General features: G+C 42.6%; 1 protein-coding gene across 1 annotated transcript; it reads left to right on the forward strand.

Annotated features, from left to right (window-relative positions):
• Window positions 1-802: 802 nt before the first annotated feature.
• LOC126183761 (retrotransposon-like protein 1) lies at window positions 803-332,835 on the forward strand. The gene is made up of 4 exons (XM_049925989.1): window positions 803-992; window positions 128,407-128,543; window positions 259,514-259,749; window positions 332,640-332,835. Exons 1-4 carry the CDS (start codon window positions 815-817, stop codon window positions 332,710-332,712), a joined length of 624 nt encoding a protein of 207 aa, XP_049781946.1. The 5' UTR covers window positions 803-814; the 3' UTR covers window positions 332,713-332,835.
• The last annotated feature ends 193,186 nt before the right edge of the window (window positions 332,836-526,021 follow it).

Consider the following 526,021-nt stretch of genomic DNA (forward strand, 5'->3'; position numbering starts at 1 on the left):
CGGCCGGCGAATGCTTTTATCGCGTCGTCGTAAAACCCACGGCTTCACCCAGTTATGTTGCCTTTTTTTCCATCTTCTCTTCCGCATATGCACACAGTGCAATTGGGGAACATCAACTGCTGCGGTTAGTAACAAGTTGTTGTTGTCAGCCATCTTGAACTTTGACGAAAAATATGAGGACAGTGTAATATCCCTTCTAGCGCTACGTCAAAGATGTTTGTCAAATATATTTGACGGAATATTTGATCACATCTTTGATCAAATCTTTGACAAAGAAATTTGATAGTGTAATACCGGCCTAATGACAGTGGCACGTGAATTGCCCTCCGCCACACACCGTTGGGTGGCTTGCGGAGTATAAATGTATATGTAGATATAGATGTTGTAGACACGTGTTCGCTCATTTCTGGGAGCACTGGAGCAACGTTCTCATTGCGTCTCCCATTCCAGCTTAGGTGCGTGTATGTAGGGCTCGTTCTTCTCGGAGGATCGATAGTTTATGGAGGAAAAGTGCGTCTTTCCGCGCTGGCGACTTCAGAGACAGTGCGAAGGAAAGCTATAGGCGTGTGTACATAAGCGAGGCCGGGTCTGAGGCAACAACTTTACTGAAATACCCCAAAATAAACGCGCGCCGATCCACGCGCCTCAGCAGCGGCAGCGTCCGCGTCGAGCTGGGGCGGGCCGCGCGGCGCTGCGCTGCAGTCTCGCGTCGCGCTATGAATAGCCGCGTGGCTGCGCGCGCGCACCGCGCACCGAATAAATGGCCGCCCGCTTGTTTATTTTTCCGCATTTGTGAGGCGGCGCGCGCCAGTGAATGAGCCAGGTGCGAGCCATGGCGACCGGCACCTCCACCACGATGCTGCGGGCGCGCCGCAAGGACATCAACGTCAAGCCCAACCGCCGGCTGGACCGGCGCTCGTCGCGCGGCATGATCTTCGAGAACGAAGAGCTGCGCCTCCGCACCATCAGCATCAACGCCGAGGTCGAGAAAGGTACGCGGGCGCCGGCGCGCTCCAGCCACCGGCTCCTCACTTCCGTAGTCTCGCCGGGACCAGATGCTTTTGGCGTCGACCCCGTTAAAGCACCGACACAAGTTTCCTGTCGTCCCTTCCGTTAATTACATACATCCTGTTATTCATCGTGTTGGCGTGACACCAGTTTACGCACTTTGAGAGAGAACAATGTTACAAACACAGACATGGTTTTTTCAGATAATCAAAAGTACTAACGAATACTTCACTGGTTGTATTTCTCTGCCGTGACAATAGACAATATAAATATCTTTTAATTTTCAGTAACTAGGAGTAAAGTAGAGTATCACTAAATCTGGTATGTAGCCGATGATTAAATAATAGTGTATTTAAAGAAATGAAGTACGTAAGTCTACGTAAAAGATCACAGTTATTGACAAGATAAGGAAGAGATATTTTCCTAGTCTTCCTTCTAATTTCAATAATTTCAAGTTATAGATAGCACTCAGAGTAAACTAACGCAACAATAAATTTGACAGGTTGCTGCTACTTAGATAAAAATATATTTAAACAAATTGATCACTGAACAAGTCAATGTAAAATGTCATGTCGAGTGCTAAGATAAAACCTTGTCCTTCTTTAAAGGGAGGGTTTTTACGCCTATTGATATCAAGTAATACATGTCACTCAGAGTAAAATAGCGTAACAGTAAATATGACAGGTAGCTGAGACCTACATAATATTTTTAATGAATAGGTTTAAGCAGCTCTACGTAAAAGATCATGACGATTGCTAAGATAGGGAACATTTCCTTGAAGGGAGTGAGTACTCCTCTGTTGCAGACAGGAACGTTTGAAAAGGAACCCCGATTTTGCTTCGTTCCATGATTTCGTCAAAATGTATATCAGTATTCGGTTATTTATCTCGTAAAAATATGTACTTGAAGCAACTTTATGGAGCTTAAAACGCAGATCATCACAGGGAGAAACCGACCTCTTTTTTTAAAAGTTTTCTATAATTCTTAACAACAAAATTCGGTGCTGCCAAATCTTCGATCAGAAAATACCATTAACACCACAGTGAAAGACGGAAACAAGAATATTTTGAACATTTCTCACTGAACGATCATGAATGATATATGACCCTTTTGTTGTGGAGTCATACATTTTGTCTTTGTGTCTGAGGTGTAATACACTTGTTTCAGCAGATTTTCAACATTTTGATATTATAAATAAATGAAAATTAAGCTCTGTTAATACCAGATTTCTTTGTGCACAATCGGGGAAAAACTTGTTAAATTTTCTTACTGCGTGTCTCCTGCTACAAGACATTATACACCAAAAGTAAGAGTAGTTTATTCTAACGAATTCACTGTATAATAGTCTTAAAATTTACCTGACTGCAGAATAAAGTAAGATGCTAGAGAAATTTCTCCATCGTTAAATAGACAATGCTACGCGTTAAACCATTACATAGTTCCATTGCAAATGTAGAGACTCAGATTTAAAACTTCTTTACTGTATTCACATAGTACCTCCGGCGTCAAGCGTTATCACATTACCGACAATTTATCCTGCATTTCAAAATAAAGACACAGGCATCAGTGAGTACAGAAATTACTTGTTCTGTGCGTAAAAGTTTATGTATTAAATGAAGAAACAAGTTCTATTCAGGGTAGAAAGTCTTAATAGGCTAATAAAGAAATGTATATAGCAGAGGGCAGTTTGAGATATTAATTACTTGGTTAGCAAGCGGTCCTATTTTCACACATAGTAGTAATGCCGTACAAAAACTGCACGAGCCCTCACGTTGGAGAATATGAATTTATTCTGAGAGTGGCTTCATTGTTGGAATGACTTCACTGTGGTGTAGGTAATACATAGCCTCCGGCAGTGACGTAACAAATCAAAACAGCCGAACGGCTACCAAACTCTGAAAAGTAGGCGATAGTCTATTACAACACATCGTGCCGACAGAATGGTAGGAATAAATTCTCGAGGCAATTGTTTCTCTTCTTAGTATCCTGCTCATTTTTCCCCTAGTGGTTTTTTAATATCTCTTGTCTTTCCGTCTAGCTTCAAGTTTCATTTCATTGGAGAGCAAAAGTCCCATCTTATAAAGACAAACGTCGATGATTTAAAGTTATAACCACAGCGTTAGTATTAGACAGAAATGCATATTCACTGTCGCAACGTAAGTCAGTGCTAGTTACTGCATTCTTATGGTGCTACAGAGTTCCACAGAAAAGTTGCGATTATTTCGTAGGCATCCGTATATTTAATACCTCTGGAGAAGTAACATATGTCGCCGGTCTACATAGAAGCGTGTGTACGAGAATACACTGACGTCGCCACGCCTGCGTGTCCTGGCGGTGTACCACTGCGCGTTCAGCAGTGTACATCTAGACATGTTATAGCATCCTCTGTAGCACAAAAAAAGAAAATAAAAGATTTTTCTACTTGTTGGCAACCCATGTGTACTCTCAACAAAAATTTAGTTCGGTAATTCCTGTTCATGTATGGGAAATCGTTTCTTTTTTTTTTGTAATGGATGTACTACTACAAAATCTACCTCTGAAAATAATTCCGACTGCCAGTTTTGGAATCTACAGTCTTGCAGCTACTAAAATTTACAAAATATTATTTGCCGCTCTTGTTAGATAGTTCTTAAACAAGATTTTACACAGCAGTACTCGATATTACGAAGATAGGTTACTAGAATTAGCATGAATAGAGAATTAGCATGAATAGAATTAGCATGAATAGAGAGTAATAAATGCTAACGTATGCGACGTATGTATACTGAGAGAATTTCTTGAAAACTGCTGCCGTTCGCACTGAGTCAGTTGACTGTAGGGTAAAGATAACACAAATGAGATGACTTTTTGTTGGTATTCGGAAGCACCATAATTCAAATAATGGTTTATATCTGGTTGGCTTCTCTAAACTTAGCCAGCACGACTTCATACGTAAACCAGTATAACATTCGTTTTATTCTTGACAGCCCTCATCGGTTACTGTATCCTCACAGACACGCTATTGAATTTGATGAAAATTTTATGTTCAGTTTCAAGCTGACATGAATTAATAAGGTAGCAGCAGTATACGTTAATGATAAACGAGGTTTTAAACGAAAGATGGTTAGAGTTAATGATTCATCGACATCGATTTGTCTTAACATTAACTGATACTTACGTTCAAACTCAGAAAATTAAGAACTGTGGAAAGAAATTTTGTCAATGAAACAGAAAGAGAGCGGTCGGCGACAACATAATGGAAGGAAAAGTTTGCCAGCTTGCAATGAATGGACACGAGTCGTGCGTATTTATTTCTACAAAATTTCAAAACCTTGAGATCTTTATAGCACCCGAAATATCTGCGCCCACTCGCACAAGCCGACAGACCATTCTGAAGCAGGTTATATTAATAACAGCGAAAGTATTTCTGTGACCGATACTGCAATACACAATTTCTTTCTCCGATATAACCATTTTATAGGTCCCCATGATACAAAATGAGAAATATTAAGGGTAAATCATTTTTAATTAAATAATAAATTTTAATTTATTTGGCTTCTTCCTAGATGACGCGTGTTCTCATCTAAAAACGCCCCGTAAGTTTGTTCCTTCCGGACTATGAGGAAGTTTCTTGAAACCTCTCAGTAAGTAGGTTTATTGCTCCGACACATGCGCCATTAAAACAGTTGTGGGGCACCCCGTTTAATGTTTGTAAACAATCCCGACATACTCCAGCGTAATAGCGGCACGCTACAGTAGCTTCCCACTAAACGAAGAGCACGTGCAGTTTACAATGCTTCACATTTTATCCTCAGTTAGGAATATACTTTTAACATACATGCACAGATACGCTTTCTTCAACAGAAATTTTGGAAGAAGTCAGCGAGTGCGGTAGCTTAGTGCTTGACACAAGAGTAGAGTTGAGATTCCAGATCGGTGATTCATATTTAGGTGTTGCAATGTTTTCGTAAAAGGCTTACAAAGCAGAAAGTGAGGTTCGCGTCTAATGTCACGTCGACGATGAAATCATCAGAGTCGAGCACACCGCCAGATTGGCGAAAGCAAATGGGTTTTATCCTTTTCAAAAGAACCAGCCCGCCATATTCCTGAAGGGATTTGAGGAAGCTTTGATAAATATAACTTCTGATGGCCGGTCGAGGATTTGGACAACCCCATTCACCGAATACAAGTCGAGCGTGACAACCGCTGAGCCACGTTGCACGGCCTAAATAACTTAAGGCTGATGTCACGATGGTCCGTTTGAAAATGACTATCATTATTCTGACCCATCCTGTGACCGTCCGAACTTGTGTTCAAAAACTCTCCTCTCTCGTCAGGAAGCTAAAATCTAAAATCCCGTCCTTCAATAAAACTCAGGAGTAGCTATCATCTAAGACAACTGAAACGATTGCTACAGCCGGCTTCAATTAGTAATTTACTCAAAAAAGCTGACAATTAAACTAACATATGGATGACAATGAAAAGACCTGGTGACGCGGTGAAGCGGTGTGATATTCAACTCACATTTGGAAACAAAATACTTCCCAGCCCTGTCCTGCAACCCAGATTCAGCTTTTCCATGCCTTCCCTAACTCGACGGATTCGAATGGCTGAATAGTTCCACTCAGAAAGCCATTGCAATTTTCTTTGTTATTATTGTCCAGCACAAGCTTCTGCTCCCTCTTTACGTTGTTAGCGCATAGTGAACCGTAATCTTCCTTTCCTTCTACATCTAGATACATACTCCGCAAGCCACCGTACGGCGCATGGAGGGAGGTACTTTGCACCACTACTAATCATTGGCTTTCCTGTTCCACTCGCAAATGAAGCGAGGGAAAGCGTCGGTCTATATCCGTCCATACAAACTACAATTTTCTCTTATCCTGTCTTCGCGGTCCGGACGCGAAATGTACGTTGGCGGCAGTGAATCGTCCTGCAGTCAGCAGCAAATGCCGGCTCTCTAAATTCTATCAATAGTGAACGTAGTCTGCCCGCCGGGGATTCCCTTTTAAGTTCACAAAGCATTCCATAATACTCGCGTCTTTATCGAACCTACTGGTACCAAATCTAGCCAGCATCCAGCCTCTGAATTGCTTCGATGTTTTCCTTCAATCTGACCTGGTTGGGATCCCAAACAAACCAACAGTACTCAAGAATGGGTCGTACTAGTTCTATATTCACGCTCTCCTTTGTAGGTGAGCTACAATTTCCTAAAATTCTCACAGTACACCGAAGTCGACAATTCGTCTCCTCTATTATCGTCCTCACGTGGTCGCTCCATCGAAACGTGACGCCTAGATAATTAATCGACGTGATTGCGTCTAGCAGAGCACTACTAATGCTGTATTCGAATATTACTGAGATTGCTTCTCCCTGTCATCTACATTAGCTTACATTTTCCTACATTTAAAGCAAGCTACCATTCATCACACCAACAAGAAGTTTTGTCAACTTGCATCCTCCTACAGTCACTCATCTTCGACACCTACATCTACATTTACATGGATACTCTGCAAATCACATTCAAGTGCCTGGCAGAGGGTTCATCGAAACACCTTCACAATTCTCGATTATTCCAATCTCGTATAGCGCGCGGAAAGAATGAACACCTACACCTTTCCGTACGAGCTCTCATTTCCCCTATTTTATCGTGGTGATCGTTCCTCCCTATGTAAGCCGGTGTCAACAAAATGTTTTCGCATTCGGAGGAGAAAGTTGTTGATTGGAATTTCGTGAGAAGATTCCGTCGCAACGAAAAAGCCTTCCTTTTAATGATTTCCAGCCCAAATCCTGAATCATTTCTGTGATACTCTCTCCCATATTTCGCGATAATACAAAACGTCGTTGATATCCGTTTGACCTATGGCAGCCCCATATAGCGGGCCAACCATAGCGCCATTTGGTTACCCCCTTCAAGCTACACAAGTTTCGTTCAGTCCTACCTGGAGGCATTCTCGCGCTTCATAGAATTCGCCATTACACGCTCGTTGTTCGTCTTGAGCAGCAGTGTACGATTTCCTTTGAAAACTGTATTTCCTTCTCTTTTCTTTGCCACGTAATCCAGTATGTTTTTAATATTGCTTTTAGACTTCAGTTTAGGGTATCTTTTCAGAAGCTTGTCGTATGTGTCGGAACCTCTTACGTAATAATCATCGTACATGTTCTCCAGTGTGTTGTCATCAAACGCCGTGATGATACTTGCAACTTTAACCTTCTTCTTGGGAGACGGTTGGTATTCACTGTCACTGCTTCCATCTCCTCCTCCCGCACTTGCCCTAGCACTACCGTTTGCAATGAGTTGTTCATCATTATCATCCCTATCATCAACATTATGTGTTAGTGTTACAACAGTATCTGTTTCTAACTTATGCTCATATTTCTGCACTATAATAGATACCAGAAAACATGCGAATGTTTCATATTCTACACCAATACCATCTTCACGAAGAAGGGTTCTTCGTAACTTCATCTCAACCAATCGCAATACATTAGCAGGATTGATTACCAATCGCCGAGCCATCTGACGCTTCAATACACAAATAATGTCACAAAACGCAACTTCAGAGGCACACTGCACCGTCCCGACTGGCGTACCGGCAGGTCAGTGTGCAATGCGGCATGGCATACGCGGAGGCCTCTAACGGACGACTGCAGAGTTTTGAAGATGCGGGAGTATCACTAGTGCAATAAGTGACCTATACATTATTTCTCACACGATTTTGTTGTATTTGTGTTTGTTCGAGCCCAAGTACTTTCCTGGTTAGAAATCTACAAGCCATTCACATACCTGGGAAAATGCTCGTACCTTCTTCAACAGTTTGCATGGAGCATCGTGTCAAACGCTTTCCGGAAGTCTAGGAATGTAGAATCTGCCTGTTGTCCTTCATCCATAGTTCGCAATATATCATGTGAGAAAAGGACAAGCTCAGTTTCACATGAGCGGTGCTTTCTAAATCCGTGCTGACTTGTGGACGGAAGCCTTTCCGTCTCAAGGACATTTGTTATATTCTAACTGAGAATATATTCAAGAACTCTGCAGCAAACCATTGTTAAGGATACTGGTCTGTAATTTTGTGGATCCTTTCCTCCTGCTCCTCTTACATATACATGAGTCACCTACGCTTTTCTCGAACCTCTTGGAACGTTGCACTGAGCGAGAGGTTCGCAATAAATGCAAACTAAGTAAGGGACCAATGCAGTAGGTCATTCTCTGTAATACGGTATTGGGATTCCATCCGGATTTGGCGACTTACTTGTTTTCAGTTTCCTTCAGTTGCTTCTCTAGACCACGTATGCCTATTAATACGTCCTCCAAACGGGAGTCTGTGTGACGTTGAAACGACGGTATCTTTTATGAGTATGTAAGTACAAAAATGGCTCTGAGCACTATGGGACTTAACATCTATGGTCATCAATCCCCTAGAATTTAGAACTACTTAAACCTAACTAACCTAAGGACAGCACACAACACCCAGTCATCACGAGGCAGAGAAAATCCCTGACCCCGCCGGGAATCGAACCCGGGAACCCGGGCGCGGGAACGCTACCGCACGACCACGAGCTGCGGACAAGAGTATATAAGTTCGTAAGCTTCCACGGCAGGTGTCATTTTGAGTACAATAATTTTGGGTTTTATAATAACACGGTCCATTACCCAAAATTATTTTACTAAAAAGGACGGTATGTTTGTACGATCCTCCTGTTAGAATGATATCTTAAACGCGAAATTTAAAACTTCAGCTTTCTTTTTGCTGCCGTCTATTGCCACACCAGACTGGTCAACGAGTGACTGGATAGATGCCTTCGACCCGCTTTTCTCGGTTTCTTTGGCTAAAGTATGACGGTGGAAATTTTTGTATGCTTCGCACCTCGATCTTTTTACAGACATACCAATTTCTACTAACCTTTGTTTGTCATCGTTTGCGTGTACTTTTTTGATCCGAGAGTGCAACCGTCTCTGATACCTCAACATTTTCCAAATTTCGTTATTAAACCACGGTTGGTCTTTTCAATTCAGCATCTACTTACTCGGCACATACCTCTCCAGAACGCGATTTACAATTACTTGAATCTTTTCGTATTATTGCTCCAAGTCCATCATATTGGAACTAAATGATGTCCATTCACTCTCTGCTTATTTGCCGGCCGGGGTGGCCGAGCGGCTCTAGGCGCTACAGTATGGAACCGCGTGACTGCTACGGTCGCAGGTTCGAATCCTGCCTCGGGCATGGATGTGTGTGTTGTCCTTAGGTAGTTAGGTTTAAGTAGTTCTAAGTTCTAGGGGACTGATGACCTCAGATGTTAAGTCCCATAGTGCTCAGAGCCATTTGAACCATTTTCTAAATTATTACCATCGCGTGTGGACTGTCGAAGTAGCCGCTCAGGACGTCTTTCTTAAAACATGTTCAAAACTACTTCACAAGACAGTCCGTCCCACCTACAGCGAATCCGTAGACTTTCCTGCCTATAGTCGGTAGGTGAAAGTCGCCTCCAACCAACCGAAGCATGATCTGAGTATTTAACTGCAACTGAGCGTAGACTTTCTTAGAATCACTCCTGAACTGTCATGGTGAAATCGGGGAATAGGTGCTCTATGCAAGCTGAAATCTTACTTGACAAGTAAGAGGTTTCGAGTTTTTAATGAAATAATGTGAATGGCATCTTCCATGTACAGAAAGTGCCTCCTTATGTCTCTCTCTCTCTCTCTCTCTCTCTCTCTCTCTCTCTCTCTCTCTCTCTCTCTCTAGTCCTTTCTACACACACACACACACACACACACACACACACACACACACACACACACAAAAACACACACGCACACACAAACACCCGCGCGTGGGCTTTAATTTACACGTTCGTGGGAAATCGCTTGTAGCAGCTAAACAGATTACGAAACCTTACGCGGTAAAGGTTGTCACAGAGTGACGAGGGTGATTTTTCAAAACGGTCTTCTGACTTTTTTAAAGTGGTTTGTATCTTGATTATTTGAGTGACGTGTTTCGCTTGTTTAGCGATATGAAAGAGTTTCAAAGAGCACTGGTTCCATTCAAAATTCTGAAGTGGAAAACTCAGAGCGCTTTAACCCTCCGTAACGTATACGCTGTACACCACCATCAACGTGAATGTGCATCTACCAAAAGTATTTACGAAGGTGAAAGTCATTATATGTGAAATACTCGATTAAAAATTTACGACACATGAAAATGGTTCGCCGTTTCTTATAGTTGTTCATAATATTGCACATTCGTGAATTTTGTGTTTGCATCGATGAATAGCGGAATTAGGGGAAGCTATGAAGATAGAGAGTTAATGTTGGCCCCACTTCAGTAATGGAATGGTACCAGATCATTATGTCGCCGGAAATCATACTTGTCATCGTAGTAAGTGTCACAAAGAGGTGATTGAGTATGGGATAAACGCACCACAGTAACAAAAACTGCTGTGATTAACAAATGTGAATAATAGGGTCTCGCAGGCTAGCTCAAATAGCAATAGCGGATAGAAGAGCGACAATGACGATCACTAGTAGCTTATGTTATGGACAGCAACAAAACATCATATGATCTGCCATACATTTGAGTGCTGTCTCCTCTCTGTGAAATACAGAGCACATAGCTAAAGGAATTTTGCGTTAACTGTGCACAAAAATTAGCATGTACCTGGTAACACTGACATCCCCCCCCGCCCCCTCCCCGGTACTCTCGCACAGAGAATGTTTACGTGAGTCTAAACCACTCAGTCACATGCAGAACTTGTATCCATAGAGAAACATGCTGTAAGCTTGTACGTTCAGACGTTCAGCAAGACATTGTACTGTCTCGTCACCCCTGATTACTCAGAGAGATTCTACACTGACATATGTGTTCTTGGAAATCCATCGGGTTTACGTAGCCTCTGTTTCCTTCGGCACAACGGAGCTACTGTGAAAGATGAGATGTGCACCTTGGAGCTCTTTCAGACCAACCTCCGGTTGAGTGCCAGTGGAATAGCACGGTTTCCCAACACACTCGGTGGTCTGAGAAACGCACCCCATGACGAATCGACACTCACGAGAACGAAGATGAACACTGCCTGCCACCCACCATGCTAACCAACGTCTCTAAGGCACGCTAGTGGGATGGTTCTCCAGGAGGAAGAAATTTTCATCCGTTATATTTGACCGGCAAGAGGAAACGAAGTGGTTGTGGAAAGTTCGTCATGAGTAGATTGCGCACCATGTATTACTTAGCGATCTATACACAGTATCTCGTATAATTATGCCATATGGAACTGTAACTGAGATCATTCTGATGGATAAACTAAGTCAAGCACCCATTTATAGAGGGGTGGACTATGTACCAGCACCAACACTCAGCCTCTCCAGTCCGTCGTCAACGACACTAAGATAGTGCTACAGTCTGCTTGCATTCATCAGTCACTTGCACGGTGTAGATACATTTGAAACATAAGGTTCAAACTTTTCAAAAGAAAGCTGTACAGCGCGTGTCAGTAAAGAAACCTTTCTCATATCTGGTGATATCATTGCCTACAATGTCATCTGACACTGAAAATTTTATTAAACGCTGCCAGAAAGGTAGATCGGACGAAATACAGCTGTTAATAAGTGTAATGAGCGTCTAAAATTTTTATTACACATCTACACTGTACTGTTTCAGTATTGTGACCACTTGTGAGAAGCCTGAATAACTACCTTTTGTAGCAAAAAAGTGTAGCAAGAGTGGCAAATCGACATGGTCCCACAGATTCACGATTGGGTTTAAGTCCTGGGAGTTCGTTGGCCAGGGAAGTACGGTAAACATCCTGGCGCTCTTCGAACCACTTACGTACACGGCAAGGTGTGTGACACATTGCATTATCCTGCTGGTAGATGCCACGGTGCCGAGGAGAGAAAAAGAAGCCGGCCGCGGTGGCCGAGCGGTTCTAGGCGCTTCAGTCAGGAACCGTGCTGCTGCTACGGTTGCAGGTTCGAATCCTGCCTCGGGCATGGATGTGTGTAATGTCCTTAGGTGAGTGATGTTTAAGTAGTTCTAAGTTCTAGGGAACTGATGACCTCAGATGTGAAGTCCCATAGTGCTCAGAGCCATTTGAACCATTTTTTTTTAGAAACAAAGTGCGTGTAAGGGTGGCTATGGTCCCCAAGAATAGATGCACACTTGTGTTCATTTACTGTGTCTTCCAGAATGACGAGATCGCCCAGGCAATGCCACGAAAAGATTCCCCAGATCATAATGCTCCCTCTATTGCTGCAGGGTGATTACTTTCAGACGATTCACGTCATACAGCCCATCTGTTCGACGGAGCATTAAACGTGATTCGTCTGAAAAGGCCAGCTGTCGCCACACAGTGGACGTCTAGTTTCGGTATTGGTGTACAACTTCCAGCCTTCGTCGCTGATGAACAGCGGTCAATATAGGTGCATGAACCAGGCGTCAGCTGCGGAGGTCAAAACGCAGCAAAGCTCACTGATCGGTCGTTGAGGAGACTGTTGACAGCCCCTTGATTCCTCTGAGCGGTCAGCTGCTCAACTGTTTCACGTCTATTCAACCGTACACATCTCTGTAGCCTTTGTTCATCCTTGTCATCTATGGCCCTTGGTGCACCACAGTTGCCTCCTCGCCGGTTTTGAATAGCGCCATCATGCTATGCTCGGTATATTTTAACCACGGCGGCACGCGGACAGTTTACAAATTTGGCCGTTTGGGAAATGCCGCATCCTTGGTTCGAAATCCAATGATCAAGCTCTTTTTTGGATGTCTGATAAATCGCTTCGTTTCCGCAGTGCAAGGACTGCACTGTTTCCGCATTCCCTCTGCACGCTTTATATAACCTACACTGCTGGTGCTGCTACGTGCCACCTCTGACAAGGAGACGGCACGACCGTGGGGTTGGGGATTTGTCCGCAATTTTGTGTGGCGAAAGAGGACCCCTAACACCTCACGTGGTTAAAATATTAGGAGGCACTACCCGGAAAATCCCGAGAAAAATCGATCCAAAGTTTCTTAGGCGCCTTATGAGTGTAAAATAGCCCACTGCCGAGCCGCCGTCTGGCCTACATGGTTAGCGCTCGGACACTTACGGCAAAGGTCTCGGGTTCGATTCCTTCTCCGGCACTTTTTTTTTCCTTCTGTTGCTTGCAAAATTGCAGCGCACTGGTACAGGAGAATCGTGAAATTAATTCCCGGGAAGATTGTGCAAAAATTCATTCTATAATTCACCATCAATTATCGTCACCAATATTCCGATACATGATTCAATATGCCTGGTTTGCCTCAAAATTGTCAGAAACTCGAAACATTTTCGTAAATGTTAATGGGGCATGTTTTTGTACAGATTTATTCCAAACGCCCTGTGATTGTAAAAAAGCCGCTTTTATATGTTGCGCAAGATGTCGCAAAAATTATTGCTTTGATTGTTTTTACGATAATTACCACTGCGGTTCTTGTTTATAATTATTATATGAATAAAAATGGAATGTTTTCCAATCGACTTTGTTATTCTGATTAAAAAGGCAATGTTTCTCCTCGTATACTTTACAATGAAAAATGGAAAACCCACCGCCATAAATTGTGTTGTTGGACAAAAAGAAAATAATTTTTATTCAATAATGAAACTAATTTGTTAAAGATAATGTAGGTTTGGGAAACTTTTTGAATAATTGGTGGAATAACCAAAGAAATTGAAGCAGAAGAAAAAAAAGTGCCAGTGGAGGAATCGAACACGAGACCTCTGGCGTAAGAATCCGAGCCCTAAACACCTTTTTGTTTTTATCTCATTTTGTTCGTTTTGTATCTGTTCTGGGCGGACGTCGAAAGACACCCGTTTCAGTTCGTTGTTGATCCATTAACTCAGTTCTTTTTATTACAGAGAGCATCTAGCCCTCTGACCGAACACGCTGAGCTACCGTGCCGGCAACACCTAGGCCAGGCGGCGGCTCGGCAGTGTACTAACATTTTATACTCATAAGGCACCTAAAAAACTTTGGATCGATTTTTCCCGCGATTTTCCGGGTAGTGTGTCCTAATATTTTAACCACGTGATGTGTTAAGGGTCCTCTTTCACCACACAAAATTGCGGACAAATCCCCGACCCCACGGTCGTGCAGTCTCCTTGTGAGTGGTTATTGCACGTTAACGTCGAAAGTAGGCGGTGCTCACATTAATGTGTATGGACCGCGTTTTAATTAGAATTTCTCTCTATATAGCTCCTTATCTTGCTGCTTGTTTGAATACAATTGCAAGAAATCACATACGCTTGTTTCTGAATCACAGCATCTATTACTCTTACTGAGGTTCATTGTCGGAAGATGATCTTCATTAACCTTCGTATTCAAAAGCGGCATCCAGTAGCTCATTTCATGTGAGTCTAAAGGAAAGCTTGCTTTACTTAACTGCATATCGACTCGAGTTTGTATCCCTAGACGACAGGAGGAGCGAGTACCAATTCACTCTGTTATTTCAAGGTAGGGGTATAAAGAAATCGCGGAAAATCCTTTGAAGATATAACAGACGACAGAGATGCAGAGCCTTAATTTTAAAGAACTGAGTGCTGGCTTTAAAGAAGACCAAGACGCAACAGTCTTGGTGGTGGTGCCAATCCTGTTAGAAACGGGGAAACAGAATGAAGCCGTACTCAGTGCAGGCGCAGAATCGATTTCCTGGTACGCCACTACAGCTTGAATTTCATAACATTCTACCACTCTCTTCTTGACACTATGTCTTTTGGTGTTCACCAAGGACAATCACTGCCATGTATGAAGTGCTTTAAAACTGACGTCAGATTTGCTCACCTTTATATCAATGGAATTATTCCTTCGTGTTAATCCAAAAAGATTTCAATTTGCCAATAGACGTTTATCAGCTCTGTAATAACAAACCCGCTTTTGATCTTTAAAAAATGCCTCATTCACCACTAGGCTATACGTTGCTGTCAAAAAATGTTGTCGACGAGTTTTAATCGTACTGGTAACATAACATGTCAATCAGATATACTTAACAAGAATAAGAATATCTCATAAATGATAGAGATATAAGCTGTGAAATTCTTTTATAATCTTAAACACTGATAAAAGTTTATACGCCATCACACCTTTGATATTTATTTAGCGCCAGTAACAAGTTGTGAACAATAGTGCTCAACACAAAACATACCGCCGGCCGGTGTGGCCGTGCGGTTCTAGGCGCTTCAATCTGGAACCGCGTGACCGCTACGGTCGCAGGTTCGAATCCTGCCTCGGGCATTGATATGTGTGATGTCCTTAGGTTAGTTAGGCTTAAGTAGTTCTAAGTTCTAGGGGACTGATGACCTCATATGTTAAGTCCCATAGTGCTCAGACCCATTTCAAACATTTGAACAAACCATAACCATTACTGTCATCAAGGATCATGTTCTGTACACGCATACATTGCATTGCAATGAACAGGGCAGTGAATGCTGTATGAGCATTTTGTGTATTCATTTACATATTCTGCATATATTTAATGCAGTGAATTACGTCAAAAAGAGTTATATTAAAATTATTCCCTGCGGGCTCTTTAAAAATGTAATATTTTCCGACGAATAAAAGGATACTTTTCATTGGTTTTAATTGAAATGTATTATTACAGTGAATTCAGAATCAATCTGACACTGTCGTACTGATTTCCATGGAGCAATCTAGCTTGAATGTGGGTGTTTGTATGGCTATCTAGGGTACTCATAAAACACGTCTCAAGGTGTGTATGAGGTGTCCAAAAACAAAGTGCCTTTTATATAGCTGTCGTCGTCCTAACGTGGTACTGGGCCACCTTTAGCAGCCAAAAGAGCCTAAATTTACTAACTTTTGTTGCATAAATCTGAATGAAGGTTAACGGAATTTTTTAAAAACTGTTACAGATCTTTGAGAGAAACTTGAGAAGGTCTGCGAGCTCTCAACTGTCTTTTCAGTAGAGATTATTTTTTTTTCAGATACTATTAAATAATTGATTTTTGGGGACAGGAAGACTTGTTTTATCTTTAGGGAGTCTCGGATAGTCTGAGATGAATGAGTGTAGGTATTATTATCATGTAAGATGGAATGCCCGACTGGGAATAATTAGCAACGCCAATTAATAAAAAATAGGAACTCCATTAGTTAGTTTTACTACACTGAAAACATGATATGACCAACCTATATATTTCAGAACTTTAACTAAGCTTCACTGATGGTTCAAAATGGCTCTGAGAACTATGGGACTTAACATCTGAGGTCATCAGTCCCCTAGAACTTAGAACTACTTAAACCTAACTAACCTAAGGACATCACACACATCCATGCCCGAGGAAGGATTCGAACCTGCGACCATAGCAGTCGCGCGGTTCCGGACTGCGCGCCTAGAACCGCGAGACCACCGCGGCCGGCCTTCACTGATGAAATCCTACAGTATGTATTCTACGTTTCTACTGGTGTTCACTCTATGTACACAAATACTACATTAGGAACAAGTGTAAAAGTGAGTTTGTTAGAGCATATTATATGCTTCCTTTCCAAAGTTTCGTGTTCTTACACTAGTAAAGTCTGTTCTGTGCATGTATCAAATTTAAATGAGGTCAGGCAGTAGCAGCTCTGCCACGAATGCTGGATGCTTTTCGCGGATGATGCTGTAGTATACAGAGAAGTTCCAGCATTAGAAAATTGTAGCGAAATGCAGGAAGATCTGCAGCGGATAGGCACTTGGTGCAGGGAGTGGCAACTGACCCTTAACATAGACAAATGTAATGTATTGAGAATACATAGAAAGAAGGATCCTGTATTGTATGATTATATGATAGCGGAACAAACACTGGTAGCAGTTACTTCTGTAAAATATCTGGGAGTATGCGTGCGGAACGATTTGAAGTGGAATGATCATATAAAATTAATTGTTGGTAAGGCGGGTACCAGGTTGAGATTCATTGGGAGAGTCCTTAGAAAATGTAGTCCATCAACAAAGGAGGTGGCTTACAAAACACTCGTTCGACCTATACTTGAGTATTGCTCATCAGTGTGGGATCCGTACCAGATCGGATTGACGGAGGAGATAGAGAAGATCCAAAGAAGAGCGGCGCGTTTAGTCACAGGGTTATTTGGTAACCGTGATAGCGTTACGGAGATGTTTAACAAACTCAAGTGGCAGACTCTGCAAGAATGGCGCTCTGCACCGCGGTGTAGCTTGCTCGCCAGGTTTCGAGAGGGTGCGTTTCTGGATGAGGTATCGAATATATTGCTTCCCCCTACTTATACCTCCCGAAGAGACCACGAATGTAAAATTAGAGAGATTAGAGCGCGCACGGAGGCTTTCAGACAGTCGTTCTTCCCGCGAACCATACGCGACTGGAACAGAAAAAGGGAGGTAATGACAGTGGCACGTAAAGTGCCCTCCACCACACACCGTTGGGTGGCTTGCGGAGTATAAATGTAGATGTAGAATGTGGTGTTTATACAATTGACGTTGCCGGCCTTGGTGGCCGAGAGGTTCTAGGCGCTACAGTCTGGAACCGCGCGGCCGCTACGGTCGCAGATTCGAATCCTGCCTCGGTCATGGATGTTTGTGATGTCCTTAAGTTAGTTAGGTTTAAGTAGTTCTAATTTCTAGGGGACTGATGACCTTAGATGTTAAATCCCATAGTGCTCAGAGCCATTTGAACCATTTGAACAATTGACGTTGCAGTTGTTTAGTTGACAATGAGTTCTCAGGATGCGTATTGAACTGAAAGGTCGCCGGGCGTTGTGGCCGAGCGATTCTAGGCGCTTCAGTCCGGAACCACGCGACTGCTGCGGTCGTAGGTTCGAATCCTGCCTCGGGCATGGATGTGTGTGATGTCCTTAGGTTGGTTAGGTTTAAGTAGTTCTAAGTTGTAGGGGACTGATGACCTCAGATGTTAAGTCCCATAGCTCTCAGAGCCATTTGAAGTGAAAGGTCACTTCCATGGCAATGATTTTCATTATTTTAGGGTAAATTTCTCTTTAACATCTGCTTTCTCTGAGTAAATTTCGTGTTTCCTGCACTACTACGTTGAATGAAATATATTCTCTGAGTGAAACTTCCTGGCAGATTAAAACTGTGTGTCGGACCGAGACTCGAACTCGAGACCTTTGCCTTTCGCGGGCAAGCGCTCTACCAACTGAGCTACCAAAGCAAGGCTCGCGCCCCGTCCTCACAGCTTTGCTTCTGCCAGTACCTCGTCTCCTACCTTCCAGACTTTACAGAAGCTCTCCTGCGATCCCTGCAGAACTAGCTCTCTTGAAAGGAAGGATAAAGTTTGGAAAGTAGGAGACGAGATACTGGCACGAGTAAAACTGTGAGGACGGGGCGTGAGTCGTACTTGGGTAGCTCAGATGGTAGAGCACTTGCCCGGAAAAGGCAAAGGTCCCGAGTTCGAGTCTCGGTCCGACACACAGTTTTAATCTTCCAGGAAGTTTCATATCAGCGCACACTCCGCTGCAGAGTGAAAATCTCATTCTGGATATTCTCTGAGTGTTAATGCCGTCATGTCACTACATATGGCAGCTATAAGATACTCCGATGGATGATTTCTGTCACCGTCTCATCAACGAAGCGAGTACCATCAATTTTTCATCGTTGGAGGTTTTTCTATTCCGGTAAGTGCAACGATCAAGACAACACTACAAGAACGTAAATGGCAGACAGGACAGTACCCTACCAGACATTTTGTAACACATCAGTGCCTTACTGTCTGAAATGAAGTGCATGCACCAAAGTGTATACTGTGGTTTGCGAAAACTGTAAAACCCTAGAAACGTTGACTGCCAACCAACCAATCGAAGCTCGAGGGATGCGTAGAGCAGTGTACCGGCAGTATGTTCAAAAATGTTCAAATGTGTGTGATTTCCTATGGGACCAAACTGCTAAGCTCATCGGTCCCTAGACTTACACACTTCTTAAACTAACTTATGCTAAGAACAACATACACAACCATGCCTGAGGGAGGACTCGAACCTCCGGCGGGAGGTGCCGCTCAATCCGTGACATTGCGCCTCTAACCGTGCGGCCACCCCGCGCGACCCGACCGTATATGATTAAGGCTATAGACAGGGAGCAGTCAAGTAGGCCCAGCAGACCTCTCTTATTTTACCGACTCTCGTACAAACCCTTGTCGAAGTGAAAGAGCACAATATCACCTTGTGAGATATTTCAAACGCGTGCGAACGCGCGAGCGCGCGCTCGCGTTTGTGTGTGTGTGTGTGTGTGTGTGTGTGTGTGAGAGAGAGAGAGAGAGAGAGAGAGAGAGAGAGAGAAAGGACTTAAAAGAAGGTGGTCGTATGCACGAGGGAGCGGGTACGGGACGACGTAATGCGCCTGAGTGTTTATAATGGTCATCCTTCCTGCGTGACCGTAGCGCTCGCATACATCGACGTACGGACTACTGAATAGCACAGACTCTATCCAGGTAGCATATCTGACAGAAAAAACGTCCACGTAAGTATGTAGATCTTTCTAAATTACGGCATGCCAATTTACCAGTTGGTATGTCTGGTCTGCGTATAACAGGTCTAGGCGAAACCAGGTTAATTGCTGGATGTTTCTACCGGCCATCCGATTTCGCTGTGATATTTCCAGAGACATTCAAAGAAAGTCTACGGTCAGTAGCACGTAGATACCCAGATCGTGCAGTACTAGTTTGAGGCGACATTAACCTACTATAGACTGGGACGTTTATGGATTCATTGCAGCGGGGAGAGACAGACAGTCTTGCGCAGTACTTTTGGGTGCATTTTCCGAAAATTGTCTTGAGCAGCTAGTTCGGCAACCACAAGCAATGGATATGTCTTAGACTTATAACTACAAGCAGGCCGGATCTTATCGACAGCGTCAGTAAAGAAAAGGGGATTAGTGATGAAGATGTCATTATAGCAAAGGAAGGAAGGAAGCAAGACAGGGTCGACATCGAGGTCATTAGAGACGGAGCACAAGTTCATATGGTGTCAAGAATTAGGAAGGAAATCGGCCGTGCCCTTTCAGAGGAACCATCCCAGCATTTGCCTGGAACGATTTAGGAAAATCACGGAAAACCTAAATCTGGCTGGCTGGACGCGGTTGTGCACCGTCGCGTCGTCCCTCTGTATGAGAGTCCATTGTGCTAACCACAGTACCGTCTCGCTCGGTCATCATAGCGACTATGGCTACAAAAGTTAATAAATCAGTCAAGAAGGCTAGAAGAGTGTTTCTGCTAGAAAGAACAGATAATTAATTGTTGGCATCTCACTTAGGCAATGAATTCATATAAATTAGTTCGGGTGTCATGGACGTTGAAGAATTATGGATAAGGTTGTGCACTGGAGACGTATGTACCTAGTAAGTTCATCAAGGATGGAAAAGACCCACCGTGGTTCAACAACGAAATTCAGAAAATGCTGAGGAAGCAAAGCTTGTTGCACTCTTAAGTTCAAAACATAACGCACAAATTAATACAGGCAAAAGTTAGTGGACATACGTGCGTCAATGAAAAGATCGATGTGGGAAAAATAGAACTACTACCACCGTCATACTTTAGCAAATGACCATGCCGAAAACCCGAAAAATTCTGCTCATATGTTAAACTACCAAGCGGATCCATGGCTTCCATCCAATCATGACCAGCCTGGTGTGGCAGTAGAAGATAGCGGACGGCACGGTAATAAGCACCCCTGGCGTAGAGAAACAACTGAAAGAGTTGAAAGCAAATGAGTAGCCAGCTTCGGATGGAATACCATTTCGGTTTTAAAAAGAATATTCCACGGCATTGGGCCATTACTTAGCCTGCAATTTGTCGCGAAACTCTCGATCAGCGCAAAGTCGCAAGCGCCTGGAAAAAAAAATGCGCATGTGACTCCTGTATATAAGAAGAGCAAAAGAACAAGGCCGCTAAATCACAGACCAATATCCTTAACATCTGATTCGCTGCAGAATTCTTGAACATATTCTGAGTTCGAATATAATAAATTTTCTTGAGGTCGAAATTCTTACGTCCATGAATCAGCATGGTTTTAGAAAGCCACCAAACTCCCCAGAAATGAACATTATTGAGCATATCTGGGGTGCCTTTCAAGGTGATGTTCAGAATAGATCTACATCCCCCACCCCGCCCGTACTATTACAGATTTATGGACAGCCTGCAGGATTTATGATGTCAATTCCATCCAGCAGTCCTTCAGACATTAGTCGAATCTATAGCACGTCGTGTTGCGGCACTTCTGCGTGCTCGTGGAACCCTACATGATATTAGGCAGGTGTACCAGTTTCTTCGGCTCTTCAGTGTATAAATAATTAAATGTTCATGGTTGCTTAGTGAAGTTTTTTCCCTTAAACGAAGTTACAGCTTTATGTACATCCACATCAATATACATACTCTGCAGGTCACAACACGGCGTATGGCGAAGGATACTTTGTACCACTAGTCATTCCCAGGACTGTTCCAATCGCAAATGGAGCGAGGGAAAAATGATCGTTTGATTACCTCCGTACGAGGACTAATTTCTCTTATCTTCGTGGTCCTTACGTGGAATGTAAGTTAACGGCAGTAGAATCGTTCTGCAGTCAGTTACAAATGCCTTGTCTCTAAGTGGCTCAAAAGCGTGTCGCTAAAAGAACGTCGTCCCATTTGAGTTCAAGAAGCATTTCAGTAACATTAGCGTGTTGACAGTACCTGCAGATAACATATCTAGCAGCACGCCTCTGTACCGTTTCGATGTTTTCCGGCCTAGTGGGGATACGAAACGCTGGAGCAGTAGTCAAGAACGGGTCGTACGCGGTCTTCTTTGTACATGAATAACACTTTCCTAGAATTCTCCCAGCAAACCGAAGTCGCCTATTCGCATTTCGTACAACCGACCTTCCGTTCTCTCGCCCAGAAACGTTACTGCCAGATATTTAACCGACATGATTGTGTCGAGCTGCACACCACTCACACTGTATTCGAACATTACATTGAATTGGTATTAAGGATCGTTTTTACTATTTGTCATTTGTATGTAGGTTTAATAGAGTGTCTTTGTGACTTCTTCAATAGAAAGTCTTTTGTGAATCAACAGAGTAGTTATGGATCACATGTACTGCGCTGTGAAAAGTGTCGTAATATATGAAATGTCATATGTGACAGCCAGACGCAGTCTGTGTGTATGCTCTTGTCGCGTTTTGACGTAGGAAGTGATTTCGCAAAAATTTGAGCTGCCATATGAGAACGAGGAAAATCTACAGTTGAACGAATGTGTGTCGTCCTTTCTCAGTTTACTATTGTGTCTTCCAGTAATTATTACGTTCATAGCATGTACATTCCCTTTTTAACTGTTTTTTTATCCCTACATCGTAAATAATGGTGCTAACCGGAAAATATTTCTTACACCGCGCAGCAGTAGGTAATATGTTGATGAAAACGTTTACTATGTGGTTTCTAGGCGCTTCAGTCTGGAACCGCGTGACCGCTACGGTCGCAGGTTCGAATCCTGCCTCGGGCATGTGTGTGTGATGTCCTTAGGTTAGTTAGGTTTAAGTAGTTCTAAGTTCTAGGGGACTGGTGACCACAGATGTTAAGTCCCATAGTGCTCAGAGCCACCTACTATGTGGTAAACGTATCTGAAGCCATCTGCAGAATTGCATAGCTGCCCTAAACTGATAAAGGCAATAAAATGGAAACTTTCCAGAACATACGTGTCTAATTGAAGTCCTTCTCTATTATGTTTAACAGAATGTATTTCTAAGATAAAAACATGAAACAATATGTTTCACTGTGCATTGTAAACCAGGCCTACCGCGTGCACAGCGAACCACACGCAACACAACAAGAGAACAGTAGAGGAAAGTGGTTGAAATCAAAATAAATTTTGAACCATGCACATTGCTCATCGAGAGAATTCCTCTGGATCATAATTGAAGCGAGCGAGAAATATCGCAAGGAATTTATGGATGTATTTATGAAAAGGATTTACAAGGTAAGCTTTCGAATTCTGTTGCTGCACGTTTTATATCAAACTGCAGTTATATAAAAAAGTTTATTTTCAGAAGATCATCTTTATTCTACTGAAATGTTGAATTTGAAGTTTTCGTGACAATATAGATGAACATGGGGTGGTGGTGGTGGTGGTGGTGGTGGTGATCATGTTTTTAAAGGAGCTAAACTACTGGATCATCAGTCCCTCCGAACATAGATATCTGACTCACTTAGTGACGTGTGATTTTATCAGATACAATGTACCTTATTGCACAGTGATTATGTTTAAAGTTATGAACCTTGATTAATCCAGTCAACTATACATCCACAAGTATCACCTTTAATTTCCCATTTTTTTCATACAGCTCATTAATTCGTAGCGTTCTTTTAACAAACATATTCTGGTTTGAAGAGAAAAAAGGAACGGTCCGTCATCGTAAACGCTCCTATGCCTCACTCCGCAGTTGTCATTCTGAGCTGGATACTGCTTTAACGAAAGCAAATTACGAGCCGGATTTGTTGATGAAGGTTCTGGAACGGGCCAGCTGTCAAACACGTTTGCGAGGCCGACCTAGCGGATACGCTGGGCTGTGAGCGACGTGCTGGCAGCAGCGGTTGTCAGCAATATTAAACATGCGGTTCACATGCGCGCTGCCCGTGCCACTCATTGCACAAAAATCACTCAGCACTCATTTCTCCACTACCAGACGTTAACAGATAACCAAGTGTTACGGTATTACTGAAGCAGTAACCGCTGAAGCAGTAGTCGCTGTACCTCCAAAGCCTACGTAAAATAAGAAACAAGTAAATGTTCTTACTATTTTACTTAAATGAAAATTTCCGCCTGTTTCCAAAATTAAGTAATGATATTTCAACAAAGAATGTGTAGGTCCTGAGTTGTATCTGTTTCATCTACCTTCGCACTCTATAAACCACTACAAAGTGCTTGGTAGAAAGAATTTTTTTAATTATACTATGCACAAAGGTTTCTTCCCGTTCCAATCATGGATGGAAAGTGGGAATAATGAGTGCTCAAATACGTCGGTGCACTCTGTTATTAATTTAAATGTATCTTCACAATCTTTCAGTAATGGGCCTGTTAATTCCTTGATTTTCTGCTGAAAATCAATTACAGGAATGTTGTAATAAGGTTTCCGCGAGATATAAGGTGCCTTTCATGTAGCATATACAGGGTGGGGCAGAGGAAAAGCGATTTTGGAAACGCTGTATAAATATTCAATTTGTTTTTCCAGGTTGTATTTTTACCACCTTAAATTAAATAAAAAATATTTAAGAAAATTAAGTAAATGTAACTAAGTTTTAAAAATAATTCTAGTAATATGACGTCCGTGAAGGTGTAGAGCATCCAGATGAGCATTGAAGTTATTCATCACATTCAACAGAACTGCCAGAGGAATCTGGACCACCTCCTGTCGGATTCACTCTTTAAGTGCTTCCGCTGCTCGTTGTGGGTTATCTTGATAGACTTTTCTTTTCAGGTAATCCCACAAGAAAAATTAGCAACACTCATGATTACACCTTCCGTGTGGGAAGTTGCCCTGTCTTGTTGAAAAGATCTCTTCATTTACTTCGTACTGAGGAATTTGTGGGGTACAAAAGTTTTCAAACATACCTGCGTATCTCTGTGAACTCACTGTCACAGCACTGCCTAAAGCATCTTCGAAAATGTAGGGTCCTATGATCCCTGATTAAGACACACCACGCCACACAGTAACATTTTGTGGAATGGAGAGGTTCCTGATGCTGTTGTCTAGGGTTCGCTTCACTCCAAGATCTAAAGTCTGCTTGTTGACATAGCAGGAAAAATGGAAAAGGGCCTAGTCACTCATCCACAAATTGTTTACAATGTCTTCGTCCTCAGTAATTTCTTCCCAGAACCGTCTTCGACTCGCGTAATGTCTTTAAGAGCCTGACCAATTTGGATATGTAGGTGGACATTGTTGTGTAAAATCCGTCTAATCGGTCGTGTAGTGCCACGCCGACTAGCTGAGCGACACGAGTTTCTTTCGATTACAACTCTTCCACGCTTTATGTTTTCAGAAGTCCGGGTGCGCACTGTCTTTGGTTTCCCAAACGTCTTTATCGTCGTTGACGAAGTCTCTTCAAAGTCATTAACGGCCTTTTTTATCGCACAGGCAGAAAGACTCTATCGATTCCAATTAATTTGAAAATGGGTGTGAAAAGCACAACGTGCCTGCTCGTAGGAACTACCTTCTTGATAAAACGCTTCACCAGTTCGCGCGACGCTGAGGTGTCTATCATCCCAGTAATACGAAATGCTAACGTACCAGAAACATGGCCCACCATCTTCGGTCAGCAGAGCACGATTTCCGCCCTTTTAAAATCAATCATCTACTCTTGCACACCCTGTATCATTTTCTGTTTTCAATATTTGTTACATTCTCGCCGAGCGAAGTGCGCATTGGTTATCACATTGGACTCGCATTCGGGAGGACGACAGTCCAAATCTCCGTCCGGCCATCCAGGTTTAGGTTTTCCGCGTATTGGTTCAAATGGCTCTGAGCACTATGGGACTTAACTTCTGAGGTCGTCAGTCCCCTAGAACTTAAAACTACTTAAACCTAACTAACCTAAGGACATCACAGACATCCATGTCCGAGGCAGGATTCAAACATGCGACCGTAGCGGTCGCTCGGTTCCGGACTGTAGAGCCTAGAACCGCTCGGCCACTCCAGCCGGCTTTTCCGTGTATTCCCTATATCGCTTGAGGCAAATGTTGGGATGGTACCGTTGAAAGGGCACGGACAATCTCCTTTTCCATACCTACCTAATCCGAACATGTGCTCCGTCTGTAATTACCTCGTTGTTGACGGGACGTTAAACTCTAATCTTCGCATTCTCTCACCTCATTTGCGCAGCCCTCGACTGTAGTCGTTAGATGTCCACTGTTATTCTAACTTCATGTAGTAGTATTCCATTATTATTCTTATTATTTTATTTTTTTTAATTTTTTTAATTTTTTTTATTTCTATTTTTTTTTAAGCAACGTCTTTCATAAACAGACTGCAGTTTCTCAGTAGTCTGACAGAATATAGAAGTCTACCACTTACTTTTTTTATATTTAAATAAGCTTATGAGAACGTTTGCGTTCTTACGTACACGCAGTTTTATGCCTAGCTATCATATATCTTAACTGATTACAGTTGGGACTCATTACGCTGTGGTGAAAAGTTTCTTTACGTCTGGTAAAAAGTTATACTTTTCTACATTAAGAACTGACGAACTCGGCATAGTCCAACTGACGAGAGAGATGCCGTAAACGGAGTCTATTTGCAGTGGTGGTGAGGCGATGGTAGGGTAACGTTTCTGCCGATGGTCTGCTTGAGGTGGCTGACCGAAGAGAAAGTTGACTTCCGCGTGCTCTTTGGCTAGTTACATCCCCATCTGTTTACAAGGGCCCTTGCGTGCGAAGTCGTAAGTTCAGTCCTTAGTAAGGCTCATTTGAAATTTTTGTGTTAACAATTGTGACAGGCAAAATATTAGCTGTTAATGAATCACCATATGCACCAGGAGGCCGACAGAAAATGAGTTTCCTGTAAGTGCAGAGATCAACCTTTTATGGGTTAACACTTGCACTTCACCAAATGGACATCGCCGACGCTCAAGAAATGTTCAAAACAAATCATTAGCTTGGGTCATCACAAAGATACATACCATCAAGATCGGCGGGAACTCCTTGGGAGTTACAAACAGTGCAGGATGATCAGCTAGGTATCCACTCTTTAGGAATTCATATTGAATTACGTTGGTGTAACGCGGTGATAAGAACTGATGGAATGCGATGGCACGCAGCTGAATGACAAACGTTCTGTCTTGGAGCTTATCGTGAAAGTGACTATCCCTTGAGGCGTCGCTGCTGATGTGCGACAATATATTTTGTAGACATGGAAATAAAACGAACACCCTGGTGGCTGAATTTGTCAAGTGGTTCAAGGTGGTATGAATTGCAATGTCACTCGCTTTTCAGGAGGGATAGTTTGATCTAAGGGAGTATGATTTTTATACATAGACCACAAATGAAGCATAAACAAATTATTTTGACCAGCTATCGGCCAAAGGTAGTGATCATATCATAGTTGTAGTTCTCTTACACCTATTTCCCCACTCTTGGCCGCGGTGGCCGAGCGGTTCTAGGCTCTTCAGTACGGAACCGCGCGACTGCTATGGTCGCAGGTTCGAATCTTGCCTCGGGCATGGATGTGTGTGATGTCCTTAGGTTAGTTAGGTTTAAGTAGTTCTAAGTTCTAGGGGACTAATGACCTCAGATGTTAAGCTCCATGGTGCTCAAAGCCATTTGAACCATTTTCCCCACTCTTGCTTCCTGTGCATAAATATTCCCTTCTGCCCCAGCAAGGTCACGCACACAAGAAATAATCGTAGGGGGAGAGCACCGCCAACTTCTCGAGGCGCAATAAATAACTTTCCAACCAGTTTAACATCCAGATTAACAGTCTGCATAATTGTATACGGATGCGTTAAGGCATTGATGTTGGTTGATCTTGATACAGCAGTCTTGGTTCTTCTCATTTCCATGGTTCTTTTCATATGCATTTCCTCTTCAAACCTCGATTGGCCGGAATTGAAAACAAATTCCTCGCTGAACGATGGGATAAGTTTATTTATTTCATCTCCAAATTTTCTGGCCGATTCCGCAGTTTGTTGTGCATTGTCCAGTTGACGCTTTGTTTGAAATTTCATTATCTTACGTCTTCCATTGCTCCAGCACTGTTTGAATTATGTAACCATCCTCAGCTTCCCTTGAAATCATTGCAGTCCACGTCGCGCGTAATTTGATGTGTATAACGTAGTAGGTCACTGTCATGCGCGTCCTGTAAATTATATCGAGCATCCTTGAAACATGCAGACACCAGTTTTTGTAACAAGTGCGCCTTGTCCTCCCCTGAATATCCGTAGTTTTTCGTATGCACTACACGGTCATATTGCTGCAGACTTATTCGAGATCTGTTCATAATTGTCTTTTACTGTTCTACGGATGATCTTCCATATATGTAATTATGTTTAGCACCCGCTCCTTGCGCAACGATTGTCCTTTACTACGTTTCACTGGAGACGGGATTTGTGGCTCCCTGTCCGACATGGATGATGAAATACAAAAATTTAAGCGATTCGCACAAGTTTCAAACAGTGTCGCGCGTAATAACTCATAAAAACGTGTTTTTTGCACGTAAAATCCGAATGAAGCTAGAGTTTTGAAAGTGAGCTTTCAATTTTATCGTAACAACAATTTTTTTTATTTGAGTCACTTTAAACAGTGTCTGCATTAAGTTCACGTAAGAACTAATATTATGCGCTACATTTAGCTCGACTTTAAACCATCGTATCTCGACAACGGATAAAGATTATTGGATAAAAAATTTCATTTACCCATTGGTCTACCTTCATGCATTTTTTGAACCGATTCATCCAAGTTTGAAGTGTAGAAGTGGAGCGCTTCAGACATATCCCAGAAAATTGTGTTTTATGCACGTAAAATCCAAACGAAACAAGATTTTTTTCAAACGCTTAAAACTTCTCTTAGACTAAGGTCCGATATACTACTAGATGAAATTTGAACCATCAGTCTCACTCCATTTATTTATTTAGGGCTAACTGCTTTTGCGTGTAGCTGCTTTTGTATGTAATATCCGAACGCTGCACATACAAATGGTGCCATTAGCTGACCATTAATTTCAGCCCAATTAAAATCTTTTGCGAAAGGAATTAATCGATTTGCAAAATTTGCCTCGGTGCCAGCTCCGGTTCGTCGTTCCAACCTCCCTTAATATACTGCAACATAGCTGCAGTAAGGCGTATTTTCGAATGGCTACACAAATGCCCGCTGCTCCGAGCTAAACCAAAAGCTTTTCACCCCATGTTCCTAGCTCAAACAGGAACTGAATGCCAACAGTGCCACAAACAGTTTCTGCGTGCGGCCTTTCCAGACATGATGGTTTACACACCAAAGGGGGTTTGTTGTGGTATTGTTGCCACTACACTGAGGTGGCAAAAATCGTGCGATACCGATATGCACGTACAGGGTGGTCGGAAATTCCTGTTACAGATATCTAGGACTTGTAGAGAGGAGTGAGTACATTGTATTTTGAATAGGAACCCACGGCCGGAAACGTCATCCAACGAGGCTACAGAGCGTCAAAGTTATAGGCGCGGGCGTCTGTAAACGTACGTATACAAGGGGTGATTCCGTGATGATGTTACAGACTTTCTAGGATGATGGAGAACGAACGATAAATGTATTAATTTGAAGTAGGATCCCTGTACCGGAAACGAACGAGTCGAAAGTTATAAACGAAAACCGTTCTGATACCTCTGACAGTTGAATACATGTACCGGTTCTTGTGTTGCAAAGAGTGTAGGGCTGGTAACTTTCAGTGGTAGCAGTGTGGACAAAAACGAGAAAAAATGTCCAATAAACGTGGGCTCTAAAGTCCGTACCTTAACAGCTATGAGCACTTGCTCAGTAGAGGAAATGTGTTTCACATTAGCGAAGATGAACGAATGGTCATAGCTCCTCAGGTATGCAATTTAGTGCCCACGTTCATTGGACATTTTCTCTCGTTTTTGTCCACACTACCACCACTGAAAGTTACCAGCCCTACCCTCTTCGCAACACAAGAACCGGTACATGTATTCAACTGTCAGAGGTGTCAGAACGGTTTTCGTTTATAACTTTAGATTCGTTCGTTTCCGGTACAGGGACCTTACTTCAAATTAATACATTTATCGTCCTCCATCATCCTAGAAAGTCTGTAATATCATCACGGAATCACCCCGTGTATACGTACATTTACAGACGCCCGCGCCTATAACTTCGGCGCTCTGTAGCCTCGCTGGATGACGTTTCCGGACATGGGTTCCTATTCAAAATACAATGTACCCACTCCCCTCTACAAGTCCTAGAAGACTGTAACGGGAATTTCCGACCACGCTGTATACAGATGGTGGTCCACTAAGTATAAAAGGGCGGTGCATTGGCGGTACTGTCATTTCTATTAAAGTGATTCATGTGAAAAGGTTTCCGACGTGATTATGGCTCGATGACGGGAATTAACAGACTTAGAACGCGGAATGGTAATTGGAAGTAGAAGCATGGGACACTCCATTTAGCCGGCCGAAGTAGCCGTGCGGTTAAAGGCGCTGCAGTCTGGAACCGCAAGACCGCTACGGTCGCAGGTTCGAATCCTGCCTCGGGCATGGATGTTTGTGATGTCCTTAGGTTAGTTAGGTTTAACTAGTTCTAAGTTCTAGGGGACTAATGACCTCAGCAGTTGAGTCCCATAGTGCTCAGAGCCATTTTGAACACTCCATTTCGGAAATCGTTAGGGAATTCAGTATTCGGAGATCCACAGCGTCAAGAGTGTGCCGAGAATACCAAATTTCTGACATTACCTCTCACCACGGACGAACGCAGTGGCTGACGGCCTTCACTTAACGACCGAGTGCAGCGGCATTTGCGTAGAGTTGTCAGTGCTAACAGACAAGCAACACTGCGTTAAATAATCGCAGAAATCAACGTGGAGCGTACAATGAACGTATGCGTTAGGACAATACGGCGAAATTTGTCGTTAATGGGCTAGGGCAACATATAACCAACTCTTGTGCCTCTGCTAACAGCACAACGTTGCCTACAGCCCATCTCCTAGGGTCAAGAGCCCAGGAGACCGTATCGATTGGACAGTAGATGATTGTAAAACCGTGACTTGGTCAGACGAGTTCTGATTTCAGTTGTTAAGAGCTGATGGTAATGTTCAAGCGTGATTAATACCTCACGAAGCCATGGGCCCAAATTGTCACCAAGGCATTGTGCAAGCTTGTGTTGGCTCCATAATAGTGTGGGCTATGTTTACATGGATTGGGATGGAAAAGGTCATCTGGTCCAACTGAACCGATCATTGACTGAAAATGGCTATGTTCGGCTACTTAGAGACCGTTTTCAGCCATTCATGGACTTCAAATACCCAAATAATAATGAAATTTTTATGGATGACAGTGCACCATGTCAGAACATTGTGGACTATTCGAGCAAATGATTTGGCCACCTGGATCGGCCGATATGAGTCCCATCGAACATTTATAGGACATAATCGAGAGGTCTCTTCGTCCACAAAATCCTGCACCTGCTACATTTTCTCAATTATGGACGGCTATAGAGGCAGCATGGCGCAACATTTCTGCAGCGGACCTCCAACGACTTGTTGAGTCGATGCCACGTCGAGTTCCTGGCCTACGCCGGGCAAAAGAACGTCCGACACAATATTACGAGATATCCTATGACTCTTGTCACCTCAATATGTGCCGAAGTGTCTCTTGTTCCACTAGCTTTCCTGGCAACGACCGTTAGGCGGTTCGTGGACACAGTGGGTGCCGTGACGTAATGCCGTGCCAGCGTACTGCTGCAGTTCTTCACAGGAATCTGGTACAATTCAATGTATTAAAAAGTTACGTAATAGACAGACACACAGTTGCAGTAATAGATTATGGATGTAACAGATGTGATTATAATAAGATTTCAGCATAATAGCAATGTTTCAAGTTCCATGAATATCCCTTAATAAACTATCCAAATAAGAGTGAAACTTGAGTTTATCGTGGCCTATAAATGGTCAAAAAGTTTAGGCCAATACTGGCAGGCGATGTCTTCAACAACCGCCGATATTTCGACAAGTGCACACCCCATCATTTTGAAGGCATAGTGGCAGCCGGCCGCGGTGGCCGAGCGGTTCTAGGCCCTTCAGTCCGGAACCGCGCGACTGCTACGGTCGCAGGTTCGAATCCTGCCTCGGGAATGGACGTGTGTGATGTCCTTAGGTTATTTAGGTTTAAGTAGTTCTAAGGCTAGGAGACTGATGACCTCAGATGTTAAGTCCCATAGTGCTCAGAGCCATTTGAACCATAAGTGCATTCGTGTCTTGAAAATGTCAAAGGGGTGCGCCTGCGGAAATACCGCCGGTTGTCAAAGACGTAACGTGGTTGCATTCCCGTAAGTCGTATAAACATACACAGAAAAATTTTCGCGTCCCAAACATGACTTGCGCATTTCCAGTTTTTCTGATCGTAAACTACAGTCCCAGTACACACCGGAAGAAACCTCAACAATTAATCGCAGCTGGAGGTGACAGTTAACATGCATTCTCACAGGGGAACCTCCTCATCGCACCCCCCTCAGATTTAGTTATAAGTTGGCACAGTGGAAATGCCTTGAAAAACTGAACACAGATCAATCGGGAAAACAGGAAGAAGTTGTTTGGAACTATGAAAAAATAAGCAAAATATACAAACTGAGTAGTCCATGCGCAAGATAGGCAACATCAAGTATAATATGGACTCAGTAGCGCCGTGGTCCCGTGGTTAGCGTGAGCAGCTGTGGAACGAAAGGTCCTTGGTTCAAGTCTTCCCACGCATGAGAAGTTTAATTTTTTATTTCCAGACAATTATCAAAGTTCAGGTACTCACACATAATCAACTTCACTCTCCAAAATTCCAAGACATGTTCAGATTTGCTTGGACATATGCAGGATTTGACAGTCTACACACAGAAAAATTTGAAAACGTTAAAAACATATGTTTTGACAGAGCACAGGGAAAACTGTGCGACTGTGAAACTGTTGCATTCATTTGTTGCAGTTTATGTGACAAACTCTTATGTTTTCATCACTTTTTTGGGAGTGATTATCACATCCACAAGAAAACCTAAATCGGGCAAGGTACAAGAATCTTTTCACCCATTCGCCAAGTGTACAAGTTAGGTGGGTCGACAACATATTCCTGTCATGTGACGCACATGCCGTCACCAGTGTCGTATAGAATATACCAGACGTGTTTTCCTGTGGAGGAATCGGTTGACCTATGACCTTGCGATCAAATGTTTTCGGTTCCCATTGGAGAGGCACGTCCTTTCGTCTACAAATCGCACGGTTTTGCGGTGCGGTCGCAAAAGACGGACACTAAACTTTTTACAGTGAACAGAGACGTCAATGAACGAACGGACAGATCATAACTTTGCGAAAATAAAGAAAGTAAAAATTTTCGCTCGAGAGAAGACTTGAACCAACGACCTTTCGTTCCGCAGTTGCTCACGCTAACCACAGGACCACGGCGTTACTGTGCCCACCCTATCCATGATGTTGCTTATCACCGCATGGACTACTCAGTTTGTATATTTTGCTTATTTTTTTCATAGTTCCACACAACTTCTTCCTGTTATCTCGATTGATCTGTGTTCAGTTTCTCAAGGCCTATCCACTGTGCCAACTTATAACTAAATCTGAGGGGGGTGCGATGGGGAGGTTCCCTTGTCAGTGCATCGCAGTAGCGCACGGTGTGTCAGCAATTGTGAACGACACATGCGGATTGTGTCGCTGTTCAGTCCTTCAACGTGCCTCGAAGGATCATTTCAAGCTTAGATCGTGCGCACATAATCACAGCATGGCAAGAAGGGTTCTCAGTATGCGTTACTGTCTGTCAATTTGGCGTACAGCAACGTCATTCGAATATTCTGACCCTATCGTGAGTCGCGAAAATTGAAGATCTGCCTCATAGTGAACGTCCGCGGTAGTAACCTACAAATTATTGCCCGTAGATAGCCCGACTAGAATAAAACAGAACTGCGCACTACCATTTTGGTGGCTACTGAGCGACGGGTGGTGGGGGCGGGGAGGGGGCTGGCTGTGTCGTCTCAGAAAGCACAGAACCATCTCCACACGACCTGCGCGTCCATCACGAACAATAATACAAGCGTCCAAGGACCGCTGTCTGCGAAAAAATGTGAGCAAGTAAAAATCTCGAATGGAACATGGATCAATACCGTCGAGTTCCCTCCACGGAATAATGCAGCAATTGACCGGCGCGATTGCGTGTAGAGGCGGCCAGATACCAATTCACGTGTCAGTCATACACTCCCACAGGTTCAGATGAGGGGCTGTTAGATTTGTCGTGTTCTGGTCCGGTATCATGTACTTGTGTGTGACGCCTATCGTCGCCATAGAGGGTAATTTGAGGGCTGTGGAGTATCGGGGAAGGATTCTCGACCCTATTGTCTTGCCCTACTACCAACAGTTCGGCGACGGTAACAATAACTCAGGAACACATCCAGCCCATCTCGTGAACACCGTCTTCCAGAAGGTGAAATCCGCTGAATGTAACGACTTGTGGTATAATTTGAGGTAAACTCGTCTGGACGCGCCTGAGTTCAGTTGTAACTTCCAGTACGTCGTCGCAGGAGTCCACCTCACAGAGATAATGATTTCAAGAAGGCCGCTGTCGATAAGACTATGTCGCGACCGCGTACCAAGGAAGATAAAAGCTTGTCGTAATGCACAGGGTAGAGAAATATAATATTAAATGCTACCCAGTAACGCATTCTCATTTCACAGATATGCACTTTCGAACAGACTATTTTATTTTGGTTATTATTTCGTTTTTACTTCACAGTAATTGTTTTTAAAGTTCCATTAGGCTTCTTCATTCCTCCCTCGTGTCATTTGAATCTAAATCAACACATGTTTGCAGATATACAGCTTGTGAAGTACTCCTTGGAACATTTTTTTATACAGTACACAGAGAATCTTTATTTCTTGAACCATGTGAGTTTCCCTGTTCCGGTTGTAGAGTCCCACAAACACATTTTATCGAGTTTTAAAGATCATCTTTATTGTTGTGGAGCTTGTGTACTGTGCTGACAAGAATCTTATTGTTATACGCAGAGAAATTGTATCACCAGCAGAACAAGAAGCACACGTGCAGAATAGCAGCAGTACATACTGCCACTGAAAACGTGTCAATAAACGGGCCAAACGCGTCTTGAGAAAGGTAAACTACATTAACTCAGTTGCACAAAAAATCCCAAAAATTATTCCTATAATTTTCACGCCAAATTTGACCCAAGGTCCTCCTCTGCAGCAAATCTTACTTGCTGCTAGATCTCACATTCATTGTAGACCTCAAAATACGGTCACATAGTTGCCTTTGCTCTGAGGGTATTCAGCCCAAACGCTGGCGGTGGAAATGCTTTTTGTCACAATTTGTTGATTGTGGGATTACGGATGCCTATATGCATTACATGATGAAATTACTGCTGTTAAATCTCGAACTCCTCTGTAATCTTTTACGAACTGACTAAGACTGTTAAGCGTATTACGTCCTTCTAACGTGCTGTTTGACTTTGATCTCGCCTTCTCTTTTCAAACGAACAAACGAACGTTTTTTTTTTAAATCTTACTCTAGTTATCATACTTTTGACATAATACATCCGCATGTGAAGAATTGACTCTTGTAATTAGGGAAAAGGTGGTACCAGCTAAGTTTTAATTTCTTAGGCGTGCTGTGTTACTCAGTAGCCCAACAATCAGTTTGAAAGCCGCCGTAGGGAAAACAGTGTGAAAAGCTTTACTCGGTATGAAGCGTGGCTTTCTCCAGTTCAAAAACACTCATGTTATAGTCCGATATACACGAGTCAGGCACAGGTGCGTTGATATAACTGGCATGAGCTCTACCTGTCATCTATAACAGGTGGTGAGACATTTGGCACCATAAGAAGACTGCAACTTTCCTTAGGCGACTACTTAGGTTCTCGACTCTATTTCCTACGTTTCAGAAACTTATCATTTCTGTTGCTCTTATGTTTTGAGAAACTACTGTGCAGCTTAGCTTCGAGCGGCTGCAACAGACACTATTCTGAGAACACCCGAGCACGTGCCCGCGACCAATGCAGGACAGTATTTTAACAACTTGGAACGTTCTTCGCGCACCGGAGTGAGCAGCGCCCTCCCGTATTTTTACTGATGTGTAAAGTTAAAACTATTCCACGTTATATTCGGCTTAGAATAAGATTTTACATTAAGAGAGTGAACAATAACACGCTTAACCATGTACGAGTATCTAAACCAAGTTTTGAAAACGATGGAACTAAAACAAGTTTAACATTACTTTATAAATGCGAATATATGCCAGGAACAGATGTAAACACCCCCTTATAAAGCATTTTATACACTGATAGCAAAAGAAAGTGCGTCTAAAATCTTCTGAGAATCAATCGATATCGAAAGAACAAAGTGTTTAAAATGCATAGATGTTCATGCGCTTGGAGACACATAGCAATAACCACCGTAGGGCGTCGAACATTGGAGTTTCTTGTTACGGTCAGCACGTAGTGATTATAACAGTTGTGTCTTAGCACAATTTAACAACTTTTCTTGGAAACTACGAAAAAGTGAAACACGTAGTTTGCGATATATGTGTAAGCAAAGGGAGTGGAAATTGTGACCCGAAAAAGTGAACACGAACGGGAAACACTGCATGTTTCATCGACATAGGTGTTGGAGATTTTTGTTTTTCACAAATTGTATTCGGTTTGGGGATTTCCTCTGCCCTGCGACTGGGTCTTTGTGTTGTCCTCATCATTTCATCGCCATCATCATTTGTGACAGTGACTAGATCGGATTCTGAAAAAAAAAATGGACTGTGTAAAATTGGGACTTTGTTCGGGCGCAGATGACCGTGTAGTTGAGCACCCCACAAACGAAACATCATCATCTACAAATTGTTGTGTTTTGGTAGCTCAGTGGTAGAGCACTTGCCCGCGAAAGGCAAGGTCCCGAGTACGAGTCTCGATCCGGCACACAGTTTTAATCTGCCAGCAAATTTCATACCAGTGCAAACTCCGCTGCCGGCGCTGTAACTCAGCGTGTTCGGTCAGAGAGATGGTTGGCCTCTGTAATAAAAAACTGAGTGGAATGTTCAACAAACGAACTTTAACGGATGTCATGTGACGTCCGCAACGACCAAACACAACGATCAACAACGAACAAAATGCAAAAAAAAAAAAGTCAGCATGACGGATTGTCAATCTTCTGGGCCCGGGTTCGATTCCCGGCTGGGTCGGGGAATTTTCTCCACCCAGGGACTGGGTGTTGTGCTGTCCTCATCATCATCCTATCATCCTCATCGACCACAGGTCACCGCAATGGCGTCAAATTGAAAGACCGGCACCCGGCCAACGGTCTGCCCGACGGGGGGACCTAGCCATACGATTAAATAAATAAATAAGGCTTCTACCTATCTGAAACAGACAACAATTTCCAGAATATTTATGTATGTTACCGTATATTATGTTCAACAGAGATTATTTTGCAGCTAATAATTTCTGGCTTTTTAGCTTTCTTTCTTGTACAATAGTATTAACACTACTTTTCATAAGAAATTTATATTTATACTACGACTAACCCAATGAGATAATAGATCGACTACGACTGCTCGCGTAGATACGAAAAGAGAGTCAATATGCCTTCAGCTACCTAGTTTCAACTACTTTTCAACTAACCACTTCCTCCATCTGAAATACATACACATAGATCATTGTATGTAGGAAACGTCTTAGGATTTTTGGTATGTTAGCGAATAAGACAGGTAAATATTTCCTACAAACTCCTTATTATCTTTGCATATAAATTTACAGACAGAAAAAAAATCTTTCCTTATATTTGTTAGGTGTAGTTTTAATAACGTCAAATTTAATTTTTAACTTGTAACTTAAATCCACATCTGAATCACCAGTTTCTTTCTCCACTGAGTAATTTTACAAATACAGACAAGGTCCTGTAAAAATACTTGTTTTGTGATGTTAATTATTGGCTCTGTTCTTTCCTGCAGTTCTTCTAGGCGAGAGCATTCGCGGATTTTAATTTTTCCTCTTATCTCCCCCATGACGCTACTGTTAAAGCGTTCCAAACCTTCCTGTGTGTATGTCGGCAACACTTCTGCTCTATATTCTCACGAAATTTCTGTATAGAAGTTTAAGTTTACAACTTCTGCAAACGGGTGTCCATTAAATGTAATTATTCCATCAGTTTTAAACTCGGCAAATGGCTGTTCTGTTGCTAAGTGTACAACATCCAGTTCGCCGCACTTCGATAGAATATCCTTATTTAGCTTATCCGAATGGGAATACAGCTTAATAAACACATTTTTCGTGTATCCCTTAATACAGTAAACATTCTCGTGTCCATTGATTCTGGCCAGTACTCAACACGTGACCAGTTTCCATTGCCGTTTACTGTAAATGACAATATTTTATATTCTACCTTTGTAGCCAGATTTCTCCATACAGCATGTTTAAAACCATATGTAAAACTGGCCTGCAAATCCGTAGTAGCTTCTTCCTTTTCCAGTTGCAGCTTATATTCTTCCTTTATGGCAGTTATCTTCTCCATATATCCCAGTTTTCTTTGCTTCACTTCGACGTCCTCCGTTTCCAGTTTCCTTTTCCTTGCGCACAACACATTACCTGTACTTAAAGGTGTAATTTCTTTAATGGCGAATGGTTAAGCCTGTGTGATACATTTACTCTTTTCCTCAGGACTTGTGGAATAACGTTACTCGTGTCAACCAAGCCCAATTCTGCAATATCTATATTGGACGGTATTGAGGAGAACAATGTTTTAGACTGAGAAAAATAAGTTTCTCCTGTTTTAACATAACACTTCTGTATAATGCTTGTATCTACTTTACTGGAATCAAAGTAAAGAATTTATAGGTAGATAATTAAAAATGTATGCAGACAGAACATAGCTGATAAGCTTTTCTCGGGCTTGAGTATCTGGTTCAAATGGCTCTGAGTACTATGCTACTTAACTTCTAAGGTCATCAGTCGCCTAGAACTTAGAACTAATTAAACCTAACTAACCTAAGGACATCACTCACATCCTTGCCCGAGGCAGGATTCGAACCTGCGACCGTAGCAGTCGCGCGGTTCCAGACTGTAGCGCCTTTAACCGCTTGGCCACCACGGCCGGCTGAGTATCTGGAAGAGTTACTTTTACACCTGTCAATTTTCAGGTATTCTTATTACCCCAGTTCACAAACTGTAGAACGTTATTAAATTCAACATAACAGTTATTCTATAAGTTATCTGTTAATGGCCACATGGACGCACCTGGCACAGAGTAAAGTGGAGAACATTGTAAATACTGTTTGTTGGTGTTTAATAGACGTAAATATTCTTGTATTGGATCGCATACACGATCTATTCTGCACCTGTATATTGTAGCCCCCAGTCTGATAATGCCATGCTGCATAGCCAAGGAAGACCTAAGAGTTTCTCATAGTCACATGTGAGGACACTTTATAAAATCTATAATGTGGCTACCAGTGTCTTTGTTCACTCCAGGACTTGTGACCTGACATATAAATTTGTTATATATCGATACTCTACAGCTGAAGCTTAACCACGTTAGACAGTCTTTCTCCTACCATGCAGAAGTTGTGGTTAGATATTAAGCAGTCCCACATTTCCATTTTATTAAAAATTCCGGCAAAGTCTTGCGCTATGTCCAAATCCAAAAGATGATAGTCGTCTACACTTAGCTGTTGCAATTTCCAGGAAGCTCTCCCATTAGAACATTCATTTTAACGTCAGGTAATTCCACTTTACGTCGTATAACCACAGGATTTTTATATTTCCTCGAAATAGTCTCCAGTGCTTGCTTGCCAATTTTTTTCCCATATCCCCCTTGCTGTCACACTGTCGTTCTCTGTAGGAGAAAAGACAGCTTCGCCTTAACGCCCTGTCTCGCAGTAACGAAACTTGAGAATTTACTACAAAGATAATAATGAAATGAGCCACAAATCTCCTTCTTTAACATTACAAAAAACGGTTCAAATGGCTCTGAGCACTATGGGACTTAATATCTGAGGTCATCAGTCCCCTAGAACTTAGAACTACTTAAACCTAACTAACCTAAGGACATCACACACATCCATGCCCAAGGCAGGATTCGAGCCTGCGACCGTAACAGTCGCTCGGTTCCGGACTGAAGCGCCTAGAACCGCTCGGCCACCGCTGCCGGTTTTAACATTACAGACCGTCCTCTTTCTAATTATTGTTGACAGTCCACTTAATCATAGATTTTAACTACAATAATGTTATCGCAAAATGGTACTGTAATAGATGTCAGCACATTTACATTCTTCTTGCTAAGCAGTATTCCATTTTCAGTGTAATTTATGTTGCCAGTGTCAGTAGCCAGACTATCCAGGTTATACTGTAATAACCACAAACCTAAGCGTTGGTCTGTTGGTCTTGTCTTCCTCCTTAATAGCTGAGGGATGTTTAGCACTTAGGAGGAATTAATATGGACTCTTTCAACTACCACGGAAGACTGATCAGTTGAGACTCTCAGGCCTCCTTTTATACTCCAAAGTCCCAAAGTGGCGCCGTCCGCTGTGGACGAGCGGTTCTAGGCGCTTCAGTCCGGAACCGCGCTGCTGCTACGGTCGCAGGTTCGAATCCTGCCTCAGGCATGGATGTTTGTGATGGTTTAAGTAGTTTAAGTAGTTCTAAGTCTAGGGTACTAATGACCTCAGATGTTAAGTCCCATAGTGCTTAGAGCCATTGGAACCATTTTGAACCCAAAGTGGTGGCACTTCCGGTCACTTGATTTCCTGTAGTACACTCTGGTTCATATGCACTATTTTGCGTGCAAAGTGTCCGTAGCAGAGAGTAGACTGCCTCTCGCGAGTACCATTCCTATGCCGCACAGCATAGCTATCATGGTCTGGTACAGTGCTACACTATTTCGTCCGTCTGTTGCACTGTACCACCCATCCCGAAACCGTGTCTGGGTGCAGTGTTATACGCAACTGTACGAATACTACGCTGTACCAGCCCGTCCAAAGAAATGCGTCCATGTACAGTGCTGTACCATACATTCGGGCTAACGTGCGGGTTCTGTCCCATACATAAGGACGGTACTGCGTGAAGTGATGCTACTCCACGATAACGCCCGCACGCGTTCTGCTAGACTTACAAAAAACACTATACAGGAGTTGGGTTGAGAAGTCATTCCACACCCATGTTATTCACCGGATTTTGGATCCTCAGATTTTTACCTTTTCAGGTCTCTATCGTACAACCTTCTAGGAACTCCTTTCCCGGGTAAAAATACGCTCAGAACATGACTCGACGGTTATTTACGTCAAAACCACGTGAGTTCTACAGTCGGAATCGAAAATCTACCCCAGCTGTAGCAGACTGTTATAAATAGTGAAGGAAAATATATTACTGAAGACTAAAGACTGCCTTATGCGTATCTGTTGTGGTCATTAAACTTACGGAAGGTGCTCTGAACTTATGCATCAACACAATAAATGCGACGTCGTGCACGTAAACAGGCCAAAAGATCCACTTCAAATCAATTAAACTGTTGGCAACAAATCCCTGGGAAACAACAGGTACAGTAAAATACGGCGGCGTGGTGAGACGTTCAAAAAAATTTTCAAATGTGTGTGAAATCTTATGGGACTTAACTGCTAAGGTCATCAGTCCCTAAGCTTACACACTACTTAACCTAGATTATCCTAAGGACGAACACACACATCCATGCCCAAGGGAGGACTCGAACCTCCGCCGGGACCAGCCGCACAGTCCATGACTGCAGTACCTGAGACCGCTCGGCTAATCCCGCGCGGCGTGGTGAGAAGTAATTCCTCTGAATTTTTAATGTGAAAACTCTTAAAGCTTTTTTAAAAAAAGAAACCTCATTGACGTTCTATATCTTTATTCTTCATATCTACATATTTTCAGCCTGACGCCTGGTGTTCACTGTCATCGATCATCCTCTATACGGTCCCGACTTGTCCCCGGCCGATGTTCATCTGTTTCCAGAACTCAAAAAGCACTATCTAGGACTTCCCTTACACTATGTGATGAAAAGTATCCGGACACCTGGCTGAAAATTACTTACAAGTTCGTGGCGCCCTCCATCGGTAATGCTGGAATTCAGTATGATGTTGGCCCACCCTTAGCACTGATGACAGCTTTCACTCTCGCAGACACACGTTCAATCATGTGCTGGAAGGTTTCTTGGGGAATGGCAGCCCATTCTTCACGGAGTGCAGCACTGGGGAGAGGTATCGATGTCGGTCGGTGAGGCCTGGCACGAAGTCGGCGTTCCAAAACATTCCAAAGGTGTTCTAAAGGGTTCAGATCAGGACTCTGTGCAGGCCAGTCCATTACAGTTATTGTCGTGTAACCACTCCGCCACAGGCCGTGCATTATCAACAGGTGCTCGATCGTGTTGAAAAATGCAATCGAAATCCCCGAGTTGCTCTTCAGCAGTGGGAAGCAAGAAGTTGCTTAAAACATCATGTAGGGCTCTGCTGTGATAGTGCCACACGCCAAACAACAAGGGGTGAAAGCCCCCGCCACGAAAAACACGACCACACCGTAACACCACCGCCTCCGAATTTTACTGTTGGCACTACATACGCTGGCAGGTGACGTTCACCGGGCATTCACCTTACCCACACCCTACCATCGGATCGCCATATTGTGTACCGTGATTCATCACTTCACACAACGTTTTTCCACTGTTCAATCGTCCAATGTTTACGCTCCTTACACGAAGCGAGGCGTCGTTTGGCATTTACCGGCGTGAAGTGTGGCTTATGAGCAGCCGTTCGACCATAAAATGCAAGTTTTCTCACCTCCCACCTTACTGTCATAGTACTAGCAGTGGATCCTGATGTAGTTTGGAATTCCTGTGTGATGGTTTAGATAGATGTCTGCCTATTACACATTACGACCCTCTGCAACTCGGCGGTCTCTGTCTGTCAACAGACGAGGTCGGCCTGTACGCTTTTGTGCTGTACGTGTCCCTTCACGTTTCCACTTCACTATCACATCGGAAACAGTGGACCGAGGTGTGTTTAGACGTGAGGAAAACTCGCGTACAGACGTATGACACAAGAGCACCCAATCACCTGACCAGTTCCGCAGAGTGCCCCATTCTGCTCCCTCACGATGTCTAACGACTACTGCGGTCGCTGATTACCTGGCAGTAGGTGGCAGCACAATGCACCTAATATGAAAAACGTATGTTTTTGAGGTTTTCCGGATACTTTTGATCACATAGTGTTTATAGTGATGAAGCTGTGGAATTTGAGGCGAGGTTGTTGCTCCGCCAACAAAGTGAAACATTCTACAGTTGTGGTACAAAAGTCGCCAGGGTCACTATGGTGAGAAGTAAATATGTAAACATGAAGAATAAAGATGTGGAATGTTAATAACGTTTTATTTTATTTGAAAAGTTTTAAGAGTTTTAGGATGAAAAAGTCGGAGGCATTACTTTTCAGCACGCCGTCATACTTAGGAATAACCTTCAGGAGCGGCCTAATGTTAAATGATCACAGAGAATAAATAGCGCGAAAATGCAAATGTTACACTACTGGCCATTAAAATTGCTACACCACGAAGATGGCGGGCTACAGACGCGAAATTTAACCGAAAGGAAGAAGATGCTGTGATATGCAAATGATCAGTTTTTCAGAGCATTCACACAAGGTTGGCGTCAGTGGCGACACCTACAACGTGCTGACATGAGGAAAGTTTCCAACCGATTTCTCACACACAAACAGCAGTTGACCGGCGTTGCCTGGTGAAATGTTGTTGTGATGTCTCGTGTAAGGAGGAGAAATGCGTACCATCACGTTTCCGAATTTGATAAAGGTCGGATTACGATTGGCTTATTACGATTACGGTTTATCGTATCGCCACATTGCTGCTCGCGTTGGTCGAGATCCAATTACTGTTAGCAGAATATGGGATCGGTAGGTTCAGGAGGGTAATACGGAACACAGTGCTGTATCCCAACGGCCTCGTATCACTAGCAGTCGAGATGACAGGCATCTTATCCGCATGGCTGTAACGGATCGTGCAGCCACGTCTCGATCCGCGAGTCAACAGATGGGGTCGTTTGCAAGACAACAACCATCTCCACGAACAGTTCGACGACGTTTGCAGCAGCATGGACTATCAGCTCGGAGACCATGGCTGCGGTTACCCTTGACGCTGCATCACAGACAGGAGCGCCTGCGATGGTGTACTCAACGACGAACCTGGGTGCACGAATGGCAAAACGTCATTTTTTCGGATGAAAACAGTTTCTGTTTACAGCAACATGATGGTCGCATCCGTGTTTGGCGACATCGCGGTGAACGCACACTGGAAGCGTGTATTCGTCATCGCCATACTGGTGTATCACCCGGCGTGATTGTATGGGATGCCACTGGTTACACGTCTCGGTCACCTCTTGTTCGCATTGACGGCACTTTGAACAGTGGACGTTACATTTCAGATGTGTTACGACCCGTGATTCTACCCTTCATTCGATCCCTGCGAAACCCTACATTTCAGCAGGATAATGCACGACCGCATGTTGCAGGTCCTGTGCGGGCCTTTCTGGATACAGAAAATGTTCGACTGCTGCCCTGGCCAGCACATTCTCCAGATCTCTCACCAACTGAAAAAGTCTGGTCAGTGGTGGCCGAGCAACTGGCTCGTCACAATACGCCAGTCTCTACTCTTGATGAACTGTGGTATCGTGTTGAAGCCATATGGGCAGCTGTACCTATACACGCCATCCAAGTTCTGTTTGACTCAATGCCCAGGCGTATCAAGGCCGTTTTACGGCCAGAGTTGGTTGTTCTGGGTACTGATTTCTCAGGATCTATGCACCCAAACTGCATGAAAATGTAATCACATGTCAGTTCTAGTATAATATATTTGTCCAATGAATTCCCGTTTATCATCTGCATTTCTTCTTGGTGTAGCAATTTTAATGGCCAGTAGCGTATTTCTCATTATTCTACATGCAACCATGTCCCCTGCATGCAGATTTAATATCTCTCAAAGAGCATCCATCACAGAGTACAACATACACCGTCTATGTTCACCACTGTAATACTAAATTTCTGCAGGGGTTCTAGCTAATTAAAAAGTAATCACGAAGTCGACTAAGACAACTGATAATTTTGTTGCTTAGCTACATTTCACAGAATAGTTTAGATTATGACAAAGATCAATCCATAGAAGCAATCTAAACATTTCAGCAATAAAAATAAATAGGAAATGAGTACAACAAATAGCCGATAACTTTAAGTCCGTATCAAGTAATTTCTAGATGAGGACCTATTCTTGTGCACTAAATGTTTATTTAGTTTTGAAGCCAAGTATTTCACATGCTATTAAAGTCTGTAATTTAGTATTAAACTACAGTATTTCGGTCGTTTAAATCTTATATTCTCCATTCAGATTACAGCCTTATGGAACAACTGACAATACACAAAAACAGAAACTATACATTCATTTCAGTGAACTATGAATAACCATAGTAGATACATGGAAGGAAGTAACTTGGACATTGACGAACATCGAATTGAAGTGTGTAAAGATTTCAAGTATGTGATTACTATCCTACTCGTGATGGATGATGTGACAGATATAACCAACAACGAATCAGGTAGGAAAGGGCAGCTATCCAAAAATAAAATCCTGTAGTTTTCTTCACAAAAACGCGTTTAAGGGTTAAAATAAGAGTGTTCAAATCCATCGTGGAATCAATAATTAATTGTAGGAGTGAGTGTTGGAAACACACATAAACTAATGAAAAGACTTAAAGTCTTAGAAATAGACCATCGAGAGTAGCATGTAGAATTTCCATACTTGGCCGCTTAAGAAATGAGGAAATACAAGAAAGGACGCAGACTCATTACAGTATTACAGGCAGAACAGAAGAAAGACAGCTGGAATGGTTAGGGTGTGTGGAAGGAGACAGATGGCCAAAGAGAGCACTTTCATGAAAATTTCCTGGAAGAAAAATAAGAGGAACGCCATTACAAGGGCGGATAAGGGGTATCTAAGAAGCGATTGGGAGAGGAGATGTACAAGATGATGAGGAAGACGGCGAGTTTGCGGCGATGGCGACAGAGATGCGGGATACATTGACAGTTGTAGGATCCCCTCCAAAAGAAGAAGAGGTACATTCATCTTTAAATAATGTTTAATGTAGAGTTCCAAGCACCATTCATTATACACGATACAGTGTTGACCCAAAGTATGTAACAGTTCCAGTAAATGATAACTTCAAGGCTACTCAGTAATGATTAATGGTGTATACGGTAATGTAAATATATACTGTAAAAGACTGTATTTAACAGCATATAGCTTAGTCAATTAGTGAAGTTATGAAACAACATAACAATTTAACATTGCAGACATACTCTTTTGTATAGCAAGTAAAAACAAAATTATTTATCATAGTAAAATACGAAGCGCACTAGGCTGTTAATGAGATCACACACTACTTTTCAGTGTACATGTACATCTGTTGGTAACAGGGAACATCGTAGTACGAGGTGCATTCAAGTTCTAAGACCTCCGATTTTTTTTCTCCGGACTGGAAAGAGATAGAAACATGCACATTGTTTTAAAATGAGGCCGCGTTCATTGTCAATACGTCCCAGAGATGGCAGCACCGTACGGCAGATGGAATTTTACCGCCAGCGGCGAGAATGAGAACTGTTTTAAATACTTAAAATGGCGACGTATTCCTTACTTGAACAGCGTGCATCATTCGTTTTCTGAATTTGCGTGGTGTGAAACCAATTGAAATTCATCGACAGTTGAAGGAGACATGTGGTGATGGAGTTATGGATGTGTCGGAAGTGCGTTCGTGGGTGCAACAGTTTAATGAAGGCAGAACATCGTGTGACAACAAACCGAAACAACCTCGGGCTCGCACAAGCCGGTCTGACGACACGATCGAGAAAGTGGAGAGAATTGTTTTGGGGGATCGCCGAATGACTGTTGAACAGATCGCCTCCAGAGTTGGCATTTCTGTGGGTTCTGTGCACACAATCCTGCATGACGACCTGAAAATGCGAAAAGTGTCATCCAGGTGGGTGGCACGAATGCTGACGGACGACCACATGGCTGCCCGTGTGGCATGTTGCCAAGCAATGTTGACGCGCAACGACAGCACAAATGGGACTTTCTTTTCGTCGGTTGTGACAATGTATGAGACGTGGATGCCATTTTTCAATCCAGAAACAAAGCGCCAGTCAGCTCAATGGAAGCACACAGATTCACCGCCACCAAAAAAATTTCGGGTAACCGCCAGTGCTGAAAAAATGATGGTGTCCATGTTCTGGGACAGCGATGGCGTAATCCTTACCCATTGCGTTCCAAAGGGCACTACGGTAACAGGTGCATCCTACGAAAATGTTTTGAAAAACAAATTCCTTCCTACACTGCAACAAAAACATCCGGGAAGGGCTGCACGTGTGCTGTTTCACCAAGACAACGCACCCTCACATCGAGCTAACGTTACGCATCACTTTTCTCGTGATAACAACTTTGAAGTGATTCCTCATGCTCCCTACTCACCTGACCTGGCTCCTAGTGACTTTTGGCTTTTTCCAACAATGAAAGACACTCTCCGTGGCCGCACATTCACCAGCCGTCCTGCTATCGCCTCAGCGATTTTCCAGTGGTCAAAACAGACTCCTAAAGAAGCCTTCGCCGCTGCCATGGAATCATGGCGTCAGCGTTGTGAAAAATGTGTATGTCTGCAAGGGCGATTACGTCGAGAAGTAACGCCAGTTTCATCGAATTTGGGTGAGTAGTTAATTTGAAAAACAAATCGGAGGCCTTAGAACTTGAATGCACCTCGTACCACTAAACAAAGCGAACTAAGCTCCGTCTGAAGTGGCCTCGGAAGCCCCAACGGTACCGACCGGCCGCCGTATCATCCTCCGCCGATAGGTGTAATTGGTTGTGGATACGGAGAGGCATATGGTCAGCACACCGCTCTCCCGGGCATTGTCAGTTTTCGTGACCGGAGCCGCTACTTCTCCAAGTAGCTCTTTAATTGACCTCACAAGATTTGAGCGCAACCGACTTGCCAGACGTTCATCCATCGAAGTGCTAGCCAAGCCCGACAGCGCCTAGCTTTGGCGGTCTGTCGGGAACCGGAGTTAAAACTACGGCAAGGCCGTTGGCACATAATTACAAATCAAATTCGAAAAATGTACTAAGGAAAGCCACTGATCATTGCCATATAGTCGGAAACAGAATACATGGGTGTCCAAGTCATGAATAAAAAAATGGTTCAAATGGCTCTGAGCACTATGGGACTCAACATCTGAGGTCATAAGTCCCCTAGACTTAGAACTACTTAAACCTAAGGACATCATCCACATCCATGCCCGAGGCAGGATTCGAACCTGCTACCGTAGCAGCAGCGCGGTTCCGGACTGGAGCGCCTAGAATCGCTCGGCCACCGCGCCTGGCCATTAATAAACAAGCTCCTCCTAAGTATCAAGGATTGTAAGTTGTAATAGCGTCGTAGTTCAAAGGTAATTACGAATAGTATCTGTCACACAATACATTATGACTTATATTGTTTTCAGCAATTAAAATATTCACTCTCGATGGACTGCGAGGGAAAAGCAGAAACTATAATTAATATAAAGTGTATGCCATTCTTCAGACTCGCTGTAATTATGCTCGTACTTTGATAAGATATAGGTTGTGAATTGGTACTACGAGAAGGTTCCGTTTCTTACTACAAAAAAAAACACTGTTGCTGTCATTCTACAAGTGAAATACAGGTTCACACGCAAAGAGAACGATTTTCCCTCGACCTGCAGTGTCTATTGGAACTCTGGAATCCCGTTAGGGCTAATCTCCCTAAGACATACCATCGCCACAAAGACTTCTGAGCACTATGTTACCAACTACGTATATAATACTTCAATGTATTACATTGATCTGTACCTACAGATTGGAAAATTGCGCAGGTCGCACCAGTGTTTAAGAAGGGTAGTAGGAGTAATCCATCTAACCACAGACCTATATCATTGACGTCGGTTTGCAGTAGGGTTTTAGAGCATATACTGTATTCAAGCATTATGAATCACCTCGAAGGGAACGATCTATTGATACGTAATCAGCATGGTTTCAGAAAACATCGTTCTTGTGCAACGCAGCTAGCTCTTTATTCGCACGAAGCAATGGACGCTATCGACAGGGGATCTCAAATTGATTCCGTATTCCTAGATTTCCGGAAAGCTTTTGACACCGTTCCTCACAAGCGACTTTTAATCAAGCTGAGGGCCTGTGGGGTATCGTCTCAGTTGTGCGACTGGATTTGTGATTTCCTGTCAGGAAGGTCGCAGTTCGTAGTAATAGACGGCAAATCATCGAGTAAAACTTAAGTGATATCAGGTGTTACCCAGGGAAGCGTCCTGGGATCTCTGCTGTTCCTGATCTATATAAATGACCTGGGTGACAAGCTGAGCAGTTCTCTTAGGTTGTTCGCAGATGATGCTGTACTTTACCGTCTAGTAAGGTCATCCGAAGACCAGTATCAGTTGCAAAGGGATTTATAAAATATTGCTGTATGGTGTGGCAGGTGGCAGTTGACGCTAAATAACGAAAAGTGTGAGGTGATCCACATGAGTTCCAAAAGAAATCCGTTGGAATTCGATTACTCGATAAATAGTACAATTCTCAAGGCTGTCAATTCAACTAAGTACCTGGGTGTTAAAATCACGAACAACTTCAGTTGGAAAGACCACATAGATAATATTGTGGGGAAGGCGAGCCAAAGGTTGCGTTTCATTGGCAGGACACTTAGAAGATGCAACAAGTCCACTAAAAAGACAGCTTACACTACACTCGTTCGTCCTGTGTTAGAATATTGCTGCGCGGTGTGGTACCCTTACCAGGTGGGATTGACGGAGGACATCGAAAGGGTGCAAAAAGGGCAGCTCGTTTTGTATTATCGCGTAATAGGGGAGAGAGTGTGGCAGATATAATACGCGAATTGGGATGGAAGTCATTACAGCAAAGACGTTTTTCGTCGCGGCGAGATCTATTTACTAAATTTCAGTTACCAACTTTCTCTTCCGAATGCGAAAATATTTTGTTGAGCCCCACCTACACAGGTAGGAATGATCATCAAAATAAAATAAGAGAAATCAGAGGTCGAACAGAAAGGTTTAGGTGTTCGTTTTTCCCGCGCGCTGTTCGGGAGTGGAATGGTAGAGAGATAGTATGATTGTGGTTCGATGAACCCTCTGCCAGGCACTTAAATGTGAATTGCAGAGTAGTCATGTAGATGTAGATGTAGATGTACAAGCAATGATCTGCAAAGTTATCATATTTCACTGCTAGTTATTCCACAATGAGTTTGTTTCTGCTACTTTCCACACAGTCTTTTCCAGATCAGAGTTCTTTACATCGGATTCTCCCTTTCCATCTTCGCAGAAAGTCTGTATCGTCATCCCGAAACATCGTCCAAACTGTCTATTCTCGTGTTTTGTTCTCTCGGTGTCACCACCGTATATCTCAGTTATTAAAGTATAGAGAGAGACACAGGAAACATTAAACACACATCCTATATGAAGAAGATTTTAGCTCTACACAGGTGCATAATACTGATGAAGCACAGTTTTAGAAAATAAAGTTTGTAATTTCACATGCATAACGTTCTTAAACATTTGGAGGAGACGTGAGACATATTTAGCGGAAACAAAATGATGTTACAAGCTAATCATGTCTATTAGTTACTTAATTACTGATTTTATTTACTTTTGTTTGACGTTCCCTTCATAAATGTGGTCAAAGGACACAGAATATATGCTCTGATCTAACAAAGACAGGATCGAAGAGATACCGTGACATATTGCCGAAAGTAATATTGTAACCACGGAGGGGATTTTTTAGAAATCATGCGTAACTTAATATCTTTCTCTTGGATCATATCCAAACTACTATCTTTTAGATAGAAAGTTCAGCATTTTAATACTCAGTCGCTCTTTGTCGTATAGCAAAGTCTAATCCATGATTGAAGCAACTCCCGGGGAATCTGTGGCTTTTCGTTAATGTGAAACGCGGTATTGTGTATTCGCTCTCGAGTGTTGGATTATTTGGGAAGCAGAACGCCAGGGAATTTCTTCCCTGCAGGTGTGGCACACGGACAGGCACGTGCGTAAACACGCACTCCATAAACAATAACAACACAGCTTTTTCCAGGGCGTCTCGTCTCCGAAAACGAGCCACTACTTCTGTTCAGATTATAAGTGGAGGAAAGTAAGAAAATAAGCGAAGTGAATTTCTTGTCCAGCCTAGCCTTCAGCCCATCTACATCCACATCATACTCCGCAAGCCACCTACGCCACCTACCGGTGTGTGAGGGAGGTTACTTCTGATACCACAAATTGAAGCCCCCTTCCCCCGCTCCCTGTATCATTCGCGGATGGCGCACGAGAAGAATGACTATCAGTAAACCTCTGCATTAGCTCTAATTTCTCGAATTTTCTCGTTGTGTGTGTGTGGGGGGGGGGGGGGGGGGGGAGTAGTATGTTGTACTACTCTTCCCGAAAAGCCCCCCCCCCCCCCTCGAAAAGCCGGCCCGTGTGGCCGAGCGGTTCTAGGCGCTTCAGTGTGGAACTGCGCGACCGATGCGGTCACAGGTTCTAATCCTGCCTCGGGCATGGATGTGTGTGATGTCCTTAGGCTAGTTAGGTTTAAGTAGTTCTAAGTTCTAGGGGACTGATGACCTCAGAAGTTAAGTCCCATAGTACTCAGAGCCATTTGAACCCCCTCGAAATTTCAGTAGTAAACCTTTCCTTAATATGCTTCAGCAGTGGTATCATCAGGAGCTATTTTTAATCATAATCCATCGTCCTAAGTGCTATTACTGCTAACGTGCCTGCTCTACGTTATTTGATCATTTAACCCGGGCACATAAACCTGGGGAGCCCTAGTGACTCATCTTCAGGTTAATAATATTGGGCTCGTGGGTTTGATTTGTAACAAGTACCTTCATATTTGGCAACCGTAAACAGTAGAGGAAAGAAACAGCGAGTTGTCAACAACAATTTACAATATTAAAGGAGTTGCTAATAATGTGCAATGAATGCATTCTGTGTGTCGTCGGCCTAATCATAGGAGGGTGCATAAGAGCTGCCAAAACGCGTCAAAGCTACGGGTCTTGTTTCTGTGAAAACGATCTAAGGAGGCAAGTAACTGAGTTCTTATGTGGCGTGGTTTTAGGGGATCATAACTTTGGACGTACCGTCAAAGACGTTTTACAACAAATTTGCCCTTGGACGCTGTTGATGTTTTCGTAGAATCAAAACGTGAGTTAAGCGCTGAACCCAGTAATCGCTCTGGAAAGTCTAAGAAATAACCTGAATTGAACGCCAAAGCACGTTGTACAAACTAATCGCAAACACTGATGTTGCGTATTATTGAGTACTTCACATGTGGTGATCCCATAAGAAACGACAGTAAGGTACAGTGGCTTAAATGAAAGGTATTCCTTTAAAGCAGACGGCATCATTTGGCTCCTCCTATTTATTCCGCAACTGAGTACAGAAGAGCTCATTGAAAGTATTTGCAAGGTCACCCGTCAGTTTCAAGTTACTATCGGTAGTTACCTCCCTTTATGGAATTATTGAAATCGGACATTTATGAGATAGGGTCGCACGAAGGTACAAATTCGGAAAACGGAAAACCTCGGCCCACAACGGGGCTAGAACCGGAGAAGCATCTATTCTTCAGAGCGACAATACATGAAGGCAGCTTCTTAGTGTCGTCAGTTGATCAGCGGAGAATCTCTTTGATTTTCTGCCCTCAGAGTGCCCTGATGCTGTCCAGGTACATGGCTAACGCTGGTAAACAGCATTCAGCAATCTTGGATCAGGCATGAGTACCAGACAGAAACTGAAGTATTTAAAATTTAACGGGACAGAAAGCAAGGCAGGCGTAACGAGCTATACAGAACAATAACGAATGAGCAACGTCGCTTAAGAGTGATACAGACGAGGTGTAACTGATCCGCCGAGCAGCAGAACAAAGTTCTATGGAGCATTCAAAGAGGCCTGCGTCGACCTGCAGGCTATCTAACGAGCAGTAATAACCAGAGTGCGTTATAACGACTGTGAAATTCGCCTCTGGTATTACCCAGCAAAGGCAAATGAAAACTTGGGCAACGTGGCAGCATAGCTGTGTTTACGACCAAGAATCAGAGAGACGAGGTGTTAACCACATATAATGTAATATTCTTACAACTGGAACGGTGCCACACGCTACAAGTCTAGACGTCTTATACAGAGTGATACCGTGATTATGTTAAAAACTTCTAGGGATGATGGAGAAAGATAAATGTATAAATTTCAGGCAAGGGACTCTGGTCCGGAAACGATCAAGGCCAAAGGCAGAAGCGAAAAACGACTAAGTCTCGCTTCGGCCTCGCGCAGCGCTGAAACTAAGAACCCCTAAACTCTGATCATGACGTACAGAATTCCCGCTAAATACTCCCCAACCCCCCCCCCCCCCCCCGCCATGAACCATGGACCTTGCCGTTGGTGGGGAGGCTTGCGTGCCTCAGCGATACAGATAGCCGTACTGTAGGTACAACCACAACGGAGGGGTATCTGTTGAGAGGCCAGACAAACGTGTGGTTCCTGAAGAGGGGCAGCAGCCTTTTCAGTAGTTGCAAGGGCAACAGTCTGGATGATTGACTGATCAGGCCTTGTATCAATAACCAAAACGGCCTTGCTGTGCTGTTACTGTGAACGGCTGAAAGCAAGGGGAAACTACGGCCGTAATTTTTCCCGAGGGCATGCAGCTTTACTGTATGGTTAAATGATGATGGCGTCCTCTTGGGTAAAATATTCCGGAGGTAAAATAGTCCCCCATTCGGATCTCCTGGCGGGGACTACTCAAGAGGATGTCGTTATCAGGAGAAAGAAAACTGGCGTTCTACGGATCGGAGCGTGGAATGTCAGATCCCTTAATCGGGCAGGTAGGTTAGACAATTTAAAAAAGGGAAATGGATAGGTTAGAGTTAGATATAGTGGGAATTAGTGAAGTTCGGTGGCAGGAGGAACAAGACTTCAGCCGGCCGAAGTGGCCGTGCGGTTAAAGGCGCTGCAGTCTGGAACCGCAAGACCGCTACGGTCGCAGGTTCGAATCCTGCCTCGGGCATGGATGTTTGTGATGTCCTTAGGTTAGTTAGGTTTAACTAGTTCTAAGTTCTAGGGGACTAATGACCTCAGCAGTTGAGTCCCATAGTGCTCAGAGCCATTTTTTTTAACAAGACTTCTGGTCAGGTGACTACAGGGTTATAAACACAAAGTCAAATAGGGGTAATGCAGGAGTAGGTTTAATAATGAATAGGAAAATAGGAATGCGGGTAAGCTACTACAAACAGCATAGTGAACGCATTATTGTGGCCAAGATAGATACGAAGCCCACACCTACTACAGTAGTACAAGTTTATATGCCAACTAGCTCTGCAGATGACGAAGAAATTGAAGAAATGTATGATGAAATAAAAGAAATTATTCAGATAGTGAAGGGAGACGAAAATTTAATAGGCATGGGTGACTGGAATTCGAGTGTAGGGAAAGGGAGAGAAGGAAACGTAGTAGGTGAATATGGATTGGGGCTAAGAAATGAAAGAGGAAGCCGCCTGATAGAATTTTGCACAGAGCACAACTTAATCATAGCTAACACTTGGTTTAAGAATCACGATAGAAGGTTGTATGCATGGAAGAACCCTGGAGATACTAAAAGGTATCAGATAGATTATATAATGGTAAGACAGAGATTTAGGAACCAGGTTTTAAATTGTAAGACATTTCCAGGGGCAGATGTGGACTCTGACCACAATCTATTGGTTATGACCTGTAGATTAAAACTGAAGAAACTGCAAAAAGGTGGGAATTTAAGGAGATGGGACCTGGATAAACTGAAAGAACCAGAGGTTGTACAGAGTTTCAGGGAGAGCATAAGGGAACAATTGACAGGAATGGGGGAAAGAAATAAGGTAGAAGAAGAATGGGTAGCTTTGAGGGATGAAGTAGTGAAGGCAGCAGAGGATCAAGTAGGTAAAAAGACGAGGGCTAGTAGAAATCCTTGGGTAACAGAAGAAATATTGAATTTAATTGATGAAAGGAGAAAATATAAAAATGCAGTAAATGAAGCAGGCAAAAAGGAATACAAACGTCTCAAAAATGAGATCGACAGGAAGTGCAGAATGGCTAAGCAGGGATGGCTGGAGGACAAATGTAAGGATGTAGAGGCTTATCTCACTAGGGGTAAGATAGATACTGCCTACAGGAAAATTAAAGAGACCTTTGGAGATAAGAGAACCACTTGTATGAACATCAAGAGCTCAGATGGAAACCCAGTTCTAAGCAAAGAAGGGAAAGCAGAAAGGTGGAAGGAGTATGTAGAAGGGCGGTGTACTTGAGGACAATGTTATGGAAATGGAAGAGGATGTAGATGAAGATGAAATGGGAGATACGATACTGCGTGAAGAGTTTGACAGAGCACTGAAAGACCTGAGTCGAAACAAGACCCCCGGAGTAGACAACATTCCATTGGTACTACTGACGGCCTTGGGAGAGCCAGTCCTGACAAAACTCTACCATCTGGTGAGCAAGATGTATGAAACAGGTGAAATAACCTCAGACGTCAAGAAGAATATAATAATTCCAATCCCAAAGAAAGCAGTTGTTGACAGATGTGAAAATTACCGAACAATCAGTTTAATAAGCCACAGCTGCAAAATACTAACACGAATTCTTTACAGACGAATGGAAAAACTACTAGAAGCCGACCTCGGGGAAGATCAGTTTGGATTCCGTAGAAATACTGGAACACGTGAGGCAATACTTACCTTACGACTAATCTTAGAAGAAAGATTAAGGAAAGGCAAACCTACGTTTCTAGCATTTGTAGACTTAGAGAAAGCTTTTGACAATGTTGACTGGAATACTCTCAAATTCTAGAGGTGGCAGGGGTAAAATATAGGGAGCGAAAGGCTATTTACAATTTGTACAGAAACCAGATGGCAGTTATAAGAGTCGAGGGACATGAAAGGGAAGCAGCGGTTAGGAAGGGAGTAAGACAGGGTTGTAGCCTCTCCCCGATGTCATTCAATCTGTATATTGAGCAAGCAGTAAAGGAAACAAAAGAAAAATTCGGAGTAGGAATTAAAATCCATGGAGAAGAAATAAAAACTTTGAGGTTCGCCGATGACATTGTAATTTTGTCAGAGACAGCAAAGAACTTGGAAGAGCAGTTGAACGGAATGGATGGTGTTTTGAAGCGAGGATATAAGATGAACACCAACAAAAGCAAAACAAGGATAATGGAATGTAGTCGAATTAAGTCAGGTGATATTGAGGGTATTAGATTAGGAAATGAGACACTTAAAGTAGTAAAGGAGTTTTGCTATTTGGGGAGCAAAATAACTGACAATGGTCGAAGTAGAGAGGATATAAAATGTAGACTGGCAATGGCAAGGAAAGCGTTTCTGAAGAAGAGAAATTTGTTAACATCGAGTATAGATTTAAGTGCCAGGAAGTCATTTCTGAAAGTATTTGTATGGAGTGTAGCCATGTATGGAAGTGAAACGTGGACGGTAAATAGTTTGGACAAGAAGAGAATAGAAGCTTTCGAAATGTGGTGCTACAGAAGAATGCTGAAGATTAGATGGGTAGATCATATAACTAATGAGGAAGTATTGAATAGGATTGGGGAGAAGAGAAGTTTGTGGAACAACTTGACCAGAAGAAGGGATCGGTTGGTAGGACATGTTCTGAGGCATCAAGGGATCACCAATTTAGTATTGGAGGGCAGTGTGGAGGGTAAAAATCGTACGGGGAGACCAAGAGATGAATACACTAAGCAGATTCAGAAGGATGTAGGTTGCAGTAGGTACTGGGAGATGAAGAAGCTTGCACAGGATAGAGTAGCATGGAGAGCTGCATCAAACCAGTCTCAGGACTGAAGACCACAACAACAACACAATTCCCCACTACCCTCAGATAATTTCCTCTGTCGACGGACTAGTATCGTTGTACGTAAATTGATGTCACAGAGACCGAAAATCCTAAGTCTACGGTAAAGTAATTATGAATTACATGTACCTGCACAAGTTTCACAAGCTGCAACATTTACAACAGTTGTTCAAAATGGCGTCCGCCAGTATCAATGCAGGTACGGTATCGTCGCACAAAATCCTGTCCTACCCGTTCTAATATCTCCGGTGTCGTCTTAACAGTGTCGCAGGTAGCGAGAATTCTTGTCAGGAGATACACTTCAATCTCGAGAGGCGTGTCGTGCACATTATTTTTCACATGGCACAACAACAACAAGAAATTAAATGGTATGAGATCAGGTGAACGTGCTGCTCACGAAACAGGACCTCCTCTGCCTTTCCAGTTTTCAGGGAATGTCTGATCCAGATGTTCAAGAACCCTCAGTCCAAAGGGAGATGGGGCTCCATCATGTTGGAACCACATCCGTTAACGAATAATAAGTGGGATACGTTCCAGGAACCTGGTTACACAGACCGCAGTCTACCACAGTACAGACGTTGTACAGCAGGACTGCTCATGTCAGTACACAGTACGCGATCTACATTTGATTAGTTGAGTTATTACCACAGCCTCTACACCTAAGTGCTCGTCGCTATTGCCTGCCCTGCAGCTTAGCAACTCGGCTGCTGTGGCCGAGCGGTTCTAGGCGCTTCAGTCCGGAACCACGTTGCTGCTACGGTCGCAGGTTCGAATCCTACCTCTGGCATATGTGTGTGTGTGTGTGTGTGTGTGTGTGTGATGTCCTTAGCTTGGTTAGGTTTAAGTAGTTCTGAGTCTAGGGGACTGATGACCTCAGATGTTAAGTCCCATAGTGCTTAGAGCCATTTGCACCATTTTTTGCAGCTTAGCAGTAATGGTTCAAATGGCTCTGAGCACTATGCGACTTAACTTTTGAGGTCATCAGTCGCCTAGAACTTAGAACTAATTAAACCGAACTAACCTAAAGACATCACACACATCCACGCCCGAGGCAGGATTCGAACCTGCGACCCTAGCGGTCGCCCGGTTCCAGACTGTAGCGCCTAGAACCGCACAGCCACTTAGGCCGGCCTTAGCAATAATGGTACCAGTATACGTATTCAACTGTCTGAGGTATCAGAAAGATTTTACGCTTATAACTTTCGACACGGTTGTTTCCGGATCAGGGTCCCTTACCTCAGATTAATAAATATGCCGTTCTCCATAATCCTTGAAATTTTGTAACTTCGTCGCGGAATCGGCACGTATTTTTACCATCGATGGGCGAAGTATCGATGGTACAGACAATCGACATCGCAAGTTTAGCGTGTCCGCCAAAATAGGTGGTAACTATGTCAGACTAGTCGGCCGCCTGTGGTACCACGAAGATGGAAATGTAACCGGCCGTAGAGCAGGTTGAAGTTCGATTCTCGGCGAACAGAGACCTCTAGCAGATAATTGCCAGCTACGGTAGGCCATCGTCTTCTCGCCGCCACTTTCACTGTCACTACACACTGTTAACGACATGGCTCCGCTCCTCTGGACTCTGCCGAATTCGGCGTCCCGCCCTGCTGTACTGCCACCGGACTTTGACTTTGTCAGAAGTGCTCGAATACAGCTGATCGCCTTGAAACAGTTTCTGAGGATATCTCAGTTTCCGTGGCCTACGTCGTGTGGAAGACTCTAAACCTACTCACATTATTATCAAGTGTCACTGATAGCATAATGTGATACACACTGAACTTCTGGAACTTAGAGTCAGTTCGTCCTACTTCATTAATTCTCTTGGGAACTTTAAATTTTCACAGCTACAAGGCTTCAGGGAGTTAAGCTGTGTTAGTGTTTGATGGCCAGTAAAAACTGTAATCAGGAAGGTGTTTGGTGGTTTGCTGCAGGTTGCACACATACGTAATGCGCAGCATAGCACAATAATAAAACAATGATCGTTACTTTTGTTTGACAGTACTTTCCGCATACTATGACAAGGTTATCCACAGCGTAATGGGGTCGAGGAATCCGCTGTTCACTTTAATTCTGCTGTGTCCTCAGGAAAGTACGGAACACAGCCGTACATAGAAGAGCACCGAGCTGCCTTCTACTGAGTTGCAACTGAGGTAAGCCTAACCTCCAGCAGCGTGCACAGCAAGGCAAGAACTATTGTATGCTTCCACCTCACTCAAGTAGTATCCAAACGGATATCCCTCCGCCAAAAGCGGATATAAGCGGGCACACGCCACCACTCGCCGGTCAGTATCGCGTAGTATCATCAGTATCTCAAGACAGCATCAGTACCCGTCTATAGTCGCCACCAAGAAGAACCAAATTGGACATTCTACAAGTGATCGCAGTTATCGTTCACTGGACTCAGGACTAAACCATAGCGAAAGACAGATCAGTGTACGTGAACACTGAGTTATTAACACGCCCTATCTTTCTACTACAGTTAAATTTTATAAATTTTCTATTAATAATTTATTGTAAATTTTTTGTATTGTCTTCATTTTGCCGTAGCTATTGCCTATCCCCATTTGACCCTGTTCAATGGCTCTGAGCACTATGGGACTTAACACCTGTGGTCATCAGTCCTCTAGAACTTAGAACTACTTAAACCTAACCAACCTAAGGACGTCACACAACACCCAGTCATCACGAGGCAGAGAAAATCCCTGACCCCGCCGGGAATCGAACCCGGGAACCCGGGCGCGGGAAGCGAGAACGCTACCGCACGACCACGAGCTGCGGACTTTGACCCTGTGATGAGGGTGTATAGTTGCTGCGTGCAAGCAAGCCATCTCTTTTAACAGTCACGGCTTAAGGTGGTAAGGGTTTCTCTTACTGCCACCTTTATATGTTTGACACCAAGAGCATTTGGTGAATACAACAAATTCTAGTATTTCATTTTCTTTCGAAATAATCCAGTGTAGTATGCCGTTTTTGAAAGTGGCGTCTTGTTTGCGCATGACGACTTATTTATTCCAGCACCTCTAAAATCAAATCCCATAAACATTGACTTTTTCTAGTAGCGTTCCTTCCAGCCTTGACATCCAGTTACGTGTAACAAAAGCTGCGTTGTTTTCGTAAAATTAGTTTTCCTTTGTTCTGCTCATAAAATCGCGTTAATTTCTGCTTAATAACATACCCATATCGCCAGCGTGTAAGTTTCTCTCCATCTCTCTGTTATTAATTTAAGTCGCGTACTTTGGCTGCCTGAATTTTTAATAGGCAATTTGACTTGATGGTTACAACAGAATGGAAGGCGAACCTAAAACAGAATGTATACGAGCCAGTTCCTGAAAGTTCTTAACCGTGTGCCTATTGAGACGTCCCCGGTCTATAATTCCAGCAATTACAATCAAAGCCCTCGAAAATACTATTTTATACTATTAACGTTAGGAGGTTAAATGAAGTTTACACTGATTTGACAGTACTCGATTTATTATATTTTGAACACAAGCAAGATTATTCCTACAACCCTAATCACACTCGCTCTGCTACCATATTCATTGACTCGACAGTGTTTCAACCAGGATAGTCGTTGCTAGTAAGTTCTTTACGGTCAGCTTTAATTAAAGTCATTCCGTGACTTTCTAAATAACGTCAGTTCCACAAATCAATGACTTTTTATACTAGATCGCGTACACTGCGCACACTCGCGATCCTCCCTTGATGAAGGCTCAGGCGGACTCATTTACATTCAGAAATATCTCAATAATACATAAATGGCATAACATCACACTACTAATCCTCCTACGAGCTATTTTACTTTTTTGCGTAATTGCGCAGAGCTCGAGCACCCGGCACTTGACTGTAGTTTTTCTCAGGCTCGAATAATTCACTTCCGCGCCAAATCGAACGGCTGACACTAAGACGCATCCTCCTAGCGCAGTTGGGCTTCCCCGTCAGCTGACTCGCTGGTATAAAGATGCGTAAAGACAGATACAATGTGTCTAGGACAGAATCGATATCTATTCCCTCATCTTCTTTGGTGCAGTTACTTGAATTCCACTCCGATAAGCATAGTTATCCCTTCTGCCGCAATTTGCACAGCATCGACTTACTGAAACATAATATTTGCTTCCACGTTCCGTCGCCTTTCCCTTCAGCACTGCACTCCTGTGCCCTCCTCACACTTAACAAACTTATTAACAGCAAACCTTTGCGGCTGCCTGCGAAATCATTTTTCGTTATTACTTTCAGTGCTTCCATTGCAAGGTAACAACGTGCACTACTTTAAACTAGAACGTGGCCGTACCTAGCCACCTGACCAAGTTACTTCCCGAAGCGGTTCTCTACATGGTTCTCTTTGTTGAGTAATAATATAATGGTCTGTGTATGTTTTCCAGAATCAAGCACCCATCATTAATTGTTGGTGGTGGTGGTGGTTAGTGTTTAACGTCCCGTCGACAACGAGGTCATTAGAGACGGAGCGCAAGCTCGGGTTAGGGAAGGATTGGGAAGGAAATCGGCCGTGCCCTTTCAAAGGATCCATCCCGGCATTTGCCTGAAACGATTTAGGGAAATCACGGAAAACCTAAATCAGGATGGCCGGAGACGGGATCATTAATTGTTATCGAGGGCAAAATGAACACAGGTGTTTATTAACACAGACCTAAAACGTTATAAACACAATTGACGTGAATTAATACTTCAGAACGAATAGCTTATAAACTAGGTCACAACTGTTCACGTTGCTTCAGAAACAATGGAAACGAATTTCATGTTCAGTGTTTCGTAATGAAGTGCAAAGTCTTCATCGAAGATCAAACGCTATATTCGTAACAACAGGAAATCTTAGTTCAAAATGGTTCAAATGGCTCTGAGCACTATGGGGCTTAACGTCTGAGGTCATCAGTTCCCTAGAACTTAGAACTACTTAAACCTAACTAATCTAAGGACATCACACACATCCATGCCCCAGGCAGGATTCGAACCTGCGACCGTAGCGGTCGCGCGATTCCAGACTGAAACGCCTAGAACCGCTCGGCCACACCGGCCGGCAGGAAATCCTAGTCAGTTTTTTAGTAACTTTGAAACAAAAGGCAACGGATGACGAGAGACCTTCAGTCATACAGTACATTTAAGCATGACTTAGGCTTTGTTAGTAAACTGTGTGATTTTTGAACATCTGGTAGGCCGTAGAAACCAAAGTTTGCATTCCGTAAGCAAAACAATAGTAGCGCAAGGAATAAACACTGAAACAGTTCGAATTTCTTGGGTAAGAATAGCGGTAGGTTTTTCTTGTTTGTCAAAATGCCCTTTCAAAGTTTAACGGTGTCTACATACCAAAACTTGTGTTGGCGTTCATCACTTTAGCATTATCGCTTCTTGGTCACATTTAAATACGAAATTTTGGACCTGGGGTTACACAGGATGTCCAGAACACGATGCATCGAATTGTTACACTCGTAGCACCCTTTCAGAAGAGCATTTCGGGAGTACGCAAGCTGACAGTTCATTATAAGGCTTTCCTGATGCTACCGCAGGATTTCATGCGTTAGGTGACGTTACCGAGTCTTACCACTATTCTCGAATGGTAGCGGAGTACTTCCCGTCTCAGGCAGTATGAGTTATTCGATTATGGTTCTACTGGGATTTCTTTACACGTCTGGTGTTAAATGGGACGCAGCCAATAATAATCAAGGAGTGGGAAAAACCAGTTACTGTTACCGGAGTTCGAACGGGGAACTCACAATCGATATACGCCGTTTTCCTCCGATGAGTTGATTTACGTGCATATAGTACTTGGGACATCTCACTCTTCGTTCATCACAGTTTCAATTGTGCAGGGTTTCCTTAAATTTAAGTTGTAGGGAAGCAGCCTACTCACGCCGTATAAAATTCTCATCAGTCATTCCATTGTGTGCCAGCCTAGTCCGCTGTAACTAGCTCTGACGTCATAAATGTTGCGCAATACTTTAAAAATCAAGTAAATAGCCTGAAACGTTTCTAGCATGTCAGGAATAATACTAAATCAATATGTGTTGAATATCTGTTCAATAACTTCTACCATTTTCAAAATTTGGACGTTTTTCTGTAAAAATCATTGGCGCAACAGAAAAGAGCTAGTGACTAAAAAATTTATATTTAGATTCCTTTTTCATAATAATTTAGTAGAAACAGTCTTCTGGATCTCACAAATTAAGATTTTAGTTGAAATTCATGATTTTCTGGTTTTTGTCTTAAAAATTAAGGAAGCAAGATACATTAAGTAGGCTAATAAATAAGGCTAGGATGTTTAAATTTAAGTAGAATGGAGATCCGCTATAATCATAAAGATGTGAGAAGTTTCAACTCAATAACTATATAACTATAGCGATAGCGTATCTCCAAAGGGCAAATTCAGAGCTCGTCTACTGCGTGTAGTGTAATTAAATTAATTCTCTCGCCCAAAATAATTGACTTAGCCACGTCAGACTTTTATTATGATTACTTACCTGTGTGCTGAATGCACATTTAAATTGAGAGCTTCATCGGCCATCAGCAAAGGAAGCGATGATTTATTCTATAACTTAATGTGGTGCATTACTAGCCCAGCGGCTAGTCGGGAGAGCCGATTTGATCAGGCGTTCCCTTAGCCGTCCGCACCGCGGCTTTATATACAAGAGAGTAAGGCCCCAGTTCTCTCTAGACGCTGATTAGCACACCACCTGTGTCGGGAGTCGCGTCGCGTCGGTATCATTGCTATAAACAGCCTCGGATGCCGTATTAAGTTACTCGGGATACGCGTAACCCTGAAATCATTTACGAGTGAAGTGTTAATTCTGGGATGACTTTAATGATCTATCTTCGGTTAGCGTATGTCGTATTCTCACGTGCCGCCGCGGGACAGACATTCTACCATTATTTAGCGTGGCGTTTGATGAACATTATCATCAAATTATGGCGAGCATTCACTTAAACATTTAATTTGGACAGTTTTAGTTGCATCAGCGCATTAGACTCTGAACTGCTCTGGTAGTTGGATTGTGTGGATTCTTTTTTTTTCTGTGACTTTCAGAATATAGCGAACGTTTTTACAGGATCGTTTTTGATTACGAATCCCAGACAATCTCCTAATTCCTCAGAGCTATAAGCTGTAGCTGTAAGTGTATTTCTCAGATGAAGTGGGCACTAGGAATTCTAATTACAGGCTTCACGTTTTGCTAATCACGTTCTGGTTGCCAATATTGTAATTAGAGAGCCAGTGTTGAGAACGGCAAAAGACAGCATAAATAATAGGAACATTTATATAACATTTAATTCCACCCGCCGCCCCACATATGGTTAATCGGCCGGGAAATGCATCTTTTCTACATAACATTCTACGTTTAAACAACAACAATTTAATTCCACCAGCCGCCCCACAAAGTGATATTTTAGCATTCTCAATGATGGTATTACCATCCGCTGTGCTTGGTTTATGCAAAGCGTTTAAGTTAGTCAGTTTATTATACGATGCCACTTCTCTTAACTACTTCAGTTTCCTGGGTAGCTATATCCGATGCTAAATTATGCTAACGGACTGTGTCGATAGTGACAGATGCAGAAGAAGTTGGAACCTTTGTGGAGACAGTAGACAGGCTTTTCAGATTTCGCCCTGAGCTGTTATCGGGTCTGCGACGAGCATTTCAGTGTCGCTTTCGCCAACTGACCTCAATATCGCCGCTGTGACTTCCGGTATGTTTGGTCTCATCAGTTCGTCTTTACTCAAAGCTGAATGGTGGGCAGCGACTGGGTCGAAAGGTCGGTGATGAAGCCCCTCCGGTGGACGGAAGACCTACGTGGGAATGATAATTATGCTTGCGAATGGCTCTCGTCCGTTATGTGAAAGAGGCACTGCTGGCAGCTATTGAACGTATTGGAATCTTATCTCGTGCAAGGCGGGGTTCGCGATTGCGTGAATGACGTGAGTGGCCAGTTCCCCAGTGTTGAAAAGTAGAGCAAAAGTTCTCATCCCATCTTCTCTCTGTCACGCTTCTTTCTCTTCTCATTTCTCAATCGCTGTCGCCACTTTTATCTCGTCTCTCCTGACTGGTTGTTTTTTATCACTTCCTCTTTCTGCCCCCCCCCCCTTGACCCCTCTACATCGCAGCGACTGCTCATAGTTTTTAAACTGTGTTCCTGTAATTTGTCTTCATTATTGTATTTGTGATGAACGAATATAAACAGTTTTTCTTTTCTATTTGTCACACTAGCTTCTAAATATAAACTGAAACATGTTTGGCATTAAACGTCCAGAATGCCTGATAATGTGTAAGAGAGGGGCGTAACGGCTCTAACATTGCCAAGTTAAATAAGAAATTTTGTGATGCATGTTGAAACGTCCCCGTAGAAAAATTTATGAATGACTGTGCTGATAAACCTCTTACATTATTTGCTTTTCAAGCAGCTGAGCAAAACTGAACGTACTCAGACATTACTCTCTTTACTTATTCTGATCAACACTAAACTGACACACAATATTTTTAGCGCAACGCAATCTGACTTTTAATAATCCCTACAAAAGAATGGCCCTGACTAACAATAACCTATACCCTTCATGAATCACTTACCTCACAAAAATCTTCGTTACTCAAACTACTGCAATACAGCAAGCGCCAATACTGCCAGCTAAATAAAAGATTCTAACTACTGAAGTCACTAACTACTGATAGGCATAGTTAGCAAATGAAAGATTTTGATAAAGAACAAACAATGTATTTACCTTAACAGTGTTCAACAAATTTACTGTCTCTGATGGACACACGTCCAGATCATCCGCTCTCAAAACTCCGCCATCTCTCTCCCCACATCCACCACTGCTGGCGGCTCACCTCCAACTGCGCAACGCTACGCGCTGTTCACATCCAACCGCCCAACACTAAAACAGCGAATATTACAACAATGCTAACCAGCCACAGACTGCACACAGCACAGCCAGTGATTTTCATACAGAGCGCTACGTGGCGTTACGAATATAAAAACCTAAACAGCCTACTTACAATGTCTTCTGATTTCAGAAGCCATCCTCAGGTACTATGGCTGGCTGACTTAAGAGGCGGTAACGACTACCCAGGCTCGCGATGTGAAAGCAAAACTTGGGATATACAGGGTGATCCATTGATAGTGACCGGGCAAAATATCTCACGAAATAAGCATCAAACCATCAAACGAAAAAACTACAAAGAACGAAACGCGTCTAGCTTGAAGGGGTAAACCAGATGGCGCTATGGTTGGCCCGCTAGATGGCGCTGCCATAGGTCAAACGGATATCAACTGCGTTTTTTAAATTAGGAACCCCCATTTTTATTACATATTCGTGTAGTACGTAAAGAAATATGAATGTTTTAGTTGGACCACTTTTTTCGCTTTGTGATAGATGGCGCTGTAATAGCCACAAACGTATAAGTACGTGGTATCACGTAACATTCCGCCAGCGCGGACGGTATTTGCTTCGTGATACATTACCCGTGTTAAAATAGACCGTTTACCAATTGCGGAAAAGGTCGATATCGTGTTGATGTATGGCTATTGTGATCAAAATGCCCAACGGGCGTGTGCCATGTATGCTGCTCGGTATCCTGGACGACATCAACAAAGTGTCCGGACCGTTCGCCGGATAGTTACGTTATTTAAGGAAACAGGAAGTGTCTAGCCACATGTAAAATGTCAACCACGACCTGCAACAAATGATGATGCCCAAGTAGGTGTTTTAGTTGCTGTCGCGGCTAATCAGCACGTCAGTAGCAGACAAACTGCGCGAGAATCGGGAATCTCAAAAACGTCGGTGTTGAGAATGCTACATCAACATCGATTGCACCCGTACCATATTTCTATGCACCAGGAATTGCATGGCGACGACTTTGAACGTCGTGTACAGTTCTGTCACTGGGCACAAGAGAAATTACGGGACGATGACAGATTTTCTGCACGCGTTGTATTTAGCGACGAAGCGTCATTCACCAACAGCGGTAACGTAAACCGGCATAATATGCACTATTGGGCAACGGAAAATCCACGATGGCTGCGACAAGTGGAACATCAGCGACCTTGGCGGGTTAATGTATGGTGCGGCATTATGGTAGGAAGGTTAACTGGCCCCCATTTTATCGATGGCAATCTAAAAGGTGCAATGTATGCTGATTTCCAACGTAATGTTCTACCGATGTTACTACAAGCTGTTTTACTGCATAACAGAATGGCGATGTACTTCCAACGTGATGGATGTCCGTCACATAGCTCGCGTGCCGTTGAAGCGGTATTGAATAGCATATTTCATGACAGGTGGATTGGTCGTCGAAGCACCATACAATGGCCCGCACGTTCACCAGATCTGACTTCCCCGGATTTCTTTCTGTGGGGAAAGTTGAAGGATATTTGCTATCGTGATCCACCGACAACGCCTGACAACATGCGTCAGCGCATTGTCATTGCATGTCGAACATTACGGAAGGCGAATTACTCGCTGTTGAGAGAAATGTCGTTACACGTATTGCCAAACGCATTGAGGTTGACGGACATCATTTTGAGCATTTATTGCATTGATGTGGTATTGTAACAGCATGCGTTCTCAGACATGATAACTTCATAAAGGTACATGTATCATATGGAACAACCGATATAAAATGTTCAAACGTACCTACGTTCTGTATTTTAATTTAAAAAACCTACCTGTTACCAACTGTTCGTCTAAAATTGTGATCCCTATGTTGTGACTATTACAGCGCAGTTGATATCCGTTTGACCTATGTCAGCGCCATCTAGCGAGCCAACCATAGCACCATCTGGTTTCCCCCTTCAAGCTAGACAAGTTTCGTTCTTTTTAGTTTTTTCGTTTGACCCTTATTTCGTGAGATATTTGGCCCGGTCATGATCAGTGGACCACCCTCCATAGCTGCGTTTCCAGACTGTATGCAGTCCTCTGTTTCGGATCAGTGTGAATTCTAATACCAGACGCTCCGTCTAATCTGTAACGATCTTTGGCTTAAATTTCTAGACCTGGACTATCAGATGGAGAGTTTCAGGGGTTTCCTCTATGTGTCAAATGAGCGCTCCGGCTACTCTGGTAGCAGAGGACACACACGAGGTATTTTAAGTTGGAAAACCACTTCTTTAATGCCGATAATGGCTTGCCGTAATACATGACAGAGCCAAGAGTGGTCCTATTATTTTCGTTATAAAGGCGAATGAATACTCTCCATCAGATACTGGAGATAGGCTTTGGCTTCCACAGCTGCCAAGGTAGAGTCGGTTACCTTAGCCTTCAGGCATGCTCTTAACTCGTTACCGTCGTGAGTCGTACTCGCGGCCTCGGGGGGCAATTGGGACCGGGCGAGGCTGCCGCGGCTCGTCTCCTACGAGTTTCCACTGCGCTCGTGAGACTCGTAAACACTCCAGTGCCTTTCTTACAGGTCTATGACGACGAAAGAGGACTTTCTGCGAATGTTAGCAGACGGTACGTACGTTATGCTAGACAGACTCGGAACAAGCCGGAGTTGTTCCTGCTGAGATGAGTTCAAGGTGCTAGTTACTAATTTTATTACGAATTTGTGTAATTTCGTGTTAGATGAACGAAGTGTCCACGATAATGTTATCCGATTTTCCTGAAGTTTACTCTTAGCACCATGTTAAACAAGAGCGTTCAACATTTATTTTCATATCTGTTTGACTTTCTGAATAGTGACAGGTTAAAGCCTGTAGCATTTATTAGTGCGTTCAGTTTATTTGCGAATGTTTTTACGAATGTCGAATTAGCGCGCTCGTAACAGATATGCCCTGCAAGTAAGTGAATAAAAAACGCTATGCTGAGTTAAAACTTTCGTATTCCATGCTGCTAATTGCTTCCACTTGCTGATCAGAAAAGCTAGCAACACTAAATGTCATTTGATCTGGTACTTACGTCAAGTGTTCGCTTCGTCTGTTTAAGATTTCCTAGGAAATGTATGATCAGTATTTAATAGTAGAAATAAATCAGTGTCCACCAGATATTTTGAATGCGTGATTTAAATTATCACGTCATCACATAAGTTGAGTTAATTAGTGATGCACTTCCCTGGATGCATAGTTTTTTGAAGAGCCATCAGCTCCCTTGAATGAAAGTTTATGAAAGAGCCTCTTTCTATTAAAGCCCAAATTTCCTTTCTGCTCTAATGAATTACTAATGTTGTGGTGTGTAGTGCAACGTTTCGTTATGTGCTGTGTTTTTATTACGATAACACGACACAATTTAGAAACTGCACTGTGTTTTTACGAGCCCGATGCCAAGTTTATTCAGATTTAATTGAAATCTTTAGAAAACACGGTTAACTCCAGACGGCCATGACGTTGGGCGTGCACATTACAAACTAAAACAAAACAAAAAACTGATGCTTCTCTTTCACTCGTGGTCTAATTTCAGTTAACTCGGTTCCAGATAAAACTGAAAAGTTCAGTCACGACCGAAGGCCGCTGTTAAAAAACAATAAAATAAAATAAAATAAAATAAAATAAAATAAAATGGACAATACTTTTTTTGGGCGGAATTAGAAAATGTCTTACTTAGACTTCATCGAGAGTTGAATGATATTCATAATGTACTGAAGGGGGGACTTTCCACCAGATTCAACTTGGATACATTGTGTGAATATTAATCATAATACTTCATGCTTTACTTTTTGTTGCCTTATAGTTTCCAAAAAAACTGCTATATTATATTAAATAAGAGCTTTATTCGACAGAGCAGATGTTTATCTTATGAAGTTTCGGGATTGCAGCCGGATTATGTTGACTTCTTACCACAATATTTCGGCTGGCAACATCACCGTGAACTAGCAGTCTCCAGTGGCGGACACTCGCCTGAAGATGGCTAGACGGTTGCCAGCAGAAATATTGTGGCAAGAAGTCGACATGATCCGGCTGCAATCCCCAAACCTCATAGAATACTCAGTACGCCGGAAAAGCTTCAAGAATCACATCACACGTTTGTTACTGCTGTTTTTAATTTCAGGAGCGACTGAAAGGGCTACTTGTGATTCTGTGGGTTACGTTCAGTGCCGAAGAGAAGTATGCAAAGTCTTACTCGCACACAAGGGAAGCACCGCGAGCATGGAAAGACATACGTGCAAAAGTGTCACACAGTCGACATATACAACAGTTCCGAACAACGATAAAGAGACGATCAGGGACGAGTGTGTGCAAATGTGTGCGTTGGATCTACGGCCTCTCTACATTGTTTTCCCGGGTTCGATTCCCGGCGGGGTCAGGGATTTTCTCTGCCTCGTGATGGCTGGGTGTTGTGTGCTGTCCTTAGGTTAGTTAGGTTTAAGCAGTTCTAAGTTCTAGGGGACTTATGACCACAGCAGTTGAGTCCCATAGTGCTCAGAGCCATTTGAACCATTTTTCTACATTGTTTAGTAGGAAAGGATTTATCAAACTTTAACAAGGACTAATCGATATTGGCGCCGAGGACGTGACAGTGACAACAAAAGAGATTTTGTCTTCTCCGAGAACTGTCTCTCGACACATACAATATATTGCCGATCAAGAGAGAAACGAGATCTTGGCTCAAGTAAAGAAAGCTACTGACCAGAACGAGAGTTCTATGACGTGCAACCTTTTGACTGACAATTATCGCAAAATATATTAACTGAGTATCACATCTAGTATTGTTGGAGACTCTGAGAATAAGTGTGAACTGAGAAACAATATGCCCTCACAGCGTAGTTAGCCGACGTCATAGAAACGAGTGAAAATAATCTTACGGAGTTACATGAAAAATTGTCTGAGATACATCTGTCTCCTCTGGAACTAAAGAAAGTGTTATATGTGACGAATCAAGAACATAAAGAAGGCTCTTAAAAACCACAAACGTCTGCTATGCGCCGTACACTGTTTAAACACATCGTTAAGGTACATACAGGACGACAAGTTCCTTAGTGGAGAATTGCCTGATATTTATGAATCCATCCAGGAAGTGTGTAGAACTGTAGGATACATGAAACACTCCAGTTTGCTGACAAGATTAGGAAAAAAAGAAAAAGTTACATCAAGGTGATGAAACGAGATGGAATAGCATCTACATGACGTTGCATTCGTTCCATTCACAAGAGAATGAAATTGAGATTTTGCTGTTGGAAAAAAAAGCAGGAAATGATATCGTCGTATGAGCCTGATGTAATGGAGGGCGTAATTAAATTATTTTGAGGATGAAAGAGAGCCAATCCTGCCTTTCGTCGTGTCGTGGGCATTTAGTTCACGAGAGACATGTCAAACGGAAGATGGAAATACAATAGCTAAATTGCTGGAAGGATATACAGAAACCTACCTAAAAGAGAAAGTCGTTAACGAACTACAGGGTTCTCACTGCATGGCTACAGTTTTTCATTCATATTTCAAGGAGTACTGGGTGAAGAAAAGAAAGAAAATATTTATGAATCTTTTCGTCAGAAGCTGAGTAGTGCATTCGTGGAAGTGGAAAAAGAATTTCTCATTCCCTCTCCCGTAAAGAAGTTCCGAAGCTGGCGTCCATGAACTTCGAAACGCAGAGATGAACTTCAGAAATATTTGAACATGGACGCCCCAGGTTATAATGCGAAGAACATTTTACGCGGTGTAAGGCCAGTGTTTGGCCTTCCCCAAGCTCTTAGTGGCGAAGGAAATCCTCTGCATTCACTCCTGTAGCACTGCATGCGAAAGAAAGTTTAGCCGTGTCGGCTTAATTGTATCCGAGAAGCACTGCTGTATCGATCCAGAACGTGTCAATGACATTTTGTTAATTCATAACGAGAAGAGCGTCAAGGAGATTATTATACACTCCTGGAAATGGAAAACAGAACACATTGACACCGGTGTGTCAGACCCACCATACTTGCTCCGGACACTGCGAGAGGGCTGTACAAGCAATGATCACACGCACGGCACAGCGGACACACCGGGAACCGCGGTGTTGGCCGTCGAATGGCGCTAGCTGCGCAGCATTTGTGCACCGCCGCCGTCAGTGTCAGCCAGTTTGCCGTGGCATACGGAGCTCCATCGCAGTCTTTAACACTGGTAGCATGCCGCGACAGCGTGGACGTGAACCGTATGTGCAGTTGACGGACTTTGAGCGAGGGCGTATAGTGGGCATGCGGGAGGCCGGGTGGACGTACCGCCGAATTGCTCAACACGTGGGGCGTGAGGTCTCCACAGTACATCGATGTTGTCGCCAGTGGTCGGCGGAAGGTGCACGTGCCTGTCGACCTGGGACCGGACCGCAGCGACGCACGGATGCACGCCAAGACCGTAGGATCCTACGCAGTGCCGTAGGGGACCGCACCGCCACTTCCCAGCAAATTAGGGACACTGTTGCTCCTGGGGTATCGGCGAGGACCATTCGCAACCGTCTCCATGAAGCTGGGCTACGGTCCCGCACACCGTTAGGCCGTCTTCCGCTCACGCCCCAACATCGTGCAGCCCGCCTCCAGTGGTGTCGCGACAGGCGTGAATGGAGGGACGAATGGAGACGTGCCGTCTTCAGCGATGAGAGTCGCTTCTGCCTTGGTGCCAATGATGGTCGTATGCGTGTTTTGCGCCGTGCAGGTGAGCGCCACAATCAGGACTGCATACGACCGAGGCACACAGGGCCAACACCCGGCATCATGGTGTGGGGAGCGATCTCCTACACTGGCCGTACACCACTGGTGATCGTCGAGGGGACACTGAATAGTGCACGGTACATCCCAACCGTCATCGAACCCATCGTTCTACCATTCCTAGACCGGCAAGGGAACTTGCTGTTCCAACAGGACAATGCACGTCGGCATGTATCCCGTGCCACCCAACGTGCTCTAGAAGGTGTAAGTCAACTACCCTGGCCAGCAAGATCTCCGGATCTGTACCCCATTGAGCATGTTTGGGACTGGATGAAGCGTCGTCTCACGCGGTCTGCACGTCCAGCACGAACGCTGGTCCAACTGAGGCGCCAGGTGGAAATAGCATGGCAAGCCGTTCCACAGGACTCCATCCAGCATCTCTACGATCGTCTCCATGGGAGAATAGCAGCCTGCATTGCTGCGAAAGGTGGATGTACACTGTACTAGTGCCGACATTGTGCATGCTCTGTTGCCTGTGTCTATGTGCCTGTGGATCTGTCAGTGTGATCATGTGATGTATATGACCCCAGGAATGTGTCAATAAAGTTTCCACTTCCTGGGACAATGAATTCACGGTGTTCTTATTTCAATTTCCAGGAGTGTATGAGGACAATCGTGTCATACGAGATGGAACACAAATAATCTGTATAAACAGCCTCCAGTTGTTTAGTAAAAATGCAATATACAGTTTTGTATTCAGAAATTTCCGTTACCAATAGATGTTTGCATTCTAGATACATCGTGTTACGTGCTGTGTTACTTTATCTTCAACCTCTACTTCATCTACTGATTCCATTTGACCATTCATTACTCAAGTAGTTTGAATCTTATTTTTTATTTAAGTATAAAGAATCTCATTTCTTCCATTAAACAATCATGAAATTACTTCATAAATTGAGTTCGATTATAGCAGAGAAAAGCTTTACTTCTTGGCACATTCCCAACGAAAAACTCGTGTGCCCATTTCCTGCTTCTACCATATTTCTAAACAAGATAGCACGAAAATGCAAAGATCAAAATATTATAAAGATGGAATAATTAATTCACCAAACGTGTACACATCATACGTAGAGCTTTCATCACAGGCCTTTGATTACCACATTTGGCCGATTTCCTTTCCGCTATGACAAGAGTCGCCCCGCTCGTGAGCGCCTGTGCTCGAGCAAAGAGTTAAGATTAATACAAACTACTCTGACGTGTGTTGGAACACGTGCGCTAACGTCATAATGCGCGTGATATAAAAATGCAGTAAGGGTTTTGTGCGCATATGTTTATATTGAGCTGCGTGACGTGGGAATGCGTTGGATGATGCACTCTGACGCAACACGTCGTATGACGCGCAGGAAGAATATCAAAAGAACTAGATTTTTCGTCAGTAGTGGGAAGGCGTCAGAAGAGTCAAGTGGTTTCTCCTGTACCGTTTGTTACTTGAAGATGGAGGAGATGTTGTTTGAGTACATTCAGTCAAATCCGGTGCTGTATAATCCTACAAACTGTGAATATCATAACCGGCATTCAAGGAAAGAGGCTTGGGACGAAATAGGAGAAAAACTCGGCATTACAGGTTAGCGAAAACACTTATTTTTCCATATATTTTATTAGTTTGTTCTTTTCTTACAATTTATAATAGTTCAATAGGCATTATATTCGATATTGATAGGAAAATGTATCAATCAATATCAAATAAAACCAGATATGAATATAACATATTTATTATGTAAATTAGGTTATATGAATTTATAACTAAAAATAACACCCACAATTGAAATTGAAACTAGGTTATATTGAACTTAAAACGGTTGGCTATAACGAATGTACCTATTAAATAAATAAAACTGAGCGTGTCACGGAGCAACTCCACCCTTTCGAATGGAGTGCCATTGCCAAGGACAACTTGCTGAACCATAATCAGAAACGAAGTAACTTTTGAACTTATCTGTAGTGAAGACCGCTTCTCTCACGAAATTTCTACAAATGGGTTCGAGGTTAGCTACACCATGAATGTGTCCACTTTCCATTCGGATTTGTTACTCGAAAGGTGAAATGTTGGTTGATGTATTCCGAAGCATGTTGTGTAGACAGGTGGAAGCTAAATATTTATATCGGCAGTTTCTGGTTCAATTTCAAAAGGCTTTAGAAATGTTCTCCAGCGCCCGACTAGAATTCCGAACGCATTTTCTACAGTCCGTCGAGCTCTTGAATGGCGGTAGTTGTATACCTTTCCTTCGTCACTTTTAATGGCTGCTTTGCTGTATGGACGCATCAAATAGGTTTTAACAGGGAACGCGTCATCTGCAACAATTACATAAGGAAAATTTTCAATTGCTGGTAGTAGCTATTTGTCTTGTTTTTGTTGCTTTCAAATTTTTTCCCAATCTCAGATCGCTCAAAAATTCTTCCATCGCTATTTTTGACGTAAGCTCCAACACCAACAAGCGTGAATTTGTAATTTACATCTACCAGAGCCAATAAAACAATGGAATACATTGCCTTTGTAGTTATAGTACAATGAACCAGCACCAGCTCGACATCGGATTTGAAAGTGCTTTCCGTCCAAAGTTCCTATGCAGTGTGGATAATTCCACTTCTCATCATAATCCTTGGCGATCTGTTTCCATTCGTCTTTGTTTGGCTCTGGCATGTAAATCGGTTGTAGAGTTTTCCAAATGACCTCGCCACACTCTTTACCTATTTCTCCAATAGTTGAAAATCCAATCCGAAAAGAAAAACCCAATGTTCTGTAAGAATTTCAAGTTGCAACGTGCCTGTGAACAGTGAAAAAAAAACAATTATTGAGGTATTACTCTTTAAGTTGTCCTTTGGCAACTAGGCGACTTTTTACTGTCTTTGCGAGCCAAAGGAGAATAAATGAGTAACTAATAGATAACTAAAGACTAACCTAGTATTCTAAACTAATTTCTCTGTCCTAGGTAATGAATGTAAAGACAATTGGAATAAACTACGGAATGCGTACATCCAGGCTAAACACCGTAGAGCCACAAAATCAGGTCAGGCAGAAAAGAGTTTAAGCAAATGGAAATTTGAAGATGAAATGGCTTTTTTTGACCCAACTCTCGTAACAACAAGAGCTCGAGGAAATGCGGAAGACATGCCCAATAATGAAGATTATGATGGAACACGGGAAGAGATTGGCTTATGTGCGATTGATGAAACAGACTCACAAGTGATCTCGTCAGAAAGTTCCAAATCCAACCCACCAGGAAACGACCTATTGCAAAGTGCAATCCCTGAAATCCCACGGCCAATGTGTCACAATTTCCAACAACTTTTACTCAACCTTCAGCGAAGCCCATAAGACCTTACGTTGGAAAAAAACGTTTGTTGTCATCCGTACAAGAAATATTTACAATTATGAAAGACAACCAACGCGTGCGCTCCCAAGTACTTCTTCAAAGTGCACCCGCTGCGTCATGTAACAACGTGGAAGATGAGAATGCGAACATTTTTTCCTCAGCATGGCGAAAAATGTGAAAAAATTGGGTCTTGATGAGCAAATCAGAGTGAAGATGGAAGTGAGCAACATTGTTTTGGGGGGCACCGTTGCAAGATGCACATGGGAGCTCATTTCAGGTCAGCTCTGGTTACCGCAATACTATTCATACAAATCCACCATTATTCCATCAATCCTCCTCAACATTATCTCCTCAGCAATCTGAACACAGCTTGGACTGCTCAACGGACTCATCTGGCAAAAGAAACAGCAAGAAAAATTTACTAACTTGTAAATTGATGTATAACAAAACGCACTTTGTGTAAATAAAATCAATAAAAATCCCAAAATGTCGCTGGGATAAATTTTTCCTTCCCAGATACTCAGGGTGGTCCATCGATCGTGACCGGGCCAAATATCTCACGAAAAAAGCGTCAAACGAAAAAACTACAAAGAACGAAACTCGTCTAGCTTGAAGGGGGAAACCATATGGCGCTATGGTTGGCCTGCTAGATGGCGCTGCCATAGGTCAAACGGATATCAACTGCGTTTTTTTAAATAGGAACCGCCATTTTTTATTACGTATTTGTGTAGTACGTAAAGAAATATGAATGTTTTAGTTGGACCACTTTTTTCGCTTTGTGATGGATGGCGCTGTAACAGTCACAAACATATGACTCACAATTTTAGACGAACAGTTGGTAACAGGTAGGTTTTTAAAATTAAAATACAGAACGTAGATACGTTTGAACATTTTATTTCGGTTGTTCCAATGTGATACATATACCTTTGTGAACTTATCATTTCTGAGAACGCATGCTGTTACAGAGTTATTACCTGGAAATACCACATTAATGCAATAAATGCTCAAAATAATGTCCGTCAACCTCAATGCATTTGACAATACGTGTAACGACATTCTTCTCAATAGCGAGTAGTTCGCATGTTCGTACATGCACTGACAATGCGCTGACGCTTGTCAGGCGTTGTCGGTGGATCACGATAGCAAATATCCCCACAGAAAGAAATCCGGGGAAGTCAGATCCGGTGAACGTGCGGGCCATGGTATGGTGCTTCGACGACCAATCCACCTGTCATGGAATATGCTATTCAATACCGCTTCAACGGCACGCGAGCTATGTACCGGACATCCATCATGTTGGAAGTACATCGCCATTCTGTTATGCAGTAAAACATCTTGTAGTAACATCGGTAGAACATTACGTCGCACATCAGCGTACATCGCAGCATTTAGATTGCCATCGATAAAATCGGGGCCAATTATCCTTCCTCCCATAATGCCGCACCATACATTAACCCTCCAAGGTCGCTGGTGTTCCACTTGTTGCAGTCATCGTGGATTTTCCTTGCCCATTAGTGCATATTATGCCGGTTTACGTTACCGCTGTTGGTGAATGACGCTTCGTCGCTAAATACAACGCGTGCAAAAAATCTGTCATCGTCCCGTAATTTCTCTTGTGCCCAGTGACAGAACTGTACACGACGTTCAAAGTCGTCGCCATGCAATTCCTGATGCATAGAAATATGATACGGGTACAATCGATGTTGATGTAGCATTCTCAACACCGACGTTTTTGAGATTCCCGATTCTCGCACAATTTGTCTGCTACTGATGTGCGGATTAGCCGCGACAGCAACTAAAACACCTCCTTGGGCATCATCATTTGTTGCAGGTCGTGGTTGACGTTTCACATGTGGCTGAACACTTCCTGTTTCCTTAAATAACGTAACTATCCGGCGAACGGTACGGACACTTGGATGATGTCATCAAGGATACCGAGCAGCATACATAGCACACGCCCGTTGGGCATTTTGATCACAATAGCCATACATCAACACGATATCGACCTTTTACGCAATTGGTAAACGGTCCATTTTAACACGGGTAATGTATCACGAAGCAAATACCGTCCGCACTCGCAGAATGTTACGTGATACCACGTACTTATACGTTTGTGACTATTATAGCGTCATCTATCACAAAGCGAAAAAAGTGGTCCAACTAAAACATTCATATTCCTTTACGTACTACACGAATATGTAATAAAAATGGGGGTTGTTTTAAAAAACGCAGTTGTCATCCATTTGACCTATGGCAGCGCCATCTAGCGGGCCCAACCATAACGCCATCTGGTTTCCCCCTTCAAGCTAGACGAGTTTCGTTCTTTGTAATTTTTTTATTTTGATGCTTATTTCGTGAGATATTTGGCCCGGTCACTATCAATGAACCACCCTGTATAATAAAATAAAGTGTTAGCACTGACCTCAAGCAAACTGCAAGTCGTATCTCAGCTGAAATGCTGTCCCTGAGTTGACAGGAGCGTTCTTTATTATGGGACCAACCAAGTTCAGAAGATGGTAGAATTCAGTTTTTATCATTCTTCAATACCACTTAAACCACTATTCACCGTCTATTAGTTGCGTTATTAAATTTTGGAATTCCCCGTATTCGTCTCGCTCCATATTGATAGGATGCACCCATTCTCTAGACGAGCAAGTGGATGCAATACACAGATAAGCCATCTCTTCTTCTTCTTCCTCTTCTTCTTCCAACGTGTCTAAAACACGGAATACATTCAAGGTTGCATGTTCAAAATTAACTGTAGGAAAATGCAATGCACACGAAGTAGTTGTTTCATGTTGCTATACGTCAGGCCAAAGTAAACACCGCTTCATGTCTGACGTATTCTGTATTTACCCATACTCCCTGTCCCATTCCCGAGCAGCTGGCATGTTAAGAGTAACGAGAGAGCTTGGATGCGCGTACTGACCGACTCTAAGCCAGGGCGTGGACAGGAATGATATGACACAGAATTACTCAAAAAAAAAAAGTTGCCACGTCCTTGGGACTTGCACAGTTAGTGTTTTTTGATGGGAAACCTCTTTCTTAGTACCTTCTTGACCATAAGAAGACGCTATGTACAAACGATTGTGTAATGGAGGTAAAAGTATACCTCATAATTTACAGCTTAGAGCCTGAGCACATTCTCGCGCTGCGGCAAGAGAAGCTAACAGCATGTGAAGTTTCCCGCCGAGCTGGAGTACACCACAGCCACGTCGATCAAACATACGAGCACTATCGTGAGACACAGAACACTAAGGACCTGCCTCACAATGATCTTCCCTGGGCAACAAAACCAGATTACTACCATGACCTTCAAATATGGCTCGTAGGCATCCCGAAAAGAATTCAACACAACTCCGTGTTGCCGTTTTGAGTCAACTGGGATGGCTGTGGCGTCTCAGACAGTACGTAACCGCCTTTGCTCGATCAGTTTTGGCTCTACTCGTCCATTACGAAGAGAAGTACAAACTAGGTGGAGTGTTAAGGAGGTGAGCATGGGAACACCTGGAATGGAACCCGTATCAGTGCGTCGGGTTGTCTTCTCCGACGAGTGCAAGATATGTGTAACGATTTATGATCGTCTTCGAAGAATATGAGGACGGTCAGATACCACGCAGGTTCAAAAAATGCAGTAACAAGGGTTCCGCAGACAGGTGGGTAACACGTTCAGGGATGTGGGACGAGTTTTATCGCTGTCGAAGATAATATGAGAGCTGTATTGTATCGGGGCAGTATCCTCTAATGAGTCTAACCTATATGTGGATGCTGTAACGACCACATAATACTTCAAGAGTAATGCAGTTGAAAGCTGAAACACGTAGCAGCAAAGTCTTAAATTTCGACTGGAATACAGTCGCGAAGACAAAGGCTGTAGTATAGTGTTTCTGGCACCTATCGACATTAAGAATCGGATAGTGCACTGGTCCATTGAAAGCCTGGAAAACGTCGTGTGATAATTCCTCGATCGTGTAAGAGCGGGAAATCTTTAATCTACCAACTATACACTGAGAGATGCACCCTGTTATAACGGAAGAGAGGCACAAAGATATTTGTTATGTTATAATAAACTAGAGTAGTTATGAATGGCCGTTTCTGGGTCCAGACCGGCTATAACCGATTTATTATCACTAGATAAGATAAGGATATCCGGTATCAGGTTGTCCATTCGGGTCGGGTTCCTTGGTCCTTCCCCCTCCCCTCCCCCCTCCACTCCCACTCCCCCGGGGAGCCACTGGGAATTGATCTAGGTTACCCAGACAATTGCGCTAGTTATATTCAATGTCATAATGTATCTCTATAGTCGTCGCGTGACATGAAAACGACGGGAAGGCCTCTCTGCCAATGACGATCGAGCATTCCCTCCCCCTCCCCCCACCCTATCTTTCATACTTAGCTCAACAATGTGTAGACCTCTTCATTCGAGGTCTGAACATCATGGTGGAGAGGTGCAAGTTTATTATCAACAATAGCAAGAACTTTCTCAAGATAGCTCAACTGCATGAGCCTAGTCAAGTGTACTCTGTAGTGAAAGAGTTTGTCAATGAAGCATAAGTTATTTTTGTATAATTTTTATTATTTAAAATAATTTTTATTAATTATTTGTTCTTTTATTTACAATAGTTTTTGATGACGTATCAGACACTGTTTTTCTTATACAAAGCTATGTCATCTTATACACAATAAGTTTGTACAGTTCTTGATTTTGTTTACATAGACATTTTTATTGCTTATATGTACATTAGTTTTATTTGCAAATTTTTTCTGATGGTTGTGAGATACATCTATTTACGCTAACTTTAGAAGAAGTTAAATACGTTTCACATTTTGTTTCTATATACACTTTTATGCAATATTTACGTTTGTTCTCTGATTGGTTGCTTTTAATATTTACAGTTCTTTTCCTTTTCTGATGATTCTATTAACATTTCCTTATCAGCTCTTTCCATTTACAATATATACAGGTCTTTCAGTATATCCAATATTTAAACAATGATTTATATTGGAAACTGGGTCTAGCAGCATATCGCTCCTATGAGTAGTGTGAATACCGGAGGGTCCCGATCCCGTCCCCATAGATGGACCATTTATCGTGATGACGGGACAGCTCTACTTTCAGTTGCAGTTGCATGGACCTGCGATATAAAGATTACCTGGCGCATCATGTATGGAGCTGCACCAACGCCCTCGAGAAGGCATCTCTTGTAATCTTCGATCGTGAGACCCTTTGAGCCCGGACGATGTATACCCTTAGCCCGACTCTGGGTCGCATCTTCATCTATATAGTAGGCGTACATCTTGGATCTGAGCCCCATGAACTCCACAATCTATGAACCATTCACCTCGTCTTTTAACAAGTCGATAACCTTATTGATCTTACGTGTTATCCCAAAAGGATTATCGGCCGCACAATCGGACGTGTTGAATTCTTCGTTATTGTGCCTAATTACTTCATACGGATCGCAGCCTTTCGCCCAGTAGATGAAACACTCTGTATCCATATAAAGTAACTTGGGATCGGAGAATAATGGCTTAGCAAAATCATAGTGAAAGCGGTACGTTTGGAGTTTGGAAAGGTCGAGGAAACACATAAAGATAAAGATACAGTAGGTTTCGTGAACTCCATTGATATCTTACTCATCTCCACAGTGACTAGCCCTTAACTGAAGATAGTTACCCGTTTAAAATTTGCCCTGGTGATGTAATCTCGCCAAAACGCTTATCCCAGCGGTAAAGTAAACGAACTCCGGGGTATTGTCTAACATTCTCCGTGGTTTTCCCTAAAACTGAATTAGTGGCTCAAATGGCTCTAAGCACTATGGGACTTAACATCTGAGGTCATCAGTCCCCTAGACTTAGAACTAATTAAACCTAACTATCCTAAGGGCAGCACACACATCCATAGCCCGCATCTCGTGGTCGTGCGGTAGCGTTCTCGCTTCCCACGCCCGGGTTCCCGGGTTCGATTCCCGGCGGGGTCAGGCATTTTCTCTGCCTCGTGATGGCTGGGTGTTGTGTGCTGTCCTTAGGTTAGTTAGGTTTAAGTAGTTCTAAGTTCTAGGGGACTGATGACCATAGATGTTAAGTCCCACAGTGCTCAGAGCCATTTGAACCAAGCCACACATCCATGCCCGAGGCAGGATTCAAACCTGCGACCGTACCAGCAGCGCGGTTCCAGACTGAAGCGCCTAGAACCGCTCGGCTACAACGGCCGGCCTGAATTAGTGATTAATTTGTAAAAGTGTTTTTCGACATCACACTCGCAAGAGCCCTCTGATCTGTATTCAAATCAATTTACTCCTTCAACCAGGGACGCTGCTTGAAGGAAATTCTGCGGATGATATTAACAAGGCTCATCCCTAAAATGAGACGTTGCTAGAGGTTTCCGTAGTAGATAATATAGCGATATATGTTCCACAGCATTGTAAACAGCTTCGGGATAAAACGGTTTCCCGGGATTAGGCGCTCCGGGCGTAGAGGTAAGTCACGTGCTCGTCGTGCAGATGTGTGGGATATTCCAAGTCTACCTCTAGAACATATCCCTCACCAGCATCCTTAGTGACATCAAGAATCTCTCTTTCCTTCACTCTTTCGATTTTCTCCTTGGACTGCCGTCAGAACCCTCCAAATGGCAGTCTTTGTTGCGTGGATTACCCACAGAGACTGTTTACATCCAGGTAAAGGATGCTACTTAAATCGCCAGAAGGTCTGTACTCGTCCTCACTCATTCGTGGGTTATTCGCCTTGGCGTACCTGCGCACTGGCAAAGTCCCGCACGAATTCCGCGTTCGAAGAAGAGCAGCTTGTTTACATTGGTGAAAGGTTCGATGTTGACACGCGTTTTCCTTAGCATTGCGCCCCACGAAAACCCAGGCACGATGAAATACAAGGCAGGATGCAGAAATTATGTGCCCAGGCATACACCCTGTAATTTCTCAGAGATGTCTGAGAGTAGGCGGACGTCAGTATTCATGCATAATATCGAAGATTCACCTAAATCGATGATACCAAATTTCTGTCAAACATTCACCAAGTGCTGCAAAATGGCTGCACCTGTTAGTTTACTGGAGAATGCCGTTATGTCGGGCAACGTGGTTTCGTTGACTCTCTCCATCCAGCTTAGGTATTCGTATGGAAAGACCCTCTCATCTTCTTCTGGAGCTGAAACTTTGCATCATCGTAATATGCGTGTCTGGTGATATGCATATCCTTGGGACGCAACATCTCAGCAAGTTTCTGAAGAGATGTATGCACGAAGTGAGGCGAATCCAGGAAACGGAACGTTACTCTTGGTGTGATTCTCTTGTAAAATGAGATTTACTTCTCAGTGGTTTCAGGAATAACACTGATTTTGTCATCCTTCAACCCAAAACCACCCACGTGTTGGACTAGTAAGTGGGCATCATATCCACTCAAACTGTGAAAAAAGACGGATTTGTGCGGTGGCAGTTGGTGTTTCAAGTTACATGCATTGAGAGTTGCGCCGAGGACCTTCCCCGTTACATGAAAAGGATCTCTACTGAGCGTTTCCACGTCACTGTGCAATGGCAACCCACAAATATGACACTCGACAGTATTAACATCCTTAAACTTCAAGAACTTTTTACCCTCGCTAGGCATTTTCACACGTACCGGTTCCTGGTTTGAGCTGTCAGTGATATACCTTTCCAGAATCTCACTCTTGGTAAAAGCGTTGAGACATCTATGGCAGAAATATTGTTTATATTCTTTTTTACTCATTTAGGAGGAAAGTAGGTGAGGTAGTTTTTGACCCACTCGTCGTGTTGCTCATCGCCATCAAAGATTAGCAACAGATCTACGTGTTGGGGATGTTTACCGACTAATGTGGGTCCAACTACATCATGCTTGACTTATTTGCTGTTCTGCTCATGGTCGTCTTCGTCTTCTGGCCATCAACTCTGAGGGTGTATAGACGAATCGGATAATCGGGGTTCTGCCTCTCGAATTTTGGAATATCCCCGAGTTTTACTGGGAATTCGATGTCTTGGATCATACAATTCGTCGCCGAGCGGTTCTAGGCACTTCAGTCTGGTACCGTGCGACCGCTACGGTCGCAGGTTCGAATCCTGCGTCGGGCATGAATGTGTGTGATGTCCTGAAGTTAATTAGGTTTAAGTAGTTCTAAGTTCTAGGGGACTGATGACCTCAGATGTTAAGTACCATAGTGCTCAGAGCCATTTGAAACATTTGAACTTATAATGCTCACAGACATCAAATGCTTTGTATCTTCTCGTATCACACCAATGCTAGATAACTTTCTATCGCTAGCCAGAAGCGACCATGAAAAGCAAAATACATCCCCCTAAGCAGTGTTCTGGACATTAAATCATACATGTTTAGCGACAATATCTTCCGGAAGTGATATGTAATTGGACCCCCATTAAGTGGATCGTAAACATGTGAGTACAAATAAATGCGGAGTACCCGACTGAGTGCCTTACCGGGCCCCCTTCCCCGCATGATCCAGTATGACGCTCTCACTAAAAGTTCCCAATCATTCAGCGATCGACTCATCCTGTGACAATTTTCCCCAAATTTGGACGATGTTCCTCTCCTCAACACCACCCTCCTTTTTTCTTCTTTAGGTGGAGGTGTCTGAGTTCATAGTACAGACGGCGTTGTACTTAATAGCGGGATACCGCGGGTATTTGTGTCGTTGACGTATCTATGGTGGGCTCCCCTTCCAAAACAGCTTCACAAGCAATGAGGAAGGCGGCAGGATCTCGGTAGCCAGCGTTCGAATTATCAATTTGGGCAAGTGAAATGCGGCACCCAAATGCACCAGCGATCACTGAATAGTCCAGTGCGGCTGTAGGACTCACCTGGGAATCCTTGATAGCACGGGTGGGGTGCTGCTATTGCTACACCCAACGCAGTGTCGCGGCGATCTCCGTTGGTGACGCTCGCGAGACGGGCCAGGGCGCGGCCCGTGGTAAACGAACGAGAGTTGTCATCTCGTGCCACGGACTGACCTGGAACGTCGACGGCCAGAGCTGCATCTCTGTTTTCGATGGCGTCGTGTGCTGCTGTTGCATCATGGTCGGTCCATGGTACATCGTCGCAGACGTCGACGGGGCCGGTTGCTGCCACTGTTGCTTCAAGATCGGCGGTGGACACATCACGGCTAGCTGCTGGTACTTCGTAGATGGTCTCATTGTTGCAGGAGGGGCAAGGCCGCCACCCAGCATCTCCTCACCTGCACAGGCACAAAGAGGAAAAAAATTAAGTACCACGTATAGTTAAGAAAAATAAAGATGTATGCAGTTCTTCAACTTACTTTAAACATTAGTCAGCGGACTGGGCTGCATTGTGCGCAGCGGTGGGTACATCAATGGCTGCTGCTGGTATGTCATTGGTGACTGTGGGTAATGCCATGAGCCAAGCTGCACGACACGCTGTGGATGCATCCGCGTTCCTGACTGCTGTTGCTGCATGGCCAGATTTGAATACATAAACTTTTATAGGTGTCTGCACCATCATTGACAGGGCTAGTACGAGGTGCATTCAAGTTCTAAGGCCTCCGATTTTTTTTCTCCGGACTGGAAAGAGATAGAAACATGTGCATTGTTTTAAAATTAGGCCGCGTTCATTGTCAATACGTCCCAGAGATGGCAGCACTCTACGGCAGATGGAATTTTACCGCCAGCGGCGAGAATGAGAACTGTTTTAAATACTTAAAATGGCGACGCTTTCCTTACTTGAACAGCATGCAATGATTCGTTTTCTGAATTTGCGTGGTGTGAAACCAACTGAAATTCATCGACAGTTGAAGGAGACATGTGGTGATGGAGTTATGGATGTGTCGAAAGTGCATTCGTGGGTGCGAAAGTTTAATGAAGGCAGAACATCGTGTGACAACAAACCGAAACAACCTCGGGCTTGCACAAGCCGGTCTGACGACATGATCGAGAAAGTGGAGAGAATTGTTTTGGGGGATCGTCGAATGACTGTTGAACAGATAGCCTCCAGAGTTGGCATTTCTGTGGGTTCTGTGCACACAATCCTGCATGATGACCTGAAAATGCGAAAAGTGTCATCCAGGTGGGTGCCACGAATGCTGACGGACGACCACTTGGCTGCCCGTGTGGCATGTTGCCAAGCAATGTTGACGCGCAACGACAGCGTAAATGGGGCTTTCTTTTCGTTGGTTGTGACAATGGATGAGACGTGGATGCCGTTTTTCAATCCAGAAACAAAGCGCCAGTCAGCTCAATGGAAGCACACAGATTCACCGCCACCAAAAAAATTTCTGGTAACCGCCAGTGCTGAAAAAACGATGGTATCCATGTTCTGGGACAGCGAGGGCGTAATCCTTACCCATTGCGCTCCAAAGGGCTCTACGGTAACAGGTGCATCCTACGAAAATGTTTTGAAGAACAAATTCCTTCCTGCACTGCAACAAAAACGTCCGGGAAGGGCTGCGCGTGTGCTGTTTCACCAAGACAACCCACCCGCACATCGAGCTAACGTTACGCAACAGTTTCTTCGTGATAGCAACTTTGAAGTGATTCCTCGTACTCCCTACTCACCTGACCTGGCTCCTAGTGACTTTTGGCTTTTTCCAACAATGAAAGACACTCTCCGTGGCCGCACATTCATCAGCCGTGCTGCTATTGCCTCAGCGATTTTCTAGTGGTCAAAACAGACTCCTAAAGAAGCCTTCGCCACTGCCATGGAATCATGGCGTCAGCGCTGTGAGAAATGAGCTGGTCACTGTGGCCGTGCGGTTCTAGGCACTTCAGTCTGGAACCTCGTGACCACTACGGTCTCAGGTTCGAATCCTGCCTCGGACATGGATGTGTGTGATGTCCTTAGGTTAGTTAGGTTTAAGTAGTTCTAAGTTCTAGGGGACTGATGACCACAGATGTTAAGTCCCATAGTGGTCAGAGCCATTTGAATCTTTTTTTGTGAAAAATGTGTACGTCTGCAGGGCGATTACGTCGAGAAGTAACGCCAGTTTCATCGATTTCGGGTGAGTAGTTAATTAGAAAAAAAATCGGAGGCCTTGTAACTTGAATGCACCTCGTACAACCCCGCACCCAGCTTATCACCTGCACAGACAGGAGGAGGAACAAAATTAAGTATCACGAATAATTTAGAAAAATGAAGTATATAGTTTTTCTACTTATATTCAAAATTAGTCAATGTGCTGGTCTGCATCATCTTGGAAGGCGGAACAGGCTGCAATAACGGAGATGGCGTTCTGTTAGAAGAAGAAAACGAAGAAGAAGAACTGCTACTCACTAATTCGGTCCTCGATGACTAGCATCATGAGCCAAGAGGTGATGTTGCAGAAAGGGGTCAACACATCCACTCTTGACTCATTAGCGAGTGCACCTACAAGAAGATAAGAACATTTAGTTACGAAATTCCAGCACGCTGCAGGTGACAAATAGGTACGCAACTTGTCTTATAATCGAAATAAATGGTTGTAGTTTCGTCATAAGTTGCCTTGAGAAGTATCTTTTTTTTATTTTTATTTTTTTTATTTTTTTTTTTTATGGTGACTAGTTTCAGACACCTGTGTCCATTATCACATAATCCTACAAAGAAGATGATATTTAACATGTCAATCTTATACAAACGAGGCACATATTCGAAACACAATTATAGTACACTAATATAAGTGTAAGGTATACAATGGTTCTATTATATAAGTTACCTTACTAGTTAGATACCTTGCTTAAGTGTGAGAAATACGGGCGATAGCCCATGTACCGAAACTGCCCTTGCAGTATTCAAAGCTGTATATGGCCGACTTAACAACAGCAAATTGCACCACACTGGACGGACATCAGCGAACTGGTTTGCAGAGACACCATTGGTTACCAGGTGAACTCTACGGGCCGCTGACAGCGGCGAGCGTCGAATATAAAATGTTTGCTGACTAAACAATACATTATTTTTCTTTTTATTAACTTAACGTATGTTTAAACATCCTATATTGCCAACAACACTTCTTTTTCTCCTAAGACCACTCATTGGTCACCAATGGGTCGAATTACACCAAACTGCTATGTGTCACGTCATTACATGACGTCACCTTGAGAACAAACTGCAGTTGCAGAGCCACGCTCAGTAGTTACACTGTTATGCGCTACACATAATGTGTCCAATCCCTAAAAAATTACATGTCTGAGCGTAGCTCATGCAACTGCTGCGTCTTCTGGAAGTGACGTCATGTAATGACGTAAGGCAGAGCTGTTTGACGTAATTCGACCCACTGGAGACCAATGAGTGGTCTTACAAAAAAAAGAATTTTTGGCAGTTTAGTATTTTTAAATCTATATTAAGTTAATAAAAAGAAAAATAATATATTGTTTAATCAATAAATATTTTATCTTCGACGCGCGCCGCTGTCAGCGACCTATAGAATTTACCTGGTGACCAATGGTGTCTCTGCACACCAGTTCTCGAATATCCGTCCTATGTGGTGCAATTTCCTGTTATTAAGTCGGCCATATATCACTATGACCACTCAGGGGCATTTACTGTACATGGTCTATCGCCTGTATTTCTCACACTTACAGGACGATATGTAACTAGTAAGGCAACTTTTATAACAGAACCAGAACAAATTTGTATATATTAGTGTACTATAATTGTATTACGAATGTGTGCCTCGTTTGTATAAGATTGACATGTCAACTGTAATCTTGTTTGCAGGAAGGTTTGAAAATGGACACAAGTGTCCGAAACTAGTCACGAGGTGGTGTCACTGCTATCAAGAGAGCCCTACCCACACAAATAGATAACTTCAACTAGCAGCGACTTGCCCCGGCCAGGAGCACGCAGCTATCTGAAACCCACACGTCGTCAGAGCCGCACGCCGAACACGATGGTCTTGCCTCTGGGTAGTGACGCGTGGTCGTCCGAAGCTCTGTCTTCTTGAGACCGTACATTTTCGTGACAACCGCTGCCAGCAATCATTTACAGTGGCTATATTCCTGCAAAGTCTTCCTGCCGTATCGCAGAAGGTACATCCAGCTTCTCGTAGCTCTATTGCACCACCTCGTTCAAAGTCAGTGAGGTGCTGATAATGGCCCCTTTGTCACCTTAAAAGCAGTCTTGACTAACATCAGCTCGCCACGTCCAATCTCAAAGGTAACTAACGTTCACGACCATTGCAGCGTGTATTTAAAGTAAACTTGATTTGCATCCACGTAGTGGCACTACTAGCGCCACTCATGCGACTGGCGCGAAATCTGAATAGCCATCAGCCATCAGATGTACGGCCATGTTTGTTTGCCTGGGAATGACGCTGCTGATGCTGTAGCCAAGGCCGCCGTCCATCTTGGTCGGCCCGCCTCTTACTCTCTTCCCTCACAAGATCTTTGTACTATTCTCTATCAGCGTATCACGTTACTTTGGCATGACCATTGCTGCTCCCTTCATGGGAACAAACTCAGAGAAGTGAAACCTCTCCCAACAGCCTGGTCGACTTTCTCCCGGTCGTCTCGCCGTGAGGAAGCAATGTTAGCTCGGTTGCGAATAGAGCACTGCCGCTTTAGTCACCGCCACTTGTTGTGTGGCGACCCTGCATCCAGCTGTTCTTTCTGTAGCCAGCCATTAACAGTCAGACATTTCCTGATCCTCCGCCCCTATTTTAGCCACTAACGTCTCAGGGTCTTTTCTTCCCTTTTGTATTGGACGTCGTAACTGTTTTTCCCCTCGCGGTCCCAGCATTCTCTGGTTCTTTGCTGGGTGCTTATGACCTTAGATGTTCTGCGCCCTAATACCTCGGAAAAAAATACCAGATGTACGTAGAAATACGCCAACAAACTTTCGTTTATGTCCCACAACTACCTTTTTGTGTTGCGATTTTTTTGCCGCCAGTGTATATTTATATATGATACATACATGGCTAAGCAGGGATGGCTAGAGGACAAATGTACGGATGTAGAGGCTTATCTCACTAGGGGTAAGATAGATACTGCCTACAGGAAAATTAAAGAGACCTTTGGAGATAAGAGAACCACTTGTATGAACATCAAGAGCTCAGTTGGAAACCCAGTTCTAAGCAAAGAAGGGAAAGCAGAAAGGTGGAAGGAGTATATAGATGGTCTATACAAGGGCGATGCACTTGAGGACAATATTATGGAAATGGAAGAGGATGTAGATGAAGATGAAATGGGAGATACGATACTGCGTGAAGAGTTTGACAGAGCACTGAAAGACCTGAGTCGAAACAAGGCCCCCGGAGTAGACAACATTCCAGTAGAACTACTGACGGCCTTGGGAGAGCCAGTCCTGACAAAACTCTACCATCTGGTGAGCAAGATGTATGAAACAAGCGAAATACCCTCAGACTTCAAGAAGAATATAATAATTCCAATCCCAAAGAAAGCAGGTGTTTACAGATGTGAAAATTACCGAACAATCAGTTTAATAAGCCACAGCTGCAAAGTACTAACACGAATTCTTTACAGACGAATGGAAAAACTAGTAGAAGCCGACCTCGGGGAAGATCAGTTTGGATTCCGTAGAAATACTGGAACACGTGAGGCAATACTGACCTTACGACTTATCTTAGAAGAAAGATTAAGGAAAGGCAAACCTACGTTTCTAGGATTTGTAGACTTAGAGAAAGCTTTTGACAGTGTTAACTGGAATACTCTCTTTCATATTCTAAAGGTGGCAGGGGTAAAATACAAGGAGCGAAAGGCTATTTACAATTTGTACAGAAAGCAGATGGCAGTTATAAGAGTCGAGGGACATGAAAGGGAAGCAGTGGTTGGGAAGGGAGTAAGACAGGGTTGTAGCCTCTCCCCGATGTTATTCAATCTGTATATTGAGCAAGCAGTAAAGGAAACAAAAGAAAAATTTGGAGTAGGTATTAAAATCCATGGAGAAGAAATAAAAACTTTGAGGTTTGCCGATGACATTGTAATTCTGTCAGAGACAGCAAAGGACTTGGAAGAGCAGTTGAACGGAATGGATGGTGTCTTGAAGGGAGGATATAAGATGAACATCAACAAAAGCAAAACGGGGATAATGGAATGTAGTCGAATTAAGTCGGGTGATGCTGAGGGAATTAGATTAGGAAATGAGACACTTAAAGTAGTAAAGGAGTTTTGCTATTTGGAGAGCAAAATAACTGATGATGGTCGAAGTAGAGAGGATATAAAATGTAGACTGGCAATGGCAAGGAAAGCGTTTCTGAAGAAGAGAAATTTGTTAACATCGAGTATAGATTTAAGTGTCAGGAAGTCATTTCTGAAAGTATTTGTATGGAGTGTAGCCATGTATGGAAGTGAAACATGGACGGTAAATAGTTTGGACAAGAAGAGAATAGAAGCTTTTGAAATGTGGTACTACAGAAGAATGCTGAAGATTAGATGGGTAGATCACATAACTAATGAGGAAGTATTGAATAGGATTGGGGAGAAGAGAAGTTTGTGGCACAACTTGACCAAAAGAAGGGATCGGTTGGTAGGACATGTTCTGAGGCATCAAGGGATCACCAATTTAGTATTGGAGGGCAGCGTGGAGGGTAAAAATCGTAGGGGGAGACCAAGAGATGAACACACTAAGCAGATTCAAAAGGATGTAGGTTGCAGTAGGTACTGGGAGATGAAGAAGCTTGCACAGGATAGAGTAGCATGGAGAGCTGCATCAAACCAGTCTCAGGACTGAAGACCACAACAACACAACATACATTGAAAAAATATATAGCCTGTGTCCATCCTAATATTCATTATACTATCGCATACAAACTTTAATTAAATCGCCGGCCTGCGTGGCCGAGCGGTTCTAGGCGCTACAGTCTGGAACCGCGCGACCGCTACGGTCGCAGGTTCGAATCCTGCCTGGGGCTTGGGTGTGTGTGATATCCTTAGGTTAGTTAGGTTTAAGTAGTTCTAAGTTCTAGGGGACTGACGACCTCAGACGTTAAGTCCCATAGTGCTCAGAGCCACAAAGAATAAACTAGAACTGCCGCAGCAATGCTGCATGGCGGTAGCAGTCAGCGCTAACCAGCGCGGTGCTGTCACTGCTGGAGTACTCGTTACGCTTCGTCTTATCGCGCTAGACTAATCTGGGACCTCTCTGTGGAATAGGCACGTAAAATTTCCATTTTAAAATCATTTTCTTTCCGATGGGAAACCAACCGACGCTTTCCGTCGACGTTAGGCGTCGTATGAAAGACGCGTTGAGCAATGTTCGTTTAGGCTGACTCCAGCTACATTTCGCAAGATCGAAACTGCAAATATCTGTTAAAACACCACGGAAAATTCGCCTGACAACTTAACTGAGACACCCTGCATAAACTTGACATTCTTTGTGAAAAGTGACATCTAATACTAAGACTTAAATTTTTGAGTGAAGTTTAACCGAAAATTTTAAAACATTTCTAGAATCTGGTAGTAGACGTCATTCATTCATTACCATTTTATGGCCTTCATTGGACCACTCAAGCCAACTTTAAACAAATAATTTTTCAGTTTCCTGTAAGCCCAGTTTTTCTTCATTTTCTCGGATCTCATCCTTCTTTCCTGATCGGAAATCACCCTTCCTATTGTCTGTTTGTTGATTCTCGTTTGCAGTCTGGTTTGTTTGTCTGTGAGTTTCCTGATTTTGTCAGTTTTGTTTCTTAGGTCTTCCATTGTAATCTGTAGCTCATCCATATGTTCCTTGATTTCTGTTATTCTCCTGATGATCCTGTTCTCTGGTGTTCTGATTAGATGTCCGAAAAATGAAATGCGTTTCTTCCTGATTGTCCTCATTACCGATTCTATTTCCTTGCAGACTGTTTCATTTGTAGCTACTCTCCAGTGTCCATCTTTGTGGTACGATTTGTTGATGCACGGTTTGATGATTCTTCTCTCTATTTTGAGTATTTTGTCTATTTGTGCAGTGTTAGTTGTTTTGAAGATGGTTTCAAATGGTTCTAAGCACTATGGGACTTAACATCTGAGGTCATCACTCCCCTAGACTTAAAACTACGTAAACCTAACTAACCTAAGGACATCACACACATCCATGCCCGAGGCAGGATTTGAACTTGCGACCGTAGCAGCAGCGCGGTTCCAGTCTGAAGCGCCTAGAACCGCTCGCCTACAGCGGCCGGCAAGATGGTTTCACTTGCGTATGTTATTTCTTGTTGAATGGCTGTTTTGTAGTGTTTTAATTTTGTTGCTATTGACAGGCTCTTTTTGTTGTAGGTGTTCTTGGTGATATATTGTGCTCTAGTCAATTTGTTTATTCTGTTATGCCATGTTGGCTTTTCATTGAGGTTATATGTTATGATTTCTCCCAGATATTCAATTTTATGTACAATTTTGATTTCTTGGTTTCCTATGGCAATTTTGTCATTAAAAACAATAAAAAATTTTCAGAATTTTAAAATGCAATGTAACTGACTAGATTACAATAGTTTAGAAAGATGGACATAAACTATCAACCACAACACCTTGCACCTTCGGTATTGAGAAGGTTAATTACTGCTTCACTACAGTCATTGTCAAACTGTCGACCACCGTTGCTACAACGGTGACTGTCGCTGTGTATATACACCGATGTTCTGCAATTTCACCTTGGGCTTACGAAAACAGAGGGATTATATAGTTGGTATGATACAAAGATTTTCGTGCGTAATCATCACCACCACCCTTAGAGAAATGGAAAATGATAGCAGGCGATACGCAGGCGACTTTTTTAACTTTTTAGCTTGAGAAAGAATTGCGAAAGTGAGCATCACAGAAATCTATACTAGGGTTACATATTATGTACTAATTCCACGAATGAGCAATAACCAACTCTGTCCTTTTCCTTGCTTTTTGTTCTTGACTTACTACCAGCAGAGGACAAACATGAGGTTTTTAGTCGCTACAAAACGTGCTTTCAATACGATATGGATACCGGTAGTCAAAGATTCTCAGAAAAAGTTGGGACACTATCGAAAAGTTTATGACTACACTAAAACTAGTTCCAAAGCTGTTCTCACTTATGCTGAATAGTAGGCAGTTTAACAATGCTGATATCTGATCGCGCTTCGTGACACGAAACGAAAATGATTACCCCGCCACGCAGAAATGACGCAGGTGAGCTGGCATAGTGGTAAAACACTGGAGGACACTGGTTCGAGAACCCAAACGGTCATCCAAGTTTAAATTTTCCACGATTATGCCATAATCGATTAAGGTGAATGCTGGGATGGTTCCATCAAACGGACACGACCGATTTCCTTCCCTACCTTTCTCCATAACCGAGCTTGCTCTCCGTCGGTCTCTAATGAACTCGACCGTTGACCGGATGTTAAACCCAATCCTTCGCTTTTCACGGAGAAGTGGCGTCATTGAGACCTTACCTTTGACTTTATTAAGTATGGAAAATTCTACACCTAGTTTAAGGCAAATTCTCGGACGCACCACGGCATTTTCAACGGCTTCTGCTTTCTTAACTAATGTAACAAAACTGATATTAAAATTATGAATGAAAAAAACACACTACACAGGTATAGTATTCTACAATATTCAGTCTGGAAGCGTGCGACCGCTGCGGTCGCAGGTTCAAATCGTGCTTCGGGCATGAATGTGTTATGTCCTTAGGTTGGTTAGGTTTAATTAGTTCTACGTCTGGGGGACTGCTGACCTCAGATGTTAAGCCCCATAGCGCTCAGAGCCATTTGAACCATTTTGCACTGATTTTCGGCTATTACGATGTCGTCAGGAATAAAGATAAATATGTATGAATGTGAAATTTTTGTTTAATTACAGATTTTGAAATAATGCAACTAGAGAGTATCTCAATTGGTTCCAAACAGGACAGTTATTAATGTTTTGTTTAGGACTAAAAAGAAATTGAATATTTCAGCAAAAATGCGACGTAGACATACACTGAAGCGCCAAAGAATCTGGTGCTTTTATGCGTATTCAAATACAGACAGGCAGAATACGGCACTACGATCAGCAACGCCTATATAAGGCAACAAGTGTCTGGAGCAATTGTTAGATCGGTTACAGCTGCTACAACGTCACGTTTTCAAGATTTAAGTGAGTTTGAACGTAGTGTTATAGTCGGCGCAGGAGAAATGGGACGCAGCATCTCCGAGGTAGCGATGAAGTGGGAATTTTCCCGTACGAACATTTCACGAGCGTATCGTATCAGGAATCCGGTAAAACATCAAAACTCCGACATCTTGCAAGAACGGGACCAACGACGACTAAATAGAATCGTTCAACGTGAGAGAAATTGCTGCAGATTTCAATGCTGGGCCATTAACACGTATCAGCGTATGAACCATTCAACGAAACATAATCGATATGGGCTTCCGGAACCGTGTGCCCTTGATGATTGCACGACACAAAACTTTACGCCGCCTCGCCTGGGCCCGTCAACACCGACTTTGGATTGTTGATGACTTGTCGGAAGAGTCTCGATTCAAATTATATCGAGCGGATGGATGTGTATGGGTATGGAGACAACCTCATGAATCCATGGACCCTGCATGTCAATAGGGGACTGTTCAAGCGGGTGGAAGCTCTGTAATGGTGTGGGACGTGTGCAGTTGGAATTATATGGGACCCCTGATACGCCTACTTACGGCTCTGACAGATGACACGAATGTAAGCATTCTGTCTGATCACCTGCATCTATTCACGTCCATTGTGCATTCCGACGGACTTGAAATTCCAGCAGAACAAAGAAACACGCCACATGTCCAGAATTTCTGCAGAGTGGCTCCAGGAACACTCTTCTGAGTTTAAACGCTTCCACTGACCACCAAATTACTCAGGCATGAACATTATTGAGCATATCTGGGATGCCTTGCAACGTGTGTTCAGATGAGATCTCCACCACCTCGTACTCTTACTGATTTATGGACAACCCTGCAGGATTCATGGGGTGTGTTCGCTGCAGCACTACTTTAGACTTTAGTCGAGTCCATGCCACGTCGTGTTACGGCACTTCTGCGTGCTCGAGTGGGCCCTGCACGATATTAGGCAGGTGTACCAGTTTCTTTGGCTGTTCAGTGTATTTAGGTTACTTAAAATATGATACATTAAATAACGAACTACATGACAAATCACAGTTGTTCAGAGATGATCAATAACTTAAACAATATACAGTAAAATCTGGTGGCATGTCCAAGAGGGTGATTGAACAAGATAATGTCCTTCAAAGGTCTAATATTAGAAAGAGGTACAGTATAATAAACGAGAATAAATAGGTAAATGAAACAGCAGATGAAAAAACAACACATACAAAGTAAAATTTTAATAGTTCGAGTGAACTATAGTATGTGAAATAAAGGAAATAAGTTGGCTTGTTACCCCTTTGGGCATTTCACCAAAACAGACAAACACAGATTGTATAATACACATTACCTCTTATCATCCAAAATTACATTTTCGAATTTTTATAAATAAACTAATAAGGTATCCATTGACTATAGGAAATGTGTCATTTTAATTCAAGATACTAAGAAGAATGCGAAAAATTACAATTTGTAACAAAAAAGTACACAGAAATGAGAAGAAAGTAGAAGACAACATTACGTTAACAAGGACAGATTATAGCAGTGATACGTAATTCACTGTCATTCAATGTTGCGGAAAAAATTCATATAAAATGAAGCTTAAACTTCAGAAAACCAACCCAAAAACAGGATTAAGAACTCAAAATACAGTGCAATCACAAATTAGTCGTAAAATAGAACAATCCTGTAAAGTTGCACCTTTTCTAGTTTTTAAGTTAAAATGCGACAACTATGAGAGAATTTGCACAGGACAAAGTGGAGGAAATTTCAAAACAAGTTTTAAAGAAAATCTGAACCTAACTGGCGCGGGCCTACCCTCATTTAGAACGAACTTAAAAGAACAAAACCACACAGACAGTGACATGACACAATGCCTATCAGTCCTACATATTTTCGAAAAAAGCAGCTTACTAAACATTTTGAAGAAATAGAAATGTTCACACATTCATTGAAACATCCTAACGTTATTTTAAATGATGAGCCCGATCTACAGAAAGCAAAAAGACTTTGAAAATTTCGCTTGTGTTCTTTAATGACAATACGTTTCTTTTTTCTGCTAACAGAGATAATACGAATTAGAAGCAGCAGTATGTATTTTATACGATGTGTAACAAAAAGTATTTCCATATACAGCAATTGCAAACGAAAAATGCATATAATTATATTTTCGTAACCAATTCCTTATTCTTGTAATGTTACGCGCAGGTTGGCGAGCTAAGCGGCCGCCTAGAATTCGTATAAGGAAAGGTGAATTTGTTGTACAGCTGAGCGCTGGTGAACAGCCTCCGGGCCTTCAAAGTGCCGCGGCCGGTCCAGGGGCATCGACCATTGCAGGCACAAGGCCTTCACCGGAAATGGGGAAAATCCCAGTACGGAGAATTTTGAAGCTTAAGAGAACAGAGAAAGCTCCAAGAACTGGCGGAGTGTGAGACAAGCTGAAAGATGATTTCTTACAGCTTTTTGAGTTTCGACAATAGCTCACAGACAAATAATAATGCAAATCTGAATTTATGGATCTCAGATTAATGAGGTGCATTCCGTGACGTAAAAATATCTCAGTATCTTTAAAACTGCAGAAGTTAATATCTCACAGCGAATAAACATTTTCGCAATGATCCCCTGAATTAGCTACTTTTAACCGCTTCATGCGATTTCAACAAACGGTATCTCAAATTATAGTACTGCTCTATACCTATCATCCCTCAAATGTATTGATATATTACTTCTTTTATTTATTTTTAAATATTTTTAATACGCAAATGTTTGTCAGAAAATCGTATTCTCCACATTTTATACACCAGATGGACGCAACATTAGTACCTCATACTTTTTCATACCTGTGTTTTTATTTAACGAACAGTTTACTATTTTGCTGAAACTTTATTTAAATGTTGATTGCAAGTGGTATTAGAAATCTATGCTAAATTTTGAAAGTGGACAATCGCACATGTGTAAAGAGAACAAAAGCACGCTTCTCTCAAGAAGGCATAAACAATTGTTTGAAAATGATTTGACGACGATATGTTCTCATTTATAGTGAGCATACTTGCGCAACAATGCTACCTTATTTATTTATAATATTTCTTTTATTTAAATATTATTGTAATAATTTAGTGCGGGAAAGTGGCCAGGTTGACTCAAATATTGTTTGTAAAGCTTGGGAACCAAGAATTTTTAGTGGGGATGGGCTTCAGTCAAAATGGTTCAAATGGCTCTGAGCACTATGGGACTTAACATCAGAGGTCATCAATCCCCTAGAACTTAGAACTACTTAAACATGACGAACCTAAGGACATCACACACATCCATGCCCGAGGCAGGATTCGAACCTGCGGTCGCGCGGTTCCAGACTGAAGCTCCTAGAACCGCTTTTTTTTAATTAATCTCATTTTGTTCGTTTTTGTTCGTTGTATCTGCTCGGGGCGGACGTCGCAAGACACCCGTTTCAGTTCGTCGTTGACCCATTAACTCAGTTTTTTTTTAATCCAGAGGGCAGCTAACCCTCTGACCGAACACGCTGAGTTACCGTGTCGGCTGGTCGGCCACAACGGCCGGCTGGGTTTCAACCAATGAAAGTTGGACAGTAGCGCAACGCTGTTGGAGTCAAGTGAAGACTGGGGCCTTTCGAGTGAAGAGCTCAAGTGAGCGATTCTAGACGCTTTCACGCAAGTTCTGGAAGGAGTAAGTGGTGGTATTTAATTTATCAGGGACTTTATATTTCGAGAGGTCTGTATGTGCTCCAGTGCAGGACTTTAACTTTTGCCGCTTGATTTAGGGGACTGAGAATAGACAGTATATGTGTTACTAGTCTTTGTATCGCGTGTGTTAATTTGTGAATCATCGTGTCGAACTCTGAACTGTTTTGAGCTGATGAATATTTTGTGTACTTTGATTACGAAACGGGCTTAGTTTTCGCGTATCTTCGATGACTATTTAGTCTGGGAATTTTGCTTCCATTCTCGTAAGGCTATAAACGTAACTTTACTGCAGTTGATAAGGATATTATTTTATGTGTACTTTAATGGAATCTCGTAGGACCATTTCCAGTTTGTTTGTGATGTCCTTTCTTTAATAAACATTATTCTGCATAATTCTCTGGGACTACATCAATTACAGACGTTAGAATAGACCCATTGCTATTAAATTATTCATTTAACTTTTATTTTTTATTTCTGTGTATTTTATTAACTGGCAATTCTAGACAATGCCTATAGTATTTGTCTGCAGGATCACAGCAGACGTCCGTGGATCGATCCTGTGACTACATCGAGCTATTGTTTTAAAACAGAGCTGTGCATAGCCCAAGTACCTAAAGTACAGGGCTATTACAAATGATTGAAGCGATTTCATAAATTCACTGTAGCTCCATTCATTGACATATGGTCACGACACACTACAGATACGTAGAAAAACTCATAAAGTTTTGTTCGGCTGAAGCAGCACTTCAGGTTTCTGCCGCCAGAGCGCTCGAGAGCGCAGTGAGACAAAATGGCGACAGGAGCCGAGAAAGCGTATGTCGTGCTTGAAATGCACTCACATCAGCCAGTCATAACAGTGCAACGACACTTCAGGACGAAGTTCAACAAAGATCCACCAACTGCTAACTCCATTCGGCGATGGTATGCGCAGTTTAAAGCTTCTGGATGCCTCTGTAAGGGAAATCAACGGGTCGGCCTGCAGTGAGCGAAGAAACGGTTGAGCGCGTGCGGGCAAGTTTCACGCGTAGCCCGCGGAAGTCGACGAATAAAGCAAGCAGGGAGCTAAACGTACCACAGCCGACGGTTTGGAAAATCTTACGGAAAAGGCTAAAGCAGAAGCCTTACCGTTTACAATTGCTACAAGCCCTGACACCCGATGACAAAGTCAAACGCTTTGAAACTTGTTTTCAGTGATGAAGCAACATATTTTCTTAATGGTGAAGTGAACAGACACGATGTGCGAATCTGGACGGTAGAGAATCCTCACGCATTCGTGCAGCAAATTTGCAGTTCACCAAAAGTTAACGTGTTTTGTGCAATCTCACGGTTTAAAGTTTACGGCCCCTTTTTCTTCTGCGAAAAAAAACGTTACAGGACACGTGTATCTGGACATGCTGGAAAATTGGCTCATGCCACAACTGGAGACCGACAGCGCCGACTTCATCTTTCAACAGGATGGTGCTCCACCGCACTTCCATCATCATGTTCCGCATTTCTTAAACAGGAGATTGGAAAACCGATGGATCGGTCGTGGTGGAGATCATGATCAGCAATTCATGCCATGGCCTCCACGCTCTCCCGACTTAACCCCATGCGATTTCTTTCTGTGGGGTTATGTGAAAGATTCAGTGTTTAAACCTCCTCTACCAAGAAACGTGCCAGAACTGCGAGCTCGCATCAACGATGCTTTCGAACTCATTGATGGGGACATGCTGCGCCGAGTGTGGGAGGAACTTGATTATCGGCTTGATGTCTGCCGAATCACTACAGGGGCACATATCGAACATTTGTGAATGCCTAAAAAAACTTTTTGAGTTTTTGTATGTGTGTGCAAAGCATTGTGAAAATATCTCAAATAATAAAGTTATTGTAGAGCTGTGAAATCGCTTCAATCATTTGTAATAACCCTGTATGAGTAATTGCAGGTAGAGGCGCAACTGGTTTGCAGGTATGGGATGCTGTTAGGAGGAGCAACTACTCAGCAGTGACCGTTAGGTACCATCGCATTCCGATTGCATATGGCGTACGCTAGAACACATTACGTATTGAGGTGAGTCACATTACAATGAATTGAAAAATCAGTTACGCATAAAACATCATCATATACACTGTCAGTAACGCAGCATAAGAAATTTGTGTCTCTTGTAATACAGATACCGTCGATGATGGGCAACACCCGAAACTTGTCCGGTAAAATAAAAGTGCTGCTACCAACTAACAGCTTATGTCAAACAATTAATTATTAATATGACAGCTTCATAATTTCTACAAGCTTCAGGGTATCAAATGTACAAGACAACAATTACCGCGGTTGAAAGTAGAACAGTCTGGTAGTTTTCTAAGTACAATTACGTCACATACATTAGGCTTATTTTAGTAGACACAAGACGTCCCCTAAATTCGGCGATGCGTCGCTACACTGACGTCATGGCCAACAATGCACAAACAAACTTCCCTTGCTGCTCAAAGTTCAAGAAGAAACTTACGACTGTTAGAAGCACGCACCACAGCTGTCATCAGGCGCTGGCCGGTGTTTATATGCTTGCTTGCGACGGAAGTCTTAAAATTTTCGAGCTTAGTGACGCTCAGAATTTTCAGCTTTACACAAACACCTGTGGTGCTGATAGCAGCAAGATAACATCTGTGAACTTTCGTACACAGCGAGGTCACGTCTGCGAACTTCGGTGCCGCACTGTCTAACACAATGGAGTCGGATTCGCGAGAAGCGGGGCTCAAAGCTCATTCAGGCGTCCATATCTAGATCTTCCGTGGTTTCCCTGAATCATTTCGGGCAAATGTCAGACGGTTCTTCCAACAAGGCCGTGGCCGAAATTTATACCTCCCCATACTTGAACAAGCGTATAAGCTCTCTGTTTCTAACGACTTCGCTATCAATAGCGTTTTGAATTCTAAGCTTCCTCCTTTCCTTCTTTCCATCCTTCATGCAGAAATTTATAACAATTGATTCATTACATCATCAGTCTGGGGGCAATCTGCAGTGTACGTTAACTGAAGAAAACTTCACAAGCCAAGATCGCTGAAAAAAAAAAAAAAAGGCATTTTATTGGAAGGTCTGTTTCGACAGAGCTATGCTGTCGTCATCGAATCTTATACTTTCAAATATTACAGCATGTTGTCCATTAGTGTTGCAAGATGTTTTACGTTGCATATACACTTCCCTGCATGTCAAACGCAAAAGTATTATGTACAAACATAAATATAACTGTGTAACGCCGATTACAAGTGTCCATGTTCAAATGGCTCTGAGCACTAGGGGACTCAACTGCTGAGGTCATTAGTCCCCTAGAACTTAGAACTAGTTAAACCTAACTAACCTAAGGACATCACAAACATCCATGCCCGAGGCAGGATTCGAACCTGCGACCGTAGCGGTCTTGCGGTTCCAGACTGCAGCGCCTTTAACCGCACGGCCACTTCGGCCGGCGTGTCCATGTTCACCACCAGTTGCAAGTTGCCTTTCCACCCGTTGCCAGCTGGTGGTGAACATGAACAGTTGTAATAGTCGCAGTGTGGTTATGTTCCTGTTTGCACATAATACTTTTACCGCGTGTGGTAGCCGCGCGGTCTCAGGCGCCTTGCAACGGTTCGCGCGGCTTCCCCCGTCAGAGGTTCGAGTCCTCCCTCGGGCATGGGGGTGTATGTGTTGCCTTAGCGTAAGTTAGTTTAAGTTAGATTAAGTAGTGTGTAAGCCTAGGGACCGAGGACCTCAGCAGTTTGGTCCCATAGGGACTTACCACCACCATCACATAATATTTTTATATTTGACATGCCAATGTATAGTAATCTTCATGGTAGTGGGAAGTGTATATGCAATGTGAGGTAACTTGCAGTACTAATGTGCAATATATTGCAAACATTTTAAAGCATAAGACTCAATTTTGACAGCATGGTTCTGTCGAAACCGTTCACCCGATAATATGCTTTTTAGCGATCTTGATTTTTGAAGCTTTCTTCAGTTATCATCACACTCTGTCATTTGAGTTTTCCTACTATTTCACGGTTACATCACAGTTTTTTCGTATTCTAGTAGTGTATTAATGTCATCCGTAGCTGATTCTTAATACAGCAATGCATAATGGTTCTAGGCGCTTCAGTCTGGAACCGCGCGACAGCTACGGTCGCAGGTTCGAATCCTGCCTCGGGCATGGATGTGTGTGATGTCCTTAGGTTAGTTAGGTTTAAGTAGATCTAAGTTCTAGGGGTCTGATGACCTCAGATGTTAAGCCCCATAGTGCTCAGAGCCATTTGAACCATTTTGAACCATAATGGAAGAAGCAACCGCATGGTGGGGATAAGGAGGAGGCTGGGGCTGGGAGAGGGAGGAATAGCAGGTTAGAGGTGGGAAACGGTAAACTGCTACTTGTGGGAGCATACAGAGATGTGGTGGAGAGAAGGTAGGACAGCTAGGTGCAGTCGGGAGGTTAGACGGAGGGCAGGGAGGGAGGGGGTTAGTGGAAAAGGAGAGAAGTAAAAAGACTGTGGGTGCATTGGTGGAACAGAGGGTTATGTAGTGCTGGAATGGGGACAGGGAAAGGGCTAGATGGGTAAGGACAATGACTAGCGCAGGCTGAGGCTAGGAGGGTTACAGGAAAGTAGGATATATTGAAGGGGAGTTTCCACCTGCGCAATTCAGAAAAGTTGGTGTCGGTGAAAAGGATCCAGATGATAAAGGCTGTGAAGCGGTCATTGAAATGAAGAACGTGTCTTTGAAATGAAGAACGTGTTGGGCAGCGTGCACAGCAACTGTGTGGTCCAGCTGCTTCTTGACCACAGTTTGTCAGTTGCCATTCGTGTGCACAAATAGCTTTTTGGTTGTCACGCCCACATAGAATGCAGCACAGTGGTTTCAGATTAGCTTGTAAATCACATGACTGGTTTCACTGGTAGCCCTGGATTTGATGGGGTACTTGATGCTTGTGACTGGACTGGAGTAGGTGGTGGTGGGAGGATGTATGGGACAGGTCTTGCAACTAGGTCTATTACATGGATATGAGCTATGAGGCTAGGGGTCGGGAGCAGGGGTTGTGTAGGGATTGCATCCTTAATATGTATTCGACAATGTTGATTTCATTGTCCCCACTGTCACTGTCTGGAATAATTTTCATAGCATGAGGGATATCAAATGCATCACTCTAGCCTCAGCTCTTCCAAAATCTGAAGAGTCCCAGAGGCTTAAATTGTTTCCCTCTACCACAGGATTAGGTCACATAGGTGATACAGAACTTCAGATATTTCAAAATAAGTCAAGCAATTAATTACAGCAGATTCCTGTTCTAGACTTGAACATGATCAGTTCCATTCCATCACACATTCACAACCATCTTGGAAGATACAATGTAAATATATGGTAAGCGGCTCTACTCAGCGCAGCCCTCTCTACAAAAGCCAGTAGTTCCTGACTGGAAAAGATTTGTGCAGGCTAGCAGCAGCACAGTTAATGGTTAGAGAAGTGCAGTAACTTTTTGGTCATTCATTAATTCAGCACCAAGTAACTATAAAACAATTACACAGCTTTACAATAAGCTGTCAAAGATAGGCATTTACCAATCCAGTTTCTTTCCCACCAACAGTACATAGATTACTGACAACATCACTCTAACAAATTAAACACTATGAATATATTTCACGTAGCAGCTCACTTACAACCGCAAATAAGTACTCAACAAACTGAAAATGACGCCATTATTCAAACGCGTGCTCAGTCAAGTTATTTTGTCTACTTGCATAAGAGAACGGCACAGAAAACTCTGGGAAGGTATAGTCTGTGCACAGAAAAGGGAGCAGAGCCTATGGTGTGGAAGTTGCCTTTCCCGGAAGAACACTGCAGCAGCCATACAGGATGGGTAAGAATCAATTTCTCCTCCAGCAGTGTAGAACAGTGTGCAGAGATTTACGTAGATTTTGTCTGTATGCATTACCTGGATTAGTGTTATTAATAACTCGTATCTCCACTCAATGTACCGAGCGAGGTGGCGCAGTGGTTAGCACACTGGACTCGCATTCGGGAGGACGACGGTTCAATCCCGTCTCCGGCCATCCTGATTTAGGTTTTCCGTGATTTCCCTAAATCGCTTCAGGCAAATGCCGGGATGGTTCCTTTGAAAGGGCACGGCCGATTTCCTTCCCCATCCTTCCCTTACCCGAGCTTGCGCTCCGTCTCTAATGACCTCGTTGTCGACGGGACGTTAAACACTAATCTCCCCCCCCCCCCCCACTCAATGTAAGTTTTAAGACAGTTGTGAAAAATAAACACTCCCAGGGCAAGTATGCACACTGCAGCACCAGTGATTCATAAGGTATTATTTGGAAGGCCTGTATAGATTTGTGAAACACCATGTAGTTGGTTATTGTGACGTATTAGGGTAGATAGAGTGGGGAATCACCTGCTCGTCCATCGGTTTGGAGACCTATGAAGAAGGGAAGTGCGACTTACCTTCCCTCGCACTTCCACACCACAAATCTCCCCTCTTCACCCAAATACACTCCTGGAAATGGAAAAAAGAACACATTGACACCGGTGTGTCAGACCCACCATACTTGCTCCGGACACTGCGAGAGGGCTGTACAAGCAATGATCACACGCACGGCACAGCGGACACACCAGGAACCGCGGTGTTGGCCGTCGAATGGCGCTAGCTGCGCAGCATTTGTGCACCGCCGCCGTCAGTGTCAGCCAGTTTGCCGTGGCATACGGAGCTCCATCGCAGTCTTTAACACTGGTACCATGCCGCGACAGCGTGGACGTGAACCGTATGTGCAGTTGACGGACTTTGAGCGAAGGCGTATAGTGGGCATGCGGGAGCCCGGGGGGACGTGCCGCCGAATTGCTCAACACGTGGGGCGTGAGGTCTCCACAGTACATCGATGTTGTCGCCAGTGGTCGGCGGAAGGTGCACCTGCCCGTCGACCTGGGACCGGACCGCAGCGACGCACGGATGCACGCCAAGACCGTAGGATCCTACGCAGTGCCGTAGGGGACCGCACCGCCACTTCCCAGCAAATTAGGGACACTGTTGCTCCTGGGGTATCGGCGAGGACCATTCGCAACCGTCTCCATGAAGCTGGGCTACGGTCCCGCACACCGTAAGGCCGTCTTCCGCTCACGCCCCAACATCGTGCAGCCCGCCTCCAGTGGTGTCGTGACAGGCGTGAATGGAGGGACGAATGGAGACGTGTCGTCTTCAGCGATGAGAGTCGCTTCTGCCTTGGTGCCAATGATGGTCGTATGCGTGTTTGGCGCCGTGCAGGTGAGCGCCACAATCAGGACTGCATACGACCGAGGCACACAGGGCCAACACCCGGCATCATGGTGTGGGGAGCGATCTCCTACACTGGCCGTACACCACTGGTGATCGTCGAGGGGACACTGAATAGTGCACGGTACATCCAAACCGTCATCGAACCCATCGTTCTACCATTCCTAGACCGGAAAGGGAACTTGCTGTTCCAACAGGACAATGCACGTCCGCATGTATCACGTGCCACCCAACGTGCTCTAGAAGGTGTAAGTCAACTACCCTGGCCAGCAAGATCTCCGGATCTGTCCCCCATTGAGCATGTTTGGGACTGGATGAAGCGTCGTCTCAGGCGGTCTGCACGTCCAGCACGAACGCTGGTCCAACTGAGGCGCCAGGTGGAAATGGCATGGCAAGCCGTACCACAGGACTACATCCAGCATCTCTACGATCGTCTCCATGGGAGAATAGCAGCCTGCACTGCTGCGAAAGGTGGATATACACTGTACTAGTGCCGACATTGTGCATGCTCTGTTGCCTGTGTCTATGTGCCTGTGGTTCTGTCAGTGTGATCATGTGATGTATCTGACCCCAGGAATGTGTCAATAAAGTTTCCCCTTCCTGGGACAATGAATTCACGGTGTTCTTATTTCAATTTCCAGGAGTGTACATACCCGCAACACTGATTATCCCTTAATATGGCTCTACTGCACCTAAATGTGGTACACACATTTACTATTCGTTTTTAACCCATTTCATTATAAGATAGACATTAATTTTATGCCGTTAGAACAATATTTTCAATAATCTGATTTTTTCATCCCTTGAAACGCCGAAACTACTACTCCTAGAGTACAAATGAATAGGGTCGCTTTTTAGGAAATTTAATGTAGTTTTATTCTATACTGAGAAATATCTTCGCTAGAAGCCGCAATTTTAGAGTTATTCGAGAAAAATGTAAAAAAAGAGTGACCTTTAAACCCACCCCCAACCCAATCCCCACACCCCAGCAGTCAGTATTTTTAGTATGTTGTTTCACTCCCTCCTAGCACTGTGCCAAAATTTGGGACTACGTGATTCCCCGCCCCCCTCCCCACGAACTGTTTTGGACTTCGCTGACTAGGCTAGAACGGGTATCATTCTAGCGGCGATACGGACCACAAAAGGGGAAATCTATTGGCTATGCGACTTTAACAAAGGGCAGTTTGTAGTCGTCCGTCTCCCAGAAACTGCAAAGCTGGTCGGTTGTTGGCATGTTGCTGCTACTGTTGTGAGCATGTATGGAAAACGGTTGAGAATGGTGAACCTACGAGTAGCCGGCGAGGTGTTGTGTGCCTACACCTCATCGCTGGAGGCGGAAGTCAGAGGCTTGCCGCTCTGGAAACCAGGATAGATCTATGACATATCTGATGACAGAGAACGATGCTGGTGCAGGCCACACCATTCAGCACACGTTATTGTACATGGCGCTCAGCACTAGTACGCCCCTACTTGTTTCCATACTAACTACAAAGAAATCGTCAATTACGATTGCAGAGGGCACGGTATCTTCGAGATTAGACAGTGGATCAATGGAAACGTGTCGCCTGGTGGGATAAATCATGTTTCTTAGCACTCCAGGTCGCTGGATATGCCGCCATCCAGGCGAGAAGCTGCGCGAAACGTGCACCATGGACGCATGCCGATGAAGAAAGTATTACGTGGTCGGGGACATCCACCTGGGATTCCATGACAACTATGGTAGCAGTCGAAGGCACCATGACTTGTGTCCTACGAGGACATCATTATGGGCCACCTATAGCCTTGCTTGTTTGGTGTGTTCCCCGAAGGCGATGGCATCTTCCAGCAGTGTATCTGACCGAGTCACAACGCCAGAATCGTGCTACAGTGGTATGAGGACCGTGACAGTAATTTCATATCAATGTCTTGGTCACCAAATCCGACCGATCTGAACCCAATGTAACACATCTGGAAGGGTATCGGGTACTTCATACCTCCAGTAACCTACCGAGGTTTTGTCGACTAGCCGGCCGCTGTGGCCGAGATGTTCTAGGCGCTTCAGTCCGGAACCGCGTTGCTGCTACGGTCGCAGGTTCGAAAGCTGCCTCGGTTATGGATGTGTGTGATGTCCTTAGGTTAGTTAGGTTTAAGTAGTTCTACGTCTAGGGGACTGATTACCTCAGATGTTAAGTCCCATAGTGCTTAGAGCCATTTGAACCATCTTGTCGACTCCATGGTACTCATAATCGCGGATGTATTGCTTTCCAATGATGGGCAAACATGCTGTTGTAGACTCCCATCCTTTATTTTTTTCATGCTTTGTTTCAATAGTTTAGTTTGCGGCTATCAGGCGTGTGTAAGGGAGAATAGGCTTCGTTGCGATATCTGAGCGTGTTGCTTAAAATAAAAATGTGTCTCTCTACTTTACGAATATTGGACTTCTTCAAATTAAGTGGTAAAATGTTCCTTTGAAAGAATAACATTGCATGTTATTTTACTTCGTTTGTTGATTTCGACAGTATCACACTTCCTAACAATTCCTAGACCCAACAATTCCCATATTAACAATTAAATTTATTCAGCTTTAACACTAAAGTGTGCCGTTGCAGTACTGTTTTCCCAAATTAATCTTTCACGTTACAACACTCCACGGTAACCTTTATAAATGTTTGAATAATAATACGACTCGGCAACGGACACGACCTGGTTAGACTGACGACATTGATTTGTCCAAAGATTTCGTGTGTAATTACATACAACCTGCACGAATGAATCGATTAATTACTCACTTTTGTCCTGCCAACCAATAGAAACGCTTCTTGTAGTAAATGGAAATACCGTGTGGCTAGGGCCTCCCGTCGGGTAGACCGCTCGCCTGGTGCAATTCTTTCGAGTTGACGCCACTTCGGCGACTTGCGTGTCAATGGGGACGAAATGATGAATATAAGGACAACACAACTACCAGTCCCTGAGCGGAGAAAATCTCCGACCCAGTCGGAAATCGAACCCGGGCCGTTAGGTATGACATTTCGTCTTGTTGACCACACAGCTACCAGGGGCGGACGCTTCTTGCGGCATCACAGATCGATACCACCCTCACCAGCGTTCCACAGTTGGCTACGGAAACGCAGATTTCCGACAGACGCCGGCAGCGGTTGCGCGAGGACCCGGTGAATCCAATGATGGGCGCCCACGCCGCCATGCGTTTAACGCTCCGACTACGAGCGGCCTCTGCCTCCGCGATATACGTTGGTCGGCGACAGCTACATGTCCCAGTCTCAGACTCAGTCGCCCTAGTCTTTAGTCTTGGTCAGCCTTAAACAGTTCGCTCGTGCATTACTAGCGAGAGCCTCACACTGCACGACGCTCTTTTCTTTGCTTCTGGTAATAGCTGGACTTGATGGTTGTTCATTCTGTTGTAAAGTTTCTTTGCTAGTCTTGGAGAAAGCTATAAGTTAAGTAAAACTCCTGTTTGCTGTATTTACGTGTTCGCACATTAATTTCTGCTTTTGTCCGGCTTCCTTACGTCGACAGCTACAGCACCACTCTGTAGCCCATCTCTCTTTACCGTTGTGTACGAAGTAATTCCCAATGCTTCTGAACTCACATTCCATCACATCAGCAGACTGTTGGAACAATTTTGGTGTGTCTCAGCTGCAAGCGAACGTTCTGCGCGAAACCCAGGCGATTTTATCCTTGCATTCTGGTGTGTGTGAGAGCTAGCACTTGAGCACTGTTCAATGTAACACGAAAAACAATGCCGCTACAGGAAAAATGTCTGCTCAGCTCCGAAAATTCCAGATAACCAGCCATGCCGAACTGATATGATTTGCTACGTCATACTACTATCGGTAGTAGTTCATCTTACGCTATTATGTCGGCGTTCATAACGTTTTGGCCTTACAATGTATATTATAATTGAAAAACTTGTTATGCTTAATGATGATTAGTAACAATATAAGCTGGTAGCAAGGTTTTGATAGTAACTGATGATGGCACCTTATGACCTGCTGTTAAAAATAAGTATAGTCCAAGAAAATAAACTAAGAGTATTGTGATTGGCACATTCGTAGACTACAGCACGTGTTTACAATATTTTGTTGCGATTGAGCACTGTAATGAATAAGAAAATAGGGAAAATTTGCTAAGAGTTCAACCTCTTAAACGATGTTGTTACTAAAGTGAACGTGGGAAACTCAGGAGAACCACCCAGTGCTCAGGCTACTAACACCTCGTTAACAAGTTAAAAGAATGTCTAATCGGATTCCAAGAATGGATCTCAACAAGTTGCGCATCATGACTGTCTAATTTAGTCAATTACCTGTCATTTACGCAATGCGTAGGTGCTCTTCATCCTAAGCAAATTCGACATCAGTTCCAACGTGCATGAAGTGCCTGCGTAGAAATGTAACGAAGGGTACAGCCATAAAGAGACATTGATAACAATTAATCCAGATTCTGTACATTGATGAATCTATCCAGATACAAAAGTGTTACAATTTATTTGGATTTCTCAAAAATCTCAGGAGTGTTGGAATTGGTCCACATCACATACCACACGGCTTATGTAAGACAGATAAATTTGAAATTCCGAAGAAAGAAATTACACACGAACATTAAGTGAGTAGTGTGAGTCACTAACTATTGCCACCTAGAATAACTCCGAAAGTGTGATAGTATGGGACAACGGGGGCCATAATATGACGTTGGTTTTTTGTTGCTAGGTGGGGTCGCGTCAGAAATATGAAGGTCATCTTTGTTTTTTCAAATGGGGTTCTATAGTTTGGTACTTATTTTCTGATAGCAGCAAACGAGACGAATCCAATGATGTGTAACAGTAAGGTCTTTGTAGGTCAACAAAGGTCTAAAAGGTGGCATGAACGTCATTTACATAAGGTATTTGAAGTGATTACCATTGGTGTCAATGCAGTGCTGCAATCTTCTTATCATGGATTGATCGGTATTCCTTATCACTTCGGCACTTACCGAAGCACATGCTCTGACAATTCTCTCTCGTATGTCTTGCAAATACACTCCTGGAAATGGAAAAAAGAACACATTGACACCGGTGTGTCAGACCCACCATACTTGCTCCGGACACTGCGAGAGGGCTGTACAAGCAATGATCACACGCACGGCACAGCGGACACACCAGGAACCGCGGTGTTGGCCGTCGAATGGCGCTAGCTGCGCAGCATTTGTGCACCGCCGCCGTCAGTGTCAGCCAGTTTGCCGTGGCATACGGAGCTCCATCGCAGTCTTTAACACTGGTAGCATGCCGCGACAGCGTGGACGTGAACCGTATGTGCAGTTGACGGACTTTGAGCGAGGGCGTATAGTGGGCATGCGGGATGCCGGGTGGACGTACCGCCGAATTGCTCAACACGTGGGGCGTGAGGTCTCCACAGTACATCGATGTTGTCGCCAGTGGTCGGCGGAAGGTGCACGTGCCCGTCGACCTGGGACCGGACCGCAGCGACGCACGGATGCACGCCAAGACCGTAGGATCCTACGCAGTGCCGTAGGGGACCGCACCGCCACTTCCCAGCAAATTAGGGACACTGTTGCTCCTGGGGTATCGGTGAGGACCATTTGCAACCGTCTCCATGAAGCTGGGCTACGGTCCCGCACACCGTTAGGCCGTCTTCCACTCACGCCCCAACATCGTGCAGCCCGCCTCCAGTGGTGTCGCGACAGGCGTGAATGGAGGGACGAATAGAGACGTGTCGTCTTCAGCGATGAGAGTCGCTTCTGCCTTGGTGCCAATGATGGTCGTATGCGTGTTTGGCGCCGTGCAGGTGAGCGCCACAATCAGGACTGCATACGACCGAGGCGCACAGGGCCAACACCCGGCATCATGGTGTGGGGAGCGATCTCCTACACTGGCCGTACACCACTGGTGATCGTCGAGGGGACACTGAATAGTGCACGGTACATCCAAACCGTCATCGAACCCATCGTTCTACCATTCCTAGACCGGCAAGGGAACTTGCTGTTCCAACAGGACAATGCACGTCCGCATGTATCCCGTGCCACCCAACATGCTCTAGAAGGTGTAAGTCAACTGCCCTGGCCAGCAAGATCTCCGAATCTGTCCCCCATTGAGCATGTTTGGGACTAGATGAAGCTTCGTCTCACGCGGTCTGCACGTCCAGCACGAACGCTGGTCCAACTGAGGCGCCAGGTGGAAATGGCATGGCAAGCCGTTCCACAGGACTACATCCAGCATCTCTACGATCGTCTCCATGGGAGAATAGCAGCCTGCATTGCTGCGAAAGGTGGATATACACTGTACTAGTGCCGACATTGTGCATGCACTGTTGCCTGTGTCTATGTGCCTGTGGTTCTGTCAGTGAGATCATGTGATGTATCTGACCCCAGGAATGTGTCAATAAAGTTTCCCCTTCCTGGGACAATGAATTCACGGTGTTCTTATTTCAATTTCCAGGAGTGTAGTAAATATTCGTCGAATACGGCATATCGATCTAACATGCCATTGACATTTGAACACCATTCGACGGTTCCGCAATACAACACTAATAGGAACTGTAAGACTAGTATCGTCGAGTCAAGCGAATGTTAATGATGTATTCCTTCGAAGAACAAGTCGATATGCTTCTCATTTTCGGAGAATGCCAACGAAATTCTGTGAGAGCTAGAGACGTGTACGCTGAAAGATATCCTCAACGAACTCAATCTACACTTCGTACATTTAAATATGTGTATGATAAATTGAGAACAACTGGACCTTTAACGCATCAGAAACATATCCGGCAAAGGAAAGTTACGAATGAGGAAACGGAAATAGGTACTCTTGCCACTGAGGTTCGAGATCCTTGCGTTAGTTTGCGTCAAATCGCAAGGGAATCTGGCATGAGCCAGAGTAGTGTTGTTCGTGTTCTGCATCGCCATAAATATCATCGTTACCATATCAGTCTCCACCAAGAATTAACTGGTACGGATTGTATGCGTCGCATTGAATTCTGACGAAGCAGTTTGCCGGCCGCGGTGGTCTAGCGGTTCTGGCGCTGCAGTCCGGAACCGCGGGACTGCTACGGTCGCAGGTTCGAATCCTGCCTCGGGCATGGGTGTGTGTGATGTCCTTAGGTTAGTTAGGTTTAAGTAGTTCTAAGTTCTAGGGGACTTATGACCTAAGATGTTGAGTCCCATAGTGCTCAGAGCCATTTGAACCATTTTTTGAATTCTGACGATGGGCTCAGCTTCAGATTCACAGGGATAACACATTTATTAATTTGATTTTATTTACTGGCGAGGCTACATTCACGAACCATGGAAATGTTAATCTGCATAACATGCATTACTGGATACCGGAAATTCCATGTTGGCTGCGGCAAGTTGCACACCAAAAGCCGTGGTCGGTGAATGTATGGTTTGGGATTCTGGAGGACAGAATTATAGGCCCCTATTTCATCGAAGGAAATCTTACTGGCAGGAAGTATACCACATTCCTGCAAGAAACATTAGGTCTGTTATTGGAAGAAATACTTTTAGGATCAAGGAAAAAGTGTGGGATCAACACGATGGGTGTCCGGCATGTTTTTCACTGATGGCTAGGAGTGAGTTACAGAGACAATTCCCAAATCGTTGAATTGGACGCGGAAGAGATGTGTCGTGGCCGGCTCGTTCACCAGACTTGACGCCTCTGGATTTTTGCTTGTGGGGATTCGTAAAAGACATTGTTTATAAAGACGTTCCAACTACATCTGAAGATACGTGAGAGAGAATTATTAGAGCATGTGCTTCGATAACTGCCGATATGATAAGGAATACCACTCAATCCATTATAAGAACAATGCAGCACTGCATTGATACCAATGGTCATCACTTCGAACACCTGTAAATGGACGTTCGTGCCACCTTTGTGAGTTTCGTTGACCTTCAAAGACCTTACTGTTGCACATCATTGGATTCATCTCGATAGCCGCTATATAAAATAAGTACCAAACCATAGCATCCCATTTAAAAAAACAAAGTTTACCTTCATATCTCTGAAGCAACCCCACTCAACAAAAGACCAACGTCATATTATGGCCCCCCGTTGTCCCATGCAAATTTTGCCCCACAAACTCTTTAGCTCCTATCATACTTTCGGGGTTATTCTTGATGGCAATGGCTAGTGACTCACTCTCTCTATATATAAAAAACAATTCTGTTATGTTTTGGGAAATTACATGTAAACAAAAAAATACGGTTTTCTTCAAATTACCGTTTTTCTTGGGCGTGCCTTCCACTATTGGGCATTGTTGCGCCCTCTTACTTCACCCCAACTTGTAAAAATGTTCTTCGATTCCCGGAGGGGTCAGGGATTTTCTCTGCCTCGTGATGACTGGGTGTTGTGTGATGTCCTTAGCTTAGTTAGGTTTAAGTAGTTCTAAGTTCTAGGGGACTGATGACCATAGATGTTAAGTCCCATAGTGCTCAGAGCCATTTTTTTTTTTTTTGTAAAAATGTTCGATCTTTACGAGGAAAGGAAGCTCAGTCAAAATATCATCTTACACTCTGACGAGCGGTTGTGTCTGAGACGATGTGGAGCAAAAATGTGCAATAACACAACAGTAGGAAGTAAAAGGCAATTTCAATCATTACACACAACGACACGCTGGTAAGTAGGAGGAGACCTGGGGCACTGACCAAGTACGGGAGCACTACTAGTCATCGTTGTTCAATGTTGCAGTTCATTGCCGTGTTAGTAAAACGGGTGCAACGTCGGAGTATCTTAGCAACATGACCATAGAGATGTGTGAAATGGGAAACCACGCAGGGGATAGGCACTAGTCCATAGAGAGTTTCGTGAAAAGTGCCACTGGATCCAAGTGAACTCTCTTTGAAAGAGGATGCCAGGAGGTGCTCGAAGAGCGTCAGGAAAGGTCAGCTACAAGTAGCTACACGCAAAGACGATCGTCATGTTTTGCGTAGAGCAGACGAAATAAGTAGCAGAGTAGAAATTAATTGCAGTGAGAATTTCAGAGCAAAAACAGGACACAGAATATCAATGGAAGTGGTGTTTGTGAAGCAGGCCGACAAAACGTTACAATGGGTGGAGGAACATTTGCAGTGTAGACACACTGAATAGGGCCTTGTTTCGTACTCAGATGACACACTTTTCTGTCAGGCGTGACAATCAATACGTTTACAACTGAAGTGAGTGTGTAACACGAAATAATTCCATGTTTTCCCTACAAGGTTCGAACTTCTTGGTGAAAGTCTAGTGTTTGGATAGTTAACAGAATTGCTGACCGTACAACCTCCGAGTGATTGGACATGGTCATTAGACAGCTCGTAGAAGTAAAGACTCTTTCCTTTAATCGACAACACCTTTAATTCCCATACCATCCGATGGGCGGGCGACGTGCTTCAGGCCGAGAGTATCACTCGAATACTGTGATCACCTTATTTTCTTGACATCAGTTGATGTCTAGTATTCGACTGAAAGACGCACTGCAAGAAAACAGCTACTTTCTACAAGCTGCAGAATCTGTTATTAAAGAGCATTAAACTATTTCTTCGGAACACTTCAGTAATCACAATGAATATTTGTAACATAATCGCGCAGCAGTATAGATCGTTCTCGGGGAACCTGTTTATAACTATTCTACATGGCCTAAGTTTCTCCTTATGCCTTCGTAACATTCGAAGCAAGTATAATTTTTAATGTAATCGTATGGCGAGGGCTCCCCGTAGGGCAGGCCGTTCGCCGCATGCCGGTTTTTCAATTTGACGCCGCTTCGGCGACCTCCTGTCGATGAGGATGATAGGATGATGATGACAGCCCAACGCCCAGTCACTGGGCGGAGAAAATTCCCCGACCCAGCCGGTAATCGAACCAGTGCCCAGAGGATTGACAGTCCGTCGCTCAAAAAATGGTTCAAATGGCTCTGAGCACTATGGGACTTAACAGCTATGGTCATCAGTCCCCTAGATCTTAGAACTACTTAAACCTAACTAACCTAAGGACATCACACAACACCCAGTCACCACGAGGCAGAGAAAACCCCTGACCCCGCCGGGAATCGATCCCGGGAACCCGGGCGTGGGAATCGAGAACGCTACCGCACGACCACGAGCTGCAGACGCAGTCCGTCGCGCTGACCATTGAGCTACCGGACAGCAAGTGTAATGCCCTTACGTTAATGTAATCCAAATCTTTATAACTAATTGTAAAGTATAGTGCAGTATAGAAAAAAAAACGGAAACACCTCGAGAAATTCATACATGAACATAAATGGACTCTCTAGCTAATCTGCAGGTAGCACTGGTTTATTTGATCACGAACGGCGTCAATTATGGGTTGTGGTCAGAACAGTGTTTGGGCGTGTTATGTCAGAGCCAGGTGAATACAAACGTGGGCAAATTATTAATGACCGTATGGTGGGTGCTTTCGCAACCAAAGTAGTGGGAAATGTTTGGTGTTTCAAGAGGAACCGTATTGAAGATTTACATCGCATGCACGGAAAGAGGCCGGCCGGTGTGGCCGTGCCGTTCTAGGCGCTTCAGTCTGGAACCGCGTGACCGCTACGGTCGCAAGTTCGAATCCTGCCTGGGCATGGATGTGTGTGATGTCCTTAGGTTAGTTAGGTTTAAGTAGTTCTGAGTTCTAGGGGACTGATGACCTCAGATGTTACGTCCCATAGTGCTCAGAGGCATTTGTACCATTTGAACCAGGGAAAGAGGAGAAACATTAAGCGCTATGTCACAACGCGGATGAAAGTGTATGTTGAATGATCGTGACAGGCGGTTATTAAAGAGCATTGTGACGAACAATAAGAGGATGACAGCTTGAGAAGTCACTGCATAACCGACTGTCGAACTCGCGAACCCTGTCTGAACCAAAACAACACGAAGGGAGCTCCAGAAGCAGGGAACTGCAGTGTGAGCTGGAATTTCAAACCACTCATCACTGATGCAAATGTCCGTAACAGGAAAACTTGTTGCCGAAGCGTAACGCGTGGAACATGGAGCAACAGAAGAAAGTAAATTGGTCGAGTGAGTCTTGTTTCGCACTGTTTCCAACTTCTGGTCGAGTTTACGTCCCAAGAGGGAAATATAGCGAGGGTCCGGCGATGATCTGGGAGGCCATATCGTGGTATTACGTGGGCCTCATCTTTACCCTGCAGGGTTGCATTATTGTCAAGTATTATGTGACCATTTTGGCTGATCAGATCCATCCTTTGACACAGTGGTTGTTTCTTAACGGTGATGGTGTGTCCCAAAACGACAGGGCTGCTGTTCAAACAGCTCGCAGCATCCATGAATAGTTGTGTGAGCACGAGGATGAATAGTTGTATCTCCCCTAGCCACCATACTCAGATCTCAATATTATTGAGCCTCTATGGTCTGCTCTGGGGAGAAGGGTGCGTGATCACTGCCCGCCACAATCATCGTTATATGAACTTGTCACTGTTTTGCAGGAAGAATGGTATAAGATTCCCTTGAAAACTGTACAGCGCCCGTATTTATCCATTCCTAAATGACTGGAAGCTGTTTTGAATACAAAATCGCTTCGTACACTCCATCACGCATGATAATGTGTTGTGTTTTTTGATTTTTCCGTATTTTTGTCCAACCCCTGTGTATAACACGTACACTGACGAAAAAAAATCGCAACGTCAAAAAATAATTTGAAATTTAGGTGTACAATTGTCTAGGAAACATGCTTCAGTGATTAATACTACAAGATCATAGGTTAATTATGTGCGAGATACGCCTTTGCAACTGTGAAATGCTGATACATTAATAACCACCCCAATGTTGAATGCAAGCATGCAGACGTACAAGCATTGTATTCTACGGGTGCTGGATATCAGATTTTGGGATATAGTTCCATGCATGTTACTCTTGGACGGTCGATCCGGGGACGGTTAATGCTGTTTGTGGATGAGGCTGTACTTGTCGTCCGACGACATCCCATACTCGCATGTGCTCGATTGGAGCTTGGAGACAGGTCTGGTGTCGGGCAGGCCAAGGCAATATGTCGACAATCTGTAAAGCGTGGTGGAATGCAGCAGCAGTATGTGGGAGAGCGTTATCCTGTTGGGAAACACCCCCTGGAATGCTGTTCATGAATGGCAGTACAACAAGTCGAATCACACTATTGACGTACAATTTGGAGTCAGGTCGCGTGGGATAATCACTAGAGTGCTTCTGCTGTCATACGAAATCGTACCCCAGACCATAATTCCAGATGTAGATCCAGTGTGTCTAGCACACGGACTAGTTGGTTGCAGTCCCAGAACTGGCCTCCTCATAACCAACAGACAGGCATCACTGTCACCGGGGCAAAACCAATTTTCATCAGAAAACACAACAAACCTCCACCCTGACCTCTAAAAATGGTTCAAATGGCTCTGAGCATTATGGGACAACTTCTGAGGTCATCAGTCCCCTAGAACCTAGAACTACTTAACTAACCTAAGGACATCACACACACCCATGCCCGAGGCAGTATTCGAACCTGCGACCGTAGCGGTCGCGCGGTTCCAGACTGTAGCGCCTAGAACCGCGCGACCACCCCCGCCGGCCCTGCCCTCCAATGAGCGCTCGCTTGACACCACTGAAGTCGTAAATGGTGGTGGTTTGTGCTCAGTGGAATGCACACTACAGGGCATCTAGCTCGGAGCTGTCCTTAGAAGTATCCGATTTGTAACATTTATTTGTGTCACTGTGGCGCCGGCTGCTGCAGATGCATTATGCACCACAGCCATGCACGAAACAAGCTGGTCTCCCTTCCCGTTACCGCTACGTGGCTGTCCGGAGCCCGGTCTTCTTGCGACCGTACATTCTCGTGACCACCGCTGCCAGTAATCATGCACAGTGGCTTGATTCCCGCCAAGTCTTTCTGCAATATTTCAGAAGGAGCATCCAGTTTCTCGTGGTCCCATTACACGACCTCATTCAAACTCAGAGACAACTCATCACGTCCAATCTCAAAGCCAACTAACGCTCACCATTTTTACAGCGCGTATTTAAGACAAACCTGATTTGTTGCATCCTCATAGTGCCGCTACTAGCGCATTCCTATGCGACTGGCGCGAAGTCTGAATAGACGTCATCTTTCAGATGCAGAAACACGCCTGCCAACTTTTCGTTTATGCCGTAAACTCCTTCTTGGTGTTGTGGGTTTTTTCCATCAGTATATTAAAGAATGAGATTTTCACTCTGCAGCGGAGTGTACGCTGATATGAAACTTCCTGGCAGATTAAAACTGTGTGCCCGACCGACACTCGGACTCGGGACCTTTGCCTTTCGCGGGCAAGTGCTCTACCGTCTGAGCTACCGAAGCACGACTCACACCCGGTACTCACAGCTTTAGGAGACGAGGTACTGGCAGAAGTAAAGCTGTGAGTACCGGGCGTGAGTCGTTGCTTCGGTAGCTCAGATATGCCGGCACGGTAGCTCAGCGTGTTTGGTCAGAGGGTTAGCAGCCCTCTGTAACAAAAAAAACTGCGTTAATCGATCAACAAAGAACTTAAACGGATGTCTTACGACGTCCGCCCCGAGCAGATTCAACGAACAAAAGCCAACAAAATGAGATTTAAAAAAAAAAAAAAAAAAAAAAAAAGACGGTAGAGCACTTGCCCGCGAAAGGCAACGGTCACGAGTTCGAGTCTCGGTCGGGCACACAATTTTAATCTGCCAGGAGGTTTCATATTAAAGAATGTTACAATGTACGTATAATATTAGAGTTCGGGCCTGATTCCCTTATTGTTTTAACTACTGTAGAAAGGTAGACCATCCCTTCCTTTAAAGACTAGTGATACCCACATAGATGGTCAAACCGAGACCATTCTCTTCCTATGTAACGCTCTAAAGTAAGACAACCTTTCCACTATTCTCGTTACCTTCTTGGTAATGACTCCAAGCAAAAATTAAATAAATGATGGTAGAGAAAGTGTTCCTTTATGTCAGTAGGTAGCGAAATAATCCCCAAGAGAAATCGCGTATCTCATGCGTTTGAAGCAGCGGATGATTATGAGAACCTTGAGAACGTACTTAACATAATGATGTCGTCCAGAGTGCCTTACGTTAAAATTTGCGGATAGTTTTCGCACATACAGTGTTTCTTTTTTTTTTTTTTTTTTTTAAGTCGTCGTTGCAGTCACCGCAAGGCTGCTGTGAAAGTCTGAATAAAAGGAAATGTCAAAAAAAAGGGGGGGTTATAAATATTTTGTGAGAATTCTGTATTCGAATAAGAAGCGAATTTTCTATAGATAACGAAAATCAACAGGACCACTGAGTACAAAAGCATGCTACGCTTCTGCCGCGCGCCATTAGCCGAACGGTCTGGGGCGCTGCAGTCATGGACTGTGCGGCTGGTCCCGGCGGAGGTTCCAGTCCTCCCTCGGGCATGGGTGTGTGTGTTTGTCCTTAGGATAATTTAGGTTAAGTGATGTGTAAGCTTAGGGACTGATGACCTTAACAGTTAAGTCCCATAAGATTTTCACACACATTTGAACATTTGATGCTACGCTTGTCATATTGTAAATCATACCGCATTTAGATGAAATTATAGTGCTCGCGAAGTAATGGAATCGTAATAATCACATTAAGGCTGCAGTTAAGAATTAGAAATATTAAAGCATATGTACGTTTATCCTTGGCATGGGCACCGCGAGTGGTGGTGTTATGGCAGTGCAATAGATTTGTTGTGCAACTTGAAGGGCATAGTCTGCCCTTACAAAATTTTTTCGTCGTAAGAGTTTACAATCTTCTTTCGTTCATACTGACCGAGCGAGGTGGCGCAGTGGTTAACACACTGGACTGACATTCGGGGGTTCCCGGGTTCGATTTTCTCTGACTCGTGATGACTGGGTGTTGTGTGATGTCCTTAGGTTAGTTAGGTTTAAGTAGTTCTAAGTTCTAGGGGACTGATGACCATAGATGTTAAGTCCCATAGTGCTCAGAGCCATTTGAACCATTTGACCTTCGGGAGGACGACGGCTCAAACCTGGGTCCGGCATTCGTGATTTAGGTTTTCCGTGATTTCCTTAAATCACTTGGGGCTAATGCCGGGATGGTTCCTTTGAAAGGGCGCGGCCGACTTCCTTCCACATTCTTTCCTAATCCGATGGGACCGACGACCTCGCTGTTTGGTCCCCTACCCAAAATCATCCATCAGTCCATTCATACTGAGCTGCAGTAATAAGCTACGTTGTTGCTATGCCGGCCAGATCTTGTAGGTTTCAGACAATTAGTTACAACTCTACATGAATAACTTAAAGCATCATTACCCTGGTGTGCACTTACTGACTGGTACCACACAGAGGCTGAGATATTCGCTATGTGACTAGAACAAGGCACATGTGAGGAGGTGCCCCCCCAGGTGGCCCCTGACAGTTTGCTACGAACGTTGCAGCTGTGGCCGAGCGGTTCTAGGCGCTTCAGTCTGGAAATGCGCGACCGCTACGGTTGCAGGTTCGAATCCTGCCTCGCGCATGGATGTGTGTGATGTCCTTAGGATAGTCAGGTTTAAGTAGTTCTAAGTCTAGGGGACTGTTGACCTCAGATGTTAAGTCCCATAGTGCTCAGAGCCATTTGAACCCTTTGTTTCCCTTTGATACCTTTTGCTCTGTTTTCAGTTAGTATGCTCTGAAGGCCAGTGCACGCTCTAGGGTTGCACCCAAATGTTTCGGGGTAAAACAATGATCCAGCTCATATACGTTTTTAGTTAACTTTGAGACTGCTTGCAAACTCTTCGTTAAAAGAATCACCATTTAGAAAACATTACAGTTATTTTCATTCTTATTTACAAGTACTCTTCGTGAACAGGTAGTGTTGCGGAACACATCTACGAAGTGTGCTTGCCGATCTATCAACGGCCCAGACCGCTCGGTACTGCGACATTTTTAACTCTCTGTTTCTGAAGCTCTTTCTGCCAAAAAATATCTGGTAATGACATGAATTACTGCAACTCCGGGTATGATAAAGGTGAAATGAATAAAAATGTTAGTTCATTTCGTTTAGTCTGCACTCCTACAGACGACATCAATCCGCACACCAACTGTTGAACTTGAGGTCTCTCCAAGCAGGTGCTACGAGAATGCCGCGAGAACAGTAGAACGGGACGGACTGCGGTTTATTTTAGCTAGGCACACGATGAAACCGTGAGCGACTCGCCTATCTCCCAGGAAGTGGTGCAGTTACTGCAACTTGACAACTAAGTAACTACTCCACGCTCCTTAGAGTGAGGTCCAAGACTCTTCTGATATACAATTCTGTTACGACACGCTAAGCATTGTGTAACTTACACTGATGCATTCGGCGTATTAAGAGGATCGCTTGGTGGTCAATTGTTCTGTAACAGTTGAAAGCGCCCAAATATTTGTTGAATAGGAGTCTGTCTTCTTGTAAACTGCAACACTGGTTCCCATTTCCTACAAGTACACGAATGATGATTTGTTATTTGAGCAATGCTTGAAATTCTCTGCTTGTAGTCTCTTACCCCTGCCTCCCACAACCGTATTCTACTCAAACATACTGAAATTCTGGTGAAAATATTCTATTACAGACATGTTCTAGTAAACGTCGTTGATATAATTTGATTCCTCATACTAAAAATGCGCATCTTGGACTGCAGTGGTCATAGTACATAATTTAGTTTTCGGTATTTCATATTGCAGAAAAATTCTTCCAGCACATCACAGCTAAATTAATAAAGCCTTCCAACCGATTTTCAAGGTCCTAATGAAATTCTCGTACTCTGTCAACACTCACGTGATGTTAATGTCAGTGTAAAACATCTTTTCACGGGTTTAATCACGATATGTGCTAACTGCTCGTAATTTTCTGACCTAATTGTCTCGCACTGCGGCTGAGTGTTGAGCACTCATTTCTGCACTCGTGGTAGAAAACTTATAATCATTCGTGTCACATTTATGCACTTCAATAGGCAATACGCAATAAACGATGTATCTATTTGACCCAGCGATGCCAAAACAGAGAAAGACTAACGCTGCTGCAAATGTTAGCTTGCGAGCACGGCGCCTCAGGCAGGATCGCGCCATCCGCAGCACCCAGTCAGCGGAAAGTCAACAGACTAGTCGTAGTCGTAGCAGATCTCTGGTCACCACCCTCACGCCGAACCTACTGTTGTTTTCGCTACATATTGCACAATGTACTCCATCTGCTGTCTGTAGTTATCTATCATTCGCACTTCGTTCATGAAACTATCCTTGGTCCACGCTTTGGACTTGGTATCTGCTCACAGCAGGCGGCCTGGTCTGCTCTTGTGTTTTTGCAACAGGCCGCTGTAATCTAGTAAGAAAGTTTACTATTGTATTCTTGAACTGGATTCACGTTCTACCAGAAAAGTGGCGATTGAACAAACATAACAATTAATTCCACACTCTATCAATTTTTTACCGTTTAATTTCATGGGCTGGATTCCACGCTTACTCTTTCAAGTATGGGCAGCTAACTATCACTGCTCTGCTCACTCACCTAACAGAAAACTGTCGATGCTGGAGGCAGCGGTATTGCATACTGTTGTCACGGTTTTTAAAACATTTGAAAAATAATGAGTATTTGCACCTCCTTTGAGCAATGCTGAAATTAGTAGAGTAGCGTGAATGTGGATTTTTTGTGTGTAATTCTGATGTTATTTTAGCAGCCAAGAACACATTTTCATAGATTTCACTCCCAATGCATCGCCCGCATCTCATGGTCGTGCGGTAGCGTTCTCGCTTCCCACGCCCGGGTTCCCGGGTTCGATTCCCGGCGGGGTCAGGGATTTTCTCTGCCTCGTGATGGCTGGGTGTTGTGTGCTGTCCTTAGGTTAGTTAGGTTTAAGTAGTTCTAAGTTCTAGGGGACTGATGACCATAGATGTTAAGTTCCATAGTGCTCAGAGCCATTTGAACCAACTCCCAATGCATCGTTGTGTTATTCACATTAAAATACACTTATTCATCGGTACAATGACTTACATATTGTTTTTTGATAATTACTAAGACTAGAGAGCAATTGAAATTTCGTGACTTCCGCAGCTACTTCATCCGCTTTCGACTCAAATTATATTCTTCAGCAAGGATGCAAACGAATAGTTTTACCACTGTATGATGTTTCATCCAAAGCAACGGACAAACGAGCTAAACTGCATCCGTTGCGCGCACATAAGCACCCTCATTGAAAAAACTGTGGATAAATAATCGGCCACAATGAAGACAGAAAGAGGAATGGAAAACAAGTACTTCTGTCTAGGAAATGGGATTACGGTCGTGATGGATTTATCTAGAAAATTTGAAGCTCTTTCGTGATGGACGAGAACCAAACACAGTCTCAACAGTGGCACGTCAGGATGCGCTCCAGCACATTTCAGTGGGAAGCTATGCCGTTTATTCAGCATCAAGGAACAAATATGTCCAAATTATTAAACATACGGAAGTAAAATCAAGCATGATTAAATTTTAGATTTGCATTAACTATTTTCAAACAGCTAATTTTTAAAAAAAAAAGTTATTTTATTGCGCATTCCGACCACTGACTCATAAGTAAATAACAAAAAGAATTTGGTAAGACTTACATGTATCATCATCGACGACCATTTCTCTTCGAAGGAAGGAACACACTGTAGAATACTCATTGGAACACTAATGGCTATGCTGTTACAATAAACATTTACGAATATGCACTGAGAAATTTTCTGGCATCGGGAATTCAGCGCTGCAAGTAACGAAGCACAAGGATATTGCAGATTATGAAACGTTTTCCATCATTCCTCATTTCTCATAAATCGGAACAGGTTAGCGCAGGTACACTGGTACAGTCGAAAGGAAAACAAGGCGGACAATAGCGCACACCGCCAGCCGGGGAGGCCGAGCGGTTCTAGGTGCTACAGTCTGGAACCGCGCGACCGCTACGGTCGCAGGTTTGAATCCTGCGCCGGGCATGGCTGTGTGTTGCGTCCTTAGGTTACTTAGGTTTAATTAGTTTTAAGTTCTAGGGGACTGATGACCACAGCAGTTAAGTCCCATATTAAGGTTATAATAACACTTAAAAAATATGTTATAAAAACGTATACTAATGCGCCAGCGGCTATCCTGTCATGAGATCATAATACACATAGACTTGTTGTGTACAAGCTAACACTGAAAGTTAACTTCTGTGAAAGGCGTGGTATAGCAAAGAGACCAAGATGTAAATGAACAGTCGCGCGGGTTAGCCGTGCGGTCTTAGGCGGCTTGCCACGGTTCGCGCTGCCCCCCCCCCCCCCCCCCGTCGGAGGTTCGAGTCCTCCCTCGGGCACAGGTGTGTGTGTGTGTTGTCCTTAGGGTAAGCCAGTTTAAGTTAGATTAAGTGGTGTGCAAGCTTAGGGATCGATGTCCTCAGCAGTTTGGTCCCATTGATCTTACCACAAATTTCCAAATTTTGTAAATAAACATATTAAAAACGCTTTTGGTGATTGACAGAACCAAAGTCAAGTACACTTTTTAATAACGTGTTATTGATAAAACAAAAGTGCAGCAAGAGAAAAGTCATTGTTAAAAGCCGGTCGCTGAGGTCGAGCGGCTCTCGGCGCTTCAGTCCGGAACCACCCGGCTGTTACGGCCGCAGGTTCGAATCCTGCCTCGGGCATGGATGTGTGTGATGTCCTTAGGTTAGTTAGGCTTAAGTAGTTCTAAGTCTATGTGACTGATGACCTCAGATGTTAAGTCCCATAGTGCTTAAAGCCATTTGAGCCATTATTAAAAAACACAGCTAAAAATGTGACATGTATGATTAGTTGAGAGCAACTAATTGGTATTAAAACTGTTTAAGTACAGTAACGATAAAGTTGAGTGAGATTAGGTTAACAGTGTCCTATACTGGGCGATGAGATAACGTTATAGTATTGTGAATACTGTAGTTATTTGGCGACATTGGCATGACAAATTATTATATGAAACTTATATTTAACAAAGACCAGCCGAGAGATCAGTCTGTCTTCATTGCTTATCTTGTTGCCTTTAATGTCAAAAATTATCGTCAGAGTTGGTGGTTTTGTTGTGCTTCATCCGTTTCACTTTCTCATTCTATCCTTATCTGGGAGAAATTCCATTATGCCTGCTTCTGGGATTTTGTAATTACCCACGAGGTACAAGAAAGAAAGCATTCTAATAGACACAGAGCAAAGATGTCGTCCGTACTTTCCCTTTTTTTCATGTCGTTCTACTGTTGTATCTGACCTGCGGTCATTCCCAACTCCCGATCACTATAATTAAAGCTGCTTCATATCTTGTTTTGGTCTATTTTTGCCACTGTTCATAACTTTATTTCCGGTTGTCTTATGTTTTTCTCTACTGGTCTTAATAAAGTGACTCAGCGAGCAGGCCCAGGCGACCATGCGATGTTGACTGGGATCCTCGTAATCGTGTACTGTACGACGTCAAGGTGTTGAACGGAGGGACATGGAGTCAACACATCGCTTTCTTAGCCATTATCAGCTTACCAGACCTCCAAGTCTCCATTTCCCAATCAAGTAGCTGATCAGTCGGTCCCACGAGGCTGAGTTAACCCTGTTCCAGTCTCTCACTATGGAAGAAATTGATGCCAGTGCCAGGAACTGAATTCTCATGTCTTTCATATTTAATTTACACATCCCTTAACTAATTTCTTTGGCAGAAGACTTCACTTTCCCTACATCATATAGTGCTCTTTCCTTCCCCTATCCTTTTTAGGAGCTGGGGCTTCTCAAATATTTACTTTTGTTTCTTTGAAGGGATATGTCTACTCTGCTCTCACCACTCATGTGGTATATCTTGTATGTTGCTTATTCCGGCGAGGAGGAAAATAGCATAACGCTCTCGATCCCTCGCCCTAACTGCACTTTCTAGCGACAATGACAGCAACATTGTCTCCAACTCCACAACACACCAAACTTGTGATGACCCAACGATGTGCCCATACTTGCGTAGCAGAATACACCGAGATGATAAGTCATGGGATAGCGTATTCACATATGCTTTTGGTGGTAGTATCGCGTACAGCAGGTATAAAAGGGCAGTGCATTGGAGAAGCTATCATTTGTATTCAGGTGAGTCATGTGAAAAGGGTCCGACTTGATTATGGCCACATGACGAGAATTAACTGACTTTGAAAGCGGAATGGAAGTTAGAACTAGACGCATGAGACATTCCATTTCGGAAATCGTTAGGGAATTTAATATTCTGAGATCCACAGTGTCAAGAGTGTGCCGAGAATGCCAAATTTCAGGCATTACCCTTCATCACGGACAACGCATGGCCGATGGCCTTCACTTAACGACCGCATACAGCGGCGTTTGTGTAGAGTTGTCAGCGCTATCAGGCAAGCAACACCGCGTGGAATAACCACAGAGCTCAATGCTGGACGTCCGAAGAACGTAACGGTTAGGACAATGCGGCGAGCCGCGCGGGATTAGCCGAGCGGTCTCAGGCGCTGCAGTCATAGACTGTGCGGCTGGTCCCGGCGGAGGTTCGAGTCCTCCCATGGGCATGGGTGTTTGTGTTTGTCCTTAGGATAATTTAGGTTAAGTAGTGTGTAAGCTTAGGGACTGATAACCTTAGCAGTTAAGTCCCATAAGATTTCACACACATTTGAACATTTTTTTCAATGCGGCGAAATTTGGCATTAATGGGCTATGGCAGCAGATGACCGACGCAAGTGCCTTTGCTAACAACACGACATCGCCTGTAGCAGCTCTTCTGGGCTCACGACCATATCGGTTGGATTCTAGATGACCGGGAAACAGTGGCTAGGTCAGAGGATACCCAATTTCAGTTGGTAAGAGTTGATGGTAGGATTTGAGTGTGGTGCAGTCCCCACGAAGCCATGGACTCAAGTTGTCGACAAGGCATTGTGCAAGCCGTTGGTGGCTCCATAACAGTGTGGGCCGTGTTTACATGGAATGGACTGGTCCTCCAGTCCAACTGAACCTATGTTTCTTTCGCTGACGCCATAGTCCCGCAGCGATCGCAGGGTCGGCGTGGTTACAACGGATTTGGCAGTGTAGTGTTAGGGATGGCCGGATGCCCTTCCTGCCGCCACCCCATACCCTCCAGGACGGAATCAGTGTGCCCCAACTGTCTGCGTCGAGTGTAAATCGTGAAAGAGCGAGGATGTGTTTCAAATGTCTGCGACGCGTGTAACTGAGGAGTAACGTGGGGATCAGCCCGGTATTCACCTAGCGGAATGTGGAAAACCGCCTAAAAACCACATCCAGGCTGGCTGGCCGGCACACCGGCCCTCGTCGTTAATCCGCCGGGCGGATTCGATCCGGGGCCAGCGCGCCTACCCGAGTCCAGGAAGCAGCGCGTTAGCGCGCTCAGCTACCCTGGCGGGTTCCAACTGAACCTATCATTGACTACAAATTGATATGTTCAGCTACTTGGAGACCATTTACAGCCATTCATGGGCTTCATGTTCCCAAACAATATTGGAATTTTTGTAGCTAGCAATGTGACGTGTCACTGGGACACAGTTGTTCGCTATTGGTCTGAAGAACATTCTGGAGAATTCGAGCGAATGATTAGGCCATCCAGATCGCTTGACATGAATTCCATCGAACATTTGTGGGACACAATCGCGAGGTCAGTTCGTGCACAAAATCGTTCACCGGCAACACTTTCGCAATTGTGGACGGCTACAGACACAGCCCGGGTCAGTATTTCTGCAGGGGACTTCCAGCGGCTTGTTGAGTCCATGCCACATCAAGTTGCTACACTGCGCCAGGGAAAAGAAGGTCAGGCACGATATTAGGAGGTACTTCATGACTTTTTCCACCTCAGTATATTTCTTCGAGACCGTGTTTTCATTATAACTGGCTTTTCTGTGGGTCAGATTCTTCCCATTCTCCTTGCTCTTGTAGAAAGTCGTTTAGGTTAGTTACTAAAAAACAAACGCTTACAATTGCAAGTAACAACGGATGTTTTCACCAGGGCAGAACGATATCAAGAAGCTGAGGCGCGAGAACGAACAGCTGCGGCGGGAGATCTGGGGCCTGCGCGACGAGTACGACCGCCTGGAGCAGCTGCTGGCCAAGCTGCAGCACCACCAGCAGAACTCCGGCTCTGAGGTCAGTCCCGCTGCCCACACATATAGGCATAATAGGGCTTCGGCCCTGCTGTTAACGAATCTGATTTCAAAGTTGAAAAATTCAAAATGGCAGAACCAATATGGCGGACAAAATCGGAAATAAACACGATTATTTTGTAGAAAAATTGATTCTTGAGATATCAAACAACGGTAATTACGAATTTGTTATACAAACTGTAAAAGCGAAATAAGTAGTCGAATATGACCAATAAAATAACAAACCACTGTGTTAGGCCAATTTCCGTACCATTAATATTTTCCTCCTCATAATACAGTGTCAAAAATAACAGCCACACATTCATTTCCCACGCGTCTATCTGCAGATTTTGCATTTTAAATCCTTCTAATTATTTTTCCCCTGAATGGACTTGAGGATGAAAAGCCTTTTAGAACCTAGGAAATGTCCAATTTTCCTGAAGCTCGGAGACTCATTACACAGTGTATGATAGCTCAGCTGGATTTAACTTCGACATGGATCCCCAGTCCTCTTGCTTTTTGCGTATCGAATAGATCTCCAGATTCTTTCTGAGATCGAGCTGATGACATCTTTCCGATTTTCTCAACAACAGAAAAAGATACCTTACTATTCAAACAGCTTTCGCACTTCTATTAAAGTAATTGGCTCCACACACTGCCACCTGATAAGTGACTTTCAGCTTGCTGAAATAATTTGTCTCGTACAGTCAGGCGCTGTAGTTGAACGTCCATTTTTTTCGGTCACTGTCTGTTACAAGTTGCTAACAATCACCTGAAATTTACTTTACAGGTGACTTCCCACTAACACGAAAATTTATTTCTTTGCAACACCGACTGAGACACCGGATGAACTGAAAATTGATATTGACGCGTAGTGGTTACTTCGTATAATATTGTCATTATTTATGTTTTATCAGCTTATGATCTTCGTTTTCCTTATTTGTTTGTTTATTTATACTTTTTTTACTGTTTATAAGTAACAGATCTGTAGAAAAGACGTTCATGTAGAGACAGTTATCCTCTACAGGATGATTAATAACATATTTGTAGAAATCTGTACTGAATACAATACTTTTTAAAAATGTTTCACAAAATGCTCAAACGACTAAATACTGCAGCTGCCATTCCAAATGTGTCTTTTTACCAGAATGATATACAAGTGGATCATAAGGAAAATAATACGTACTTAATCGGCCAAACTTAAATACAGTGGAATGTCGAAGACTGTTTCTATGAGCGGGAATTTATAGTGCTAACTTTATTAAGGCCGGCATACGAGCTCACTACCAATTTTATTTTTCCCATTTTCGGCCACTGTCCGCCATAGACACACTCGTGAGATACGACTGGCTTTCGCCCGCCCAAGTACAGAACTTGGACTGTATGTTGCTAGGCAGTGGAAATCACGGCCACACACTTTTAGCTTCGACGTCTCCACAGTGCAACGTTCATTGCTGCTCGTTGCGTGTGGATCCGTGCAGTAGTTGTACACTACTGACCATTAAAATTGCTACACCAAGAAGAAATGCAGATGATAAACGGGTATTCATTGGACAAATATATTATACTAGAACTGACATGTGATTACATTTTGACGCAATTTGGGTGCATAGATCCTGAGAAATCAGTACCCAGAACAACCACCTTTGGCCGTAAGAACGGCCTTGATACGCTTGGGCATTGAGTCAAACAGAGCTTCGATGGCGTGTACAGGTGCAGCTGCCCATGCAGCTTCAACACGATACCACAGTTCATCAACAGTTGTGACTGGTATATTGTGACGAGCCGGTTGCTCGGCCACCATTGACCAGACATTTTCAATTGGTGAGAGATCTGGAGAATGTGCTGGCCAGGGCAGCAGTCGAACATTTTCTGTATCCAGAATGGCCCGTACAGGACCTGCAACATGCGGTCGTGCATTATCGTGATGAAATGTAAGGTTTCGCAGGGATCGAATGAAGGGTAGAGCCACGGGTCGTAACACATCTAAAATGTAACGTCCACTGTTCGAAGTGCTGTCAATGCGAACAAGAGGTGGCCAAGACGTGTAATCAGTGGCACCCCATACCATCACGCCGGGTGATACGCCATGGCGATGACGATTACACGCTTCCAATGTGCGTTCACCGCGATGTCGCCAAACACGGATGCGACCATCATGATGCTGTAAACACAACCTGGATTCATCCGAAAAAAATGACGTTTTGCCATTCGCGCACCCAGGTTCGTCGTTGAGTACACCATCGCAGGCGCTCCTGTCTGTGATGCAGCGTCAAGGGTAACCACAGCCATGGTCTCCGAGCTGATAATTGTTGTCTTGCAAACGTCCCCATATGTTGACTCAGGGATCGAGACGTGGCTGCATGATCCGTTACAGCCATGCGGATAAGATGCCTGTCATCTCGACTGCTAGTGATATGAGGCCGTTGAGATCCAGCACGGCGCTCCGTATTATCCTCCTGAACCCACCGATTCCATATTCTGCTAACAGTCATTGGATCTCGACCAACGCGAGCAGAAATGTTGCGATACGATAAACCGCAATCGCGAAAGGCTACATACAATCCGACCTTTATCAAAGTCGGAAATGTGATGGTACGCATTTCTCCTCCTTACACGAGGCACCACAACAACGTTTCACCAGGCAAAGCCGGTCAACTGCTGTTTGTGTATGAGAAATCGGATGGAAAATTTCCTCATTTCAGCACGTTGTAGGTGTCGCCACCGGCGCCAACCTAGTGTGAATGCTCTGAAAAGCTAATCATTTGCATATCACAGCATCTTCTTCCTGTCGGTTAAATTTCGCGTCATCTACGTGGTGTAGCAATTTTAATGGCCAGTAGTGTATTAGACAGAGGGGTTATAAGAAATCGCATGAAACCAACGGAAGAAATTACTCCTGAATTCCAAAGTGCAACCAGCAGTCGATCTAAGCGCAATGATTATACTTAGGAAGTTTAAAAAAAAGGGATTAATGCTCGAGCAGCTTCTCATAAGCCACATATTTCTGCAGTCAGTTTCAAGCAAAGCTAGAGGTGGTGTAAAGAGCGCCACCTCTGGACAACGGTGACTGGAAACGAGTGATCTGGAGCGCTGAATCACGCTACAGCATGTGGAAATCCGGTGGGAGGATTACGGTTTTGTGAATGCCTGGAGAATGTTGCCTGCTATCATGTGTAGTGCCAACAGTGAAGTACGGCGGAGTTAGCTGAGATACACTCCTGGAAATGGAAAAAAGAACACATTGACACCGGTGTGTCAGACCCACCATACTTGCTCCGGACACTGCGAGAGGGCTGTACAAGCAATGATCACACGCACGGCACAGCGGACACACCAGGAACCGCGGTGTTGGCCGTCGAATGGCGCTAGCTGCGCAGCATTTGTGCACCGCCGCCGTCAGTGTCAGCCAGTTTGCCGTGGCATACGGAGCTCCATCGCAGTCTTTAACACTGGTAGCATGCCGCGATAGCGTGGACGTGAACCGTATGTGCAGTTGACGGACTTTGACCGCACCGCCACTTCCCAGCAAATTAGGGACACTGTTGCTCCTGGGGTATCGGCGAGGACCATTCGCAACCGTCTCCATGAAGCTGGGCTACGGTCCCGCACACCGTTAGGCCGTCTTCCGCTCACGCCCCAACATCGTGCAGCCCGCCTCCAGTGGTGTCGCGACAGGCGTGAATGGAGGGACGAATGGAGACGTGTCGTCTTCAGCGATGAGAGTCGCTTCTGCCTTGGTGCCAATGATGGTCGTATGCGTGTTTGGCGCCGTGCAGGTGAGCGCCACAATCAGGACTGCATACGACCGAGGCACACAGGGCCAACACCCGGCATCATGGTGTGGGGAGCGATCTCCTACACTGGCCGTACACCACTGGTGATCGTCGAGGGGACACTGAATAGTGCACGGTATATCCAAACCGTCATCGAACCCATCGTTCTACCATTCGTAGACCGGCAAGGGAACTTGCTGTTCCAACAGGACAATGCACGTCCGCATGTATCCCGTGCCACCCAACGTGCTCTAGAAGGTGTAAGTCAACTACCCTGGCCAGCAAGATCTCCGGATCTGTCCCCCATTGAGCATGTTTGGGACTGGATGAAGCGTCGTCTCACGCGGTCTGCACGTCCAGCACGAACGCTGGTCCAACTGAGGCGCCAGGTGGAAATGGCATGGCAAGCCGTTCCACAGGACTACATCCAGCATCTCTACGATCGTCTCCATGGGAGAATAGCAGTCTGCATTGCTGCGAAAGGTGGATATACACTGTACTAGTGCCGACATTGTGCATGCTCTGTTGCCTGTGTCTATGTGCCTGTGGTTCTGTCAGTGTGATCATGTGATGTATCTGACCACCTTCCTTCCTGGGACAATGAATTCACGGTGTTCTTATTTCAATTTCCAGGAGTGTATTTATTGACGTCGTATCACACTGGTAGCCACTGAGATATTACTCCAGAGTGATTACGTCGCAATCACTTTATTATGATACTAGGGAACTGCAGCTTACGTAATCTTCCTGCCGAGCGTATTTTAGGTAGCTCGTTTGCAAAACTCAGTTCCGCTACCTTCTTTCCAGAGGTCACGCCTAACCACAGATATTCAGGGTGGAGCAAATAAAAGTGGCCCGGAGAACAGAGTTCCAGGGTACAAAGTACTACAGCAGAGGAAAGGAAATACAGTACTAACCTGACTATAGCAGGTGTTGAAAGTGACCATCGCCCATCTCTTGGCACTTTTGGGCTCTGGTCACCAAGTCGCTGAAAACGGATCGAAGCTGGCCTGCTGGAACTGCTGCAGTCTCATCCGAAATGTTCTGTTGCAGTTCCTGAAAACTACGAGGGTTGTTGCGATACACCTTAGACTTGAGGACTCCCCACACAGAGTAATATCACACTGACAGATCAGGTGATATGGGTGGCTAGCTAGGGCTTCAGCCAGACTGACCTCTGCTATAAACTCTGTCAGGATTGAAGACTGTGTGTATGTGTATATGTGCCCAATAGTTCAACCGACTGTGTGGGCAGTTGCTCCATCCTATTGGATGCAACAGTAGGCCTTCTCCTCCACCGCTAATGCTGCCAGAAATGGTTTCAAAATATTGGCGCTATAACGCATCGAAGGCAGCGTCTAATGAAAGAAGGTGAGACCAATAATGCGGCGTGCAGTCACTGCACAACAAACCCAACCTTCAGATCGTGCAACGGTGTTTCATGGAAGTTATACGGATTCTCGGGTGCCCAGAACCTGTGATTCTTTGAATTGACATAACCACTCAGGTGAAACCACACTCACAAAACCGGAGGCGCTGGGTAGCATCTGCTGGTTTTAATGCATGAACAACAGATACTCGGTAGGGATGCATGTGCAGGTCCAGGTGGAGTATTCGTTCGCCAACGTGGTATGCTGCTCGCTTACGACAGACGTCTCGTTGATTTGGTAGGACTCTAAAGCTGTTTCTGGTGAACTGGAGCCACATTTTCTGGTGTGTGCGCACGTTTCGGAATGTTTTTTGACTTGTTCAAAACTGAACCTGTCTGACGCCATTTTCGGACTAAGCATTGCATTGGCACTTTTTGCTGGCGCTTCGACACCATTAAACTTCTCAGCAAACAACTGACCACACCGTTTCCACGACTTTGTTTTCACGTAACTTTCCACAACGGTCACCCACGTCTCCACTGTGAGTACCATCGTCCACTTCGCACCGCACCGCTCCACTCACACCGATACAGCCCGCACTATGCTTTGAGCGGTGTTGATCACGTGGCGGGAGTACAGTTTGTGTATTCATCACGGGGAGTGGCTGTACACATACATTCACGCCCAATAATATCCACTCATCCGGGGCGCTTTTATTTGCTACAGCCTATATTCGAAGATTAGTAGGATTATTATTTAGACAGGTACATTCCGCTATAGAGGTCGAATTGTGGACAGAGAACGGTATTCGTTCTTCAGAAATTACCTTCCAAGTATAATTACCTGAGTTGCATCAGAGATTCTCTCTATCACTTTATTTCGGCTACTATGCCGACCAGCGATTGCTGTTAAACACCAAGATCAGCGTGTGCAATTATCTATGGCTGGAGTATTAAAAATTCTGAAGTGTGGAAAATAAATATGCGTAAATCTTGATCACTTTAGGTAATTCTTGAATAATAGATAAACCGATTTCTTTTCAGTGATATATTCTATGCTCGCCGAAATTTTCGGTAATCACAGTTCATAACCATCTTTCGTGATTTCGCTAAGTAAAAGATTAAGTTGTAGCTTCCTACAGCGTCGTAATGGATTTTAAGTTTTCACTCACAAAACTGGAGGCGCTGAGTAGCAACTGCTGGTTTTAATGCATGAACAACAGATACTCGGTAGGGATGCATGTGCAGGTCGAGGTGGACTATTCTTTCGCATGACCAACCAGAAAATATCAGCCCATTTCATGACCTCCAGTCATATATTAGTATAAATAAATTAGATTCAACATTTTCCAAAAATAATGAATTAAACAATCTCTCTTTTCTTCTTTTACAAAAACGCAGTCTGTTTTATTTCTTAATTCTGCACTGAGACCACTGCCACGTAAGTAGTTTCACACACACATCAGAGAGCGTGGCTCTCGTAGAACTGAACTTACATATTTTATTTTTCGTTTTGAAACATGTTTATACTGTTTAAATAACATATCGCATAGCGGCTCAGGGAAGCTTTCGACATTTTCTTGCGTACGGCGGCCTCGTCTCTGAAGTTTACGTCCGGTGACGTCAACATTCCGGGCAAGATCGAAGATCCCTCCGGCTCCCGTTGAGCTACTGCGCCTCTCATGAAACATAAGAAACCCAGAACTACGCACATTTGTAGTTCTAAAAAAATTAACACAATTCGTATAAATATTTTCTTTCTTACATAATACTTAACATTAATAAACTCAGGTGGACACTTAACGTATGTCGTTGCTGCGATAACTCATTGTGTAAAACACCATGTATCATCACACCAGTCCACCCTAAGCGCAACGACGTGTGGTTGTATCTTTTTTAACTCCATAAGAAAATCTAACATTAATAACGTGATAAGAATTTCCATTCCATCTTGGGCAATGATCTCTTTGTGTAAAATACCATTTAACTGTCTACTCCAACATAACATTAAATTTGTTGGACTAGTTCTCATTTACAGTTCCGTCATGTGGAAGGTTCATCTTTTCAGCTATACATCAATAGTTTCCATCCATTTCTTTTCATCGGACTTGTTGCTAACATACCTAATTTCATATTCCTTGAATAACTATAGTTTCATGCGCTAAAAACGAATGTATATATTACGACGCGACGAAGATGTGTCGCTTTTTTTTATTCTTAAATTAAATGAAAGATAATTTTATCCCATGTTGTTTCATTGCATCTAAGCTAAACAGGTTGCTCAGATCCGTCATTTTTTTTTTTAGTCAGAGTGATTATTTCGTTGTGCTATTTGTATGAAGCACCTATGTGTATGACTCAGCGAAATTACATTAAACTTCATATTACCACTTCTGTGTAATAATATTGGTAGTTGGAACTATGTTCATTGCCGGCCGGGGTGGCCGAGCGGTTCTAGGCGCTACAGTCTGGAGCCGCGCGACTGCTACGGTCGCAGGTTCGAATCCTGCTTCGGGCATGGATATGTGTGACGTCCTTAGGTTAGTTAGGTTTAAGTAGTTCTAAGTTCTAGGGGACTGATGACCTTAGAAGTTAAGTCCCATAGTGCTCAGAGCCATTTGAACCATCTATGTTCATTCCAGGCTCAACATTCAGCTGGCATAAACTAGTATATTTCCTAAACATACCTTGGTCTCTTGCTGACTATACCTTTTGTAGTTATACAGTTAGGTCAATGGGCTTGCGCTTTTATTGTAATCCCTTCCTTTATACAGTTTGCAAAACCGTATCTTACATTATTAATTGATAATGAAATACTATATATAAATTGAATCGCAATTCTATCACTATTAGGATGTCTGGCTATTGAGTTATAAGAAAAGTATTTTTGTTGCATTTCTGCTGCCTCATTAAAGCGGTTAGGTGTATACTGTTAACTTACAAAAAACGGTTCAAATGCCTCTGAGCACTATGGGACTTAATATCTGAGGTCATCAGTCCCCTAGAACTTAGAACTACTTAAACCTAACTAATTTAAGGACATCACACACATCCATGCCCAAAGCAGGATTCGAACCTGCGACCGTAGCGGTCGCGCGGTTCCACATTGAGGCGCCTAGAACCGCTTGGCCACATCGGCCGGCGTTAACTTACACCACAAGCTAGTTGCTCCTCATAACATTTACAGTCAAACAATTTGGTTTCTCGGAAATGGTTGCAAGATGCCTACGGTTTTATATGTTAAAGTATATGTTTCTATTTTTCACATTCCTATTAGCTTTTTACTTGGTTAGTGGAGTGAGCCATTGAAAATTCTTAATGTACCTTTTGGGCGGGAGAACTATAGTAATAATTTGGTTAGTAAGCCTCGATATCGTCTTCTCCTTAATGACTACTAATGCTTGCTTCTTTGTGTTTTAACTAATAGCACGTAGGGTCTCTCATTATTCTTGGTGGACTTGTCTACCTATGTTACAAGTTTACAGTAAATTAATTTAACACATATAATTGATCCAGGGTCAATTATTTGACCACTGTTCACACAATTCCTGTCTCAACCCTATTGCTTCAGCAAGATAGTACTCAAGCGAATCGCTTATCTGCGGCATTCCCACAACTAATATCCATATCAGGTCACAGTGACAAACTTTTTCTCCACTTAGCCACTAAAACACATACACTCATTATCGGAAGGGCCTGACTTTAATTACATCTCTGAATATCTGTAACATAGCGTAATGCTCTTTGGCCATACTATTTGCAAATGAACTAGGTCCAATGATTTACTTTGCTTAAACTATACTCTTTTACTGTAGTTCCACGCGTAGGTTGGAGATCTTACACAGTGATAATTCGCATTATCATTAATGAGGGCCGCGCGGGATTAGCCGAGCGGTCTTGGGCGCTGCTGTCATGGACTGTGCGGCTGGTCCCGGCGGGGGTTCGAATCCTCCCTCGGATGATTCAGGTTTGTTTTACATGGCGACAATAGCTTGGGAATGCTTGCTTGGGTTACTCAGCGCGTAGCTAAACAGTCGCATGTTTCCGCATACTGCAATAGACAGTTGCGACTAAATGTTTGGAACCTGGTTATTGCATCACTCGTCGATAATTTAAGTCCGTGTGATTATAAATTATTCGATGTTACCTTTTCCTGAAGTGTAAGATTAATTTTTCAAGGAATCAGAATATTCGCATTCCGAATTTATGTATTCACAGACACAGACAGCCCCTTTGCGCAACTCTATGCTGTAAGCGGAATACTAACACATGTTCGGTGTAATCTATTGCATTCACGAACCTATTTATTTAGTGCTACCGAAGTACATTAGATATGCAAGCCGTCATTTCTTTTCACTGCGCTGAATTTATGAAAGTGTGTGTCATGAGATCATTCTCTTCGTATTTTCGAGTCAGATCAAGTTACTAAGTTCGCTCTGTTGGGCATCAGAAATTTGCACACACACACACACACACACATCCCGGCGGAGGTTCGAGTCTTCCCTCGGGCATGGGTGTGTGTGTTTGTCCTTCGGATAATTTAGGTTAAGTAGTGTGTAAGCTTAGGGACTGATGACCTTAGCAGTTAAGTCCCATAAGATTTCACACACATTTGAACATTTTTGAACCTTAATGAAGGTATTGTCTCCCAGCGAAACTATACATTATTCCGGCATCTGTATTATCGTCTACTCTTTCTGACGTTACTTTCTTACATTCTTCCCTTGCAGAAGTGGCATTAGCCAAGATTTATCACAAACTGGCTGATTCGTCCACTTACTTTACCTATACGGCCGGCACTGGTAATTTTTTCTTACGTTTTTTAAAAACCCGGAACCCTTTTACCTGTTCTCTTTTTCTTCTGATCTGAGATTCTAGATACCACTTCACGTCTCCCTTTCTTTTAGGTCTGTGAAACCCACGCTACTTAAATACATCTTTTTTTTCCTTTTCTTACCATGGTACCAGTAGTACTTTAATAGATACTGGCAATATCCTCCTGTTCACACTCAGACCAATACGTTTTTCTAAATAACCTACAAAATGCTTTCCATATAGCAAACTTCTATTTGTACCGCATTCCCCATTTCTCAGCCCCTCTAAGTGTTACATAACATATGGAATCTTTCTCTCATCATTCCAAGAGCTGGGAAATGTACCCTTAAGTTCCTTTAAAAATACTTTTGGGGGTATTGCATCATCATGATTAAATGTTTCCATATGTTTTGGTATTTTAGTGTTATCTCTAAAACGTAATTCTTTCCACAAACTTTTATCCATTTCATCTGACACAAGGTAACAAGACATATCAAGATTTAGTGCTTCCCTGCTACTTCACTATTACTAATAGTTAAGCTGTCTTTCTTTTCCTTAAGACCTGTGTCCATCTTACCAATACCTGTACCTAAACGATTATTCATTTCTTGCATATATCCAGTATCTCATTTCTAGCAGCTAAGCGATTATTCATTTCCCGCAATTTATGACTCACCACACGATTAACTGCTGATGATAACGTAATCCTGCTAGCTAAGTTTTATAAGAAACTTCCTGGCAGATTAAAACTGTGTGCCGGACCGAGACTCGAACTCGAGTTCGAGTCTCGGTCCGGCACACAGTTTTAATCTGCCAGGACGTTTCATATCAGCGCACACTCCGCTGCAGAGTGAAAATCTCATTCTGGAAGTTTTATAAGGTCTGTTGATGTAGTTTGCCCTCAATAGCAAATTAAACATTGACACCAGAGTCACGTACACAATGTAAGGAATATTAATCAACGTTCCAGCTATGAATCTGACTCGCCGCATCTATTTATTGTCAACGTTGGGGTGAGTCGTTGCGAGGGCGTCTGTTAGTACTGTTTCCAAGCGGCGATGTGCGTCGACTGCTTTGCTGTACTGCGTCAGCTGCGAGTTTCTCTGCGTCACGATGCGAGTAGTTCTGCGTCAGCGGTAAGTTGCTACGGCACCATCCCGTAGCGTGGGCGACAGGTCGATGTTGCAGAACGCTCGACCCGCCGACCCAGAAACTCCACCAATGCAAAGAAAATCGCTTTCTGCCCCCTTAAAAGGACTCTTCTTGAGCTACCGTTAACTGCTTTCTCTTCGTCTCGTACTAGCCTCTCTTTCCTTTCGGGTGTCTTCTTTCTTCAGGACGTGTCTTCCTATTTCGTATGTCTTGGTTTTCACCAAAGACTTTCTCTTATATCTTCCTAATGCCCACAATTTCCATCGGTTCCAGGGTCATCACTCAGATACTGTAGACGTCCTTTCACACTGGACGCCACTGAGATATTATCGCAAAGCGGTTACGTCGCAATCACTTTATAGAAATAGTAGGGAACGATAGCTTACGTAATCTTCTGGCCAAGCGTATCTTACGTACCTCGTTTACACAACTAAATTCCGCTACTTTATCTTCAGAAATCACGCCTAACCACACATATACTTACTTTATTTCGGTTGCTCTGCCGACCAACGGTTACTGTTTACACCAATACCAGCGAGTGGAATTATCTCTGGCTGGCGTATTAAAAATTCTCAAGCATAAAAAATTAATCTGCACAAATCCTGATCACTTTAGACATTTCTTGAATAATAAATAAACCGATTACTTTTAAGTGATATGTTCTAAGTTCACCAAAGTTTTCAGTATTCACAATTCAGTACCACCTTTCGTGATTTCGCTACGTCAGAGATTAAGTAGCACCTTTCTTCAGCGTCGGATTGGTTTTAAATTTTCATTCAGAAAATATCACCCCCCCCCCCCTATTCATAATCTCTAATCACATTTCGATATAAATAAATGAGATTCAGCATTCTCGAAAATTAATTAATTCTACAAACTCTTTTATATTCTTTTCCGAAGACACGTTCTATTTTCTTTCACAACACTATATACAGACCACTTCTACCTAGGTAGTTTTACATGCATGTATCGGCAAACGTGGCTGTCATAGAACTTAACTTACAACATTTTATTTTTCGTTTCCTAACTCATTACACTATTTAAAGAACATAGACCATAGCCTCTAAGGGAAGCTTCCGTCATCTTCTTCTCGTGCGCGGCCGTTGGGCCTCTGAAGCTCACGTCAGGTGACGTGAGCATTCCAGGCAAGCCTGAAGATCCTTCGGCTGCCACTTAGCTGGTGCGCCCCTCAGGAGTCATAAGAAACAAATATACACCTTTCAGCTCTTAAAAAAATTAACGTAATTCGTATAAACACTGTCTTTGTTACGTAACACTTAATAAATTCAGAGGGACATTTAACGTATGTCGTTGCTGCGATAAGTGATACAGTAAAATACCCTGTATCATCGCATGGTTTTACGGTATTTGAATGTTTTTCATGGTTGGGGTGTGATCTCCCTATTGCGCTTTAGAAAACGCTAAGTGCTAAGTAAGGATATGAACACATTTTATATTGCGTACAGCACAGAAAAATTTGGAAGACTATGACCGTTTGTATCAGCATGAGAATGCACCCTGTCATAACGTAGAATCTGTGAGGCAAAGGTTTGGGGACAGTAACATCCCTGAAATGGGCAGGCCTCCTTCCCATAGTTCAGACCTGAACCCAGTGAAAGACCTTTGAGATGAATTAGAGAGTCGACTTTGCTTCATAGTCCAGCGTCCAACATCATTATCTTCTCTCGTTTCGCCTGCCGGAGTGGCCGAGCGGGTCTAGGCGCTTCAGTCTGGAACCGTGCAACCGCTACGGTCGCAGGTTCGAATCCTGCCTCGGGCATGGATGTGTGTGATGTCCCTAGGTTAGTTAGGTTTAAGTAGATCTAAGTTCTAGGGGACTGATGACCTCAGAAGTAAAGTCCCATAGTGCTCAGAGCCATTTGAACCATTTTCTCTCGTTTCGGTTCTTGAGGAAGAAGTGGCTGCCATTCATCCACAGAGATATACACACCTCACTAAGTGCTCCCAGCAGGGCTAAAGCCGCCATAAAGGCGAAGGGTGGACAAACCCCATACTAGTGTCTACTAATAGGTGTCTGGATACTTTTGATCAGATTGTGTATATAATAGGAAACCATTCTATCCGCTATACGGGCCAGAAATGGGGTAAAATCCACTGACATCAGTGACTTTGACGATGGGCACGTTTTTATTGCACAGCGCCTGACAACGAGCTACTTGGAGCCGACGAAATTGGTCGGCTGTTCGCGTTCCACTCCCGTAGGGATGCATAGAAAGTAGTTGAAAGATGGTGGAACTACAAGCAGGCGACAAGCTGTTGAACGACCACACTTCAGCACAGTGCGTAGAGGTCGAAGGCTTGCCCACGCTCTGAAGCAGAATAGGCGGCTATCTGTGGCAGATCTGACAAATGCTGGTGCATGCACCGTTCACGGCACGTTGTTGAACATCGGGCTCCGCACCAGACCACACCTACCCCTTCACATATTGAATCAAAGACATAGTCGTTTACGACCGCAGTGGGCACGGTATCATCGAGGTTGGATTGGGGATCAATGGTAACCTATTGCCTGGTCAGGTGAATCGGAACCTTCACCACGCCAAGGACGTAGGTCGACTGGGACAGTATTATACTATGGTGGTCATTCATTTGGACTTCCATGGGATACGTGGTAGTAATCGAAGGTACCATGACAGCTGTGGACTACATGAACATTTCTGCGGAACGCTTGCATCACTTCTAGGCTGATGTCTTGCCCGACGGCGATGGCATTTTTCAGCAGGATAACTGTCCCTGTCAAAAGACCAGCATATTTCTACCGTGATTTGAAGAGCATGATAGTGTACTCGTTTGATGTCTTGTGCACCAGATTTTCCTGATCTGAACACGGTGGGAAACATTTGGGACCCTAGAGGGCACATGACCTGCATTCACATACCAGCGTCCCGTACTTTACTGTGCACAGATATTTGGTATCATGTACTTCAGGAAAACTACCATGGACGTGTCGAAACCATGCCAAGCAGAACGCTAGACCCGCCGACCCAGAAACTCCATCTGTACAAAGAAAAACCCTTTCTGCCCCCATAAAAGGACTCTTCTTGAGCTACCGTTAACTGTCTAGTCCACCAGATTTGCCTGATCTGAACACGGTAGGAAACATCTGGGACCCTAGAGGGCACCTGACCCGCATTCACAAACCACCGTCCCGTAATTTTCTGTGCACAGATATGTGGTAGCAGCATATACTTCTGGAAAACTACCATGAACTTGTCGAAACCATGCCAAGCAACATCCCAGATTTATTGCGTTCCAAGGGTGGCATACCACGTTACTAACCAAGAGGTCGTAATGTTTTGGTTGCTGATGGTAAAGTATATATAAAAAACACAAGAAAATCAATTTTTAGTAAGGAAATACAATCTAAAAATCACAAAACAATTGAAAATGATAATATGAAGCTTCTGTAATGGTGTGTTGCATGTGATTCTCTCCGACTGTCATTCCGCGTTCAATCCGCTTAGAATTACAGGATTCGTGAGGTACTTAGAGAACAACTTGGGATTTGGAGGAACTTTTATTTATAAAGCTTTACCAAGTAACAAAAATCGAAAGCGATCCCTACAAGAAGAGTGTGGAATAGCATTTATGAGCCTTCACAGAATATCACAGTAAGAATGGCGAAGACGATAAAAAAAAAGGCTGTAGGGAAAGCAAGTTTGAATTTGACTGACAGTCTAGTTCTTGATTGTCAGAGACGTATCTCTATCACAGACGCATGAGAATTGATGGATAATTTGTTCCTGACTTCTTTGAAGGCATTCATCTTATGTGAATCAAATGTTTTTAATCATGCACCGTTTCTTTAATAACAACAACCGTTAGTAATTTGATGACATATTACTTAAATTTTATCTACGTGACGGATATCGGTGCATAAACAACACAGTCTGACATTCATTACGATACAAAAATTGTATAAGAGAAACATACATTGGTTATTTTAAAAGTAATATTATCGTGACTTGTAGCTAGAAACGCAAGGGAGATCATTTTGGTGAGACAGGAAAGCATAACATACTAAGATGTGGAAGTGGGGCCTCGTTACAACGCCAGTGAGTCGCTTATTCCCATACCACCGTCCTCTACCTTGCACAGAGGGTAAAACTCAGAATACACTACAGGACGTTTCGGATTTGATATTTATACGCAGCAAATCCGTGAAATTATTTATAGAAGATGTAGTAGCTATCGGGTGATACTGTTTACCTCCAATCAAAATTTAGTCTCTTGAAATTAGATAAATAAGGAAGTTGTTAATTGAAAACACAATGTTTAGTGCTAAAATATATCACCATATTACATTTTAATTATTCACGTTATAAAAATTACCTCTGACACAGGAGTGCAGTAGCAATTCCACAGTTTTATTCTTATCAAGGTTTAAAACATGCTTCGCGCTATTCATTTCCTTGATTTTCTAATGTTTCATCAGGGCGCAAGATTAAAGAGGTGATCTTCCTAACAACAAAAGCTTTCTATGATATTGTGTATATTCAGGGAGGAAAAAAAATACTGAAGCAGTGTCCAAATTCCCTGAAGGTCTTGAGGATACCATGGTTAATAGACCTCAAGACTTGAAATATGCACATAAGTTATAATAAGTATTTGCCACATGCGGATGAAAATAATGGAATCATATTGTATTGTATTGTATGTTAACCGCGGACCTAGAAACGACCCGTCCCCGCCGCAGCCACGATGGTCCACAACCCCACGACGACTATCGCAGTCCACTTCACCCCTCCGCCGCCCCACACCGAACCACTCTTTCAAGGTTATTGTGCGGTACGGCTCCCCGGTGGACCCCTCCCCCCTCCAGGGAACGTCTCACACCAGACGAGTGTAGCCCCTACGTTTGCGTAGTAGAGTAATGGTGGTGAACGCGTTCGTGGAGAACTTGTTTGCGCGGCAATCGCCGACATAGTGTAGCTGAGGCGGAATAAGGGGAACCAGCCCGCCTTCGCCGAGGCAGATGGAAAACCGCCTAAAAACCATCCATAGACTGACCAGCTCACCGGAACTCGCCACAAGTCCTCTGGACGGATTCGTGCCGGGGACCAGGGTCTCCTTCCCAACCCGGGAATGGAATCATATTACATTCGTTGTAATTATGTTTTCGAAGATCCAAAAGTTCCTTTGTGAAAATTTATATGAAGTGCAGTTTGTTATTTTGGACGATGCAGGTAGGTGCAGACACAGATGCTTTCCGACCTCCAATTTCTGAAAAACTTTTGGTCCGGTTCTTGACTGAAACTATGTAAACCAAATACTCTTTTACGGAATTTCAGACCAGGTACTAGGTGAGGCTGAATGGAGGCCGGATAATTGTGAACTTATTTCGAAACACACGAAGACCGACGTATAACCAGTACTGAACATAAACAAATGTAGAGGTTTGTGTGTAAATAGTCGAAGATACTGATGTTTGAACTGTGCCATCACAAATCAATGACTACAGATAGTAAAACAACAAATATCTAGAGCTGCCTATCCAAGGTGGTTTAAGGCGAAATATTTCTACATATTTTCTTATAGTGCCATCAAATGGAACAAATTTAAGCAAGTTTAGTCCATTCACGAAGGCAATCGCCTAAAAAACTAACATCAGATCAGCTTTCGAGTATTTATGTCAGTCTGGGACCATTAAAAAATTTTACTAACGGGAAAGGTAGCGAACATTCAGAGGAGAGTAGATGGACGTGAGCCTGAGAGCGTGGCAGAAATATTCAACAAACTCAAGTTACAGAATGATTCACTATATAATGAAAGGACTTATTCTTAAAACTTTGAGAAGCGACGTGAGTCACCTCAGTCGCCCTCGGAAGGACACGATCCTGCCTGTGTTACCGGCTCGGCCAAAGCTCTAATCTGGCGGAAGTTTCACAGCTGAGTGCGGTCTCCTGCAAAATGAAAGACTTATTCTGAAAAGTAAACTTATAATTTTTCAGTATTTCATGGGAGCAGTGTAAGAAGAGCGTGAAGTTGTCATGCTGCTCCTGGAAAGTCTGGGGTGTTTCGCAAAAGATCTTAGCCCTAACTTAGGCAGTCAAAAGTCGGGAGAGAACCAATGCTTGTCAAACGAAAGTACAAGAAATGATGCATCACTGCCAACAAACAATTGGGAGCTAACCACTCAAGCAGGCAGAGAGTAGGTTTCTTCAGCGCAGTGATAGTAAAAGCGTATGATCCTGAGGACCTGCATCAGGACAGAAACAAGAGAATGAAGAAAGCCACTAAAAAGCTATACATTAACTTGAAGGTAATAAGATAGGAAGAAACCTCTAGCGAAATATGATAGACACATATTTACTGTTGGCAAGGTGAGTAGCCTGATGAAATGGCATTTTATTGCAATGGTTTGCGTTAGTGGGATTAAAGCACAAGTTGACGAATTGGAATGACAGAGTAATGGGGTAAGCTGGCTGGACACTGATGAAAGTGACAGACGCTCTCTTCCTGTCGGGACAGACGTCGACTAGACAGTCGGTTCTAGAAACTTGTAATGGATGAACACTTTTCGAAATTTATGAAATAGAATTGAGGGCCGTCAAGCTACTTCAATTTTCACTTGTCGCATTTTCGCTACAGAACGTAGCCGGCGCTGCCAACGCTCGTCGTTCTCTGAGTGGGCAAAGTGTAGTGGTAATTTCGTCAATAGTTACTTCATCTACACCTTTACTAGGCTAGCCATCTTACGGTGTGTGGCGGAGGATACTTTCTGTACCACTGTCGCTTTCCCCCTTTCCTGTTCAGTCGCGAATGGTTCGCGGTTAGAACGATTGTTCGTAATCCTCTGTGTGGGCTCGAATCTCTCTAGGTATACGTAGAAGAAAACAACATATTGTTGACTCTTCTAGGAACGTACGCCCTCGGAATTTTAACCGTAAGTTGCACCCTGCCGCAGGAAGTCTCTCTTCCAGCGTCTGCCACTGAAGATGGCTGAGCGCCTTCTAAGCGAACGTATTTAATTCCCACTCACCTTGCGCTGTTCAGACGACGTTCGCTTCTTCCCTCGTAGTACTGCACTGTAACGATGCTGGAATGTCTCTGCAGTGTTAAAATAAGTAAAGAGGAGACGCGGGAGGGGGAGTGGGGGAGGGGGGAGGCGGGGAGGGGGAGGGTGGGGGAGGGGGAGGGCTTGCTTCACTATCGAGTGACGTCGCGCGAGTCTGGTAGTAGTTTGATTATCACTAATATTAATGCACTTTACAAGGTTGTACTGCTCACACTTTAAACATGTTATTCTTGAAGTCACATAATACACATCTATCCAGTGCAATCCACCACGGCGATGTTCATGGCAACGTAGGTAATCCGTTTCTGATGTGGCACGGGCCGGCCGGAGTAGCCGAGCGGTTCTAAGCGCTACAGTCTGGAACCGCGCGACCGCTACGGTCGAAGGTTCGAATCCTGCCTCGGGCATGGATGTGTGTGATGTCCTTAGGTTAGTTAGAACTACTTAAACCTAAGTTCTAGGGGACTGATGACCTCAGAAGTTAAGTCCCATAGTGCTCAGAGCCCTTTGAACAGCCATTTGATGTGGCACGGCGCGGGAGTAGCGCGAGAATATCAAATCGTATTTCTCGCGTTTTGACTCAGTCACTTCGCGAACTACTGCTGGCTTCGCGTGATGCACACGAACGATTGCACATCGATGATTGTACTTTTGTCGCGGTGTTTACAACATTTCTGCGACCGTCGCGTTAGACAGCCAACCACACACTACACATCACATACCGCCAACCGTTAGCAAAACGCGTTAAACAAATGCGAAACCAATAGCGCAACCGCACTAACGTTAGCAGCGATGCTAGTGGATATACGCTTACATTCCACTACGAAAAAGTTTTTCTAAATTCAAAGAGAATTTAGGAAACAAGAGACCTCTCTGGGTGGGTTGGTAAGAGAAGACCGGTACTGGTGGGTTGGGGAGGGGGGGGGGGTGGGGGGGAGCGTAGCGGTACATCGAAGAGAAAAGAAACAAATTAATAAGTTAGAATAGAAAAGTAATAAGAACGGAAAATAATTTCTAAGAATGTTGTTTGGTGTACTATTCCACCATAAGATGACAGTACTCGTTCAGTCATTCACTCAAAAATTGTAAAATTGCTTTTAAAATATTATGGAATACAATACGTGAAAGTAACTTCTATATGAGACAAACATTAGTTACCAAACTGATCCTTACAGAACAGCCAAAAACAAGCAAATTACTAGAACATATTAAACATGAAAATTTTACATTATAACATTTAAGAGGAACAGGAATTACAGTCTGTAACGAAAGCACTGAAACCAATAAAATTTATGTTGCATAACAGTGCTACCGTACGCAGTCAATTTATCAAAAACACGGCACACATGAATCATTCAATATATCAAAAATACATTGAGCGCAGAAATAAACCTAAGTCACAACGCTACCACACGTAGTGATCACTGAAATAGAAACAACACTAAGAGCCTTTCATTCATCAATTATCGGCACACGCAAACTTACACTGGTGCATGAGTGCTTGCTGAAGAGAGAAGAAATAAAAAACCTTAACCCTGACTCACTAATTACTACTGGAGGAGGTGGGGTTCACTGACCCCAAACTGCAGTCTGCACGGTCAAATGTTCCAAGTGGCAAATGTGTCGGCCGCTGCCGCAGAGAAAGAGGGAGCACGCAGCTTCGTATTACAGCCGTCGGTTTCCGCAGGCCGTGAAACACAGTAAGCGCCCCTTTACAATTTGACTTACACTCAGCCTAACACACAATTTTCTTGAAGTTAACAATTGTGGTTTTTAAGATACTTGAAATTTAACATAATAAACCCATAGTTTAGCCAAAATTACGTGACACTTAATTATGCTCAAATCTTCATACTGAAGTTAAAATTTGCTTTACGTAATGAAAGGCAACAATATAAGAATATGACACACACAGCATCGTATTAGTAAACATACTATAACATAATACGTGACTTAGCAGTTTATACAGCACAAGAAATATCATTATTACTTTACAATACACTTCATCTTCCTAACATTAATTCCAGCACAACACACATTGCTAACTGACCGAGTAGACTTATACAGGGTTTTACAAAAAGGTACTGCCAAACTTACAGGAAACATACCTCACACACAAATAAAGAAAAGATGTTATGTGGACATGTGTCCGGAAACGCTTACTTTCCATGTTAGAGCTCATTTTAGTTTCGTCAGTATGTACTGTACTTCTTCGATTCACCGCCAGTTGGCCCAGTTGAAGGAAGGTAATGTTGACTTCGGTGCTTGTGTTGACATGTGACTCATTGCTCTACAGTACTAGCATCAAGCACATCAGTACGTAGCATCAACAGGTTAGTGTTCATCACGAACGTGGTTTTGCAGTCAGTGCAATGTTTACAAATGTGGAGTTGGCAGATGCCCATTTGATGTGTGGATTAGCACGGGGCAATAGCCGTGGCGCGGTACGTTTTATCGAGACAGATTTCCAGAACGAAGGTGTCCCGACAGGAAGACGTTCGAAGCAATTGATCGGCGTCTTGGGGAGCACGGAACATTCCAGCCTATGACTCGCGACTGGGGAAGACCTAGAACGACAAGGACACCTGCAATGGACGAGGCAATTCTTCGTGTAGTTGACGATAACCCTAATGTCAGCGTCAGAGAAGTTGCTGCTGTACAAGGTAACGTTGACCACGTCACTGTATGGATAGTGCTACGGGAGAACCAGTTGTTTCCGTACCATGTACACCGTGTGCAGGCACTATCAGCAGCTGATTGGCCTCCACGGGTGCACTTCTGCGAATGGTTCATCCGACAATGTGTCAATCCGCATTTCAGTCCAAATGTTCTCTTTACGGATGAGGCTTCATTCCAACGTGATCAAATTGTAAATTTTCACAATCAACATGTGTGGGCTGACGAGAATCCGCACGCAATTGTGCAATCACGTCATCAACACAGATCTTCTGTGAACGTTTGGGCAGGCATTGTTGGTGATTTCTTGATTGGGCCCCATGATCTTCCACCTACGCTCAATGGAGCACGTTATCATGATTTCATACGGGATACTCTACCTGTGCTGCTAGAACATGTGCCTTTACAAGTACGACACAACATGTGGTTCATGCACGATGGAGCTCCTGCACATTTCAGTCGAAGTGTTCGTACGCTTATCAACAACAGATTCGGTGACCGATGGATTCGTAGAGGCGGACTAATTCCATGGCCTCCACGCTCTCCTGACCTCGACCCTCTTGACTTTCATTTATGGGGGCATTTGAAAGCTCTTGTCTGCGCAACCCCGGTACCAAATGTAGAGACTCTTCGTGCTCGTATTGTGGACGGCTGTGATACAATACGCCATTCTCCAGGGCTGAATCAGCGCATCAGGGATTCCATGCGACGGAGGGTGGATGCATGTATCCTCGCTAACGGAGGCCATTTTGAACATTTCCTGTAACAAAGTGTTTGAAGTCACGCTGGTACGTTCTGTTGCTGTGTGTTTCCATTCCATGATTAATGTGATTTGAAGAGAAGTAATACAATGAGCTCTAACATGGAAAGTAAGCGTTTCCGGACACATGTCCACATAACATACACTCCTGGAAATGGAAAAAAGAACACATTGACACCGGTGTGTCAGACCCACCATACTTGCTCCGGACACTGCGAGAGGGCTGTACAAGCAATGATCACACGCACGGCACAGCGGACACACCAGGAACCGCGGTGTTGGCCGTCGAATGGCGCTAGCTGCGCAGCATTTGTGCACCGCCGCCGTCAGTGTCAGCCAGTTTGCCGTGGCATACGGAGCTCCATCGCAGTCTTTAACACTGGTAGCATGCCGCGACAGCGTGGACGTGAACCGTATGTGCAGTTGACGGACTTTGAGCGAGGGCGTATAGTGGGCATGCGGGAGGCCAGGTGGACGTACCGCCGAATTGCTCAACACGTGGGGCGTGAGGTCTCCACAGTACATCGATGTTGTCGCCAGTGGTCGGCGGAAGGTGCACGTGCCCGTCGACCTGGGACCGGACCGCAGCGACGCACGGATGCACGCCAAGACCGTAGGATCCTACGCAGTGCCGTAGGGGACCGCACCGCCACTTCCCAGCAAATTAGGGACACTGTTGCTCCTGGGGTATCGGCGAGGACCATTCGCAACCGTCTCCATGACGCTGGGCTACGGTCCCGCACACCGTTAGGCCGTCTTCCGCTCACGCCCCAACATCGTGCCGCCCGCCTCCAGTGGTGTCGCGACAGGCGTGAATGGAGGGACGAATGGAGACGTGTCGTCTTCAGCGATGAGAGTCGCTTCTGCCTTGGTGCCAGTGATGGTCGTATGCGTGTTTGGCGCTGTGCAGGTGAGCGCCACAATCAGGACTGCATACGACCGAGGCACACAGGGCCAACACCCGGCATCATGGTGTGGGGAGCGATCTCCTACACTGGCCGTACACCACTGGTGATCGTCGAGGGGACACTGAATAGTGCACGGTACATCCAAACCGTCATCGAACCCATCGTTCTACCATTCCTAGACCGGCAAGGGAACTTACTGTTCCAACAGGACAATGCACGTCCGCATGTATCCCGTGCCACCCAACATGCTCTAGAAGGTGTAAGTCAACTACCCTGGCCAGCAAGATCTCCGGATCTGTCCCCCATTGAGCATGTTTGGGACTGGATGAAGCGTCGTCTCACGCGGTCTGCACGTCCAGCACGAACGCTGGTCCAACTGAGGCGCCAGGTGGAAATGGCATGGCAAGCCGTTCCACAGGACTACATCCAGCATCTCTACGATCGTCTCCATGGGAGAATAGCAGCCTGCATTGCTGCGAAAGGTGGATATACACTGTACTAGTGCCGACATTGTGCATGCTCTGTTGCCTGTGTCTTTGTGCCTGTGGTTCTGTCAGTGTGATCATGTGATGTATCTGACCCCAGGAATGTGTCAATAAAGTTTCCCCTTCCTGGGACAATGAATTCACGGTGTTCTTATTTCAATTTCCAGGAGTGTATTTTCTTTCTTAGTGTGTGAGGAATGTTTCCTGAAAGTTTGGCCGTATCTTTTTGTAACACCCTGTATATAAGCCTCCTTCCATCACTCATCTGTACGATAGGGTTTAATATTTTCAACATGATGCTTTTCTTAATTATTTCCCTGAGTTTACAATTTCAAGATCGGCTCAATGCCAAGGACACTCAATTCCAGTGATTTTGTGTGGACCCTTGTACTCCAAATTAAATTTCCTTATCTCATCTGTCATCTTAGATGATTTTGTATCAGTCTTAATCAACTCCAAGTCGCCCGCTGAATATTTAAATGGACGAACGATTTTATCATGACGATCTTTTCTTTGCTTCGCCTTTCTCTCCAATGTTTCCATTGTCAGATGTATCTTGTCTTCCCATGACACAATAGTTTTGGAACATCTCTTATGAATTCACCAAAAATGGTTTCAGGTTCCTGGTTTAGTAACAATTCACAGGGTTCAAAAGCAGTGTATACATATGGCAGGTTGTTAATCACACTCTCAAAATCTTCAAGGTACTCTTGCCAATGACTATGCTTGTGATGACAATAGCTCCTAAACATTCGGTTGATTTTTTTCATTACACATACCGCCAGGTTCGAAGCAGGCCAGAATATCGCAGTTAGTACTTGCTCAATGTTACGCTGATGCAACGTCTTCTCCCATTCCTTGAAAATAAATTGTGGACCATTACCTATGTGGATCCTCTTCCATTTACAAACATTGAGAAAAAAATTATTGACCATCTTTGCCACTTCACTGTCAGCTCTTCACACAGCTGGTCTGATATTCCATACGCTCTTATTTTGTTCATTAGGCGTGAGCGTGGAACTGTATCGATCGCCTTTCGGAAATCAAAAACATGGAATCAACCTGAGCTCCGGAACCCTCTGCTTTCTTGATCTTGGTGACGAGCAGAGATAGTTGGATTTCACACGATAGTTGTTTTCAGAACCCATTTTGATTCCTATTAAAGAAATTTTTCGATTCCCAGAAATGTCATAATACGCGAGCTTAAAACATGTTCCAAAATTCGACAACATACTGTCGTCAGAGATTCATGCCTATAGTTTCGTACATCTGCTCAAAGACCCATCTTGAAAAGAGGAATGACCTGCGCATTTTCCAAATCAATGGGAACGATTCGGTCCGCCAGGGACCTACGGTAGACTACGGTTAGAAGAGGGGCAAGTTCTTCCCCATACTCTATGTAGATTCGTATTGGCATTCCGCCACGTCTAGTGGCGTTACCTCTGTCTAGCAAAAACCTATCTGTGGTTACATTTCTCAAGGTCTGTCATTTTGATGCTCGTGCGACGATTTAAAACATGAACATAGTACGAGCTTCCTCAGTGAATCCGTTTTGGAAAAGGTCCTCTAGAATTTCCGTATGCCATCCTCCGCTTCGATGCTGTTGTGGGCGCAGAGAGTCTGGATAGCTGTTACCTGATGTCAAGCCATCGTAACACTGCCTCATAAATCAGTTCAAAATGGTTCAAATGGCTCTGAGCACTATGAGACTTAACATCTGTGGTCATCAGTTCCCTAGAACGTAGAACTACTTAAATCTAACTAACCTAAGGACATCACTCACACCCATGCCCGAGGCAGGATTCGAACCTGCGACCGTAGCGGTCGAAGCGCATAGAACCGCACGGCCACACCGGTCGGCCTCATAAATCAGTACTGAGAACGTTGTCCACCACTTGTCATACGTTCGATATATTCATCACAATATATTTCAGGACTACGTTCCCCAATATAAAGTGATATAAATCAAGGAAACACAAATCAGCACATCCCAATACTACACTTCCTTACAACCATGTAAATATCTACACTGAGGTGACAAAAGTCTTTGAATACCTCGTAATATAGTACCGAACCTCTTTTGCCCGGTGAAGTGCAGCAACTCTACGTGGCATGGATTCAGAAAGTCTTTGGAAGTCCCCTACTGAGATATTGAGTCATGCCGCCTCTATAGCCGTCCACAACTGCGAAAATATTGTCGGTGCTGGATTTGGTTCAAAATGGTTCAAATGGCTCTGAGCACTATGGGACTCAACTGCTGTGGTCATAAGTCCCCTAGAACTTAGAACTACTTAAACCTAACTAACCTAAGGACAGCACACAACACCCAGCTATCACGAGGCAGAGAAAATCCCTGACCCCGCCGGGAATCGAACCCGGGAACCCGGGCGTGGGAAGCGAGAACGCTACCGCACGACCACGAGATGCGGGCCTGGATTTGGTGCACGAACTGATCTCTCGATTATGTCCCATGGGATTCACGTCGGGCAATTTGAGTGGCCAAATCATTCCTTCAAATTATCCAGAATGTTCTTAAAGCAATCGCGAACAATTCAGGCCTGGTGACATGGCGCATTGTTATCCATAAAAATTACCTCGTTGTTTGGGAGTATGATGCCAAAGAATGGTCTCCAAGTAGCCGGACATCCAAAGGACCCAATCCATTCCATGTAAACACAGCCCACATCATTACGTAGCCGCAATCATCTTCCGCAATGCCTTGTTGACAACTTGGGTCAAAAGATTCTTGAGGTCTGCGCCACACTCAAATCTTACCATGAGCTCTTACTAACTGAAATCGGGACTCATTTGACCAGGCCACAGTTTTCGAATCATCTAGGGTCCAAACCGTATGGTCACGAGCCCAGGAGAGGCGCTGCAGACCATTCGTCTGCTGCCCATTAACGCGTTATTCCGCTGCACTCTCCTAACGGATGCTGTCATCGTACGTCCTACATTGATTTCTGACGTTTTTCCACGCAGTGTTGCTTGTCGGTCAGCACTGTCAACTCTATGCAAACGCCGCTGCTCTCGGTCGTTAAGTGACAGCCGTCGGCCACTGCGTTGTTCGTGGTTAGAGATAACGTCTGAAATCTGGTATCCTCGAAACACTCATGACACTGTGGATCTCGCAATATTGAATTCTCTAACAATTTCCGAAACGGAATGACCCATGCCTCTAGCTCCAACTACAATTCCACGTCAAAAGACTTAACTCCAGTAGTGCGGCCATAATCACGTCACAAAGCTTTTCATATCATTCACATGAGTACAAATGACAGTTCCGCCAACGCACTACCCTTTTATACCTTGTGTATGCCGTATTACCATCATCTGTATATGTGCATATCATTATCCCGTGACTTTGTCACCTCAGTGTATATTGCCCTGTAGTATAATTTATCGTAAAGTTATTATGCCATTTGGCAGCGAAGAAAGTAAAAAGCCAGCAGCAAAAATACATTGTCAAACATCTCATGTTGGCACATAATATGTCACCAAGCTCAGTTATAAACTAAAGGCAGCTGCCTTCACCTACCAAAGACAGTAAAATCCTGTAGCGTACACTGGGTGAAGCAGAATTCAACAACAACAAAAAAAAAACATTCGGCTGTTGTTCATTTTGGCATAAGAGACCCACGGTTTCAAGCATCTCGTTACAGATTAATAACGTAATAATACTTTATTCGGTTTGTTATTGCAGTCACCTTTGTTTCTGTGAAAATTCCTACACAAAGGTCAAGAAACGTATAACATCCAATATGCGAAGTGTACAACGCCAAAAACAGAGTAATACAATAACGCTCAGGCGCAAACATACTGTGATGTGGTTGCCATCGTGCGGGAACAGCTCAGCATAGCGTCGTTGTGCCGCTCTTCCACTGCATTCAGTGATCCCATACACCAGGTGCATATCAGCCAACTCTTCATCAGTAAACCTGCCCTTAGTACTGATGTGCATCACAGCTAACGCACAAATAACACTGCCTGGCAACAAAATCCTAGAGAGAACAAATCACTACTGAATTTAAACTTGAGGCGAACTGAAACAAGACATACAGCGCATACTGTTGACATTTGCAGTGGTGTGCACTACTGTCAGTGCAAGACTGATACAAAGCTAACTGGTCCAAGAACCCAAACGAAATCCAGTAACTCTGTAATGAGCCGCCGGACACCGTGGGGCCCATAAGTAGTACGGCTATGGGGCTTTTGGAACACTTTGCACTTAAATGTAGTGTTAAAGTATATAATACGAGTGACGCTAGAGTCCAACATGGCGTCCACTCGACGACGAAAACTGCATGCAGATTATGCAGTGGCAAGGTCAATGATATTTGAAGCTATTTTGACTATTTTTCGACCGTGACTGTCTCAAGAAATATGTAATGACATTTGACCCCAATACGTGCACATATAACGTTATGAAGAGGAGAAATTTAAAAACTGAATGAGCCCCCCCCCCCCAGACACACACACACACACACACACACACACACACAGCAGACACGTAACTGTTTATCAAATACCATAGCCTCAACTATGCTTTACTCGTTTTCATGCGTAAGTCCTACAGTGCTTTAGCAGTAAATTTCATCTCTCTCTCTGTTTACATTCACCAACGATATTTATGTCAAACACAGAACTACCACATCATCAACACATTACAGAGGGAATGGGAAAGAAAATAAAAATTCAAATAGAAGTAGTCTAGGTAATAAATTTTCTATATTCCAAGGAAAGTAAGACGCACACTTGGACGGCTGTGCACATTTACATACAGCAAGGAATACTCAGAGTTTACACTGTAACATTTTTTCACATTCAGTGTTTTTTTAATTCTTTTTTCACAGATTTGATGTGTTTTACATATTCCACACTAAAAAAATTCTCTAGTATCCTTACAACAAGGTTATTACATCGAAACAAACTCACTTTGTTTTCATACGCATTCTAATTCATCTTTGACAGTTTTCAGAATATATTCTATTGTAAACAGTAGGTTGTTACAGTTTGAGGGCCGCACGCCATCAGCCGAGTGGTCTTAGGCGCTGCAGTCATGGACTGTGCGGCTGGTCCCGGCGGAGGTTAGAGTCCTCCCTCGGGCATGGGTGTGTGTGTTTGTCCTTAGGATAATTTAGGTTAATTAGTGTGTAAGCTTAGGGACTGATGACCTTAGCAGTTAAGTCCCATAAGATTTCACACACCTCTGAACATTTTTGAACAGTTCGACGAAATATATATTTGCGATATCTCCATGAACTGCTCGACATTGTAACGTGTCAGGTTCATGATCAACACTTTACTGAACTGGAGGAACTTTCAGATGAAATAAGACTGACGTATTATAGTTTTTCCCACACAAACAATTGATCATCATATTTAATATAGTTTTTTCCACAAAAACAATTGATCATCATATTTAATAGTTTTACACTCTCACACACGCACGCGCGCGCGCGCGCGCACCCACCCACCCACACACACACACACACACACACACTTATACGGTAAAATCTACTGCATCCATAGCCGACTGCCTTTGGTGCAAAAGGACCTGTGTTCCGTTCCCAATATCTTCTCAGATTAGGTCAAAATCAGCAGTCGAGATATTTACCGGTTTCGGCTTATGTTAAGGCCTTTTCAGAATTTTTGGCCTCTTGTGGCTAGTGCTGGCGGCTCCTCGATTTTCTCGTGACACCACGATCGTACCATGACAGTGCGAAAGTGGTAGTGATCCCCAATTACAATGAAGCATGCTGTAGTGATCCCATGTCACCATTTTTACCTTATCCGGCAGTCTGGAACTGCATGATGTTTGTTGTACTGTGCAGCTGAAGAAAGTTTATGTTGTTTAATAGTCAAAACAACATGCTTCTTCTACTGAATGACAAACTGTACAATTGTTTTTACATTCGAATCCAAGATGCATTATCTGTAATCAGCAATGGTTAACCTAAGTACAGAAGATGATCTTATACCCTTTACTCTGCTCGGTCTCTAATACATTTTTTCTCTTAGGCCAACAACTTCTGTAATAGTTTCACAGCTCATTTCGTCTTTGATTAACCCACCCACTTTTTTATTCACCAGAGGAATATAATAGTTATTTTTTGGGAAACCAGAAGTAACAAACCTTATATGCACATGACTGCTCTTACCCTCACAGATATTCAGAGGTATACTGTGATATATGAAGCCACCCATGTCTATGTAGTACAGTTTTATACGATTTGGCGGAAACTTTTTTTAGTGTATATCCATAGTGGAAGTCAAAAAGAAACGTCTTAGAAATATCCAAAATTGTTATTCCTACAGAATTGGGTTTATCGAAGACCACATTAAGCCAGCCCAGTTTAATGGCAACTAAATTTTCGTTAACAATAACACACATTTGAATATTTTCTTTAGCAATTAATGTAGCTTCCCCAAATGTGCCTTCCCAGGAGGTTACTAGTATTATGTCTCACATCTGTCACACATTTTGCATAATTTTTCCGAACACACTACAATTCTTCAGTTTCAAAACGTTGTTCTGTAACTCGTAAGTTGCATCCATGCGGTTTTGTGCGTTGATCTCAATGTATGGCTTTATCCAAGAGCCTGCCTAAACGATAAGATTCTATATACCTTTTTTAAAATCAATTTATTTTGTAGACAATGTTTCAAATTTCTGTAATGAATAACATAGTTTTTCTTATCATTCAAGGTTGAAAACATTTCCCTTCGTTTCTTATTGTCTGGTGATGGCGCCATTTTTTCTGTACAAAAGAGCAAATGCAAATGTAAATCGTGAATATTCTTGAGGAGTTCGAGATCTACTTCTAGCATGTACTCTGTCTAGTATGTCTTCCATCTCAAAAATTTTCACGCTCTTCTGAGGAAGCCACTCAAAATTAGATACCGCAAGTTAGTGCAACATCGCCAAGCTGATTAGTTTAGTCACATCACGATAAATGATATGAGATTCAGCAATTTTGTCATCATAATCGGCAAAGAATGTGTTGCTGGCAACTACATGTCTGCAAGAACAATGCACAATACCGCCTCTAATACCTCTTTCAGTAAACTGGAGTTGTTCGATGTCGGTTATAAGCTGCAACTCCTCAGACAATGAACATCCCATCCAAATCCAAGTGAAGTAATGTAATGGGCAGTATCCAGGTCATGTATTTTAAGATATAGACCACTAAAGTTTTAGAACACGTCACCAAGGAGCAGCACTTTAATTTTTAAAAGTAAATCAGCATACTCTCCTACTGTCTCATAATCGAATACTTTCTACATACTGCAAGCTCAATGGTACCCAGCTTCTGTTATTGCTTCACCTGTTAACAAACTTCTAACCTTCTCAGTTCGACGTAAGTGAACTTCCAGTAGAAATGATCCATTGATTACGTATTCATATGGAAAAACGACCTTCTGTTAACTAAATTAAACTCATAATCATCAGGACCCCCCCCCCCCCCCCCCCATGAACCATGGACCTTGCCGTTGGTGGGGAGGCTTGCGTGCCTCAGCGATACAGATAGCCATACCGTAGGTACAACCACAACGGAGGGGTATCTGTTGAGAGGCCAGACAAACGTGTGGTTCCTGAACAGGGGCAGCAGCCTTTTCAGTAGTTGCAAGCGCAACAGTCTGGATGATTGACTGATCTGGCCTTGTAACAATAACCAAAACGGCCTTGCTGTGCTGGTACTGCGAATGGCTGAAAGCAAGGGGAAACTACGGCCGTAATTTTTCCTGAGGGCATGCAGCTTTACTGTATGATTAAATGATGATGGCGTCCTCTTGGGTAAAATATTCCGGAGGTAAAATAGTCCCCCATTCGGATCTCCGGGCGGGGACTACTCAAGAGGATGTCGTTATCAGCAGAAAGGAAACTGGCGTTCTACGGATCGGAGCGTGGAATGTCAGATCACTTAATCGGGCAGGTAGGTTAGAAAATTTAAAAAGGGAAATGGATAGGTTAAAGTTAGATATAGTGGGAATTAGTGAAGTTCGGTGGCAGGAGGAACAAGACTTCTGGTCAGGTGACTACAGGGTTATAAACACAAAGTCAAATAGGGGTAATGCAGGAGTAGGTTTAATAATGAATAGGAAAATAGGAGTGCGGGTAAGCTACTACAAACAGCATAGTGAACGCATTATTGTGGCCAAGATAGATACGAAGCCCACACCTACTACAGTAGTACAAGTTTATATGCCAACTAGCTCTGCAGATGACGAAGAAATTGATGAAATGTATGATGAAATAAAAGAAATTATTCAGATAGTGAAGGGAGACGAAAATTTAATAGTCATGGGTGACTGGAATTCGAGTGTAGGAAAAGGGAGAGAAGGAAACGTAGTAGGTGAATATGGATTGGGGCTAAGAAATGAAAGAGGGAGCCGCCTGGTAGAATTTTGCACAGAGCACAACTTAATCATAGCTAACACTTGGTTTAAGAATCATGATAGAAGGTTGTATACATGGAAGAACCCTGGAGATACTAAAAGGTATCAGATAGATTATATAATGGTAAGACAGAGATTTAGGAACCAGGTTTTAAATTGTAAGACATTTCCAGGGGCAGATGTGGACTCTGACCACAATCTATTGGTTATGACCTGTAGATTAAAACTGAAGAAACTGCAAAAAGGTGGGAATTTAAGGAGATGGGACCTGGATAAACTGAAAGAACCAGAGATTGTACAGAGTTTCAGGGAGAGCATAAGGGAACAATTGACAGGAATGGGGGAAAGAAATACAGTAGAAGAAGAATGGGTAGCTTTGAGGGATGAAGTAGTGAAGGCAGCAGAAGATCAAGTAGGTAAAAAGACGAGGGCTAGTAGAAATCCTTGGGTAACAGAAGAAATATTGAATTTAATTGATGAAAGGAGAAAATATAAAAATGCAGTAAGTGAAGCAGACAAAAAGGAATACAAACGTCTCAAAAATGAGATCGACAGGAAGTGCAAAATGGCTAAGCAGGGATGGCTAGAGGACAAATGTAAGGATGTAGAGGCTTATCTCACTAGGGGTAAGATAGATACTGCCTACAGGAAAATTAAAGAGACCTTTGGAGATAAGAGAACCACTTGTATGAACATCAAGAGCTCAGATGGAAACCCAGTTCTAAGCAAAGAAGGGAAAGCAGAAAGGTGGAAGGAGTATATAGAGGGTCTATACAAGGGCGATGGACTTGAGGACAATATTATGGAAATGGAAGAGGATGTAGATGAAGATGAAATGGGAGATACGATTATGCGTGAAGAGTTTGACAGAGCACTGAAAGACCTGAGTCGAAACAAGGCCCCCGGAGTAGACAACATTCCATTGGAACTACTGACGGCCTTGGGAGAGCCAGTCCTGACAAAGCTCTACCATCTGGTGAGCAAGATGTATGAAACAGGCGAAATACCCTCAGACTTCAAGAAGAATATAATAATTCCAATCCCAAAGAAAGCAGGTGTTGACAGATGTAAAAATTACCGAACAATCAGTTTAATAAGCCACAGCTGCAAAATACTAACACAAATTCTTTACAGACGAATGGAAAAACTGGTAGAAGCCGACCTCGGGGAAGATCAGTTTGGATTCCGTAGAAATACTGGAACACGTGAGGCAATATTGACCTTACGACTTATCTTAGAAGAAAGATTAAGGAAAGGCAAACCTACGTTTCTAGCATTTGTAGACTTAGAGAAAGCTTTTGACAATGTTGACTGGAATACTCTCTTTCAAATTCTAAAGGTGGCAGGGGTAAAATACAGGGAGCGAGAGGCTATATACAATTTGTACAGAAACCAGATGGCAGTTATAAGAGTCGAGGGACATGAAGGGGAAGCAGTGGTTGGGAAGGGAGTAAGACAGGGTTGTAGCCTCTCCCCGATGTTATTCAATCTGTATATTGAGCAAGCAGTAAAGGAAACAAAAGAAAAATTCGGAGTAGGTATTAAAATCCATGGAGAAGAAATAAAAACGTTGAGGTTCGCCGATGACATTGTAATTCTGTCGGAGACAGCAAAGGACTTGGAAGAGCAGTTGAACGGAATGGATGGTGTCTTGAAGGGAGGATATAAGATGAACATCAACAAAAGCAAAACGAGGATAATGGAATGTAGTCGAATTAAGTCGGGTGATGTTGAGGGTATTAGATTAGGAAATGAGACACTTAAAGTAGTAAAGGAGTTTTGCTATTTGGGGAGCAAAATAACTGATGATTGTCGAAGTAGAGAGGATATAAAATGTAGACTGGCAATGGCAAGGAAAGCGTTTTTGAAGAAGAGAAATTTGTTAACATCGAGTATAGATTTAAGTGTCAGGAAGTCATTTCTGAAAGTATTTTTATGGAGTGTAGCCATGTATGGAAGTGAAACATGGACGGTAAATAGTTTGGACAAGAAGAGAATAGAAGCTTTCGAAATGTGGTGCTACAGAAGAATGCTGAAGATTAGATGGGTAGATCACATAACTAATGAGGAAGTATTGAATAGGATTGGGGAGAAGAGAAGTTTGTGGCGCAACTTGACCAGAAGAAGGGATCGGTTGGTAGGACATGTTCTGAGGCATCAAGGGATCACCAATTTAGTATTGGAGGGCAGCGTGGAGGGTAAAAATCATAGGGGGAGACCAAGAGATGAATACACTAAGCAGATTCAGAAGGATGTAGGTTGCAGTAGGTACTGGGAGATGAAGAAGCTTGCACAGGATAGAGTAGCATGGAGAGCTGCATCAAACCAGTCTCAGGACTGAAGACCATAACAACAACAACAATCATCAGGAAAATTCATGATCTTGAGTTCATTGGATTTCGTGTCAAATAACCAGTTTTCAAGAGAACTTAGCAGAAAATTCAGCGAATCGATAGATCTGAATTTCTATTGAATCTCTACTCCTGCATTACTGAAATATTTTTTTAAAAAAATTATGACTTCCCGTATCAGACGGAATAAGAGAAACACGACCTGGATTTATCTTAACTTCTTCTTTCTCGTCTATCGCCCTTTGTTCACATGGGCACATGATCAAGAAATGCCTATCGTAATTGCTAGAGTTGTAGAATATGACAGGATCTGTATAGTAACGCCTATATTTCACTGCAGCTGGCATGAGCAGCACCTCTGCATGCATCGGTTAAATAGTTGTGGTCTCTGTGCTTTGAACCACCATCCTTAAATGCTCCATTGTAAATATGGCAAATTTTAGCTGAGCTATCTTTTTATTTTGTAATAAAAAACCATTTACAGTCTCAGCGATTGCAAACAGGCGTTCAGTGAACTTTATAAATTTTAAAAACTCATTCTTCCCAGTAGACATGGCACTGGTGATTGGTTTAAACTGTTCAGAATCAGCTAAATGTGCATTTAACCTTTCTTGGGAATCAAAGTAACACGAGCAGTAATGCTATAATGTGCTACCTCGAGATTTACATGTCTCTTCACTATGGACTTTAGTAACACACAGCAGTAAAACTCTAAATTCCTTCTCATTTCTCTTATCATCTGTGGTAGTCCATTCATGACCTGAGTATTGGATGCCGTAGACGTTTACAAAACCATCTTCGTTCTGTTTTTCGAAAACGGAAACTTCTTTGAGCTCTGCAGGGAACGGTATGTTTACGAACTTTAATTCCATATAGAATATATTTAGCAATTGGTACAAACATGCATTCTGTATCAGCATGAATAACAAAAGGTAGCTTCAGTCTGCTGCTGAACTTTGTAAATTTTAAAAGCTGTTTCTTCCAAGTAGGCATATACTGAGGTGTAAGATGACTGACCGGTCGCAGGTTCGAATCCTGCCTCGGGCATGGATGTGTGTGATGTCCTTAGGTTAGTTAGGTTTAAATAGTTCTAAGTTCTAGGGGACTGATGACCACAGATGTTAAGTCCCATAGTGCTCAGAGCCATTTGAACCATTTTTTAGATGACTGACTGGATATAAACCTGCTAGAATAGACCACTTGATTCAGGAATTACCCTTTGACTGGATGTTTATTGTTGCATGTTCACCTATTATCAGTTGTGTAGTTTCACATTCACTCCTACATAAATCCAGTTATTTTCGTTAATGTTGACATTATCCCTTCAACGCACAACCAGGATCTCTTGTCAGAAAAATCTAAAGTTTCTTTAATACACTCCTGGAAATTGAAATAAGAACACCGTGAATTCATTGTCCCAGGAAGGGGAAACTTTATTGACACATTCCTGGGGTCAGATACATCACATGATCACACTGACAGAACCAGAGGCACATAGACACAGGCAACAGAGCATGCACAATGTCGGCACTAGTACAGTGTATATCCACCTTTCGCAGCAATGCAGGCTGCTATTCTCCCATGGAGACGATCGTAGAGATGCTGGATGTAGTCCTGTGGAACGGCTTGCCATGCCATTTCCACCTGGCGCCTCAGTTGGACCAGCGTTCGTGCTGGACGTGCAGACCGCGTGAGACGACGCTTCATCCAGTCCCAAACATGCTCAATGGGGGACAGATCCGGAGATCTTGCTGGCCAGGGTAGTTGACTTACACCTTCTACAGCACGTTGGGTGGCACGGGATACATGCGGACGTGCATTGTCCTGTTGGAACAGCTAGTTTCCTTGCCGGTCTAGGAATGGTAGAACGATGGGTTCGATGACGGTTTGGATGTACCGTGCACTATTCAGTGTCCCCTCGACGATCACCAGTGGTGTACGGCCAGTGTAGGAGATCGCTCCCCACACCATGATGCCGGGTGTTGGCCCTGTGTGCCTCGGTCGTATGCAGTCTTGATTGTGGCGCTCACCTGCACGGCGCCAAACACGCATACGACCATCATTGGCACCAAGGCAGAAGCGACTCTCATCGCTGAACACGACACGTCTCCATTCGTCCCTCCATTCACGCCTGTCGCGACACCACTGGAGGCGGGCTGCACGATGTTGGGGCGTGAGCGGAAGACGGCCTAACGGTGTGCGGGACCGTAGCCCAGCTTCATGGAGACGGTTGCGAATGGTCCTCGCCGATACCCCAGGAGCAACAGTGTCCCTAATTTGCTGGGAAGTGGCGGTGCGGTCCCCTACGGCACTGCGTAAGATGCTACGGTCTTGGCGTGCATCCGTGCGTCGCTGCGGTCCGGTCCCAGGTCGACGGGCACGTGCACCTTCCGCCGACCACTGGCGACAACATCGATGTACTGTGGAGACCTCACGCCCCACGTGTTGAGCAATTCGGCGGTACGTCCACCCGGCCTCCCGCATGCCCACTATACGCCCTCGCTCAAAGTCCGTCAACTGCACATACGGTTCACGTCCACGCTGTCGCGGCATGCTACCAGTGTTAAAGACTGCGATGGAGCTCCGTATGCCACGGCAAACTGGCTGACACTGACGGCGGCGGTGCACAAATGCTGCGCAGCTAGCGCCATTCGACGGCCAACACCGCGGTTCCTGGTGTGTCCGCTGTGCCGTGCGTGTGATCATTGCTTGTACAGCCCTCTCGCAGTGTCCGGAGCAAGTATGGTGGGTCTGACACACCGTGTCAATGTGTTCTTTTTTCCATTTCCAGGAGTGTAGCTATCAATAACATCGAACACGTTTCTTCATTGGTTGGTAAATTTCACTAACTTTGTTTTCAAAAATGTGAAAACATACATGCAAGAAATGTGAAAGTTTCTTAAACCCATGCCTATTATCTATCATATCCCTATTCACTACGTGATCAAAAGGATCCGTACACCCCCAAAAACATACGTTTTTCATATTAGATGCATTGTGCTGCCACCTTCTGCCAGGTACTCCATATCAGCGACCTCAGTAGTCATCAGACATCGTGAGAGAGCAGAATGTGGCGCTCAGCGGAACTCACGGACTTGGAACGTGGTCAGGTGATTGGGTGTCACTTGTGTCATACGTCTGTACGTGAGATTCCCACCCTCCTAAACACACCTAGGTCCATTGTTCCCTATGTGATAGTGAGGTGGAAACGTGAAGGGACACGTACAGCACAAAAGTGTACAGGCCGACCTCGTCTGTTGACTGACAGAGACTGTAGACAGTTGAAGAGAGTCGTAACGTGTAATAGGCACATCTATCCAGACCATCACACAGGAATTCCAAATTCCATCAGGATCCTCTGGAAGTACTATGACAGTTAGGTGGGAGGTGAGAAAACTTTGGTTTCATGATCGAGCGGCTGCTCATAAACCACATATCACGCCGGTAAACGGCAAACGACGCTTCGCTTGGTGTAAAGATTGGACGATTGAACAGTGGAAAAAGTTGTGTGGATTGACGAATCACGGTACACAATGTTGCGATCCGATGGCAGGGTGTGGGTATGGCAAATGTTTTTTTTTTTTTTTTGGCAGTATCATTGCACAGGCTTACACTGATGTTTAAAGCACCTTCTTGCTTCCCACTGTTGAAGAGCAATTCGGGGATGGCGATTGCATGTTTCAATCCGATCGAGCACCCGTTCATAATGCATGGCCTGTGGCGGAGTGGTTACACAACAATAATATCGCTGTAATGGACTGGCCTGCACAGAGTCCTGACCTGAATCCTACAGACCACCTTTGGGATGTTTTGGAACGCCGAATTCGTGCGAGGCCTCACCGACCGATATCGATACTTCTCCTCAGTGCAGCACTACATGCAAAATGAACTGCCATTCCCCAAGAAACCTTCCAGCACCTGATTGAATGTATGCCTGCGAGAGTGGAAGCTGTCATCAAGGCTAAGGGTGAACCATCACCATATTGAATTCGAGCATTACCGATGGAGGGCACGACGAACTTTTAAGTAATTTTCAGCCAGGTGTCCTGATACGTTTTATCACATAGTGTATCTTAATCTTCTAACGTAGACTATCTGTATAAGCAGAAGAATCAGTAGGTGAAAGATATCAAATTTACATTTTTTGTGGAGAGTTAACGCTAACATCGAATTTTGTCGACAGTCGATGCAGTTCTTCGACCACTGCTCCAATCTGGTACTACACTCGTGTCCAAAATTCAGTCCGTACTATCGTCTTCTGCACCGAAGACTGCATTCCGGTCAATGGACAATCACGCCAACGATGTCGTCATGGCACCTCTCAAACGGGGTAATATTTGCCGGGTAGACCCACATCCACAATCGGTGTGCACACAGTCATAGAGGGTGCGGTACAGCACAGAGAAGACGCCTACCAGACACTCTGTTGTAGAGGTCATAGGAAGAATGGAAGCAGGACAGTCGCAAACTCATGTGGCCCGATTGCTTAATGTTGTTTCTCGAATGGGGCAGCAGTTTGTGGAGACCGAAACTGTATCCAGAAGACGAGAGCAGTGCCGACCGCGCTGACATGAGAAACAGAGTACCGTCACTTGGCTGTAAGAGCACGATGGTATCGCCCAGTACTCCACAGCAACTGGCATCTGACCTCGCAGCATCCACTGGACGTGTTGTAACGAGGCAAACGACGTACAGAAGGCTTCGGCAGAGTGGCCTTTACTATCGGAAACCCGCTGTTTGTGTACCTCTGACGCATCTTCACGGAAGGGAACGTCTAGAGCGGAGTCGTCAACATGCCACGTGGACGGTCGAGCAGTTGGCCAACGTTCTTCTCGCAAATGAGTCCAGATTTGGATGAGGATCCGCATCTAGAAGAAACGTGGAACAAGATTTTGGAACCCAAATATTATGGAAATAGAGAGAAAGCGGGGAGGACCCCTAACGGTCTGGGCAAGGATTATTTTGACCACTCTAACACCTCTTCATGAAATTGTACTGGTGAATGGTCAAGGCTTAAGTGCTGTCAGGTATCGTGACGAGATCTTGGAACATCAAGTGCGGATGTTGTGGAATACTGTGGGCCCAGACTTCATACTAATGGACGATGATGCTCGAACCCATAGAGCACGGGTGGTTGATGTTTTCTCGGAACGGAAGATACTGCACGCCTGACGTTGCCTGTTCACTCTCCCGATTTGAATCCCATAGAGCACGTCTGGGATACCATAGGGAGATGGATTGCATCACGTCATCATTCACCAACCACTTTCCTTGACTTGCGAGCAACTCTGCCAGACGAATGGGCGTTATTGCCTCAACACGAGATTCATGACATCATTCACAGCATGCCCAGTCCTTGGCAGGCCTGTATTGCTGCCAGAGGTGGTCACACCCCATATTGAGCACATTAACCAGTTGTCGGAATGTATGTGCAAATCCGTTAGGTTGGATAAAACGGAGAACATTTTTGTCTGCCATTATGAATGTTGTAGTTGTTTACGTTCTGTATTCTTTACTATCATCTGTATTCTTTACTTTACTGTCATCTGTTTATACTATTTCGAGGAAAAATAAAAGCAATTTCGCAAAATTTCCGTTTGTTGTTTTAATTTTGGGTATTAGTGTATATAGGCGATAGCTGATGCCGATTCTGCAACACTGAATGAGAACTTACGTCTTAGTTTCAGCACGTAATCAATAGGTGATAATACACTCCTGGAAATGGAAAAAAGAACACATTGACACCGGTGTGTCATACCCACCATACTTGCTCCGGACACTGCGAGAGGGCTGTACAAGCAATGATCACACGCACGGCACAGCGGACACACCAGGAACCGCGGTGTTGGCCGTCGGATGGCGCTAGCTGCGCAGCATTTGTGCACCGCCGCCGTCAGTGTCAGCCAGTTTGCCGTGGCATACGGAGCTCCATCGCAGTCTTTAACACTGGTAGCATGCCGCGACAGCGTGGACGTGAACCGTATGTGCAGTTGACGGACTTTGAGCGAGGGCGTACAGTGGGCATGCGGGAGGCCGGGTGGACGTACCGCCGAATTGCTCAACACGTGGGGCGTGAAGCCTCCACAGTACATCGATGTTGTCGCCAGTGGTCGGCGGAAGGTGCACGTGCCCGTCGACCTGGGACCGGACCGCAGCGACGCACGGATGCACGCCAAGAACGTAGCATCTTACGCAGTGCCGTAGGGGACCGCACCGCCACTTCCCAGCAAATTAGGGACACTGTTGCTCCTGGGGTATCGGCGAGGACCATTCGCAACCGTCTCCATGAAGCTGGGCTACGGTCCCGCACACCGTTAGGCCGTCTTCCGCTCACGCCCCAACATCGTGCAGCCCGCCTCCAGTGGTGTCGCGACAGGCGTGAATGGAGGGACGAATGGAGACGTGTCGTCTTCAGCGATGAGAGTCGCCTCTGCCTTGGTGCCAATGATGGTCGTATGCGTGTTTGGCGCCGTGCAGGTGAGCGCCACAATCAAGACTGCATACGACCGAGGCACACAGGGCCAACACCCGGCATCATGGTGTGGGGAGCGATCTCCTACACTAGCCGTACACCACTGGTGATCGTCGAGGGGACACTGAATAGTGCACGGTACATCCAAACCGTCATCGAACCCATCGTTCTACCATTCCTAGACCGGCAAGGGAACTTGCTGTTCCAACAGGACAATGCACGTCCGCATGTATCCCGTGCCACCCAACGTGCTCTAGAAGGTGTAAGTCAACTACCCTGGCCAGCAAGATCTCCGGATCTGTCCCCCATTGAGCATGTTTGGGACTGGATGAAGCGTCGTCTCACGCGGTCTGCACGTCCAGCACGAACGCTGGTCCAACTGAGGCGCCAGGTGGAAATGGCATGGCAAGCCGTTCCACAGGACTACATCCAGCATCTCTACGATCGTCTCCATGGGAGAATAGCAGCCTGCATTGCTGCGAAAGGTGGATATACACTGTACTAGTGCCGACATTGTGCATGCTCTGTTGCCTGTGTCTATGTGCCTGTGGTTCTGTCAGTGTGATCATGTGATGTATCTGACCCCAGGAATGTGTCAATAAAGTTTCCCCTTCCTGGGACAATGAATTCACGGTGTTCTTATTTCAATTTCCAGGAGTGTATAAGCGGCAGTCAAATGAAAGAGACAGATTGAAAACAAGTGAGTAAAACGTTTATTTTTTTCAATAGAAATCGCCATAGAACTATCCCACTATGAGACAAGACGGTTAATGTCCTCGTGAAAAATGTTTGCGGTTGCCTGCGGAGCCATGAATGTACCAAGGTGTATACCTCTTCGTCTGAAGAAAACCAGCGGACACGAATGTCTTTCTTAAGGGCTCCTAAAATATAGAAATCGCATTGGGAGAGATCGAGACTGTATGTGGCCAGCGTTGTTTCGAGTACGCTGCACACGTTTCGTTGGGAAGCCCTTACACGTCCTCCACATAGTCCCATACAGCCAACCTTGTACCCTCATTTAATCTGCGTAATAATAAAGAGAACGGCTCATCGACGGTGGCTAAGCACCTAAAGAACAAACAGCATTCGTTGGGTAGCATTGCGACCAGCATTAATGTATTGCACTTCTAAGAAAAAGGGTGGTTACTGTCAAACTTAGAGGAAGTAGAGAATCTCTTGGTACTTTCAGAGATTAATGCGTTAATGTTGAAAGACGGACGTGTGAAACAGGCTTTTCTGGGCCCATTTTAGCTGTGTCTTTAGTGAGAAGCAGTTACCAACTTATTATGCTTAGCGGCGTTAAGTTTTAATGTTTCTTGTTGGTCATTCTATGTGGACGTTTACACTGTGTCATCGGAGTATTATTGGTTTTTAGGATTTGCTACGATTTGACATTTAACGTTCAAAGATTTTTTCTGTACACAGTAGCATCGTTGGGGCTCTGATATATACGTTACAGAAGTATGTTCTCTTTGTTAGGTGTAGGCAGCTGCCTGTAGTTTGAGCTTTGTGAGAGTGTTATGCACTAACATAAGATGTTCAACGAAGAGTTTTATGTTTGACAATGCATGTTTGCAGCTGGTTTTCTGCTACTGACTGTGCCTAAAAGCACATAAATTAAGCTATAATATACTATAGGGCAGTATATATTTACATAGTCGTCAGTATGTTTAGTACTGCGATGTATTAATTGATGTTTCATATAGTTCTTGATAATGGGTTAACGTAGTCCCGAAACGTACTGCGGTAAATATATCCCACATTCGACGACATTCTCAACTGCGATTCAGCACAGATCACTGCAATCCATGTAGTGATATGACAAAGACCAAAACTTCTTCGATATGTAGAATGTTAAATTCTGTTTGTTTTTTCTTTGAATTTTATGTTTTTGACAGATATATTAACCTGTGGGTTTTCAGTGTCATCTGATGGCTACAGTGAAATATAATAATTACTCAGTCTCGGTTCAGACAGACATAGCCAGTGAGTAAATATTGATATTTGTATTGCTATTTCTTCCAGCTGGCGCATCGAATCACATTTTTACATTTAACTGCTGTGCCGCACTTACGTTAGAATAGTAATTAACTGACTACCTTAAAATCACGATCTCCTGTATCGTTCTTTTCGTCAGCATATGCAGAAGACCCGCAAATAGTTAAAATTGGCGTATAACGCGATGTCAGTTATTTATTGTAATTTACGTAGAACCATAATTTATTGAAAACTGTTAGTGCGTCAGTGAAATCTTGGTAAGTAGTAAAATGAGGTCGCATTAAGTTGAGATATCGCGACAGAAACTGAACGCTACATTCTTACACTGTGTTTCCTGTGGTTTCTCCGCATTAACATAGTCTAATGCCTATCTAAACTACTCAATAATGTCCTTTCACTCTCAAGAAATGTCTAATACCTGCAGCGACATCTAGCTAACTCGCACGAAACATACGTGTAATTTTATAGCTCAAAATGTTTATGTGGTATTAATGGAAGCTGCGTGTTAATATTACCCATGTATTTTTTTTCTTAAGGTAATCCATTATTATTTCTACACTTTCGCTCGTCAAGTACTTTATAACAGTAATTTACTTGATCCTAAGTTGCTCTGCTAGTTATAACAGTAATTTACTTGATCCAAAGTTGCTCTGCAAGTTATAATAATATGTTCCTAGGTTACTGTAAATGTGAACAAAGGCTGTAAGATGCTAGTACCGAATTCACGTTTTTGAAATGTATGTTTTAAATTCTCTGTAAGTACATTACATTTTCTAACACTTAAAACCACCGATTTAAGTACCGTATTTAAAATAGAATATTACAGAGATGCAGAAGGTTCAAATGACATCATTTTTTACGGAGCGGTAGGCACAAATCTTCCGTTATTCTTCTAATGACTCGATATTGATTGGATGTTAAGCTAAAAACTTCGATCCTTGCCCTTGTAGTCAGTAAAGACGTGTCAGGCAAACTGGAAATGGTTTCCTGGTGATGTTATAACACCGATCTACCCTGTTACATAATTAATTGAAACTTTGCACCTTTCACATGCCTAGAATAATATGATGTTTCACTGCAAGAAGATAAAACACTCTTGCCTGATTTCAAATTGCGAATAGTTTCAAAATTGACCGTAGCGTACAACTTTTATTTCAGACGTATTTGTCTATAGTGCCACTTTTTATTTGTAGCTATTTGTGATATAACATTGATCTGAATAGGTGTAGATCCGGTGATAAAATAAAATATTCCACTATTGGGAAATGATTCCTTTTTCATATTTCTGTTTAATACCCCACATTTGTTTAATATTTAATACTATACAGAATTACCCCGATTTGGCATTTCGTTTCATTTACAAAATACACTATCGGCGTCATGGTTTTCTGAATTTTCTGCAATAGTACGCTTTGTTTATTGCTGTAAAGTAGGCTAGTTTGGTAGTTTGCGCTAAATTATATATTATCGTCGTTTGGAATAACGCGAATGTCTTGATTAGTAATAGGCAAAATGCTACAAATAAATAAGTAGTGACAAATTTCTTGTGCGGGGCGCTCGTAAAGGAAACAGCCGCAGTCGTTCTATCGCATAAGATTCCTTCAACTATGCCACATCTTACATTTTTCTGCTACACTAAATTAGTTGTAATATTTTTGAAGGTTCGACTCTGAAAGACCCGCAATACACCAATAACCTCACAGTTCTCCACACTGATACATGAAGGTAGCGTTTTGAACAAATATTCTCCCACTGAAAGGAATTGCGCAAGCTAGGGAACGTTCGCTGAGCCAACATGGCGGATCCTATTTCTGGAGACGCTAATTCAGATATTTCCGGTGTAACCAAGTCAGCTGTCAAAACTAATAATCCTCTGACGCGCAAATAAGAAGCTGATGTGGTCCCTTTTATTTCCGTAAAATAAAATTGTGCCGACATCAAGTCTGATTTCAAATTGCGAATAGTTTCAAAATTGACCGTAGCGTACAACTTTTATTTCAGACGTATTTGTCTATAGTGCCACTTTTTATTTATAGCTATTTGTGATATAACATTGATCTGAATAGGTGTAGATCTGGTGATAAAATAAAATATTCCACTATTGGGAAATGATTCCTTTTTCATATTTCTGTTTAATACCCCACATTTGTTTAATATTTAATACTATACAGAATTTGGTAAGTTGAAAGAACCAGAGGTCGTTGAGAGATTCAAAGGGAGCATTAGGGAACGATTGACTGAAACAGGAGAAACGAATCCGGTAGAAGACGGTTGGGTAGCTTTGAGAGACGAAATAGTGAGTGAAGCAGAAGATCAAACAGGTAAAGAGACAAGACCTATTAAAAATCTTTGGGTATCACAAGAGATATTAATTTAATTGCTGAAAGGAGAAATCATAAAAATGCAGCAAATGAAGCAGGGAATACAAAGTTCCAGAATATGAGACTGACAGGAAGTGCATAATGGTCAAGCAGGAGTGGCTAAAGGACAAATGTAAGTCTATGGGAGCATGTATAACTAGGGGAAAGATAGATACCACTTATAGGAAAATTAAAGAGGCATTTGGAGAAAAGAGAAGCGCTGTATGAATATCAAGAAATCAGACGGAAAACCAGTACCAAGCAAAGAACGAAAACGTAAAAGTTAGAGGGAGTATGTAGATGGTCTATACAACGGAGATGAACTTCAGAGTAATATTATAGATATGGAAGAGGATTTGAATGAAGATGAGATGGGAGATATGATAGTGCGAGAAGAATTTGACAGAGCCCTGAAAGACATAAGTCTAAACAAGGCTTCGGGAGTAGACGACATTCCGTTATAACTACTGATAGCCTTGGGAGAGCCAGCCATGACAGCTCTTCCATTTTGTGTGCAAGATACATGAGACAGGCGAAATACCCTCCGACTTCAAGAATAATATCGTAACTAAAATTCCAAAGAAAGCAGGTATACCCTACTGACAGGTGTGAATATTGTGTAATAAGTCACAGTTGCAAAATACCAACACGAATTATTTAAAGAACAATGGAAAAACTGGTAGAAGTCGACCTCGGGGAAGATCAGTTTTGATTCCGGAGAAATGATGGAACTCGTGATGCAGTACTGACCCTACCACTTATCTTAGAAGATAGGTTAAGGAAAGGCAAAGCTACTTTTATAGCATTTGTAGACTTAGAGAAAGGTTTTGACAATGTTGAGTTTGAATGCTCTCTTTGAAATACTGAAGGTAGCAGGGCTAAATACAGGGAGCGAAATTCTAATTACAACTTGTACAGAAACTATACGGCAGTTAAAAAGAGTCTGGGGGCACGAAAGGGAAGAAGTGGTTGAGAAGGGAGCGAGACAGGGTTGTAGCGTATCGTTGATGTTATCCAGTCTGTATACTGAGCAAGCAGTAAAGGAAATCAAAGAAAAAACTTGAAATAGGAATTAAAGTTCAAGGACAAGAAATGAAAACTTTGACATTTTCTGATGACATTTTAAGTCTGTCAGAGACAGCAAAGGACTTGGGAGAGTGGTTGAACAGATTGGACAGTGTCTTGAAATGAGGATAAAAGATGAATATCAACTGAAGCAAAACAAGGATAGTAAAATTAGACAAATTAAATCATGTGATGGAGAGGGAATTAGATTAGGAAACGCGACACTCAAAGTAGTAGACGAGTTTTGTTATTTGGGCAGTAAAACAACAGATGATGGCTGAAGAGAGCAAGTCAAGAAATCTGCAGCAGAGATCATGGCAGAAACATCAGAGACTGTGATTTAAGAGCTAAACCGCGTTCCCAGAAAAGAACTGCGACCAGATCTGGGTATGTTGCTGCAAACCTGTAATGAAGTTATCTGTAATGAAGAAATGTCTAATAGAAGCTGCATAAATATTCAGTCAGGTCTTGATAAGATTTAAAAGTGGTGCTAAGACTGACAACTTGCTTTAAAAATGGTTCAAATGGCTCTGAGCACTATGGGGCTCAACTTCTGAGGTCATTAGTCCCCTAGAACTTAGAACTAGTTAAACCTAACTAACCTAAGGACATCACACACATCCATGCCCGAGGCAGGATTCGAACCTGCGACCGTAGCGGTCTCGCGGTTCCAGGCTGCAGCGCCTAGAACCGCACGACCACTTCGGCCGGCTAACTTGCTTTAAATGGTCAGAAATGTAAGACTGTCCCAATTCACAAAACATAGTATTCTATGTCGATAATATAAATGAGTCACAGTTGGAATCGGCCAGCTCATACAAATATCTGGTTGTAGCACTTTGTATGGATATGAAACGGAATGATCACGTAGGCTCAGTTGTGGGTAAAGCAGATGGTAGACTTTGGTTTACTGTTAGAATACTGGGAGAGAGCAATCAACCTACAAAGGAGATTGCTTTCAAATCACTCGTGCGACCCATTCTAGAATATTGCTCAAGTGTGGGACCCGTACCAAATAAGAGTTGCAGGAGGTATTGCACATATACAGAAGAAAGGCAGCACGAATGGTCACTGGTTTGTTTGATCCGTGGGAGAGTGTTAAGTGTTACAGTGGTGCTGAAGAAACTGAACTGACAGACTCTTGAAAAATAGACGTAAGCTAGCCCGAGAAACTCTACAAACAAAGTTTCTAGAATCGGCTTTAAATGATGCGTCTAGGAATATACTACAACCGCCTACGTATCGCTCACATAGGGAACGTGAGAACAAGATTAGCATAATTACAACATGCACAGAGGCATTCAAACAATCATTCTTCTTGCGCTTCATATTTGAATGGCAGAAACCCTAATAACTGGTACAATGGGACGTACCATCAGCCACGCACGTCACTGTGGTTTGCAGAGTATTGATGTAGATGTAGAAATTGTCCTCAGCTCGTGGTCGTGTGGTAGCGTTCTCGCTTCCCGCGCCCGGATTCCCGGGTTCGGTTCCCGGCGGGGTCAGGGATTTTCTCTGCCTCGTGATGACTGGGTGTTGTGTGATGTCCTTAGGTTAGTTAGGTTTAAGTAGTTCTAAGTTATAGGGGACTGATGACCATAGATGTTAAGTCCCATAGTGCTCAGAGCCATTTGAACCATTTTTGTAGAAATTGTAATCTGTAGCCTTCACCACTCCAGCCAAACGTCTAATGGATTCATGTATTGGCTCTGGAGCCACAAAATGTATGTTATTGATGCCGACATGAACCACGAATTGCAGCCAGCTGCACGTAGTTTACTCAGTAGATGCTGGCAGAGCCTCCTTTACTTACTAAATGGGCCCCTCTGGCAAACGTTCTTAATGAAACTGGACTTCCATCACAATCCTGAGGGCCTATCGGAGTTTAAATTCGTAATGCGTACCGTAGCGTAGTTTCACTAGGAAGAAGGCGAGTCAGACAGATCTTCCGCTCTGTATTACAACATCGAATTAGTTGCGCCTACATGTAGGCAGACCATTGTACCGAATTCCAAGGCGGGCTGCTGTCGCGTGTTTCCGGCAATTCGTGTCAGCGACTTAAGTTAATTCCACGCACGCATTGACGTTCGCCTCATCATGAATAGCGCCCATGTTGAATGCCTCTAACGTGAATGCTTCTAGCGTGACATTCAAATATGAAAAGATGTGTCTATTTTCTGTAAGTCTTGCAGTTCTTACGCAATCGTCTTCTGAAACGACGGAGGTGTTTATGAATAACTCAGTACTTTCAGCCCCGTGCAACACGACAGCTATGTTGTTTAGGCTTAAGACGATAGTCGTGATGCCAGTGTCTACATTTGACTTCCACCCAGAGATCTCAGACCCCGAGATTGGCTCAGGCGAGAATGAACCAGCGAGGTCAAAAGCTTCGGATAGTGCAATGGCGTCGTAAGGCATCAAGTGAGCCTAAAGCCACCACTGGTGTCACAGTCGTCGCTTCAGTCTTCCCCTGTGTAGCCCATAGAAACAATCGTAAGCCTATCGAAAGTGGCAAGCATAGATCTTGACTGATAGTGGAAGTGTAAACAAGGCTCCGGGAGTAGACGACATTCCGTCATAACTACTGATAGCCTTGGGAGAGCCAGCCATGACAGTTCTTCCATTTTGTGTGCAAGATACATGAGACAGGCGAAATACCCTCCGACTTCAAGAATAATATCGTAACTAAAATTCCGAAGAAAGCAGGTATGCCCTACTGACAGGTGTGAATATTGTGTAATAAGTCACAGTTGCAAAATACCAACACGAATTATTTAAAGAACAATGGAAAAATTGCAAACGTACAGACCAAGCAGGGTCGCTACACTGTTTCAGAACGTACAACTAGCTGACAAGATGAAAGAAAGTTTTCAGCCTAACGTTTGGGGATAAACTGAAGAACAACAGTGAGAAACCTTCACCAGGTAATCTAAAATTATGTTATTTGACTGACACTCAGCCTTACGATGATCGAGCTGCACATTTACGGTGGTGTAAACGATATAAAGATAAATTAGAGAAATGCGAACTACAAAATATAGAAATAAGACGATGATTAACAGTATGAAAATTATTTAATCAAAGCAATGTGCAAGCTAAAGAAAAAGCACTGATCATTGATCACAACGGCATTGGGAAACAAAATAATTATCGAAGATAAGAATGGCAGGAAGACTGTTGTATGATGTAATAACCCAACACTATGTAAAAAAGGCAGCGTGAAATCAACATACCGCTTAGAATGTCATAGAAAGACAGTATGAAAGATGGCCGTTAATGTCAGCTTCCCAACCGGAACCACTATTACTTCAAGTAGCTCTTAAGTTGTCGTAGGGGACAACAATTTGATTCCATTATAGTCCTCCTATTAAGGCAAAATTCTTGCCGTACAAGGAATCTAGTCTGTGTCGTCTGTCTGGCAGTCAGACAAGCTTACCGGTCAGTTATCGTGTAACAAAGAAGAGAATGACAGTGACTACGGAATGCACAGTGCGTTATTGTATTGATATCTGCCGTAGTGAAAGGGATATCAAGAAAAATAATTCTACTTATGCAGAGCGACAAGAATCGTGTAGCTATCAACATCAAATGTTCAACTCTGCGGCTGAATATGCGGAATTTCATTGTGAATTTCGAGAGTATTATACAATACACATGAACAAGTTATTTTCCGAGGAAAGTGTTAAGGGTTGAAGTGCACACTTTGGCTCAATATTCGTGTTAAAAAGTTGTTACGAAAGAGAACAGCAGAATTCATGGAATTCAAACCTTGTTGACAAACAAAATGTGAACGAAGTCAAAACAAGCATAAAGTACGGAATGCACAGCGCGTTCAGTGAATATTCTACATCTACATAAATACTCCGCCTACCACTGTAGAGTGCGTGGCAGACGGTACATTGATTAATACACTCCTGGAAATTGAAATAAGAACACCGTGAATTCATTGTCCCAGGAAGGGAAACTTTATTGACACATTCCTGGGGTCAGATACATCACATGATCACACTGACAGAACCACAGGCACATAGACACAGGCAACAGAGCATGCACAATGTCGGCACTAGTACAGTGTATATCCACCTTTCGCAGCAATGCAGGCTGCTATTCTCCCATGGAGACCATCGTAGAGATGCTGGATGTAGTCCTGTGGAACGGCTTGCCATGCCATTTCCACCTGGCGCCTCAATTGGACCAGCGTTCGTGCTGGACGTGCAGACCGCGTGAGACGACGCTTCATCCAGTCCCAAACATGCTCAATGGGGGACAGATCCGGAGATCTTGCTGGCCAGGGTAGTTGACTTACACCTTCTAGAGCACGTTGGGTGGCACGGGATACATGCGGACGTGCATTGTCCTGTTGGAACAGCAAGTTCCCTTGCCGGTCTAGGAATGGTAGAACGATGGGTTCGATGACGGTTTGGATGTACCGTGCACTATTCAGTGTCCCCTCGACGATCACCAGTGGTGTACGGCCAGTGTAGGAGATCGCTCCCCACACCATGATGCCGGGTGTTGGCCCTGTGTGCCTCGGTCGTATGCAGTCCTGATTGTGGCGCTCACCTGCACGGCGCCAAACACGCATACGACCATCATTGGCACCAAGGCAGAAGCGACTCTCATCGCTGAAGACGACACGTCTCCATTCGTCCCTCCATTCACGCCTGTCGCGACACCACTGGAGGCGGGCTGCACGACGTTGGGGTGTGAGCGGAAGACGGCCTAACGATGTGCGGAACCGTAGCCCAGCTTCATGGAGACGGTTGCGAATGGTCCTCGCCGATACCCCAGGAGCAACAGTGTCCCTAATTTGCTGGGAAGTGGCGGTGCGGTCCCCTACGGCACTGCGTAGGATCCTACGGTCTTGGCGTGCATCCGTGCGTCGCTGCGGTCTGGTCCCAGGTCGACGGGCACGTGCACCTTCCACCGACCACTGGCGACAACATCGATGTACTGTGGAGACCTCACGCCCCACGTGTTGAGCAATTCGGCGGTACGTCCACCCGGCCTCCCGCATGCCCACTATACACCCTGGCTCAAAGTCCGTCAACTGCACATACGGTTCACGTCCACGCTGTCGCGGCATGCTACCAGTGTTAAAGACTGCGATGGAGCTCCGTATGCCACGGCAAACTGGCTGACACTGACGGCGGCGGTGCACAAATGCTGCGCAGCTAGCGCCATTCGACGGCCAAAACCGCGGTTCCTGGTGTGTCCGCTGTGCCGTGCGTGTGATCATTGCTTGTACAGCCCTCTCGCAGTGTCCGGAGCAAGTATGGTGGATCTGACACACCGGTGTCAATGTGTTCTTTTTTCCATTTCCAGGAGTGTATTATCAATTTTCTTTCCTCTTCCATTCACGTATTGAGGGTCTACAGGTCTCTGTACGTATCCCAGTTTCTCTTATCTTTTCCTCACAATCATTACGCTTACGCGAGATATACATTAGTGACAACGTAATGGCAGAGCAGTCTTATTCGAACACGGATTCTCCAAGTTTATCTAACAGGCATTCGCAAGAACTATGTCGTCTTTCCATCAAGGGTTCTCATTGAAGTTCCCCAAGCATTTATGTTAAATTTTCATATGGGGTATGCCGACCTGTTAACGATACTGTCTCTGAATTCGTTGACATGTCTACTACATAAGGACTCCAAAACAAAAACTAGAACAATATCATAGAATTCGTCGCACTATTTCTTGTAAGCGATTTCCTTTACACATTCGTCGCATTTCCCTGAACCCTTTCAAAAGATCTAAGTGTTCTAGTGGCCTTCGCTAATACTGAAATAACATGACCATCACATTTTTATGTCGCTTGTTAGTGTTATATCATAATACTTATACGATATGAAGTGTTCAAAATGTTCTCCACTATTCTAGTAATAACATAGCATAGAATTCTTTCTCTTCGTTACAGACATTCTATCGCTATCGCCTTTATCCCGCATTGTGCGCGGGGTTGGCGTGGTTAAATCGGATTTGGCATGTTAAATTGAAGGGGTGGCCGGATGTCCTTCCCGCCGCCACCCCGTACCCCTGGGACGGAATCAGAGTACCCCATCTGTCTGCGTCTAGTGTAAATCATGGAAAAGTGCAGATGTGTTTCAAATGTCTGCGAGTCGTGTAACTGAGGCGGGGCGTGGGGACCAGCCCGGTATTCACCAAGAGGGATGTGGAAAACCGCCTAAAAACCACATCCAGGCTGGTCGACACACCGGCCCTCGTCGTTAATCCGGCGGGCGGATTCGATCCGGTGCTGGCGCGCCTACCCGAGTCCAGGAAGCAGCGCATTAGCGCTCTCGGCTAACCTGGCGGGTTCTTCGTTACAGACATTGTGTTGCATTTATTCCCAGTTACAGAGAGCTACCAATCATTACATCAAGTGGGAATTTTTTCAAGACTTTGTGCAATTCCTTATTATCCAACGACGGTACTTCCCTGCACACAGATGAACCTTCGACGAATAATGCTGCAGTGCTGCTGATTCTACCTAAAACTGAAATTCTGACTACCGAGACGGAGAAAATTGAAAAGTGTTTGTTTTATGTTAAACCATTAAAGAGATCGAAATTGTCTGTACTCTTGCACAGTGACGACAGTGGACCGAAACGGATGATTAGAGAGAGATGTGGGAACGCTGCCTACCTATTTTCGAAATTGTGTTATTGAGGTACATCGTACTATGATTCACCTTTGAATCGCTACACTAAGGCCGACCTCACATATATTGAGATACGTGATCGTGGAGTAGAAAATAAACTCAACGATAGAAACGCACGTGGACCGAATTAGATACTCTCGCAAGTTATTTTGCATAATCTCTGCAGAATCGCATCTCTCCTAGCATGATTTTATCGGAGATTCCTGGATGAACGAAACGTTCCAAACGACTGAAGAAGGGGCAGATCAAAACCAGTATCGGCGTAGGACTGTCTGATAGATGTACGTAACTGAAGACCTATATCTCTGAAATCCGCCTCTTTTAGAATTATGGGACATATTTTATGTGCGAGTGACGAGTCAAATTGGAAGATAAGAGTTCTGTGATACAAAGTGACTATAACAAAGACCAGTGTGAGAAGTTTGGTAATGGAGGGAAGTGTTTGCAGTAAAACATTTAGAAGGAGACCGAGGTAAACATGTTCAAGAGCACGGAGGCTACGATAGTTACGCGGAGATGAAGAAAAAGGAAGCAAGCAACAAAATTAGATTTAACATACCTTCGACATCGAGGTTATTAGATACGGAGCACAATCTGGATTATAAAAGGATGGGGAAAGAATTAGGCCTTGCGCATACAAAGGATCCATTTGCGTTCACCGATTTATGGAAATCATGGAAAACCGAAATCTGGATTGCTGGACGTAGTTTTGAATCGTTGTCCTCCCGAATGCGAATCCAGTGTATTAACCACTTCGCCACCTCGCTCTGTGCAGAGATGAAGAGCTCTCACGGGGTAGACTAGCGTGGAAAGCTGCATCAGAAAAGTCTTCGGGTTGAAGACAATGAGAACAACAGGAAGAATGTCAGTTCACGAGACAGAGATCCTCTCCAACCTCAGCTCTCTTTGTCCGTACATAATATATGTGTTGATGTTACATTCCTTCACTTCTGACAGGCGCTCATTGCAGCTCCGCACTGTCCTTTACTGAACAAACTACGAGCTTATCGAGTATCTGACGTGCTTTTGACTTGGTTCAGGTCTTCCTATCAGACAGGACTCAAGACGTTCTTAACGGGACATCATCACATTTAAAAGAAACTTCGGGAGTATAGACATGGAGTGTTATAGGGCCTTTATTGTTCACTACATTATATATGATCCATAGAAAGTAGCAAAATCAGAAAACTGTACCGAAAAGCAGAAACATCTGCAATGGATCGGAGTTTGGTATACGAACTGACAACTGTCTTTCAACACAAATAAATACAAATGACTGCTCGCAAATTAACAGAAATACATTGAGTTAGGTTACTCCATTGGTCATAGACCTTTGTAAATAGTGAAAACAATAAAATATCTGATAAAAATCATATAGAGCGGACTAGAGTGACGCGACCGCATGAAACTAGTTTTAGGAAAACCAGATGCCAGGCTGAAATTCGGTGGGAGAAGGAAAGAAATCTGATTATCCAGTCGGTCGGTAGATTATTCAGTGATGCTCGTCGGTGTGGAACTCTTACCCGGTGGGCTTCAATGAAGACAGAGAGAAGATCCAAGAGCATTTACACCCCATCTTCCTTGGTATACATTGTACCCACACAAACGATCAACTGAAGGCCACTGATTGAATTAAGAGTGTGCATTTTCCTTGTGATTCCATTAAAACTAATTAATATCCCGCCATGCATCTGCACTATGTACTAGTCCAGACGAGTCAGACAAAGTTTTGTCTTACGTTTACAATAACGTCATGCCGGCCGCGGTGGCCGAGCGGTTCTAGGCGCTACAGTCTGGAACTGCGCGACCGTTACGGTCGCAGGTTCGAATCCTGCCTCGGGTATGGATGTTTTTGATGTCCTTAGGTTAGTTGGGTTTAAGTAGTTCTAAGTTATAGGGGACTAATGACCTCAGATGTTAAGTCCCATAGTCCTCAGAGCCATTTGAAATAACGTCATGTTTATGTGACTGGTGCACTGTCATATACTTTTTAAAAGATATTGAAAGGGGGGGGGGATTTTCAAATAAAAACAATAGGGAGCTTTTTGAAAAAGGTGTAGTGCTGATCATATGTTTGTAATAACCAAAGATACAGACGATACAGGAAAGGCAGTCGTTTTGATTAATGCCCCCTAGTATCTAAACATTTGTTTGATAAATTTCTTATTTTGCTTCTGGACAAATTGGTATTAGGGGTGGTTCTTCTATCCTACTCTGCGTTGGTAGAACGCAGTTTATGATCACTCACACTGGCGGTCAGCCCAGAGACGGGTGAAACAAACAGGCCGTTCCTGAGGTCGATAATGAAGAAGATCAAGAAGTCAAATACTAGCGAGGAACGAGGTTTATAATGCGGAAAAACCGTAGGTAAATGTGCACAAACAGTCCAGGGAACAATCCGAATCGAAAATGTCAAACTGGCGGGGTCAATTACTCTTCAACTAACGGAGCGTATTGAACACTTACAGTGAGGTGACAGGAGTCATGGGGTACCTCCTAAATCGTGTCGAACCATCTTTTTTTTCCCGGCTTAGTGCAGCAACTCAATGTGACATCGACTCAAAAAGTCATTGGAAGTCCCCTGCAGAAATATTGAGCCATGCTGCCTCTATAGTCTCGATAATTACGAAAGTGATGCCGGTGGAGGATGTTGTGCATGAACTCACCTCTCAGTTGTGTCCCATTAATGTTCGATGGGATTCATGTCAGGCGACGTGGGTGGCCAAATTATTATCTCGAATTGTCCAGAATGTTCTCCAAACCAATCGTGAACAGTTATGGCCCAGTGACGTTTTTGGGAACATGAAATCCATTAAAAGCTGCAAATGGTCTCCAAGTAACTGAACATAACCATTTTCAGTCAATGATCGGTTCAGTTGGACCAAAGTACCCAGTCAATTCCATGTAAAACACAGGCCACACCATTATGAAAGCACCACCAGCTTGCACAGTGCCTTGTTAACAACTTGGGCCCATAGCTACGTGGCATCTGCGCCACACTCGAACCATATCATCAGTTCTTATCAACTGAAATCGGAACTGATCTGACCAGGCTACGGTTTTCCAGTCAACTACGGTCTACTCGATATGGTCACTAGCCCAGGAGTGTGAAGCCAAAGCATCTCTTACGAAATTCGAATCACTGTCGAGAATTAGAGTGAGTAAATCAAATGAGACATGCTTAACAAAGAAAATGAAGCTCCCAGAAGACATGATCAGACGTGTGTGTATCGTTCATGCGTCGGAGGTTCGAGTCCTCCATGGGGCATGACTGTGTGTGTTGTGCTTAGCCTAAGTTAGTTTACGTTAGATTACGTAGTGTGTAAGCCTGGGGACCGATGAACTTAGCAGTTTGGTCCCATAGGACCTTACCACAAATTTCCTAATTTTTACTTCGTACATGTAAACACCATCGGCAGATAAGGAAGTGATTACAGTTGTAATTTTCTGTGATAGGTGGGATGGCCATGCCAGTAGAATGCATTAGTACTGTTCGTGTTTAGTGTAGTTACCAGGCCTAGTACGGTATATAAGGGGGGCGTGAACAGCATCAGATGTTGTGTAATCACTGTGAAACACAAGGAAATGAGAGGTCCTCGTGTGTGACTGCATTATCAGCAACTGACAGTTTTGTAAATGGGTCTCATTATCAATCTTCATTTGGATGACTCTTCGAATCAGGGAATATCTAGACTTGTGGGTCATTCGGATGGTATAGTAACCCAATGTCAGAGTGCATGGGATCGTGAGGGCAGCAGTACTCGTTGCCAAGGTGTACACCAAGCACACCATAGCCTCTTCACATCTCTGCCCGCCATCTGAGATCAGGTAATGGACTCTGTGTAACGTTCTGTGTGCTACACTCCGTGTCGTTCTCCACCAGTGGTCAGAGACTAGCAGTAGCTGGAGTATCCATTTACTACTACTTTTTCCAATTGCACTATTTTGTGTGTGTGTACGAGTGTATGTATGTGTGTGTCTGTATGTGTGTGTGTGTGTGTGTGAGAGAGAGAGACAGAGAGAGAGAGAGAGAGAGAGAGAGAGAGAGTGAGTTTTAGCCTGGAGTAGGGTTCGGAGGTGGAGTGGGTCCACCAGCATTATGTTGCGGATGGGTCAGTCAGTTCCTCAAACAGTTTTTTCCATCTGTTACGTACAGCATACAAAGCTTTGACAGCTGCAGTCGATCAGAATTCTGTGTTACTAACACGCGAGAAATTGAGAATGGGTGTCGTCTTTGTTAGGTAGTCATGGAGTGAAATTTTGTAAGAATGCGTAAGATTACTCTAGTGTGCACGATCATCTAAAATGCACGACTATCATTGCAATGCACTGCACCCCCACAGCCATCCATATGAAGTGTATACAAGGAATGGCTTTGGCAGTTCGCATTGTGCGTTTTTACCGCAGTTTTTCTGGTGAGAGATTTGGAGAACGAAGAAGTAGAAGTTCTCTTGCAAGGACATTGTAGATACTCTGGCTGCGGAATCTATATCGCGGCTGGATGCTAAAGAAGGCAAACGACATCTGGTAAGATAGCCGATAAGAACGCTGTTATTGTTCTACAAAACCTTTATTAGTTTGTATATAATTTACACAGAGAATATGTAAAAAAACTCGATACGAAACAGAAATAAGAGATATTTACTTTATTGTTAATACTGGTGGAATGTGTTCATATGTAGGCGTATCTGCAGGGAAAAAGCAATATAATCGAGAGTGTTTATTACATTAGAGGATACACAAAAAATCTGTTTATCAACCTCCGTTCCCATTCTGACCTCCTTAAAAAGGGGTGTGTGTATTATATTACCATGTGCTGGACTGGACATTTTGCATTTTGTTATTCAACGGATCTTAAGAAGAAAAAGTAACAAAATGCTACTGTCCCCATAGATAATGTTATTACACATCTCTTACAAAAAAGAAGCAATGTATAGAATAGCCTAAGGCAATAACTTATTAAAAAAATTTCTCCTTTAAATATAATTAATGTAGAAAACCTTGCGACGAAAGGGAAACTATAAACTGCTACTCAAACAAGAACAGTCCATTGCCGATGTGTGAGAAAAGTTTACAAATTACTTTAGACAGAGTATAACGAAACAATCTGGATAGGGAAGGGGAATACACGATATCTGGATTTACTGTAAATACTAATGGAAAGTGGTAACGTGTTGCTGTATTAGCAGAAAAATAATGGATTCGAGAGCATTTACTACATTAGAGGATGTTCGAAAATAATTGTTTGTCAACCCTCATTCCTATTTATATCGCTTAAAAACGAATGAAATAAAAACTTAAATTAAAATCTCCAAATATGCTTGGTTACTGAAAGGAGTGGTGTACGCAGTGGCACTAAATCTACACAGTCTTCTAAGAGTTCCAGTGATAAAATATGGTGCTACTGTGGCATATAGCAATGGATAGCAGTTTACATGACACTTCAGAAATGAGAGAGGGATATAGAGGAGAAATAGCCACTTTGTAAGAGGTGCATTCAAGTTCTAAGGCCTCCGATTTTTTTTCTAGTTAACTACTCTCCCGAAATCGATGAAACTGGCGTTACTTCTCGACGTAATCGCCCTGCAGACGTACACATTTTTCACAACGCTGACGCCATGATTCCATAGCAGCGGCGAAGGCTTCTTTAGGAGTCCGTTTTGACCACTGGAAAATCGCTGAGGCAATAGCAGCACGGCTGGTGAATATGCGGCCATGGAGAGTGTCTTTCATTGTTGGAAAAAGCCAGAAGTCACTAGGAGCCAGGTAAGGTGAGTAGGGAGCATGAGGAATCACTTCAAAGTTGTTATCACGAAGAAACTGTTGCGTAACGTTAGCTCGATGTGCGGGTGCGTTGTCTTGGTGAAACAGCACACGTGCAGTCCTTCCCGGGCGTTTTTGTTGCCGTGCAGGAAGGAATTTGTTCTTCGAAACATTTTCGTAGGATGCACCTGTTACCATAGTGACCTTTGGAACGCAATGGGTAAGGATTACGCCCTCGCTGTCCCAGAACATGGACGCCATCATTTTTCAGCACTGGCGGTTATCCGAAATTTTTTTGGTGGCGGTTAGTCTGTGTGCTTCCATTGAGCTGACTGGCGCTTTGTTTCTGGATTGAAACATGGCATCCACGTCTCATCCATTGTCACAACCGACGAAAAGAAAGTCCCATTCGTGCTGTCGTTGCGCGTCAACATTGCTTGGCAACATGCCACACGGGCAGCCACGTGGTCGTCCGTCAGCATTCGTGGCACCCACCTGGATGACACTTTTCGCATTTTTAGGTCGTCATGCAGGACTGTGTGCACAGAACCCACAGAAATGCCAACTCTGGAGGCGATCTGTTCAGCAGTCATTCGGCGATCCCCCAAAACAATTCTCTCCACTTTCTCGATCATGTCGTCAGACCAGCTTGTGTGAACCTGAGGTTGCTTCAGTTTGTTGTCACACGATGTTCTGCCTTCATTAAACTGTCGCACCCACGAACGCACTTTCGACACATCTGTAACTCCATCACCACATGTCTCCTTCAACTGTCAATTAATTTCAATTGGTTTCACACCACGCAAATTCAGAAAATGAATGATTGCACGCTGTTCAAGTAAGGAAAACGTCGCCATTTTAAGTATTTAAAACAGTTCTCATTCTCGCCGCTGGCGGTAAAATTCCATCTGCCGTACGGTGCTGCCATCTCTGGGACGTATTGACAATGAACGCGGCCTCATTTTAAAAGAATGCGCATGTTTCTATCTCTTTCCAGTCCGGAGAAAAAAAATCGGAGGCCTTAGAACTTGAATGCACCTCGTATATTCCGCATAGTTTATATGCATTACATATATACAGTCACAGGAGTTAGCAAAATATGCTATATAATTATATTTATACAGGGTGGTCCATTGATCGTGACTGGGCCAAATATCTCACGAAATAAGCGTCAAACGAAAAAACTACAACGAACGGAACTTGTCTAGCTTGAAGGGGGAACCAGATGGCGCTACGGTTGGCCCGCTAGATGGCGCTGCCATAGGTCAAGCGGATATCAACTGCGTTTTTTTTTTTTAAATCGGAACCCCCATTTTTATTACATATTCGTGTAGTACGTAAAGAAATATGAATGTTTTAATTGGACCACTTTTTTCGCTTTGTGATAGATGGCGCTGTATTAGACACAAACTTATAAGTACGTGGTATCACGTAACATTCCGCCAGTGCGGACGATATTTGCTTCATGATACATTATCCGTGTCAAAATGGAACGTTTACCGATTGCGGAAAAGGTCGAAATCGTGTTGATGTATGGTTATTGTGATCAAAATGTCCAACGGGCTGCTCGGTATCCTGGACGACATCATCCAAGTGTCCGGACAGTTCGCCGGATAGTTACGTTATTTAAGGAAACAGGAAGTGTTCAGCCACATGTGAAACGTCATCACGACCTGCAACAAATGATGATGCCCAAGTAGGTGTTTTAGCTGCTGTCGCGGCTAATCCGTACGTCAGTAGCAGACAAATTGCGCGAGAATCGGGAATCTCAAAACGTCGGTGTTGAGAATGCTACATCAACATCGATTGCACCCGTACTATATTTCTATGTACCAGGAATTGCATGGCGACGACTTTGAACGTCGTGTACAGTTCTACCACTGGGCACAAGAGTAACTTCGAGACGATGACAGATTTTTTGCAAGCGTTCTATTTAGCGACGAAGCGTCATTCACCAACAGCGGCATAATATGCACTATTGGGCAACGGAAAATCCACGATGGCTGCGACAAGTGGAACATCAGCGACCTTGGTGGGTTAATGTATGGTGCGGCACTGTGAGAGGAAGGATAATTGGCCCCCATTTTATCGATGGCAATCTAAATGGTGCAATATATGCTGATTTCCTACGTAATGTTCTACCGATGTTACTACAAGATGTTTCACTGCATGCCAGAATGGTGATGTACTTCCAACATGATGGATGTCCGGCACATAGCTCGCGTGCGGTTGAAGCGGTATTGAATAGCATATTTCATGACAGGTGGATTGGTCGTCAAAGCACCATACCATGGCCAGCATGATCACCGGATCTGACGTCCCCGGTTTTCTTTCTGTTGGGAAAGTTTAAGGATATTTTCTATCGTGATCCACCGATAACGCCTGACAACATGCGTCAGTGCATTGTCAATGCATGCGCGAACATTACGGAAGGCGAACTACTCGCTGTTGGGAGGAATGTCGTTACACGTATTGCCAAACGCATTGAGGTTGACGGACATCATTTTGAGCATTTATTGCATTGATGTGGTACTGTAACAGCATGCGTTCTCAGAAATGAGAAGTTCACAAAGGTACATGTATCACATTGGAACAACCGAAATAAAATGTTCAAGCGTACCAACGTTCTGTATTTTAATTTAAAAAACCTACCTGTTATCAACTGTTCGTCTAAAATTGAGAGCCATATGTTTGTGACTATTACAGCGCCATCTGTCACAAAGCGAAAAAAGTGGTCCAACTAAAACATTCATATTTCTTTACGTACTACACGAATATGTAATAAAAATGGGGATTCCTATTTTAAAAAACGCGGTTGATATCCGTTTGACCTATGGTAGCGCTATCTAGCGGGCCAACCATAGCGCCATGTGGTTTCCCCCTTCAAGCTAGACAAGTTTCGTTCTTTGTAGTTTTTTCGTTTGGCGCTTATTTCGTGAGATATTTGGCCCGGTCACTATCAGTGGACCACCCTGTATATATGCTCAGTTGATATAGTTCTTGTTTTTTGTTAAAGTAAGGTAGCACTTCACAACAGTCTATAATGAGACAGATAATACCCAGAGATCAGCTCTTACTATGATAGTTATAATTAACACTGAGATCTTAACACTTCCATCAAATAAAAACTAACCAAAGTTAAAGAACCATAATTTAGTGCCAAACTGTAGAACTGTTGGACACGAGTCTGCACAATACAGCCATTCATCAATGTGAACGGTCTTCCACAGGGTTAAAAACACCATTTTACCCCTCACAGGGTACTATTGTTAAGACATTTAGGCCTGTACTAGACAGTTCCGTATCATCTTTTAACAAGTGCTGTGCGATGTGGGGATAGTTCATCATTTAGAATCCAATTAAAACATATTGGAAAGAGGCTACTTGTACACTCTGCTAACCTAGTAACAACTCGAGACTGCATTGAAAATCATGTTACGGAAAATATCCGATTCTGCACTGACAAAAAACGATATATGAGGAAGTAATCGAAATTTGTAGCAGAAGATTTGCAGCTTTAATGTAGGCCCGAGGTATAAAAGGGAAATGACACCACGTATGTGTACTTTAATAGAAACATTCTTTAGACATGGTGAGACGAAACTACTACTCTCCTACACAAAATCAATAATGCGGCATCAAGAATCACATAGGAGGAAACTAGCATATGAACATTGGAGACCACTTCAAGGAAACATAAAAATCCTGTGGCTATTCCATATAAAGTGGAACTGGCCGATGATGACATGGATTCTCTGCCAGAGAAACTGCATGGACTATTGCAACAGCTTCGTGTAGATGACTTTGGTTATAACGCAAGACTTTGCTGCGATTTTTAACAAAATGAAGGTGTGTAAGTACCTAAAGTCAAATCAAGACTTCAGTCTGCAAGAAGACTTTTAAGGTCACAGTAATATTATTGTATGCAACCATAACACTCTTCACTGTGGAAAAGCTCCAATTGTGGAATAAAGATATATAACAAATTAATATGTCAAATCACAAGCCTAGGGGTGGAAAAAGTTATTGGTGACCTTCTTATCACGTTTATAATGTGCCCTGATATGCATCTATGAGAAACTTTTATATCTACCTTGTCTAAAGAACGTGGTATTACCAGACTACAAGCTACGATTTGTAACTATAGAATGGACTGTGTTTCGCGCAGTAGGATACTGTTTCACTGTATTAAATACCAAAAAATAATATTTACCAATCGCTCTGCTGTTCTCTGTACCGATCATTTCTATGTGGTGTACATTATAAGGTATCTTACATAACATCTGCTGTCATATATGTAACAGTTTTCTTCTGTTTGCATACTTGGGCTATACGACCTCACAGAAGTTTACTGGCGTACAAGTAAAACTTTCAGACAATCGAAAACAAGAAGATATTATAAACTATGTTCTCTCTGCTTACAGTTTTAATTATTTACCTGTAATCTGTATGGAGATTGTTCACAAGAAGATATAAGAAGTGTTTTATTAAAGACGGAGAAACATATTTTCCGCAATCCAGGAGTTTATTCTCCAAAATACTGTCAGATATAGCTATTACCGAATTAGGATTGGTTCCTACAAGCGAAGTTATTCCGCAGGTCTTAAGAAAAAGAGTAAATATATCAGACAGATGTAAACAATTCCTTATTTAAAAAATCACTCCTTTAAATACAGTTAATGTGTTCTGTGTATGATATGGAAAACTGGAAATAGAGGTGGTCTAAGTATAAATATTTAAACTGTAGTATACAGATAAACTATTGCCACAAAGAAAGAATATGAACTCTTACTGGAAAAACGAGCAGTCTGTTACAGATGTGCAAGCATGCATGGCTTATAAAGTACTTTAAACACCATGTATGGAATAAGCTGCATACAACAGGGACATGTAAGATTCCTACATTTTGCTGTAAATAACAATGGAAAGTCAGCACACATTAGAGTAGGTGTTAGGTGAGTAGATTAACAATGTGTGTACAAAAAAAAAAAAAAAAAAAAAACATGCATGTCTCTTGTCGGAATACCCAAGCATGGTTATACACTGATGGAAAAAAAATCACAACACCAAACAATAATTAAAGTGGAATAATGAAATTTCGGAAATACAGTTGTCTAGGTAACTTGCTGAAGTGATTAATATTGCAAGATCACAGCTTAATATAAGTGCGAGATGTGCCATTGCAGCTGTGAAATGCTGGTACATTAATAGCCGGTGTAACCGCCAGAATATTGACTGCAACCGTGCATGCATTGTGTCGTACAGGTGCCGGATGTCAGTTTCGTGGGCTGGAGTTCCGTACCCGTTGAACTTGGTTGGTCAATACACGGACCGTTAATGCTGGTTGCGGATGACGCTGGAGTTGCCGTCCCATGATGTCCCATATGTTGTCGACTAGTGACTGAGCACGCCAAGGCAACATGTCAATACTCTGTAGAGCATGTTGAGTTACAACAGCGGTATGTGGGCGAGCGTTATATTGTTGGAAAACACCGCCTGGGATGCTATTCATGAATGGCAACGCAACAGTCGAATCACTATATTGACGTACAATCTTGCAATCAGGGTGTGTAGGATAATCACTAGAGAGCTCCTGCTGTCATACGAAATCGTACCCCAAACCATTCATACGAAATCGTACCCCAAACCATAACTCCATGTGTAAGACAAGTGTGTCTAGCACGCAGACAGGTTGGTTTCCGGCCGTCAAATTGTCTCCTCCTAACCAATTCTCGGCCATCACTGCCATCGAGGAAGAAGCAGTTTTCATCAGAAAACACAACAGATCTCCACCCTGCGCTCGAAGGAGCTCTCGCTTGACACCACTGATGGTGGTTTCGGGTCAGTGGAATGTACGCTACAGGGCATCTGGCTCTGAGCTCTGCTTGAAGTAACCGATTTGTAACAGTTCGTTGAATCACTGTGATGTCAACTGCTGGTCAAATTGGAGCTGTAGATGCAGAAGCCAATGGTCTTGCCTCTCGACAGTGCCACGTGGCAGTCTGAAGCCCGGTCTTCTTCCTACCGTACATTCTCGTGACCACCGCTGTCAGTAGTTATGTACAGTGGCTGCATTCCTGCGAAGTATCTCTGCAATGCCGCAGAAGGAACATCCAGCTTATCGTAGCTCTATTACACGACCTCGGTCAAACCCAGTGAGGTGTTGATAATGGCATCTTTACCACCTTAAAGACACTCTTGACTAATATCAACTCACCACGTCTAATCTCAATGTTAACTAACGGTAACGACTGTTACAGCGTGTATTTAGAGCAAACCGCATTTTCATCCTCATAGTGGCGCTACTAAGGCCACTCTTGTGCAACTGGCGCGAAATTTGAATAGACATCATCTTTCAGATATAGAAACAGGCCTATCAACTTCCGTTTACGTCGCACAGCTGCTTCTTGGTGTTGCTATTTTTTTTTTCGTCGGTATAGGTCCCCGATTTAACATAAAAAAATGAGTCATGCATCCAGAACTAATAACTGTCTGTAACACTTTATGCTTCTCTCACGCTGCAATAATAATGTGGAGTTACGTGTCGTATACAAAAGTTATACAGTGAAATATAGTAATGGGAACGAAAATTTTTAAAGGAAGTATAATATTTATTACCCTATACAAACTTGTTAATACATCCTTATCATTCTTTCGTCCCACCATTCACCATGTGGCAACATTTAGCATAAGAGCTAGATATGAGGGAGATTATATATAACATTGAAAATTTTCTCTGTATCCTGTACAAGTAAAGGACAGAACTTGATAGCTGCAAACTGTTAAGATGTTAGCCGAGCGGTCTAAGGCGCTGCGTCGTGTACTGTGCGGCTGGTCCCGGCGTAGGTTCGAGTCCTCCCTCGGGCATGGGTGTGTGTGTTTGTCCTTAGGATAATTTAGGTTAAGCAGTGTGTAAGCTTAGGGACTGATGACCTTAGCAGTTAAGTCCCATAAGATTTCACACACATTTGAACATTTTTTTGTTAAGATGTCTGATTTATTCGTTAAAAAGTCTTCCTCATCGGGTGAGACTCGAAATCAGTGAGGTTGTGGTGAAAGCAATGAATTTTATGTCAAAATCGATTTGTGTAAGAGATTCTTCTAGGATTTCTGATAGTTTTCTCAGTTACAAATAAGCAAACAGAGCTATGACATTTTACTTCATATATCACTACGTTTCAGAAGAAGAATTGTAACGAACTACTCTGCTAGCACCAAATTCTTGGTTTAAACGTCTTAGGGTATTTAGTAGAATACTATACCAACTGCAGATTACAAATGTGTCTCTGTAAGTTGTACGGAAACTACATGGCATTGGTAGATGCAAGATACGTCAGTATCAAACGTCTTTGTTTAAAAACTGCGTCATTACCTTTTTTTAATAAGCAGAGGAAACAGTACTGGGGCGTCAGTTATCTTTAAATAATTAAGTGTGGTTTTCAGAAACAGGAATTACACATCCAACCAGTTACAAATAACTGTTTGTTGCATTGACCTAGGTTTCGTCACCTCTACGGGTCTCTTCGTCAGATTGAAATTTTGAGGAATCCTATAAAATAATACATATAAAATTAAGTATGACGAAAAAACATTAACAATAATGACAATTGTCATGACATACAAAGGTTACTTACATTGCGAGAAAGCAATGGTAGCTGCTCTAAGCTCTGTCCATTGCTCTTAATATAAGAGGTAGAGAGGAGCCAGGGAAGAGTGGTACGTTTCTTCACGGGATCGTTATGGAGATGCTCAACGAACTCCAACGATAAACGCAACAAGACAGGCTGATTATTTTTCTCGTTGTGATATCGGTCTACGTAGTGAGTGAGTGAGTGAGTGAGTGAGAGATTGGAGGTTAAGACAGCTTTCTATCTAGTGGAATGGTACTGTTGCGTTGTGATCGGATTCCAAGAGAATCATCATGCGTAAGTAATGAGCTTGTTTATGAATTACTTTTTTTTTTACTGTCAGTTGCGACTTCCATTTTTAAATACCGACGACGTAGCATTGCTGATACATAATACACCAAATTAAGTAGTGTATGGGTCGAGTAAATAATGTAGGCATAAACTATCAAATAAGATTACACTATCGTTTAATAATAATTATCGGGTGACAGATATTGTGACATTCTCTGCTGGAGCACGTCACGGGGATTGCTGCGTTCGAATACGACAAAAAAAGGCGCCCCAACGGGTAGAAGGTAGATATCAGAAATGAACTCCGTAAACTCGCTTTAAACTAATCAAAATATCCACGGATGTACTGCCGGTTGGACACTGTAGACCGGCAGTACACCCGTGGATATTTTGATTATCAAATAAGGCGGGAGAAGCTCAAGAATCACTCGCTTTAAACTCATCAGCAGGTCCGAACGCGACGTCTCTGTATGCTCAGACTCGACTCGCCAGTTTCCGCGCTGCCCGTCTGTAACCGAAAACACGTCACTTGAATCGTGTCGGGTACAAGTAGACTCTAGCAGCGTAGCATGGAGACCGAGTACATGAGTGCGTGACTATCGGAGGACTCGCGGTACTGCCGCTACACGGTTCGGGACCAAGGAGCTATACTGGCCTGTAACGAAATTGTGACGTCACACTAGTCGGCTTCTCCGCCACATTTCGTGAACGCTCGGCTCCGTGCAGAGCCCACGCACAGGAAATAAATTTTTAACTGCTAACGTACCCACTAAATGTCATAATTTTGTCGAGTGCCATCGAGAACTTGCATTCATTTAAACACGCGGATAAGAATTTTAAACTCGCCCGAAATGGTTACTAGCTCCCGGCCGGACACAATAGGAACACAGTTCAAATCAAGACAGGACCTCAGTACAGTAAGTGAAGATAACCACTTTGAAATATCAGCTGTTGAATTAACAGGGCTTGATATCACCAACCAATTAATCATTGTGTGGATCTGCCAGTGGTAGTGTGGACACTTTTTTTAATAAATTAACAGAAGTTCTAAATAAAGTCTCAAGTACAAAGGTCAACATAATTCTGAGTGGAAACATTAACATTAACACTAATATCATAAATGAATCCAGCAGCACCTTCATAAATATCCTTCAAAGTTTTGGCATGTCCCTATTGGTCAATAGTGCAACAAGGGTTACTACAGTGACTGCATCAGTAATTGACCATGTGGCCACAAATACGGACAGGGAAAAATGTGATGTATCTGCAAAAGATCTCGGACTATCAGGCCATCTCTGTCAAATAACAATAGTAAACTAGAAGACTACAAACGACATATATCAGAAATCAAAATAAAAGATTTTTCAAAAGAACTAGCAAAACAAAGCTGGGATGAAGTGTATGAGGAAACCAATGTGAATATGAAATTCTCCAAATTCTCCTCATTATTTAAATTGAACTTTGATAATGCGTTTCCAAAAGTATGCATGTCCGTATCAACATCAAAAAATGGTTCAAATGGCTCTGAGCACTATGGGACTTAACATCCGTGGTCATCAGTCCTCTAGAACTTAGAACTACTTAAACCTAACTAACCTAAGGACATCACGTACATCCATGCCCGTGCAGGATTCGAACCTGCGACCGTAGCGGTCTCGCGGTTCCAAACTGAAGCGCCTAGAACCGCTCGGTCACACAGGCCAGCGTATCAACATCTCACAAAAACAGATGGATAACAGGAGGTATCAAAAAGTCCTCCGAAACACTTAAATACCTCAATTCCTCGAAAAAGAGTCGCAATGATCCGAAATTCTTAAATTTCTATCATAGATACAAAAAGATCTATAGCAAGGTGGTAATTGCTGAAAAAGTCATTTAATGACAAAATAATACATAATGCAGAGAATAAAAGCAAAGCAGTCTAGGATGTTGCAAAAAAGGAAACGGGGAGAGGCAAACAAACGCAGAATAACATATAGCAAAATTCTCCAAAACAAATAAAACACCTGTAAATAATGTTGCACTAAATACAATGATGTTACTTCCTACCACAGAGAACGAAGTCAATGAAACTGTTCAAAAACTACAAAATAAAAAGTCAGTAGGCTTAGATGAAGTACCAATATGTGTACTGACACGATGCGTAGAGATTATACAAGGCCCCTTAGCAAATATAGTAAATGAATCCTTCACATTAGAGACATTTCCAGAGCAATTACAACAGGCAAGAGTTGTACCTTTGCTTAAGAAAGGTAAAGCAGAATACATAGAAAATTACTGGCCCGTTTCCCTGCTGTCACCATTCTCAAAAGTAATAGAAGCAATTATGAAAGACAGATTTATGAATTACCTGAATAAATACAATCTTTTAACCGAATCTTAGTTTGATTTCTGAAGTGGTAAAAATACGGAGTCAGCCATAGTAGAATTTACAAAAGTTGTACTTGATGCTCTTGACAAAGATGAGTGTGTCACAGGCATATTTTTGGATCTTTCTACGTCCTTTGATAAAGTCGACCACAAGATTCTATTAAATAAATTAGAAGCATTAGGAATAAGAGGGGTAGCTAATGACTGGTTTTGAACATACCTAGCAGATATGTTACAAAGAGTAGAGATAACACATACTTCAAATAGATCTAAACATTTAGTAAACCAGTTATCAGAACCAAACTACATTAATATAGGGGCTCCACAAGGTAGCAGATTAGGACCAATGCTATTCCTGATATACATCAATGACTTTCCCAGTATTGTTACTCATGGTGAAAAAATTCTCTTCGCTGATGACAGCAATATTATAGTCACTGAGAAAACAAGAGAACTCCTTGCAGAAAAAGCAAATGAAACTCTCAAGAAATTTTACGATTGGTCAATGAGCAATAAAGTGACATTGAACATAAATAAAACTAATACCATGAATTTCAGTTTGAAGAGGAAAAATGGCAATGTCAAATTAAATGTAGATGACACCTCTATCGACTGTGTAACAAATGCAAAATTTCTAGGAATGAATGTTGATTCTCAGCTGAAGTGGTGTGAACACATAAAGGTACTTGCAAAAAATGCCATCAGCATGTTACACCCTTAGAATCCCATCACCAATGTGTAACATTCAGTGTCTTTTAGTTACATACTATTCATATGTACACTCAGTTCTTAGCTATGGCATTCTTTTTGGGGAACTAATGCACAAAATATGAGCACAATTTTCAAACTCCAGAAAAGTGCCATAAGAATAATAATCAAAAATAGTAGTCGAGCTCATTGTAAAGACCTGTTAAAAACACTGGGGATTTAAACTGCTCCATGTGAATACATTTACCAGTCAGTTGTACACATCAAAAATAACATTGGTAATTACTGCACAAACAGCTCTGTCCATGACCATGGAACAACTTACATTTACCAAGAAAAAATAAACATAAAACTCAAAACATTTTCTACGAAAGAATAAAATTGTACAATAAATTACCAAAAGAGATTAAAGGGATTGCAAAAGTGCACTGATTTAAAAAGGCAGCTAAAAAGTACCTGTTATGCAATACATTTTACACAGTGAAGGATTACGTAGGTAAAACAGAGTAGGGGTTTGGTAAAAAAATGTTAAATAAATAATAATAACGTTTATGAAACATCGAACATTCCACATAACACCTTCACACTATGTTTTTTTCTTCTTTTTTCATTTTCTAGAAAAAACTTACCCCCAAGCTGTGCATAGCACAATACTAACACTTCTTCCTCGTTCTGATCTCAACATCTCACTCATTATAGAGAGATGCTAACTCAGGTTTTCAGGATAACAAATGGGAAGTTGCAGTACAGAAAAAGGACCAGACATCACCATTGTATGTGTGTGTGTGTGTGTGTGTGTGTGTGTGTGTGTGTGTATGTGTAGTGAGTGAAGTGTTATGAAACAATGTGTGTATAGTGTGTGCAGTGACTGATAGTGAGATATGCGTGAACAGTGTGGAATTACATTATTTAATAAGTTATTTGTAAAAAAAGTATTATATACCGGGAGTAATTGTATACGAGGAGTAATTGTCTCTAACTATAAGTCTGTAAATGTATGTGTATACGAATTATCTTATTTTAAATTGGTCTAAACTTGTTAATACTTTGACATGTCCTATATCCTTGTAAAAAGACATCTACGGATGAATACAGCTACTACTACTACTACTACTACTGTTCCTGGCACTCGTAAGACGTGCAGTGTCACGTGCTGTGACGTACCCGCCACGGCCTGTCTTTCTTGAGGTCCTCGAACGGTTGGGCATCACGATTACCTGCACATATCATTAATTGAAACCCCTCCCCGTTTTTCTGTCTGTGTGTAAGGGATGATCTCAGGAACAGTCGTGAGGATTCTGATACTGTTTCCACTAATTGATAGACTGATTCAAGAGGAATATTTGTGTATTTGATTTATTACCGCTAATTGTAAGCCGGACAGCTTGTCTGGCAGTAGAACTTAGTGTTACATGTGCGATTCCGGGGTGGGCCGCTAGTTATTTACTAATACTGATGAATTAGCATTAAATATTATTCGATATGTGTGTGTCGGGGGGGGGGGGGGGGGAGGAGGATTGTGTTTCAATAAAACTGCTGTAAATTTTTAGTACATTATTATAGCGATTCTAGGAGGGCGTTTACACGAGTGTCTCCTGCACAAGTTCTGATTGCGATACTAAAAACTCCAACTTCGTTGTATGTGTTAGCAAAGTGCTGAGACAATGACAGGCACAAGGAAGTCTAGTGAAGTCTATATTAGAACCTTAACCTGTTACAAAAGGTGCTGACCTGATGAAATCCTTAGAAATTCGCAAGGGCTCGAAACGGCGAACAAGTTCCGAAAAACGCCAGATGTTTTTTCTTCATCGGGAAATGGGGTAGGAGGTTATTTTAGGTACGTCGTCCATCCACATATCAGTTTTGCAAAAAGCTGTTTCATCGGTACCAGGAGCAGCAAGTAATGACACCAACAATTTTGTAAGAGCGTCTGCAAAGGATTTTACTCAATCCTAACTGTAGTTTGTTGAGACATAGTTTTCACATCAGCTTCACAATCCACTTCAGGTCCTACAGACGTGTGTGGTTGGGTTACCTTTCTTTAAACATGAGCATGAATCATACAAATGGTCTAAGATCTTCGCTGCACATGACTGCCACTGAATCACAAATAGCGCGCTTTTACACTGAAGTGCCAAAGAAACTTATCTAGGCATGCGTATACAAATACAGAGATATGTAAACAGACAGAATACGGCGCTGCGGTCGGCAACGCCTATATAAGACAACAAGCGCTTGGCGCAGTTGTTACATCGTTTACTGTTGCTACAATGGCAGGTTATAAGGGTTTAAGTGAGTTTGAACGTGGTGTTATGACGTAGCACCTTCGAGGGAGCGATGAAGTTGGGATTTTCCCCTACGACTATTTCAAGAAAGTACCGTGAATACCAGGAATACAGCAAAATATCAAATCTTCGACATTGCCACGTCCGGAAAAAGATCCTGCAAGGACGGGAAGAGAATCGATCAACGTGACAGAAGTGCAACCCTTCCGCAATTTACTGCAGATTTCAATGCTTGGCCATCAACAAGTGTCAGCGTGCGAACCATTCAAGGGAACATCATCTATTTGGGCTTTCGTAGCCGAAAGTACACTCGTGTACCCTTAATAAATGCACGACAAAAAGCCTGGGCCCGTAAACATCGACATCGGACTGTTGATGACTGGAAACATGTTGCCTCGTCGGACGAGTCTCGTTTCAAATAGTATTGAGCTGATGGACGTGTGCTGGTATAGAATCATGAATCCATGGACCTTGCATGTCAGCAGGGGACCGTTCAAGGTGGTGGAGGCTCTTTAATAGTATGGGGCGTATGCAGTTGGAGTTATATGGGACCCCTGCTAAGTCTAGATACGACTGTGACACGTGACACGTACGTAAGCATTTTGTCTAATCACCTTCATCCATTCATGTCCATTGTGCATTCCAACGGACTTTGGCTTCTCAAGCGGTACAATGCGACACCCACACGTCCAAAATTGCTGCAGAGTGGCTCCAGGAACACTGTCCTGAGTTCGTCCGCAGCTCGTGGTCGTGCGGTAGCGTTCTCCCTTCCCGCGCCCGGGTTCCCGGGTTCGATTCCCGGCGGGGTCAGGGATTTTCTCTGCCTCGTGATGACTGGGTGTTGTGTGATGTCCTTAGGTTAGTTAGGTTTAAGTAGTTCTAAGTTCTAGGGGACTGATGACCATAGATGTTAAGTCCCATAGTGCTCAGAGCCATTTGAGCCATTTGAACTGTCCTGAGTTTAAATACTTCCTGTGGCCAGCAAACTCCTCAGACATAAACATTATTGAGCATATCTGGGAAGAGATTTCCACCCCCTCGTACTTTTACAGATTTATGGATAGCCCTGCAGGATTCATGGTGTCAATTCCCTCCAGCACTAGTTCAGACTTGTAGATGTAGTATGGATAATGGAGGAGTTGCTATTTTCATAAAACAAGGGTATAAATACAGAACTGTTGAAGTAAGTAAATTTTGTGTTGATCAGGACTTTGAGGTTTGTGCATGTGAACTTCAACTAGATAATGTTGTGTTGATATTAGCAACAATGTACAGGTCTCCACAAGGAGATTGGGAGCTATTCATAAAAAAATTCGACTCCCTATTATGCTGTCTGTCAGACAAAAATAAGAAGTTATTAATCTGTGGTGATATCAATGTTAACTTTCTAAGCAATTCTGATAGGAAAAGTGAACTAGAAGTGTTGTTAACAGCATATAACTTAGAATCAGGGATCAATTTCCCTACGCGTATAGCTCAGGACAGTAGTACTCTAATAGATAATGTATTTGTACAGCAAGAGGATGTAGAACAAACACATGCTTTACCTGTGGTAAATGGATTATCTGACCATGATGCACAACTGATTAACTTACAAAACCTAACAGGGTGTACACTTCAGAGAAAAGTTGTAAGGAAATCAAGAAATATGCATGTTAGAGAAGGAATTAATAACTCCGGCAATAAAATCAAATCAACTTGGAATGTTGTTAGAAGGGAGACAGGAAAAGTAACCACTGGGGTAGGTAGTATTACTGTTAAAGAGAATTAGACCATCTTAACCAATAGTACACAGGTAGCCAATGTATTTAACAATCACTTCTTAAGTGTAGGAGAAAAAATTGGTGAGAATATTTCAAAAGAAACATCCAGGCGGTACATGCAAGAGTCAGTTTTGAAAATTTTAGTCGGATTTTCATTTAACAACCTCTTGTGAAACAAGCAGAATTATTAAATCATTGAAAAATAAATGTTATGTTGGAGTAGATGACATCTCTAACAAGTTATTAAAACAATGTGGAGCAATTTCAGCTGATTTTTTGAGTCACATATGTAATGCATCACTGACTCAGTGTATTTTTCCAGACAGGTTAAAATATACCATTGTCAGGCCCCTCTACAAAAAGGGGGAAACCACAGTTGTCAACAAATACTGGTTAGTATTCTTGCTTACAGCATTTTCAAAAATATTTGAGAAATTAATATACTCAGTAGTGGTTACCCATCTTAACAGTAATGGGATACTTAGTAAATCACAGTTCGGATTTCAGAAAAGCTGTTACACTGAGACAGCAACATACAATTTCACTGTCCACATAATAGAGTCTTCAAATAGTAAAATGTCACCAGTAGGAATATTCTGTCACTTATCCAAAGCGTTTTATTGTGTGAACCATGACATTATGTTAGAGAAATTACAATTCTATGGTATAAATGGAACAGCATATGAGTGGTTTAAGTCATACCTACAGAACAGGAAGCAAAAAGTCTCTTTATATGCTTCAAGTGATTCAAAGGAGTTTGCCACTTCATCTAACTGGGGTGAAATTACATTAGGTGTTCCACAAGGTTCGATCATGGGTCCCCTCCTGTTCTTGATATATGTGAATGACCTCCCTTCTTATGTGAAACAAGATGCTGAACTGACACTGTTTGCTGATGATACAAGATACAAATATAATTATTAATCCAGTAAAAGAAAGTCCGATAGCAAATGATACAAATAAGGTCTTTGGAAAAGTTATTAATTGGTTTTCTGCGAATGGGCTTGCTCTGAACTTTGAAAAAACACAGTACATCCAATTTTCTGCTGCAAAAAGTATAATTCCTTCAATAAACATAACACATCAAAAGAAGTCAGTAGGCAGGGTAGGGCATACTAAGTTTTTGGGTGTACATATAGATGAGAATCTTAATTGTAAAATTTGGATCTCCTAAAGCGACTAGGTTCAGCAACTTTTGCAATCAGAATAATGGCCAATTTTGAGGATGTAGAAATTAGTAAGCTAACATGCTTTGCATACTTCCACTCTTTCATGTCATATGGAATAATACACTACTGGCCATTAAAATTGCTACACCACGAAGATGACGTGCTACAGACGCGAAATTTAACCGACAGGAAGAAGATGCTGTGATATGCAAATGATTAGCTTTTCAGAGCATTCACACAAGGTTGGCGCCGGTGGCGACACCTACAACGTGCTGACATCAGGAAAGTTTACAACCGATTTCCCATACACAAACAGCAGTTGACCGGCGTTGACTCGTGAAACGTTGTTGTGATGTCTCGTGTAAGAAGGGGAAATGCGTACCATCACGTTTCCGACTTTGATGAAGGTCGGATTGTAGCCTATTGCGATTGCGGTTTATCGTATCGCGACATTGCTGCTCGTGTTGGTCGAGATCCAATGACTGTTACCAGAATATGAAATCGGTTTGTTCAGGAGGGTAATACGGAACGCCGTGCTGGATCCCAACCTCCTCGTATCACTAGCAGTCGAGATGACAGGCATCTTATCCGCGTGGCTGTAACGGATCGTGCAGCCACGTCTCGATCCCTGAGTCGACGGATGTGGACGTTTGCAAGACAACAACCATCTGCACGAACAGTTTGACGACGTTTGCAGCAGTATGGACTATCTGCTCGGAGACCATGGCTGCGGTTACCCTTGACGCTGCATCACAGACAGAAGCGCCTGCGGTGGTGTACTCAACGACGAACCTGTATGCACGAATGGCAAACCGTCATTTTTTTCGGTTGAATCCAGTTTCTGTTTACAGCATCATGATGGTCGCATCCGTGTTTGGCGACATCGCGGTGAACGCACATTGGAAGCGTGTATTCGTCATCGCCATACTGGCGTATCACCCGGCGTGATGGTATGAGGTGCCCCGGGTTACCCGTCTCAGTCACCTCTTGTTCGCATTGACGGCACTCGAACAGTAGACGTTACATTTCAGATGTGTTACGACCCGTGGCTCTAGCCTTCATTCGATCCCTGCGAAACCCTACATTTCTGCAGGATAATGCACGACCGCATGTTGCAGGTTCCTGTACGGGCCTTTCTGGATACAGCACATTCTCCAGATCTCTCCCCAATTGAAAACGTCAGGTCAATGGTGGCCGTCACAATACGCCAGTCACTACTCTTGATAAACTGTGGTATCGTGTTGAAGCTGCATGGGCAGCTGTACGCCATCCAAGCTCTGTTTGACTCAATGCCCAGGCGTATCAATGCCGTTATTACGGCCGGAGGTGGTTGTTCTGTGTACTGATTTCTCAGGATCTATGCACCAAAATTGCGTGAAAATGTAATCACATGTCAGTTCTAGTATAATATATTTGTCCAATGAATACCCGTTTATCATCTGCATTTCTTCTTGGTGTAGCAATTTTAACGGTCAGTAGTCTATTCTGGGGCAACTCAACACTTAGGCAAAAGGTATTCACTGCTCAAAAGAAAGTAGTTAGAATAACGTGTGGGGTTCATAGTCGCACATCTTGCAGGCAAGTGTTTAAAAGGTTAGGAATTCTTACAACTGCTTCACAGTACATTTACTCAGTAATGAAATTTTTTCTCAACAACATGGGCCAGTTTAAGATCAACAGCGACATTCATGATTACAACACCAGAAAAAAGAAATACCTACACTATCCTTTACTTAACCTATCTTTGGCACAGAAAGGGGTAAAATATGCTGCTATAAAACTTTTTGATAAATTACCAGATGAAATAAAGTGTCTGACAGACAGCAGTAACAGTTTCAAAAACAAATTGAAATCATACCTTCTGACAACTCATTCTACACCATAGATGAATTCTTGAATATGAATAAATAAACTGGAGATATAATATATGCATTTTGTGCCAGATAAGGGAATGGGATAGATAATAGAAATATTTAGGTATAACACTATAATGTAAACAAAAAAAGCAAAAAAAAGCACTTGTTTCCTGGGCGCATTTCTTGTGCATTTGACACGTTCCACATCATAACGTTTTCTTCCGTACTGCTGATCAATGGAACTCGTAGCTAACTAACTAACGTTACTCGAGTCCGGACCACGTGGTGCTGCGGCACCTCTGCGTGCTCACGGGCCCCTGCAGGATAGTAGGTACGTTTCTTTGACTCTTGAGTTTAATATGCTATACTTCATTATCTAGTGCAGTATCCAAGCAAATACAGTAATTTTTTTTCATACTCTAGCTTTCTAAGGGTCATCGATGATGAAATAGAAGTGAGTGTTGGTTTGCAACAACATAAAAAGTTTATTTTTGTGCTAAGAATGAGCTTTTTTATAAGCAGGAGCTTATGGGCGCTTAACGGCGAGGTTATCAGCGCGTTTTTGTAAGCTGCTGACCTGTCATGTCCTCTGATCCTTGATTAACAAAACGCAGTTTCATGATTCCATTGCAATTACAGCTGTGATGTTACAAAGTGAATCTTTGTAAACTGTGCTTAGCTTTGGCGAAAGGCACAAATTTCAGTATGGTAAGAAGAGAAGTGTAGAAGTTACTGAAAACTCGCCACTGATGACACACTCCTGCACACTTTCGTAAGGAAACGAATCGACTAGTAGGAAGCGACCGCAGTTCTCAGACTCGTCATCCTCTCGAATCCAGAATATCAAAGATCAGACAAAACAGTTGTGGGTCAGGTTGCCACAGCAGAGGATACAATGACTTTATGAGAATCTACCCAATCGAATTCGTGTATGTATCCAGGCCAGAGAGGTTGCAACGTCATACTGAAAAACAGGCTCATACAGCTTAGTTAGTCAAAAACATTACTCGACTTTGTAATCATTGAAGTAACACCACACACGCTTTCTACTCATAAAGTTTGAGTTCTATTCCTCCTCCTCTTATGGGTGCTTCACTTATTTTGTGAGGCAGTGTATATGTTACTCTGCAAACCACACACACTGATGAGTTAAGATACACTGAAGAGCCAAAGAAACTGGTGCACTTGCCTAGTATCGTGTAGTGTCCCCACGAACACACAGAAGTGCCTCAACACGACATTGCATGGACTCGACTAATGTCTGAAGTAGCGCTGAAGGGAACAGACACCATGAATCCTGCAGGGATGTCCATAAATCCGTAAGAGTGTGAGAGGGTGGAGATCTCTTTTGAATAGCACGTTGCAAGACATCCCAGATATGCTCAATAATGTTCATGTCTGGGGAGTTTGGTGGTCAGAAGAAGTGTTTAAACTCCGAAGAGTGTTCCTGGAGCCACTCTGTAGCAATTCTGAACGTGTGGTGTGTCGCATTGTCCCGCTAGAAAAGCCCAAGTCCGTCGGAATGCACAATGGACATGAATGGATGAAGGTGATCAGACAAAATGCTTACTTACGTGTCACCTACCAGAGTCGTATCTAGACGTATCAAGGGTGCCGTATCACTCCAACTGCATACGCCCCACACTATTACAGAGCCTCCACCAGCTTGAACAGTTCCCTGCTGGCATGGTAGATCCATGGAATCATGAGGTTGTCGCCATACCTGTACACGTCCATCCGCTCGGTTCTATTTGAAATGAGACTCGTCCGACCAGGCAACATGTTTCCAGTCACCAACAGTCCAATGTCGGTGTTGACGGGCCCCGGCGAGACGTAAAACGTTGTGTCGTGCAGTCTTCAATGGTACATGGGTGGACTTTTGGCTACGAAAGCCCATATCGATGCTGTTTCGTTGAATGGTTCGCACGCTGACACTTTTTGTTGGTCCAGAATTGAAATTTGCAGCAATTTGCGGAAAGGTTGCACTTCTGTTACCCTGAACGATTCTCTTCAGTCGTCGTTGGTCCTGTTCTTGCAGGATCTTTTCCCGGCCGCAGCGATGTCGGAGATTTGATGCTTTGCCAGATTCCTCATATTCACGGTACACTCCTCAAACAGTCGTACGGGAAAATCCCCACTTCATCTCTATCTCGGAGATGCTGTGTCCCATCGCTAGTGAGCCGACTATAACACCTCGTTCAAACTCATTTAAATCTTGATAAGCTCCTATTGTAGCAGAAGTAACCGATCTAACAACTGCGCCAGACTCTAGCTGTCTTACGTAGGCCTTGCCTACCGCAGCGCCGAATACTGCCTGTTTACATATTTCTGTATTTGAATACCAGCTTCTTTGGCACTTCAGCGTATTACGGCCAGTGCCCACGGCAAGGCTCAATGCAACCTGAAGGTTCAAATGGCTCTGAGCACTATGGGACTCAACATCTGAGGTCATCAGTCCCCTGGAACTTAGAACTACTTAAACCTAACTAACCTAAGGACATCACACACATCCATGCCCGAGGCAGGATTCGAACCTGCGACCGTAGCGGCAACCTGAAGGCATTGCGGGCACGGGACACGGTAAGGAAAGTGTATCGCCAGAGCAGAGACGAATGACGAATCGTTCTAGCGACGATGCGTCCCGCAAATGGAAGATCCATTGACGAAATTACTTTGACAAAGTTTCAATTCTTAATGTCTGATGCCTGGGTACAAGCAAGTTGGAATCGGCAAAGCTTATCAGCTGTTCGCGTGCTGCTATCGTGAACATATATGGATAATTTTTGAAGGTTGTGGAAGCACGTGTAGGCGAAAAGATGTTGGATGTCTCATGACAGAAAGTGGATGCCGGAAGCTTGTCTGCCCTCTGAAGCAGGATAGGCGGCGATCTGTAGCAGATTTCATTACCAGAGTACGATGCCACTAAGGACTCAAGTGAGAGGGTGGAGATCTCTTCTCAAGAGCACGTTGCAAGGCACGCCAGATATGCTCAATAATGTTCATGTCCGGGGGATTTGGTGGTCAGCAGAAGTGTTTAAAGTCAGAAGAGTGTTCCTGGAGCCACTCAGCAGTAATTCTGAACATATGGGGTGTCGCATTGTTCTGCTGGAATTGCCAAAGTCCGTCAGAATGCACAACATTGTGCAACATCGGGCTCCCCAGCAGCAAACCTTACGGGTGCCAATGTCGACCCGACGACATCGTCATTTGCGATTACAGTGAGAACAGAATTATCAAAATTGGGCCTGTGAATCAATGGAGACGTGACACCTGATCGGATTAATCAGGTTTCTTGTTACAGCAGGTCGGTAGCACGCTGCCATCAAGGCGAGCGGCTGCTCGGAATACGCACCGCGCCACGGACGCGCAGTATTATGTTATGGGAGATAGTTACGTGGCCTTCCAAGGGATCTTTGGTATCATTCGAAATCACCATGATAGCTGCGGACTACGAGAACATTATTGCGCATCACCTGCATTTCTTCATGTTTGATGTCTGCCCCGAAGTCAGTGGCTTCATCCAGCAGAATAACTTTTTTCGTCCCAAGGCCAGAATCGTGGGACAGTGGTTTTAGGAGCACGTTCGTGTCTAGTCGACCAAATTCGCCTGATACGAACCCGATGAAACAGATCTGGGAGACTATCGGGCGCTACCTCCGCGCTCGCAAACCACCGGCCCATAATGTACAGGAATTGACTGACCTGTGCGTAGGTGGCTCGTGGATTATAGATGTTGATGCAAAATTCATTACTGCTTTGTAAATCGAAAGATCTATGTTGTTGTTGTGGTCTTCAGTCCAGAGACTGGTTTGGTGCAGCTCTCCATGCTACTATATCCTGTGCAAGCTTCTTCATCTCCCAGTACCTGCTGCAACCTACATCCGTCTGAATCTGTTTAGTGTATTCATCTCTTGGTCTCCCTCTACGATTTTTACCCTCCACGCTGCCCTCCAATACTAAATTGGTGATCCCTTGATGCCTAAGAATATGCCCTACCAACCGATCCCTTCTTCTAGTCAAGTTGTGCCACAAATTTCTCTTCTCTCCAGTTCTATTCAATACCTCCTCATTAGTTATGTGAACTGCCCATCTAATCTTCAGCATTATTCTGTAGCACCACATTTCGAAAGCTTCTATTCTCTTCTTGTCCAAACTATTTATCGTCCACGTTTCACTTCCATAGATGGCTACACTCCATACAAATACACAACCGTTATACTGAAGTTTTATACGGAAGTTTTATTTCTGAATGTAAGTAATGTACCGGGTGATCAAAAAGTCAGTATAAATTTGGAAACGTAATAAACCACGGAATAATGTAGATAGAGAGGTACAAATTGACACACATGCTTGGAATGACATGGGGTTTTATTAGATCCAAAAAAAAGCAAAGGTCACAAAATGTCCGACAGATGGCGCTGGACAGCAAAACTGCTACCGTGACGGGTGAGAGGTATGCCGATATGTTACAGAATCGCACCATAAACACCTGCTGGAGCCTATGATGTTTATGCAGGATGGCGCTCCACCCCATATTGCTAGATGCGTGAAAGATCTCTTGCGCACGTCGTTTGGTGATGATCGTGTGCTCAGCCGCCACTTTCGTCGTGTTTGGCCTCCCAGGTCCCCAGACCTCAGACCGTGCGATTATTGGCTTTGGGGTTACCTGAAATCCCAAGTGTATCGTGATCGACCGACATCTCTAGGGATGCTGAAAGACAACATCCGACGCCAATGCCTCACCATAACTCCGGACATGTTTTACAGTGCTGTTCACAACATTATTCCTCGATTACAGCTATTGTTGAGGAATGATGGTGGACATAGTGAGCATTTCCTGTAAAGAACGTCATCTTTGCTTTGTCTTACTTTGTTATGCGAATTATTGCTATTCTGATCAGATGAAGCGCCATCTGTCGGACATTTTTTGAACTTTTGTATTTTTTTTTTTTGTTCTAATAAAACCCCATGTCATTCCAAGCATGTGTGTCAATTTGTACCTCTCTATCTTCATTATTCCGTGATTTATTCAGTTTTCAAATTTATACTGACTTTTTGATCACCCGGTATTTTGAAAATTCCATTTGGTCATTACCACAGGTGGGTGTCATTTTCTGCTGAAAAGTGAAATCGAATAGGTGTCACGAACGGCTGCACATATCACAGAGATTCCTCTGGAGAAGTCGGCCAGCTGGCAGCTTGCCCTCTGGCCGGCCTCGCGGCCGCAAGCAGAGTAAACGTAGGTGTGGACAAGGCGCCTCGGCAGCGTTGAGTGGACCTCGCCTGCCGTCGCTCACAGCGCGCCAACGCGTCAAATTATTTCCGTGCCGCTTCCCTTCTCAACACACTCAGAGACAAGGCAAATCGTCAAAGCCAGGTACAGACTTAGCATAACTTTACTTTCCTCTTTCACTAACCACTGTTAACTAAGCTTTCCGACGGACTGATGTTAAGAATAAGTGGTAGTCGAGGAAACGGGTACTTTCAAATGCTTTGTGGTAGCAGTGTGCAGTTGGTAGTGAGGCGTAGCGCCTTCGCATCGCTCCTGTCACTTTTTTGTGTGTGTGTGTGTGTGTGTGTGTGTGTGTGTGTGTGTGTGTAGTGTGGACTGAAGAGATCATCCTTGATGACTCATTCTTCTAGGATGGGATGTAAGGATAAAAGGAAAACACTTTATTTATCACGCATTCAGTTAGGCTTGGGCACGCAATGGGTCCTTTAGCCTGCTGTCTTTGGTGATGTCTATCTCCTGTGGAGGGTGAAATGTGTCAATGCTGTTATGTGTGACTGCTTCCTCGTGTTATGACAGATTGCCTATGGGGGGTGAAACGTTATTGACTTCGGTACGCGATACTTGTGCCATCTTGCAGGGTTTACCGTTCCTACCGATTGCAATTGTCGAACTTCGTCCCTACGGGCATCGATCTTGTCAAAAACTCGTAGAGCCTTGTCATGGACCTTCTCTTGTATAGTGGTCTCGTGGAGTGCGGTGCGGATGTCGACGTTTCTTGTCCACCATGGAGCTCCTGTGATCCATCGATAGCAAATGTTTTGCAGCGCTTGGAGTTTGTTGTAGTTGGAGACGCACGTAGTTCCCCACGAGGTGGAGCCATACAACATTGTGGGTTCCACCGTTGCCTTATACAATCGGAGTTTAGTCTTAGGGTTGAGATCCTTACTCTTCAGGAACGGAATCAACGACCTGGCCATCTTCTGGGCTGCCGTCTTCTTGTCGTCAATATGCTGCGTAAAGAGTAATTTTTTGTCAAGGTAGACACCGAGATACTTCACTCCCGGTGACCATGGGATAAATTGGTCAGCTATTTGCAGTCTGTCGTTCAGAACTGGTTTCCTCCGTGTGAACAGAACTGCTGCCGTCTTCGTCGGGTTGATCGTTATCTTATTTTGCAGCGCCCAGCGGTCCATTACAGCAAGTTGCCGTTGCATCCTAGCGATTAGCTGGTCCAAGTGTCGTCCAGTTGTCAGAAAGGCCGTATCGTCCGCATAAAAACTCGCCGTAACAAGGGGGACTGTTGGGATGTCATTTATATATAAGTTGAAAAGTAGAGGCGAAATGACAGAGCCCTGCGGAATTCCTGCGGAGATCAGTTTCATTCCGGAGTTTTTATCGTCGACTCGGACATACAGTTTCCTGTCCTGCAGAAAGCTGTCTATGAGTCTAATGTAACAATCCGCAATAGGGGTAGTGCGATGCAGTTTGACGATAAGGTTGGGCCGCCACACCTTATCGTAAGCTTTTTCGATGTCAAGGAAGACACCAATCGTGAAGTGCTGCTTGTTGTATCCTTCTTGTATCCGTTCGGTGATCCGTAGAAGTTGAAGTTCGGCAGATAACTTGTCCTTGAAACCGAATTGTTCGGGTCGTATAACATCATGCGCTGTAAGCGTGTCATGGAGCCTCTGCAACAGCACTCTCTCGAGCACCTTGCCAAGGGTCGGCAAGAGGCTAATTGGCCGGTAACTGTTGGGTTCTGCTGGGTCTTTACCTGGCTTGGGTATTGGAACTACCCGAGCCGTCTTCCACGCCGTAGGAAAATATCCCTGCAGAAGGCAGCTGTTGAGAATTCGGGTAAGGAGCACAGTTGGCTTCCTGGGCAACTGTTTCAAATCGGTGTTGCTTATGGAGTCGTTTGCCCGGCGCATTATTCCGAGTCTTCCGGATAATTTTACGGATCTCTGCTGGTGTGGTGAGCTGTGGGCGGCTCTGCACAGGCGCAGCGCGAAGAGCAGTCCATTCTGCTGTAACGACGGCTTCCTGTTCTTGCAGGCGGACGTCGTTCACGGGGGTCGCTGGTGTAGACATCTGTTCTTGGTAAGTCGTAGCATACAGCTCTGCCTGGGCGAGTTCGTCATAGAGGAGGCCATCTGGTCCTCTGATGGCTCGTTTAGGTGGCCGCTGGTGTCGTATGTTCTTGACTACCTGCCATTCGTTCTTGGTTCGAAGTAAGAATTCATCCATCTTATCTTCCCAGACCTGCTGTCGCCACTCGGCCACTCTCCTGTGCAGTTCTCGTGTTAAGACGTGTGTTTCTCGTCGATCGATCGGGTTTCTATAGCGGAGCCAACGTCGCCTGCTCCTGTTTCTCTGTGTCTTCAGTTCTTGGAGTAGAGGCGGGAACTCGTCGAAAGCTACTACAGGGTAGACCGTGTGAGTAGTTGCTCTCCGTTTGGCTACCTTTATCTTCTGCGTCAAAGTTTGTACCGCGATGTCGATGGCTTCCGGTGTTGAAACGTCCTGCGTCGGGCAGATATTGTTGTCAAGATATGTCCGAAATTGACTCCAGTTCAGAGTTTGTGAGGTTGGGGGCGGAAGGTTGGCCGTTGCGTTTTCCACTATACCGATAACAGGTCGGTGGTCAGATGAAAGATCGTCGACGGTGCGGAGCTGGAGGTTCGTCTCAATATTTTTGATGACAGCAATATCTAGGACGTCTGCTTCTTGACGATCGACGTAAGGAATCCGTGTGGGCTCTCGTGGGCCATGGACTGTGATGCCCAGTTCTTCTTCCATGGCAATCAAAGTTCGACCACGAGGGTTCGTACGCCGGGAATTCCACGCGACGTGCTTGCTATTAAGGTCACCTCCTAGGAAGATTTTGTCAAAATTGGTGAAGATACTCCGTAGGTCGTCTGGCTCCAGGTTTTTTCCGGGGCTGTTGTACGGCGCAATGAATGTGATGTTGCCTGCCGCCGATCGAACCGTTACTGCTGTTGCCTCCAGATGTTGGAGGTGTGGTAGTGTTTCATGATGGTGCCGCAGTTCCATTTTAAGCAGAACTGCGGTCCCTCCACCTCGTTGGCCTTGTCTGTCCGTTCTATAGACGTACATGTTACGAAATCTGAGCTCAGTTGTTGGACGAAGGTGCGTCTCCGATACAAGTGCGATGTCGATTTTGTGACGTTGTAAAAATTCAGTGAATTCTGTTTTCTTGTGTTTCATTCCGTTGGCGTTCCATATACAGATTTTCAGGTTTCTCGTGGTCCCAGGGCGATCCATCTTAAGGTGTTCCAAAGGCCTTCAATACACTTTCGATTAAAGAAAGTATCCCCACTAGTTGTTGCTGCACGGCGGTGAGAAGTTTCGCGACATCAGAGAGCGCTGGAGCTATAGATTGCATCAAATGAGCTGGTGAGACGTAGGTTTCCGGTTCCGGTCGGCGTGGTGATGCTGCGTGGGCGCATGAATAATGCTGGAGGTGCTGTCGAGGTGGAAGTGCTTCAGGAGGAGGCTGTGTTACTGGCTGCCGTGTCGTCGCCGGCTGTTCTTGTGGCGTTTGCTGACGGTGGGGCGGAGGGTGTGGCGTCAGGTTGGAGTTCCGTATTACACGAGTCCTCCGTTGAGAGGGCTGCGGGGAAGACCGTTGTGTGTATTTCCTGAGAAGTTCCTGGTACTTCTGGCAGCCACGCCACGTGGCAGGATGGTCCTTTTCACAGTTAGCACATTTCGGCGGAGCCCCTCGGGGATGAGTACATGCTGAAGATCGGTGTTGCCCTCCACATCGAACGCAGCGAGCAGGCAAGCTGCAATAATTAGCTGTATGTTCGAATCGCTGGCAGTGGCGACATTGAACAGATCCTTCTTGTCTGTTGTAGGTTTCAATAACGACTTTAGTATATAGAAGGTATTTGATGTCGTAAATCTTGTAGTTTTCCTTTTGGGCTGGCAACGTGACACAGTAAGCATCTTGAGGTCGTAATTCCTTCGTCTTGTCGTCGCGATTTTTAAACTGGTGGACGTTGATGACAGGGAAACCCTTCTCTATCAGTGCGTCTTTCAGTTCTTCCTCCGTAACTTCGGCAGGTAGACGTTTGACAACCACTTTGAGGTCCTTGTCCTCCGCGGCCTGATGTGTAAAAAAGTGGATGTCATTCGACACAAAGAAATTGATAGCCCGCCGTTGATCTTCATAGGAGTCAAAGTGATATTTGATCCTGTCTCGTTGGTAGATTGCCTTAAGACTGCCGTCAATATTCGCTTTCAGCGCCTTGTTGAGTTCCATGCAGTTCTTGGTATGGTAAATAGTAACGGGCGGGACTTTGCGTAGTAAGTTCCGGCCAGAGTCAGCTGTCCCCTCTTTATCTGCTTCGAGATTGACATCACTCGTCTGGTCCATACGTTCTGGAGCATCTGTAGTATCTTCCGTCGCAGTAGCCGCATAACGGTTGGAAGTTTTCAGTTCTTCTGGACGTTGTCGCTTCCGAGAGTTGTTCTGCTTAGGAGAAGCGTTGAGTCGTTTTCTTTGGCGAACTAGTGTAAAATCGCCCTCTCCGTCGGTGGGCTGCATGGTCCAAACTTCTTCAGAGGAGACTCCCTCCATTTCGTCGTCGTCGTCGTCTGGTGGAGAAAATTGTTCCACGTCGTCTACTTGTTCTTCATGCTGTGAAGGAGGAACTGTACTAGTGCGGTTGTCGTATACTTGCTGACTTTGCAGAATCATGTGTTGTATTTCACGTCTCAGTTCCCGTTGTTGCCGATCGTTCTGTGGTAGCTGACGTCTCTCGTCAGAGGGGTTTGACGTACGTTGTCCTCCGCTCTGCATTCGCGTATCGCTCGTCGTGGTCCCGTCCTCATTATGTTGCCTGTCAGAATCCGTTGTCGTTGCAGGGGTCGTCGCCGTTGTAGCCGTCCTGTTGGGAGCGGCCGCCGGGACGGCCGGCGGGGCATGCCCCACCGACCGGCCAGCGGCCGGCCCCGGCGCGACCAAGCCGGCTGGCTCGGACGCGCGCGTTCCGTTGTCCGCACTCATCGGCATCGCGCGCTCAACTGCCTGTCACTTGGTAGGACGATATCGATATAGGCATGACTCATCGACAGATGTCACCAGCTGACATGGACCTGAGTTGCAGAGCTGCACGTAGTTGTACTAGTAGGCGGCAGAGGTCAGCAGCTGACGGACAGTGCTAGCAAAATCAAAAATGGTTCAAATGGCTCTGAGCACTATGGGACTCAATATCTTAGGTCATAAGTCCCCTAGAACTTAGAACTACTTAAACCTAACTAACCTAAGGACATCACACACACCCATGCCCGAGGCAGGATTCGAACCTGCGACAGTGCTAGCAGTCGTAGTCAAAACAATGTTGTAAAGTTATGTTTGATTAAAATTTAATGTATTTGCATAATTATAATTGTTTTATATGTGTAGTAATTAGCAGTGTGAGTGTTGTATGAGTGAAGAAGAACAGAAGTAAATGAAAATTGTTTTGTTTATTCACGAAGTACCAGTTAAACTATACAGGGGAGTTATAATAATGAAATGTGCAGTCAGTTTATGGTACTAATAAATCGTGAGTAGAACACAAATTAATCAGTAATTTCGGAAGGAAGGAGTAATTTTATGTTTGATACTTTTCTAAATTTATTTATTTAGCAATTGCCATAGAAAGAAATGTTTTACTATGATTGGTCATTGAAGTAAAGCGCGGGATAATACTGCAACCTGATTTGCTGTTTGTGATATCAGCCAATCAGAAAAATGCAGGCTCGCGCCAATCTATGCTGGGAACAAAGCCTTTTCTGTGATCTAGGGGGTTGGGGGCTGAGGTTTCGAACTAGTAACATTTCATTGAAAGCAGCTCCGACGAAAGTACTGTAAAATCGCGGAAAAATACTAATTACGAGTTCGCGAAGGAGTACAAAGTTTATTTAAGTGAACGGTATAGTGGAAATCGTGTGGAATTTCGGACGGAATATTAAAATTATTGCTTTTGACTGTTACTTAAAACCGCGTGGCGTGTTGTGCGATCTAAGACTGGAACAGGTATTACGTGTAGAGCAGAGTGCACAACATTTAAGCGAGCATTTTCATAACTAAACGATCCAGTGAACTCTATTAACTTCGGTAACGGGTGTAAATACCCTGAACTGGCTACGTGTGTGATTGTGGTGTGCATGTGAACTTTACATTGTGTTGCCACTTAGTACGGACTTGGGCAGTATTAACTGTGATCTTTATCGTAAAAATACACCTGAAAATTTACATTGCCAAGTTAAAACTTTTATTTCAGTAGCTAGCCACATCCCGTTTACTGGACAATTTTATATATGTTGCGACCTGCAATAGACAGTAGTGGTCTAGTATTTTCTACTGTAGCTTTTAGCTAAACAAATGAACGTTGCTGGACACTGGCAGGGCGGTAAAAAGTAACGTGCCGCACCGCAGTAGCACTGTGGAGTACAGAGCCTGAGCTGCAACCAACCTCACTATGCATCAGTCACGGAGCAGTGGAATGGGTAACATTGTGATTTTCACATGAATTAATTTAAACATTCAGTTATGGTAGAGAATCTACTAGCGTGGACTTCTGGCTATTTTTTTTTTTTTTTTGTTACCATGTCATGATAGCCTATTATTAAATGCGTGATACAGCCTGTATTAAAAATTTGACATGACTGGATCAGCTGTGAAGGGAAGTGTTATCAGTCTGGTTTATGATGGTAAATACAAATAACAATTACGTTGTTCATACAGGGTGGCGCACGAAATGTTGTTTTTGAATATAAACTTTATTGTCAATACAATCTGAAAGGAACATTTGCTACAATGAAGAGCCATCCATGGAGATTTGTTCTAACTCAGCACATGCTCAATATGTCCACCATTTCTTCAAAGAAGAAGGGTCCAATAAGTCCGTGACTGTAGCTTTCTGCCCACGCTGTAATCTTCGGAGCATAATGTTGTCGTTCATGGAGGACTTGTGGGTTTTCAGTGCCCAAAAAGCGTACATTTTGTTTGTTAACCACACCGTCTAAATGAAAATGCGCCTCGTCTGAAAACCAAACGTTGTTGAGAGTTTCTTCCCTATCCTCCGCCCACTGAGAAAACAATAGTCTCTGCTGCTTGTGTTCTTCAGTGAGCTTCTGTGCACAGTCATCTTGTATGGGTACATATGGAGGTCACTTTTAAGAATGCGTTGAACGGAGCAGCTGGATATTCCCAGTTGCACTGCTGCCTTTCTACACGATTTCCTGGGACTTCTCTGTACAGCAACTCGTACCGCTTCACTGTTCTCCGGCGAACAAACAGGCTTAGGCCGAGGTCGCTTCGCTTCCAATACTGTCCTTTCCTGTACACATTTATCGTACAACCTGTGGATGGTCTTCTTGCAAGGGACCCATCGTGTGTTAGACTGTTGTGGAAAACGCCACTGAGTCACGACAAGGCTTTTCGTTTCATGAAAAAGTAACACAATTGCCGATCGTTGCTGTGTCGTCAGTCTTCCATTGTCAGCCATTGCTGCTTACTAGTCTCCTAGCGGCAGTATCGTGAATTACACGTCATTTCGTAACTCATTTGTTTTTCCAAGCTCTGCCGGTACTGCTGTAGAGATCCCAGCGGGATATCTAATGTGCGTCGTAAATTGTGAAAGAAACAATTGGTAACATGTTTCGTGCGCCACCCTGTAATTCGTGTATTCATAGAAACGTAGTATATTACATACACTGAAAAAAGCGAAAACTGCTCAAAGACAGTCCACACCCCATACACAGCAATGAGTAAGAAGAAACAAGGAGCCATATTACCAACGTAACAACACTACTACTTAATATGGTGACAGTTTCAACTTACGAATAAGATATAAGTGTTGACCTCGAGCCAGTGGTTTAGCTAAGAGATCAGCTGGCATTTCCTTTATCTGCAAGTACTTTGCAACAGTCTCACTTCCTTTTACACATTGTCTAATGAAATGTCCTTATAGCACAAATATATTTCAATCTAGAATGTTACACAGATTTTGTGACAGTCTAATAGAACTTTGGTTGCCACGAAAAATGATTACAGGATTTTGTCGCTTGTTATTCAATATCTCTCGTGTCTGCTGCCTGAAGTACACTGCCTCTTTGGCTGCAGTCTTTAAAGTTGCATATTCAGCTTCAGTAGTTGAGCTTGCACGTACTTTAGTTTCTTGATCTCCCAGGAAATACACTCCTGGAAATATAAAAAAGAACACATTGACACCGGTGTGTCAGACCCACCATACTTGCTCCGGACACTGCGAGAGGGCTTTACAAGCAATGATCACCCGCACGGCACAGCGGACACACCAGGAACCGCGGTGTTGGCCGTCGAATGGCGCTATCTGCGCAGCATTTGTGCACCGCCGCCGTCAGTGTCAGCCAGTTTGCCGTGGCATACGGAGCTCCATCGCAGTCTTTAACACTGGTAGCATGCCGCGACAGCGTGGACGTGAACCGTATGTGCAGTTGACGGACTTTGAGCGAGGGCGTATAGTGGGCATGCGGGAGGCCGGGTGGACGTACCGCCGAATTGCTCAACACGTGGGGCGTGAGGTCTCCACAGTACATCGATGTTGTCGCCAGTGGTCGGCGGAAGGTGCACGTGCCCGTCGACCTGGGACCGGACCGCAGCGACGCACGGATGCACGCCAAGACCGTAGGATCCTACGCAGTGCCGTAGGGGACCGCACCGCCACTTCCCAGCAAATTAGGGACACTGTTGCTCCTGGGGTATCGGCGAGGACCATTCGCAACCGTCTCCATGAAGCTGGGCTACGGTCCCGCACACCGGTAGGCCGTCTTCCGCTCACGCCCCAACATCGTGCAGCCCGCCTCCAGTGGTGTCGCGACAGGCGTGAATGGAGGGACGAATGATGGTCGTATGCGTGTTTGGCGCCGTGCAGGTGAGCGCCACAATCAGGACTGCATACGACCGAGGCACACAGGGCCAACACCCGGCATCATGGTGTAGGAGCGATCTCCTACACTGGCCGTACACCACTGGTGATCGTCGAGGGGACACTGAATAGTGCACGGTACATCCAAACCGTCATCGAACCCATCGTTCTACCATTCCTAGACCGGCAAGGGAACTTGCTGTTCCAACAGGACAATGCACGTCCGCATGTATCCCGTGCCACCCAACGTGCTCTAGAAGGTGTAAGTCAACTACCCTGGCCAGCAAGATCTCCGGATCTGTCCCCCATTGAGCATGTTTGGGACTGGATGAAGCGTCGTCTCACGCGGTCTGCACGTCCAGCACGAACGTTGGTCCAACTGAGGCGCCAGGTGGAAATGGCATGGCAAGCCGTTCCACAGGACTACATCCAGCATCTCTACGATCGTCTCCATGGGAGAATAGCAGCCTGCATTGCTGCGAAAGGTGGATATACACTGTACTAGTGCCGACATTGTGCATGCTCTGTTGCCTGTGTCTATGTGCCTGTGGTTCTGTCAGTGTGATCATGTGATGTATCTGACCCCAGGAATGTGTCAATAAAGTTTCCCCTTCCTGGGACAATGAATTCACGGTGTTCTTATTTCAATTTCCAGGAGTGTATTTTTTCCCCCAACAGAAAAGCGCTCACAAATTGTGACAACCAAGAATTGAAATAATCCCCAAAACTTGAATTAACAAGACCAGTTACATGCTGATCTTTAAAATCCGTTTAGTGAACGAAATGCCATAGTTCTCAGTACCCTCGACATAGCTGGCCAATGTGGCCGAGCGGTTCTAGGCACTTCAGTTTGGAACTGCACGACCGCTATGGTCGCAGGTTCGAATCCTGCCTCGGGCATGGATGTGTGTGATGTCCTTAGGTTAGTTAGGTTTAAGTAGTTCTAAGTTCTAGGGGACTGTGACCTCAGATGTTAAGTCCCATAGTGCTCAGAGTCATTTGAACCCTCGACATAACGAAGGACTCCTTTTGCTGCCCTCCAATGCGCACTAGTAAACGTACAATTATACTGGCTTAAAATACTAGCTGCATAAGCTACCGTATATCACGTCTCGTATTAGTACTGATATGCAGGCAACATTTCACACGTTCCTGATATGGCGCATGAACTTCAACACATTATACGCCTCAAATCTTTAATCCAGCGTCCATTGGTGTTTCTATGGAAGTGCCGTCAAATACACTAAAGCGTTTCAGAAGATCGTTAGCATAGCACTCCTGGTAAAGTTTTAAGTCACCTTCCTCCCAGTTTCTAGTTATACTATGGTTCAAATGGCTCCAAGCACTATGGGTTTTAACATCTGAGGTCATCAGTCCCCTAGACTTAGAACTACTTAAACCTAACTAACCTAAGGACATCACACACATCCATGCCCGAGGCAGGATTCGAACCTGCGACCGTAGCAGCACCGCGGTTCCGGACTGGAGCGCCTAGAACCACTCGGCCGGCGACACATACTACGCACGTCTTCACTTCTCCTATATCATTAACTTCAAAATGCTCAAATAATCCCTCATAGATTTTTCGTTGCACCACGTTGTTACTACAAAACGCATAAAAATCGCCTGCACACATTGCAAAAAATATCATATTTTTACTTGATCTTTCAGTGAACACACAATCTTAATGAGTATCTGCAACATAACCTTGGTCTCAAAGCACACTTTTTGCCATTTCATTCCATTATCTAGGGGATAGTTTTAAACAATGGCCTTTGATAGTTCCAAGACTTGACGTTCATCCCATTTTGATACAAAACCATCTGGTTGCCTCATCAAAATAATTTCCTCCAAGCACCCATATAGAAAAGCGATACTAATATCAAAATAATAAACCTTAATGTCAAGAATTACAGCAAAACTAATGAGAACTAGAAGTACTACGTCTCACAATTGCTGAAAAGGTTTTTTCATAATCTACACCAAACGTTTGTGTAAATCATTTAGCAAGTGGTCTAGGACGATACGGTGCTGTACGATCCGCATTTCTTTTATATTTAAATACCCACTTGTTACATGCAATATTTTTACCCTTTGGTGTAGTCACAAGTTCCCAAACTCTATCGTTCTGGAAACACTTCATTTACTCATTCATGGCCTTTATCCAGTTTTCTCTGACATTCCTCGACATGACGTCTAGAGCTACATATATATGATTTTTCTGTAATTCACACTTAACTGCCTGGCTGAGGGTTCTTAAGATTATTTCTCTGCCGTTCCACTTTCTAACAGTGCGTGGGAAAAATGAGCACTTAAATCTTTCTGTACAGACTCTGTTTTTTCTTATGATGATCATTTCTCCCCATGTAGGTTGGTGATGATAAAATATTTTCACATTCAGAGGAGAAAGTTGGTGATTGAAATTTCGTGTAAAGATCTCGTTGCAACGAACAACACCTTTGTTTTAATGACTCACATCCCAACTCTCCTATCATATCCGTGAAACTCACTTCCTATTTCGCGATAATACAAAACGTCCTCCGTCAATCCTATCTGGTAAGGATGCCATAGAGCGCAGCAATACTCTAGCAGAGGACGAACAAGTATAGTGTAGGCAGTCTCTTTAGTAGATCTGTTGCATCTTCTAAGCGATTTGCCAATAAAACGTAGTCTCTGGTTTGGCTTCCCCCACAAAATTATCTATTGATCGTTGTAACAAAAATTTAACAGATTTCTTTTTATATTCACGTGGATGATCTCACACTTTTCCTTATTGAGAGACAATTTCCACTTAATGCACCATGCAGATATCTCACCTAAACTATTTTGTGATTGGTTTTGATCTTCTGATGACTTTACTAGACGGTTAGTTACAGCGTCATCTGCAAACGACCTAAGAGGGTTGCTCAGATTATCACCTAAATCGTTTATGTATATTAGGAACAGCAGAGGCCTATAACACTTCCTTGAGGAACACCGGATATCGCTTTTGTTTTACTCGATCATTTTCCGTCGATTACTACGTACTGTGTCCTTTCTAATAAGAAATCACGAATCCAGTCACACAGATGAAGTGATATTGTCTTTATGAATATTGTGGTAACACAATGACGAAAGTTGAAAATTTGTGCCGGACCGGGCCTCGAAATCGGATATACCGCTTCTTATGAGCGTCTGCCTTAACCGCCTCGGACATCAAGACTCAAATTTCCGACTTATCGCACGCTGTAATACAACATCCCACGTCCATTAACCCCCTACTTGCAAACTGCTGATTCCCTTACGACTTCAGGCTTTTTCCGACAGGACAGACACCACTCTGCATGACGCGGCTGGTGCAGACATTTATATGAAATAGAGGAAGGGGAATAAACGGGTAGGGTTCGAGTCCCTGTCTGGCACAAATTTTCATCTTTCGCCGCTGCAATACCACAATGCCCTGTGCGGCTGGAAGTCACGAATTCCCACCCGTCCCTCCCCTTTCTTTCCCCACTCTCTGTTTTACATAATGCATGCACCAGCCGCGTCATCACAAGTGGTGTCGGTTCTGTCGGACATGATACAACTCAAATATATACAGAAGTCATACTATAACCCTACCACTACTATTGTAATTTAGTATGCTTTTACCTAAATAACAGAAACCCTTGTCTCTGTGTTGCCACGTAAAACCCCCTGACTAAAATTTGGTTTACTTGCCAAATAAAGTACACTATGGGAGAATAGTCCTGTTAATAGGAAAAGCTAATCAATAGAGTTACCCTTTTTACAGGATTTGACCGTGTGTTGCGTCTTATGGATAAGTAAATCAGACTATTCAATTCTATTCCTAAGATCTTAACCAGGGGTTGGAAAGAAACGCAGAATGAATAGTATTATATTGAAGCTAGGACAACTCAGTTCCAAGTTCATTTAGTGATCTAAAATATGTACTAACGGTCGCCAGCCTATCCAGGCAATGAAACAGTGAAGTATTGGAAAAGCAGAAGTATGAATTTTGCCCACTTTCTTTCTAGTGTTTAAGTTGCTTCTTCAAATAAATATTATTCCACGTAAACAGTGTTGAACTATACCCTTATACATTATGTTTTTAAAAGAGAAATAGCCCAGTAGATAACTTCTAAGAACCTAAAAAAATTTTTGGCCGGGGGAGGGGGGCCTTTAGAAAAGCGTTTTCCATAACCAACCAACTTTAATACTAAAATACTTTAGATACTAAAGCACACACTTTTTATACTGAACATTTCACTTCAAGAAAACCTCTTTCTTACTGGAATTTACTTTCAGAAGTTATTACTCTTTTAACTAACTCTGTATAATCATTCAACAGATTCTAATAACTTGGCTTCACTCTCATTGAATTTTATGTAAGCAAACTTTTACTATACCACTTTGCAATAGTTCAGGAAACCTATGCAACAAGAATAGTTTCACATTATTTCTCTATAATTTACTAAAGCATGGACGTTTTATTACTCTAACTAAAATCCTCGTTACGCCTTTCAGTGAAACAACTAAGACAACTTTTTTACACAAAAATAGTTTAAATGGTGCCTCTTTATACACACGTCAAATAAAGTTTTGCATCACCCCGGTTCCCAGAACTCCTGAAGATAAACGTTGACTGTGGATATTGTATCACAGCCACAGACCCTTTGACTGTTCAGAGATGTCACTAAACCCGCCCAAAGATGTAAAAAACCACACATGAGCAGCATCTATTAGACGTAGGGGATCCGACAGCCGATCATATCCAGTCATTCCACCAGGAAGGAGGTACACGGCTCGTGTTGTCTCTAGTTCAACGATGGCTAGACGGTCAATACCGCGGTTCGATCGCGTCCGCATTGTTACTTTGTGCCAGGAAGGGCTCTCAACAAGGGAAGTGTCCAGGCGTCTCGGAGTGAACTAAAGCGATGTTGTTCGGACATGGAGATACAGAGAGACAGAAACTGCCGATGACATGCCTCGCTCAGGCCGCCCAAGGGCTACTACTGCAGTGGATGACCGCTACCTCCGGATTATGGCTCGGAGGAACCCTGACAGCAACGCCACCATGTAGAATAATGCTTTTCGTGCAGCCACAGGACGTCGTGTTACGATGCAAACTGTGCACAATAGGCTGCATGATGCGCAACTTCACTCCCGATGTCCATGGCGAGGTCCATCTTCGCAACCACGACATAGTGCAGCGCGGCACAGATGGTACCAACAACATGCCGAATGGACCACTCAGGATTGGCATCACGTTCTCTTCATTGATGAGTGTCACATATGCCTTCAACCAGACAATCGTCGGAGATGTGTTTGGAGGCAACCCGGTCAGGCTGAACGTCTTAGACATATTGTCCAGCGAGTGCAACAAGGTGGAGGTTCCCTGCTGTTTTGGGCTGGCCTTATGTGGGGCCGACGCACGCCGTTGGTGGTCATGGAAAGCGCCGTAACGGCTGTACGATACGTGAATGCCATTGTCCGACCGATAGTGCAACCATATTGGCAGCATATTGGCGAGACATTCGTCTTCATGGACGACAATTCTCGCCCTCATCATGCACATCTTCTGAATGACGTCCTTCAAGATAACGACATCGCTCGACTAGAGCGGCCAGCATGTTATCCAGACGTGAACCCTCTCTAACATGCCTGGAATAGATTGAAAAGAGCTGTTTATGAAAGACGTGACCCACCAGCTACTCTGAGGGTTGTACGCCGAATCGCCGTTGAGGTGTGGGACAATTTGACCAACGGTGCCTTGATGAACTTGTGGACAGTATGCCACGACGAATACAGGCATGCATAATGCAAGAGGACGTACTACTGGGTATTAGAGGTACCGGTGTGTTCAGCAATCTGGACCACAACCTCTGAAGGTCTCGCTGTATAGTGGTACAACATGCAATGTGTGGTTTTCATGAGCAATAAAAAGGGCGTAAATAATGTTTATGGTGATCTCTATTCCAGTTTTCTGTACAGGTTGCGGAACTCTCGGAACCGAGGTGACACAAAACTTTTTTTGATATGTGTATTAACTTGGCACTCCATAAGTCTGTGAAACAGGACACTCGGATTAACCAAACACCAAGAAGGAATCCTATATAGGTGTATGATTAGGATGAATTAACAAGGTGAACCATTTTCTTTAAAGTTCAGGAATAGTTATTTACTAATAAAACACAGTTTAAAGTTATGGTTCACGCTGTACAAAAGTAAAACACCAAAGAAAAACTCTTCTCTGATGGCTGTAGGCTTGGGTGTGGCGAACAATTATGACGGCTACACTACCCACAGTATGGTCCGTGGTGCATGAGCTCAGTTCTTCTTCTCGGCTATGCCGTAAGCCGTTTGCAGTCTTCATCCGTGGCATTTTTGTACAAATATTCAGGCAAAGCTTCTCCTGCTCCTCAAGGGTGTTGCCTCAGTCACTGCTGCCTACAGACTGTGTGACTTAATACCTGGGCTTGCTCTAGGTAGCGCGCCAATTCGCCCTTGCCACCTTTTCCACTCTCCAGAGCCACTTTCGTTTCATACAAAAGCTCACTGTCTTTTACATAACACCTAATTCTTACATTGTTCCTAAGCGTGACCATTTCTTATAATTGTCAAATTTACATTAACATGAGCAGTTTATACACACAAATATTTTTAAATACAAAAGTCATCAGAAAATTATTTAACGTAATAAACAATTTACATAGTATTTTACATACATTAGTCACATACAATGCAAATAACTTCAATATCCAGTATAGCACACTTTGCTTTACATATACAGAAAACGTAGTACCAATTTGCGAAAATTTTACAGCAAAAAAATATAAAAATTTAGATGAACCCTAAACAAATAGTGTTATAATATTGCATAGGCACGCAATTTGATTAGCAGTCTCTTGTGAGCAATGGTGTCAAAAGCCTTCTGGAAATTTATAAATATGGAATCAATCTGAGTTCTCCTGTCGATAGCACTCAATACTTCGTGCGAATAAAGAGCTATTTGTGTTTCACAAGAACGATATTTTCTGAATGCATGCTGACTGTGTGTTAAAAGATCGTTATCTTCGAGGTAATTCGTAATTTTCCAACACAGTATATGTTCCAGATTCACATGATCATTTTCCAAACCGGAAAGATCATGAAACAGGTGACATAATCTGGATACATCTTGGGTTTGGGTACATTGGCTGACCTTCTGATCCTTTTCTGGAGCAGCAGGGTCCGTCGGTAGCATTTCAGTCTCCCTCCATGTCTACCAGTGATTGAACATCCAGAATGTAGCCTGGTTCTTAATCGGTGTCTACACTGTCACTCCTAGCACTGTTGACTTTCACAGATTCTTCTGACGCGCTCTATTCAGCTTACTGTTCATTCGGTCAGAACATACAGTAATTTTCATTTACAGTTGGTTTCCGGGAACTATTAGTCACGCACTCTTTCTCCAGAGAAACAGCACTCCTGCCTTTCACAATTTTCTTGGAGATTGTATATCATTCAATTGTAAGCTTTAGTCATTTCATCAAAATCTACAAAAGTAAATCACTTAGCTTTGGCATCCCATTTTTTTCTGTTTTGATCTAATGTATATGGAGAAGGGCTCGGTAACCAACGTTTTCAAATGGTTCAAAGAAGATACTTTTCCCTTCCGTAACGCCTGTGGTCACGATTGGCGCGGCTCCCCCCGTCGGAGGTTCGAGTCCTCCCTCGGGCATGGGTGTGTGTGTTGTCCTTAGCGTAAGTTAGTTTAAGTTAGTTTAATTAGGGTGTAAGCCTAGGGACCGACGACCTCAGCAGTTTGTTCCCATAGTCCTTACCACAAATTTATTTTTATTTAAACTCCTGTGGAGTCTTATTATTAAGTGCTCTATGAGGAACACATTTATGTAAACTGCTGTATTACATGCCCCTATCAAATATTGCTTAGAGTGACCACAGTCAAATAAAATATGCAGTACCATCTCACAAACTGATCGGTTATTCCTTTCTACTAACTACACCACTCAGTTCCGGACTATGGGTCACACTAACCTGATGCTCTATACCAGTCTATCTGAGAAACGGATCAAACTTAGAGATAACAAGTTCTCTGCCTCTGAGTGATCTAACAACCACACAAAACCGTTTGCACTAAGCCAAGCAACTCAGTTGTACCTTTCCTCCAGCCTTAGAAATTATAAATTCAGAGATCTTTCCAAACACATATGATTTACACTTGTCAACAGGTTCAATGTCATAACACACTATCCTTATGCCCCCACTCTGCAAAAATAAGTTAAGTCCAGTGCAAACTCTAATATGGCCAAGTCTACGGTGCCATAAGTCTTCCACGACATGAGGGCGTTCTGAAAAGTAATACCTCTGAATTTTGTAACCTGTTCTCAATATCGTTTCGGGTATTATATGTCATGCATATTACTCGGTCGATTTCCCGCTTCGCCGATGCAAGTTGCAACCATTTGCCGCTAGAGGGATCCGAATTGAAGCGCACAACATGGCGGTGTGTAACGTAGCAATCTCGGTACGTGAGAAACAGCGTGCTGCAAACGAGTTTCTAACACATATAAAGCACCCTCTTCTTCACCATGACAATGCAAGGCCACACACGGGCGCTGCGACATCTGCAACAATCTGACGCCTTGGGTTCACTGTCATCGATCATCTTCCATACAGTCCCAGCCATGCGGCTGTCATCTGTTTCCAATATTTAAAGAACACCTTCGAGTACTTCACTTGGATAGTAACGAAGTGGTGCAAGCAGAGGTGTGGTTGTGACTCCATGAAAAAAATTAAACATTCTGCAGTGACTGTATGAACACACTGGTCTCTCGCTTAGAGAAATGTGTTCGTCGCCAAGGTGACTATTTTGAGAAATAAACACGTAGATATGAAGAATAAAGATTTAGAATGTTAATAAAGTTTATTTTATTTAAAAGCTTTAAAAGTTTTCACATAAAATGATCGGAGGCATTATTTTTTCAGCACGCTCTCGTACTAACTTTTCTAACAGCTAGCGCATGCTCATTTGACAACACAGATTCAACATTTTTCGTTTATAAATGCCATTTGACTCCGATCCAGAAAAACGTAGCTCACCTTTTTTTAACGTCATATATGCTTCTATGTCAGTAACAACATTTATGCATCTCTTACCCAACGTAGAAACTGACAACGAATTAGTGGCAAAGCAAGGGACAAGAATAACATTCCTGATTTAAGATATGTCTGATGAACTAACGACAGCATCCTCATTTCCCTTACCTAATTAATTTGTTTGTTGGTACAAAATCTTGAATCCATTTCTTCCTTGACGCCATATGTGACAGTGCCCCGGAATCGATGAAGCACTAATTCTGGTTTAAATCGGAGATACCAGGTGCACAAAAGAGTGACTTGTCTGCACTCTTGGAATCCTTCTTTGATGATTGTTGTTTCTGAGGATAGTCAGTCTTGAAATGACAATACTTACAGCAACTGAAATATTTCATTTTCATCTTTTCTTGTTCGTCTTTGGAGAAAACCTGCTGCGAATAAAGCACTATCACCTCCGCCTGTGTCCAGTTTGAGGCATTCTTCCACACTTCCATTTACTAACTTAGCTTTGATGTTCTCTGATGTGAAATTTACATCCGTTGTACTCGACTCTGTAGCCACTCGGGAAGGCAGACAAACTTTTGATAAACCTCTCAGCCTAATAAGTGCAGTTAGTCTGTGACCAAATGGTTTGCCCATGCTCTGCAGTATGTTGGCTACATCCTCAACGGGTTACGTAATTCTGAATATTTCCATCAAATTTGTATAACTTAGTGTCAACTGAGCATTCTAGAGATTCGTCTACTACGTTTTATTCTTACAGTAAGCGGGTTTTCCAGGACATCCCAAGCTTTTTTTGCCTTTTTCATGTTTATCCACATGCAAAAGATAAGTGTCTGCAAATCTGTATCCTGCTCGGGGATTGTAGCACTACTTGCACATCTGGCATAGTCCTATATTTTTTCACGACTTCAGTGTGTTGTAATCATCATTGACTTTTACTTTGTCAACCACTGGAGTAGTGGTTTTTATCAAAATTACATGTGGAGACATTTTTGGAAACCAGAATTCACAGGCATTATATCAAGTAACTGATTTCATCCAAAAACAGAGAGTTCAAACGCCGATGAGTTTGACAAAACACAGACAATAATAGGTATTACTAACAACGTGGTCACGTAAGGTAATACGCCTATTCAGTTATTTATACTCCACCCAGAACGACTTACACAGTTCACTGCACAGATTAACTGTCGTGGGCCCGTAATTTGTTATCAGACCGTGGTCATGAAGGTAAAAATAAATACCGATTACATTGTTCATAATTCGTGTATTCGCGGAAACGTATTAAGGCGGGTATAAACTAGGCCAACGAAGACCAACAGACGACAACCAACCCCTTCGTTGGCCGATATTTGCTTAGTATGTACGGGCGGCAAACCGGAGCCAACGAAGCGGTTGACTTTGGTTGCGGTTCGGACTGCCAGCGGTAGCATCAAAGCGTAGGCGGTGAGTTGGGCTTGGCATCCACCTCCTAGTGTGGACGCCGGGTCGAATGTTCATTGGTTCAGCAGCAATTTTTTGTGGCTGTTGAACGGATGTGTATTTGTTGCGTCTAAAAATATTGTAATATTGAGTGGAATACGGAGAGAACATTAAAGCTGGTAGTTTAATCGTGAACTGGTATGTTTCAGGGACCCTACGAGCTGCGATTGTGAAACCAAATTGAGGAAAGTTAGACACTTGGAAGGAAAGAAGTGAAATATTAGAAAATAATATGCACGATGTGAGAAAGAGAATGGAATCTTAATGGATATATTTTTACTGCAGGTACAGCAGCCCTAAAAGACGTGTCATCTCTGTAAATTTAGGGCCTACGCAATTCAATAACAACTCGAAATATATAGCTCTCATTCGCACAAATTTTGAAATAGCCAATTTTCAGCTTTAAGGACCGGCACTAATTTTGTTCCATCAACTGCTCCCTACGATTTAAAAGTAAATTCGTCCACCAGCGTCAGTTCCTCTTCTTCTTCTTTTTCAGACGATCAGCTTCTTGAAGTAAAATAAATACTGCACATGCGACCAGTGCTAAATTCTCTTATTATCTCATAATGTCGGCGGGTAAAACTGTCATTCGACAAGTTATCAGAGCCAACTGCAGTACCACATGGCCGAATCCCTTGATCCCAAACCCTTCTTTTCGTGAGTACGACAGACCGAACGCCAATGCGTTGGCGACCAAAGTTCTGCCAAATCCATTGCCTGTCGTTCGTTTGTCTTCGTAGATAATGTGTACGTGCCTTTATATTGCACACACAGACAAAAGTAACAGCACACCACATAGACAGCAATGACAGAGATGAAACAAAGAGCCAGATTACCAACATAAAAACAGAAAGTGAACACAACGACCAAAAAATCGACGCATTCCACAGAATACCGACGGTGTGCACGTTTCAGTCTTACGGAATTCACGCCGTTCTGTTCATTCCTACAGTTGCAATGATATTCTTCACTCGGGATCATAGGAGCTATTTATACGTAAATATGTAGCTTATCACGACGCTGTCATTTCATATCGCTGTGTTTTAATGCTCTACAGCTGTGCTGCAACTGTATTTTGTAATACTTCACGACGCCAACTTTCATCAAGATATTGTAGCATGGCACACTGAAAGTAACTGGGTAACAGACGCGCGAGAGTTGTTCAGTAACCGTGTCATCTTAAGATTCCCCGACGGTCCCTGGCTACCACAATCACCGAATTTATTCGCATGTGACTCTTCTTTTCTACCTTAAGGTCTGGTCGACATGACTTGAATTGTGACATTAGATGCTTGAAAACAGTGAATCCATGACGCTATTTGTGGTACCTCGGCTGAGATGATGCAACTGAATGGGGAACGTCAACATACAGTGAGCGAAAGCGTATGTATAAGAAGACGCCATCTGCTGGGTGTAGTTTACAAACAATGAAAATTTGGATTTTTGTATTTAAGGTAAAAACTAAGCTGCATTTTTAAACATTTACCACTAAAATTCTGTCACTTAACTACTCTTACTTTCATCGAATTTCTTAAGAGGTCTCGCTTGTTTGTTGTCTTGGATATTGGTAAATTGTGAAAGCGCATCAGTCATGCTCGATAAGTGATCTTCCTCCTTGTTAAATCTGTTCTTACCACACCCAACTATATAAATCGCGTGATTCACTGGCCCAGATCGAAGTCGTGTTTGAGAAAGAGCTGACCAGATTTTCCTCTCTGGGTCTCACACAAACACTTCCTTTCCACCTACCAGTCTGTGTTCTCTACTCTCAGCGGCCGGGCTATTCATGAAAAGTAAATAAACAAGTGTCTTTGGCTTCTGGTATGGGAAGCTATCACACGATTTACGTCAATTCATTGGTGATCACTTCATGTATAAGGCACCGCGTACTGTACGATGGTCAGTAAAGTAGAAACACTGGGGTTAACACTCAGCGTACAAAATATAATATTCAAAGCCATTGTTAATAAACTAAACAATGAGACATGACGCTGGTATTTGATTCGCCACTGATGTGAGCACTTATTGTTAGTTACACAATGAATTATACTATCTGGTAAATCTCGTCCGGGCACAGATGACTTGCCAGGGGCATGTCTGAGCAAGGACAGTCCATTTCGATTAACCATGGCAGTTCTTCACAGTTTCAGCGACGTCTTAGTGTACTTTCGGAGATAGCCGTTTCATGTTACTGACGTCAGTTGTTTTCGTTAGTGATACTATAATGCTGACGCACTACTGTCACATGGCAAACATAAATAAATATACTTTCCTTGGGATTTGTATGTTTAACAATTACCGGCTTTTGTTAACAACAAATGATAAATTTCTGCGTTTTGGCGCCTACTTGATTAACCTTTTGTCGCTGTAGTGCGGTCAACAGTTGTTCTCACGCCTTCAGCCATACGCGCCGCTGCTATGTAAGCTACAAAGGGGTGCTCAATAAGTAATGCAACAATTTTTTTATCGGCCTGTTTCGGTTGAAAAAATGAGGAATTTGTTGTGGAACATGGAGAAATACACTCCTGGAAATGGAAAAAAGAAAACATTGACACCGGTGTGTCAGACCCACCATACTTGCTCCGGACACTGCGAGAGGGCTGTACAAGCAATGATCACACGCACGGCACAGCGGACACACCAGGAACCGCGGTGTTGGCCGTCGAATGGCGCTAGCTGCGCAGCATTTGTGCACCGCCGCCGTCAGTGTCAGCCAGTTTGCCGCGGCATGCGGAGCTCCATCGCAGTCTTTAACACTGGTAGCATGCCGCGACAGCGTGGACGTGAACCGTATGTGCAGTTGACGGACTTTGAGCGAGGGCGTATAGTGGGCATGCGGGAGGCCGGGTGGACGTACCGCCGAATTGCTCAACACGTGGGGCGTGAGGTCTCCACAGTACATCGATGTTGTCGCCAGTGGTCGGCGGAAGGTGCACGTGCCCGTCGACCTGGGACCGGACCGCAGCGACGCACGGATGCACGCCAAGACCGTAGGATCCTACGCAGTGCCGTAGGGGACCGCACCGCCACTTCCCAGCAAATTAGGGACACTGTTGCTCCTGGGGTATCGGCGAGGACCATTCGCAACCGTCTCCATGAAGCTGGGCTACGGTCCCGCACACCGTTAGGCCGTCTTCCGCTCACGCCCCAACATCGTGCAGCCCGCCTCCAGTGGTGTCGCGACAGGCGTGAATGGAGGGACGAATGGAGACGTGTCGTCTTCAGCGATGAGAGTCGCTTCTGCCTTGGTGCCATTGATGGTCGTATGCGTGTTTGGCGCCGTGCAGGTGAGCGCCACAATCAGGACTGCATACGACCGAGGCACACAGGGCCAACACCCGGCATCATGGTGTGGGGAGCGATCTCCTACACTGGCCGTACACCACTGGTGATCGTCGAGGGGACACTGAATAGTGCACGGTACATCCAAACCGTCATCGAACCCATCGTTCTACCATTCCTAGACCGGCAAGGGAACTTGCTGTTCCAACAGGTCAATGCACGTCCGCATGTATCCCGTGCCACCCAACGTGCTCTACAAGGTGTAAGTCAACTACCCTGGCCAGCAAGATCTCCGGATCTGTCCCCCATTGAGCATGTTTGGGACTGGATGAAGCGTCGTCTCACGCGGTCTGCACGTCCAGCACGAACGTTGGTCCAACTGAGGCGCCAGGTGGAAATGGCATGGCAAGCCGTTCCACAGGACTACATCCAGCATCTCTACGATCGTCTCCATGGGAGAATAGCAGCCTGCATTGCTGCGAAAGGTGAATATACACTGTACTAGTGCCGACATTGTGCATGCTCTGTTGCCTGTGTCTATGTGCCTGTGTTTCTGTCAGTGTGATCATGTGATGTATCTGACCCCAGGAATGTGTCAATAAAGTTTCCCCTTCCTGGGACAATGAATTCACGGTGTTCTTATTTCAATTTCCAGGAGTGTATTCCCGCCTTTGCCTTATAGTTTCATCAAATTTTGATAGGTGGCGGAGCTATGCGTAGCCTTCAAAATGGCATCTGCAACGGAGGTGCGTTTCAGGCAGAGAGCTATCACTGAGTTTCTTTTGGCGGAAAACGAGATCATCACAGACATACATAGGAGCTTGCATAATGTCGACGGTGACCTAGCAACAAACAAGAGCACGGTAAGTTGTTGGAACAGGTATCTGTCATCATCGCAACAAGGTCGCGCAGACGTGTGCGTTCTCCCTCGTGCCGCCCGCCGCACACAGCTGTGACTTCTGCAATGTTGGAATGTACCGACACTCTCATTCGAGGTGATCGACGGATCAGTCAAACACCTCGCTTCCCAACTGGACGTCTCTGTTGGTAGTGCTGACACACTCGACCACCAGTTGGGTGTGCTTTAAGGCGTGCGTCCACTGGGTTCCTAACAGAAGACCATAACGAGCAACGGAGGACTATCCGTGCGGAATTCCTTCCGCGTTATGAGGGTGATACCGACAATTTTTTGTCGAACTTCATCACAGGCGATGAAACATGGGTTCATCACTTCGAACCAGAAAGAAAACGGCAATCCACGAAGTGGCGCTACGCCCCTCTCCTCCGAAGAAAAAAATTCAAAGCCATACCCTCAGCCGGAAAAGTCATAGCGACGACCTTCTGCGACTCTGAAGGGGTTATTCTGTTTGATGTCCTCCCTCATGATACAACGATCAACTCTGACGTGTGTTGTGCTACCCTCAGGAAACTGAAGAAACGACTGAGCGTGTTCCTTGCCACTAAAATACAAACGAACTTCTTCTTCTCCGTGACAACGCTACTTCTCACACAGGTCTGATCACGCAGCTTCCTGGTCTGTTCTTCTTCATCCACCCTACAGCGCGGATCTCTCGCCTTCAGAGCCGGCCGCTGTGACCGAGCGGTTCTAGGCGCTTCAGTCCGGAACCGCGCTGCTGCTACGGTCGCAGGTTCGAATCCTGCCTCGGGCATGGATGTGTGTGACGTCCTTAGGTTAGTCAGGTATAAGTAGTTCTAAGTCTAGGGGACTGATGACCTCAGATGATAAGTGCCATACTACTTAGAGCCATTTGAACCATTTTTATCGCCTTCAGAATTCTATCTGTTTGGTCAAATGAAGGATGCACACCACGGGAAGCAGTATGTGGATAATGGTGAGGTTAATGATGCAGCAACACGTTGGCTCCGACGTCGACCGGTAGAGTGGTACCATGTCCATACAGGTCCTCCCAGTAAGGTGTCCTCAGGCTGTCGCCTTTATAGAAGATTACGTTGAAAAATAAGATTGTGTAGCCAAAAGAGTGGGGAATAAGATTGTGTACTGGAATCCTGAATAAAACCAACCCACTCTCAGAATAAATATTGTTGCCCTGCTTACTGAACACCCCTCGTAATAGCCTGTAGCCATAGCACCATCTATTGTCTTCCACCATGTGAGACCGAAATAGGATCTGGGCCGTGCTGTTTTATTCCTGTTGTGTTTACTGTGCTTAAAACGTCTCATAACGGAGATGTTATATTGTATTTAATTAGATGTAACTTGTTCCTTTGATCAACTTAGAACTTGTGTTAGTTGAATTTTACGCATTTACATGACGTACGACACAGTTTTTTAACACATGTCACGGTACACTGTTGAACGTATCTGTGACTATCACGCCAATGAAACACACCCACCAGAAAAGAACCGAAAAGAAGGAAATATTATGGTTTAAATTCCAGTCAGTAACAGCTGTATTAGAGTGGGAGAGGAAGCTCAGAGCAAACAAGGATAGGAAATGAAATAAGATCTGTCGTTTTCAAAGGAACTACTCCAGCATTTGCCTTAACACTTTGAGTCCCAGCAACATAAAAAATATAATTTTAAAATTTTTCACATAATTAACCTTTATCATCATAGTAAGTAAGGAATACAAGAAGAAACTGAAAAAAACTGGTAAAAAGTAAACAACCAGTTCTTTAAAGAAGGTGATACACTTTGGAATATAAATGTAAAATTTTTCACAACATTAAACTTCATCATCACAGTAAGCAAGGAATACAAGAAGAAACTGAAGAAACTGGCAAAAAGTAAACAATCAGTTGTTTAAAGAAGGTGATGCACTTTGAAATATAAATGTAAAATTTTTCACAACATTAAACTTTATGATCATTGTAAGCAACGAATATAAGATGAAACTGGCAAAAGGAAACACTCAGTTGTTTTAAGGAGGTGGTTTCACTTCGGAGCCACTGGGACTTAAAGTTTTCAGCCACCCATTATTTCGTGTGATACAGAAAGCAGATTCGCAATTTTCCTAGACAAAATCCTACATCTCGAAACTTCTATAAAGTCATAACACCTGAAACACATTACAATGCAAAATAACGAGCAAAAATGGTCTAAAATTTAATAAACTTCGTATCGCATCTTCATACTGTGTCAGTGGTTTCATTTCGACACTACTCAAAAAGAAGTAGTAGGAACTCAAATTTACGTTAGAATAACTTAGATGTACAGACTTTCACTCTCACTGATCTCCTCAACATGGCCACTACACAAAAAAAAGTCCAGCATGTCAGAAGCTCGTACAATCACATTAGCACTACTTCAGCGCTGATTATTGCTTTGAACACTGTGCCTGTTTCAATGCATTACGTTCATAGAAGTACCTCAGTGTACCACTAGAAGTCTCTGCCGTGCCGTTACATCGGTGATGCGAAAAGCACTGCTACTTAAAGAAAGAGTAATAAAATTGTGGTTTGAGGCAGAAATCACTGGGGCTCAAAGGGTTAAACGAGTTGTAGGAATGGTTTGGGCATATACGCTGACAAATTTGTGTGGAACGATCGAGACGTGGACGAGTAATTAGCTGTAGAAAATGAATTAGCGAGGTCGCTCCAAACGATTACCATGTGTTCGCCATGAATAACTACATTCACATTAAAGGCTATCGAGGAAGCGTAATTTTTATGAAAGTTAGCAAATAAACATCCTTGCTTGAATAAATGTACTATGTATTGCGCCAAAAATGCACCTACGTTCTGCACAAAAATTTGATTCTAGCCGTATAGCTTGGGGTTCTTCGTGCAGGATCAAACACTCCTGTGCTGGAAACCCTACTGTTTTGTTGAAGACCGAGGAACCTGTGTGGCGACGCTAGACGCAATCAAAGAGAATTAAATATTACTTCACTTATTTCTCTGTAGCCGGCCGGCGTGGCCGAGCGGTTCTAGGCGCTACAGTCTGGATCCGCGCGACCGCTACGGTCGCAGGTTCGAATCCTGCCTCGGGCATGGATGTGTGTGAAGTCCTTAGGTTAGTTAGGTTTAAGTAGTTCTAAGTTCTAGGGTACTGATGACCACAACAGTTGAGTCCCATAGTGCTCAGAGCCAATTCAACCATTTTATTTCTCTGTATACAACTCGTTGCCGTATCTTCAGCGACGGATGGTGGCTTAGCAAGCCGGCGACGAATCTGCTGAACCCAGTGACTGGCTCAGGGTGCCTTAGTCCGCAGCATCAGCCCTGTGCCCAGATCGGTGTTTTCTAGTCAGCCTCCCGTGGTGGTGAAGGCACGCCCCACCGGTAGCTCTGCGCAGAGATGGCGGTGGCCATGGCGTGTGTGTTGTGTCTCACACGCCGTACTGGGAGTAATCTGTCCGTCCCACGTCAATACCCGTGTTGTTCCATGAGATGGGCCGCAATTTCGGATGCCGTGAGGTCTTGCTGAATGCTGATCCTGGCCCTTGCCCAGTAGGCCGTCTGCGCCAAGCGACGCTAGAGTTTGGAACAGTTTGTGCCCCATGCTCGCACGGCGTTGGCAAGCCCCTAGACGACTAATCAATTATGTCTGCTACTGGAGGCTGTCTTCAATCGTCGGTGGCTACATATATGTGGTCGTCTCGTAAGGCTGCAGAAGTATGACCAGTACTGGAACATTATAACATACAAGATGAAACAATACAATAATCAGAGAATCAAGTGCAGACGGCATGAACACAATCGATCGTACTGATCGACTGACTCTAGCCACGGAAAGGCTCTACTTTTTTACGTCATTCGTCATGACCGAATCGGTTCCACCCTTTATGAGTTTTTCTTTGTCAAACCCTTGATATACGTTGTTGCGTCGTCCTGAGAGTTTCTTACATAATGCCGTGAGAGTAACGTAGGCAGGTTGGTCTGCAGTAACAATTTTTCGCTGAGGTCGCTCGCTCTCATACACAGAAGTGCCGATCCCGCAGTCAAGTGACAGACTAACAGTTATAATGATACATATCCCTTACCATCAAAATGTTCATAGATCTGCAGACAGTAAATATGCTACGTTCAACTAATTATTCTAGTGTTGTCAACGTTTATATAATTTCATAAGGGCAGAAACTAACATTAGCAGATATGTGTTACTTATCTTGCTACGGCTGTCTCGTTGTCTAGTGTCGATTGCTGTTTATGCTTTCCAGTTAATAGGTCCAAGATTTTTTGTTTCAGTAAGAGTCGCTGGAATATTGTTGCCTTTTGACACTTTTTACAACCCCTCGTGTTAAGTAAATGCATTGTACAACATATCAGCACAACACAAAGAACATGATAGTTACATTGATCAGGCTCGACAACAACTGAACTGTTATGGCGCGATTGGTGCCTAAATTTTCTATAAGTATTACGTACATAGGTTCCAGACCCTTCTAGAACAGGATGTAGTTTAAATGACGTTTATTGTGACTGTCTTATCTGAAATTACTTTTAAGGTATATTTTATATAATGTTTTCTGGAAATAATTATTTACATGAATATTTATGCGCCTAATAATTAATAATGAAGGTTGCAAATCTTGACAATATAGTAAAAAGTATCAACTTCCCTTCTTTATGTTATTGTTGACTGAATTATTGATAGTAAATTTTTAAAAATTAAAAATTAAAACAGAAATTTTGTTTACATGAAAAATAGGCGACATTTTCACTTTTCAAGTGGTTTTTCACACATCTGCGTTAACAATTGTGATACTAATTTTCATAATTCAATATCGCTGTTGCTAAATGGATCGATATGAAAAATAAAATTATATTATCAGAAAAATAGTGCTTTTGTGATCAAACATATGCAAAATTACCTTTAAATGGCGCTGAGCACTATGCGACTCAACTTCTGAGGTCATCAGTCGCCTAGAACTTAGAACTAATTAAACCTAACTAACCTAAGGACATTACACACATCCATGCCCGAGGCAGGATTCGAACCTGCGACCGTAGCGGTCACGCGGTTCCAGACTGAAGCGCCTTTAACCGCACGGCCACACCGGCCTATCTTTAAATATGCAATATTTAATTCAAGTATTAAAATTTAGTCAAGTGAGGTCCAAATTTATACGGGATCGAACATTTCAAGAAGTACGAAAGTTCTGAGGGGGCAAGATTCATTACACTGTGTCGAAATCTTTATGCCTGGCGGCTGGCTTGTGTTAATACTTCCGTGTGAATGAGCGATGCCGCTCTTTTCAGACAGAAAATTTCACTTATCTGTTCCCTTACCTTCTTGATTCGTAACATTGTCAAATACTGCATTACTATGCCCGAAATTTAGTTTTCCTGAAGGTATACTATACCTTAAAACGTGTACAACAGCGCTCAAAACAATGTGGACAACTAAGATATTGCTGCAATAAAACGACTGATATCCACTTAAAATATGTCCACCCCATGCTGTTTTAGAAATAGGACACAAGCCGAACAAAGTGGTGCAGTAATTAAGACACTGGACTCAGCATTAACGGGGTTCTAACTAACTTCTTGCCGTGGATTCTCTAAATCGCTAAGGCAAACTGTGAGGTGGTTTCTTTGAATAGGCCGTTGCTGAAATCCGGCCCCATCCTTGTCCAACGTGAGCATATGCTCCGTTTGTAGCTGTCTCGTCGCTAGCGGGACGTTAACTCTTAATCTCTCTTAATATCTCACATCATTCACCATAAGTTTAAGATAAAATTAATCTGGATGACTGAATCAAAATAGCTGCCAATGTCGTAAAATCAGGAACTGAACGACTAACAATGTTATGAATTATTTCTGGTGACATATTTCAAGCCAATTGAACGATTTATTTTGTCGTGTGTGGAGTGTGTCGAGGGGGGCGGGGGGGGGGGGGGGAGTGGTAGTGGCGTGGGAGGAGGCGGGATTGACATAGAAAGAAAGAGACACTACACTCTGCACTGTATTTCTTTTAAATCACGTACGAAATAAGCATTACAACATCTGAAACGTCCAGACTGTTTCCTTCTTCCACGAACGCTCGGTGACTTTTCGCTGTAGACAAAAAATCAAACAGTGCACAGATAGTGCTGAAAGGAACTGAAAATTTATGAACAATTTTTCATGTTAACCAATATTCGTGGAGTTAATCTACTTTTTGTAGCTCACAAATGAGAAGACGTTAGAACACGAAAATGTGTAATTCGTAAGTATTATTATCACACAATAAAGACTTCAAGGAGCATCTCCATCTTAACGAAACTCTTTGGCCACTAAATGCACGAAAAGTCTGATTCGTGAACAAAGCAGAAGACGTTGGTAGCTTTGGAAACACCTAACTTCCTGAGTCTTGGAGAGTAGCGCTATGCTTTCTCTTGATTGCGAGATCCGCGTTCAACACTTTCCCGCTCGGTTGCTTATTCCAGCCTTAGGAGATTCCAAAGATCGTTCCTACAAACAAACTACGTTAACGTTAATTGCTGAACAAACCATGTGGCAAAAAAGTAGAAATTATCTGCACTTTGGATAAGTGATGTGTCTGTCACCCTATATACACTGATGGAAATGGAAAGTGTTACGCAGTCAAGTACCATATTTATCATACTTTATGGAGGTGTTAATAATTTAACAGATATTTAAAAATTGAACTTTCATCTTATTTGGAAATGATGTCAGTTATCAACATGATAACGAGTTTTGACTCCTACGGGCATGAGTACAATCTAACATTTGTTGTGTCATAGAAGCTAATAGCTTCCAAATGCTATCCTGAAGAATTCCTTGCCATGCCTCAAACACATGCCTTGTGAGTTCTTGAAAATTGCTCTCTGGAAGTTGATATGAAACTATACTCTTCCCATCACACCCTTACATGCTCTTATGGGTGGTAAATAAGGCGACTGGGGAGGCCAGTCTTCTCAAGACGATCATGGTGTGAATTTTACTGTAGAGTCTTGCATTATCCAGTCGGAATATACCACCTGATACTTTAGTCGTGATGGATATGACGTCAGGGTCTACCACTCTTTCCCCATACCGACGAGAATTCAGCCCTTTTCAACAGTTACCACTGTTAATCGCTGAACATCACAGAAAGCCGCTAAATGTCCCAGTGGACTTTACAGTTGCCTGCTGTGTGGTGTCACCAGTGAATGACGCATGAAAACTCGAGATCTCAATCCAGATCCAATGCACTACAGCCAATGGTCTGTACGAGCTGTCAATATGATGCTCCCGTGTTCCTTAAGCCAACGATTGGACCTTTCCCAAAGTCTGAAAGATGACAATAAGCAGCACGTGTACGTCATTCGCGTATACCGCGTTGCGACCTCGACCTGACACCGAGTCTGATGTAGTGCTGAGGCACTGGGCTCACATTCGGGACAAGCTGGTTTTTAAATCCCTATTGTTAAGCTTCGTCAAAGTATTTCAATGAAAATCTGTAGACGTTGTGTATACACTGAGATGACAGAAGCCAACGCGTACCTCCTAATATCGTGTCATACCTCCTTCTGCCCAGCGCAGTGCTGTAACTCGACATGACAAGGGCTGAGCAAGTCATTGAAAGTCCTTTGCAGAAATATTGAGCCATGCTGCCTCTATAGTCGTCCATAATTGCGAAAGTGTTGCCGGTACAGGATTTTGTGCACGAGCTGACCTCTCGATTATGTCCCACAAATGTTCAATGTTATTGATGTCGGGCGATCTGATGGGCCAAATCATTCGCTCGATTTGTCGAGAATGTTCTTCAAAGCAATCGCGAATAATTATGGCCCAGTAACATGGCACATTGTCATCCATAAAAACCCCATCGTTTTTTGGGAACATGCAGTCGTTGAATGACTGTAGATGGTCACCAAGTACCCAAACATAATCATTTTCAGTCAATCATCGGTTCAGTTGGACCAGAGGACCCAGTCCATTCCATGTAAACACAGCCCGCGCCATAATGAAGCCACCACCAGCTTGCACAGTGCATTGTTGACAACTTGAGTCCATGGCTTCGTGGAATCTGCACCACACTTGAACCCTACAATCAGCTTTAAACAACTGAAAATGACCATGGCACGGTTTTCCAGTCGTTTAGAGTCCAACCGATGTAGTCACTAGCCCAGGAACGGCGATGTCTTGCTGTTAGCGAAGGCACTCGCGTCGGTCCTCTTCTGACACAGACCATTAACCTCAAATTTCATAGCACTGACCTAATAGATACGTTCATCTTACGTCCCACATCGATTTCTGCCGTTATTTTATGCACTGTTGCTTGTCTGTTAGCAATGACACCTCTACATAAACCCTGCTGCTCTCTGTCGTTAAGAGAAGGCCGTCTGCCACTGCTTTTTCCGTAATTAGAGGAAATGCCTGAAATATGGTATTCTCGGCAAACTCATGACATTATGGATCTCGGAATATTGAACTCCCAAACGATTTCCGAAATGGAATGTCCCATGCGTCTAGCTCCAACTACCATTCTGCGTTCAGTCTGTTAATTCCTGGCATGCGGCCATAATCACGTCGGAAAACTTCTAACGTGAATCACCTGAGTGCAAATGATAGTTCCTCCAATGCACTGCCCTTTTATATGTTGTGTACGCGATCCTACCGCCATCTGTATATGTGCATATAGCTATCCCATGACTTTTGTGACCTCAGTCTACTGGGGGGTATGACCATTTGTAAGTCCTTTTTCTTTTAATATGCGTTCTTGTATCTTTGCTTGCGTCATGTATGAAACGTTTGTGCACACCGTGCGGCACAGTAAAATGTCAAAGTTCTTATCCACGTGAAGTGTTCTAATGAAGTGTTAAGTAATACGTCTGTCAATGTTCTCAACACAGCTAAATAGCTGCGGAATCCACAACATGCGACGGACGCCCCAACACATTTGCATAGCAACAGCTTTAGATTCTCCGTGGATTTTGTAAATCATTTCAGAAACATGTCGGTATGCTTTCTGTAACAAATCCATTTACGGTTTCCTTACGCATCTTTTACTAAAGGAGCGTCTGCTCCCTCTCTAATAACAGCGATATCGAGAGGACGTAATAATAAAACAACCTTTCTTCCCCCAGAACTGGCATACTACTACGTAATCGAGGATTTTCCTCGTAATTTCTTTAAATACAGTTTATTTTTAAAAGTCGAAATTCCGTGTCGGTCACTTAACTACCCAAATGATTGCAGCGCCTTTGATGCCAGAAATGATTGCACGCTGTGCTGGGAGCGAAGCGAGGCGGCGCGTCGCCTGCTTGGCACCTGTCGCTCACACTCGGGCCAACTCTTTCTCCCTGCCTGCAGGTTTAGACAATTGTAGAATAATACCAAACTAGAGACTGTGACGCTGTTAGGGAAGCACATACGAGACGATGGTTCAAGTTAGTGTACGCTAAGTGAACTTTTTACAGTTACTGAAAAGCTCAAGTGGTTGTATCACAACGATGGTACTTTCTCAAAAAATCGTAAGTGTTTTCACTTCCCCTCTTGTTTGAAGCTGGGCGTAGCAAAACTGTCGTGTTCTTTACCCGTCAGTTAGTACACTACTGACTATTAAAATTGCTACACCACGAAGATGACGTGCTACAGACGCGAAATTTAACCGAAGGAGGAAGATGCTGTGATATGCAAATGATTAGCTTTTCAGAGCATTCACACAAGGCTGCCGCCGGTGGCGACACCTACAACGTGCTGACATGAGGAAAGTTTCCAACCGATTTCTCCTGGTAAAGCGTTGTTGTGATGCCTCGTGTAAGGAGGAGAAATGCGTACCATCACGTTTCCGACTTTGATAAAGGTCGGATTGTAGCCTATCGCGACTGCGGTTTAACGTGTCGCGACATTGCTGTTTGCATTGGTCGAGATCCAATGACTGTTAGCATAATATGGAATCGGTGGGTTCAGGGGGGGGGGGGGGGGTAATACGGAACGCCATGCTGGATCCCAACGGCCTCGTATCACTATCGGTCGAGCAGGCACCTTATCCGCATGGCTGTAATGGATCGTGCAGCCACGTCTCGACCCCTGAGTCAACAGATCGGACGTTTGCAGGACAACAACCATCTGCACGAACAGTTCGACGTTTGCAGCAGCATGAACTATCAGCTCGGAGACCATGGCTGCGATTACCCTTAACGCTGCATCACAGACAAGAGCGCCTGCGATGGTGTACTCAGCGACGAACCTGGGTGCACGAATGGCAAAACGTCATTTTTCGGATGAATCTAGGTTCTGTTTACAACATCATGATGGTCGCATCCGTGTCTGGCGACATCGCGGTGAACGCAAATTGGAAACGTGTATTCGTCATCGCCATACTGGCACATCACCCGGCATCATGGTATGGGGTGCCATTGGTTACTGTCTCGGTCACCTCTTGTTCGCATTGACGGCACTTTGAACAGTGGACGTTACATTTCAGATGTGTTACAACCCGCGGCTCTGCCCTTGATTGTCCGCAGCTCGTGGTCGTGCGGTAGCGTTCTCGCTTCTCGCGCCCGGGTTCCCGGGTTCGATTCCCGGCGGGGTCAGGGATTTTCTCTGCCTCGTGATGGCTGTGTGTTGTGTGATGTAGTTAGGTTTAAGTAGTTGTAAGTTCTAGGGGACTGATGACCGTAGATGTTAAGTCCCATAGTGGTCAGAGCCATTTGTACCATTTTTTGCCCTTCATTCGATCGCTGCGAAACCCTAATTTTCAGCAGGATAATGCACGACCGCATGTTGCAGGTCCTGTACGGGCCTTTCTGGATACAGAAAATGTTCGACTGCTGCCCTGGCCAGCACATTCTCCAGATCTCTCACCAATTGAAAACGTCTGGTAAATGGTGGCCGAGCAACTGGCTCGTCACAATACGCCAGTCTCTACTCTTGATGAACTGTGGTATCGTGTTGAGGCTGCATGGGCAGCTGTATCTGTACACGGCATCCAAGCTCTGTTTGACTCAATGCCCAGGCGTATCAAGGCCTTTATTACGGCCAGAGGTGGTTGTTCTGGGTACTGATTTCTCAGGATCTATGCACCCAAAGTGCGTGAAAATGTTATCACATGTCAGTTGTAGTATAATATATTTGTCCAATGAATCCCCGTTTATCATCTGCATTTCTTCTTGGAGTAGCAATTTTAATGGCCAGTAGTGTAGTATTAAGTGAGACAGCCTGGGCTAGCCCGATTGAAAGATGGTTAGCCCAGGGGTCAAAGAGGAACCAGTGACTGCTGCTCCGGATATGCCCACCTCGTGGTGCCTCCAGACCGTACTCGCAGCACTGCACTAAACCTTTCCAGCACTGGCAACAGTGTGGGTAATGAACTGTGCTCCACGTACCACAGGCGAACACGATCCACCAACTGACCATACATCAAAAGGAGCGGTTCGTTCGGGAGCGTTGTAATAGGACGCTTTTCGGAGGTCGTTCACGAGCGCATTTTACTGGGTACGTGCACTGGAATCGTACGAGGACGCTGGTGTCACTGGATTAACTAAACGCGTACTGAGTGATACCGCACTGAACTATTCATAGATCTTTACAAAGAAACATGGGCATGGTGGAACTTCGAAGACAATTTCACACAAAAAACAAAACGGATACCTAGAAGTGGTTCGCAAGTGGTATGTGATTTGGAGTGGATAAAATGATGAACAAAAGAATCTCAGTGTCTTATTTAATCTCTGATGAAGAGTTGTATGTGTATTAAAACGCAAATATACACTGCCTGACAGAAAAATAAAACGAAATGAAACTTCACGAGTTGAGAGAGTATGTGATATCATTTCAGTGAAAGCAATATGGACTCAAATTAACAAAGTGCGTGTCAGTATGATCCCACATATCAATACGATGTGCACCATCTCTGTCCTGGATGCATGAACTGATTCTGTTGCGAAGGGAGACTAAAGTCGTTTTTTTCCTCTTCTGAGTCAAGCTGGCGAACAACCCTTACAAGTGGTCTTTAATATTCTGGATACTGGCACAATGATGAAGATGACTTCCGAGCTGGTCCCACAGATAGCATATCTGGGAAAGATGAGGCGATCTTGATGGCCACACTAGTACCTCAACATCCTGCAGACAATTTGAAAGGTGTGTGTGTGTGTGTGTGTGTGTGTGTGTGTGTGTGTGTGTGTGTGTGTGTGTGCGCGCGCGCGTGCAGCATGCAAATTTCTAATGCCCAACCGGGCGAACTTAGTAACTTGATCTGACTCGAAAATATGAAGAGAATGATCTCATGACATACACTTTCATAAATTCAGTGCAGTGAAAAGAAATGACAGCTTGCGTATCTAATATGATTCGGTAGCACTACATGAATAGGTTCGTGAATGAATGTAATAGATTACACTGAACATGTATTAGCATTCCGCTTACAGCAAAACAGTTGCGCAAAGGGGCTGTCTGTGTCTGTGAACACACAAATTCGGAATGCGAAATACGTATATTCTGATTACTTGAAAAATTAATCTTACGGTTCAGGAAAAGTTAACATCGAATAATTTATAATCACACAGACTTAAATTATCGACGAGTGATGCAATAGCCACCTTCCAAGCATTTAGTGACAACTGTCTATTGCAGTGAGCAGAAACATACGACTGTTTAGCTACGCGCTGAGTAACCCAAGCAAGCATTCTCAAGCTATTGTCGCCACGTAAAACAAACCTGAATGATATGCGCTGAGCTCACAATGAGTAAACTGTGTTGGTCTCACACAATCTTTATGCAGTGCAGTGTTTGCTCAACAAAGTAGACTTCGGACAGACAAAAGCAATTTCCTTCTAAACGTCAGAAACACAACACAGTGCCTCTTCCTCTGCTCTATATCAACCCGGTTCAAGAAGTGACCAAGAGTAATCGTTAATTACTTTCAGACACAGAAAAACCACATGTTACTCACCCACAAACGAATAGCATTGGTCGAAATCAAGGGACTTACGTTTGGCACAGTGATCAAGCAAAGAGGTAGCTAAAGAATATATCGAAAGTGGTTAGAGCAAGGTCTCGTAGATTATGCCAAACATAAGCATCGCGATGCACAAAAAGGTAAAATATAGTGTGAGGAAACGAAAGTGTTAAGTAACAGACACATTTCAAGTTTATAGCGACACGTGCCATGCGTGGACGAGCATTGTTATATTGAAAAATGTCGTAATACGGGTACCACGTGCAGCCGTAGGATGTTCGCGACATATCGTTGTGCCGTCATAGCTTCCCAAACCATGTCAGGAGTAACACAACTTTTCCTCTCCAAAACACTGGATGAATTGGGCCTTTCCCCACCCAAGTCATCCCCATACTCGCCGACGATTGTCATCTGCTGTAGGGCTGAACCGCAATTGATTCCTAAATACAGTGCGACACCATTCATCTAGCTTCCCGGTCACGAAACCACACCAAACACAGTCATTTATGTTGTGGTGTTAACGAGAGCCTACGCATGGGACGGTAATTCCCCAGACCGGCTGCTGCCAGTCTCCAGCCAACGATGCGGGATTACGCTAAACGCTTCAGGGAGTCCAGTGCTTGTTCTCGGATAGCAAGTGCGGATGTGACGGGTTTACGATATGCTTGATGCACGATACGGCGATCTTCCTTTGTGATCGTCAGACATGGTTGACCAAAATCTTGACTACATATATACCTGCCCTCACAATCCGTGCGATTCGGCATCGTGCCATTGTCCCATCCGAATGAAACACAAATCGTGTGGAACTGACTATGGGATACGATAGAGGAATAATTTCGAATCTTACGTGGATGAAGTAGAGATGATTCGGAATGACATGGACTCGACAGTGATGTGCAATAGAACGACAATGGGGGTGAGTATGAGACAAGGTAAGATACACTATCTGATCCACACTGCCTGACCAAAAAAGAGAATAACCTGGAAGGTTTGGTCGGGTGTCAACCTAACTGCGTACACATACTCACCATGTAGGGAGTCGGGGGTGGGGAGGAATTGTATATAAATGCTTAGAGTTGCAGCACTCCGTGGCACACATGGAGCAGCCGGCCAAATGGAGATGCACAACAAGGCCGCTTTCAGACACTGTTGGATGCTCATAATACTGCCGCACACGAGTAAATGGCATCTCCGTGTCCTTCACGATGATCACTCAATATCTGACGCTGTTCATACCCCTTATATACCCTACCTGGACCGGCAACAACACTAAATACAAACAGCACTAGTACACTCTGGTGGCTGCTCTACCTACCACAGAGTGCACTACAATTCTAATCATTTACATACAACTCCCCCTCCCCCCAAGACGTGTATGTGTACGAAGTTACGTTGACACCCGACCATATCTTCCAGGTTCTTCTGCTTTTTGGTTCAAATGGTTCAAATGGCTCTGAGCACTATGGGACTTAACTTCTGTGGTCATCAGTCCCCTAGTCCCCTAGAACTTAGAACTACTTAAACCTAACTAACCTAAGGACATCACACACATCCATGCCCGAGGCAGGATTCGAACCTGCGACCGTAGCAGTCGCGCGGTTCCGGACTGAGCGCCTGAACCGTTCGACCACCGCGGCCGGCTGCTTTTTGGTCAGACATTGTAGATCAGATAGCGTATCTTATCTTGCCTCATGCTCGCACCATTGTCGTCCTATCACACAACATCACTGTCGACATCCATGTCATTCTTAATCATCTCTATTTCCTCCACATAAGATTTAAAATTATTCTTCTATCATATCCCATAGCTAGTAACGCAGTATTGTTCCACACCACTCCCATCCAGTCAATGACAGCCAACTGTACTTTATTCCTAATAGAAACTCCAGGAACCTCATACATCTACAATTTTGCACTGTTTTATGAATTTTTTACACTAAGCAAGTTGTATTTACATTCATGTGTCAAGACATTCCTATGACAACTGAAAATTAGGGATTTCAATAACTGAACAGTCCGTTAAATGATGACATGATACAAATTATGCTGCATATTTTTCTGAAGATTAAGTAGGAAACTTGGAGGACATAGATAAATTTTCTGCACTATTACAATTACATGATAGTCCTAACAAGAGTTCACAATCTCGCTTTTACCTAAGAGGTAGAGTTATACATCAATGTTTGCGATGGCATAAGACTTGTACATTAGGAGTTTAAAATGCTGTTGCTGTATTGTGCGGTTTCCGTAGTCTATGGAATCCAGCGGATCGGGATCTGCACACAGAATAGGAACACTTATTACGTGGCTAACAAAAAGAAATCATACATTTTAACATACAAACACAAATCAGCACACAGAATGGTAAATATACTGAAGAAACAAATTTAGCATACAGTACAAGAAACACACTACAATCATATTTACAAACAAAAATAGAAAACCAGACAAATAGCAAGAAACTTTTGTATAATTGTAACAATTTCAAGATTGCAAATCACTGCATGTGAGGATAACAAGCAAAAATTTCATACTAGATACAAAGAACAAATAAGAAACTGGAAGCATGACAGTAGCTGTTCTACCTTTACTGAACATTTAATAAAATATGAGCATGAACCTTCTAGCATGGAACAGGATATGATAATTATTAGAATGAATAGTTACCTCAGAAAGCTCTTAACACAACAGGAAAACTGTCACACACGAAGAGCCGTTGCAGTGAACCAGAAAGTAACTATTGGTCAAATCAATATAAGCAACATCTCCATGATCATTCTTGCTACTAAAAAGATAATCATCTTATCCAGACTAAATAAGAACTTCATCTCTCACCACAGACACAAAAAATTGTATTTGCCATTCCCTCCACACAAATTCCCCCTTTTTTCAGAGCAGGCCCCACCACACACAATAACACATACACATATCTCTGTTCACAACATTTGAAACGAACGTGACCTCATTTTGACGTCACACACTGTATGGGAAATGACAAGTGCCATCTACCGACTTCTGTGACAACTTGGGTGACGCCATATTGTATTTAGCCGTCTTTAGCTGAAGCCTTATTTGGTGAGTTTTATATTATAACTTATGTTCTATGAATATATGCTGTTTCAAAACACCAAAGCATTAAGGATCTCTCGAAAACGCGTCTTTATTGGTACAATTTGCTATAATAAAATGGCGAAAAACACCATATTGGCGTCAAATTAGTGGTTAAAGAATTTTCATATTTCGTTGATTTTATAACTTGGGCGTTATGAATCTATGCCGTTTCAAGGTAACGGCGCATTGAAAGTTTAACAGAAACATATTGTTCTTGGTACAATTTTTTACAATTAAATGTAAGGTAATATCACACCGTCAGGTAAAGCATTCCGGAGATTTAGTATGTGGTCGTACGTTTCCGAAATTTCACCATCGTATAGTCGATAGTGGTGTGGAGTTACAAAGTCTAAAGCAGCTGGTTCGAGCCCTGCTATTTCACAAAAAATGCAATTTTTCTTTGCATTTTTAAATGATTCTGGGACATTAATATTAATAGAAGTATGTCCCGTAGTAGTATGATACATGCAAATGCGAATAAATATTGAAAATGCGTGGACCTGGTAAAATAACCTACCACTCATAATAAGAATCATAGAAAAGACTGATACATTTGAATAAGAATTAAAAGGTAACTTAGCCTCAGCCATCCATAAAGCATAAAAGAAAATTTACAAGCTAGTTATTTTAGGAGGCCTCTTTTCCAATCAAGAATGTCTCTAGTTAATGTACTCGTACATATTCAGATGAAATCCTTTCTTGTACCATTACAGGAGGGTTCCTGCTGCTGTTTATTCTCATTTTTTCAGTTACTTTAATTAGAACATCGTTTCACAAGCACTCTTATTTACCGTTGGGGGAGATTATTGTTAAGTACTTTTCACATTAAATATGTAAATAACGAGTGTGAAGTTGGCAGATTCTCACTTTCAAAGAAATAAAACACACCAATAGTTTCAAATATTTGCAAAGAAAGTACCAGCTGAAAATATAATGACCTACTGCTTTAATTTGACTGCTAGAATTGCTATCCACACTATCTAATTATATTCCAACTCATGTTACTGAGACACGTTAATGAGCCCTGTCGAATAGATACGTTATTTGATTCAATGCTAGCTGGCTTCAACTCGTTTTTGCTTGTAAATCAGCAAGGACCACGCAGCGACAATTGGCATCACTATATGCAGTAAACATATACAATCAACACACACACACACACACACACACACACACACACACACACACACACACACGCTTATTTCAGCTTTGACAATGGCTTATTAAAGTGAAAAACACCAAGTGTCGCCATGATTCAGAGTCATTAGAGATGGAGCAGCAGCTCGTTTCAGGGAAGGATGGATAAGGAAGTCGGCCGTGTCCTTTCAAAATAACCATCGCGGCATTTGCCTTAAGTAACTTAGGGAAACCTAAATGTCGATGACCAGAGGGGGATCTGAACCGTCATCCTCCCTAATGCTGGTCCAGCGTGCTCACTGCGCCTCCTCGTTCGGTTACATTTGAATTTGGACTGGATTCTAGTTCAAAATGGTTCAAATTGCTCTGAGCACTATGCGACTTAACTTCTGAGGTCATCAGTCGCCTAGAACTTAGAACTAATTAAACCTAACTAACCTAAGGACATCACACACATCCATGCCCGAGGCAGGATTCGAACCTGCGACCGTAGCGGTCACGCGGTTCCAGACTGAAGCGCCTTTAACCGCACGGCCACAACGGCCGGCTGGATTCTGGTTAGGACGTGATAATATTATGTACGGGTAGAAAATTATTCATTTTTATCCTTATTCCAACGGAATGAGAGCCTGTGTCTTCCGACGGAATGAGAGCCTGTGTCTTCCGACGGAATGTAGAGTGATGTTGCTTACTGACGGAAGCCGTTGAGCAGGCGAAGACAGAACCATGCCTGATGCAGTGTGCACGCCCTGTCGAAGTTGAAGCGCTACTAGGTGAATTTAAGAACTGTTGAGCCATACGTCTGATTAATACTCATCTAATGAATAAACTAAAATCAGTGTTGTTGTTCTCAAAGTGTTTGCGTCGCATCCCCAAAAAGTTCCAGTTACATTTACAATATACGAGGGTTGGAACTTAAATAGTGACAATTATTTATTCACAACCGGTACAAAAGAGTTACATGTTTGCACCTGTTACTGTCCTTCAAGTAGTCACCAGCATTGTGTCGAACCCGTTTCCAGCGATGTGGAAGCCGTAGTATACCGTTAGCAGAGCCTGTTCTGTTGACGGTGCGAATGGAGCGGTCTACTGCCTGTCGAATCTGGAACAGTTTTGAAGCAAATGCGCCGGCCGGGGTGGCCGAGCGGTTCTAGGTGCTACAGTCTGGAACCGCGCGACCGCTACGGTCGCAGGTTCGAATCCTGCCTCGGGCATGGATGTGTGTGATGTCCTTAGGTTAGTTAGGTTTAATTAGTTCTAAGTTTTAGGGGACTGATGACCTCAGAAGTTAAGTCCCATAGTGCTCAGAGCCATTTGAACCATTTGAAGAAAATGCCACGAAGTGGTTCCTTCATCTTCGGAATCAAATTAAAGTCACATGGACTTGAGGCCGGTGAGTATGGTGAATGGTAAAGTACTTCCCAGTCCCATCGACCGAACGGAGCAACCATAGCTTGCCCTCTATGTACTCGCACATTGTCGTGCAAAATGATGAGTGGGTTGCGCAGAAAACGTCGCCGCTTCTTTCGCAAAGTTGGTCGCAGTTGATGCTCCAAAAACGACCAGTAATAATGTGCATTGACGGTCTGCCGTGAAGGAACGTAATGCGTTAGGGTAACACCATCACAGTCTCACACGAGAATCACCGTAACTTTCGCCATACTGGGGCTCTGACGCACTTTCGATTTTCGCGACGACTCATAATGACGCCATTCGTTGGATTGGCGTTTCAGTTTCGGCTCCTACGATGTGGCCCATGGCCACTGTTCTGCACGGCAATGCCAGTTCCCTGCACGCCTCTTGAAGACCTTGATGACATTGTCGTGCTGTACAACCTCTGGCACATTCAATCTTGATCCACCTCCGTTGTTTCTGTTTCGAAAAAATAGTGACACCGTTACGTCAGACCACTCGTTCACAAGCGACTGTGTTTCCCTCGATTGTGCGCACGCGATGACGTGGGACGGGCGAGTCCATTTGCTCGGAGGTAAGGTAGGTATGTCAACAACGTGAAATATCAGCGACAATGTAGATTCCATTGCATGGTGTCTCCACAGCAGTGTTGCCACAATTTAAGTTCCAACCTAGGTATTATTGTCCTGTTCGCTTTTGCACGTGTTTTCAGAAGTTGCCAGTAGTTTAGTGACCTACTGACCGTGATGCCCCAGATATTTGGATTGCTTTTACATTGTAATAAATTGTCCATAAATATTACATGCAGACAGCAGAATCCATATTTGTTGTTCAGAAGTAATGCTGCAACTTACTGTATATCTTCAGTAGGTTTGACTTTAGACTACACCTCCTGAAATACTCATATAATACATGCAGGTCAGTTCCCACTATTTCTTCTGCCTCTGAGGGACTGATCCGTTAGGCCAATAGATACATGCGAGGCACAGTCTCTGGCAGGGCGTGGATACATAGACTGAAGAGTGTAGGGGAGAGAATTGAAACTTGAGGTAGGGCGTTCTTCAGTTTGTGGAATTTACTCTTCATCTGTTCAGAGTAAACTTTAAACAAGCCGTTATTCACCATATTGACCAATGAGGAGATGATATTTACACAAGGAACAGTCTTGATCACTTTCATTGAAGATCCTCTCTCCAGATTCTCATGTGATGCTGTCCGTTCTAGGAAGTTAGCACACTTTTTTCTTTTCTTTTCAAAGCCAGCTTCTTAATAGGTGGTAAGTTCAATCTTAAAGTACGTTACATGTGTCTCCTGGCTGGGTATAACAGCGAACAGATGCCACCATAGCGCTGTTCTGGGCCTCATGGCCGTGACCACCATAGTTCTTCAAATAGTATTTGTCAGAACTCAAAACGTCATATACCTATCTAATTATTACACATATCATTATATTATTATCACACATATCATTATATGGGGTGGGAAAAATAAAACTGACTCGGAAAATATTTATAATACTGACACGGAACCGACCCTTATTAATCAAGAGGAAAACTGTCAATCACAGAAATTGCTGGAAACCGTGATTTCGAACCAGCAATTAGCTGCTGTCAAATGCCTGCACATTCGCTTCTCCTGCATGCTTTGTGCCGAGTACTTCACCATGTCATTACGTTTGCGTGAAGGAGAAGAGCATACGTGTTTAGTGACCAGTCAAATGCAACACAAAATAGTGTTCACAATAAAACAGGCCGTGTTCATGGTCGACTGTTACGTGAAACACAGTTCGTGAAAAACGTGTCTAGAACTGTTTGTGCAAGAATTTCAGACTGGACATTTTTGGCAAAACCTCCAGCAAAGTTTGCAATGCAGATCTTAGTGGGAAGATGCCGCGAAACGGGCTCTGTAGTGAATAAAAACTACAACTATCCGAAAAGAGTTGGAACACCAGAAAACACTGATCGAATGAAGGGCAGCCTGGAAGAAACTCCTACAGAACCTCAACGCAGTTTATCTGTAAAAGGGGGACTTGTGGAACTATCGTGTTGAAGCAATGCCAAAAAGGATTTGTACCTTTACCGGTCGCTAAAACTTCTGTTCCTCTTACTCACTCGAACGTATCGACGCAGCAAAGTACTTGGGAAAAAGTACGTGAAAGATGCACACGCGCAGCTATGTAACAGCAACCGATTGGTGCATCGAAATCACTGTTTCCAGTATTTTAATTGACAGGCAGGTCTGTTCATTAACGAGGGTCAATACCGCCTCACTCTTATAAATACAAGGGTGTGCTGAAAAGTAATGCCTCCGAATTTTTATGTGAAAACTCTTAAAGCTTTTTAAATAAAACAAATTTTATTACCATTGTGCATCTTTATTCTTTATGTCCACGTGTTCATTTCTCAACACAGTCACCCTGGCGACGAAGGAATTTCTCGCAACGAGAGACCAGTTTGTCGATACCGTCACTCAAGAATGTTCGACTCTGTTGATCGAGCCACAGCCTCACCTCTGCTTGCATCGCTTCATCACTATCAAAGCGAAGTCCTCGAAGGTGTTCTTTAAGGTTCGGAGACATGAAAGTCGAATGGAACCAAATCGGGACATATGGAGGATGATCAATGACAGTGAATCCAAGGCATCGGACTGTTACAGATTGCATACTGCTCGTTTATGGTCTGGCATTATCATGCTGAAAGAGAGGGTGCCCCATGTGTGTTAGTATCTCGTTAGCTGCACGCTGTTTCCGACGCACCGACATTGTGTTGTTACACACCGTCATATTACACGCTACAACTCGAAACCCTCTATAGCCAGAGTGTTTCAACTTGCGCCAGTGAAGGGGAAAGTCGACCGAGTAATATTCCTCACATGTTATACCTCAGCCAATATTGCGAACAGAACAGAAATTTCAGGGGCATAACTTTTCAGCACGCTTTTATTTTCCGGGTCAGTTTTATTTTTACCACCTGTAGTACAGAAAAAATAATTAAAAGACCATTGAATTTTATTTACTGTTCTTATGCATCAGTCCTCGAGTGGACAGGCTGCTTTGACTCTCAAGGTAGCCTAAACGCAATTTCGTTTGTTGCATTTTTATTTTGTATAACTTTGGTATGAACTGCCAACAGAAGGCTTTTTCATTTAAAATTGGCCGGCCGAAGTGGCCGTGCGGTTCTAGGCGCTCCAGTCTGGAACCGCGAGACCGCTACGGTCGCAGGTTCGAATCCTGCCTCGGGCATGGATGTGTGTGTTGTCCTTAGGTTAGTTAGGTTTAAGTAGTTCTAAGTTCTAGGGGACTGATGACCTCAGAATTTGAGTCTCATAGTGCTCAGAGCCATTTGAACCAGTCATTTAAAATTAGCACCTCTGCATACACTGACGGAAAAAATCACAACGTCATGAAGGAGTTGGGCAACATAAACGAAAGTTGGCGGGCGTGTTTCTACAGCTGAAAGATGATGTATATCGAAATTTCGTATCAGTTGCATAAGAGTGGCGCTGGTAGTGCCACTGTGACTATGCAAATCAGGTTTGCTTTATGTACACGATGTAATGGTAGTGAGCGTTAGTGACGTTCGGAACGGGGTGAGTTAATGTTAGTCACGAATTCCTTCAAGGCGACAAAGCGCTGTTACCAACAGCTCACTAAATTTGAACGAGGTAGTGTTATAGGGCTTCGAGAAACTCGATATTCCTTCCGCGCTATTGCAGAAAGACTTGGCAGAAGTGTAGCCAATGTACATGATTGCTGGTCACGAGAAGGAAGAGCTTCGGGTTCAGCGCACGAGCCGGCCGCTGTGACCGAGCGGTTCTAGGCCCTTCAGTCCGGAATTGCGCTGCTGCTACGGTCGCAGGTTCGAATTCTGCCTCGGGCATGGATGTGTGTGATGTCTTTAGGTTAGTTGGGTTTAAGTAGTTCTAAGTCTAGGGGACTGATAACGTCAGATGTTAAGTCCCTAGTGCTTAGAGACATTCGAACCATTTTCAGCGTATGACTCCACCGCGTCGCACTGCATCTGTAGCAGGAATCTGAACAGCACTTGGTGCCACAGTGACACAATTAACTGTTAAAAATTGGTTACTTGAACGACAGCTCCGAGACAGACGCCCTGTGGCTTGCATACCAATGACTCCAAACCACCGTCATCTGCGGCCTCAGTGGTGTCAAGAGAGAGCTCATCGGAGGGCAGGATGGAAGTTTGTTGTGATTCCTGCCGAAAGCTGGTTCAGCATCGGTGCCAGTGCTGACCGCGTGTTGGTTAGGAGCAGGCCAGTTGAGGGCCTGCAGCCATCGTGCCTGCGTGCTACACACCCTGGACCTACAAAATGGCTCTGAGCACTGTGGGACTATACTTCTGAGGTCATCAGTCCCCTAGAACTTAGAACTACTTAAACCTAACTAACCTAAGGACATCACACACATCCATACCCGAAGCAGGATTCGAACCTGCGACTGTAGCGGTCCCGCGGTTCCAGACTGTAGCGGCTAGAACCGTTCGGCCACTCCGGCCCCTGGACCTACACCTGGAATTATTGTCGGGGGTACGATTTCGCACGAGAGCGGGAACACTCTCGTGTTTATCCCACACAACCTGACTGCAAATTTGTACCTCAGTCTGGAGATTCAACCTACTGTGCTGCCATTCGTGAACAGCATTCCAGAGGGTGCTTTCCAACAGGATAACGGTCTACCACATACCGATGTTCTAACCCGACATTGTCTACGTACTGAACATCATCGCCCAGCAACTCCACCTTTATCCACAAACAGCATTGACCGTCCCTGTATTGATCGACCATGTGAAACCGACATGGAAATCCATCCAAGAAATGGACATGCGACTCCTGTACAACGTAATGCATGCACGTTTGCATACGTCAATCTGGTGATTCAACCTACTGTGCTGCCACTCATGAACAGTATTCCTGAGGGTGTTTTCCAACAGGATAACGGTCGCCTACATACCGCTGTTCTAACCCAACATGGTCAACGGAGCCTGGAAATGTTGCCTTGGCCTGCTGTCCTCCAATCGAGCACATATTGACACCATCGCCCAACAAAACCGTTATCTACAAACAGCATTGACTGTCCCTGTATTGACCGGCCAAGTGCAACAGACATGGAAATCCATACAAGAAATGGACATGCGACTCCTGTACAACGTAATGCATGCACATTTGCATGCTTTTATCCAACATTCTGGCAGTTACAGTGGTTATTAATGTACTAGAATTTCATATTTGCAACGGCTTATCTCGCGCTTGCATTAACCTGTGTTCTTGCAATGTTAATCACTTAAATATGTTACCTAGACAAATCTATTTCGGAAATTTCATTACTCTACATTAATTATTTCTCGGTGTTGCAGTTTTTATTCGTCAGTGTATATCGGTTAAAATAAGGCCTCTGCATCGACGATTCAAATCATTCTTTTTACACTTATCCGACTACTGTAGTTCAATTCTTTTATCTTGGCGATTCGAGCATGCCCGCCCAGACGTGGAAGATTGCTGAGTTGCCAGTTGCACGCGCCAAGAGAAGCAGCGCCATAGTTTAGTTCACAAACTTACGTTTAGGGGGGAGCGCACAGTTTATGAAGTAAAGTCACCACGGCCGGATTAACCCTCTCGCTGCTACAGAGACGTGCTCCCCGCATTCCGCGCTGTGCAGACACATGGTGTTTCGACTGCTTTGACACACTTTATCATTCGACTTCACAAAAACTATTTGGCCCAAAAATTTGATTTTTACACGTCTTCTTGACTGATACCTTCCCCCCATAGATGACTTAATTTTGTTTCGATGTTCAACGCAATTATTGTGCAGCATTAGGTGTAGTAAACCATTGCACGAAATTTTGAAGAGTTTGCAGAGGTAAAAGTCCATAGCGTATACTTTCCGTATGGTCGATTTTAGTTGCCACTAGAAATTTTAAAAAATTACATTCAAACGAATAAAATTCATGAAGTAAAACAATTCGATGTTGTTTGTGCCGGCGCATCTTTCGCTTAGCAGCCCAACTTTTTCACCATTACGCTAACGCAGCTCGTCATTCAATAAGCCTCCCGGAGGACTTTAAAATATCACGCAAAATACCGACAAACACTGTTGGTATGACTATGAATTACTCACGTTTCGTCGAAGTACAATAGGAAATAAACAATTACCGCTGTTCTTTATTGCGAAAAGCGGTTAGTGAGAATGATACAAACACCTTTCCTTGCTATCTCCTGATTTGGGAGGCTTATTGCTTGTTTGGTTTAATTAATTAATAGAATATGAAGCAATTGGTATAAAGAATGCTTTTTCCAAACTTTCTATAAAAGAAAATCTGCTATCAAGACATTGCTTTTGTTCAATTACTTTATTTATGACGGAACGTTTCTAAAACTGAAAACACTCGTCCGTGCTCTGCACTGCAGTCGAGCTCTGGCAACGTCGTTCTCTGTTCATTGCCTGATAGGCAATTACATCTCTATCACAAAAACTTTCAAGACCAGGTACACTGGAAACTCCGCTACCACCTCTTACTATGGCAACGGTGAACCATCCATTTCCATGTGAAAAAGTGTCGTTTACATCCTAGCTGAAATTAAGAGAACATCCAAGAAATACGCAGGGTCCATCGGCGACGGCATGGGCTGCAACACTCTTCACTGGAATGCGATTCTTCTTGTCTCCTGATGTTGTTGTAAGTTCAATATTTTCTATAGTTTTGTAGACAGAACAACTTACAACAACATCAGGAGACAAGAAGAATCGCATTCCAGTGAAGAGTGTTGCAGCCCATGCCCTCGTCGATGGACCCTGCGTATTTCTTGGATGTTCTCTTAATTTCACCGTTGCCATAGGAAGAGGTGGTAGCGGAGTTTCCAGTGTACCTGGTCTTGAAAGTTTTTGTGACAGAGATGTAATTGCCTATCGTACTTATCATATGTTTGAAATTGGTAGTAAAGATTTTGGTAAATCAGCTTATGACTCAACATCTCCTCTTGTCTTGTATACACGTAGTAAGAGAAAAATTAATCAAAATGAGTCTGTATTTATTTGGGTTAAACGTAAAGGTGTATGTGAACATGTAAAATTTGTAGCTGATTGCACTTTATATTTCCATAAATAAAGATCTGTAGCGTCAACCATTAACCGGACAAGGGTACATCTAGAACCGGAGGCTCAAGGATGCAACAGTTGTGCTATGTAAACACTCTTTATCTCTTGGCGTAGGCGGCGCGCCAGCGGGGTCGCGCACACCTAGTTCTGTGACGTAAGATGCGCAAAAAGAACCTAAACTCGGCCGCCGTCGTAAATGACGCGCACTTTAGTAAGTTAGCTTCAGCGATACAAATTTGTTTGCAGGAGGAGAACGAGGAAGAGGGTGAGCTGGAGCAGGAGCAGGAGCAGGAGCAGGAGCACGAGAGCGACGGCAACGGCACGGTGGCGGAGAACGCGCGGAACCAGCAGAAGATGTCGCGGGAGCTGAGCGGCGAGACGGAGGACGGCGAGGAGGAGGGGGAGCCGGCGGAGCGCATCGCGGCCGAGCTGGTGGCGGCGCACCGCGTGCACGAGCTGTGCGCGCGCGTCGGCGGGCCCAGGTGCCGCGCCGGCCTCTGCTTCCGCGACGCTAGCGCCAGCCCCAGCCCCCCGCCGCGCGTGCGCGCGCTCTTCCAGCTCGACGAGCTCCCCGAGCCGGACGAGTACCACACCCCTCCCGGCCCTAACCAATCGGAGAACGGCTCTGCTCGGAGCGTTGCTAGCCCCCTGGCGGACGCTGCCGGAAGCGCGAATGTCACCCACCCACCTAGAGAACCGGACGTGTGCGCTTCCGTAGGCCATTACCCACTATTTCCCGTCGGAGGTAACCTGGAACAGTTGCTTTTAGAGGAGCAGGGAAAACGTTCGAATGTCTGTGGTCGCGTTTCGAACGAAACGGTGAAGCAACCCGTTGACGACCAGAAAGCAGACACAGCGTACCTCGTCTCCAACGTAAGTATCGCAGTTCTGTGCACCCACTCGTAAGTTTTCTTTCCGAAATAAAGCAAACTTGACAGCTCTTGCTAAATCTTCCTCAATTTCAATGACACCAAAAGCAAAAAATACACTACTGTCCATTAAAATTGCTACACCGCGAAGATGACGTGCTACAGACGCGAAATTTAACCGACAGGAAGAAGATGCTGTGATATGCAAATGATTAGTTTTTCAGAGCAACACAAGGTTGGCGCCGGTGGTGACACCTACAACGTGCTGACATGAGGAAAATTTCCAAACGATTTCTCATACACAAACAGCAGTTGACCGGCGTTGCCTGGTGAAACGTTGTTGTGATGCCTCGTGTAAGGAGGAGAAATGCGTACCATCACGTTTCCGACTTTGATAAACGTCGGAGTGTAGCCTATCGCGATTGCGGTTTAACGTATCGCGACACTGCTGCTCGCGTTGGTCGAGATACAATGACTGTTGGCAGAATATGGAATCGGTGGGTTCGGGAGGGTAATACAGAACGCCGTGCTGGATCCCAACGGCCTCGTATCAGTAGCAGTCGAGATGACAGGCATCTTATCCGTATGGCTGTAACGGATCGTGCAGCCACGTCTCGATCCCTGAGTCAACAGATGGGGACGTTTGCAAGACAACAACCATCTGCGCGAACAGTTCGACGACGTTTGCAGCAGCATGGACTATCAGCTCGGAGACGGTGGCTGCAGTTACCCTTGACGCTGCATCACAGACAGGAGCGCCTTCGATGGCGTACTTAACGACGAACCTGGGTGCACGAATGGCAAAACGTCATTTTTTCGGATGAACCCAGGTTCTGTTTACAACATCATGATGGTCGCATCCGTGTCTGGCGACATCGCGGCGAACGTACATTGGAAGCGTGTATTCGTCATCGCCATACTGGCGTATCACACGGCGTGATGGTATGGGGTGCCATTGGTTACTGTCTCGGTCACCTCTTGTTCACATTGACGGCAATTTGAACATTTGACGTTACATTTCAGCAGGGTAATACACGACCGCATGTTGCAGGTCCTGTACGGGCCTTTCTGGATACAGAAAATGTTCGACTGCTCCCGTGGTCAGCACATTCTCCAGATCTCTCACGAATTGAAAACGTCTGGTCAATGGTGGCCGAGCAACTGGCTCGTCACAATACGCCAGTCACTACTCTTGATGAACTGTAGTGTCGTGTTGAAGCTGCATGGGCAGCTGTACCTGTACACGCCATCCAAGCTCTGTTTGACTCAATGCCAGACGTATCAAGGCCGTTATTACGGCCAGAGGTGGTTGTTCTGGGTACTGATTCCTCGGGACCCTATGCACCCAAATTTCGTGAAAATGTAATCACATGTCAGTTCTAGTATGATATATTTGTCCAATGAATACCCGTTTATCATCTACATTTCTTCTTGGTGTAGCAATTTTAATGGCCAGTAGTGTACTAGCAGGGTGTTCGAAATTTCCCTGAAAAGTTCCCCGTGCTCGTAGAGGGCTGTGGACAGATAATGCTTCGAATAGGCGCTATTTTCGGGATCATACTCTTGCCGCACTGCATGATCAAGCACGTGAAGTAACGCATTGCACACTACAGCATTTATTTTGTGAAAAAGTTAGAGTAATGTAACGCGATTCTGGTAGTTATTAAACTTCTAGTCAACTAACAAGGTGAGGCTACGACGTTTGGAACGCGGATTTACTGGAAACTTCGTACACTCGTAGTACTCCATGAGGACAACAAAATGTGTAAGCAGTAGCGCGTACTTCTCAATCGTTACTGAGAAAATCACATGATAATTTTGCTCGTCAAATATATATATACCTGTGCGTGGCCATTTTTACCATGAAGCGGGGGCAGCCGAGTGGTGTCGGCACGGTAACTCAACGTGTTAGGTCAGAGGGTGTAATACAAAAAACTGAGTGAAAGGATCAACAACGAACTTGAACGGATGTCTTGTGATATCCGCAACGACCGAACACAACGATCAACAACGAACAAAATGCAAAAAAAGATAAAAAGGAGGGTTAACTGCTCTCTGTAATAAAAAAACTGAGCTCATGGATCAACGACGAACTGAAACGGGTGTATTGCGACGTCCGCCCCGAGCAGATGCAACGAACGTAAACGAACAAAATGAGATTTTTTTGAAGTGGTTATCGTTCAAGCCAGGTAATCGCTGGATCGAGTCCCGTTCGTCAGTTTTTCTTATTTTCAACACAGTCATTTCCTTTACTATTTATATTAAAATTGATATAAGGGGGAAAATACGTATAATCGCATGAATTTTTATTAAATTCACAATGTTATTTGGCAGTCTACAAATTTTTACCATCACAAATAATATGATATTCATAACTATCGACTAGTAAACGACCAAACGCATAAAGGGATACTGAAAATTTATGCTTGTACGTGTTTCGAGAAATCCCTTATACTTGGAAGGAACCTGAAATGACTTCCTACCTGCAAGTTTTGACCGGCACAGACGGCTTTCGAAAGATGTACAATTAATCGTCGCTTTCGACATTACGAGTACAAGTTGCAGGATGGTATTTTTCGTAAAAACATGGAAAACATAAAGTTAAACGGCTCCAGCTGCATTGAATAAATGCTATGTTTCCGCATACACAAGATCTTTTGATGTTTTCTGTGGAAAACAAACCTCGTTAACATTTTCAAAAACCTCTCTTTCAGCCGATAATTTGGAAACAAACCACGCATAACGCAGTATTTCCTTAAATATTGGCGCTGATAATTGGTCATGCTGTATCGAGTGTATTTTAATAGCGTCTTCACGAGAAGCAATTTCTCGTTCTCTTTCGATTAAATACGAACAATTTTGTAGACACGGACAAGCATACATTTTCAGTATCACTTTATACGTTTGGTCATTTACTAGTCGACAGTTATGAATATTATTTGTGATAATAAAAATTTGTAGACTGCCAAATAACAGTGTAAATTTAATAAAAGTTCATCCGGTTACACGTATTTTCCCATTATATCAATTGTTATATAAATTGTAAAGAAAATGACTGTGTTGAAAATAAAAAAAAGAATCTGACGAACGAGACTCGATCCAGCGATTACGGAGCTTGAACGCTAACCACTCGGCTGCCGCCGCTTCATGGTAAAAATGGCCAAGCACAGGTATATGTTTGACGGCTGAAATTATCTTGTGATTTTGTCAGTAACGCTTTAGAAATACGCGCTACTGCTTACACGTTTTGTTGTCCTCCTGGAGTACTACGAGTGTATGAAGTTTCTAGTAAATCCGCGTTCCAAACGTTGTGGCCTCCCCTTGTAAGTAGAATGGTAAGTCTCTAGTGTTTTCTGCTGTTCTAGTGAAACTGGATGCGAATTGTAATAGGAAGTAAAGTCAACGAATGTGTAATATGTTTCATTTGTCCTTTCGGATTGACAGTTGTTACGTCATTAGTTTATTGTTACGAGGGCTGTTCGGGGAGCAAGATCCGACCAATCGCGAAATGGATACCACAGTGAAAACCCTATGAAGCTTTCCACAGACGTGTTAGATAGTGTCTCTAGTATGCCCGTCGATCGCGTCACGTCGCTTTTTTTCAATTCTGAGCGTACAGTGAGCACGTAAAAATACCGAGAAAATACAGGAGGATTCAAAAAGAATACCACAACTTTAAAAATGTGTATTTAATGAAAGAAACATAATATAACCTTCTGTTATACATCATTACAAAGAGTATTTAAAAAGGTTTTTTTTTCACTCAAAAACAAGTTCAGAGATATGGCCCCCTCCAGACACTCGAGCAATATCAAACCGATACTCCAACTCGTTCCACACTCTCTGTAGCATATCAGGCGTAACAGTTTGGATAGCTGCTGTTATTTCTCGTTTCAAATCATCAATGGTGGCTCGGAGAGGTGGCCGAAACACCATATCCTTAACATACCCCCATAAGAAAAAATCGCAGGGGGTAAGATCAGGGCTTCTTGGAGGCCAGTGATGAAGTGCTCTGTCACGGGCTGCCTGGCGGCCGATCCATCGCCTCGGGTAGTTGACGTTCAGGTAGTTACGGACAGATAAGTGCCAATGTGGTGGCGCTCCATCCTGCTAAAATATGAATTGTTGTGCTTCTTGTTCGAGCTGAGGGAACAGCCAATTCTCTAACATCTCCAGATACTGTAGTCCATTTACAGTAGCACCTTCGGAGAAAAAGGGACCAAAAACTTTATTGGCTGAAATGGCACAGAAAACGTTCACCTTAGGCGAGTACGTTCATACTGAGTTGTTTCCCGCGGATTCTCAGTGCCCCATATACAGACATTGTGACGGTTGACTTTCCCGTTAGTGTGGAAAGTTGCTTCATCACTAAACACAATCTTTGAAACGAAAGATTCATCTGCTTCCATTTGAGCAAGGATAAAATCACAGAAATCGATTCTTTTAATCTTATCAGCTGCAGACAGTGCTTGAACCAATTTCAGACGATAAGGTTTTATAACTAACCTTTTTCGTAGGACTCTCCATACAGTTGATTGTGGAATTTGCAGCTCTCTGCTAGCTCTGCGAGTCGATTTTCCTGGGCTGCGAACAAATGCTTGCTGGATGCGTGCTACATTTTCATCACTCGTTCTCGGCCGTCCAGAACTTTTTCCCTTTGCACAAACACCCATTCTCTGTAAACTGTTTATACCAACGTTTAATACACCACCTATCAGGAGGTTTAACACCATACTTCGTTCGAAATGCACGCTGAACAACTGTCGTCGATTCACTTCTGCCGTACTCAATAACACAAAAAGCTTTCTGTTGAGCGGTCGCCATCTTAGCATCAACTGATGCTGACGCCTAGTCAACAGCGCCTCAAGCGAACAAATGTACAACTAAATGAAACTTTATAACTCCCTTAATTCGCCGACAGATAGTGCTTAGCTCTGTCTTTTGTCGTTGCAGAGTTTTAAATTCCTAAAGTTGTGGTATTGTTTTTGAATCACCCTGTAGTTTGAATGCGTGTGAGAGATTTCGCCTAATTTCATGCAGCCCAGAGAACCAAACTGCCATTCATTTCCTTCTTCATGACAATCCTCGGTCGCATACTGCAGCGTTTCCGATGGGAAGTATTCCATTATCCACCATACAGCTCGATCGTGACTCCCTCTGATTTTCATCTCTGCTCACATGAACCGCGGGTTGTGAAGACAACATTTTGACACATAAAACATGCTGCAGATCAGCGTAGAGAATTGGCAAAAAGCGTGGGCGGCTGCGGTCTATGACGAGGCTATTAGAAAGTTAGTAGAATGGTACGAAAAATGTCTCAGTCGGAGCGGCGACTATGTAGAGAAGTAGCCGGAGGGCGTAGCTAACTGTTGCAAACAAAACATTTTGGATTTTCACTGTCGCTTCCATTTCGCGACAGATCGGACCTTACTTTCCGAATAGCCTTCGTACAAATGCAGTAATTACCGGTCAACGTAGGACGGTTGCGGCTGTTGCACCGAGCATTGGCAGAGGAGTCCAACTCTCCGGTTTGCGTGTTTATTAATGCAGCACAGAAACGATATATCTCCGGAAATGAATTCCTATTCAAACGATTATCTACACAGCGCCATCTGCACGTCGAAGGAGCTTATAAGGGAAAGTTACAAACACCCTGCACAGCTTAAAAACCAAACAAAAATAAATAAAAAACATTACCCGATTATATATTTCAATCTGCAGCATGCGAAACCCAGAGCTCTTCGTTACATTAAAAATTTTCCTCCTAACTTCAAACACGATTCAGATGGGTGCAGTTGTGACAGTCATAAAATGCTATTACTAAAGAAAATAAGTTTCCTGAATTAGTGTGCGATCATTGTGAAACTTTTGTGATATAAACCATTTAGATTGTTTAATATATGTTTTTATTTATAACATCGGTTCGGCTACCGCCATCATCAGACCAAAACTTAAAACTTGTGGCACAACGTTCAGTGTCTGTATCGATAAAATGTTTTATTGATACTGACACTGAACGTTCTTTTACAGCTTCTAAGTTTTGACCTGATGATGGCGGTAGGCGAAATGAGGTTATAAAGAAACATATATATTAAGCAGTCTAAACGGTTTTATTTACAAAGTAGGCCGTGGCGTCACGAAAGGGCTGTTCAAGTTAATGTGCACATTCAAAACTCTTGTTAAAGTGCAGGCACTTCCACACAAGCTTTTTATAGTTTTATTTTTATGTCCTTCGAAGCACATTGATTATTTACACTATGACAATAGTGAAATGGATAATGGGACATATTTTTCCGAATAATAGACGTTATGTAAAAGTTATTGAACTTACAGAAGCAAAATTTTTTAGCTTTTTAGAAACATGTAGTTATTTCTATTATTACCTTAAAATAATGAACTGAGTATAACAGCAGTCACCATACGTTTTCCTCACTATCCTGAAGAACAAAAAAGCCAAATATGGCACACAGCAATTGCTGGTTAAGATCTTGGAAGAATTATCCAGTGCGATATACATGTAGACCCATAGATTGGGCTATTTCAGGTTTTAAGACGGAATACTATGCCACTCTTTTTTACTAGCTGGTTTTCGAATGTTGAATAACATGGTTCTCTTAAACTGTTGACAGAATTTTAATTCTGCAGTGCATTTACAAAAAGGCAAAAAAAAAATCATGACAGTCTCTTCAGATTATTCATTACTGTGATAATTAGAAAAGTAGCGTTGTTTCCCAGGATCTTCAGTATCTGCTACCAGCAGGTAACAGCTTTTCTTGATTTGGCAAGGGTGATGTAACGTAGCCATAAATGGTTGGCTTTACGTTTACATGACCAGGATTTCAATCGGAACGGTTCCACAGCTACTACTGTAGTGTTTGGTTTACTTTTATCACTCCCTTATACAAATCTATTGTTGGTTACTACCCGAAAAGCACTCTGACATCCTGTCCTGTGTTAAATACCCTAACTGAAACATTAGTCACTATTCCGTCTCCAGTGATGCTGGGAATAGGTACAAAGATGGTAGCTGTCTATTGGGTACAGTCTGTACATAACATCGTTAAATGAAAGAATTCGAAGTCTTTGCTTGCGTTTATTGTCTGAGGTACAGCACTTTTCCCTTTCTTTTCAATTTTTTGCCTGGAGTTATTCTGACAAAAGAACCATTGATAAGTACAAACTCTCTCTCTCTTGGGTTAACATTGAGATTAACAATTAGCAATATTTTTAAATACATACAATAGTCCACACTTTACGTATGTCTTTATATTCGGACAAGACATCTAAATGAGTCGTTAATAAACGAAAAGTAGTTTGTTTGTAGGTGTTGAGTCTTCTCTGAAAATCACTGCATCCATTGAGTCCTTAGTCTTACGCGTGCTTATCGCTGTTGGGTCTGCAGTAATATTGAACTGTACAGATGGCATCTCATGAGACTGATACTTTCGGCGCTAGGTAGAGAAACATACATCGTCGAGAAGCTGTTCGATTGTGTAGAAAATTGTTAAACAGTCCGTTTCTATCGGAATGGTGACCAGTGAGAGGCACCCATAAAAGTATCGTTAATTTCTTCCACATCCCCACATTCATAATTAGAGTTATCTGTTCCACCAGTTCTACACAGATGCTTTCCGAAACCACAATATTTCGACTTCAGCCGATTAATGGTTGTATATCGTCTATTTGACATACTCTTCTTCATCAACCGGTGTTCTGCAGGTAATTCCATGTGTATTTGCCTGTCATGTCTGCCTCTAAGTAGTGATATTTTCCACTTCACATGCAGTCTATTTCTCTGTTGCTTTTAGAATACAGTGCGTAGACTGGAATACGGGATCATATAGAGTTCCTGACGAATCCCTGTTATACAAATTTATCTGGCCATTCATTGCTAGAAAAATCGCGTTGTACCATTATTCACAAAATCGTCAAGCTTTTGTACAAAAAAACTCCTGAAAGTAGTACGTCAGTCATCAGTCTGCTATCGCAGCGATCTCTTAAGAGCAAAAGCAGGATCCCTTGGCCAGCTCAGTACCCACAAAAACGAAAGACGAGAATAGGTAGTTATAGCATTTAGGGAGTGCGAATAGTAAGCCTCAATGAAAATGCAAGCTTTATTAAACTCTACGCCTGACCATGGCCGATTCTACAACACCTAAAGTCATACATTCCATCCTCCACTGGTTGTCCTGCGACTAACGTGCAACACGTAATTAGAACTCCTGACTATATCATGCACCCAACAATTTACTCAGAATCAGCTTTTCCTACAAGATTTATATTTAAATAAATAGTACATCCAAGTTACACTGTAGCTTTGTGTGTGTAGTCCTACTACACCCAAGCTTGCAAGCAGAACTTTTTGCTTTTCGGATTTGGGCAGTACTCAGTGATAAAACAAATGTGTGACGCTTCTACCTGGTAGTGCAAAACCATGACGTGTGGGACTGCTCGAATAGCAGTTTAAGAAAAATTATCTAATATCGTACGCCACCGTCACTTTTACTTTTCAGTCTTACAAACAGCATTCAATGACAGTTTAGGTTCGCTTTTTTGACAGGTAATGATAGGTCAGCTTCATCAGCTAACCTACGATGGTTGGAACTTAAATAGTGACAACTACTTATTCACAACCGATACAAAAGAGTTACATGTTTGCACTTGTTACTGTCCTTCAAAGTAGTCCAGCGTTGTGTAGAACCCGTTGCCAGGGATGTGGAAGGCGTAGTATACCGTTAGCAGAGCCTGTTCTGAAGCGAATGCCACGAAGTGGTTCCTTCATCTTCGGAATCAAATCAAAGTCACAAGGACTTAAGTCTGGGGAGTATGGTGGACGGTACAGTACTTCCCAGTCCCATCGATCGAACAGAGCAGCTAGAGCTGGCGCTGTATGCGCCCGCGCATTGTCGCGCAAAATGATGGGTGAGTTGCGCAAAAAGTGTCCCCGCTTCTTTCGCAAAGCTGGTCGCAGGTGAGGCTCCAAAAACGAGCAGTAATACGACTTAAGTTATTGTGACTTTGACTTGATTCCGAAGATGAAGGAACCACTTTAGTTTCAGAACTGTTCCAGAGAATCGACAGGCAGTAGACCGCTCCATTCGCACCATCAACAGAACAGGCTCTGCTAACGGTATACTACGTCTTCCACATCGCTGGAAACGGGTTCGACACAATGCTGGTGACTACTTGAAGGACAGTAACAGGTGCAAACATGTAACTCTTTTGTATCGGTTGTGAATAAATACACTCCTGGAAATTGAAATAAGAACACCGTGAATTCATTGTCCCAGGAAGGGGAAACTTTATTGACACATTCCTGGGGTCAGATACATCACATGATCACACTGACAGAACCACAGGCACATAGACACAGGCAACAGAGCATGCACAATGTCGGCACTAGTACAGTGTATATCCACCTTTCGCAGCAATGCAGGCTGCTATTCTCCCATGGAGACGATCGTAGAGATGCTGGATGTAGTCCTGTGGAACGGCTTGCCATGCCATTTCCACCTGGCGCCTCAGTTGGACCAGCGTTCGTGCTGGACGTGCAGACCGTGTGAGACGACGCTTCATCCAGTCCCAAACATGCTCAATGGGGGACAGATCCGGAAATCTTGCTGGCCAGGGTAGTTGACTTACACCTTCTAGAGCACGTTGAGTGGCACGGGATACATGCGGACGTGCATTGTCCTGTTGGAACAGCACGTTCCCTTGCCGGTCTAGGAATGGTAGAACGATGGGTTCGATGACGGTTTTGATGTACCGTGCACTATTCAGTGTCCCCTCGACGATCACCAGTGGTGTACGGCCAGTGTAGGAGATCGCTCCCCACACCATGATGCCGGGTGTTGGCCCTGTGTGCCTCGGTCGTATGCAGTCCTGATTGTGGCGCTCACCTGCACGGCGCCAAACACGCATACGACCATCATTGGCACCAAGGCAGAAGCGACTCTCATCGCTGACGACGACACATCTCCATTCGTCCCTCCATTCACGCCTGTCGCGACACCACTGGAGGCGGGCTGCACGATGTTGGGGCGTGAGCGGAAGACGGCCTAACGGTGTGCGGGACCGTAGCCCAGCTTCATGGAGACGGTTGCGAATGGTCCTCGCCGATACCCCAGGAGCAACAGTGTCCCTAATTTGCTGGGAAGTGGCGGTGCGGTCCCCTACGGCACTGCGTAGGATCCTACGGTCTTGGCGTGCATCCGTGCGTCGCTGCGGTCCGGTCCCAGGTCGACGGGCACGTGCACCTTCCGCCGACCACTGGCGACAACATCGATGTACTGTGGAGACCTCACGCCCCACGTGTTGAGCAATTCGGCGGTACGTCCACCCGGCCTCCCGCATGCCCACTACACGCCCTCGCTCAAAGTCCGTCAACTGCACATACGGTTCACGTCCACGCTGTCGCGGCATGCTACCAGTGTTAAAGACTGCGATGGAGCTCCGTATGCCACGGCAAACTGGCTGACACTGACGGCGGCGGTGCACAAATGCTGCGCAGCTAGCGCCATTCGACGGCCAACACCGCGGTTCCTGGTGTGTCCGCTGTGCCGTGCGTGTGATCATTGCTTGTACAGCCCTCTCGCAGTGTCCGGAGCAAGTATGGTGGGTCTGACACACCGGTGTCAATGTGTTCTTTTTTCCATTTCCAAGAGTGTAGTTGCCACTATTTAAGTTCGAACCCTCGTAGATGGATTGCGGCAAAAATAGAAGCGAAAAGCGCTTCTTGGGCTAAAATACTAAGACAATTTTCGTCAGACTTCGATTTCATTTAGTTTCTGCAATAAATCACACAGGCTGCTTGTCATAAATTTCTCCCCTCAAGAATCAATTTCTATACGTAACAGTACTAACTGGAATAGAGTCTAGGTCTCCTTCTCAGATAGAGAATCCTGGATTGTTGGAGTTCATATTTGAAGATGATTGCAGGAGACTCAGTAGCACCTGGTAGACCAGTTTCTGGGTAGGCTAGTGTTCACTCGACTGCACATCTAGAGCGTGTGAAGGGTAATAAAGGAACGATATGCACACTGAAGCGTTCCTTTTTCCTGAAAGAAGCTGTCTTAAGTTGGGAAAGGAATTACTGTGAGCTTTTTAAAAAAATGGAGAAGAAATTTGTCGTGACATCCCCTTAAAGGATGAAGACTTAATTCCATCAATATCTATATAATTTCTCACAGGAGTATAATAAAAGTGAATCACTAAATGAAAGCGATGCGGAAGAGATACTACAAATACTAGTTTAGCTACATGCACTGGTAAACAACATATTGCAGAAGCGTCAGGAAGAGAGGCGCATTTCTAAGTAAAAAAATTACTTTGGGACAATGAAGACTGGTGCCATTATAATACACCCAGGAGAGGAGGTCGTGGGGGGTTTCGAATGAACACAGCCATTAAATCCTTGAAGCATGGTAAAAGGTCATCTGGAACAATTAATCGTGCTACACTGTGATGGCATGGTACAAGTACGTCGGCAACTGCATGTGGCGATGCATATCGCATGCTGACAGGGAACTGTTCACATAGGTGGTGGAGGTGCTCTCATGTGAGGGGTGTTTACTAGCCTGAAGTCGGTCCGCCCATAGGCCTACCATCACTTACAGCGAATCACTGTCTGAACATGTGTATCGGTTTATCAACAACACACCGCGTTACAATGAAGTGACAAAATTCATGGGATGTCGGCTGATATCATGTCGGACTGGAACTCCTTTTGCCCAGCATAGTGCAGCATCTCGACGTGGCATGGACTCAACAAGTGGTTGGGTGTCCCCTGCAGAGATAAGCCATATTGCCTCTACAGCCATCCAAAGCTATGAAAGTGTTGGCGGTGCAGGAATTTCTTTGTACACTAATTGATCACTTGATTATGTCCCATAAACATTTGATGGGATCATGTCGGGTGATCAGTGTGGCCAAATCATTCGCTCGAAATCTCCAGAATATTCTTCAAACCGATCACGAGAAATTGTGGCATGGTGACATGGCGCAGTCTCATCCGTAAAAATTCCATCGTTGTTTGGGAACATGAAGTCCATGGATGGCTGCAAATGGTGTCCAAGTAGCCAAACATAACCATTTCCAGTCACTGATCGGTTCAGTTGGAGCAGAGGACCCAGTCTATTTCATATAAAGAAAGCCCACACATCTCTGGAGCCACCAACAGCTTACACCGTGCCTTATCTGTCGAGTCTGTGCCACACTCGAACCCTACCATCAGCCCTTACAAACTGAAATAGGAACTCCTCTGACCAGGCCACGTTTTACAGTTGTCTATGGTACAACCGATATGGTCACGAGCCTCGGTGAGGCGCAGCAGGTGATGTCAGGCTGTTAACATAGGCACTTGCGTCGGTCGTCTGCTGCCATAGCTCATTAACACAAAATTTCGCCGCACAGTCCCAACGGATGCGCCCTTGACACGTCCCACATTGATTTCTGTGGTTATTTCACGTAATCTGCTTATCTGTTACCACTGACAGCTCTACGCAAACGCCGCTAGTGTCGGTCGTTAAGGAGAGCCAGAGTTGCCTATGTTGGCCACGTTAAAACCACTAAGTTTGAAGAACATTTATGAATAATCTACCATATAGAAAAATTTGAAATTTTTGCAACATACGGAGTTGTCTAGTATTGCAGTTACAGTGGACGGATATTGGAGTATCTTTTCTAGTTTACTTTCAGTATTTTTTTTATTAATGACCCAAATTTTTTACTAGCCAACGGCCTTGCTGCAGTGGTAACACCTGTTCGCGTCAGATCACCGTAGTTAAGTGCTGTCGGGCTTGGTTAGCACTTGGATGGGTGACTATCCAGTCTGTGCAACGCTGTTGGCAAGCGGGGTGCACTCAGCCCTTGTGAGGCAAACTGAAGAGCTACTTGATTGAAAAGTAGCAGCTCCAGTCCCGGAAACTGACACAAGGCCAGGAAAGTGGTGTGCTAACCACCATATCCGCATCCAGTGACGCGTTTGGGCTGAGGACGACACGGCAGCCGGTCGGTACCGTTGGGCCTTCATGGCCTGTTCGGGTGGAGTTTAGTTTAACTTTTTTTACAAAAAATTGCTTTATGTAGTCAAATTGAAATGAAACTACTGAACATATTGCCCAATAGCGCTGTTACAATGTAAGTTTCACCACTAGGAGTGCTGCATAAAAATTTCATTTCTCTAGTTTGAGTGTATTTTGAGATTGTGTTTCTTACATTCGAAGAATTCAAATTTACAGGAAATGGCTGTCAAAGATTCTCACTACATTCCTGCACTATAGGATGGATTCTCAGGGTCTTCTTCTTCATCCTCCCAAAGCTTCCTTTTTGGTCTTCTTTTCTGGCCTGTTGTTCTATCATATTTCATATCCCTTTCTCTTTTTTCTGCTCCTCTTATCCTCTCTTGGTCAATATTTCTTAGTGCTCATACAGTCTTCAAAATGTTCAAGTGTGTATGAATTCTGAAGGCACTAAACTGATTAGACCATCGGTCCCTAGACTTACACACTACTTAAACTAACTTATTCTAAGAACAACACACACACACACACACACACACACACACACACACACACACACGCCCGAGGGAGGACTCGATCCTGAAGTGGGAGGGGCGCGCAGTCCGTGTCATGACGCCTAAAACCACGCGGCCACTCCGCGCGGCTACAGTCTTCAACCTAGCTGGAAATCCTAATGCCTTCAGTACTTCACAATGTTACCTTGCCATTCCATCATAAATGCCAAAGTACAGTGTTATTATGCTTACAAACATCCTTTTAGGAATCACTGTCCAAATTAAATTGTTAACACTCTCATTAGGATTCTGGGTTTTTCCGCGTAGACATTTGTGTAACATTTCTGGCTGTGCTAAGTCATGAAAACTTGGTTTTCTTGCGTTTATCACAGCTCCTGGCAAACCATGTTTGTGATCATAGTCCTTTTTGGTATTATATTTGCACCAGGAATCTTTCGGCCACAGGCTATGTTGAGGGCATTCATTAGAAGAGACAGTTTGAAGGAACAATGCCCACACCGCTTTTCGCATGTCACTAGCATTACTATATTTTGCCTTATTGCATACCCATAGAATCTCCGTAGACGTTCATCACCTCATCAATTTACCTGCCTCTCCCTCCTATTGACTTCCCTCACTGAGCTTACTTGAACCCAAAGTTTGTTAGAGCCTTTGAAGCCGTGAACCCATACGCTTTTTCACATGCCCAATGCATTCCAACTTCTGAACTACAAATTCATTTCCATATGGTTTCATTTCCTCTATAGTCTTGAAACTCTTGGAGTCACCATCCTCAAGGTAGTATTTGTACCTAACATTGTATCTGGGTCCTCAAGGTAGTATTTGTACCTAACATTGTATCTGGGAACTGAACATTCTAAAATTTGTTTCACTCATTCCAGTTCCATTGCTCCACTTGATCCACTAAAATTTGCCCCACAGGTACTGCTGTGCTCTCCTTTGATTTTATTTTTGCACCTACAATGTTTTGACAGTATTGCAACATCTATCTCTTTTGCACCATCACTACGAGTAGCAGTTATGAACACATTCAGAGATTTATGACCCCTCTTTTGCCAAGAACCATCTAATGCCACTACCAAGTCCCTAGAACCATCGTTCATTTCTATAGATTCCTCCACTGCTTCCTTTACGCTTCCCAGAGCCACATCTTCAACAGAGGATTCTACCTGTTCACAGCAGTAACCAAATTTTCTTGGAGGCGATGGCAAGTTCATAATACCACAAAACAGTTTACCAGCAGCAGACCCTTTTCTGATGGATCGAAGACCATACACAAGTCGAACATTCACATCAAACACTCTAGATCGCCCATTTTCACGAAAGAGACTGGCATGTGAATTGTAGAAAGTCACTTCATACTTGCAACATGTACAGATTATCTTCATCTCACAAGCTAAACCAAAGTGCTATGTTATCTCTAATCCCACTCCAACACTTGAACAAATTTTGCACAGAACACTTTCTTCCAGCACAGAACATAACAGTCCAATATGTAGTACTTCTTTAATATTATCACTGTCATTCACATATTCACAAAATCTGCCACTTCCACCAGTTAACTTCTTGCTAGAAGATGTCTCAGGGCTACGGCAAGCCATGTGTTGCCTACCAGAACGCATTGTTTCCGTAATTCCAGCACCAAAACTTGATATTAGTGTTAATTTTCTTTTCCCTACGTTCTTCCTCTTCCTATGTACACAGTTATTAAAACGTGGCATCGTAACCAGAAGAACGCTTTACACAAGAAGTATAATATTACTAACAACAGGCGCAACACTGAAGTAATTCGAAACAATCAATAACAAAGAGACCGTCTTCGGCGCTCTTAGCGATTCATTTGTCACAGAAAACAATGTAGCCAACTCTGGAACACTCGTTTGATGGGTAACATAAGGAAATATTCAATTTCAGGACGAGAAAACGTCAGGTAGTTCGCACAAGAAGTCACGAGAGGGTGTTAGATGCATCAGCGGCCCCGCCCATTTCCTCTGCATGCGTGGAAGAAAATGGTAATAACTCCACTTCTAGGGCGAGTAGAACAATAATTCAAAGTTTGAATTAAAGAGGAATGTTTCAATTAATTTCTGATAGAAATAAAATCGTAATTTTTTGGTTTTTACCGCCTCCGACTCCACTTAAGTTAAGGCTATCGGTCACTACGTTGTCCGTGGCGAGTGATAATGCTTGAAATTTGGTGTTCTTGACTCACTCTTGACACTGTGGATCTCGGAATATTAAATTCCCCAACGATATCCGAAATGGAATTTGTCATGTGTCTATCTCCAACTACCATTCCGTGTTCAAAGTCTGTCAATTTCCAACGGGCCGCCTTTCCACGTGAATCACCTGAATACAAATGACAGCACTGCCCTCTTACACCTTGTGTACGAGCTACTGCAGTCATCTGTATGTGTGCATATCTGTATCTCATGACTTTAGTTACCTTTGTGTACATTTAGAAAGGCAAGGAACCGACCCATTTCTTCCCAATTGTGTTAGAATGGTTTGACGAAATTTCTGCGGATATGAGTGTTTTGCGTGACTTCCGCAGGTCACATGATCTCACAAGACCGTCAGACGTGTTAACCACAGATTTTTATGAGCCTGCGGTATATTTTAGAGAGATTTTTTCTGAGTATATGGCTAGTGGTTCTTCATGCGATGGCCCTTAGGTTCCGAGAAAATCGATGTTACCTCCTATAACTGTAACGTTAGTCATATTTACACGAAGCAAGCGTAGCACAACGGTTAAAGATCACGGCTGCCACGCTGGTGGTACGAATAAGCACATCGTGTAGTATTAACTTTTACAAACAGATTAAAATCATTACGAAAAAAATTTAATATGCTCCTAACTTGCTACAGACTAATAAAGTAAATTCTTAGAGTGAATATTCCATAAAATACAGTCAATTATTCTGCATCAATTTAGTGCACCTGCTTTCACAGGAATGATGAAATACTCGTGGTTCGTATCGAAGTTGATCGAAGAAAGAACAATCTTTTAGAATCCAAACGAATTGTTTTCTAGTGTCGATTCTGAAAAATCCGTGTGCCTCCAAGGCAGCAGTTTTCATTAAACGCGCATGGTGCTCTACGAATTTGTGTTTCGGTGGCTTCTGCAACAAATACTATCAAGAATTCTGTTCTAACACGGCAAGTAATGTAAGCGATAGCGAGTAAGACGAATCTGTAATCTATATTGTAACAATCGGAATGCACATTTCAACAAAGTTTAATGTAATTATTGATCTATTAATGAAATTACTACAGTAAAAATGACTACTTTTGAATATTTTTGAATAACATATACTATTTTATGATATTCTGTACGATTGAATTGAAAAAAAGTGCGCATGAAAGGAGTGAATCCGAACCATCAGCTCCGTAGGTGTGAACCCTAACCTCCACGCTACACTCGCCTGGTCGAAACTTGAACGTTACTGGTATAGGAGACACCCACAAAATTTCAGGATCGATTTTCTCGGAAACTAGGGGTCGTCGCATGAAAAGCTAGCCATGTTCTCAGGACTGGCCCCTCTACAACATATCCAAGACTCAACAAAATCCGTGATTAACAGATCTGATGGTTCCCTTGTCTGTCATAATGAATGCAATTGGGGCGTAATTGCTCGAGATGTGCCAGCTACGACCAGTTTCCGTAAGTAGCGGGCGGCGGTAAAGTGGACCCGTATGAGGATGACACACCAAAGAATTTACTGTTTTGTGAAAAGAATGACACAAGACGGCTCTGTTGTCATCAGGGAGTAAGTGATTGCTACGCGTTACTAGGAACATGTCACTCACTGAGTTGCTCACAAGTGTGCACGTTCTATCAAGGAAACCGGGAAAGCTTCTGAAATAATGCTTTTGCATGTAACCTTTCTCAGACCTGAGCTGCAATTCACTAGTTTATTAGCTACAAACCAAGAGTTACAACTTTCTTTTTTTCCGACTGTACCAGTATAATTGTGTGCTTCGTAAAGCAATTGCTGTTGCTCCCGTGTATTTATATAACGTGAATTACGCCATTTGCGATTCTTTAATACTGCACTCAAAAGCTACTGCAGTTTTACTTTCAGCTATTATCTTAGAGGCTTAGTTGACCTTAGACAGAAAAATAACGAACGGATCTTACGACAGACAAAGCAATTCACAAAACGCTCATATAGTTTCTCAGTTACTAGTTATTTAGGCTTTCGTTGACGCTAATGTGCAAATATGCAATGAAAATGATTAAAAAATTATTTCTATGTTTTAAATGTTCCATTTTCAACACCATAAATCGGAGGGCAGTTAAGCATAATACACTGCAGCTATATTCCAATGGTACTTCGATAAAAGCGTTTGCTTATGAATAGAGCAGAATTACTCCTACATGTTATTTTCCTTTTTGATGCTCCACATGCTAAGAGGTGTTCATTCGCTAATTATATTACACGGCCTGGTTTTTAGTACATGTATTTATAGCCACACCTTGGAGCTTTCCTTGTGCTGCTATAGCGGCGTTTTAATGAGTTGGGCAGTCAGCCAGCTAAACGAATTTTTATCATTTGATGAGAAGTGCTATAATTGGCGTCATCGTCGCTAACGGTTATTCTCTAATACCAAAAGGTTTACAAAATAGACGTACCAGTAGGATAGCTATTTCCAAAACGCTTATGCACATTAATGAGCATTTGAATTACATACACGTTCGGACATAACATGTAGCACGTAACCTTATGTCCTTTTGACAGTTATTACTTCACAAGACACCAGACACGTCATGTTGATTCATGAGAGCCCAGAAAACACTCCAGCGTCACACAGGATGGAACCAAGGTGCAACAGTCTCTCCCATCTGGATCTTATATGTGCTCAGTAGACTTGATGTCAGCTGTCCACGAAGAAGCAGCTCACGTGCCCGTCGGTACATTGCGACACAGTTCAAGAGAAATAGGTCGGTACAGTGTCTCGATTAATGTAATTGTCTCGATGAATGTAATTCTTTCGATGAATGTACAAGTCACTTGTGAGATGTTGATTTATTGGCATCTAACCATTTCCTTAGAGCGATCCGTCAATCTTATACAGAATCATTCCTAATTAATTTTGTACTGTACATTTCACTAATTATAATAGGTTGGGAAAATCTTGATGGTGAATCCTGGTTCCCATGAAATCGAGTCCAGTTCTTTTTCCAACTAGTGTGCAGTAAAACAGCAGGCTAGTGATAGATTAAAATTTTTATAGACAGTGCTGAAACAGTTAATGTATATCCAATTGCAAATCGACTATATGATCATGATGCACAATGAATGGAAATAAACAGTATGGTACCTTACAACTCTGCAGCAGCTTCATGCAAAGCAGGGAGGCTTATTAATGAGAACAGGATACAACGTTTTTAAGAGTAAATGGGATGGTGTAGGATGAGGTAAATGTAAAAAGAGATGCTAATATCATATTCAATTAACTTCATAGTACATTTGTGTCAGTATTTGAAACCTACTTTCCCATAAAATTACCCAGAAGATCCATTACAAAAAAAGCCTTGGATATCTAAGGAGATCCAAATCTCATTTAAGAGGAAGAAGGAAATTTATGTAATGGCGAGAGTAAGTCAAGCTCCGAGATTACTTGCATACTACAAAAATATTGTAGTATTTTCAGGAAAGTCATTTAAATGTCCAAAAGTATGCAGGTCCTGAATGCAGACAATAAGATTAAAACTGTATCGGACATTGTCAAATGAGAGATAGTGTATAAGAGGATTAACAATTAAATTAAATGACAAGGTTGTTACTGATAATCCACAAGTTGCAATTACTTTTGACAATAACTTTCTGAATGTAACAGCAAATATAGGATTAAATGGTTCAATTGAAGAAACGAGAGACTGTATTAAAATGCTATGTCACAAAACTTTAAGCAAGTAGAAATAGCACCAACATCCTTCATTGAAAGTAATAAAATTATATAAAATCTAAAAAACAAAAGCTCTTGTAGGGTTGATGGCATTTCACATAGAATTCCTAGAAGTTGTCCCAACTCAATAAGTATTGTCTTATTGATATATGTATGCAATACATAATTCGCAGAGGGGATCTTACCAGATAGAGTAAAATGTGCAGTTATTAAACCACTTTACGAGAAAGGTGACAAGACAGACTTAAACAATTATCATCTACAATCATCTTGATGTTGAAGCTCTTTTGTCTGTGTTTGCTTCAACAATAACATATGTTTTTGAGTGGGGTCTACCTTTAGCAAAACACTACCTTTTTTTTGACCCAGACATGTTTCACTGCAGTTGCAGTATCATCAGTGGTTTTTTATTGTTATGGCTGTTAAACATAAGGACTGTTCTTTACTGTTTAAATAATACAAATATTAGTTTCTAAATCGTAATTACAGGTTTTTGAGGCGCACGTAAAATTGTGTATTCATACATTCTTACCACATGGTGTGATTTTCATGCAGTATTATTTTTTTGTAGTGTCTGTTTTTCTTTACAATGAAAATGGCTCTGAGCACTATGGGACTTAACTTCTGAGGTCATCACTCCCATAGAACTTAGAACTACTTAAACCTAACTAACTTAAGGACATCACACACATCCATGACCGAGGCAGGATTCGAACCTGCGATCGTAGCAGTCGCACGGTTCCGGACTGTAGCGCCTAGAACCGCTCTGCCACACCATGGTTAGCCATTGGTTAGCTTTTCAATACACTAGTATTCCGCCATCAGCATAAAAAAACATAAACGGTGAGTAATCAGTCAGGACGACCGTTTTAGACGCTTCGAGTGTTTAGTGGCTCCCTTCCTACATTAATACAAATCTGTCAGTTCTGTGACGCGTGGTTAGAAGAAATACTTGTGTGAGCGGCAGATTGGTAGCACACAGCGAGTATATGTTTCTGGATGGTATAGCTTTTCACGTGTTGTCCAGCACTGAATTGGTGATACGGAGGTCCTTACACAGTTATTTAGGCATATCTCAATCTCAGTAACCTGTCAATAGCCCGTTGTCAACAAAACTTAAAATATGAGAATCTCTATTCATCTGACTCCAATGCTGCGGCCGCAGTCAAATGCGCACTTCCTGTGTGCGATTATCACTCAAATGCTAATCGTAAGGCCTGAAGACGATTTTTCTCTATTATGGTTCCTATCTCTTCTCACTTTTATAATTAGGAGAATCTTTATATTGTGAAAAATCAATGTTCTAGGAATATCTCTTAAGAAAGGCAAAGATGCCTTCTACCCGCAAGTTGGTTTGAACGCCACGGAGCCTTTCTAGACATTGCTCTTTAGGAGTTGGTACGTCCGTCACTTCCTCCGACTTACCAATAGTCTCACCCAAACCATAAACGAAACTAAAAGTCATCGTGGAATTTCAAATGCAATGCAGTTTGAAATTTTTATCAGCGACAAGCAGTGGTGATCGAACTTCGCACGATAGTTCTTATAGTATGTCACAAACCACCACATCACTCAGCTAAAATGACCGACAGTTACCACACTAAAAATAGTTTGGTGTTTAAACATATGAAGTCCAATAGTTGAACTACATTGTGCAAGGAATAATAGCCTTTCCTTTCCTGTTTACGATCACTTCACAGTCCATTGCAAAGATGCTGCAGAGTGAGTACAAACTCAATTTTACGCAAGCAGAGAAAAGATTCTGTTGCAGCCTTGCTTCAGAAACGATCCCAGTTTTACACGCACTGATGTAGGAAAAGAAATGAAAAATAACGCCCGAACCTTACTTATTCTAGCTAGAGAATTGCTTTGTCTCCTATTTCAGGCATCGCATTTAGTGACGGCACAGTAAATGTTTCTCCCTGTCTCTTGAAAACACATTCCTTCGAAAACATTTCCGTTAAAGTTGCTCTGTTCATGTCAACTTAGAATTTGCGTTTTAGTGCTGAACATAAGGTAGATTTCTTGGATTTATTTAAGTGGAATAAAGTGCTACCATAAGCTCACTATACACCTTAAACTCTGCCATCCTTAAAGCTCTCACACAAGACAAATTATCCTGCTACCAAAACAATGCAAGAAATAGTAACTGCGAGATGCAAAGCCAATTATCGCATTTATTGAAATGATAAAGTTCATCTAATTTAAAATGCATTTTCATTCCTACAAAATTACTTTCGTTCAACAATTATTTCGTGAAAGCTGGTATCAGTAGTATCCTAAAAACTACGAAGACAAATTAAAATATATATCTGACCCCTCCCTTCTGTTAAAAGTAATCTTAATATTGCATTGTTGTGTTTTACTATTACACTCTGTTTCTATACACAGAAGAAGTTGAGTTAGCCATATCCTCTTTTTAAAGCGCCCTTCTCCGTAACTGAGTGGACAGCGTAGCTAAATGTTATGCGGAGGACCCGGGTCCAATTTTCGGTACTGCTACGGATTTTTCATTGATGGGAAGACTGGAACGGGGTACACCCAGCCTCGTGACGCCAGGTGAGGTCCTCCAACGTCTGCAAAGCCGACAACAGCAGGGAAAGCGGTGTGCTGACCAAACGCTCCTCCATACCGCATTCAAATGACTTCATTAGCTGAGAAAAACACGGTGATCGTTCAGTCCGGATTGGACCATTTGAGGCCAGAACGTCGAGGTTAACTAATTTTATAACGTGGGGCAATCCATTTAGGCATGATTATAGTAGCGCCGTGTTATGGCTTCGACTACACGAGACACCGTAAGCGTTGGGAAGCCATCTTCATCCATTTCCGTAAAGTCGCTGCTCACAAATCACGGTGATTGTCAAAGGTGAAACTTTTCACTCTATGGCGTCCGAGATGTGTTCAATGGAATTGGTGTTAGATGCCCTGTACAGACCTCACAACGCCTTCATGTCCGTGGAGTCTTCCTCAATCCATTGTAATACAATTCTGGAGGAATGGAGTGGGGCCGAAAAAACGGATGCACATAATAGGATAGTACTGTCTCGTATCGTCCGCATATCACAAACGGTGGTAGACGTTGCAGAAGCCCAATTTAATCCCATTTAAACAATCCCCACGCGAAAATACTTATACCATTCTACCTCATCGGTCAGTTGTTTATCTGCCTGAACAGTGTCTTTCGAAGCTGTCGCAACATGCAACCGACGTGCACCTGCGTTATCGTGAAGCAACAGTCCAAGCGACCTTTTCCCGTGCTTGGAGTATCCAGTGACTCTGATCCAGTGCTATCTGTGCCCTATGACGTACGACGAGTAGAGATGCCGAGTGGTTATAATTAAAGTCCAGTTACTCATGGAGGTCCAGCGTGGGTTGTAATTACCGTATGGCAGCGAAACTTGGTAAATATGCTAATGCGTTAGCGCGAAACCGATTTACGCTGGAAAAAACATTAGTCCCAATTTTGGCCATCAGGTGCAAATCTGGCGTTATACACTGTATGTATGACATCCCCGCTATCATTTGACAAGCCATAGCGTGAGTGAACAGAGAAAGAGACCGCACGCTGTTAGTGAAACTGTTATACGTGAACGGTAGCAGCTATAGTGCTGCTTGAGAGAGTATCGCCTACTGAAAGGCCTGAGGAGAGTCCCGATATCAATAAGTGGAATAAAGAAGATGATAATGGAATTAGAAAACATGGGTGAGCTTGGCGTGGCACCTGAAAGAGGAAGGCGTCCTATACCGAGGAAAGATATTGACGAGGTTGCTGTTGCTGTAATCGATCATTCAGCACATGCTTCGGGTAGTACTAATTCTCATGCAATGTCACAACAATTGTCTATCCCATGATCAACAGTACGGTACGTTTGCAGTCTGTATTACGCTAGTACCGCACAAGAACTAGACGGTGCAGCGATTGAAAGCTCATAATCCGCAGCAAAGTTCTAAATTTGCTCTTCGGTTTGATGACATGTGGCCAGGCAGTATTTTATAGAGTGAGAGGCACATTTTACACTAGAGGGTGCAGTGCATGCATATAACTGCCGAATTTAATGTAGTGTTAAACAGCATGTTATGCACGAAGGGCCATTGTGCTCGCCATATATGACTCTGTCGTCTGGATTCACAAGCGCCTTTATTCTCGGTCCGTTCTTCTTTGAAGAGAATACAACCGGAAGGCCTGTCAGGTGTACCGTGACGTCTGCACATTGTCGAGATCTTCTTGTACAGCGTGTGATCCCTGATTTGGAAGAGCGCAATTACTGTTTTCATGCAAGATGGGGCAACATCTCATGTCGCTCGCCCAGTGAAAGATCTGCTTAACACAACCTTCCAAGGAAGCATTATCTCCAGAGGTTTTCCACATGCGTGACCGGCAGGATCAACTGATCTGAATCCATGTGACTTTTGGTTCAGGGGATATCTAAACGAACGCGTTTACCAGGGACACGTTCGGTTTCCACCTGATCTGAAGGGCAGCATACACGAAAACGTTGCTCAGATTCCACTGGAACTGCTGCGAGTAACTGAAGATCACGTCGTTTTAGGGATGCATAATCTAGTCGACGTCCCTGGTGCTCATATTGAACAAACTGTAAGCGGCAATTACTTTCAACATTATGCCTTCCTCACTTGTTATACATTTTCTGCCTGCGACCCGTTCCTTATCCATTGCACATGCAAACACTTCTACACATTTTTCTTGCATTCACAAGGCCAGATTTGCACTTGGTGGCCAATCTTGAAACTAATTTTTCCGACGTAAATCGGCCCCTCATTTACGCACTAGCATATCTATCATGTTTCACTTCCATGCGATAACGGACAATGGACGTCTGTGAGCGCCGGCCGTTGTGGCCGAGCGGTTCTAGGCGCTTCAGTCTGGAACCGTGCGACCGCCATGGTCGCAGGTTCGAATCCTGCCTCGGGCATGGATGTATGTGATGTCCGTAGGTTAGTTAGGTTTAAATAGTTCTAAGTTCTAGGGGACTGATGACCTCGGATGTTGAGTCCCATAGTGCTCAGAGCCATTTGAACCATTTTTTGAACCTCTGTGAATAGTGAGGTGGTGGATCTAAATGCTATAGTGTTTCTTGTCTTCTTTCCTTTCCTTTTCCTGCGCGTAACCCTTGTTAGACGACTTCCATAACAGTAATAGAGCAGCACATCGATAAAGAGTATACAGGGTGGTTATACTTGAAACTTTCGCTACTTGAGAACCAATGATTGTAGGACAATGAAATTTAGTGGAAACATTTGTAAGGACAAGTGGTAGAGAATTAACGATTAAGCCACTGAAAGAAACACATTTTAATTTCCACATGAGAGAGTAACATTTGTTAATTGCGTACTACGTTTACGTTCCAGGTTAGAAATATTGCTCAATATGACGAGCATTTCATCCACGACAACCTGGAACCGCGATGAACTTTGCTCCACTTCTGCCCAAAACATCTCAGGTGGAAAACTGGCTACCTCCGTCGCTATGTAATCTGGTGAGTTTGGTGGTCACTCAATTTGGAACGATTGGCCAATGATTAGGTTTTATCCAAATATGTTACGAAGTAACCGAGAGATCTCACGAGCAATGTGAGGTGGAGCTCCATCGTGCATAAAATCAATTGCTTTCAATGCTCCTCTCTCCCGTAGAGCAGAGTGCCGTTCATGGTGCTAGTCTTTGGTCCTTGAGGTCCGAGTTCCTCCCTACGTCGCCGTACCACTACCGGCGCCTATCAGTAAGTCATGACACTAACACTATCAACAACGCAGATTCTGCAGTGCAGAGTCTGGACGTCATTAAAATTGGGTGCCTGTACGGTAAATACACTCCTGGAAATTGAAATAAGAACACCGTGAATTCATTGTCCCAGGAAGGGGAAACTTTATTGACACATTCCTGGGGTCAGATACATCACATGATCACACTGACAGAACCACAGGCACATAGACACAGGCAACAGAGCATGCACAATGTCGGCACTAGTACAGTTATATCCACCTTTCGCAGCAATGCAGGCTGCTATTCTCCCATGGAGACGATCGTAGAGATGCTGGATGTAGTCCTGTGGAACGGCTTGTCATGCCATTTCCACCTGGCGCCTCAGTTGGACCAGCGTTCGTGCTGGACGTGCAGACCGCGTGAGACGATGCTTCATCCAGTCCCAAACATGCTCAATGGGGGACAGATCCGGAGATCTTGCTGGCCAGGGTAGTTGACTTACACCTTCTAGAGCACGTTGGGTGGCACGGGATACATGCGGACGTGCATTGTCCTGTTGGAACAGCAAGTTCCCTTGCCGGTCTAGGAATGGTAGAACGATGGGTTCGATGACGGTTTGGATGTACCGTGCACTATTCAGTGTCCCCTCGACGATCACCAGCGGTGTACGGCCAGTGTAGGAGATCGCTCCCCACACCATGATGCCGGGTGTTGGCCCTGTGTGCCTCGGTCGTATGCAGTCCTGATTGTGGCGCTCACCTGCACAGCGCCAAACACGCATACGACCATCATTGGCACCAAGGCAGAAGCGACTCTCATCGCTGAAGACGACACGTCTCCTTTCGTCCCTCCATTCACGCCTGTCGCGACACCACTGGAGGCGGGCTGCACGATGTTGGGGCGTGAGCGGAAGACGGCCTAACGGTGTGCGGGACCATAGCCCAGCTTCATGGAGACGGTTGCGAATGGTCCTCGCCGGTACCCCAGGAGCAACAGTGTCCCTAATTTGCTGGGAAGTGGCGGTGCGGTCCCCTATGGCACTGCGTAGGATCCTACGGTCTTGTCGTGCATCCATGCGTCGCTGCGGTCCGGTCCCAGGTCGACGGGCACGTGCACCTTCCACCGGCCACTGGCGACAACATCGATGTACTGTGGAGACCTCACGCCCCACGTGTTGAGCAATTCGGCGGTACGTCCACCCGGCCTCCCGCATGCCCTCTATATGCCCCGCTCAAAGTCCGTCAACTGCACATACGGTTCACGTCCACACTGTCGCGGCATGCTACCAGTGTTAAAGACTGCGATGGAGCTCCGTATGCCACGGCAAACTGGCTGACACTGACGGCGGCGGTGCACAAATGCTGCGCAACTAGCGCCATTCGACGGCCAACACCGCGGTTCCTGGTGTGTCCGCTGTGCCGTGCGTGTGATCATTGCTTGTACAGCCCTCTCGCAGTGTCCAGAGTAAGTATGGTGGGTCTGACACACCGGTGTCAATGTGTTCTTTTTTCCATTTCCAGGAGTGTAGTTTTCTGTCTACACTGGCTCAAGTAGCAAAAGTTAGCAAATAACGGTATAGGTTATCATTTGTGGATTGTCATGTGCAGTCCGGGCTCGTCTCTTGACTGTGTTTCGGAGATGTGTTACTGATCATGCATGGTTCGGATCGGATGCCCGTCTGCCGTTTCGTCCGAGGTCTTACCGAGGCGTGACATGTTTTTACGCGCACTTGTATCTTGGAATTTGTGGTACATGAAGTATTAGTTTTGTGAGTACATCGCTTTACTATCTACTTCATTCGGTAGATTATTTTGACTGGTAGTGCTTTTACTTGCGTAGTTTTATTTTATACTGGTGTCCAAAATTAAAGCAACAAGCTACTATTTCCCCGTCCTGAGTCTAATTCACGATATAATCAAAGAAACTGTCAATAGATGTTCGTACGATCGTGTCCTGCACGGAGGATGGCATTCTGATCAACGAACAACTGCACCAACGATGACGGCAAGGCACCTATCAAACGGGATAGTGTTTGCCGGGTAGTCCCACACCCACAATCGCTATGTACGCAGTAACAGACGATGCAGTATGTCATAGGGAAGACGCTTACCAGGCACTCTGCGGTGGAGGTCAATGGGAAGAATTGTAGCAGGACAGTTGCAAACTAACGTGGCCCCGTGGCTTAATGTGAATCGTTCCGTTGTTTTTTGGATGTGGCGACAGTTTATAGAGATCGAAACTGTATATCGAAGACCAGGGTGGGGCCGACCACCCATAACACCAGGAAGAGAGAACCGCTATTTGGCTGTAAGGGTGCGACGGTACCACCGTAGTACTGCACGGCAACTTGCATCTAACCTCGCACCAACCACTGGACACGCTGTAGCAAGGAAACCGGTGTACATAAGGCTTGGGCAGAGTGGCCTTTATTGTCGGAAAGCTACTGTACGTGTACCTCTGCCGCATCTTCACAGAAGGGGACGTCTGGAGTGGAGCCGTCAACATGCCACCTGGATGGTCGAACGGGGGGGGGGGGGGATTTTCTTTTCACAGACGAGTCCCGATTTGGTCTGGAGAGTGATTCTCGATGGATTCGCATCTGGAGGGAGCGTGCAACACGATTGCGGAACCCAACCATTGTGAAAAAGAGACTAATATCGAGAATGTCCTTAGTGGTGTGGGCAGGGATTATATTGACCACTGAAACACCTCTTCATGAAATTGTACAGTTAAATAGCAAGGTTTAATTGCTGTCACGTATCGTGACGAGATCTAGGGACCTAATGTGCAGCTGTTGCGAGGTGCCGTGGGTCCAGACTTCGTATTGCTGGACGATAGTGCTCGAACCCATAGAGCACGCATGGCTGATCTATCTTGGAAACGGAAGATATTGCACGCATGGCGTGGCCTGCTCTTTGAATACCAAAAAAATGGCTCTTAGTACTACGGGACTTCACATCTGAGGTCATCAGTCCCCTAGACTTAGAACTACTTAAACCTAACTAACCTAAGGACATCACACACATCCATGCCCGAGGCAGGATTCGAACCTGCGACCGTAGCAGCAGCGCGGTTCCGGACTGAAGCGCCTAGAACCACTTGGCCAAAGCGGCCGGCTTTGAATACCATAGAGCACCTCTGGAATGCATTAAGGACACAAGTTACATCATGCCAGCATCCACCAACCACTTTCCAAGATTTGCGAGCAGCAGTGGAAGAAGAGTGGGCGTTATTACCTCAACATGAGATTGATGGCGTCATTCACAGCATGCCCCGTCGTCTGTCAGCCCTTTACTGCTGCCAGAGGTGGTCACACCGTATACTGAGGGCATTACCCAGTTGTGTGTGTAAATCCGTTAAGTTAGAAACAACGAAGAACATTTTTGTCTACCGTTCTGCATGTTGTTGTTGTTTGCGTTCTGCATTCATTATATTGTTTCTACTTTAGTATCATCTGATTATAGTGTTTTGTGGCAAAATAAACGCAACCTTGCAAAATTTTGGTTTGTTGCTTTAATTTTGGAGACCAGAGTATATGCAGATATGACCTGAAGATATACCTCCAGGGTATGAAACCGGTCATCATACAGTGAAAACACAATAAACAGCTATTGCAGATTTGGACTTCAGCCGGCCGCGGTGGCCGTGCGGTTCTAGGCGCTCCAGTCCGGAGCCGCGCTGCTGCTGCGGTCGCAGGTTCGAATCCTGCCTCGGGCATGGGTGTGTGTGATGTCCTTAGGTTAGTTAGGTTTAAGTAGTTCTAAGTTCTAGGGGACTGATGACCACATCAGTTGAGTCCCATAGTGCTCAGAGCCATTTTTTTAGATTTGGACTTCCACGCAATTTGAATATAGGCTATTTTGCCTCTCTGATTTTAAATTGTTTGACTGGCCTTCACACAACGTATAAGCGAAATTTTAAATATAACCACTCTGTAGGTTTTAAATTTAAGGAGACGTGAAGCACAGGGGATAATGCCTTCTCTATATAGCCTAAGCCAATTGATTTCGCATTAGCGACTATCGTAGTCGCAGTTTTCTTAGGAAAAATATGAACAAACAGTCGCGCTTGTTTAAAAACTTTTTCACATGCGGAAACAATTTATGAAGCTCAACGTATTTGATTATTTTTGTAGCTCTAAAAGAAGCGTACATTAACCATACTGCCCAGGTTCCTCAGCCTTGTTATCTTCATCGCTAAGTAAAGGTTTCATAATGTAAGAGGCGTTGTTTACACCGTACGGTGCGTTGATGTGCTGGTCAAGGTGTTAAAAACGCAAAACACGTCCTCGGGCGACGATGTGCAGCCGGACGGGGCGTCGTGTGTTTGAACCGTGGAGAACGTGTGGGACCGCTGACGCTAATGAGCAGATGTAAACGCTTCGCAACCAGACACATTTAGCCTATCGGGTTAAGAGCTCTCACAGGCTGGTTTGAAAGGGAAAAGGGAGAGAAGGGGGTGGGGGAGCGCACCTTAATGTCTTCGTAAATTCTGAGATGAAGTATGACTTTTACGCGTGAGAATATCAACATTTACGTTTTAGTACGTTTCAAAGATATGTAGAAACCTGCAGATACCAGCTGTTTCGTAACATAGCGTCACTACAAGCTATCAGAAATGTCCCCAGTAGGAAAACCGTTATTGTTATACTTCAATTGAATAGAAAATAAGCATCCATTTTTTGTTGCTTATAAGCACCAACGCATAGAGAGAGGTGCACATCATTCGCATTCGTACAGCCATGGGCAGAATTAAAATGGAGCCTACAAATACGAGAAAATTTTAAAGTATATTCTTTGTAACATGACAAAATTCGTATGAGTTTGAATTTCTAAACAAGGCGTACTTACTATGAGACAAACTACAGAGCGGAAAGGAAATCACATGGACAAGTGTGTCTGGTATTCGTACACTAAAACTTAGCGCTTACGTAAAATACATGGAGTTTTTTTTTTTTTGTTTTTCCCTAAACCACTTTAGTAGAATGGTAAGATGTGTCTTTCAAAAAGGCCATAGCAAATTTCATTCGCCGTCCATGTTCAACTAAGCAATCATCGTGTTGTCAGAGAGGCTCTACGGGTAAACCCAACATTGCTTTTTAATGAGGCGTGCACGAAATACATGTTTACCAATAATTATGATATATCCAGAGGGTAGTTCTATGACTGATGGTGCCCGGTGTCTATATGTGTGTAGGAGCGGTAAGGTGGTGCGGCCATCATGTTACGTGGGAATAAGTGGCGCCACAGCTTTCTTAGTAATTGAAAGAATGCTATTAATAAGCAGTGGCACAGCTTCGTGATACTGTAATTATGTGTGCAACTTTTAGAACGTGCAGTTGGTCTAGAGCTACACTTTTTGCACGATAATGCCCGCTAACATCGGTTTGCTCTGATGAGGTGAATATAACCACCGAATGAGCAGATCAGCGATGTTTCCGGATGAATCATGTAGACCGTAGAGCATGGCGGTTGCAGAAGGGAGAGAAACTACAGACTTCTAACATGAACTCTTCCACACCTCTGCACAGCTCTTAAGCCACTTCGTATGGGGCGTTCCACGTCTCTGTCAAGCACACAGTCAGTTCCACAAGAAAGTGTTCGCCGTTATCAGTATGAAATAATACATTATTATAAATACATGTTTACATGAAAATATATGTTATTACTAATTGCAAAATTACCTAATAATTAATCCAATCGCTACCATTATCGATTATAGCTTGGCACCTTTTTGGCATGCTTATCACGAGATTTTCTGCATATTCTCTCGGTAACGATCTCCATATCGTCCTGATTTTATATGACAGCGGCTTCAAAGTATATATTGGCTCTCCTTTAAGCTTCATCTTAATATATGACCAAACATTTTCGATCGGATTTGCATCCGGAGACATTGCAGGCCAATCCATCGTAGACACCCCTTTCTCTTGTTTCCACGCTGTACATAGACGGCTGCGATGTTATCCTCTTGAAGCACCCAGTTTGCCTCGTTCGAACCAAACAGCTTCTTAACGGACCTCAGAAGGAATTTTAGAAAAATATTGCACATTTTTTCAACACTCACTTTTTGCACTCATTTTAAACGGCAACCGACAAAACGAAACATCCAACTCTCACACTGTTTATCCATACACCGTGCAAAAGCGCATTGAGTACAGATTCGAGACCACTACCGGAGATGTAACTGCGGACTTAACATTTAAAATTATGGCGTACACTTTCTTGTGGAACTGACTGTGTGTGGAATTTGGAGCTAACAATAGCCCATATTAACTGTTTATAAAGGATTTTTCAATTTTATTACTATTTCAAAGGTGTATCTTCAGAGTTAGGTTATATCTAACGTATTTTTAACACTTTTGTGCGTCAAATCAGACGTGAATATGTACACTCCTGGAAATTGAAATAAGAACACCGTGAATTCATTGTCCCAGGAAGGGGAAACTTTATTGACACATTCCTGGGGTCAGATACATCACATGATCACACTGACAGAACCACAGGCACATAGACACAGGCAACAGAGCATGCACAATGTCGGCACTAGTACAGTGTATATCCACCTTTCGCAGCAATGCAGGCTGCTATTCTCCCATGGAGACGATCGTAGAGATGCTGGATGTAGTCCTGTGGAACGGCTTGCCATGCCATTTCCACCTGGCGCCTCAGTTGGACCAGCGTTCGTGCTGGACGTGCAGACCGCGTGAGACGACGCTTCATCCAGTCCCAAACATGCTCAATGGGGGACAGATCCGGAGATCTTGCTGGCCAGGGTAGTTGACTTACACCTTCTACAGCACGTTGGGTGGCACGGGATACATGCGGACGTGCATTGTCCTGTTGGAACAGCAAGTTCCCTTGCCGGTCTAGGAATGGTAGAACGATGGGTTCGATGACGGTTTGGATGTACCGTGCACTATTCAGTGTCCCCTCGACGATCACCAGTGGTGTACGGCCAGTGTAGGAGATCGCTCCCCACACCATGATGCCGGGTGTTGGCCCTGTGTGCCTCGGTCGTATGCAGTCCTGATTGTGGCGCTCACCTGCACGGCGCCAAACACGCATACGACCATCATTGGCACCAAGGCAGAAGCGACTCTCGTCGCTGAAGACGACACGTCTCCATTCGTCCCTCCATTCACGCCTGTCGCGACACCACTGGAGGCGGGCTGCACGATGTTGGGGCGTAAGCGGAAGACGGCCTAACGGTGTGCGGGACCATAGCCCAGCTTCATGGAGACGGTTGCGAATGGTCCTCGCCGATACCCCAGGAGCAACAGTGTCCCTAATTTGCTGGGAAGTGGCGGTGCGGTCCCCTACAGCACTGCGTAGGATCCTACGGTCTTGGCGTGCATCCGTGCGTCGCTGCGGTCCGGTCGCAGGTCGACGGGCACGTGCACCTTCCGCCGACCACTGGCGCCGACCATCGATGTACTGTGGAGACCTCACGCCCCACGTGTTGAGCAATTCGGCGGTACGTCCACCCGGCCTCCCGCATGCCCACTATACGCCCTCGCTCAAAGTCCGTCAACTGCACATACGGTTCACGTTCACGCTGTCGCGGCATGCTACCAGTGTTAAAGACTGCGATGGAGCTCCGTATGCCACGGCAAACTGGCTGACACTGACGGCGGCGGTGCACAAATGCTGCGCAGCTAGCGCCATTCGACGGCCAACACCGCGGTTCCTGGTGTGTCCGCTGTGCCGTGCGTGTGATCATTGCTTGTACAGCCCTCTCGCAGTGTCCGGAGCAAGTATGGTGGGTCTGACACACCGGTGTCAATGTGTTCTTTTTTCCATTTCCAGGAGTGTATTTTCTTGTTGTGTAACCCTCTGATATCCTTCCTTCAAATATGTTTTCATTTCTTAATTGTGCTTGCTTTTTGGAAACTAGTGTAATATTTTCATTCTCTCTTCGCTCTTTTGGCATATTTGCTCATTCTTTATTGTCACCTCATAGGACCACTAAACTGTTTTAGTCTCAAACAGGACGTTTCCACACTGCGTGAAGTAAGGAACTATGTTATATTGGCGTCTTCTTCCGATTGTAAACAATATTCGCTGTTGAAATGAAGTTATTTTACAATGGGATTAAATAAGTATTTAACTGTGAAAGAGATTCGGATTAAGGGTCGTGATATTTTTACTTCTACGAATACTATGTGCTGAGTTAAATAAAGCGGTTTCGAGAACAGAAAACGCCCAGTTTTACAGGCAAGTGTGCTTCAACTAGTTTAGGCATGGTTTAGAAAGTATTCAAACATTTAGATTTTAACTATTTATATAATACGTCTGATTCAAAAAAATATAATGAGTTAATTTTCTCGTGAAAGTGATTGATTCACTAGCGTATAACGTACCCCGCAGTGGCTTATGTTAGGAGGAGAAATTCCGCTGTCACGTCCCAAAAACAACGCCATGCTAACCAGCAGCCGCGTTGTCTTTGAAATGTAACGCGTCGTCTCTATGCGCTTTGGAGGGGCATACGGTCAGCACACCGCTCTGCCGGCCATTGCCACCTTTCCGAATCTTGGAGACGCCGCTTCAGTCTAAGTTACTTCTCACTTGGCCTTACGAGGATGATTAAAGACTATTCCAGCCCACGTAATGGACAAAAGTGCCGGTCTGTAGTGGGACTTGAACTACAGCCTTCCACATGAGAGTCAAACATCCTGCCTGCTCAGATGTTGATTTGGAATTACGGGGCTCATGCTCCTTGTTTTCGAAGTAATGTGGAAGAGCTTAAAGACATTGAAGTCGTAGTCAGAAAGAGAGAATCTCGAAACCCTCTCGTGAATCACGATTTCATTATTTAGGCTTTCCGTGCCACCCTCAAAAATTCCTCTACCATTTTGCTGCATCATGTTTGTTGAAGAACCTATCTAGTGTTCATTCTCTAACGTTACGGGCATCAACCCGACGTTAAATTTCATTATCTCATTCCTTCCAACGTTTTTCGTCTTTTTCCCTTCACAAGCTCAGGCAATTTTGACGGTGCTACTGGTCCGATAGAAATACTTTCTCCTTTCCTCGTAGAGCACGTGCACTGACATCATTATGTAGTTCAGCAAGTCTGTTGATGAGCACAGTCGAACCCAGTCTTCACTGTGCAGTCAGGAAGAGTATGCGGGCAATCAAAGCACACTGTTAGAAGCATTACAAAACGAAGCGCTCTGCATTGATGCCCACTTCAAGTGTTGATTCCCTTCGTGACCTCTTTGCTAGGTTGCCAGTAGCTGCGGGTATAACCACCGCCAGAAATGCGTAGGAAACACACTTTTTTTACAAAATAAAGTAGGAAACAGATGTGATAGCGTGTCGGTCCTAGCATCACTCATCTGGTCCTATGCAGCGTCAGCGCGGTGATTTGTCAATCAGGCAGCCGTGACGAGCACCTGCTGCAGCAGACATTGACAGATGCATTCCCAGCTGTGGCAGTAACACGAGGACGCGGGGGTCTTGCCACTCAGAGATATCAGTACAATATGGCGAATTCCCTAAAGAATTATATGTTTAAATACTCAAAAATTTTCGTACATCAAGTTCTCTGGAGATCGGCAACAATAAACAGATCGGAAGACTACATATATAACTACTTACTCCACAAATACTACAGAGTGACGTAGCGCATTGATAAGACATTGAACTCGTGTTTTGGAAGACAGTTCGTTAAAACCCCTTTTGGCAATCCAGATTTAGGTTTTCCGTTACTTCCCAACATCGTTTGAGCTGAATGCCTGGATGCCAAGTTTCTACCCGTCCTTAACTAATCAGTTTGTGCCTCAGCTCTAATGACCTCGCTGTCGTTGAGACATTAAACCTTAATCCTCGTGGCTTCCATAACTGCAGAAAAATTCAGATCATTCTTCTCACGACTTGTGAATTACGAAAGTGGTCTCCAGTAGACTATGTCCCCCATAAAAAACAGCAAGTATAGTCTCTTATGCCGTTTACGCAAACCCAGATCGTTTTCTGGTCACTGATGAACTGATTTATGTTGATATTACACTGACGAAAGAAAATATCACAGCACCAAGAAAGAGTTACGCTTCATAGACGAAAGTTGGTAGGCGTGTTTCTGCATCTGAAAGATGATGTCCATTCAGATTTCAAGCCAGTTGTATGAGAGTGGCTCTAGTAGCGCCACTATGAGGACGCTAATCAGGTTTGCTTTAAATACGCGCTGTAACGGTCGTGAGTGTTCGTTGCCTTTGAGATTGGACGTGGCGAGTTTACGTTAGTCAAGTGTGCCTTTAAGGCGACGAAGACGCCTTTATCAACACCTCACTGAATTTGAACGAGGTCGTGTAATAAGGCTACGAGAAGCCTGTTCTGCGATATTGCAGAAAGACTCGACAGGTATGTAGCCGCTATATATGATTGCTCGCTGTAGTGATCACGATAATGTATAGTCGTAACAAGCTCGTGCTCCGTACGGTCACGTGGTACTACAAAGAGGGAATACCATCGAATTCGTTTTGTAGCTCTGGCGTATCGTACTGCATCTGTAGCAGCAATTGGCACCACAGTGACACAACGAACTGTTAAAAATCGGTTATTTTAGGGACAGCTTCGAGCCAGATGCCCTGTCGCATGCGTTCCTCTGATCGCAAGCCGCCATTTGCGACTTCGGTGGTGTCAAGCGAGAACTCACTGGAGGGCGGAATGGAGGTCTGTTGTGTTTTCTGATGAAGGCTGGTTCTGTCTCGGTGCCAGTGATGGCTGTGTGTTGATTAGAAGCTGGCCAGTTAAGGGCCTGCAAGTAGCCTGCCTGCGTGCTAGAGACACTGGACCGACATTTGGATTTATTGTCTGAGGTGTGATTTCGTATGATAGCAGGAGCACTCTTCTGGTTACCCCACGCACCCTGACTGCTGATTTGTACGCGACCTGTTGTGCTGCCATTCATGAACAGCACTAGGGGGTGTTCCTCAACAGGATAACGCTCGCCAACATACCGCTGTTATAACCCAAAACGGTCTACAGAGTGTCGACATATTGCCTTGGCCTACTCGATCACTAGATCGGTCTCCGATCGAGCACGTATGTGGCATCATCCGACGATAACTTCAACGTCATCCACAAACAGCATTAACCGTCCCTGCACTGACCGACCAAATGCTACAGGCATGGAATTCCATCCCACAAATTGAAGTCCCGCACCTGTACAACACAACGCATGCACGTTTGCATGCTTCCATTAAACATAGTGGCAGTTACAACAGTTATTACTGTACTAGCATTGCACATTTGCAGTGACTTTTCTCGAGCTTCCATTAACCTGTGATCTTGCAATGTTAATCACTTAAATATCTTACCTAGACCAATGTATTCCTGAAATTTCATCACTCTACATTAATTATTTTTGGATTTTGTGATTTTCTTTCCGTCAGTGTATTCTAAATTGTTGGGATATGAGGACCATTCCTCCTTTATCTACTAAAGTGCAGTAAAGAGCCGCGGAAAATCCTTTCATCCCAAGCCCTGACTGGCGCACATGTTGAAGTAGCTGTAGAGACGAAATGAAAATGATATTTCTTTAGATGATTATGATTTTCAAATGACAGTTCTCTCAAAGTTAGAAGTAGATAACATGTACGGCAGCAAATTGCATTTAAGGTAATAATTGTCTTTTACTTTTTTTTGTCTTTTAGAGGTTTGCCCTTCGTCTGAAGATAATTATGTTCCTTTTTTGTCAAATGTTTGAATCGAGTGAAAACAAGACTCTCTAGAAATTACCCAATCGATTATGGTCCGAATTTTCATAGCCAAAAATGGAAAAAATGTGGTATAAAATGGATCAGCTTGAGATCTAGTTTTTTAAAGAAAGGTGTAATTGCTTGAAAGTGATCAAGGTAAACGTAATTAGTGATTTGAGGGAAAATCGAAATATTTCATGAACAACTGCTGCTAACTACGTAAATGAAGTGTCAACAGATCATCTCTTCAAAGCATTGCTATTTTGCGTACTAAAAGAGACATTGTTTTAATATTTGATTTTTAAAATGGCTGCATTCATATCAAGGAGTAAAATTAGAATATTTTGAAGTCAGGTTTCTGAAAAAGCCATTAAAATAAAAAACGGAGAAAAACTGTCAAATGTTTTGTGAAAAGATTTGTCCAAAAATGAGAAGCAAAACAGATTAGAGGAACGTTTGACCCACCTTTAAACTTTCAATCGGCACCTCATTTGCTGTACATCATGTCGAGCACCACTCGAAGGCGCTTCAGCTTTTAGAAAAATTGTTTCACTAACCATTTGATTGTTTTTTCAACTTTTTATTATTAGGACAAATACACACTTCACCACATTTTAACATTAAAAGGTTGTTCAACGAATTCGGCTGCTTATTACGTGTATCAACAGCAGCACTTCAAAGATACATTTAATTACTGACATTTTCGAAACAAACCATTACACTCATCTTCTTGAGCTTCTGTGATGGCTTTCAGCGTCGTTATCCAAAGTGAAACACTGCGCGTTGCTCTGAGCCGCATTGTGCTGGCTCTGTCGCCAGGAACGCTATATTGTCAGCGGGAAAATTTATACATGGCAGGTGTCGAGTGGCAAAATAATTAGGCGTAACCAACATTCATTACACAAGAATGTGGTATCAAAAGTCTGGCAAACGCTGGAAAGGTGAATATGCTGTTGGAAGGACGGGTTTTATTTTACCTGGAGTCCATCTTTGGGGCTCCTGTTTATAGGAGATAACCTTCTGAAACCCGTAATATGTACTGAAGCACCTAAATTCTATCAAGAAGATTTTACCTTTTACTAGGTGTACTGAACCCACTGCTCATTATAATGAGCTTTTACCTATCCTTTCTCCTTCTTCACCCCCAAGACCATCTTGAAACATTTGTGGCCTTGTGTTCCTATCAAAGCTCATTCATTTAACTCAAGAAAGCTTTCCTCTTCCTCTCAAGTTTACTTTTCACGAGCCCACCCATTTTGTTTGCTAAATTAGAATATTACATCAGTTTCTCTCCTATTTCACTCCCAATTTGATATTTAAACATGTTGTCATATTATTTTTGTTACTGACAACGGCCCTCAGTTTTTGTTAGTTTTATGTCAGCATTCATGTATGTCTTCATTTCTCTTAAAAAATTCTACCAGCTGAGACTTAGTTTCAGTAACATTTTCTTACAAAATATTGCTGACATCGTCGTAGTGTATTTCCGTGCTGGTTTCAGGTTTACTTACCCACTTCCTCAGCAAACATCTCTAGTGACAAAGATGACAATGTCCGCAGAAGTCTTCACCAAATTTTCGTAGTACGTGGATTTATAAAGTTTCCTACTTAGATTCTAAAACACGTTTTATATAATGGATGTAACGCGTCAGTTGACATTGCGTTTCTTTTTTTTTCTTTTTTTTACGTAGTTTCAGATAAAGATGAAATGAAATTTTTCAGCACCGTGATACAGGAATAAAGCAGAAAAAAATTCTGTACTCTACTTCAACCATTAATGGATGTCGAGGGCTGGTTAGTTTGGGGAAAAAAAGAAAAAAGAAAAGTTACTTTCACATCCCCATCAGCAGGGAGCAACTGTTCCGTATGATATCATGAACTTCCCAATAAGGCAGTGACGAGTTTGATGATCGAATTCAGACAAATCTGGAGTTCTAAGTATTGTAGTTCTTCTCACAGTTACAGCAGTTCTACTTGAAAACATGATTTGACACCTATACACCTGTACATAATATGCTATGACATGAGACTGCCCATTTCACAGTGAGGATTTTTTGTAATTCGTGTAGGTAAAAAAAATTATTCTGTAAACATTTTAGGTAAACAGTTTAGGTGATATAACCTATATAATGTGATTCATTAAAATGAATAGTGAAATATAGTGTAATTTTTACTTGAGTTATTGTGTGTGAGTGAGAAAATAAACATAACAAGGAGAATGCAAGAGTTTATCGGTGCACGTGCACATTAACTCGCAGGGCACCAACGACACCAGTTGATGGACAGTATTTTACACCCTCACCCCATAACGCACATTGACGCTAATCTTAGGTTAATGGAAGAAATTAGCTCGAAGGTAAGGGAGGGATCCATCCGAAGATACTTTCATGGGTGCAGCGAAAACACGACTCTCATCGAACATCATACTGCCCTTTCACAAAAACCAGGTACGACACAGTAATCAGCAATAATTGCCCCACTCCTTCCGCCCAACAAAAAAAATATCACAATTCGTTCTCCGTATCCGAGTCATTTGGCAGTGTGTTGCGTTTCTGCAATAGAACGAGCGAAGTGGTGCTGTGGTGAAGACACATGACTCCCATTCGTGGGGACGGCGGTTTAAGTCTCCTTCTAGACTTCTTGATTTAGGTTTTCTATGGACAATACTAAATCGTTTTAGGTGAATGCTAGTATGGTCACTTTAACAACGATACGGCCGAATTTCTACGCCAGTTCGAGCTTATGCTGTCTCTGATGGTCTCGACGTCAACGGTGCTGTAAACTTGAACCTTCCTTCCCACAGTACCGTACAGGAATTACCAGCAGTACAAAGGCTTAGGACGATGTTATTCATTTCCCAGAATGTGATGCGAAGGTGTTCTGAAGGTGTTAGCAGCCGCAGACTGTTCTCCTGAAGCAATTACAGCCGTCACCATCTCGTGGTCTTGTGGTTTACGTTGCTGACTCTCGAACACGGGCCGCAGGGTTCAATTCCCAGACGGGTTGGGGCTTTTCTCCGCTCGGCACCATCACCACCACCGCGACCATCATCATCATGACCGTCTGGCTAGCCGCGCGGTCTAACGCGCTGCTTCACGAGCGGGCAGGAGTGTCGGTCCCGGCACGAATCCGCCCCGGTGCGCCGGCCAGCCTGTGGATGGTTTTTAAGGCGGTTTTCCATTTGTCACCCTGGGTTCGGTGTTGGGCGGCGGTGGGGTTGGTCGACTGCTGTGGCCTGTTGTGGGATTGTGAACCACTGGGGACTACGGCGAGACGAAGCCTCCGTCGTTTCTAGGTCCCAGGTTCAACACACAATACATAATGCACACCACCATCATCGACGTGCAAGTCGTTGAAGTGGCGTCAAATAAAAAAAATAAAGAAAGAAAGAATAAAAAAAGAGACTTGCACCTGGAGGCCAAACTCCCCATAAACGGACTCCCGCCCATAAATGCCAACACGCACGTTCCAGTTCCAGCAAAAGATGGGAACAACACAAACTCCCTCCCCAGGCCCTGGCGGACCCATCGGTGCCGACAGACCGCCGTGTCATCCTCGATCAATGGCGTCCTTGGATGCGGTATGGACGTGCGTGGGTTTAGCACACCGCTGTACTGGCCGTTGTCAATTTCTGTGCCCTGAAGTCACAACTATTCGGTCGAGTAGTTTCTCAATTGGCCTCACAAGGCTGAATGCATCCCTCCCAGTCCTCCCGCCAAGGAAAAATCTGTGGAAGTAGCGGCAATCGAATCCAGATCCTTCAGCTACAGAGGCGGACAGAAGATGTGAGCAGATCGGCCAAAATGATTGACGGCTCGCAACTAGTTTGATCTCTTACATCTGCGCACCACTGTAGGCCTCCAAATACAATCGAGTTTACACCTTTTGCATGGTTATCTATGATGTATTTTGACATGTTTTCGCGTCTTCCAGCGCAGTGTAGCGATTCCAGTCTGTGTCTTTTCTACAGTCACTGAACAGGCTAATACACGTAATTATTGACTCTTTCCGTCTGCTTTCTTCTTACCAGTTGCTATATGATTCGAATCTTCAATTTGGAAACACTAAGTTAAGCCATATGGAAATTCTGAAAAACAGCCGGAAAGTGCATTTCTTGATTCCTTGCAGTACAACATGCATTTTAATTATATTTTTTAAGTATGTCTGCATGTAGCAAAAGCGGCCGGTAGTGGAACTTGAGTTCTGTGTTCAGGTCTTCAGGCGGTAGACTGATTTGATGCAACTTGCCGTGCTACTCTATCCTGTGCAAACTTCTTCATCTCCTAGTAACTACTGCAACATACATCCTTCTGAATCTGTTTACTGTCTTCATCTCTTGGTCTCCCACTACAATTTTCGCTCCCCACACTTCCTTCCACTACTAAATTGGCGATCCCTTGATGTCCCAGAATATGTCCTACCAACCGACAGCTTCTTCTAGTCAGGTTGTGCCACAGATTTCTTTGCTCCACAATTCTATTCAGCACCACCTCATTAGTTACATGATCTAGCACATTTCGAAATCTTCTATTCTCCTTTTATCTGAACTGTTTACCAACGTCCATACATGGCTACACTCCAGACGAACATCTTCAGAAAAGACTTCCTAACGTTTAAATCTACATTCGAAGATTGCACATTCCTCTTCATCAGAAATTATTCTCTTGCCGTTGTCAGTCTACATATTATATCATCTCTACTTCGACCACCATCAGTTATTTTGCTCCCCAAATAGCAAAACCCATCTACTACTTTAAGTGTTTCGTTTCTTAATCTAATTCCCTTAGCATCACCCGATTTAATTGGACAACATTCCGTTATCCTTGTTTTGCTTTTGTTGGTGTTCATCTTATATCCTCCTTTCAAGACACTGTCCATTCCGTTAAATTGCTTTCCAAGTCCTTTGCTGTCTCTGACAAAATTATAGTATCATCGGTAAACCTTAAAGTTTTTGTTTCTTCTCCCTGAACGTTAATTCGCACTCGAAATTTTTCTTTGGTTTCCTTTACTGCTGATTCAATGTACATATTGAATAACATCGGGGATGGGCTACAACGCTGTCTGACACCTTTCACAACCACTGCATCCCTTTCATGCCCTTCGACTCTTGTAACTGCCGTCTGGTTTCTGTACAAGTGATAAATAGCCTATTGCTTCCATTAACCCTGCTACCGTCAAAATTTCATCTACATCTACATCCACATCCATACTCCGCAAGCCACCTGACGGTGTGTGGCGGAGGGTACCTTCAGTACCTCTATCGGTTCTCCCTTCTATTCCAGTCTCGTATTGTTCGTGGAAAGAAGGATTGTCGGTATGCCTCTGTGTGGGCTCTAATCTCTCTGATTTTATCCTCATGGTCTCTTCGCGAGATATACGTAGGAGGGAGCAATATACTGCTTGACTCTTCGGTGAAGGTATGTTCTCGAAATTTCAATAAAAGCCCGTACCGAGCTACTGAGCGTCTCTCCTGCAGAGTCTTCCACTGGAGTTTATCTATCATCTCCGTAACGCTTTCGCGATTACTAAATGATCCTGTAACGAAGCGCGCTGCTCTCCGTTGGATCTTCTCTATCTCTTCTATCAACCCTATCTGGTACGGATCCCACACTGCTGAGCAGTATTCAAGCAGTGGGCGAACAAGCGTACTGTAACCTACTTCCTTTGTTTTCGGATTGCATTTCCTTAGGATTCTTCCAATGAATCTCAGTCTGGCATCTGCTTTACCGACGATCAGGGTATTCCAGTCAACATTGTCAAAAGCTTTCTGTAAGTCTACAAATGCTATGAACGTAGGTTTGCCTTTCCTTAACCTATCTCTCAGATAAGCCGCAGGTTCAGTACTGCCTCGCGAGTTCCTACATTTCTCCGAAACCCAAACTGGTCTTCCCCGAGGTCGGTTTCAACCAGTTTTTCCATTCTTCTGTAAGGAATTCGTGCTAGCATTTTGCAGCCATGACTTATTAAACTGATAGTTCCATAATATTCACATCTGTTAGCAGTTGCTTTCTTTGGAATTGAAATTATTATATTCTTCTTGAAGTCTGAGGGTACTGCCTTTCTCATACATCTTGCTAACCCCAGGGAAGAGTTTTGTCATGGCTGGCTTTCCAAAGGCTATCACTAGTTCTAACGCAATATTGTGTACCCCCGCGACCTTGTTTCCACTTCGGTCTTTCACCACTCTGTCAAATTCTTATCGTAGTACCGTATCTCCCATCTCATCTTCATCTACGTCCTCTTCATTTATACACTCCTGGAAATGGAAAAAAGAGCACATTGACACCGGTGTGTCAGACCCACCATACTTGCTCCGGACACTGCGAGAGGGCTGTACAAGCAATGATCACACGCACGGCACAGCGGACACACCAGGAACCGCGGTGTTGGCCGTCGAATGGCGCTAGCTGCGCAGCATTTGTGCACCGCCGCCGTCAGTGTCAGCCAGTTTGCCGTGGCATACGGAGCTCCATCGCAGTCTTTAACACTGGTAGCATGCCGCGACAGCGTGGACGTGAACCGTATGTGCAGTTGACGGACTTTCAGCGAGGGCGTATAGTGGGCATGCGGGAGGCCGGGTGGACGTACCGCCGAATTGCTCAACACGTGGGGCGTGAGGTCTCCACAGTACATCGATGTTGTCGCCAGTGGTCGGCGGAAGGTGCACGTGCCCGTCGACCTGGGACCGGACCGCAGCGACGCACGGATGCACGCCAAGACCGTAGGATCCTACGCAGTGCCGTAGGGGACCGCACCGCCACTTCCCAGCAAATTAGGGACACTGTTGCTCCTGCGGTATCGGCGAGGACCATTCGCAACCGTCTCCATGAAGCTGGGCTACGGTCCCGCACACCGTTAGGCCGTCTTCCGCTCACGCCCCAACATCGTGCAGCCCGCCTCCAGTGGTGTCGCGACAGGCGTGAATGGAGGGACGAATGGAGACGTGTCGTCTTCAGCGATGAGAGTCGCTTCTGCCTTGGTGCCAATGATGGTCGTATGCGTGTTTGGCGCCGTGCAGGTGAGCGCCACAATCAGGACTGCATACGACCGAGGCATACAGGGCCAACACCCGGCATCATGGTGTGGGGAGCGATCTCCTACACTGGCCGTACACCACTGGTGATCGTCGAGGGGACACTGAATAGTGCACGGTACATCCAAACCGTCATCGAACCCATCGTTCTACCATTCCTAGACCGGCAAGGGAACTTGCTGTTTCAACAGGACAATGCACGTCCGCATGTATCCCGTGCCACCCAACGTGCTCTAGAAGGTGTAAGTCAACTACCCTGGCCTGCAAGATCTCCGGATCTGTCCCCCATTGAGCATGTTTGGGACTGGATGAAGCGTCGTCTCACGCGGTCTGCACGTCCAGCACGAACGCTGGTCCAACTGAGGCGCCAGGTGGAAATGGCATGGCAAGCCGTTCCACAGGACTACATCCAGCATCTCTACGATCGTCTCCATGGGAGAATAGCAGCCTGCATTGCTGCGAAAGGTGGATATACACTGTACTAGGCCGACATTGTGCATGCTCTGTTGCCTGTGTCTATGTGCCTGTGGTTCTGTCAGTGTGATCATGTGATGTATCTGACCCCAGGAATGTGTCAATAAAGTTTCCCCTTCCTGGGACAATGAATTCACGGTGTTCTTATTTCAATTTCCAGGAGTGTATAATACTGCGCTCAAGTACGTCTCCCTTGTACAGTCCGGCTATCTACTCCTTCCACTTTACAGCTTTCCCTTTTTTACTTAAGAATGGTTTTCCACCTGAGCTGTTGATATTCATACATCTGCTTCTCTTTTCTCCAACTGCCTCTTTAATTTTCCTATAGGCGGTATCTCTCTATCGCCTAGTGATATATGGCTTTAAATCCTTACATTTGTCCTCGAGCCATTCCTGCTTAGCAGTTTTGCACTTTCTGTCAATTTCATTTTTAGAGGTTTTTATTCTGTTTCGCCAGCTCCATTTACTGCATTTTTGTATTTTCTCCTTTCATCAGTTTAATTTAATATATGTTGTTTTACCCAAGAATTTCTACTAGACCATGTCTTTTTACGTATTCCATCCTCTGTTGCCTTCACTATTTTATCTCTCAAAACTACCCATTAGTCTTCAACTGCACTCCTTTCCCCTGTTCCTGTCAATCGTTCCCTAGTTGTCCCTCCGAAACTCTCAACAACCTCTGGTTCTTTCAGTTTATCCAGGTCCCATCTCTTTAATTTCCTTTTAGCAAATTTCTTCAGTATTAATCTACAATTCATAATCAATAAATTCTGGTCAGAGTCGACATCTACCCCAAGAAATGTCTTCCAATTTAAAATCTAGTTTATAAATCTCTGTCTTACCAGTATATAATCAATCTGAAACCTTCCGGTGCCTCCAAGTCTCTTACATGTATACTGATTTTTCTCATGATTCTTAAACCATGTGTTAGCGATGATTAAATTATTCTCTGTGAGAAATTGTAGCAGTTGGTTTCCTCTTGCATTCCTTTCCCCTAGCTCATATTCTTCTACTATTTTTCTTTCTCTTCCTTTTCCCACTACCGAATTTCAGTTCCGCACCACAACTAAATTTTCGTCTCCCTTAACTATTAATAATTTCTTTCAACACATTGTACATTTCTTCAATCTCTTCATCATCTGCGGAGCTAGTTTGTATACAAACTTGTACTACTGTAGTGGGTGTGGGTTTCGTGTGTATATTGTCTACATCGATGCATTCACTATACTGTTCGTATACTGTTCCTATTTTCTTATTTATTATTTATTATTAAACCTACTCCTGCATACCTCTATTTGATTTTGTGCTTATAACCCGGTATTGACATGACCAGAAGTCCCATTCCTCCTGTCACCGAACTTCGCAAACTCATACTGTATCAGACTTCAGACTATCCATTTGCCTTTTTAAATTTTCTAAGCTACCTACCCGATTAATGGATCTGACATTCCACGGTCCGATTCGTAAAACGCCAGTTTTGTTTCTCCTGATAACGAGATGCTACTGACTAGACCCCGCCCGGAGATCCGAATGGGGGACTATTTTACCTCCGGAATATTTTAACCACGAGGACACCATCATCATTTAAACATACAGTAAAGCTGCATGCCCTCGGGAAAAATTACGGCTGTAGTTTTCCCTTGCTTTCAGCCTTTCGCAGTACCTGAACAGCAAGGCCATTTTGGTTAGTGTTACAAGGCCAGATCAGTCAATCATCCAGACTGTTGCCCCTGCAACTACTGAAAAGGCTGCTGACCCTCTTCAGGAACCACACGTTTGTCTGGCCTCTCAACAGATACCCCTCCGTTGTGGTTGCACCTACGGTACGGCTATCTGTATCGCTGAGGCACGTAAGCCTCCCCAGTTAGAGCTAGAATTTTTCTTGGAATGTCATTTCCTGTCCCTCACTAGTACACTAATCGCTTAAACAGCGTTTTTATGTCTCCTCGTCTACCATACTTCTTTCAGATGAAATTTGGGCAGCTAATAGGCTATAACCTGCATTTTCAAAACTCACAAGTAGATTACCAAACGGGTAGATCGACAACTTTGGTCACACTGAAACGCATTGTGAATTGCCCCTCAATGTTTCCAACGGATGCTGGTAAGCCGTACGACACAGGCTAATGTGATATTTATTTATTTTTTGTCAACTTAATTTAAAAAGTGAGGAGCTAAGAACCACAAGGGCCTAAAGCACACTGTCATGGATTCTGGAATTGTAGCACTTGCGCACGTCTCGTGGTCGTGCGGTAGCGTTCTCGCTTCCCACGCCCGGGTTCCCGGGTTCGATTCCCGGCGGGGTCAGGGATTTTCTCTGTCTCGTGATGGCTGGGTGTTGTGTGCTGTCCTTAGGTTAGTTAGGTTTAAGTAGTTCTAAGTTCTAGGGGACTTATGACCACAGCAGTTGAGTCCCATAGTGCTCAGAGCCATTTGAACCATTTTGAACTTGCGCACGCTCCTGACATCTGTTGATCTTACGATGAACCAGCATGATCAGTGCTGTACCCATACGCTGTATATACGAACATTTGTTAAAAACTGGATGAACCAGCTGATCAGTGCTGTACCCATACGCTGTATGTATGAACATTTGTTAAAAGCTGTCTCGCCAATTACCGTAATACTCACATCCATACGGGCCCAAAGCACAAATTATCATTATTGTAGTAACGCTCGCTGGCTATACTGACGCCTATTTCTTTATTAAAGCTGGAAGCTCATGAAGGAATGTCTCCTTCATAACTTCACGTTCCATGGTTTCAGCATTCCAGCCTGTGAACTATACACTGAGTATTTCAGAACCATAAAAAGTGTTAAGGGCTTCACTACCAGATTAAAAGTTGATGTTCGTGGTAACAATTTACGTTTTAGAAATTTTGCAATAATGAAATTTTCAACTGGTTACCGTGAACTGTTGCTGAAAGTAACATACCTTTCATCCGAGCCGTGGGAGGCCATTATTGTCTTCAAGTCACATCGAGGGAGAACACAGTTTGTCATTTCCCCACAGTTTGTAGATGCGTTGCGAAATATAATGCCCAATTACATTAGTGGAAGACAAATATCAACCTCGAAACACAAAGACTTAACATAACCTCTAGATCGAACTTAAAACATATACACTTAACGAAACTACTATATTTCCGCCTGAAGTGAACAGACAGTTCCTTCTAAACCTCAAACCAGAGACTGAGCTTAATGAAAACGATGAAAACGAGGACCATGAAAGTGATGGGATGGGTCGTAATTGTTTGAGTGCTGCTCTTGGTATCTTTTCTTTACGTTCAGATTCTAGTTTCGCATCAGTTACAAATTATACAACAGTCAAAAAGACACTACTGCCACTAGCCTACATATGAAAATTTTGTGGACTAATACCAATAATAATCATCCTAAATGTTAACTAAAATTTCATAAAATAAAGTGGGTGCATTACTTTGTTATAGGATATATAGGATGTTGAAACCTAGCTTACAAAAAAAAAAGTCACACCTATGAGACTGGTGGTTTGCCTACAAATTTGATTTTCATAAATATTTATTTTACTCAGAATTTTGTATCTGTGCTTTGGGCCCTTATGGTTCTCAGTGTCTCAATTGTTTTCATATTTACGCAATTGTTACATAATGTTTATGGCCATTAATAAACATAGCCGTTGATATTCGAAAAAAAATTATATCGTATTTTATTATAGCGTTTAGTTAATAACTGCTTTAATCATTAAAATCTATACAAAGAGCGTAATACAAATAACAGAAATTTTATGCAAACGTTTCCGGGGCTAACTACAATGACGGGAAAGAATCCCAACACAATGGAGTAGTTGTACGAGATAAACGGGAGTTGGTAGGCGTGTTTCTACCCCTAACAGATGGCGTCTATTTTAATGCCGCGCCGGTTGCATAAGACTGGCACTAGTGGCACCACGATGAGGATGCTAAGCAGGTTTGCTTTAAATGCGCGCTGTAACGCCAATGAGCGTTAGTTACCTTTGAGATTGGACTTAGACAGTTGCTGTTAGTCAAGAATACCTTTAAGACGACGAACAAGCCATTATCAGCAGCTCACTTAGTTTGAACCTGGTCGTGCAATAGGGATACTAGAAGCTGGATGTTACTTCAGGGATACTGGAGTAAGACTTGCCAGGAATATAGCCACTGTACATGATTGGGGGCAGTGGTGGTCACCGGAATGTACGATCGCAAGAAGGCCGGACTCCGGCCTACCACATGGCACTACCGAAAGGGGAGACCGTTGTGTTGGGTGTATTGCTGTGGTGCATCGTAGAGCTTCGGCAGCAGCAGTTCGAGCAGTAGTTGGCACCACAATGACACAACGAACTGTTACAAGTCGGTTACATCAAGGACAGTTTCGGGACAGATGCCCTGTGGCATGCATTCCATTGACCCCTGATCACCGCCGTTTGCGACTTCAGTGGTGTCAAGCGAGAGTTCATTGGAGGGCGAAGTGGAGATCTGTTATGATGGGAGCCGGTTTTGACTCCGTGCCAGTGATGGCCGTGTGTTGGTTAGCAAGCAACCTCTCTGCGTGCTAAACACACTGGGCCTACACCTGGAGTTTCGGTCTGGGGTGCGATTTCGAATGACAGCAGGAGCACTCTCGTGGTTATCTCACGCATGCTGACTGCTAATTTGTACGTGAGTCTGGTGATTCGACTTGTTGTGCTGCCATTCATTAACAGCACTCCAAGGGGTGTTTTCAAACATGATCATGTTTGAAACTTCCTGGCAGATTAAAACTGTGTGCCTTTCGCGGGCAAGTGCTCTACCACTGAGCTACCGAAGCACGACTCACGCCCGGTACTCACAGCTTTACTTCTGCCAGTACCTCGTCTCCTACCTTCCAAACTTTACAGAAGCTCTCCTGCGAACCTTGCAGAACTAGTTTGGAAGGTAAGAGACGAGGTACTGGCAGAAGTAAAGCTGTGAGTACCGGGCGTGAGTCGTGCTTCGGTAGCTCAGTGGTGGCCGGCACGGTAGCTCAGCGTGTTCGGTCAGAGGGTTAGCTGCCCTCTGTAATAAAAAAACTGAATTAATCGATCAACAACGAACTAAAATGGATGTATTACGACGTCCGCCCCGAACAGATGCAACGAACGAAACCGAACAAAATGAGATTAAAAAAAAAAAAAAGTGGTAGAGCACTTGCCCGTGAAAGGCAAAGGTCCCGAGTTCGAGTCTCGGTCGGGCACACAGTTTTAATCTGCCAGGAAGTTTCATATCAGCGCACACTCCGCTGCAGAGTGAAAATCTCATTCTGGAAACCTTTGCCTTTCGCGGGCAAGTGCTCTACCATCTGAGCTACGGAATCACGAAGCCTGGGGGCTGTGGCTAAGCCATGTCTCCGCAATATCCTTTCTTTCAGGAGTGCTAGTTCTGCAAGGTTCGCAGGAGAGCTTCTGTAAAGTTTGGAAGGTAGGAGACGAGGTACTGGCAGAAGCAAAGGTGTGAGTACCGGGCGTGAGTTGTGCTTTGGTAGCTCAGTTGGTAGAGCACTTGCCCGCGAAAGGCAAAGGTCCCGAGTTCGAGTCTCGGTCGGGCACACAGTTTTAATCTGCCAGGAAGTTTCATATCAGCGCACACTCCGCTGCAGAGTGAAAATCTCATTCTGGAAACCTTTGCCTTTCGCGGGCAAGTGCTCTACCATCTGAGCTACGGAATCACGAAGCCTGGGGGCTGTGGCTAAGCCATGTCTCCGCAATATCCTTTCTTTCAGGAGTGCTAGTTCTGCAAGGTTCGCAGGAGAGCTTCTGTAAAGTTTGGAAGGTAGGAGACGAAGTACTGGCAGAAGCAAAGGTGTGAGTACCGGGCGTGAGTTGTGCTTTGGTAGCTCAGTTGGTAGAGCACTTGCCCGCGAAAGGCAAAGGTCCCGAGTTCGAGTCTCGGTCGGGCACACAGTTTTAATCTGCCAGGAAGTTTCATATCAGCGCACACTCCGCTGCAGAGTGAAAATCTCATTCTGGAATGATCATGTTTGCCCACATACGTCTGTTCTAACCCAATATGCTCTACAGAGTGTCGACATGTTGCTTTGGCCTGCTCGATCACCAGATCTGTCTCCAATCGAGCACATATGAGGACATCATCGGACTACAACTGCAGAGTCATCCACAAGCAGCATTAACCATCCCTGTGCTGACCGACCAAGTGCAACAGGCATTTAACTCCATCCCCCAAAGTGACATCAGGCACCAGTGCATGCACTTTTGCGTGCTCGCATTCAACATCCTGACGGCTACACCAGTTATTAATGTACCAGCATTTCACACTTGCTATGGCTATTCTCGCACTTACATTAAACTGTGAACTTCCAGCGTTAATAACTTAAATACGTTACCTAGACAAATGTAATCCCGAAATTTCATTACTATGCATTAATTATTTCTTTGTGTTTGGATTTCTTTTTCGTCAGCCTATATATACTGTGATAGCTGACCATTACTCCTAGTATGAGCAGTTATCCTTGAACTACACTCCTGGAAATTGAAATAAGAACACCGTGAATTCATTGTCCCAGGAAGGGGAAACTTTATTGACACATTCCTGGAGTCAGATACATCACATGATCACACTGACAGAACCACAGGCACATAGACACAGGCAACAGAGCATGCACAATGTCGGCACTAGTACAGTGTATATCCACCTTTCGCAGCAATGCAGGCTGCTATTCTCCCATGGAGACGATCGTAGAGATGCTGGATGTAGTCCTGTGGAACGGCTTGCCATGCCATTTCCACCTGGCGCCTCAGTTGGACCAGCGTTCGTGCTGGACGTGCAGACCGCGTGAGACGACGCTTCATCCAGTCCCAAACATGCTCAATGGGGGACAGATCCGGAGATCTTGCTGGCCAGGGTAGTTGACTTACACCTTCTAGAGCACGTTGGGTGGCACGGGATACATGCGGACGTGCATTGTCCTGTTGGAACAGCAAGTTCCCTTGCCGGTCTAGGAATGGTAGAACGATGGGTTCGATGACGGTTTGGTGTACCGTGCACTATTCAGTGTCCCCTCGACGATCACCAGTGGTGTACGGCCAGTGTAGGAGAGCGCTCCCCACACCATGATGCCGGGTGTTGGCCCTGAGTGCCTCGGTCGTATGCAGTCCTGACTGTGGCGCTCACCTGCACGGCGCCAAACACGCATACGACCATCATTGGCACCAAGGCAGAAGCGACTCTCATCGCTGAAGACGACACGTCTCCATTCGTCCCTCCATTCACGCCTGTCGCGACACCACTGGAGGCGGGCTGCACGATGTTGGGGCGTGAGCGGAAGACGGCCTAACGGTGTGCGGGACCGTAGCCCAGCTTCATGGAGACGGTTGCGAATGGTCCTCGCCGATACCGCAGGAGCAACAGTGTCCCTAATTTGCTGGGAAGTGGCGGTGCGGTCCCCTACGGCACTGCGTAGGATCCTACGGTCTTGGCGTGCATCCGTGCGTCGCTGCGGTCCGGTCCCAGGTCGACGGGCACGTGCACCTTCCGCCGACCACTGGCGACAACATCGATGTACTGTGGAGACCTCACGCCCCACGTGTTGAGCAATTCGGTGGTACGTCCACCCGGCTTCCCGCATGCCCACTATACGCCCTCGCTCAAAGTCCGTCAACTGCACATACGGTTCACGTCCACGCTGTCGCGGCATGCTACCAGTGTTAAAGACTGCGATGGAGCTCCGTATGCCACGGCAAACTGGCTGACACTGACGGTGGCGGTGCACAAATGCTGCGCAGCTAGCGCCATTCGACGGCCAACACCGCGGTTCCTGGTGTGTCCGCTGTGCCGTGCGTGTGATCATTGCTTGTACAGCCCTCTCGCAGTGTCCGGAGCAAGTATGGTGGGTCTGACACACCGGTGTCAATGTGTTCTTTTTTCCATTTCCAGGAGTGTATATTTAATTGGTTTCACCGTCAGCATTTCCATATCATATGCGTTTACTCAGATGAGAGTACCAATATGTAAAAGTAATCAGTACCTCCAGAATCATAAAGTGTTTACGTATTAAAACATACAACACTAAGCACCATATCTGTTAATACTTATCATGAATAGTTGTTAGTAAATTTAAATAATTACATCCGATGAATTTTCTGCTGCTAATCGTCCGAACTATAGTACGTAAGACTGTTAATTTTTAACAGCTTTCTATTAAAGGAAATCGGCATAAATTATTTAATTCGATTATTACTGACGTAAGCCCTACAACGTAAGTACGCACACCGTTGAAACCGGAAATACAGTTATAGCTTTCTTTTGGTATGCAAGCCCTGTCAGTCTTCATAGCATGCAAACTAAAATTATATCTTGTTTAGTCAGAACTGTAAGACTTTTTTGAGATATTTGTGAAATTCTTCGTGATGGAAATACTCCAGATCTCACAAGTGCGAGTACGGGAAAATCCATAAAATGGGCACTGAGATCAACACATGTACATCTACATCTACATCCATACTCCGTAAGCCACTTGACGGTGTGTGGCGGAGGGTACTCTGAGTTCTTCTATCGGTTCTTCCTTGTATTCCAGTCTCGTATTGTTCATGGAAAGAAAGATTGTCGGTATGCCTCTGTGTGGGCTCTAATCTCTCTGATTTTATCCTCGTGGTCTCTTCGCGAGATATACGTAGGAGGGAGCAGTATACTGCTTGACTCCTCGGTGAAGGTATGTTCTCGAAACTTCAACAAAAGTCCGTACCGAGCTACTGAGCGTCTCTCCTGCAGAATCTTCCACTGTAGTTTATCTACAATCTCCGCAACGCTTTCGCGATTACTAAATGATCCTGTAACGAAGCGCGCTGCTCTCCGTTTCATCTTCTCTATCTCTTCTATCAACCCTATCTGGTACGGATCCCACACTGGTGAGCAATATTCAAGCAGTAGGCGAACAAGTGTACTGTAACCTACTTCCTTTGTTTTCGGACTGCATTTCCTTAGGATTCTTCCAATGAATCTCAGTCTGGCATCTGCTTTACCGACGATCAACTTTATATGATCATTCCATTTTAAATCACTCCTAATACCTACTCTCAGATAATTTATGGAATTAACCGTTTCCAGTTGCTGACATGCTATATTGTAGCTAAATGATAAAGGATCTTTCTTTCTATGTATTCGCAGCACATTACACTTGTCTACATTGAGATTCAATTGCCATTCCCTGCACCATGCGTCAATTCGTTGCAGATCCTCCTGCATTTCAGTACAATTTTCCATTGTTACAACCTCTCGATCTACCACAGCATCATCCGCAAAAAGCCTCAGTGAACTTCCGATGTTATCCACAAGGTCATTTATGTATATTGTGAATAGCAACGATCCTACGACACTCAACTGCGGCGCACCTGAAATCACTCTTACTTCGGAAGACTTCTCTCCATTGAGAATGACCTTGTGAACAGCTACCTCTTATGTGCCAATACGCAAGAAGAAGTGAACCAGTACAACTAACTAGTTAACTTTTTCTATTGACGGAAGAAACAAACAAAGAAAGAGAGAGTGGAACAGTAAAAAAACTTGGTATTCGCTTACTCATTAGGAACGGAAGAAATCTTGTATACATACAGCTTTCGGCTGAAATAAAAGCGCGAAAGAAAAAAACTTAGTGTCCACCGATGGCGTGGTCATTACATACGTAGCACAGGACCGCAGTGTGGGATGGAGACGGAAATTGGGCAGGAAGTCGGCCACGGCGATAGGGAAACCACAGTAAACCTAGATGGTCCGGACGAATGCCAGTTCAGTGTCTTAACAGCGCGCCACATCCCTAGGAAAGGTAGAGTTACGTTAGACAACTGTCTACTCTACCACTCGAGTGTCAGTGCTTTTTTGTCGTCTTTCTTTGTGTTTACAGTGTTCAACTTCCTGCAAAAAATAGTAAAAGAAAACAATCGGAAAGGAATGTCAGAGATTGTGGCAGCAGAAACTAGAACGTTCTTGTGGCATGGTCTACCTCGTGCAGCAGTAACGCTGTGCTTACGAAAAGTGGACACAGCACAGTATCAGCGAGCAACAGGGCGCAAAGCTCTGAGAGATGATACTTCGACCATTGCACTCCGGTAGACCGAACACACGTGGGAGAAAATTTTCAATTTTTCCTTTTTTCCATCTACATTCACACTTTTTGTTTCATTTTTGGAGCGTTTTACATCCTTACGCCGTTAGCTCATATTAATCACATTACTGAATCAGTTCTAGAAGGATGGGGAAAGTAATCCAATCAATCGTGGATATGTTGACTGAACTACATCGGCATTCTCCTGATCTAATTTTGGACAACCGTTTCATAATAGTTTCACAATATCTGGACATAGGTTTGAATCTGGCCACTCCAAGGAATTCCTCGCATTATATTCGTCAGATTCACGATATTTAATTGCCGCGTGAAATACCAAAGCAGACTGACAAAGACAGGGAAGAGACGACAAAATCGCCCGTAACCTAGTTAACAGAATCGTCCCAGCAGAAGTTTGAAGTGATTTAGGGAAACCATAATAGATTTAAATCAATAGGATATGAGTTGGATTTGAACCTTGCCCTGCTGACAACTAATCCACCCTACCTACCACTAGGTCACATCATTCTTAGTGCATTGGAGATTGTGAAGATGGTTACCTGCTTCTTTTACTCACCTATCGTCTAATTCGTTGCAGACTTTTAAGCCTATTGTATTTCGTTTCTCAAGACAAATATTTGGAGTGAAACTTCCTGGCAGATTAAAACTGTGTGCCCGACCGAGACTCGAACTCGGGACCTTTGCCTTTCGCGGGCAAGTGCTCTACCATCTGAGCTATCGAAGCACGAAGCCTGGGGGCTGTGGCTAAGCCATGTCTCCGCAGTATCCTTTCTTTCAGGAGTGTTAGTTCTGCAAGGTTCGCAGGGGAGCTTCTGTAAAGTTTGGAAGGTAGGAGACGAGATACTGGCAGAAGTAAAGCTGTGAGTACCGGCCGTGAGTCGTGCTCGAGCACTTGCCCGCGAAAGGCAAAGGTCCCGAGTTCGAGTCTCGGTCGGGCACACAGTTTTAATCCGCCAGGAAGTTTCATATCAGCGCACACTCCGCTGCAGAGTGAAAATCTCATTCTGGACAAATATTTGGAGTGATACATTCATGCTATCCTGAGTCGTACGAGAATGTTGTTAGGAAATAGACCACACTGCAACATAGGCACACATGGTTTGCAGTCGATTTCCGGAGCTGTTACGGTATAATTTACTTTACAGGGCTAAGAGGTATTTTTTACATTCACTTCCTTCAAAGGTTCAAAAGTTTATATCAAAAGATACCAAAAGTTTAATACTTAGTAAATTTTGAGCAGCCAGTTTATTTACGGACAACAAATTGCGACAAGTTAACAGCAAAAAAAGAAATAAAGAAGTTAGGGATTTAACTGTCAGTAGACTACTAGGTTGTTAGAAAACTTAACGTGTCCGAGGTAGCAAATCGGCCGCGCTTTGTTTATAAGACGCCTCAAGTTAGAGATGATGGGGATTTGTTCCTTGATCCTCTCCAACATGAGGCCAGTATCTTAAAAACGGCATCGCCTACCTCGGTCTGAAACAAAGACGTGAAAATTTCATTTGTGTAACTTCAACACTACTAGGGGGAGAAAGAGAGAGGGGGGGGGGGAATAAGAAGTAACAAAGACAGGTAAAAGTTTTAATACCTCACCACCATCGATTTGGGGATCTCATATTTCCTTTCTTTAGAGAGAATTTTTCCTACACATGATACAGTTACCAGTCCCAAAGACCATGAGTCAACGTGAAATATCGTAACTGTTCAATCGGCAACCATATCCACTGTCTTTTGTTCTTTTGCTACCACCTGAAAAACACATTTTTTTTTACAAATAACTGTGGCGCCGTATTTCGTTTCTGTGCATGTTTTCCCTCTACACTTCACTGGGTGTAACTTTTTATGTTCCTTTTTTGATGTTGGCAGTGTTTACACATTTAATTTCCTCGTGTGGTCCCAGATTTTCACTAGTGATATTTCTGTATCATTATTGAGCCACACAGTTTGACCATGACCAGAGCCCTGTGCCATGTAACGGTTTAACCAGTCTCTTCTCTTTCCTCTACGATAGCTGATCGCCAGTTCATACTCCAATACCAGTCGGAGACTGCTTCTCTTCTCTTTACTCTACGATAGCTGATCGCCAGTTCATACTCCAATACCAGTCGGAGAATGCTTCTCTTCTCTTTACTCTACGATAGCTGATCGACAGCTCATAGTCCAATAACTATAATGCCCAACGAAATATCCAGCTCCTGATATGCTTGGCTGTGTTCAAAAACACTGGAGCTTGGTGGTCAGTGCGCTCGATGATCACTACGCTTACTGATCAATGCAGTGCTATTGATGTTTTCTTTCCCAAAATCTACTCGCAGAATTGCTTCACAGTGCACACAATCGCGAACATCTCTAACTCGCTTACGAAATACCGGATCTCCACATCGCACACATGTGCTTACTGTCAACATACTTTCCGTATCATACAGAACTCAATTTCTGCCATTGTATTGTATGGAACTGGGAATCTAGAAACGACGGAGAGGCTTCATCCTCGCCTTAGCCTCAGTGGTACACAACCCCACAACAGGCTACAGCAGTCCACTCACCCCACCGCCGCCCCACACCGAACCCAGGGTTATTGTGCGGTTCGGCCCCCAGTAGTGGACCCCCCCCCCCCCCTCCCCCGGGAACGTCCCACACTAGACGAGTGTAACCCCAATGTTTGCGTAGTAAAGTAATTGTGGTGTATGTGTACGTGGAGACGGTGTTTGCGCAGCAATCGCCGACATAGCGTAACTGAGGCGGAATAAGGGGAACCAGACCGCATTCGCCGAGGCAGATGGAAAATCGCCTTAAAAACCATCCACAGACTGGCCGGCACACCGGACCTCGACACTAATCCACCCCGCGGATTCGCGCCGGGGACTGGCACGCCTTCCCGCCCGGAAAGCAGTGCGTTAGACCGCTCGGCCAACCGGGTGCACATTTCTGCCATACTTGCATCAGTATTTAGATGGAGCTGTTTTGCAAATCATCATGAAGTAAGCATGTAATCTTGTGAAAAGATTATTTCATTTTGTAAAATGACACCTGCTGCTTGTGGTGTCATGTGGATTTCTTTTTAGTTTTTTCAGAAACTCTTATAAAAGACTGAGAAAGTGATTAAATTTGATTGGTTGCCTTTTCTAAAAACAGTGTTTCAACAGAATAATTTGCAGTATTTTTATTCTTCGGCGGAGTGGATTCCTTCAAGTGAGTTTAACAAAACCAGAATTTTGAGAGACACAGACGGAAATTGCGGTCTAGCTGGAGTATCATTCTATACTTTCCTGACACCTCTAACATCCAGTTTACATGATCCTGGTGATATGTTAGCTATACAAACCACAGAGCACTGCCTCAGCCCTGATATAAATGTTGCATTCATTTCTGCTAAAAATAGAGAGCTATAGCATTTTCATCTAAATAGATTCCTGTAATAAAAATACTGGATTCCTGCGGAGGCAAGAGTCGCGAGTTTTTGGCAAGATGCGCGTAGTTCAACTTGGTCGACGCCAGCAGTGAAGTCTCGTATCACTGACCAGATAATTCCTAAAAATTGTTTCAAAATATCTTGGATAGGTTCAGGAGTTGCCCTGTTTGTTTCCATGCAGCTAAAGAAAAACAAAGCATTACATCTTTCATCGGCACTATAGCCAGCAGATTTACATACTCTGAAGACTTCTCCTGTTATGGTACCGCTTTCTTCCATCACTCACTAGACTTGAGTTTTTGATTCGTGGTACTTCCACATAATGCGATACTTGCAAGTAAGTCTGAAACGGTCTGAAGCTTCATTTTTCTTGGCTAATATCAGAATACCATTGAACACGTCTGAATAATCTCTCCACCTCCTGCATTTAAATTCTGTGAGCACCTATCGTTAAAACCACAACAGTATCTTTTTCACCTACATGTAGTAAAGTCACTTGCATCAACGTCTGCTCTCATGGTGCGCAGGAAATGACTACTTTTTCAGCATTAGCTTCTCTTACATCAAATGTTCTCCTAGCTTCTCGAAATCATTGTCGTGCCTCTCTCTGGGCCACATACGGAATTATTCAATCATCTCACAACTACTAAGGCTCATGATAGCACATCATTCAACCACATACAATCTCATCCTATATATTAGCTACTACCTAAATTATTTTCTTGTTGTCCACAATCGTTACCAGAGTTTATTTTTCCGTTTTCCTTCCATTAATTCCGAATGCCAGAATTCTGCTACCGCGTGCCGCGGAATTTGAATCCCCGCCAGACGTCATGGACGTCGAAGACCCCTAGAGGTCTCTGCACCATCGCGCCATAAGCTGTGGCGGCGCGCGCCTCCTGGCCCGCATTTAGTGTGAGGGCGCCACAGTGGAATAGGCCAATAGCACCGCCCCCGATAGAGTACTTAAGCGCCATAACCGGCACGGTCAACTCTACCCCTTTCTCAATCCGACACCTGCGCTCCCGCCTGAACTGGGTGTTGCGCTCTATCTTACGCTTATACGTCCGATTATCGCCTACGCCGCTGTGGTTTGGGGCAATGCTGCAGCGACCCACGGCGATCGCCTACAACGCCTTCAGAACCGGATTCTACGTCTGGCATTGCACCTCCCTCGGGACTTCCCGTCGGACGACCTCAACCGAATCTCCAACATCCCTACTGTTCGAGAACGGTTTCATCAGGCTGCTCGGCTTTTCTACGAGAAGTCCGCGCAGTCAAAAAACCCGCTCCTTCGAGCCCTGGGCCACCGGGTGCAGCGTCTTAAAGCAACCAGATGGACCCACCTGCTTCGCAACCACTGAGTTGCCAGCACGTACAGACCACCGTCTCCGCAGACTGACAGGACCACACACATGACGTCAGGCCACATCACACGCTCCGTCAGCTTGGAGGAATAGCCTTCCGGCTTAGACTCCACCGGTCCACAGGGGTTCCATTGTCCCTGTCAGGCGGCAGCAGCAGCAGGTAGCTCAGCGTGATCGGTCAGAGGGTTAGCTGCCCTCTGTAATAAAAAACTGAGTTAATGGATCAACGACGAACTGAAACGGGTGTCTTGCGACGTCCGCCCCTACCAGATACAACGAACAAAAAGCGAACAAAATGAGATACAAAAAAAAAGAGCGACTGCCTCTCGCTCAGCCAGCGAGTCTAATCTTGCGAACGTCTCAGGACAGATCGCCTCGCCTTAGACAGCTTATTTACTTGCTTGTTCTCTGTACGAGTAGCCGTGTCGTGTCCGTCCTCTCCCGTTGTGTTGTTCGTGGGCTGCTCCGAGGGTCCCACCGCGCTATTCGTCACTTCAACCCGCGACCGTTCCGGTCGCCGTTTCAACAAGAATCACAACAACTCCTGGCACCAGGATAACTTTCAGAGGCTAGTCGAACTCTGTGATCCTGTTGTATTTACCATTTGATATTGCTGTGGCTTCAGAACCTGTTTTGACATATCTGTCATTTTTCATTCAATTTACATGTCGTTTGATTAAGCAACACCTCAGTGTACATTTTGTTTGTATGTTACCCTTGTCCAGTTCTTTGACCATGGAGAGTCAATATTTTAAGCTCATCTACGGTTCAAAGGGTTTGGTTTGCCACATTCCTCTTTTAAATCTAGATTTATGTCTCATTCTTCTTTTGTGTCCCATAGTTCTCTTTATTTACACCGCACTGCAGTGATCATGTTTATGAATGGCATTCATTCTACGTGACTATTGTGACAGAGGGTCACAACTATCAAAGCGCTCTTCTATCTTCCTTCCGTTTGTTCAGTAACAAGGTTAGTACCATTTCTTCACTGCCTGGATTCCTCAGGCTGAATTTCCAGTAGTGTTTATCTTGACTTCCAGGTGGCTTGTATTGTATTGCACTGGGGACCTAGAAACGACAGAGGCTTCGTCCCCGCCGTAGCCCTAGTGGTACAACCCCACAACAGGCCCCAGTGGGCGCCCCCCTTCCCCCCCCCCCCCCACACATACACACACGGAACGTCACACACCAGACCAGTGTAACCCCAATGTTTACGTGGCAGAGTAATTATGGTGGGTGTATGCGTGCGTGGAGAAAGTGTTTGCGCAGCAACCGCCGACATAGTGTAACTGAGGCGGAATGACGGGAACCAGCCCGAATTCGCAGAGGCAGATGGAAAACCGCCTTAAAAACCATCCACAGACTGGCCGGCACACCGGACCTCGACACTAATCCGCCGAGCGGATTCGTGCCGGGGACCGGCACACGTTCTCGCCCGGCCCAAGTGGCTACTGCGTCCCTTCTGTTCTAATTCAATCATGTTCAGTGACTGTTAAGTTGAATGCTTTCCTTGATCTTTCAGCCAGCAACCCTCTATGGATGTGCGCAGAGAGTATAAATGCATCGCAGCCCACTATTTGGAGTCCTGCATTCTGTCTCTCAGATAATTCGCCAGAATCGCTAGGTTTGCTGCACATGTGGCCTGAAATACTCCAGATGTCTGCCACGGGTATTTGTAACTCGAGAGAGCGATCTGTAAAGTCATGCCATAGAATGACCAGTGTTCGAAATTTGTTGAGGAAACTCTGCTTATTCGTCGAGAGGCAGTTCATGTCCACCACACTGTTATTTCTTAACATCTAAATTTATTTCTAAAGTTTCTCCTCCTCACTCTTTTGGACTGTATTTACTCTTGTGGGCGTAAATTTTACTCATTGCAGTAGATTGTGAAATTGCGGCTCACTCTGTTCTCATAACTTTCTAGTCCTCGAATCTGATTCTTCATCACACTGATTCTGTGGTTGTCTAGGTTTCTGCTTCCTTTTCAGCTTTGTAACATATGCACTGTGTCTGTATCCAGTTCAGTATGTTCACGATTCATCGTCACTGTTTATTCTGATAGATTTTGCTCTATCTTCCTAACGCGTCTGTTCATGGTTTATTTTTCCTTTTTCCATCAGTTGAACGAGCTCATTGTTTAAGTTATCAACCCGTTTCCCGATCTCCTCACTTTTAGTTTTATCTACTGAATACTGATCATATTTTACGGAAGTTTCTTGATGAGTTTGGCCTCGATTTAGGACATCATTTTGAAAACTAAATCAAATGTACCCCACAATAATTCATTATCCCCTCTGCACAAAATCTATAGTATTCAAGCCCCATCCCAGAAAAATTCATACTATGTTAATTTTAATTTATTTATAGATTCAAACAGATGGTATGGAGCAGACAATGTTTTCTCTTTATCAGGAGAAATCCTATATTAGGAGAAATTTATTTTAATGCCGGGCTATACGAGAATTAGTTTCTGGTAGAACAAAAACATTTTAACGTAATTGCTAGGCGCAAGCTTTTTTTACAATAATTAGTATTGTTTAATAAAGTGTTGTGGAAAGAATTCTGATCAGGCCTGAAACATTACCAATTAATGAGGTGCATTTATGTTTAAATAACCACCTAAATGAAAACTGATTGCAGTATTTATAAAACATCCCTCTCAAAGTGCTTTTCCTGAGTACTGAGGTCTCGAGCATCACTCACAGTAATATTACAAAGTTTGGTCGCAAAGACACAGAAAGACGCCCACTGTGCTACAGCAGTAGAAATATACACTGACCAGCCCGAAGATTAGGACCACAGACCTACTATCGAAGTAAACCTGTCCAGGCGATAGCAGCGTCACCTGGCGAGGAATGACTGCCAGTCAGACACATGCTCGGTGCATGTAAGATCAGTGAGCGTGCTGTCTGTGTGCAGAATGGAGAAGGCTCGCGAGCTATCTGAGTTTGACCGAGGGCAGACTTGATGATCGGTGGCTCGGCATTTCAGAAACTGCACGACTTGTCGGGTGGTCGAGGAGTGCTATAGTGAGTACCTTCAACACGTGGTGAATCCAAGATGAAACCACGTCCGGAGGTCGTGTGACTGGGCGGCCACCCCTCGTTACAGATGTCCGACTTCGTAGGCTGGACAGACTGGTAAAGGAGCACAGGTGGGAAACTGTGGTGGAATTAATATCAGACTTCAGTGCTGGGCAGAGTACAAGCGTGTCTGAACAGACAAGCACCAAACACTCCTAAAGATGGGCCTCTGCAGCCGACAACCCTTACATGTGCCAATGTTTACACCACGACATCGGCAACTGCGACAGAAATGGGCAGGTGACCATCGGCACTGGATGTTGGCGCAGAGAGAGAGCGTTGCATGATCTGATGAATCCGATACCTCCTTCATCATGGCTATGGGAGGGCGCGAATCCGTCGTCTTCCAGGGAAACATCTTTTTACACCTGTACTGCAAGATGTAGACAAGCTGGTGGCGTCTCCATTACGCTCTGTGGAACAAAAATGGTTCAAATAAATCTTATAAGCACTATGGGACTTAACATCTGAGGTCATCAGTCCCCTAGACTTAGATCTACTTAAACCTAAATAACCTAAGGGCATCACACACATCCATGCCCGAGGCAGGATTCGAACCTGCGACTGTAGCAGCAGCGCGGTTCCGCACTCAAGCACCTAAACCCGCTCGGTCACAGTGGCCGGCGCTGGGGAACATTGCAGTGGGCATCCATGGGGCCAGTGGAGCTCGTGCAAGGCACCATGACGGTCAAGGAGTATCATACACTGGTTTGCAGATCACGTACACTCATTCATGACGCTCATATCTCCCGACGGCAGTGGCATTTTTCATCATGGTAATACGCCATGTCACAAGGCCAGGGGTGTGATAGAGTGGTTCGAGGAACTCAGTGGCGAGTTCCAATTGATGTTCTGCCTCCACCCCCACCCCCCACCCCCAAACTCGCCAGATCTGAACCCGGCCGAACACATCTGGGATGTGATTGAGCGTGGCACCAGAGCTCATCGACCCATGCCCGGAATTTATGGAAATTACGTGACTTGTGTGTACAGATGTGATGCCAACTCCCTCCAGAAACCTACCAAGGTGTCACTGCTCCCATGCCACGGTTCGTTGCCGCTGTTATCCGTATCAAATGTGCACATATCGGCTATTACGAGGGTGAGTCAAATGAAAAACTTAAATATTTTTTAAATATTGTTTATTGTGCAGAAGTGGTACAAAGCTGTATCACCTTTCAACATAATCTCCCCCACGCGCAATGCAAGTCCTCCAGCGCTTACAAAGTGCATAAATTCCTTTAGAAAAAAATTCTTTTGGTAGTCCGCGCAACCACTCTTGCACCGCCTGGCGTACCTCTTCGTCAGAACGGAACTTCTTTCCTCTCATTGCGTCTTTGAGTGCTCCAAACATATAGAAATCACTTAGGGCAAAGTCTGTTGAGTATGGTGATGAGGAAGGCACTCAAAATGCAGGTCGGTGGTTGTTGCAACTGTTGTACGGGCAGTGTGCGGCCTTGCATTGTCATGTTGCAAAAGGACACCCGCTGACAGCAATCCACGCCGCTTTGATTTGATTGCAGGCCGCAAATGATTTTTTAGGAGATCTGTGTATGATGCACTGGTGACAGTGGTTCCTCTAGGCATGTAATGCTCCAAAATGACGCCTTTTTCGTCCCAAAAGAGAGTCAGCATAACCTTCCCTGCTGATGGTTCTGTTCGAAACTTCTTTGGTTTTGGTGATGAGGAATGGCGCCATTCCTTGCTCGCTCTCTTCGTTTCCGGTTGGTGGAAGTGAACCCAGGTTTCGTCCCCAGTAACGATTCTTGCAAGGAAACCATCACCTTCTCGTTCAAAGCGCCGAAGAAGTTCTTCACAAGCATCAACACGTCGTTCTCTCATTTCAGGAGTCAGCTGCCGTGGCACCCATCTTGCAGACACTTTGTGAAACTAGAGCACATCATGCACAATGTGGTGTGCTGACCCATGACTAATCTGCAAACATGCTGCCGTGTCATGCAGTGTCACTCGGCGGTTTTCCTTCACTATGGCTTCAACTGCTGCAATGTTCTGTGGAGTCACAACTCGTTGTGCCTGACCTGGACGAGAAGCATCTTCCACTGAAGTCACACCATTTGCGAACTTCCTACTCCATTCGTAGACTTGCGGCTGTGACAGACATGCATCACCGTACTGAACCTTCATTCGTCGATGAATTTCAGTAGGTTTCGCACCTTCACTACGCAAAAATCGAATAACAGAACGCTGTTCTTCCCTGGTGCAAGCCGCAAGTAGCGCGGCCATTTTCATACTGATACTGCGACGGTATGTGTGCGTCTGCACTATGCTGCCACCTACAGGCCATTCTGTACGCTGTTTGTAGCGCGCTTACCAACTTACAGAATAATGGCGCGAAATTTCGATTTGTTTTTACGAATTTAAGGTTTTCGTTTGACTCACACTCGTAGGTAGATGGTCATAATGTTCTGTCTGATCAGTGTATGTGACTGGCGGTCTGATCATGCCACAGTGAACGGTAATACCACGGGAGTGTTATTGGTGGCTGCTTCTACGTCTACACTTACATCTGCATCTGCACCTACACTCTACAAGCAACTGTGAAGTGCATGTCAGGGGTACTTCCCTTTGCAACACGAGTTAGGGTTCCTTCCTGTTCCATTCCTGTATGGATAGTGGGGAAGGTAACTGCTTTAATGCCTCTGTTCGTGGTGTAATCAGACTTATCTTGCCTTCGTGGCCCCTAAGGCAGCGGTTGGTAGAGGGCTGTAATATATTTCTAGATTCTACACTTGATATCGTTTCTTCAAATTAGGTGTTGGAGGGATGTCCGTCTCCGTAGCTGATTGGTCAGTGTGGCTGATTGCCTTGTATAGGACCCGAGTTCGATTACCGGTGCTGGCAGGGATTTTTTCTTGATAAGAGGACTGGAAGGGAGTGCACTTAGCCTCGTGAGGCCAACTAAAGCCGTCAGCACACGGACCGTGCTGTCGAACGTTAACGTTGAGCGTGCCAAGTTCAACGTGCTGCTGAACGCTCAGAAACTATGCGACTTGTGCATACGGTGCGTGGGCCCCAACGTGGCATACGCGATCGCAACGCGCTCCAGCGGCAGTTGAGGGATGTTTCTAGTTCGTAAATCACACTGTTTACTCAACGGGCGAGCGTAAAATTCCCACGTTAGCCCTATTAAAACGCACATTTCCTCCATCGTCCACGAAAAGGAAAGTACCATGTCCAATCAATAAGGACACAGGCTTATAAAAGTTCCATTAAAAGCAGTGTGGCACAAATTTGGAATACTTCTCCGTATAAGATAAACATTATTTCATCATTCCCACATTTTAGTAAAACTCCAAGGTCAGTCTTACTTGATCACTGTTCCTACCCAGTAGCAGAATCTTTGCAACATGTGAATTACGAAGCGTTAAAGAAAAAGGAGCAAAATATCTTTATACAAGTAGCAGTCCTGTAGATTAAGCCAATCGAACAGTCACCTCTCAAAAAAAGGTGAAGTTATATTTACATAACATAAAATATTATACTATATATTTATTTTAAACTAATAATAAAGTACCAGAACCCAATAAAAACGCGAATGTTAGGAAAAAAAAATTAGGTAGTGGCAAGACGCGAACCACTGCCCTAACACACATCTCAATGGCGGACGGTGACGCTAATCATTACACTAGACGAACCCCTTGGAAGTAGCGTCTAACAATAGTGTATCCGCGGTTGATGAAAATCTTAATCGTAGGTATGTTGCTAATTGAAGTTTAATTATAACAAATTGTACCAAGAACAACACTGCGTTTTGGGTGGATCTTCAGTGTGTCGCTGCCTTCAAATAGCCTACTCTCATAATACGAAAGTTACAATAATTCTTTTGCCACGAAAATGATATTTCTCATTATTGTATTAGAACGAATCACACAGTTAACAACGAGTTTTCCAGTGATTCTCAATTTGCTGGTGCTCAGAAACGGCTTATATACATATAGGCTTGAAATGAATGCCAATATGGCGCCTCACAACTCTGTACTGAAAGGAGACAGCGTGCGTGTGACGTAGGTGGCGTTGTGCCATCTCATTGGTCAACGCTCAGAGGCACGCTCAGAATATCTGACTTGCCAGATATTTGCTCTGCACGTTCGGAAAGACTCCCGAACGTGCTACTCCACGCAATGACGTCAGAAACTCGGCACGCTCAACGCTCAACGTTCGGATGCACGGTCCGTGTGCCGACGGCTTAAGGAGCCAACTAACCGAGTAGTAGCGGATAGATGGTGAAGATATCCTACAACGACCGGTAGAGCGGTGTTCTGACCGCATGCCCGTCCATACCGCATCTAATGACGCCATTGTCAGAGGATGACACGGAGGTCGGCCGTCCCCGATTGGCCCATAGAAGATCAAAACGAGGAGCTTTACGTTTTACATTCGCGGGATACTTTGGCTATTCCAGGCCTCTGCCAGTTCGATTTTCTAATCATCTCAGATTTTCCAGAATCTCATATGACAAACGCGCGATTTGCATCTCGCATGACCAATGTTTTTGAATCTACACTGGTTTGCATGAAGAAGGTCGCCCTGTTCGAGTTACTCCATTATGCTTTTGCCCTAAAATTCTACAAGACACGGATGTCAGAGATGCTGAACAGTAGTTTTGTGTGCTAGCCAATTTGTATATGGGTGAACATGTGCGTCCTTGCAAATAATAGACACAGCTTTGTCTTCGAGACCTACGGTATATGATGGTTGAAAGAGAGTCTAAACCAGCCGCAAATTATGTATCAAATCTGTCAGGAATTCTATGAGCCCCTTTGTTCAGTTTTAGTGATTTCAACTGTTTCTCAACGCCAGTGACAATTGGCACATTAGTCGTGGTGCCCGATACAGGATACCGCTCCCAAGCTGTTTCAATTACTATTCACCGCAGTCATCTTACCAATGGTCGGTCAGATTATGTAGTATGATGCGACAGATATTGCTCAGGAATAGACCGGCACGACACATGTAAACTCGCATAGTGGCTAGAGTCCTATAAAAACAGTAACAATAATTTAACCACAATAACTCGTTTTCCAAGAGTTCCCATATTTCATAAAGTCTTTTTCCACTACCAGCTGAACCAAAAAGTTTTGTTCAGCTGTGATTTGTGCAGAGACTCTTCCATTTACCAGAATGAGTCTTCTCTGTTCCATCAGCTGTGCCGACAGCTACCTAGGGCCTCGAGTTCATCCGACGTTCTGGCCTGCGGGACCCATATCCGCCCTTCGCGGCTTATTTTATTGTTTAGCCATTGTTCCAGGCTATAGTAACAGGGGTCGGAAATTCCACAGCCTTAGACTGTGTAGAATCTCGAACGAAAATAGCTCGAATTAGTCTCTCAGATGAATTTGAGTTATGAGAATTTCTTAAATTCACGATGGAAAGTCGCGTTTTTTAACTCCTTCTAAGAGAATGTCTTCTGCTAAACCTTCGTCGATAGGGTACTGCAGTGCATGCTTATGTTCAGAGGATTTCACAAGACTATACACAGTGGTGCCATACTGACGTTACGGTATGTGTTAAAATACATAAAATATACACAGTGAAGAAAAAATTCTACACTTGGAGCTCGGCATGCGATTCATCATCTAGATTGAAGACAAAAGTTTATCTAGCAAAATCAGATCGGATGCATTTTAAAGATACATGTATGAAAACGTGGGGCTGGCTACACTGTTACATCGTGTAGCGCATCGGAATGTACAGAGGAGAGAGTATCAGCCCGCGCTACCGTACCAGCTGACGTACCTCACTGAGTGGACTGTTGGGGCATCAAACCTGCATCCCCCATGGGGCTATGGTTCGAATCCTCTTCAGCTTCCTTTTTTTTATTATTTAGGCGTTCGTTCCCTAGTTCACATCGTTTATGAGCAGGACATCGTTTTGTCACATGATAATAGCCTATCAAATGACAGAGTGATCCATTAAACAGCATGCATATGTCTAGTAGCTGCACACTGCACAACTGTAACTGGTCCTTTCAAGTCCATGTAGGGTGGCTTCCCGATGGAGCACACAAGCGATTAATACGTCGATATGCTTTTGGTCCTGGGTACATACGATAACCGAGCTGCTGCTGCTGCTGGAGCGTATGCTTCACGTTACTCTCAAAGGCGCCATCCTGAAAGAATGTTTTTCCTGGTCTGGGATAACGCCTTGGCGAAACCGGTAACCTTTGTCCACAAGTAATGGACAGAGGCCGTCTGAGGACAATCGTACTCCACAAGCAGAGGACGCGAATCTTCAAACCGTTCACCAATCACCTCGGCGAAGTATCGGTGATATTGCAAGGTAGTTCCAGGTGTCTCAAAGACTGATTGATGAAGTGTCGCACGATTAAGAACTGCATCCATATCGTCACGCGTTAACTCAACACCAGCGGCCAGAAGGCCGTATTCGACGAGTACAGTTCTGTGACTGGCTCTTGCACCGAGTGGAAGATAACAAACATCTGGTAAATAACGTGATATGGACTGACGAATTCTTCACTCGTGAATGTATTTTTCAGCTTCCAAAATAGTCATTATTGGCCCGAATACAACCAACAAGTCACCCGTGAACGTGGTTTTCAGGCATGCTTTGACATAAACCCGTGAGCTGGAATCGTGGGATGAGTGCTTTTGGGCCCTTACCGATCAACGGACAAGTTGAATGCGCGCCTGTATCGTACGTTTCTTTGCAATACTTTGCCTGACGCGTTAGAGAACGTTCGGCTTGGTGTTCGGCGACTGCTGTGTTTTCAGCATGATGGTGCACCACCACACTTTGCAAGTGAATGTGAATAACTGTTTAAATGAAAAGTTTCCAGGGAAATTGACTGGTCGTGGAGGTCCAATGTTCTACCCTCAGCGTTCCCCAGACTTAAATCCACTAGATTTTTATTTATGGGACACTTAAATGAACAACTTTAGCAGCCCACACTTGGGTGTACAAGACCTAGTAGCATGCTCGCTTCGTCAGTGATGAATTCAGGTATGTCTAGCAAAACCGGTGTATACTGTGAAATCTGGTGTAACCTACCTATTGTGTATTTTGTACGTCATTGGATGAAGACGATGTTACTGTATTCATTATTATTTTCTGCTGGCTTTGTGCTATGGACGAAACAAAGTGGTCGTTAATGTTGTGAATTGGCAGGAGCCAATTCACGGAGTTTGGAGGAAGCCGAAAGGCACGCGTTTAAGCTCACGCAGGCTGGCGTGAGGTCTGGAAAATGACAAGGAATTATAGTAGCCAAAATTAGTACATAGCTTCTGGAATACTTAACTTTAATCCATAATTGGAGAACATCGCTCTTGAGGATACATTAATAACAATCTCAATATAAACTGGTAATGGCGCCTTGCTAGGTCGTAGAAAATGACGTAGCTGAAGGCTATGCTAACTATCGTCTCGGCAAATGAGAGCGTATTTGTCAGTGATCCATCTCTGGCAAAGTCAGCTGTACAACTGGGGCGAGTGCTAGGACGTCTCTCTAGACCTGCCGTGTGGCGGCGCTCGGTCTGCAATCACTGACAGTGGCGACACGCGGGTCCGACGTATACCAATGGACCGCGGCCGATTGAAAGGCTACCACCTAGCAAGTGTGGTGTCTGGCGGTGACACCACAGTTAACGTCAGTACAAACTTCATGTTATAGAATGAGGCGCCAAAGAAACTGGTATAGGCATGCGTATTCAAATACAAACATGTAAACAGGCAGAATACGGTGCTGCGGTCAGCAACGCCTATATAGGACAAAAAGTGTTTCGTGCATTTCTTAGGTAGTTACTGCTATTACAATGGCAGGTTATCAAGATTCAAGTGAGTCTGAACCTGGTGTTATAGTCGGCCCACGAGCGATGGGACACCTCCGAGGTAGCGATAAAGTGGGGATTTTCCCGTACGACTATGTCACGAGTGTACCGTGAATATCACGAATCCGGTAAAACATCACATCTCCGACATCACTGCTCCAGGAAAAAAGATTCTGCAAGAATGGGACCAACGACTGCAGAGAATCGTTCAGCGTAACAGAAGTACAACCCTTCAGCAAATTGCTACAGATTTCAGTGCTGGGCCATCAACAAGTGTCAGCGTGCGAACCATTCAACGAAACATCATCGATATGGGCTTTCGGAGCCCACTCGTGTACTCTTGATGACTGCAGGACACAAAGCTTTACACCTCGCCTGGGCCCGTCAACACCGACATTGGACTGTTGATGACTGCAAACATTTTGCCTGATCGGACAAGTCTCGGTTCAAACTGTATCGAGAGGATGGACGCGTACGAATGTGGAGACAACCTAGTGAATCCATGGACCCTGCATATCAGCAGGGGAGTGTTCAGATTGGTGGGGGCTCTGTAGTGGTGTGAGGAGTGTACTGTTGGAGTGGTATGAGACCCCTGATACATCTAGGTACGACTCTGATAGGTGAAAAGTACGTAAGCATCCTGTCTGATCATCTTCATCCATTCATGTCCATTGTGCATTCTGACGGACCTGGGCAATTCCAGCAGGATAATGCGACACTCCACACGTCCAGAATTGCTACAGAGTGGAGGGACACACGTCTAAGTTTAAATACTGCCACTGGTCACCAAATTCCTCAGACATGAACATTATTGAGCATATCTGGGAAGAGATCTCCACCCCCTCGTATTTTTACAGATTTATGGACAGCCCTGCAGGATTCATGATGTCAGTTCCCTCCAGTACTAATTCAGACACTAGTCGAGTCCACACCACGTCGTGTTGCTGCACTTCTGCGTGCCCTACGGCGGCCCTACACGATATTAGGCAGGTGTACCAGTTTCTTTGGTTCTTGAGTGTATCTTAATGTGTAAATAAGGATAACAATAACAGGAAGGAATACACAAGATACAATACAATACAATACAAACACATTGTGTTAGTGAACATTGGGTATGATTTGATGCTTTAACAGAAAAAAAGTGTGGCGCGAACGCGACACGTACATTGGCAAGTTTCATATCCGTTCCCCAACCGAGTGGTGTAACGCTGTGGTTAGCTCACTGGACTCGCATTCGGGAGAATTACGGTTCAAACCGCGCACAGCCATCCTGATTCAGGATTTCCGTGAACTCCAGCACAGCGCAAAGTTCATCCTACCTTTTGTTGGCTACGCTGGGCGCAGTTACAGCGTTGGCGGAGCCTTGTTTTTAAATCGCATTTCTATTAATTCTGTTTGCGGGACTAGGTTTTGCTAGATACACTTTTGTCTTGAGTTGGGGTGAGGTATCACACGCCGAAAGCCAAGTGCGGCATTTTTTCTTCACCTTCATGCACTGTCTGTGCCTAAAACATACCTGCAAAAATAAAGAAACACATGATCCACTAGACCACAGGTATGTGCTGCTTTCTAAACGTCACACTTGAAGAGAAAGATTTTACATAAATCAAGTAGAGCCATTCTTCTTCTAAGAAGAATATAAAAGTAAATTATTTAGAGGAGTCTTTTTGTATAGAAAATATTCACCATAACTGAAATAATGGTCGCATAATACAGAACTAATTCTCAATTAATCAACTAGACAGTGTTAGACGAAGCCTAATTTGAAAGATATCCTTGAACGTATCATTTAATTCTGCTACGATGGGTGATTAAATGTGTATGGCCACTATGGCAGACAGCTCATCTCTGTATCGAAATTCCTCAGTATAAGGATTCAGATAAACAGAACTAAAAACAGACATTTGCCGATCCTTCTTGCAGACGAGCAAAAAACCCGAGCAGAGACCGCTTTGAAGTTCTCCGTTATATTCGTTACCATAAATTCACAGAACCCTGCCTTTAGCCGTCCTTTGCTATTCGTAATTTAGTTTTTTATCAATATCTGATTATTAGTATTACTGACACATGCCAAGGTAGTACTCCGCTCCAACTGATGCTTCAATGCGCTATAAAACTAACATTTCTACTCGAGTCAGCCTCTATGTTCATTTCCCTATTTACAAATTTTCCGAAACTGGTTATTAATACCCTCTCTACGCTTTTCAACGTCTGCCTCTGCGCTGTATCAACGATGCTTCTGCCTTTAACGCTATATCTCTGCTTCACACTGAGCTTGCTGAAATTCATTACTCCTTTTGAAATTTTTACTGTTTCATAGAATATAACAGAAATACTAGAACGCAAATATTTTGTCAACAGGTGCTGCTTAACCAAAGGCCGAGGGTACCAACCAGTTCACAAAAGCTCAAAGATTCTTTGCACCATATTATAAACTGGACAACGTGATTATTGTGCCTCATCTCTCACAATAACGTACATCGTATAATTACGTTCTTGCAGATAATTTGAATGTATAATACAAATGCATAAATCAAAACATTCCCTTTTAATTAACATTGAATGTGAATATATTTATAAAAAATAAAGTATTCTTTATAAAAATCGTAACGTTGTTTTAATTGAACGTTTAACCTAATTAAAGATAATCATAAAAATTTAAGGCGATGTTTTTACCCTTGACGTTTGCTTTATTTTAAAACACAAAATGTGTGTTTTTCCCCCTCTCTTCATTGTATTCCATATTCCTAAGCATATTCATACCTCCAGGATAACTGGTCCTGCTTTCAAAAACGTACCTTTGTTTATTCTTTTAAATTTGTAGAATGCAATAAGACATTATCACCACAGACTTTCCAATTTCAGTTACCAGACGTCTCTTTTTTTCTGCGTAGTTGCACGTCGAGGAGAGTGTGATTGTTTGCAAGATCTACCAAACTGCTACTAGCAAGCTCTGCAACAAGCTGTGTTAACCTGCAATCCGCAAAGACGATAATTACCTGCAAAATTTTTGAATTTAGTTGGATCGAATTTGAGCTCTGTGGTCTGGGGGATGTGGGTACCCTGTCTCGCGAAGTAGCCTGGCAGCCCATGCTAATGTTCCTCTGGCAGTAAACTTGATGTCGTCAATGTCCTGCACCTAGGAACGCAGTGAAATGTTTGCCAGCTAGAAGCTGTTCAATTCTATATGACAATGATTATTCCCCAGTAGCAAGCAGACTGAAAGGTGTTGCGAAATTGTATCAAAAGTATCTTTCTTTTTTTATAGCAAAAGGTAAATTATACAAAATTTAGTTAGCCAAAGAAAGAACTGCGGAGAAGCCAAAAATCGTCGTAACTGCATTCTAACTTACCCCAGAACCATAGTCAAAGCGAACTGCTCCTTTTTGTCACTTTTGTTTGTAGGTTATGCGGCCCTCAGTTTCTGCAGCGCTCCTTCATAGCACCATTGGTCATGAACTTAAATTTGGCCAAATCTTTCAGTGACTCATCTAGTAAGCACAGAATCAGTGACAACCTCAGATTCAGCGTTTGTATCATACAATGCATAGTTGTAATTAGACAGTATCTATTATGAAAATTGCAGTCCCATGAGAGAAGCACCATAAATGAATGAAATTCTTTCACTTTATTTAAAATTACACAAAGAAATGATTGAAAGTGCAGAGCAATAAAAAACTACTGCATTTACAAGTTGAACATTTCGTGAAGCCAACACACTCTGCAATAATAGAATGTATACAATAAAAGAGTGTATACGTATAATTTCAAATTAAACGAGCTTTGCATGTATATTTGAGAAACGACATTCCTCATAGCCAGGGGAGAAACTATACTCATCGTATAGACAACATTCCTGGCAACTACTACTGGCATATTGGAATATATCTTCAGTAATTCGTTGAAGGGAATATATTACTCCGAGCTCAATAACTTTCCTGCCTATTGGTCGCTGTGGTCGCTGTTTAGAAACAGAAGATTCGTTAACATCTATGGACGCCCTTCATAACTTCAACACCTAGGTCACTACACCAAATATCGCGCGACATGGCGCTATATAACGTGGCCTGAGAGATTGTATCCATTTTCATAGCGTCTTGTACGTAATTATCAGTCGCTGTAGTCCAGATCAAAGCGAAGCTCGATTTTTCTGTATTAATGAACCCATTTCAGCCGGATGTGCCCGTAGATATCGCGTGCAAAGGCATATGTTTACGTACTTTTTAGCGCAGTAGATGTTAAGTTGGAGAATAATAGTACGTTAGATGATTATAAGACTTACGAAGTTCTGCCAAAACTTATGAGCTCTATAATTCGTCATTATTTCAAAATCGAACTGTCTGTTATCACACACACACACACACACACACACACACACACACACACATACACACACGCAACATGCACGCACATCCACGCACGCACAAATCGCTGCACTTGCGTTACGTTCATTACGAGTTGCAATCATACAACACGACAAACTACTTATTTTTCAGAAGAAAACCTTTTCCATTACGGGCTGTAAAATTTTCTGTTTGTTTGCTATTGACCAATTTCGATTGTAAGTCATTATCAGGCAACATATACATTTATCTTTGCAACATGCGGCAACAATTGTGACATAAATTAACCCGTCAGTCCGTTTGTGGACTGCAGACATGTACCTCAAATAATCAAAAAAATTAACTACATACATTTATTTTTTCTAGGTGATACGAGGGTTGGAACTTTTAATAGTGGCAGCTATTTATTTACAGCTCGTACAAAATAGATACGTGTTTCAAAGTTTTACTGACCTTCAAAGTAGTCTCCAGCATTGTGTATAACCCGTTGCCAGCGATGTGGAAGTCGTAGGATACTCTTAGCAGTACCAGTTGTGTTCACAGTTCGAGCGGCGCGGTCTATTGCCCGACGAATTTGTAGCAGTTTTGAAGCGAATGCCGTGAAGTGTTTCCTTCAGTTTAGAAATCGAGTTGAACTTACGAGGGCTTAAGTCAGGGGAGTGCAGTAGGTGGTATAGCACTTAGCAGCCCCATCAGTCAAACAAATCAGTAACAGCTTGCAATGTACGTGCTTGAGCATTGTCCTGCAAAATGATGGTCAGGTCCTGCAGGAAGTGTCATCACTTCTGTCTCTAAGCTAGTCGTAGGTTGTGTTCCAAAAATGAACAGCATAGAGAAAGAAGTTCCAACCCTCGTATTAAAAACATCTTGTCTATCTCCTTATTTGTTCATCCAGGATCGATCTATAGCATTGCCCCTAGATTCTTATACTATGTGACAGGGTCCAGATACTTTCACACATTTCTTAAGACAATACACGTGATCGTATATTGGCTATCAGTTGACAATGTGGTGCAGTATCGAGCGGCTAATTACAAGAAATCTACATATTTAGCTGTATTCACTGTTCACAAGATATCGATTACAGGTGAACCGAGCTGTATTTCATTCCTCATACCCATGCTGATTCTTTGAGAACAAATGTTGATCTGTAAGTCTGCGAATTCGTTATTTCACCCTTTATGTAAATAGAAGTTTAGGCGTTCTTTCCAGTCATGAAGATATTAGGAGCTAATACACCGATCTCGATGGGTGTTCAATGTAAAATTGAGTGCTATTTCTGTTAGATCCTGGTGCCTTTATTTGTTTTGAGTTGTTTCAATTGTTTAGCAGCACTGCTGGTGTTCATTTGAATATCTCTCATTATTCATACACTGAAGCGATAAAAGTCATGGGATACCTCTTAACATCGTTTCGGACCACAGGACCACCTTTCGCCGGCGTAGTGCAGCAACCCGATGTGGCTTGGACTCGACGCGTCGTTGACAGTTCCCTGCCGAAATATTGAGCAATGCAGTCTCTAGAGCCGTCCATAATTGCGGAAGTGTTGCCGGTGCAGAATATTGTGCATGAACTGACCTCTAGATTATGTCCCATAAATGTTCGATGAGATTCATGGCGGGCGATCCGAGTGGCCAAATTATTTTCTCCAACTGTCCAGGATGTACTTAAAACCAGTGACATGTCGTATTGCCATCCATAATACAGGGCTATTACAAATGATTGAAGCGATTTCATAAATTCACTGTAGCTCCATTCATTGACATATGGTCACGACACACTACAGATACATAGAAAAACTCATAAAGTTTTGTTCGGCTGAAGCCGCACTTCTGGTTTCTGCCGTCAGAGCGCTCGAGAGCGCAGTGAGACAAAATGGCGACAGGAGCCGAGAAAGCGTATGTCGTGCTTGAAATGCACTCACATCAGTCAGTCATAACAGTGCAACGACACTTCAGGACGAAGTTCAACAAAGATCCACCAACTGCTAACTCCATTCGGCGATGGTAGGCGCAGTTTAAAGCTTCTGGATGCCTCTGTAAGGGGAAATCAACAGGTCGGCCTGCAGTGAGCGAAGAAACGGTTGAACGCGTGCAGGCAAGTTTCACGCATAGCCCGCAGAAAATTGGCTCATGCCACAACTGGAGACCGACAGCGCCGACTTCATCTTTCAACAGGATGGTGCTCCACCGCACTTCCATCATGATGTTCGGCATTTCTTAAACAGGAGATTGGAAAACAGATGGATCGGTCATGGTGGAGATCATGATCAGCAATTCATGTCATGGCCTCCACGCTCTCCCGACTTAACCCCATGCGATTTCTTTCTGTGGGGTTATGTGAAAGATTCAGTGTTTAAACCTCCTCTGCCAAGAAACGTGCCAGAACTGCGAGCTCGCATCAATGATGCTTTCGAACTCATTGATGGGGACATGCTGCGCCGAGTGTGGGAGGAACTTGATTATCGGTTTGATGTCTGCCGAATCACTAAAGGGGCACATATCGAACATTTGTGAATGCCTAAAAAAGCTTTTTGAGTTTTTGTATGTGTGTGCAAAGCATTTTGAAAATATCTCAAATAATAAAGTTATTGTAGAGCTGTGAAATCGCTTCAATCATTTGTAATAACCCTGTAATTCGATCGTTGTTTGTGAACATGAAGTCCATGAATGACTGCAGATGGTCTCTAAGTACCCGAACATAACCACTGCCAGTCAATGATCGGTTCATTTGGACCATATGACCCAGTCCGTTCCATGTTAACTCAGCCCGCTCCATTATGGGGCCACCAACAGCTTGTGCCTTGTTGACAGCTTTGTGGGGTCTGCGCCACATTCGAATGTTACCATCAGCTCTTACCAACTGTAATCATGACTCATTTGACCAGGCCATGGTTTTCCAGCCGTCTAGGGTTAAATCGATATGGTCAAGAGCCCAGGAGAGGCGCTGCAGGCGATGTCGTGGTGTTAGCAAAGGCATTCGCGTCGGTCGCCTGCTGCCATAGTCCATTAACGACAAATTTCGCCGCACTGTCCTAGCGCATACGTTCGTCGTACGTCCCACGTTGATTTCTGCGGCTGTTTCACGCAGCGCTGCTTGTCTTTTAGCACTGCTAATTCTACTCAAACGCCGCTGCTCTCGGTCTTTAAGTGATAGCTGTCGGCCAATGCATTGTCCGTGGTGAGAGGTAACGCCTGAAATATGGTATTCTCGGCACTCGCTAGACACTTTTGGATCGTGAAATATTGAATTCCCTAACCATTTTCGAAATGGAATCTCCCAGACACCTATCTGCAACTGCCATTACGCGTTCAAAGTCTGTTAATTGCTGGCATGCAGACATAATCACATGGAAACGTTTTCACATGAATGACCTGCGTGCAAATGACAGCTCCGCCAATGCACTAACCTTTTGTACCTTGCGTACATGATACTACCGCCATCTGTAGATGTGCATATCACTATCCGTTTCTTTTGTCTTTTTCCTTGCCCGTATCCTGTATCGTCCCAATCGGAATTTGGCACTGTTAGTGGTACAGGGCGGCCTGATTCCCTTCCTGTTGACACCCACAACGCGCGCGGCTACACGAGTGAGTGCTCATTTTTAAAATGTGATGCGATTAAACATTGGCTTGGTGGTGTACTAACCCATAAACAAATTTTTAAACGCGCAATAGTTCGGCTTTTTTGTGGGTTTTCATCAGTTTGGACACCAGACTAAATCACAAGAGACTGAATGGAATAATTGTATCCGTTTATTGACTTTGCTTATGGCCAGAAAATTGTAAGGTTTTCCTACAGATCTTTCGCCAGAATTTGGGTCTGCAAATTATTCGAAACTTCACGCATAACCTTTATTACAAATGCACAAGTTTTTTTTTTCTGTACCAGTTTACGCTACCATTTTCATTACATTCTCTTTTGCAACGATGGTTAGCAAGCGCCGCTTTCACAACATATTTGAAATAGGAAGATAACTCATACACGCTTTTTACTGTCTACTACTGCTCACTAGCTAGTTCCCTACGTCTTCATCTAGAGGTCGATTTAAGATATACACTCCTGGAAATGGAAAAAAGAACACATTGACACCGGTGTGTCAGACCCACCATACTTGCTCCGGACACTGCGAGAGGGCTGTACAAGCAATGATCACACGCACGGCACAGCGGACACACCAGGAACCGCGGTGTTGGCCGTCGAATGGCGCTAGCTGCGCAGCATTTGTGCACCGCCGCCGTCAGTGTCAGCCAGTTTGCCGTGGCATACGGAGCTCCATCGCAGTCTTTAACACTGGTAGCATGCCGCGACAGCGTGGACGTGAACCGTATGTGCAGTTGACGGACTTTGAGCGAGGGCGTATAGTGGGCATGCGGGAGGCCGGGTGGACGTACCGCCGAATTGCTCAACACGTGGGGCGTGAGGTCTCCACAGTACATCGATGTTGTCGCCAGTGGTCGGCGGAAGGTGCACGTGCCCGTCGACCTGGGACCGGACCGCAGCGACGCACGGATGCACGCCAAGACCGTAGGATCCTACGCAGTGCCGTAGGGGACCGCACCGCCACTTCCCAGCAAATTAGGGACACTGTTGCTCCTGGGGTATCGGCGAGGACCATTCGCAACCGTCTCCATGAAGCTGGGCTACGGTCCCGCACACCGTTAGGCCGTCTTCCGCTCACGCCCCAACATCGTGCAGCCCGCCTCCAGTGGTGTCGCGACAGGCGTGAATGGAGGGACGAATGGAGACGTGTCGTCTTCAGCGATGAGAGTCGCTTCTGCCTTGGTGCCAATGATGGTCGTATGCGTGTTTGGCGCCGTGCAGGTGAGCGCCACAATCAGGACTGCATACGACCGAGGCACACAGGGCCAACACCCGGCATCATGGTGTGGGGAGCGATCTCCTACACTGGCCGTACACCACTGGTGATCGTCGAGGGGACACTGAATAGTGCACGGTACATCCAAACCGTCATTGAACCCATCGTTCTACCATTCCTAGACCGGCAAGGGAACTTGCTGTTCCAACAGGACAATGCACGTCCGCATGTATCCCGTGCCACCCAACGTGCTCTAGAAGGTGTAAGTCAACTACCCTGGCCAGCAAGATCTCCGGATCTGTCCCCCATTGAGCATGTTTGGGACTGGATGAAGCGTCGTCTCACGCGGTCTGCACGTCCAGCACGAACGCTGGTCCAACTGAGGCGCCAGGTGGAAATGGCATGGCAAGCCGTTCCACAGGACTACATCCAGCATCTCTACGATCGTCTCCATGGGAGAATAGCAGCCTGCATTGCTGCGAAAGGTGAATATACACTGTACTAGTGCCGACATTGTGCATGCTCTGTTGCCTGTGTCTATGTGCCTGTGGTTCTGTCAGTGTGATCATGTGATGTATCTGACCCCAGGAATGTGTCAATAAAGTTTCCTCTTCCTGGGACAATGAATTCACGGTGTTCTTATTTCAATTTCCAGGAGTGTATTTGAGCTTCTACCGAATCTCTTCAAAGGCTGTCGGATTTGAACGAAAAGTTTTCAGCTTTTTCATTTAACAAGATTATTAATGACTGTCTTTCAGTGCAGTTATCATAAATTTTCTTCTAGCTTTATTGGTGTACTTTCTGTCTCTGACGACTGTCACTGCTGTAACAGCATCAAAGTCGGTAATTTCTGTCTCATTGGTGATTCATCTCAAAAGGGTTCGATTCTGTTTATATCCACGAGGTCTAAGACACAAGGGCTTTTCGGAAAGCAAGGCCCGATCATTCACGAAATGGAAACCACTGTGAAAATCATTTTTTTTATTATTTGCACCAATTAACTACACCTTCCAGCTACTTCTGTACGTGACCGCCGCTCCGACTTAGACATTTATCGTCGCGGGGTACCAACCATCGAATACCCTCGCCATACTTCCCGCCAATTCTCTACGGTGGTTTGCAGTTCGTTGTCTGTGTCAAAATGTGGTCTTCATAGCCAGCGGTTCATGTCAGCAGAGATAAAACTCAAGGGTTGTGCTGTGGTTGATCAAACACTTCCCATCGAAAAAGCTGCAACAGTATCCTCATTGCCCCTGCAGAATGCGGCCGAGTATTATCATGAAGAAGGAAACGCATGACAGTTATGTTAAATGGGCTGCATGACATCAGGCGAAATCTCTCACCAGGCCCTCATGCGTGGCGAGAGAGCCGAGAGGCACAAATCCAGGCACCTTTATGTGCTCACTGTGCGCTCAGAACTGAAAACAGCGGCGTGACGCAATCGATGGGAACACTAGAGACACTGCCCAATACAACTGTGCAAAGCTTCATCCGATTTTCATTGTCGTTTCCATTTCGCGCCTGATCTTACCTTACCTTCCGACTACCCCTCATATATGTCTTGTGTTGGTCTAGCAAACACTCTGAACGAAGAGGCACGCTACTGTGCGACCGTGACGTTCATGACACGGTATGGGCACATTGTGTTATCCAGTACCTGCTTCTGTCCACTAGCTCCACGCATGCAGCGCATTGCAACACACAGAAAAAATTGGCCTGATTCATCACGAACACGTAATATATGTACAACAGTGAGATAGCGTGCACGCAGTCTCGTCACAGTTATCCCATCTGTGACTTGAGAGGTTAGAGTTGCCCCAAGCTCGGGCAGTAAAGAGATGCGAAAGGAAGAGGAAATTTGAAACGAATTACCAATATGCTACGCAGCCTTCGAAGTACACAATGTCAGTAAGTAAGGGGGTTTTAATGGGGCGGAATGTTCAGCGTTTCACAAGTGATTTAGTCATGTGTTTCTGCTCGTACACGTCGGAATGCTATGTCAGGGATGGGATGCATCTACATCTACATCCATACTCCACAAGCCACCTGACGGTGTGTGGCGGAGGGTACCTTGAGTACCTGTTTCAGTTCTCCCTACTATTCCAGTCTCGTATTGTTCGTGGAAAGGAAGATTGTCGGTATGCCTCTGTGTGGGCTCTAATCTCTCTGATTTTATCCTCATGGTCTCTTCGCGAGATATACGTAGGAGGGAGCAATATACTGCTTGACTCCTCGGTGAAGGTATGTTCTCGAAACTTCAACAAAAGCCCGTACCGAGCTACTGAGCGTCTCTCTTGCAGAGTCTTCCACTTGAGTTTATCTATCAGCTCCGTAACGCTTTCGCGATTACTAAATGATCCTGTAACGAAGCGCGCTGCTCTCCGTTGGATCTTCTCTATCTCTTCTATCAAACCTATTTGGTACAGATCCCACACCGGTGAGCAGTATTCAAGCAGTGGGTGACCAAGTGTACTGTAACCTACTTCCTTTGTTTTCAGACTGCTTTCCTTAGGATTCTTCCAATGAATCTCAGTCTGGCATCTGCTTTACCGATGATTAATTTTATACGGTCATTCCATTTTAAATCACTCCTAATGCCTACTCCCAGATAATTAATGGAATTAACTGCTTCTAGTTGCTGACCTGCTATATTGTAGCTAAATGATAACGAATCTTTCTGCCGGCCGGAGTGGCCGAGCGGCTCTAGGCGCTACAGTCTGGAACCGCGCGACCGCTACGGTCGCAGGTTCGAATCCTGCCTCGGGCATGGATGTGAATGATGTCCTTAGGTTAGTTAGGTTTAAGTAGTTCTAAGTTCTAGGGGACTGATGACCACAGCAGTTAAGTCCCATAGTGCTCAGAGCCATTTTTGAAAGAATCTTTCATTCTATGTATTCGCAGCACATTACACTTGTCTACTTCTTCTTCTTTATCGTCGTCTTGTCACACGTCACGTAGGTCGGCGTTGCTCTTCTGGATCCTTCTCCTCCATAGTACTCTATCCATTGCCTCTTCCTTCTTCCATCCTTTCTCCCTTAGGTCCCCGGATATCTTATCCTTCCACCTCATCTTCGGTCTTCCTCTCCTTCTCGCTCTTTCAGTCTTTATATCTTCAACTCTGTTTCCGATATACTCTTCCCCTTTTCTCTGTAGGTGTCCGTACCACCTCAGTGTGCTCTCTTGTATCTTTTCCCCATTGGTCCCACTTTTACAGCTCCTCTAAGAAATTCATTTCTAATCCTGTCCTTCCTTGTTACCCCACACATCCACCTCAGCAGCCGCATTTCCGCCACTTCCATCTTCCTTTCCTGGGCTACTGTGATTGGCCATGTCTCTCCCTGTATATCATAGCAGGCCTTACCACCAACTTGTACACTTTCCCTTTCAACCCAGTGCTCACCTTCTTGTCACACAACACTCTACTCATTTTCCTCCAGTTTTCCAACCGCAATTTATTCGGTGTTGTATCTCGCTTTCCAGTCCTCCGTCCCCCTGTATCTACGACCCGAGGTATTTAAATTTGCCGACCGATTTCAGCTCATCATCCTGGATCTTGCAAGATCTCATCTGCACATCCTTCAGTGCTAAATATTCTGACATTACGCTTGTCTACATTGAAATTCAATTGCCATTCCCCGTACCATGCGTCAATGCGTTGCAGATTCTCCTGCATTTCAGTACAATTTTCCATTGTTACAACCTCTCGATATACTACAGCATCATCCGCCAAAAGCCTCAGTGAACTTCCGATGTTATCCACAAGGTCATTTATATATATTGTGAATAGCAACGGTCCTAAGCACTGTGTGAACTCAACGGTGGGTGTTTGTATCGGTGACTATAGCACACGATGACTGACATTCTGTCCATAGGGCACAGCTTCTTATACTGCATTGGATGGAACATCGAGTACTGCAACGTTTATGGACCAGTCTGCATCGGCGATTCGAAGCTCGCCTAGCTGGGCTGTTGGCACGCATGCCATAGCGACGATGTCGTTAGAGACGGCGTAAAAGTTCGCATTGAGGAAGGATAAGGAAGAAAATCGGCCTTGCCCTTTCAAAGGAATCTTCCCGGCATTCGCCTTAAGCGATTTAGGAAAATTTTATTTCCATAAAATGTCCAGGAATATGCATACAGAGGGATCTGAAGTGGAACGGCAGCATTTAATTAAATGCGACTAAGGCAGATGCCAGACTGAGAGTCATTGGAAGAATCCTCAGGAAATGTAGTCCATCAACAAAGAGAGTGGTTTACAAAGCGCTCGTTCAACCAATACTTGAATAATGCTCGTCAGTATGGGATACGTACTAGATTGGACTGACCGAGAAAATGGAGAACATGCAAAGAAGAGCTGCACGTTTCGTTACAGGTTAATTTAGTAAGCACGAAGGCGTCATGGAGATGCTCAGCCAACTCCAGTGGCAGACGATGCAAGACAGGCATTCTTCCTCACGGTATGGTCTACTATTAAAGTTAGGAGAGCGTACGTTTCTGGAAGAGTCAACCAGTGTGTTGCTTCCCCCTACGTATATCTGCGAAAACATCATCACGAAAAAGTTGTGGAGATTCAAGCTCACATGGAGACTTACCGCCAGTCGTTCTTCCTGCGAACCATACGTGACTGGAACAGAAAAAGTGAGAAGTAACAATGGCACACAAAGTACCCTCCCCCACACACCGTAAAGTAGCTTGCGGAGTATAGATGTAGATGTAGAAACTAAATCTGTATGACCGGATGGGGATTTGAACCGCAGAAGCTACCATAGTGGCCACAATCTCGCAACCTTGCATTCTTGAGCAAAATAGAGGATACAATCATTTGGAGTGGCATACAACAGGTGATCATGACTTCTACGTATTGAGGCCAATTTGAATAACAACTGTCATATTATCAGCGAGCTCTTAGAGCTCGAAGTATAGCAACTCCAATCGTCTCCAGATATCACATTTTAATAGGACAATGCCTGATCACTTGTGGCGAGAAAAGTGCTTACCTAATACCAAAATTTCCCGTGTCAGTAGTTTTGTCTGACACAGCGCACGTCGGCACATGTAGGCTATGGCTTGTCTGCAGTTTCTTTTTTATGGACATCCAGCGACCAGTATTGATGCTCAGTTGACTATGAAACAAACCAAATGGGGATTTACTGCCCAAGAAAGAAACCACGCCCAGTATGATTCCATGCCACGCCGTTGACAATCTCTGACTGTAGCTTTTCGAGCCTTCGCCCATACGAAATTCTTAAATTCAATTATCACATACATCTCCGTAAGTCTAATAATCTGTGCATTGTCACGAACCTTATCTATGGTGCAATGCGCACTTCAGTCACGTGTATCCTTCTTGGTATTACTGTTCTCTCTGAGCTTACGGCGTAGAACGAAATTTTCAGAACATTCATAAATTTTGACTACTTATTCTTATGAAATTTTTGTTACTGTCTTCAGAATTTACTGCATCATAATCTTTCATTTGGTGAATTTTTCTTTCGAGAAGTAATGCTACTCCTTTAGTTGTTTTTTTTTTTACCATCGGTTCTTTAGAGTTTGAAGTGGAATAGGAATATGTACATTAGATGTGTGGTTACATTTTTAACTCCTCTATTTATGTTATCACAATTTAATCCGTAAAGCACACCTTTAAGGGACAATTAGGGTTTTAGTATTGTTAGTATCAGTATTTTTAATAGCTGATCGATCACTCGCTTTCTTCACAATGTCAACTGAATAAACAATTTACAGCTAACTTACAGCAACTGTTCAGTGATCTAAACTAAATCAGTGTCACCATTTCACTCCATTTCTCGGTATTTTTTCTGTTGTGCATAAAAAGATATTTGGACATTGCCCTCAAGATTACAGCACATTTGAAAATGCACAGCCGTAGAAAACTTCTTCATCACACGCAGCTAATCACTTTATCAATCTCTTTCTTCCTTAATTGATAGTAGACACTATTTCCACGTATGTTTTATTTTTGCTGCCTCACTTGCTAATTGTTGCGTTTACCTCCTATCATTAGCCCCTTAAGTGCTAATCTTTTCCTAATTGAGATTCAACGGCACGGCAGTTATTATTATGCCTCATACTTTTACGTTGTGCTCTGACTTAATTTCATATAAACATTAAATCTCAGTGCTGCCTTTTTGAAGACTACAACAGCCTTATTTCTGGGTTACTACGCGAGTCCACGAATGTAAACCGCTGACGGGCTACAAACTATGAAATGATCTTCAAACATGTGAACTGTCGTTCAGCGTTTTCCACAAGCATTACGCATCTGACATGACTGTTACGCCGCACTTACATTACTAATTCTGCCAATCTTGATCCTTTCAACAAATCTCCAGTCTGAAATCAACCACGACATTTTCCACTAGGAGAGACAGATAAATATCCAGTTGTCATTCTTTCACTAATATCCCTCTCATACATTTCCCCTCGTAATTTTCACACTTGTCATACGAATGAAATCAAATGAAATGAGCGTTTAGCGTCATTGGCCGGGAGGCCCCTTGCGGGGCAGGTCCGGCCGCCTTGGTGCAGGTCTTATTACATTCGACGCCACACTGGGCGACCTGCGCGCCGTATGGGGATGAAATGATGATGAAGACGACACAACACCCAGTCCCTGAGCGGAAAAAATCCTCGAGCCAGCCGGAAAACGAACCCGGGCCCCTTAGGACTGCAGTCAGTCACGCTGACTATTCAGCTATAGGGCGGTCGTTATGTGATACGAATAGACGATGAAGATGATGCTTGGTTTGTGGGGCGCTCAACTGCAAGGTCATCAGCGCCCGTACAAAGTCCCAATTTTTACACAGTCCTAGTTTTACACAATCCAATCTAGAATGATGATGAAATGACGAGGACAACACAAACTCCCACTCCCCGGGAAGAGAAAAATCCCCAACCCGGCCGGTAATCGAACACGGGACCCCGTGATCCAGAGGCAGCAACGCTAGCCACTAGACCACGAGCTGCGGACGTCATACGAATAGGACACCCCGTTTCAGTTGGAACGTGTTCTGAAAGTTAATTCACTTTCCCTTAGTACTTCAGTTTTGGATCGAGCCAAGTTGATTTTTCCTCTACCTTTGACATATCTCAGTAACATCTAAACTGCCCACTTGTTATATATCGTTTCAGTGTAACAGTCCTGTCTCTGGTAGCCTTACAACTTTCCTTTACCATGAGCCCAGACACTGCCAAAGTGGGGCGGCTTGCGTACCTCGACCATACACATAGCGGTACCATAGGTGCAACCACAACGGGTAGGTATGTATGGAGAGGTCAGACAAACATGTGGTTCCTGAAGAGGGGAGGGAGCCTTTTCAGCATCTGCAGGGGCAACAATAGATCTGGCTGGGACTACGCAGGATAATGTCGTCATCAGGAGGAACAAAACTGGCATTCGACGTATCGAATATTAATCGGTAGGTAGGTTAGAAAATCTGAAAAGGGAAATGGAGAGGCTGAAATCTGATATAGTGGTGATTAGTGAAGTTCAGTGGCATAATGAACAGGACTTCTGGTCAGGTGAGTACAGAGTCATAAATACAAAATAAAATACAGGTAATGCAGGAGTAGGTCTAATAATGAATAAGAAAACAGGAGCTATTATAGTGAAGGCAATATCATAGACAAGACAGACACAAAGCCGACATCCACCACAGTAGAACAAGTGAATAGGCATACTAGCAGCGCAGATGATGAATAGGTTGAAAGTGTATATGATGAGACGAAGAAAATTATTCAGATAGTTTAGGTAAAGGAAAGCTTAATTGCGATTGGTCACTGGAATTCGGCAGAAGAAGAAAGAGGAAGATAATGAAAAATTAGTAAGAGAATATAGACGGACGGGGAGGGGGGGGGGGGGATGTGGAAGGAATGAAAGAGGAAACCACATGGTAGAATTTTGCACAGAGCACAATTTAATCATCGCTTACACTTGGCTTAAAAATAATGAAAGAAGGTTAGACACGTAGAAGACCCTGGACACATTTTTAAGTTTCACTCTGATTACATAACGGTAATACAGAGATTTCGGGACCATATTTTAAACTATAAGAAATTTCTAGGAAGTAATGTGGACTCTGACCATGTTTTACTGGTTATGAACTGTAGATTAAAATTGAAGAATTGGCGAAAAGGTAGCAGATTAGGAAGATGGGATGTGGATAAGTTGAAAGAACCAGAGTTCTTTGAAAGTTTCAAATGGAGCTGTATACAATGACTGAAACAGGAGAAACTAACAGGAGAAACTAATACAGAAGACGCCGACAAATCGATAGCTTTCAGGGATGAAACAGTGAAGGAAGCAGAGGATCAAACAGGCAAAAAGACAAGACCTACTAGAAATCCTTAAATATGACAGAAGGTGTTGAATTTAATTGATGAAAGGAGAAAATACAAAAATGCAGCAAATCAAGCAGACGAAATGGAATACAAATGTCTAAAAAATGAGATTGACAGGAAGAGAAAAATGGCTAAGCAATAACGGCTAGGGGCCAAATGTAAGGATTTGGAAGCATATCTCACTAGGGGAAAGAGAGATACCACTTACAGGAAAATTAAAGAGGCCTTTGGAGAAAAGAGATGCAGCTGTATGAATATCAAGAGCTCAGATGGAAAATCGGTGCTAACCAAAGAGGTGAAACCTGAAAGGCGGAAGGAACATATAGAGAGGCTACACCAGGAGAATGAAGTTAAAGGTAGTATTACAGGAAAGGAAGAGAAAGTAGATGAAGATGAGATGGAGATATGATAGTGCGAGAAGAATTTGACAGAGCACTGAAACAAGGCCCCTGGAGTAGACGACATTCCCTCAGAACTGCTGATATCGTTGGCAGAGGCTGCCATTACTAAACTGTTCCACCTGGTGTGGAAGATACAGTATATGAGACACTGAAAATACCCTCAGACTTCAAGGAGAATGTAATAATTCTAATTCTGAAGAAAGCAGATGCTGACATTTGAATATTATCGAACTATCATTTTAATAAGTCATGGTTGCAAATACTGACACGAATTATCTACAGAACAACGGAAAAATTCGTTGTAGTCGACCTCGAGGAAGAACAGTTTGTGTTCCGGAGAAACGTTGAAGCACATGAGACCACGCTGCCCCTAAGACTTATCTTAGAAGACAGCTTAAGGTAAGGGAAACCTACGTTCATAGCATTTGTAGATTTGGAGAAAGCTTATGACAATGTTGGCTAGAAGACATTCTTTAATTTTCTGAAGGTAGCAGGCTAAAAAACAAAGAGCGGAACGTTATTTACAGCTTGAAAGCTGTGGTTGAATAGGGAGTAAGACAGGGTTGTAGGCTATCGCCGATATGTCATTCAATCTGTAAATCGAGCAAGCTGTGAAGGAAAGCAAGGAGAAATTTGGAGAATTAAAATTCAGGGAGAAGAAATAAAAACTCTGAGATTTGCCGATGACATTGTGATTCTGGCAGAGACAGCAAAGGACTTAAAAGTGCAGTTGAATGGAGTCGACAGTATCTTCAAGACACGAATTAAATCAGGCTATGTCGAGGAAATTAGAGTAGGAAACGAGACACGAAAAGCAGTAGACGAGTATCGCTATTTGGGCAGAAAAATAACTGATGATGGTCGAAGTAGAGAGGATGTAAAATGTAGACCAGTAATGGTGAGAAAATCGTTCCTGTATAAGAGAAATTTTTTAACATTGATATAAATTTAAGTGTTAGGAAGACTTTTCTGGAGACATTTTTCTGGAGCGTAGCGTTGTATGTAAGTGATACGTGGACGATAAGCAGTTCAGACAAGAAGAGAATAGAAGCTCTTGAATTGTGGTGCTAAAGGCTAACGCTGAAGATTAGATGGGTAGATCATGTAATTATAGCGTGGTGTGGAGAACTGCGTCAAAGCAGTCTTAGAGCTGAGGCCCACAACAGCAACACTACAACCTTCCGAAAAATTTTATTCACTAAGAACCGTTCCTAGCTTAATATACTTAGAAGGTTTCAGTAGTTTACTTTTCGCCTGTATCTATACTCGTAACACTGGTTTAGCCGACTGCCTCTTCTCTCACGAGTTCAATCTTTACTAGACCGGTGTCAGATCTTAATGTGTGTCAAAAATGTGATCACTAATTCACTGGCGTTACTAATGTTACTACTACTACTACTTCTACTACTACTACTACCATTTTCTCCTCTGTCTCAGGCTTTGGTATTTCAAGAAACGTGTATTTTACTCTCCTCGACACATACTTCATGTTACGCATCCGTTCGAAAGCGTAAGGCAAACTATAGTTGTTCATTTTTATTGTGTATTGTGCTGCACCACAAATTCTTGTTACCTGGGCCTTGATGGTTAATTAGACCACCAAATCATGCAGGGTCGTTTCTAAAAATTTGAGTGATCAGTTTCACTAACTCAATGACGTAAACAAGAACGAAAAATTTACACGAAGGAACTACGGCACTAGCAAAAAATATATGTAAATACATAATGTACGGATTCGGCTGTGCCTTGATAAGGAACCACATAAGCATTTAACTGGAGTTAATGGTGACATGTATTTGATTAGTTCAGACAGAACAAGGATGGAGAAGGACATTGGCAGTGACGTTATTTAAGAAACCATAACGCCCTTCACCTGAAGTGATTTAGGGAAACTTTGGAAAACCTAAAAGTGGAGGACTGGAAGGCATGTGACGACGCTCCTCCGCAGCACGAACTCAGTGTCTTACCCACTGCCCATCTCGCTCGATGGGGCGATAGAAGCAAGATACTGAAAATCTAAATCAGGATTCACGAACAGAGAGGTTGTTCCATTCTCTTGCAAATGTAGCAGTTCACTGCTGCGACACTTTGTTTAATCTGCCACTAGTTGCAAGACAGCATCATTTGCGAGTCACTTGCTGAAAAAGTTGTCTATTCTTCATAATTATTAATAGTCCGATGCAGTAAAGTCGCAATAAATTTTTCTTCAGCCATACTCACTAACTCTTACGGATTTCTTAATGTAGACTACGCGTTCAGAAATAGTGTGTCAAAATTCTTGATTGATGGGAAACGGTGTCATCACCTCTTCTGAAAAGTCTTGGAATCACAAGTCCTATTTCTCTGTGTTGATAACAGAGTTACAGTTTTCCATACGCTTGTTCCTGAGCGAGAGATAAGGTCGTAGAAAAACGTTTTGCTACTACAGGGAGGAATATTTGCATCCTGGCTTCTGACGTAAATTCTCACTCTTCCTTATTTCAGTCTCCTTTTATTTCGTTTATTTGACTCGTTAGTTTAAATAATTTAACACCATACTCTCTCGTAACAGGAAAACACTTTCCTATGATCTCATCAACCATGAGCAAGGGAACTAATGTAAGAAACTAATTACAACAGAACATGGACTCACAAGGCACGAATATTTGTGAGCGAAGGTTTCGGAAATTATGCTTCGTGTGTAACCGAAGTGTGTAACAGTGTGGAGAAAAAGTCAAAACACTGCATGAAACATTTTGATATGATCGCCTTTAAAATGTCAAGCCACTTCTTTCGGAATTTTTCATACATCAAATTATCGAATTAATATGCCTGCACACTTAGTAATACTTCTCTGTACCTCGGTTGTTCGTGAGGCAGTAAAATTTTACGTTAACGGAGCCACTCTTCTGAACATTAAACTGCGTAGACGTGACAACATGTGGAATCCGTTAAGACGAAAAACATCCGACCGTTACAACTCAAGGGTTTTCACTGATCCACCCACCAATTTTTAAGCTACTGGAAGAAAATTATAATGTAACGGAGGTCTCTGAGAATGGATGACGAGCTCAGAGTGTAACTGCCTGCTCTGTTGGCAGGGCAGCGAAGCGGCGGCTACTGGGAAGATCGCTGACCAACAGACACGTAAGTTCCTCCACTCTGCACTAGTTTGCTTCCTCCAGCATGCTACACCTATGCTAAAACTATAGTCACGCTTTTATTTCTAACAGAGTAGTATATAACTCATGCCACTTAATGTACAGGATTCGCAGTATAAAAGCACGTGTTTCAAAAGCAAATAGCGAAGTGAATTTCTGGAAAAAAACTAACGAAAGGAACTAGAGAGTTTAAGAGTTCCTACAGTCTTTAGTTTCCATGTCTTTCGAAGACAAGATTTCGTCTTAATACACGTAAGATTTCACTTTCAGTTGTACGGATGGCAATCCAAAAATTTCTGAGGTCTTGGGTGTTTCACCAAAACGACTTCAGTTCAGTGAGAATCATCATCCGAAGCACATGTCGCTATCTCTCGGTAATGTAGTTGCGCTGTACCCGGAGTTGCCGGCTCGAGTCCTAATGGTGGGAGAAATTTTCGTCGCCAGAACTTAGCCGTCAGCTGGAGCAGAGATAGTGGAGTACATTTCCTGATTATCAGTCTATGCACCTGTGTTCTGGGGTAGGCGATAATGTGCCATGGAGTGAGAAGCACGTGATCCTTACGTTGTATGGAAACGTTAAGTTCGGCGGCTCCTTTGCTGATATTCAAGCGGAGTAGACTATGCGACGACATTGCTTTTCGGTCTCTCCCGTGTCTCTCTATCTTCTCCCATAGTCTTCAGCAACATAAATAGGACACTAAACGCTGCGCACACTCATCACAACCGAAGATATGAGACGATTACACCTTAAAAACAACACACACTTTGTAAATACACGGAGTGTCACAAAAAATTAGTTCATAATTATATAGACTGTAAAATATCCTAAACGGAGTATTTTGGTGGGAAATGAATATTTCATGTGGGGCGAAATCTTGAATAACCAATGCGGCTTGCTGTTTTCTATCGGTGTTAGTGGGGCTAGCTTACAAACACAATCGTTTGTGAAGGGCCCATGGCAGATTTGTTTTACCTGTGGGGTTGGTGTACGAAATCCTAGTAAAAACTGAAGAGCAACTGGCTGGTACGATCCTAGCTGCCGATTTCATTGTAAAATGGGAATATATGAGACAATGCGGCAACATTTTACACGCCGCTGTATAACAATAAATCCACTGACACTGGCGGTCTTCACTTAGAAGAACTGCTACGAGCTTGACTTGTCAGTAAACGATGGATGTTCTCTAGTTCAATAAAAACCTAAATAATATATTTGGACCATTAGTCCCTTATCTCTAAGTATCTTCTGAATCCCTAAGTCATAACTGTCCGTTACACTGTGAAACTAATCTGGATTAGTAATGGTTTCGGCTTCGAAATAAAAACCTGCGAGCATTACCCACTGGCCAACACAATAAACAATTTTGCATGTTATACAACATTCTGTTAATAATTTCACGGTCTGGAAGGTCTGCTAAACGGACGGGAGAGCGATGTGCTGACTACATGCCCCTCCATACCACGACGCCACGAATCAGAGATAACGAGGAGCTTGTTATTAATAATTAGGTCCCTGCACACATTGGGAACACCATCATATTGGAACAACACCTTAGTGCATTCTAGATTATATTTCTTATGTGAGGGCCACCTAATCATGAGAGAACTTGTAGGAAATAGGGTTCACACATGCAAGTTGACAACATAAATTATTAAATTCTTATTCATATTTAAAAACCACATGGGGTCAAATTCGAATGTTACTCTTGGAAAACAAAAGCACAGAAAATTAATATCAATACGGAAGCTAATAATGTAAGACTTTCATTGATATCGTGAGGAAGACTGAAAGAAGAACAAATCAGAGTTTCACACGTACGTAGCTCGCATTTTCGAATAAACGAGAGAAATAACCCAATTACTCCGACTCCAGGACGGACAAATAACTACATAAATGTGAGTTGCTCAGAGTGCGGTCTCTAAAATGTGAAACACCCCATGCACTAGCAAAAAGCGACACTTTCATCTTCAGATTGCACCGTCAGCATTGGACGACAGCCAGGAAGTGAGTGACTGTCCGCACGGGATGACTCCTAAGTTCTCTGTTCCTATCTTAACGTCTCATCGGAGAGGTGACATCTAGCTTGTAGCCAGTGTCACTAACGACAAAGTGCCTCGAAGCGAGAAAATAGAAGGGAATTAAGCTAATGTGTCCTTGATATGGCATATAAATATATATAAACGGTTTACTAGGGTGATGCCGATTTCAAACGGTCTTTTACTGTTGGTTGACGTAGCATACACAGTGTCTACTAGAGAAGGTAATACACAGGACTGACCAGACAGAAATACTGCTGAGTTGGTGTGAAATTTCTTAAGTTTTCATGGGGTCGGAAAGGCAGGATTCTAGTTAACATCCACGAAGTACTTGTCACATGTGAGCATGTGAGCACTCGCGGGTGTACTTCCACGACCCAGTCTTTTATCAGGAAATTATTAGTCTTTAACAAAAGTAAGAAGAAGTAGCATGGTAACGTCACAGAGCGTTGCATTAACAGCCGCGGGTTGGTAGCCGCCAGTGTGGCGAAATGTGGGTCACAATGTCAGACACACCATCGGACTGCACACCGAGGACAGCCGAGCTCAGTGGTTAATAGCGCCATGCAGTAGTAACGATGTAGCATGTGTGGAGGTCTCATCATACCGGTGCGAGTCTCTCGTTATAGAAACTTGACAAGGTGCCACGCTTTAGTGAAACAAGTGGGCACTGGAGACATACACATAAGTGGATTGTAAGGCAGGGATCGTTTGTCATCGCCGGAATCCAGAAGTGCTGCCAGGACGCCAAGGCGCCCCCGGACAGTCAGACGACTGGGCTCCGCCAGATACAAGTAGTGGGACTACAGAGATGTGGCCCCACATTCCGTTGTTGCCAAATTCATTCAAGATAGCGGCGATGACGTCATCCATCATGGCGTCATGTAAACTTGACAACAGCACATGACATCATCAAAGATGGCGGATTTTGGTGGAAAGTTTGAATTTTGGCGGGAAAATGCCACGCCCCCCTCACCCAGAAAAATGGCTGGAAGTTCAAATTCCAACAGGATAATGAGTCATCCAAGAAAAATGGCGGGAAAAAGGGACTTGTCGTTATTATTTAACCAGTTTCAAGCATGTGTGTTCTCCACAAGCTCTAGAGCCCAACTGGCTTAGTTGATATCATCGCCACCAGAGAGCGCCACCGTGATGTCATCCAAGATGGCCTATTTTGGCGGGAAGTTTGAATTTTCGCGGGAAAAAGGTCAAATGTGCTACCTCAACTAACCTAACCCCCAACCCCCTAGAAAATGGCGGAAAGTTCAAATTCCAACATGATAATGCGTCACACGTAAGAAAATCGCAGGAAGATAGGTCACTTACGCTTTCGCTACCAACCTAAGAAAATTGTGGCAAAGAAAGGATACTTGTACTAACCTCATCCACCTGACCGCCACCTGCTCTTCCTAGGAACTGGTGCCAAGTTTGAATTCTGGCAGTAAAGAAAGGTCACTTCTGCTTTCGCTACCAACCTAAGAAAATTGTTGCAAACGAAGCTCTCCACAACCACTAACCTAAGTCACGAGGCCGCCGCCTCTTCCTAGGGGCCGGTGGTAAAAGGAGTCAGCCTGCACTAGGCTGATGGAGACAGCAATGAGTGTACTTTATTTATTTTGGAGCAATTTATTTAGGGGTGGACTATATTTATCACAGAACACACGCTCTGACATGTCACACAGTATACAGACCTGCAAACTACTCCCACATAACTCATGTATAAGGTTCTACACACATGCTTGCTGATTGTAAATCGTCAAAACTAGCGCATTGCACGGTCTACAGACATGCGAACCACTCCTAAATAATGCAATACATTTACGTCGAGATAGCCAAACAAACCTTAAACAATAATAATAATAATCCATCTAAAACACTCTGCTTGCTAATCATCAACTCTCGAAATCATACACCAGTCATTATTTAAACAATTAGAGGCAGCACCACAACCAAGTGTATTCGCCACTGAGTACATAGCCCAACTGACTTAGTTCATGTCGATGGCACTAGAGGATTCTGCAGTGACCCAAGTACCTTAATCTAAGATCGCGCCACGTAGTGTGTTCACCACGAGCTCCAGACCCCACCGTTTTAGTACAATTCATCGCCGCCAGAGGACGCCACCGTGACACCAGCTGATCACGCAAATATAGTTATCCATAATGGCGGCAAACAGTGTGTTCTCTACGAGGTCTAGTACTCAGTACTCAGTATAAATTTGGCAACAATGTAATGTGGGGCCACACCCTTGTAATCCCACTACTGGTACAGCTGTGGGTTCGAGACCGGGCTGTGCCTGCAGTCTGCACTAAGTCCTTCACGGAAATAAGTGGCACCACCCTGCCGACCTGCCGTCCGTGCCTGCCGCCACCGATGCTGAAATCTTACTGGGACTTGACACCGCAGTGCTAGCCGGCGGCCGACTTCTGTCTGAGAGCAGCAGGTTGTACCTCGCAAACAGTAGACTCCACACACCACCACCGCGGCCACGTGCAGAGTCGAGGAGCCGACTACTGAGTGGAGCGCCATTGCAGCACAACACGACGCTGCGCTGACGTCAACAGTCGTGGCCTTCAGAGACTGCTGAACCTCTGCTGCGTGAGGCGCCGTCTCAGCGGCACGAGACAGAAGCTACCACCCGTTAATCAGTCCCACCAGGATCAACGAGTAGAGGCGTGCCTGTCTCACTACGCCATGTCCTTTGTAACTGTCAGCTGCGTTTGCGCTGGACGCCGCGTCTCTGTCACCACCCCTATGATGCTACAGAGTGGTGTCAGGAAGGCCGATGTCACCACAATCGACAGTGGAGGCGTGCCGCCCCTGTAGTGCATTGTCCGAGCTACAGTCCAAAGTATCATCGTTAGGGTTTGTAAGACTATTTTTGCTCTTGTGTGGTGATAGTCACAGGGTCGAAGTTTAGGGGACGTAATTATACAAGATATCTCCTTATAAAACCGGAGGAGCCGACTGATTTATCGCAGTTTAAGTGGAATTCTAGAGAGGAATGGTTGCACTCAGTGTAATTTAACTGGGCACTCTAGCGCTTGTGGTGAATCGGTAGCAGTGAACTGCTTAACATGTAATGTTTTGAGTCGTGAACATTAGTAAAGTTGAGACAGAGGCAAAGCCGGAGACTCGAAGTGTCGCCAGTGAGGTTTTACAATGGTTAGTGAATCACGTAGCTCAGTTGAGAGAGGATAATGTGGTTGCGAATAATGTATTGGCAGAGAAAGATCAAGAAACGGAGGTGTTGAGGTCTCTGACTCTAGGGGTGGATCTGGCTATTGCTGACCTTGTTTCTACCTTCTCTGGTAGTGCGTCTAAGAATGTGGGAACGTTTGTAGAAGATCTCAACTCGCTGGCCAACTTAAGGGGGTTGGTCAGACAAGCAGTTATTGGAGATTGCGAGGTTGCATTTGACGGAGGAAGTGAAGTTGTTGGTAAGGCGGACAGAAGCATTACGCAACGTGGAGACTGTTGATCAACTGAGGCAGAGTTTAGAACAATGGTACACGAAGCTGAATAGTAAACGGTATTTTCGTGAGCAGTTGGGTATTCTATCCAGAAGGTATAGGGAGGCAGTGAAGGACTTCATGGATAGGATTGTTACAAAAGGACGAGATGAACAAAGTGGTGCAGCAAGAGGCAGAGTAATTGGCACTCGATGCTTTTCTGGAGGGAGGGGGGATTGACACCACAGATGTCTAGAACTGTGCACACAGGAGCGCCTACAGATCTCCATGATAGAATTATATTAACGCTGGAATACGAGGAAATTGATAGATCGGCAGGGATGAGGGACCGAAGACATGTGTTTGCATCGAATGTGAACTGTTGTAATTGTGGACGAATAGAATGTATGTAGAGGCAGTGCTACCAGCCACGAAGAAACTATGGGATTAATGGAGGTGGCCAACAATTTAATGGAAATGGTAGTAGGGGAGTTGTAAATCATCGACATGGATATAGGGGCGATAATAGAGGTGGTACAGGGAAAAGAAGGGACTGTTAAACTTAGTAGGGAGCTCCACGGCTGTCAATAGGAGTTCCCGGTAAAAATAAACTCAGTAGCAACGGTTACAAAGGCGGAATTTGCCATGATGGGTATGACAAATGCTAGGAAATATAAAATTTTGTTGGACCCAGGGTCGCATGTGCTACTGACCTCAGGAGAGTCAGCAGATTAGAGGTATTGTAACCCAATTCACGTGAGTAGGGGATAGTGATGCATGACCATTAGGCTCACTAGTTATGACTTTTTCGTTCAAGGCAAACAAGTTTAAGTAATGTGTAGAAGTTGTGTCCCATGTAAGTGAGGGCTACAGCATAGTCCCTTGGGTTGGACTTTCTGCATCAATATCTTGCCATAATTGACCTTTGACGACGTGTAGTAGTACTTAGTGGGAAGACATTGCGGATAGGGAAAACTATTGTCAATTTTGATCTGCCTCAGTGAATGTCTAGATTGTTCAATCCAGTTAAACTGCGGGCAATGACATTAAGGCTTGATTCACATGTGTCAGGAGGCACCGCTATGGGTGAATGTGGAATCTGAATTACCGGTTGCTATGTTATGTGTAATAGAATCTCTGGAGGGCTGTAAGATATTGGATACAGCGTGTTGTGTGGCGAAACTTAGTACTGTACACATACAGGAGAGGGATGGAGGCAAGAAAGTTCCTGTCAGTGTGGATAATTGTGATGCCAAAGACGTTACGTTGTTAAAGGGAACATTATTGGATACACCAGAGATTCTAGATGAGGAATATTGTCACAAGGGGGTGTTGGCTATAATGAGACGCAGGATGCTCTTAGGACTGCACATCGTGAGAATTTTAAGGGGACAAAGACGACACAGAGGGAGCACCTTTTGCTAGAATTTCAAGACTTATTTTTTCCACAAAGGCCATTGCTATGCCAGTAACACAACGCAGGACACTGCCAGGGAACAAAGCATTGCTATACTGGGGACCATACAGAATACCACGATCGCTGCAACTAGTTTTGGAAGTACACTCCTGGAAATGGAAAAAAGAACACATTGACACCGGTGTGTCAGACCCACCATACTTGCTCCGGACACTGCGAGAGGGCTGTACAAGCAATGATCACACGCACGGCACAGCGGACACACCAGGAACCGCGGTGTTGGCCGTCGAATGGCGCTAGCTGCGCAGCATTTGTGCACCGCCGCCGTCAGTGTCAGCCAGTTTGCCGTGGCATACGGAGCTCCATCGCAGTCTTTAACACTGGTAGCATGCCGCGACAGCGTGGACGTGAACCGTATGTGCAGTTGACGGACTTTGAGCGAGGGCGTATAGTGGGCATGCGGGAGGCCGGGTGGACGTACCGCCGAATTGCTCAACACGTGGGGCGTGAGGTCTCCACAGTACATCGATGTTGTCGCCAGTGGTCGGCGGAAGGTGCACGTGCCCGTCGACCTGGGACCGGACCGCAGCGACGCACGGATGCACGCCAAGACCGTAGGATCCTACGCAGTGCCGTAGGGGACCGCACCGCCACTTCCCAGCAAATTAGGGACACTGTTGCTCCTGGGGTATCGGCGAGGACCATTCGCAACCGTCTCCATGAAGCTGGGCTACGGTCCCGCACACCGTTAGGCCGTCTTCCGCTCACGCCCCAACATCGTGCAGCCCGCCTCCAGTGGTGTCGCGACAGGCGTGAATGGAGGGACGAATGGAGACGTGTCGTCTTCAGTGATGAGAGTCGCTTCTGCCTTGGTGCCAATGATGGTCGTATGCGTGTTTGGCGCCGTGCAGGTGAGCGCCACAATCAGGACTGCATACGACCGAGGCACACAGGGCCAACACCCGGCATCATGGTGTGGGGAGCGATCTCCTACACTGGCCGTACACCACTGGTGATCGTCGAGGGGACACTGAATAGTGCACGGTACATCCAAACCGTCATCGAACCCATCGTTCTACCATTCCTAGACCGGCAAGGGAACTTGCTGTTCCAACAGGACAATGCACGTCCGCATGTATCCCGTGCCACCCAACGTGCTCTAGAAGGTGTAAGTCAACTACCCTGGCCAGCAAGATCTCCGGATCTGTCCCCCATTGAGCATGTTTGGGACTGGATGAAGCGTCGTCTCACGCGGTCTGCACGTCCAGCACGAACGCTGGTCCAACTGAGGCGCCAGGTGGAAATGGCATGGCAAGCCGTTCCACAGGACTACATCCAGCATCTCTACGATCGTCTCCATGGGAGAATAGCAGCCTGCATTGCTGCGAAAGGTGGATATACACTGTACTAGTGCCGACATTGTGCATGCTCTGTTGCCTGTGTCTATGTGCCTGTGGTTCTGTCAGTGTGATCATGTGATGTATCTGACCCCAGGAATGTGCCAATAAAGTTTCCCCTTCCTGGGACAATGAATTCACGGTGTTCTTATTTCAATTTCCAGGAGTGTATTTATAATTTAATAGTTAGCTGATGGAATTATAGAAGAGAGTACTAGTCCCTGGGTGACAGGAATTATGATCATGTTGAAGAAGTCTATGGATGGTTCATAGAAGTACCGTTTTTGTTGCGATTACTGTCATTTGATTAGTAAGACTACGACAGATGCCTAACCAGTTCCAAACATCACGGAGATGATATGTAACTTATGGCAAAGTATCTCAATTAACATAAGGAGTGGACAATATCATAAGTTGCTTCGGAAAATAAAACTAAAACGGCATTTTCAGCACCTTGTGGTCACTATCAATATATAAGGATGCCGTCTGAGTTGAAAAATGCACCGGTAATATTCCAACCGTTGCTGGATGGAATACTGAACAGGTTGAAGTCATATCAGCGTCTCGTATATCTTGATGACATAATCAACTTTTCAAGGGATTGTTCAAGAGCATAGACAACGTCTAAGGCAAGCGTTCAAGAGGTTAACAAGCAGCCCATTTAACACTCAGCATGGAAGGATGTCACTTTGCACTGGAAAAGTTTAACTGCCTGGGCCATATCATTAGTAAGGATGGTGTAAGGGCGGATCTGAGGTTAACACAAGCGGTGCAAGAGTTTTCGGTACCACAAGGAATTTCAATCGTTGCAACGATTATAGGAACTTCGTGAAGGGGTTTGTGGATATTGCCAGACCGCTTATGCAGTTGTGGAATAAGGAGTCTAAGTTTGTATGGTCAGAAGAAAGCCAGAAAGCATTCGTCGAACTGACGACAGTATTGATGTCGAGTCCAGTGTTAGTGTTCCCCAATTTCCTGAAGGAAGGAGTTCATCTCAAATCAAGCACTTGAGTGTGTTTTGAGCCAGGAGGTCAATGGTCTAGAACAATCTCTTTCCTTTGCATGAAGACAGTTGAACCCAGAGGAGAGGAATTATTCCACAACAGAGAGGGAAATGATTAGCTCGATATACAATATGATGTACTTCCGATGTTGATTGTGTGGAAGGACCTTCAAGGTAGTTACGAACGATGCTGTTTTGAAGTGATTAATAGGCTTGAAACACCCATCCAGTAGACTGATAAGGGGGACATTGAAAACCAGAGAATTGGACTACTAAGTGAATGGCAAACAGCACAAAGCGCCAACGAAGAATGCAAACATTATGATAAGCAACAGTAGACAGATTATTATGTTGAGAGGCGACATTAGAAGCACAAGTGGCGGTGCCGGTGAAGCTGAAGCTAGAAGTGTTACGTAAGATGTATGATCATATTTTGTGTGCCATGGAGGATGCTGGGCAACGAACTGGTCAGTGGCAGAAAGGTACTGATGGAAGGGAAGGAAAGATGACGTCGATCAATACACCAGGAATTGTGTGGATTGTACACAATGAGCGGATTTGAGTCGGAAGCAGGTACTGTTACAGAAGCTGCCAGACGTAGCATAACCGTTCAGTTTCATTGGGGTGGATGTGTTAGGCCCATTCAACCGAACACCAGCAGGTAATCGTTTTGTGCTGAACATAATAGACCATTTTTCTCGTTACATCAAGATGGTACCGACGTTGGACCGACAGGCGGTCGTAGTCGCACAAGTGTTGGTGAATAAGTGGAAGCCGAAGTTTGATGTGCCAGAGATGATAATTATGGACCGGGCGAAGAACTCCATGGCAAACTAATGAAAGAATTTTATCGTTTACTAAAGGTGAAATATCTGAGAATCAGTCCACTTTACCCACAAGGTAACGGAGGGATGAGCGACAGGAGAGAAATGTTCAGAAATCTCACGCTCTTTCTACATTAATGTTAAGGACTTGACTGATATATGTTCTGATTTTTGCGATTTCTGAATATTTTTTTATGTGTAGTATAGAGTATTGGCGCTGTTTTGGATAAAGTTATATGTTTGTGTTAGCGTAGGTTTTATCGTCAGTGTACCCAGGCATGAAGTTCACATACGGCAGGTTTCTGGTGGAAGCGGAGATGATATTAGTACCTGTCTTCACTTTTCTGTGCAGGAGAAAGACTGAAGAAAAAGAATGTTTGTTTTGCCAGAGCTGTACATCTTTGCCGGATGTGGAGTGAGGGCACTGCAGGATCGTCACCTGGATGCAGGAGTTTTGTTTTCCAGGCAAACAGACATGGTGTTATCCCCTCCACAGGTGACCATTAAGTTTAGTGTTCAATGTGTGTTAATTATAAGGCTGGAGGAAGCGTTTTCTGGGATACAACAGTTAGCAATTAGTAAAAAAAAATGTTCAAATGTGTGTGAAATCTTATGGGACTTAACTGCTAAGGTCATCATTCCCTAAGCTTACACACTACTTAATCTAAATTGTCCTAAGGACAAACACACACACACACACGCCCGAGGGAGGACTCGAACCTCCGCCGGGACCAGCCGCACAGTCTATGATTGCAGCGCCTTAAACCGCTCGGCTAATCCCACGCGGCAGCAATTAGTAGCGGGAGGCTGAAAGAGGTCTCAAAAGAGCGCAGGATTTGCTTTGCGCGGATGTCCGATTGAAGGAGCACATGCAGGAGTTCATCGGAATGGTTCCTCACAAATCCAGGAGAGGGAAAAGGGGATGGATAGACGCTGGGGGTAGAATATTAAGGACCATCTTCAGGACAGCAGACGTAAGTGATGTAAGCAAGTTACATGAAATGACAGAGTACGCGAAGGGGTTAGTGCAGAAAAATAAAGCAGCTGTCAAGTGGCATTCCACGCAAATTGTAAGCTTGTAGAACAGCGTACCAAACAACATACGCGTGCTCTGGGAACTGACTAAGGAAGTTGTAATTATGTTGGATCTCAGCAAGCACTCTGAACCGGGATCTGGGAGCAGTAGAATCCCGAACGCAGGTACTACATGAAAGACTAATGATGGCGGAGCTATTTCAGCGACTGCGGGACAGTATAGAGGGCGCAAGAGTGGAGTTAACGAGTTTGTAGAAAACCGTCCATCAAGTGCTACATGGACAGTTAAATCCTATCTTGCTGTCACATGAACAGTATTTGTGAGGATTGGGGAAGGTTCAAGGAGAATTGCCGCCGGAATTCCAGCTAGTTGTGCAGCCGAGCAGCCAGAACTTGCCATTCTGCTACTATGGTGCTACAGTGGGTGTAACAATGAATATAGCATACAATTACACAATTGTATATACTGATGAAGGCAACGGTAGTGAGGAAGCACATGGTGTACAGGTGTTACACAGTGCACATCCAGCCAGTAAAGTTATCAGAAGCTGGGAAATTTAGTGCAAGTAAGAGAGGTAGGGGTGTTACTATTAGCAGAAGATGGGGATCAGTACATGGTGATGAGCAAGGGTCAACTCCAGCAACGCCAGAGTGGGTTAGTCACCATATTCCTAACTCACGAAAGTAGGAGTACATGCATCATACAACTATGCAGGGGTAAAAAAGGGACGTCCTTGCCAAAAAGATTTGATCAAACCAGAACCATATTTTCAGAAGGCGGGTTTACATTGGATATACTCGGTATACAATGACAAAGTGGTGGTTGCTAGTTGCTCTGAGCAAGGGAAATCATGGGGACGAGACGTTTAGAATTACAATGGAGTGTACTGTTGATAAACATGACTATGTGTGTTGTTACGGGACCCAAGTACCATTTGCCAGCTACTATGACAGGAGCTACTCTACCAAATGTGACACAGCCACAACTGTGTTAGCCAGACGAACCACTGAGTTGTTCAAACAAAACCTTGTACTTTCTTTACGACATTTGAGAACCTATCCTGAACTATTCATTAAGCTGGATGGTAGCAGCCGAGGAGGGACAATTCACTGCAGAGCAGTTGTTGCAGCATGTGGAACAGTATCGGGATAGTAGACGTCAGGTTACTGTGACCTTGAGTGTCGCAGTACCTACCGCCATGGTGACTCTTATTTCGCTCTGCGTAGCCGTCATGTATTTCAAACGGCGAACCGATGGAGGGCTAACTCTGAACTAATCCAAGTTCTTCCGTAGTAGTTAAGAATAGACAATTTAGGACTGCATACTTCTTGTACGAATTAAGGGTAGCAATAATTACAATAGAGCCAATAGAGAACTGTACCAGAGTAAGAACCGAGGGACTGTTTCTTCTCCATTAGGTAGGGCAGTGTAGTGTTGTGACCCAGTCTTTGATTATAAAATTACTAGCCTTTAACACAAGTAAGAAGAAGTAGTATGGAAGCACCACAGAACGTTGCATTTTCAGCCACAGGTTGGTAGCCGCTACTGCGGCGATATGTGCGGTCACAACAGATACGCCAGCGGATTGCACAGCGAGGGTAGCCAATCTCAGTGATAAATGGCGCCGTGCAGTAGTAACCGTATAGCAAGTGTCATTGCAGTAGGGGAGACAACCAATTCCCCAGAGGTGTTAGCGGTACTGTCCGCACCGTGGTGTCTGAGTTAAGGACTGCAGTGCAGTAGTAACCGTATAGTAACTGTGGGGAGGTGATACTACACCAGGGTGAGTCTCTTGCTATGCCAGCGTGATTAAGTGTCGGGCTTCAGTGAAACAAATGAGCACTGGAGGCATATAAATAACTGAATTTTAAGACAGGGATCAATTGTCATGGCGGAAGCCAGCAGTGCCGCTCTGATGCCAGGGTGTCCCCGGACAGTCACACAATTGGGCTCCGCCAGATGCAGTCATGGGTTCGAGACCGCCCTGTGGCTGCCGACTGCACTAAGTCCTCCACAAGCCGCCACCACGGCCATCTGCGTAGCCAAGGGGACCTCTCCTGCGTGGGACACCGCCGCAGCACAACACGACGCGCCGCTGACGTCGTAGGTTAGAGAGGCTGCCGGCCTCAGCAGTGCGAAGCACCATCTCAGCAGCCGCCGCCTGTTAGTCAGACCCGCCAGGGTCAGAGAGTAGAGGCGTATCTGCTTCATGACACCATGTGTCGAAATCAAAAAAAAATTGTTGTAACTGTTAGTTTTCGCCATGAGCCCCACGGCCTGTCATCACCACTTACTAATCCCCCACTGTGCCCAACATGCTTCTGTGGCCGCCCTTAATTAGTACCTGGAAACCATTACTTTAGAACACAGCAAGCAGGCCTTGGTAACTTGAAACCATCCAGTTTGTAACAAACTTTTCCGCCGCTGCTCATCAGAAATTACAGGTTTCTGCGCCTATTTATGCTTCATTAGCCACAAACAGATCTGATGTTATCGAGTCAGATAACATGGAGGTGGGCATCAGTGATCACAAGGCTGTTATAACAACCATGACTAAGGGGAATTAAAAGGAATGTTAAGAAAGGTAGCAAAATATTTTCACTTACCAAGTGTGACAGGATACAAACTGCAAAGCATCTGAGGAGACAACATGAAATGTTCAGTGTTCAGGACTCGGGTGTGGAGCACAAGCGGAAAAAAAAACAAGAGCATGGTTGTGTACGTCTTAGACGACTATGTTACGAGCAAGGTCTTAAGGGATGGGGAACAGTCACCGTGGTTTAATAGTCGTGTTAGAGAACTGCTATGTAAACAAAGAGAGCTTCATGATAGATTCAAGAGAAGTCAAAAATGAGCTGACAAACAAAAGCTAAACGAAGCGAAAATGAGGGTAAGAAGAGCAATGAGATAAACTTTCAACGACTTTGAAAGTAAAATTTTGTCGATCGATCTGACTAAAAGCCCTAATAGGTGCTGGTCAACGTAAAATCAGTAAATGGATCGAAATCATCTGTACAGTCACTCAGTGATCATATTGGCACCGATACAGAAGATAACAGAGAGAATGCCGAAATACCAAATTCAGTCTTCCGAAGTTGTTTCCCCGCAGAAGATAGTACAATGACCCATAATTTTAATCGTCGTAAGGACATCGAAATAGCAGATTTTGAGGTAACCGATCGCGGAATAGAAAACCAACTACAATCGATTAGTAGTGGAAAGGCGAAGCATCAGGACCTGATGAAATACGTATAAGATTCTACGATGTTCACGTGAAAAAACCTGCTCCCCTTCTACCAGCGATTTATCGTAGTTCGCTGGTGCAACGAACGGTATCTAGTGACCGGAAGAAACTGCAAGTTACTCCCGTTTTCAAGAAGGGTCTTAGGACATATGCACATAATTACGGAACAGAATCGTTGACGACACTCTGTTATAGAATTACGGAATATATTCTATGCTCAAAAATCACAACGTTATTGGAGAAAGAAAATGTCCTCAATAAAATCTACATGGATTGTGTAAACAGAGATGCTACGAAACTCAGTTCACTTTGCTCCTCGGTAGCGCTGGAGACAACGGCGCTCAGGTTGATGACCTTCCCCTGATTTCAGGAAGGTATATAGCACTGTCCCGCACTGCCCTTTAGTGAATGAATGCGAGCTTACTGAGCATCGGGCCAGATTTGCGATTGGATTAAAGGCTTCCTTGGAGAGAGAAGTGTGATAGGGCCGATGCTGCTTACAATGAATATAAATGATCTAGTAGAAAACGTCGGAAGCTCTTTAACACTGTTCGCAGATGATGCGGTTGTCTATAAGAAAGTAGCAACGCCAGAAGACAGTATCTATTTGCAGAATGACCTGCAGAGGATTGATGAATGGTGCAGGCTCCACCAGTTGACACTGAACGTAAAGAAATTGTAATGTTTGGCGTATGCATAGTAAAAAAAATCTACTACGGTTCTACTACTCTGTTGCTTACAGATTGTTGTGAACGATATTTACCGTAAAATATCTAAGAGTAATTATCCAGAGCAACGTTAAGTGGGATGCCCATATAAAACAGTTAGTAGCAAAAGCAGATGCCAGACTGAGTTTCAAAGAAAGAATCTTAGGGAAATGTAGCTTATGAGCGGAAGAAGTGGCTCACAAGGCGCTTGTTCGGCCGATTCTTGAGTACTGTTCATCAATCTGGGACCCTTACCAGATAGGACCGATAGAAGAGATCAAGAAGATCCAAAGACGAGTGGCGCATTTGATCGGCGCGAGAGAGTTACACAAACTCCAATTGCAGACGCGACAAGAGAGGAGTTGTACATCAAGGAGAAGTATTCTATTGAAATTCCGAGAGAGTACTTCCCGGGAGAGTTGGAAAACATATTACTTCCTCCCTCATACAACTCGCGAAATGACCATGACGAGAAAATTCGGGAAGTTAGAGCTAATACAGTGGCTCATACACAATCATTTTTCCCATCCCCAATTGAGAGTGGAACAGGATAGGGGGGGGGGGGAGGAGCAATTGGTTGGTTGGTGGATTTTGGGGAGGGGACTAAACGGCGAGGTCATCGTTCCCGTCAGATTAAGGAAGGATGGGGAAGGAAGTCGGCCGTGCCCTTTCAAAGGAACCATCCAGGCATTCGCCTGAAGCGATTTAGGGAAATGGCGGTAAACCTAAATAGGAATGGCGGCACGCGGGAATGAACCGTCGTCATCCCGAATGCGAGTCCAGTGTGCTAACCACGGCGCCACATCGCTCAGTGGAGGGAGCAGTTAGTAGTATCATAAGAACCCTCCGCCACACACCGTCTGATTGCTTGCGGAGTGTTGGTGCAGATGTAAAATTGTTGACCTTGCAACATCTACTGCACATAAAATCAAAATAAGCGATCTTGATGGCAGATAGAGCAGACACATCACATTTTGAAATAATTTTTATTCGGTTTTAGCCGTTACTGCTGAGTTACTTATCTTGGATGTTTAAGACCCGCCACCATTTTGATAAGGTTCGGGCACGCTATAGATAATGCTACCCACTGAGGTAGCCGATACATTTGGGGATATACTAGACAAGGATTAGACATGAAATTTTCATGTATATCACTGACATTAAGCTCTCGAATATTATTTAAATGGGTCCTGGTGAAGAAGCTACCATTAATGACTGAGATGTTCGAAATCGGCATAGAGAACTTCTCTGTGTCCTTGCTGACTTTTAAACAATTTCTATTCGGTGGACAATAATGACAAAAAACACATCAGTCGCCTCGGAAGTGTTCTAACCTTTTTTATGGTCAATTGTTTCATGCAGAATTTTGAAGAGAAGCCACCGAAATCGGCGGAACTTTATCTTGTTTGCTTCTTTTTATTTTTTTAAAAAAATGTCATCGTACATTTCTAGTATGACAGCTTGGATGGAATAGGTTAAATGTTTTTCCTTGGCCACCTCATTTCTATCGATGTTACAATTACGTTTACTATACAGAAACTCTGTTGCATTTCTCGCCTGCAGAAGAACGAATGGATCTCTCGGAAATAGTGTCCACCACGAGCCTGCGCTAGCGGTATTCAATTATGCACCTGTCGATGTGCAATGTGCTAAGTTGTCATCCACAGAGCCGACGTGTGAGCGACGAGAAGAGTTTCAGTAGCACAGTATGCTTCATCAACTGAACTATTGGCCACTGAAATTACAACATCGTGAATGAAGCTGGCAGTAGACATCAAACTGGCTGAATGTGCAGTACGCCGGCAGGAGTGGCCGTGCGGTTCTGGGCGCTGCAGTCTGAAGCCGAGCGACCGCTACGGTCGCAGGTTCGAATCCTGCCTCGGGCATGGATGTGTGTGATGTCCTTAGGTTAGTTAGGTTTAATTAGTTCTCAGTTAAAGGCGACTGATGACCTCAGAAGTTAAGTCGCATAGTCCTCAGAGCCATTTTTGAAAGTGCACTACATTCTTGAATATCCAAATTCCATCCTCAGTTCTACCGCAGCCAAAACTGTTTCCGCTACAATGATCACCTTACTGCAAATTGTAAAAACCCACCTACCTGGTCACACTACAAAGCCTCCCATTTCCTTAATCAGCGCCCTAACCTAGTTTCCCCTCCTACCTATAACACCTGCAACGACACCCACCCCATCTACTCTGCTAAATGCGAAGCTATGCCACAACCTACCATATCTGAACTCCCTGTCTCAATAAACCCCAACAATCCCCTCCCTCCGACTCCCACTGCTGTAGAATTTATCAAATTCATGACGATCGTCCTCCAAACAAATTTTCCTTGCTCCCAGCTGCATTTACCACCTTAACACTCAAACTACCTACTCCAACAAACAGGTCCACTTCGTCTTTACCCGCCTGGACGCCCTTATCTAAACCTCCTCCAGTCCTCACCCATACAAACCCCTCTTATCCCTTTTAACGGCGCGACAGCACTACCAAATCGTGTACCAAAACATCCGCTCCAAACCCACCAATAAACATCTTTAATGGATGTCGATAATGCCATGCATCACATCACGTGGCAAGCGTCTGAGAAGACTGAGGTGACAAAAGTCATGGGACTGTCATATGCACATATACAGATGGCGACAGTATCACGTACACAAGCTATAAAAGGTCAATGCAGTGGTGGAGCAGTCATTTATACTCAGGTGATTCGTATGAAAAATCTACCGAAGTGATTACGGGGGTACGACGGGACTGAAAAGACTTTGAATGCGGAATGGTAGTTGGAGATGCATGGAACATTCCATTTTGGAAATCTTAGGGAATTCGATATTCCGAGATCCACACAGTCAACAGTGTGCCGAGAATACCAAATTCCAGGTGTTACCTCTCACCACAGACAACGCTGTGGCCGACGACACTAACTTAACGGCCGAGAGCAGAGACGTTTGCGTAGAGTTGTCAGTGCTAACAGACAAGCAACACTGCATGAAACAACCGCAGAACTCAATGTGTGATGCACGACGAACGTATCCGTTAGGACAATGAGGCGAAATTTGGCGTTAATGGGCTATGATAGTACACAACCGATGCTAGTGCCGTTTCTACCGCCACAACATCGTCATCGTCTGCGCTGCCTCTCCTGCGCTTGTGACTATATCGACTGGCCCCCAGACGACCGGAAAATCGTGGCCTGGTCAGATGAGTCCCGATTACAGTTGGTATGGGCTGATGGTATGGTTCGACTGAAGCACAGACTCCACGAACCTATGTACCCAGAGTAGTCGACAAAGTACTGTGTAAGCCCTCAAGTCCAAATGAACAGATCATTGACTGCAAAATGGTTCTTTTCGGGTACTTGGAGATTATTTGCAGCCACTCATGTACTTCATGTTCCCAAACAACGATGTCATATCACTGGGCCACAACTGCTCGCGATCGTTTCCTTTCATAGTACGCTGATGCAACAGCTCCATACTTAACTACCGTATATAACGGCTTGCTCGACGATAGATCCGTAACCAAAGACTGGAAAGTTGTACAGGTCACACCAATATTCAGGGAAGGTATTATGAGTAATCCACTAAATTAAAGGCCCATATAATTAACGTCGATATGCAGTAGGATTTTGAAACATGTATTGCGTTCTAGAGTTATGAATTACTTCGAAGAAAATAGTCTGTTGTCACACAGTCAACACGGATTTAGAAAACACCGTTCTTGTGAAACACAAATAGCTCTTTACTCACACGAAGTGGTGAGTGCAGTCGGCAAGTGATTTCAAATCGATTTCATATTTCTTGGTTGCCATAATGCTTTTGACGCTCTACCAGACAAGTGACTTGTATTGAAATTGCGTGCTTATGGAATATCGTCTCAGCTATGGCATTGGATTCGTGATTTTCTATCATACAGGTGACAATTCGTAGCAGCTGACGGAAAGTCATCGAGTAAAACAGAAGAGATTTCTGGCGTTCCCCAAAGTATTGTTATAGGCCCTTTGCTGTTCCTTATCTGTTTAACGATTTAGGAGACAATGTGAGCAGCTGTCGTAGATTGTTGGCAGATGATACTATCGTTTATCGCCTAGTAAAGTCATCAGAAGATTAAAACAAACTGAAAAACGATTTAGAAAAGATATCTGTATGGTGAGTAAATTGCAATTTACCCTAAATAACGAGAAGTGTGAGATTATCCACATGAGTGCTAAAACTAACCCGTTAAATTCGGTTAATGATAAATCAGTCAAATCCAACGGCCGTAAATTCAAATAAACACATAGGAATTACACTTATGAAAAACTTAAATTGGAAAGAACACATGGAAAATGTTGTGGGGATTGTTAACCACAAACTGCGATTTATTGGTAGAACACTTAGAAGATGCAACAGATCTACTAAATAGATAGCTTACACTACACTTGTCCATCGTCCTTTGGAGTACTGCTGTGCAGTGTGGGATCCTTACCAGATAGGATTAACAGAATACGTCGAGAAAGTTCAGTGAGGAGCAGAACGTTTTGTATTATCGCGAAACAGGGGAGAGTGTTAGTGACATGATACAGGATTTGGGGTGAACATCATTAAAACAAGTGCGTGTTTCGTTGCAGCGAAATCTTCTCACAAAATTTTAATCACCAACTTTCTCCTCCAAATGTGAAAATATTTTGTTGACCGACATGGGGAGGAACGATCATCACTATAAAATAAAAGAAATCAGAGCTTGTACAGAGGGATATAGGTCTTAGTTTTTTCTGCTCACTTTTCTGGATTGGAATAATGGATAATTATTGTGAAGATGGTTCGATGAATCCTCTGCCAGTCACTTAAATCTGATTTGCAGAGTATTCATAAAGCTGTAAACGTAGATGGTTCGAAGAACATTCAGGAGAACTCGAGCGAGTGATTTGGCCACCCAGATCACCCTACATGAATCACATCTAACATGGGACATAATCAAGATCTCAATTGTACAAAATTTTGCACTGGGAACACTTTCGCAAATATGGACAGCTATAGAAGGAGCAGGACTAAATATTTCTGCTGGGGACAGTAGACGAAAATTATGCCAATGTCCTAACCCTGCGCCATGCCCATAATTTTCATCTATGGCTACAGATCTTTCTTCCACCTGAACTCATACACTTTTTTTCATTTCAAAATAAATTTAACCAAATTTCAAAAACAAAGCTAAATAAAAAACCAGTTAACTTATAAATTAAACAGAATATAAAAATGATATGGAATTTAGACAAATTATAAATTTTAACGAGACATGAAGATGATTAAACCCAGTTAATCATAAACTTTTAGCTGAAAAAGTTAAAAAATCCTTAAACACGAAAAATAAATGGATAAAAAAATTTTAAAATATATTAATATTTTTAAATAAATTTTTCTATATGTTAATGAAGATATTTCTTAATGCCCTCACTAATACTAAATCTTTAAAGAAATGTTGTGAGCTACAATTAATTTTTTTTCATAACATCAATGGTTGTGAATATTTAAATTCTAATATCTTGAAAAAATTTGTAGGGCACTTAAAAACGAGTTTGAAATGATTTTCCCAAACAAATATTATAAATTTATTAATATCATTATTAATATTTCCAAGAAGGAAATACTACACTAAAATATTAAGGAAAAAACATCAAAATAATAAGTTTCATGATATAAAAATCATGTCACAAATGTATGATATAGTATTTTCTAACTAAAAAATATGTAACCCAAAATGTAAACCTAATCGAAAACAAAAACTCATCTGTTATCATCTAATAACTTTTTTTTGTGTTTTTTAATTTAATAATTTTTTTTGTATAAATTAGCTCTCACAGATTTCGTATTCAGATATTCAGAAATTGGTTTTCTTCATTTTCAATATTAGTAAATATGTTATTTTTCATTTTCATCAATATAATAATATTTTCCTTATAAATGAGTCAACAATTCAACAAGACCAATGTGGTCAAACTTCATAGATATTGTAAATAAGTAAATTGAGAGAATATCATAAATTAATAAATGCTAAATTAACTTATTTCAGCATTAAATACATTAACGATCAGAGAGGAATGTAAGGAAAATTGGAAAAAATTACTTTATACTAATACTGCAAATAGTGAAGAAGTTTTTAAAAATGATCAACCTAAATCACTAAAAGAAATATCTACTTTATCTATTAATATATTTTTATGAAAATAAGTAAACAGAACAACAGTTGATGAATATTTAGTTTGAAACTCATTTAACTAAATTACAAACTATAAATTTCGAAAATAATGTAAATTCAGTTGATCGTAATTATTTCTTAAATTTAAACAAACATTTATGATAAGAGTCAAATAAAATTTCAAGTTACATAAAGGACTGTAATGAATATTATATTTTATTATGAGTGTAGAATGCAGACATAAAATAAATTTATGGAATTTGGGCATCAAACTCAAAATTATATAATCACTAGAATTAAAGAAATCTATAAAAAATTTAATAACAGGGAAGAAAAATTTTAACACAAATGTCCAACTTTAAAACTTCTGGTTCTGGTTGGATGTGAAGCGGAATTATTGGAATATAGTCAGCATTAATAGGTAATCCCATTAGAGGCTTTCGAATTACCAGAAAATATTAAAAGAGATTTTGTATTATTGTTAAAAATAAAACTCAGAGGAGTTTGGATGTGTATAGGTTAAGCATTAAATGCAGCAGGCTGAAAAAATATAAAAATCCAGAAGGAACAAGTAATTATACAAAATTTGTTATAGAGCTTGAAGAAAAAGAAACATAATATTTCTTGCCTGTTGATATTGATGATATATTAAAAACTGAGGTTAAAATTAATATGTCTAGTAATGTTTACTCATTTGATGTAAAATATCAGTCACCCATAAAAAACAACAAAAAAAGTAAAACATTTTCATTATATTTTAAAGAATATATTAATTAACACTACTGTCAGATAGAAGATAGATGTAGATTGTTTCAGCTCAGATATCAAAGCATAAATAATCAAAATTTATTTGTGATGTATGTTTATTATATTAACATTATTAAAAAATTACAGATGGACTCAAAAAATTGTTTAATTAATTGTTCACTAATAGTAGAATTATCAGAGAAAGGTGAATCCATAAAGTTTAAAAATCATTTATATATTCAAAATGTTCCTTTCATTAATTATGCATATTTTGAAAATTAGTTATTAATATTAATTAAAAAATCTAGAATTAACAACTGATGATATTTCTAAAGTTTTCTATAGAGGAAAATTAAAAGAATTATAAACATAAAAATAAACAAATGAAACAAACTGAATTAAAATTTAAGTTAAATAACCAACCTCAAACTATAAAACACCAAAAGGTGAACCAAGTGGTTTTTGTTATTATATTAGCTATATAAATGAAGAGTATAATTACCCTGCTGTATAGATAGGACCCAACTGTCATAAAAAATTCGTTGACAGTACTAACAAAGAAGTTGAAAAAAGTGGGGAAATTTGAACCAAAAAAGAAAAAATTAAACATTTAACTTATGACAAACAATCGATATATAAAAAAATTACGATTTGTTCTTTGTGTATAAAATATTACTCAAGGAATAATAAAAAAAGTCAGTATCATGGTGATTTCACAGCAATATATTTAAATCCGTTATGTTATAATTGTAATCTTAAATTAAAAACCTTAATTTTGTTCCATTTTATTTACATAATTACTCAGCTTATGCTCATTTATTTTCAAAAGAAATTGGTTTTGATGAAAAGAAATAGATTTAATACCATATAATGTCAATAGACATAATAGTTTCGGTAAACAAAGAAGAAATTTAAAAATGAGATTTATTGATATATTTAAATTTGTGATTTCAAGCCCTGATATATTTACTTCAAATTTAAAAAAAGAATCGAACAAAAATATTTAAAAAATTTATCAGTATATTTAATGAATATAGCTGGGAAAAAAGCGTTTATCCTTATGAATACACAGCTCGAAAAATTTTTAAGAGAAAGAACTTACACCAAAATAAGAATTTTATTTTAAATGAAATGAATATGGTATTAATGAGGAAGTTTATAAACATGATAAAGTAATTTGTGAAAAGTGTTCTATAAATCTAGGAGAATATCACGATCTGCATGATGTTTTTTTATTAGATGACTTTTTTGCAAATTTTAGTAAAACTTGTATAAAAGATTATCACTTACATCATATTTGGTATTTTATGCTCTCAACATTTGCCTTCTGATTCAGTGTTAAAAATTACTAACCAAATACTTGAATTCATTGTCATGATATGATTTCAGTGGTAGAAAAAAGTATAAGAGTAGGCATATTATTCACAGTAAAAGATAGGTTTAAACAAATAACAAATAATCATGATATAACTGATATTGGAATTTTTAATGTGTTTACAGACAAATACTTTATGCCACGAGTCAAAATTACACTTATAGAGGTAGCAAGTGGGTAGAACCAAATTTGTATAACTCTAAAAAAATAATTGACATTTCAGACACTTTTAAAGTAGTTCATTTTTTAAGTGGATTTAGATAACTCAATAATTTACATGATGAATATCAATAGTACCTCTTTCTGCCAAAATAAAAAATAAAACATTATTAACTTCTTTAACTGTTATCACAAACTATATTTGTCTGTAGAAATGTAAAAAACAAAAATAAATAAGTTTTTAAAATTTAAGCTATCTGATTGGTTATAACAGTACATAGATATAAATACAAAAGTAAGGACTAAAGCAAAAAGGTTGTTTTGATAAATAATTCTACAAATTATGAATAATTCAGTATTTGTGGAACCAATGGGAAATATAAGAAACAGATTAGATATAAGACTAATCTTAGATGCAGAAAAAAGTAATAAATTTGTAGCAAAACTGAATTTTTAAAACAGACCATTATTTTACAATATTTTAGTTAGTATACACATATTTAAAGGTAAATTTTTTTAATAAATCAATTTATATAGGAATGAGTATACCTGATCTGACTACAGAACTGGAGGATAATTTTCAATACAATATTATGAAACCAAGATATAGAGAAATTAATGAACATCACTAATCAATTTGCTGATATGTATTTTTACAATCAAAAGCTAAAGATCTGTATTGATATTTGAAATCAGTGATCGATTTTTTTAAAATTACTCATCATTCAGAAGATAATAATTATGAAATTTTGTAGTCTAAATGCAAAAATTTAATTCATTTCTAAATTAACTGAGAAATCAGCGCCATTGTAATTGGTATTTATAATATGAATTTCAACAAATCAAGGATATTTTGGTTCACAAAATTATTCAAGCACCAATTATAAATTAGGTTTAAAAGAAGCAACAATATTAATATCTTGATGAAAATATTTATCTTTTGCTAAGGTCATCCCAGCAGCTAACTTATAATTTGTATTAATTAACTCAAAAAGTATTGGATTAGTTTTAGTTTTATATGTATGTAATAATATTTATATTAGGTTTTTTAAAACGAATAAATATTTTAAACTTCTCAAATTATGTTGTCCAGTGGGAATTATTATATTTTCTAAATTCCAATGTAATTTATTATTTTTTGAAGTTAAATTTGGTGTTAAGACAGTTATATTAAACCAACCAATGTAACATTCTGTCAAACTATCTGCTATAAAAACAGATATCCTTTTCAAACTACTAAATTAATTGTCAATTGAAATAAACATCTCATTTAATATTGATTAAAATTATTTAGTAAAGTAATAACTGATTGGAAACCAAAAGTAAGAATTTCAGAGAAGCAGTCAAAAAATAAGCCTGCCAAACTATTGCCTAATTCTATTGGATGTGCAAAAATAGATAATTCAGCTGTTAATTTTGATGATTTCATTCTGGAAAAATGAAGTTATAATTAAAGAATATTTTACCAGCAGATGAAATAGGGGATTAGTTTGTTTTTATTTAGCCCAAAAATTTTCGAAATTATCCAAACTATCAGTTAGAGATAATCTAAGTTTTTAAAATATCTTAGACATGATGTTACAAATTTAAATCATATATCCTATGGGTTTGTTGGTAACTGTTTAAAATTTTACGATTTTCAAGAAATGTGTAGTAAAGGTTGAAATAATGATAAATTTGGATTTGTTACAATAGATATGACGAGAAATATTAATAAAATTAAGTACAGATATAGAATTAAAGAATTTTTACCACCATAAGACATACAATTATTAAAATATAAAATATTAATCATATTATTAGAATTTTTATTTCTTTATTAAATATCTGCAAATTGTAATAATACAAATGGACATAAGTAGACTTTCAGTCTACAGGCTGAAAATTATTCAAAATGATGAATGAAATAGATTGATAAAAGAAGAATTAACAGAAGAAAGAAGATTTCAAAAAGAAGATGAAGCTATTATTGATGCAACAGAAAAAGTTAAGGAAGGAATCGAAGGCTGAGGTGGTGATTTAATGAAAGCTATAGAAGAAAATAGGGAATTGGAAAATGGAATGGTTCATTATCACATTATTTAGAAGAATTTAACAACATACCAACAATCAAGAACTACGATAGTGAGAAAAGGTACTATACAATAATCAAATCTGACATACAAGATGCAGTGACAAAATATCAAGAAGCAGTTAAAAAAAGAAGAAAGTTAAAAGATGAAGAACAAAATATTAAAAAAGCACAAGTGAAAGAATGATAGAAAGTATCAGCCACAGTGAACATCAAGTTTTTGGATTAAGACTTGTTGGTGCATTAAGTTTTTGGTAAATTACCAATTAAATTTGATGGAGATACATGAACTGTTGCTGATAGAAAATACGAAGGTACAGATTGATTTATCAATCTTCTAACTAAAAAACAGATTAATATTGATGATATGGGACAAAAATTTACTTCTGCAGATTAATCAAAATATACAGATAGATTATTCCACCAAGAACAATATATTCTTATAAAAATTAAAATTAAAGAAAATCAAGTAAAGACATTGAATACAATACTTTCATAAAAAAATTGCCAAAGTTTACTTTCCAAAACTATCAATAGATTTAGACTCAAGTGTAGATGAGAAACTAGATGAAGTTTTAATAAAACAAATGTACAGAAAAATCACTTGAATATATTTGGATCAATGGTGTTAGAGATTTAATTGATAGATTAGCAGCAATTCATGGTAGAGAATTAACAGGAAATAAAAATTACAACATAAAAAAGCTGCAATAACACAAATGTAATAAAAATTTAACAACATTATTATTAATAATTCAAAAGATATAGCTCATTGCTTAGATTTATGAATAATTTACCTCACAGTTTTTCAAAATCAGAAAAATATTTGGTTAATACTTTAATTGATCTTCCTGATGTAATTACTGTGGCTAGTGGACAAAATAATACAAAAACGATTTGGTAGAGGTGAACAAGGAATCAATTAGACAAAGCTAGTAAAAAATGGTATTTTAATACAGATAATAAAGAATTAGAAAAAAGGCATGAAGCATGCAAATAGCTTAAAAATTGCAAAAATGAATGTATGCTGATAATCTTCATTAAGAGAAAAGTTAGCGGTAATGACAGAAAGAGGAATAAAGTTTGGTTTTCAAACAAATTAATTGTATAGTTTTTAAATAAGATAATTTTCCAATTCTTGAAATAAGATAATTTTCCAATTTTTTAAATAAGATAATTTCTTCTTGTTGTTGTGGTCTTCAGTCCAAAAACTGGTTTGATGCAGCTCTCCCTGCTACCCTATCCTGTGCAAGCCTCTTCACCTCCAAGTAGTTACTGCATCTACATCCTTCTGAATATTCTTACCGTATTCATCTCTTGGTCTCTTTCTACGATTTTTACCAACCAATAAACTGGTGATCCCTTGATGCCTCAGAATTTGTTCTACCAACTAATCCCTTCTTCAGTCAAGTTGTGGCACAAATTTCTCTTCTCCCCAATTCTGTTCAGTACCTCCTCATTAGTTCTGTGATCTACCCACCTTATCTTCAGCATTATTCTCTAGCACCACATTTCAAACTCTTCTGTTCTCTTCTTGTCTAGACTGTTTATCATCCATGTTTCACTTCCATACAGGGCTACACTCGATACAAATACTTTCAGAAAGGGCTACCTAACACTTAAATCTATACTCGATGTTAACAAATTTCTCTTCTTCAGAAACACTTTTGTTGCTATAGCCAGTCTGCATTTTTAGTCTCTCTACTCTGATCATCACTAGTTATTTTGCTTCCAAAATAGCAAAACTCATTTACTACTTTAAGTGTCTCATTTCCTGATCTAATTCCCTCCACATCACCTTATGTAATTAGACTACATTCCATTATCCTTGTTTTGCTTTCATTGATGCTCATCTTATATCCTCCTTTCAAGACACTGTCCATCCTCTTCACCTGCTCTTCCAAGTCTTTTGCTGTTTCTGACAGAATTACAATGTCAATGGCAGACCTCATAGTTTTTATTTCTTCTCCCTGGACTTTAACTCATACTCAAAATTTTTCTTTGTTTCCTTTACTGCTTGCTCAACATGCAGATTGAATAACATTGGAGAACGGCTACTACCTTGACTTACTCCCTTCTTAACCACTGCTTCCCTTTTGTAGCCCTCGATTCCTATAACTGCTATCTGGTTTCTTTACATATTGTAAATAGAGAGTATCCCAGTCAACAATGTCAAAAATATTTTCTGAGTTTACAACTGCTATATGCATTTCTTCTAACAAGCTTGTTAACACTATCTCCCACACTTCCTGCCATCAGAAACCCAGAATACTGTACAGCCTATGAAGCATCAGTGCAGTCTATCGTGCCAGTGTACTTGAATTGAAAGTGATTGGCGTTACCAGTAAGAGTACAGTAATTTTGTTAGCGGTTAGTTTCGTAATGGAAAAAAAGAAAAGCATTCATATATTGCAAGCTATAAATTGAAACTAATAGCATATGCAGGAGAAGATTGAAACAGAACAGCTGCATGGCATTTTGTCCCTCCACCAACAGAAAAAGCAATTTGCAGTTGGCATGTTGGTACAGAAGTACTGAAGAAAATAAGGAAGACTAAAGTGCAGACAGAGGACTGAATGCCAAATGGCGAAAACTAGAATATGTCATATTGGAATGGATTCAAGGACACTATCAAAATGTCACTGGAATTAATACAAAAGTGATCCAAATACAGGCTCATAAGATAGCTCTGCAGTGGAACTTAACAGATTTTAAGGTGTAATTAGCACAAGAAAGATTAAATAACATAAATATTAATATCTTTCTATAAATTGCAAACTTCAGAAATCTCTGGGTTGAATAAATAAAGTAGTTTTGAATCAGATATAACGAATCATTATAATTCTGCAGAGTTGATATACCTTATTTTATTTTTATTGTTTTTGAAACAAAACGAAAGAATAATAAGATGGTTGATTTGCCATTATTTTATGTTTAAGTTACAAAATACTTTTTTTTAAATGGAGGGAATGAAATTATTCCTCAAAAGATGTGAGATTTAGATGGATCAAATGACTTTTAAAAAGTTTATAAGTCATTTCATGATTTTAGATAAGTAACAGAGTTGAAGGAAATACCAATATAAATTTCTATCATTTTAGTATGAAGTAACGTATTTGTGTAATGAATATGAAACAAAGCAAAAATATTGTAAGAACACAGAAAACTACTATGCAGCTAATGCTACTTTTAATGATAAAATACCTAATGATACTTTAGCTTGCTTAATTTTTATGGAAAAAATAATTCAACTTATTATACTCAGCATAAATAATTTTCTGAGAATTTTTAAATCTAATTTTATCTTTATACAGGTTTAGATTCCTTGTTACTTGCAAAGCATCACGATGGATGTATCCTTGTCTGGAGACTCCAAGGAGAACTATCATTGCCAGACTGCATTCGTCATCAACCGTTCCCAGCAGCTGGCATGAAGATAGGGGATGTCATCAGATACACAGCATAACTATCTCTGGTTTGCATATCCGGTAATTCGGACAGCAGGCGTTACATCTCTGAAATACAAACGCCAGTAACTATGCCCTACCTTCGTGTTCTCCATGACGTTATCTTTCAATAAGTTAAAGCAAGACAACATGTTTCCCATGTTTTTCTAACCTGCCTCGATACAGATAATGTTAGAATGTTCCCATGGACAGTGCGTCCTCCAGATCTCTCAGCAATTTGAAATTGGTTGCTGAGAGATTAGCAAGCCACCATTCTTCAGGCACTGCGATTAATGACCTCTGACACACAGTTTAAGCAGAATGGAGTGATGTACCCATATCTGTCACTAAGTACGATGCCCAGCCACGTTAGGGCCATTGTTGCTGCAAGGAGTGGCAGCTCTGTTTTATAAATTTCGCAATCTGTATAGCTTCAAATCGCCTAAAAATTTATTCTTGTAGTCTTTTTGATCTCTATTATTTTCTTTATTTGCTACCCAAACTAGCGTTGCAGTTTTAATGGCGAGCGGTATATTATAAAGAGAATATCCCCACGTAGAGCGTGTCCAGAATAACGTGGCGTGCAGTAGGCTGGGCAAGTCCATGGAGAGTGGTAGTGGTGGGGCGCGCTGTAGGGGAAAATTACTAGCGCTCGAAGGGAAGTGCCATTCTAAACTGAAGCCTATGCTCATATTTTTTGTAAATATTAAGTAGAGCACCTCCTCGCCCACACTTGCATCGTGACCATCCAGAAAGATCTTAGCTTTCAGAGAAGGATCATGAATGGTTAATTTTGAGTAAAACCTACATTTCTCTTATCGCCATGTTGAAATTTTCTTCTTTTCCAAAACACAGCGAAGTTTGCACAATGCCACTTCACTAACATGTCGTGAAGTCGCAGTTACGTAGGAATTCTGAAACTATAGCTTATTAAGTAGGGAACTGAGGACAAGTAAGATTGATAGCAGATGAAAAGACACATCCTTGGCACAAAAATAAACTTGAAAAGTCTTCGCTTCCTTTGTTCCAAAAACCACAATATATATTCTTTCACCAGCCATCGATGGCCCTTAAAAATTACATTCTTTCATCGAAATAGTGGAATAACATGGTGGATAATGAAGTTTCGTGTAATAATCATATCGCAGAATACTCTGCTCTTTGCGTGCTGGTTTTGATATTTCAAACTGTTTGTGGGGTATGAGGAATGTTATGGATACTTCATTCTGCCTTTATTGCGATGGCAAGTGAGTGAGCTACAATAGATCAGTTTCCTCGAGATTGGTGACAGATAGAAACCTCAATCCCAGTGTAAAAAAAAATCAACATGTTTGCTAAATTTCATAGCCAGCTGGATATTATGTAATAGGCAGCAAAAACGCAAAATTACTGCATCCCTTATTTTGCATTGCAAACTTTTTAAAATTTCGTGTGGTGTCTTACTTAAATGCGAATACCACAATAACTGTGACCATTAAAGAAATGATGAACACTTTATCGTGAAGCTGAGATATAAAGCTATAAGTGACGAAAAAATGAAATTTTTTACCAAATAGTTCCCTTAAAATCGTTTGAGAAAAATAGCAGCACGTGTGCCTCGAATGTGTCATCACAGCTGGCCGAAATCGGGCAAACAGTGTTGACCTCCACTACCGAACAAACAAATGAACTCACCCTGAGATTCGGACAAAAACTAGTCACTACACATCGGCCATGGTATCCTGAGTGGACTCTAACTGGTGTCTCTCCTATGGGTTGTTAGGAGCATTTTCTCTAATGTTTCAGCAGATATTTGAAATTTAGTTTTTGCAGTGTGTAGCTGTAGTCAGCCGAAACAAATTCTGCTAATCATATCTTTTGTACAACGCCCAGCATCGACAGAAAGCGTCGGTATGTTTCCCGTTGCAAACAAGATAGTTTTTAAATCGGAATTTTACGTGCCCATTCGACAAAACTGTCCTAAATTAGTCAAGTGCGTTACTCGTTTTGTCGACATACATTTACAGAAACAGTAGAACATGTAGAATAATCAGAACTTCTGCAGCAAGTGAGCAGCGCTTCTGCAAGGTAGTAGCAGTCAGCACGGGCCAGTTACCAGCCAGGTTTAGCCTGGTATCAAGAGTATCTTACTTCCTTACCATGCTTTTATAATGGCAGAAAGGAGTTGCGAATCAGCTGGAACATTTTTCCTGCTAGGTACATCTACTTAATTGCTTGAAGTGTACTGACGGTATAATGTCACATGTCATCAGGATCACAAAAATTCAATGCTGTAAACTGCGAATTCGTCCGGCAGTTGAATCCTGGAATGTACAATGGAATAAAATTGCAGTGCTTAATGAAAATACTAAATAACGAGGCTTTAAAAACTACGTTTGGAGCATTTTATTTCCAAAAGTTGTGAAGTCTAAAGCAATTCAGGAACTTGTAAGAAACCAGGCTGGAGATTCCCTCCACCCTTGTTTTAACACATTAACATCTACAACACCGATTTCTCAAAGGTAGCTCGTTGCAGGAATCCCAAATGGCCTAGTCACTCACAACCTGCTGTAAAAATTTAGCAAAAGATGACGTGGTCAATGATTACGGCGACACTATGTTAAGTAAATAAATAGTTCCTTAGTGGGACATCCACAAATGTCACTTGGATTGTTCATGATGAATAAAATCTGCTGCAGTTTTAATATCAGAGTTCCATTATGTAGATAAAGGCATGTACACTACCTGAGTTTCAAGACACTACGTACGAAAAAACCACATAAGTCACGTGAAAACATTAACAAATTCATCCAGTAGTATGAGAGAACCTGTGCGGATGAGGCGTGAAAAATCTACATCTACATCTACATTGTTACTTTGCAATTCACACTTAATTGCTTGGCAGAGGGTTCATCGAACCATTTTCATACTACTTCTCTACCATTCCACTCTCGAATGGCGCGAGGGAAAAAGGAACACCTAAATCTTTCCATTCGAGCTCTGATTTATTTTATCATGATGATCATTCCTCCCTTGGTAGGTGGGTGTCAACAAAACATTTTCACATTCGGAAGAGAAAGTTGGTCATTGAAATTTCGTAAATAGATCTCGCCGCAAAGAAAACCGCCTTTGTTTCAGTGACTGGCACCCCAACTCGCGTATCATATCAGTGACACTCCCGCCCCTATTGCGCGATAACACGAAACGAGCTGCCCTTCTTTGCACTTTTTCGATGTCCTTCGTCAATCCTATCTGGTAAGAATCCCACACCGCGCAGCAATATTCCAGCAGAGGACGGACAAGTGTGATGTAGGGTATCTCTTTAGTAGGTTTTTCACATCTTCTAAGTGTTCTGCCAACAAAGCGGCGTCTTTGTTTCGCCTTTCCCACAATATTATCTATGTGGTGTTTCCAATTTAAGTTGCTCGTAATTGTAATTCCTAGGTACTTAGTCGAAATGACAGCCCTTAGATTTGTGCGATTTATCGTATACCCAACATTTATCGGATTTATTTTAGTACCCTTGTGGATGACCTCGCACTTTTCTTTGTTTAGTGCCAATTGCCACTTTTCTCACCATACAGAAATTCTCTCTACATCATTTTGTAATTGGAATCGATCGTCTGATGATTTTACTAGACGGTAAATTACAGCGTCATCTGCAAACAGTCTAAGGGGGCTGCTCAGATTATCACCTAGATCATTTATGTAAATCAGGAACAGCAGAGGGCCTATGACACTACCTTGCGGAACGCCAGATATCACTTCTGTTCTACTCGATGATTTACCGTCTATCACTACGAACTGTGACCTCTCTGAGAGGAAATCACGAATCCAGTCACATAACTGAGACAATGCTCCATATGCACACAATTTGATTAATAGTCGTTTGTGAGGAAATATGGAATCGATCTGAGATCCCTTGTCGACAGCACTCATTACTTCATGGAACAAAGGGCCAGCTGTGTTGCACAAGGACGATATTTTCTGAATCCGTGTTGGTTATGTATCAATAAGTTATTCTCTTCAAGGTAATTCATAATGTTCGAGTACAGTATATGCTCCAAAATCCTACTGCAAATTAAGGTCAGTGATATTGGTCTGTAATTCAATGGGTTACTCCTATTTCCTTTCTTGAATATTGGTTTGACCTGTGCTACTTTCCAGTCTTTAGGAACAGACCTTTCATCAAATGAGCGGTTGTATATGATTGCTAAAAAAAAAGGCGCTATTGTGTCTGCATACTCTGAAAGGGACCTGATTGGTATACCATCTGGACCGGAAGACTTGCCTTTTCTTAAGCGATTTGAATTTTTTTGCAACACCTAAGATGTCTACTTTTATGTCACTCATGCTAACAGCTGTTCTGGTTTGGAATTCTGGAATATTTACTTCGTCTTCTTTCGAGAAGTAATTACCGAAAACTGTATTTAGTAATTCCGCTTTAGTGGCACCATCATCGGTAACATTTCCATCGCTACCGCGCATTGACGGTATTGACTTTTTTTTGCCATTGGTGTACTTTACACACAACCAGAATGTCTTTGGGTTTTCTATCATATTTTGAGACAATGTTTGATTGTGGAAGCTATAAAAAGCATCTCGCATTGACGTCCACACTAAATTTCGAGCTTCCGTGCGGTTCTAGGCACTTCAGTCCGGAACCGCGTGACTGCTACGGTCGCAGGTTCGAATCCTGCCTCGGGCATGGATGTGTGTGATGTCCTTAGGTTAGTTAGGTTTAAGTAGTTCTAAGTTCTAGGGGAATGATGACCTCAGATGTTGAGTCCCATGGTGCTCAGAGCCATTTGAACCATTTTTTGAAACTTAGCCAGTGTGGGGTTAGCCCGCGAGTCTCGAGGCATACGGGGCCATATAAGCGCTCGGACAGCTGGATTTAAGTTAAGTGAAGTGTTAAAGAACTATCGTTTTTGGTGTGGCATGACTGTAGCCAGCAGTCAACAAGGAGAGAACAAAAGAATTTGCAACAGCATCAGTGTATGTCTACACCAGACAGACCTTATAAAAACTGAGACCCATTGGTTACTTACCTTTCTTGTTACCACCCAAGCGTTTAGAGCATTCTCATTTCAGGAGTGTTATGGTACATGAACATGATGCGATTAACTTTTTCTATCACAAAATCATAGATATGTTACTTTGCTGTGTCTTTTAACGAATATATTTCTAATTCTGTCATGAACTACCTGTGATAAATATAGCACGTATGTTATTTCTAGCGTAAATATTTGATTATGGTAATTCCATAACGAAATCGGTCATTCTTGTACATTTTACTACGCTAAAGATGGCTACTGATTTTTTTGCTAAAATATTGTTCCGTAGGTGAACAAGTACGTACTTAACAGTAATGATTAAATTTAATTTGCTTGTCATACCATAAGGAGATACCGCCTGAAGAAGAGAGGAAGCTCCCTTTGCTCGTCTCAGAGTCTACGGATGGTGCTGGTTCTGAATCCTCCCATGGCCAGGCCTGCGTACGTCATGGTGGATTGCACCAAGGTTCTTCGCTTGGGACGTCTCAACAGACCCGGAAACCATAACTCAGCTGGGTTGGTACAAAGACTTTTTATACCTGGATCAGACGTATTCTGTCCCCCCCCTCATGCCTTGTGGTTAACACAGATTACCATTCTGAGTCCTAAGCTCCGCGGTGTAGGAGTGCAACCAGATACGATTATCAGAAAACTTACTGAATCTTTAAAATTTAAACTGGTGTCCCTTATTCCAAGATTAACACTGGGGCGCAAACGTTTAAAAGCAAGTCTCACAGATATTTCAGCAGAAAAATTAAAACATGTCTTTTCTCGCCGTTCCTTCACTCTCTTGACTGTTAGTTTCTATCGCCATGGCCTCGCAAGAAAGGTGGAGGATGAGCCATTTAAAAAAGGAGCGCAATGACATTACTACCCTGAGGAATACCGTTCTTCTCTACAAGGCGTTCTTGTAAGACCTAAACGGCTCTTTATGTGAAATAGCGTGAGAAAAGAAAGAACCTTAAAAAATACGGTAAGACGTCCCATGAATCACCATGCGTGGAGCTGTACAAGGATATTACACCTGCAAGAAGGATACAAAACCTCGTCTACATCAAGTAAAGTAAATATTAGGTAAATTGTGCGCAGGAAATCCTGTTCAACAGCCGCCTCCAGCACGGTTAGGCTATCAACGGTGGCGTATACCACCTGAAGCCATACAGAACGTGACAAAAGAGCTGTCTGGATTCTAAGATCCAAACATACTGGCACTCGATATGCTGCCGCATAGTAATTCCCACACATTTTGCGAGGATAACATTACATTGCGACCGCTACTAGGGCGAACAAGGTCTGTTCCACCTTTTAGATGCGGTATTAAGATTGCTTCGTTCCTTCGTTTAAGAAATTATTCTGTTTCAGTCATGAACTAAACAGTATTAAGGTGACTTCCCATAGCATTTCGAGTTAGGTCTAACAACATGATGTGGTGAATTTTGACTTATTGATGCTCCAAAATGTAAAAAATAGGCTTTTGTAAACTTAGTCGTTGCTATAATTCAAGCTGCAATCGACCCTAACAGCGATACCTCGATGGCAGCGAAAGCCTTGATCCAAGCTGAAGGAGCGGCGATTTGCGCAAAGTGATCCATCATATTCTGATCATTGTTTGTAAAGTCCTCACCACGGCATTAATAAGACACCCTGTGGTCCTCTGTGAAATCATCCTGATCGACTCCCATACACTAACTGTTATTAGTTCATGGAATACCGACACTATCTCTATCCGATTTCCTTAATAATTCAGCTACATTTTGCCCTCGTTAACCAAAAGGCTATGAGGTATTCAACAAGTGATTGGCAATTAAATCTCAAAAATGCAGTACTTGAGAAAAATCGACTTAAGGAATTCTATCAAATTTATACAGAGGCAGCATAATCTTCCTTCAAATTTTCAAATATTTTTGGGAGCCAATTTCATTATACTCTATACAACAGTAATATGAACTTGTAGTTCTGTTCTCGTCAAATGTGAGCTGTTACCAGGTAATTCTTAGTTAGTTCTTTGAATTGTATCACTACTCTTGCTTTTCTAAAAACTTTGTTATTTTTGCTATGATCCCGTGTGTAATACTTGCCTCTTTTCCATCCCAAATACTTTCTTTACTTACTGTAATATAACACGACATTCACACTTCAAACAGGCAAAATTAGTACTTAAGTTGGAATAAAAAATGAAAAAACAAGTTGAAATTTTTCTATTAGAAAAATCCAGAAAGCAAAATTATAATTTATGAAAATTAATACAGTTAAATAAGAAACATGAATTATCAACAATTTAAGGAACACAATTTACGAAAGCATAGAAGAATAAATTGGCTTGTATGATGTAGGAATAATTTTCGCCGAGAAGAGGGATACACACACTGGAATAAAGAAAGTGCTGCCCTCGTCGAATGACCCATCACACCTTCTAGTAGGAACGCTGAAGCGACACATCTTGCTATAGCGAAGCATGAAGTAGCCTCCAACTAAACTGACACAACTGCCCTAAAGTTGACAAACTGCGAGATACAGATGTGATGTTTTTCGTGTACGTTGGGGCACTTCACAGGTTTTTTGCAGTAACATAAACTAAAAATGCTCGTTTTTTTATTTGTGTCACTTTTCTTGTCAGGGTGTGATATGCTGATCGGGAAGTGGCCATCGGAGCGCCATTCAGCGACGTCTTCCCATTGAACAACGTATGTGAGGCAGGACTGTATAACGTAAACTCTATAGCGCAGACCATTCCCACAGCAGAGCTGAAGTGTGTGGTCTGTACGATTCTCAGAAGACATACATACTCTGTCAACGATAGGCTCTCAACAGCTCTAGCCCAGAGGCTGGTGATAGCGGAACTCCACATCACGTGGCGTTCATTACAACACACAAACAATGGATACCAGATACTCCTTTCCGAGATATTTAATGGATTTCACTGCATCCAGTGATTGTTCACCTATACAATAATGGGTCTTTCCGACTTCTTGTGCACAATACGTTACAGTTCTTTATGTTGAGGGTCAGCTGCCAGTCCCTGCACCAAGCATCGAACCTTGCAGGTCTTCCTGAATTTCATTGCGACTTCACTTTATACAACAGCATCATCAGCGAACAGCTTCAGTTTCCAACGTTACCCACAGGGTAATTTACTTACACTATGTGATCAAAAGTATACGGACACCTGGCTGAAAATGACTTAAAAGTTCGTGGCGCCCTCCTTTGGTAATGCTGGAATTCAATATGCTGTTGGCCCACTCTTAGCTTTGCTGACAGCTTCCACTCTCGCAGGCATACGTTCAATCAAGTGCTGGAAAGTTTCTTGCGGAATGGCAACCCATTCTTCCATTCTTCACCGAGTGCTGCACTGAGGAAAGGTATCGATGTCAGTCGGTGAGGCATGGCTCGAAGTCAGCATTCCAAAACATCCCAAACGTGTTCTATAGGATTCAGGTCATGACTCCGTGCAGGCCAGTCCATTACAGGGATGTTACTGTCGTGTAACCACCCCGCCACAGGTCGTACGTTATGAACAAGTGCACGGTCGTGTTGGAAGATGCAGTCGCCATCCCCGAATTGCTCTTCAAGAGTGGGAACCAAGAGCGTGCTTAAAACATCAATGTAGGGCTGTGTTGTGATAGTGCCACGCAAAACAACAAGGGGTGCAAGCCCCCTCCACAAAAAACACAACCACACCATAACACCACCGCCTCCGAATTTTACTGTTACCACTACACACGCTGGCAGATGACGTTCACTGGGCATTCGCCAAACCCACACCCTGCCATCGGTTCGCCACAATATGTACCGTGATTCGTCATTCCACACAACGTTTTTCCACTGTTCAATCGTCCAGTGTTTACGCTCCGTACACCAAGTGAGGCGTCGTTCGGCATTTACCGGCGTGGTGCGTGGTTTATGAGCAGTCGCTTGACCATGAAATCCGTTTTCTCACCTCCCACCTAACTGTCATAGTACTTGCAGTGGATCCTGATCCAGTTTGGAATTCCTGTGTGATGGTCTGGATAGATGTCTCCCTATTACACGTTACGACCTTCTTCAGCTGACGGCGGTCTCTGTCAGTCAACAGACGAGATCGGCCTGTGCGCTTTTGTGCTACACGTGTCCCTTCGCGTTTCCACTTCACTATCACGTCGGAAACAGTGGACCTAGGGATGTTTAGGAATGTGGAAATCTCACGTACAGACGTATGACACAAGTGACACCCAATCACCTGACTAAGTTCGAAGTGCGTGGGTACTGCGGAGCGCCCCATTCTGCTCTCTCACGATGTCTAATGACTACTGAGGTCGCTGATATGGAGTAACTGGCAGTAGGTGGCAGCACAATGCACTTAATATGAAAAACGTATGTTTTTGGGGTGTCCGGATACTTTCGATCACATAGTGTATATTGTGAAAAGTAATGGTCCTAAAACATTCCACCGAGGTATGTTCCAAGTAACTTTTATACCTGAAGATTAATATCCATTAAGAATGAGGTGCAACATTCTGTTTGTAACGAACTTTTCAATCCAGTCACAAAGATGGTCTAATTTTCCAAACGCACGTGTTTTGTTTATTAGACGACAGTGCGGTATTTTATCGGAAGCGTTCTGAAGTCAAGATCTCGCAGAGGAACAAGCCAGATGAGTTTCACACGATCGTTGTTTGCAGGATCCAGGTGGATCCTTACAGAGGACACTTCTGCTCTCCTGATAGATCGTAACATGCAAACATAAAACATGATCCAAAATCAGCGATATTGACCTATGTGCGTGTCGACCCTTCTTGGAAACGTGACCGACCTGTGTATTTACTAATCACTTAGAATGCTTGGAGCAACCGGTTAGATTGATTTCAGTAGCGGTATGGCACGCAGAGAGTTGTGTTTCTCTTCAATCAGTACCTTATTTCTAAATCTCAGCGTGAATTCATACCCCTACTATAAATTCGCCGACTTACTTTCGTGCAAAGGATATGATAGCTACCCCTCACTAGACCCTTGCTACCTAATGACTACAAACATGTCCTGTGTGGTACACTATTTTCTGTAGCTTTAAGAAGTATTCAGTTTATACAAGGCACGTTTAAGAGGTTAAATCCACACAGTTCTATGGAGCAAGGTGAATATTATACTAGCGGGAGTACTACCACAGCTCGGCGTACCTAGCTAAGGCAGATGCAATTGAAGTTTCGTTCGGTGTTTCGCACCTCCACTGTTACGCATTTCTCGGTAGCGATTATGTTACACATTCAGCTGCTAATGAAAAAATTGGCGGAGGCCAGTTCAATCATATCCACACAGTTCCACCTCATACATAGTTCGGGGTTTCGGTTGTGCTGTTTTGCATACCCCTATGATGCTGAAGTCCGATTTCTGATGACCTACTGAGAAGGGAATCGCCCTATATTGTCATGCAAGTTAATCGAGGGAAATAAAACGTCGGGCAGTGGAAACTTCTTACTCAGTAGAAGGTAATAGGTTTTGGGCCAATCAAACAAGATGATATGGGTTCCACACCACGCACATAGACATAGTAATGAGATGAGGGATCATCTAATCTATGACGTAAGCAAGAGGTCACTCTAACATTAAAATATATTATCGTAAAGTAAAATTTGAGAGTTACCCACTGTTGTAAACAACTTGGCATTAAATACTTGGAAAAGTGGGCTCTAATGGTTAAATGTAATCTTGGCACGCATGGGTGCACGAGATAATTGCAACTTTATGCAGATAATCTACGAATATGACCAGCGACTGCAAGCATGGTTAGTAAACCACAGGAAGCCCACGGTAAAACAGGATCGAACACCAGTGACATCGCCAAAGCGCGTATTGAAAGCAAACTAGCTAGCTGAGAAGTACGAGGGTGAGTAAAAAAAAAAAAAACCTTAAATATTATTTATTGTGCAGAAGTGGTACAAAGCTGTATCACTTTTCAACATAATCTCCCCCACGCTTAACGCAAGTCCTCCAGCGCTTACAAAGTGCATAAATTCCTTTAAAAAATTCTTTTGGCAGTCCGCGCAACCACTCATGCACCGCGTGGCGTACCTCTTCATCAGAACGGAACTTCTTTCCTCCTATTGCGTCATTCAGTGTCACTCGGCGGTTTTCCTTCACTATGGCTTCAACTGCTGCAAAGTTCTGTGGGGTCACAACTCGTTGTGCCTGACCTGGACGAGGAGCATCTTCCACTGAAGTCATACCATTTGCGAAGTTCCTACTCCATTCGAAGACTTGCTGCTGTGACAAACATGCATCACCGTACTGAATATTCATTCGTCGATGAATTTCAATAGGTTTCACACCTTCACTACGCAAAAACCTAATAACAGAAGGCTGTTCTTCCCCGGTGCAAGTCGCAAGAGGACACAGAGGACAGTGCAACTGCTGGGATTTATCGCCGGCACGCTCCCCGTGAGACTCACATTCTCCACTTATAGTCCACACACTACATTCGTAGTGCCCCTGCCATTATACCCATTACTCACGGCAGACAATCCACCGAGCCCCGTAAGAGTTCAGGCAAATCGTGTGCATCCGTACTGAAGAAGGTCATCAGCCGGTAAGCCTTAAACGATATGAAGATGGCATCTGTTCTTTCGGACATGTCCGAAAGAACGGATGCCATCTTTATATCATTTCGTGAGAAGGTCACGACGCAACGAGAAATGCCTTTGTTTTAATGGTGTCCTATCCAAATCTAAATCCTGTATCATGACCGTGACATTCTCTCCCCTATTTCTCGATGACACAAAACGAGCTGCTCTTCTTTGAACTCTCTCGATATACTCCGTTAATCCTATCTGGTAAGGATCCCACACCACGCAGCAGTGCTCCAAAACAGGACGGACAATCGCAGTGTAGACAGTCTCTTTAGTAGATCTGTTGCATCTTCCAAGTGTTCTGCCATTAAGTAGCAGTCTTTGGTTCCCCTTCTAAGTGTTCTTTCCAAGTTATTCGTAATTGTAATTCCAAGTATTTACTTAAATTTACAGCCTTTAAATTTAACTGATTTATCGTGTAACCGAAGTTTAACGGGCTCCTTTTAGCACTCATGTAGATGACCTCACACTTCTCATTATTTAGGATCAATTGACAATTAACGCACCATACAGATATCTTTTCTAAATCAATTAGCAGTTTGGTCTGATCTTCTGATGACTTTACTAGACGATAAACGACAGCATCTGCAAACTTAGATGGCAGCTCAGTTTGTCTCCTAAATCATTTATGTAGATAAGAAATAGCAGAAGGCCCATAACAATACCTTGGGAAACGCCAGAAATCTCTTCTGTTTTATTCGATGATTTTCCGTCAGTTACTAAGAACCTCTCTGACAGGAAATCACGAATCCAGTCACATAACTGAGACTACATTCCATAAGCACGCAATTTGATTACAAGCCGCTTGTGAGGTGCAATGTCAAAAGCGTTCTGGAAATCCAGAAATACGGAATCAATTTGAAATCCCTTGTCAATAGCACTCAACACTTCGTGAGAGTAAAGAGCTAGCTATGTTTCACAACAAAGAAGTTTTCTAAAGTCGTGTTGACTGTGTGTCAATAGACAGTTCTCTTCGATGCAGTTCATAACGTTCGAACACGATATATGTTCCAAAATCCTGCTGCACATCGACGTTAATGGTATGGGCCTGTAATTCAGTGTACTCCTATTGCCTTTTCTAAATATTGGTGTGACCTGTGCAACTTTCTAGTCTTTGAGTACGGATGTTTCGTCGAACGTTGTTAAGTATGGAGCTATTGCGTCACCATACTCCTAAAGGAACCTAATTGGTATACAGTCTGGACCGGAAGACTTGCATTTATTAACTGATGTAAGTTGCTTCACGATTCCGAGGATATCTATGTTTGCAGCTGTTCTTGATTCGAATTCTGGAATATTTACTTCGTCTTCTTTGGTGAAGAAATTTCAGAAGGCTGTATTTAGCAACTCTGCTTTAGCGGCACTTTCATTCATAGTGTTTCCGTTGCTATCGCGCAGAGAAAGTGTTGATTCTGTTCAAAATGGTTCAAATGGCTCTGAGCACTATGCGACTTAACTTCTGAGGTCATCAGTCACCTAGAACTTAGAACTAATTAAACCTAACTAACCTAAGGACATCACACACATCCATGCCCGAGGCAGGATTCGAACCTGCGACCGTAGCGGTCACACGGTTCCAGACTGAAGTGCCTTTAACCGCACGGCCACAACGGCCGGCGTTGATTCTGTGTTACCGCTAGTGTTCTTTACATACGATCAGAATCTCTTTGGATTTTCTTTCAGGTTTCGAGACAAAATTTCGTTGTGGAAACTATTATAAGCCTCTCGCATTGAAGTCCACGCTAAATATCCAGCTTCTGTAAAAGATCCCCAATCTTGCGGGATGTCCGTTCGTTTAAATTTGGCATACCTTTCTCGTTGTTTCTGCAACATTGTACTGACCCGTTTTGTGTACCGAGGGTCTCCGTTGTTTGTTAATTTATTTGGTATAAACCTCTCAACTGCTGTGGATACTATCTCTTTGAATTCTAACACATCCGGTGTACACTTACAATGATCATTTTAAAGGAGTGGAGATTGTCTCTCAGGAAGGCGTCAAGCGAATTTTTTATCGGCTTCTTTGAATAGATACATTTTTCGTTTATTTTTGGAGGATTCAGGAGTTACGGTATTCAGCCTCGCTACGACAACCCTTTGTTCACTAATCCCTGTATCCTTTTTGATGCGCCTTATTATCTCAAGATTATTTGTTGCTAAGAGCGCAAGTGTGTTTCCACATCCGTTTACTATTCGAGTGAGCTCATGAACTAACTGTTCGAAATAATTTTCAGGGAATGGGTTTATCACAATTTTGGATGATGTTTAGTGCGTACCTGCAGATTTAAACATGTTATTTCGCCAACATATCGGATGTTAATTAAAGTCACCACCAACTATAATTGTATGAGATGGGTATGTGTTTGAAATTAGACTCAAGTTTTCTTTGACCCTTTTTGCTATTGTATCAGCTGAGTTGGGAAGTCGGTTAAAGGATACAGCTATTATTTTATTCCGGTTGCCAATAATGATCTCTAAACGTACTAGCTAACAGGAATTATCCACTTCAATTTCGCTACAAGATAAACTATTTCTAACAGCAACAAACACCTCACTGTCTTATCCTTTCTGAACACCTTTAGGTCCTTCGTAAAAATTTCGGCTGAACTTATCTCCGCCGACTTTAGCCAGCTTTCAGTGCCTATTACAATTTGAGCATCCGTGCTTTCTATTAGCGCTTGGAGCTCTGGTACTTTCCCAACACAGCTACGACATTTACCACCGTTATACCAGTGGTTCCTAGACCTGCGTTTTTCCTGTGTTCTACCTGCGCCGTTTGAGACTGAAGCCCTTTCTGTGTTTCCCTGAGACCCTCTACCCTAAAAATCCGCCCAGTCCACGCCACATAGCTCCTGCTACCCGTGTAAACACCTCCTGCGTGTAATGGACTTCTGACCTATTTAGCGGAACCCGAAATCCCACTACCCTATGGCGCAAGTCGAGGAATCTGCAGCCTACACTGTCACAGAACCGTCTGAGCCTCTTAATCAGACCCTCCTCTTGGCTCTGTACCAGAGGTCCGCAATCGGTCCGGTCAACTATGCTGCAAATGACGAGCTCTGCTTTCATCTCGCAAGCAAGACTGGCAGTGTTTACCACATCTGATAGCCGCTCAAAAACAGGGTGAATCATCTCTTCTGATTCAAAGCAACACACATCATTGGTACTGACGTCAGCCACCATCTGCAGTTGGCTGCACCCTGTGTTCTTCATGGCATCCAGAAAGACCCATTTTACTTCTGGAGTGACTCCACTTGGTATGCACACAGAGTGCACATTGGCTTTCTTCCCTTCCTTGGCAGCCATGTCCCTAAGGGGCTCCATAACGCGCCTATCATCGGAGCTCCCAACTACCAATGATCCCATCCTTTGTGACTGCCCAGATCTTGAAGGCTGAGTGGTTTCTCCTGAAACAGGACAAGCGACTGCATCTGGCGGAGGGACAGTGTCAGCCAGAGACAGCACATGGAACCTATTTGTCAGACTAACTGGGGAGGCCTTACGTTGGTCTTTCACTACCTCCCACGCCCTGAGGCGACCTCCCACGCGACCACAGGTGAGAGGTCAACCTCAGTGCGAGCAGTAGGTGGACTGGCCACTGGTGTGGACCGATCGGCGGGCTCATGAGACGTGCTGGACTTACGCTAGATCCCCACAGCCAGCCGACAACACGTTCTTTCGATAGAAGGCGACCGTCCCAAATTTTTCCTCGAGAGCGTCGAGTGTGGGAAATGAATGTTTGTGTGTCTACCTGCCGCTGTGACTTCGTCTCGGCTTTGTAACAATTTTATGGTGGCCAGTTGCTCTTAAAAGGTTTTTCACTTATCGCTAGCCAGCCTGTAGGCTCCAAACTCGGCAGCCCCTCCTCAATACTAAAAAAGATAAATGAACAGAAAACAAAGGAAGAATCGCTGGAGGTACTGAATCGCAATAGCAATAACAGTCTAAGATAAAAGAATCATGCACCACAAAAGAGTTCGCAAATTTGTTTGAATTTGATAGTTGTGCAGGTATCGACGGAAAATGCAAAACCGTAAACTTCGGCGGCCGATTGACGAATGTGTGACGCTGCAGCGCAGTTTCACCGCAGGGCAGCTGGCAAGGATTGTAAACAGGGGACATGTCGATACCAAGGCACAAAGTCTTTGCGAGTTTCAGTCCGTGTATTCACTTGGACAGTAACTATGCCTCTCGGACAGGCGCTTTAGCAATATACGCAGATGTGCGCATTTAAGAGAGGACGTGTAGCTGGGCTCAAAGAAGCCAATTGGAGTAATCGACGAATCGCTCAACATCTGAATAGGAGCAGAGAGACTACGCGACAATATTGACAGGGATGGGTGACCACAGCCAAAACACAGGGTCACGGAGGAAGCGGGTAGATCTAAAGAGTCATCAATTTGATGAATCCGACGAGCAAATGGTCCACAAGCACGATTAGTAGGTGACTCACAGGAAGGGCGCTGAGCTCAAGGTGCCCCTTGCGCCGACTACCAATGACCTCTGTACACCAACCGTCCATTTGCAGTGGTGTCAGGCACATTCGGCCTGGGATCTCATGGACTGGAGTATAATCGTCTTCAGTGATGAATTCCACTTCGAACTGAGCCCCGATGGCCAGGAAAGACGTGTCTGGGGACGCCCTGGACAGCAGTGGGATACCAGCCCGACTGTTACCCGCCATACGGCCTGACAGGTGGGAGTGATTTCTGGGGTGCCATTTCATTTCAAAGCTGGACCTCTTTGGTCGCCAAATGCGGCACACTTACGGCACAGAGGTACTTCGACGATATTCTACGACCCGTTTTGTTGCCCATCAGGGCAAGCCATCCTGGGCTTACATTTCAGCAAGATAATGCCTACTCGAATTTGGTGAGAGTTTATACGGTTTGTCATCGTGCTTGCAAACCCTACCTTGGCCAGCAAGGTTGGCGGATGTATCCCCAACTGAGATCGTTTGGAGTATTATGGGCAGGACCCTCCAACCATTTCGGGATTTTCACTACTTAACTCACCAGTTGGACATAATCTGGCATGATATCCCTCAGGAGGAGATCTAACGACTCCGGCAGTCACTGCCAAGCTGAATAACTGTTTGCATATCGCCATAGGTGGACCAACGCGTTGTTGACTTGCTCAATTAGTGAAGCTCCTGCTCTTGAATAAATCATCCAATTTTTCTGAAATTGTCATCATCCGCTTTTCTGTAAGTGTACATCACATCTAACGATTTCCAACCCACCAGATAATTCCTTCGTGGTGCGTCGTGTCTTAGAGTGTATTATTATACGCATCGTCGGAAATCGGCTGTTCGATCGAGGAAAATGAGCACAAATATTCTAAAAAATGTTGCAGGACAGTTTCAGAGAAGACTAGCCACCTAACAGTAGGGAACTGCACATGATTGTCAGTTGCATGAAGAGATTAAAGTCGGCGACCTCCTTGGTGCTAAGAAAGAAAAGTATGTGTGATACAAGTACTATCTTTCACCGTTTCCTCTATCTCTCGTCGTCACCTCAGAAATCAACAATACTCTACATTCTGTACGTAGACCCCACTCATACCCATCACACTGCCGTATTTGAGACACAATAATAATTCTCGGTGCTGTAAAATACAAATGCGCGGGAAGAAAGATGAGTGTTACCGTTTATGTGGATAAAAACTGTCATAAAGATATCCGTACAGCGTCACAGGACTTTTCTAGTTTTACTTCACACTACGAGCTGGGTACTGCTAGGTCCTGCTTGAGTCATATTGGTCACGCAGCAAGCACCTGCAGGTCAAGAATGCTTAGAATAAGACTGAACAACTTTTTTTTTGTTTATCAGAATATTGCAGTAACTACAGTACTGAGTCCTTCGAGCGTAAATTTTTCTGTCTGGTTGACAATATGTAAACATTTTTCTGCTTTTCATACTTAATGTCTGCATTCCGTGCAGTACTTTAACTGAGGGTCGTAAGACATCTTGGTTGTCAATGGATATCATGCCTTCATCCTCATCCTCCGTTTTCTTCTCCATCTTTTGTTCAACAAGTGGCTAGGAATGCCTCAACAATGTTGTAACAGCGGTTTGCCCAGGTGTATGAAAGGAATCATTGCTTCCACTGTATCCGTGAATGAACCGAGAAGTAAAAGGCATCCTCTGCTACACATTTTATGATGATTTGCAGAAACAGATGTGTGTCACTGGTTATAATAATTGATTTGCTCCTTGTGTTTCCGGGTTACTTATCTCAAAAATGGCTCTGAGCACTATGGGACTCAACATCTTAGGTCATAAGTCCCCTAGAACTTAGAACTACTTAAACCTAACTAACCTAAGGACATCACACACACCCATGCCCGAGGCAGGATTCGAACCTGCGACTGTAGCAGTCCCGCGGCTCCGGACTGCAGCGCCAGAACCGCTAGACCACCACGGCCGGCGGTTACTTATCTGACACGAGGTATGATTGTATAGTGTAACCTATGAACAGCTTGTCAACTTAGGAGAGAAGTGGTTGGGTGAGCACACAAAAATTTAAGAGACACGTTTTTTACTGATTTTTTGCCTGAAAGGCATATCTTCCTTATAATGAAAAGACAGTCGCTGGAAATCGCCCACTTCTGAGTGACTGCAACATCGAGCGAAGGACCAAAGATCAGGATCGAAAAAGTTGCTGTTATGCCACCCAAATGTGTCAAAGTCTCTGTACCAAGGAGGAATGTTTCTACCAACGGTATCACAATCTCCACAATCTGAGCATATGTTATAATACTATGGAACATTCTGATGAATCCCGTTTAGTCAGATTCTCTGAACAGAAAATGGCCAGCTGATCCATGACTAGATTCTAGTTGATCATTTCATGCCCAATGGTGGATGACAGCAGGGGTCTTAAGCAGGTCTGTTTGTGGGACAGGCGACCAAATAGTGATGATTTCCGGCCATTAGAGTACCGGGGGATGGTGTGGATGAATTTAAAATTTTGACTGCCAAAATTTTGTTGACAGTTAGAAGAGTGGTTGTAGTGGTTCCTGATCACTACATTGACCGCAAGTACCTTAATGGGAATTCGAATGTTTTCGTGAGTTTGCAACGAGTCATTTCCATCACTTTTCCTTTTAGTCATCCATGATAATGGAACACTTAATGAACACCCACAAAATCCATTAGCGTTATCACAACACGGCTAACAAATCACATGACCAACACCGGGGAAAAGCAATGACGTACCATCTCCAGACGGGTCCTGGGTATGTAATGATATATTGTCTCCAGACAGTTCTGCAGAGCTGGTGGAATTTCTTCCATATTTTAGCTCTTCGTGAAGTAAACACTGCTGTTAGTGTTGTGCGCACTCGTGACATTCCAAAACTAGAAGTATGCCAGATATACAGCATTCAGAGAGTAAAACTCGGTACTCACTGTAGGACCGATCTTCAAGCAACTCGTCGTATCGAGCTTACATCACCCTTTCTAGTTCAGTGATGCCATATGGCATCGTCGTATTTAACTGTTCCTCAAGGCCAAACTATTTGTCCGAAGATTACAAACAACCGTGCAGGACTTCCCAAAATTCATTTTGATTAGATCGGCAACCGTGAGTTCGATAAACAGAGAGCACCAGGCCACAATATACTGACAAATGTATTGTTGCATGGCGCCTAAACTACAGTACACGCAGCAGGACATTCAAAACATCATGTCGCTGTATAGCAAGCAAAATAATTTGGAAATTGGACTAATAAATTATTGTCAAATGTGTAAATTAACTGGTAAATAGTTTGAAAACTCTGTCAGCTATGGTAGCTTGTTGCTTGGAAATCACAAACGTTAGGTTGCTACATAAGTTCGTAGCGTCTTTGTTTTGCATTTTGGTGTTACGGTTGTTATGGATTTATTTATCGATTGTCATTTTTTATTCGTAGTTCACTGTTGCTATTTGAGTTTACGTGTAGTCATTTTGTCATTTGGAAACAGTCGGTGGAGCTTTGGACGCTAGAAAATAGAGTGACAATTGGAGAAATCGGAACATTTCTGACATATTTTTGTGTTTGGGTTCATTAGAGAGGTGACAGGAGCGGAGGCAGCCAGAAACATCTGCGTCGTGTATGGGGATAATGCCACTAGACAGAGCACGGCAATAAATTAGTTTTCTCATTTTCAGGAGGATCGTTTTGACGTTAGTGACTCTTCACGTTCAGGAAGACCTTCGATATTTGACGAAGATCGTTTAAATGGATTAATCCACGATGATCCACGTCAGTATGCTCGAGAACTGGCAAATGTAATGAAGTGTGATGATTCTATGATCATGAGACGTTTGTATGCAATGGAGTAGGTTCAAAAATCGGGTATAAGGGTGCCGCATGCTCTAAGCCAAAATCACAAAAATCAGCGGGTGGCCACATGTGCATCTCTGCTTGTTCGTCATCAATTGGCTCGTGAACAACACCGACCATTCCCATACTGTACCGTTAGTGGTGACGAGAAATGGTGTTTTTATGCTAGCATAAGAAAGGAATGGTTGAGCCCAAACAAGGCAGCAATTGCCCTTACAAATACCTGCGCAAATCCACAAAAAATGATGTTACACATCTCGTGGAACAGCGACGCTGTGGTGTTCTACGAATTGCTTCCCCGAGGTGGAACCATCACTGCTGACATTTATCGTCAAAAATGAGACGTCTTGCAGGCGCAGCCCAGGATCAACGACCAGGAAGACTGCTTGAAATGATGCTACCCCACGATAACGACGCCTTCGTTCTGCTATACTGACAAAAGTACTATATAGGAGTTGGGTTGGGAAGTCATTCCTCACCCACCTTATTCAGCTACTCTTGCATGCTCGGATTTTCACCTTTCCCGCTCTCGATCGAACTACCTTCAAGGAACTTCCTTTCCGGAGGAAAATGCGCTCCGAACACGGCTCGAAGAGTTCTTCGCCTCAAAATTACGTGACGTCTATAGTCTCGCAATCGAAAAGTTATCTCAGTGTTACCCCAGTTACTGTTGTAAATAGTGAAATATAATGTATTATTGATGGCTAAAGTCTCTGTTACGTGTATCTGTTGTGATTATTAAACTTATGGAAAAACCTACAAACTTACGCACAACCCAATATGTGTGATTCTATCTACCGGCATTGGGAATTTGTAATGTCACCGAATGCAGTAGATGCAAAATTCTCAACTAACGTTTACCGTAGAGCGTAGCTCCAATATTTTTAAGTTCCTTTTGACGCTACGATATACTAATTGTGATATACTAATTGTTCATACTAATATTTTAATAACAAGTTTGTTTGTGTGGCCATCATCCGCAGCAAGTACAGAAATATTCAGGCGGCTTTTATTTACAAAACTAATATCTTAATATTCAGTGTTAATTTACCAGTATTTTTGTTGCTTTATTAAATATTCCTGGTTTGTTTACCAGACGATTCGCAACGATAAATCACTTTCAGAGGAAGTAATATTGTTGCTTCTCGAAGATGATTTATCCGATTTGGATCTTGATACGTCTGATGTGGGGGAAGATACTGAAACTGCTAACCAGTAGGACCCTACTTCACCGGACGTACAGGTTCTTCAAGGACTGGTGCTGTATATGGTTGAAATTCTGTAAACTGAAGGCAGTGTTGAAGATAATGTTCCCTTTGTTTCAAGGTGTTTACTTGATGATCCAAACCATGCAGCATTCATTCGGCTCAGAAAATTCAATGGGAGACACGCCGGGAGCTTCGATGGAGAACGAAGGACATTAAAGAAGTGGATAATTCATTAAACGCAGTTTTCTCTGATCCTTCAGAAGATGAATTTACAACTTTACAGCATTTCAGAGCAATGTGTAGTGTTGACATTATTCACAACTTTATAGATCAGTCTAACCCACACTATACACAAAAAAACTGATACATCTTTGGATACAAATGTCGTAAAATAGAAAAGTATCTTGAGATACACATCCTGGCAGGTGCTGTGAAAATGCCTAGTTACAGAATTTACTGGGCCGTGATTTCCTCCAACAGTTGACTCAATGCCTAGGAACAGGTTTGATAAGCTAAGAAATTATTTACATGTGAATGACAACACTAAAATGAAACAGTAGGAAAACCATGATAGTGACAAGTTCTCCGAGGTGAGACCATTTGTTGACAAGATCAAACAATTTTTTTTCGCTTTTTGACCCTGAGGAACATAATTCAGTGGACCAACTAATCACTCCTTTCAAAAGTTGTTTATCCCTGAAACGATATGTAAAAAACAAACTGCACAAATGGAGTATAAAAGCTTTTTCTCGTGCTGATTCCTTTGGAATTGTGTACGATTTTGAAATATAATGAGGTAAAGGATCCGTAGATAATGATTCTGATCTTGGTGTAAGTTGTGATATAGTGATAAGGCTTGTGGAAGGACTATCTAAATATAAAATTTTTAAAGTGTTTACAGACAGTTGGTACACCTCTTACAACCGCATTTCTCCCCTGAAAAACAATAGAATCTTGGCACTGAAACTGTTAGACCCACAAGACTTCAAGGGTGCACTCTAAAATTGAACAGTGAGCTGAAAAATTGGGGACGAAGACCATATGATTACAGAATTGAAACACAAAGGAACATCATAGCGCTGTAGTGATATAACAAGTCTGGCGCCTTACATCGTCATACAAATCTAGTGGAACCTGTGAAACGATGGACAGTGGGAGAACGAAAATATATTAATGCTCCAGGGCCAGACATAGTCAAGGACTATACCTGTTTTGTGTGTGGACTTGACCTACACGACATGCTGGTTATTATGTATAGGAGTAATATTGGCATGAAAAGATTTTATCTAAGAATCATATTCCATCTCATTGACCTATGTTGTGAATGCGTAACTCCTATACCGTCGACATTGCGGGCACAGAGGAATTCCCAATTTTTCGATCTGACATAGGTCATGGACTACTAAAAGCAGGAGACACATTGTCAAGAAGATGAGGAAGACCATCAGATGACAGTCCATCGCCGACAGTTATAAGGAAAGAAGCCCCATTTGTTCCCAGCCCAGGTGATGACATAAGGTTCTTATGTAAATCCCCAGGTGTCGGTCTACATACGGCGTATGTATTATGAGTGGTTGCCTAATATTGTATCCACAACGGAAATATCACGTCTGTAAATGAATTAAAAACAGCCCTGCCATTGATTTCTACACCTAGAGGAATACATTGAGGCACCTAGTAATGGTGATATTCTACTCTAGCTTAATTACGAGATCGATAATGACGAGTGGATATCCTGCTAGAATGAATACAAATAGGTACCGTAAAATTATTTAGCTTCAAACAACAGAAAAATGCAAATTTGTATAAAGTCAATATAGAATGCCAAATTCTTCTCTTAACCTAGCTTTCAGATTGGGAGAGCATCCGTAACTTTCCTCCCGTTTATTAGACAGACACACGAAGTTGGCTGATACTGATTAGCCCCAAGAAACAGAAGATCTCCACCATGACTGGCACTGACAGTAAGGAGCTCGGAGAACAAGCAATAGGAACTACTGATTGGTTCCTTATCTGCCGATCTATTGTGCGATATCACCAATTGCAGTGCTTGGAGGAGTGGTACTGCAGCATCGATATGCTCAGTAGCGTTGGTCACCGTGTAGAGGATGTACGTACCTACACTACGTGATCAAAAGTATCCGGACACCTGGCTGAAAATGACTTACAAGTTCGTGGCGCCCTCCATCGGTAATGCTAGAATTCAGTATGCTGTTGGCCCACCATTAGCCTTGCTGACAGCTTCCACTCTCGCAGACATACGTTCTATCAGGTGCTGGTGGGTTCCTTGGGGAATGGCAGCCTATTCTTCACGGAGTGCTGCACTGAGAAGGGGCATCGATGTCAGTTGGCGAGGCCTGGCACGAAGTCAGCGTTCCAAAAAATCCCAGACATGTTCTATAGGATTCAGGTCAGGACTCTTGCAGGCCACTCCATTACAGGTATGTTATTGTCGTGTAACCACTCAGCCACAGGCCGTACATTATGAACAAGTGCTCGACCGTGTTGGTAGATGCAATCGCAATCCCCGAATTGCTCTTCAACAGTGGGAAGCAAGAAGATGCTTAAAACAGCCATGTAGGCCTGCGCTGTGATAGTGCCATGCAAAACAACAAGGGGTGCAAGCCCACTCCATGAAAAACACGGCCACACCGTAACACCACCGCCTCCGAATTTTACTGTTGGCGCTACACACGCTGGCAGATAACTTTCACCGGACATTCGCCATACCCACACCCTGTCATTGGGTTGTCACATTGTGTACCGTGATTCGTTATTCGACACAACGTTTTTCCACTGTTCAATCGTCCAATGTTTACGCCCCTTATTCCTAGCGAGGCGTCGTTTGGTATATACTGGCGTGATGTATGGCTTATAAGAAGCCGCTCGAGCGTGAAATCCAAGTTTTCTCACCTCCCGACTAACTGTAAAAGTACTTGCTGTGGATCCTGATGCACTTTGGAATTCCTGTGTGATGATCTGGATAGATGTCTCCCTATTATACGTTACGACCCTCTTCAACTGTCGGCGGTCTCTGTCAGTCAACAGACGAGGTCGACCTGTACGCTTTTGTGCTATACGTGTCCCTTCACGTTTCCACATCACTATCACATCGGAAATATTGGACCTGGGGATGTTTAGGAGTGTGGAAATCTCGCTTACAGACGAATGGCACAAGTGACACCCAATCATCTGACCACGTTCGAAGTCCGTGAGTTCCGCGGAGCGCCCCGTTCTCCTCTCTCACGATGTCTAATGACTACTGAGGTCGCTGATATGGAGTACCTGGCAGTAGATGGCAGCACAATACACCTAATATGAAAATCGTATGTTTTTGGGGTATGTCCGGATACTTTTAATCACATAGTGTATCAATTCTATCTACACAGTGGACGTAATACACAGTCTCTGAACTCCTAGGTATGAAACTACCTCAGTACAACACAAAACATATGTCAAGATTTCTGTTTGCTCATATGCCAAGAACAGAAAGTATTCGTTCGTAAAGGTGCGCGTCAAAATGCCTCAGACTCCACAAAGAAGCAAACAATCGCCACTCTGCTTACAGAGAAACGACTTAAAACGCTCCTAGTGACGAAATCGACACTTTGCAAATTCTGACAGTAAGACTCTTGACTGACGTTCTTGTCAGAGAACTCTCTAAGTAGCTCCCCCCACCAAGTGCCCTCTTTCGACACCCGTAGGAGAATTCCTTTACACGCAGTACGCCGGCTTCCAGGAAGGTTCACAGTGTTTGTGTGTGAGCTCAATGCAATGAATCCCCATGCTCATTGCAAAAGCAGTGCCTCCCACTGCACAGATCATGAAGCAGAGAGCCAATCGTCCAAAGTTTATACTCCTCATAGAAAACTGTTATAGAACATTCTACAGCTGATCTTATAACTAAGGACTCCGCCAATCAAATTCATTTCTCAGCTTTCTGGCGGGAAATATGGTTTGCCGTCTGCCGTGAGAATTTTTGCGAGTAGTCAACCGCCGTTCGTGATAGCTGCACGTTACTTCGTACTAAAGGGATGCCGCCCTCTCTTGTAAGATGCTATCGCTCTCCTGCCCCAGGTTCCAGCACGTGGCTGTTGCAACCGATTTCTTAGCGGCAGGAGTGCGTCTAGCATACACCTACTGCCTCGTCATGGAGGAGACCACCAGCAAGGCTATAAACCCGCTGCCTCCACTCTGTTCTCTTCAGAGAAGTAAAACCATCGATCACAGCACAACTTGTTTTTTAACCTTCCTTCTGCCGATCACGGCTCTCACAGATCGTGTGACCATCAGCGTCCAACTAAAATTAATTACCAGACATGCAACACTAGAGAAAATGCTAGTACGTGATGCTCGCCAGCATCATCCAACGAAACGATCAACTATCCGATCACCAATCGTAAATCGCGATCTCGTATGGAATAAAATATGCAAACTAACTGTTATAATATTACATGCATGGAAACAAAATATTGTCGCCTTAGAAAGTATGACAACGTTGAACATTGGCCAGAGCATCTGGAAAACAAGAGAAAGAAAACGTGCTTTACTGCATATTCTCGAACGAAATACATTGAATGTAATAAATCTCTTTGTTTCACCAAAGACAGGAACTGATTCTTAAATTTTCATGTAAGGTAACAACCATGCTCTAAAAACCCTTGTTAAGTGGTTTTAAAATGGAATTTGAATTCTCTTATATATTATTTTCCTTTTTTCCTTTATTAAACTGCGTCTAATTGTATAATTAAAATTTTTGTTTGGATTATATCGCCAGGTACTGTGAAATCCCAAACCTCCTGAGTGAAGAAAACAAATCCTGCCCAATGATGCCATATGGATTCGTCCCAAATTTCCCTCCAAAAGCTAAAAAGCTCATATAGCCTTACAAATATGCATTATTCCAATCATAATGCATGCAGATACGCAAAAAATAAATTTCTCACAAGTTAATGAAATTTTGGCTAGAAAGCGTCTCGGTTTTGCAGAGTAGCTTCCAGTGTGGAAGAAAAGTATTCATTTCGTTTTGGTGAACACTTTTAAGGGATTACGAATTTGATACATACATAAGTGATCCATCAGCCAAATGAAACTTGACATCATTCCGATATGTCTGTCGTATTTTCAGACCTTACTGTGATAAACTCCTTTTCATCTAACCAAGAAACATGCTGGCTAGTAAGCAGATTTCAAAAACTTAAACTGTCACCAACATTTCTACTGTTGTTTCTGTGTTAGTCTGCTTAATATAAATTCTCTGTAAATAGACTGATAGACTGGAAAGTACTGTAGTTGCCTTCCTGAGGTAACATCTAGTGAGAATGTGAAACTAAACGTAACAAACAACATGGTGGAAAAAATAAGTAAATTAGAACATCAGCAAAAGAGAGACGTATCAATGGGCACAAAAACAAATCACGGCGAAGGAGGAAAAGGTTCAGCCAAAACCCACAGCAGTTAACGATACCCAAACGATTCTTCAATAATGCCCTATTAGTATTCAACGTCGTTTCTGTGCTTCCACGATTTTGTTTGTAAAGAAATGCTCTCTCCCCCCACTCCCACCCCCCCCCTCTCTCTCTCTATCTATCTTTCTATCTATATTTGTGTTTTAAACAAATTATCTCATACTTTTTGCATTATGATATACACTAAAGCGCCGAAGAAACTGGTCTAGGCACGTGTATTCAAATACAGAGATATGTATACATGCAGAATACGACGCTGAGGTCGGCAACACTTACATACGGCAACAAGTGTCTCACGAAGTTGTTAGGTCGGTTACTGCTGATACAATGGCAGGTTATCAAGATTTGAGTGAATTTGAACGTTGTGTTATAGTGGACGATGGGTCACAGCATCTCCAAGGTAGCGATGAAGTCGGGATTTTCCCGTACGACCATTTCACGAGTGTACTGTACATGTTAGGAATCCGGTTAAACATGAAATCTCCGACATCGCAGCGGCCGGAAAAAGATCCTGCAAGAATGAGACCAACAACGACTGAAGAGAATCGTTCAAAGTGACAGAAGTGCAACCCTTCCGCAAATTGTAGCAGATTTCAATGCTGGGTAATCAACAAGTGTCAGCCTGCGAACCATTCAACAAAACATCACCAATATGGGCTTTCGGAGCCGAATGCACACTCGTGTACCCTTGATGACTGCACGATACAAAGCTTTATGCCTCGCCTGGGCCCGTCAACACCGACATTGGACCGTTGATGACTGGAAACATGCTGCCTGGTCGGACGAGTCTCGTTTTAAATTGTATCGAGCGGATGGACGTGTATGGGTATGGAGAGAACCTCATGAATCCTTGGACCTTACCTGTCAGCAGAAGGCTGTTCAAGCTGGTGGAGGCTCTGTAATGGTGTGGGTCGTGTGCAGTTGGAGTGATATGGGACCCCTGATACGTCTAGATACGACTCTGACAGGTGACAAGTACCTAAGCATCCTGTCTGATCACCCGCATCCACTCATGTCCATTGTGCATTCCGACGGACTTGAGCAATTACATCCAGCAATGCGACACCCCACACGTCCAGAATTGTTACAGAATGACTCCAGGAACGCTCTTCTGAGTTTAAACACTTCCGCTAGCCACCAAACTGCCCAAACATGAACATTATTGAGCTTATCTGGGATGCCTTGCAACGTGCTGTACAGAAGAGATCTCCACCCCCTCACACTCTTACAGATTTATGGACAGTCCTGCAGGATTCATGGTGTCAGTTCCCTCCAGCACTACTTCAGACATTAATCGAGTCTATGCCACGTCATGGAGTTGGGTTGTTTGGGGGAAGAGACCAAACAGCGAGGTCATCGGTCTCATCGGATTAGGGAAGGATGGGGAAGGATGTCGGCCGTGCCCTTTCAAAGGAACCATCCGGGCATTCGCCTGGAGCGATTTAGGGAAATCACGCCACGTCGTGTTGCGGCACTTCTGCGTGCTCGCGGGAGCCCTACACCATATTAGGCATGTGTACCAGTTTTTTTGGCACTTCAGTGTACATGGTATGGCCACAGGTCTCCACTACCCACCACAGGTCGTCCCAAAAACTACTGCCACTGGACTAATATTATGTAGGGTCGTCTTTTACAAGTAGTATAGCGTTTAATATTCGGGGAAAGCTTTAGACTGTCTTTTGATACAGAGAAGACGAAATTTCCATCATTCCTGAAGAGTAACGTGGCTTGGCATACAATCAGAAGTCTAGTTCATACCAAATAATGATGTTGCGATTTAGGTCGTGGCTTTGAGCAGGCCAATGCTGCATATCCTCCTGATTTTTTTCAGGTCACAATCCTATGGGCATCTTTTATTTTTTGGGTAAGTATTTTCATAGCGCAGTGTAGGAAGTACGCCGTTGTCTCAAATTGCGTTCATTTTACTTGTTAATCGTCCGTGACATTACATCCTCTGTGTTTCACCAGGTGCCCGTCACCTCCACACACAGCCATATTTCACCTTATCGCTTGCATTACTCCAAGACTAATGGCGGCTTTTCCAGCACTACTACTGACAAGGTGGCTCAGTGGTAAGACGCTGGGTTCGTATTCGAGAGGACGGCAGTTCAAATATAAGTTCGGCCTTCCTGATTTAGATTATCTGCAGTTTCCCTAAATCGCTTAAGGAAGCTACCTGGATGGCTCCTATGAAAAGGACATGGCCATTTCCTTCCTCAACTCGAGCTTGTGCTCCGTCTTTAATGATCTTATCGTTGACTGTACGTGAAATCTTTATTTCCCTTCCTTCTTTTAGCACATCAAGCGGCGACGAGCATTCGTTCTTGTGACCAATGGCATCCGGGAAGAGCATGACCATGGGAACTAAATCGTATTGTTGGTGGTTATCACTTTGATTGTCTAAGGGGCAGTGAAATGCAAACGAGGCAGATGGAAATGATAGTAAATAAACTGTATATTATTTCAAAATTAATGGCCGTAACTGCTGATACATTATCCTATTGTGAGACAAGAGAGTCAGATGGGACTGACGGAGTACATCGAAAAAGTTCAAAGAAAGGCAGCACGTTTTGTATTATCGCGAAATATGGGAGAGAGTGTCACTGAAATGATACAGGATTTGGGCTGGAAATTATTAAAAGAAAGGCATTTTTCGTTGCGACGGGATCTTCTCACGAAATTCTAATCACCAACTTTCTCCTCCGAATGCGAAAATATTTTGTTGACACCGACCTACATAGGGAGGAACGATCACCACGGTAAAATAAGGGAAATCAGAGCTCGTACGGAAAGATATAGGTGTTCATTCTTTCCACGCACTATACGAGATTGGAATAATAGAGAATTATGAAGCCGGCCGCGGTGGTCTAGCGGTTCTGGCGCTGCAGTCCGGAACCGCGGGACTGCTACGGTCGCAGGTTCGAATCCTGCCTCGGGCATGGGTGTGCGTGACGTCCTTAGGTTAGTTCGGTTTAAGTAGTTCTAAGTTCTAGGGGACTTATGACCTAAGATGTTGAGTCCCATAGTGCTCAGAGCCATTTGAACCATTTGAGAATTATGAAGGTGGTTCGATGAACCCTCTGACAGGCACTTGAATGTGATTTGCAGAGTATCCATGTAGATGTAGATGAAGAATGCCTTAATGGAAAAATGTCTGCGGTGCCTACGAAACCACCATTGTGCCCACGTGTGCACTTGTTCATCCGAAGCAAATCTACGGCCACTAACGTCTTTCCTCACACCTCCAGAGATGTGGAAATCGCATGGGAAGAGTTCGGGTCTGCATGGAGGATGTGAAAGGGCTTTCTAGCGAAACTTCTGCAGCTTATTGGAAGCAGCAGACACGCCAGTTCCCGGGAAGTCATGATGATCTTTTTATTTGACTACAAGGGCCCACTGCATTTGACTTTCTGAAACATGGCGCCACGATTAACTTACGGCGGTACGAGAACACTGCAAAAATTGAAGAGCGTCATCTAGTCCATAAGCCCAGGAATGTTGACGGCTAGTATCACTCCGTTGCAGGATAATTCCCGCCCGCATGTTGCCAAGGTAGTTCCGAGTACGCTGCAGAAGCTTCACTGGGAAGCCCTTACACAACCTGCATAAAGTCCCGATCTCTCCCGATGCGATTTATATATTTTTGGAGCCCTGAAGAAAGACATTCGTGGCCGTAGATTTGCTTCGGACGAAGAGGTACACCTCTGGGTACAATCATGGTTGTGAAGACAACATCAGACAGTTTTCCATGAAGGCACTGACCGTCTTTTCTCACAGTAGGATAAATGTATTAAGAGCTATGGCGATTATTTTTGAAATAATAAACAGTTTACTTACTTTTTTCCATCTGTCTCTTTTTCATTTGTCTGCTCCTTATACCTGAATCGTGTAGGATATGCTCTGCTATAGCTGGCAAGATTGTATGACGAATGGTTCGTACAGTGCACACATAAAGAGATAGTTGTTGGATGACCCTTGGCACATATAACTTTTGTGCTAAAAGCATGCCTCGTTCTAATTCAACTATCTCCGTTGACTAATTGAGACATAAATTGTATCTGTCACTTTGACATGTTGCACTTGGATTTAATATCATTAGATGAATAGCCTGAAGTCAGACAAATCTAGAGAGGTATCTGGAGACATTTGGCCAAATGGTGTGTGAATTGTACCGCTATAAGGACATTAACAAGAAGTAGTATTCCAGTGCTAACGCAAGAAGGAAGCGAGTGTACAGCACAGTATGTCAAAGAAAACAGGTGCTACTCCGCAACACAAAGAATATAATTACTTGTGTCTTGTGATTTGTTTCAGAACGATCGAACGATGTGTCGAATATGCCACCCACAACCGACGGCGTCAGCGCAGCGCCACAGAACTGCATCGAAAAGTCTTCTTCGTCACCTTGCCTCAGCACGCCCAAGTTCCGGTCAGAGATTCACATCCAGCTGCAGCCCCCTGCTGGTTCGAGGGCGAGCGCCGGCTCGTCGGTAGGAGTAAGTGCAAGTGCGAGCACCTCTGACATTCACCACACAGACCACTCTGTCAGGAAATTTTGCAGCGGACCTCAAGTGCCCGACGTCACCGCAACCTCACATCGACCGACGATTAATGGTACTTTACGTAGTCGAGAGGCCTCCATCCACCGAGACGATTGCGCGACACTCCACGCAGGCAGTCGAAGTAATACGCTAGCTGTGTCCACGGCCACAGGTGTTCGCTGCAGCAGCGCCGTCCGAGGCACAGAAAGCACCGACGCGGTTCCGAGTTCGGACGGGGCCACGACACGTGACCTGGCGACGGGTTCAGTGGACAATGTCGGCAAGCGCCCGGCGCACCACGTGCGCATGTGCAGCAGTCCGCTGGAGTCGGCGACCGTTTCGCCAGACGTGGTCCTCCAAGTGAACCAGAGGAGCGCTCCCACGCCGTACCTCAACAACTCGTTGGACTCCTCCGTGTCGCGAGGCCGCAAGAAGGCGGGCGTGCTGCGGCTGAGCTGCGACTGGCCGGCAGACGGACACTTCCGCAGCGCCAGCACGCCGTGCACGCCGCTGCACGCCCACCTGCCGCCCCCGTCGCAGCCCGCGTCAGCCGATGCCGCCCACGCCAACTCTGCCGCGCCCGGCGTCTTCTCCAAGAAGCCCGAAGGCCCGGTGGCGGTGGCGGCGGCAACAGCGGCGTCCCCTGGGCGAGCGCACAAGCGGGCCAACGTCCCCGAGGACGCACGTCTGCACGGCCCCCGCAGTCGCAGTCCCGTACCCTGGTGCTCTTGTTGGGGGAACGGTTGCATCTAATTCGTCACTCCGTTCTATCCTTTCAGACTCTTTTCTGAACTGTCTACGAATAATCTCCTAGAATCTAGTGAGATTGATGGCTACAAAGTCTTTCGCGATGCAGTCCTCGGATAAAAAGCTGTCGGTTAACTTGCCAACTTGCCGCGTCAAATTCGGTAAATTCCCAGGCTTTTGAAGACTGTTTCCTTGACTGTCATCAAGAGCTAAGTCTGACGAGAAACTGGGGACGCACCCGAATTTTCCCAGTGCTGTACTGGACATCGACGTCGACTCGAGTACAGAAATTTTGAAAAACCAGGAGCCGGCCGGGGTGGCCGAGCGGTTCTAGGCGCCACAGTCTGGAACCGCGCGACCACTACGGTCGCAGGTTCGAATCCTGCCTCGGGCATGGATGTGTGTGATGTCCTTAGGTTAGTTAGGTTTAAGTAGTTCTAAGTTCTAGGGGACTGATGACCTTAGCAGTTAAGTCCCATAGTGCTCGGAGCCATTTTTGAAAAACCGGGAGTGGCCGATCACAGTCTAATGAATAAACACAAGTTTGCGTTTAACATACGAGGACTATGGTTAATTCTTCGAACTACTGGAACTCTGTGAAGCTGTGTAAATTACACTGTGCGGTAGCAACTTCAGGAGAAACATCGGCTATGCACTTAGCAATGCATGGAAACGGGGCGCTTGGCAAAGAAAGACCATACAGGAAGGCTTATACAGCTTACTGCTTGATATGAGTGATGGTGCTGCAAGGGCCGCTGCACTAGAGAGTATCTGTATAAAGACTCCCTAGGCTGGACAGAGAGTGCAAACGTAATCTCTTTGCTCAGAGGGTGTCATATCAGCATTCGTCGTGTTCTTGATGCCGTAACTATATAATCTACTCATCATCCTCTGGGAATAAATGTGGAAGTTTCGCCAGCGTCACGGCAGTAGTGATGATTACGGAGGCACTCATCAAAAGCTTTAAATTTTGGCCGAATTTGACGCTGCAAATTAGCAAAGAACTCTGTATTATAATGAGACTGATGTTTTTGTCGACTGGTCTCATTTCTCATTTACCTATATCAGACTGTACTGCACCGTTCTCAATTGTGTCAATGGTTCAAAAATCCAATGCACCTCTCATTTCAAGTTCATAGAGGCATCCCTATATCCTATTTGGCACTGATGTATTAAAACTAAAAGTAAACTAAACTTTCATTAAATTAACTTTATGACTGACGTTTCAGCGAGTCAGTATTCGAGCTGTAAGCTCTTTACACAGCTTTCCTGCAGGTTGTAGGCCTAGCGTTTGATGGCCTACATTGTCGCTGTAGGGAGGAAACGCAATCAGCACATTCTTCTTCAGTCCGTTAATCCAAGCTTTCTGAGCTGAAATCACTATTTTATGTCCAAGTGTTTCCTCAGTTGTCCTGATAAAAATAAGTGGACCACTTTTCTAACGTGTCGCTGAGATGTTCTTTCCGGTGCTAGTTTCTGCTTCTGGCACTCATTGGATCTAATGCAGACAAGATAGAGTTTCTCATATACTTCCATCAAAAGACAAAACTTTTATGAATGTGAGTGATCAGAGATAACTGATACCTGTTACATGCTGGTCATGTGACTCCACGTAACACACGGCAAGCTAGTGAACTCCTAACGAGTGTGCGTGTGACTCTCACTAAACTGCTGGAACATTCTTGACTTTTAAGCTACGATGGCTCATATACCATACTAGATCTACTCATTTCAGGCTCACACGACGTATTTTGACCTTTTGAAAAGCTTACCCCTCAGGCAGGGTCAAACTTCTTCTACTCCCCTCATTAGAAAGGAGTCCCATAGGAACTCACAATAAATCACCTACAAACTAAAAGAAAAAAAAACCTTAGCTATTTCGTTGATGGAAGCCTGTTCATTTCAAACCCACCGCTTCCCTCACACTTAAAGCAAAGTGCTACTAACCAACGGCCAATTTCCATCAGCGATTCCTGCTGATGTGGTACGCCAGTGCTGTCAGATCCCCTACTGGTGATTTTAAGTTGACTGCAAGCGGTGTTTAAACAAATTTTATCCAGTGTTCTGGTGAATAACAGCAGTTATCAGATCTGGCAGATAAGAGAAAATGGTAAATAACCACAAACTTCGTATATGCAGGATCACTATGTAAGATTATTATACAAGAAGTTACAAAACACTCTAGGGACAGCAACCAGATCTGACAGCCAAGTATCGCAGTGCTGTTACTTCCCTTATACTGCTAAAAATATGGCAGCAGTTTCCAGCCAAATAAACTCTGTCTCTTACACTTATTATTTATAATGATCCCAGGTCAACTGAACAAACTGACAAACTCACAGAATGAACCTCAAATTTTAACTAACAGAATAAACTTAATAGATGTAAATAAAACCACATTCCTTAGCAGCTGAAGCTTATCCCATTAATTTAAAGTGAACAACATGTGTTGCCAAAAACTGATGTAATAATCCTGTGGCATTCATTATTTTTGGATATATTGCGAGATTCTTGAGACAGAGGGTATCTTAAAACTAGCTTTCTTCCTTGTACCTGCTGTCATTTACGACACGTCTATGTTATGAACACTTCTGAAAGTCGTATCTCTTATGTCAGTACAGGTATAAAGGGAAATTATTGGAAGTACACCTATTTGTAGCTCTATTGCAAACCGAAACCAGATACACTTGCAGGTCGTCTCTACGTTTACCATTCAATACTAAATCAACAATGAATGTATTTTCTTTTACATACTGTCTGAAAAGTGTAATCTCTTGTGGTTTTTGAGTAATTTTCAGTGCTTTCAGTGTGTGGTTTTCGTTAGAAGGCCATATCAGGTAAATTTCCTTTCAAGGACTAGTACATATCTGTGCAAAAATGACTATATTATGACTCTAAATAATAAAGCGGATTGTCAAATCGGTGTTCCTTAGTTGAGAGTTTTTCTAAATGAAATGCAGTTGAATGTCTGATTATAGACTGTAATTTGTTCAAGACTGGGAGCAGTGAATGTGAATTACTGAGGACATGAAACGAAGTGATATGTCATAACGTATAAAGTTTTCATATTGCTGTTGTGGTGATGTTGTTGTGAATAGAGTCTTTGACATTTGATTGTTTTATTGATTCATGTTCCATATTCCAGTAAAAAGGTTTGGCATTTCTTTTATACACTTTTGTCAATAAAACTAGCCATTCAAATAAGCGTATGTTCTTTTCAAATATCCCTTCAATGCACAGCAAACTGATTGTCATGTGTGTGTGTGTGTGTGTGTGTGTGTTGTGTGTGGTGGTGGAGGGTTGTGGCGGAAGAGAGAGGAAGATTTGTGAGAGAGTGATCGACGAAAAGGTAACGTATATTTATTTGCATTAGATGGGTCTGATGTCAGCATTGCATCATTTGCGTTCACTACTTGAAGCTATCACAAGACTGAGTGTAGCATAAGTGATTTGAGAGATTAGAAGAAATACTTGAAGAAAGATTTGTTTCATTGAAACATATTTAGGATGGAACTAAACATAAGTAAATAACATCACATTTTTATTTGTATTCAATTCATACTCCTAATTTCTATCATCTGTCTACAAATGTAATGTATTTTCAAACACATGATCACTGGAAAGCAGCGCGCAGCAAAACAAATTGTAAGATGTCTGCCATTTAAGATTACACAATATAATATTCTCATAAACGTTGAGAACACAGATGATAGATAATTCATGCTACCTTTCATTGCAGGTATTCAACATTCTATACAAACTACACTCTAAGACAACAAAAAACGATGTAGCACGAAGGAGTTACGAAAATTGGTCACAAATTTATCTTCATACATGTATCGACGAAAAATTCAAAATTGTAAGCTTCGGTGGCAGATGGATAAATGTGTGACACCGCAGTGGACTTTCATCACGTTGATGGCAAGGACACTAAACATGGGACATGTCGATACCAGGGCGTAAAGTCTTTGCAAATGTCTTTCTGTGTACTCACTTGGACAGTAGCCACGCCTTGCAGACAGGCACGTGAACAATACACGCAGACGTCCGCATTTAAGAGAGGACGTGTAGTTGAGCTCAAAGAAACCGGTTGGAGTAATCGGAGAATCGCTGAACATTTGAATACGAGCAATTCCACTGTTCGATGGTAATGATCAGGGCTACAGTATTGAGTGTGACCTGGCGAAAATAACCTCTGCAATGACCCATACCAATGTCTGGCTGGTGCCTGCTTTCGTGCGGCATGATCAGCCCCAGGTGAACCGCTCTGTCAGGAGGGTACATGTGGAGTTTTATCAGTTGCGTAGGGCGGCCACTCTGTCAGACATTGGATTGGTGCCTGTCGAGGCTATTGATAGGGGGGATATCACAAGGCATGGCCTACACCTCAATAAGAAAGGGAAGGGTAGACTGGCAGGGTTGTTAGCGAAATCCATAAGTGGGGACACCAGTACTCATGGATGTACCTCTTTTTTTAGACTAATACCAGTGTCCAATGAGAAGTTCAGGCAGACAGGTCCAAAACTCACAAGATTCTCACAACAGTAAAGTAAATAATAATGTTACCATATTTAGTAGATTCTCACAAAAGTAAAGTAAAAAATAATGTTACCATTTTTCACCAAAATATTCCGGGATTGAAGAACAGAGTAGATGAGCTCCTGGTTTGTTTAGATGACATTGAATCTGATAATGTAATAGATATACTATGCCTGTCTGAGAATCACATTGTGTCTGATATGGAAAAGGTAAATATCACTGGTTATAAACTAGCTGCACATATGAGTAGAGAGAATAAGGTGAGTGGAGGAGTTTCCATATATGTCAAAAGTTATCACTGTGTAAAAAGCTTAGATACAAAAAGCTTTGTTTAGAGCAACATATAGAAGTATGTGCCTGTCAACTTTAACTGAAGGAGGGCTCTTTTATAATTGTAACAGTATATAGGTGCCCTTCAAGAAACTTTCATTTATTCCTGGAAAACTTGCATGCTTTGTTGTGCTATCTATCAGACAGGGGAAAGCAGTTTATTATTTGTGGGGATTTCAGTGTTGATTCACTGAAAGAGTGTAATGGGAAGAATGACCTGGAAGTCTTGCTCGGTTCTTTCAATTTGACATTTGTCATTAATTTTCTTACTCGGCGAGTAAAGGACAGCAGCACATTGACAGATAACACTTTGATAAACCAAGATAAGTTTAAAAACATAAATTCTTGTCCTGTTGAGAATGGCCTTTCTGATCATAGTGCTCAGCTAGTTACAGTATATGACATAGCTCCATTCAGTAATTCAAAACTACCCTCCAAAGTTGTGCGTTCAATGAATGACTCAACAATTAAAGATTTCAGGGAAAATCTTCAGCAGTTAGACTTGGATGAGGTGTACAAGGAACCCGATGCCAATGTAAAATATAACTTATTTCATGATACTCTTGTAAGAGAATATGGAAACTGTTTCCCCAAGAAAGTAGTTAAATCTAATTATAAGAAACCATGCAAGAAACCTTGGCTTACTAAAGGAATAAAAATATCTTGTAACCACAAAATGGAACTGTATCTAACAACAAGAAAGAGCAATGACCCAGAAACAGCAAAATATTATAAAAACTACTGTGCTACATTAAGAGAGGTTATTAAAAAGTCCGGAAGCATGTGCATCATGTCTGAGATTAATACCTCTGATAACAAAATCAAAACAATTTGGAATATTATTACAAGGGAGACAGGGCAACCAAGAGTACAGGATGACAGCATTACCACAAAGCGAATGGAAACTTGACAAACAACCAGCCGGCATTCGAAAACATTTTGAATAATCATTTTTTAAATGTTGTAGAGAAAATAGGATCTAAATGTTCATTAGAGGAAGCAAGGCAGTTAATGGAAGAGGCCTTACCCACACAATTTGATACAATTGAAATTCCACCCATCTCTCCTTCTGAAATTGGGAAGATAATAAACTCTCTCAAGAATAAAAGCTCACATGAAATTGATGGCATTTCCAGCAGGATAATAACAGTTTGTTCCCAAGAGATAAGTTGGATTCTTAGCCAGATATGTAATAGCTCTCTGAAGCAGGGTATTTTCCCAGATAGACTGAAGTATGCCATTGTTAAACCACTGCATAAGAAAGGGGATACGTCTGATGCCAACAACTACCGCCCAATCTCTCTTCTGACAGCCTTATCCAAATTCTTGAAAAAGTAATGTATTGTACAGTAGCTTCACACCTTTCTAAAAATAAAGTTTTAACAAAATGTCAGTTTGGTTTCCAGAAAAGTTTTTCAACGGAAAATGCTATATGTACTTTCACTAATGAAATATTAAATGCTCAGAGTAACCGGAAATCACCCGTCGGGATTTTTTGCAATCTCTCAAAGGCTTTTGATTGTGTAAATCATGGAATACTTCTAGATAAGCGCAAGTACTGTGGTATAAATGGGACAGCGCTCAAATGGTTTAAATCATACCTAACTGGAGGAGTGGAGAAAGTTGAAATAAGCAGTTCACATAATACGCAAAAAACTGGTGATTTCTCAAACTGGGGAACATTCAAGAATGGAGTGCCGCAAGGTTCGGTCTTGGGTCCTCTGCTGTTCTTAATATATATTAATGACTTGCCATTCTATATTCTCGAAGATGCAAAGCTGGTACTTTTTGCCGATGATACAAGTATAGCTATCACACCCACAGACGAGAATTTACTGACGAAATTGTAAACGATGTTTTTCAGAAAATCATTAAGTGGTTCTCTGCAAATGGGCTCTCATTAAACTTTGACAAAACACGGTATATACAGTTCCACACAGTAAATGGAATGACACCATTAATAAATATAGATTTCAATCAGAAATCGGTAGCTAAGGTAGAATATTCAAAATTTGTAGGTGTACGCATTGATGAGGGGTTGAACTGGAAAAAAAAACACTGAAGATCTTCTGAAACGTTTGAGTTCAGCTACTTATGCTATTAGGGTCATTGCAAATTTTAGCGATATACATCTCAGTAAATTAGCTTAGCACGATTATTTTCATTCTCTGCTTTCGTATGGCATCATGTTCTGGGGTAGCTCATCATTGAGTAAAATAGTGTTCATTGCACAAAAGCGTGTAATCAGAATAATTGCTGGAGTTCATCCAAGATCATCCTGCAGACATTTGTTTAAAGAGATAGGGATCTTCACTGTAGCCTCACAATATATTTATTCACTTATGAAATTTGTTATTAACAATCCGAACGAATTCAAAAGTAATAGCAGTGTACATGGCTACAACACTAGGAGAAAGGATGATCTTCACTACTAAAGGTTAAATATAACTTTGGCTCAGAAGGGGGTAAATTATGCTGCCACAAAATTCTTTGGTCGCTTACCTAATAGCATCAAAAGTCTGACAGATGGCCATATAGCATTTAAAAGGAAATTAAAAGAATTTCTGAATTGCAACTCCTTCTACTCATTAGATGAATTTTTGGATATAGTAAGTGGGTAATTTCCCCACCCCCACCCCAAAAAAAATATTAAGGGTCATGTAATATTTTGTGTAATGTAATATCTTGTATTGACACCTTTTATTAACCTGACACGTTCCACATCATTACGAAGTGTCGAATTCGTGATCTATGGAACAAGTACTAATATACTCTAATCTAATCTGACACGAGTGGGTCAGCCGTCGCTAAACATAGGGTCACGAAGGAAGCAGTAGACCTAGAGAGATGACATGTAATGAGGGCCGAGGAATCGTCAGAGAGGCACTCACAGCTCTGGATTCATCATTATCATCAATCCGACGTGCAACTGGATCTTCAGTGACCAATAGAACCGTTAATTGGTTGCACACAGAAATGGGACTGAGTTCACGGCACCCCTTGCGCTAACTGCCATTGACCACTGTACGCTAACAAACCCGTTAGCACTGATGTCGAACACATTCGGCCTCGAATCTCATTGACCGGAGTAGAATTGTCATCAGCGATGAGTCCCTCTCCGAAATGAGCCCCCACAACCACTGAAGACGTGTCTGGAGACGCCCTCGACAGCGGTGGGTACCAACCTGACTGCCGCCCGCCATACGGCCCGGCAACCGGGAGTGCAATTTCGTTTCATAGTAGGACCTCTTCAGCAAGATAATGCCCGCCCGCATACGGCGAGAGTTTCTGCTGCTTGTCTTCGTGCTTGACAGACACTACCTTGGCTAGCAAGGTTGCCGGATCTCTCTTCAGCTGTGAAGCGTTAGGGGAAGGGCCTCCAATCAGCTCGGAATTTTGACGATCTAACGCAGCAGTTAGACAGTTTTTTTCTCGATATTCCTCAGGAGGGCATCAAACACTGCTATCAGTCTGTGCCAAGCCGAGTAACTCCCTGCATAATGGCAAGAGGTTGACAAACGCATTATTGACGTACTCAATTTGTGAAGCTCTTTCTCTTAATAAATTATCCATTTTTTCTGAAATTGTAACCATTTGTTTGTCTGCACATGTTCATCACATCTACCGATATCCGCCCCGTTTGCATTTTACTTTATTTTATTTTTTGTTTTTGTTCTTAGAGTGTATTTAAAATCCGTACTCAGCATACCTTAATGAAAGGACATAACTTCTTGAAACTAAAGCTTAAAGCGTATTTAAATTTAAGACAACTTTTTTCATTTAAGCTTGCTTTCGCAATCATCGTCTGTTTTTAAGCATTTGCTTTACTGATAAGTGCGTTATTTCCTGTCCTTCAGTAGTTGGTGATTGGTAGTGCCATCTGCATACTGCACCAGCTTCTTTAAGGTATTCTCAAGCAGGATCTGGTTTTGTTCATATTTATTTATTTCAAAATTGGTCTAGCGGTGCTGCACAAACTTTTTCTTTCATTTGTCTAGTTAATTCCTCATACACAGGAGCCAAAACGATATTGGCGTATAAAGTGTTTTGTGCCAGCGTCAAAGACATCATTAGAAATTGAATGGATACAGTTACAAATACGGATAGGTAGCTGTTTCGCTCAAGAGTCTCGAGAGAAATGGCCAAACTCTCAGTACTTAATTGCTACTGGTGGTCAGGTGGTGATTCCCAGAGCAATATTTTTTTTTTTACTTTAAATTAAAAATATTGTTTGTGGTGACAGTGTGGCATCAACTGTTTTTATATTTACGCGTAGTTTTAAAATTTAACAAAGACGGCTGCCTAAACGCCACTCCTGATTGGCTACTTTCATGTGACTTGTCCAAAGCTGACGGGTGGCATCCTCATCTGCAGTATTTCCCATCAAACATACGTTCAGTTTTAATAAATGAGTTTATTATTTATGGACATAAAATACATACATTCCTTATCAATTATTGATACATCTCGGAGGAACCAATTTTTTGCAGAAGTTTTGGCTTACTTGACAGATAATTGTAAAATTGGACCATCAACAGACCTTTCACTGACTCAAGGTTTAATCTGTTCCTCTCATCAGTCCACTGTGTGGTAATTAGAGAAAATATTCTTTCGGCATTAGCATTATGCCCTGAAATACTGAAAAAGTATTAAGCAAGTTTCAGCAACTCTGAGTGACAGTCAACTGACTTGCTGTAACAAAAAAACTTTGCCCATTTTTTACTACAAGATAAAGTCCTAAATTATGGATCATCATTATCCCTTTTCAGAAACTGCCTGAAATTGCAGAATTGATCAAAACATTCTGCATCTTCAATTTCAAAGGCTTTATGTTTCTCCTGCAAATACACAAGGCTTTTCTCAACATCACTGTAGCAAAAATCATTTTTAAGTGACATCCATCTAAAATATGAGAAGTCCTCAGACACACAGAGCCACCGTTTCAAATATTCATGGCATGATTGATAAAGTAAAATAGCTTCCTCCATAAAAAGTTCGACTTCTTTCTCGATGCCTTCCTCTGTTGCAATTTTCAGGATCTGCTTGACCTTAAGGCATATGAATTTTTCACTTAATCGGTCTTCAAGCAACTTACATACTGACTCTACAATTTCAATGACATCAACCACAGAGTTGTCCTCCTTTTCTAATTCCAGAATACTTGTTCTGAACAAGGACGTATCGACGGATCGCTGACAAGTTGGGCACAATGTATCGGTGGTGTGTCGCTGCAATACACCGTTTGAAGGCAGTTGAGAATTCAAAATTTATCACAAACACATCATCCTTACCATAAAATATTAGTTATTAATATACCAACTATATAAATTTTTAAGAGGTACTATGATAACCAAAACAGTAAAGTAAACTGTCACGACACTTACTTAGCCTCAGGATGAGAGTTCCTATCCGGCAATATGCTAATATTGTTTTTTCCATCATAGCGTTGTTGAAACATTCTGGGACTTTCTTATGAATGTAATAGAAATATGTTCTTCAAAATTTGATTTTTTTTTCATTTCCTTCTGATTAGTGAGTGCGAGACGAAATAAATATTTGGCTGTTTATTTCTGAACATGTGGAGATTTCTTAGTGTGTGATTGGCCAGGAACCTAAGGGAAGAGCTTAAATTGCTGTCAGTGAAACGAGGAGAAATAAAATTTATATTCTTCTTCGTCACAAATATTTCGCAGTTTATTTCCGAATATGCACCGATTTCCGATTGTACAGTCAGGCAGTAACGTAAGAGGACAGCTTTAATTGCTGCGATCGTAACGAGCGATAGTAAAATTCATATTAAGGTGTTTATTTCTAAATATGTGGCGATTTCCAAGTGTGTGATGAGGCTGGGGTTGCTATATTTTCAAAAATAAAAAATAGAGTTCCACTTGGCATTATAAATGACCGTTGTTTCCAGCTCACACTGGTACATTACAGTTACGCCTAAACAGGTACATCGGTGACATTAATACTTGTTCCTTGAGGGTCACATCATACATTTTTCAATAAACAACTAAATGAAAAGCAAAATATTACATAAATACTAAACACTTAAGTACTATAATTTCATACACTATCAGCGTATCACATTATCTTTCGATTATTTGTTATACTGTGTAGGAGTAAATCCTGATATTTTTTATTCCAGTTTTCTTCAGTTGTATTTTGTTGATAATTTGGCACCTTTTATCAATTTTGTATCACCCTTTGCAAGTTTATAAATCTGAAAAATATCTTCTCTGTTATGCACCACGTTAAATTTTTTCACAACTTTTTAAAAAACGTAAAATTATTGACTCCGAGTAAAGAAAAAATTCAGTGGTGAAATTAAAGCCAAAGAACGGTGGAATCTGTTAAGGATAGGTTATTTGGCAACACTGTGTTAGGCAGAAACCTAAGGAGTGCTTAAACTGCTGCGAGTGAAACGAGGAGCAGCAACATTCATATTATTCCTTAGCAAGTTGTCACAAATTTTTGGACATTTATATCGTGGCACAAGCAAAGATCATGAAGAGACAGATGCTTCACATGCTACAGCCAGTGGCGTTTCCGGTCTGCACATTTCTGCTGCTAACGTGATGTAACATCGGACGTTCACGCAGTGCAGACGCACTTCGAGATCGGCGCATTGCCAGAGGAGCAGTGGCCGACTGAACATCATCCAGGTAAGAAATCTGGGCACGTATTAGACCCCATGTGTCACAAAGGACCACTGGGAATCGTCTGGTTGCAAGAGGACTAAGATCACGTGTGTCTCTGACCAGGCTATCACTGGCACCACGACACAGCCTACCACGGTTACTCTGGATCCGTGAGAGAGTCAATTGGAGAATGGAAAGGCACTCTGTTATTCTCAGTGATGAAGGTAGGTTTTGTCTGCATGCAAGTGATGAACATTCACATCTATGGCGTAGGCGTGGTGAGCGGCCTATTCCGGTGTGTATTCGCCCACGACACACAGGTTTCACCCCATGCTTCATGGAAGGGGGGAGGCCACCAGTTACAGCTCGCGGTCACATTCGGTTTGTCTGCAAAGTAAGAATTATGTGAGACACACGAGTACCTGCCTACGGAAAGTTTGCCAGCTGGCGCTGCAGATCTGACTGGCTATCCTAATGACCTCAGAAGTTGAGTCCAATAGTGCTCAGAGCCATTTGAACCATTTGTTATCCTTCCTGTCTTTATATGATGAAAGTTCAGACATCTTCATACTGTTAATTATTCCCAACTGAGGTTGCAGACCTCAGCCATGTGACCCTAATGTGTTCGCATTATGACAGATAACTCCGCAAATTTCTCAGGGTCTTGATCATAACAAGAATTCCCCAACCTACATCTGTGGCGGACCTGTTTCGGCAGCTGTCAACAACAGATTATGTCAGTATTGCCCTGTTTTTGCAAGTCGCGAGTATCCAGTTATAAGCCAGACCCAAAACATCCAACGTGAGAAGTTGTTATATCTGGACTTTGTTGAATGCATGACTGTACAAAGTGTACCATGACGTTTAATTGGTATTAATGTAATTTCCAATGCGTAAGTTGTATATACAATATTGTATACCACATCTATAATTACTTACTTCCATGGATAAATGGTTAACGGCAAAAGCCAATAAATAAATAATAAATCAATCTAGCTACCATTTTCTTAGTCAGAGCGCTAGAAGATCTTATCTCCATTCCCTGTCTAGATTCAGTATATTTGTCAAATTCAAACAATGTTTGTTCAGGCGTGCCTGTCAGTGAATACTTGCACGTCTGTGTCCCAGTAAACAAGTGAAGAGAAGTATGAGAAATAGAACGTCTGGTAACTGGTGTAACCAGAAGATGCAGACGGTTTGCATGGTAAACAAAGCACTTGCTATGAACTTTTTCTTTTGCATGCATTCCTTTTCTGAGTAGAGCGGGCTGTTCAAATCAGTATTGCAAGGAGAGATTAAGCTGACGTAAACATCGTGAGATGCATCACATTCCAACATAAGGACTTCCAGTGATAAGAGGGGTACCATATTACACACCCGACGCAATTAGGCGAAGTACATTCGAGGACAATCCCATCTCCTACCCACCTTGTCTCTGAATCAGTAAAATTGCAGCTCCTCCAGCCCCGTCCCACTTTTATTACTGGAGCAAATATGTGGGAAGAGTCATTCATGATCTCTGCACTGTAGTTGAAGGATCGTCGGAAACTCCCACCAGATCCAAGCACCACCACCCTAAGCAGAATAAGATGGTATCTAAGTGCAATTAACCCCTTCCTCTTATACTTAATTGTTATTTACAGTTATTATATAATTTGTTGGAATTTTGCCCTTTTTCCCAAATACTTACATCTCCTTCTTCAGATATATGTAAATACAATGTTAAACAATTACAATATCATTTTATTTAACAAATTACGTCGATATCCTGAGTTAAATAGTTACCACAGCTCATTATTTTACGAATTATATCAATATATCGAGTTAAACAATTTCCACAATCCATTATTTAACAACAAATACACTACTGGTGAAACATTAAATGTTTAACAAATAGAACAGCGCGATATTCAAACAAATTACGTTGCTAGTCCATGTTAAACAATTTCTATAATGAAATATTAACAAAGAATACATTTTTTGGTGAGACTTTAAATGTTATGAAATACCACAACTCGGTATTTAACCAAATAAGTTGAAACAAGTGCGTTGTCTTATTGGGAGAAATACGGTAATGTAATAACGTCAAGGCATAATCTGCAAAATCTTTGTAAATGCTAACAAAATTACTGACGTAAGACACTTTGACAATATAGTGCGTGGCTGTGGCATGGTTGAGTTACAATAATTTAATGACGTGATAGCAAATTCTGTAATCACTCTGACCACACACTGCTATGTACAAATTTTGAGTACCTTTTTTGCAGTTTTGCTGATTTCCTCCCTATTTTAAGGACTGTCAACCAAAGACACATGTAAATTCAGCATATAACAATTTGCACAGTGTGATATATTACAAATATACCCATAGCCCACGATGAACGAATACCACATTGCTAGAAATACACACCTAGATTACGACGAACTCTACACTTCACTATTGGTGTGTGACATCAGCTTAATCAGAGTCATCCTACTAACGTCAGCTTAATCGGAGTCATCCTTTGCCCCGATAGCTGAATGGTCAGCGTGACGGACTGCTGTAATAAGGGGCCCAGGTTCTATTCCCGGCTGGGTCGGGGATTTTCTCCGCTCAGGGACTGGATGTGTGTTGTCTTCATCATCATTTCACCCCCATCCAGCGCGCAGGTCGCCCAATGCGGCGTCGAATGTAATAAGGCCTGCACCAAGGCGGCCGGACCTGCCCGTAAGGGCCCTCCTGGCCAATGACGCCACACGCTCATTTCCATTTCCATCCTACTAAAAAGAATTGTGGCAAATATTGCTGTGTTGGTTGAAGAGCCAACACCGCGTTACTAGAGGGGGCCGAAATGCACGCGTTTAGCTCACGCAGGCTGGCGTGAGGAGGGAAGGACTATACTGACGTGAGGTCTGGAACATGACAAGGAATTAGAATTCAGAAAGCGGACGTAGCTAGTTTGATACTTAACTTTAATCCATTAATGGTGAACGTCGCTCTTGACGGTACATGAGTCACAATTTATCTGTTCAGAACACATATAGTAACTGAATATGGCGCCTTGCTAGGTCGTAGCAAATGACGTAGCTGAAGGCTATGCTAAACTGTCGTTTCTGCAAATGAGAGCGTATGTAGTCAGTGAACCATTGCTATCAAAGTCGGCTGTACGACTGGGGCGAGCGCTAGGGAGTCTCTGTAGACTAGAACTGCCGTGTGGCGGCGCTCGGTCTGCAATCATTGATAGTGGCGACACGCGGGTCCGATGTATACTAACGGACCGCGGCCGATTTAAAGGCTACCACCTAGCAAGTGTGGTGTCTGGCGGTGACACCACAAATATTACCGTAATTTACGAGGTAAACCACTTTGACATTAACTATGTGTATAAATTAATGACGTCGTGGCATATTCTGCTGAATGGCGCTTAATGTAAACGTAATTTATGACATCAGGTACTTTGACATTACAGTATGTGGATGAATTATCATAATTTTATACATCATGACATATCCTGTAAAATGGCGGAAAGTGGTAGTCTCTCCAATCCTCCATGTGAATTGTGTGTGATGTAATGTTACTTTACTAAAAATAGTAGCCAATATTACCATAATTAATGGTCCAGTGACCTTCAAGTTTGGTATCTTAATTATTAGAAGTAGCACCAGAGTATTGCGCATTTTCTGTAAACACTTCACCACCCATTGCTCTTTACAATTTTAGCCAATTTTTTCCACAGGTACTCGCTCTAAGTACGAGACTGAGCAGTGACCACAGTGCAAAAAATAAACTATTGCTACAAGGAAACACGTCCCCTAAATTTCTCTAGGTTGTTGCACACTGCTTCTGTCCATTCTTCTGTGTTCATCATCTTGTTAAGTTTAGCCTGGAAAAAACAATCAGTAGTTTCTTTCCCATGTGGCACGAGTTGTGCAAAGTTAGCAATGTATTTGATACGATGTTTTACGTAGACATATTTAGGAGCAACTGCTGACTGTACTGCGCCTTCACCTCAGACGTGTAATATTGCCCGCGACCACGAAGAGCTGTGGTGTCATATTGCAAAGCTGTTGAGCACCTGCTTGTATCATCTGCAAACACAATTGACCGGCGTTGCCTGGTGAAACGTTGTTGTGATGCCTCGTGTAAGGAGGAGGAATGCGTACCATCACGTTTCCGACTTTGATAAAGTTCGGATTGTAGCCTATCGCGATTGCGGTTTATCGTATCGCGACGTTGCTGCTCGCGTTGGTCGAGATCGAATGACTGTTAGCAGAATATGGAATCGCTGGATTCAGGAGGGTAATACGGAACGCCGTGCTGGATCCCAACGGCCTCGTATCACTAGCAGTCGAGATGACAGGCATCTTATCCGCATGGCTGTAACGGATCGTGCACCCACGTCTCGATCCCTGAGTCAACAGATGGGGACGTTTATAAGACGACAACCATCTGCACGAACAGTTTGACGGCGTTTGCAGCAGCATGGACTATCAGCTCGGATACCACGGCTGCGGTTACATTTGACGCTGCATCACAAACCGGAGCGTCTGCGATGTCTACATCTACATCTACATTTATACTCCGCAAGCCACCCAACGGTGTGTGGCGGAGGGCACTTTACGTGCCACTGTCATTACCTCCCTTTCCTGTTCCAGTCGCGTATGGTTCGCGGGAAGAACGACTGTCTGAAAGCCTCCTTGGGCGCTGTAATCTCTCTAATTTTACATTCGTGATTTCCTCAGGAGGTATAAGTAGGGGGAAGCAATATATTCGATACCTCATCCAGAAACGCACCCTCTCGAAACCTGAAAAGCAAGCTACACCGTGATGCAGAGCGCCTCTCTTGCAGAGTCTGCCACTTGAGTTTGTTAAACATCTCCGTAACGCTATCACGGCTACCAAATAACCCTGTGACGAAACGCGCCGCTCTTCTTTGGATCTTCTCTATCTCCTCCGTCAACCCGATCTGGTACGGATCCCACGCTGATGAACAATACTAGAGTATAAGTCGAACGAGTGTTTTGTAAGTGATGGTGTACTCAACGACGAACCTGGGTGCACGAATAGCAAAACGTCATTTTTTCGGATGAATCCAGGTTCTGTTTACGGCATCATGATGGTCGCATCCGTGTTTGGCGACATCGCGGTGAACGCACATTGGAAGCGTGTTTTCGTCATCCCCATAATTGCGTATCACCCGGCGTTATGGTATGGGGTGCCACACGTCTTGTAGGTCCTGTACGGGCCTTTCTGGATACAGAAAATGTTCGACTGCTGCCCTGGCCAGCACATTCTCCAGATCTCTCACCAACTGAAAACGTCTGGTCAATGGTGGCCGAGCTACTGGCTCGTCACAATACGCCAGTCACTACTCTTGATGAACTGTGGCATCGTGATGAAGCTGCATTGGTAGCTGTACCTATACACGCCATCCAAGCTCTGTTTGACTCAATGCCCAGGCGTATCAAGGCCGTTATTACGGTCAGAGGTGGTTGTTCTGGGTAGTGATTTCTCAGGATCTATGCACCCAAACTGCCTGGAAATGTTATCACATGTCAGTTCTAGTATAATATATTGGTCCAATGAATACCCGTTTATCATCTGCATTTCTTCTTGGTGTAGCAATTTTTATGGCCAGTAGTGTATTTCATGGGGTACGTCGTTTTTAAAATCTTGAACATCCTACATCGTGTGCTGTTTTGTGTAATATAGTGTGTTTCCACCGTCCCCATAGTTTTGAAAATTTTTCACGAATCTAAAATGTTTGTGGTCGAAACCCAGGTCCTCAATTGCGTGTGCGCTGATTCCCGCCTCTGTGACTCTCATGCGTTCGATATTCTGCGAAACATCGTCCCGTCGACTATTACGGCCGTGCACCTCACTACTCCCGTCATAGATTTGCCCGTCGAACCTTCTAATCGGCAAGCAATTATGCGACTGCTCCGCTACTGTGGCGAGGCCCGCCACTTGCGTTGCACAGGCTTGTGGTGGGCAAACGAAAGTAGATCTCTGCTGTGGGGATTCAACGATATTTACCGGTTCAGTAACGTAGTAGCGAGTGCCAGTCCTACTCGTTTCCGGTTCGATTCGTCTCTGACGTTCCTCGTCCCCCTTGTGTCTATTAGCGCCCTGTATTTCCAACTGATTTATGCGGCCGCGTGTGTTCGTAACATCCTTCATGATCTCAATTTGTCGCTCGTTGATACGATCACGATCTTTCTCCAGCTGTGACAGTTTTGTCTGTTGGTCTCCCAGTGTCTTAATTTTCTTAGATTGCTGTGAAATCTGTTGCTGCGTTTCCCGAATTATCTCGCGTCCCTGTCCCTGCATCGTGGCAAGAGCTTTCCGAATGTGATGGACGACACTTTTGGCTGTCCTAGCATAGTACTTGGTCATCAGAGCGTCTTTCTGTACGCCAGTTACCTCCACTGTAGCAACGCAAGCGTACCTTTTGCCTACCGTTGCGACTTCTTTTGCTTCGCCTGCTTGCCTCTTGCACGTAGTTATCTCTCCTAACACATCGTTACTTTATGTTAACCTTTCGAATGCTGCAACGGCGCTTTTTGTCTCTTCTGCTTCTCTGCACCTTTCTTCTGCTTCTATTCTCAAAAAATCGGCCGCTCGAGCTAGCCGTACGGTCTGAGGCGCCACGGTCCGCGCGGCTCCCCCGTCGGAGGTTCGAGTCCACCCTCGGACATGGGTGTGTGTGTTGTCCTTAGCGTAAGTTAGTTTAAGTTAGATTAAGTAGTGCGGAAGCTTAGGGACCGATGACCTTAGCAGTTTGATCCCATAAGACCTTACCACAAATTTCCAATTTTTTTGAAAAAATCGAGGATACTGTCCGTCGCTTTGCTGTCAGAGATGGGACCACCCTTCTATCGCCAGCCACTGACGGGTTACTACTGAGAACTACTATACTGACATGACACGAATCTTCCATTATCTTCACCCTCGCTTATTTCACTGTCGGCTTCAGAGTCCTCTAAACGAGGCGCTGAAACGTACCTATTAGCTACCTATGAATTTGATTTTTCCGTTGGAAAAACAACCACTTCGTCTGCTGATTCGTCCCGATCTGTACTCTGATTGTTCTCCATGTTAAGAGAGTCCACTACTTCACGCTTTGCATTAACGACTCTCGCCCAGCTCCTAGTCATCATTCAGACGTCAAACAACCATCCCGAAACACGAACATACAGTGAACACATTTCCTCCAAATACCTTCGCTATTCAAATGCACAAACACGTCACGAAAATAACCCTCCAAAAATTCACAACGCCATTGTCTAATCCTATAATCAAAGAACATAGACGATGCAGAAACCACAAAACACAAAGATTCGCAACATACAATACATTAAACACCTGAAAAGAGAGTGTACATATGAGTACATATCGCGACAGCAACTTAAGATTATCTCGAGTTTAATTTGTTCACAATCGCTTTCAGGCACCAGATATTAAAAAGGAAACGCTACCTATCTGACCGCATATCGTTATATTCTACCGGTAAGATCTTGGCAGGTCTCTGTGATTTATAAGGTTTCCCACCCTTATTACGTACTCTCAGCACACAAAAATGTATTATAATTCAAATTGTCAGCATGACTCAACCACTCCGTCTACAGGCCGCAAGTGGCCCATCGGGACCATCCGACCGCAGTGTCATTCTCGGTGGAGGATGCGGATAGGAGGGGCGTGGGGTCAGCACACCGCTCTCTCAGTCGTTATGATGGTATACTTGACCGAAGCCGCTACTAGTCGGTCGAGTAGCTCCTCAATTGGCATCACGAGGCTGAGTGCACCTCGAAAAGTGGCAACAGCGCATGGCGGCCTGGATGGTCACCCATCCAAGTGCCGACGACGCCAGAGCATTGAGTCAAACAGAGCTTGGATGGCGTGTACAGGTACAGCTGCCCATGCAGCTTCAACACGATACCACAGTTCATCAAGAATAGCGGCTGGCGTATTGTGACGAGCCAGTAGCTCGGCCATCATTGACCAGACGTTTTCAATTGGTGAGAGATCTGGAGAATGTGCTGGCCAGGGCAGCAGTCGAATATTTTCTGTATCCAGAAAGGCCCGTACAGGACCTGCAACATGCGGTCGTGCATTATCCTGCTGAAATGTAGGGTTTCGCAGGGATCGAATAAGGGTAGAGCCTCGGGTCGTAACACATTTGAAATGTAACGTCCACTTTTCAAAGTGCCGTCAATGCGAATATGAGGTGACCGAGACGTGTACCCAATGGCACCCCCATACCATCACGCCGGGTGATACGCCAGTAAGGCGATGACGAAACACGCATCCAATGCGATGTCGCCAAACACGGATGCGACCATCCTGATGCTGTAAACAGAACGTGGATTCATCCGAAAAAATGTCGTTTTGCCATTCGTGCACCCAGGTTCGACTGTGATGCAGCGTCAAGGATAACCGCAGCCATGGTCTCCGAGATTATAGACCATGCTGCTGAAAACGTCGTCGAACTGTTCGTGTAGATGGTTGTCGTCTTGTAAACGTCCCCATCTGTTGACTCAGGGATCGAGACGTGGCTGCACGATCCGTTACAGCCATGCGGATAAGATGCCTGTCATCTCGACTGCTAGTGATACGAGGCCGTTGGGATCCAGCACGGCTTTCCGTATTACCCTCCTAAACCCACAGATTCCATATTCTGCTAACAGTCATTCGATCTCGACCAACGCGAGCAGCAATGTCGGGATACGATAAACCGCAAACGCGATAGGCTACAATCCGACCTTTATCAAAGTCGGAAACGTGATGGTACGCATTTCTCCTCCTTACACGAGGCATCACAACAACGTTTCACCAGGCAACGCCGGTCCACAGCTGTTTGTGTATGAGAAATCGGTTGGAAACTTTCCTTATGTCAGCACGTTGTAGGTGTCGCCACCGGCGCCAACCTTATGTGAATGCTCTGAAAAGCTAATCATTTGCATATCATAGCATCTTCTTCCTGTCGGTTAAATTTCGCGTCTGTAGCACGTCATCTTCGTGGTGTAGCAATTTTAATGGTCAGTAGTGTATTAAACGTATTTGTCAGAAAGACTAGACCACTCGGGAACAGCAACGAATTTCCGGAGAATACTCAAGATGGCTTTTTCAAAAGTCGGCTGATTGGAAAACGGGAAGCCTACTGCCTAAAGCGACCACAGCCTCACACCACAGTGTCTTAAGTACAAAGCGCTCCCGTAAGGACGCTGCTGGATGGTCAGTGTTATCGACGCTACAAAAGTTACACATACAACAGAGCGTGGTGCAAAATCGGTATAGTTTTTTACGCTCGACTACAAGATACAATTCGCATCTCATTACTTTGTAACGTCCAACGAAGTGCGCCGCCACTGATCAAAAATAATCAGCAGAGACATGTCCGTCCTGCGTAAATCAAGAAAAAAAGATTCAACTATTTTGCTGCAAAAATTACCAATCACCACAGAATGTCCTCGTTATCTCAAAACCGTCATCACAGTAAAGAAAAATCGAGAATTTAAACTCTAAAGAAAAAATATCTGTATCCAGCAAATTACTTTCAGCTTGATGGACAAATTACATGACCCGAGAGCGTCTTTGACATTCAGTGTCTGTAAATAAAGTGTCATGCACAAGTGTATTACAAATATTTCAGATGTGTGAAATAACAGAGAATACAATCTTTCACGCCATTGGCTCACATGTCCGGAAAAAAACAAATTTGTTTTACGTTCGACAACAAGAAGGTATAATTCAAGAGAACGTAGCTGTTTTGCACACTGTGGCAGGTCCCATCTTACCAATGCGATGCCATATCATACTAGCATTTACCAAACAAATCGTGAGAGCCTGTCTTGCCCTGTGTAGCTGGGAAACAGAAATTTCGTTAAAAGATATCGCCGCACCGAAAAAAAAAGAAAACAGAAACGCCTGTCAAGAATCATTCCATGGTGCCCTAGCCATCTCCTCCACCCAACAGGCACATCAATGATATCAATTTGAAAAACTAAGTATTAAATTGATCATGAAAATCAGTTTGCATGGCAGCGTAATTTAGTTTTTCAGTAGTCGGATTACACTCACCAGTTAGGTCAAATGGGAAATCGTGGAGGGAAGACGATGTTCTTTTCGAGGAACAGTACTGAGTACGACATTTGAAGCTGGCCGCAGAGGGATTCTACAGCCCGCACCATACATTTCACGCAAGGACCGCACTACTAAAAACACTATCGTAGCGACTAAGTTACTGTCACCCTGCATAAATGCGGTCTTCAGTCTACAGGCACACACGAAACGCTGATAGCGTTACGCCATCTGGTACAAATGCTGTCAGCGATTTGGAATCAAGTCTAACCATTCTACCACATACTTACATTGGATCCTATAGAGACGCCTTGAATGATTACAACCACTGCTGAATCATATTTGTACCGCTCTAATATCTCGAAACGAGTCATCTGTTTCGAACCTATCTGCTAAGGATCCAATACAGCAAAAACTCCAGCGCTGTTTTTTAGACAGTCCCTCTGCAGCTTGTAACTGCTCCTCGGTCTTTGCCCCGCCATCCCTGCAGCTTCATCCGTGTGATCATCCCAATTTAAGTCAGACCTGAACAGAAGTCGGATAGCGCTATATCTAAGACCTGCATCTCATGGAGAAGCAAGACAAGCTGAGTTAATGCGACAGGAGCGCGTTTTGACCACACGGTGGAAAGGGAACATGTTGTCGTAGCACTGCCAACCGTGCACAATGTGCAATCCGTAAGGCCAGGGCCATACGAAGCTTACCTCTGCAACACGAGGTAGTAGAAAAGATAGTACAAGCAGTTACGGTGGTATTTCTTGTTGGGAAAATTAGAAAGACTCTACGTCATACAGGGCATGGTGAAAGGACGAGAATTTTGCTACCGCATTGTGACACATCTCCAAACTACATACAGGTACTTCAGTCTGGAGGAGATCTGCATCTCTCAGGGTGCATTCATGTCTATCACCCAAACATTCTCTCCCACCTCGGTATTTTGCACCATCCAACAGAGAAAACCTACGAACTATAATAACTCTGCTAACGTCACCCCTTAGAGAACTCAATAAGATATTACCACGTTCCTGTCTTCTGATATATCTGAAACAAATACAGTTTGCTTTCCGGCTTTGACTGCATGTGGCGATCCTATTAAATATGGCTCTGAGCACTATGGGACTTAACATCTGTGGTCATCAGTCCCCTAGAACTTAGAACTACTTAAACCTAACTAACCTAAGGACATCACACACATCCATGCCCGAGGCAGGATTCGAACCTGCGACCGTAGCGGTCTCGCGGTTCCAGACTGTAGCGCCTAGAACCGCTCGGTCACCACGGCCGGCAGGTAGAGGTTATACCTGACTTAACTATTAATAGGATCGTTTTACCGACCCCCCGACTCAGAAGATTTAGTTGTTGAAAACTCGAGTATCATTTCGAAAAGGTACTCCACTCACACAATTATAGTCGGGGGCGACTTCAATCTACCCTCGATATGCTGGAAAAATTATACGTTTAAAGGCGGCGGCAGACATGAAACGTCATCCGAAATTGTACTGAATCCTTTCTCAGAAAATTATTTTGAACAATTTGTTCATGAGCCTACTCGAAGCATAAATGGCTGCTAAAGAATACTTGACCTCTTAGAAACAAATAATCCTGGACAAATAGGGAGTATCATGACGATTACAGGGATTAGCGACCACGAGCCAGTTCCTGCTAGGCTGAATACCGTAACACCCACAACCATCAAAAAGGAAAGCAAAGTACATCTATTTAAAAACGCTGATAAAAATCCTCTTAACGCCTTGTTAAGAGACAGTATCCACTCCTTCCGATCTGATCACGTAAGGGTAGAAAAGATGTGGTATGATTTCAAAGAGATAGTATCGACGGCATTTGAGAGATATATACCATATAAATTAATAAGTGATGGTACTGATCCCCCGTGGTACACAAAACGGGTCATATCTATCTTGCAGAAGCAACGAAAAAAGCATGCCAAATTTAAAAGAAGGCAAAATCCCGAAGACTGGCAGAGTTTTGCAGAAGTTCGAAATATAGCGCGTGCTTCAATGCGAGATGCTTTTAATAATTTTCATAACGAAACTTTGTCTCTGAATCTGGCAGAAGCCCCAAAGAGATTCTGGTCATATACACTCCTGGAAATTGAAATAAGAACACCGTGAATTCATTGTCCCAGGAAGGGGAAACTTTATTGACACATTCCTGAGGTCAGATACATCACATGATCACACTGACAGAACCACAGGCACATAGACACAGGCAACAGAGCATGCACAATGTCGGCACTAGTACAGTGTATATCCACCTTTCGCAGCAATGCAGGCTGCTATTCTCCCATGGAGACGATCGTAGAGATGCTGGATGTAGTCCTGTGGAGCGGCTTGCCATGCCATTTCCACCTGGCGCCTCAGTTGGACCAGCGTTCGTGCTGGACGTGCAGACCGCGTGAGACGACGCTTCATCCAGTCCCAAACATGCACAATGGGGGACAGATCCGGAGATCTTGCTGGCCAGGGTAGTTGACTTACACCTTCTAGAGCACGTTGGGTGGCACGGGATACATGCGGACGTGCATTGTCCTGTTGGAACAGCAAGTTCCCTTGCCGGTCTAGGAATGGTAGAACGATGGGTTCGATGACGGTTTGGATGTACCGTGCACTATTCAGTGTCCCCTCGACGATCACCAGTGGTGTACGGCCAGTGTAGGAGATCGCTCCCCACACCATGATGCCGGGTGTTGGCCCTGTGTGCCTCGGTCGTATGCAGTCCTGATTGTGGCGCTCACCTGCACGGCGCCAAACACGCATACGACCATCATTGGCACCAAGGCAGAAGCGACTCTCATCGCTGAAGACGACACGTCTCCATTCGTCCCTCCATTCACGCCTGTCGCGACACCACTGGAGGCGGGCTGCACGATGTTGGGGCGTGAGCGGAAGACGGCCTAACGGTGTGCGGGACCGTAGCCCAGCTTCATGGAGACGGTTGCGAATGGTCCTCGCCGATACCCCAGGAGCAACAGTGTCCCTAATTTGCTGGGAAGTGGCGGTGCGGTCCCCTACGGCACTGCGTAGGATCCTACGGTCTTGGCGTGCATCCGTGCGTCGCTGCGGTCCGGTCCCAGGTCGACGGGCACGTGCACCTTCCGCCGACCACTGGCGACAACATCGATGTACTGTGGAGACCTCACGCCCCACGTGTTGAGCAATTCGGCGGTACGTCCACCCGGCCTCCCGCATGCCCACTATACGCCCTCGCTCAAAGTCCGTCAACTGCACATACGGTTCACGTCCACGCTGTCGCGGCATGCTACCAGTGTTAAAGACTGCGATGGAGCTCCGTATGCCACGGCAAACTGGCTGACACTGACGGCGGCGGTGCACAAATGCTGCGCAGCTAGCGCCATTCGACGGCCAACACCGCGGTTCCTGGTGTGTCCGCTGTGCCGTGCGTGTGATCATTGCTTGTACAGCCCTCTCGCAGTGTCCGGAGCAAGTATGGTGGGTCTGACACACCGGTGTCAATGTGTTCTTTTTTCCATTTCCAGGAGTGTATAAAGCACACCAGTAGCAAGACGCAATCAATATCTTCACTGCGCGATAACAACGTCGAAGTCACCGATGACAGTGCTACTAGAACAGAGTTATTAAACACGGTTTTCCGAAACTCCTTCACCAAAGAAGACGAAGTAAATATTCCCGAATTCCAATCAAGATTAACTGCTAAGATGAGAAACATTGAAGTAGATATTCTCTGTGTAGCAAAGCAGCTTAAATCACTTAATAAAGGCAAGGCTTCTGGTCCAGATGGTACACCAGTCAGGTTCCTATCAGAGTATGCAGATGCAATAGCTCCATATTTAGCAATTATATGCAACCGCTCGCTCACAGAAACATCCGTACCTAAAGACTGGAAAGCTGCTCAAGACACACCAATACCCAAAAAGGGAAATAGGAGTAATCCGCTGAATTACAGACCCATATCACTAACGTCGATTTGCAGCAGTGTTTTGGAACATTTACTGTACTCGAACATTACGAAGTACCTCGAAGAAAACGATTTACTGACACATAGTCAGCACGGCTTCAGAAAATATCGTTCTTGCGGAACACAACTAGCTCTTTACACTCATGAAGTAATGCGTGCTATCGCCAGGGGATGTCAAATTGACTCAATACTTTTAGATTTTCAGAAGGCTTTCGACACCGTTCCTCACAAATGTCTTCTAACCAAACTGTGTGTCTATGGAATATCGCCTCAGCTGTGCGACTGGATTCGTGATTTCCTGTCAGAAACGTCACAGTTCGTAATTATAGATTGAAAGTCATCTAGTAAAACCGAAGTAATATCCGGCGTTCCCCAAGGAATTGTAATAGGCCCTCTGATGTTTCTGATCTATATTAACGACAAAGTAGACAATCTGAGTAGCTCTCTTATATTATTTGCAGATTCTGCTGTCATTTACCGTCTTGTAAAGTCATCATATGACCAAAATGAATTGCAAAATGATTTAGATAAGATACACTCCTGGAAATTGAAATAAGAACACCGTGAATTCATTGTCCCAGGAAGGGGAAACTTTATTGACACATTCCTGGGGTCAGATACATCACATGATCACACTGACAGAACCACAGGCACATAGACACAGGCAACAGAGCATGCACAATGTCGGCACTAGTACAGTGTATATCCACCTTTCGCAGCAATGCAGGCTGCTATTCTCCCATGGAGACGATCGTAGAGATGCTGGATGTAGTCCTGTGGAACGGCTTGCCATGCCATTTCCACCTGGCGCCTCAGTTGGACCAGCGTTCGTGCTGGACGTGCAGACCGCGTGAGACGACGCTTCATCCAGTCCCAAACATGCTCAATGGGGGACAGATCCGGAGATCTTGCTGGCCAGGGTAGTTGACTTACACCTTCTAGAGCACGTTGGGTGGCACGGGATACATGCGGACGTGCATTGTCCTGTTGGAACAGCAAGTTCCCTTGCCGGTCTAGGAATGGTAGAACGATGGGTTCGATGACGGTTTGGATGTACCGTGCACTATTCAGTGTCCCCTCGACGATCACCAGTGGTGTACGGCCAGTGTAGGAGATCGCTCCCCACACCATGATGCCGGGTGTTGGCCCTGTGTGCCTCGGTCGTATGCAGTCCTGATTGTGGCGCTCACCTGCACGGCGCCAAACACGCATACGACCATCATTGGCACCAAGGCAGAAGCGACTCTCATCGCTGAAGACGACACGTCTCCATTCGTCCCTCCATTCACGCCTGTCGCGACACCACTGGAGGCGGGCTGCACGATGTTGGGGCGTGAGCGGAAGACGGCCTAACGGTGTGCGGGACCGTAGCCCAGCTTCATGGAGACGGTTGCGAATGGTCCTCGCCGATACCCCAGGAGCAACAGTGTCCCTAATTTGCTGGGAAGTGGCGGTGCGGTCCCCTACGGCACTGCGTAGGATCCTACGGTCTTGGCGTGCATCCGTGCGTCGCTGCGGTCCGGTCCCAGGTCGACGGGCACGTGCACCTTCCGCCGACCACTGGCGACAACATCGATGTACTGTGGAGACCTCACGCCCCACGTGTTGAGCAATTCGGCGGTACGTCCACCCGGCCTCCCGCATGCCCACTATACGCCCTCGCTCAAAGTCCGTCAACTGCACATACGGTTCACGTCCACGCTGTCGCGGCATGCTACCAGTGTTAAAGACTGCGATGGAGCTCCGTATGCCACGGCAAACTGGCTGACACTGACGGCGGCGGTGCACAAATGCTGCGCAGCTAGCGCCATTCGACGGCCAACACCGCGGTTCCTGGTGTGTCCGCTGTGCCGTGCGTGTGATCATTGCTTGTACAGCCCTCTCGCAGTGTCCGGAGCAAGTATGGTGGGTCTGACACACCGGTGTCAATGTGTTCTTTTTTCCATTTCCAGGAGTGTATGTGTGTAGTGCGAAAAGTGACATTTGACCCTGAATAAAGAAAAGTGCAAAGTTATTCACAAGTACTAAAAGAAACCCGCTAAATTTACGCGATAAGTCACACGAATCTGTAGGCTGTAAATTCAACTAAATACTTAGGGGTTACAATTACAAATAACCTAATTTGGAACGATCACATAGATAATATTGTGGGTAGAGCAAACCAAAGACTGCGTGCGATTCATTGGCAGAACACTTAGAAGGTGCTACAGATCTACTAAAGAGACTGCTTACACTACACTTGTCCGCCCTATTCTGGAGTATTGCTGTGCGGTGTGGGATCCGTATCAGGTGGGACTGACGGATGACATTGAAAAAGTACAAAGAAGGGCGGCTCGTTTTGTATTATCGCGAAATAGGGGAGATAGTGCCACAGACATTATACGTGAATTACAGTAGTAATCATTAAAACAAAGGCGTTTTTCGTTGCGACGGGATCTTCTCATGAAACTTCAATCACCAGTTTTATCCTCCGATTGCGAAAACACTCTGTTTGCACCCACCCACACAGGGAGAAATGATCATCACAATAAAATAAGAGAAATTAGGGTTCGCACAGAAAAATTTAAGTGCTCATTATTCCCGCGCGCCGTTCGAGAGTGGAACGTTAGAGAGACAGCTTGAAGGTGGTTCATTGAACCCTCTGACAGGCTCTTAATTGTGAATAGCAGAGTAACCACGTAGACGTAGACGTATTGGTTCACTGGAGCAGGTGGCTCGCGATCGAAGTCGCCTCCACAGACGAGTGTAAAGTTTCGGCATCTGTACTAGAGGAGGACCATATCCAACAGCCTATGAATCACACACGAGAGTTCCTGTCTTGTTCCTTCTTCTTCTTCTGCTTTTACGGCCTCATTGGACCACTTCAGTCAATCATTTCTGGTCCTCTTCTTTGGTATTTTCCCCTTCCGAGTGGCCCAGTATCTCTTCATTCGTTCCGATGCTTTTCGTCGTTCCTCATCTGTAAATACCCTTTTCATCGTATGTCGTTTGTCAATTTTTGGTTTAAATCTTATTTCTGTGTCCCTCAACTTTTTTAAATTTGTTGTTTTGTTCTGCAAATCATCCAGAGTTATTTCCAGTTCTTCCATATCCTCTCTTATTTCATTAAGCCATCCTCCTTGTTGTTTCAAATTCCAGAGTTTCTCAATAATTTTCCTTGATAATCTGGTTTCTGGTGTCCTCAGAATGTGACCACAAAAAGAGATCCTTTTCTTTCGTATAGTATCGGTGATGGGCTCCAGTTCTCTGTATACCACTTCATTTGGAACTATCCGCCATTGCCCAGCTTTTTGATATTTCTTATTTATGCATGTTCTAGCAATTCTTCTCTCTACTTTTAAAATTTTGTCAATTCTGTTTTTCTGGGTGACTTTAAAAAGAGTTTCACTTCCGTATGTAACCTCTGGTTGAACCACCGTCTTGTAATGTTTTAATTTTGTTTTAATTGATAGACATTTTTTATTGTACGTAGACCATGTTAGTTTTTGAGCTTATATCATTTTATTAGTTCTTGCTCGCCATGCAGGTTTCTCGTCCAATTTATGTGTTATAATTTCACCCAGGTATTTAAATTGTTTCACTATTTTAATTTCCCTATTGTTCACTGTGATGTGATCTATTACAAGTGGATCCGTTACCATTATTTCAGTCTTTTCAAATGATATCTGGAGTCCTAATTTTTGTGCTATATTTTGTAAGCATGTTATTTGTTTCGTGGCTTCCTGAATATTATTAGCTAGTAATGCTAGGTCATCAGCAAATCCCAAGCAATTTAGGTTTATTTTATCTTTCTTAGTTCCAATTTTAATATTCATAGGATTTTTCTTGTAGCATTCTCTCATTACATATTCAAGAGCACAATTGAATAGCAATGGTGATAAACAATCTCCCTGTCTCAACCCTGTTTTAATCGTAAATGGTTCAGATATTTCTCCTCTAAATTTTACTTTGGATTTGGTGTTTGTTAAGGTTAACTGTATCATTTTTATTAATTTAGGATGAAGTCCAAAATTCCTTAATATTTTCATCATTGAAGATCTATGGATGCAATCATACGCCTTTTTGAAATCTACAAAGGTTATGACTAGTTGTTTTTGCCTTCTTTTGTAGATATCCATAACTAACTTCAAGGTGATTATCTGTTCTGGGCAGCTTCTCCAGGATCTAAATCCTCCTTGATATTCTCCCAGTTCCAGTTCTAGTTGATCTTTACAGCGGTTGTATAGTATTCTTGCCATGATCTTATACATGCAGTCCAAAAGGGAAATTCCTCTATAGGTGTCTGGATTTGATTTTTCTCCTTTCTTATGTAATGGATGTATTATAGCAGTAGTCCAGTTTTCTGGTAATTTCTCTTCATTCCAGATTTTTACTATGCATTGGTGTAATGCTATATTTACTGGTTCTGCTGCATATTTCCAAAGTTCAGCAAACGTTTGATCTTCTCCACTTGCTTTGTAGTTTTTGAGTTCTTTGAAAGCTCTGTAGACCTCATTAATTGTAGGTGGATTTATATTTTCTGCTGGTGTTTTAATTGGGGTTTCTGTGTTTATCTGAAGAAGTTCTGGGGGATCTTCACAATTTAGTAACTTGTTAAATGTTTCTGCTATAATTTCTGTATTTTTACTATTGCTATGGGCTAGGTTATTATCTTTATCTTTTAACATTAATGTTGGAGGATCATATCTTTGTAATTGTCTGCCAAATATTTTGTAATAGTCTCTTGAGTTTGTTTTTTCACTATTTGTTTCTATCATTAGAAGTATATCTTTTTGGTACTGACGTTTAACTCTCCTTATTATTTTTTGTGTTGTCTTCCTTTGTTTTGTGAGTTCCAAATATGATTTTTCTGTTTTTTTTCATTTTGATGCCTTAACCAGGCTTGGTGTCGATCCAACACTGCTTCATCACATTCATCGTTCCACCACTGGTGTTTTTTCCTTGGATTTATAGGGGCAACTTGTTCAGCTATTTGTTTCAATTTGGGAATTATTTCTTCCAGATCATCTGTTATTTTTATATCCCTGGTTTGTGCTTCATAATCCTCATTTTGTATCAGTTTATGAGGGTCATAGGTTCTCTTCTTCTTCTGGTGGGATTTTTTCTTTGCTAATGGGGTTAATTTAATTTTAATTTTTATCATGTAATGATCTGATCTGGTATCTGTCCCTCTCAGTACTTTCACATTGTAAATTTCCTTGTGGTAATTCTTGTCCATGCAGACATGGTCCAGTTGCCATTCTCCTTTTTTCCAGTCTGGATGTTTCCAAGTTTTTAGTTTACTTGGTCTTCTCTTAAAATACGTCGACTTTGAGATCATGTCATGGTTTCTGCAAAATTCCACTAGTCTTATGCCATTTTTGTTTGTTCTTCTTTGTGCTGTCCATTTCCCTATTATGTCTCTATATCTCTTTTCCCTTCCTAACTGGGCATTGAAGTCTCCAATTAAAATTTTGATGTGATTTTTATTAATGTTATTTGTCGTTTGATCTAAGAGCTCCCAAAATTTTTCTACCTCTTCTCTGTGTTCTTTTTTATTATTTTTATCATTTGTCGGGGCATGGGCATTTATTATTGTGTACATTTTATTTGCAGCTGAGTTAATGTTGAGAGCCTGGGAGATTGTGCTTTAAATTCTATTATGGACTCTATTATTTTCAGACTCACCACGAATCCTGTTCCAAATTGTGGACACTGTTTCATGACTCTTTTCCCTGGTATTCCCTTATAAATCCTATATCCTTGTGATTCTATCGGCTCCTGATCAGTATTTCTCATTTCTTGAAGTCCGGTTATGAGAATCCCCTTGCGATCCATTTCATCCGTCAGAATTTTGAGTTTGCCTGGTTGTATGAGGGAATTTGTATTGTGTGTCGCAATGTAGTTTATTTGTCCTGTCTTGAGTTTTGGTCGTCTGTCCGTTTTGGGTATTTTCAGATGCTCCGACTCATCCAAGTTATCTTTCAGGTGACTGCCCACCGTATCCGAGTGCAGTCTTCCTTGGTTATTGCCAAGCGGTGGATTTTTCCTTGAAAGATTTCCTTCCATGTTTGACTTTCAAAGGTAGTCAACCTTGTATGGAGCAAGCTCCGAGTTCCTTCATAAGCAGATTAATACATTGTTTTTTCGGTTGTAACACACCAAGTCAGTGTACACTGCCATACACTTTGTTTTTTCTACCATGACTTAGAGGTCTGTGTCAGCTGCTGCTAAACCGACATTAACACGTTTCAATCCTTTGGTTCTGACAGGAAGCTGAACATCGCATGGCGTAAACTATACAGCTACCACAACACAGTCTGGTAGAAATAAAGCACAGAGGCGCTGTTTCTCATTGACAAATATGTGGAAGACATTGTAACGTACGGAAACGAAGAGTTTGCGGTATTGTAGAGCGCTTCCAACAGCCATTCGAAGGTGGACCTGTACAGTTAATCTCATCTTCCCCATCGACAGCGTGGCGGATGTCTCAGTGTTCCACTTGCGAAAAGTATTGTTCCTTCATTTTGTAGTCATGTACATCATCACTGTTCCGGTGTTGACCATCACCGGAAGCTGCAGTTCACAACACGTATGAGGTAGTACAAATAAAAAGACGTACTGTTATCTTATTGGTGAAAAAATAAAACATAAAAATAAAAACATTTGAAAGGCTTCGCAGCATATGGAAATAGGACGACTCTGCATCATGGAGGAACGCTTCCAAACAACTGTATGAAGGTAATGGCTTCTACATTTAATCCCACGCTCAACAGCGACAAGTAGCAGATATGCAGTGCTCCACCAAGGCTCCTTCCATCTCATCCGAGTGGTGTCAGGCAATCATTATGCGGTAATCAACAGTGTACGCAGTGGACGGTCGGAATGATAAGGGCACCTTTGATATGGAACGATGTACAGTAATACACACCGCAGCTTATAGCGAGATCGTTTTTTTGCAGTTTTACCTGTTGGTCCGTAGTTTCAATGCCAGTCAATGACATGGTAGAACGCTTCCCAATTTCTGTATCATCGCTAAATCACCCGTCCACTACTTACAAGAAACACATACCAGATTGCGAATGCAGCTAGATGGCTGGTCAGTACATTCAGTCGACCTTATAGACCAAAGTATACCAGACAGCGTCCTATACCGATGCAAAGAGGTTATCTACATATTTCCAGCACATAGATCATAGTGTGCAGAATTTACGATTACGACTGGCCATCTTTCCCTTTGTGGATTGGCACCACAGAGTATTGTCGCATTCGTAGGATAAAGTCGGATATTGACAGCTCCCTCCCACATTCTTCTTGACCAATCCTTCCTGCAACACTAATCTCATCCACGGCACCTCTCCAAAACCACAAGATCTCCCCAGATGTGTACGTTTCGAGGAGAGTCGCAACTCTTATCGGTGTATAGTTGACATGAAAGTGTTTCGTTGCTGTAACAGATGGTTTATACATGATGGAGGTCAAGACGAATGGAGTTTGAAACATTTCACGTAAATAAACCGTGCAATCAATTCTGAAGCATTATTCCACTGTCTGATGTCAGTACCAGGAAGGTACCGCCATGAGAAAAATGTCATAGAGCATGAACGCACTGTCCAATGATTACACGGTTCTGCACCTAAAAATGCTATACTTTTAAAGCCATACGGTTTCTGAAGTATTAGTCGTACAGAATGATACTCTTAATACTCTAATGGAGAATATATTTGTCCAACATCAGACACACAACCACCCCGCTATTATGTTACCCCATTCGCTATGGTGACAAATTTTAAAATGATAAAACTATTTCCTTCTACACTATTCCAGTATCCCAGGAAGGCATCGTCAGTGTGTATGCACAGCTCGAGCTGCTTTTAAGCAACTAGAACGACGTCTGGAGACTTGTTCTGTCTCTTAGGAAATTAGTGGGTTTTATACGTCTTTTTAAGTCGGAAATGTACGTACCTTCAATTACACTTCCCCTGTCAGTCGTGCATATCATTAGTAATAGAAGTAGTATCGGTTTTGATGGATGCAACTATGTCTCACTAGGAAATAGGGCGAAGAAAAATCGACTTCAATATTTTCGATAGCTGATACATTGAGGTACCACGTACATGCTTGATCCTTTTACCGGCCTCACAACTCAGATGAAACAGTTGAAAATTTGAGTTTAATTTCAAACACGTACCCGACTCATAGAATTATACAGCTGGTGGTGCCTTTAGTTTATCCTCGATACGTTGGCGAAAATACATGTTCAAACTTGAAGACACACACAAAACATCATCGGAAATTAAGCTAAATGCATTCTCTGAAAATTATTTCGAGCAGTTAGTTCATGAGCCCACTCGAATAGTAAACCGTTGTGAAAACACACTTGAACTCTTAGCAACAAATAATCTTGAGCTAACCACGAGCATCAAAACGGGTACAGGGATTAGTGAACACTGGGTTGCCGTACCGAGATTGAATATTCTGACCCCCAAGTTCTACGCCTATTCAAAAAAGCAGAAAAAAATCACTTAACGCCTTCCTGAGAGAAAATCTCTATTCCATCCAAAGTAACAACGTACGTGTAGACCAGATGTGGCTTGAATTCAAAGAAATAGTATCGACAGCAATTGAGAGCTTTATAACAAATAAATTAACAAAAGACGGAGCTGATCCCCCTGGTACACAAAACGTGTCAGAACACTGTTGCAGAAACAACGAAAAAAGCATGTCAAATTTAAACGAACGCAAAATCTCCGGGACTGGCGATCTTTTACAGAAGCTCGAAATTTACCGCGGACATCAATGTGGGATGCTTATAATAGTTTCCACAACAAAACTTTGTCTCGAAATCTGGCAGAAAATCGAAAGAGATTCTGGTTGTATGTAAAGTATGCTAGCGGCAAAACGCAGTCAATGCCTTCTGTGCGCGATAGCAATGGAAATACCACCGGCGACAGTGCTGCGTAAGCAGAGTTACTAAACGCAGTCTTTCGAAATTCCTTCACGAAAGAAGACGAAGTAAATACTTTAGAATTCGAATCGAGAACAACTGCTAACATGAGTAACTCAGAAGTATATATCCCCGGAGTAATGAAGCAACTTAAATCACTCAATAAAAGCAAGTCTTCCGGTCCAGACTGTATACCAATTGCGTTCCTTTCAGAGTATGCTGATGCAATAGCTCCATACTTAACAATCACATACAACCGCTCGTTCGACGAAAGATCCGTACCCACAGACTGGAAAGTTGCACAGGTCACACCAATATTCAAGAGAGCTAATAGGAGTAACCCACTAAATCATAGGCCAATTTCATTAACGTCGATATGCAGCAGGATTTTGGAACGTATATTGTGTTCGAACATTATGAATTGCCTCAAAGAGAACGGTCTGTTGTCACACAACTAACTCTTTACACATACGAAGTGTTGAGTGTTATTGACAAGGGATTTCAAATTGAATTTGTATTTCTAGATTTCCAAAAGGGGTTTGACACTGTACCACACAAGCGACATGTAGTGAAATTGCGTGCTTATGGAATATCGTCTTACCCATGTGACTGGATTCGTGATTTCCTGTCAGACAGTTGACAGTTCGTAGTAATGGACGGAAAGTCATCGATTAATACAGAAGTGATTCCTAGCGTTTCCAAAGATAGTGTTATAGGGCCTCTGCTATTCTTTATCTATATAAACGATTTAGGAGTCAATCTGAGCAGCCGTCTTAGGTTGTTTGTAGATGATGCTGTCATTTATCGTCTAGTAAACTCATCTGAAGATCAAAAAAATTACTAAAAGATTTAGAAAAGATATCTGAATGGTGCTAAAATCTGTAATTGACCCTAAAAAATGAAAACTGTGGGTCATTCATATGAGTGCTAAAAGGGATCCTTTAAACTTCAGTTATACAATAAATCAGTCAACTCTAAAGACCGTAAATTCAACTTAACACCTAGGAAATACAGTTACGAACAATTTAACTTGGGAAAAACACATAGAAAATGTTGTGAGGAAGACAAACCAAAGCCTTGGAAGAACACTTAGGAAATGTAACAGATCTACTAAAGAGACTGCCTACACTATGCTTGTCCGTCATTTTTTGAAGTTCTGCTGCACGGTGTGGAAGCCTTACCACATCGGATTAACGTAGTACATCGATAAAGTTCAAAGAAGATCAGCACGTTTTGTATTATCGCGAAATAGCGGAGAGAGTGTCATGGACATGATACAGGACTTGGCGTGGACACCATTAAAACAACGGCGTTTCTCATTGCGGCGGGATCTTCTTACAAAATTTCAATCACCAACTTTCTCCTTCGAATGTGGAAATATTCTCTTGACGCCGACGTACATAGGAAGAAACGATCATCATAATAAAATAAGAGAAATCAGAGCTCGCTGGGAGAGATATAAGAGTTCGTTTTTCCGGTGCGCTCTTCGAGATTGGAATAATAGAGAATTATTATGAAGGTAGTTCAATGAACCCTCTGCCAGGCACTTAAGAATGATTTGCACAGTATCTATGTAGATGTAGACCTTGACGATGCGGCCCACCACGAAGTCCTCTCCTGTGCCAGCCTCTTCATCTCAGAGAAGCACTTGCAACCTAGTTCTCAATTGTTTGCTGGATTCAAATCTGTGTCTCCCTCTACAATTTTTGCCGTCTACAGCTCCCTATAGCACCATGGAAGTCATTCCCTGATGCCCTAATAGATGTTCTACCATTCTGTCCCTTTTCCTTGTCAGTGTTTCCACATATTCCTTTCCTCTCCGATTCTGCACAGAACCTCCACAATCCTTATTTATCATTCTACCTAATTTTCAACATTCGTCTGTAGCACCACATCTCAAATGCTTCGATTCTCTTCTGTTGCGGTTTTCCCACAGTCCATATTTCACTACCGTACAATATTGTGCTCCAAACGTGCGTACTTAGAAATTTCTTCCCCAAATTAAGGCCCATGTTTGATACTAGTAGACTTCTCTTGGCCCGAAATGCCCTTTTTGCCAGTGCTCGACTGCTTTTGATGTCCTTGTTCCATCTGTCATTGGTTATTTTGCTGCCTAGGTAGCAGAATTCCTTAACTTCATCTACTTCGCAATCATCAATCCTGACGTTAAGTTCCTCACTGCTCTCATTTCTGCTACTTCTCATTACTTTCGTCTTTCTTCGATTTACCCTCAATCCATATTCTGTAATCATTAAACATTTCATTCCATTCCGCAGATCATGTAATTCTTCTTCCCTTTTACTCAGGATAGCAATGTCATCAGCGAATCATATCATTGATATCCTCTCACTTTGAGTTTTAGTCCCACTCCTGAACCTTTCTTTCATTTCCTTCATTGTTTCTTTGATGTACAGATTGAAAAGTAGTGGCGAAATACTATATTCCTCTCTCACGCCCTTTTTAATCTGTGCACTTCGTTCTTGACTGTACACTCTTAGTATTCCCTCTTGGCTCCCCTATAGCTTAGCCCTATTTTTCTCAGAATTTCGAACATCTTGCATCATTTTACACTGTGAAACGCATTATTCAGGTCGACAAATCCTATTAATGTGTCTTGATATTTCTTTTGTTTTGCTTCCATTATCAACTGCAACTTCAGATTTACCTCTCTTGTGTCTTGACCTTTCCTAAAGCCAAACTGATCGTCATCGAACACATACCCAACATATTTTTTTTCATTCTTCTGTATATTATTCTAGTCAGCAAACTTGGATGCATGAACTGTTACGCTGATTTTGTGATAATTCTCGCAGTTGTCAGCTCTCGCAGTCTTCAGAATTATGTGAATGATATTTTTCCGAAAGTCAGATCGTATGTTGCCGGACTCATACATCCCACGCACCAACCTGAAGTCGTTTTGTTGCCACTTCCCCCAATGATTTTAGAAATCCTGATGAAATGTTATTATCCCTTCTGCTTTATTGTGTCTTAAGTCCTCCAAAACTCTTTTAAATTCTGAATCTAATACTGGGTCCTCTATCTCTTCTAAATCGATTCCTTTTTCTTCTCTTACTAGCAACAAATCTGCAGCCTGCCTCTGAGTTGCTTCGTTATCTTTCTTTAATCTGACCTGATGCAGGTACCAACCACTCGAACAGTACTAGACAATGGGTCACACTAGTGTCCTAATTGCGGTCTCATTTACAGATGAACAGCAATTTCCTATAATTCTCCCAATAAACCACAGTTGACCATTCGCCTTCCGTACTACAGCTGTTACATGTTCATTCCATTGCATATTGCTTTGCACTGTAAAGTAAAGATAGTGGTTAACTTACATGTATACTATGTGGAAACCGATTACACAGGTTTCACCACCATTTATGATTCTAAAGCCAAAGAATTTATAAAGTGCCTGACTAACAAAGGAGATGGCAAGCAGTATATGTACACCAGGTCTTATGCAAACAACATATTGTTTCTTAGTTTCTAGATTTATGACCAAGATTTTACTTTTCTTGTTCACCTATTTAAAAATTTCTCGATATGAAATCAAGACTTTGGTTTTGTGGTTGTTCCCATTTAAAAAAATATATACCCACAAAAGAAATTTTCATTTAATTAAAGAATAACATTATTCAATGAAAATTTAATATTCAAAAAACTAAATTCAAAGAACAAAAATTCCAAAATTGATGCAGATTCAATAACATGAATTGAATGCTATTTATTTTCTCTTTCATCTCGACAGATAAATTTTAATCCAACAATTTTTTCTAATTTATAATGATCTTCTAAAAAGATTTTAAGAACACGAATTTCCACACTTTTTATAATAATGTTACCTTCTTTTGGAAGTGTACTATTATCATTATTAGTAGTCCATCAAAGAACAGAATCTTCCTGATCTTTTCTTGACTCCACGTAAAAATTAAAGTTAAATCTAATTCCCAAAGTATTTCTTTAAAATCATCAGATAATCGACCAGATAATTCTAATGGATAAAGTACTTCATATTATTTGTTTTTAATTTTATCACTGCTAAGAATATGTCCTCCCATAGTTCATTCATTTGATAGCGATGAAGTTAATTGAATAAGACTCGATGAAGAAATAAGTGGATGGTTTATTCTACATAAAATATAGTTTCCTTTTTTAATTGTAATGACACTGAATAATTGTAACACATATTATCAATTAGTTTAGTATTCGATTTACCATTGTATGCTGAAAAATCCATTCCATCTGTGTGAATAACACCAAATGTCATACATACTTGAGAATAATTAGGATGAATCCAATATTAATATTAATTTCTGTTTCCTTGTTAGGAAGATGCAAATTATGTTTTGTTTGCTCATTAACAGGAAATGAGTAAATTTCATAACTCTCAATATTTCTCAGGATTTATGTAGGAAAAAACTTTTTAATTTATTTTTAAAATTACTGTTACATAAATGAAATTATCATTTTCATCAGTGATAGTCATTATTAAATTTTGAATATCATAAAATATTGGAATATTTATAGGATAATTTGATTCAAAAATTATTGGCACCCCAAATTCAGCATTTGGTTTAAATGAAGAAATAATAATAGTTTCACTGTGAAAACGATCATTATTTTTAACAGATATTCCATCAGTTAGATTAAAACTAATATTTATTAATTCAAATTGAACAATTTAAAGAACACTATTAACAATTGCTTTTTCATTACCTACAATACTTTGATTATAAAATCCTAAGGTTTCACCAATACAATCTACTTTATTCATAAATAATTTAATATCATTAGCAATAACAACTCTATTTAATATATTACCTTCTTTAATGTATATATTAGGTTTTTATGGTTGAACAAATTTTTCTAAGTTTTTCAATCTATATTGACAACAGGAATCTCTATCGTTTCTTCATTAGTATATAATTTATTATTTCTCATTGTAATATAGGAGTTAAAAAACTAATAAAAACCAACTAGTGAAATATTTTATAAGTATTTTTATTGGAACAGCAATATTTCATTCAGAACAGATGAATTATCACTCAATTGATATATTCAACACTATACATTAAAAAATTTGTAAATAAATGACAGATTGAGAACAAAAATTAGAATTCCTGAAAAAAGTAAAAAATAAACATGGTAAACTTCTAGCAAATCTTATTCGATGTCCAGTAACATGACCAGGTGGTTGTACAAAAACAACATTAATGATTCATGATTATATTCTAGCTCCAGGATGGTTAAATTGGAAAGAATCATCATTTGTACATTTATTCTGAAAGTTCAGAGCAAGAAAGATATCAAGAATTTATAAAAATATGTGAAAAAAATTGAAGATAAAATTAATCAAAGAGTTGCTACACAACATTGACAATAATGATGAAATTATTTTGTTAAATGAATTCATTCTTAAGAATCAAGATGTAGTTAGCAGTTATTTTACTAGAGGTAGACATAAAGGAATAGATTGTTTTTACTTAGCTCAAATTTATTCAAAGTGCCAAAACAATTACTTAGGGATGTCTCATTTTTAAACATTTTCAGACAAGATGATACAAATTTAAATCCCATTTATCATTAATTCATTGATGCAGATTTAAAATTTGACGATTTTTTAAGAATTGTGTGGTAGATGTTGGAATAAAGATGAAACTGGTTTTATAACATTACATAAGACAAGAAAAATTAATAATGGCAAATACAGAGAAAAGATTAAGAATTTTTTAAACATTAATCATAAAAACGTGAAAATAAGCGTGGGACATAAAAACGTTCAATGTAAATGTTAAACATAATAGCACTGAACGTAAAATAAAAATTATTGTATTTTATCCTTAATAAAAATTTTCAAAATATGATCCAGAAGTGGTTAAAAAAGCTAAAGGAAAGGGAAAACAAAAGAACAATTAAAAGAAGAATTTAAAAAATGGAAAACCAACCAAGAACAGACGATGAAAAATTTGAAAAAGAAGATCAGCCTGTTATTGATGCAATTAAATAAGTTAAACAAGAAATCGAAGGATAAGGTAATAATGTATGAAAGACTATTGAGACAACAGAGAGGATGAAAAACAAATAATTCCCTATTGTCATTATACAGAAAATTTTGGAGGTACACCAGAAATTAAATCTTATGAACGTTCACAATGCGATTATGCATTAAGTAAATCAGAAACACAGAATGTATTGGAGAAGTATGAAGAAGAGAGTAAAAGTAAAAACAAGACAGGTACTGTTAAAAAAATAATGGATAGGGATGCTAAGAAATAAAAGTTAGTGAAAGAATGTTGAAGTATATTAATCAGCGTGAAAGTAAACTTTTCATTTTAAGACCTAAACACTTACCAAAATATTTTCATAAATTACTATTTGGAATCAATTAGACTAATTAATTATCGCTGGAAGTGAGTATGAAGGACTATACGAATTAATGGATCTCTTAACTCAAAAACAGATTACATTCACTGATATGAGAAAAATTTGATGTTGTTCATTTAGCTAATTATGCAGATATACTATATCAATCAGGAGCATTGTATTCTGATAAAACTTCAATGTACATAAAACAAAGTGCAGATAAAAAATGTAATCATTTGATAAAAAAATTGTTGATTACAAATTCCCAAACTTAAGAATATCAACTATATAGTCTTCTGATTATTCAGATTATCAAAATTAAGTTCACCTATGAAATAGGCTAAAAGCCTACAAAAGAAATATACAGAAAAACTAATCAAATATATTTGGATGGATGATGTATGTCAATTTTCTGACAGATTACTATTTATCCACATTGAAGAATTAGGAGGAAATAAAAATTATTACAATGAAAAACTTGGAGAAAAATAGTTTGCTAATTCATTTATTGATTTTATAATTAACAATCAAATATAAAGTCCATATTTTATTAGAATTTGAACAATATACCAGATACATTCTGGAAAAGTGAATAAGGAAAAGGCCTTTTTTTACCATTTGAAATGCTATTACCTGTTTATAATTCGTAAGGCCTTGGGACCAATGTAAAAGAAAGACTAGCATGTGATGATCCAGGAATAAGTAAATTATATGAATTATGCAAACAACATGACATTTTCTAAAGTACCATAAGGATTTACAATATACTCTTCAAGTTGAAAAAGATCAGCTGCAAAAGATGATTCAGATGCTTCAATTGGTGAAAAGTTAGCTACAACTGCAGTTAGAGGAATAATGTATAGAAACCGAAAATTAGTACTTTGATTAATTGTTGCTGTACATGAATGGCGATTATAAAAAAAATCTTTATTAATTTTTAATCTATATAAATGAATAACCTTAGAACTGATTATACTAAACTTCCAAATCATAAAATAGAATGAAAAGGAATTAAAGTTAAATTGAATAATGAAGAATAAAATAGCATTGATAAATTTTAACTGATGCACAAAAAAGGAAAAGAGATAAAACTTGGTGGAAATTTAATAATTACATTACATATTATTGTTGTAAAAATTTTTTTGAATGTTTTATGAACAAAAAAGAGACAAAAGACAAAGGTGAAATTTTACTGTTATTATTAGCTGCATTAACATATCTAGCAACATCTAGGTCTGCTGGTCAGTGTGGTCCAGGGGTTCTAGGTGCTTCAGTCTCGAACCGTGCGACTACTACAATCTTGGTTCGAATCCTGCCTCAGGCATGGATGTATGTGATGTCCTTAGATCAGTTAGGTTTAAGTAGTTCTAAGTTCTAGGGCACTGATGACCTCAGATGTTAAGTCCCATAGCGCTCAGAGCCATTTGAACTGTTTGAACAGTTGGTTCACTTTTGGTGGATCTACAGCAATTGCAGCAAATGCAGTTATAAACAAGAAAAAAGCTGATAAAGAATTGGAAGAACAAAAAAGATTTAATTTAGCAATGGAAAAACAAGGAAGTGGACACAGTTCTAAGCCTGTTTGAGCAGGCAATGGATGTAGAAAAAGAATTTCAAAGAAATAAAATAAAAATTTAATAATCATTCATCAAGTGTTGACATAGAAGAATTAGTGAAACAATTAAAATTAAATATTTTCGTGGTGTTTTTATTATTGATGAATTAAATTTTTGTTGCTCAAGCAGAATATTCAAATACTTTAATGCAACTGAATAACTGTCAATAAAACGGATTTTAATCAAATGAATAAAACTAATCTAACTAATCACTTTACAAAAAATCAATAAGTATCATTTTGTTCCTAAAATGTTGTTGTTTTTGGTAAAAATATAAACAGAGATTTAACAAATAATCATTTTCATCTTTCGCTGAGTGTTTTTGACAAACTTTACAAAATAACTCCTGATATAGAATCAATAAAAATAGTGCAAAAAATCGAATTTTCTAACTATAAGATTAAAAGAATCTGTTAAAACTGTTCCAGGTTATGCAAACTTTATTATATTTGGTGAAATAATTTAATTATTTTTATTCTGTGTAAATGCAGAATCATAATCACATCTACTATTTGAAATGTGAGAAGCTTACAGAAACACATAATCCCCATAGAGTAACTACTAAAAGTGAAAAGCAAAGAATTGAAGGTCTTTGTGTAATTTTTAGAACTAAAAAACCAAACTTGTTAAAATGTGAAGGCAATGCATTAATATTCGTGAAAAAACTTAATGAATTACATAAACCAAAGAGAGAAATTTTTGAAAGGTAAAATGTAATTTCTTTTAGAATAGATGATTTATGGGAAGCTGATGTAGTCATGATGGATTCTGGAAAGTTAAAAGGAATTTCAAAAATTTTGTAAATTGTTCTTTTGTAAGATTAGAAGATAATTTATCAATATGTGAGGTCATAAGATTAAACATATCTAAAAATCTTAATGTAAGTCTATCTTCAACATTTTTACCAATAGCAATATATTTTTGTTCATTATTTGGAATAGCATCAGTATCTCGATTATCTATTGCTAATTCTTTAATAAACAAATGATCATTGTAATTAGCTAAATTATGAATATAAACTGGAATAAAAGAAGGGTTTCACGAGACTTCCTCGATGTTTTCCTGTTACATGACATAACCTCTTACTTTTTTCACCAACAGTAAATTCTTATTCACAAATAAAACAAGTATTTGAATTTTTAAAATTTATTTTATCTTCAGTCACTGGAATATTTCCTTTATATATTTTAGCCAATCCTCTAGATTCTGTCTTTTAAAATTTCAACGAATTTTTTGATGCATTTTTTCCAGAATATGTAATAGGTTTTTTATAGTACCTTCAGAAAATTTTATATGTAACTGAAATGAAATTAGTAAATGTTTTTTATATTTAATTATTTCATCTTTTTCTGGATTTGGGTGACTAGTGTTAATATCTTTTAATAAACGTTTGAAATATGCATAAATTACAAGAGGTATTCATAATGGATGATAATAATTACCAAATTACATTCTACAGACATATCTGATTTTACTTCCTTATTTTCTGTACAATCGTCTTTGTGATTGTTTAATTTGTCTTGAGAATAAAAATGGTGGTAAACCGCCTAGAGATAGGTGAGATTAAAATATTACGAATTTAATTTCAGTTTTTATATTTCTGGCTGAATAAATCTGGTTCATGAAGAATAAATTTATTTGCTTGAATAATAAAACCATGATTATTCTTAGTAGTGAATAAATAATAAAGTATAGTTCTCAGATGTTTTCTCTGACTGTTAGGGATCTAATTATTCACCCTAAATGTCTAACTGAAGAATCTGCTAAAAGTTGATGTAGAGATGTTTGATTTAAAACCTCCTATTGCTCCAATAATGATTCTTAAAATGATAATTGTTCAAATGAATGTTCTTAGTTGAATACAATATGATAGTACCATTATTGGGGCAATTTTTGTCATGTTATTAATGTTAGGCAGTTATTTCATCTCGAAGCTCCTATTACTTCTGAAAATCGGAAATGAAAAGGTGCAGCTCCAATCGTTAATAATAATCTAGATCTCCTTATTAATGATGGGATAAATTCTGTTTCTCACCCCATTGGATACTTTATTTGAATCAAAAAAATTGGGAATAACAGTATTGTCAATGCTATTGCTTGGACAATAAAATATTTAATTGATGATTCACTTATCATTATATCTTTATTTCCCTTTAGAAGCGGAATAAATGAAAGTAAGTTGATCTCAAGTCCTATTCAAACTGCAAATCAGGAATTTGATGAAATGGAGAGGATTGTTCCTATCATTAATGTTGATAGGAAGAGAAGTTTTTGTAGAGTTGTTGGTCATTAAAAACATTAGCTTGTTTAGCTTACCTTTGATGTATGATGCACGTTAGTTTTTGATACTGAAGGAGGTAGTTTAATTCTATCTTATGTACTTTGTTTAATGAAGGTAATTTTTATTTACTTAATTTATCCTATCAAGAAAACCCTTTAATCAGGCACTTCATTTATTTAATATACAAATTAAAAGTTTTTTTAAAAATTAGGTTGTGTATTATTTTGGTTATTTTGTATTACTTTGTCTCGATCTAGTTTTTTCTGTTTAATATATATATATGTATAATATAATTTTTATTAATATATTACATTTAATTAAATTTAAATACTAATAAGTTTATTTAATCATTATTAAGTGATTATTTTAATACATTTATTTACTGAGGCTTATAGCTACTTATGTTTTTAGCTTAAAATAGGTTATGACATTATAATATATATAATAATATTAAATTAATATTAAATATTGTTATAATTGGATATAATAAATAAGATTAATAACTTTAAAATTAAAATATTATATTAATATATATAATTATTTTAATTATATTATTACAATTAGTAAATTATCTATAATTAGATTATTTACTTATTAAATATATAAGTTAACTTAATAGAAAGTTAATTTTACATTAATAACATATTTCATTAATTTACATAATTATATAAAAATATTTATTATGTTATTTAATCTTTCATTATTGTTAGTGAAAAGAAAGATTGAATAAGAAATAATATAAATCATTTATCGGTATACATGTTCCATCTTAATCTTTATTTGTATACAATAGAGAAGTTGTTGTGGTCATACGGGGGTGTGTTTCTTTTTTTTTTGTTAGTGTTTGAGATTTTTTCTTTTTTTCTGTAAATATTTGAATCTTTTATTTTTTCTTAATTTGATTAATTTTCAAATTTCTTATTTTTTGTTCTTAAAAGATTTTTTCTTGCTTGTTTATTCACTTTTTCTTTGTATTATATGTATGTTTTGTTAAACTAAATGTTCTTCTTGCAGTAATTTGATTTAATTATCAAGTGATTTTGGATTAAGCAATTGATTTACTATCAGCCAAAGTCGTGCCAGCAGCCATGGCTATACGACTGATACAAGTGAATATTATTGGTTAAAACAGTTGTTTATATTGTTGTTGTTGTTGTTGTGGTCTTCAGTCCTGAGACTGGTTTGATGCAGCTCTCCATGCTACTCTATCCTGTGCAAGCTTCTTCTTGATAGTAATTTATTTTATTTAATTTAACTGATATTGGATCTGAGGTGTGTACATATCGCCCATCGCTCCCATTATTGATTATTCTATTTTGATTATTTTCAAGTAGCTTGATGTACTGGAAAGTGTATCTAGGAAGAGGGTCAAGATAAAACTTCTTAGTAAAGTGTTTCACTTACACTGAAAAATTTTCTGTGCAAATCAGGATATCTTTATTATTTATTTTATTACATTTTTGTTTATTTAATTAATTAATATAAATAATTTTGTTGGATTTTGTCTTAGTATATTTTATAGAACTGATTTTTTAAATTAGAGTGAATTGGAAATGTAAGTGTTTTATGAAATATCATTTTAAATTTTTTAAAGTAGTTTTTTATTGTAGCTTTTGTATCAGGGCTATCAAAATTTTAGTATTTATTTTCCTTGTATCGATTTGGGTTGATTTATAAATAGTTTGTAGTTAATGAATCATAATTATTATTAAATTATTTATAGAAATGAGATGTTAATCGTTTCCTAAGATATCTAGTTTCTAAAGAAAAAATTTAATTTTTTAAAGTTAGTTGTATTTATTTAATTTTTAAAGTATAAATATTAACTTATTTAATCTTTAAGGGATAAGCTTTGAAGTTAACAAGCTATAATTTGTTTTTAAAAATATAATAGTAAGCGTTACACCAGCTATCTTTAACATTACGTTTTAGTTCATTATTTTTTATTTTGATTTTATAAATATTTTAGGTTTTTATTAAGATTCTTAATTTAGTTTTAAAATTTTTTTATTAATGACAGAATTAGTATATTTATTTGTATAAAATTTTTGCTTTGTAAACTTATTATAAGGAACTAGGCAAGATTGATTTCCGCCTGTTTATCAAAAACATGTCCTCTTGAAAATATTTTGAGGTCTGTCCCACTCATTGAGCGGATTTTTAAAGAGCGGCGGTATTTTGACCGTGCAAAGGTAGCATAATCATTAGTCTCTTAATTAGTGACTGGAATGAATGGCTTGACGAGAAATCAACTGTCTCTTAATAAATTTTTGAATTTAACTTTTCAGTCAAAAGGCTTAAATTCTTCTTTAGGACGAGAAGACAGTATAGAGCTTAACATTTTACTTTTATATAGTTTTTTGTTTGTCTTTGTATATTTAATGATGATGTTTTGTTGCGGTGACATGAAGAATAAATAAACTATTCATTATTATATCATTTATTTATGTTTGTGTTTTGATCCATAATTTATGATCATAAGATTAAGTTACCTTAGGGATAACAGCGTAATTTTGTTGAGAGCTCATATCGACAAAGCAGATTGCGACCTCGATGTTGGATTAAGAAAGATTTTGGGTGCAGGAGCCCAGTGATTAGGTCTGTTCAACCTTTAAATTCTTACATGGTCTGAGTGCAGACCGGTGTGACCCAGGTCGGTTTCTATCTTAAGACTATTAATCCATCTTAGTACAAAAGGACCATATGCTTAAAATATTTTTTATTATATTGATTAATATTAATTAATTTACTATTTTGACAGATTAATGTGTTGAATTTAGAATTCATTTATGTAGATTTTTTCTACAAATAGTATTATTACTTTATGATTTATTTGTGTTCATTTTAAATTTCTTTTATTAGTTATTAGTGTTTTAATTAGTGATGCTTTTCTAACTTTATTGGTGCGTAAGGTTTTACGTTATATTCAGATTCGTAAGGGTCCAAATAAAGTAGGTTTTGTAGGAATCCCACAATCCTTTAGTGATGCTGTTAAGTTGATTTGTAAGGAGCAGCAAATTCCTATTATATCTAATTATTTACTTTATTATTTTTCTCCTGTTTTTATTTTAATGATTTCTTTTGTTGTTTGAGCAATTTTTCTCTTACTTAACTTATATATATTCTTTTTCTAATGGGTTTTTGTTTTTTTATTTTGCACTAGATTATGTGTTTATACCATTATAATCGCTGGTTGATCTTCTAATTCAAATTATTCTTTATCAGGTTCCCTTCGTTCTGTTGCTCAAACAATTTGGCTTTGATTTTATTATCTTTAATTATTTTAATTGGTATTTTTTAACATCTTTGATTTTATAAATTATCAGCTTTATTGTTGATTTATTATTATTACTTTTCCTTTAGCTTGTTCTGCTTCTTGTTTAGCTGAAACTAACTGTACTCCTTTTGACTTTGCTGAAGGTGAATCTGAGTTAGTTTCTGGTTTTAATATTGAATAATGTGCAGTTGGTTTTACTTTGATTTTTTTACCTGAGTATACTAGAACTGTTTTTATAGGAATATTATTAGCTTTCATTTTTTTAGGTGGTGATTTTTATTCTTTTATATTTTTTATTTAGCTTAATATTATATCCTTTGGCTTTATTTCAGTTTGGGGTACATTACCACGGTTCCATTATGATAAGTTAATATACTTGGCTTCAAAAAGTTTTTTTCCTTTGTCTTTGAAGTTTTTTATTTTCTTTGATGGTTTAAAGATTTTATTTTTCTCATTTATTTAGTGTAATTTTTAAAGAAAAGTTAATAAAAGACCTAAACTTCTAGTTTTATGTTTTCAAAACATATGCTTTTCCTAAGCTAATTAACTTATTATTCCTTAATTAGCTTATCTCATGTGTTTGCAACATGGATATTAATTAAGAAGTATGTAAAGTAGATAATTGTTAATATTTGCCCTGTTATAATGTAAGGCTCTTCAACTGGTCGTTTATCAATTCATGTTAATAAACATACAACAACTACTATGATTCAGAATAAAATCTGATTAATAGGATAGAATTGGATACCACAGATTGGTGTTTTATTATAAAATGATAAAATTACTAAGATTCTAATTGATAAGAATAATGCAATAACACCTCCTAACTTATTAGGAATTGATCATTGAATTGCATATGCAAATAATAAATATCATTCTGGTTGAATATGAACTGATGTTACTAATGGATTGGCAGGTACAAAATTATCTGGATCTGCTAGCAGGTAAGGATTAATTAAGCATAATATAATTAATAATGATGTTATTAATACAAATGTAATAGAATCCTTGGAAGTAAAGTATGGATGAAATGGAATTTTTTCGATTTTTCCATTTAGTCCTAATGGGTTATTAGATCCTGTTTGGTGAAGAAAGAATAAATGAATTGCTGCCATAGCTGCAATAATAAATAATAATACAAAATCAAATGTAAAAAATCGATTTAATGTTGCGTTATCAACAGCAAATCCTCCCCACACTCGTTGAACTACATCTGTTCCTAAGTATGGAATTGCTGATAATAAATTAGTAATTACTGTCGCACCTCAAAATGATATTTGACCTCAAGGTAAAACTTATCCTATATATGCAGTTGCTATAACTAAGAATAGAATTACTGTACCAATTATTCAGGTGTGTATGTATATATAAGATCCATAGTGAATTCCTCATCCTACATGAAAATAAATACAAATAAAGAATATAGATGCTCCATTTGCATGTAAAGTTCGAATAATTCCACCATTATTTACTTCTCGGCAGATGTGTATTACACTACTAAATGCTATTTCAATATCTGAATTATAATGTATAGCTAAAAATAGTCCAGTTACGATTTGAATTACCAAACATAGCCCTAGCAGCGAACGAAAATTTCATCAAAATGAAAAAACTAAAGAGTTGTTAATAATTTTAATTAAAGGATGTCTTAATCATAAGGGTTTATTCAGTAGTAAGTTACCTTATCTTACGAATTAGGGCCCTGGTTAAAATCAGTGATTTTAACTACTGCTAATAGTGCTAAAAATAAATTTATTATTATTATTATTTAATAATGAATGTTGGTCTGTTACATAATTTTTCTAAAGATATCGTTATTTCTTGGTAATTGATTGAATTATCAATATTTATAGTTTCAGTATTTTTGAAGAAGTCTATAAATATTGTTATGTCTAGGATAATTAATGTTGATATAATAAATACATGTATTGTTAAGGTAAAAATTATGTTAATTGATTTAGGTTGAAATATTTCGTTTGATGCGATTCTTGTAATATTAATAAATAGAACTAAAATACCACCAAGAAACGTTAAAAATAAAATATATGATATTCAATATCTTTCCAGTATTGTTCCTGTTATTAATCCAACTAAAAAAGTTTGTAGGATAATGAAAAGCATTAATGATATTGGGTGTCTTAATTTGATAAAATTAAAATTCATTACTTTTGATAGAGATATAATTATTATTTTAAGCATTTGAGGGGTTAGTTTATTTAAAATATCGATTTTGGGGACCGATGTTGGAAGCTTTTCCACCTCTGAAGTTTTAAATGTGGGGGCTAGACTTATTTCCGGTTTACAAGACCGGTGTTTTTTTAACTGTTAAAACTAATGTTTGTATTCTCGGTTTTTACTTCTTTGTTGGTTTATTCTGCTGGTGTTTACGTTTTTTCTTCTAATCGTAAACATTTATTAATGGTTCTTCTGAGACTGGAATATATTGTTCTTTCTTTATTTATATTAATTATTGTTTTTCTTATTGAGTTTGATTATGATTATTTCTTTACTGTTATTTTTTTAGTCTTTTCTGTTCGTGAAGCTGCTTTAGGTCTTTCTATATTGCTTTCAATAATTCAGTCTCATGGTAATGATTTTTTAAATTCTTTTGGCTTGTCTTTATGCTAAAGTACTTATTTATGACTATTTTTTTGAACCCTGTTCGTTTGCTAAATAATTGTTGGTGGTTGGTTCATTCTTTAATGTTTCTGTCGAGTTTTGTTCTTATGATTTGTGTTTATTCATACGCTGACTTGAATATAATTGGATATTATTTTGATATTGATTACTTTTGTTTTAGTAATATTTGTTAAGTTTTTGAATTTGTTCTTTCGTAATTACCGCTAGAGGTTCAGTTTATTTGAGTTCTTATCATTCTAATTGTTTTGTTTATGATTATGCATTATTGTTTGTTTGTGAGATTGAGTCTTCTTTCTTTTTATATTTTTTAGGCTACATTAGTTCCTACTTTACTTTTGATTTTGGGTTGGGGTTACCAACCTGAACGTTTACAGGCTGGTGTTTATTTAATTTTTTATACTTTTGTTTCTAGATTACCTTTATTGTTGGTTTTATTTAGCGTTTATGATTTTTCTAACACTTTATATTTCTCTTTATTGGTATATTCTGGTTCTTATTATTTTATATTTTTGTATATATAATTTTGGCTTTTTTAGTTAAGATGCCAATATTTTTGGTTCATTTATGACTTCCTAAGGCTCATGTAGAGGCCCTTATTTCAGGTAGAATAATTATTGCTGGTGTTTTATTGAAGTTAGGTGGTTATGGTATTTTTCGTGTTATAAAGGTTATTTCTTATTTGGGTTTAAAGTTTAATTATTTTTTATTATCTTTAGACTTGTCTGGTGGGGTTATTGTTAGATTTATTTGTTTTGTCATGTTGATTTAAAGTCTTTAGTTGCATATTCTTCTGTTGCTCATATAGGAATGGTTATTGGTGGATTGATAACCATAAATTGATGGGGTTGTATGGGTTCTCTTTCATTAATGGTTGGTCATGGTTTATGTTCTTCTGGATTGTTTTGTTTGTCTAATATTATTTATGAGCGTTTAGGTAGACGAAGATTATTCATTAACAAGGGTATAATTAATTTTGTACCTAGAATAGCTTTATGGTAATTCCTTTTAAGACCATCAAATATAGCTGCTCCTCCATCATTAAATTTGGTAGGTGAACTTAGATTATTAAACAGAATTATATCTTGATTTTCTTTTAGATACTTTGCTTTAATTTTTTTATCTTTTTTTTTAGAGGTGTTTATACTTTATGTATATATTCTTATTCTCAGTATGGGAATTATTATTCTGGGATTAAGACTTGTTCTCTTGGTTATTTTCGCGAATATCAGCTTTTACTTTTGCATTGATTGCCTTTAAATATTCTTTGTTTAAAGGGTAAGTATTTCTTTGTTTAAATTGCTGAAGTATTTTAATTTAAAATATTGTTTTGTGGAATCAATGACATGAAGTTTTTCATTTTAGGCCGTGTATTTGTTTTCTATTTGTTCTTTGAGTTTTTTCTTTATTCTTTTCTAGAACTATAATTTTTGTTTTAGGTATTTATTATTTAATAATTGACGATAGAGTTTTTGTTGAATGACAACTTTTTAATTTGAATGGTTCTATGGTTGTTATAACTTTAGTTTTGGATTGAATATCTCTTATTTTTGTCTTTTTGTTATATATATTTCTTCTTTGATGATTTATTATAGAGAGGATTACATATCAGGAGAAAAGAATATAAATCGTTTTATTATTATTGTTTTAATATTTATTTCTTTATGTATGTTTTTTTATTATTAGTCCTGATTTGATTAGAATTTTGTTAGGATGAGATGGTTTGGGTTTGGTTTCTTATTGTTTAGTTATTTATTATCAAAATGTAAAATCTTATAGTGCCGGTATATTAACTGCACTTTCTAATCGTATTGGTGACGTTGCTATTTTAATTTCTATTGCTTGAATGTTAAATTTTGGTGGCTGAAATTATATTTATTATTATGATTTCATTTCTAATTCTTTTGAAATAAAGCTTATTACTATATTAATCGTTTGGCAGCTATAACTGAGAGAGCTCAAATTCCCTTTTCTTCTTGACTTCCTGCTGCTACGGCTGCTCCTACTCCTGTTTCTGCTTTAGTTCATTCTTCTACTCTTGTTACTGCTGGGGTTTATTTATTAATTCGTTTCAGACCAATATTAGATACTTATAATTGTGGTTGATTTTTACTTTTAATTGGCTGTATAACTATACTTATGGCTGGATTGGGTGCTAATTTTGAATTTGATTTTAAGAAGATTATTGCTCTTTCTAATTTAAGACAACTTGGTTTAATAATAAGAATTTTGGCTATTGGTTACCCAAAGCTTGCATTTTTTCACTTATTAGCTCATGCTTTATTTGAGGCATTATTATCTGTGTGCGCAGGTTCAATAACTCATAATTTAATGGATTCTCAGAATATTCGTTTTATAGGCTCAATTGTTAATTTTATACCTTTAACTTCTGTTTGTTTTAATGTTTCTAGTTTATCTTTGTGTGGTAAGCCTTTTTTGGCAGGGTTTCATTCAAAGGACTTGATTCTTGAAATGGTTTGTTTAAGATACATTAATTGTTTAATTTTTTCTTTATTTTTTTTCTACTGGTTCAACTGTTTTTATTCTTTTCGTTTATTTTATTATTCAATATATGGGGATAATAATTTTTATTCTAGAATTTCTTTTGATGATAAGGGTTATTATATTTCATTTGGTACGATTGGTTTATTATTTGTTGCTGTTTTTGTTGGTAGTCTATTATCTTGGTTAATATTTCCTATTCCTCATATGATTGCTTTACCTTATTATTTAAAGTTTTTGACTATTACAGTTGTTGTTTTAGATGCTTATTTGGGTTATCTTAGTTCCAAGTTTGATTTTTCCCATAATTTGTTTTCTTTAAGTATGCTTTCTTTTGTTAGATTTGCTGGTTCTATATGGTTTATACCTTTTCTTTAAACTAAGGTTGTTAGATATGCTCCTTTAAAATTAGGTTATTATTCATCAAAATCATTTTATTATGGTTGAGGTGAGTTATTTGGTGGCCAAGGTTTATATAGATTATTTATTTATTTAATTGGATATATTCAGGGTTGATATGATTCTAATTTCAAGATATATCCTTTAACTTTTTTCAATTTTTATTTTAGTAATGTTGTTTTTCGTATACTTAAATAGCTTATAATTAGAGCGTGACACTGAAGATGTTAAGGAAGTATTTTTACTTTTAGGTATTTATAAATGTAGATATATTATTTTTACAGTGAAAATTTAAACTATATAAATTTTAGAAACATTAACGGAGTTTAACCGGTAATATAAAAAGTTAGTAGCTTCCATATTGGCTTTCCATTTCCTTAATTGGAACTTTATAGTTCAATTATATTATTAACAGTAATACATCTCTTTTTTGGCTTCAATTAATAAGAAAAAGGTTATTTATTTACCAATCTTCCAGTTTGAAACTGAGTGCAATATTTCGCTTCTTATTCTATTTAAGGTTGATTGATTAAATCAATACTTTTGTGAATGCAACCCAAATGTTATCGTTAACTACAACCCTCTATTCTGCTCATTTTAAGGCTCCTTGATTTCATTCATGGTATAGTCCGCCTAATAGGACTAGAATAAAAAATATTGTTGATACTGTCCGGATTATAATGTCTGAAGTTTTGAAAATAATTACAATTGGAAGAATTAGTGCAATTTCTACATCAAAGATTAGAAACATTACAGCAATTAGAAAGAATCGTAGTGACAATGGTATTCGTGCTGATCGTTTTGGATCAAACCCACACTCAAATGGGGATCTTTTTACCCGATCATTGATTAATTTCTTTGATAATGTTGTTGCAAGGATTATAACAATTATTGGAATAAGAAATCTAATAAAATCTCTTGTAGATAGGATTAGGATTGTTTTTCTTGATTTATTTCAAGCTTTCTGATTGGAAGTCCAATGTACTATTTATACTAGAAAAACAATTATGTACCTCATCAATAAATTGAAATGTATAAGAATAATCATAATACGTCTACGAAGTGTCAGTATCATACTGATGCTTCAAATCCAAAATGGTGTCTTGGTGAGAATTGATTTATTGAGTGTCGAAGTAGACATGTTGTTAAGAAAGTTGTTCCGATAATTACGTGGAGACCATGGAACCCTGTTGCAACAAAGAATGTTGATCAAAGAATGTTGATCCATACACTGCGTTTGCAATACTGAAAGATGCTTCTCAATATTCATGTGCTTGAAGTATTTGAAATATAATCCTAATAATACTGAAAAAAATAATCCTTGTAATTCCTGAGTATGATTAGATTCTATTAAACTATGATGTTTCATGTTACGGTTACTCCTGAGGCTAAAAGAATAGCTGTATTAAGTAATGGAATTTGTATAGGATTAAAAGGTTGAATTCCTATTGGAGGCCATAATATTCCTAGCTCAATTGTTGGTGCTAATCTTCTTCTAAAGAAGGCTCAGAAGAATGATACAAAGAATAGTACTTCTGATTCAATAAATAGGATTATTCCTCATCATAATCCAATTGATACAAATCCTGTATGTAGACCATGATATGTTCCTTCTTGTACTACATCTCGTTACCATTGAATTATAGCTCATAATGTAATTCCGAATAAAATTATAAATAAGTTAATGTTAAATAGGTGGAATCATTTTGCTAATCCTGATACGAGGACTATTACTCCAATTGCTCCTGTTAGTGGTCAAGGTCTATAGTCTACTAAGTGGAATGGGTGATTTGAGTGAGTTGTTAACATAGGTTTAATATACTTCTCTAGAATATAAAGTTCTTAAAATTGAGAAAACATAAGCTTGAATTATGGCCACTGATGATTCTCTAATTAATAGAAGTATGTGTCCCATAATTAGTAGTGAGATTAAGTTTATTGCTATAGATGGTCCTGTGTTTCCTAATAAGGTTAATAGTACGTGCCCTGCAATTAAATTTGTTGCTAGTCATACTGCTAGTGTACCTGGTTGAATGACATTTCTAATTGTTTCAATTAATACTATAAATGATATTAATGCAGGTGGTGTTCCTTGTGCAGCAAGGTGTGTAAATATATGATTAGTATGGTTAATTCATCCAAATAATATGAATCTTAATCATATAGGTAGGGCGATTGCAAATGTTAATGCTAAATGTCTTGTTCTAGTAAAAATGTAAAGGAATAATCCTGTAAAATTATTAAATAGTATTATAATAAAAATTGAGATGAAGGTGAATGTTGTTCCATTAAATGATTTTGGTCCTACTAGTGTCTTAAATTCGTTGTGTAAGGTTAAGTTTAGTTTATTTCAGATAATATTAATTTTTGATGGTGTAAGTCAGAACATTGATGGGATTAATAATAGTCCTAAGAATGTTCTAGTTCAATTTCATGATAAATTGAAGATGTTACTTGATGGATCAAATGTTGAGAATAAATTTGTTATCATTTTCAATTTAAGTTTTTTATCTCAAGTGTTCATTTTTCTGCTCTTTTAATAAGATTAGGTTTAAATGAGTAAAAGTTTATTTGATTGAATAGGATTAAAGTAGCTGAAAATATAATGAATAGGGAGAATGATATGAGAGGAGATATTTAAGGGATTTAGATTTAATTTTCCCATCAGAAGTAGTCGTTAATTTACTATTGTTTAGTTTAAGAGACCATTACTTGATGCCTATTTTTAGCTGATTGTAAACTAATAAATGCCGAAAGATTGTTTTTCAACAATGATGAGATTTATTTTTATCTCGAATGAAAAGAAGATTAATATGTTTTTCTTGTTTATTTTTTGTATGGTAAAGACTATATACAATAACTTTGGAATTTGTGTTAATTGAATAGGAAAATTAATTTTTTCTGTTTCAAAAATTTCATCTAATTCTTTTCCAATATTTTTATGTTTACCATCTCTTTCTCCATCATGATCTGCTGGATATCAGTCTTATTTTATTGAATAAAGGAAACATTGTTGATCTGTATTTTTTACATTAATTACAGCTTTCTTATCTTTAATTTCTTTTGGTAAATCGACATAAGAAGACCCAAAAATTGGATTGTGATTATTAACATCTGATCCTTAACTATTTATATAAAATAAAGACCATGTCTTTTCTTTGTATTTCGTCTATTTCAGTGAACAATTTATTTGTTGATTTTTATATTAATTCTGTAAATTAGTTCCTCATAGTAGAACTCCATTGTTTGTTTCAAAATTAAATTGTTGTGTTTCCTCTTAATTTTTTAAAATTATGATAAACTTTCGTATTAACTATAATCGCTCTTCTTTGTATTAAAGTATTTTTTCATTTGGTGATTACTTCTTTTTTATTTTGACTACAAAATACTTGTAGTTCAACAATATTATCATTATTATGAATTCCATAAGTTATTATTCTCGATATAAAAGCAGCTTTTCCTTAAATTCGTTCAGGTGATTTAAAAAAATCACCATCATCTAGAAAACTGAAATCAGGTAGATTTTCCTGATTTTTTTCTTTAATTTCTTGACTTTTATCTACTAGAATCATGTGTTAAAATAATTCTCGTTATCGATATTATTAATATTACCATCATATCTACTGATAAGATCAATAATTGTTTATTAAACCTATAATAATTGTTTAACCTTCTCGTTTTATATATTTTATGAAGTACATTTACAGATCTTTTATTCAATTCATTTTAGTTATTGTTAGTACTGCTCTCAATTTTTTTTGTAAAAGTGATTAATTGTTGTTTAGTAAGAATTTTTTCATTATGCAGATTTCACGAAGTTCCTTTAAATTTTTTTATTCAATTCGTTATCATTACTATATTGTCAACGGGATTTAGAATAAGACTGATTCATTTACATTAATTCATATTTAATTAAGTTTAGAATAATTTTTCGATTTTCTCAGCTTTTAAATAGCTTTATTTCTTATTTATATAGAAAAAATTTAGTTTTAATTATTAAAAATGTTTACAGTTGAAATCTACCTTTGAATACTTCAAGCAATGATATAGTTAGACGAGTTTTGACAGAGCTTATTTATAAAGAGAAAATTTATTACATTTTTATTTTTTAAAAGAATGCTAATTTGTTCTGTTGATATACATTAACACAACGTTAGAGAGCTTCATTATGAAGAAAAAATTATTAGATATTAATTTTTTAAATAAAAATGCAAATTTGGTATGTGGATATAGATAAACACAATCGTGGAGAACTTACTGATAAAGAAAAAATTTAGTAGAGTTTTATTTTTAATTAAATGAAAATTTCGTTTGCAGATATATACATTTTTAAATGTGGGAGAAAAAAAAACTAATGTCTTGGTTTCATATTGAGAAATTTTTAACTGGGGGAACCAACAAAACCAAAATCTCGGTTTTAAATAGAGAACTTTTAAAAAGTATACTCTGCACCAGAAATGGCATACATAGACTACTGTGGCACTAGGGTGTAATTTAGCGCTACACTGTTTGCCTCTGCACACGCAAATATTAACAGAGTCATAAGAAATGATGTGTGACAGATACAAACCTACAACTGATTGATGAGGGATCAAATACCAAGACTTTCTGATTCATGGAGTGGTACATTCTAGCACAGTTGTTGTATGTTGGAGCTGTCTCCACTACTGTGGCCATGGAGGATGAGGGGTGGGGGTGAGGAAGGCTATTAATTGTCCCGTATATATGAAATAGGCTTTCCAACACTGTAGGTTTATAGGGATGTGACCACAGTCTGCTTGCAAGGAAAGCCTTACGTGAAAAATTGTACCGAACTCCTGTATAGGATAGATGACTAGAGTTTTGTGTTCCCTGGACGCCTGAGTTTACGTTAACTTACGAACATAATGACTGCTGGATGGCGTTAAATAATCATCATTGGCATATTCACGTCCACAAATCTGCATTCGCCATATACTCGTATGTTGAATGTCCTAGGCACACATAAAACACTTATAATGTTGGTGAGGTTCTGCCAGCTCTGTACACACGTTTCTCTAGCCTTTCGCTTGACAGTTATTGTATGTAGGAGAGAGAGATTGTAGTGATACAGTGTTCCATTCTGCTCTTGTTCTCGACATTACTCCAGTATACTCTAAGTTCGGATGTCAAACGGTAGTATCCTGAACACTCATATTTATGTCATGGATTTCGCCTATAGCTTTTTTTGAAAGACTGTTACGGCACTGGACTGTGATTACGCTACGTGTTTCATTCAGTAGATGGTGCAAAAGTATCTGATGCAATGACTGATGCCTGCTAGTGCCTCGTGTACTAGAAGATGGGGCGTAGCGAGCAGGGTTGTCACTGAAAGCTATCACACACACACTCACACACACACATACACACACACACACACACACACACACACACACACACACACACATGACGAAACAGTTTTTGCTATGATACTGGGCTTTGTGGTTGTCAGCGTGCACAGCGTAGCGATCTTCAATGTGGTGTTTGTTTAGTTGCATAAATGTTCCTGTCCTATTCTGTCCTACAACTTTAGATTTGTCACTAGTAGGCTTGAACAACATGCAGGTATTATGGAGGTATATTCTTGAGTAACACTATTGAGAAAATTTAGAGAACTGGCATTTGAAGCTGGCTCCAGAAGGATTATACTGCCGTCAACATACAGGACCATGTAGATAAGACACAAGAAATTAGGCTCATGCAGAGGCATTTAGACACTCGTTCTTCCCTTGTCTATTTGCAAGTGGAACAGGAGTCGAAATCATTAGTAGTGGTACAGGGCATCCTCCTCCATGCACCATACAGTGGCTTGCGGAGTATGTATGTAGATGTAGGTATAAATGTACAACATACTGGCTGATGGTCTTAGGTCTCATAACTCCTCCAAGTCACTCGGTTTAACACAGCTGTGTCATTACACTTTGCATAAAAACATGTCAAACCATCAAGAAAGGTGCTTTAGCAATGGAAAGGGTTGTATGCCTCCATACGAGCCATGATTCCTCCTATCTTCGAGGTTCTTACGTGAGATGTGACTCGTTCTGATGCCTGTCTAAACTTTGCCACCATAACGTATGAAACATGCCGGCTGAATGTATGACATGCGATAGACACAGATTTCCTACTTTGGAATGTCAATGGCGCTGTATCCTAAACTACTAGTTTAGCACATCTGGGCGTCTTAGAGGGGTGGGGGGGGGGGTGCCTACAGGAGAAACAGACGGGAGGCTTAGATTTCTTGGAAACATTAACAAGCCATTACATCACTAGCACCAGTATTCGTCGAAAATATGTGTGGAACTCTCGGTTTCCTAATTGTTGTTGTGGTTTTGGATCTGTATCAGAAATGGAAATTGTGGCTGTTTCGGATCTGTAGCTGATATGGGAATGGTGGACAAATCTTAAACTGTCCTTCGATTGTATTGTCTACGTTGTTGGAACTATGTGTATTGAAACTTCCAACTGGTGTTAAATGTAGTTCCAAGACGTCATCTGGAATGGGGGTTAACACTTCTGTTCAAAAATTGCGCCGCTCGTCAGAAATGTGTACGGAAGGTTCAGCTTCCAAATTTTTGTGGTTTTGGGTCTGCCATAGACATGTGAATACCTTAACGTTGCAATTCCATAGACAGTACTCCTATATGTCAGAACCACACCTGTTGTGGGTCGGTTATAGTAGAAATGTAAAATGTATTATGCGAAGTATCATCGAGTTAATGCACACAACCAAAGGTATATGTCGCTAGTCGGCTGCTCAGTTTTGGAAAACGGCCTGCCTATACCCTTTCTGGAGACTGAATAACAACAAAATGTGTTCCATACCTTCCAGCCTATCAAGACCTTGTCGTATCCATGTAACACTGAATCATTTCACTGTATTGGGTACAAAAGGGGTGGACCAAAACGCAAAATTCGATGTTCTCGGTGCAATGTTCGTTTTAAAAGCGTATGACTACACTTGGAGATGGGGGTTAGTGCTAATTTACATAGAAACTTCATTTATTTCAATAAGTTATTCGTTGAAGTCACTATAAAACTGACGTGAAAAATCCAGTGACTTGCTATATTTATGTCATCTGCTGCAATTTAGAAATCCTATGCAGACATCTTATGTTACTCTGTCAATTCACGACCCTGGATGGCGTTAGATACATCAGGCTACATTGATACATCTTTGATACAGTTCTGCACTGTCATCACATGAAGAGAATATGGAATATCCAACTAGACTGCTGATTGGGTTGGAGAGTTAAAATCAAATAGCATGTTTTTAAAAAAAACTAATTACATGCACACCTTTATCTAGTATTATTACAGCTTATAAGATTGGTACAGTGTACGCAGCAGTGTCAGCTCGTGTTTCAATGCTTAGTTTGGACATCTGCCTACACACTACTAAGCCCCAGTGCAGTTTCGAAACTGAGATCTGATTAAGACCTTAGGAAAGTCTCCATGAAACGCCTGCTAAGTGATGTCCTCTACTGGAGAATACTGCACGCCGCAAAACGGCCAAGAGCTCAAGATAAATACAAAGTGACGCTACTATTCTTGGTGAATGTGAGCAGAGACGAGGACACAGAGGAATGAAGACAGTCACAGCCTGTAGTAGTCGTGAAGCAGTGGACTTTTCCAGCTATGGGATGTGATAACTGCTGGTTAGTGTCTGGCTGTCTCCCTACCTATATGATGTGGCGCCGGCTAGTTCACATATGTACCTACTGTAGTTGAGAGCAGCCTCTTTGTAGTGGTAAATTTGGGGTCCATGTGATATCATGCAGTGTGCTCTAAGCAATACTGGTGCTGAGTTACATGCAGTCTGCTAGCCTGCGAGAATGCATCCAGCATGTAACCCAGTCCAGCAGACCACAGCACAGTGAGGTGTGGCAGGAATAGATGCTTGCCACTGCCTGCGAATCGACCACTTATCAGCGCAGTGTGGTATGGGAACAGTGGTGTTTAAAAAAAGATGTAAGCAAATACCTCCTCTATATTTTCCCCCCACAGCTACATACGAGAGTGAGGAGTGTTTGACAACCAAACAGACTGCATCAGTGGGCTATTCAGTTTTTAAAGTTAGGACGAGTGCTCTATAGTTTGACAGCCAGCTTACTTCGCATTATTTCAAACTTGGAGTAAGGCGATTTTCTCAGCATTTTGAAATAATGGTAACTGGTATGGAGGGGTTAATTGTTTAAACACTAATGCCAGACGGAGTTGTTTTAGCGTAGCACAAGGGGATGACCCAAATTGGTGGGGACTAGTGTAGACACTCGTCAACAGAGGGACGGGGACGGCGGTGCATGGCAGTGGGAGCGGCGCAGGTGATCGTACTCCAACTCTTCGATTCTGACATCACCCTGATTTTTGGATTTCCCTCCAGTTTATACATAGGACAAAATCCTTGCTTCCTTAGGACACACACTATCGCAACTGGACTAGTTTTGAGTTTCCATCCAAAATCTGAATTTCCCACCGTTTGATACGTAGGGTAATTGTCTATAGTCAGAGAGGGGAAGGGGTGGGGATGGGGAAATCACATGACCTGTCGATTGTATCATTGATGATGTCATGGCTGATGTCAACATGCCAGAAAATCACGCCATAACCGACCCAGAATACCTACTGACGGATAAGTGGAATTATACAGGGTGGTCAGAAACAGTCTGAAAAGCTTGTTAAGAGTGTTGCAGGGGAGGTTGTGGTGAGAAATAATTGTTAAGAAAAAATCGGTACATTGCGTCGTCAGTCGTAAGATTCTTCTTGAAAACAGGAATAACACTTCACTCTTCCACCGACCTACAGTGCACTATTGCTAGAAGACGTTCAAATTATTTTCAGGGGGCCTATGAAAGCATCTCATGACCATGTTCGGCCCATCTTTAAGACTTATCTCCTCCCAAATTATTTTGCATTAGTAATTTGTACTAACCTAACTAGATCTAATAGAATTTGTTACAACTCTAAATACGGCTCTACCACTGGCACTCAACCTATGTTTGCTATATGCATGCTAATCGGAAATTAGGGTTTCATTGCTGTGAATACTTGATTACAGTCACGTGGGATTTGTTGCCACTAATAAGTGAGACTAGTTCCGGAACTTTCATAGACACTCCTGCAGTTAACTAGTACTATTGAAAGGTCTCTGTTGGATTCCTTTCATGTTTAATTTCTTAAATCTATTGTCATTTACGGCATAAATTCCTCTTCTAAATTTACTGTGGCGTTTCTGACTATCTGGGAGGAGACTGAGTAGTGGAACGTGTTACTTTTACACATAAACAAGAACGATCTGTCACACTACTACACTTTAAAACACAGTTTAAATGTAATTCATGTCACACAGTCTCATACGGAACCTACATCCGCTTTCTTTTATACACTGTGTATGATAAGATACTGTCATCCCCCTTCCCTTCTGTGTGAGAGGATGAATGAGCAAATGTATTTGTAGTTGCATGCTTGAGGGTAGCAGACAAGCCTGTCTGCTAGAGAACAGTAGGACCAACGTCGGAACAGGTAGCTACGCTTTCTAAAAGCAAAGAGGTTTCTATCCTTAGTATGGTCCTGTCCGTCCGTTGTCATGTTGGTATAGGAAGCTGCCCCTCTGGTCACTTCCGTTTATATTTGGGAAGCACGCTCGGTAGGAGCGCAGGTCAGTCGGTCCGTGGCGTGCGTCTGAAGTGGTAAGATCTCCGGCTAAGCGCGTGTCTGCTAAGTCCGTAGGACAATGGATTTCTTAAGTTCAGCCTAACTGAAAATTTAATCACCTTTATTTCAGGTTTAGCTCTAAAATATCTAATGTTATCTTAAATTGCAGCGCAGTGTAATTTTCGTGTGAAGTTCAGATTATTTTTCAGTAGTTGCTTTGTCACTACTTTGTGAGTAAAGTGGAACCACGTGTTGATCAGTAACTCTAACTAAGATCAATCTTAAATGCGAATGCTTGTGTGATTATAAAGTCTCGTCTTGACAATATTTTTCAATATAGCAACTTTTCTTTATGTTCAACCCACGTGGGGTGTACTTTGCGAGACCAGTACCACGTGCTTACATAACTGTTTGACCCGTCAGGTTAACAGTAAGACGTTAGTAACCAGTTAGAGGTTTTCTTTTGTAAATTGCTTTTCGATCTAATTTATTTTAATTGTCAAAATTATTGTGGAGTTACACTCTTTGTGTAAACCAAGTTGACCACGTGAAGCATGTGGTGTAATCATCAAAGTAGCCCTCAGCTATTCTTTTCGCGAAGATTTCACAAAGAGTTAATATGAATTTAGTATACCAGTGTGTGGTAATTACATGACGGACAGGATTGTGCTACGAACGTAATTTCTTTGGGTGAAAATTTGAATCTATTGGTAGTGGTTAATTTTCTCTTGCATACGTTTCAACGTTCTTTGTGTGTTGTTTTATGAATGCAGTGTTGTATGCAGTCTCCCAATCTTGGCTCCATAATTGATGTGTTCCATAAGATTTCAATCTCACATTTTCACAATCCTAAATAAGGCACCAGTTTAGTTAGGAATCAATTTTAATATGCTGAAATTTCAATGATCAATCTTAAAATAAATTTCCAAATATAAACTGATTTCTTTCTTTTTATTTAAATTCTCCTTTTATATATATATATATATATATATATATATATATGTATATATATATTACCGGTTGTTTAATGACTATTAAAAGATTATAATTAATGTTAGTCTGTTTTGGGAATTTGGTAAACCTAGACTAGTTACCTGGTGAAACAGTTGCGCAGTAATGCAAGGTTAACTTCCCCAGACAGCTCACAGCTTTTAACCCGCTTTTATTAACAATCAGCACCGCTTTCATAGCAAATTAAAGTAACAAACTTACACTATATCAACGTTTTCTTTCTCCAATGATACTCTTTAATTAATGGGGATAGTATTCCTTCTTGTCTGAAAGTAGATCGAATCTTATCGGGCCTGTGCAGGGATTTCTCTAGCCTAAAAATCCCATATGTATACACCACTCATATTCCACTACCCTAGTAGCCAGTTTACTGCACGCCTGGTCTATTCACGGAGTTCTGGCGGGAGGGGGGGGGGGGGGGTGTGGCGGGGGTCCTGCAATTCTCCACCCGATAATGGACGACGAGATATTCACATCCAATATCGTCACAGAATCGTCTGAACCTCGCTGCCAACGAGGCTAGCTGCATTCACGGAGGCAGACAGACGCCTATAGGGACTGCGGATGGCCTCTGAATCCACATAGTTGGCATTGCTTGTGCCAAGACGATCCATGATTTGCATCTGGGTGCACCCAGTGCACCCAGCCGTTGATGGTAGAGCCTCCTCCATATCTCGGATGTGACCTGGCAAGCAAACTACGAGTGGACACTAACCTTCTTTCCTAACCTGTCCACTATTTCCTTAAGAGGCTCTACCATCTGCCTAACAATGGAGTTCTCAATGACAAGTAATTCCAACCTCCGCACTTGCTACGACCGTTCATGAAGATCAACCCCAGTCCCAAAAGATGAGGCATCCTGTTTTAGCTCAGATACACTTTCAGCAGGAGGCAGTACCTCAGACTTGTTTTGAAGGTGTAGGGGGGCCACTGTGTAGCCAGTACCCACATTAACTTTCTGCCCAGACAGTCGCGACCCTGCCACCATCCGCCATTCGCTGTCAGATAAGTGTCGATTGGCCAGGAAGAGCCAATCGGGAGGCGCTGCGAGATCAGGAATCCTAGGCGACCCTTAGGCTCCCAAGGTGCCAAAGCATTCGTCTCAGGTGCTCCAACGCCACTGCAGCGCAGGGCAGCAACCAGAAGCCTGTGGCCAACACAGCTTCCAGTTGTTTATGGACTGTAGCTAACTTCCTCAGCATCTGTACACAACAAGAGCAGCCATTATCCACCGTTAATCATTTTTCGTCTATACCACAACAAACGAAACATTAACCCAAGCAATCACTGGCTGCAATCTCCGTTCTCCTGCTACGCAACTTCTGGTTTTTACTACATGCACAAAATGAGTTAGTCGACAGTACTGAGCTCAGTAAAATACACACATAGAATTCACTTCCTCACAGAAATGCGTAAGAACAAGAACTAAACTAATCCTGTTTAGACACATAAACTACTACTGCACACTATGAGGTGCCACTTAGAAGGCGTAGGACATTCAGGCAACAGACACAGCAATCTGCCACGAAGGAGATGCGGGAGGACCGCCACAGTTTTCTATTTATCGTTAACCGCAAGACTTTTGAGGTACTAATGAACGGAAGAGCAGCGGGACATGATGTAAGGACGGTGGGAGAAATCTCTCTCATCGCCAGAAATTCATACAGACAGTTTTTTTTTTCAGTAGAAAAGTGGAAGCCATTGTCCGTACTCCACGGGTAAAGACGATCAAGACACGCTCGAGCCGCTGCTTGAGTAAACAGGTCCGCCGAAAGCTGAGAAATCATCGACGAAGGGAGAGCCTGAGACGCCTCATCTGTGAACAGTAGCTTTGTTGTGAAAAGCGGGTCTCCTCCACATCTTTGTAACAGCCATTGACAGAACTGCATTGTGGTAGGCCGATTTTGTGGCTGAAGGGCTTGAACACAGTTTACATGATAAGGATATAGCAGTTGCTCAACCAGGATAGCCCAGGCTGTATGAATAATCCCGATAGGTACTGAAATGCTATATACACTAGTTCCTGGATCTCATTCCATTCAATGCAGTACTCAAATTCAAATGGCTCTAAGCACTATGGGACTTTATATCTGAGGTCATCAGTCCCCTAGACTTAGAACTACTTAAACCTAACTAACCTAAGGATATCACACACATGCATGCCCGAGGCAGGATTCGGACTTGCGACCGTAGCAGCAGAGCGGTTCCGGACTGAAGCTCCTAGAACCGCTCAGCCACATCGGCCGGCATTGCAGTACTCGCTCTCTAGAACAGGAGTACAAGTGGACCTACGTCTGCCACGATTTACCGTTGTGGGAGCTAATGGATGAATAATTGTGCAGATCATACCCTGTGTTCTGGATATTTTTCAGCGTACAGAACAAGGGGTGAATGGTGCTTCAATTTGCCAGACTATAACAGATAATTATGAGTCTGCCATTTCCCATGTGAAATAATAGGCTTCCATTATACTGGTAAGTGCAAAGATAAAACAACTGTGGTGTCACCGCCAGACACCACACTTGCTAGGTGGTAGCTTTTTAATCGGCCGCGGTCCGCTAGTATACCAAGGACCCGCGTGTCACCACTGTCAGTAATTGCAGACCGAGCGCCACCACACGGCAGGTCTAAAGAGACGTACTAGCACTCGCCCCAGTTGTACAGCCGACGTTGCTAGCCATGGTTCACTGACAACTACGCTCTCATTTGCCGAGACGATAGTTAGCATAGCCTTCAGCTACTTTTGTTACGACCTAGCAAGGCGCCCTTACCAATTGATATTGTGATTATAAAGCCTGTCCAGTAACGAGAGATGTTCTACAAATGTGGATTAAAGTTAAGTGTTCCAGAAGCTACGTACTTTTCTTTATAGCATTCATTACGTATCCTGTTTCAGACCTCACGCCAGCCTGCGTGAGCTTATAGCGTGCATTTCGGTCTCCTCAAACAAAACAGTGTTGGCACTTCTGCCGACACTTCAACAACAACTTAAAAGCATTTCACAAACTTATCAAAACACAAACTTGTTCTATTAGAGCTGATGTATTTGCTGCACTTACCCAGAGCTGCACGATGTATTCGTACACAATAACAGAGTGATGTTCCTCATTTGTATGCTCCATTCTCTATGTCATTCGTAAAAGCAAATAGCGTGCCTTGCTATAGATGTGTTTCATAGTAGCAAACAAGAACAAGTGCTTGTAGCTTTTAAGGTATGCATTTTAGACCCCATGTTTACTAGACATTTTTTCTCGTTTTAGTCCGTACCACCACCTCTCAATATATGGAATACTTTTTTAACACCCTGTAGAGTCTGAAAGAAATATGTATTAGCAGATATGCTTCATCTACTTCACGTTTCAGATATAAAGTTAACCAGAAAATATTAAGTGTTTTGAGGGAACATATTTTCTGGGCCCTACGGTATGGCAGTCATGTAAGCTCCTGATAAAAAATGACGTCCTGAAACCTCACCTACTCTTTCCTCATTCTAAATCCAGGCAAGTGAAAACACAGCAGAAATGGTGCAAAGCACCACTCATAGCTTTTTCTGCTGAAAACTTAAAACTAGCTCTTAATGTAAATTCTTCCATCGGTTAAGCGTTATGTTTAGCTACGAGTATTTTCTGCAAAGCTGGAATATGAACAAAAAAATTTAAAAGTCAGTTACAAATAATGAGCACTGAACAGGATCCTTAGCTGTGAATGTTGAACTATCTATAGCCATTAAAACTGGGGATATACTTAAAGACGATCTTGAAGGATGTCACTTACCTGTAAAAAATTATCAGATAGGACATTGCTGACTTGACACTCCTACCCCTTGCAGGGTCAGGTTGTCAGTGATGGATTGAAATCTTATAGAACCATGTGAAATGCAATTAAGAAGTTAGGTGGATTCTAAAATCCAGAAAGGGCAACACTGGATCATACGTTCAAGTACCAAACAGCATTTTCAGTAATCGCATAGTGCCAGAAGAAAGCTGCAACAAGGTTGATTAAATTAATGAAGTGAGTGAAATGTACTTCCATATTCTGGACAACGTCTTCTTTGCTCGTCAGGACAATGCCATTTCACATTACTATATTAACACATTTCCTTGAAACTCTCCCTTAAATTCTCCTGATGGCCTCCCATACTTCCATTAGTTCAGTGGAATGGTTCACCATATTCAGGACCTGCTGTTGCTCTCCTTGTTCATTCTGTGGCACTTCGCTCTTGCCACTGGAAAGCCAGTGATATTGTCTGCAGTTCGTACCAATCTTAAATCTGAGTAGAGCCATCTGACTGCCATCAATTTCAAAACCACACTCAACATTTCACCAGAGGAAAGGACGTCTTTTCATCTGGCTTAAATATTGTGGAATGGATGCTTCTACGGTGGATCTTGCAGATAGTATGACCTATCCTCTACTGGAGAAAGTTACAGTGTTCAAACACACTCATTTGGCAGTACAGTGTGAAGCTTTTTACATCTACATCTACACTCTACAAATCACTTTGAATCGCAAAGCAGAGGGTATGCTCCATTACACGTTACTAGGGCTTTCTACCATTCCATTCATGTATGGATCGCAGGATAGTAAAATGTGATAGTTTCAGGTATAAGTTAGGGCTCAGATATTGCAGCACCATATTCTGGCAGTAAAATGATGAATATGTACTAAATTTCAAGGAAATTAATGTATTATTAAAAGGTATAGCGCAGTTCGGAGGATAATGTCTACTCGAAGTTCCATTTAAAAAACCATGCAAGTTATATTTATTGGCATAGCGAAACAAAATTTAAGTAGTACCCTTTTTAAACATTTATCGACTGCACAACAAATAAGGAGGTAGATACGACCCCAACTGGGAGAGTTGGAAATTTAATGTGGCAAGAGGTGCTTCTTTTTTTTATCCTTCCCTTTATACACGTGCTTGCTTGCTGCGTTAAAAGGTGATCCTCGAGTTGCAATAGAAAACACTTTATCAGCCGCACACATTCACAGTCGTGGAAACTACAACTGAAAAATTGTTTGTGATCCCTTGAAATAACGAACACAGGGTTTACTGGCCTTATAGCACATCTGCCGGAAGTATGCAGACCGGAACAGTGTAGGCACGGCAATGGTGCAAAGGAGAGCAGAGCATCTTGGCTTATCTCTGCGATTGCACTGCACTGTTCTGAGACTGGAACCCGACTGGAACTCACCTGGAACTGGACTGCTGCATGCGATCTGATATTTTCTCCTTATGAGGGTGAAGGATGTAACGCTGTATTTACCCTTGGGCATTTACTGCAAACAGCATAATTTATATCTGTTCATTTATTTGTTTAATGTATTCGTGTGTCATCTCGTGAGCGATAGTGTGTCCTTACCATCTGTCAAGTAAGGCCACAGGCCACTGAAAGCGGTCTTTGTCGTCATTTCTTTGGCTGAGTTGGCGGATGAGTGGAGAGGGGGATTCACTTATCTTTTTGTACATCCTGCAGGCATTATGTTGGAAGCAGGCAAGGACCCCCCTTTCTCGTGCTACGTCATGCAGGAGTTGAAATGGAAATCATCGAAGTACATGACATATCCCCCAAAGTGCAACATTTTGTGTCATCTGGAGAGAGTGTGGTTGGTAGTTAGCCATGGTAATTACCCATGGTACCCCATGCCTCATAGATATATATAGTCCATGATGGGGCAGACACAAACCCTGAAGAGTGTGGGGCCACAATCGACTGGCAAGGTGGATCCTTCATGCAGGAGTGGGTAGAGTGCACGAAGTCACTGCTACACCAGCCATTTAACATTGTGCACGTGTTTTTGATAGGCGAGTTTAGGGTCAATGGTGACCCCAAGGTAGTTTGCATTATTGGTTCCTTGTGTAGGCTCACTGAAGAGCTACTGGACGACGTCTCTTGGCGAACAGTACAGCTTGGCTCCATTTTGCTGCTCAACCCTCTAGGTCTGAACACGCCTCGTGTAAGCGTCCATGTTTGACTAGTAGCCATCGATTTCTCATAAGGAGGATGGTGTCACATGTGTGAATCATCCACATAACTTGAAGCATCCTAGGTGGGTCAAATGCACAGAGCGATTAGAGGACTGGCCCAGGGACAGATCCTTACAGAACACCAGCTTGGATTACAAACGTCTACCCTTGGAGATAATTTTCCATCAGCTGAAACAAGTGGCCACGAAACTCAAAGGAGAAAAGTTTGTAGAGTAGACATTGGTTCTAAAGGCTGTCAGGCACTTGCTTCACATGCAAAAAAAGGGCACCACAATATTCCCTGTATATGAAGGCAGAGGGGATCTCTTCAGCCACTCGAAGGAGTTGGAGTGTGGCTGAACATCCTTCTCTGAATCCGAACTGTTTCGGAGTTAGAAGTTCATCATCCATAATTTCCTGAGAGATCTATAGCAGGAGGATTTGTTCGAAGACCTTTCTCAGAAAGGGAAGTAGACTGATAGGCCGACAGTTCTTGGGATCAGCTCTGTCTGTGCCTGGCTTTGGAGCAGCAACAATGACAGCATGGGCATGTTTCCATGTCTGAGGGTACGTCTTGCTGCGGATGATATGAGTTAACATATCTACAATTACGGCGTCAGCCACCCTCATTTGCGCTTTCAGGAACGGACTCAGCACTGTAGCATATCGAGGGGCAGAACCCAATGACAGGAACGAACGCATTATGTAGAGTAACAGCCAGTATGGAGTCCCCAGAGTGAGTATCGGCTATATCTGTCGCAGCAAGATACGTTGTGACCCTACCCTCAACCACTTGTAGGTGTGAAACATCCTATGGCTCATTCTTAGAGCGGAATCTGGCTTCAGATATGTCTACGAGAGCATTTGCTGTGTTTTGGGGCTTGTAGGCTGGGACAGCTGGCGTCTGAAGTGGTGGGAGGTGTGTCATGAGGACTGGAAGCAGAGCACCATGTCCCAGGATGTGGCATTAGGTTTCAAGTTAGAGACCTTGTCTCGCCACTGACGACTCATAACATCTGTCAGGACAGCCCATATCTGGTGGCAAGCAGATCTGCTGATCTCTTCGTCGCAGGGTCATGAGTGAGTTGCCTGTAGTAAGCATGCCTCTGATGTGAGCGGACGTAGTTTTTTATTTTCGGCGAACAATGTAATTTCGGCTTTGTCAATGAGAAAATTCAAAAGACTGTATGATATACTAAAATGTGACAAAATACATTAACGTAACAAAAAAAACCTGCAACAACGGTCTTCATATTTATTTAGACCAATTCAAGCATGAGGACATAAAAAGTGAGAATTTCAGCTTCAAGAATCAGACCCCTAGACAAGAAGAATTGAGCCAACTCTACACGAATAGCTAAGTAAACTAGAAAGTTTATTGTAATCTTCGCTCCTCTGAAATTTTTCATCAAAGACTTTGCTTATTGCGGACAATAACTGGAATTAGGAAGGACGGAGGAGATTTTATCTTCCTGATAGCCTGTATTCAGATAATAGTGTCACGGTGCCTAAAGAGGTCATCACATCCACTGTGTATCCTCCATTGCTTGTTTATCCAGTGGTGGAGCAGCATAATAGTGTTGCAGCGAGGAGCGCAAATAGATAGTAATGCCACTATCCACCATGAGTTTGTTGTTGCGATAGCAGGCGTAATTCGCAACGTTGGTGTGGACTCCGGATTTCAGATATGTTTCCATCACCAACTATATGTCGATATCATGCTTCACATATAACAAGCGTCGAAATTCCAAAAGTTATGTATACAGAGACTCACTCAGTATTCCATGTCACTGTGGCGAGTTTGTCCAATCGTCTATTTCTCTGCATGCACTGATATACAGAAGTTTCTTTGCAGGTTGGGTACGGGCTGCTGATTACCAGCTGAGCAGTTGAGGTGATGGTTCGTGGTGTAACCTCCCCACAAAAATTTTGGAATGACAATATTTAAATGTTAACGAGAATAGAACCTAGTGTAACCTCCCAGCAAATAAAATAATTTATTGACAATGACAATTAAATGAGAACTAGCAATCTGACCCATGTATAACCTGCCCACAAAAAAAATGAAAGTCAATTTAATAAGAAATGAAATAAATCTCAGTGACAATGGAAACACAAATAGACCGAAATGTCGATCTTTAGGCCCTGATTAAACTCAAATTCTTACCTCAGTAAAACTGGATCTGCTCTTATTTTTCGCCATAGCTTGGAGGAAATGCTTCGTAAAAAATTCTTTGAACTTAAGTAAAAACTTTTCTTTAAGGAAATCCAAGGCAAATGTTATTTCAAAAAAAGGATTGTTTGTTAAAATGCTTGGTTTAACAAAAACAAAATTATTATTGGGGCGATTCTTGAACAAATTAATTACAGTTAAGATCCATTACAATACATTATTAGCTGAGCGCAAAGCTGCTTCATTACCTTATTTAACAATATACCTTGTCCTGAATCTCGACCATAGAGCCATGTCGACGCCCGCCGACTCCTCACACACAACACCGACTGTCTCTCGCGTACTACAAGCACAGACTGCCTACATGCAACTCCACTGCTAACTCGCAACAAAACATACTCTCGCGCTCGCTACTAACTACTACTGCATCTACCGACTCGCTACATGCAACTGCTTCGCAACAACTGAACTCTCGCGCGCTATTACTCTCTCGCAACTGAACTGACTACATGCTCTCTGGTCAGAGATTCTGTGGCTCGCCATCGCTGCCTATGAAACGTACGCGTTTCATAACCCTCCACTGGGGGGGCAAAAGTTTGGCAGCGATGGTGAGTCATTTGGACTTGCCAATCGCGGCAAAATTTTTTCTTACCTAATTAACTTTACAATTATAAAAAATATACAGATATAAAACATGAGATAAATATGGTGCACATGCACCGAGTACAAAATATTTCAGAAAAAGTCAAAAGTATATACAATAAGTACAAAACATATTACATAAGTGCACACGCACTTAAGTATTGAACATATCTTTCTACAACAAACAAACAAATCAAGGAGTGTAATAAAGTGCACATGCACTATAGAAGTCTTTAGTAATTTCAGGATAACTGATCTCATTAACAAAAGAAGTGCACACGCACTGTATATGACTTTTTCATTTTACAATAATTAGGGAAGGAATAGGAAGGATTGCGTCATGGTTGTAGCACTTAGGTTGCACGCAGCTGCACTGAAAGTCCATATCTTTCCACAGAAATACAACACCAAGTGAGACCATTTGCAGTTCTTTTCCCAGAAGTATTTATCAGCGTATCCAAGACACTGAAATGTCGTAGTAATATTCCCTGTTATCATTTTAGCAGTACATCAGGTACACCAAACAGTGGGACCATAATAACTTCTCCATCGCTCACGGTGGTGGACAGCATGTCGTGTCAACACCACGTTTTTACAAGGCACACCAACGTTGAATTAGTGCAAAAACCAAATATAGTGCTCCATGATCATGAGGATAGACAGGACAAATGGATATTACAGTAATTCAGGGTAGTTAGCTCAGAAGGTGAAGGACATTAAGTCACATACAAGTCGTCATTAGTAATTACATTAGTAGTTTGCAGCATTCATAGCCCAACTATTGAACATTTCTGTACCATGAATGTAGTATTACAGAAAAATGTTCATAAAATTAAATTATTGGCATCATGGGTAATCGTATTACAATAAACAGTGGCAGTCCTTGGCCAGTTACAAAGCATATTTAGCATGACAGAATAATGTTCATCAGAAGTCATCATTGAAAAGGAGAGTCAATTATTGGCATAGCATTAACATAATTCATTGAGGTATACTAATTATTGGCGCTCAGTGGCCAGCAAGTATTGAATAGTACAAAACATTACACTAATTATTGGCACTCAGTGGCCAGCAAGTATTAAATAGTACAAAACATTTATCATCATTCAGTATTATCATGAGAAGTCATCATTGAAACAGGAGCTAATTAATGACATAATTGTTAACAATTCATTTAGATACATTAATTATTGGCACTCAGTGTCCAGCAAGTATTTAATAGTACAACATTTTTCATCATTCAGTATTATTCAGAACTCTCTTAAATGAGTAGCATTATTTGAAACTGGTGTTACACACTAAGAAATTATTATTAAAAATCAGTTAATTACAGTCATAGCATTAATAATCAATATTACTCAGAAATCTCTTAATTCATTATTAAAAATCAGCTAATTACAGTCACAGCATTAATAATCAGTATTACTCAGAAATCTCTTAATTCATTATAAAAAATCAGTTAATTACAGTCATAGCATTAATAATCAAGGGCATTATAAGTACTCTCATTACAATAAACAGTAGAGTTATTAGCCAGTTACAAAGCATTATTTTATATATATTTTTTTTATCATTAAGAAGTCAATACTGAAGCAAAATACTATTCAGAGCTAATCAGTATCATTCAGAATTCTCTTAAACTAGTAGCATTATTCGGGACTGGTAATACTTTTTTTGTTATTTTTTTTTGTGTGCTAGCAATGCATTGCGTTGGGACCAATAATTAATTGCTGAGGCATAACAATATTTGTTTTTGACCTATTGCTGCAAATGAGGATAGGTAACGTCATTCGTCATGAGTCAGCTGTAGCAAGGTTATGAAACAAGGCAGTATATGTGATCACATTTATAAATGATAGACACAAATGGGTAATAAAATGTAAGTGCTAGTACAGGTATAATAAGTAACAGGTTTAGTAAGTATCATGAAAAGCTTCTGCTGGAAAAAATACAAAATGGATTATTGAGCTGAAAGAAGAAACGTATACTATGCTGAAAAGTAGTGAACTTCGAATTAACAGGTAGTGAAATGTGTATAAAAAAATATGTTCCATAGCTGTCCTTTCCAAAACCTTCCGTCATCCTACTATGCAATATAACACCTGCTGTCAAAGCAAACTGCAACAAATACTTAAATAACTACATAGCATAAATACATAAACTTCAACATATCCATCACTTCATTATTCATAACTCCATCATTATCATCACCTGTAAAGAAAAACTTCATTATCCATAGTAGCATATTCTTCATCATTATTCATCATCACTCATTATCATCTGCAAAAAAAAAAAAATCACTTCATTACTCATTACACAACTATTCCTTATCTCTAACATATTTCATCACTAAAACTAAGATGTGTAGTTCTGCCTGACAGCCTGCATCAATCGCCTCGTATTCTGAAAGAAAAAATTAGTTAAGACTGCTATTCAGCGATGTGTATTGTATATTCTTGTTAATGCTTGTTAATTCTGATCCATTTACTCTTCTTCATAAGGTTTTTGTATCCTCTTTCGTCTATTCCGTAGTTGAAATTCCCATTTCCGTTTAATTTATTTCCTTTCGCATCATTTCTTTCTGAAATTGATGAACAAAGATTAATGTCTTGCATTTAAATCATATACCCACTAAATAATGACTGATTTATAGTAACATAATTAAGCATACAGCATAACATGACAGAAAACGTAATATGTCAAAAACATAGACAGTGTTCAAAAGCAAAAATGTACACAGAATATCATAATGCAGCAGCAAAAAAAGTAAAGTAGTCACGATGTTGAGATATCATAAAGCAAAAATGTCAAAGTCGAACTGGTGTGTTATACCTTAACTATTTCACAGTGCATACAAACAAAACAGGAAAATAATCATACATACAAAAAAATGGAAAATGTGCACGGTCTGATGTGTAACAACAAGAGAAGCGACCAGCTAACCGTACCTTGCCGGGGACTTGCCAAGAAAAAATACGACAGTCATCCATAGGTAATCACATAAATATAATTGCATAAGCGGTCATAAAATGTGTAAGTTCATCTGGAAAAATATGTACGGTCTGATGTGTAATCGACAAGAAGAGCGACCTGCTAACCTTACCTTGACAGGTATTTGCCAAGAAAAAATACGATAATCATCAGTAAGTGTTCATGTGAGTATAATTACATACGTGATCATAAAAATTAGCCAATGGCATTACAGCATGTCAAATCATAAAGCATCTTCATTCAATAAAGAGCTTAATGTTTGAGACATGGTGATTGCATTTACTTTTTCTCGTTCTCAAAGTTTCGACGTGTACAACATTGGGGTGAGGAATGCTGCGAATCCGATATGGACCTGCGTATAGAAGTTCAAATTTACTGCACTTACCTTTTATTTTGTTGGATAAATAGTGTGTTCGTACTAATATCTTCTCTCCAATGTGAAAGTCTCGGCGTGTACAAACCTGTTTTTGCTGTCTTCTCCGGCGCTCTGCGGCACGTTTGATGTTGTTCAGCGCAATGTCAATTATTTCGTGGTGTCGTAGTCGACGAGAGGTAGGAAAGTTTACTAATTCTTTAATTTCGTTTGGTGGTTCAACATTTTTCAGTATAACAGACGGAGATAACATAGTGGATTCATTTGGAATGGAATTAATTACATCCTGGAATGAGTGAATGTGTGTGTCCCAATCAATATGTCTTTTGTGGCAGTATATTCTACACAGTTTACCAATTTCTTTCATTAATCGTTCACAAGGGTTCGAAGAAGCGTGGTACCTGGATATATAGATCGGAGAAATGTTTCTAGCTCGTAACATGCGTGTCCATATAGCAGAACGAAATTGTGATCCATTGTCGGAAATTACTTTCATCACATGCCCTACATGAAATAAAAAATGTTTTACAAATGCTTTCGAAACGGTTTTAGCAGTAGCTTTGCTTAACGGAGTGAAGGTTACAAATTTTGAAGTGAGTTCAACAGCGACAAAGATGTAGCAAAAACCCCTATTAGTTCTAGGAATCGGACCAAAAATGTCTACAGCGGCCATATGTCTCAATTTAACAGGTACAATGGGATGTAATGGAGGAATATGTGAGGTGGTGTCTGACTTAGCTTTCTGGCAAATTTTACATTATGCTAAAACTCGTCGTATACGTTTCTCCATGTTGGCAAAATAACAGTTCTGTCTCAGTATAAGAAAACATTTTCTTGCTCCGTAATGTGCATAACTTAAATGAGTGTACCAGATTAATTTGTTTACCAGTTCGTCAGGAATACATAATAACCAATTGTTGCTGTCAGGATGAGAACGGCGAAACAGAATGTCATTGCGTACAGTGTAATGGTGTCTAATCGTAACATTATTCTTATCTTGCCAAAGGTGTTTAATTTCTTTCCACACGTTGTCTTTACTTTGCTCTTGTGCTATGTCCTGTAATGACGACGAAATAAAATTCTCAAATGCAACTTGTTGAATGTACATGACGCTGGAATTTGTTTTGCAGAAGTTGGTTGCGACGTCTTGCTGATTGTTGCTGAGAGAACGGGATAGTGCGTCAGCTACAACATTTTGTGTGCCGGGAATATGAACAATTGTAAAATTAAATTCCTGTAAATATAGCTTCCATCTACTTAATCTATCGTGTGTGAATTTAGCTGAAAGTAAAAATTGTATAGCTCTGTGGCCTGTGTAAACGGTGGTATGTCTGCCATAAAGAAAATGTCTAAATCTCGTAAAAGCCCATACAACACATAATGTTTCCAGTTCTGTAACGGAATAATTTCGTTCAGCAGGTGACAAAATGCGGCTTGCAAATGCGATGTTTTTGATTACTGTAGAGCCATCTTCTTCAATTTCCTGAAAAATTGTACGCCTAAAGCTGTGTTGGAACTGTCGGTGGCAATGGAAAAATTTCTGGTAAGATCTGGGTGCGATAAAAGTGGAGCATTCAACAAGGCTTCTCTCAGGTTCACAAATTAAGAATGTGCTTGCTTATCCCAAGACCAAATAGTGTTTTTACCTGTTAATTGGCATAATCTAGGTGTGTCTAAAGCAGAGTGATGAATAAATTTACGAAAAAAGTTAATTAAACCCAAAAAGCTGCGTAATTGTTTCTTCGTCGTAGGAACAGTAATGTCACGTAGAGCTTGAAGTTTTCCCGGATCAGGCGCAATGCCTTCTGCTGAAATTACGTGTCCAAGAAATTTTATAGAAGTTTTGCCAAAATGCGATTTACTAAGATTAACTGTAAGTCCTTGTGCATGAAAAGTTTGCAACAGTCGTTCTAAAATCATATTGTGTTCAGACCAGGTAGCTTCTGCGATAAGAATGTCGTCTACGTACGTCGTAATTCTGTCTTTAAGTTCTGTCGGAAGTATTGTGTTCAAACCGCGAATAAAAGCAGCAGAAGAAATAGTTAAGCCGAATGGTAATTTGCAAAATTGATAACAGTCGCCAAAACAGAGAAAAGCTGTATACTTTCTGCAATTCGGATGAAGCTGATTTTGCCAAAATCCCGATTTCAGATCTAATGTAGAATAAATTGCAGTACCGTGAAATTTCTGTAGTAGTTCTTCCAGTGTCTGTGGTCGATCTGTTTCATTAACAATTATGTCATTGATGTGACGTGAATCAAGTACAAGGCGAAGTGAGCCATCCTTTTTCTTAACAATATGTAGCGGGTTTATGTATGGACTAACTGCTGGTTCAATAATTCCTTGGTCAACTCTTTTTTAACCTGTTCTCTGTGTATATATGGAATGGGATAATGTTTGGCTTTAAATGTATCGTGCGGTTTGACTTGAAATTCATACATAAAACCGGACATAGTACCAAGAATGTTGTCGAAAACTGGAGCTTGCTGTAAAAGAATTTTGTGTAGTTGCGTGCGTTCGTCATCTGTATTTGCACTGCTTTGTTTAACTTTATCAGAAATCATCTGCATGACGTCGTAGTCAGCTTCGTCTGGAATGTTATAGTTATGTACGTACGTATCCGTGAACAATGTGGCATTACAGTCTATGTTACGTGATACGGAAATGACCTCTGTACAATTAATTGTTTCTTCTTCTGCCGATAATGAGTGCTGAAATTCTAAAGCCAATTGCACATTTTCATCCTTCAACATTAAATAGGAATTTTGAAAATCAATAACAGCGTCGAGTTGTACCAGAAAATTATTACCTAAAATAACGTCTGTTGTCAATAAAGGAACAATCCAAAAATTTGAGTGAAATGTGTGATCTGCAATACAAAATGTTAAATGTGTCTGTAATTTAACGTCTACTCCTTTACTCGATACTGCTCCTTTCACTTTCATTTTGCCTAATGGTAATGTAGGATACTTATTCTCTCTGTTACACTCGTTAAAAGTTTCTTCATTTATTACTGACATAGGTGATCCGGAATCGATTACTGCTGAAACTTTCGATGAACCAATTTTAATTTCGATGACAGGGTGTGAAATGGTTTTTTGAACAACTGGTCTTTCCTGTAAAAGAGTGTCTCTGATGTCGTCAAAAGTAATTACATTTTCATGAACAACATTCTGCGTGTCTAAAGTAGTGCTTGTGTTACTGGAAGATGTGGCCTGTATAGTATCTAGTCAGATTCTATCTGACGTGTTATTATTGTCAGGACGATTCTGTGGCATTTCTACTATTTGAACTGTTCTATTACTTCTTCCAGACGTATTACGCTCTGGATGAAATCTACTGTCGGGTTCATTCATGAGAATATGTTCTTGCGGATGATTTTGCTGTTCGTAAGACCGACTATTATTATACGTACGCTGATAATTGTCCTCATTATTTTTACGTCTGTCGTAATAGTCATTCCTATACGGTGCATTGCGATAGGAATTGAAATACTGGGTTTTCTGTACGTAGTTGTTCCTTTGCTGCCGTGCGTTACTATTTGTTGTACCTGGGACTGTACGTACACGCGGCGAAACATTAAAGCCTAGTTGACCTTGCGCATTCCATTGTTGGTTAGGTATTCTAACCGGTTGACTTTCATGCTGTTGCGGTGGAAAACTTCTATTGTTACCAAAATATGTCTCCTGTTGCTGAAAATTCTGACGATATTGATAATTAGAATCTTGTCTGTTATTAAAGTTTTGGAGGTTGTCGGTCCTAAAGCGTCTGTTACCTCTCCTATTGAAATTACGTGTCTGATCATAATTGCTGTACGTTTGTTGACCTTGGTTGTTATACGAAAAATTTTTGTTTACGAAAGAATAATCTGATTGCTGCACTTCTAAAAGCTGCAGCAGATCCCTGAATGCCGAAATGTTTTCTTTTTGCTGACCTGTTAGAAGTGACACTCTTAATGACCGTGGTAATTTAGAAATGCATAATTGTATCAGTGCAGATTCACTATATGGTTCACTTAGGTACTGGTTTTGTTGCACCATGTGCTCAAAAAATTGCGACACGCTGGGAAAATTGGAGTTCTCATAATTCGGCAAACTAATTAGTTGATCTTTAATTCCGCGCTGTGTCGTCTTCGACCAGTATGCTGACAGAAAAGCATTCTGAAATTCTTCTACTGAATAGCATTGCCTCGCGATCGGTCTCATACGAGTTGCCGGTTCGCCTTCCAAAAAACTGCAAATAAATTCAAGTTTGTGTGTTACAGGCCAAGTCGGTGGAAAAGCAAAGCTAAATTGTTGAATCCAATCCAGTGGGTGACTCTGTGTTCTGTCATTCCTAAACACTTTAAATTTTCTTACTGACAGAAAATGTTTGTAATCAAAATTATCGTCTCTGTATGATGGAACAGGTTCAGGATTGTAAGAGAATCTGTTGAATTGTGGTTATTCGGAATCTATTTCGTATACTCTCTGTTGATTACCTGAATTACACGCACTGCGTGAGTCTGACAAATGTTCGTAAAGTGGCGTCTGCTGTGATGTGTTATAAACTGAAATATTTTTCATCTCTGTTACTTCTTGCTGTAAACTTGACAATTTTCTACGCAACGTGTTATTAGACGAATCGATCTCATTAATTGTCTGCTGTAAATTTTGGAATTCTTGTGTTTGATTAAATGAAACTGGTGAAGTATCGTCTGATTTGCTGTCATTATTACTTTCAATAGCGTCAATACGACTGCCAATTCATCACATTTTTCAGTCAGTATTTTTGCCTGATCATCGTTTTTACTGTCAGAAGCATTAATCTGTTTTTGTAATCTACGTGTGGTTTCGTTCAGTTTTTTAACGTCAGCTTTCACGACATCGCAATCCTGTGTTAGTTCTAATTGTTCGAATCTGTCTGTCACTATTTGAAAATCTACTGTGTGTGTATCTGTTTTTGATTTAAGATCAGAAATTTCATCACGTAATTCCGCGTTCAATTGTTCGATGGTATTAATTTTGTCGGACGCTGTAGCAATATTGTTGTCTACGTATGTTTTTGCCTTCGCAAACATTTTACGTTTATCTTATTGTCTCTGTGCAGTGATAGTTTCCATGACTTGACGTTTCACTTTATTTTGATCCTGTATAAATTTACGGAAACGCGTATTACTGTTTTCTAGGTGGTGATTAAAAAGCTCGTCAATTTGAGTGTTCTGTTGGTCGAATTTCGCGTCAATCTTTTCATCCATTGTGCGCGAAAGTTCTGCTGTCATTGCTTTAAACTCGTCGCGTAATTGTGTAGCTTTTTCAGAGCATTGTTTAGCGACTCCGCTAATTTCGTCTCTAAGTGTTTCTGTTGCAGCTGTTTGCATTTCCCTTAATTCCTGAGCAACAGACCTAATTTCTTCGCTACTTTTTCTTGAACAAGCCTCAATTTCCTCGCGTAACTGTTCCTTAGTATCATGACATTGCGCGGCAACGTCTCTAATTTGTTCACTAAGCTGTCTGGAATTGTTGTCTAATTTTTCATTAAAGTGTTGTTTGAGTTTTTCGTTATCTTGTTTGACCTGTTCACTAAGTTGTTTGTGATTTTCATTATTTTGTTTGTTCTGTTCATTAAGTTGTTTGGAATTTTCTTTAATTTCTTGTTTGAGATTCTCGTTAAGTTGTATCATTAATGCCATGAATCGATCCATGTCAATACTACTTACTCTATTCTCTGTGTTGTTTGATTGCGTATCTGCAATTGTCGCGTTTTGTGCGACCATTTGGCCATTCTGTAATTTACAAAAAGGTTTGTCAGTCGAACGTACACTGTCAATCACTATTTCGGAATTAAACAAATCCGTCCTACTTTGTGTATCCTGTTCATTTTCATTAGACAAATTTGTCTGTTCATCACGTGAATTTAGTGAACCAGTTGTGTTAAGCTGGGCAGCGCTCATTACAATATAACGCCCCGCATCATCAATTGTCGTCAAATTAACAGAGGAGACAATTGAGTTCGTTTGTTCATCAGTAAGATAGAAATCATCATTAGTAGTGGTTGGAACGCATTGATTATCAGTGAACGCAGGATTGTCATCAATACACTGCGTGTCACTAGTACTATCAGTCAAGTTGTTTAAGTCAGTAATTTCATTCATTATACTTCGCGATACACTATTCACTGTCTTTCGCGGCATTTTTACAATAGACACAATTATTCACAAAAGAAATAAACACAATGCAAAAAGCAACAAACACAAATACAACAGAGCAAAGAATTGCCGATGATCTGTGGAAAGAAAGTCACAAAATTAGTAAAAGCGTTGCGCCAAATGTTAATTATATTTAAGTAAATAAGAGCAGATATCTGGCTACGTATCAGAAGATTCCCAACGAAATACGATCCTGGACCGGATGTCGCCAAGTGTAACCTCCCCACAAAAATTTTGGAATGACAATATTTAAATGTTAACGAGAATAGAACCTAGTGTAACCTCCCAGCAAATAAAATAATTTATTGACAATGACAATTAAATGAGAACTAGCAATCTGACCCATGTATAAGCTGCCCACAAAAAAACTGAAAGTCAATTTAATAAGAAATGAAATAAATCTCAGTGACAATGGAAACACAAATAGACCGAAATGTCGATCTTTAGGCCCTGATTAAACTCAAATTCTTACCTCAGTAAAACTGGATCTGCTCTTATTTTTCGCCATAGCTTGGAGGAAATGCTTCGTAAAAAATTCTTTGAACTTAAGTAAAAACTTTTCTTTAAGGAAATCCAAGGCAAATGTTATTTCAAAAAAAGGATTGTTTGTTAAAATGCTTGGTTTAACAAAAACAAAATTATTATTGGGGCGATTCTTGAACAAATTAATTACAGTTAAGATCCATTACAATACATTATTAGCTGAGCGCAAAGCTGCTTCATTACCTTATTTAACAATATACCTTGTCCTGAATCTCGACCATAGAGCCATGTCGACGCCCGCCGACTCCTCACACACAACACCGACTGTCTCTCGCGTACTACAAGCACAGACTGCCTACATGCAACTCCACTGCTAACTCGCAACAAAACATACTCTCGCGCTCGCTACTAACTACTACTGCATCTACCGACTCGCTACATGCAACTGCTTCGCAACAACTGAACTCTCGCGCGCTATTACTCTCTCGCAACTGACTGACTACATGCTCTCTGGTCAGAGATTCTGTGGCTCGCCATCGCTGCCTATGAAACGTACGCGTTTCAGTGGAAAAATCTGGAGGACATGACTGACCTTCAACATCGTCTTCATAAGTGCCTCAAGCAGCGATGTAGCGTCTGGGAGATCCACCTCAACGTGCACTGGCACCTTCTGCATCTGCCAGGGTGCAGCTGGAGTCCAGACATCATGACAAAGAGACGCAGTCCGTGGTTTAAGGTGCAGCATTGCCACAGCGCTGGAGGCATCATCCATCTGTATGGGGACTGAGGACCTGCCTCTGATGGCGTCAGACAGCCTAGTACAGCAGTGGGCAACATGAAAAAACTCCTGGCACTGATAGCATTTCGTAGGGTCCCTTTTAGCTTAGAGTTTCTTAACTGCAATCACAAGGCAGTTGAAGCACGTCATCTGGATGATCTTCCAGTGTCCTTCAGTATGGCTGCTACCATCAGATTGGGTTGCATTGCTCCTGGTGTCTTGTGCTAGGAGACCACAGTGGCAACAAAACCCATGTCTTCCAAGTCCTCTTTGATTGTCTCATTGATGAGGGACGTCGGTATGCCGTGGATGGCTGCTTTGATAAGCTTCGAGAAGACTTTGGGAAAAGTGTAATTAGGTATGCAGCTTTACCCAACATACCCATGACCTTCACATAAAGCACTGTGTTGGAGAGTACGAGCTTCAACTTATCACCACTGGATTGTTTCATCAGGAACAGGTGCTTGCAATTCTCGTTCAGCGATTTCTCCAGTTTCTTGTTACTCTCTGGGTAGTGAATCACTATCAGCGGGTGTTTTTCTCGTGGTGATGATTCCTCCAACTGCTCATAGTCAGCAGATCCTTCCATGGTCGCTGGATCATCCGTTGCAATGACGCTGTAAGCGTTACTGAGCTCTCTTGCGCGTACTGCAGTCGCCTGTTTTGGCTGAGAGACCTCCTTCTGAGGCGGTTTGGTGAATCCGCCATCACTGATTGCAAAGGATGGATGGGCATCACTAACCATCTGAGGCGCTGCCCTTTTGTGCTCTGTTGTAGCAGAAGTCACGTTGAGGTCCATGCTTTCTTCAGCCGAATCCTTATTAGAGTACTAGTTGTTGCCCATATCCATTTGCCAGGTCGGTCGCCTTTCTGATTCCTCGTGTCATTTCCAGGTATCATAGGGGGAACAGCTAAACAACACTTTTCAAGCAAACAGTTGATTGCGCTGGTGGGTAGAAGCGGGTGTTCTGTTTGCCGTCTGCACACAAGGCAAATGAGCAACGCCATTATTAGAATATTCAGGGACAGAGTGTTTCAGCCATTCAGCGAATGTGTGTCAGTCTGTTGGAGGTGCGCCAGCCTCGGTTCGAATTCGCCCAGCGGATTAACGACAAGGATCGCCGTGCCGGCTAGATGTGGTTTTTAGGCAGTTTCCCACATACCACTAAGTCAATAACCGGGTTGGTACCCACGCCCCATGTCAGATACACGCCACGCAAACAACGTAAACATTTACAAAACTTTCTCGCACTAGTACACAATGTTTACTCTAGATGCAGACAGATGGGGTACGTTGACTGCACCCTGTGGGATGAATAAGAGACTGGTGACCTTAGATGTTTACTTTCCTTAATACTGTTATCAGCAGCAGAAGCAAGTAGCTGCAACTGTAAGAGTTAACATCAGGCTATATGTGGAGGAACTTTAAGTTATCAAGAGAGTAAGATGATAGCTATACATGATTTTTTGCATTGTACAGGGAGTTCTGCACTTAATAGGCAGCACACCGCGCCTGGTACACGCGGCGCTCAGAGACCACAGCACAGCTACAACACCTGAGGATGGGCTTATAACAGTCCGAAACCGGTTGTGTGAAAATAAAGTAACTTATAACTGAAGCTATAATGCTCAGTTGCGGATGTTCTTCCAACAAGATTGTTTCCTCTTAGATTGTTTGCTGTCATAGGTCATCAGATGATCAAGACCAATTACAAATTGATTTAGACAAGATATCTGTATGGTGTGATAAGTGGCAGTTGACTCTAAATAATGAAAAGTGCGAAGTCATCCACATGACTATTAAAAGAAATCCGCTCAGTTTCGGTTACATGATAAATCACACAAATCCTAATGCTCTAAATTCAACTAAATACTTAGGGATTACAAATACGAGTAACTTAAATTGGAACGATTACATAGATAATGGTGTGGGGAAAGCAAACCAAAGGTAGTGATTTAGTGGCAGAACACTTAGAAAGCGCATCAGGTCTATTAAAGAGATTGCATACACCACACTTCTCCGCTCTCTCCAGGAAGATTGCTGTGCGGTGTGGGATCCACATCAGATGGGACTGGCTATCGAAAACGTTCAAAGAAGGGAATCTCGTATTGTATTATCGCGAAATAGGGGATAAAGTGCTACAGTAATGATAAGTGGATTCAGGTGGTAATTATTAAAACAAAGGCGTTTTTCGTTGTGGCAGGATCTTCTCGTGAAATTTCGATCACCAACTTTCTCCTCCGATTGCGAAAATATTCTGTAGGTGCCCACCTACACAGGGTGAAATGATCATCATCATAAAATAAATCAGAGATCGCTTCGAAAGATTTCAGTATTCATTTTTCCCACGCTTTGTTCGAGAGTGGATGGTAGGGAAATAACTTGAAGGTGGTTCAATGAACTCTCTGCCAGGCACTTAATTGTTTGCAGAGTAATCATGTGCATGTAGATGAGGAAATAAAGAAGCCAATGGTGGTTACAAATCTTTCCCAACACTGCTTCTTGTATTGTTTAATTGGATAGCAGGCCCAGGCTTGGAGCCTTTTGAAGGTGATGAATATATCCCTCAATGGTTATCTTATGTTTCTGGAGTGCTTTTCTGCACTTTTAATGGCTGCACTTACTTCATGGTTTCATCATAGTGCATGTTTCTGGCAGTCAGTCCTGAGGAGAAAAGGACTGCTACTTGTACTATTGGCAAATGCCGGGATGGTTCCTTTGAAAGGGCATGGCCGACTTCCTTCCCGAATCCGATGAGACCGATGACCTCGCTGTCTGGTCTCCTTCCCCAAAACCAACCAACCAACCAACTTGTACTATTACAGTATTGACCTGTCAGATGATAGCTTCACTTCCTCCCTGGAAAGGGACATCAAGATTTAAAGAAATGTTGAAACTTACGATCCAGCGTGGAGGACGTTGTGATGAATATTGGAGTGGCAAAATAAAAAAAAAAGTGATTGGATACAGTTTTGCCACATAAATGACCTACCAGTAGATGGAGGGGAGAAAGTTGGGATAGCAGATAGAGCAATAGATAGAGTGCATGCAGAATAATTTGGTCGATAGATGCACAATCGGCAGGACACGCGTGGGGAAAGCGTTGGTCATTGGGGTTGTGGGCAGGCGCTGTAAGGGGAATGACAAGCAATGGAGGGAAAGTATCATTCTAAACCGAAGCCTACATTTACATAGTTTGTAGATATTAAGTTGACTTGCTTCGTAACCATTCATAAAGTTCTACTGTCTCTTTTGGTTTGGTTGGTATCTATAAAGAATTCCACTTCATCACTGGAGCGCACGATCGAAAATCGGTGTGCTACATCAGATAACGTTTCTCGAGATTTGTGACCAATAGAGACCTCTACCCAAGCCAATACCTTAGCTAAATATCATATGCAACAACATATTATGTGTCTAAGGCGCGGCAGTCGTGGACTGTGTGGCTGGTCCCGGCGGAGGTTCGAGTCCTCCCTCGGGCATGGGTGTGTGTGTTTGTCCTTAGGATAATTTAGGTTAAGTAGTGTGTAAGCTTAGGGACTGATGACCTTAGCAGTTAAGTCCCATAAGATTTCACATACATTTGAACATATTATGTAATACACACCAAACGCAAAATCATAATGACCCCTATTTTTCATTGCAAACTTTTTCGAATTTCACACAGTGTCTTACTTAATTGCAATATCATAATGACTATGACCATTAACGAAATGATGGGCATGTCATTTAAAGCTGACACATAAAGCTATAAGTAAAGCAATTTTTTTTACCGAATAGTTTCTATAAAATCGTTCGAGAAAGATTGCAGGACGTGTGTCTCGATTCTGTCATTGCAGCGTGTTACCGACTGGCCTAAAGGGAGCAAACAGAGCCTGCCTCCCCTTCCGAACAAACAAATTAACTCGCCCAGTGCGTTGGACGAAACTTGGTCACTGTGCATCACCCACAGTATCCTGTGTGGATTCTAAAATGATACCATACGCCGGGCTAAAATGAAGGGAAACCCCAGAGATTAAAACTGAAAAATGCTTAGGCTAGTATATTGCCTTGCTGAGAGATGTTTAAATTGACTCACAAAGTGTTGGGGGTATTCAAATCTCCAAAAATGAATGAGGGTGCAGGTTGTTACAAGATAAAATCAATGATCAGCTGGAAGTGCTCTCCATCTTCCAGGCAGATACATGTTACAGAGTTTAAGATCGATGTGTGGCCGTGTGTACGCAAATACATACTGCAATGAATTATTGAATAGAGTCTGTTCACTATACTCCAATTAAAATTACTTTGTGATCGACAGATGGCAGTGGTGGGGAGCAGAGTTGCTGGCTGATACACAGCATACCCGATGCTCACCCAATCAATAGTTGCATGTGCATCGGAAAAGGAACAAGACGTCTACCTACAGACTAGTACCACTGTCCTAGCTGCCTTGGCCAACGCCTTTGTAAGTAGTGGCGAGGGCAATGGTATGGACCACTGCTGCTGTACGTAAGGCAATGCGTTAAGATACCGTAATCACATTTTATGGGTGAATAAGAGCAATAAGACGAGCATTCAATCACACTCATGCTGCAAAGTAACAAATTATCTAAAGAAGCTGAGAAAATGATATTAGTTATATCTGGATCGTTTTTACTAGTGTCTGTGTGGTCAGTAGAACTACTGTCAGAATTTAATGAAATAATAAGTTGTTCTATGTTACTTTCCAGTACACATTCATTCTCTCATGCTTCCATTATTTATTTATTCGTGTGTTTCACCATATTATTCCAATCAGACGGTGAAGGGTGGTTCATAAGTCGTTTGTCAGTCCTTCCACTTCTGACAGCGTACATCTTTTTATTGTTCCTTGCCGCATAACCCTTCTACATCTACATCCATACTGCGCAAGCCACCTGACGGTGTGTGGCGGAGGGTCATTTGAGTACCTCTATCGGTTCTCCCTTCTATTCCAGTCTCGTATTGCTCGTAGAAAGAAAGATTGTCGGTATGCCTCTGTGTGGGCTCTAATCTCTCTGATTTTATCCTCATGGTCTCTTCGCGAGATATACGTAGAAGGGAGCAATATACTGCTTGACTCCTCGGTGAAGGTATGTTCTCGAAACTTCAAAAAAAAGCCCGTACCGAGCTACTGAGCGTCTCTCCTGCAAAGTCTTCCACTAGAATTTATCTATCATCTCCGTAACGCTTTCGCAATTACTAAATGATCCTGTAACGAAGCGCGCTGCTCTCCGTTGGATCTTACTATCTCTTCTATTAACCCTATCTGGTACGAATCCCACACTGGTGAGCAATATTCAAGCAGTGGGCGAACAAGTGTACTGTAACCCACTTCCTTTGTTTTCGGATTGCATTTCCTTAGGATTCTTCCAATGAATCTCAGTCTGGCATCTGCTTTACCGACGATCAACTTTATATGATCATTCCATTTTGAATCACTCCTAACGCCTACTCCCACATAATTTATGGAATTAACTGCTTCCAGTTGCTGACGTGCTATACTGTAGCTAAATGATAAAGGATCTTTCTTTCTATCTGTTCCCAGCACATTACACTTGTCTACATTGAGATTCAACAGCCATTCCCTGCACCATGCGTCAATTCGTTGCAGATCCTCCTGCATTTAAGTACAGTTTTCCATTGTTACAACCTCTCGATACACCACAGCATCATCTGCAAAAAGCCTCAGTGAATTTCCGATGTCATCCACAAGGTCATTTATGTATATTGTGAATAGCAACGGTCCTACGACACTCCCCTGCGGCACACCTGAAATCACTCTTACTTCGGAAGACTTCTCTCCATTGAGAATGATATGCTGCGTTCTGTTATCTATGAACTCTTCAATCCAATCACACAGTTGGTCGGATAGTCCGTATGCTCTTACTTTGTTCATTAAACGACTGTGGGGAACTGTATCAAACGCCTTGCGGAAGTCAAGACACACGGCACCTGCCTGGGAACCCGTGTCTATGGCCCTCTGAGCCTCGTGGACGAATGTCGCGAGCTGGATTTCACACGATCGTCTTTTTCGAAATCCATGCTGATTCCTACAGTGTAGGTTTCTAGTCTCCAGAAAAGTCATTATACTCGAACATAACACATGTTCCAAAATTCTACAACTGATCGACGTTAGAGATACAGGTCTATAGTTCTGCACATCTGTTCGACGTCCCTTCTTGAAAACGGGGATGACCTGTGCCCTTTTCCAATCCTTTGGAACGCTACGCTCTTCTACAGACCTACGGTACACCGCTGCAAGAAGGGGGGCAAGTTCCTTCGCGTACTTTGTGTAAAATCGAACTGGTATCCCATCAGGTCCAGCGGCCTTTCCTCTTTTGAGCGATTTTCATTGTTTCTCTATACCTCTGTCGTCTATTTCGGTATCTACCATTTTGTCACCTGTGCGACAATCTAGAGAGGGAACTACAGTACAGTCTTCCTCTGTAAAACAACATTGGAAAAAGACATTTAGTATTTCGGCCTTTAGTCTGTCATCCTCTGTTTCAGTACCATTTTGATCACAGAGTGTCTGGGCATTTCTTTGGATTTTCTGCCAAGTCAGTACATAGACCTTTACTTTCGAATTCATTGAACGCCTCTCGCATAGCCCTCCTCACACTACATTTCGCTTCGCGTAATTTTTGTTTGTCTACAAGGATTTGGCTATGTTTATGTTTGCTGTGAAGTTACCTTTGCTTCCACAGCAGTTTTCTAACTCGGTTGTTGTACCACGGTGGCTCTATTCCATCTCTTACGATCTCGCTTGGCACATACTCATCTAATGCATATTGTACCATGGTTTTGAACTTTGTCCACTGATCCTCAACACTATCTGTACTTGAGACAAAACTTTTGTGTTGAGCCGTCAAGTACCCTGAAATCTGCTTTTTGTCACTTTTGCTAAACAGAAAAATCTTCCTACCTTTTTTAATATTTCTATTTACGGCTGAAATCATCGATGCAGTAACCGCTTTATGATCAATGATTCCCTGTTCTGCGTTAACTGTTTCAAATAGTTCGGGGGTGTTTGGCACCAGAAGGTCTAATATGTTATCGCCACGAGTCGGTTCTCTGTTTAACTGCTCAAGGTAGTTTACAGATAATGCACTTTAAAAAAATTCACTGAATTCTTTGTCCTTGCCACCCTTTATAAAGGTTTGAGTCTCCCAGTCTATATCCGGAAAATTAAAATCTCTACCCAGAACTATAAAATGGTCGGGAAATCTACTCGAAATATTTTCCAGATTTTCTTTCAGGTGCTCAGCCACAACAGCTGCTGAGCCAGGGGGCCTATAGAGACATCCAATTACCATGTCTGAGCCTGCTTTAACCGTGACCTTCACCCACATCATTTCACATTTCGGATCTCCGTCAATTTCCTTCGATACTATTGTACATTTTTATCGCTATAAACACGCCTCCCCCTTCACTGTCCAGCCTGTCTCTGCGGTATACATTCCAATCTGAGTTTATAATTTCATTACTGTTTACATCTGGTTTCAGCCAACTTTCTGTCCCTAGTACTATGTGGGCGTTGTGGCCGTTTATTAATGAGAGCAGTTCTGGGACCTTTCTATAGACACTCCTGCAGTTTACTATTAGCACATTAATATTGTTATTCTCTGTTGCGTTTTGCCTACTACTACCTTCTCGCGTCTCAGGAGGCGTCTTGTCGGGCCTAGGGAGGGAATTCTCTAACCTAAAAAACCCACATGTGCACTCCACACGTACTCCGCTACCCTTGTAGCCGCTTCCTGCGTGTAGTGCACGCCTGACCTATTCAAGGGGACCCTACATTTATCCACCCGATAGCGGAGGTCGAGAAATTTGCACCCTAGATCTCCTCAGAATCGTCTGAGCCACTGGTTTAAGCCTTCCATTCGGCCCCAAACCAGAGGACCGCGATCGGTTCTGGGAACGATACTACAAATGGTTAGCTCAGATTCCATCCCGCGAGCGAGGCTTTCCGACTTCACCAACTCCGCCAACCGCCTGTATGAACTGAGGATGACCTCTGAACTCAGACGGCAGGAGTCATTGGTGCCAACATGAGCAACATATTGCAGTCGGGTGCACCCAGTGCTCTCTATCGCCGCCGGCAGTGGCTCCTCCACATCTCCCTGCTATCTCCCTAAGGGGCTCCATCACCCGCCTAACGTTGGAGCTCCCAATCACTAATAACCCCCCCCCCCCTCCGTGTGCCTGCTCGGACCTTGCTGAAGGAGCGGCCTCATGTCCACTCACAGGCAGAGCGGGAGATACCACACGGCCAGCCTCCACATTGACCCACCGCCTCGTGCGCCGCGAACGCCGCTGAACCCGCCACTCCCCTTGGGGAGAGGGGGGGCCCAACCGCGCCCGGTACCCGCGAAGATGTCTCGACAGAAGGGACCCTGGGCGAACCATGTAACACCTGGGGTGTACCATGCGACGCACGAGACTCCCCACAGCCGCTACACTCCGAGGCAGCAGCCTGAAGACGGCTGACCGCGGCCATCAACACGTTCAGCTGTTCACGAACAGTGGCCAGCTCCTCCTGCGTCCGTACACAGTAGTCACACATCCTATTCATCCTAAGAAATCAATTTACTGTAGAGAGTTAATCAACTTTTAACTAGACTGCTAATTCACTAAAGGCGGCTGAAAGCTGACTAAACTGTGGTTACTAGACACTTCTTGTTAAAAACAATGAAAACAAGCGCTACCTGTCTCTGGACTGTATTCAAAACAAACGCTAGCACTACTGACACTACAGCTGACTAAAGGGACTCTCTCTGACTGTATTCAAAACAAACACGAAATCTATGGAAACTATTACTAGTACTCGACAATTAAAGTTTCCTAAAAGCAAAAACACACGGAAGAAGAAGTGACAAGTAAGAAAAATACAGTTAATACTTAAATTAACGTAGCTCGCTGCACAGCAGATGTGAAGTAGACGGCAGTTACGAGGACCCTTAACTTGAAACCACATTAGTTCAATGGAATTGAAATGCCATTGATATGATGGCTAGTTCACTTACAACATATAGAGATAAATGTGCTTTATTCTGAGAGATGAGATCCAGTGATTAGCCCTTTTTAGTCATCTGATGTGCGAATGTTTTGCTGTTGTAACCAGTCGATGAAGTCTTGTTTTGTGGAAGTGACTGTAGGCGCCTAGTCGAATGATATCATTACTGAAGGCTCAAATATATTTTTGATGGCTCTTTGATATCAGCAAGAGCTACAGAACGATTCACACATTTCAATTCTGCATGCCTCTAGCCGAGTCAAATCCCCATTGCACTTTAATACATCGATCATCAATTAAAACCAAAGTAGAGCCAGTTATATTGATTTTCAAATGTTTACATCCATAGATGTAGAAATAAAACAACAAAACAGGTTATTACATTGATAAAAGTGTAATATTAACTAAAATGTGAGCAAATAATTTTATGATGGCATAACTACGTAAATATAGCTTCCTAAGAGAAAAATAATTGTAAGCTTTGAAAAAGGTTGATTATGTATTTGAACTCACATTTCCATTATAGTCCACTGCTTTGCATATACTGTGTCCGACAGATAATTCAGTTTCATTTTATATTGTTACAGTACACTGAACTGTAATGCCAACTTAGACTGCTGATGTGATAAATTGTCTGATAGCCAGTAACACGAAACACGAATTCGGCATCGTCAACCGACATCAACTTTGGATGCGATGCACAGCGGCGCACAGCTTGTATGTACAGTCTTAGACATAAAAACTGACCGCCGGCCGGCCGCCACAGACACTAAGTCTGAGTCGTTCACTTAGGTGGCCAATAAAACTGACCGCCCCTGACAACTCTTAAGTCCGGCCAGCTGCACAATCTGGCAACACTGTAAGATGCGGAAGTGTTAGGAGGAAGTTTTGTCTACTTCCGAGATACTGTCGGGTTGTGTGAGCCCGTGGTCTAGTGGTCAGTGCGGCTCTCGCAGCCGAGCGAAGCAGACGTGCGGTGTGTGCTCTCCGCTGTCAGAGAGAGCCCGCGCGCCTTGTTTACTTTCTTCGGCCGACACTAACGTGACGCCGTAGCGCTACAAGACCATGGCAAACCAATACAGAAGATCAACCTTGAAATTCACCTTTCGGAACGACTTTACCCGACCAAAGGCGCTCGAGGTCGAACGCTTTTTAAAAGAGGAAGCCAAGATCCCGGCTGCCGACATTGTCGGCATTCACTTTTCGATCGTCAGTAGCACGGTCTATGTAAAGCTCATAAACGAAACTACATGCGACAAGGTGCTTCGTGAGATGAAACAAGAACTCCGCTTCTGCCACGCAGATGGCAATGTTGGCAACGTCGAGGTCGGCCACGCCACAATGGGACTGCGGACTATCCGCATATTCGAACTTCCATTTGAACTCCCGGCGGCAGAAGTTGTAGCGGCGCTCCGCCCCTACGGCACGGTACACGAACACGTGGCTGAAAAATGGACCCAGTTTAAGACGTATCCAGTACTCAATGGAGTACGCCAAGTGCGCATAGATCTCCAACGACACGTGCCATCCTATCTACAGATAGGAGGATGCCGGGCCATAGTTATTTATGACGGCCAGCCGAAGACGTGTTCCGGATGCGGCAAAGAAGGACACCTTCGTTCCGAGTGCCTCCAGCGTCGGATCACACAACTCCCACCGAAGGACGTTGCACCACCAGCGGCGAAGACTATTCTACCCGTGACTTACGCGGCGGCGCTCACGACGTTCTCCACACAACAGACACGGCCGACCGCTTCAGCGGTACAAGAATCACTTTCCACGGACAAAAACCTGGATGATCCGCCGACCTGGACAGTGGTGGAAAATAGTACTACGACTCTGGAGCTACCGAACGCGACAGACATTGACGCCGGCAAGATGGCAATTGATTCCCTTATTGTACCGACCGAAGCGTTTGTTCCGGCGGAGCGTGAGTCAGTGCCGTCTTCTGACAATGAAGGTCATGTACGGAAACAGCAATCACCGAAACGCCGAAAGCGCCGTCGTCGGACCGTGTCGGAACACAGCGGTTCGCATTCGGCCGGGGAAGAACAACTGACCACTCAAGAAGCCAGCCGCGAAGCTGAGGCTGTTTCCACTGACTCCAACCTTGCAGAACAGACAGAAAAACATGCATCTTTCGAACATCAGCCCATTGACAGAAACAGTGAGCAGCGGGAAGGTACCAGTGCAGGCGGCGAAGTCGCCCGGTCCCTTACTACCAAACATTCCGAGGCTATGGAACATGAACAGACATCCGCGCCCGCTTCGTGGGCCGAGGACGTCGAGACACAAGATCCCGACCCGCGGCCAGCTGAGGCGCCGCCGGATCATGCAGCATAAGCAGCACAAGGAGGACCGCGTTTGGCGGGGGGTGACATCACTTCCGATGTTCGCTTCTCTCCAACTTCAACATGGATAACCTCGCCCAAACAACGCGTTGCCAGGCTTACCGCCTGGCGACAATGAATATCAACATGATCAGTTCTCCTGTCAAGATCCAACTTTTGAAAGAAACTATACGAGCCATGGGAGTTGACTTTGCTTTCCTACAAGAAGTGAAAACGACTGCGCTCCCGCACTTTTACGGTTACGCCACACATGTGACGCCCGGTAGCCCTGCAGACACCGGAGTGGCAATATTAGTGCGTGAAGGTATTGAAGTTACCGACGTCACGTTTCTTCCCTCCGCGCGAGGAATAGCATTTACGGCACTTAACACACGATTCATTAATGTTTACGCGCCGTCGGGTACCACAAGACGTCACGACCGCGCCAGATTCTACTCCACAGATGTCGCTCCCCTTTTCCTTGGACGATACGACCACAGCGTCTTCGCCGGCGATTTTAATTGCGTACTTCACCCCAAGGACCAAATCCCACATTACATGCCTTGTCCGGAACTGGGTGCGATGTTCCAAGAACTTCACTTGTGCAACACGTGGGAAAAAGTCCACGGTAACCGCTCTGGCCACACTCATCTTACCAGTCATTCGGCCAGCCGACTTGACCGCATATATGTGTCACAAGATCTCACACAAGGTGTGGTGGACGCCGAATTATGGCCCCAAGCCTATTCCGATCACAGTGCCTATATCTGCACTATACACCTACGCCCCCAACAAGTCTGGCGCAGCAATGGCTTTTGGAAGCTCAACATAACTCATCTCCAGGACCTGGATTGCCGTCGGCAAGTTGCGGCAACGTGGACTGACTGTGAACGCCGCCACCCACGATACACCTCGACCCTGGAGTGGTGGCTCCTCTGTGCCAAACCAGCAATCCGTAGGACACTTATGCGATATGGCAAGGACGTGACTGCGTGGCATCGACAGACCCTCGATTTTTACTACGCGGCACTCAGGGACCTCGACGCCTTACCACCTTCCCCGGAGAGACAACATGACCAAAGCAGAATCAAGGCTCACATACTATCATTGACGAAGCGTCGACTAGAAGGTGCAGTAGTCCGTTCGCGACGGCACGACCGAACGGTTGCAGAGGAACCCACTATGCACCACGTTGTGGCGGATAAGCGCCGACAACGCCAACATTTAATCACACAACTCAGGACACACGACGGTCGCTTATGTACGACCCAAGCAACCATAGTAAAGGCGGTGGAGGATCATTTTCGTCATCTTTACAAGGAAAGAATCGTCAATGACGAGGCCACTATTGAAGTGTTACAGCAGGTAACACGTACTATCGACGAGGCTATCGTGAATGCACTAACAGAGGAAATCTCACTCGAAGAAGTCGAAGACGCCGTGGACAAAGGTGCGACCAATAAATCTCCTGGACCTGATGGATTGCCCATCGAATTCTACCGGACTTTCCGTGACATCATGATGCCTCGCTGGGTTATAATTTTCCGCGAACTTATGTCTCCAGACTGTGTTGTGCCGCCAGCGTTTGTAGAAGGTCTCCTCATACCAGTACACAAGCCAGGTGGAGGGCTATCGATTAACGACTATCGGCCGCTTACAATGCTGAACGCCGATTACAAGATTTTCACCAGTATTATGGCGAGCCGTATTAAGACGACTTTGCCGATGATCCTCGCTCCAGAACAGACGTCGCAGGGGGGAGAAGCCAACATACACATGGCCACCGGTGACTGCAGGGACTTAATAGCGATCGCTTCTGCGTGCCGTCTGAGAGCGGCGATCGTCTCCGTCGATTTCAACCACGCCTTTGATAGAGTGCACCACAACTTCCTCCTACGAGTGATGGACTGTATGGGATTCCCCCCGGGCCTCATCGACACCCTACGGCGTCTTTGGACCGCAGCCAGCTCACACGTCCAGGTCAATGGAAGGACGGTAGGACCAGTACCCATTAAGAGGTCTCTACGGCAGGGTTGTCTCCTTTCTACCTACCTTTATGCAATCGCACTCGAGCCACTCCTAGGGGGCCTTAACCACCGCCTATCTGGCATCACGCTGCGGGACGTCACCTTTCGCTATAGGACATACGCTGACGACGTGCTACTGCTGGTTCGTTCCAATGACGAAGTTCAAAGCGTACTAACCTGGATTGAGCGATACGGACAGGCCGCAGGCAGTCTTCTGAACATCAACAAGTCGGCGGCGTTGGACATTGGGCGTGGTCTCGGACCGGAAGCCCTCGCCTCCCCTCCCAACAGTTTCTGATCTGCGATATTTGGGAATCACGTTCAAGAAAGATGTACGTAAAACAGCTGCAGCAAACTACCGACGGTTATTACAGATCATACGCGCAATGGTGCGACAGAACCTGCTCCGGGACTTGAATCAGCTACAGCGTGTTGAATACCTGAACCTCTACATAGCATCAAAACTCAACCACGTGGCACAGGTCCTCCCACTACCGCTGCAGATAGGTCGCCGGCTTCAGGCGGCCTTCAGTTGCTACGTTTCCGCAGGTCATATCTTTAAAGTACGATACGACACTCTTACCCTCCCAGTGCACAAAGGAGGGCTGGGATTGGTCAACGTCAGGGAGAGAGCAGCTGCCCTTTACATGAGCAACATGAGGAAACGATGGAAAAGTCAATATGCCTCTCTCACGGGTCGTTTACTACAGGTTCTGATGCCAGCCTCTAACGTCCCGCCGGTGTCGGTTGCGCACGTCGCACCACAGCTCTCCCATGTGTCGACCTTCATTCTTGATTACAGCTATGTCAGCTCGAACCTCTCCGCCACACGTCCACCAAAGGCGAAAGATTTTTATACCAACCTTCTGCGGGCTGTTCACCATAACGTGGTGGAAAACAAGTACCCTACGGTTCACTGGCCAAGAGTGTGGAAAACGATACACCACCACTTTCTGTCATCCACGGTGCGTTCCAAGTGGTATCAGATCGCCAACAAAAAATATGCCACACGCCAGCGACTTCACACTATTGGACTGGCAGACTCCCCTTATTGCCCAGATTGTCACCTTTTGGATACCGATGAACATCGTTTTACTTGCGCATCATCGTCCGGAGTTTGGCGACTAACACAGAAGATATTGGCTTGTTACCTCCGGGTCACACCTGATATGATTGACCCTCAGACCCTACTCTGTCCCGATGAAACTTACTTTCCGGCTGCAAAATATCATGCGCTTACATGGTTCAAAGGACTTACCGTCGCCTACATCTTTAGCGACGGAGAGAAAGAGCAGCTTGATTACTGGTGGTTCCTACAAAATGCTCACAATGCCCTCGAACGCAGACCGAAATACCGTACGCTCTTCGCAAATTATTTACGCAGCGTTTTCGTTAACCCCCCACTCAGCTGGGGAGTGCCAGGCTGTGGTTAATGTGCTGTGCCGCATCACACTAACGGCTCAACGTTCTGCCTTGCCAGCCATGACCAAAGGAAGAGACAAGCTGCTGCAAGGATACTGTTTTCCTTGAGGCACTAGCGAAGCAGAATGCCTCCGTTGCAGATGCCCTTCAAAGGCGCTATTGGAGATTTCAGATAACGATGGCGAGGCTCCAAGTGGAACCAGTTACATTATTGAAGAACCTTTTAGTTAGAATTACATCAGTGGTTTATATTTTTATTTTTTTGATTACTCTTTTATGCCACCTTTGTTGTTGTAACACTTACTTGTAACACTTAGTTACAAGAATTCTCATTTGTACACGCTCCCTAAATTTAATCATATAAAAACAAAAAGTGGCAACGGATAGCCCTAACCTTGATTCCCATTACTTCCCCTGGTCTATAGGCAGCTCTCTGGGGTGGGTTTACTCAGGAGCCAACGCCTGAAGTGGATCAGATTTTTTTTGTTATAGGATGACAAGTGGCGGTGGCACTTAGGTTTTTTTTATTTTTTTATTTTTTTATTTATTAAAAAAGGGGGTAGCGTCAAAAAATTAAAAAAAAATACACCGGTAAAAAAAATATAAAAAAAAGGGCCCGGGTTCCATTCCCGGCTGGGTCGGAAAAAAAAACAAAAAAAATATAAAAAAAGGGGTAGTGTCATGTAAATCCAAAAAAAAGTTAGAAAAAAAAGTGGTAATCGTCGTGCATTCCAAACGCATAGTCGCGTGTTCACGTCCAACTGTAAGTTTTTTTTTTACCGCATTACGGTCTAAAGTTATGAGTCTGATTGAACATCGAAGACAATTCGCTTAACACTATACCCACCAGGAATAACAAGTATTCCAGAAACAATTCCGCAGGACAGCTCGTGGCTGCGTCGCAATCATAACAGCTCACGCTCGAGCGTTTCCTCGCGCTGCAGCGGCTACAGGCCATCGGCCAGACGCCACCCGCCGCTTGAAATCCGGCGACGCCCATGTGAATGCGGCGCCACGCTGTTAGCGTATGTATCAACTCTCATTTTCGAGTTTGAAGTTCTAGATATCATCTTACATACTTGAAAATCATGAACTACAGTTAAGCATTGTAAAATTGAGTCTCAAGTGGAAAAAGGTGTAACATCTGCAACACAACGTTTACTTTTGGTATAACAGAGGGGTGAATGCAGAGGAGGCAGCTAGAAAGATTTGAACTGTGTGTGGAGCGAGTGCTTTTGGGAAAAATACGTCAGGAAAAGATATTCTTCTTTCAGCAAAGATCGTTCTGGCATGAATGATTTTCCACATTCATGAAGTCTCGACTACTGATATATGTGATACATTACCATTTTACCATCATGCGACATTTGCGTTCAACAGGCAAAGTTCAGAAGTCTGGTGTAGAAGTACTGCATGCTCTAATTCGAAGCAACAAAAATCAACGGATTGACTATTATTGAACGTCATCATGTCGCTCATTTGTGCATTCCTATGCGGTACTGTTACTGGTGACGTGTTATGATGCCTTTATCGTTAACTTCTTAAGAAGAAATGAATAGCTGAGCTCCACCAAAAGACGTAAACTCGAGCAAAGAGTAGTGTGAACATAATATTTTACGTCTGATAACTCCAAAAGTGTGTTTTGGGCTACGAATTCTGCCCCAAGGGGTGTGTGCAACACAGCTTGAATTTGTTGCCAACAACTGAGACACCTTTCGGTCGCAGTGTAAGAAAATAGAGCAACAAAACTACATCACCTGTGCTACTGCATGATAACGCACTCTGTTGATTTGAGAAACAAAACTATCCAGGAGATTGATAGGAAAGTCGTCTCTCAGGCACTTGTATTGATAGGGGAGTCCTCTCTCAAGCACTTGTCCCTCTCGTCATATATTCGTAAAATTTTACCTTTCCCGCTCTTGATCGATCAACCGTCAAGGCAATTCATTTCTAGACGAAACACTCTTAAAACTACTCTGGTTTAATGACATCGTTAGAACCAGTAGGTTTCTACTGGCGTAGAATTTGTAAACAACTTTAGCATTGTCAGATCGCTTTAGATATCGTGAAAGAAAATTCTGCTGCTGATTAATATCTCTTTGATGATTACTGTTGCATTTAGTAAACTAATGGAAAATGTAACTAAAATATTCACTGTACTAATACAAATTAAATTCAGCTTACTACAGAGACATCACGACGGCAGTCCGCCGCTCGTGGTCTCGCGGTAGCGTTCTCGCTTCCCGAGCACGGGGTCCCGGGTTCGATTCCCGGCGGGGTCAGGGATTTTCACCTGCCTCGAGATGACTGGGTGTTTGTGTTGTCCTCATCATTTCATCATCATCCAGGAAAGTGGCGAAATTGGACTGAGCAAAGGTTGGGAAATTGTACGGGCGCTGATAACCACGCAGTTGAGCGCCCCACAAACCAAACATCATCATCATCACGACGGCAGTCTATCATAATGAAGCATTAAGTGTCTGTAAGACGATTGAGCCTATTTTGACACGAATTAGTAGGATATTACCGACTTTTGACTTCGAAAAGATCTGTTTTTACTTCATTTCCTGTATCGTACGCAAGTATTACGAAAATGTGGCATTTCATGGATAAAATGATGTATTCACAACAACAAAAAGTATGTCGGCAGAAAACAAAAGTGGCATTATGAATTTGGCAGTACCGTAAGGTTTTCGCTCTGACACTAAGGGTTTCTGAAAGTAGCAAGAAGAATTTTGCTCGAGCGTTGTCTTACGGTTCCCTTATAGAGTTTGTATCTGCCTGCTTGTAGCTCTGCTACAAAAGAATTAAAAATCTGGCTTTGAGCGAGTCTCGTAAGGCGAACGAAAGCAACTTGCACCTAGTAGCCAAGCATTTTTGTTACCTGGGAACTGTTTTTTTCCTAAAGTGGGAAGACATCCTTTGGTGGTTGAATTGTTGGCAAATGTCAGTCAGACGTATGCCGTTGGTCTAAGGGTTTCGGTGTGTTGAATTTGTACCAATGATTTTTCTACAGGTTTTTTCTGTCCCAAATAGAGAGCTGAAGTCTCCCATTAGTATTTTCACGTCATCTTGGTGAATTTTGCTCATAGTATTTTCGAGTGTGTTGCAGAATTTTTGGACATTTTCGGTGTTTTCCATATTTTCGATGTTGGTGGGGGCATGTGCATTGATGAGTGTATTTTTTTACTGGGGCTCTGGATGAGCATATTCATAAGTCGATTGCTGATGGGCGTGATTTATTGACAGAGTTGATGATAGATCTGTGTTCGAGAAATGCAATGCCGAAGATTGGTACGCCTTTCTCTACCTTTTGTTGTATTTTGCTCTTGAAGATGCAATAGTTTCCGTAATGCAAGGTTTCATTGCCAAGTAGTCATGGTTCTTGAAGAGCAAGGATGAGAAATTCTTGTCGGTCGATTTCTTTTGTGAGATTATTTAGTTTTCGTGTTTGGATCAATGTATCGATGTTTAGTTTTCAAATGCATGTTTTCTGCTTGTAGGGAAATTTACCAGAGATCTTCAATATTCTCTGCCGTGCTAACCTGGACTCCCCAGAATCCGAAAACCCAACTGCCGCCTGTCGACAGGCGGGTTGTGTACCACCTGGGGTAAAGTTGACTTTGCTTGCTCAGTTCATGTTTGCTTGTGTTTCATTGGTTTGGCCAGGGTTATTCCAGGACCGGGCAGGACCAGAGGGTGTTGATGCCTTGTAAGCAAATATTTTCAGCCGAGCTCATTGAGCTAACAGACGGTGACCAGAGTAGCGGTGATTTTCATTCAGACGTGTCTGGATTTTGGGTTCAGCGGATTGAGTAGCCGTTCAGGATTGTGTTAGTATTTGTTTCACCCCAAGTGTTTGATTTCCTCGGTACCCTATCGGCCACACAGGATTATTATTATTATTATTATTATTATTATTGTCATTATGTTATCAGCAAATCCGATATGGTGTATCTTCCCACCACTGAAATAGATGTGTATTGTTCGATTCAGTATTTCCATCACATAAATATGGGTTATAATTACGTTACATTGCTGCTAGTAGATATATTTCTCACTTTTTCTTAGACAGTTGCTACCTGTTGCTCCATCATAGGAATTATATATGTATAATTATTTGGGTCTCTATGAGTAATCGCAAGTTTTCAGTGCTAGTCCGAACCCTCGCAGGAATACAGTGTGGACGCGATGGGAATTCGCGTCTGACGAGGAGCGTGTGTTGATAGGTGCTGCAGAGAGGTTGGCTGCTGCGTCCCGACAGTGCCCACCGTCAGAGGTTCGAGTCCTCCCTCTGGCATGTGTGTGTGTATTGTCCATGGCGTAAGTTAGATTAAGTAGTGTGTAAGCTTAGGGACAGATGACCTAAGCAGCTTGGTCTCATAAGTTCTTACCACAAGTTTACAAAATTTTAAATCCAAAATACTGCATCTCGGTTCTTACAATAGTGCAATAGGTGCGCACTGGTTAGATGTAACTGAAGAGAGTCTCCAACTCGGATTGTGGTTAAGGGCGAATCCCAAGCGCATGGCCACGAACAATTGGGAGCGGAAACTTAATGTCATCGGAACCTTGTTGAAGGACCCTGATATGCGATCGTTAGACCGACTTCAGAAAGTTCAGTTTATAAATACATACATACTTAGCAAAATATGTCATGTCGCAGCAGTCTTACCGATATCGCAGGTCACTGCACATAAAATATTAGCTGTAGCTTCTTGGTACGTGTGGAAACAAAATATCTTCAAAGTATCCTTCTACACGGCGATTTTTCAGAGGCAAAACGGTGGACTTGGAATTAAAGACGTGCTTTAAAACTAATACATGCCACTAAGACAAGCATCACGAAACTTCTGTTCCTCGCGTTAGATCTCGGGGACAGGAACGCTCCTGTTAATGTAGCACGTCAGCCTAGATTACGTCAGAAAGTACTATGGCGATTGGAGATGTATAAGACTTCCACCAGCACAAACCAACACTAGAACCGTCTATGATTATATTACCAGACATCGTCTTCACAAACCAATTCCGGTAAGTTAACCTACAAAAAACTGGAGGAACGTCTGGAATAATATCAACAATAAAATTATACCAACTAGAGTCAATGCCGTATGGTGCGACGTTGTAAAAGAAACCATACCCACAGCGGAACGATTATGGAAAATCAAATTGAGACCATCTCCATACTGCGACAAATGTCGGCTTGTAGAAACTGTAGCGCTCATCTTCTTATGTGAAAATAAAATCAGAATCTGGAACTGGACTAGGAAGAAATTAGCACTTACAACAGAACCGCAGAAAGTCATATACCGATCACTGAAGCTTTACAACCCGACTGGAAATGTTAACCATCCGCAAAGAATAACAGTTATTCGTGGCCTCTGGGACAGTTTGTGTTTTACGTCGTAACAAACAAAACTTAGAAGGGTACATGTTCTATATAGCAGAAGAACATTTTAAGCTGAAGAAGAATAACAAATATAAGGAATGGTTTAAATTTTTTTATCTATTGCTTTATGTGAGCTACAAAGAGGTGGACAGTTTTATTGATTAGAAGCAGAATACTATTCTTTCACTTTTTTTTATTCCTGGAATATTCTTTTACGTTGGTTCTAAAATCAGAACTGTTCTAATTTGGCAAAACCCCTCCGGCTCCGAAATTTCTTTCATTTGTTGAAAAATATATGGCTTCCTTACAGACCTCATATGCATCCAGTCATAATAACTTAAATTGTGAATATATTTCTGAACGAATGTTTGTTATGTATTTTTCCGTCACCCTTTTCACTGTTAGAAGTTATGTTCTACAAGGAACGCACGCCATTGGAGGCGGCAATCTGTAATTTATTTTACCTTAATTACTATTTCAATTTTGTTCTACAATTTAAAGGAATATACGGATGCAAACATGGAATACATGGGAATAATGCAGCTGCTCAGTGACAGGTGTGGGGGAGGCAACCGCGCGGGATTAGCCGAGCGGTCTCAGGCGCTGCAGTCATGGACTGTGCGTTTTGTCTCGGCGGAGGTTCGAGTCCTCCCTCGGGCATGGGTGTGTGTGTTTGTCCTTAGGATAATTTAGGTTAAGTAGTGTGTAAGCTTAGGGACTGATGACCTTAGCAGTTAAGTCCCATAAGATTTCACACACATTTGAACATTTGGGGGAGGCATTGTGGCCAGGCCTCGGATCTTCAACCCCTGCCCTCTTTGCCTCCGCCTACCTGGTGCTGAAAGTCTTCTCAATCTTTAAAAAAAAATAATAGTGTTGTGATCAACACGACTGTCTAGCAAGCAGGAGGTCTAAGTTCGAAGCCCATTCGGTCACAAATTTTCATCTGCCGTCGTTGCTGTATTTCAACACGCTGTGACAGTGTGGACGTCGGTCCTCCGATATTTAAGATGCAATTGTTTTTTGAGGCAATAGAGGTGATTTGCGAACATTTGTCTTGCCATCAATGTAACGGGACTTCAACGACATCCAACCATTATTCATTGCTTTGTGTCGGCGCTAACCCATGCCATATACATGCGAATTAGACTCTAGTTCATATTTAGTCAAATAACGAATGGTCAGTATAGAAGTACGCCGCCCGGGGTGGCCGAGCGGTTCTAGGCGCTACCGTATGGAACCGCGCGACCGCTACGGTCGCAGGTTCGAATCCTGGCTCGGGCATGGATGTGTCTGATGTCCTTAGGTTAGTTAGGTTTAAGTAGTTCTAAGTTCTAGCGGACTGATGACCTCAGAAGTTTAGTCCCATAGTGCTCAGAGCCATTTGAACCATTTTTGAAGTATACAAGTATTTACGAACAGTAGAAGCAGGATTGCAGCGAACTGATCACTTAACCAAGTGCAACATTGAGTACCTGTGTAATGAGTCATTCCAGTTGCATAGCAGATGGCATTAATTGTTAAGCAATTCATTGCAGAATTAATGTAATACCCGCACGATGATCTCTGTAGTCATACTGTATCATTAGCAGCCCGCGAATGGAGTAGTAAGTTCGTTAAATCGGATTACTCAAGCTGAGGCCAAATAAAGACAAGCGATGACACCACAACACTATCTTTACTTAAGTAGGTAGTCAGTGCTAAATTATGTGCGCCACCATTAACGTTACTCTAAGCAGTTTGACAGCATAACACCACCACAACTACTGACAACCTGAACCATTATCCTCACGCAGTTGTGACTCGCAGTGATTGCAAGTTGCTGATGTTTGTCAAGAATAGCGGAACGTGCCTCTGAAGTTCCATTTGCATTACGACTAGGACGGAGAGAATCCTAAATAACAGTAATAGGTCACCCAGCGAAGAGAAGAGTCCACGTATTGTCTCAAGTTCTTGCAGTCTGATATTAATGCAGTTCCCGATAGTTTCACACTAACGGGTTCTTTTGGCTATCGGAATATTCATTTGGGAATTATAAAAGTGTAATTGCTAGAACGCTCAATTACCTCAATAACACCACATTCTGGATTGAATACGACTCGGAAAGCGACGTTAATTTGACGTTTCCATCCATCCCCTGATGTCTTACTGAATGAAATCTGAAGTGCACCCACAGTTGTGTTGCCTGCCGCAGGGATTCTGTGAAGTGTTGTGGCAACTGGCAGTCATTGCTGAATATAGACATGTGCAAATATCCTCACTGCACTAGGGGAACTCGTCTTTGTTGCATTTCTTCCGTACCGTAATTAGCACAATAACATAAGGCTTGTTCTGCTGAAGAACTTGATGCCCACAAGTCCTTAAATAAGAATCTCCTAGCGGGAGTAATGCATGAAAGGAAACAGACTGTTGGACAAAAGAATGGACAGCTCCCTGCTTTTTGCGTTTCCGATAGCGCCAACGATAAGAATCTGGTGTCATATTATGCTTCAGAACCCTAAACTGTTTATTTTTTTACTTCATAATAAAACAAAAGTTATGATACGAGAAGAGGAAATGACTTATATGCTTCTCAGGAACTTTAGTTTTTCGTGTTTATTTTCTCACTTCATACTAAAACAAGGGCGTTAATATGAGAAGAGGAAATGAAATATACGCTTCCAAGACATAATGTTTCCTCGTGTGCTACTACTGCATACATGAAAGCCCTGCAGTTAATTTTTGTATGTTGGATAAATTTTGATATCACCTCACATTCCTTTGTGAGAAGGTTCCTATTTTCTTGGGATTCAAATAGAGTGGACATTTCATCACTGGTTAATATTCTGATGACTAATGACATGATCCCCGTTGCAATTGCTCCATGGCACCTGTGAGTAGAGTCTTACGTTGGTTACTATAAGAACACGCAGGCAGTGATATCCGCTCACTGCAGTCAGAGCCAAGGTGATTTCTTTCGGTTTATGGCGAAGCGTCTGCTGCAGTGTCCACGCTCAGCCAACATAAACAAATCGCGGCGGCATTGGGCACTGCTAATCGCTGCACTTGTCGCGAGCCTCGACAACAAGAGCGCACTGTCTCTGCTAACGATACTATGGAGTTAATACATCTTACTTAACGTAATATGCAAGACGTGTGTTGGGTAAAAATTCAGTTTGTAACTTCCCATTGCATTAAAATACTTTACAGTCATATTTGATGCAATATTTATTGTTGGTTCTCTCTCTAATGCTAATAGTATTGATTCAGATTTTGCGTGAACACGAAAACACACACACACACACACACACACACACACACACAGTCATTGATTCCAGTGAGGGTGACAATTACTGTGTGTTGAACAACACATGCAACAGTCAGTTCCTTAGTTGGCGTCGAGTGGATGAGATTTTTCAATTACCTTGCATTGCAAGAATTGTAAGGAGGAGACTGAAAGTAAATGGACTTGTATGCTAAAGAGCTGCGACAAAGCAAAGCTTGACCGATATCAGATAATTGTCCACATGGGTTTTGTGGACGAGTATACTTTTAATAACCAACCCACCCACGATCATCATGTAAGATTTCTCGAAGGCCTAGGGGCATTGATTTCATTAAGTCGTCGACAGTGTAGCGTGATGGTTTTCTTTCTTTCCACCATACGTTTTCTATATTCGTCCAAAGGTCGCTTGCATTTGTAGGTCCACATGGCAATTACCTTGTTACCTCTGCCCACATAGTCGCTATCTGGTTGATGTTCAGTGATCGTGAAACAAACGGCAACAGCTTTATCCTCTCTTGGCCCTGAAACCAATCTCGCACTGCTCTGCTATGATGATTTGGGCTCTGCTCTTGTAAATAAACTGTTATCTCGTTAGTTCATATATTTATATTTAAATAACATATTTGTAATAAGCACATTCGATTATTATTTTCCACAGTGTTTAAGAATTCAGGTCCTGTCATAGATAAGTGACCTACATTCAACAGTCCAATTAAGAATGTGGTTTACCCAGTCTATCACATGATGAGAGTCGTAGTCGGATATCCACATTAAGACTGACTGACTGAATCCAATTATAACGATCTGGTATCGAAATGAAATTACAGAAATCGGATAATTGGAACGTCTGCATTGCAACAATGCTGCCCACATAAATTCCTATGATAGAGTAACAGGTAACAACTGTCTAAGAAAAAGTGAGAAATATATCTACTAGCAGCAATGTAACGTAATTATAACCCATATTTATGTGATGGAAATACTGAATCGAACAATACACAGCTATTTCAGTGGTGGGAAGATACACCATATCGGATTTGCTGATAACATAATGACAATAATAATAATAATAATAATAATAATAATCCCGTGTGGCCGATAGGGTACCGAGGAAATCAAACACTTGGGGTGAATCAAATACTAACACAATCCTGAACGGCTACTCAATCCGCTGAACCCAAAATCCAGACACGTCTGAATGAAAATCACCGCTACTCTGGTCACCGTCTGTTAGCTCAATGAGCTCGGCTGAAAATATTTGCTTCCAAAGGCTTCAACACCCTCTGGTCCTGCCCGGTCCTGGAATAACCCTGGCCAAACCAATGAAACACAAGCAAACATGAACTGAGCAAGCAAAGTCAACTTTACCCCAGGTGGTACACAACCCGCCTGTCGACAGGCGGCAGTTGGGTTTTCGGATTCTGGGGAGTCCAGGTTAGCACGGCAGAGAATATTGAAGATCTCTGGTAAATTTCCCTACAAGCAGAAAACATGCATTTGAAAACTAAACATCGATACATTGATCCAAACACGAAAACTAAATAATCTCACAAAAGAAATCGACCGACAAGAATTTCTCATCCTTGCTCTTCAAGAACCATGACTACTTGGCAATGAAACCTTGCATTACGGAAACTATTGCATCTTCAAGAGCAAAATACAACAAAAGGTAGAGAAAGGCGTACCAATCTTCGGCATTGCATTTCTCGAACACAGATCTATCATCAACTCTGTCAATAAATCACGCCCATCAGCAATCGACTTATGAATATGCTCATCCAGAGCCCCAGTAAAAAAATACACTCATCAATGCACATGCCCCCACCAACATCGAAAATATGGAAAACACCGAAAATGTCCAAAAATTCTGCAACACACTCGAAAATACTATGAGCAAAATTCACCAAGATGACATGAAAATACTAATGGGAGACTTCAGCTCTCTATTTGGGACAGAAAAAACCTGTAGAAAAATCATTGGTACAAATTCAACACACCGAAACCCTTAGACCAACGGCATACGTCTGACTGACATTTGCCAACAATTCAACCACCAAAGGATGTCTTCCCACTTTAGGAAAAAAACAGTTCCCAGGTAACAAAAATGCTTGGCTACTAGGTGCAAGTTGCTTTCGTTCGCCTTACGAGACTCGCTCAAAGCCAGATTTTTAATTCTTTTGTAGCAGAGCTACAAGCAGGCAGGTACAAACTCAATAAGGGAACCGTAAGACAACGCTCGAGCAAAATTCTTCTTGCTAGAAATGAATTGCCTTGACGGTTGATCGATCAAGAGCGGGAAAGGTAAAATTTTACGAATATATGACGAGAGGGACAAGTGCTTGAGAGAGGACTTCCCTATCAATACAAGTGCCTGAGAGACGACTTTCCTATCAATCTCCTGGATAGTTTTGTTTCTCAAATCAACAGAGTGCGTTATTTTCTTATACTGCGACCGAAAGGTGTCTCAGTTGTTGGCAACAAATTCAAGCTGTGTTGCACACACACCCTGGGGCAGAATTCGTAGCCAAAACACACTTTTGGAGTTATCAGACGTAAAATATTATGTTCACACTACTCTTTGCTCGAGTTGACGTCTTTTGGTGGAGCTCAGCTATTCATTTCTTCTTAAGAAGTTAACGATAAAGGCATCATAACACGTCACCAGTAACAGTACCGCATAGGAATGCTCAATGGGCGACCTGATGACGTTCAATAATAGTCAATCCGTTGATTTTTGTTGCTTCGAATTAGAGCATGCAGTACTTCTACACCAGACTTCTGAACTTTGCCTGTTGAACGCAAATGTCGCATGATGGTAAAATGGTAATCTATCACATATATCAGTAGTCGAGACTTCATGAATGTGGAAAATCATTCATGCCAGAACGATCTTTGCTGAAAGAAGAATATCTTTTCCTGACGTATTTTTCCCAAAAGCACTCGCTCCACACACAGTTCAAATCTTTCTAGCTGCCTCCTCTGCATTCACCCCTCTGTTATACCAAAAGTAAACGTTGTGTTGCAGATGTTACACCTTTTTCCACTTGAGACTCAATTTACAATGCTTAACTGTAGTTCATGATTTTCAAGTATGTAAGATGATAACTAGAACTTCAAACTCGAAAATGAGAGTTGATACATACACTAACAGCGTGGCGCCGCATTCACATGGGCGTCGCCGGATTTCAAGCGGCGGGTGGCGTCTGGCCGATGGCCTGTAGCCGCTGCAGCGCGAGGAAACGCTCGAGCGTGAGCTGTTATGATTGCGACGCAGCTACGAGCTGTTCTGCGGAATTGTTTCTGGAATACTTGTTATTCCTGGTGGGTATAGTGTTAAGCGAATTATCTTCGATGTTCAATCAGACTCATAACTTCAGACCGTAATGCGGTAAAAAAAAAAAAACTTACAGTTGGACGCGAACACGCGACTATGCGTTTGGAATGCACGACGATTACCACTAGACCACGGGCTCACACAACCCGACAGTATCTCGGAAGTAGACAAAACTTCCTCCTAACACTTCCGCATCTTACAGTGTTGCCAGATTGTGCAGCTGGCCGGACTTAAGAGTTGTCAGGGGTGGTCAGTTTTATTGGCCACCTAAGTGAACGACTCAGACTTAGTCTCTGTGGCGGCCGGCCGGCGGTCAGTTTTTATGTCTAAGACTGTACAAGCTGTGCGCCGCTGTGCATCGCATCCAAAGTTGATGTCGGTTGACGATGCCGAATTCGTGTTTCGTGGTACTGGCTATCAGACAATTTATCACATCAGCAGTCTAAGTTGGCATTACAGTTCAGTGTACTGTAACAATAGAAAATGAAACTGAATTATCTGTCGGACACAGTATATGCAAAGCAGTGGACTATTTTCTTAAATTTCAAAATAAGTAATATTATTTCATAATAAGTACGACTTCCAAAGCCTAGCTACAATGCGAAACAAAGCTGCAAAATGATAGGCGCTTTTAACAAAATAGTTCATTTATTATTGTTTGATAATGGCTGACATTTTTCATTTCAATATTATTGTGCAGAAACCAAATAAATCTTGCCCACAGACAAGACAACACAGCGAACACCTGGAGCTCAAGAAACAGCTGCGATTGGCTGACGCTCGGCACCTACCACTTGACCAACAGGAACGTCAGTTACAAGGTTATTTTCACTGGAGTACAAAATTGGTCTCCCACGGGCAGCTAAACTTCAGCAGTACGGTATGCAATGTAATGTCTGAGAGTAGTCTCCTGGGAATGGGGTTCCCCATAGACTTTACCAGCAACTGGGTGGTGTGCTAGAAACAGTTAAGTTTAGTAAAGTGGCGGACATTGCCATTGCAGTTCAATTGTGTTAGTTAGTTGGTTGCGTGTTCCATTGATCAATCGCACAGTACGTTAGCCGTTATGATGTGGAAGATGTCAGGTGCACAAGAAATGCACATATGATACAACATTCTTGAATATACACTCCTGGAAATGGAAAAAAGAACACATTGACACCGGTGTGTCAGACCCACCATACTTGCTCCGGACACTGCGAGAGGGCTGTACAAGCAATGATCACACGCACGGCACAGCGGACACACCAGGAACCGCGGTGTTGGCCGTCGAATGGCGCTAGCTGCGCAGCATTTGTGCACCGCCGCCGTCAGTGTCAGCCAGTTTGCCGTGGCATACGGAGCTCCATCGCAGTCTTTAACACTGGTAGCATGCTGCGACAGCGTGGACGTGAACCGTATGTGCAGTTGACGGACTTTGAGCGAGGGCGTATAGTGGGCATGCGGGAGGCCGGGTGGACGTACCGCCGAATTGCTCAACACGTGGGGCGTGAGGTCTCCACAGTACATCGATGTTGTCGCCAGTGGTCGGCGGAAGGTGCACGTGCCCGTCGACCTGGGACCGGACCGCAGCGACGCACGGATGCACGCCAAGACCGTAGGATTCTATGCAGTGCCGTAGGGGACCGCACCGCCACTTCCCAGCAAATTAGGGACACTGTTGCTCCTGGGGTATCGGCGAGGACCATTCGCAACCGTCTCCATGAAGCTGGGCTACGGTCCCGCACACCGTTAGGCCGTCTTCCGCTCACGCCCCAACATCGTGCAGCCCGCCTCCAGTGGTGTCGCGACAGGCGTGAATGGAGGGACGAATGGAGACGTGTCGTCTTCAGCGATGAGAGTCACTTCTGCCTTGGTGCCAATGATGGTCGTATGCGTGTTTGGCGCCGTGCAGGTGAGCGCCACAATCAGGACTGCATACGACCGAGGCACACAGGGCCAACACCCGGCATCATGGTGTGGGGAGCGATCTCCTACACTGGCTGTACACCACTGGTGATCGTCGAGGGGACACTGAATAGTGCACGGTACATCCAAACCGTCATCGAACCCATCGTTCTACCATTCCTAGACCGGCAAGGGAACTTGCTGTTCCAACAGGACAATGCACGTCCGCATGTATCCCATGCCACCCAACGTGCTCTACAAGGTGTAAGTCAACTACCCTGGCCAGCAAGATCTCCGGATCTGTCCCCCATTGAGCATGTTTGGGACTGGATGAAGCGCCGTCTCACGCGGTCTGCACGTCCAGCACGAACGCTGGTCCAACTGAGGCGCCAGGTGGAAATGGCATGGCAAGCCGTTCCACAGGACTACATCCAGCATCTCTACGATCGTCTCCATGGGAGAATAGCAGCCTGCATTGCTACGAAAGGTGGATATACACTGTACTAGTGCCGACATTGTGCATGCTCTGTTGCCTATGTCTATGTGCCTGTGGTTCTGTCAGTGTGATCATGTGATGTATCTGACCCCAGGAATGTGTCAATAAAGTTTCCCCTTCCTGGGACAATGAATTCACGGTGTTCTTATTTCAATTTCCAGGAGTGTATATATATATTACAGCACAGTGTTAAACATTAATATTTCTATTATTTACCCCATTCCCTTAAATGGCACAACATGCATATACTATATTAATAGATTTCTTTACTCCTATTCAAGAATTCATCTATGGTATAGAAGGAGTTGTCAATGAGATATGATTTCAATTTATTTTTGATGCTATTACTGCTGTCTGTCAGGCATCTTATTTCATCTGGTAATTTCTCAAAAATGTTTATAGGAGCATATTTTATCCCTTTCTGTGCCAAAGATAGGTTAAGTAAATGATAGTGTAAGTCTTTCTTTCTTCTGGTATTATCATCATGAATGTCACTGTAGTTTTTAAACTGGTTCATATTGCTAAGAACAAATTTCATTAGTGAGTAAACATACTGTGAGGCTGTTGAAACAATTTCCAATCTTTTAAAAAGTTACCTACAAGACATGCGACTATGAAGCTCACACATTATTCTAACCACTTTGTTTTGAGCAGTGAATACTTTTTGTCAAAGTGTTGAGTTGCCGC

Source organism: Schistocerca cancellata, chromosome 4 (genome assembly GCF_023864275.1).
Source record: "Schistocerca cancellata isolate TAMUIC-IGC-003103 chromosome 4, iqSchCanc2.1, whole genome shotgun sequence".
In the NCBI taxonomy this organism is placed as follows: Eukaryota; Metazoa; Arthropoda; class Insecta; order Orthoptera; family Acrididae; genus Schistocerca; species Schistocerca cancellata.

Excerpts from the sequence above, each read along its gene's own strand:
- LOC126183761 (XM_049925989.1), top strand. The coding sequence starts at position 815 with ATGAGCCAGGTGCGAGCCATGGCGACCGGCACCTCCACCACGATGCTG. Across the intron at positions 993-128,406 it reads CAACGCCGAGGTCGAGAAAG|GGCAGAACGATATCAAGAAG; the intron begins GTACGCGGGCGC and ends TGTTTTCACCAG. Across the intron at positions 259,750-332,639 it reads GCGCGCGTCGGCGGGCCCAG|GTGCTGCTTAACCAAAGGCC; the intron begins GTGCCGCGCCGG and ends TTTTGTCAACAG.